The 466,343-nt window shown below is 37.5% G+C and overlaps 28 protein-coding genes, 1 long non-coding RNA gene, 2 other non-coding genes and 2 pseudogenes across 84 annotated transcripts in view; 16 read left to right on the top strand and 17 right to left on the bottom strand.

Moving 5' to 3' along the window:
* Positions 1-19,576, top strand: part of LOC127801958 (BRASSINOSTEROID INSENSITIVE 1-associated receptor kinase 1-like) — a 48,453-nt gene extending 28,877 nt beyond the window's left edge. The window contains exons 5-11 of one of the 9 annotated variants that reach the window (XM_052337518.1): positions 776-847; positions 988-1,059; positions 1,146-1,222; positions 16,795-16,923; positions 17,035-17,376; positions 17,960-18,354; positions 18,888-19,576. In XM_052337518.1, coding sequence (XP_052193478.1) covers positions 776-847; positions 988-1,059; positions 1,146-1,222; positions 16,795-16,923; positions 17,035-17,376; positions 17,960-18,354; positions 18,888-19,223 — 1,423 coding nt within the window. In that variant the 3' untranslated portion in view covers positions 19,224-19,576. Of the gene's footprint in view, positions 1-775; positions 848-987; positions 1,060-1,145; positions 1,223-16,791; positions 16,924-17,034; positions 17,377-17,959; positions 18,355-18,887 lie in introns of all 9 variants that reach the window. The other 8 variants (XM_052337512.1, XM_052337515.1, XM_052337520.1 and 5 more) reach the window with 8 other exon arrangements.
* The window catches only part of LOC127801960 (protein RAE1), a 43,895-nt gene extending 5,380 nt beyond the window's left edge, over positions 1-38,515 (bottom strand). The window contains exons 1-12 of one of the 8 annotated variants that reach the window (XR_008023238.1): positions 38,421-38,515; positions 38,134-38,199; positions 37,638-37,724; positions 37,093-37,170; positions 36,810-37,003; positions 35,263-35,404; positions 32,312-32,392; positions 23,783-23,911; positions 21,905-21,982; positions 21,183-21,254; positions 20,155-20,235; positions 19,813-20,010 (exon numbers count right to left, since the gene is read on the bottom strand). Coding sequence is in view for 7 of the 8 variants with exons in the window: in XM_052337521.1 (XP_052193481.1) it covers positions 19,960-20,010; positions 20,155-20,235; positions 21,183-21,254; positions 21,905-21,982; positions 23,783-23,911; positions 32,312-32,392; positions 35,263-35,404; positions 36,810-37,003; positions 37,093-37,170; positions 37,638-37,724; positions 38,134-38,190 (1,050 nt within the window). In the remaining variant the exon portion in view is untranslated. Of the gene's footprint in view, positions 1-19,688; positions 20,011-20,154; positions 20,236-21,182; positions 21,255-21,904; positions 21,983-23,782; positions 23,912-32,311; positions 32,393-35,262; positions 35,405-36,809; positions 37,026-37,092; positions 37,171-37,637; positions 37,725-38,133; positions 38,200-38,420 lie in introns of those variants that run through there. The other 7 variants (XM_052337521.1, XM_052337526.1, XM_052337524.1 and 4 more) reach the window with 7 other exon arrangements.
* A 4,158-nt stretch (positions 38,516-42,673) lies between these two features.
* On the top strand, positions 42,674-51,196 carry LOC127801596 (aminotransferase ALD1, chloroplastic-like). Of its 15 annotated transcripts, none has more exons than XM_052336849.1 (11): positions 42,674-42,930; positions 44,714-44,752; positions 44,874-44,899; positions 44,993-45,066; positions 45,497-45,613; positions 47,057-47,119; positions 47,360-47,464; positions 47,592-47,642; positions 48,588-48,908; positions 49,426-49,632; positions 50,529-51,196. In XM_052336849.1, the coding sequence occupies exons 1-11, from the start codon at positions 42,803-42,805 to the stop codon at positions 50,820-50,822; spliced, it is 1,425 nt and encodes a 474-aa protein (XP_052192809.1). In that variant the 5' UTR covers positions 42,674-42,802; the 3' UTR covers positions 50,823-51,196. The 15 variants fall into 15 exon arrangements, with proteins under 15 accessions (XP_052192809.1, XP_052192812.1, XP_052192813.1 ...); XM_052336852.1 differs by having other exon boundaries at positions 42,769-42,976; XM_052336853.1 differs by having other exon boundaries at positions 42,769-42,980.
* Positions 51,197-52,327: 1,131 nt separating this feature from the next.
* LOC127801601 (uncharacterized) lies at positions 52,328-60,747 on the top strand. 2 transcript variants are annotated; one of them, XR_008023084.1, is made up of 3 exons: positions 52,328-52,474; positions 53,622-55,487; positions 60,678-60,747. It is a non-coding gene; the product is annotated as an uncharacterized LOC127801601 (long non-coding RNA). The 2 variants fall into 2 exon arrangements; XR_008023083.1 differs by lacking the exon at positions 60,678-60,747 and adding an exon at positions 55,920-56,247.
* On the bottom strand, positions 58,122-60,244 carry LOC127801597 (AAA-ATPase At3g50940-like). Its single transcript, XM_052336864.1, has 2 exons — positions 59,031-60,244; positions 58,122-58,698 (listed from the first exon to the last, which is right to left on the bottom strand). Exons 1-2 carry the CDS (start codon positions 60,012-60,014, stop codon positions 58,210-58,212), a joined length of 1,473 nt encoding a protein of 490 aa, XP_052192824.1. The 5' UTR covers positions 60,015-60,244; the 3' UTR covers positions 58,122-58,209.
* A 17,473-nt stretch (positions 60,748-78,220) lies between the features above and the next one.
* On the top strand, positions 78,221-82,344 carry LOC127801599 (probable LL-diaminopimelate aminotransferase, chloroplastic; annotated as a pseudogene).
* On the bottom strand, positions 81,949-83,808 carry LOC127801598 (AAA-ATPase At3g50940-like). The gene is made up of 2 exons (XM_052336865.1): positions 82,825-83,808; positions 81,949-82,541 (listed from the first exon to the last, which is right to left on the bottom strand). Exons 1-2 carry the CDS (start codon positions 83,806-83,808, stop codon positions 82,059-82,061), a joined length of 1,467 nt encoding a protein of 488 aa, XP_052192825.1. The 3' UTR covers positions 81,949-82,058.
* Positions 83,809-83,920: 112 nt separating this feature from the next.
* Positions 83,921-106,623, top strand: LOC127801600 (protein SODIUM POTASSIUM ROOT DEFECTIVE 2-like). Its single transcript, XM_052336866.1, has 4 exons — positions 83,921-84,027; positions 104,466-104,798; positions 104,909-104,984; positions 106,111-106,623. Exons 2-4 carry the CDS (start codon positions 104,472-104,474, stop codon positions 106,230-106,232), a joined length of 525 nt encoding a protein of 174 aa, XP_052192826.1. The 5' UTR covers positions 83,921-84,027; positions 104,466-104,471; the 3' UTR covers positions 106,233-106,623.
* A 2,557-nt stretch (positions 106,624-109,180) lies between these two features.
* Positions 109,181-113,598, top strand: LOC127802800 (sulfate transporter 1.2-like). 3 transcript variants are annotated; one of them, XM_052338828.1, is made up of 14 exons: positions 109,181-109,529; positions 110,055-110,405; positions 110,499-110,547; positions 110,627-110,828; positions 110,899-111,073; positions 111,249-111,314; positions 111,417-111,530; positions 111,606-111,722; positions 111,823-111,949; positions 112,063-112,349; positions 112,439-112,629; positions 112,721-112,806; positions 113,033-113,109; positions 113,279-113,598. In XM_052338828.1, the coding sequence occupies exons 2-14, from the start codon at positions 110,103-110,105 to the stop codon at positions 113,417-113,419; spliced, it is 1,935 nt and encodes a 644-aa protein (XP_052194788.1). In that variant the 5' UTR covers positions 109,181-109,529; positions 110,055-110,102; the 3' UTR covers positions 113,420-113,598. The 3 variants fall into 3 exon arrangements, with proteins under 3 accessions (XP_052194788.1, XP_052194787.1, XP_052194786.1); XM_052338827.1 differs by having other exon boundaries at positions 109,948-110,405; XM_052338826.1 differs by lacking the exon at positions 109,181-109,529 and having other exon boundaries at positions 109,543-110,405.
* Positions 113,599-114,265: 667 nt separating this feature from the next.
* LOC127802801 (non-specific lipid transfer protein GPI-anchored 11-like) lies at positions 114,266-116,485 on the bottom strand. Of its 2 annotated transcripts, none has more exons than XM_052338831.1 (3): positions 116,026-116,485; positions 115,711-115,737; positions 114,266-114,678 (listed from the first exon to the last, which is right to left on the bottom strand). In XM_052338831.1, the coding sequence occupies exons 1-3, from the start codon at positions 116,354-116,356 to the stop codon at positions 114,497-114,499; spliced, it is 540 nt and encodes a 179-aa protein (XP_052194791.1). In that variant the 5' UTR covers positions 116,357-116,485; the 3' UTR covers positions 114,266-114,496. The 2 variants fall into 2 exon arrangements, with proteins under 2 accessions (XP_052194791.1, XP_052194789.1); XM_052338829.1 differs by having other exon boundaries at positions 114,266-114,696; positions 116,026-116,482.
* A 3,548-nt stretch (positions 116,486-120,033) lies between these two features.
* Positions 120,034-126,401, bottom strand: LOC127801100 (uncharacterized). Its single transcript, XM_052335956.1, has 4 exons — positions 125,972-126,401; positions 125,822-125,882; positions 125,536-125,680; positions 120,034-120,655 (listed from the first exon to the last, which is right to left on the bottom strand). Exons 1-4 carry the CDS (start codon positions 126,204-126,206, stop codon positions 120,407-120,409), a joined length of 690 nt encoding a protein of 229 aa, XP_052191916.1. The 5' UTR covers positions 126,207-126,401; the 3' UTR covers positions 120,034-120,406.
* A 3,116-nt stretch (positions 126,402-129,517) lies between these two features.
* On the top strand, positions 129,518-131,837 carry LOC127802282 (probable inactive receptor kinase At2g26730). The gene is made up of 2 exons (XM_052337999.1): positions 129,518-130,931; positions 131,060-131,837. The coding sequence occupies exons 1-2, from the start codon at positions 129,518-129,520 to the stop codon at positions 131,731-131,733; spliced, it is 2,088 nt and encodes a 695-aa protein (XP_052193959.1). The 3' UTR covers positions 131,734-131,837.
* A 2,517-nt stretch (positions 131,838-134,354) lies between these two features.
* Positions 134,355-142,144, top strand: LOC127801937 (uncharacterized CRM domain-containing protein At3g25440, chloroplastic). 3 transcript variants are annotated; one of them, XM_052337477.1, is made up of 5 exons: positions 134,355-134,517; positions 135,879-136,347; positions 139,034-139,435; positions 140,030-140,193; positions 141,996-142,144. In XM_052337477.1, the coding sequence occupies exons 1-4, from the start codon at positions 134,429-134,431 to the stop codon at positions 140,189-140,191; spliced, it is 1,122 nt and encodes a 373-aa protein (XP_052193437.1). In that variant the 5' UTR covers positions 134,355-134,428; the 3' UTR covers positions 140,192-140,193; positions 141,996-142,144. The 3 variants fall into 3 exon arrangements, with proteins under 3 accessions (XP_052193437.1, XP_052193438.1, XP_052193439.1); XM_052337478.1 differs by having other exon boundaries at positions 141,898-142,042; XM_052337479.1 differs by having other exon boundaries at positions 141,870-142,017.
* Positions 142,145-142,782: 638 nt separating this feature from the next.
* LOC127801938 (annexin D2-like) lies at positions 142,783-144,301 on the top strand. Of its 2 annotated transcripts, none has more exons than XM_052337481.1 (4): positions 142,783-142,924; positions 143,008-143,156; positions 143,243-143,461; positions 143,561-144,301. In XM_052337481.1, the coding sequence occupies exons 1-4, from the start codon at positions 142,852-142,854 to the stop codon at positions 144,080-144,082; spliced, it is 963 nt and encodes a 320-aa protein (XP_052193441.1). In that variant the 5' UTR covers positions 142,783-142,851; the 3' UTR covers positions 144,083-144,301. The 2 variants fall into 2 exon arrangements, with proteins under 2 accessions (XP_052193441.1, XP_052193440.1); XM_052337480.1 differs by having other exon boundaries at positions 142,791-142,933.
* A 1,539-nt stretch (positions 144,302-145,840) lies between these two features.
* Positions 145,841-151,313, top strand: LOC127801429 (uncharacterized). The gene is made up of 5 exons (XM_052336585.1): positions 145,841-147,487; positions 148,670-148,794; positions 149,087-149,401; positions 149,542-149,711; positions 150,739-151,313. Exons 1-5 carry the CDS (start codon positions 147,176-147,178, stop codon positions 151,143-151,145), a joined length of 1,329 nt encoding a protein of 442 aa, XP_052192545.1. The 5' UTR covers positions 145,841-147,175; the 3' UTR covers positions 151,146-151,313.
* Positions 151,314-151,951: 638 nt separating this feature from the next.
* Positions 151,952-166,936, bottom strand: LOC127801428 (uncharacterized). Its single transcript, XM_052336584.1, has 13 exons — positions 166,407-166,936; positions 162,143-162,216; positions 161,766-161,849; positions 161,490-161,570; positions 158,754-158,834; positions 158,052-158,144; positions 156,728-156,904; positions 156,467-156,534; positions 155,599-155,650; positions 153,767-153,820; positions 153,585-153,677; positions 153,170-153,236; positions 151,952-152,285 (listed from the first exon to the last, which is right to left on the bottom strand). The coding sequence occupies exons 1-13, from the start codon at positions 166,546-166,548 to the stop codon at positions 152,194-152,196; spliced, it is 1,158 nt and encodes a 385-aa protein (XP_052192544.1). The 5' UTR covers positions 166,549-166,936; the 3' UTR covers positions 151,952-152,193.
* Positions 166,937-168,040: 1,104 nt separating this feature from the next.
* Positions 168,041-172,255, top strand: LOC127801197 (uncharacterized). The gene is made up of 4 exons (XM_052336104.1): positions 168,041-168,310; positions 168,419-168,545; positions 170,924-171,107; positions 171,801-172,255. The coding sequence occupies exons 1-4, from the start codon at positions 168,098-168,100 to the stop codon at positions 172,021-172,023; spliced, it is 747 nt and encodes a 248-aa protein (XP_052192064.1). The 5' UTR covers positions 168,041-168,097; the 3' UTR covers positions 172,024-172,255.
* On the bottom strand, positions 169,080-192,000 carry LOC127801196 (protein LNK1-like). Of its 11 annotated transcripts, none has more exons than XR_008022981.1 (11): positions 191,856-191,999; positions 191,184-191,326; positions 189,798-189,994; positions 178,301-178,884; positions 177,867-178,218; positions 177,682-177,744; positions 176,591-177,298; positions 175,805-175,953; positions 174,470-174,605; positions 174,145-174,356; positions 172,994-173,398 (listed from the first exon to the last, which is right to left on the bottom strand). XR_008022981.1 is itself a non-coding variant. In XM_052336102.1 (9 exons), the coding sequence occupies exons 2-9, from the start codon at positions 191,223-191,225 to the stop codon at positions 174,258-174,260; spliced, it is 2,133 nt and encodes a 710-aa protein (XP_052192062.1). In that variant the 5' UTR covers positions 191,226-191,307; positions 191,857-191,999; the 3' UTR covers positions 173,943-174,257. The 11 variants fall into 11 exon arrangements, 1 of the variants encoding a protein (XP_052192062.1); XR_008022980.1 differs by having other exon boundaries at positions 189,798-189,881; XR_008022978.1 differs by lacking the exon at positions 189,798-189,994 and adding an exon at positions 173,527-173,555 and having other exon boundaries at positions 191,184-191,307; positions 191,857-191,999.
* Positions 192,001-195,858: 3,858 nt separating this feature from the next.
* LOC127802328 (uncharacterized) lies at positions 195,859-213,223 on the top strand. 4 transcript variants are annotated; one of them, XR_008023267.1, is made up of 10 exons: positions 195,859-196,022; positions 196,509-196,842; positions 197,783-197,908; positions 198,018-198,170; positions 206,438-206,567; positions 206,664-206,705; positions 207,490-207,684; positions 207,774-207,820; positions 209,038-209,115; positions 212,763-213,223. XR_008023267.1 is itself a non-coding variant. In XM_052338072.1 (10 exons), the coding sequence occupies exons 1-10, from the start codon at positions 195,946-195,948 to the stop codon at positions 212,827-212,829; spliced, it is 1,245 nt and encodes a 414-aa protein (XP_052194032.1). In that variant the 5' UTR covers positions 195,859-195,945; the 3' UTR covers positions 212,830-213,223. The 4 variants fall into 4 exon arrangements, 2 of the variants coding, with proteins under 2 accessions (XP_052194032.1, XP_052194033.1); XR_008023268.1 differs by having other exon boundaries at positions 209,038-209,137; XM_052338072.1 differs by having other exon boundaries at positions 207,774-207,816.
* A 1,475-nt stretch (positions 213,224-214,698) lies between these two features.
* LOC127801781 (potassium transporter 7-like) lies at positions 214,699-250,952 on the top strand. Its single transcript, XM_052337183.1, has 10 exons — positions 214,699-215,265; positions 215,601-215,829; positions 215,967-216,215; positions 216,412-216,462; positions 234,438-234,698; positions 237,185-237,237; positions 237,384-237,504; positions 237,776-238,030; positions 249,035-249,557; positions 250,043-250,952. Exons 1-10 carry the CDS (start codon positions 214,987-214,989, stop codon positions 250,578-250,580), a joined length of 2,559 nt encoding a protein of 852 aa, XP_052193143.1. The 5' UTR covers positions 214,699-214,986; the 3' UTR covers positions 250,581-250,952.
* Positions 250,953-252,345: 1,393 nt separating this feature from the next.
* LOC127801780 (copper-transporting ATPase PAA1, chloroplastic) lies at positions 252,346-313,018 on the bottom strand. 2 transcript variants are annotated; one of them, XM_052337181.1, is made up of 17 exons: positions 312,501-313,018; positions 304,035-304,088; positions 303,120-303,273; positions 288,959-289,033; positions 288,508-288,785; positions 279,178-279,411; positions 278,763-278,861; positions 278,359-278,508; positions 277,440-277,586; positions 275,023-275,073; positions 274,742-274,914; positions 274,045-274,159; positions 259,263-259,360; positions 257,084-257,321; positions 256,194-256,397; positions 253,336-253,416; positions 252,346-252,786 (listed from the first exon to the last, which is right to left on the bottom strand). In XM_052337181.1, exons 1-17 carry the CDS (start codon positions 312,933-312,935, stop codon positions 252,592-252,594), a joined length of 2,781 nt encoding a protein of 926 aa, XP_052193141.1. In that variant the 5' UTR covers positions 312,936-313,018; the 3' UTR covers positions 252,346-252,591. The 2 variants fall into 2 exon arrangements, with proteins under 2 accessions (XP_052193141.1, XP_052193142.1); XM_052337182.1 differs by lacking the exon at positions 304,035-304,088.
* Positions 313,019-315,526: 2,508 nt separating this feature from the next.
* Positions 315,527-322,813, top strand: LOC127801684 (probable protein phosphatase 2C 9). Its single transcript, XM_052337020.1, has 6 exons — positions 315,527-315,904; positions 316,047-316,175; positions 316,834-317,073; positions 317,237-317,513; positions 322,060-322,214; positions 322,291-322,813. The coding sequence occupies exons 2-6, from the start codon at positions 316,146-316,148 to the stop codon at positions 322,429-322,431; spliced, it is 843 nt and encodes a 280-aa protein (XP_052192980.1). The 5' UTR covers positions 315,527-315,904; positions 316,047-316,145; the 3' UTR covers positions 322,432-322,813.
* A 1,548-nt stretch (positions 322,814-324,361) lies between these two features.
* LOC127801683 (outer envelope protein 64, mitochondrial) lies at positions 324,362-336,438 on the top strand. 2 transcript variants are annotated; one of them, XM_052337019.1, is made up of 13 exons: positions 324,362-324,738; positions 324,840-324,992; positions 325,093-325,217; positions 326,579-326,704; positions 327,075-327,254; positions 327,449-327,593; positions 329,121-329,289; positions 330,592-330,726; positions 330,859-331,059; positions 331,517-331,644; positions 331,743-331,794; positions 334,014-334,083; positions 335,869-336,438. In XM_052337019.1, the coding sequence occupies exons 1-13, from the start codon at positions 324,377-324,379 to the stop codon at positions 335,949-335,951; spliced, it is 1,929 nt and encodes a 642-aa protein (XP_052192979.1). In that variant the 5' UTR covers positions 324,362-324,376; the 3' UTR covers positions 335,952-336,438. The 2 variants fall into 2 exon arrangements, with proteins under 2 accessions (XP_052192979.1, XP_052192978.1); XM_052337018.1 differs by having other exon boundaries at positions 324,363-324,738; positions 327,075-327,257.
* A 12,549-nt stretch (positions 336,439-348,987) lies between these two features.
* LOC127801094 (uncharacterized) lies at positions 348,988-349,892 on the bottom strand. Its single transcript, XM_052335947.1, has 2 exons — positions 349,761-349,892; positions 348,988-349,689 (listed from the first exon to the last, which is right to left on the bottom strand). Exon 2 carries the CDS (start codon positions 349,618-349,620, stop codon positions 349,057-349,059), a length of 564 nt encoding a protein of 187 aa, XP_052191907.1. The 5' UTR covers positions 349,621-349,689; positions 349,761-349,892; the 3' UTR covers positions 348,988-349,056.
* A 3,900-nt stretch (positions 349,893-353,792) lies between these two features.
* Positions 353,793-356,082, bottom strand: LOC127802311 (metacaspase-1-like). 2 transcript variants are annotated; one of them, XR_008023265.1, is made up of 5 exons: positions 355,655-356,082; positions 354,957-355,287; positions 354,748-354,865; positions 354,412-354,659; positions 353,793-354,236 (listed from the first exon to the last, which is right to left on the bottom strand). XR_008023265.1 is itself a non-coding variant. In XM_052338042.1 (5 exons), the coding sequence occupies exons 1-5, from the start codon at positions 356,037-356,039 to the stop codon at positions 354,177-354,179; spliced, it is 1,062 nt and encodes a 353-aa protein (XP_052194002.1). In that variant the 5' UTR covers positions 356,040-356,079; the 3' UTR covers positions 353,809-354,176. The 2 variants fall into 2 exon arrangements, 1 of the variants encoding a protein (XP_052194002.1); XM_052338042.1 differs by having other exon boundaries at positions 353,809-354,236; positions 354,412-354,579; positions 355,655-356,079.
* A 19,417-nt stretch (positions 356,083-375,499) lies between these two features.
* LOC127801940 (metacaspase-1-like) lies at positions 375,500-380,212 on the bottom strand. Its single transcript, XM_052337486.1, has 5 exons — positions 379,790-380,212; positions 379,115-379,442; positions 378,879-378,996; positions 377,607-377,774; positions 375,500-375,793 (listed from the first exon to the last, which is right to left on the bottom strand). The coding sequence occupies exons 1-5, from the start codon at positions 380,154-380,156 to the stop codon at positions 375,734-375,736; spliced, it is 1,041 nt and encodes a 346-aa protein (XP_052193446.1). The 5' UTR covers positions 380,157-380,212; the 3' UTR covers positions 375,500-375,733.
* A 3,732-nt stretch (positions 380,213-383,944) lies between these two features.
* On the bottom strand, positions 383,945-386,775 carry LOC127801941 (metacaspase-1-like; annotated as a pseudogene).
* A 7,975-nt stretch (positions 386,776-394,750) lies between these two features.
* Positions 394,751-411,987, bottom strand: LOC127802851 (uncharacterized). Of its 2 annotated transcripts, XM_052338903.1 has the most exons (5): positions 410,972-411,987; positions 402,762-402,900; positions 401,710-402,681; positions 400,758-401,209; positions 394,751-395,208 (listed from the first exon to the last, which is right to left on the bottom strand). In XM_052338903.1, exons 1-4 carry the CDS (start codon positions 411,817-411,819, stop codon positions 400,808-400,810), a joined length of 2,361 nt encoding a protein of 786 aa, XP_052194863.1. In that variant the 5' UTR covers positions 411,820-411,987; the 3' UTR covers positions 394,751-395,208; positions 400,758-400,807. The 2 variants fall into 2 exon arrangements, with proteins under 2 accessions (XP_052194863.1, XP_052194864.1); XM_052338904.1 differs by lacking the exon at positions 400,758-401,209 and having other exon boundaries at positions 394,756-395,208; positions 410,972-411,985.
* Positions 411,988-416,046: 4,059 nt separating this feature from the next.
* On the bottom strand, positions 416,047-416,137 carry TRNAY-GUA (transfer RNA tyrosine (anticodon GUA)). Its single transcript is given in 2 exon segments — positions 416,047-416,082; positions 416,101-416,137. It is a non-coding gene; the product is annotated as a tRNA-Tyr (tRNA).
* Positions 416,138-416,845: 708 nt separating this feature from the next.
* LOC127801028 (lysine-specific histone demethylase 1 homolog 1) lies at positions 416,846-419,882 on the bottom strand. Its single transcript, XM_052335803.1, has 2 exons — positions 417,151-419,882; positions 416,846-417,017 (listed from the first exon to the last, which is right to left on the bottom strand). The coding sequence occupies exon 1, from the start codon at positions 419,863-419,865 to the stop codon at positions 417,421-417,423; it is 2,445 nt and encodes an 814-aa protein (XP_052191763.1). The 5' UTR covers positions 419,866-419,882; the 3' UTR covers positions 416,846-417,017; positions 417,151-417,420.
* Positions 419,883-422,250: 2,368 nt separating this feature from the next.
* On the top strand, positions 422,251-432,827 carry LOC127802544 (chaperone protein dnaJ A6, chloroplastic-like). The gene is made up of 8 exons (XM_052338395.1): positions 422,251-422,418; positions 424,173-424,285; positions 427,477-427,618; positions 427,706-427,763; positions 428,905-428,947; positions 431,345-431,393; positions 431,514-431,594; positions 431,682-432,827. The coding sequence occupies exons 2-8, from the start codon at positions 424,182-424,184 to the stop codon at positions 432,540-432,542; spliced, it is 1,338 nt and encodes a 445-aa protein (XP_052194355.1). The 5' UTR covers positions 422,251-422,418; positions 424,173-424,181; the 3' UTR covers positions 432,543-432,827.
* Positions 432,828-433,321: 494 nt separating this feature from the next.
* Positions 433,322-433,408, bottom strand: TRNAM-CAU (transfer RNA methionine (anticodon CAU)). The gene is given in 2 exon segments: positions 433,322-433,357; positions 433,371-433,408. It is a non-coding gene; the product is annotated as a tRNA-Met (tRNA).
* A 19,630-nt stretch (positions 433,409-453,038) lies between these two features.
* On the bottom strand, positions 453,039-460,142 carry LOC127802281 (7-deoxyloganetin glucosyltransferase-like). Its single transcript, XM_052337997.1, has 5 exons — positions 460,108-460,142; positions 459,600-460,045; positions 455,350-455,667; positions 454,433-455,078; positions 453,039-453,171 (listed from the first exon to the last, which is right to left on the bottom strand). Exons 1-5 carry the CDS (start codon positions 460,140-460,142, stop codon positions 453,039-453,041), a joined length of 1,578 nt encoding a protein of 525 aa, XP_052193957.1.
* Positions 460,143-466,343: the final 6,201 nt, after the last annotated feature.

Genomic DNA, 466,343 nt, shown 5'->3' with positions numbered 1-466,343 from the left:
GATCTTTAATTTGTTAGAGTTAAAGATGAAAAAAGGAGAGCAAAATTGTTAACTGTTGAAGGAGCAGAACTTTTGTACTGGGAAAGAAGTGTTGTCTTTTCACACGCTGAAAACTGACTCTTTCATAAGTTACAAAAACTGTTTATTGTGGCTGTGAATGGTATTTATGAAATATTTGAACTTCTAGCTTCTGACTACATAAATTTATTGGCAACATATACGAGGAAGCTGACTCCAATTTGTGCCCTCCCCATAAATTTCCCAGTACCTTTCTTTTTTCTGTAACAGAAAGTTAGAAACAATGGGATTTATATAATTTCAAAGAGAGGTTAATACTAATTTACAAACTTTTTCAGGATCAAATGTCTCATTTTGGTCATGATTCATGGTGTAAAAATTTAAGGAACAGTGCAGGAATTCAGAATTCTATTGTAGATATAATGTACAAATTACAATGTTCCCCTAGTAAGATCAGGAAGTTGTTTGGACGAGGATCTTACCCAAGATTCAGCTGTTCTGATAATGAAAACAGAGTTATATTGTACAGACTTTCAGTATAAAAGTTCTTTCACCTGTATTGCCATTATTACATGCATATAATACCTATTTTTAGATATTCAAGTCAGTTTATGGTGCTTAGAGGGTTCTGTTTAATCATATACTGTGTATCCACTATGATTGATCAGTTGTGTCCTGTGGAGTTCTATTGAAGAATCATCATTGTGATTGTCTTGGCCTGTACTGATCTCTGGCATATACTTCTTTGCAAGGATAGCCGGCTTAACAACAATACTCTAACTGGACGAATTCCTATGTTGTTGACTACCATTGGAACACTTCAAGTACTGTGAGTACCAAGTTTTTTTTTCTCTTTTATTAATAACTAAGTTGTTTCCTTTTATTTTTTCCTCTTCTTGATAAGCTTTAATTGGCATAAAGTTTACTACATGAATGTGATATCATAGCTTCTTGTCTTGTGTTACACAGTGATCTATCAAGCAACCAGTTAACAGGCCCAATCCCAGTAAATGGATCCTTTTCACTTTTCACTCCCATCAGGTTTGTGTCTAGCTGTACTTTGTTCTATGCTAGTGGAGTTCAGTGACTCATCTAGACGTTTTGCTCACTGATGTTATTCCTCTCAGTTTTGGTAATAATAAGTTGGATCCTCTTCCGGCTGCTCCACCTTCCACCCTTCCATCAAACCCACCTTCTTCTCCAGGTTTGTTACATTTACTAAAATGTTCTCTATTATCACTAAGTGGTCACAGAGATTCAACTTAAGCTCTTTGTTCAAGATTTCAACCCTGGAAAGTGAAATTAGAATCTTATTCCCATGTTGCCTGTGTGACTTGTCTATCTTTCTAATGTTTGTTAACTTCATATGCAGCAATGAATCAATGTTTTTGAAGGCAGCCATATAAATAGTTCATATCTGGTTTTCTAATTGCCTCACCTACCTATGATGCATAAGCAACACCACGTCTATTTTACTTTAGAAACCTCCATACTTATTTTTATGTAAATTATTGGTCTCAATTCTTATATGTTGTAAATGTGATGTATGTTGTAGTTTATTTCAGTTTTAGTAGTCTCTATATTTAAAGATTTAGGTATGATTCTAGAAATAGTAACAACATATCAAGCCTTAATCCTATGAGGTCATACCAAGTTTTTCTTGGTCTTTCTCTATCTCTTTTACTAAAAACTTGTTCCATTCACTCTCCTCACATGAACCTCTATTGGTTTTTGTCAGGTCTCGAGGATCTGACTAAAAACTTAGAGAATTGGGAGAGGAAAATCAGAGAGAAATGAGAGAGAGAAATTCAATAGAATGAGTTGTAATATTTCTCAATGATTTTAGAGGGAGAGAGAGAGTATCCATATTAGCTGGGATTCTCTCCTCACGTGTTGTAATCAATTACACCTATGGGGAATGTACAAGTTGCCACAGCAGCTACAAATTTTGTACTATTCCTTACAGCAACTAACTAACTCAGCCTAGATTCCTTTCTTATTTATTCAGTCCTTCTATTACATTTAATTGCAATACTACCCTTATAGTGGATACTCTCTATAGGTGTAATCGGTTATAGCATGTGAGGAGAGAATCCTAGCTATATATGGATACTCTCTCTCTCTCTCCCTGATTCCTCTGTTTTTTTTGTCAGTGCATCAATGATCATCTCCTGTAACCTTGCGCTCTCCGCAACCTGCTTCACCATGTGGGGTTGCATCATCTTCACCATAGGTCTCACCTCATCCCCTAGGCCACTAATGAAGCTCGAAACATAGTACTCCTCGGATAATTGAGGGTTATGCACCATCATCAACGACCTCAACTCTTCGAATTTCTGCTGATAGGCCTGGATCGTCTCTTCTTGTTTGAGTTTGTTAAATTCTTTGATTATGTCCCTTATGCTTTTATCTCCGAACCTTACACAGATCTTCTACAAACACACCCCAGGGGCTTCCCTCCTTGACCGTGAGCCACCCTTGATACCAAGCATCTCCCATATCATTCAAGTAAGCCGAGGCCATGGTGACCTTCTGTTGTTCCGGAATTTGATATAGGGAGAACACTCGTTCACATCTTCTCATCCACCACCTTGGGTTCTCTCTTTCAAACAATGGAATCTTGAGCTTCGACGTGGGGTAGTTCGGGTGGTGTCGATTAGCTGAGGCTCCCAGTCTCATTTCCCTTACATTTTACCCCACCGTGTCCGTATCAAACTCGAACTCCGACGTTCCTACCGGCCGAGGTTCTACCCCTACTTCGGGAAAAATGGGCTCCGTTCTTTCTCTCGGAGGAAACTCGAGAAAGAGCCTTAACGGTTGTTGATGGGTGAATATTCGTGCGATCATTTGTATTTGTTCCATCATTTGTTCCCGAAGCAGAGTGCTCTGCTCACGACTCTCTCTAGCCTCCAACGTTCCATTGCTTGGTCAATTCTGGAATCGACTCCCGCTCCAATAGAGAGTTTGAGTGTTCCTACTCGATTCTGCACCTTCGCTATTGTTGTCGTAACTTGTTGTAGCTGAGACTTCATTTGCTTCATCCTTGTTTCGTCGGTCATGGTTATAATTCTTATGAGTATCAATTGACGCCCAAGAATGCTGTTCTGATACCAGATTGTCAGGTCTCGAGGATCTGACTAAGGACTTAGAGAATTGGGAGGGGGAAATTAGAGAGAAATGAGAGAGAGAGAGAGAGAGTGAGAGAGAGTTGTAATATTTCTCAATGATTTTAGAGGGAGAGAGAGAGTATCCATATATAGCTGAGATTCTCTCCTCATGTGCTATAACCGATTACACCTATGGGGAATGTACAAGCTGCCACAACAACAACAAATTTTGTACTATTCCTTACAAAAGCTAGCTAACTCCACCTAGATTCCTTTCTTATTCATTCAGTCCCTCTATTACATTTAATTGCAATACTACCCTTATATCCCCATGGTACATGATAGTCTTCTTCTCATATGAACAAACCATTTTATCTGTGTTTCATGCATCTTATCTTCAATATGAGATACTCCAACCTTATCGAATAATCTCATATCTAATTTATTTGTTCAAGCATTTGCCTTAGATTATTCCTGAGGCTCGGGAGAGAAAAGACACAGAAAAGGACGAGTATCAGAGAGGTTTCTAGAAGACCGTTATATTATCGGTTACATGTTGTAACAGTAATTGCCACATGTATAAGGCTGCTACCAGTTCCATCCTTCTAAGTTCCACCCTCTATGGTTTATAAATAGAGGGTCGGGGGTCTCATTTGATACCCTAATTTTCATTCTATCTTGAGAAAAAGAGTATGTGCTATGTATGTGAGAGGAAAGTGTGTATAGCTTTGTAATCTCCAAGATTAGACAGCTTGTGTATAGGGCTGTGTGTGAGAGTGCAGTACATGAAATCTGTTCCTATGTTTTTTTCAAGATAATGAAGAGAAAGACCCTCATCAATCTGGATGTAGGTTCTCCCAAAAGGAGATTTGAACCAAGATAAATCTCCTTTGTCTCGTGTGTGTATTGAATTATGTGTTAATTTTTTTTCCTAAATTCTGTCCTTTTTTGTGTGAATGAGCGAGCACTTCTTGAGGGATATCCTAAAGTGTGTAAGTGTAAGAATTGTTTCAACATTATCCTTTCTTATATGGCTGCACATCCATTTTAGCATCCTCATCTCCATTCCTTAATATTCTACACGTATTCTTGCTTCATTTCTAAGGATTCTATGCCATACAATAAAGTTAGTCTTATAGCCATCTTATAGAATATTTCTTTTTAATTCTATGGACAATACCCTTATTAATATTTCCATCTTTTTTGAATGATTGATCCAAGGTATCTAATTTGATATCTTTTGGGGATGACTTGATGTTCAAATTTTACCATTACATTATCCACACTTGTATTTTTACTAAACTTACATTATATACGTACGGTTTTCAATCTGCCCAACTTGAAACCTCTAGATTCTAAAGTGTTTCTCCATATCTCAAGCTTAGTATTCACACATGCTTTTGTCTCATCCACTAATACAATGTCGTATAAAAATAGCATGCACCACGACACATTTGCTTGGAATGTTTAGTAGTTCATCAATTAGTCAGGAAAATAAGCAAGGGCTTAAAGCAAAATCCTTGATGTGATCCAATTGTAATTGAAAAAGTCTCTGTTTATCCTCCACATGTTCTTCTCCATGATACATCTCTTTAATAACCTGTATATAAGTAATTCAGGCTCTTTTCTTTTCTAGCACCTTCTGATTTCTCTAGAGACTTTGTCATATGCTCTTACTAAATTTGTAAACATCATATATAAATCATTTTGTTTTATCTCTATATCCTTTCATTATGCACCTCATCAAGTATATAGTTTTTATTAGAATTATTAATATAATTGTACATATTGTATGTGTGTTTTATTCGTAATTAAGTTAAGCTCGTAGGTTAAGCCCATAAATTAAGGCTCGTTATGCCTATTATAAATAACAAGTTAAGAGAGGCTAATCTCTTATGTTTTCTTCTCCTAATTATTTTCTCACATGATATCAGAGCCATTGGTGGGAAAAAACCCTAAACCACCACTGTGTATCCTTTTCTAGTGGTCTTCAAACCCTACAAACCCTCTTTTCTCTTTTCCTCTCCTGCCCCCCTTGTCAAGGCCAAAACTCCGCTGTTCAGCCATTGTTTGCTACCATAGGGTTTGCCATCGTTAGATTGGCTGACCACCGGAGACCCATCGCAACCAAAGTCGCCACGTGTTGCCAACTTTTTCTGGCCAGCTTCCACGCACTGGTGTGTCGGAGTGCGTGCATCACCGGAAGTTTGCCGTTTTCTCACCGAACCTCAACGGAGCCTCCTAAACCCATCCCCAGTGTTCGTTTTTCCAAAACCATCTTGATCTGTGTATCAATTACCCAACAACCTTTTTAAACACCGGAGTTTTAGTCTATTCACCTGAATCCCACCATGTCATCCTTGAGTGATGCCAACTCTGCTCCTGGTGGCTCGCCTGCATCTCAACCCTTAACCTTCTCCAACATAGGGACCTTTGTTATCACCTTTAACAAGTTGATAGGGTTTGCTAATTATCTCTCATGGGCAACCTTTGTCAAGATATGGTTCAAGGGGCAAGGACAAGCAGACCATCTCACCAAGAAGGCAGAAGATGTCGACGCAGACAACAAAGCTAAATGGGAACAAGTTGATGTACAATTGTGTAATATTTTATGGAATTCTATTGACTGATCTGTTTTGCAGCTCTTTCGATCGTTTGAAACTTGTTATGAAGTTTGGAAGGAAGCTGCTGAATGTTATACCAACGTGTCAGAATATGATTCTGACAAGAAGAGTTCGCTCACAATTCAGAGAGAATTGCGTGGGAACTGGTAGATTTGAAGGACAAAAAGAACCGAGGGAGAGAAATAGAGACAAAGAGAGAGAAATCGAGAAGATGAGAAGGAAATTGATTCAATTGAATTTCCAAAAGATGCTTCTCCTGGTGGCGAGCGTTGGTTATATACTTACCAAGCCTTGGCGTCAATATTTGGTTTACATTTGAATTAAAATCCATGTGCTCTAACTACCTATCTACTCCTTATTACAGTAGTACCTCTTACTCTTATACCTTAGTAATCTTCTTATTTACATTATAGTCCCGTTACACAATGACATTTAACGTCTTTATATTGTTTTCCACTCTATCAAGAACGTCCTTCAGGGTCAATCTATGGAATCCTATCTGGGCTAGATGCGTTCTCTCATGTAGGAGTTTGAAGCTCTCTTCCATACTCTGATTCCAAAGCCACTCATAATTCTCAATGGAAAAAACTGTTCATGATCCTTACTTTATTCAGTCTCAAACTTGAGTTTGAGGCTGTCCGCCATCAAATCTTGATTGGGTCCACTAACCCCACTATGAAAGATACAAAAGGTTGCTTAATATGGCTGGCAGTTCTTCCTCTACTGTTGCTTTTACAGGTACCCTTCCCGAGGCCTCTGCTCTTGTGTCTCAGACTTCAAGCAGTAATCAGGGCTGGTCCAGTAGCCGTTCTCGCCCTCAGTGCAACTTTTGCCAAAAGGGGGGGGGGGGGGGGGGCATGAGGAAGACAAGTGTTGGAAGAAGTATGGCAGACTAGCTGCCCCTCTTGCCTCTCAGACATCCCGGGCGACTCACATTGCACGACGTGACCCTAGTCCAGCATTGGGCCCTTTGATGGTAACCCTGCCTACTACTGACTATGAGGCTTTCTTGAAATTCTAGGCATCTCAGCAATCTACTGATAATCCCATGGCTTGTGTGTCATGACCCTAGGGTTTAGTTAGGGTCTTAGAAGTAATTGGAAGGAATTTAGGGAAGAAACAGAGAAGAATTGAGGGGGAGATTGAATAGAATTAGGGAGAGAAGGAATGAAACAGTGCTAAATGAGAGAGAGAGCGAGAGGGAGGGAAAGAGAGAAATTGTAGAGAGAGATATTGGAATTTCAATTATCATTCAACATGTCAAACCCATCCATTTACAGCAGCCTTATATAGGCATATTTGTCTCCTAACAGCCTTGCACATGCAGCCATGTGCACCTAATTAATTGTTAAAATATCCAAAACAAACTATTCTACAATATTACAATAATACCCTTTATTGCTCATAGGGTCATGACATTGTGTTCCTCAAAGCTCTTCTATTAGGCCTTGGATTTTGGACTTTGGCACCACCGATCACATGTGTGGTAATAAAGACATTTTCTTTACCTTTACCTTGTCTGAATATTTACCAACAATCACTCTTGCAGATGGCACCAAAACGTCAATTAAAGGGATAGGGACAACCTTTCCTACTTTTTTTTTCTCTTTAAATTCTATCATTTATGTCCCCCGTAGTTCTTTTAATTTTCTTTCTGTTAGTCATCTTACTAAAGACCTAGACTATTCTGTAACCTTTACTTCCACTTCTGTTTGTGTGTAGGACCGGGTACGGGGCGGACAGTTGGCGTCGGGCGTGAGTCACAGGATCACTATCATCTTGTTGTGCCTAGTTTGCCGATAGCTTGCACATGTTGCTTCCCCATACCTTCTCCACCCTCGTCTCGACCATTTCAACATCTCCAAACTGAAGAAATTAGTTCCTAATATGTCGTCATTATCCACTTTTAATTGTGCATCATGTCAGCGTGGTAAATACGCTTGTAGTTCTTTTTCTAGTCACGTCAATAACAGGGTTGAGGCTCTTTTTTTTCCTTATGCACTCTGATGTATGGGGGCTCAGTTGAGTCAATTCTACTCTAGGTTTTTTATATTTCGTTGCTTTTATTGATGACTTTTATTGTTGCACTTGGTTATTTCTTATGAAGAGTCGGTCCAAATTGTTTTCTATCTTTTAGACATTTACTGCTGAAATAAAAGCATAGTTTGGAGTTTCTATACGTGCTTTACGTAGCGATAATGTTCCTGAGTACTTTTCCTCTTAATTTAATTCTTTCATGATTGTGAATGGCATTCTGCATCAATCTTCTTGTCCTTACACACCTCTACAAAATGGTGTTACTGAGCATAAAAATCACCATCTTATTGAAATTGCACGGACACTACTTTTACATGCCAATCTTCCCACCAAATTTTGGGGAGATGTTGTTCTTACTGCGAGTTATCTGATAAATCACATGCTATCTTCAATGTTACAGGATAAAATTCCTCATTCTCTTTTGTTCCCTTCACAACCATTTTATTCTGTTCCTCTTCGTTGTCATGACCTTAGGAGCAATAAAGGGTAAATATAGTAATAAGCTTATAATAGTTGTTAGGAGATATTTTAGCAATTGGTTAGAAACACATGGGTGGTGGTATGCATTCAGTTAGGGGCCAGATATGCCTATAAAAGGGCTATTGTAAACTGATGGGATCGTTATGTTGAATGACAATTGAATCCTATTTTCTCTCTAAATTTCTCTCTGATTTCTTCCTTCCATTTTTGATAATTTCTCTCTTACTTTGTTTTGATCTTCAACTCTCTCCCTCATTTCTATATGTTATCTTTCCTATTTCTGTCCAATTTCCCCCTCCAATCATTTTGTTCTTGGTCCTAAACCCATCAGAATCTTCTGATTTCCAATCCAAACCCTAGGCTAAACCCTTGGTACATGACAATTGGTATCAAAGCAGTCGTTTCTTGGTTATTAATTTCCGACTGTTCTTGGCGTGAATTCTGGATCCATTTGAAGAAGGAAGGACAAATCGAAACAAAGCAAGCCATTCTCAGAACTAAACGAGTCAGAGGAGGCAACTCATGAAGGCATTGCCAAGCCAACTCTCCTCAGTGGTGATTCCTACAAATAGTAACAGTAGCTCCTACGATCTCAACAGCGGGTTAGGATTGGCGGATTTTGACAACTTGGTGCGAAGCCGATTGAGAGGTGATTCAAGAGATTCCACCAACTTCAAGAGTTTTGACAACTTCACTTAGCCTAGGCGTTGATAGGCAAGTGCGACCAGTGGTCACCATCTAATTTGGATGGTGCTAATCCATAGTGACCAATTGCAGCGAAAGGAGGTTTAGGCTATAATCAAAGTGCGCAGACAAGAAGACAAGGCAGAGACGACCCCAAGAGCAGATCCTTAGCCTTTGGTTTCTTCTTCTGGTGCAATTCCTCCTAAATCGGAATGTTTTCTCTCGCTTAACATCAAAGCTGTTGGACAATGATTGGGTGGTAGCTATACTTGTTTGCGGTTTTGATTTGAGTTGAAGGCGGGGAAATCAGTTTCCGTAGTTAAGGTCCAGATTGAGAAGGTGTGAAGGCGACTTGGCCTAGCGGGTTCGATGGTGTTTCCGGCGACTCCGATAAATTGATTGGGCAGTGAATTCTAGAGTCTGGCGAACTCAACGGGATTGGAAGTTCCAACAAGTAACCCACAACGATTGGCTAGGAAGTGTGGATTGACAATTAACATGTGACGACGTTGAATGGTGATTGCACAAGAAGGAGGCGCTGATTGGGGCGATCTTGAGTCACTTTGGTTGTGATTTTGACTTTGGCGAATATATACTTCCACTAATAGTGGAAGCAGATACAGGCAAGCAGAGGCGAACTTAGAGCGAAGCTGTTTATGGCTACTGAATTAGATTTAGATGAATTCAGGTAGAGTCGCTTAAATTCCGAAGCAACTTGAAGTAGTACAGGAGACGGTTGATTTTCAGAAATTGTTTTCGATGCCTGGGGTGATAGATGGCTATCGTAGCACTGAGGTTTGGAGTTCGGGAGGTAGACTTCGTCGGCAAGCTAGCAAGGTGAATTCCAATCCATTTAGGTTATTGCCAGCTAACGTGGTTAATTTCCAAGCGAGAAAGCAGCCCTCGGTTCGGACGTTTGAATTTGGGAGGTGAAGTAGGGTGGAAAGAGCTTTGGTTTCTGGGCCTGTGGGCTGTCTCGCTCGTGAGATTTCTGCCATGACGGGCAGTGCACGCATGAGACCATGGGAGCCTTAATTGAGAATGTTGCATTTTCAGTGGGATGTCCCATTTGTGAGAAATTGGCCATGGGCAGCAGTGCACACATGATGCAATTGGAACCTCAATTGTTGCAAAAGAATGTTGCGTTTTCAGTTGGATTCAACATAAATCATGAGGAGTTCAATCAGAATCATGGGACATGGGAAAAGACAATTGATAATTAGTTCAATCAAAGGCACAAGAAAACAAGCAGTGTGATACAAGAAACGTGCGAGGAATTCGGCCATATGTTACACGAGTAGTTATAGGAGTTTGTGATGATACTGACTAAGAAGTATCACCATAGCTTTCTCGCTAAATTCTTCATGATTATCATGGAAGTTTTAATCAAGAGGAATTCCTTAAAATGGAGTAGTCGAAGGAGAAGTCAAGATGGCGGGAAACTAATTCACTGTTGACCTCCGATTGTGAGCAGAAGAAGTATTCTGATTTAGGTGGAACTGACAAGGAAGGAAAAAATAACGAACATGTTGCTTGGGCCCTAGATTCTAGGGAATCCACTGATCTCATAGTTCTGAAAGGCGAGAGGCGCAAAGGGTCCTGGAGCCTGAGGCGCGAGCGCGCCTTTGCGAAGCGAGGCGCACCTTTTAGAAAAATGTAAAATCATAAACAACTATCAAATTATCAATAAAGGCATGCCTTTTAGAAAAATGTAAAATCATAAACAACTATCAAATTATCAATAATAACACATGCATATCATTCATGATTCATCATCTTCAAATTCTAAACTAACAACATCAAAGTTGATTCATTCATCATGTAAATTCTAAATTAGAAACATCATTAAAGTTCAAATTCAAAGTCTCAAACTCAAACATGTACCAATCGTCATGCAAAGTTATAAACAAACACATAAACACTACAAGCCCACAATCAAGAAAATGTTTTCATTTTGAAAAATGTTATTTTTCTAAATCTGGAAGATTAGCGCATTATAATGAGACATATAAGAAAATGTTTTCATTTTGAAAAACTATTTCCTGGTATTTTGATAAATGATATTCATTATTGTTAAAATAATTTTTAATGAATTTTTCAAGAAATAGTAGGTATGTATTTTAGGGGTGGTAAAATCGCTAAATCATGAATTTGTACTAAATCCAAAATTTTATTTTCTTATTGTTATGGATTTTGATTTTTTTAGATATTTTTATTGAATCCAAATGGGGGGTACTTTCTTATTTACATTTATGTATCAAAGTAAATGGAAGATAAAATATAAATTAAAAAAATGTGGACATTTACTTAAACTAAAGAAATGTAAATATGTTATAATGTATACATGCACATGCTGGAACGAGAAGAGGGGAGGCTGGAGAGGAGAGGAAGAGAGGATGCAGGCGTGGCTGGAGTAGAGAAGAAGATGGAGTAAGGAGCGAATTGGGTTGCCTAGGTTTTAATTAAAACCTAGGTTTCATGAGGTGTGCCTCTCGTCCCAACGCCTCATCGTGCAAGGCGAGGGCCTCACTGAAATCGCCTCGCCTCGGCCCAGGCGAAGCACCAAACTAGCGCCTTAAGGCGCCTTGCGCCTAGGCGCGCCTTTAACAACTATGACTAATCTTTTTGAAAAAGAAATTCATGTAGAGGGGCATTCCAACAAACACAAAGAAAAAGGAGTTGCTAGATTACTTGCATGGAATCAGGAGGATTCCGAAGATGAAAGAAAATTGGATAAGGAGATTGGTATAGGCTACATTTTACAAGAGCAAGAAGCTGATGATTTGAGTGACAATCAATCTCTAAAACAAAGTGGGGCTAAGAATGGCAATGCATGTAACGTCTATCCGAGGCGGGGTCATGATTGTGATGGTCTACATGCAATTGAAGAAGGTTTGATTGAACAACTAGGATCTGAACAATCGTGTATTGGCTCTATAAAAACTGATCCTAAGGCTGATGCACTTAGACAGGCATTCATCAAGGACTTGGACCAAAGGAAGAAGCTAGAGGTGAGCAAAGACATTCTTTCATTGGGACTTTGGTTCCAAAGTAGGTTAAACTGTCCTTGACTTGAGTTAAATTAGGTATCAAATAGTGTCCAATGTTGGTTTTGGCGAGGAAGGAACAACTTAAGTGGACAGAACAAAAGGACTACCACAGGGCTTGGGAGGAGATGGAAGAGGAGGTTGCTGTTGGACTGCTTGTTATTATAACTCACTGGCATAATCTCTATATAAGGACTCCTAAAGAATACACTCTACATTGGCAAGAAAGGCGAAACAGAAAGAACATATAAGTGAAAAGTAAGTGGCCTAGAAGGAGAAAGAAAGAAAGAAGGATAAACCATATAGAAAAGGTTGGGATTGGATGAAGAGCAATGACTACTTGCTGCAAGTTTTTAGGGACAAGAACTCTCTCAAGGAGGGGGGAATTGTCATGACCCTAGGAGTAATAAATGGGTAATATGGTAAAAGGCTTATAATAATTGTTAGGAGATATTTTAACAATTGGTTAGAAGCACATGGGTGTTGTTATGAATTCAGTTAAGGGCCAGATGTGCCTATAAAAGGGCTACTATAAATGGATGGGATCATTATGTTGAATGATAATTGAATCCTATTTTCTCTCTAAAATTATCTCTGATTTTTTCCTCCCGTTCTGATTATTTCTCTCTCTCTCATTTGTTTTGATCTTCAACTTTCTCCCTCATTTCTATATGTTATCTTTCCTATTTTTGTCCAATTTTCTCCTCCAATCATTCTATTCTTAGTCCTAAACCCATCAAAATCTTCTGATTTTCAATCCAAACCCTAGGCTAAGCCTTAGGTACACGACATTCATGTATTTGGATGTATCTATTTTGTGCATTCTTTTTCACTTGGATAGGATAAACTTGCTACCAAACCTCTAAGTGTATCTTTCTTGGCTACTCTCTGTTGCAGAAAGGCTATAAGTGTTAATCTCTTGAGTTGAACTACTATCTTTTGTCTACTGATATCACATTCTTTGAACATCAGTCATTCTTCTCAGTTGCTCAGCCCGATTCATAGAGTCTTGACCAAGTATTGGCTGTTTCTTTTCTTATCTTTCGTTGCCCTTATCGGGTCTGTCTATCTCCTCCTCTGTGAAACCTCCATTCCCATCTTTCGATCCATATTCCACAGATCCTCCACTTCTTACATATCACCATCGTCCTCATCTCGCTACCAGCGCTAACATTCCTCCAAATCAGGACTCTCTTGACTCACTTTGTTTGTTAGTGGTTTCTCCTGCCACGGATCCTGAGCTAAACATTCTTCCTGTTACTCTCCGCAAAGGTACAAGGTCTACTTGTAATTCACACACTCTTTATAACTTTTTGTGCTATGACCGTTTGTCACCTACTTATAGTGTCTTTGTTTCGAGTCTTTCTTTTGTTTCTATTCCTAAAACCACAAGTGAAGCCATGTCCCATCCTAGTTGGCACCAAGCTATGTTAGATGAGATTGAAGTTTTACATTTAGATGGTAGTTGGAATTTGGTGCATTTACCACCAAGAAAGACATCTGTTGGTTGTCGGTGGGTGTTCACCCTTAAAGTGGGCCCCGATGGACAGGTGGATCGTCTTAAGGCTCACTTGGTTGCCAAAGGTTTTACACAGATCTATGGGTTGGATTACAACAATACATTCTCTTCTGTTGCTAAAATGGCCTCTGTTAGTCTCTTTCTCTCTATGTTTGCCATGGGTCATTAGACGCTTTATTAGCTGGATATTAAAAATACTTTTCTCCATGGTGATTTGTAGGAGGGGGTTTATATGGAGCAACCATCTGGTTTTGTTGCTCAAAGGGAGTTCAATGTAGTCTGCAAACTCAAGAAGTCTCTATGGTTCGAAACAATCTTCACAAACGTGGTTCAACAGTTCAACATTTCAACATTGTGGTTCAAGCCTTTGGTCTCACTCGGAGTGAAGCTGATCATTCGGTTTTCTATCAACACTCCTCTTCTTTATGCATCTACATGGTTGTTATGTAGATGACATTGTTATCACATGGAGTGATCATGTTGGTATACAAAAGTTGAAGGAACATCTACATCAGCACTTTCAGACCAAAGACCTAGGCAGACTCTAGTATTTCTTGGGTATTGAAGTTGCTCAATCAACATATGGTATCTCAATTTCTTAGAGGAAGTATGCATTTGATATCTTAGAAGAAACTGGTATGGTGAACTGCAAACCGGTTGACACTTCAATGGACCCAAATGTCAAACTCTTGCTGGGATAGGGGGATCTCTATTCAGATCCTAGAAGGTATCAAAGACTAGTAGGCAAGTTAAACTATCTCACAATCACTCATCCCAACATTGCTTTTGCTGGGAGTGTAGTTAGTCAGTTTCTTAGTTCTCTATGTAATTCTCACTGAGATGCTGATATTCGGATTCTGAGATATATCAAAAGAGTCCCGGGTAAAGGGCTACTCTATGAGGATAAGGGAAACACATATTTATTGTTATGCAGATAAAAATTGGGCATGATCTCCTTCTGATCGTCGATCAATCTCTAGGTATTGTGTTCTTGCGAGAGGAAAATTTGGTTTTTTGGAAAAAGTAAGAAACGGAATGCAATAGGTAGATCCAGTGCAGAGGCAGAGTATTGGGATATGGCTAATGTAACTTGTGAGTTTATCTAGCTTAAGCAACTCCTGTAAGAACTCGAGTTTTGTGAAGTGTTCCTTCTGAAGCTTGCTTGTGATAATCAAGCTACCTTGCACATTGCTTCTAATCCAGTGTTCCATGAGCAGACTAAACATATTGAAATCGACTCACTTTATTAAAGAAAAGTTGGTTGAAGATGTTACTGTTACAGAATTTGTTAACTCCAATGATCAACTTGTAGATGTCTTCACCAAGTCTCTAAAGGGTTCTCTGGTAGAATATATTTGTAACAAGTTTGTGCATATGATATCTATGCTTTAGTTTGAGGGGGAGTATTAGAATTATTTGTATAATTGTACATATTGTATGTGTATTTTATTTGTAATTAAGTTAAGCCCATAGATTAAGGTCCGTTATGCATATTATAAATAACAAGCTAAGGAGGCTAATCTCTTAGGTTTTTTTTTTTTTTTTAATTATTTTCTCACAGTTTTCATTGTTGACTTACTAGGCATGAAACTAAACTATTTTCACACCTCAAGCTTTTTTTCTTAATTAAACTAATCGTTCTCTCCCAAAGTTCTATAGTGTGGCTAATTGGCTTGGGTCCCCTATAATTTTCGCAACTTTGGGCATTTCATCTATTCTTAAAAATAGGCACTAAAGTGCTTTTCTTTCACTTATTTGATGTCCTTTTTTTTTTTATTTAAGATCACATTAAATAATTTCATTTGACAAAAAATTCTCTTTTGCCATGCATTTCCATGCTTCTATTGGTATATTTTTTCGTCCAACTACTTACCATTTTTCATCTTTTCCAATGTTTGCGTTACTTTGTTTGGGCATATACATCTATAGAGCATGTGATGGAGATATTAGATGATTAATCTTATTTGTCTTTTGTTTATATTTTCTTTATACTTGTGTTAAAGAGTTTGCCCAAGATTAGTCTTATGGCTTGGAAGAATATAAAGGACAAAAGCAAATAAGTCGTTAAAGACCAGTGTCTAGAAGTAGTTAGGCATTTGTAACGGTAACTACCAAATAAGGTAACTATCGGTTAGTTGGGTATTTTTTCTCCTTGTAACTCACGTTTCTATGATCTATAAATAGAGGGTCTGGGTGAGTCTTTTATCTCTCTTGTTTTTCATTGTATCTTGTGATTGTGCACTGTTAGAGAGAAAAGGCTTAGTCTTTGTAATCTCGTTGAGGATAGCTCAGTCATAGAGCTGTGAGTGCAGCGCATTGTATCGTTCCTATTGTTTCAAGATAGTGAAAGCCATAAACCCTATGATCAGTCTGAACGTAGTGTCACCAGTTCAAAGGCGATCTAAACTAGGATAAATCTGGTGTCCCTTGTGTGTGGTGTTGTTTTCTGTTCTTATTCTTGTTTTGTCTTTAAATTGAGTGTTCAGTATCTTTCTTGAGGGTTGAGTGCGAGTGTGAGACGTGAGTTTGTTCAACAACTTGCTAAATATTTTATCGTATTAACTTGTTATTGCTTAGGTAGGTATTATATTTTTATTGAGATGATTATAGTTGGATAGGAATTTATCTTGTTTTGCCTATAAATAAGGCACATGATGTATTCTGAAATGAACTGTCTGATTAGCGAATACAATTAATATTCATTTCCCCTTCAGAGTTTCTCTCTTCTCTCTCAACTTTTCTTTCGTCTTCTCTTTCTTCTCCAAATCTTTGATCATTCCGCGTCAAATTTGAGATCAAAGCAATCATTTTGGCTTCAAGATGTAATTCCTCGTTTCTTAAGAGTTATTAAAATGCCCCAAAATAAAACTTGTTTTTCTACTTTCATCAACTAGCTTCGAGAAATATTCCTTCCATTTCTCTTTGATCGCCCTTTCATTTACTAGTACTTTTTGATTTTTGTCTTTTATGTATTTCACTTGGCTCAAGTCCCTTGTTTCTCTTTTTCATGTTATTATGCATTTCTCTTTCTCCATCATTTGTGTCAAGTTGTTGGTATAAATTTTCTGAAGTTTTTAACTTTACTAGGTATGATTCCAGAAAAGGAAAAAGAAAAATGAAAATAGTTGTAAGTTGTTGCTGAAATAATAATCTAAACATTTTTATGGAACTCCTCTCCTTTATAGTCCAAACCATTGCATTTGTTTAAAATTACAGTGGCGATGTGACATGCAAATAATAAACTCACTAATTGTAACTGTCAAACATTAATTCAGTAGGAAATAGTGCAACCGGAGCCATTGCTGGAGGAGTTGCTGCTGGTGCTGCTCTGTTGTTTGCTGCCCCTGCAATTGCACTTGCTTGGTGGCGAAGAAGGAAACCACAGGATCATTTCTTTGATGTACCTGGTTAGTGGGCTAAGTAGGAAATCTCATGGTGCTCTTATGGATTACCTCAATACATATTAAAAGGATTTGATTGATGTGTTTTATTGAATGCCTTCTGTCTCCTATTTCCAGCTGAAGAGGATCCAGAAGTTCACCTAGGACAGCTCAAGAGGTTTTCTCTTCGTGAGCTACAAGTTGCAACTGATTATTTTAGCAACAGAAATATTCTAGGAAGAGGTGGATTTGGTAAGGTCTACAAAGGACGCTTAGCTGATGGCTCTCTCGTTGCAGTAAAAAGACTAAAAGAGGAACGCACTCAGGGTGGTGAGCTACAGTTCCAAACAGAAGTAGAGATGATAAGTATGGCTGTCCATCGAAATCTTCTACGTTTACGTGGATTCTGCATGACACCAACAGAAAGGTTGCTTGTCTATCCCTTTATGGTTAATGGAAGTGTTGCATCATGCTTAAGAGGTACTGCTCACGGTTCTCTTCATTATCTCTGAGGTAATATAATCTGTTTTTGTGTTGTGCGGCTACTTTTGGGAGGAGAGAAACAATAGACATTATGAACTTATATAGAGAGTTATAGTTGTTGCTCTTATTTTCCAATTTCTATGGTTTAGGCAGGACAGTCCTTTCATGTTTATTCTCTTCTAGTTTTTAAATGAGTAGATATATGGGCTTTCTTTTTGTTTCTCCACTCCTTTTGTATGGGACTTGTCCCACTAAAAACGGAACTTATGGTACTTACTGGAAATAGAACTTTATAATATGATTTATTTGACGCAAATTGTTCTATGTCCATTCCAATTGCCAATTTGCTGTGAAGGGAATTCTTAAAACTTCAATTTCATCATCAAAGATACTTCCAGTTTATTTTGGAAAATTGCACAAGTATATTCAAGCTTACAAGTTTACGGACAGTTTGAAATCAGAGTTTGCAAGTTACGTACAGATTTGATATTAGGAAATCATGACTAGGACATTTTTTTTTTGGTTCAAACTTGTTTAGTCTCTAAAATATTTTTATTATTTTATTGATGCTTTTCCATAGATCGACCTGAATCACAACCCCCACTTGATTGGCCGATAAGGAGGCGGATTGCATTGGGAGCTGCAAGAGGCCTTGCGTATTTGCATGACCATTGTGACCCAAAGATAATTCACCGTGATGTCAAAGCTGCCAATATATTGTTGGATGAGGAGTTTGAAGCAGTTGTTGGAGACTTCGGTTTGGCTAAACTTATGGATTACAAGGACACTCATGTTACCACTGCTGTACGTGGCACAATTGGGCATATTGCCCCTGAGTACCTGTCTACTGGCAAGTCTTCAGAGAAAACTGATGTTTTTGGCTACGGGGTCATGCTTCTAGAGCTCATTACCGGACAAAGAGCTTTTGATCTTGCTCGACTTGCAAATGACGATGATGTCATGCTGCTCGATTGGGTAAAGCATTCATTACTCTTACTCGTGTGATCTGTTTGCATAATATGTAGTAGATTACTTAGCCATCATCATATGATTTTAGAAGTCATCTCAGAGAGCTGTCTGCTGAAGGTGCTCTGCATGTGTTGGTTATAGGGTTTGTGAAGAACATGAAAGGAAAACTGTTACATGATCCAAAGAGAGTCCCCTAACCTTCAGATGGTATTTATGATAGTGTCTCACTTTATACCTTTGTATTGAGGGTCGGTCCTTTTGTTTGCCATACTGAAACGCTGGCATTAAAAACTAGGAAGTGTTTGGGAACTTTTTTTTAAAAAAAAGTTGGGTTTTTTGTAGAGCATTTTCGTAGTGAGTGGAATAAAGTTTGTGATCAGAATCTGCTTGCTTTTTGGGTACCCCACTTTTAACTTCAAGTGCTTCAGAATTTAGAAATTAGTTGTCTAGTGCTGAGACGTCTTGAACTATGAGTTGGCTCTGGACTTGCATGAGAACTTGTTAACGGGTGCCCTTATTTCCATTTTTGAACAATGCAGGTGAAAGGGCTTCTGAAAGAAAAGAAGTTGGAGACACTTGTGGACGCAGACCTGAAGGGTAAATATGTTAATGAAGAGGTGGAGCAGTTAATCCAGGTGGCCCTGCTCTGCACACAGAGCACTCCGATGGAACGCCCCAAGATGTCGGAAGTAGTGAGAATGCTCGAAGGCGATGGCTTGGCAGAGAGATGGGAAGAATGGCAGAAGGAGGAGATGTTCCGTCAAGAGTTTATCCATACCCACCACCAAAACAATGATTGGATAATCGCCGAGACCAATCGGCTTCCCGACTCCACACCGAACCTCCGCCCAGAGGAACTGTCTGGCCCCAGATGATAATATAGATTGGATATGATCTGGAAATGATTTTGTTGTTGGATTACTACTGGGTGAACCCCCACCACCCCAACCCACTCTGTATTCTAGTGTCTTCTTCCTTGTGCATATGATCTTTGATATGTTTTGCTTTTCGGATTCTTTTCTAGTTGCCCCTCTCTCTTGTTTGTGTCAAGTGTAAGAGTTTTGATGATGATGCTGCTGCTGCCTACCAAAACGGTTTTATGAATTTTTAGGTGCAGGCTAAAGCCATGGCTTGATGAAAGGCCGTGGAAGCCACCACTGCACATTATTTTTATGTATCAGAAAGTATAGATGGAACAATAAACACATTCCTCTGTTTGTTCTCAAAACTAATCCCTTTTGTTTGGCACTCACTCTTGGCCTTCGCTAAGCTCTTTTTTTCTTGAAAGTGTGAGCAAAGAGCACAAATTGCAAGCTACGGTCTGTGCTCACAACCAGCAATGAAGTTTAACAAAATTCCCAACCAAGAAATGCACTATTGTGACACTACAACAAGGTTGAAGATACAAAAGTCCCAAAAACCTGAGGGCACTGTTACAATAAGAAGGTTGAAATGTACCCAAACCCTAAAAAAAAAACTTAAAATTCGTAATTTCTGCCAAAAACTTGCACATTGACAACATAAGAATTCGTTAAAGGATTGGAGCCTCCATTTACAAAAGAAAGAACATACTCTCCCGTCGAGTCTCTGTCTGTGACACCGTGAGCTGCTTCACTTTCTGCCGCTGGTTCCAATTCGTGGTTTTCCTTTTACCTCAACTTCCTGCATCATGCGAGTTAACATAATAGCCTCAGTTTCTGTACCGTACAGGTGAACGAACATGTGGCCTCTACAAAGTATTTCCAGATTGGAATTATCCATTATTCTTTCTGGAATCCTGTCACAGGTGAACGTTAATATACCTACCTGTGGCAAGTGCAGTAAAATGTGGGTTTTTGCAGTTGATGGATTATGATTTTCTGCACCCTTGCTCCAATCATAACACACCTGTTTACCAAAGTCAGTCCAGCATTAAGAGCTTTAGTGTCAAATAATTCTGGAGAGATATTGACTCATTAAGATGCATCGGTAGAAAGTGACTAGGATGATCACGCATCACAAAAAGCGATTGTTAATCTATGATGCACGGAAATGTTTTGTTTCGGGGAGGCCATTTCGACATTTCCAAAATCCTAAAAAAAGTTTATGGGTCATTTCTACAATTTTAAAAACGTTTTGGAGCTATTTAATAATATTAGAAAAATATTAAAAACACATTTCTGTCTACGAAGAGATTAGAGATGAAACTTTTTAAATTTATTATTTGTATTATGTTTGATTTTTTTTCTTAAATTTATTATTTGCTTTTAATTAGTAACTCATGATTCATGAACGATAAAACTTAAGTTTACGTTTATTTGAATGCATTATGAATTTATGTTCATTTTTTAATTGAATAACTATTTTTTTAATTTTTTATATTAAAAATTATATTTACAAAAAATTTCCTATATATTTTTTTATTTACATGTCTCTTTGCATTTATGTTTCCTACTTTTTTTAAAAAATGTCATTTTTTCGTTTTCATTTCATATCATATTCATTTTCCATTTTCGTTTATGTCCAAACTAATTGCTAATAGGTTTTTAGGCATTGGTGTTCCACGGACAAAGAATCAAGAAAGCCAATTTCTCTTGAATCAAACAAATGTGATTCTGAAGATTTCAGACCTTAGCACCAATCAGGGTAGATATGATGTGCTCCAGGAAGGTTCAAGACAAATATTCAAAATAAACATTCCATTGGATAGCTAACTACTTCAATTGATCTCAATCTTTATCCTGCCTTGTATATTTTTCAGTACCCCCAACATCTATGGTGCATGAAGGCCTCCATGCATGCCTCATAGAGAGAGAGAGATAGAGAGAGAGAGAACATAGTTTGAGAACACATACCGAGTAAGCGAATATTGAGCCATCATTGTTGAATGTACTGCACGGTATAGGCTGACTGCACCTTGAAAAGGCCTGGATATCAACAATATCAAGATAAGTGAAATTTATCATAAATTCCAGCGCAACTGGAATTGGAATTTGTCAGCTTACACCAAATGATTTTGGTAGGTATCAAACAAAAAAGAAAATGCAGCAGCATATCATTGCAAGATGTTAAATAACAGAGGTAACTGCTTATGAGCTACAGCATCTGCCAAGAAGGTTAGGCTGGCTCAGTTAATCCCGCAGCCCACCTTGGCAAGCAGATTTATCAGTGGCCTACTGCAGGATGTATTTGGATATGGAGCAAAATTGCTACTGGAGAAAATCCCAATCCGCTGGACTTCTGATCCCTTCCCAAGGAAAGAAAAACTTGCACCATTGCAATAAATTGCATATTTATGTAGTGATAAAACAGCCTCAGGAAACGATGAATCAAACACATGAGCAAGAGCCATCACAAACAACCATGAGATATTCAGGAACAAAGGTCAAGTATGAGAATGTTCAGCCTTCAGACGAGTTTCGATCATGCTTATTGTTGTAAACCCAACAAATCAACATAACACTACCAGGCCCAGTTAAAGGGTGATAACAAATCACTATCTCGGGGAAAAAAATAATAAAATAAAAAGAGTAATGAGATCCTATAATAAGATATCAAGATGAGAAATCTGAAACACCTTAAGTCTCTGTTTGCTGTCCTTGTCCCAAAAATTGAAAGCACCATCAGATCCTGCAGTTGCAAATGTGTGGTGTATCTGGGACAAGGGAAAATGAAATGCTGAGTGAGTGACAGTAATGAAGTACAGAAAAGAACAACGCAGTTCAGCATCCTAATAGATTCTCTGGGAGTTTCTCTGAATAAGCTGCAAACAATTGGCATAACAGAAAGAAAAATAGTTATATCCAATATTTATTTCAAAACGAGCAAATCTTGTAAACAACAATTTCTGCATCACTTGGAAAATTTTGGAAGGATCCTATCAAAAAACTTTAGCAGTGCATCCTATTTGGATCTAAATTTAGACTGTAAATAACCACTAATAATCTAGGTGATGCATTTCAAAAAAATAATCATATATTAACCAATCATGGAAATTTAATTAACACAAATTTTAGATAACATAAAAAATATGCGAAAGCTTTTACTCTCTAACTTTCAAAAAGAATCAAAAAAAATATTTTCAACTTTTGCAATTCCACAAATGTCCAAACTATTTCTGAAAGTACTTCCTGATGGGTTTGTCTTCTCCAGGAATAGTCATGAGTTTGGTATTTGTCAACCAACAAAGCACATTCCCTAATCCCTTAACCCAAAGATCAGAGCTCTCAATTATTTAGATCAGTAACGAATTAGTCATGACAAAACTCGGCTATTTTGGAATGTCAAATCCTACAAGGTTTTTACCCCAAACGATTTCTGCAAGATATACTTCTCTATAAGTCAAAAACCATCAAAACATTAACAATTTAGCATGGTTAATAAACACACAACAAGAAGATCAAAATTAAATATCCCAAACACATGCACTTCCTCAATAGCATATAGGTATAGACAATAACACACTCGGAGGGATATGATGACATACTAGGCAATAGAAAAGAAAGCAGTTGCAAATGAGAGTTGTAACTACTCAAGTATAGGAGGAAGTACTTTGTCGATGATTTACTTTCATCTATATTTTGTAGTAATACCATTTAGTGTCCTTGCCTGTATAACTAATACATTAAAGAAGCCACCCATCATTCACGAGCCATCCTAGCATACATGCCACTTGCTGGAAAAATAAACAAAAATATCTACAAGCATCTGCCAAACAATGATGCCATAAACAATTCATGACAAATTCTAGTCACAGAGAGAGAGAGAGAGAGAGAGAGAGAGAGAGTTGACTATGTGCTCATGAGGACGGACTTGTGCTGAAACAGCTTGTTGAAGTAAGAGTTAGCGAGTTACCACAAGACCACTGTTCACAGAGAAATGTGAACCAAGCAAGGCAACCTCTGAATCATTTGCCTCAGGCAGTCAAAGCCACACCCTAGCAATTATGTTGGTTTTCATAACATGTCAAGATCTGAGAAGTACCTGGATCCCTTAGAAGTGATTCAAACAAGCCATGTGTTCATAGATTGAAATGCAAGGAATGAAATTTATCATAATTTAGACTTCAGTCAAGCTACAAAACAATATCCTCCCATGGGATACCAACTCCAGTGGGGATTAAAAATGGATAGATATATAGGCCATCTCAAGCTTGTAGCTCTAATATCAACCCAGCTACCTTGTTTGAAATTTTTAGTTCTTTGTATCAAAAGGTGATAAACTAATAACTTGTTGAGGAACTGTGACCAGTTTAAGAAGCCATAAAGCTTGTCTGAAGTTAAATTTTTACAATCTTTAAAAATGCAATGTCATAAAGACTAATGTAACCCAATTGCAACCAGTCAAGAGAGTACATTAATAAATCAAAATAAGGAAATGGGATTGGCACAACATAAAAAGCAATAACAATCATGAGTTTCAAATGGAAAATTAGTGTTGCAATATAGGGACTTACAGGATGGAAGTTTAATGAGTTGACTGAGTATATTTCATTGCCCTCTCTATGACATTTGAAAGTGAAGTTTTTATTTTGTTGTGAATCATCAAGATGATGTACACCAACCCTTCCCTCAATCGAACCAACCTGAAAAGAAATCAGTTCCAAATTCAGAAGTGTTTCAATATCAATACCCCGTAACTGAAATAGCAATGCTTATCCACAAATGGATAGCATCAAATAGCAGGAAAGAAAAATTGAAAGAATATTAGCATTCTATACTATTGTTGCATAACACCACAAATTTAGGATAAGAAAACACATTAGTTTACAGATTTCAAGCCAGAGAGAGGAAAACATATATGAGCATGAAAACCTTAAACAAACAAACAAAAATGATTCCTAGAGGAAAGCTATCCCAACGTAGCAGAAGAAAGTAGAAAAATAGACTAAGAAATATTGAGTTCATCTGAGTTTTCATGTACCCCATGATACAATGAGGGTACCCAGAAGAAGAAAAAATGGAAGACATGAATCATTAACCCTATCTTATGAAGGCATCACTTTCCTCATGTTTCTAAAGTACCCTCTCATACAAAAGTTGAAGTTATTACCAGCCTCAACGAAATACAATCAGCTTACTATAGTAACTAAACCATTCAGCTCAAAGTTAATGGGATTAGCATATAAAGCTTTAGATTTAAAAAAATGAAGAAACATCAAAAACAGAATAACCGCCATGATTCAAATTAACAAGCACTGCCAGGATTCAAATTAACACAGCAAGTTAGGAACAATATGTCCAAAGTTTTCAACCATATTCAGTGTTTTATCAATAAATAATAGCATTTGTACAAATCATCATATAGTACAAAGAAATCATGATTGTACATACATACTTAGGCTCTTAAGTTCCATCCGGTCCTAATATATGATATCATATAATATGAAGAAATCAAGATTGAATCCAACCCCCCCCCCCCCCCCCCCCCCCAAAAAAAAAAAAAAAAAATGATAATAATTGTCAGGGAAATAAGGAGCATATTTACAGATTTATGATTTGCTGTTATTTTGTACAGTAATTTGATTTGTTTTTCTGTTGTACTATCTGTTAGTGGGCTGAAGTTGTGGCTCTCAAGTTGTGTTTTGTGTTCAGATTAGTAGTGGGGTAGTGGGGAGTGCTTCCCCTAATCTGTATATATATTGAGTTATAGGCTAGAATAAAGACAAGTTTATCTTGCCATTTTATAACATGGTATCAGAGCCATAAAGGTGTCCGATTTCCAAAGAAAGCAACAACTCAGTCCGAGATCTTAAGCCTAGCTATCTTGTAACCTGAGAAGTTCAAGTGCAGTTCATCTAGGAATTATGTCTACTTCAACTGAAGCTAGTGGTGCCTCTGAATCACCAGTTACAGCCACTGTTTGTGGGGAGAATATAAGTAATCCATCAAATGGAGAACTGCAGAATATCCATCTAGGCAGCCTATAGGTTGAATGGTAAGAACTATTTGAAGTGGTCTCAATTGGTTAGGACTTTTTTGAAAGGGAGAGGCAAATTGAGCCATCTACACGGTACCGGGCCGAGGGAAGGAGGTTCTACTTTCGAAGCTTGGCATGAAGAGGATTATATGGTAATGTCTTGGCTATGGAATTCTATGCTTCTTGAGATAAGTGATATTGTTATGTTTCTAGGTACAGCTGAAGAAATTTGGGATATAATCAAGCAAACTTATTCCAAAGTTCGAGATGCAGCCCAAATTTAAGAGATCAAAACAAAGATCTCAACAACCAAGCAAGGAAACCGTTCCATCATGGAGTATTTCAATCTCCTGCAAACTCAATGGCAGGAAATGGATCGCTACCAATGTATCAAAATGAAATGTAGTGAGGATGCTGCCCTACTTAAAAGGTTTGTTGAAAAAGAAATGATTTATGAATTCCTTGCTGGCCTAAATATTGATTTTGATGCAGTGAGAGTCCAGATATTAGGAAAAGAGGATTTACCATCTCTAAATGAGACTATAGCCATTGTCCGGGCTGAGGAAGGAAGGAGAGGTGTCATGCTTGAGAGTCATACAGTGGAAAACTCAACATTGATGACAAGAAAGATCTAGCATTCTAGTGCAGAACATCAAGGAGGTGAGGCTGAAAAATCTATAGATGTGTCACGGTCAAACAAAGATCTCCTATGGTGCACCTATTATAAGAAGTCTAGACACACCATAAATAAGTGTTGGAAGTTACATGGGAAACCACAAGCTGAAGGTAAAGCACCAAGCAAGCAGAAGAGGTAGGCATAGTTGTTAAAGGCTCGCCTAGGCGCAAGGCGCCAGTTCAGCGCCTCACCTGGGCCGAGTTGAGGCGATTTCAGTGAGGCGCGCACCTTGCACGGTGAGGTGCTGAGGTGAAAGGCGCGCCTCATGAAACCTAAGTTTTAATTAAAATCTAAGTAGCCCAATTCCTCCCCTCTTCTCAGTTCCAACATGTATACATTACAACATATTTACATTTTTTTAGTTTAAGTAAATGTCCACATTTTTTTTTATTTATATTTTACCTTCTATTTATTTTAATACATAAATGTAAAAAAAAAAAATACCCCTTATTTGGATTCAATAAAAATATCTAAAAAATCAAAATCCATAAGAATAAGAAAATAGAATTTTGATTTTAGTATAAACTCAGAATTTAGCGATTTTACCACCCCCAAAATACATACCTACTATTTCTTGAAAAATTTATTAAAAATCATCTTAACAACAATGAATATTAGCTATCAAAATACCGGGAGATATTTTTTCAAAATGAAAACATTTTCTTATATGTCTCCTTATAATGCGCTAATCTTCCAGACTTAGAAAAATAGCATTTTTCAAAATGAAAACATTTTCTTGATTGAAGGGAATGATGAATATATTGACCTTGATGTTGATGATCTCTTTGATAATGATTGATTAAAACTTCTTTATTGATTGTGGACTTGTAGTGTTTATATGTTTGTTTAAAACTTTGCATGATGATTGGTACTTGTTTGAGTTTGAGACTTTAAGTTTGAATTTGATGATGTTTCTAGTTTAGAATTTGCATGATGAATGAATCAACTTTGATGATATTAGTTTAGAATTTGAAGATAATGAATCATTATTGATAATTTGATAGTTTTTTATGATTTTACAAAATTTTGAATTTTTTTTTCTAAAAGGTGCGCCTCGCTTTGCAAAGGCACGCCTCAGGCTCCAGGACCCTTTGCGTCTCGCTACGCTTTGCGCCTTTCAGAACTATGGATAGGAGCATGCCTATGTGGCTAACACACAATGGGTGGGGGAAATGGAGCATTCAGAACTGGTGATTGCTGAGTTTAACAAGGAAGAAATCTCTAAATTGAAGCAATTGATTGGATCCTTGGAGAAATCTATTGGTTCAAGTACTTGTACCCTAATCTCTTCAGGTATTTCCTCCTTTTCTTATGCACTAAATGCCACAAATACTACTCTCTCAAATGCCTGGATTATTGACTCAAGTGCCATTGATCATATGACATGTTCTTCTCACAAATTTGTGTCCTATAATCCCTATCCTAGCAACCGGAAAATTACCATTGCTGATGGTACAACTACCACAATAGCAGGTCAAGGAGATGTTTATATCAATGAACATCTTATCTTAAAAAATGCCCTACATGTACCTAAACTTTTCACTAACCTTGTTTCAATCCAAAAACTTACTCCATATTCTAATTGTAGAGTGGCTTTTCATCCCTCATTGTGAAATTCAAGAGTAGGACACGAGGAAGATGATTGGGCATGCTAAAGAGAATGAAGGTCTTTATTTTCTTGAGGAACAAAGCAGTGGACAGGAACCTAGGCTAGCCAAACTATCTCCTATGACATGTATGACAGAATCTTCTCAATCTTGCAGAGAGAAGATTTGGTTACAACATTTTCGTTTTGGTCATCCTTCTTTTAATGTTCTAAAAATTATGTATCTTTTATTGTTCAAAGGATTAAATGAATTAGACTTCTAATGCGACACATGTGAATTTGCAAAACATAGAAGGACCACATTTCCAATGAATGTTAAAAGAAGTGCTTCTCCATTTACACTTATTCACAATGACATCTGGGGTCCATCTCCTATTCCAAATATCACTGGGGCCGGTGGTTTGTGTCATTTATTGATGATTATACTAGAACCACTTTGATCTATCTTTTAAAAAACAAATCAGATGTCAGTTCTGTAATCCCTATTTTCTATAATCTGATCAAAACTCAGTTCAATGTTGCTATCAAAAGAGTTAAATCAGAAAATGCTAAGGACTACTTTATTTCAAATATCACTGAAGCCCTTTTATTTCAAGGGAATGTTCCAAAACAATATTGAGGGGAGGCTGTCTTGACTGCTACTCATCTTATAAGTCGACTGCCATCAAGAAACCTAAGTTCTAAAATTCATGTTCAACTACTATCTCAATTCTTTCCACAAGCTTCAATCTCTAGTGGTCTCATACCTAGAGTATTTAGGTGTGTAGCATTTGTTCATTAGCACTCTCAATAAAAGGGAAAATTGGATCCTAGGGCTCTTAGATGTATTTTTGTGGGATATTCATCTACTCAAAAAGGGTATAAGTGTTTTTATCCTCCAACCAATTTTTTTTTTTTTTTGTATCAATGGATGTTACATTTGCTGAACAAACTAAGTATTTTGTTTAGGGGGAGATCTCAATTAGTGAGGAAGAGGATAGGAATTTGTTTTTCCCTGGGTTCCCTTCTTTACTGCTTACTCCTTTATAACACTTACAACCTGTTGTTTCATCCCCACAATCAACATCTAATTCTCAGTCCAAGCCTCAAGAACATACAAAAATGTTAATTCAAGAAGCTAAACCTCGTCCACTTCAAGTTTACTCAAGAAGAAAGAAACCTACTACTCATTCAACACCTGTCCAAGTATCTGAATTAGCTCCTAAACCTGACATTGAGCAAGCTAAGGTAACTACTTCTACTACCATCTACCCTAATGCAGTTGAGCATGTTTTTTATTTGCCTAATTCAGTTGATATTAACCTATCTATTGCCACTCACAAAGGGACCGGAACATGTACACAGCACCCCATGCACTTATTCATGTCCTATAAACACTTGTCTCCCGGTCACAAAACCTTTCTCACCAACATTAGCACAATTCCTATTCCAAAAACAGTATCTGAGACATTAAGTAATGAGAATTGGAGAGAAGCCGTGAGGATAGAGATGCAGGCACTTGAAAAGGACACGACATGGGATCTAGTGACATTGCCTAAAGGAAAGAAACCAGTGGGGCGTAGGTGGATATTCACTATTAAGTACAACTCATATGGGTCATTAGAAAGGTACAAGGCAAGGTTGGTTGCCAAGGGTTATACTCAAACTTATGGTGTGGATTACCTTGAAACTTTTGCTCCCGTTGCAAAAATGAATACCATAAGGATATTGCTATCTCTAGCTGTTAATCTTAGTTGGAAATTACAATAATTTAATGTAAAAAAATGCCTTTCTACATAGAGATCTAGAGGAAGAAATTTATATGGAGGTTCCACTGGGAGTGAGTCAAACAAAGGACAAAGATGTGGTGTGTAAGTTAAATAAATCCCTATATGGGTTGAAACAATCTCCAAGGGCTTGGTTTTGAAAATTTACCAAAGCCATACTCAAATTGGGATACAAACAAAGCAAGGAGATAATACATTATTTATAAGGCATTCAGTTGCTAGAAGAATTATTGTTTTGTTGGTTTATGGGGATGATATCATCATGACAAGAGATGATTTGGAGGGAATGGAAAGCCTAAAGCAATGTTTATTAAAGGAATTTGAAATTAAGGAGTTGGGTAGGCTAAAGTACTCCTTGGGCATTGAAGTGGCTCACTCTCAGCAGGGTATTTTTATATCACAATAGAAATATATCCTAGATCTATTAACAAAGACTAGTATGCTAAGATGTAGACCAGCTGAGACTTCTATTGAGTCTTTAACTATAAGCTAGGTAACAGTCTAGATGATGTAGCAACAGATAAAGGTCTCTACCAAAGATTAGTTGGGAGACTCATTTATCTAGCACATACAAGGCGGGACATAGCTTATATTGTAGGAGTGGTTAGCTAATTTATGCACAATCCTAAGGAAATTCACCTAAATGTTGTACACAGAATTCTGCATTATCTAAATGGCATGCTAGGTAAAGGAATCTTATTCAAAAGAGGACAAGAATTGACCCTTGAAGCCTATACGGATGCTGATTATGCAGGATCAATGGTTAATAGGAGATCAACATCTGGCTATTATACTTTTCTAGGGGGAAATATTGTTACCTGGAGGAGTAAGAAGCAGAATGTGGTGTTAAGATCAAGTGCAGATGCTGAATTCAGGTCTATGGCACTTGAGATTTGTGAATTACTATGGATTAAAATAGTTCTAGAAGATCTGAAGGTCAAATGGAAGGATCTTATGAAACTGTATTGTGATAACAAATTAGCGATTAATATTGTACGCAATCCGGTGCAACATGATCATACTAAACATGCGAAAGTTGACAGATACTTTATAAAAGAAAAGCTGGAAAGTGGTCTAATTTGTATTCCAATTGTGCCTACAGGAAGTCAGCTGGTAGATCTACTTACCAAAGGCCTTCCTGGGACTGCCTTTCAAAGACTAACGAGCAAGCTAGGAATAAATGACATCCATTCTCCAACTTGAGAGGGAGTGTCGGGAAATAAGAAGCATATTTACAGATTTATGAAATTTATGATTTGTTGTTATTTCGTACAGTTATTTGGTTTGTTTTTCTGTTGTATTATCTGTTAGTGGGCTGAAGTTGTGGCCTTCAAGTTGTGTTTTGTGTACAAATTAGTAGTGGGGTAGTGGATCCTTAATTTAAGGAAGTGGGGAGTGCTTCCCCTAATCTGTATATATATTGAGTTATAGGCTGGAATAAAGATAAGTTTTTCTTGTCATTTCATAACAATAATAATAATAATAAAAAGAAATAAATGAATAAACAAAAAAAGAACTGAATAGAGGACTTCTAATCATATAGTCTTCACCAAATTTCTTATGTTTTCACACCCCTTCAACTTATTCTAATTTGAAAATGTGCATTAATTTTGCACATCCATAAGTTGTGCCTCAATATATCTACAGTTCTAGCTTCAGAATTTCCTCCTTAAACCCTATTTAAGAGGTGATTAAGAGCATGTTCTGTGCAATTGCACAACACATCATCCTGACATAGCAAACTATGTACATGGATTCAAATAATGGTGTCAGATGCAAATATATATCTGTATGGGTTTATCTAATTCTCTTTCTCAAAGAGGATTTCATACTTATCAAATGCTTTTTTCCATTTATTTAGGGAATAATGATGTTTGAAAACTAGGATGGTATTTATACAGATAGTGGGACTCTTATGTATAAATATGTAATAAACTCCACCAATTAAAAAATATTGCATGTCAAATAGCCATGTTAACAACAGTCACATAACCCCAAACCTAAATGGCTAAACCAGGTATCTAAACAAATTAAGAAAAACATGTAACATGGTTTAGCAGTATTCTCTAGTGTTTATGCACAACTAATGGAAACACTAAAGTTAACAGACCATGCCTCAAAGGACACTCGTATTCCAAAAATAAGAATTTCTATTCTCTCACAATTGTTTATAATAATAGTAGTAAAGCAAGCAGCGCTACCAGTACATTCATGTTACTATCAGTGGGAATCCTAGTCCTAGTTTCCACCTAACCTTTTTCCCTTTATGCTTTTTTTTTGGTGGTTTTATTTCTATACTCTTCAGACTTTTTTCCCTATGTTTGTCTAAATCATTTGAGCACATGGACTTTGACAACTTTATTGCACAATCAAAGTAAAATGAAAAAGATAAAGAGAACATAAGGACCACATCTCACATATATTGCATCAAAGATAAAACCAGAGGTCTAATTTTCAAGAATTAACCCATATTATGTTGAATTTTTTTTAAAAAAAATACTATAACCTAAAAGCTTATTTTTAAAAAATACTGCAACTTTTAAACTAGAGGAGTGAGTTCCATCCGTCTAGCTGGCACTGATTCACTGCAGATGTTAAATTGGAAGAATATGTAGCATTTTTATGAGTTTTAAAGTTATTTTTTAAATGTTTTCAAATTATAGTGTTTTTACAAAGAAGTCCACATATATTCATAGCTCCCCTTTAGAATATGGATTTATTATTATTTTTAAGGTGCATTCCCAATTGTGGCTTAATCTGATATGCAAACAAAAGAAAGCTGAGGCACAGAAATTACTTTGGCACACAGTACCAGCCAAAGATATTGTATAAAACCCAAATCTTTATGCTCAAGACACATCATGACGGTAAGTTCATCTTCTTGCAAGAAGCAAAATCTAGCCCAGTAAATTGCAGGCATTTTTTAACCAAGCATGCTGGAAAACTAGGAAAGGTTGGAGCAGAAATAAATAAGAAGTTCAAGGGGAAAGAAGAAACAAAATAAAAGGGAGATCTTACCAAGAAACCTTGCTGATCAGGAAAGGCAGCAACACACCTTGTCTGATACTTCAGGGGTGAAGTGATCCTTTTAAACTCAGTCTGTGGTATTCAAAGACGAATGATATTATTAATGTAATCCAAGGGCAAAGCATGAAAACAAAGAACAGGTATTGGCAGTCAATTTGCAAGAATGGAACACAAAACTTGAAAAAGTAGCAGAATTAAAATTCAGCAACACTAGTATTTTGATGTCATTTAGGTATCATCATCTACTGATTTCTTTCTCCTTTGTCAAGTCTCCAGCACTATTCATAGTTAAGGTAAAATGATGATGTAAAACACAAGCCCTTCAAATGCAACAAGGAGGAAAGGAAAGTTTTCCAAGACAACATTGCAAAGAAAACAAGAATATAGTAAGTGTAGCCAAAGCATCAAATCTAAAATGGATAACTGAAAGTCAAGATGCGGAAGTTAAGATGCCAAAATAAAACAGAAAGAAAGACGTAGAGATCTGGCCTCTCATAGTAATAAAAATTTAGCCAAAATATAAAGTTGATAAGTCTTATTATGAAAGGAAACTACCTAGTATGCAATCAACTTGCAAGTTTCATTATGATGAATAAACTACATGGCAGAGAAGCTTCAAAAAGACCAATTATGATGAGAACAGAAAGCATTTGAGAAACATATGATCATCTCAAAGAATCTCCACTTTAGAATTGACAAGTTTTTCTTTCTCATAAATAGAACTATCACTAAAGTATGACTGTAAAGGAGGTGAACCTTCAACAAAAGATGGTAGAATTGACCAAGGATTTAATTTTTTTCTCTTTTAAAGGTATGATACTCGTTCTAGGTCATCTTCAATTATGCCAAAGCCACCCACGAAAATTGTAGCAACTAAGAAGAAATTGTTGCTCATCAGAAATTATGATGACCTCAAAGAAACCCAACTACTGAGACAAATCAATCAGATTTTAACAGGATAAGAATGTGGATGCGGTATGATTCTCATTTCAAATATCCAGTTTTGTTACTTCTTATATTAAATGATATCAATATACAGTTCTTTCTGTTGTAACAAACTGTGGAAAATTAACTGATGAAGCAGTTCGATGAGAAATGTGATGCGGTACAATTTTAAGACCAACTTCTCTCTATAGAATGGCAAAATTCCCTCGTGATCAAATGATACTTTAACCATATACCTCTTTCACAATTTTTTATTTATTTATTTTTTTTTTTTTGGGGGGGGGGGGTATAGATTATCATCACCTCAGCATCTTTAAAGTAGAAAACTTGGAGGAAAATCAGGCTATTACAGAAATACGTCAACTATAATCACCCAAACTTGCTGTGGACTGTCCCATCATCTGGAGCTATTCATTAAAGATTACAATTTTAGCTCTTCCAGAGTAGCATTTCACTGCTAGCTCGACCCCTCAATTTGCCCCACACCCCCCACATGCACAGGAAAGCCCCTCAATTTCACACACCTATTCATTTCACTAAGCACACCCTGTGATGTGTCAGAACTCAACTTACAAAGGAATTTCAGTATGTTAGAACCATCATAGTTATGGCCACCATTCACTGGCCTCGGTCACTGGCTCCATTATGATTAGGTCACCAACTTCTGACACAGTGCAGGCATCTCCCATATGTGGTCTTACAACTTTTCAAGGACCTATCTTCAGGTAGACAGTTGCCAAGCTTGTCATTCACCCCGTTTGCAAGGAAATACCCCCTCCCAAGTTACAAGCCTATTTTGTCCAAGTTCCTTAGAGGATGTTATCTTGCACCCCTGGGCATTCGTAGAAATAACTTACCAGACACCCAATTTATTAGTATCTAAAATGTTTTCTATCCACCTTTTATTTTATTCATTTTTTGCCTTTCTTAATTGATTTTTTAAATTTTGTTTTCTTTTCATGCATTAAAATTCGTTTCCAGTTTATTTCATTTGATTGAATTCAGCTAACACAATCAATCAAAATAGGGTGTTACAAACAAGAATTCTATGATTGTTTGAACAAACAAACTAGACAAGTTATCCAATCAAATTGAGAGCTTCTTGTGCAAACTGATTGAAAATCAAATATTTTTTATGGACGCAATTGTCAATTTGATACCAACTTCTGAAACTAACAGGGAGAAATTCCAGTCCACCAATAAAAGCATCAATTTTACAGATTTGCAATGCCTTCACAAAAAAGATATATGGTGACACCTCATATTATGGTGGTCTATTTGAACAGCACAAGAAGTTCAAAGCATAATTCAATATTTACAGACTGACATAATTCAATATTTACAGACTGACATATTCTACGGGTCTAGTTACATTCTTCTTACTTTGACAAGGAAAGAGTATCAATAATTATGAACAGTCCCAAAGGCAGAACAACCATCGAACAGAATAGGAAAAGCGCCAAAAAAGGGGGATCAGGCTCTATACAACCACAACAACTTGAAGGACTCCAAAATCCAAAAATTGATTAACTGGAGGATGAACTAACTATAGCTGGAGATAAATATACAATATAGACAAAAAGATCTACTCTGCAATCTAGAAAATAAAAGCTTCAACACCATCAAACGTTCCCCAACTCTGCTCACCCCAAACACTCCAAATCAATGAAATAGTCACCAAAACACAATTGTTTTCCTTCTCTAATTCACACATAATTTTATAACTTCAGCAAGATTTGATAGTTACCAGGAAAAGGTGAACACTAAATTCAACTTCAAATAGTGTCCAGCACATACATTTGGCCTTTTGGGACTTGGGATGGAACATTATGACTTCAATATCAGAAACCATATTTCATTGTGACAGCAAACTTCTTATCATTTTAGCACAACCAATCACAATAAATTGTGGTGAGGGTACTGCAAGGGAAGCTCAAGAACTGCTTTAAAACAAGATCAATGATGTTTATCATTTTTAAGGTAACAAAATAATATACCTGAGGGTTCTGCAAGTTGAAAACTATAAGATTTCTATCTGCAGTCCCAACTACCATGAGTGGATGTTTGACAGTAAATGCATAGCAGCGCTCAGGAAGTTGTTGAGTGTGAACTGGATTTGACTGTCTCAGATCCCAATACCTGAAAATAGCTAAAGCTTTGTTAATACAGCAACTTAACAAAAGTCGGAATATCACATAAAACTAAAATAGGAAATCAATTGAATCCCACTAGGTGAGGTCGGGTACATGTATACAACAATTAAAAGACTTAATCCCACTAGTTGAGATCGGGTACATAAATTCTAGATCTCCATGCATCTCTATCCTTGGCCATATCCTACATAATGCTACGACATCCTACTTCATGTCTAAGGGTTGCTCACAAAGTTCTCTTTACTCTTCTTCTACCTCTTTTGCTACAAAATTTCCTCCATTCCATCCACTTGTCTGGAAAGTGCAGCTATCGATCTCCTTATTACATATCCAAACCATTTTAGTCATGACACTGTGTAATAGTAATGTTGTGTACAAAAACAACCCTCCCACGCCCCTTGCAAAAGTGGGGAGCCTCATGTGCACTGGTGACACCCTTTTTTTTATGTTTGTTATGGGACACTGAGGTATGAGTTTAACATTAGTATATAAACCTTCCATATGAATCTTCAAATAGAATTGCACTCTATTCATCAGTGGCAAGAACAGAAACATCAGTTTCTCCAAGTAAACTAGCAAATCCCACAAGATGATATGTCAGTACAAGAATAGAAACGCTCTCTTCAAGTGTACTCAAAATTTCCACATTGATAAAGTCAATACAAGATGCATTTCTGGTTAGAAAATTCAACCAATCTTTCTAGAATAACATAAGGCAGTATCCTGCAGATTAACTGCCACAAGCTCTATAAGAGGTACATCACTTTTGATCTATTCTCAGTAGCTAATCAATCATAAGTTGTGTTTGCTCAATTTCACCTTAATGGTACTGCTCATATGACAATGTAATCTTATTCAAAAGTTGTTTCCATATAATTATTGACATCTCTTCCATCTTTCATGAGCATCATCAATTTCTTTTTTAACTTTTCACATTCAGCAGTGGTTGTCATACTCGAGACGTTAATTCATGTCCAACATGGATCTTAGCCACTCCCATTCTACATTGGGACTAGCTAAGCGCAACTTTAAGGGTTATGGTTGAAATGCACATGGATGACTCCTTGGGTTGGGAATTTTCATATTTGGTTTTCTACCAACTGGCTCAGGCTCAGACAATGTGAACTATGTTGACAAACCCAAACCTTGATGAAAAGGAAACTAGGAAAAATATTTTTGTCCCGAATATTCATACTGCATGCATTAAAAAAGGGGGAAAAAAAAGATTCCTTGATCTTTTCCACATCAACTTATTATATTTGAATAGAGTATGAGCTTCTCGTAGCGACATATGGTGTCAAATTAAAAAATATATATACGCAACAAAAAAGCATTCAAAATGGAGATACTTGTTTCCCTAAAAAGATGAAAACGAAAATCAAATGTTTAACCTTAGAGTCTTGTCCCAACTTCCACTGACTAGTAGATTCATCTCTGGGATCCATGCAATTTCCTTGACAGGTGCATCGTGCATAGCGACAGTCACTGGTTGACCACCAGAGAGTAATGGCCACATCTTTACTTGTTTGTCACATCCCCCAGAAAAAACAGTAGTCCCATCATCCTTCCAACTTGAACAAAGAACCTTCAAAAGATGAAACAACCAACTGCTATACTTTCACACTAACAGTCAGAAACATAGCTTGTAAAGAAAACAGAGATTTGGTATAGTACTGGCTGGTCATGTGATATTGATGCCTTGGCCACACTGCCAACAGTGGCCCCAGTCCGCATTATCTCCCAACACCGCACCTGTGTAAGTACGTAAGACATAATTAGCATACCAAAACTGATGAGTACAAGACAACATGCAGATAAGGAGAGAAACACGTGTGATAGAATAAACAATTCATAGGAAAAAGGCAGTGAGGCAGTGTGTGTGTGTGTGTGTTGGGAGGGAGGGGGTTGCATCCCATTGGGTACTTGAGAAATCTCATGTCTCCCATTTTCATCCAATTTAAGTTTCTTTTGTCAAACAACGGCTGATAAATGATTTTGGCTCAGCTAGATCAAGGTTTTTTTCTTTGTAGTAACAAGTAAATAATATAAAGAGATAGATTAATCTGGCTTCCATAAGAACATCTTAAAAGTAACCACACAATGCAGCTACGGACAGGTGCGAATCAGGAGTCGTCATTTTTTTAATTTATTCAAAAAGCTTAGAATGTTGTGCTGAGGAAATAAAAAAATAGAAAAGCAATTGAAGAAAACAAACAAACCTGGTTATCCCATGAAGTTGCCACGAGGAAATTGGCCTTCGGACTGAAGATAAGACTTGATATAGAATCATTAGGAGGTTGTGTCACCTTCATATACACAACAACTAACCTGTGTTAGAACACGATAAAATAGCAACCATATTCAAACACAATCACAATTGTTCATAAATATATGGAGAAAGATGAAACATTTTCATCCAAACAGATGCATTCACACCAGTATAAAGACCAAGCAAGCAAATCAATGCCAAATTGTGTCTAACACGTTAAGATCTGTTTCCAGAATCATAGTTAAGAAAATAAAAAAAACATAAAAAAATATCTACTGAAAGCTGAACACCAAGCCTGAATACCAATTTGAAACTTGGAAAGTCGCCAAAGCAACAACCTAAATAGTTTTGGCTCGCCCACAACCCTAATAATTCAAAATCATATTCAAACTTCAATCAGTTTAAGAATGTGCATTGACGAAGTTTCAGGGAGCCTAAATAATGACCTCAATCGACTTGTTGGGGTTGTGATTGGCCGTTGAAGCAGCTCCGAAAGTAGCCATTGAAGCCGCCTACAATACAAATTTCGGAAAAAAACAATTAGAAATAGAAAACAAAAAGAATAAAGCAAACTAAGGATTGGAAAGCGGAATAAACGCAGATTATGACAGCAGCCGCTTAAAGGCTCCAAACGATACTCGTCGTCAGTAATGGACAATCAAACCCTAATTTAGCAAAGACAGAGTCGCAAAGAAGCTGCAGAATATGCACGTAAATGGTGAGACAAGCGCACCTGTGGAACGAGCGCGTTTGAAACGAAGAAGAGGGAAGAGAAGGGAGAGAGCAGAAGAAGAAGCAGCAGAAGAGGCGGTGCTGTCGTTATAGCGTTGCAGCGACGCTACCGTTGGGGCAGCGATGGGTTCCAGATCCGGGTCGGGTTGGCCCATGGAAGTAGACGCTAGCTCGAATGCCCGGCACGACCTGGGTAGGCAGTTTGGGCCGACCCTAACTGCTTTTTCCTTTTCTTTTTTGGATTGGACCCGTCAGGCCGGGGCCCATTTTTACTCGGGCCCCAGTTTGGGCCGATGGCTTGCTTGGTATGGTAATTCCAATTATTTTGGATTTATAGAATTTGGAGTTTAGTAAATTAGTTATTATATTGTTTAGATTAATATAATTATGTGAAAGAAAAAAAGGATAATTAAGCAATAATTAAAAAAAATATTTTTATATTAATCAGATTATTCTCATAAAAATGATAATTCTCCCAAAAAAATATAACTATACAAAACAAATACTGAATAAAATGTTAACTAACTTAAAGACAAAATTCAAGTGTCGTTGTTATCTAAAACTTGTTTAGTGTTAATTTTTCATTAAGATGTTATTGAGTTTATCCAAAGTTAAGTGTGTCTAATTACTTCTCTAAATCCCGAGCTTGTCCAAAACCTACATGACTTGTAAGAGACTCATTTTTTTAGTATATCATTCGAACGATCAAGTCAATTCCAATACTATAAATATAACTAAATAACAATATGTAGTAATAAATATACGCATTTCTTAAATTTTGTGTCTTTATATAAATATAGTACAGGGGTAGTGGAGGGTCATGATTATGTCATGTGGACGATTAGATCATAACCCATTGGTTGATCTTGACACGTTAAGATCCAAATTCAAATCAAAGTGGATTTTTTCATTTGGGCAAGGTCTTTTACCTAAATCTAGTATATTTTTAGGTTAAATCTTGAACTAAAGCTATAATCTTAAGAACCCACTCATCTTAGCATAAATCTAAGTATTTTAGGCCCCTATGATATAGATCATATGGTTAGATCACGATAAGTTGAAATTCATACCAGTAGGTCATGAGTTCTATTTTTTATTCTGCGCAATGAGGTAAAGTCTCTACATACGATTTACCTCATCTGCTGAAATAAAAAATACGAATGGCAAGAAATCGCACAATGACGGTAATCTCAGATCTAAGTATTTTAGGACTTGCTTCTAAATAACTCTACTTCAAAGGCCATATTTTAACAAATAGAACTCCATGTTAACAAATTTACTAAACAAATATCACAAAAATTGCCTCAAGACTGGTCGAAGAAATCGCTTCAATACCTAAATCATATGTGGAGCAATAGCAAATAAAGAAGAGCAAAAGTTTGATTTAGTCGAGCTGATCGAACTTGTTAGTTTAGTTTGTTTGATTCAATTTTTTTTTTCTTGCATCGGTTCAATTCGGTTAATTTTTCTTTATAGTTTGATTTTTGATTTTCAATTTAAATTTTTTATTGGAAGAATAGAGCTAATCAAACTGAACGAACTTTAAAATAATGTCATTTTTATGTTTATAAAACGATGATATTTTATTCAATTTTGTATGCTTTTTATCAGTTTGTTCAGTTTTATTATTATTATTATTTTGTTATATTTATTCAATTTGACTAGTTTGGTTCGATTTATACGATTTGCATTCGATTTTTTTGATTATTGATTAATTCAGCTTTTCGGATTAAGTGGCAGGCTCGGTTCGATTTTCCTTCTTGATTCAATTTAATCAGTTAGTGAATTTCAGTCAATTTGATAATCAAATCGACACCCTTATAGCAAAGATAAGACAAAAGATATAAAAATTGCAGCCCATAATGCCTACTTCAAATGCAAAATCATCCTCTAATTATAGATGCTTAGAGATAGTCAATTCAAATATCATTGTTAATTTGTTAGACAATGCTTAAGAATAGTTATATTACATAAATTTAGAGAGATTAACCTTTTATTTGAAATTTGTCTTCCTAATACTTATGAGAAGGAATTTGTTTCAAAATTTACGGACAATAGCATTCAACATTCTTAAACATTTGTTCAAAGTCATGTTTATATTCTTAAAAAAGTCCACAAATGTGTTCTATATATTTTTAAATTACAATTAAGTTTGAAAGTAATTTTGTAAATTTCCTTGTCGATTTCTTCAAATTTTCTACCACTCTTCCATTTCATTTATTGTTGGCCAAACATCGATAAGAAAGGTAAAAAAAATAATATTTTTCTTAATAATTATACGTAAATACGTTGAAGGATAATTTATGTGACGAGATTAAGTTAATAATAAGATAAATTAGCGACAATACTAAACAATGCTAAATTGTGTTTGGCATATTATATGATTTGTGAAAGATAGTATTATAAAAACATTTAAAATATATAAATTATCGAGTTATCCATGAAAAGTAGCGAGTTGTAACTAGTCACGTGTTACTATTATAAGATTATACAAAAGTGACAAGTGATTCTTATTCTACCTAAATCTATGTCTACGGAATTAAGCTAAATCTAACTCTTGAATCTCAATTTAAAAAAACTCGAGTCAAATTTTGATAGATTTTGTCTAAATTTAAATTTAAATCAAAATCATTAATCTTGAAAAAAAAATCAAGAATCCCAACAAATATTGGGAATAACTCAAAATATCTTGCCTCTTCAATTTAGATAAAAGATGAACTCATACAGGTAAAATGATATTATTATATAATATTGATTATGACAATTTTTTTTAAGTGTCATTGCTACCCTGTATACCAAAAAACAAGTTCAATCCGTTATTGCACGTGCTCATATCAAAGAAGACTCGTGGTGATCGGCCCCTTATTCCATTGTTCGGTATAAATATAGCAGTAATTTATATTAAGTACACGAAAAACAATAATAATCTTTAAATAAATTTAATTCTATCATATTTTGACTGTTATCAAGAATTATTTGGTAACAGTTGTATGGTCTTGATCATGAATCACACCTTCCCATTCCCATGAAATTATTTTATCCCATAATTAATTAAGTTAAACCAAACATGGTATGAGAGATTATTAAGATATTAACGTGACAACTAAATTGAAATGTTGACTTCAAATGTAATTTAATGTTAATAGTGACAATTATATGCAAAGTCATCTTAAATTCATTATATGACACAACAATAGTTTTGTACTATATGATTATATTTAACTTATAATGAGAAGTCAATCCATGAATTTATTTAGTTAAAATTTGATTTGCTAAGTGAATTTAAGTTTAAAATGGACTAAAAAGGAAGAAACTCATAGAGGAAGGTCTTTGTCCTAACATAACAAGTTCCTACGAAACTTTACGAGAGGCTTTCTCGAGTACCCCAGGAGGCTTTATGGGGAGACTCTCTTGGGTCTCAGAGATACAATTTCAGATAACCATTCGGATTATTGATCATCGAGAATGTGTCAACTCACATTCAAAATTTTTGCTTAGATATCAAGACAAAACAACATTAGAAAACACATATTATCTTCCACGTATTAGTCTTAACCTCTATAAATACTCCATTTCGATCAAGACATGCAAGAATTATAACACAAATTATCTAAATACTTTTATACTTTTTGGCCGAGACTAACTTAAGTATCGGAAGATTTGCATAGGAGACACCTTATGTCCATGATTGTTTTATATTTTATGGAGACTAAAATCTCAAAATGAATACTCTTTCGTGATTATAAATTTATTATTATACTTTAACAACAATAAAAACAAAAATTGAATAAGAAAAAAGGAATCGTTTGACTTAAGAATTGGTCTTATTTAATTTATTAATTAATTTTTAAAATTTAAATATTTTTGATCAATTTAATCAATTAATAGAATTAGGTCAAACTTATTTTTTTACTCCCCATATTTTTATCTTTTTTTTTGCGTGATCACTCAAATTTTTCTTTATTTTAATTATATTTATGGATATATATTTTTGAGTCAATTTAATTTCTATACTTTAACATTTTTTTTCTATGATAATTCAAAATTTTCATTATTTTAATTACACCTATGAATTTACATTATTGAGTAAATTAAAATAATAAATAATTTAAGAAAAGACAAGAAAAAGAGAATAAAAGTATGAACAAAAATTTAAATAAATTATAACATATATACATAGTAAATAAAATATAATGTATGAGTTTCAAAACATTTATGATAGTATTTCAGTTGATGGCTTTCTTAGGATTATTCTTCTTGCCACTAAGAAGTTGAACCTATGAATTATTAATACGAATATCTGAGCTAGCTAGTTGCCTGTGCCCTGGAGCTCCAGTCGATGCTTTCTTTATTGTCTTTGCGTTGGTTTCACCCACCGGCGACATGCCATGGCAAGTTATCGAGCATGCTTCTGTGGAAAAAGTCAAAGAAGAAGGAGGAGGAGAGGACGAAAGTTCGACAAAATTTCGCGGCAACTGCACAATCTTGACTCGAAACCTCACGAGTTTCCGGTAGGCATCAGGAAATTCAGTGCCTAGACCCTCCACCGTTCCCAAGGCAGGTTTGAATAGTAATAAGTGTATTGGATACGTTGATTAGTAATATATGAGCCGATTAAACACATGAAAATGGCGAATTACAATGGTTTGCTTGTTAAACTGCGTTGTTAGTCCGTAGTTTTGGTCTCTGCAACTTTTCTTCCAGTTGTTTGCAGTTTTAAATAAAGATTGACGCGAGAAATTGGTAGATTTCAAGAAATAGGTCAGCCCAAAAATATTGTTCTTCGTCCTTGGTCTTTATTGACTCCTTTTTGCCTGTAAGAGTCTTGTTTATTTATTTATTAAGATTAGGTGTTTGCCTAGACTGTGAGCACCGAGTCTTTCGGCTGTAGTCTCTTATTGTGGTTTTTGGTGATGAAGAAGGGCATCATCCACAAAGCATCCACAATGCACCCAGTTTGATGTTCATTCATCTCTTAATTGTCTTGGTAGACTTTGTGTACGATTCAAATGGATTTATACCATTAAATGAATTGGTTATGTTCACAATACATGAATTTGACTACACCTCCTGCAGGGTTTGGCAGCATGTATGAAAATTTGACTACATTATAGCTTAGCATATAAACTCAATTTCATTGCATTTTCATCTTTTTTCATTGTGTGTTTCTTGGTAAGGCTATGTTGGAGAAAGGGTAGCGAGTTTGGATTTTCTTGGTAACCCCTTCCAGGTTCATGGACAAATGTGGTGCACATTTGACTACTTTTTTGCTAACTTAGACGAGAATATATGGTAAATATTGTCCCCTTACACGTGGAAGATCCACTTTGTCCTGCGGTCACAAAAGCTATTTCTGTCTGGACCATCCACTATTGAATGGTAACGGGGACACATTTTCTCCTTATTTTATTTTTTATGTTTGATGTTAAGCCTGAAAGAAGAGAACATTTTATTCATCAACCAGAGGGAAAGATAGCAGTAGTGTCTGATTAGTTGATGAGTCAATTTCTCACAGAGGCATTTTTGCCTTTATGCTGCATACCAGTTAACACAGTTGTCCTAAAATGATTAATACTTTTGATTAATGTAGTTTGCTGCTTAGAGGTTTCGATATGCCTCTCTGCTTGAGGATTTGGCAGGATTGAAGCATTTGCTTCATGCAGTTGTATATGCATTTGGTTTAAACAAGGCAACGTGGGGGGTTCAAACATGATAAAAAACGAGAAAATATTGTTAAAACCCTGTAGCTTGCTTGCAAATTAAAAACACTTTTGAACGTCCTGATTGAATGGCAATCAGGGTATATAATAAGATGTTACTGAAGGGCCTGGGTGCATTTTTGCTATGAGGTTGAAATTTCATTTAACTTCCCATGCATTGCAAAAGTCGAGAATCAGACATAGAAAATGAGAACGTAACAAAGCAATGAAGTTGGTTGATTTTGTGGAAAATGGACCTGAAATTATTAACCTGAACCGGTTGGTTTTGTGGATGGGTTGATCCGGTGACTTGTGCGCTGCTTTGAATGATATTGAAAGGGTGGTGTGAACAAATGGAATTTAGACACGTCTTCATCAAGGATTGACTACTATAGAAAAATAGCATGAACTTTAACATTTGGTTGAGGTTGACACATGGTTTTATATTATTATTGTCCCATGCTACGAGGCTATATATTTGTAGATGCAGCGGTGTCCTTATTATTACTTATCTAAATAAAAAAGACAACCCTTTGGAGGAGTGTCATTGGAGAAAGAAATTTACTCAAAATATGTTTCTGGCTTCAAATTGCAGTTTTATGGCTCATCCAAATTTCTTGCTGCCTGGGGCTGGGTAAATGATTTGATTCTACGAAACTTTAATGAGTTTGCTCTCTTGTTTCAAGTTGCCAACGCCATTGATAAGTAAGCATTGCCCTAATGGTATCTGTTCTTGTTTGTTGATTGCTATGCAGTTTGAAGGACCAAAAGGATGGAATTGGTACTTGAACATCTTTCATTTCCTAGCTATATGTTATTAGTTCTTTATTTTAATTCCAGATTTTGTTAGTTATTGCCAAAATAATGGATGCAGCTACAGGCCATTGCACAATGGTAGCCCGCAATTTAAACATGGAAAGGTTGCAAAGTAACTATTTGTTTCCTGAGGTTTGTGCTTTTAAAAATCTCTTATGCCCGTATGTTATGCATTTTGTTTTCACTAGCTTGTTTACTCTTTTGTTTCCTCTTCATGAACATATCGTGTTTCTCTAATCCCCCTTCATGAACGTATTATTTTTCTCTAATTTTCTCTTTCATTCATCATGGTTGCTGGTTTAATTTAGAAAGTTGAATGCCAAAAAAGTATTATTCCTGTACAAATTTTTCACAATCATCTGATGAATTTATCCCCTTTTGAGTTCAAAGTGCATGGCTTTCTTTCCTTTGCAAGTCTACTCATTCGAAGTCCTAAAGTTCCACAATATAGTTGTGTAGCTTGTTTTTCAGTAATTACAGTGGGTATCCTACATGGTTACTACTTGGATTCTTTGATAACCTCTACTATCTTATTGTATTGATGGCACTCATTGCATTGCAGATATCAGCACGTGAACTTGAACATGTTAAGAAATACCCAAATGCAGAGGTGATCAGCCTTGGGATAGGTGACACTACAGAACCAATACCAGAATTAATAACTTCAGCCATGTCTGATGTAAGTATTGCTTATTGATTTAGTTGTATCTTTGCACTTGAAAGTTGGTTTGTTAAGAGAGAGAAAAATGTGAACCTCTACCCTCTAATGTGCTTGAAATCTTTTTAGTTACATATGTTTGGATAAATCTTTGAAAGATGATCTCATAATTTGTGTTCCCTTTCTTTGGTATTTTATCTAGCTGGTAGGTGGTATGCATTCTTTTGTGGCATTATTGTTCAAGTCTGATAGGTGAATATCAAATGCTTATCCTAATAAAGTTGGATGAAAAAGAAAAGTGTTCAGAACAGTTTGATGCTCAAAATTTTATAGGTTTCAGGTGATGGAATCATCCAACTACATAATTGAGACCTTGCTGTGCATGAAATCTTGGTGTTTTGTTTTGAGGGAAATAAAGTGAAAAAGATTGGAGGAAAGGTTAGCAAAATTATATGTTTGAGTGAGCAACGAAGAAGCTGAGTTGCTTGGTAAATGGTAATTGTTGAATGCTTATTTTTTCCTCCAAGTAAGGCTGACCATAAACTACTATTCAAATAAATCAGAGATTCCTCTAATCAGGTATATTTCAGAGAAAATAGGTTGCTCCACACCATACAGAAATAGCCATAGAACTTTCTTGGCAGTAACAAGGCCAGTTTTGTCCCCCATTTGAGAAATTTAAAGTACAATGGCCCCTGAAACTATGGAGAGCAGGACTAAATTAATTGAGCCCCTTGTCATGCTCCTTTTAATTCAGTTGGATTTTGGCATATATTATATTGTATAGACTCTTCTAAGTTTGTGAAATACCTGTGTTGAATGCCTGCATTTTGGTAACTGTCTTGAACATGTGCTTGTCAAGCATTCATTAGTCAAGTTTTCATATAAATTTGCACTTGATTCCTTCTTTAAGCATAACGTTATTTTTAGTTTGTAAACATCAGTTTAAAAGAATATTAAGTATTTTAAAGTATAAAAGACATGCATGACAGACTGTTCAGTTTTCTACATAAATTTGCATTAAACTTCAGCTTTATTCTTAACAATTTTTTTTAGTTTGCAAATTAGAAGAAAATAAAGTATTTTCAAGTATAAAATCTAGCCATTTCCTACCTACACTTGATAAATGTATCCAAATCCATGTAACATGGGGCAAATATATAAGCGCTAGTCAGGAATACATGCACGGACATGCGCACAATGTTTCCAAATCTGACCAACCTCGAAATTGCATAGGACAAGCACAAGGTTAACTTATCTGAGCAATAATAATAGTTTACCTATTCCTAACGAGTCATATTCCTATCGTCCAATCCCCAATCCATTTCTAGTTCCTACCTTTTCGACTCTGTGGACATATGAGATGGGGAAATGGAGGAGCTGGTTATGGGCAAGGATTCATTGGCTCAAATTTAAGAGTGTCATATGAATTTTATTTTAAACTGCTGCTGTGTTATCTTGCAGTGTGCACTTTCACTTTCAACAATTGAAGGTTATAGAGGGTATGGAGCTGAGCAAGGCAACATGGTAATTTGGTGCTTATGTTAACAGTTATATTTTATCTTTGGCCCATGATCTGATTTCTGTCCAGCTTCTGTTTGTGAGGTTATCTCCATCTTGAGACCAAAGTACTTGAATAATTTTCAAGTTGCAATAATTCCCTTCCCTTCCTTTGTATTATTTTAGTTTAGCACTTCTACAACTTGGAAGTGACCATATGGATTTTTGAATTAGTTAATATCCGTTTTATATGTGTTCTCTATCCAGGAACTAAGGAAAGCAATTGCACAAACATTCTATGGCAATCTACCTATAAAAGATACGGAAGTTTTTGTATCAGATGGTTCACAGTGTGATATTTCTCGCCTTCAGGTGATCAAACATTCATGTTCAAAACTTGTTTGAATCTCTCTCTCTCAATAGTCACTTTTTTTTTGTAGCTTTGCTTCTGATGGTGTTAAGAAGTAGGGCTGATGATTGCTGTATTTCTGTTTCACAGCTGCTTCTCGGTTCCAATGTGACAATTGCTGTACAGGATCCATCCTTTCCAGTAATATTACATGCTTAACATTATACTTTTTTTTTAACTTTATATATTCATGCAATTTTACATGTAGTTATAATACAATTATTTTCTAAGTATTGATGCAGAATTGGTTGTAACAGCCTCTTTCACCCATTATTTTACTCCCATTCTGTGTCTAACCTATTTCCATTTATTGGATTTCCTCATTATCTCTATGTTTGGTGGCAAAAAAGGCAATGCATACGTATCCTGGGAAGTCAGCAAAAGCATTACATGTTAATTGATATGTCCAAGCCGAGCACAATTCTACCATTATTCATAATTCAGTGATTTTGTTTCCTGTTCCAAACTAAACTCTATACCTAAAAACAAACACTAAGCCTTAATCTGACTAGATTGTTACCTCAGAAGAATAATGTGAGACACAGTTGCCTTATACCAGCATTTATGTAGCATACGTACCATAAATTTTCTGGTGTATGCATGTCTTCTTCAAGAAACCACTTCTCCAGAAGTACTTGGAAACTGCTCCTGACACTTAGGTACACCTGTCAAATGAGTTCTCTATCCCATTTGTGAAAACTCTTTGAAGTGTAAATTTCTAATGGCAATCGCTGGTGGAATATCCTTGAAAATATAAATTTGAAACAATTATGACATAGAACTTTAGTTCCATCTTATCATCTGAGTTCTTAATTAATTTGCTTTGCCATAATTTATCATTCTTTCATTTTGTTACCAAAATTGTTTTTCTATTTTATGTTTCTTTTAAGTCAATGCAAAATAACAGCACTTGCACTTTGTTTGTACCCCGCCTGAAGATATCCAGTTCATGTTTTTAATAGAACTTTTAAGAGTTTCATTATCTCTTTATTGAAGATATTTATTTCCTTTTTATTGTTTTCCTCTATTAATGAAATCACTGTTTTAGCACCGATGGCTATGTGATGAAATCGTGCTTTATAACAGGCTTATATAGATTCAAGTGTCATAATTGGTCAGGCAGGTGATTTTCAATATGAAACAGGGAAGTATACAAACATTGAGTACATGAAATGTGGGCCTCAGAATAATTTCTTTCCTGATTTGTCAAATACTTCAAGGACAGATGTCATCTTCTTCTGCTCTCCGAATAATCCAACTGGCTACGCAGCATCCAGGGAGCAATTAGAGCAACTTGTGGAATTTGCTAGGGAAAATGGATCAATCATCATGTATGACTCTGCCTATGCTGCTTACATCACAGATGAGAGTCCTCGATCGATATATGAAATTCCTGGAGCCAGAGAGGTAGATGTGCCATGTAGTTTCAAATGTTTTCTTTTTGCCCCTGTTTCATTAGATGCTCATGTTCGTGGTTTTTGGTTATTCAGCAAAAAGCAGCTAAAATGTTGAAGAACCAACTTTTGAACATCTACAATTATTTATATGGTGATTTTCTCATTCAGTGGTTACTATCTTCACTGCCACAAGCAATTAACCATCTTGTGGGCATACGATCTCTACTGCAATTGGCAACACTTTCCACAAAGAAATGTTGTTGTTCTGCATAACATTCCCTCTAACAATCTTGAAAATGTCAAAGCTTGCTTAACATTGCCATAAGTTAATTATCACTTATGGAGTGCATTCCACTGTCCATCAAATAGAATATGCGCACTACTCTCCCTGACCCAAAACCCCCTCCAAATGAATGCACACAAAAGTTTGTTGCTGTTGCTGAGAAATATCATAGTTCATATGGTTGCATCATAGCCAATCACACATAAGGATAATATCATCTAACATAGCTTTGAGTGCTTTATAGGTTGCCATTGAAGTTTCTTCATTCTCCAAGCTTGCTGGGTTCACTGGTGTCCGACTTGGTTGGACAGTGGTACCGGAGGAGCTCTCATTTTCAAATGGATTCCCTGTGAGAAATGATTTCAACCGCATTGTTTGCACTTGCTTTAATGGTGCTTCCATCATAGCTCAAGCTGGTGGGTTAGCATGCCTTTCCCCAGAGGGTGTCAAGGTAAGTTTCTCTTAACAGCAGCATCATGATTGGAGGCAACCTTAAGAAAGAACAATTAGCAACAGATTTTATTTTGCTTGTATACCTCATGTAGCTAGAATAAAAAGTGTGAAGTTTGAGGTGGTTTAGAAAGCAAAAGGGGGAAAAAAAAGACAAGAGTTGGTGCCACCAAACTGGTTTCAGTAACATTGTTGGTAATCAGATGAAACCTAACAAGAAGTCGAAACCACAAAAGTAGTTCTATCAATATCTTTTGGAGAACTGAACCTTTAACCTTGATTTACAACTATGAATATGCCTTTCAAAAATAAATAAGAAACTCCCAACAATTTTGCAATTTTCCTGTATGGAGTGTTCCATTTCAGCTTACTCTTGTGGTCTTGGCATATTGCACAACTCTAGCGAACTTAGTATAAAGGAATTATCCACTAGAAAGTACATTCAGGCATCCACAGGTTAGCTGAAATGAGAAATTAATAGCTCAAAGAGAGCAACCCTATTGGACCTCCTACTTGTCCCGTGGGACCCTACCCAAAGGTTGTGATGCCTGCTTCTTTTCAAGGATATCTTTTCAAGGATATTTTTGTATGAAGTACAGATGCATTTGGATAGGCTGCAGAATCACACTTGAAGTTACATATCACTCAGTCTTGTGCTATATGAACTTGGATGAGTATTTAGTACGGATATATGTTAACCAAGTGCAGGACTTGGTTGATTCTCATTCAAAAGGCATGAAGGGGGAGGTTGTGTTTCATGCATAATTTCATACAAAGCTCTTTTCTTGAATTCTATTAACTGTACTCGTAATGATCAAACCATGTTAAACACAACCTCCTGTTCCAACTTTGTAGGCATACTTCTTAATTGTCATACTTAAAAAAGTTTTATTTCAGGCAACGCTATCTCTGGTAGACTACTACAAGGAGAATACTCGAATCTTGGTTGACTCTTTCGCTTCACTTGGCTTAGAGGTATATGGCGGCGTAAATGCACCATATGTTTGGGTTCATTTTCCTGGTTCAAGGTCTTGGGATGTGTTCAATGAGATTCTTGAGAAGACACACATAATCACAGTTCCAGGAAATGGGTTTGGCCCCGGAGGTGAAGAATTCATAAGGGCTACTACCTTTGGACGCAGAGAAACCATACTAGAAGCATCGGCAAGGCTAAAGAGCCTTTTTCGATAGACAAATTAAGGTTTCATCCTGCTTACCTTACCATCATCCCTTGCAACCGTGACTGTTCAATTTAACAAACTGAGGTCTGAAGAATAATTCGAGTTTTACTTATGTTTGTCTGTCAAATGTTGATGTGCTATTATAAAAGAAATACAGATGTTCTTATGCTCAAACTAAAATTTGTATATATTATGTATGAATCTACATTGGGGGCTCAAATCCAGCTGATCCGGTTAGTAATTGCATCTGATTCAAATGGGCTTGTTTGGTCCTGCCTTTTCTGCGTTAGATTCATTATGTAAAGGGCTATTTATCGGGTACCCTGTTGGGAATTTGTCTTTTTTTACACCCCCTGTTTGATAATATACTTAATTTTTTATCTCTATCTTTATCTCCATTACATGATAGGGATATTCATCAGCTAAATAAAGATTACTTGTTTCAAATTTTTTTTTTTTATAATATGAAAAACTCGAAGGGTTCTTAATACATGAACGGTTTTTTGTTCGGATTATTCCTCTTTCTAAAATTCACGGTCCATGCTATAACCGTTCTACGTGTACAGACAAATTTGTTGCGAGCCAAATCTTGGGACATGGTCCTTCGAATATACATAAAATATTGCATAATTTTACACGAAGGTAGAATTGAACTCACAATTTTGCGATATGCCATGTTTTCGAACGCGTGTGGCGAACTGTTGATGTTATCCTAAAACGTATTTAGTAATTGCATAATAGAGAAAAATATTATAAATTGAAGAAGACTGATAAATACAAAAAGATTAGGTGTCTTATAAGCTGAATAAATACTCCTAAACCCTAATTAGGTAATTTAGAGGTGTAATTATATTTAGTTGAACAATATTAGGTGTTTCAAGTAGGGGTGTTAAAAAAAATTACAAATTGTGAAAATTGATCGAATCGAATCACACCGCACCGTGCAGTTTTTTTAGAGGGGCGGTCCGGCATGGTTTGAGAAGTCCTCAAACCGTGCGGTTTACAGTTTAAGAATTTCGCAATTTAGTTTAAATCAAACCGCTTCGGTATAATGTAATAATAAAAAAATTATGAAATAATAAATTATTTATATAATTTGTTTTATAATAATAATTTATTTTAAAAATTATAAAACAATTTATATATTCATGATGTTTATATATAAACAATCTATTTATATAATCTCTTTATATATAAATAGATTGTTTATATATGATCTTATATTTTTTTAGTTCATGCGCTAAATGGTTAATGAAATAATTTATGAAATTTTATAAACTGCACTATAAAAATGAGTGGATTAATATTTTAGATGTTTTGGGCAAATTGCATCAAATTGTATCAAATTTTGCGGTGTGATTTTTATACACCGAACTAGATCGTGCGGTTTAATTTAAAAAAAAAAAAAAAAAAAACTACACAAATAATTTAATATACTAAAAATGTCAAAAATCGACCACATCAGATCAGACAGCGCACACCACTAGTCCCGAGTAACTGCCGCTGGCCCATGAAGTTGGAGCAGCCCTCTTCCAATTGGGCTCACTACTATATATACGGCCTTGGAAGCTTGTTGACTGTTGTCGGGTCGCGCTAATGCTGCTGCTTCTGCAATCTGGATAGTCTCCTGAAAGCTTCTCCTCCATTTTTGCTGCAATGGAGGTAAGTAGGGCACGGGCTCGCCACTGTCTTCCTTTATGAGCTCTGAGTGGAGCTCTTGTTCATTATCTGTCTATATGGCAGCATCATAGACTGTACATATTGGATAAACCTACCAATGACCATCAGTGAAGGCTAGGATTGGAATTCAGTCTTGCCTAAGGTCTGCCCAAGCTGCAGGGGGCCTGCTTCATAATTTGTGGTAGCAGAAGCAGAGTCCCGTCTGCAGTTCTAGTAATAGTTTTGTGTGGGTAGCCTGCCACCTATTCGACGAAAGGTCCAAGTGACTCTGCAAGTAGTACACATGCACGTGCTTCTCAAAACATGGCCTGCGTTCATACGCATAATTTTTCCATTATATGGAATTTACCTGGCTTTTGTTGCTCGTAGGACACAAACAAGAGGTCCATTCGATTAAATTCACCATGTGATTGAGATGGAATATTTGTAGCAGTTCTATAACTAGTTTGAAAATGTTGTAGTATTTTTTAAATGAGTTTTGAAATTATAGTATTTTTACGAAAAATTGATGGAACCTTGGACCATTACCCTCGAGTTGGATTTGATAGAATCTTTTGTAAATGCTACAATTTTTAAAACTTAGCTTTCAAGCCATTTATAAAAATGCTACAAATTCTTCCAAGTTAACATCTGTAGTGAATTCACGCCAGCTAACTGCACAAAACTGGCTCCTCTGCATTTAGCCATCTGAAACTCACTATTGGCCATCGTTGCATTTATCCTCCAGGGATGGCTGACTGGGGAGAGATTGTGGCATTTTTGTAAGTGGTTTAAAACTTGTAGCACTTTTAAAATAAGTTTTGATAGGTACTTTAAAAAAAATTTGGATTTGAGATTCATACTTAGAAGCAGAGTAAGCTACCTGCTGACCAAGGAGTGTACTAATCATAGAAAAGCCTGTGATTATTATAGTTTCTTTTGGAATTATTTGAGTTCTACAGGCCATACATTTATGGCACGCACATTGTTGAAGCCATTATCTTCTGTTTCTTCCACATCTCTTTCGTGCCTTCCTCTTATTCTTCTCAATTTTGCTTTCAGCTTCCACCTTCACTTCCTGGCTCTTCATCACTACTTCTTTTTCTCCTTCAGCGTTGGCTTTGTCACGATCAATTTTCTTTGCTTGCAGGAACTTGACGAGTCCGGCCAGTGCTAGATTTGCTTGTTCGCTTTTCATGAGCTCTTCTGCAATTTCTGCTGGGGTTGCCTCCACTGCTGTTATGAGCTTCTCGATTTCAGGGAACATAAAGTGACTGGTAATGCCAAGGTAGTTGGAAGCAAGGATCTTGAACCCATCAGGCGTGCAATAGGACATGTGGATGTGCATGTCCATTCGGCCTGGTCTCAGCAATGCAGGGTCTAATCTGTCTTTGTGATTTGTCGTGAATATGAATATCCTCTCATCACCACAACTTGACCAGAGTCCATCGACAAAATTAAGAAGGCCCGATAGTGTCACCTATCAATGAGAATGATCATCATCAGTATGGTAATTCCTCAACTTGGATAATTGTACAAGGATTAAAGCTATATGATTCAACTTAATTTAGTGTAGTTAGTGAAAAGAGGAATAGCAAAGAGATAGAGGAAGATAATGAAAAAAATAAGAACTTGGTGGAGACGCTTGGGTTTGATATTAATTATATGAGCCTTACAAAAGAAAAGATAAGGTCACGGATAGAAATGAATGGAAGGCTAAAATTCATGTAGTTCCATAGTGGGATAAAGGCTTAGTATGTTGCTATTGTTGTTACTTGTTATGGCGAAATGAAGAATGATCCTGCAAATTTACCTTCTTGTCACCTTGGTTGTATCCTGCGTCTTGTCGGTTTTGAAAATCGCTGCTGCAATCAATGTCCTCTATCACAAGAATTGATCGATTTGAAGTAGAGAGCAAAGCCCTTCTAAGGTCTTCATCGTAATGGATACTTGTGAGCTCCATGTCGTAGACATGGAATTTGAGGTAGTTGGCCATGGCAGCAATCAAGCTCGACTTGCCTGTGCCAGGAGGCCCATACAACAAGTACCCGCGCTTCCATGCCTTGCCAACTCTCCGGTAAAATTCTCTTCTCCTCGTGAACCTGTCCAAGTCCTCAATTAGTTCCTTCTTGAGTTTTGGATCCATAGCCAACGTCTCAAAAGTGGATGGATGGTCCAGATTGACTGAACTCCATAACCCTGACAATGAGTAGAGCTTCACCACCTTGTTTCCTTCTTTTATGCCATTTGATCGTTCCAAGACATGAGGCAAGTAAGAACTCAGTACCTTGTCCTTGTATTTCTTATGGTAGCTAAGCTCAATTGATCTCTGCTCAACCTTTTCTGCAGTGAAGCCACCTTCATAGTCATTGCTTGTCCTTTGTGTCTCGGTACATATCATTTGCCAAACGAGCTCAATACCTTCAAAAGTATCGATAATCTTCTCCCCCTTGTTGAATGTGACACTGAGGCTGTTTTCTCCTGGTGCTTTGGATACCTTAAGCCGTGCAACCGTTGGGCTGATCTTCGTCCGCAGGTAGATTTCAGAGGCCTCAAACATTTCATTGAGAGAGAGTCCATTGTATTCATCAATCACAACAGTCCCCTGGCACGAAATGTTTCCCATGAGGCCCTGAAATTTGGATAGGATTCTCTCTTGGAGTGGTCGGGGTATGAGTTGATTGGTGACATTCTGGAGTTCACTCAGCATGGTCCGAACCAGCATGGATGCTGCTGTAAAAGTGGTGTATGCTGATAGAAGTGATGATGATGAAGGCATGTTTGTGAAGGAGAACATGGCTCAAGGCAAGCGGTTTTGGTGTTTGGATATTGTATTTAGGATTGGGTTGCTTGGGTGTTCTTGCCCATGTTTGACATGTTGAATTTATAGAACAGATCAAAGGGCTGCAGCTGTAGCACTGGCTTGCAGTGGGGAAGGAAGCTCTTTTGAGGCATAGACCACAAGACTAATGTAGACCGTGTGCCACTGTCACCAAAGAAACACATCCATGATACTGTAAGTGCCATCTTCTCTTGCAATTCTCAGGCATTGATTACTTTATATGAAAAATCGCAGTTGACCTGTTGCCTTGCCATTGACTGCTTGACCAATTCAATTTTTGCACGTGGCACCAATTGAATTCTGTACAACCTAATAATGAATCTTCGTGTGGAAGGAAGTTCTTTAATTAAGAAATAAAAATATACAACCTAGTTGAATGGACTGCTTTAATTTTCTGAAAAGTTTTTGTTTTGGCTCTGGTACTAGCCTAACAAATTTATCTGAGACTGAAGTTTAATTATTTATTATTACTTTTTGAATATTTTTTGTGGACTCAAAACAGTTTGGGCGAATAAAATTTCCCAAAAAAAACAAAGTTGCTGCCGTTGTGGACCTTACGGCAGTGCTGCTGCAACCATTGCTAAGGCTTTGTATGCATTGCTGTAGGTTCTTATATGGGCTAAGTTCGCTGAACTGCTGCAGTTGTACAGGTGTCTGAGATGTGTGAATGGATTGAATAATTAATAATAATAATAATAAAAACTCAATTGTAACTCTGCATTTTCAGTGTATTGTAGAACATTATATTGCATTTAACTCTTTAAATAATTAATTGTATTTAAATTAAAGTGATATTGATATTCAATAAGGTTTTTAGCATTTGGAATCACAAGTTAAGTCTTTCACATCCAAAATATATCCCTTTGTTTATCCCTTTTACAAGTGAGCTGCTTAATTATATATAGCGTAGGGGAACAGATCAACTGTGGACCTGTCTGTCTGATGTTTGTTTCTCTTCTCCAATTTCTAGCTGTTCGTCAAATGATGACTTTCACAAATAAACGCCAATTGTGTTGGAAAGTCAAAAGTGGCAACTTTTGAAATTGAAAGATAAGCCTAAGAAGTGGGCCGCTGCAACATACATTGAAAGAGGTGGCCTGCCACAAAATTAAATCAAGTAAAAACAAAGGATGAAGAGGGCGTCGAAACGCAGCACAATTAACGCGTTTTAAACATTGGCCTCTCCAAATTCAATTGATCCATTCGATTCTTAGTGAGAAAAATAGAGAATTAGAAATATTTTGAATTTTTTTATTTTTAAGAGATATTGTTGTTGTTATTTCTTTATGATGATTTAGAAAAAATGTTGTAACTCTTATTATTTTTCTATAATAAATTCTTCTATTTTTGTCTGTAATTTTTATCTTAATTTGTTTGAGGGTTTTTTACTTAAAATCTTATTATTTTTCTTAAATTATTGATTGCTACCTTGCTTTAATATAATATTATTTTTCAACAAAATGAAAAAGTTTCCCTTGAAGTCATCTAGCATTAATACAATTAGTTGGATTCCTCAAATCGTGTGGTTTGCAGTTTGAGAATTTTTTATTTCGGTTTAAATCGAACCGCTTGAATATAATATAATAATAATAAATTTATAAAACAATTTATATATTTTTGATGTTTATATATAAAAATCTATTTATATATAAACAGATTATTTATATATAATTTTTTTATTTATAAATATAAAAAATGGATCAAATCAGACCGTGCACACCCCTATTCCCGAGTAACTGCCGCTGGCCCATGAAATTGGAGCAGCCCTTTTCCAATTGGGCTCACTACTATATATATATGCCTTGGAAGCTTGTAGACTGTTGTCGGGTCGCGCTGATGCTGCTGCTTCTGCAATCTGGATAGTCACCTGAAAGCTTCTTCTCCATTTTTGCTGCAATGGAGGTAAGTAGGGTACGGGCTCGCCATTGTCTACCTTTATGAGCTCTGACTGGAGCTCTTGTTCATTATCTGTCTATATGGCAGTATCACAGACTGTACATATTGGATAAACCTACCAATAACCATCAGTGAAGGCTAGGATTGGAATTCATTATTGCCTAAGGTCTGCCCAAGCTGCAGGGGGCCTGCTTCATAATTTGTGGTAGCAGAAGCAGAGTCCCGTCTGCAGTTCTAGTAATAGTTTTGTGTGGGTAGCCTGCCATCTATTCGACGAAAGGTCCAAGTGACTCTGCAAGTAGTATACACGCACATGCTTCTCAAAACATGGCCTGCGTTCATACGCATAATTTTTCCATTATATGGAATTTACCTGGCTTTTGTTGCTCGAAGGACACAAACAAGAGGTCCATTCGATTAAATTCACCATGTGATTGAGATGGAATATTTGTAGCAGTTCTATAACTAGTTTGAAAATGTCGTAGTATTTTTAAATGAGTTTTGAAATTATAGTATTTTTACGAAAAAATGATGGAACCTTGGACCATTACCCTCAAGTTGGATTTGATAGAATCTTTTGTAAATGCTACAATTTTTAAAACTTAGCTTTCAAGCCATTTATAAAAATGCTACAAATTCTTCCAAGTTAACATCTGTAGTGAATTCAGGCCAGCTAACTGCACAAAACTGGCTCCTCTGCATTTAGCCATCTGAAACTCACTATTGGCCATCGTTGCATTTATCCTCCAGGGATGGCTGACTGGGGAGAGATTGTGGCATTTTTATAAGTGGTTTAAAACTTGTAGCATTTTTAAAATAAGTTTTGATAGGTACTTTAAAAAAAAATTTGGATTTGAGATTCATACTTAGAAGCAGAGTAAGCTACATGCTGACCAAGGAGTGTACTAATCATAGAAAAGCCTGTGATTATTATAGTTTCTTTTGGAATTATTTGAGTTCTACAGGCCATACATTTATTGCATGCACGTTGTTGAAGCCATTATCTTCTGTGTCTTCCACATCTCTTTCGTGCCTTCCTCTTATTCTTCTCAATTTTGCTTTCAGCTTCCACCTTCACTTCCTGGCTTTTCATCACTACTTCTTTTTCTCCTTCAGTGCTGGCTTTGTCATGATCAATTTTCTTTGCTTGCAGGAACTTGATGAGTCCGGCAAGAGCTATATACGCATCTGCTTGTTCACTTTTCATGAGCTCTTCTGCAATTTCTGCTGGGGTTGCCTCCACTTCTGTTAAGAGCTTCTCTATTTCTGGGAACATAAAGTGACTGGTAATGCCTAGGTAGTTGGAAGCAAGGATCTTGAACCCATCAGGAGTGCAGTAGGACATGTGGATGTGCATGTCCATTCGGCCTGGTCTCAGCAATGCAGGGTCTAATCTGTCTTTGTGATTTGTCGTGAATACGAATATCCTCTCATCACCACAACTTGACCAGAGTCCATCGACAAAATTAAGAAGGCCCGATAGTGTCACCTATCAATGAGAATGATCATCATCAGTATGGTAATTCCTCAACTTGGATAATTGTACAAGGATTAAAGCTATATGATTCAACTAAATTTAGTGTAGATAGTGAAAAGAGGAATAGCAAAGAGATAGAGGAAGATAATGAAAAAAATAAGAACTTGGTGGAGACACTTGGGTTTGATATTAATTATATGAGCCTTACAAAGAAAAGATAAGGTCACGGATATAAATGAATGGAAGGATAAAATTCATGTAGTTCCATAGTGGGATAAAGGCTTAGTATCTTGCTATTGTTGTTACTTGTTATAGTGAAATGAAGAATGATCCTGCAAATTTACCTTCTTGTCACCTTGGTTGTTTCCTGCGTCTTGTCGGTTTTGAAAATCGCTGCTGCAATCAATGTCCTCTATCACAAGAATTGATCGATTTGAAGTAGAGAGCAAAGCCCTTCTAAGGTCTTCATCGTAATGGATACTTGTGAGCTCCATGTCGTAGACATGGAATTTGAGGTAGTTGGCCATGGCTGCAATCAAGCTCGACTTGCCTGTGCCAGGAGGCCCATACAACAAGTACCCGCGCTTCCATGCCTTGCCAACTCTCCGGTAAAATTCTCTTCTCCTCGTGAACCTGTCCAAGTCCTCAATCAGTTCCTTCTTGAGTTTTGGATCCATAGCCAACGTCTCAAAAGTGGATGGATGGTCCAGATTGACTGAATCCCATAACCCTGACAATGAGTAGAGCTTCACCTCCTTGTTTCCTTCTTTTATGCCATTTGATCGTTCCAAGACATGAGGCAAGTAAGAACTCAGTACCTTGTCCTTGTATTTCTTATGGTAGCTAAGCTCAATTGATCTCTGATCAGACTTTTCTGTAGTGAAGCCACCTTCATAGTCAGTGCTTGTCTTTTGTGTCTCGGTACTTATCATTTGCCAAACGAGCTCAATACCTTCAAAAGTATCGATAATCTTCTCCCCCTTGTTGATAGTGACACTGAGGCTCTTTTCTCCTGGTGCTTTGGATACCTTAAGCCGTGCAACCGTTGGGCTGATCTTCGTCCGCAGGTAGATTTCAGAGGCCTCAAACATTTCATCGAGGCAGAGTCCATTGTATTCATCAATCACAATAGTCCCCTGGCACGAAATGTTCCCCATGAGGCCCTGAAATTTGGATAGGATTCTCTCTTGGAGTGGTTGGGGTATGAGGTGATTGGTGACATTCTGGACTTCACTCAGCATGGTCCGAACCAGCATGGATGCTGCTGCAAAAGTGGTGTATGCTGATAGAAGTGATGATGATGAAGGCATGTTCGGTAAGGAGAACATGGCTCAAGGCAAGCGGTTTTGGTGTTTGGATATTGTATTTAGGATTGGGTTGCTTGGGTGTTCTTGCCCATGTTTGACACTTGGAATTTATAGAACAGATCAAAGGCCTGCAGCTGTAGCACTAGCTTGCTGTGGAATGAAGCTCTTTTGAGGCATAGACCACAAGACTAATGTAGACCTTGTCTGTCAGTGTCACCAAAGAAACACATCCATGATACTGTAAGTGCCATCTTCTCTTGCAATTCTCAGGCATTGATTACTTTATATGAAAAATCGCAGTTGACCTGTTGCCTTGCCATTGACTGCTTGACCAATTCAATTTTTGCACGTGGCACCAATTGAATTCTGTACAACCTAATAATGAATCTTCGTGTGGAAGGAAGTTCTTTAATTAAGAAATAAAAATATACAACCTAGTTGAATGGACTGCTTTAATTTTCTGAAAAGTTTTTGTTTTGGCTCTGGTACGAGCATAACAAATTTATCTGAGACTGAAGTTTTATTATTTATTATTACTTTTTGAATTTTTTTGTGGACTCAAAACATTTTGGGCGAATAAAATTTCCCCCCCCAAAAAAAAAAAAAAAAAAATGTTGCTGCAGTTGTGGACCTTACAGCAGTTCTGCTGCAACCATTGCTAAGACTTTGTATGCATTGCTGTAGGTTCTTATATGGGCTAAGTTCGCTGAACTGCTGCAGTTGTACAGGTGTCTGAGATGTGTGAATGGATTGAAAATTAATAATAATAATAATAATAATAATAATAATAATAATAATAATAATAATAATAATAATAATAATAATAATAATAATAATAATAATAATAATAATAATAATAATTAACTCAATTGTAACTTTGCATTTTCAGTGTATTGTAGAACATTATATTGCATTTAACTCTTTAAATAATTAATTGTATTTAAATTAAAGTGATATTGATATTCAATAAGGTTTTTAGCATTTGGAATCACAAGTTAAGTGTTTCACATAAAAAATATAGCCCTTTGTTTATCCCTTTTACAAGGGAGCTGCTTAATTATATATAGCGTAGAGGAACAGATCAACTGTGGACCTGTCTGATGTTTGTTTCTCTTCTCCAATTTCCAGCTGTTCGTCAAATGGCTTTCACAAATAAACATGTTGGGTTACACCAATTGTGTTGGAAAGTCAAAAGTGGCCACTTTTGAACTTAAAAGAAAAGCCAAAGAAGTGGGCCACTGCAACATTGAAGAGGTGGCCAGCCACAAAATTAAATAAAGAAAAAACAAAGGAAGAAGAGGGCGTCGAAACGTAGCACAATTAACGCGCTGGGGAGGCCTATAAATTGGCCTCTCCAAATTCAATTGATCCATTCTAAGTATTTGATTCTTACTGAGAAAAATTGAGAATTAGAAATATTTTGAATATTTTTTTTTTATTTTCAAGAGATATTGTTGTTGTTATTTTTTTATGATTTAGAGAAAATATTATAATTTCTATTATTTTTCTGTAGTAAATTTTTTTATCTTTGTCTGTGATTTTTATCCTGATTTGTTTAGGGTTTTTTTTTTAATGTAAAATCTTATTATTTTTCTTAAATTATTGACTGCTACCTTGCTCTAATATAGTATTATTTTTCAACAAAATGAAAAAGTTTCCCTTGAAGTCATCTAGCATTAATACAATTAGTTGGATTCCTTTTGAACCCCCTTTATAATTGTTGTTACACGATTACAACAATAAAATTTATAAAATGGGAAACCACCGATGGATGACCCTCGTATGGCGTATCTGAGCGATGAGTGAGTCTCCCGGGGTAATGTGGCAGCGATGGGTGAGTCTCGTAGGGCGTTTCTGAGCGATGGATGAGTTTCCGGAGGTGTTTCTGAGCAATAGATGACCTATCAGAGAAAGAGTCGGTTAGGAGCGCGGGCGAAAGTCCCCGCGCGGACCCTCCGATGCTTAAGTTAGATCACCGTAGAAATTGAGTATTCGAAAGTAAGAGAGTAAATGCGAGAACCAGAGATTGCCTACCGAATGAGGGAAATTGACCTCCTATTTATAGCAACAAGAGGGGCATCCATGTGTCGCGTGCTCCGAGTTTTGTGGCAAGAATTTCGGAGAGGCTTTGACCAAGTCTCGCGAGAATAGTCTTAGGCCGACTTTCTTGGAGGCGGTGGTGCAAGGATAGGGGGCACGTGGCACGTGGCTGTCAGTGCGGCGCCTTGGGTGACCCTCACCCGGGGGTTTGCATGAGTGCAGGCAAGGAGAGCACGAGGGGTCGCGCGCGCAAGTGCACGGAACCGGGTGCGAAAGGGGGGCGTGCGCGAGGGCGCGCGCGGGAGGCTGTCCGTGCGAGCGGCTGCGCCCACGGGCGGCTGCGTGCGCGGCCGGCCGCGAGCAAGATGTGCGTGGCCGCCTGCTGGCAAGGGCGCGCGGGGCCGCCTGTGCGCAGGGGGGGGGTGCACTCGGGGGTACCTCACCCCCGAGTGACCCTCTCTCGGGGGGGAGGACCGCGCGCAAATGCGCGCGGCCGCCCTTGTGCAGGGGCGCGCGCGGCTGCGCGCGCGCGGTCGTGCGCACGCCCAGCTGCGCCCGCGCAGCTGGGCGCCCCCGGGTGGGGGCACTCGGGGGTACCTCACCCCCGAGTGACCCTCTCTCGGGGGGAGGGCCGCGCGCAAATGCGCGCGGCCGCCCTTGTGCAGGGGCGCGCGCGGCCGTGCGCACGCCCAGCTGCGCCCGCGCAGCTGGGCGCCCCCGGGTGGGGGCACTCGGGGGTACCTCACCCCCGAGTGACCCTCTCTCGGGGGAGGACCGCGCGCAAATGCGCGCGGTCGCCTTTGTGCAGGGGGGCGCGCGCGGCTGCGCGCCCGCAGCCGTGCGCACGCCCAGCTGCGCCTGCGCCGCGCGCTGCTTGGCCGGGCGAGCGCGGAGGGTCGCGCTAGGCGCGCCCGCGCCCGCGCCCCTGGGTGGCCTCCTTCCACCGCGTGGCGCTTCCTCAGGCCGCCACGTGGCGCTTCCTCAGGTCGCCACATGGCACTTTTTCAGGCTGCCAGGCTTGCATCGCTCTTCAGTATTTTCACGCATAACAATAATAAAAGAAAGGAAAATGCTATCTTTCTTTCTTCTAATTAGCTTTTGCCTTAAAAGAACAACAACTTTGAGTTGCTTATATAGGCCCTCTAATTAGTCTATCTCTTGGATGTGCATTGGGTACACAGATTCATCACACACACGTGTACACATGCAATTACTAGTCTATGAAGTATATTAGATAAATATACATACAGAATTTGTGTGTGGAATTGAGAGAGAGATTTGAATTCTTCTGGTCATATATAAAAGTGACCACTGTAACTGTAACCTTTTTTATTACCAAAACTAAACTTTGGGGCATGCAGTTGACGTACGTATTAATTAATGAGTTAAGAGATCGAAAATTAGATGGGTTGATGGATTTATGGGTTTCCTTTAACATGGTAGTGCTGTGCTGGGCGTTGAAGGGCTGAGGGATGAGTGCAATAGTAGTAGTAGTAGACTAGTAATGAAATGTTCATTTATTGAGGAAGAATGCCTGTAGCATAATATTCACGGCCATTGCCTCTAATTCCATGACGTACTTTTCACGCCATTGACATCTCATTCCATGGGGTTTTAAGGATATATGAACCTTTAACCTTAATTAGCCCTTCGTTGAACTAGTAGCAAGGGCTTGGACGTAGTGTCCCACATGGGGACGATGCTCCTAACAACCCCCATTATTGAATAAATCTTTGGAAGTGTCTTAAGAGAGATGAAAAATAGAGACAATCTCTTTAGAAAATTAAGACTCTTTTGAGAGTCAAGAACGACGAGGTAAACAAACTTACCTAGATTGCATTCTCCAATTATAAAGGGGCGTCATGCTCACTCTCAATTTGCAACTATATATTGTTTTAGAGCCCACATATAGCAATGGCTAATTTAGGCATTAGAGAACTCATCTTGAAAATGCCCGGGGCAGGGGCAAGGGCAGTCCTTTCTTGAAGCCCATCAAAAGGATCACACTACTCATCAGCCTACTCGATCCCGTCTTTACTCTCCCATTGGTCCAAATCATTTACTCTTGAGAGGGTTGCGATATATGCATCATATATATATATATATATATATAGAAGAAAGATGGCTAGTACACTGATAGTACTGTTCATGCATGGTGTCACTTTTTTGCCAACTCTTTTGTTAGCTATGCCATTTAATACAGTATTTCTAGGCTATTTGGCTTAGCGGTTTGATTGCGTATAAGCTATTTTACAGCGTATAAGCTATATAGCTTTTGAAAGTTAAGTATTTGGTAAAAATTTTAAGCGTAAAAGCTACCCCGCGTAAAAGCTGTGATACCAGCATTTTTCAAAAGCTGGTACCCCCAGCTTTGCCCAAAAACACTGCTAGGTTGATTAATTAAAATACCAAAATGCCCTCACACCGTTGCATCTTCTCCCAACTCTCTTTCTTCCATCATCTTCTCCCAAGCTTTGCTCTACCATAACCACCGCCGCAGCCGTCGCCCCTCCTCCATACTGCCGTCGACGTCGTTGTAGTCCAGTTGGGCCACCGCAAGCAGCCGAAGTGTTGGTTGCGCCATCACTGCATAACTAGGTCACGCCATTGCTACAACCAGGTCGCGCTATCGCTGCATAACTAGGTTCCAGATCTGCCATAGCCCTCGCCGAGTGTAACGCCCCGCTCCTACTTACGGGTGTTACTCGTGAACAATCACCCGAATTGTCCACCTGCCCGGTCTTTGGTGAAGGGTGGACCATGTTTCAAGACGAAACATCCTAGGTGGGAGCTAGGCTCGTCCTTCCCTTCCCTGAACCCCAGGATTTACTAGCAGAATTGGGCTTTAGCCACACCGCATTGGCTATAAAGAAAATCTCATTCAGATGCCCAATCGCTATTTTCTCAATTATTTTTAATTCTTTTCTCATTCAAGAATTTTTACCGGGCTCCATAAAATCACCATTTAAATCAATCCATTGATTGATTACCAAATTTGAAGGAAAAACTCAAATTTTCAATTTTTCAAAATTTCGGCATTTTCTCAAAAAATGCCCGAAAAATCCCTTTATTTTGAAAATTCCTCCGGGGCTCAAAATCAATTTAGAAATGCCCTTTAATTCCCCAAAATTTCAAATTTTTAAAAAAATTTGGCCGGCGGGCCCCACGTGGGGCCCCGTTGGGCGCTGGCCGCGCCTGTCGCGCGCGCGGCCTCCCACACGCGGCCTCCAGTGCGCGCCCGCATGCGGGCTCGGCCGTGGCCGCCTGCGCGCGCGGCCCTGCCTGCGTGTGCGGCCCTGCTGCTTCCAAAAAAAATACTTTTTTTTTTTCTTGGGCCTCCTAACCCAATTTTTCCAGAAATAAAAATTAATAAATATGCTTCACATTCCCTCCATTTTTGCCTCTATTTCTCCATAATTAAGGCTTACTCCACCTCTTTGATTATTACACAACATACATCAAAGTCTCATTCCATTTCACACACGAGCCTTACACAACCTATTGTTGCTCACATAACAACATCCATAAATAAACACCACACATGATTAAATACAACAAATAGGCTTCCCTAAGCCATAAGGTCACAAATAAAATAATCACATGCCTAGGCTTCTTTAAGCCTTAACTTTACAACAAAAATAAAGGAAATATACTCCAAGAGCTTCCAACCACAAGCTTGCAACTTTTCCTTTTTCTTTTGACATAAAACAACCTACAAGGGGAGGATAAAACCTCATGAGCCACAAAGCTCAGTAAGGGTGCACATGCAAAGTAAATACAAGCATAACAAGTCTATGTAATGGCAAATGCATGCAAGCATGGTTAGGTTATTCCATCCTCACAACCCAACATGGTTTGAGGCATCAACCCACCACTTCTTTCCCACCTCCATGGCCATAGGTCTCATGTACAAGTAAAGCATGCAAAGAGATACATAAAAATTTTTGCAACCTACTTACAATGCAATGCAAGGCCTCCACCACTTGGGGCCATCCCTTACCTCATTCTTGAACCTTTAAATCTTCACTTCAAGAGAGATTCCATCTTCATTTTCTCCCATCTAAGATGGCATTCAAACAAGAACTCCCTTTACACTCAAGCATACTAAAATAAGGAGAAGAAAGAATGAGCTTGCCTTGATTTCTTCTTCTTCTTCTTCACTTTTCCCTCCATGGAAGACTTCTTTCTCTCTCTTTCTTTCCTTCCTTCTTCATTTCTTTCTTCAAATGGCCAAAGGAAGAGAAGACTTCCTTACTTGCCATTTTATACTTGTTTTCCAAATTTCAAGAATGTATCATAGCCATTCACTAAAGGCACAATCCATGTGCTTAAGGGAAAACTAAATCTCAACCATCCATTTTAATAAACAAGACTTCTCTCTCGGAGAAAACACAAGAAGCACAATCCATGCCATTTGGTCTTCTTAGATCTCCACCCTTGATCTTGTCTTGAAATCCAAAAAATAGAATTTCTTTTCTATTTATTTAATTTGGTCATTTCCCCCCATCACATGAGAGACTACTTTGAATAACATAAACACTTTCTTTCTCATTTAATAAAATCTCCATATTTTCCAAACATTAATGGGTGACCATTTTCCCATTTTCTTTTTGTATTTATTTAAATTTCATATTTTCCAAGGCATTAATGGTGACAATTTACCATTTTCTTTTGGATTTACTTTAATCCATATAATTATGCCTCTCATTAAATGCTTGAAAGACCAAAATCATTTCTTTTGCATTTAATTTAATCTCTCCATTTATACTTGAACAAGACTTTGCCAAGTGTCACTCTAAGACAAACTTGGCTTCCAAGCTTCCATCTCCACCATCCATGTGGCATCACCACAATTATCCACCAATTTAGGAAAAAAATATAATTATTTTCATAAATAATAGAATATCCACTATTTTCCCAATATTCCATAATTAAATTCCTCTATGGAATTAAATTCCAAAATTCCCAAAATACCTTTTGTGAATTTATTAATCCCATATATCTCCACATAAATACCAAATTGGGATTTTATTCACTTACACACCTAATTCCACATAGGAATTATTTTTAATTTATCAAAATACCCTTTATTGGACTTTACTATCCAAATTACCAAAATACCCTTTTCATGGGCATTCTCAATCTCAAGGATCCATCACCTTTTCAAGGGTATTTTTGGAAGTTTTCTTACTTCCTTTGCTATTCTCTTAACACCGATTACACCGGGTGTTACACCATCGACCCTCCTCCATTACTGGCGTCACCATCAGGTGCCGCCTCTAGCCTCGATCACGGCCTCCTCCTCCATCACCGGTGGCGTCCCCGATCTGTAACAGAGTATATACAATATATATAAATATATATTACATACAGTGTATATATATTGTATATATATATATTAATAGTAATATTTTTAAGAAAAAATAAAAGATGTATATATATTATGTTAATATATTTTTTAATAAGTATGTATAATTTATCTAATATTTAGAAATTAATTTATAATTTTTTTTATAAAAAAAATATTTTTATAAATTTTATTTAAATTATTTAATATCATGTCTATTTTAGTCTTTTTGTCAGTTTTGACAACTTATTAGCTTTTACAAACCAAATATATAACTATTAATTGACAGCTTAAAAGTACATTTATCCAAACACGTTATTAACTTAAACACTACACAACTTTTATTCTAATTGCTAATTAACTTAAAGCTACAATTAAAAACGGTAAGCCAATCAGCCTCTTCCATTCTCACTACTTCACTTTGCTTATCATCTCTCTACCCATTAGCTTTCCTTTCTCTCTGTCATTCTATCCATAGCGATTGTGTGTGTGTGTGTGTGCGCGCGCATGTGAAAGGCGAAGATGAATACCAAGTCTACCAGGATGAAGATGAAGATGGGGGGTTTATCTGCCAGTCCCAGGCAGCCACGACAGTGTGCGTCCCCGCCGATCCTCGCTCGGTGATAGCGCCGTAGCGGCCCAAGGCGGAGCACGCCAAGTTGATCAACAACAGCGTCGTCAGGTACGCTCGCCTGGTTGATCATCGTCGTCGTCGTCATCATCATCGTCATCATCATCACCACTCTCGTAGATTTAGTTCGGCCGATCATGACAAGATGAGATCATCAACCCCTGTGAGAAGTGATGTAAAAGCCATTCAGAAACCGCTGCCTCCAATGGCTTCCTCGAAGTCGACGGAGCAAGTGTTTCAGGTCAGCTGAATTTGAGCTATAACATGCTTACCGTAGTGTAGAGGGAGGATTAAGAGGGACTTTGATGAGATGGGTGGGTGTGTGTGTGTGTGAAATGTGTAGTTTCAGGTAGTGGTGATGAGAGTTTCTTTGCACTGTCAAGGCTGTGCTGGGAAGGTGGAGAAGCACATCTCCAAAATGGAAGGTACTTCATGCTTGTTGCCCAAATTAGGAAGGAAATGTTCCTTAATTACCCTACACATTAAAAACACAATATTCTTCTTATGAAAAATGTCCACTCCTTCCCCTTTGGTTATTGTCTTTGCTCTCATTTCCTCTCTCTCGTCAACTTGAACGGAACAATCGAGTCTCCCACCAATTGTCGCAGTCTTGACTAATCAAGACCCTTCATCTTTGTTCCGACCGGCGACCTACAAGTCACGATTGACTCACCCTTCTCCTTCTTTGATTGGCGACTCAGGATCGACTCACCCATCCCTTTCCTCTTTGCTTTGATTGGCGACTCGCGACTGGCCCATCATTCCTTATCCTCTTTGCTTTAATTGACAACTCACAATTTGTGCGTACAAGTGTGTATATGTATGTGTATGCCAGTCTCTGTATATATATATTTTGATCAAATATTTGTCATTGTTCATGTGTTTAATGACATGTATATATATATTTTGATTAGATATTTAGTCATTGTTCACGTGTTTAATGACACGTCTATTACACGTTTAAAACTGACTAAATAATTAATAGATATAAATTATAAAAATTAAATATTTAATATATTATATTTGATGTTAGAAAGTGATCAACATTTCATCTAAAGTTCTCAATGCGTAAAATATGAGTTTTGCTCAATAACATTTTGAAATCAATATTTAGCTAATGTGTAGATATATGTGCACAAATCATTTGGATATAGCCCCCAATTATAGTAATATTTTGCACTATTTTTGGGTCTTGCACCAATGTCACAAAAAATAGTGCGATTTTGTGCACCCCATTTAATGTGGGGAAACTTTACCCCATGTTAGTTTGGGGATAAAAAAGTCATTTTGGGGTCTCTCTTCTCCTCAACCCACCCTGTCTTTATCTCTGTCTCTCTCTCCCAACTTCCTCCTCTTCTCTCCCCTTCCCTTGCTCTCACCGCCGCCACTGCATCCTCCCTCTCTGAGGTGGTCAGTGAGGCGAGGCGATGGTGAGAGGGTTACTGGAGAAGAAGAGGGAAGAGGATAAAGGAGAGAGGAGAGGAAAAAAGAGAGGAGAAGAAATGAGGGTTGCGTGCAGTGACATGGCAGCGAGAAGAGAGGAGAAAGGAAGTGGCGACGACGACGAACGGCTTGTTGGAGAAGAAGAAGGAAGGGGAGAGAAAATATAAATTTGAAACAATTATGACATAGAACTTTAGTTCCATCTCTTCATTTGAGTTCTTAATTAATTCGCTTTGCCATAATTTATCATTGTTTCATTTTGTTACCAAAATTGTTTTTCTATTTTATGTTTCTTTGAACTTGTTACAGGTATTTTCTAAACCACTTTTTATGGACTAGAAACAGTCTAGTGGGTCGGCCCAATCCATCCAAAGCCTAGTAAGTCCCATGTTGAAGAACGTCACGGCAAGGTCGCAGGTCGCTTGGATTGGGTCAGATCGTGGGAAGTCTTAAGCTGTAAGACACACCGCCAAGCTACTTAGCTCGCGTCACGAGGTTATGGCGAATTTTTCAGAGGCGGTTAGAGAAAAAGTCAACATTCCTAATCCAAGGCAAACTAGATCCCTGATAATGCGGAATCCATTTCTGATTTTGTGGAGTTGATAAACAAATATTATCTTTATGATATTATCATTCCATTTTGGATTTTATTAAAATTTTAAACACCCCACATTATAAATATGGGTCAAAAACCATTGTATGGATATGATGAATAAGATTACTATTACTTTGCTGGAATAACCAGAGAACAGTCGTGGATTATGCATCATTCTGGTTGAACTACGTAAAAAACTTTTATGCATACAACTTATTATTTGTTCTATTTGTTTCTTCTCTTTGCATTTGTGTTCATTCTCTCAGTGCCAGCTAACAAACCACGGTCGACCAATTCTGAACGTCAACATTTTGGCGCTAGAGGAAGACCACGGTCGACCAATTCTGAACGTCAACATTTTGGCGCTAGAGGAAGGGCCTGCTCTAATCAATATCAATGTCAAGAGGAAGAAACACAAGGAGTTCTGAAGTGGTGGCTAATCAACCCGAAGACTATGTTAGCCAACCGCCGAAAGTTTTGCTAGTTGGGGGCACGGTCGTAGCCGTTGCAACTATCTTTGTTCCCCAGTTGGCAGGAGTTACCACCGGCATCCCCCCGTGGATTCCTTGCCCACTTGTGACTCCTATCTCTGGGATAGAGGCGATTCAGGCCTGGCAACAACGTCAAGAAGCAATGAAGAGTACAGTCATGCAGCTCGCTGATGTAGTTAGGGTGTTAGCCCAAACGCAGGTTCAAGCCACCTAAAAGCAGGTGGAGGTTGCGCCATCCAGGGGTGTCCTTCAGCCTCGGGGGGAAACACCTGTTCCAGATGGAAGGGAAGTTAGAGGAATGTCGCGACAGGCTGGGTTAGGGCATTCCTCAATCTCGTGGTCAAGAAGATTGAAGGAATGACGACCTTGGGGGAAAGAATTGGAGGCGCACCCCTCAGGTTTGAGGGTAAGGGTGAATCGTTACGGAGATCGCCGTGAAGAGGTTCATGAAGGGAGTCGGCGACGTGGAGATTCGCGTCGAGGAGAGAGCTCAGTTAGGGTCAGCCTGGGTCGCGGCACATATCGCAGTTCGCTGGATCCTGGGAATAAGAGACGACGTATGCTGCGAGATCGCTATTCGCCAGAGCGAGGTAGTAGATGGGAGAGGCGATCTCCCATTGGGCGATCTATGGATCAGGACCCCACCGTGGAGGAGTTACTGCAGAGGGTCCAGTAGCTGGAGGCGAGACACGGGGTTCATGATCGGAGGGAAGACCGCGGAGAGAGGACCCCGTTCTCCAGGGAAATCGAGTTGGAGCCTCTCCCTCGCAGATTCAAGATCCCTATCATCCCTCAGTACAATGGAGATGGTGATCCATATGACCATCTGGATGCCTTCAATGTCCAGATGGACCTGCGGACTTCTAGTTCGTTAGTGAAATATCGTGTCTTCCCCGCGACCCTGAGACATATACCTCAAACCTGGCTGAGGAGTCTCCGTTCTCGCAGTATCTGTACTTGGGAGGAATGTCAAAGGAAGTTTATCAGACAATATAGATTGCTTAGGAGGTAGTTCGCCCCGTCATGTCACCTCGCTACAGTGTTCTAGCGGTCTAACGAATCCTTGAAGGATTACATTGAGAGGTTCAGGCGTGAGATTAATAATGTTGAGAACCCATCGAACGAGAGTATTTTGATCGCGATATCTGCGGGGCTTCGGAAAGATGGGAAGCTCTATGAGAGCATCTATAAGTCCCCCGTAAGGGACCTAGGTGAGTTCTACAAATGAGTTGCAAAGGAGATTAGATGGGAGGAAACTTTTGGCTCGAGGAAGCAAGGTAACCGAAAGGATGGACCTGGAAACACTATCCAGAGCAAGAAAGGGGGCAATGGCGACAATGACAAAGGGGGCCAGGGGCGAAATCCTAATGATTAGGTCGCTAAGAAAGTAAGGAACGAGCAAGGAGGCGAGCGACCTTTGCGCTAAGGTTGCTATGAGAACTACAGTATCTTGTCTGACACTCAGTATAAGATTTTCGCTGTTGAGAAGAACAAGGAGGACTTTGGGAGGTCTAATCCCATAAGGACCCCCAACAGATTTAGGAATAAAGATAAGTTTTGTGCCTACCACAACGAGGCGGGACACAACACCTCCGAGTGTTGGGCATTAAAGGATGCAATTGAGGAATTGATTAGAAGAGGTCGCTTGTGTGATTATGTGGTACGATCAGGAAATCAGCAGCCAGCTCGATTAGAGCCTCATCAAGCACCAGAGCAGGATCAGACACCCACGGTAAGAACTATTTTTACTATTCATGGTGGGCCTCATATCGCAGGAACTTTTAATAGATCTCACGAACGTTGTGTTCGGGAGGCCGGACACCTTCTACTTGCTGGATATGACGGATTGTCTAAGAAAGCCAGAGTGGCCCCAAACGACGTCGTCTTCACAGAAGGGGATGCCAAAGACGTGCACTGGCCTCATAATGATGCTCTTGTGATTCGAGCTCGAATTGGTAATATTGAAGTGCGGAGAATTATGGTAGACACAGGCAGCTTGATGAATGTAATGTACAGTGGATGCTTTGACTAAATGGGCCTGGGGTCAGATTAGCTGATGGCATCCCCAGAGCCACTTTATGGTTTCACTGGAGATGCGATGACTCCGACGGGACGTATCAAGCTCCCACTTACGGTTGGAGACTCAGATCGCCAAGCTACGGTGATGACGGATTTCTTGATCATCGATTGCTCTTTCGCATACAACGTCGTTATGGGGAGGCCCACAATGAATGACCTGAATCTGGTCGTCTCGACCAAAGTTCTGGTAATCAAATTTCCATGTTCCCAACGGAATATGAAGTGACCAGTTAGCGAAGAGCCACATTCGACCCAGAGAACAATGACCAGCCACTGACTGCAAACCTAGATTTACTTGAGAAGGCAAGGGAGCTAGCTCGCATAAGGTTGGCCACCTATTAACAGCGGGCCGCGAGGTATTATAGCAGGAGGGTTTGAGTTTGGTGCTATAATGTCGATGATCTCGTGCTGCACCTTGTTCTTCCTAGAGCTTGCAAGGCCAACGACGGGACACTAGGCTCGAACTAGGAGGGCCCCTATATTATCAAAGAAAACCTGGGCAACGGTGCGTATCATTTGACTAGCATGAATGGAGCCGAAGTCCCACGAGCTTGGAATGCAGAGCACCTCAGACCATATTTTCGGTAAGCGACACTTTTTCTTTGTGTGATATTAATTATTGATTGATGTTTTGTTTATTCTGACATTACTCCGTTAATAAATTGAATTCCTGATTATTACTATCAAATCCTATTATGTCCACCTTTTGTTAAAAAATAAGAGGTAGGAAATAAGATAAATTCGGGGTTGAAAGGACTATGGTTTGCGAGCTAGGGCTCATTCATCTTGGCCTATGCGCCATAGTTCATGGCTTTTCTGAGCATTCATCTTAGTCCTCACCCTAGGCCATGGTTTGCAAGCTACGACCCATTCATCTTGACCGCAGAGTCATGGTTTAGCGCTTACTAAGCAACCATTTCGGTAAAAAAAAAAAAAAAACTTATAAGTCATGGTTCACTAGTTGAGGTCCTCTCATCTTGGCCAAGAAGTCATGGTTTGCGACCTGTTTGGGTGTTCATCTTGACCTCAATCAACTTCTGAAGCCATGGTATGTTAGCTGAAATTAGATTATGATCTACCTGGACATATAACTTGGTAACGGAATATAATTCAATCAAGTTCTCTCCCGAGATATGATGCTTTAGCTGGGGTCTGTTCTCGTTTGCCTAAACATTATTGACGACTTATCGGACATGCAGCTCAACCCTTTTATTTATTTTTACTTACGATTATTCAACTTTTGAATAGTGAGATAATGCGCATCCGAATTAACTTGGACGTTGATATCCGCAGCCCATTTAGCTTGCAAAGGTTGAGTTAGATTTGCTTTTGAAATAAATATTAAACATGTTTTTTGTGTTTCACTTTCAGCTGACAACAAAAGTTACACTAAGGAAAGTACGAGTGACAAGCAAGCATAATTTGTCTATATATATATATCAAAAGTTGGTACAAAGAAGAAAACTTGACACCCAAGTAGTCTAGAGAGTATTAACTCGGAGGAACGACGTCTTGGGGAGCCAGGTCTTCTGCGACTTCAGGAGGATGGTCGGCCCCTATCTGATTAGGCACGAGCGAATTGGGGGCAACCTCTTTATTTGCGGCCTTGGCAACGAACTTCCTCACTTCCTCGACCGCCTTTTCACCAAAGAAGGAGAAGTTTAATTTTGGATGCTCCTCCCACAAGGTGAAGAGAAATTGGCTCCAAGTCTCGGACTCGACCTCCTTGCGCTCCTTAGCGACTCGGGCTTCAACTTCGGCATTTATTTGCACGACCTCCTCTCTGATCTGCTCGGCCTCCTGTCTCGCTGCCTCTGCCTCATTTGATGTAGCGTCAGCTTCTTGCCGGGCTAGCTCTAGCTCGGTCCTTATTTTGCTTAACTCTGCTTCAACTTTGTTGAGCTTCGAAGTGGCGGAGGACAGGCCCATTTTGTAAGCTGCTTTCTCGTGAGCCAGCTCGTCCCCAGCCTCCTCCTTAGCCCTCTCGGCCTCCCTCACGCGATCCTCCAAGCCGTTGGCGATGTTCCAAGCCCTCTTGGATTCATTGGTCAGGAAGGCCAAGCTATCTTCCAGCTTCATCTTCTCCTTCCTGTGCACCTTTACGACGGCCTCGAGTTACTCTTTATCTTTGGCAAATCGAGCGATCTCTTTCCTTTGTTTCAAGGCGCCTAGGGAAACCTGCAAAGGATGGAAGATTAGTACATGAGAAAAAAGATGAGTGATATCAACGAAGTCAAATGAAGATTCTTACCAAGAGGCTGTGATGAGCTACATAATTGGAGAACGCTTCACCCAACACGTCCTTTCTGTCCAGAGTCTTCGTAGAATTACCCAGGATCTTGCCCAAGTCGTTGAGGAGGACGTCGAAGTACGACCCCCCAGCTACGACCTCAGACACGACTTTCTCGGAAGAAACAGCTCCCTTCTATCTCTTTTTCGGTCGGGTTTGTTGAGTAGAAAGCGAGGTGGAAGAGGTTTTCTTTTTGCTCTCAGCAGCGAGAGCGGCTCGAGTCTCACCGAAAGGAGCTTTCCCACGAACATCAGTTTGGACCTCGTGTGCTGGAACCTCCTCACGATCAGCTGAGACAGCGGCCACGGCAGGAACCGGTTTTGGTGAAGTCTGTATAGTTGCTGCCATGGAAGTCGAGCTTGGAGGAACAGTGTCAGCCATCTCATAGAGCCCCCTAGATTGGGACCCCTCTCCTCGAATAGTCATAGTAGGCGAGGGCAACGGGGCATCGATAGTGGAGCTCGCAGACTGTCCGGACTTGCAGAGCTTTAGCTTCACCATCCTCGAATTTTCCGCTACTTCCTGGCCTAGGCCCTGGCTTGCGTCAACCTCTTCAAAGACGAATTTAATCTCTTGTCGGCCTCGGACTCCGATGTCTCTCTTTTCGTCAACAGTCTTAATATCGAGGGAAGGTGCGAGATGATACTCACGTAGCAAATAGTCGGTGAGCTTGTTGTTGTCGTCGTTCGTCTTCTTCTCAGCAAGTGCCTTGAGCTCCTTAGCTTTGGCTTTGGTAAGCTCGGGTTTTCCTCCAGTAACGTCTGCGAAGTAAAAAAAAATATATTATTACAAAATAATATTATGATAGATAGAAAGAAAAGAAGAAGACAGTGATAGTTAAAGCTCATTTACTGGGCATGAGCACAAAGCCGAAGCTTTAGAGACTAAAGAGGGAGGAGCAAGAAATGAAAAACCAATGGGTTTTGTAGTCTCCCACATTGGATTTTCCCTTAAACTTGCCCTGGGGGAGGAGTCCTTTGAAGTCGGAAGGACGAGCTCTTACATGGTATAACTCGTCCTTGGCACTCTTGAAGGAATAAAGGCTTCTAATGATTTTGGGAGAGGGAGGGGAGCGACCCTCCCTCATGAGGAAGATAGTTAACGAGGTTCGTTGAGCATATGAGTTCGGGGTGAGCTAAGAAGGGGAAAGTTTGAGGTCGTTTAAAAGGCCTATAAGGTATGGGAGGATTGGAAACCTAAGCCCGGACTCTAAATGTTGGGGGTTGACAGTGACAAATCCCTTTGGGCGGAAGGCTGGGTGGTCTTTTAGTGAGGGGACCATCACGCAACAACTAGTGGGCAAACAGTACTCCCTCGCGCACGACTTGAGATTGTCAAAAGTCATCTCGGAGGGGTAGTGCTTGAACACCTCGCGAGTTGCGCGCTCATCAGAAGCTTGTTGGCTCGCGACAGGGTCGAAGGATGTGGTAGTTCCCTCAGTAGCCTTAACACGATGAGAGGTCATCTCTTGAACGGTCTCCATCCATCCTTCGCACGGCTTCGAAGAGCTCAAAGTATCCATGTCCCCTATTTTGTAGTTGCGACACCTTTGACCAGAGGAGGACATCTACAATAAATTTAAGAGTCAAGTCGCTAGAAGCAAACCAATCCCCACAAGCTAAAAAAATAAAAAATAAAATAAACCTAGGGACATTTTCTATCTGACAGGTTGCGCGCTTTGCAACAGGGGGACTGCTCAAGGTAGGTGGGGTTGAGTCTACCAGCCCGTTAGACCTCTAAAGCAAAATGGAGCTACTCCTATGGTCGTCTAGCCCGAAGGCCCAAAGAACACCTCATCAGACACTCTAAAAGACAACCATCACCACAAGGCTAGCGGGTTACGAAAAGCTTACCGTTCCGATTGATCGTTGCAAAAGCTAGAAGGAAGCGGCAATAACCGGTGGAAACGCAGCAATTATCTTCGAAGTGGAAGATGGGAAGCTTTGAGTCAACCACCAATGGGGTCTCAAAGTCGGAAGGAAGAAGAAGAGTGCAGGAGCAAGAGTCGTTTCAAAATAATACAGTGAGAGGGAAAAGAATTCCCTCACGCTTATATAGGTTGGGTTGTTCCACCGTTGGATGGAGAGACCGATGAGTTGTCCTAGATCTAACGGTGACATGTAGAATCATGGAACCCATGGATGTAATGATTAAGCAGTTACGAGGAACGTGCGCATTAAATGCACTTCAAACAAGGTGTGCGACATGAAACGACGTGATTTGAAATGATTGGGCAGAAGCTTGAAAGGGGGATTGACAGCTCGCGTATCCCGCTTCAATCAGCATACATTAGCTTCTAGCCCGAGGATCGCACTGTGAGCTGGGGGGCTAGTGTTACAGGTATTTTCTAGACCACTTTTTATGGGCTAGAAATAGTCTAATGGGTTGGCCCAATCCCTCCAAAGCCTAGTAAGTCCCATGTTGAAGAATGTTGCGGTGAGGTCGCAGGTCGCTTGGATTGGGTCAAATTGCGGGGAAGTCTTAAACTGCAAGACACGCCGCTAGGCTACTCAGCTTGTGTCACGAGATTATGGCGAATTTATCGGAAGCAGTTAGAGAAAAAGTCAACATTCCTAATCCAAGGCAAATCAGATCCCTGATAATGCGGAATTCATTCCTGATTTTGTAGAGTTGATAAAGAAATATTATCTTTATGATATTGTCCTTCCATTTTGGATTTTATTAAAATTGTAAACACCCTACACTATAAATAGGGGTCAAAAACCATTGTATGGGCATGATGAATAAGATACTGTTATTCTGTCGAAATAATTAGAGAATAGTCATGGACTAGGCATCATTCTGGCTAAACCACGTAAAAAAATTTCATGCGTACAACTTATTATTTGTTCTATTTGTTTCTTCTCTTTGCATTTGTGTTCATTTTCTCAGTGCGAGCTAACGAAACATAGTCGACCAATTCTGCACATCGACAAAACTTAATGCAAAATAACAGCACTTGCACTTTGTTTGTACCCTGACTGAAGATATCCAGTTCATGTTTTTAATAGAACTTTTAAGAGTTTCATTCTCTCTTTATTGAAGATATTTATTTCCTTTTTATTCTTTTCCTCTATTAATGAAATCACTGTTTTAGCACGGATGGCTATGTGATGAAATTGTGCTTTATAACAGGCTTATATAGATTCAAGTGTCATAATTGGTCAGGCAGGTGATTTTCAATATGAAACAGGGAAGTATACAAACATTGAGTACATGAAATATGGGCCTCAGAATATTTTCTTTCCTGATCTGTCAAATACTTCAAGGACAGACATCATCTTCTTCTGCACTCCAAATAATCCAACTGGCTAAGCAGCATCCAGGGAGCAATTAGAGCAACTTGTGGAATTTGCCAGGGAAAATGGATCAATCATCGTGTATGACTGCCTATGCTGCTTACATCACAGATGAGAGTCCTCGATCGATATATGAAATTCCCGAAGCCAAAGAGGTAGATGTGCCATGTAGTTTTAAATGTTTTCTTTTTGCCCCTTTTTCATTAGATACTCATGTTCGTAGTTTTTGGTTATTCAGCAAAGAGCAACTAAAATGTTGAAGAACCAACTTTTGAACATCTACAATTATTTATATGGTGATTTTCTCATTCAGTGGTTAATATCTTCACTGCCACTAGCAATTAACCATCTCGTGGGCATATGATCTCTACTGCAATTGGCAACACTTTCCACAAAGTAATGTTGTTGTTCTGCATAACATTCCCTTAAACAATCTTGAAAATATCAAAGCTTGCTTAACATTGCCATAAGTTAATTATCACTTATGGAGTGCATTCCACTGTCCATCAAAAAGCATACGCGCACTACTCTCCCTGACACCCTAAACCCCCTCCAAATGAATGCCACAAAAGTTTGTTGCTGTTGCTGAGAAATATCATAGTTCATATGGTTGCATCATAGCCAATCACACATAAGGATAATCTCATCTAACTTAGCTTTGAGTGCTTTATTGGTTGCAATTGAAGTTTCTTCATTCTCCAAGCTTGCTGGGTTCACTGGTGTCCGACTTGGTTGGACAGTGGTACCGGAGGAGCTCTCATTTTCAAATGGATTCCCTGTGAGAAATGATTTCAACCGTATCGTTTGCACTTGCTTCATTGGTGCTTCCATCATAGCTCAAGCTGGTGGGTTAGCATGCCTTTCCCCAGAGGGTGTCAAGGTAAGTTTCTCTTAACAGCAGCATCATGATTTACAACTATGAATATGCCTTTCAAAAATAAATAAAAAACTCCCAACAATTTTGCAATTTTCCTGTATCGAGTGTTCCATTTCAGCTTACTCTTGTGGTTTTGGCATATTGCACAACTCTAGCGAACTTAGTATAAAGGAATTATCCACTAGAAAGTACATTCAGGCATCCACAGGTTAGCTGAAATGAGAAATTAATAGCTCAAAGAGAGCAACCCTATTGGACCTCCTACTTGTCCCGTAGGACCCTGCCCAATGGCTGTGATACCTGCTTCTTTTCAAGGACATTTTTCTATGAAGTACAGATGCATTTGGATAGGCTGCAGAATCACACTTGAAGCTACATATCACTCAGTCTTGTGCTACATGAACTTGGATGAGTGTTTAGTACGGATATATGTTAACAAGTGCAGGACTTGGTTGATTCTCATTCAAAAGGCATGAAGGGGGAGGTTGTGTTTCATGCATAATTTCATAAAAAGCTATTTTCTTGGATTCTATTAACTGTACTCGCAATGATCTAACCATGTTAAACACAACCTCCTGTTCCAACTTTGTAGGCATACTTCTTAATTGTCATACTTAAAAAAGTTTTCTTTTAGGCAACGCTATCTCTGGTAGACTAGTACAAGGAGAATACTCGAATCTTGGTTGACTATTTCGGTTTGCTTGGCTTGGAGGTATATGGCAACGTAATTGCGCCATATGTTTGGGTTCATTTTCCTGGTTCAAGGTCTTGGGATGTGTTCAATGAGATTCTTAAGAAGACACACACAATCACAGTTCCAAGAAGTGGGTTTGGCCCCGGAGGTGAAGAATTCATACGGGCTACAACTTTTGGACGCAGGGAAACCATACTAGAAGCATCGGCAAGGTGAAAGAGCCTTTTTCCATATTTAAATTAAGGTTTCATCCTGCTTACCTTACCATCATCCCTTGCATCTGTGACTGTTCAATTTAGTAAACTTGAGGTCTGTAGAATAATTCGAGTTTTACTTGCGTTTCTGTCTGTCAAATGTTGATGTGCTATTTTAAAAGAAATATAGATGTTCTTATGCTCAAACTAAAATTTGTATATGTTATGTATGAATCTAATTGGGGGCTCAAGTCCAGCTGATCCAATTGGTAATTGCATCTGATTCAAATGGGCTTGATAGGTCCTGCCTTTTCTACATGAGATTCATTAGGGATATTTATCGGTACGTTCTTAGGTATCTACCTTTTCTATACCGCCGTTTTATAATACTTTATTTGTTATCTCTATCTTCATCTCCATTAGATAATAGCGATATTCATCAGGTAAATAAAGATTATTTGTCATAATTTTTTTTTTATAACGTAGAAAATTCGAGGGGTTCTCAGTGACGGTTTTTGGTTTGAACTATTCTATTTTCTCTAAAATCTACGATCCACACTAGATCTGTACTACGTGTATAGACAGGTTTGTCGTGAGTCGAAACTCAAGACTTGGTCCTTCAAATATACATAAGCGAGCTAAAGCTCGAGACTTGGTCCTTCGAATATACACATGCGATTGCATAATTCTGCACGGAGGCAGAATTAAACTCACAATCTCGCGATATTTTAAGTTTCTGAACGCATGCGACCCCCAAGTGTAGTTGCAAAATAGAAAAAGGTACTACAAGTTGAAGAAGACCAATAAATACAAAAAGATTGGGTGTCCTGTAAGCTAAATAAGTACTCCTAAACTCTAATTAAGTAATTTAGGGCTGCAGTTATATTCAGTCGAAAAAGATTAGGCGTCCTGAGTAACTGCCGCAAGCCCATGAAATTGGAGCAGCCCTTTTCCAATTCGGGCCACTACTATCTGTATATACGGCCTTGGAAGCTTGTTGACTGTTGTCGGATCGCGCTAATGCTGCTGCGTCTGCAATCTGGATCGTCACCTGAAAGCTTCTCCTCCATTTTTGCTGGAATGGAGGTAAGTAGGGCACGGGCTCGCCATTGTCTTCCTGTATGAGCTCTGAGTGGAGCTCTTGTTCATTATCTGTCTATGTGGCAGTATCATAGACTCTACATATTGGATAAACCTGCCAATAACCATAAGTCAAGGCTAGGATTGGAATTCATTCTTTGCCTAAGGTCTGCCAAGCTGCAGGGAGCCTGCTTCTTAATTTGTGGTAGCAGAAGCAGAGTCCCGTCTGCAGTTCTAGTAATAGTTTTGTGCGGGTAGCCTGCCACCTATTCGACGAAATGTCCAAGTGACTCTGCAAGTAGTACACATTCACGTGCTTCCCAAAACATGGCCTGCGTTCATACGCCTAATTTTTCCATTATATGGAATTTACCTGGCTTTTGTTGCTCGTAGGACACAAACAAGAGGTCCATTCGATTAAATTCACCATGTGATTGAGATGGAAAATTTGTAAATATTGAAAATGTTGTATTTTTTAAATGAGTTTTGAAATTATAGTATTTCTACGAAAACTTGATGGAACCTTGGACCATTAGCCTCGAGTTGGATTTGATAGAATCCTTTGTAAATGCTACAATTTTAAAACTTAGCTTTCAAGCCATTTATAAAAATGCTACAAATTCTTCCAAGTTAATATCTGTAGTGAATTCACGCCAGCTAACTGCACAAAACTTGCTCCTCTGCATTTAGCCATCTGAAACTCACTATTGGCCATCGTTGCATTTATTCACCAGGGATGGCTGACTGGGGAGAGATTGTGGCATTTTTAGAAGTGGTTTAAAACTTGTAGCATTTTTAAAATAAGATGGGAAATGTAGGTACTTTTAAAAAAAAATTGGATTTGAGATTCATACTAAGAAGCAGAGCAAAGCTACATGCTGACCAAGGAGTGTACTAATCATAGAAAAGCCTGTCATTATTATAGTTTATTTTTGGAATTAGCATGCAAGTTCTTATTTGAGTTCTACAGGCCAGACATTTATTGCATGCACATTGTTGAAGCCATTATCTTCTGTTTCTTCCACATCTCTTTCGTGCCTTCCTCATATTCTTCTCAATTTTGATTTCAGCTTCTACCTTCACTTCCTGGCTTTTCATCACTACTTCTTTTTCTCCTTCAGCGTTGGCTTTGTCATGATCAATTTTCTTTGCTTGCAGGAACTTGATGAGTTCGGCAAGAGCTATATCTGCTTGTTCACTTTTCATGAGCTCTTCTGCAATTTCTGCTGGGGTTGCCTCCACTTCTGTTATGAGCTTCTCGATTTCAGGGAACATAAAGTGACTGGTAATGCCAAGGTAGTTGGAAGCAAGGATCTTGAACCCATCAGGAGTGCAGTAGGACATGTGGATGTGCATGTCCATTCGGCCTGGTCTCAGCAATGCAGGGTCTAATCTGTCTTTGTGATTTGTCGTGAATATGAGTATCCTCTCATCACCACAACTTGACCAGAGTCCGTCGACAAAATTAAGAAGGCCCGATAGTGTCAACTATCAATGAGAATGATCATCATCAGTATGGTAAATTTAGTGTAGTTAAAGCTATATGATTCAACTAAATTTAGTGTAGTTAGTGAAAAGAGGAGTAGCGAAGAGATAGAGGAAGATAATGAAAAAAATAAGAACTTGATGGAGACACTTAGGTAGATAAGGTCACAGATAGATATGAATGGAAAGCTAAAATTCATGTAGTCCCATAGTGGGATAAAGGCTTAGTATGTTGCTATTGTTGTTACTTGTTATAGTGAAATGAAGAATGATCCTGCAAATTTACCTGGTTGTCACCTTGATTGTATCCTGCGTCTTGTCGGTTTTGAAAATCGCTGCTGCAATCAATGTCCTCTATCACAAGAATTGATCGATTTGAAGTAGAGAGCAAAGCCCTTCTAAGGCCTGAATCGTAATGGATATTTGTGAGCTCCATGTCGTAGACATGGAATTTTAGGTAGTTGGCCATGGCTGCAATCAAGCTCGACTTGCCTGTGCCAGGAGGTCCATACAACAAGTACCCGCGCTTCCATGCCTTGCCAACTCTCCGGTAAAATTTTCTCCTCCTCGTGAACCTGTCCAAGTCCTCAATGAGTTCCTTCTTGAGTTTTGGATCCATAGCCAAGGTCTCAAAAGTGGATGGATTGTCCAGATTGACTGAACTCCATAACCCTGACAATGAGTAGAGCTTCACCACCTTGTTTCCTTCTTTTATGCAATTTGATCGTTCCAACACATCAGGCAAGTAAGAACTCAGTACCTTGTCCTTGTATTTCTTATGGTAGCTAAGCTCAATTGATCTCTGCTCAACCTTTTCTGCAGTGAAGCCACCTTCATAGTCAGTGCTTGTCTTTTGTGTCTCGGTACATATCATTTGCCAAACGAGCTCAATACCTTCAAAAGTATCGATAATCTTCTCCCCCTTGTTGATAGTGACACTGAGGCTCTTTTCTCCTGGTGCTTTGGATACCTTAAGCCGTGCAACCGTCGGGCTGATCTTCGTCCTCAGGTAGATTTCAGAGGCCTCAAACATTTCATTGAGAGAGAGTCCATTGTATTCATCAATCACAAGAGTCACCTGGCACGAAATGTTTCCCATGAGGGCATGAAATTTGGATAGGATTCTCTCTTGGAGTGGTTGGGGTATGAGGTGATTGGTAACATTCTGGACTTCACTCAGCATGGTCCGAACCAGCATGGATGCTGCTGCAAAAGTGGTGTATGCTGATAGAAGTGATGATGATGAAGGCATGTTTGGTAAGGAGAGCATGGCTCAAGGCAAGTGGTTTTGGTGTTTGGATATTGCATTTGGGATTAGGTTGCTTCAGAGTTCTTGAACTTGTTTGACAGGTGGAGTTTATAGAACAAATCAAAGACTTCCAGCTGTAGCACTAGCTTGCAGTGGAAGGAAGCTCTTTTGAGATATATACCACAAGACTAATGTAGACCGTGTCTGTCAGTATCACCAAACAAACACATCCATGATACTGTAAGTGCCATCTTCTCTAGCAATTCTCTGGCATTAATTACTTTATATGAAAAAATCCCAGATGACCTGCCACCTTGCCATTGACTGCTTGACCAATTCAATTTTTGCATGGGGCACCGATTGGAAGGAAGTTCTTTAATTAAGAAATAAAAATATACAACCTAGTTGAATGGACTGCTTTAATTTTCTGAATTTTTTTTTTTTTTTTTTTGGGCTCTGGTATGAGCAGAAACGAACTTATCTGATACTGATGTTTTATTATTTATTATTACTTTTTGAATATTTTTTGTGGACTCAAAACATTTTGGCCCAAACAGTCCCGAAGGGTCCCCGACCAAGACCACGACCCGCGGTTGCCAAAGACTCGCGGCCCTTCTGTCCATCGAGGTACATGGGAAGATTCGACGCGCTGACAAAATATTTTTTTGAATACTCAGGGGCTTTCACATAATGTGCAAACTTTATAACTCTGATAATTAATTTTTTTTAAAAAAATAATAGATAATCATTCACAAAGAATTTCATCCACAAAAAGGCAAATTATGCATAATCTATAAAAGATAAATATTATCTACAACAATCTTAATTTCAGTCAGAATAAGAATAATCAAGATAAATATTATTTGTAAAAATTCTAATTATGGGACGCTTTGGATTATTTCATATTCCTCTATAATTAGGCAATTATTCATTCCAAAAAAAGTATGTCTTGCACTCTTTGACTGTTTTCTTCCTTACAAACTTAAGCGGCTTGACGATGATGTTTTCTAACAACAAAATTTATTGTTATATTTTAGTGATAAATTCATAATTTTATAATTTTATTCTCCTTACATTTAGTCTATTTAATATGTTTTATGTCTTATGGTGCTTATTTGTGATAATCTTTTATGTATAAGACATTAGTGATAAAGTTTTAGTAAGTTATGTTTAAAAGCAAAAAATTCAGCATTTTTAATAATGACCTTCTAAGCTTCTTGCAGGTTTTTGACTTGGAAGAAATTCTTGAATGAAAACATGCTCGAGTAAACTTAAAGTAGACTTTCTGATCTTTCCAGAATCGTATTATGGGAAAAAATTCAATTTCGTTTGAGTTTTTAAACGTTATTTTCAAAACAATGTAGAAAACCCGAAGCTACAAGGCAGAATTCCTACTCGAACCAGAAAATTAAAAAGGGCATATCTAATGCTTCTGATGTCCAATTGAGGTGATTCAAAAACCCAAATTCATCTATAAATTTCAAGCTACAAGTCTTATGAAGGAATCAAAGTCAAGAAAAATCATTTTCCTATCCGAAAATGGTCTTGAATATATGCTGAAATTTTGGAGCTGTAAAATCAATTAATATTGCATGGCTTGTAAAGTCTTGTTCTAACTTCTAGAATGAGTTAAATATTATGTGCCAAGCTAAAACATGTGTTGGAATTCTAGAGAAGACTTTGAATTTGGTAGCCTAATTAAGTTAGGTAGCTTAATTTGATAAAGTTAGGTAGCCTAATTAAGTTTGGCAACCTAATTGGATTGAAAATTGTAACCATCCTCTATAAAAGACAGATAGAATGAGAGGAAGAGATATGTAGAGAGAAAAAAAAATACTTATAGATTTTTGCACTTCTTTCATCATGTTCGGCTAAGATCTGTAAGTCAATTCAAAGAAATTTCATTACGGTTTACAAGTTTGTATTCAAATATCTATGCTTCTTTATATTTCATGTTAATGATTGCATGATTTAGTTAATTAAAAAGGCCTATTAATTGATTGAATTATGTAGTCTATAGTTAAACTAAATCCATAATCCATAATTGTTATGATGTTCAGTTGAAGTGGCAATTAAGCAAAACAATTATGATCCCAGTTTTTATTGCTTGCTTAAGAGAAACATAGAATGAATTAAATAATTTGATGCTTGTCGATTATTTTCATCTTTTAACTCCTTAGTTTGTAATGTTATCAATAAATTCATGAGGATTGCTTAATACCAATTAGTTTATTGATAAGGATTAATTTGGGTGCTGAGCCGAGATTAATTAAATTAGAGAAGGTAAAGCTTGTCTCGCTTGTTGACAATCTTTAGTTAAATATTTGATTATAGAAAAATATATCTATTAGAGATTAGTGATCAATTTGCAACCGTGAATAATTTTTCCTTGAATCGATATTGTCTTCAATTAAAGTTTGTTACTCAATTCTATTTCTTTTGAATTATTCTATAACATTAAAAAAACCCCATTTCCCTTTTATTTTTATTAATTAATTATGATACTAAATTTGATTTACTAGTCTTTGTGGATCGACCTTTACTTGCCATTACTATTAATTGTAAGTAGAGTAATTTTATTATTTGGTGCATTCAGCACGCATCATTTAGCAATAATAATTGATGCTGTCTGTGGGAACTCGTACGAAAAGCTAATTAGTCTATTTGTAATGGCTTAGATCGAAACTACCACTAATCAACAACAAAGTCAAGATAGAATAAAGGTGCAATCACAGGAGCCACAAGGGCATCAAATGACTCTTCCCCCTAGGCGTTGGACAACTCCTTCCCAGAGACACAAGACGGCTCATCTCTCGGAGCACTAGACAACTCCTCCCCTAGGGCATCAAATAGCTCATCCCCAAGGGGCATCAAACAGCTCCTCTCTCGGGGCACCAAACAGCTCCTTCCTAGGGGCGTCATATAGCTCCTATCTCGAACCACCAGACGACTCATCCCCAGGGGCATCTAACAGCTCCTCCCTAAGGGCATCAGATAAACAGCTCCCTCCTAAAGGCATTAGATGACTCTTCCCTGAGGCATCAGATGACTTCTCCTTGAGGCATTAGATGGTTTCTTCTCAGGAACAACTTGAGACTCATCTTCAAAACTAGCCAAGTATTTATTCTCAGGCTTCGCTAAAAGTTTTGCAAATAGGCATTCAACATGGTTTTTATCCTCTAGTACCGCTAGGGGTTTATCCCTAAGGCCAATATGGGATGCTGCCTCAAAATCATTTAGAATTCCACTCCTAGGGTTAGCCATAACTCTACTTCCAGAACGAACAAGCTCCTTGTCTTGCTGAATTCATCGATCTCTCGGGGCGTATCTTTTCCATGGTCCCACGAGCAGAGTATGAAGCTTTACAACACCAACACGAGGAGGGGATATGGGCATTGCAAGAAGTCACTGATCTACTGAAAAATATAGCCCCATAAACAGTTCTACCATCGACTCTCAAGAAGTTTACCGTCGGTCTAAGCCACCCCATAAAAGGACAAGAAGAAAATTTAGAGACTACACTTGAATTGCATATGGACAAATCCTATCATACCATCTCTCAAAGAACTCGTACTCATACTCGAGATCATTCTCTTTCCCGAGTACATGGGAAAGAAAGGGAAAGAACACCAAAAAGACACAAGGGTGCATAAAGGAGTTCTCGAAAGAAGAAATACTCGAAAAATGTAGAAAGCACGTCTACAAACAAAGAACAACCTCATCTTGAAGGTCTGGTACAAAAGATTAACGAAATAAAGAACTGTCGACAGTTGGTGATCGTGAAACACTGAACATGGAAAAGGAGATTGAGAGGCTCCTTAAATAAAAAAAGTTGTTGCCTACACTTGATAAATGGTATAGAAAAAGAATCCCTTTCACGCCAGCTATTATGAATACTCCTCTACCAAATAAATTTAAGATGCCTCAGATAAGTGTGTGTTGAGGCAAGGTGAGGCAAGGGCGATCCTCGCGACCACATCCAAAATTATGAATCCCTAATGGTACTACATGGATGGGAAGATGAAATCATATACCGAGCTTTTCCTTAACTTTAACAGAACATGCTCGAGCTTGGTACAACTATCTACCAGAGCATTTCTGTAATATCCGAGAAATTCTTGGAAATATAAATGGCATTTTATGAAGGCCATAAGTGAAATTATCGAAAGAAATAGGCTGTAGGGTACATTATCGCACTTTTAAGAAGCCGAATTGATCGAAGGGAGTACTCTGGACCCTAGATAGCCAAGGAAAATGGAATGGTATCGACGAGTAATACGAGTTATAATTTTAGGTGTCAAAAGAAGTGGGATCGGGAACAGTTTTCGGTACAGCTGTCGACCGGGCTAAGAAAATCAAATCGATGTAGGGAATATCCAGGAAGTCAACAGAGCATCTTGAGGACTTAGATTTTGTATATAAAACAACCCTTGTGCGATTTCGGGTTGAAACGAATGGATTTAATGTCATAACGATCAATCGGACAAAAGTGCAGATTTTGTAAACTGCTCGAGAGAGGTTGAATCGAGGAGTTTTTCAGAAATTCTTGAGGGAAATGAATAATTTGGAACTTGAGGGCAGTAGAGGAATTAACAAAAAGTCTAGGGGCATCATGGATAGGAAGGAATGAAGTTGGAAAATAATTGAGGGGCTAAAGTGAAAAAATGGAAACTTCAAGGTGTGAAACCAACCGGCCGCACATGGCCGCCGGCCAACTGCCTCTGGCCGTCAGGAAGCTCGCATGGAGGCTCTAGAATAGCCTCCAGGTCATGATGGATCAAAGAGTGGCGGCCATTGGCCAAGAGCGACGACGATGTGACCGGATTTTATGGCGTAAGTGACCGAAAAATTTGGCCGAGATTTTCAAAGGTTCTTCCTCATGATTTAGGGCTACTCAAGCGCATTAAAGGCTAGATCTGGTGCTTAAGAGATAAGAACAACCAAGATTTGGTGATTTTCGACCGAGAAAACGAGTATAAAATGAGAGTTAGGGGCTGAGCGTTTCAAAGAAAAATGGAGTAAAATTGCTCGTGTTTTGGCTTGAATCGAGCATCACTGATAAAGGGCTTTTGCTCCCCATAAGTTGAGGGTCGTTTATAGAGTTTTTGGAGCATTTTGGTGCACGTTTTAAGTCGTTTCAAGGCTTGGCCGGAAAGCGAGGCAAACCGCCACCCCCGACTTGCAACTGGCCTTCCGGTGGTCTTTACAGTGTCCTTTCGGCCTGAAAGTTATGCCAAAGTGATCGACTAAGCGAGGGCTATAAGGGGGTATACTCAGCTTTGGAATCGAACCTGTCGCCGGCAGCTGAAAATCGGAGAAGAAGGTGGCGCGTGAGCTACATGCACCACACCCCACTCGCACCCACGTGCTAGGCGCGCGAGGGTGCGTGATGTATTTCTTCTTCCAGTATTTTCCTTAAATTATTTTAGGATTTATCATGTTGAAATATTTGGGAAAATGTTTGAGGAAATAATTATTTTGGAATTATCGAGGTGAAAATTGGGAGAAAAATAGACGAAATTATGGAAAATTGAGAAAAATGGATTTTAATACTTTCTTAATTAAATATGATGTTAGGAAGTATCGTGACTCGAGGTTGAGTATAAGTTCAAGTGTTTGTGATTTGGCACGCAAATCGAGGTAATACACGAGATTCGAGACGATCCAAATAAGTTCAAGGTGAGTGGTTTGATTCTAATCTTACTCTTGTTGAAAGTGTGTTGGTGTGTGTAGTGGGTTCAGATGAGCAGTTTTTACCCTCCTGGACTAAGTTACACGTTATTAAACCAATTCAAATGAGCGGTTATACCCTCTAGAACTTGGGATGTTATGCATAGGCATTTTACTTATGTACTTGTGACATCATATGCATATTGAACATGTGGTATATTGCATCAACTATTTTTACTTGTAAAAGAGTTAGTGCATGGCGTGTGATATTCATATCATTGGGGTATTGATTTTCGTGTCATTGTTATGTCCATGGGGGACGGGATAGGGTTTTCTTGAGAATGGGGCAAAGTTAATCCAGGTGAATGAGTGACACAGTAAGGACTCGAGGATTAAGTATGCCGTGGCAATGTCAACCCCAAATGTGTGTGGAATGGATTTTTCATGGGAGGTTGAGTATGTCAAGGAGATTTTTCAAATTAAACGTGTTGCATGTTGTTGTGTCTGTATATGCCATGCTAGTATGTCTTTCATGCATTTTGTAAACTGTTTTATGCCATCACTTAGATGTTTTATCATCTAACCTAGGTTATGTCCCTAGAACATTCAACGTTCCAGCCAGAGACTGTTGCAAGGGTGAGGACATGACCTGTTAAGGGCCAATGGTGCTTGTTTGTTAGTCTTTGTATCACTTCAGAGGCTTTAGTATTTATGTTGGTATATGTATGAACAGTTGTATAATGGTGATGTTATCTTTTGGTAGATTGTATTACGTATTTTGTTGTGGAGATACTATGTAAGAGCCACGGGGTTTGATGTTAATATATCCGCTGCGTTATAATATGTCTCGTTTAGTTTTTAAGATTATGGGTCTTGATTAGTTAAACGGGCAAGGCTCGGGTTCTCGGGATTCTATCTGCATGTGAAGATTGTTCTTGAAATCACCACGGACGCCGGCCATTGTATGTGTCAGGTGTTTTATCTACATGTGAAGATTGTTCTTATGGCACCACGCATGATGGACTTAAAAAAAAAAAGATTCCCGAAGATTCCCTTATAGTGGCGCACCCGTGTAAGGTAGGGTGTTACAATTCCATATCGACTTTTGAGTAGTTGAAGTACGAGTTCACAAAAGCTTTCATCATCAATAGCCAATGGAAGAAAGATGCTACGTACCTCTTTAGTATCAAACAAAGTAGTAAGGAAACGTTGCCCCCGATACATTGATAGATTTTGAAATGCTACACTAGAGGTGCGAGATTTACAAGTGGGAGTAGCTGTTACAACTTTATTACATTGAACATGATCTACATCATTGCAAAAATCCTTGGCTAAAGAGCCATTAGCTTTTCTGGCAAATTTGTTTGTAAGAGCAAACAAGTATATTCTACAAACAGAGGTCATGAGGACCATGGGGACAAATGAAGAAAAGAACCAAAAATAGAATGAACGAGACTCTGAAGACCGTGACAACAAAAGAGAAGACAGTGTGAGAAGAAATGATAGCACCCCAAAGTTACATTACAAAAACTACACCCCGCTCTCTAATTCCTATTCTCATATCTTGGCAGCCATTGAGAGGACCGATGTCAAGAATTAATGAACCAAATCGAATCTCTAATCAGAAAAGGACAATTGCAAAGGTATGTTCAAACTGAAGAAATAGATTGGAGGAGACATGAAGAGAAGATAGGAAAAAATGGACCAATGTGTAGATGAAAGGCAAGAGGACGACTAGGGAGGAGAGGAATGACGAAATCCCCCAATAGACAACCAACCGACCAATTTGACGATCTACATGATATCAGGGGGAGAGACTATAGCAGGCCATACCTCATCGCTTATGTTCGACAAGCATATCAAGTCAATTTAGTGATACCGGTATATGCTAATGAGGAAGACATTACCTTCACACCTGCCAACTAGGGACAGGTCACAATGCCACATGATGACCCCTTGGTTATTTCGTCAATAATCGCTAAACATCCAATTAAAATAATACTAGTAGATAGTGGAAGCTCAGTCAATTTGATATATCATAATTGTTTTGAAAAGATGAATATTTCTAAGGATTGCCTAGAACTAGTACAGTTCCCCATGTTCATCTTTATTGGGGAATTTGTCCCCACAATTGGGGCAATGCAGCTTGCAATCACCTTGGGAACAAAGCCTTTGAGCACCACTAGGTAGGCCAACATCATGGTGATCAATATACCCTCGTTAACATACAATGTTATCTTAGGACGACCACTTCTCAATGAAATAAAGGCAGTAATATCTATTAATGAAGTTCCCAACGGCCCACAAAATAGGGGAAGTTCGAGGCGATCAAAAGAAAGCACGAAGCTATTATATCACATCCATAAAGAGAAAAGATAAAGAGAAAACCCTCACCGTTTCCAAAACAGCCTGATGACAAAGATGATTGAACTAAAATATGTGAATCTTACAGCCACCATAGGGAGGCGATCTCGACAAAACCATCTCAAATTATATCATTCTTATTGAAGTTCCCAACGGCCCACAAAATAGGGAAAGTTTGAGGCGATCAGAAGAAAGCATGAAGTTGTTATATCACATCCATAAAGAGGAAAGATAAAGAGGAAACCCTCACCATTACCAAAATAGCCTGACGACAAAGATGATTGAACCAAAATACGTGAATCTTACAACCACCACAGGGAGGCGATCTCGACAAAACCATCTCAAATTATATCATTCTTATGACTTGTTAGATTAGTTTTTTAATATTGATTCTTAGTGTAATAAATAAATCCCCAAACTTGGTAGAGGATGTATCAATAAATTTTTTTCATGGATTTCATTTCTCTACAATGCAGGCCATCCGCAAAAAGAATGGATCAACAAAGTCTGTTAAGATGTTTGAGTGTCAATAATGTTAGTAGATGAAAAAACACGTGTCGGACACACGTGGCGACAAAATATCGTTAAGATGTATGGGGGTCAGTAGATGAACAAGATTCGCCTCAAACACGCGACAAAAACACATCGTTAAGATGTTTGAGGGTCAATAGCTTCAGTAGACGAAAAGACTCGCCTTGGACACATGCAGTGACAAAAGATTGTTAAGATGTCTAGGGGTTAGTAGATGAACAAGACTTGCCTCAGACACACACAATAAAAACACATCGTTAAGATGTCCGAGGGTTAATAGCATCACTAGATGAAAAGACTCGCCTTAGACACACGTGACGATAAAAGACCATTAAGATGTCTGGAGGTCAATAGATAAACAAGACTCGCCATAGACATACACGGTAAAAACACACCATTAAGATGTCTGAGGGTCAATAGATGAAAAGACTCGCGTTTGACACATGTGGCGACAAAAGACCGTTAAGATGTCTGGGGGTCAATAGATGAATAAGACTCACCTCATATATATGTAGCAAAAACACATTGTTAAGATGCTTGAGAGTTAATAGCGTCAGTAAACGAAAAGACTCGCCTCGGACACACACGACAAAAAAAATCGTTAAGATGCCTAGGGGTCAGTAGATGAACAAGATCTGCCTCAAACACACATGGTAAAAACACACCGTTAAGATGTTCGAGGGTCAATAACGTTAGTAGATGAAAAGACTCGCCTCGAACACATGTGACGGCAAAAGATCATTAAGATCTTTGGGGGTTAATAGATGAATAAGACTCGCCTCAGACACACGCGGCAAAAACACGCCATTAAGATGTCTGAGGGTCAATAAATGAAAAAACTCGCCCCGAACACACACAACGACTAAAGACTATTAAGATGTCTGGGGGTCAGTAGATGAACAAGACTCATCTCTGTCACGACCCGAAATCTGATAAGTCATGACCGGCACTAATCCCTAGGCCCAACGGCCCCACAATGGACTAATAAGCCTCTTCTCTAGCTTGATTTGAATGAAACAATACTACTGACAAGATATAGAACATGAGTAAAATACCAATTCACCTTCTAACATAATATCTCAATATTCCATATACAGCAGCTGTAGAAAATAAGAATATCTATCACACTGCTGTCATAAATACATATCCGATCCCGTATCTCGGGCCCTTGGCACAATTATGTGCTAACAAAAATAAAAGACAAAACATTAGACTCTACAATACGTGTATGTCTCCACAAAGCATCCTATATCACATCAGGGTTCAAAAGAGGGTCTGATATCATACCAGAAGATCTGCTCGACCAATAATCAAAAGGAGAATTCCCTAAAAATATTTTTAATAAAAAAGGGTGAGTCTTGTGGACTCGCGAGTATAAGGTATGTCATGTCCATTAGAAGAGTATACAATAAAAATGCTAGGATGATCATTATGAGTACAATGACATAATAATGGTATAAACAGCGAAAATATGAACCATAAGTTTAAATAATTTGAGGTTTCAAAGGAAAACATAGTGTAGGAAAAATAGGTACCTAAAGACAACTCCCATAAGTTATTTCTTAACCACCTAAGTCCCCTATACTTTTATATGAGATGCATGTACTGATTCTGATGACACACTAGTAGAAACTAGCCTAACGCCTATATACACATGCACACAAGTATATATATCGGCACATACATCATCATCACACAATATCATCATAATAGCCCACGTGACAGCAGTGCTAAAACATACTATCCGTATCTTTCATGGCCTAGGAATGCCAAGCCTCACAGTACCATGATCTTTTCCTGCTGTGAGTCTATGTTGCACGGAAACGGGAAACGTTTTCGATAGGAAACGGAAACGTGGAAACGGACGTTTTTCCAAAAAAAATAGGCATAAATAGGGTCCGAAACGGGAATAAGAAACGTTTCGGAAACGGGAAAACGACACCTATGAAGTGTTTCCTTGCAACATAGCTGTGAGTCACTAGGAAATCTATTAGATAATCCTCTAATAATAATGCAAATGATACCCTAATTTATGCACAAGTCATAATCATTTATCATTTCATGTGGTGCCTAAAATACACCAAATCATTCAATATTTAACATTCTCAAAACAAGAAATCAATTAGGGTATCTTTCAGTTTATGTCTCTCCTAGTAGAATAAAAATATTCCATGCAAGTTAGAAACATTTAAGAGTATTTTTCTATGATCCGCATATAAAAATCATGTACAAGTTATACATATAAAAATTTGTACAAATTTATAACCTTTATGCATGAAACAGTATATACGTGCATAATATAAGGTAAACATAACATATCATGTCTACTCGCTTGGGAAACAATGACTCAAGTCCAAGTCTGGAGAGAAGATCGAACATAATCTTGAGAATCTGAACCTACAATAAATAGAATGGGGTGGTCACATTTAGGTAACAAGAGTAACGACGAAATAAAATTACCGAAAATCCTAATCATTACCTAACACCCTAAATTGATTATTTTATACATTGGGCCGCGCAATATTCGAACTTGGTGTCATGAAATTTGTCGAGCTTAGCCATCGACTACGTCATCATGCCTCACTTTGCTTGCTACGCGTAAGTGTATAGTAGAACTACACACCCACTTATAGGCTGTAATAACATAATATATATATATATATATTTCTATAGTTACCCATAAATTAGTTTTCTTTTAATATAGATAATATATTTTTTATCTAAATTTCTCTTTTATAAAAAATACATATATATTTATATTTATAACTAAATTGATAAATTTTCTTAAAAACTTAATAATTAATTAATAATTTAATAAATGGTTTAAAAGGAATAAATTGCAATATTCTAGCCTCAGAATAAAAGGAATCCATCAGAAATTAGGATTCGAAATAAACCAACGTCATCATCATAGGCTAGCCTAGAATGCACTCGGGGTCAGTCTTACTTGGCCTCGAGTCATCTAATAGGGTTTCGTCCATAGGACTCCGATCAACCAAATGACTCGCCAATCATATTGCTAATTCTAGGAGATCTAAAGAGAACCCAAATTAGACTGACGTCGATATCCTGAGTAGGACCAACCTAACCAAGTCATCCTAGGTCCACGGACAAGCGACGAGGGAGAACAAGCCAAGTGGGTCAGCCCAAGGGCTACCATAACTGGGTTAATCATGCCCAACACATTGGGCCATCCTATAACCCAATTGGGCCCTGCCATCCTAGGCCAAAACCTAACCCGACATGCCCAACCCCCAACGCCCTCATTTCCTTTTTCCTTGTAATTTATTTATTTTTTTATTTTCATTTCTTTTCCTTTTCTTTTCTTTTCCTTTTCCTTCCCAGCAAACTGTCACCGCCGGCGACCACCGCCGGCCAGCCAAAAATGACCGATCAATATACCGATACGAAGCCCTCGCCACGAATAACGACATATCTTAAAATGAGATCTATCGGATGGTTAGATCTTAATAGATCTGAGAATTAATTTTTGACCAAAATAGGGGCAAAATCTGGCCATTGCCGTTCGCCGGCCATTTTTTCAACGATCGGAGACAACCCTGAGGTGCGCAGCACCAAGGAGAGCAACATACCCAAAAATGAGAAAGATCTGATCACTAGAGTCAAACTCTCGGCCAAAAAAGGACAAACACACTGCCAACGTCGCCGACCACCATGGCCGGCGATTTCCGGCGATCTAAGACCGCCACCCAACTCCCTCAAGCAAACCGACTAACATATCCAAAAATCAAAGAAATCCAACGGTCGGATCTTCGTAGATCTAACCTTAAACAATCGGCCAAAAAAGCCCACATCGCGTCTATACATTCATCTCTCGAAAACAGCAACAAAAATCGACAAGATCGAGCCAAAACGCTTACTTCTTTGTAGTTCAGGGGCGCTTTAATGAAGTCGGATCGAAGATTAAACGGCCGGATCGCTTGAAATCGACGAAAATCCGAGAAGGAATGAGAGAAAATAAGAGAGAGAGAGAGAGAGAGAGAGAAAGAGAGAGATTAATTTCTGTTAGGGGGGCTGCCTGAGCGCCTCCCCCTTTTCTTTTATATTTTCACCTTTTTTTTAATTTATTATATATATATTTAATTTAATTTAATTAATTTAATTATTATTTAATTATTTTTTATTTTTTCAGATCTTTACACTCTCAGACACACGCAACAAAAGTACATCGTTAAGATGTCTGAGGGTCAATAGCATTAATAGATGGAAAGACTCGCCTCAGACACATGCGGCAAAAAAGATCGTTAAGATCTTTGGGGGTCAATAGTAAAAAGACTCAGCTCAAACACATGTGACAAAAGCACACCGTTAAGATGTTTGAAGGTCAATCGTGTCAGCAGACAAAAAGACTCACCTCAAACGCATGTGAGAAAAATACACCATTAAGATGTCTAAGGGTTAATAGTGTCAATAGATGGAATGACTCGTCTCGAACATACACGACAAAAAAGACTGTTAAGATGTGTGGGGATTAATAGTAAAAAAACTCACCTCAGACACGTGACAAAAACACACTGTTAAGATGTCTAGGGGTCAATAGCATCAATAGACCAAAATACTCACCTTGGACACACACGACAAAAACACAATGTTAAGATGTTCGGGGGTCAATAACGTCGGTAGATGGAAATACTCACCTTGGACTCATGTGACAAAAGAGACTGTTAAGATGTCTAGGGTCAATAGTAAAAAGACTCGCCTCAAACACATGCGGTAAAGACACACCGTTAAGATATCCAGAGATCAATAATGTTACTAGATGAAAATAATCGCCTCGGACACATGCGGCCCAAGGTCATTAGTAGAAAATATCACAGAATTTGCTCAAAACTCATATGGCGACAATCACTCGTGGGAACACAAAAGTTATGTGCAAAACAACCTTTCCCAAGTAGTTATGTGCAATTCAAGATATGAGGAAATTGAAGAACCTGAAAAACTTGGAAAAACCACAAAGGCCGAGAGATAGGGGGAGCGACAACGACGAATTGCTGCGAGCTAACGAAATGACCTCAAGCTGACTAACGGCCGCAATTTGACAGATGGTCGTGGCTGGTGTGTAAAGTGGCAACGGCGATGGCCGCAGTTGAAGCGTGAAAAGGTTGGAGGCGCGATGCAACGACTGTCGCGGCTGATGGCGATGATGATGGCCGCAGCTGGAACGCAAAGCAATTGGAGGTGCGAAGCGGCCAACGATGGCTGCGATTGGAGGCACGATGCGGCGACTGTCGCAGTTGGTTCGCGAAGCAGCGATGATCGTGGCTGGTGACATGAGGCAACAACAGCTACGGCTGGTGACGCAAGGCAACAACAACCTCAGGGGTTCACAACTACAGGACAAGAAGCAAAAAGATTGAGAAAAAAAGGGAAGATGAAACCCCCTAGAAAAAGAAAGTGAAAGGGAAAGAAAACCTTGGGTCGGTCAAAAATTTTCAAAAAAATACCTCCGAAAAAGCCTACAGATAAAGAAAAACATGTGAGATGATCTGTAAAGAAAAGCTAGTCTTCTTCCTAGTAAACCTAAAAAAAAAACTTGGGAGGAATTGATATGTTGTAGTAAAAATAGATCAAAAAAAAAAATTAAATTAACCCAAAAGGGCAAAATAAGAAGAGGACGCGCTAAATCCTCGAAACCCAAAAGGCCCCGACCACGGCTCACGGCACCAAGGCCTCGTGACTTCTCTATCAATCAAAGTACGCAGGAAGATTCGGTGCTCCACTGAAATATTTTTCCGAATACAAGGGGTCCCACACAACGTGTAAACTTGAAAACTTCGATAATTGAAAGTTTTTAAAAATAAATAAATAAATAATCATCCACAAGGAATTTTATCCCTAAAAAAGGCAAAATAAGCATCATCTATAAAAGATAGATGTTGTCCACAATAATCTTAGTTCTAACTAGACTATGAATAATCAACATAAATATTATCTACAAGTATTCTAATCATGTGACACTTTAGATTACTCTATATTCCTCAATAAATAGATAGACACTCATTCTAGAAAAGATACATCTCTGATACTTATGTAAATATTGCTCTCAGACTTTTATCATTCTCAATGTCTGACTTAAGCATTAGAGTTTTTGCGCGAGGACCCTCTCGCACTCTCTGATTGTTTTCTTCCTTGCAGACTTAAGCTGCTTGACGGCAACGTTTTCCAGCAACTAAACTCATTGTAATATCTTGACAACAACAATAATGATATTCAATCAGGTTTTTAGCATTTGGAATCACAAGTTAGTGTTTCACTTCCAAAATATAGCTTCTTCTTTTTTTTTTTATCCCTTTTACAAGGGAGCTACTTAATTATATGAGTAATGCTATTCGGCCACCCTCAATGCCACCTTCAGTGCCACCCCAAAGAAAATTACAAATTTAGCCACTATTATAATTATAAATATACCTTCAATACATATATACCCTTAACTCATCTTTCTCTCTCTCACTCTCTTCCGTGTTTCCTTTCTGTTCATACTTCTTCCCCCCTTCCACCTTTCTCTTTTTTCTCTCTTTCCCCTGCCCCTACGACCGAGCATCCTCCATTGCAACAACTCCAACCCTCTCTCTTTCTCGTTCATTGCACATCTCCATTGGCCTCGATCTAGAAGGAGGCAAGTCTTCTAAACCTATTTGGGTTTGGTCGATATTTTAAGCTTAGATCTACGAAGATTCGACCTTTTGATCTTGTTGGTTTTTGGGTATATTGGTTGATGGGCCCTTGGGTGTCGGGCGGTTGTCTCTAATTGTCAAAAACCATTTGCAATGCATATATACGCATTATTTGGGTTTGGCCGAAACTTTAAGTTTAGATCTACGGTGATTCGATCGTTAGATCTTGCTGGGTTTTGGGTATATTGGTTGATGGGCCCTTGGGTGTCGGGTGGTTGTATTTGATCGCCGAAAACTACCGGCCACTATGGCCGGTGGTGGCTATCAATGCATTTTTAAATTTGGTTGAAAATTAAAAATCAGATCTACTAAAATCTAACCGTTAAATATGTCTCATTTTTTTGTATGTTTACTTTCTTGATTTGGTGTTTCTAATGGTAGGCTTTGATCACGGAAAGTTTCGGCCAACAATAGTTGCTGACAGCGTTGGTAGCGACAGTTGTGACTTTCGTTCATACATACATACATATATATATTTACATATTCTCTTATGTAATTATTTTAATTAATATTATAAATGTTGATATTTAATATGATATTTAATTATGAATTTGTATTGAAGATGTTGAAGTTAATATTGAATTTGTGATCTTTGAATATTGTGAAGGTTAAAATTAAATTAAATTGGTTAAAATTTAAATATTAATAAATTGAATTGGTTTGTATTTGTTTTGTGAATTTTTGAAGTGAAATTATTAAGTTTATTTAAGAATTGAATTGTAAATAGTTTTTTTTTTAATTTTATTTAAATTTAGATATTTTTTAATGTGTATATATATATTAAATTTATATTAAATAAAATTAAAAATATTAATTAAATTTAATTTGACATATAGAAAATATATTAATTAAATTTATAACATTTGTGTTTTAAATTAGTCTTCAAGAACCTTGTTAGTAATTTGGCATACACAGAATATTTAAAATGGTAATAGTTTGAGTAATTATTCTGTTAGATATATTTTAAATATAATTAAAATTTAATCAAACATTTGTTGTAAAAAAATATTTGAAAAAAATTCAGTTAAATATTCAAACATTTAAAAAATATAAAATTATTATGTATTATACACTTGTTAGTAATGTATTTTACATATAATTGTATAGTGTATAAATTAGAAGATATTGATAATATTTCAATTTTGAATTTTAGATATGTATTTCACATATATTTAATTAATTATAAATTAAAAATAAAATTTATACTAATTTATTTGTAATAATATGATCTCTTCATTGAAATAATATAAAATAAATACACATGTCATCAACTCTTTTAAATCTACTCATTTTTTTTAAAATATTACATTAATTAATTATTATAATAAATTAAAAAATATTTATTTTTCTTCTTAATTAAATTATATATTATTACTCTATACATTCTAATCAAATGTATAACATATATATATCAATGACTCATCTTCAAATATAACATAATTCTCTAATTTGTAGCATTTGGTCACATAACAAAGTAAGGGACAAAATATAACATAATAATCTTTCGACAAATTTTATTTTTGAAATATAACATAATAATCTTTCGACAAATTTTATTTTTGAAATACATGAGAAATAATTAAAAATATTCATAAAAATGCTAAAACTCAATCTTAGGCCTTGACTCATCCCAATGGCAAGGAAACTCCAATTTGGCAATGAACCTGAAAGAAATTAAAGCACAAATTAATGCTAAACATACACTTATTGAATATAAAACATGATCAAGAAAAATAAAATTATAATAAATAATTACTTACACTTGAATTGGGAGACCTTATATAACAATCATCACTTACATATATCATTTGTATTCCGGACCTAACATGTAAAAATTGCAATTCCATTTAGTTAATGTTTTTAATTTTATTTAATATAAATTTAAAATATATATATATAGACATTAATAAATATCTAAATTCAAATAAAATTAACAATAACTATTTACCATTCAATTTCACTTTAAAAATTTACAAAAAAAATATAAACCAATTAAATTTATTAACACTCAAATTTCAATCAATTATTTCATTTTAACTTTCACAATATTCAAAACATCACAATAAAAAAATAAATTATTTTTTTTAATTTTCACTTCAACAACCAAATCAACATCACCCCATCAAAAAACATCAGCAAACAAAAAAAATTAATGTAGAAGAAAGATACAAATATATATATGTATATATGTACACGCAAAAAGCCCAAACGAGCCAAACTGTAGCCACGAGCAGTCATCGACGACCATCGTCGGTCGAAGATTCCTCCAATCAAAGCCTATCCTTAGAAACACCAACTCAATGAGGTTAAAATACACAACAATGGAGCAAATTTAACAGTTGAATTTTCGTAGAGAACTGATTTTTAATTTGGTATCACTAACTTAAAAGTGCATTGTCAGTCGTCACCGGCTACCGTGGCTGGTTGATTCCGACGATCAGAGACAACCACCCAAGGCCTCTATCCCCATCAACTAACATACCCAAAAACCAACAAGATCCAACGGTCGAATCTCCATATCTAAGTCTAAAACTTTCGGCCAAACCCAAATAGTAAACACATTACCAATCACTATCGGCCACTATGGCAGGTGATTTTCGGCAATCCAAGGCAGCCACCGGACACCCTTATCTCTATTGACCCACATTCCCAAAAATCAGAAAGAAGCTTGATTATTGGCCGGTCGTATCACGCTTTTGGAAGGGATGCCGCATGACGTGCCAAAGGTTGCCATCAGTTGCTTGCGGACGTGTATAGGCTGAATGGACAGGGTTGTGATACGTCGAGCCTTTCGTGGGCGTGCTCGATCATTGGTCGGTCGTATCACGACTTTGAAAGAGATGTCGCAGGATGTGCCAAAGGCTGTCATTGGTTGCTTGCGGTCATGTATAGGTTGAACGGACAGGGTCGTGATGCGTCGGGCCTCTCGTGGGCATTTTCGATCATTGGCCGATCATACCACGACTTTGAAATGGATGCTGCAGGATGAGCTAAAGGCTGCCATCGGTTGCTTGCGGCCATGTATGAGTTGAACGGATAGGGTCGTGATGCGTCGAGTCTCTCGTGGGCATTTTCAACATTGGTCGGTCATATCACGACTTTGAAAATGATGTCGCAGGACGTGCCAAATGCTGCCATCGGTTGCTTGCGAACGTGTATAGGCTGAACAGACAGGGTCGTGATGCGTCGAGCCTCTCATGAGCAATGGTTGAATTTTTAGAGATCTAAGTTTAAACTTTCGGCTAAACTTAAATCTTAAATATATACATATGAGAGAGAGAGAGAGAGAGAGAGAAAGAGAGAGAGAAAGACTTACCTTGCTGTAAATCAGGGTCAGAACGAGGACGCCAGAGACGTTGTGGCGCGGGACGAGCAGAAGGAAGGAACGAGATCGTGGAGCGCAGGCAAGAGTGTGAGAGAAAGAGAGAAAGTTTGAGTGCAAGCCATAATGTGTGTGTGTGTGTGTGTGAGAGAGAGAGAGAGAGAGAGAGAGAGATGGCTAAAAGGAAAAGGGAGCGACGACCGGAAGAGAGAGAGGGAGCGATGGACTACAGGGAGAGGGTCGTTTCGAGTGGGCGAGAGAAAGGGCAGAAATCTGAAATATTTACTTTTGGGTCACTCTTCATATTTTGGAGTCGAGATATCATGATATATCGAGGGTGGCACTAAGGGTGGCAGAATAGCATTACTCTAAGGATGTGTTTGATTGTAAACATGAAATTTGTATAGAAAGAAAATATTTTCTAGATAATTGAATTGTGTAGAATTAAATTTTAGGAAAAATGTTGAAGACGTTTGATTGATTTAATTTTTTACCTAAAAATTATAATATTTTTTCAACTTTTGATGTTTGATTACCATTGAATTGCAGAGAATTGCTTAAAAATAAATCAAATATACATAGACAAAATATTCAAAAAATAAAATAAATATACATATACAAATATATATACACGCAGAGGATGATGAGTTATGGCTTGCCATTGACGCATGACATTCACAAATAAACACGGTGGTTTCCCTCGAAGTCATCTAGCATTAATACATGTTGGGTCCTTTTTTAACCCCCTTTATAATAAAAGAAAGAAAATGCTATCTTTCTTTCTTCTTAGCTTTTGCCTTAAAAGAACAACTTTGAGTTGCATATATATATATATATATATAGGCCCTCTGGTTAGTCTATCTTTTGGATGTGCATTGGGTACACAGATTCATCACACACACGTGTACACATGCAATTAGTAGTCTATGAAGTGTATTAGATACAGAATTTGTGTGTGGAATTGAGAGAGAGATTTGAATTCTTCTGGTCATATATAAAAGTGACCACTGTAACTGTAACCTTTTTTTATTACCAAAACTAAACTTTGGGACATGCAGTTGACGTACGTATTAATAAATGAGTTAAGAGAAAATTAATTAGATGGGTTGATGGATTTATGGATTTCCTCTAACATGGTAGTGCTGGGCGTTGAAGGGCTGAGGGATGAGTGCAGTAATAGACGACTAGTAATGTAACATTCATTTATTGAGGAGGAAGAATGCAGTAGAGACCAAATTGATCTATTCTGGTCCACTTGGTGAATAAAGCTTGCAAGAGAATTAAAAGGGTGGTACCAGGACCATGCCAAAGTAGTTATCTGTAGCATTCACGGCCATCACCTCTTTCATGACGTACTTCTCACGCCATTTACATCTCATTCCATGGGGGCTTTAAGGATATATGAACCTTTAACCTTATTAGCCCTTCATTGAGCTAGCTAGGGCTTGGACGCAGTGTCTCACATGGAGACGATGCTCCTAACAACCCTCACTATTGAATAAATCTTTGGAACTATCTTAAGAGAGATTAAAAATAAATACAATCTTTTTAGAAAATTAAGATTCTCTTTTGAGAATTAAGGACGAGGAGGTAGACAAACTTACTTGGATTGCATTCTCCAATTATGAAGGGACGTCATGCTCACTCTCAATTTGCAACTATATATTGTTTTAGAGCCCACATATAGCAATGGCTAATTTAGGCATTAGAGAACTCATCTTGAAAATGCCAGGGGCAGTGGCAGTTCTTTCTTGAAGCCCATCAAAAGGATCACTCTACTCATCAGCCTACTCGATCCCATCTTTACTCTCCCATTGGTCCAAATCATTTACTCTTGAGAGGGTTGCGATATATGCATCATATATATATATATATATATATATAGAAGAAAGATGGCTAGTACACTGATAGTACTGTTCATGGTGTCACTTTCTTGCCAACCGTTTGTTAGCTACGCCATTTAATACAGCATTCCATTCTCAGTAGTACTTCACTTTGCTCATCATCGCTCTACCCATTAGCTTTCCTTTCTCTCTGTCATTCTATCCATACTCTCTGCTTACGATTGTGTGTGTGTGTGTGTGTGCATGTGAAAGGCGAAGATGAATACCAAGTCTACCAGGATGAAGATGAAGATGGGGGGTTTGATGTGCCAGTCCCAGGCAGCCACTGCAGTGTGCGTCCCCGCCGATCCTCGCTCGGTGATAGCGCCGCAGGCGGAGCACGCCAAGTTGATCAACAGCAGCGTCGTCAGGTACGCTCGCCTGGTTGATCATCGTCGTCGTCATCATCATCACCACTCTCGCAGATTTAGTTCGGCCGATCATGACAAGATGAGATCATCAACCCCTGCGAGACGTGATGTAAAAGCCATTCAGAAACCGCCGCCTCCAATGGCTTCCTCGACGTCGACGGAGCAAGTGTTTCAGGTCAGCTGAATCTGAGCTATAACATGCTTACTGCATTGTAGAGGGAGGATTAAGAGGGACTTTGATGAGATGGGTGGGTGTGTGTGTGTGTGTGAAATGTGTGGTTGCAGGTAGTGGTGATGAGAGTGTCTTTGCACTGTCAAGGCTGTGCTGGGAAGGTGAAGAAGCACATCTCCAAAATGGAAGGTACTTCATGCTTGCTGCCTAAATTAGGAAGGAAGTGTTCCTTAAATATTACCCTACACATTTACATTAAAAACACAATATTCTTCTTATGAAAAATGCCCACTCATTATATTTATTAATTATTTCTATTAGTCAAAGTCATATTTTTTTTCTCGAACTTTATAAGACAAGTTTACCTCTTGAACTTTAAATCTAACTCATTGAATAAGTATTTAAAGAACCAAGTCTCTTATCAATCATTGTCGTCTTAACTAATCCCGATCTTTTGTCTTTGCTTTGGCCGGAGATCTACGAATCATGATCGACCCATTCTTTCCATTTTTCGACTAGTAACTCGTGATCAACTTACTCATCATTTTTCTCTTTACCTTGATCAATGACTCACGATCACGCACCATTCTTTATTTTCTTTGCTTCGATTGATAATTTATAAACTGTGTATATATATTTTTCGGTTAGATATTTAATCATTATTCACGCGCTTAATCACACGTCTATTACACATTTAATACTAGCTAAATAATTAGATAGTTAATAGGTATAAATTATAAAAATTAGATATTTAATATGTTAAATTTAAAATTCAAAAAGTGGTAAGACTTTTTATGTAAGGGTCAAAGGGTAAAATATGGGTTGATATTGTTATAGTACTGATGTTATGTATGTTGTTGAAATCAATATTCAGCCAATGTCTGGATATATGTGCACAGACCATTTTGAATATAGTCCCCAAATATAGTAATATTTTGCACTGTTTTTGGGTCTTGCACATATGTCACAAAGAAGGCAATCAAAAGAGAAAAAAAAGGGAGAAGAAAGGGAAAATAAATCAAAAGGCTCAATATTACCCCCTTTTTTTGGGGTCTGTTTGGTTGGCTAGAAAAACTAAACATAACTTTTCTATCAAGTAACACTCATAATTATGTAAATTTTTAGGTATATAAATAAAAATTAATTTATAAAATTATCTTTCATATGGATCCAAACATGTCCTTATCAAGGCCGTTGGCATTTTTATTTAGCTCTAAAAGCTTGAAATGTTAATTAATAATTTATAAAAAAAAATATGAAATAATGTCATTCTCATTGTCCATGTCAATTAATTAATTAATTAATTATGCATCAGGGGTGACGTCATTCAGCATAGATTTGGAGAGCAAGAGGGTGACCGTGATGGGACACGTGTCGCCAGCGGGAGTGCTGGAGAGCGTATCGAAGGTGAAGAGAGCAGAGTTGTGGTCGAGCTAGGGCTCACCTTACTTATGGTAGGCGGGCTTCGCACGCCAGCATTTCCCAAATTATCAAACCAACCCCCCCTTCTGCCCGTTTCTACTGACTCTGTACTGTTTGGGTAACCAAAATTTAATTTATTAGCGGGCCCCATCTCAGGAATAAAAATAATTTAACTCTGATCACATGCGTTGGGGCAGCATTGATGGTGATGGGTTGCTGCTTCATCGCTGCCCATCCTACACCCCCTTTATCTTTACTTATTATTTTTTTTTTTTAGATTACGCATTGTAACTTGTACTCTCGTCGAACTCGCTTCATGATCATCACAAGGGAAATAAATCAGATATGTGCTTGAATAATTAGGATTTTATTTTTTAAGCTGCATCCACTGACACTTACCAATGACCACTCTCAAAAAAATATAAATTTTTTACTTCTCTTAAAAATTAATCCCACACTGACAGTGTTCAGCATGACTTTACAACCCTCTCCTTTGCCACCCAGTTATGCCCTAGGGGGATCTTTACTTGCTATTTTTCTCTTGCAATCGATGGACTTAGGGTTTTTATTTTTTATTTATTGATAATGATGTAATTTATAATCTATTTATCTTACGATGACATTCTCTTGCAAACGCCTAGTCATGGTGTTCCTTTTTATGACAAAGAGTTTAATTTGAGTCTGAATCACCAACGAATGCACTTTTTAAAGAAAGTAAAATGAATTAGATTAAAAATTGATTGTGATTCCACATTCCCTGAGTTCCTTGCCTTAAAAAAAAAAAAAAATCCAATTACTATATAGGATCAAATCCCAATGAATTTGAATTCTAATTTCTATATAATATTCTTCAATTTTTAGATTAAAGGTAAATTTGTAATTTCATTATGTCTCACCTTTTATCTTTTATCCTGGGTATGTTCGAAATCAAATTATACTCTGTTTAAATTTTATTCTTCTCAAACAATAAAAAGATGATAAACTTTATTTTATTTCTTTTACCTTTTTATTTTTATTTTATTATATATCATTTTGTCTCTATCTCTCTCCCCTTCCTAAAAGAAGAAGGTAAAAGAAATGAGTCAGTTATTTATTATAGTGAAGACAAGTTTACATGTTCCCTGCAATTAATACTAAAATAGACATAATTAACCAAGTAGAATGAAATAAAACCCTTTTGACGTCCCTACATGCATATGTTGCACAGAAATACCTCATAAGAGATATTTCTCTGTTTTAGAAACGTTTCTTATTTCCATTTTGGACCTTATTTATGTCTATTTTTTTAGAAAAATGTTCGTTTCCACGTTTCCTCGAAAACCTTTCTCATTTTCGTTTCCATGCAACATAGGTGAAAACTACCAATTAATGTGTTATATCCATTATAGGGAGAGTAAAAGTACAATTTATCTGAACTAATTGAATTAAAGTAATCGAATTTTAAAACGATATTATTTTGATATTTATAAAATGACCTCGTTTTTTTCGATTTTGTATGTTTTCTATCAGTTATTTTGAAAAAAAAATTTCATTTTTTTCTATTTCTTTGGTTTAATTTATACGATTTGGGTTCAGTTTTTCAGGTTAATCGATCGGTTCGATTTAATCAGCTAATGAATTTCGATCATTCAGTAATTCAACCAACTTTTTAAACACCTCTATTTTTGTATCTTGATCACAAAAAATATGGAATGTGATTATCAATTTTTTTAACTAAAAATAACAACACTCAACTATACTCTTGCTACAATAATATATCCTAGTAATAATCTAGGATTATAAGTCGTTTTAGTAATATATAAGTATCTTCCTTTCCATCTCATACCTAATACTAATCTATTCTCTCATTTTGTATAAAATGAAAGAAACTATGTAAAATATCTAAGTAAATACGGTCGATTGTTCTATCGAACCAGTTATTGATTATCATTTTGGTAAACTATTATCTTACCAACTAGTTAATCAAACGCAACCCCTTTTCTTGGACAAATTTATCATTTTGCTCCTTAATAGAAAAATTATGTTAATTCATTGAGATATGGTATGTTACAAGTGAATATTTGTGGCAAGAAATAAATAAAACTATGATATTAGTATTTTAGTAGGATTTATATAATTAGAATGATAGGTCAACAACTTTTATTTATTTATTTGTAAATAATTATTTTATTTTATATATGACATTCCCATTGAAAATTTTGTCTTAACTCGACCGGCCTTTGCCAACAATTGAGAGGCCAGACAAAGAAGATCTATAAGGACTAGATTAAAACAAATATTATTATTATTGTTAAAAAATCATTCAATTATTTGATTTAATTTGTTCTCTAGGTTTTGAATTTATCGCCCCTTCCATGAGCAATGCCAAAGATTTGGCTGACTCATTAGCTATATTGAAATGTATAAAATTGTAGAAATAAAATATAACAAAATGGTACCAATTTATTTTATTATCATTGGGCCTGATTAATTATAAATTGTGTTATGCAGCTACTCCGAATAATTAAAATCATATTGATTTATTTTTTATGTTAATGTGAGTAAGTAAATAACACAACACACCGATCATCTAAAATAGAATAACAAGATTAGTATTCCGTCCACGTACATATTTATGGTTTTTTAGCAAAAACTATTCAATAAAATGCTACTTGTCAAAATACATATTTTTAACTTCTGTACTTACATGTTTTTTTAATTTACACTTGAACTTTTTGTTGTTTTAATTACACTTTTGAACTTTTTGTTATTTCAATTATACTCTTAAATTTATTGTTCTCCACAAATTTGTTGAGGGGTATTTTAATTAAAATAACAAAAAAATTAAGTGTCTAAATAAAAATATATATATATATAAGAGCTAAAATATGTATTTAACTGTGATAGTTAAACCTATAAATTGCGGGTGACCATCAGACAACCAGCCAAGCATAGAAGCACACTAATGTAATGCAGCTTGTGTGAATGCAATCATTATAAATGAATGATTATAACTTCGTTGTTGCACCAAGCAACAATGCAACATGCCATGGCAGTCACAGCTAGGGTTCTACAACATTGAAGGAGACGTTTTGCATATTCAAATTAGCTGTTCGCTTCCTCTGCTTGTCCTGCTCCAAGAACAAGCTCCTCTCCTCTTCGTCAATGTGAATCCCAAATATCAGATAAAATATAAAAAAAAAAGAAGTAACCCTCCCCCCCCCCCCCCCCCCCCCCCCCCCACCCACACACACACACAGACTATGGATTCAAGGAACCTGGAGGGTATCCCTTCTTTCTCCTCTTCAAACTCAACTCGCAGATTTGGAAAAGGTGGACTTAAATATTTCCAATTCTTTAGTCTTTAACATACTTGTATAACTGTGGTTTAAGTGGCTTGTTGAGGTTACTGGGGGAAAGGGAAGGGGAAGGGGAAGGAAAATAAGGGCCATATAGGGTTCTTCATTTGATTTGTGTTTCTTTTTGTTTCTATCTTTTCCAGTGTTTCCAAAGAGAAATTATCAATAAGGGCATATAGCATAACTGTGGTTTAAATTGACTTATAAACCAATCTTCTCTTCTGGGAACTGTATTATGTTAACAACTTAGGTTTCATTATGTATTGGATGATAAGATGATACCAGTTACTTGCATTTCTCCTTCCAGTTAAACACTATTCATATATTGCTTAGTTCTTGTTTTTTTACTTTCCCATTGTTTACGGTCACCACAGCTTTCTTTAATCTTGTAGATATTGGCATCATGTTTCATGTTAGCTCTGTAACATGATCATGTTCAGGATAAAAAGCAAAATTCTTGACAACTTATAGGGTAGATTACTGATGCAAGTAGTTTCAGTGGAATTCGTACCTTCATCTTGGTGACAAGAAGCTAGGAGCAGGAGAGATGGACTTCACAGGAGCAGCACCTCCACTGAGTCACCATCCTGATGAGAACTTGCCATATGTTCACAAGGTGGGGTTGCCTCCAAAGCAGAACCTTCTGAGGGAATTCAAGGCTACTGTGAAGGAAACCTTCTTCCATGACGACCCCTTGCGCCCTTTCAAGGACCAGCCCAGATCAAAAAAGCTAGCCCTCGGCCTCCAAGCTCTTTTCCCCATTATTGAATGGGGAAGGGAATACAATCTCTCCAAGTTCAAAGGTGATCTCATTGCTGGACTTACCATTGCCAGCCTTTGCATTCCCCAGGTAGAGAGCTCACTTAACTTCATCCTATCGGTTTCCAGCATCTAGCTAGTTTTCACTTTCAGCAGTTCAGTTCTTAACATTTCATTGACACAGGATATTGGATACGCAAAGCTTGCAAACCTTGATCCCCAGTATGGGCTTTGTAAGCTCTCTTGTTCCTCGTCACAATCCTGAACTGCCTTAACCGTCTCTCCGACTCATGTGTGGCCATTTTATTACAGACAGTAGCTTTGTTCCACCTCTGGTGTATGCCTTCATGGGTAGCTCGAGAGACATCGCCATAGGACCAGTGGCTGTGGTGTCCCTACTGCTTGGAACCCTACTGCAGGATGAGATCAACCCCTCTAACGTTGAGTATCGTCATCTTGCCTTCACAGCTACCTTCTTTGCCGGCATCACTCAGGCAACTCTGGGTTTTTTCAGGTATCTTGATTGCTTTTTACTACATGTACTAAAAATGATATTCCCAGCTCCAATGTATCTTTGTTTTCAGATTAGGTTTCCTGGTAGACTTTCTTTCTCATGCTGCAATAGTTGGGTTTATGGGTGGAGCTGCCATAACTATAGCTCTTCAGCAGCTCAAAGGTCTATTAGGCATCAGAAACTTCACAAGGAAGACTGACATTGTGTCTGTAATGCGCTGTGTCTTTAGCTCAGCACATCATGGAGTACGTCTATACATCCTTGTTGTTTCACTAACACTATATTTAGAAGTAACAACATTTGTGGAAGGAAAAAGATAGCAAATTCGCTGCAGCCTAATAGATTCATGTTCTTGTTTCTGTACCCCTTCGGTTCACCATCAATAGTTTCAGTTCAATCCCCTCATAATTTGTGTTACAGTGGAACTGGCGGACGATAATCCTAGGAGTTTCATTCCTGATCTTTCTTCTGTTTGCCAAATACATCGTAAGAGTTTGACTTCTTGCTGCATCCCTTCTTCCTCAAGTTTACCATACTCTGATTTGCTGGTGCAAACTTGCTTCTTATTTCTTTGTTTGATTGTAACAGGCAAAGAAGAGCAGGAGATTGTTTTGGGTACCTGCAATTGCTCCGCTGATCTCTGTTATTGTCTCGACATTCTTCGTGTATATCACCCACGCAGACAAGCATGGTGTTCAAACTGTAAACACCCGCTATTAAATTTCTCCTAAATACAGAGTTATCTGTATACTAATGTAATCTTTCTAAAATTTGTAGGTAAACCATATTAAGAAGGGTATCAATCCATCCTCTGTGGATGAAATCTTTTTCAGAGGCAAGTATGTAGCCAAAGGCTTAAGGATTGGTGTTGTGGCAGGAATGATAGCACTGACAGTAAGCAAATCCTAGAGACTACCAGCCAAAATTTGTTTCTAGAGTAGGCTTCAAAGCCGATTGGATAGAGTTTCTAATGCCAAACATTTTGGATATGCAGGAAGCCATAGCAATTGGGAGAACATTTGCAGCCATGAAGGACTATCAGATTGATGGAAACAAAGAAATGGTAGCTCTAGGAATGATGAATGTCATCGGGTCGATGACATCCTGTTATGTGGCAACAGGTTCGAGGGGCACCATCAACGATGAATCCAATATCGTCAGATGGCTTTTTCCTTTTTCTTTTTTCTTTATCCGCCTAATGCTTAATCCTATGAGTCTGTGAACTTCTTTGCAGGATCTTTCTCTCGCTCAGCGGTTAATTTCATGGCTGGATGCAACACAGCAGTCTCCAACATTGTGATGTCTTGTGTTGTCTTCTTAACTTTGGAACTGATCACACCACTGTTTAAGTACACCCCAAATGCCATTCTTGCTTCTATCATCATATCTGCAGTGATAGGACTAATCGACTTTGAAGCTGCGTTCCTCATATGGAAGATCGATAAATTCGACTTTGTTGCTTGTATGGGAGCTTTCTTGGGTGTGATTTTCGCTTCGGTTGAGATTGGCCTCCTGATTTCTGTAAGGAAAACAGTGTCCTGCTCCTTCCCATTTCCCCTTTGCCTATCTATGGTACTAAATTTCGACATGGTACTTAACATGAGAAACAGGTTGCCATATCCTTTGCTAAAGTCCTGCTGCAAGTGACAAGGCCACGGACTGCTATACTGGGAAAGCTCCCTAGGACTAGGGTTTACAGGAACATTCAGCAATATCCAGAGGCAACCAAGGTTCCCGGTATTCTGGTTGTGAGAGTTGATTCTGCAATCTACTTTTCAAACTCCAACTATGTCAAGGAGAGGTATAAACAACTAACCTATCGTATAAAACAGATCCTGTTCATTGAACTCTAGAAACCTAAAGATCTAGACTTATCCCCTCTCATTTGGCAGGATTCTGAGATGGCTAGTTGATGAGGAAGAGCAACTGAAGCCAAAAAACCAACCCAGAATTCAGTTTCTAATAGTTGAAATGTCACGTAAGCAGTCTTCTATGCCTCTCATTCTCCTACATCCGATCAGAACTCATTGATATTGTCAAGATAATCAAGATAAGTCAGGCCATGTTAGAATAGACAGGGACTGAAGAGAATAACTCTCTACGCACTTGAGTGAATATATAAGCATGATACAGGGCTTATTTATAGCCTAAAGGAGATAAGAGATATAACTAACGGTCAACTGGTATCTAATTTTGTCTTGCAGCTGTTACTGACATCGACACCAGTGGCATCCATGCCTTGGAAGAATTACACAGAAGTCTCCAAAAGAAGGATGTTCAGGTAAGCCAGCAAAAAGACGTATTATTTCTGGCTACTTGATAGAATTTCTTGACAGTCCATAGATTCTTCTTAAACCATATATACTCAAGCAAAGTGAAGATCAACCAACAATATATATGATACGATCTTGTTGAGTTAGTTAAGTTAGTTGTACTTTGTTGTTCAACAGCTCGTTCTAGCAAATCCAGGGCCAGTTGTGATTGACAAGCTCCACGCATCTAATTTCACCAACTTGATTGGGGAAGACAACATCTTCCTCACGGTAGCAGATGCAGTCCTAACCTGTGGTCCAAAGATGGAAGAACCTTGACATCTCCACACATCTAATCTACTTCCCAATAACGATAAAATCCAGTAGCTAGCTTCACAAAGAGGAACGAATTTTATGGATTGAACATAGTTAGTTCTAACATGTTTTGATTGATTTTGCAAGTTGTTGTAGTCCAAGAAGATTGAAGCTAAGTTGTGATTAACATGTTCTTTTGTTTTCTTCAAAGGTTAGTATCATACTGTCATATTCTAGTTCCAGTTTTGGATTGATCTAAACCCGATTTAAACCTGCTATTTGAGTTGAATCTTAATGTTGAAGTGGTGCTATATATTGGCTTCAAAAGTGAAAGATGAGTTTTGCTGTGGACTGCTAGTGAGTAGAGGACAAGATAGATTAGATGGGATTGGGTCCAGAGGCATTGTGTCATATATATGGCTGAAATTCCTCCTCCCTAGTCCCCCCACCCCACTCAGCTTTTGATTCTTATTAAGCTCTTTGAGGACTCAAAGAATTGATCTTCAATGGACCTCAAATGTTTACTTATTTATTATTTTTCAGAATTCAGCAACATATTCATTGGGTTCTGATACTTTCATGGCATCTTTATTTATTTTTTTTTTTTTCAAATAAAGAGAATAGAATAAGACACAGGCATTGGTCCTATATCTCTTGACCACACACATGGCATCTCATCAACAATAAATCCTTTAATGGCTTAATGGGGGATGCCCATGCACTGTCTGTGTGGTTTGGTTTCTTCTCACAATCATGCTCACAGAAATAAATTATTATAATCATAAAAGCACATCTAAAACGGGAAGAAATATAGGTGATACATGTATGTGTGTGTGTATAATCCAAATGTCAGAAATAGCTTAGTTTAGCTTAAGCAAACAAGAAGCAACTCGCCACCAAAATGAATAAATTATCTGCTCTCACACAGAAAAATAGCCTAAATAATAATCCTTGCTATATGTATGTAGTGCTCAGCAGTAACAACAACACTAGTAGAAACAAAAAGGCCTCAAAGAGGCCCCCTTCTGCCTGCCTCAAATCCCCCCCTCCCCGCTTCCCTCCTCTCAACAAAGCTAGAATATTAATAATGGAGTCACTCACTCAAACAACAGAGAATGATGATGCAGCTACTACTGCCATGAGAAGAGATACAGAGAGGGCCAGCCCTGCAGCTGAACCGGTGACCCCTGGAGATGGTGCTGGAGCTGCAACCTCATTCCCTCCTGCTATTGATGCCGGCACGGCTGCTGCTGGCGCACTCGTGCTGGGGGAGGCGGCGGCACCTGCCACCGGGGAGATGGCTGCACCATCGTTAAAGACAAGAATAGTGTGATAATGACTGTTAAAAATTAATACAAGAGTATATTGCTCATTTAGAATATTATTGTCCTAAAAATTAACGACTCAATTACTTCAAAATGGATTCTGAATTTGGACGCACACATGGTAACCTGTTTCCCTGAAAATCCATTTATATTGGACTACAAACGCTGGTAACATCTGAAATGATTTATTTTCTGAATTTTGTGGGCAGAACAAGCGGCAGACTGGGTATTTCACTCAGTGGCCCCTTGTTTGTGGCCACAAAAATCCAAACTGTATCGAAGGGCAGTTGTTGAAAGTAACAAAGACCCATAAGGAGGCATTAAGACGTTAACAAATCGGTTCGCCAAATATCCTAAAATCTAAACAATTAATCATGAGATTATACACCATATCTCATTGCCATGGCAGTTACCCACATATCAGATGATCATCAACATTATCATATGAAGGGGAAAAACTGAATTGGTATTTCCACTTGTAAAGCCGTGCCATATTTTTTTTTACAATGTTACCCTTAAATAATTAATAGATTAAAGATTAATAATTCTTTTCACTCACCAATATATACACCATTTTAAAGACACGACATTTTTGAGTTATTTTCAATTAATTGTAGGGTAATATAGCAATTATTCCAGCCCAGAAGATCATATAGATGATGTTGAAGTGGCACGCCATAAGATCTATAAAAGGTGTTGATAGTTATACTAGATTGATGACATTTTAAAAAGTTAAAGCACCTTAGTTATATTAAAAGTAAATAACTTCATTTATCTCAAAATTTAATCACTTTTTTTTTCTTTGTTTTTCCTATAAAATAATTATTACACTCTCAATGCATTAAAATTAAACCCTTAAAGTTTGGTTGATGGATTGGCCTCTTCCTGTCAAGAATGGGTTTTCGGCCAATATCAAAAATGACAAAGAAATGACAAATAGGGACAATATATAACTAGAAGCGGAAGCCGTAAGTTCAGATGGAAACATACCGGGAGCAGCACCACTGACGAGGCTCACTGCAAAACAAAACATAAAAGTAAATTAAGTTTGTAGAACATAAGAACAATTCAAATCAATAAAGAGCCTTTCTAAACATTGATCCAAGTAAGCAGATCAGTACATGCATGAATCTAAACAAGAAGATTAATCTTCAAAGAAAATTAGGTTGCCAAACGATCATCGATTAGAGGCGGGATCGGAACAGAGGATTTTCCAGTTGAACGAGAAAATTTTCTCAAAGAGATTTTCTCCCCAAAAAAAAAAAAGAGGAGGAAAGCTAAGGAGGAGGAGGAGAAGGCACTGACATCCACAGTTGTTGACAGAAGGAGCGGCAACGTGGCAGGCGGTGGGGAGAGACAAGGCCTTGGAGACGTTCAAAGTGACGCCTAACTGAGCGCTGTTCTTGAAGGCGTCACAGAGGCACTGCGCGTCGGACTTGAGCACCGTCTTCAGCCCCGAGCAGCACGTCCCCTCCGGCGTATTCACCGTGCTGCCGCTCGTCACGAACGACAAACAGTCCACCATGTTCATCACCAGGCTCGAGCAGTCCGCCGCCGCAGCAGCAGCGTCGGTTCCGGCCGTCCAAATCGTCACAACGGCGAAGAAAACTGTCGTCATCATCTTAGCTACCGACATTGTAGTCGACGATCTTAACTTGTAAAGAGAGAGAAAGAGAGAGAGTTGCTGAATAAGGCGAAGAGTACCGGAGAAGGCAGAGAGCTTTATAGAGAGAGAGTTGCTGAATAGGGGGTAGAGGAGGGGGGGGGGGCGCTAGAATGCGCCATGCGCGCATCAGTTGCTTCCTTCCTTCCTTTCCAGTTTCCATTTGCTTTGCCGCTGAGAGAGATGCCGTTCCCAGTAGCTTCTACGAAATTCCAAAATTAGCCCTGGTACATGACCCAATCACATCCTTACCCTTCTCGTCTTTCTCAGTTATCAACCCAGTTAAAATGTCTCGATGTCAAAACTCGTAATTTGCTCTCTCTGTCGCTGCCCCTTCCACATTTTCATCTTCTCAACTTCAAAAGCGTATCTTTACAATTACCAAAATACTATTTCTGATTTTTTTTTTTTTACATAAAACAGGAGAAGTCCCCAATCCATGTACAATATAATATTCTATAGAGACGGTTTCATTATCTAAAAAGAATCATGTTAGATATACATTATTTTTATATATCTTATGCTATATAAGAGGGTATTATAATCAAAATATCCTGCACCTCTCCATGTATCTCATGAGGATATTTTCGTCATTGATATACCTTTATGTAACCTAAAATGTATATAAAAATATACCAATAACATTATTCATCTAAAAAATCTTAAGTGGGTCGAAGAGTTGAAGTTCAAATTTAAAATCTAATCTCTCGAATACACATAAATTATCAATAGTCATACAAAAATAAAATCAAACACACGACCATACCCAAGGGTTTATTACATTTAGGAGGGATCATATATTAACATTATTGTGTTAATAAATTTATAATAAAATTTATTAACAGCCCAAAATGGATGCTTCCAGCTCACTTTTGGCCAAGATTTATTCTCCTCATCATTTGAATTTATAATTTTTTATATTTCAAACTAATGTGTTGTTGTACATAATAAAGAGAGACTAAGCGAAATGTGTCAAAAGATTTATCAAAAAAAGAAATTTATAAAAATAAATCAAACGTGTAAGAAGTCATCGAATGATTAAGAGATTTGAGAGATATTAACTGAGTGACCAAGATCGAATCACTGAGATTAAAAGACAATTAAGTGACCTCACTCGATAGTTTCTCTCGAGACCTTTGAGAGACCCTCTTAAAATCTCACCTAAGAGTCTTTCTCAAAGTTTTTAAGAAATTCTTTTAAGAATTCATGCGTTACTTAGTGATTACTATTTTGGTGACTCTCGTGGGTCCCCAATATGCTTGCCCTACAAGTTCGAATAAGAACTTGAAATATTCGTCAAAAATTATAGCTCTCTCTCTACTTGTTAGTCTCCTTCCTTTTAAAATTGAGAGATTCGTTATTTATTAAAAGTACGTCTTTGATACTGATTTGAATACAGTCTTAAAGTTTTCAGTGTCTAACTTAAGCATTGTAATGTTTGCACAAAAACTTCTTTGTACTCTCTGATCATTTCTTTTTTTTTGTAGAATTCAAACAAATAAATGATGAAATTTATGGTCAATAAATTTATTATTATATTCTAATGATAATAAATATAAAATTTATTAAATATATTTTTTAACAACACGCATAAGCCCGAATAACTCAATTTATGTCATCAACTTACACATACATAACAGAAACCCTCTCGTTAAATTCAAGTCAACTTTGACACTGACCTGCGCCGCACCTGCCGGCGTGCCCCAATTTCAAAACTTTAGGCTGGTCCCCCGCTGCTCACACTTTCTCTGTTCATATCATACAATTATACATATTTGTTATGAAAAAATTAATTAAAAAATATGTATATCTGATTTCTAATTGGGATAAGATTGGACCAGGACCAAATTAGAAACTGAAAATTGTCGTTTTCAAGCTTAAAGACCCGACTAAGATAGTTGGTCTTGAACGGGACGAGTGTTATCGGTTCAACCAAAATTTACACACATTTAACTCATCAAAACTCCTATTTTGTCCACTATATACTCAGACTAGATCTAAACAAATACAAATCTTACTAAGTTATCCCGACGATAATGCCATTAATCTTTTCGCGTTTTAGCATAAATTTTTAACTCAATATATTTATTAATCTCTATTGAAACTTAAATGATCAAAAATGTAAAGGTTTGGGAATCCACTGCTTGAACGGTGCAACAATGTCACAACATGCAGCTTAAATTGACCAAGTGTGTATTGAAATTGAATGAATGATTGGGGCAGCAGATGTCTGTTGGCTTTTATGCAAGTTCTTTGACCCCACCATGCAATGCAAGCACGAGGTCTTTGATTACTCTCCCAGCCCTTTTCAAGAGAGTTTAAATTTCGGTTAACTAAATTATGTTCGATTCTTGATCTTGGTATTAAAGAATATTTATCGATTTTTGATTTAGCATCGATGCATATTGAGAATCGGTCAAGAGTTAAGACTAAACCGGTTCTACCCAAATTAATTTGAGTTCTAGTTTAGAATTATTATAAATTTTAATTTTGACCTAACCCTGCTTAAATTAAATTGAATTAGTTGGTTTAGTCCTATCCTATCTTAATTGGAATCGAAGCATGATCCAAGATGATTAGAGGGGTGCAAAGTATACATGATGCATAAAGTTTGATGTTCATGATGTATTATAGTAGTAGAGAGTGAGAGTGAATGATGGTGAGGGGATGGGAGCATGATTGGGCGTGCCCATCCAAAGGGCCCCAAGCACAAACCCATCTAATTATTACCATGATTCATCTTTTCGGTGGCATATATGGCCTGGCCATGACCTCTCTCTTTACATATATACCCCATCATAATAACACCATGTTCCTTCTTAATTCCATTTCCACCCTTGTGTACACTAGACATAAAAAGGTATTGATGGTGGTTGAGGATGCATCAATCAAGAGTTAGTCTCGGATGAGTACTTTTAATAGAAGGTGGGATTGCATCTCTTAGTTTAAATTTTGACTTTCAAATCAGTTAATCAGGAAGGCTGGTTTGTATAATGCTCTGATAACTTGAATATTCATTTATTTGTGAAAGATTGAAGCCTTTACATAAATTTGGTTGAACATGATATATAGAGTTATTTATCAATATTTATTGAGATTCATAGATTTCATACTATTATATAAGATAAGGATAAATCTTATTTGATTGGTTTCGAATTTCCGAAATCTAATCTGTCAACTTTTTCAATAAGACTCTTAAAAAGGTCATGTGTTCCTTCTCAACTAGTTAGCAAGAGACACATGTGGAGCAAAGAATGGGTAAATAGGCAATTTCAAATCTCTCAAGTGCTCCCTCATCAAGCATGTATCATACTTTTTGTGTACAACTTTATAATAGTTTACTAAAGAAATTTTAGATATTTTATTTATTTAACTTTGTGAACCCATAAATCTTATCTAATTAGTATTTGTGAATGAATAATTGTGTATGTTACAAATAGTGTTGTAACAAGTAGCATCAAAATCAGCTCTAAGCCACTGTTGAGTATTTATAAGTATATCACAATAAGAAATGTTACACCTTTAGGAAAACACTTGTGTTACATTTGTCACTCCTTTACAGTGGCTTCCACCTTCTCCTCTGAACTATGAAGCCTAGGTGCAATGCAATTGTCCCTTTTCCTGTTCCTCTTAAAGAATTAGCTATTGGGTCAAATCAATTGTCAAATCTAATATAAAATGTTGCACCTCCGCACAAACAAAGTCAAAGTGAATCACATAATTCAAAATTGGAGATGTTAGCATATCCCAAGAGAACAGTGGTTACCACTACATACTTCACCAATGACCCGATCCTAGGACAAAGCAAGAGGACAAGTAGTAGACTACCATACTTTTATGTGAACACCACCACCTTAATGAGGCCATTAAGAACAAACATGGCCATCTTCTCCCCAGGATACACACAGCAAAGAACTAATGCTATAAGTTTTGCCACTGCCACCAGGGTATGTAAAGAAAGGGCACCGAGAGAGGTAAGACAATAAGGGACTGCAAAATATTGAAACTCAGTTGAAGGCATTGTTAGCCTCCCATGGCCATCAAAAAATCACCTTCACATACCACATCGCTTCCAACGTATGCCTTCCCTTCCATTTTTGCTATTCCAAAGCGTTTCTGCAGCTTGACGAGCGTCATTCTCATCACCAATGTGTCACCAGCAATGACTGGCTTTCGGAATCTGACATTGTCAATTCCAGCAAAGAAGAAGTTTTCGCGAGATCCCCCCACTTCTGGCTGCAGCATAACAATCCCACCCACCTGTGCCATTGCCTGGGTGCCCAAGGCATCAGATCATCAGTACTTGCCCAAATTGTAAGCACTAGGTCAAAGAAGAGTGTGTTTTCAAGGAATTAATCGACTGCAGATATAAAACTAAGTGCGGATGCAACCCAAACTCACCTACACAATGGTCTTCAAAAATAAGGATATGGTTGGGGCATGATGGTAGTAAGCTAATACACTGTTATGCATGCATATAAACAACTAATTCATGTTTTGTGTTGCAATATGCATGTCAAAAGAGGAAGAACATATTTCTTTAGTCATATTTTATATGGCGAAAAAGGAATCGCTACAGAAAATGTTATCTAGTCGGAAAAGGCTTGATATGGTGTTATGGTATAGAAAAACCTATATCATCAATTATGAAAAATATTTTTCCTCATATAATAGGTTTACAAGGCATTTGTGAAAAGGGATCAGATGGAAAATTCCATCATCTTTATCCACAAAATAAAAAACTTCTTAAGACAAAAATGTTTACAAGACATATATGAATAAACCATGACCAAGCCAAGGACATATTCAGATTTAGAGCAACAACCTGTTTTCAACCCTATTTATTGAATGGAAAGTCTAGGAGGCCTCTAAAGCAATTTGGTTACGAATCTCAGGGGTTGTTTAGTTACGGAAAACAGCTCTAGTTTTTTCAGAAAATTACTCCACGGAAAATGAAAAATTAGAAAACTTGTTCAAATACAACAATTTTCTAAATAAAAAATGGAGATTTAGAATTCGCAATTCTCCAAAATTAAACTGAACATGGAAAACTCCTAAAATAGTTTTCCAAATTTTCCTTACTATAATTTGGAGATTTGAAAAAACATGGTTTTCTATAAAAAAAAAATTCCTTAGATCATCTGCTTCTTCTTCTCTAACACAAGTTACATAAAAGAAAACCTTCTGCTCTCTTTTTCAAACATCTATTCTAATTTTCTAAATTGAAAAATTAGGGTTGCGTTCTATTTACTGTTTTCAAGTCATTTTTAGTTTTTAATTTTCTAAAATAATGAAAACGTGTTCTCTTTGCTGTTTTTAAAAATGCATTTTTGAAAACAAAAAAAAATTTACAAAGAAAACTCAAAACAACAAAAAAATTGTTTTGAGTGTTTTCATCTAAAACAAACTTAAAACTAAAAACATATTTATTTATTTATTTATTCATATTTTATTATTGTAATGGAAAAAATATTATAAAATTCATTAACTTTAAAATGTATATATTTTTTAATAATATATTAACATTAAATATTTATAATTTACTTAATAATCAAATTTATTGAATAAAATATCATTAAAAAAATATTTTTAAAATTTCAAAAAGAACGCGTTTTCTAATTTTTTATTTTGAAAAATAATTTTTCAAAATGACAAAGAGAACGTGTTTTCAATTTTTTAAAAACAGAGTACCAAAATAGAAAACTGAAAATGAATTCAAAACTCAAAACTGAAAATTGAAAATTGAAAAGCAAAGAGAACGCACCCTAGTTTTCTGCACTTCACATTTGAATGTATTTTTTGAATTTTTTAGACAAAATGAAAATGAGAGATTTTTTAGACAACTGGAATGGAAAACCGGAAAACACTTTTCACAACTACACAGCCCCTAATGTTCTATGGTATGGATCATAGTTGCCAATGTACTTATAGTACAATACTGGTACCAGATGATGTCAAATACCATTTCAAACATAGAGCAAGGAGGAGAAGCAAAAAACTGGAGAATCAAAGAAATAAGCCATTCAAACATAGAACAAGGAGGAGAAGTAGAGGTATTGATCTGGAATCAAATTCAGAATGTATCAAAACATTCTCAGGAAATTGGCTGTTGGAAAGAGTGATGACTCTAAGCCAATGAATAAGAATGATTAAAGAAGAAGATCAAAACATATCCATTTTATGCTTTTCTAAGAAGAAGAATGTTGAAATAACACTTAAAGCATCAAAACATGTTTTCTAATTTTCAATCTCCAATTATCATTTTTCATAAAAAAATAAAACTAAAAAAACAAGTGCCATTATCTAATAGAAAAACCTATTTTCTTATCATAAAAATAAAAAAAAAACTAGAAAAATGTGTGTAAGATATGTGTACAAAAATTCTGTACGTGGCATTTTTGACTGTCATATTAATTAATATTTTTATTTAATAATTATATTATTATAGGATTAATACTATCAATACAATATTTATATATTAATTGTTATCATTAAGGATATTGATAAATAAATTTTAATTCTTTTCTAAATTTATAATTTTTATAATACTAATATTCTTGTTATTAATATTATAATATGATTATAATGTGATGCTAAAATTAGTAACATAATAATATTGATTTACTAACATCATAATATTAAAATGCTAGAGATTTTATAAGATTAGCAAAGTTATGAATATCATATTACACATAAGCTATCAAAATAATATTTATGGCATCATAAATATTATCATGTTAATGATTATAGTTGTATTGTTATTAACATTTATAGTGCATATTAATTAATTTCATAATGTTCCTCAGAAGATTAATATATTGACACAATAAAAAATACTATTGATAACAACAATCACAATAGGTGAGGTTGGATATAAAAAATCTAAACCTCCAACTGCCTCTGAAAATACTATTGACATTTGACACTAATAATATTATAGAACTATTATAGTTAAATCATTTATGTATTACATGATAACATTACTAGTTAATTTTAAAATTCGTATTTTTTATTGTTAATAAATTATAATTAATTTTGATTTTGGTTAGGCTAAAAAATAGCGTTTTCAATCTTTTTGGCCATTTGCGAAAAAAATTAGAAAGAAAAATGAAAATGAGGCTGTTTTTCCTGTTTCTCCATTTTTACTCTGGAATCTTTTATTCAAATATAATTTTCTATTTCCTATTTTTTGTTAAAAATTTCCACAAACAAGCTTGTTTTCCATGACTGAATACACCCTTAATATCTGTCCATTTGGATTAAAGTTTAGGGGCTGCCATCAGATAAATTGAGTATGGCTAATGCTCAAAAAGCTGCAATCTTAATTAGGTAATTAGAAAGTACATGAAAAGTTTATATAGGAGGCAGGTTCTTGTGGCTGCTGGAGAATGTGAGTGAACATATTTCTCCTGCGAAAACAAGCTTCAAACTGAAAATAAATGATATGGAAGACATGGATATAAGCTTCAAATATGAGAACCTGAGGGGTTTCTGCTATTGTTGTGGAATTATATGCAATACAATATCAGAGTGCAAAATTAAACCAGGAAATCCAGGTAAATTTGGACCGCAGATCAGAGTGAAACAAATCAAAGGAGTTGCGTTCAGATGGAACAACCCAGAGGAGAAATTGAAAGAGGTGAGGCAAATCAAGCACATGAAACCTTCAAATTGATAGGAAAATCAGAAGAGATGAACAACACGAGAAAAATGGAGAAAAGATTATGTGAGCAACCCCAAGTAGCCGAAAAACAGCTTAACTGAGATAGTTCATTTTAAAAGCTCTTCTACCAATCTATTATAAGTTCCAACCAGCTGAAATAGTTATCAGTCCAGAACTATATGCTGAGATTGTTTAATCCATGCCACTAAAATATTTTAACTCATTAAAGCTCCAAGAGAAACGGCAAGCAAATTAAAAGACTGATAGATACTTTTCAAATTACTTGGGATCTAAATTTCACTGGTCAGCATATGGTTTTCCTTTTCCAACAAAATTATCTGAACTCTAAAGAAAGGAACGTGAACGACGTCTGAAATTAAAGTTGGTGATTGCACATGAATGGGTACAATATGATCAATGGCTAAAAACAAAAACAAGTGCCCACCATGGAACTCTAGTAAGGTTGGCTTCCTTATATTAGCCAACTAACCTCTGTAGGCTTACCATGTGAATGTCTAATTTAAAAGGCTTACCCTTGAAGTCATGTACATTATTTGCAAAACAAACCATTGATCCATCAATGTCTTAACTTTTCAACCCCACCCCATATTGCAGAATATGCTCCAGCAAAATATTTCTATGGTATTTAAATATATTTTGTTATAATAATAATATACATGAATTGTTAAATAGCAATTAGTAATAGATGTCCATCTTATCTAGCCAATTTGTCCAGGATTTAGCAATTCCTGCAATCAGCATGACTTTCCAATGGCAGTGTAATCCATTTTATAATAAGAGACACAAACAATTATAAGGCCTTGCCTAGTGCCATGGTAACAACTTGGGCCACCAACGCATGACATAGCTAGAATCGAAGTATCTAAAAGCAAATTCTTCACAAAATAAAGTAATGATTATTTTTGTATCTATTGTTATCCTCCAAGCACCCTTGGCATTTTGTTGATCACCTTACATTAGATATCAAGATTCTGTAACTCTTATATGAACCTATTCAACTGAAGTCACACAAGATGCTAATAAGTTGTACAATCAATAAACAACAACCCAAAAAGAAAAAGAAAATCAATAGTCTTCTCTTACTTCAATTCCCAGCCCGAGGTTGCTCAAAGAAAAATATAGCAATTCTAAGCAAACAAAAGAAAATCCCTCCTAGGGTCTCCCAAATCAGCATTCCAAGAAGGAGTGAGCTAACACAAAATTCCATCATTTTTCAGGAGGGGATGAATTTAAAACTTTCCAGAACATACAGACCACATAATGCAGAATTTTGAAGATAAAGTGATAGCAACAATTGCAAATTCAACAACATAACAAGTACATGAGGAGAAGTGCCATAATTTGAAAATATATCACAAAATTCTCAACCCACAATTTCTTAAAGTAGACTGCCGTTGTGTAACTGTGAATTGCGGATACTGATTCAGATAAAGGGGGTGAGCAATAAAGCAATTAAAAAGAAAATTACCTCAACCATGAGGACACCGGGCATAATAGGCCTCTCAGGAAAATGTCCAGGAAAGAAGTTATCGTTAATAGTCACATTTTTAATAGCGACAGCGGAAACTCCTGGATTGTACTCAATCACTCTATCCACTAACAGAAATGGAAATCTGAAAGAAAAGAACACAATCTAACAGGTACATGCATAGAGCAAAAAATTCAACCAATATCAAGAGGAAAATGGAGAAAATGCAAAGACTTCATAAACTGAAACCGATTTCCATTAAACTGGAAAAACAAATTGCACATACCGGTGGGGCAAAATCTCGCGGATCTGATTGATATCCAACACGGTGGGATAGGCTGGAAACTCTTCAAAAACCAAAAATAAAAAAATAAGTAAGAATTCAAATATTAGATGGAGCAAATTAGAGGGAGATAATGGAGAAGGAGATGCTTACTGAGTTCGATGGGAAGGTCTTTGCTTGTAGCTTCATTGTCATTTGCAGAACAGCGGGTTAAAGAAAGGCGGCGGTTCTGATTGGAATGGGCGGGAAGAAGGAGAGATCTGGAAATGGACGCAGAGGCTGGAGGCAGAGCCAGAGCCAGAGAGACGGCGTGTGATCGCCGAGAGTTTGACGAGTGGGAATTGGTGAGAGGAGAGGGAAGAGTGTGCGACAGAGCCGTCGACGCCATTTTTACAGCTCAGAGAGAGAGAGACAGCGAGGGAGGAGGAAGGATAGAAGACACTACTACTAGGGCTCTGGCGCTGAACGAAGAAACAAATGGCGGAAACTCCAACGTTGGTTGGTCTACTCGCATGGCAGAGAGAGAGAGAGACTGACGTTGAGAGCTTCAAAGGAGAGTTGCTGTTTCGGTGGGGTTGGTTCGATAAGTTCCCGTCATTGGAGTAAGTACTTTCTCTTGCTAAAGTATTTTATATAAAAGTGTTTTTATGCTATTTGATAAATTTATTTAATAATTTTTAAAAAAGAAATGATGTAACTTTTTATTTAAATATTTTTAATAAATTTATTTTAATTCTTAAAAATAAAAAAAATAACCCATGTGTCCGTGCATATCAAAAAATTTAATAAATAATTTAATAAAAATTTTAAAATATTTTTTAATCTTATTTTGATTATTCTATATCTTAGTTCGAAAAATATTTCAACATTATTTTGATACAGTCTTATATTACTCATTTTAACAAATATTATCTGAACGGTGAAAAGACCATGCTACTTGTACACTCAGGCATACACTTTAGGTTACACCTAGGCGCACAAATAACCAAAATGTCTTCATAAAAATTTTAATTTTGTGTTTTCATGCCCTTGGTTGCCTCATCTCTCCTATTCTCTCGTTCTACCCACGGTCGCTTGCTGCAATTGTCGGTTGCTGCTTTCCTCTCATTGCCTTGCCTCGCACCAACCATAACGAAAATGAAAGATCGACGACAGTCAGCGCGAGGCGACGAGAAAAAGGCTGTAACATACTATTACAGTGGACAACCGTGGGAAGAATGGTAGAGATAGGAGAGATGAGACAACCAAAGGCAGGGGAAAGTAAATTTGCAATTTGTGTGAGGGCATTTTGATTATTTGTGCGCATAGGTGTGACTGTGCGTACAAGAAGCATAAGATACTTGAATCTCTCTCATCTTTGTTTATTAAGTACTATTTATTAGTGTGATTTTATGAACTTGAAAATCATAGAAATGCCCAAAAGAGTTTTTGAGTCATTTTTACAATTTTGAAAACATTTTAATATCGTTTCGTAATATTAGAAAAATATCATAAACGCATTTCTATCCACACACAAAAATTATGTCAGAGAATAAATTTTTTCATCTTTAACTCAAAATTTTTAATTTTTTTCAAAATTTGTTTGAATGAATAATGAAATTAATGTTTATTTTTATATCAAATAACATTTTTTATAATTTTTATATTAAAAATTATATTTATAAAAAATCATTATATATTTTTTATTCATGTATTTTTCATATTTTCATTTCATATCATAACTGTTTTTCATTTCCATTTCCATGCTACCTAGTATAATAATATAAATTTAAAAAATATTTAATATTAAAATAAACATAAATCCCACAAGTGATTTTTTAATATTTGTATTAGCATATATTATGTTAATTTTTTTAACATGATTTGAAGAAAAATCAAAGAGCAACTGAATTGTAAAAAAAATTAAAGTTTAGTAATTGTGATAACAAAAATTAAAATAAAATGATTTTTTTGTTATGATATGCAAACTAGGACTATATTGAAGTCAATTAGGACTTATTCAAGTTTGTTTACTCATGTAATTTTTGTTAAAATGACTAAAATAATGTTGTGTTAAGATAACGATAGAATGTTTTTAAGATTAATATATGGAAGAGTTAAGATAAGGCTGAAAATTATTCTAATATTTTTATTAAATTATTTGTTAAATTTTTTAGAATATACTAAGAATTGCTCTTTTATGAGATGGGGGCATATGATTCATATTTTCTTATTTGTAAGGTCTCAGATAAATTTATTTGTAAGAAGAGAGATAAATTTATCTGTAAAATTTTAGATAAAAAGTCATGTGATTTATTTTTAATAGATTGTCAGATAAATTCAACAAATATAATGAAAATTATTTTTGTTTGTAATACTTTTATATCTCACTTTTTTTCGTCATATATTTTAATTAATAAATACTAATTTAGTTAAATAAATAAATTTAAACTTCATTTTTAAGTTCGTTTAACAAATGAACCGAGCATTTGATTCATTTAGACTCGTGAACAAACCCATTTGTAAGCTTGCTTATAAACATTTTTGTAGGCTCCTTTATATACTAATTTTGGAATATATTTTGAAATAAGGTTTGTTTTTTTTATAATTGAGAATTTTTGTTATTATATTATTTAAGATTTAAAAATATATCAATGTACACTAATTTTATACAGTTTATATAAACGTCTTTAAAGTTAAGTTTTTTTTTTAATTATCTTTAAATTTAAAACTTATGAAAAGATTTCTATAAAATTTGGCTTAAAACTCGTTTAATATAAATGAGTTAAATTTGTTAAACTTCTATATAAATAAGCTCGACTTCATATTTTAGTTCGATTCAAGTTTGACTCAAGCCCGAACTCAGTAGGTTTCTTAACAAGATCAAATCTATCCGAAGAATCAAAAGATCAAAGACAAAAAGATAGGACAATCAAGTGCCAAAATTGACTAAGGTACAAGCATGAAACGCAAATTTCCTAATTTATATTAATCTAATATGGGGCAGTTTAGTATTGTTGTGCTTTTAAAATATAATATTTTTTTTAGAATGTAGTGTTTGATAAATTGCTGGTTAAATCTATATTTTTCTCATATATTTTTTATATAATTATTTAAAATTTTCATTATTTCGATTACATCCATCAAACTGATTTTTTAGTTAATTTAATTAATATATTTTGATATTTTTTCATATAATAATTTAAGTTTTTTGTTATTTCGATTATATTCTTAGACCTATATTTTCGAGTCAATTTAATTCCAATACTTTTATGTATAAAAAAAGGTAAAGTGATATGATAAAGTACACGTTACACTCTATTCACATTAAAATATAATAATTAAATTGATTTAAAAATACAGATCTATATATGTAATCGAAATAATAAAAAATTCAAATTATCATATAAAAAATATCAAAGTATAAGGATTAAATTAATTAAAAAATATAATCGAAACAACAAAAATAAATTTTGAGTACAAGTGCTTAACGAAGAATATTTTTATTAATACTAATTTCACAACATGACACCACACGAAAGCCATAGTGTAGTAACACCGAACAGGCCCTAAAGTTTGGGCATTGCTCTTTGACAGGAACATTCTAGCTGTCATAGAAACAACAATGTAACAGAGCGGCTTCCTAGGATTCTCAGCTGGGCTTATAGAAACATTCATCCATTCTCCTTGTTTATCTCTTCCAGCTTAAAACAATGAGCCATGCATGGCTGTAATCTGCGGCATCTTCTTGGAATATCTACACCAATTTCGTTGTATTTCTATGATCAAATCAATCATCCATCCATCCATCCCAGCTGGCTGCTTGAACCGCGCGCGCAAGTTGGTTTCGGATTGAAGGTTGCAGAGGATATGGATCGTTCGCCGGAATTCTGGACCACCCACCTTCTTCTTCTTCTTCTGGCTTTTCTCGCATTTTCCGGGAAAGTTGTTTCCGGGGAAGAAGAGGTGCCATCACCGGGCTTCAATGGAACAGAAAGAGATGCCCTTTTGGCTCTCAGCAACGGATTCAACAGCTCCTTGCTCAAACGCAACTGGACCAGCATCATGTGCTATCTGAACCAGCCCCCGAGATGGCTCGGCATCCAGTGCCGCGACGGCCGAGTCACCGGCATTTTCCTGGAAAACATGGCACTTTCCGGGAAAATCAAGGCCGACGCACTCGCCAACCTCACGCTGCTATCTCTCCTCAGCTTCAAGAACAACTCGATCGCCGGCACCGTAATGGACTTCTCCCACAATCCCAGGTTAACCAAAATCGACTTGTCGATGAACGGATTTCACGGCCCGATCCCGGATTCTCTCCTCGGCCTGAACTTCTTGGAATCGTTGCGGCTTCAAGATAACGAGTTGGACGGCTCAATCCCGGCCTTGAACCAGTCCAGCCTGAGATATTTCGATGTCTCGAACAACAGATTATCCGGGCAAGTACCCAATACTACGCTTCTCCAATCCTTCAATTCTTCGTCGTTTCTGGGAAATCCCCGGCTCTGCGGGCCGCCGACTTCCACCGCCTGCAACTTCAGCGATAATTCCACATCTTCGAGCAAGAAATCCCACTTCATTGATACTTTGATCGTAGTAGTCGCCATTGCCATGTGCATCGTCTTGTTCCTTTTCGTCGTCTATTACAGAAAATACAGCAAGCTGAAGAAACAGATGAAGAGTAGTAGCAGATCCCTTCAGGACACGTCTGAGACGGGATCTTCAGAAGATCAGGTGGAAGATGTTGAGAAGAGCGGGGAGACGAGAGAAGGGTCCGGCGCCGGGGAAGGAGAGGAGAAGGGGAGGCTGGTTTTCATGGATCAGGAGGGGAGCTTTGAGCTGAAAGATCTTCTGAAGGCGTCGGCTCAGGCCTTGGGGAATGGGAATTTCGGGGCATGCTATAAGGCTAAGCTGTGCGGCGAGGAGGGGGCGGCGGCGGCTGCCGTGGTGGTGAAGCGGATGAGGGATTTGAAGCCGTTGAGCAAGGCGGAGTTCGAGAAGCTTCTGCAGCCGCTGGCCGATTGGAAGCATCCCAACTTGTTGCCGCTGCTGGCTTACTACTATTCCAAGGAAGAGAAGCTCTTGATCTTCAAATTCGCAGCCAACGGAAACGTCTTTAACCGCATTCATGGTAATGTAATTTCATGCGACTTTCTAGAAACCTTCTGTTGCCGTTAGGTATATATAACGGTTATTTAATATATATATATATCTGCATGTTTACAAACACTACATATTAAGAATATTTATTGAACGCAGGAGGAAGAGGGACCAACAATCGAATTCCATTCCGGTGGCCGGCGAGATTAGCGGTGGCTCACGGGGCCGCTCTAGCGCTGGAGTATCTCCACCTCAACAGCAACTCGCCGGCTGGAATTAACGTTATTCCTCACGGCAACTTGAAATCCACCAACGTCCTTCTCGATGAGACAGACACGGTTCTCGTCTCCGACTACGGCCTAACCTCCATCGTTGCCGTTCAGCTCGCGGCCCAGCGCATGGCGGCGTACAAGTCGCCGGAGTACCAAAGCCACAAAATGGTGTTCAGGAAATCGGACGTCTGGTGCTACGGATCCTTCCTCCTAGAGCTCCTGACTGGGCGAGTCTCCGCCCATGCAGCGCAGCCGGGGATCGCGGGTGTCGACCTCTGTAGCTGGGTTCACCGGGCAGTGAGAGAGGAGTGGACTGCGGAGATCTTCGACTTGGAGATATTGGTGCGAAGAAGCCCTAACCACTCGATGATAAGGCTACTGGAGCTGGCCATTCGATGTTGCGACAAGTTGCCGGAGAAGCGGCCGGAGATGAGCGAGGTGGTAAGAGAAGTGGAGCGCATAGCAGTGGCGGCGGACTCGGAAGACGAAGATGATCAGTTGTCGGTGGACCAATCGTTGACCGATGAGTCGCTGTCGGCTAGTCAATCTATTGAGAGATGATTTTTTTTTCTTTTTAGTTAAGGAGAGAAAGATAAATTATTTTGCTTTTGATCGGTTGTTGCACGAAAAATAGATGTAAAAAAGAAATGTTCTTCTAATAAATTGCTTCTTAAATTGCCCAATAAAATAAATTCTTAATATAATGTCATATTGACATGATATTATAACTTAGTAAAAATTTATATATTCATATACTTTTATTGTGTATTATTTACTTTTTTTTTTGTTATTTTAATTATATCTTTAAATTTATATTTTTGAATCAATTTAATCTTATATTTTTTGATATTTTTTCATGTGATAATTTAAATTTTTTCGTTATTTTGATTTTAGTCATGTATTTACATTTTTGAGTTAATTTAATATTTATACTTTTATATGTAAAAAAAAAAGATTAAATTGACTTATTTTATTTTAATTTTTTTTATATATCAAAATACAAAAATTAAATTAACTAAAAAATAAAAATATCAGAGTGTAGTCGAAATAACAAAAAATTAGAATTATCACGTAAAAATAATATTAAAATATAAAAATTAAATTGACTCAAAAATATAAATTTAGTGATATAATTGAAATAATAAAAAATATAAAAATAAAAATATGAGTTTAGCTATAAAAAAATAAAATCAAACTCACCTATGGGTATCAAGATTGTTAACCTTGTTTCCAATGTTTCACTAAAATGAGATATTTGAGGAGGGATCTTAGCTATCTTAAGAGAATTTAAAAATTGAATATATGAATTTTAATATTTTTAAAAAATACTAAAATTAAGTGGTAAAAATTTAAAATGTATACGATGAGCTTTTTTTATTGTGGAATATGTAGATTTTCAGTCCGACTAATCCCTGTGAGTTTATGCAAACCATCTCATCTATGTAAATCAGACAAAAGATTACTATGTGATGGATTATCGTTTGCATAGATCTTATTACATAGTGAAACACTATATCAATCACGCATAGACATAACACATAAGGCCACGCAGCTCTCACTACATATATAGGTTCTTGTCGACATTCAGAATTTGTCGACGAAGATTTATTAACCCGCACTTGTATGGTAGATCCGAGAGATGGACAATGAGGTATTTGGTCTATTTTGCCGAGCGGACGACCCGTCCCTGCAAGATACTTCGAAGTTCAAGTTAGTGAGCGAGTAAGTTAGTCGTCCAGAGTATGTACCCCGGCCCTTAAGAGAGCTGGTTGATATATATATCAGCCCAAAAGCTTTCTTGCATGCTCCGTATGTGTAGAGGTGATGGGATGGAAAAGTCGGTGGGGGTGTCCCTGCCCCGGCGAGGTGTCGACGAGACCCTCATTAATGAGGATGGAATTTTTCATTAATGCGGGTGAGATCTGTCATTAATGAGAATGAGATCTGAGAGAGACGTTTGGAAATTCAGATGCAACTGTAATGATGTTGTTGCCAGAAGGCCAGGATGGGATTGGCATGGGCCGGTGAGATGGGGTTAGAGAATGAGCCCAAGGGGCCCAGTCAGGGCGGCCCTTGGTTTGCCAGTATGCCGCAACATGCGTTTCTTCTATGATGCGAGCTGACGAGCTAAGCCGACGAGTTGTGAAGGTCACTAGGAACCTGTCCAGAGTATAGCTGGGGCCCGTTTGAATATGCCAAAGAGTCAGAGGCGCTACCGGGAGCTTACTTGGCCCCGATATTTGACCCGAGCTTCAGCACTATCCGAGCTCGCTTTAACGAGCTCAGTTCGATTTATTGGGCCTCGAATGTTTGGGGCGAACCATCATGTTAAATCCGACTTACAAAGAGTGGAGCGAGAAATACCCATGACAGTTGCAAATAAACAAAAATAAAAAATAGATACAATACGAAAGTGAAATTGGGAAATAATATTTTTTAAAAAAGTAAAAAATAGAACGAGATAAATGCATAAATAAAAAAGATATAAGGATTTTTTTATAAATATAATTTTTAATATAAAAAAATTATTATTTAATCTAAAAACAAATGTAAATTTGATAATGCATTCAAACAAAATTTTGATAAAATTAAAAATTTTAAATTAGAGATTTTTTTAATATTATAAGATAGCCAAAAAATTTAAAAACAACTAAACAATATTTTTAATATTTTAAAAATAAAAACATTTCAAAAGTACTATGCTTGGGACGTCTAGGTGAATCATAGCTACATGGGTTCTTCTACTGAGTCAGATAGGGTGATAGATGGGTTTACAGAATGAGGGCAAAAAAATGAATTGTTTCGCCTACTTTTCAAATTTGTAAAATGGGTCATTGCTTGCTATCTCCTTTCCCTTCTCATGGTTGTCACCGAACCTCGCTACCATGCTATCGTCAGTCTCGTTACCTTTATCTCGCATTTTCGACAGTCGCTGCATCTTTAAGAAAGATGCAATGATAGTTGGCTAAGCGATGATAGCAAGTCAACGACCATGGGAGGGGAGAGGAAAGAGTGAAGTAAGGCAATAGCCCAATTTGCAAAGTGAGCGGGAGTAATTTTATCTTTTTACTCCCATTTTGTAAGTTTATCGGTAAAGTTATCCGGCTCTCTTAAGACTTTTTGAGCAAATTTATACTAAACAACTCTTTTACAAGTGTGACGTCATATACTGGTTAAGGATTTGGGGCCCAGAGCAGAACGTTGGGTGTAGCGTGTGTGAGATAGAGGAGCGAGGGCGGGCTGTGAACCGAAGAGAATGATGCGAGCTTCGGCTAGACGATTGGACGGAGTGTTCTCAACGATTCTCGGCGGTGAATCTCATCGTCCTCTCCCCGCTATCAACAGGTGATTTCTTATTTTCTTCCACCAATTTCATTGATACATTTCGAGTTTACGACAAAGTTCTAGGGTTTCAGTTCCTCTATCACTGCGCACTTTTCACCGTCTGGGTGGCTCGGAAGTTAGAAATGTAGAGGGAATAGCAATCACGAATCCTCGATTTCTCTGTTACTGACCCAAGTGTGGAAGGCGCAGACTGCATTGCGTCAGAATGCTGTATTTCTTAGTTTCTTTTTAGGTATGCACGGGATCGGATTCAGACAGTTAACGCTAAGAATTTAACAAATCAGTTTGAATATAAGTTTGTTAGTTACCTGGTTAAAATTGAATAACAGCTAGAGAATCGAACTCTTGAAAATAAGTAAGCCTTGATCCCTGCAATGGAAGTGGGGAGCCACCAAAGAGTAATCATGGATTTAAAGTGACCAAAGAAGATGTATGATCTATCTTCTGCTGCAACTCTGGTTTATATTAACTAGCCACACAGATAATTGGTTTCTTCTGTAATTTGAGCATGAATATAAATGTTTGTAGAGACCACATTACTTCTTTGCTTATTTGCACATTTGCCATATATTTTCATATCTCAATCCTTCCTGCTTTTCTATTTCAGTTGCACGGTCATTAATAGCATTTGTTGGAGATACTTAGAAGCACCAATGATGATTTATGAGTTGTACCTCATTGAACTTATTAAGAAAAGATAGCATTATGACAATTGCACAATGAATTATTTAAAATTACACAATTTTATCTGTTTCAATACAAAGTTGTTCCATCAAAGCTTGAAACAAAAAGGGAGAAAGTGAATGTAACTGTGACATGTACTGCGGCATATATCATGAATGGATTTGGTGCAGCTTTTATTTTATTTTATTTTACTTTGAATAACTAAATCTATTTTTTGGAGTTCAAAGTATCCTATGCATTATTAAATTGTAATTATTTTCACATAAGCTCTACTATATAATGTTAATACTTTTGATAACTGCAAGAAAATTAATAACTTTGGTGCCTGAACTCATTATGCAAAAAAATTGGCTTTTCTCAGATTCTGTATGATATTACCTGAGACATTCTTCAAGTTATTGCCCTATTCTTCAATGAGCTAACTGGTTTACCTTATTGGAGATAGTGTGCAAGCTTGTGTCTTGATTTCCGTTATTACCCAAGTAAAAATTCCTTTTTTAGGCAAATTGCGATTAGTTCTAGTTCAACTTTTACAGAGTTTGTTCCACTTTCACTTATTGTAATCATTCGCAGTGGTAAACTCATTTTGTAAGGGTTGGTTATGAAGATTTCAATTCAAGTACTGTTATCCTGTTAGATTGTCTCTGATGATGGATATTTATGCATCTTGTGTGCAGGGATTCTCGAATATTGTATTCTCATATAGGCCCAAGCACATCAACTCTCTCACTTTTTCCTGAGGCCAGATTTACACAGTTTCTTACTTACTTAACACAAGCAAATCAGAGAGGCAGCAAGTTGAAGGGACCTCACCTAGGAGCATTTTATATTTCCTCTCCATTAAATACTTTACTATTGCAGAGATCATTGATGTTTGGGCATCATAATACTCTTGCAAATTGGTTGCATGCTAGATGTATGAGCAATGGAACAATTGAGCTGAGAACAGAGAATGATGTTGTTAGGTTTAATATTGGCCAGCAGCTTGATAAAAATGGGTCTTGGACACAAGGAAAGAAAAAATCCAAACGAATTAAAATGTCAAAGAAGACCAAGTTAAATGAACTGAAGTTTTACCGTTTGAAGGCAAAGAAAAAGATGAAATCTCCAAATCCAGAAATTAGGATCAGATACAAGCTTGAAAAGGTATGGAACTTGGTCTAGTTTTTATATAAATGGAAAAGGTGAGATTTTCTTACACTTTTAGTGTAATGTTTCTTTATTTTCTCTTGAAATATTTTGGACATGTGAGCTCTTAGATGGGAGTGCACATTCTGCCATCACCTTATATGGTCTCAGGAGTGTCAACCATATGGGTGCTGCTAAAAATAGATTCCCTTGCATATGTTTCACCTTTTTCCAGGGAGGTTGGTTTGTGTTTGTGTTAAGAAATTAGAATTATCAAATTTTAATGTGTGGTGTTAGGATTTAGGTTTCATTTAAAATTTAAGATTTTTATGACTTCTATTTATTTTGTTAGGACAATTGTAGCTAGGGTAATTATAATATGATATTTAAATGTTTATCTTATTCTATTTCGTTTAAAAATTTTAGATTTTATCTTTTATTTATTTTGTTGAGATAATTGAAGTTAGAGTAATTATCTTTTAGTTAAGATTTCAGTCTATAAATAGGCTTATTATGTAATTAGAGGTGATAAATTTGATGAATATAGAAATTAATGATTATCCCTCTCTGTCTCTCTCACTCAAACTTCTTCGACTTTTGTTTTTTCTCTTCGTGTTTCCCTAATTCTTCTCTTCTTCGATCTTTCTCTATTTTCTTGCTAACCCCACTTCAGTTTGTATTTTAAAATCACCATTCTCGGTGTTGTATTTTTATATTTGTGATATTTTATATACTAATGTATGAGAGCAAGCCTTCATAGCAAAGGCAGGGTTGCTCCTTTGTGACCAGGATGTCACAAGTTCAAGTTATGAAAATAGCCACTTTATAAAACAAGGATAAGATTGTGTAGAAAGATGACCTTCCCCTGACTCTTGCAAAGAAGGGAGTTTCATGCTAGGAATGCCCTTATTGTATAATATAATATGAGTGAAAGGAAAGTTGTAAATAACAAATAAATCTAGAAAAAATACAGCATGTCCTAGAGAATTTTAAGGGCATTATTGCTATAGACATATAAATATAAGTTTGCAATAACAACAAAGACATCAACCTATCAAGCCTTAATCCCATTATTTGGGGCTGGCTATATGAATTCTAGTTCGCCAATCAGTTCTATGTATGGCCTTATCTCTTTATCTTCTGTGAGACCCTTATAATTCATATCATCCATAAGAGTCAGCCACTAAGTTTTTCTTAGTCTTCTTCTACCCCTTTTGCTAAATATTTGTTCTATTCCATCTCTCTTCTGAGAGGAGCCTCTATTTGTCTTCCTCTTGCATGACCACACCATCTTAATCATGTCTCACAAATGTTATCTTCAATGGGAGCCACTCCAAACTTACCTGAAAAAAAAAAAAGCAAGACTGGAACCAATTGACAAGCAGAATTCATGCTTGAAAACAGTAGAACTTATATGTGTAGATGCTTTTCCTATGCCTTGTCCTTTCATTTAATTTCCTCTATTTTTGGTTTTTGAGGTAAACTTATTTAAAATATTAGGAAGATTCCAAGGAGGGGCACAATCAGGACTCTATCCCTGAGTTAAAGATAAAAGAGTTAAAGCACCACTATTTTATGGTATTGGATTTTTTATATTGATTCGGTTTCCTATTCCTTTTTCTCAAACTTCCACATTATACATAAATATGCTCCTCCCACGTCCACCTGTTGTGACTTGAGTATCATCCATGCCTCCAGGAAGTGAAAGAAAACTGGTCTCACATTCATTCGTGCTACCCAAAAAATAGAAATGATGGTGCTTGACACCCCTCTGGCAGGGTCTTCTTGTATCAAAAAATACTTCTAGATCCCAGTAACAAATTTATAAAATCAAAAGTTGATAGAAACTTATTAGATATCATTGCCCTTAGCTTGCTGACAATACAGGAAGAGGTTAGTCATCTTCTCTCTAGTTGACTCATACATGTAGCATTATCAATCAATACCTTTTTTTTCCCTGCTTTACGAGGCTGTTGTCATCAAAATAGTTTCACAAGTTGCCTCCTGTTTGAAGAAGGCCACTTTAAGGAGGGAGGTTGGTTAGTTTTTGAATTGACCTTCCAAAGAGATAGGGTATCCTCTTTCCCATAATTTATTGATCAAAACAAAGCAACAAAATGTGAGTGTGGGTCAATGTTAAGATTTCTCTATTGTGACCTGGAGGTCACAGGTTGAAGTCAGGAAACAGCCCCTTTGCTAAGCAAGGGTAAGGCTATGTAGGGTTGACCTTCCCCAGTGTTTGCAATATAGGAGCCTTGTGCACTGGGTTCACCTTTAAGGTGAAGCAATAAAGGTTCTTTGTTTGTTAATGGGTTCCAGATTTTGGAAATGGAGTCTGGACAATTAATACTTAAGTTATCTTTCATCTAAAAAGGAATCCCCAGTGCACAAGACTCCCTTCTTGGAAAGAGGGTTTTTGTAGAACTTGAACCTGTGACCTTCTATTCACAAGGAGCAACCTTACTGTTGCTGGAATTTTTCTTGAAGAATTAGTCAATTTTTTTTTTACTTGACTGCATTTTCTATCACTTGGGAAAATGTGAACCTTCTTGACGACCTAACTTTCTGAACTTATTCAGAAAGGAAATTATTTGTTTGTCTGATTGTCTGGGGCTTTTTTTGCGATTTTGTGCTTCAATGGGGTGATAGATGTTTCTGAACTTGATGACCTCTTAATTTACTCAGTATCCTGTGATATTTTCAGGCGAAACGGAAGGAAGCATGGTTAATAGAGAAATTAAGGAAATTTGAGTTACCTAAAGCCCCAGCTGAAACATATGATCCTGAAATTCTAACTGAGGAAGAGAGGTTTTACCTAAAGCGCACTGGTGAGAAAAAGAAGAATTATGTTCCAGTTGGGAGGAGGGGAGTATTTGGAGGTGTTGTCCTTAACATGCATCTTCACTGGAAAAGGCATGAGACTGTTAAGGTTATCTGCAAGCCTTGTAGGCCTGGACAGGTTCAGGAGTATGCTGAAGAGCTTGCACGGCTAAGCAAAGGCATTGTGATTGACATAAAACCTAACAATACTATAATATTCTATCGTGGGAAGAATTATATCCAGCCAGACATAATGTCACCCCCAAATACCCTATCAAAGGCAAAGGTAATTTACTCCTTGTTGATCATGTTTTGGCTGTTTATGTCAGATTGAAAAGTAGTATATGATGGAGTGTCCCTATTTTTTTGGAAGGCAACTCTGAATTATGAATTACAAGATTGAGAAGTTGAGTATCCTAAGATTCAAAGAACTATGGTCGACTGGTCATATGACTACCTGCCTATGTTGGATTGAGTTGGACCCAATCCAGCCTCAGGCTTGTTAGGGGCATATCGTCCATAATGGAATAAAAAAAAAATGTTCTAACTTTGTCCTGGATTGTCTGGGAAAGAAGAAGACAATGTGAAGGGCTTCACATCATTTGCATGGCTTTTTAAGGTTTAAATCCGTTTCCCTGCTCCAATTGTCAAATTGCTAATAAGCAGGAAGGAAAAGGGAAAAAGAAAAGAAGAAGAATGACCGTGCTCCATCCACTCCTCCAAATCTCAACTTTAAGTCATTTGTTCCCTTCCACTCATGCTTTCATTATTTCTTGCTTGCAAAACTTGAGTTGTATGTTTGCATGCATGGTTATATTTGCTTTGCTTATTAAAGATCACATGCTTTAGTTAAGATTCACTTCTCCACTTCCAACCACAGGCCTTGGAAAAATATAGATATGAGCAGTCCCTAGAGCATACAAGTCAATTCATTGAGAAACTTGAGAAAGAGCTGGAAGAATATCATAAGCACCTTGGTCGGTACAGAAAAGAGGAGGAGAAAGAGCATGCACTGTTTCAAGATTCAGTGGTTGACACTTAAAGGTGCAGATCTATTTCATTAAAGTAAATTTATAGAGGCTAGTGCTTGCTACTTAATACGTTATTTCCATTTAAAAGTTGCTAGTGTAGATCCTCAGGCTTCCCATTTTGCATTACATAGTATCATAAATATTTCACTATTAATTTTACTATATAATATTTTTGCTTTGTAGCTATTTTTCTGTGGTTAGTTGTGGACCTAGGAACACTTTTACCATGGGAATGTTGTATAAGCCAAGTTAGAAGAATTAGTTGAGAGTTTTTCTTACCTTCCTATCCTATATCCTTCTCTTCCAACAAGGACCTTGCCTCCTATTTCTAACAAAAAGGTATTAGAGCTTGGCTTTATTTCCTACAAAGAGGTAACGAAGCTCGTCTTCAGTTTTCAAGGTGGTGATATCAGTACTCTCTAACATTCATACAGCGTGGTATCAAAGCTTGCCTCCAATTTTTGACAAAATGGTATCTAGCATTTGTCTCCCTCTTCCAACAAACAAGTATCAGAGCTTACCTATTATTTCCTACAAAGAACATTAGAGCTTGTCTTTACTTTTCATCAAAGTGGTATTAGAACTTGTATCCATTTTCTAGCTATCTTACAACACTTGCCTCCCCTTTCCCACAAATTGGTATTAGAGGTTGCTTTTTAGTTCCAACAAAATGGTGTTAGTGCTTGCCCCTAATCTCCATCAATGTGGTACAAGAGCTCTCTAAATTTCATGATCCAAGAAATTGGTTGAGATGGGACAAATTGTGTTCAAATATATATGCTAAATTGATATGGAGTGAGTATAGAAATTTGCTGCACTTTCTTATATTGAGATATGAGTTTTGGCACTCAAGGATTACAAAATTGTGGAACAACTAACAATCCTACATAAAATATTAATCTTGTCTTAATCTTTTAAAAGTTCTACCTGATGGGTCATGATTGCAGATGCTAAATAAATGAGATTATTTAATGCATATTGTATTGTGAAAGTCAAAAGGCATTTAGAGGATTATAAACATTATTTGGCAATTCAAACCAAGTGTAATTTACTAGATGTATGGCCATATACTATTTTTGTCATCAGAGACTTGTCACGGGCTAGGGAGAAATACATATTTCATCCCTTCTTTCTTAAAGTTGCTTCTAAATTTAGATATATTATCACATTATTGTTGAATGAGAAGGTTATATAAAAATTGGGTGACATAAAAGAAATATATCATATTATTTCTCTTTCCGTCTTTCAAACTTAAAATTTCCTAATATTTTGTATAAAAAACCAAATTTCATATTAATATAGATACAATAACAGCTAACAACAATGTATCAAGTATTTATTTCAGCTATTCATATTAATATAGACCTAATACTTAAATTAGGTGCTAACTAATCAACCTTTTATTGAAGCTGTTGTTTGGATGGGAATAGATTTTCTTTTCAATGTGCGCCCCCCCCCCCCCCCCCCCCCCCCAAAAAAAAAAAAAGAGCAAGCTACAGTCAATGCTGAAAAGGTTAGAACAATGCATTAACCTATTGGAATTACATGTTCCTCTAAAAAAGTGGGTGGATTTTAAATTAGTCTAAAATCAACACTGCCCTGTGAACCTATTGTTAATAAATCTGATTTCTTTTTCCTCTCTCTTTGTATCGAATTTTTTTCCTCATTTTATATTATTTGAACTATCAGTTGGCTGAATCGTAATGCCTGGTGTCAGATGGTCACAAGGCCAAGGAGAGAAGGGCTGTGGTAGTTTGTTAGCTGAGATGAAAGTATAATCATAATATATGAATGTGGATCCTGTTGCTTTTTCAGACTTGTGGAGGACTTGGATTGCAGTAACATGGATGCATGGAGCTACTCAAAGTAAATGGGACAGAGACTTGTTTAGTTGTGTTCGAAACAGATTGCATATGGATCTGGAAGGCAATATGTCATGCAAGCTACTTCTGCTATCCTTTTATGAAGCTTTGGTTACTGTTTTGTAAGTTTTGAGGCCCATCTATGAACTTCAGTCATTTGTTGAGGTTGTGCAGTTAGCCTTCAATCATTTTCTCAGTGCAACATGGTGGAGTAGGTGATTAGAAGTCTTATATAGATCTACAAGGAAACCATTATGCTTGGAATGGAATAATTGCTGAGCGAGATGTCCTCAGATGTCGTATCTCTGATCAAACTTAATGCAAGTGGTGTGGCGACAATGATTGGTGAGTCTCTCCTATGTTTGTGAGCGAGAATTTTCTAATGACTGACAAGCACTGAGACTTGAACAATCGTTTGTCTGCCATCTGGTGGTACGAACTTTGTACTGTTTGTTGGACATCATTTTTAATCCTACTATGCATTTGAAGAGATGCTTTAGCATTTTTTTTTATGTATTCATCTAAGCTGGCATGAGAAAGTGAAATGTGACGGGAAGGTAATGGTTGATGTTGGAAACAAGAATATGTTCCTTCATAATATTCTTCCACTTTGGACGTGGCTGCTGCTTCTTCTGTGCTTACCTCACTCTGTTTATGAAAGGCCAAACTATAGGGAGAGATTCCATGGATGTACATAACCACCACCTTCATTAGTTTATAAATTAAGTATCGTAGATTTGCATGTCTGGGCAATACAAAGCACAAAACCAGCAAAGAGTGCGCTTCTCTCTGAAGGAAGAGTTAAGGGGATGGGCAGCAATTCTTTCCAAAACTCAAAAAAGTATGAACAAGATTGCCAGCTCATTAATTCCTACTGTTCAGGTAATAGAGGTAATAATCTTCTTTTCACCTTTCGTTATTTTTGCAGTTGCCGATTTTTGGGTGCTAATTTCATCACTAAACAGGCAATGTTGTTAGCAGCAAGGAAAATCTTTCAGAGATCCTTCTTAGGAGCCCACACGAATTAAAGCTTCTTCGGTACACTTATGGTGCTCTGTACAATCAAGATCTTCTTCATGTCACCTCAAAGGCACAAAGGGTTGACCCATATTTGGTAAACATTTTCATTCGTTTATAAGTGGAAGTTGCGTTGAAAGAATTGATCTTCTGGATAGATGCTGAGTTAAATTGGATTGACAGAGGGCAGCCTTTCTTCGGATGAGTGAACCACAAATTCGGGATGCAGAGATAATGAGGAATTCACTTTATGGAGCAAGCTTGAATATCAGCACCCTCGTTGAGGTTGCGTGCACCCGATCATCATCAGAACTGCAAGTGATTAAACAGGCATACAGTTCCCTATACAATTCTAAGATAGACCAAGATGTTGCACTCAAGGTTAATGGCGGATTCAAAGAGGTATGTATTATGCATTCCTGCTATTATGGATTCAAAGAGTTTCCATGATTGTAGTACATGATGATGATACCTTACTCTGTTCCCGGTCTCTCTCACCAGATATTGCTGGCAGTTCTGAGGTCATGCCAAAACTACAGCGGCAAAGTCAGCACGAGTATGGCCATGTGCGATGCCAAGACGCTCTATGAAGCAATGGAGAGCGGGAAAATGGTCGACCAGAAGACCATGGTTTCGCTCGTAAGCCAGAGAAACACTAGTCAAGTGAAAGCGATCCTCGTCTCCTACAAACAACTCTATGGCCACGAGTTCGCTCGCTCGCTCAAGCGAAGCAAATGTGGGCAGTTCGGGAAGGAACTTCGATTCGTCATCCGAAGCATACAGCATCCAGAGAAGTTCTTCGCGAAGCAACTGAGGATGAAGAACGGGGATGCTCGCGAGATTTTGATCCGAATTGTGATCACCCGGTGCAGCATAGACCTGAAGGACATAAGCAGGGCTTACACTGCCAAAACAGGCGTCTCCCTGGAGACTCTGGTGTGGAAGGAGTTCAAGAGTAGCAAGGACAAGGCCAATGCTGTTGTAGCTGACATCTTGGTTAGACTGCTCAAGGGAGGTTCATGATACTCTTTGATCGTTGATGGGTTTTGTGATTGTGATTTATGCATGTGATTGGGTCTTGAATCTGAATTATTATAAGTTAGGGTTTGCAATGCTGCTTGTGGAATCCAAATTGTGCAATAGATGTTGTAGTCATATGTTTTCTGAAATGTTATTTAGACACTCGAGTTTGTGATGATATTTTACATTGATGCTTGTATATGTGTGTCAGATTAATATAAATATGCTATGCTGGACATTAATACAATATAAGATATCAATATTAACACTTTGTATTGATATTTTATAGTGGTATTCTATATAGATATATTATATCGTCTGTCATATTAATATAAATATATAAAATATTGATAAAAATATTAAACTTTAGTGTCTAAATAATATTTTTATGGTGCATGTGATGTATGAGTTTAAAGTATTATTTTATTACATAATAATTCATAAGGCTTTATAGATATAGTACCCTTCAGGTAAGGATGGATACTCTATAATAAGAGAGATGTTTGATACAATAAAAATAAATATAATAATAATAATACAATTAAAAGGAATATAAGCAGGATAAAGTTCGATTAATTACACTATTAATTTTTGAATATCGCATTTTATAACAAACTAGTCATTGTACTTTAATTTTTATTGGTACAGCTATTAAACTTTGAAATTTGTTATAATTTAGTTATTTTTTTATTTTTTTATCAATTTTTTTGTTAAAAAAATAATAAACATTAATATAAATTAAAAAATTACTTAATATTAGAATTAACATATAAACTCAACAATCAAATAATTTTTAGATTTATATTAATATATATCATACTAGTTTTAGCTAACAAATTTAATAAAAAGTAAAAAGTAACTAAAATTAAAATTTAATGATAAGTAAAATATAATAATTAATTTATTATAAAATATAAAAAAAATCAAAGAGTTGGGATATGATGAACACACCATGGGCCTTGGCAATTAAGCATCCAAGGGAGGACGTGGGTTTGTTCGTTGGGCATTCAATTCAATGGCGGTCAGACCCCCACCCCAGGTAGCAGCAGAGTACGATAGAGATCGAGAGGAGAGAGAGTACTTCCTTTCTGCAACTGCATAAGCGATATGACATAGAAGAAAAGTACCTTCACGTTTAGGCGCAGATCAGATCAGATCAGAACAGAATCATCGGATCGTAGGTCCAAGGAGAAGCCGAGACGAGACGACGATGATGACATCGACACAGTCGATTTGAAACTCGAACGAGCGCCAGCCAGATGGAAGGACAGATGTAGAGCATGACAAATAACAACACTTCATTCATTCATCCATCCGTGGCAGCAGACCAGGTTCATCTTCGTTATCATCGTCATCGTCGTCTTGTCTTCTGATGAATCAACAGAACTGCTGCTCTGTATCTCCTGCTCTGTAAACTCTCTCTCTCCCTCTCTCTGTTATAACATTTCTATTTAATAAATATGTAATTATAATATTTTCATATAAATTGTTATGACATTTTTTAACTTAATAATAAAAATTAAGTTGGAACTAAAAAATAATATTTACTTTTTAAATTAATGCTAAAATTTGAAACATCGTAAATGATTTCACAAAAATATTATTTAGACACTCACTTATAATATTTTTAATAATATTATATATATATTTATATTAATACATAAAAATAGCATTTTCGATAATTAAGACCGTTTGTTTTATTACCTTGATACCATTTAACAACTAGTCACTAGTCATTACAAAATGAAAAAAAAATTGCTCCCATTTTGAGGCAAATATTTAGATGATAAAAAAGAATAATCGTGTTTTCAATTCAAGAAAAATCTTTAAATTTAAGTTTTGTGAACGAATTTTTGTTATTTTATTTACTTGGTAAGTGAACAAGTAACATGGATAATGTGAGAAGATGAAAAGTTGGATCCAAAAATCTCTAAAAAATGAAGGATTAGGGGATATTTATACTCCTAGATGTTGATAATGAGAAATGTGTTACACAAAGGGTGCAAGAATTTGTTTTGGGTTCAATGTGGATAGACCTAGTGAGAAACCCTCTATTCCTTGGGGGAGGAGGAGTGCCTTGAGGTAAGGTAGGTTGTCATTGCGGAAGGCAATGATAAGGTATTAATAGTTAGGGAGAAAATCTCCTTTGTTATTCCCCTAAAAGAATCACTTGACTGGATTTATGTTATATAATGTTTATTTGTGAAGAAAAATCATCTATGATAACATAAATCTCTTCGAAGAATGTTTTTATGCAATCTTTCCTAAGAGAACTTATTATTTAAGGATAGCGTCCTTTTTTTCGAAAGAATGACATTGCCCCAACAAAAGATATGCTACAACAATGAGTTAAGGTTGACAAGAATAATCGTATTTATCAATTTGAAAAAAGTCTTTTAACCTTAAAATCTATGAATAAGTTTCGAGTTAATGATATTTATTTATTCGTGACGAGACACATTAAGATCGATAGATCACTCGCTAATAAATATTTTTAGTGTTGCACAATTTTGTGTCGAGACGTGGTTAGTTTTATATTATATAAAAATATGAATTTAATAAAGATTTATGATGGGAGGAATGGGATTATCTATCTAATGCCGGTTGACGAAGAATTATTCCTACATAAGAGGTCGGCAAAAATGAATGAATAGAGTCAGTTAAACTGACAAATCATAGATTATGGAAAATAACTGACAAATCATTCATTGTACGAGGACGAGTCGTCCATGGATATTATGGGCTTTGTAGACGAGACGAGAGAATCTGAAGGACAATTGTAAATCTCTCGACAACTCACTCCTCGATGGTGAATTATCCTTTTTATTTGATTAGGGCAAAAACAGTAGAGCAAAGCCTTATCGGCGCAGACGGCAGGCGGTGGGCACGCTATAGCACCGTAGTCACACAGAGCAGGGGCTTCGGGGAGTCTTATATATTAGATTAGATAGTCTGTAGCTTCCGCATCTACGAGTACCCTACCCTAGATGCCTCTGTACCCACAATTTCCTATATTCTATCCACAATCCGAATCCCCCAGATACGCTCCGACTCTTCTTCCTTTTGATAATAGTTTCGCAATTTGTCGCTCCAGAAATGATGGGTGAGAACCCAAAGAAAGCGACGAATGCCAAGACCAAGAAGAAGAAGAAGCGTGGGGGAGGCAAGAGAAAGATGACCGTCGAGCAGAGCATGGCGCATAGATGCGTGAGCGAATGGGTTTTCTCGGACCAGTCTTCGTCATTGGCCCGTCCTGCTTCCGCTGATGACGACTTTGGGGTTGGCTTGCTCGTGAATAGCAACGGCAGGTTTTCGGAGAAGTTGGTCTTCGAGTTCCATTCTCATTCGATTTGCAGCGATGGGTTCTTGTCGCCTACCAAGCTGGTCGAGAGGGCACATCATAATGGGGTTAGCTTTTCTCTCTGTTGTTTGGTTGGTTGGCTTAATTTAAAGTGATAATCTTGTTCGAGTATGCGAAACTGGTTCTGCTTCATATATTGTAGGGTTTTTGTTTGTCGTGAAATATTGTGATATTTTAAAAGCTTGGATGCGTTTATGATTCTGACGGATGTTAGTTATCTCTTTGCTTTGCTTGGTTTTAGAACATTGGATGAGGTTTTTACTTCTGATTATTGAAGGCCTGTTTTTGGGGTTTCACAGCAGCGCATAATAGTCTTGCAATTTTGGTGTGAGACTCTGGAAAACTGTGTGAGACAGGCTGCGATTTCTTTGGATGGGTAGCTCTGTTTTTTTCCGTCTATCAATGGGTTTCTGTTCATTGCTTTTGAGTATTTGAGAGTATTTTCCTTGTGGTTCACTGTGAATGCAATAGTGTTTGGTTTCCATATGCCGAAAATCTTATTTGAAATTCATCTCTGTTGGTAATTAGCAGTATTTAATTTTGTAGAGTTGTCTGTTTATGGTGCTGATTTTATTTATTTTTTCTTTTTTACAGTTGACTAGTGGATTGGTTTAGTTATGCTGACAAAAATTTGCTGCTCCTCAAGCAAAATAAATCCCTCCCCCCGGTGCCTCTTTATTGACATAGTTTTGTTTTCTTCTAGTACTAATACCATGCACTGAAGATCCACTCTGTTGATTTAGTCCCAAAAAAATCCCCTACTTTGATATCCTGTTATATCTATTTCATTTTTTTTTACACAACTCAACCCCCAACATACCAAGCCTTTATCCCCACTACGTGGTCAGCTATATGAATTCTAACTCTCTAGTCATTTCTATCTAAGTCTTAAGTGGGTATTACTGTCTTCCTTTTATTAAAGGTGCAAACCTATTGAAATGAATGTGCATATTCTTTATGTTTGAATTTTCAAGAAGTTTCTAGAAATGAAAGGCTGAACAATTCATTAGATTGCTTTGTATTCTCCAAATTGATTAATTTGCTTCAGGTGCACAAAGTGCTTCTAGTTCTAGAAGAAGTGAAATCATCATATTGAACTAATAGAGAGATTTCATTATTGTGTTTTTCTAAACAATTACTGTTAGCCTTGAGTCTGCTTTTCTTACAAGGTAATTACTTGAGTATTCACTGGATACTGTGGTTAACTAGTACAATATTGTTCAGAACAGGTAAAAGTTCTTGCTCTGACAGATCATGACACAATGTCTGGCATTCCTGAAGCACTGGATGCAGCTCGAAGATTTGGCATAAAGATTATCCCTGGTGTTGAAATTAGTACAATTTACTCTCCAAGGTTATCTCTTAGCATTGTTTTATTTTTTATGCTAAAAATTTTTAGAAACAGATACAAGAATTCTCTTTTTCCAACCTCCTTTCTGTATACTATGATCATCATCATCATCATCATCCTGGAATTCGATTTATAGGAAACCACTGTACTAATAATGTCCATATTGCTAGGGCACTTATTCATCTTTTCTGAAAAACTCAAGATTGGTCACTGCAGTGATGGGGAAATTTATTAACCTTGTAGGATTTTTCTTCTCTTGTGTACTATTTTGACCTGATGTTTTGGGACTGAACAGGGGAGAATCTGGCATAGAGGAACCAGTTCACATCCTCGCCTATTACAGCAGCTGTGGGCCAACAAGATCTGAGGAACTGGAGAAGTTCTTGGCTGACATAAGGGATGGACGTTTCCTTCGTGCAAAGAACATGATTTTAAAATTGAACAAACTTAAATTTCCTCTTAAGTGGGAGAATGTTGTGAAGATTGCTGGAAAGGGGGTTGCTCCTGGGAGGCTGCACGTGGCTCGGGCAATGGTTGAAGCAGGTTATGTAGAGAATCTGAAACAAGCTTTTGCCCAATATCTTTATGATGGCGGACCTGCTTATTCCACGTAAGAATTCTCTAGCCTATTTGATGTAGGATGGTGCTAGGTTCTCCATCACTTTGATTTTTGTAATGACAATTGATATATACTTCTATCTAAAAATAGATGGTTCAATATTTGCTACTTTTGGTTTGGTCCTGATGCAGAGGGAGTGAGCCTCTTGCCGAGGAAGCAGTGAAATTGATTTGTCTAACAGGGGGAGTGGCAGTACTGGCTCATCCATGGGCGTTAAAGAATCCTGCTGCCATCGTCAGGAAGTTGAAAGACTCGGGCCTTCATGGAATAGAGGTTTATAGAAGCGATGGAAAACTGGAAGGTATAATATAAGGGTTAAATACATTTTGTCACCCCTACACTTTTTGCCCAAAATTGTGCTTTGCTACCTTATTTAGTCAAGCACTGTACTTGTGTTCTTGCACCTCGTTAGTTCAGATATGAAACTCTGTTAAATAACCTCATGAAAAATTGTACGTGCAGCTTGGATGGGTATAACTTACAATAAATTAGGACCCAATGTGGGATTCAGATGAAAGTGTAGGGATCCAAATTTTATTTTCCCTAAAAAATTCCTGAGATGCACATGACATTTTTTTTCATTAGGGTATCTAATGGAGATCCACATCTGTACTAATACGGTGCAAGAATGTTATTGCAGAGAGTTAACTACATTAGGAGGGAAAATAAGATTCAAGCTAAAGGGTGTAAGGGTGCAAAATGTATTTAACCCAAATAAAATATATTGTGAATGCCGAATTTTCAATGTTTTGGGATTTGAAACTGGTACATTGTAAATGGCTACATTAATAGATAATAGTTCTTGAAGCAGAAGAGAGGGTATATAAATTCATCTACTAGCCAGTTAGTTGTTATATGAAGGACTTAACTCTGGGTACAAGCACTACGCTACTTGTGTACACCTCTTATAAGCTACTCGTAATGGTTCTAAATTAATTTACAAATGAAGGTCAGATGTATTAAGAAATAGTTCATTTGTATAAAAAACTTGTTTTCACTTGTTTGCTGAAACTTTATGTGCGTAGGCATTTGTATAGAATTTGGGGAATTTAAGTTAATCTATACATGATTAGGCATTACGTGAAATGGACTTGTGGTTTTGATATTACATTAGTTGTGCAATCTCAAGAAAGATGCTAGATGTTTTAACAGGACCAGAAGCATATGCATTTGTTTGACAGTCATCTGGTTTTTGTCTGCACCAAACGCTCACTACACTGACCGTGTCCTAAGAACCGATGATGTCTATGACAAACACCAGAGCTTTCTGTATTATCTGTTTTAAGAAACTTAGGTGTTTTACGATTGTACTTTTGAACTGTGAACAGCATTCAGTGACCTAGCAGATGCCTATGATCTAGTAAAGCTTGGAGGGTCCGATTTTCATGGGCGAGGCGGGCAGCGTGAGTCTGATCTGGGCAGTGTTGGCCTCCCAGTTTTGGCTGTGCACGAGTTCCTGAGGACAGCCAGACCAATCTGGTGCAGTGCTATTAGAGGCATTCTAGAGAACTATGTTGAGGAGCCCTCTCGGCCAAAGTTTGAGGGGATTATGAAGTTTGGGAAGACTAGAACTTTTAAGGCCGGCTCCCCCCTTATTAAAAGCGATAATGACTCCATTAATCTCTGCTTATCTTCATGGTTGACAAATGAAGAAATGCAGGATTCAATGTTCGAGGAAATTAAGGTGAAGCTCTCCCAGATTTCAATCAGTGAGGAGGTAGCAGCGGACAAGTAGGTCTTAGGCAGAGTTAATTCTTTGTATCTTATTTGTAGCCAAGGTCAGGTGAGGTGGTGCGATGATATTCAATTTCTTCTTCATCTTAAGGCCAATTTTTGTGGCATATCTTTACTTGTTGAGGTGTATCGATACATTCCTCTTCGAAATTGCGTGTTTTTTTAAGTAGATTCGTGCACTAAGGACGTTCTTTTCCTTTTTATTTTCCAAATAGATTTTCCTGTATCCAAGGAAAAATGACAACATTTACCTAGAACTAGAAGCTGGAACATAGCTCTCCCACACCATTGAAGCAACAGCTTCTAGTTCTATCTATTTATACAAAAAGATAAAAGAGGGGTAAAGCTATGAACAAGGACTTTTCTTTTTCTTTTTTTTTCTTTTTTTTTTTGGATATGAGCATCAATTAGATTTAGTTAATATCTAACCGTATTTGGCAGACATGGTTAACAATTGAATAAAATGAATATAAATACGATTATGATAAAAAAAAAAAAAAAAAAACAGAAAAATTGCCTACCATGGTCACCAATTGTTACATATATAATCTTATCTTTTATAATATAGTATTAGCATACAATAATCTATAACTGTTTTGAAACCAACACGATTACAGACATAAAACCACAATCATACAATTATCCTAAAAATCATATGATCAAACCAAGATGCACACATCCTTACTTTTCCTCTCCAACCTTTTCAAAGCAACAGATTCATGGGAACATCTTTCTTTTGCCTTTTCAGATTAAATGCATTTCCCCTTTAATTGGCATCTTTCCATATTTGGTGTTTATGACATCAACTAGAGTTGGAAGATATCATCATGAAGTGAGAAATCAAACTTCCATCTACACTTGAACAAAATCCATAATTTTAGGATCAAAAAGCTGAGGCACGAATAAGAAGTTAGTTAAAACTACAGGCAGCACATGAGCAAGCCAGAGCTGTAGATTCGTTGTAACCTCCTGTAAACAAATAAAATAAACACTCCAAAATTCATCTCAAGCCAACCGGCAAGTCAAGTCCACAATGGCCAGCTCCAACATCATCTGTATTTGCCAATTTCTATTTTCTTCTTTACAGCCCTTTTCCCATGGTATATGAATGAATCTACAATCCCTGCCACTGTGAAGATACCTGCACAAACAAATACAAAAGTTCAAAAGGAATACAGACCAAGCTGGGGTCAAGCTAATACAAAAACCTAACCTTTGTTTGTCGTAAACACTAAACCAAATACATCATTGCCACAAGAACATGAATTCATTTCAGAATTCAGATCGAAGTGTTACCATCAAGACTTGTTTGTAGCATCATGCAAAGCATTGGGAAGGATATCGCCTAATGCTTCTATCGTTTGGTACCCAATGAATTATAAGGTCCTATTCCACTTTGTTAGCACGCAATCGTCTAATATATTGTGCGATTTGGAGAGATCACCCTGAGTATCGTCCCAGATACATGATACAATACCATTTAATAGTTAGTTAACATTTGGACTGTTCCAAAAAGTTCAAGCCACTAAGAAATGGGCCCTGCTAATGAAATCCAAGCCTTCCTATACAATTTTCCTGGGTCCTAAAATTAGTAGCTCCATGTTGATCTCTTCTTCCTGTGAGGCATGCTTAGACTACCACACCATGTATTGTCATAATGCCTTGAATTTACAAGCATTCACCACTGCAGTTTACCAGTACCTCAAAATAAACATATACCAACAAAGAAAAAATAGAGAATAATTACAACAGATTTTGTGGAAACAGTCTAGTTTTCATAAACAACAGATTTTTGAATCATTAAGAGCCAATTCTCTAGAAATTCAAATCTAAATATTACCATATATTGACTTGGCAAAATTTTCAATTGAATTATGACCAATTCAATTTACTCAACTGGTATGCATGCACTTTGCTTACAATGAGCTTTTGGAATCAGAAAATACTAATTGGAAGTCAACCAGCATTTATTCAAGTATCGATGAAAGGAAAGGGATATGGAAAATTAATAAACTGGGTGCTTACCTCCAATAATTGCACAGAGATATGTAACGAAGTGCAAGAATGGTGCGTGTCCCTCTGTGACAGTCACCTGCGCCAAGCAAATGTAATGTACAGATTAACGTGCTGATTTCTTGGATGTGTTGCTATGACTCCCATCGCTTTCATATCATATGCATAGGGCTGAAAATTTTCTAGCAAAATTTTGTTACTACAAATTCGCATGTGCTGCATCCAGACTAGAACTACATTTGATACTGAAGTAATCTAAGGAGGAGATGGTTAGGGTACACTGGGGTACAAATTTATAAGATATCAAAGTATAAACAAGTGCGTAAATGATTCTTCTGCCATCAAAACTATACCAGTGAAAGACTGGTCGGCTGCAGAATGAAGTCTAGTTGTCTATTAGCTTGCTCAAAGTGGAAAAGAAACCTACCTTAATAGGAGAAAGGTCATAAAAGAAGTAAACTCCTGCCGGTGACTGAAGCCGACCCAGTTCAAAACTCTTATAGTGCTCTGTCACAGAGAACTGTATATACCAATGCCATTCATTTTAACGCATGATCCAACGGGAAGATAATAATCAGAAAGTTCCATCTCTAGTACATGAAGAAATACCTGATTTGACTGAATAGTGCGACCTCTAATATCAGTGTAAATTGTAGGAACCACCTGGAAGTAAAACGGAAAATTCAAGTAAATGGCCTTGATTTTGATGTTGAAATTTCAAAGCATTGTATCTGTAACTAAGCAAACATAAGGAGACAAACGAAAATGGAAACAAGACGGAAGCAGAAGCACTAGTCCAACATGCTTGACCACTATATCCTAGCATACAAGAGAACAGCCTCTCAAAGGGGTCAAAGCTACATAGTCTGGCCCTCCTTCGACCCTGCAGTGGCAAGCTCATAGGTTCTTGGTAGTCATTGGGGTACAGTATGAATTTTGAATTTCTCCTCAGGTGCCAGAATGGACACAATAATGGTGATTATAGAAGAGACAATCAAACAATTTTGTCTTATACAATAAATAAGGTTATCAAGCATCATTGATGGTCTATATAAAGAGTACATTACCAAATACCAAACGCTTTAGGAAGGTAATGCATGCAGAATACTGTGTTGACCAAAGAACCATCCACTGTGATGGACAGATGGCACTATTGCTAAAGGGAAACTATTTGAGGTTCCAATTTTGAAACTTACCTTGAAGGATTATAAATTAGAGCTAAAAGGTCATCTGGTTCAATGAATGATGTCTCAGACCTCGCTGACAGGTTTTTTGAACTCCTGGCTTGAACTTGTGTATTGTGAAACATCTGGATTCCTTTTTTGCATGATGTGAAGCATTTGGTGCAAGAGGAACAAGGGAGCTTTTGACGGACCAGAGTCCCCATTCATTCTTTGAAGGAAATCTTACTCGCCTTCCAATTTCCGTGGCTGAGGGAGTTAATTAGATTTCTGTCTTTTTTGCAGACTATAGAAGGGCTTTTCTGCCTGTCACCATATAGGTATTTCATGTTTTCTCTTTTATATGTGCACTTCTTTTGTGAGTGGTTTCCCCCTAATGGCATTCTTCTTTATTTGCCTGATTTACAGATAAAACAAAAAAGTTTGTAGCCAATATGACTGCATGCTAACTAGGTCCGCACCTATTATGCACCGCATTGATTTGCTTCTATGCGGTGCATAAATTAATAAATTCATTTTTCTTTCTGCCTTATAAACAAGATTGTGTTAGAAAGGTGCCAAACAAGGTAACACCTGACCTTCATCAATAGATTTTACTTGGTATTCCCACAGATTTTCGGAAGTCAGAGTTTCTTCCCTTTTTTAGCATTTTCTTGAATCTTGCATTTCTATTTCCAAGTTCAATATAAGGACATAAGAGAACAAATTTTGTTCCTCATTCATTAATAATCCAACTTCCAAAAGCAAATCATTCAGATTTAGAAATATGTTAAAATATTCCAACTTGTGGCTGATATAGGATTCACTGCAGTACATCTCTGATTCAAAGGATGCATATTCCAGGTAATGTAGAAATGGTGCTGTCCATGTTACTTGAAATATCTGATTCCTGGTAACAACAATCAAGTGTAGTAATCCATTTACAAATGTTTGAATCTTTTATCTCACAAGACAGTTTTTCTAGCAATGAGGATTTCCATTTGGCTTTTAAAATCTGCATGTGTAGGCTTGCACTTCTTTTAGTAATGCAGTTTACTATGTTTTGTGAAATATGAAAAGGAAATCAATCAGAAATAGTGAAAATTTGCAAAAGCATGAAAACAGACAACCCAACTGAAAGTTTGAACAGTGGCACAACTTTTGGAACATTCGCCTTCTAAGACACAATATGCCTTACATCACTGATTGTCTTAGCTTTTAGGATGTTCAACAAAGAAAAGAGTGACAAGAAAGCATATAAGAACCCTTACGAATACTGACCTTTATAAAATACTGGTATATTCCATTTGGTGTTTCTTGAACCCATTGCACCCTGTATAAATGCACAACTATTATACCACTAAAGCAACAATATGGAAGCAGGCTTTCTTGAACTCAGAACTGCAAATTCATAGAACATTCAAGATTTTACTTAAATTACAGCCTCATATATATCGATATGAAAACTTGGTTTTCAAAGACATGAATTACCGCAGCAATAAATCCTGATAAAGCATAAAAGGGGAGAGGATAAAGAATTAATATGCTCTCACAGCTGTTATGCATGAACTGAATTTTTTCATTACAAGGTACTCATATGCACTAATACTTAGGCCCAGATTTTGAGGCAATTCCCAAGGCACACTCTCAGTCACCAAATGTGTGGTAAATGGACCTGGCACAAGCAAACAAGTAAGATAATCGTACTATTGGCTTCTGCAGTGACATGTGAATAGGCCAGGAGGAATTTTCTCAAACCCTCCCTAGGATAATGACATAGTCTCACAGTAAAATTGGCACACCACCAGTAAATGCACGGTCCTCCTATGGCTCTATCTCAGAGAATCTTGAAAATAAGTCATCATGTGCCAAGCTTGCAACCACTCCTCCATCAGCATGTAGTACCTCTAATACACTCTTCCCAAGTGGTGTGCTTGTGTACCCATACTATTATAATTCACGATCATGTCAACCATCATACTAAAAAGGCTTCCACCTCCCTTAAACCCCGTAATACCTTGCATATTGTACAAACCAAGTTAAAGCCTCTAACTTGTTATGGACTTTAGGCATCCAGACCAATGCAGGATGTGTAATCAATCATGTCCATCAAATTAAGCAGTCCAATAAATTGAGAAAGCAAACTTACCCATCAAGTGGATTTACAACTCCTGGAAAATAGTGGCCAAAAGCTAACTTGTTAATCTTGTGGCTTATCTGTATAAGCACCATCACATTGATAAAAATGTTAGATTTGACACCCAAAACACACACACACACACAACAACGCTGATAATAAAGGACAGTGAAAAAAAATAATTGCTGCCTGAGGAGTCTTAACACAAGTGCTATATATGAAAATTCACTTCTATGTATTAAAAAAGGATAATAGATTGAGCTGGCAGCTTACATTGTATATATCTTTTTCAAAAGTCAGCAACTCATGCAAATGAACATTCTGATGAAAGCTTTTCCCAGTGGCAAAATGAAAGTTCCCAGCCACTTTACTAACTTCCAATGATCCATGAATGTTGCATCCTTCACCTTCTTCATCTTTAACCTTTTGGACGAAACCTTCTCTTGTGCACTGGTGTCATGGGTCATATTTCTCAGAATTAAAAATAAAAGTAAAGAAATGAACATATGCAATGATTTTCTGAAGGTTGTGATACAGTCAAGGGCATAAAAGCATGAAGCAACCATACTTGTTCAATGTTTGTATCTGTTTACTGTCTGACTTTTTCACTTTAACAGTGAAATGTTCACTGAACCATAAAACAGACTGGAAGGTACAGCATAATGTTGCACCCAGGAAGAGGGTCAGATGTGTCTACATATCATGGCAGGATAAAGCAACTGTTGTTATCGTGTTTACTATGTGTGAAGCCATTTGTAGCCTCTTTTGTTTGCAACAAAAAAGATGAATTGAAGGGGCAAGTTATGATAATAGTTCATAAGGAGAGTTAAATTTAGTTGCAAATAATTTGTAAGCCGAAATGCTGTCAGAAAGACTTATTTATATTTTATTAGGGTTGAGTAATCAAGGAAATGTGATTTTCTTAACCGAAAAAGGATATTTAGGCAATGTTATAGTCTGTTTCCCAAAGGCAATAAGAGGCACTCATCATTTTCTTAAGGATCGGGTTGTTGTCAGGTCTATAATATTCTAATCAGTTATTTCTCAATTTTCAAAGTGCAATGATGGACTTAGTGGAGCATAGAAGAAACCTGCCTGCTTCTAACTGCTTTGGTTTCACTTGATAGAGAGTTAAATTTTGAAGTTAGCATGAAATTTGTGAAGGTTCTGTGAGTTGTATGCAGCCATCCCTCAAGGATTAATCTCATAGTAATCTAAGTAAAATTTATAGTCTTATTTCTCCTACTCTTCTTTTTCTTCAAAAATTATCCTATCCTATCCTTGAAAAACCATTAATAGCTCCAAAATTAAGCATAAATCAACTCATTTTTTCCAGTATACCTTTGCTTTAATTCCATATCACCCCTAAACACTGATTCCTGACAGTCCTAGACACACACAACTTCAAACAAAGTCAAAACTCGCCTCTCCAATTTATAGACCTTAGAGATGTCTTCCTCCAACAAGCATGTTAATCATATAATAGAAACATTCCATAACCAGAACAAACACCAACACGAATACATTTGTAGGTTGCTTTGTATGGTTGCTTGCATCAAGATGCATTCGGAAAAAAAGATGCTGCATACAAGATAACCTGGTCAATCAAATCTGGATTTGTCATCCCCCAACCTTTCTTTCGATAAGCTTCACGAACTTCTTCACATGAATTACAACAATCATCATCTGACTGCAAAGGAGAACAAAGAATCTTATAAACAAATCCTGATATAAGAGACTTGTGAGAATTCATAGCAGAAAATTGAGATATACGGAAACATACACACCTATAAATCAAATTATCTCAGAAATAGGTGTATGGGAGATCACCTATCTTCTATCATACTAATATTAAAGCACTGAAGTTATCAAAAGGGTTTACTATACATACGATCCATTGGAACTTGCATCCATCAGTTCAAATACTTTATGCTGCAAATTTCATGCCTGATTTGGGATTTTGTAATTCATACATTAATTGGCTCACTTAGGAAACTGGAGTCTGAGGATTGAAAATAAAAACTTATGGGTGGTGTATGCTCACTTAATGTGATCAGTGAATGGTGCAAAGAAGAAAAATTTGACAAAAGTTTCAATTAATCAATGAGATGCTTGAAACAAGGTAAGTTTTGCTACTGTAATTTCAAAACAAATAAGACCCTTCCAACTGCAGGAGCACTGCACTTGCTACAAACCCTCAAAAGACATATTCCAATACACTTTTTCCAATTAGCCACTTTAATAGTAATATCTATGTATTTACAAAAGTTTTGACGAGAAAGAAGATAGGCTAATCTACCATCTCTGCACCATAACACGAACCACAGTATTTTTCATTCTGCTCAAGCCTGCCACCATGTCTCTGCAGAGGCTTCTCAATCTGCATTTTCAACAAAATGAATTAAATTTTTAAAGAACAAAGAAAAGAAGACAAGTAGGAGAGAATGTGAAGGGGGAGAATTCCTAAATAAATCTGTGAAGGTAAACCAAAAAAATAGTAATAATAATATCATTTCATTGTCATGTGCGAATACCTATTTGAGTTTTGAGACAAAATATTTTACCATTCAACACTTATGACAGAAAATCTTACCCCAAGACAATGCATTATTTAAGTTGATAGAAATAAGGTGCAAGAGACCATAATTGTGGAACTTTGCTGAAAGGAATGAACTTCTAAAGTAAAGTGCCTTCAAGGTAGCCTTGAAGGGAGAAAACATGAAATTTCCCAAGAACTCTTTCAGAATAAAAAATTAAGTATTTGAATACTGCAATAGAGGACAAAACATAAGCCAAAATGAAACCACAATCAAGATGCAAGTAAATGGTGAGAAACCCCATCCCAGGCATCACATTGTTTTCAACTTCTGCACAACAAATAATACCAAATTGCCTGATAATTAAGAATCAAAATTAGGCCTCTATCGTAAGAGGCTACAGAACCATGCTCTTGGCATCCCTCTCCCATTGCATTTCTTTTTCCTCTGATTAAAATTTTAGATTCTTTCACTTGTGTACAAGATATTGTACTTTTGTGTAAATGTTCAATGCTTTTTGACTGTACTGACAGATTAAGAACATGACATCTAAGAGGGAGAGGGGGGCATCCACTTCAAATGATTCATCATAAAAACCATCTAGAATGGTTCAATGCCAAATCCTGATAATAGGTCCACCAATCCCTAAATTCCCCCCCCCCCCCCCCCCCAACACAGAAAACTTGTTATAGGTTCTAGTGCTTTTGTGTAAACACTACCTGAAGAAAGGTCACCCCACGTCACTTTTTATGCTCTTTTTTATTTTTTTTTTTTTGGGGGGGGGGGGGGGGGGTTTAAGGACCTTTGATGCTTTTTTAATCTACCATTAAGGTAAGAACATTAAAAGGAAGAAGGAAAGAAAGGCTGGCCTCCACATCCCAAAGATTTCATCATAAGATCATTTAGAAAGCCTCAAAACCAAACCTGATATTAGATGGAAAGAAAAATTTGGAACTATGATGAACCAGTCCATCAATTTTTATACCTAAGTCAAGTGAACATTAATTGAAACTTGAGACTGTATGCTCCTACATACTATGGAACATTAACTTAAATGCTGCTTTATGTTACCATATAAAACCTAGCATATATTTCCATATTTAGTTAGACCATTTGATATTAATGGCCTATTACAGAATCAGACAAAGAGACCTAAAGAAAAAAATACCAGTAGAAAAACAAGAAGTATTTAAGTTAAACAAGATGTAAGTCAATTGTTAGTTAAGCGCTGGAGTGTTAATATACAATGTCATCTATTTTACAGTATGGTAAAAATGCAATGTTATGTTGTTCCAGTCTTTCTATGTTTTGTTGTTATCACCAACACAACCAAAAGTTCCAAATAAAGGAACAAATATTTATGCCATGAAGAGCTAACCGACTAGGCTTTGGCTCTTGGCAACACATGCAAGCCAGATCCCCTTTACAGGCACAACCAACTGCATAATCCATATAGCATTTTAGACAACTGTGGTATATTGGTTTGCTACAACCATTCATAGGGTTTTATGCACCTTGAAAAGCAAAGAATACACCGACAAGCATCCAAGCCACCACTAAAGACCTAAAAATTTCACTTACCCCAACAAGAACCTTAAAAATTGTCAAGAACCTTAAAAATTCAGTAATAATAAACAAGAACCTTAAAAATTGTCCTCCTTCCTTCTTCATTCTTGTTTTACTTTTCCCTCCTTTTTCCCGATAAGAACAACCATCCTACCTTTCTTCAAAGTTCAAACAGCCACAGTGCCAGTCTCCAGTTCCACCCGTAATGCCAAGTAATGTTTTTAAACCAAATCTAGATGTTTTAGTTCTAGTACCCTTGAAATCACTCAACTACAACCAACAATGAATAATATACTACTAGAGCAATGGCATACATTTTGCAAGATTGTTGATATCAAAAGTCATAATCTGAATACTACGTAAGTCATACATCTATACACATTTGACAACTCCAGCCAGAAATATATACATACTTTGAAACTCCAGTCTCAATTTTTATAGAAAATGAACACAAATAGGCATATGTACCAAAGGGGACATTTGAACAGGATCATTTCAGCATGATGAGTGCATATTTGTAAATAAAACATTTGTAGCAAAAGAAGGAGAGGAAGACCAAACTTCAAACTTTTGGGTTAAATGATAAGATTGAACAATTTGAGCCTACCTCAAAATTTTTTAGATCATAGACATGTAAAAGTGGATAAAATGAAGGAAATTTGTGGAAAAAGGAGAGGAAGACCAAGACAACTTGGCGGGAAACTCATAGACATGACATAAGATATAATGACCTTTTAAAGGATATGGCTATGAATAGAGATGGCTGGAGATCTAGAATTCATGAAGTCAACCCACCTAGTGGGATGGCAATGTGCATGGGCCTAATGGATATCACTAGAGGACAATTCTTAAAAAAATAGGTTCAACTTAAGCAACTTATGTTGAACACAGTTTCTTCAGAAATCTAAGCACAAATTAGTATTTATGCTAACCTTAGGGGCACCAATCCCATCCTTTCTAACTTCAATTTCATTGCCATGGGAATCAATTCTCTTCTTGAATATATTGTGTCTCTGCAAGTTAAAGACATGCATACACAATAAATCAGAAACAGGAACTGGAAACAGATACTAAGGAGAATTAAATCAGAAAAAATAAAAATGGGGTAAAATAATTGGTCAAGCTAACTGCCATTGCTTAGCAAGCATTATGGCTAGTGAAAACTTTAAATCAATTGACTAGAAGCAACTTTGAGTAACATCACATACAATATCCAGATGTTGCTCTCCACTGATATCCATTGCATCTAGACTGAGTAATGAACATGGAACGGCTGGAAAGGTCACATCAAACTGCATTTTCATTGAAAAACAGGGTCGTTAGTGTTTTTTTTTTTTTTTTCTTTTAAAGCAATATCATAAGTAGTTATTTTTTATAAATCTCACAAGTTCCTGTTGTGTGCATAAAAAGATCCTTTCATGGGAAAAGGGTTGAAAATTTACCAAAACCTCCAATTGAAGCACAACTTCCAGTACATATTTGAGATCATAAATATAGAAGCAGGGACTGTCATAATAAATATTAATGATAATAGTAATGAAATAGAACGTAACTGGTATTTCCAAGAAAACACAATGATACTTACATTGATATGTAAGGATTCTCCCCTTGAAGTATCCACTACAAGCTTAGTCTCAGTAACAGTATGGAGGTATAACCCTGAAACAGAACAATGCATCAGTATTTATGAATAAGAACAACAAGAAGGGGAGCTGAATTTTTTCCATAAGGTCTTAAGTCCTACAATTAACATCTGGGGAAACAATCACTTGTAGAATGAGAAACAAAGAATGGTTTTACTAAAAAATGCATTCAAAACTGCATGATGTCAAAAATTCCATTACTGCAGGCAACTGCAGTAAAATAAGTCAGGATACAGTGGCATGGTTGATGTCTGGCTTCATTACTGTATGCATCCAATTTTAGTGTTTATAATCCCAAATATGATAAAGACATTTAATATCAAGGAAACTAAGAAGACAATACATAGTCTATGTCACCTCCATGGCATGCTTTATATGAAAAAAATCCAGCTGTGCTCATGAATAAAACATACAACTATTCATCTGATTTACTAGTAGAATGTCATATCAAATCTCTGGAAAATGAATATAATCATCACAAGCAACTATGTAAGATCTTTAATTAGCTGTAGTACTTACTTCAATTGCTCAAACTTATCTCCTGATGCACCTTATCATCACTACCATCATATGAGCAACTAGCCAAGAACTTTAGTCAGCCAGAGTAATTCAGATCCACCTCACTCATCTACACTTAAAAGATACACCCTTGAAGTGTGGACATTATAATTTGATCAAGTTATATTCCACCAAAGGGTGCTCACACATTATTAATACCGCAAATAATTCTTACTATCATTGGAACTAAAGTTATGCACTATTTTCAGGGGTAATATTTTATATTTATTTATCTTGGACAATTTTGAGGGTTTAGGTAGGGACTACAAGTCCCAGTCCATACCACATAGTTTCTTCTCTCTTAAGTGTTTACCAAGTTCATATTGCCTGATATGACTAAATTTCATATCCAATTTAAAAATATCTGCTTTCTCTCAACTACACTCTTGCATCGCTTGCTCTTCAGCATCTTCCAGCTATTTTCTCCTATTTTTTTGCCTTGTGTTCTGTTGAGAACAAATGGCTTAGAAGTACAAATATCACATATGTAACAAAGGGTGGCTCCCCGATTCGTGAGGATTAGGGGAGGGTCAGATTCATACACAGCCTTCCCTTTGCATTTTTGCGAAGAGGCGGTTTCTAAAACATGCTCAGATGCAATGTTTAAGTTATAATTTTTTATCATGCAAAAAAAAAAAAAAAAGCGCTTAAAACTCTCATTTAGCCTTCTTATCCTATCTCTTATTTTCCTTTTATTCTCAATCATTGTTCATCATACAGACATAAAACAAATAGAAACAGAAAAATAAAAAATATCACGGTTTATTTCTCTGAACTGACCACAAGGTATCAGTTCCGTGATTATTGCTGCCATCAGCAATTATCATCCAGCTCATCAATTGCCAAATCTGATCTGCCCCAGTTAAGCTCCTCCAATATATATAATGATTATGTTCTAAGGTGCCATACCTAATCAAAAACATATTTTTCATATTCTTGCCTGCCATATGCATCTGCATCCTTGCCAATGATGCCTTGGCTCATTGGCAAGGCAGAGGCCCTGAAACCGAGGTTCATGGTTCGATTCCTGCCTTTAGCAGGATTTTGTCCAACTTCTTGTTGGCTTTCTTTGTAGTTTGATTTTTATTTGCTGACTGATCTGTAATTCGATGCTTCATTGGTTGGATTGATATGTAATTGAATGATATTTGAATGTAAGTCATACAAATATATACACGCACATTAGCATCCTTAGTTATAGACTCTGTTATTGATTATTCAGTTCTTCATATGTTTGCACTCCTCATTTCCTAGTTTTTTTTCTTCTAGGTTTCACTTTCTAATTCTACATGACACTTCCTTTGCCCCTGAAAATTCTAAAGCTCACTCTTAAACTTTCTGTGCTCTTTAAGAAATATTTAGCTATAGTTATGATAATGGCAAATTACCATTTCTGCATTCCTGTTACTCTACATAATTGTGCCATTCTTAAACTTTCTGTGCTCTTTAAGAAATATTTAGCTATGGTTATGATGATGGCAAATTACTGTTTCTGCATTCTTGTTGCTCTATATCATACAATTTTTTACCACAACTATCATAACAAATGGGTGACACTGCCTAAATTATTTTCTTTGCACCTGCTCATGCTTCACTGATATCCCACATTCTCACATGGCAAAAGTAAGTATGAAAGAACAGTACATGAGGAGCACATGAAGATAGTATTATGAAAGGTGCCCTCTGGATTGAAGAGTGAAATCAAGAACAGAAACAAACATCCAAATGGTCCATTAAAAGTTTTAACTTAGTGGAGCATTTAGTCTGGTCATGTTATGACGCAAACACTTCAAAAGCATCAGATTTTGAGCACTTGTGGAACAAATGCTCATGACTTGTGCAAACATACAATAAAGTCCAAGTTTACGGAGTAATAACTTATGTTCCAACAACTAATCCTCATTTAGACATTGAAATCATCAAAACTGAAACTCCGCAAACTTATAACCTTTTTATGAATATAAAAATCACAATTTTTATTTACACTTATTTTTTAAATATATAGACTACAACAAATGTTTTTATGAGTTTGCTATAATAAAAATATATAAATAAATTGCTGGTTTTTTTCCCTTTTGATAACATTTTTTTGTCACGCCTTTACAATGTCATATTCTAATTAATTTAGAAATTATCATGCCAATCAGGGTTGTTACAAGCACGCTTAAGCAAGTTTAGGCACAAAGCATAGTTGTTTTGCCTTTTCTTGTCAAAGCAAAGCACAAATGCTAAAGCACACTTTTTTCTTAAGCACAAGGCATGCTTATTTATTTTTATGATTTTTTATTGTTTTACAATTATTAAAAAAAAAAAAATTGTTACTATGCACCCTAATGCACCAACACACACCCATCTATTATATAAATATCTTGGAGTGCTGTAGAAAAGAATGATTCAGTATAATAAATAAAGGAGGGAACACAACAACTGGAACACCAGCTTTAATTCAACTTCTACTTCACAGCCAGTTTTAGTAGAAATCAATTAGATGGCACTGGTGAGGAAGATGATGAGAACCATAACTCTAATGATGAAGATAACTTTCCTAATCTCATTCTCTTTTAGCATTAATTTGTCTTAGACAGTATTATCTAGTAATTTACTTGCAGTTATTATATATCTCTTGATTCTCTTTATTTTTTCTAACATTTGTGTTTTGCTTTTGATTTGAGTGCGCGCTTTGCTCTAAAGTTCTAGAAGGCCTTTGCTCTTGAGTGCAGTTAGAGCCTTTAAAAATGCTGATGCCAATCACATGTCATTTCTATACCCATGGCCCCTTATCAGTTATTTTTCTTAATGAGTAAAATGAGAAGAGCCTAATACAATTGATGAAAGTCTGAAAGGCAGGTTGTCAATAGCGTGTTTGAATTTTATTTTTCATTTTTTCCACTCATAATGTTGTATCTTTTATCTTTCAAAAACAAAATTCCATTAAATTATTTTCTTAATTTTAGATATGATGCATTTTTATGTATGGCCTTAAGTTGTTATCATATCAGATAAGGTGGTTTGATACAATAATTCTTGTTGCTAGGGTTTTTAATGGCTTGCCGGTAAATTCTTCTTCTTCAAGACAAAGGACTGAGGTCTCAGGGAGTACATAATAACCAATAAGTTGGTTATATGTTCACCTTGCAACAAGAATTCTCTATAGAGGGAACTATCATTAATGAAGGCACAGACAAGTAGACAACTCAAACAACATAACCCGAACTTCAGCATACAAGATATATGTTTTCCAACTTCCCCGCTTTCAATTATTCATATTTTTCGCAATTTCACTTTGTCTCCATCAATGTTCCTTGCGTCAACCTCCTTGTCTGTTTAGTTCTGATCAGGAGCCTCATAATTTCCAAATTTACAAGTTGAATCACAATGATAAAGCAATCAGAAACACATAATATCATTCCACCGCATAGTTAAACTTAAGGAATTCCATAGAGATGTAGTAATGTGTCAATATCGGCGATTATATACACAACCCACTAAAGAAATTCCCAAACCCGAAACTGTATTACCTGTAGATACACAAATCTAGCGCACAATTAGCCATCAAATCAGAAGAACTTCACATCACACAGAACAATTGAACAATAAAAACCCCAAATTTCCAGAATAAAAAGAAAGCTATTTCTTAGAGCGACGTACTTAGCTCGGAGAAGAAGAGCAAGAGAATGAGGAAGGAGGAAACAAGGGTGATGACCCCGCCGGAGAATGTACGGCTGTAGAAATCCTCATTGATCTTAGGGTAAGCATCCAGGTTCCGAAGCTTGCTGCATACTCTATCCATACCCACCCACCCACCAAAACCCACAAATATCGAAGCTTTCTGGCACCTCAAATTCTCATACACTCGTCGCCCGCCTCTCTCTCTCTCTCTCTCTGTTGCCTCTCTTATCGTTGAGTTGAAAGAAGAACGCGACCGGCGCTCAACAAAAAACAGGCTGCCGCCGGTCGCCGGCTCGTGATCTGGGTTGGAGACAAAGAGACGGCTTCGAAGATTTCAACGTTGGTGGGTTGCTCTAAATGGTTTGGGGTTTGGATCCCGTGGACAAGTCGAGCGAGAGCTATATATGTGGGCAACGGTGGATGGGTCAAACCGGTCAATTGTCGGCTTCTTCGCCCGTCGTACGACAATCATCGCCGCCGTCTTCTCCTCTCTATCTGAATTCGAGATTTTGAAAGAAATTCGGAGAACCGATAATATTGGGGAATATCAAATTTTTAAAAATAGTATAAATTTCTAAATTATTTTACATGATGATGCACCTTTTAAATAATTTAACAAATTGTTATAAATAAGGATGAGCGATAATTTGATTAATGGGAAGTAATTAAATTGAACTGATTAAAATTACCGATTCACTTTGTAACTCAATTTGATTTAAATTTAAAATTTTATAATTTTGATTATTTATACTCAGTTCAATATTTGTATTAAAAAAAATTAAAATAATTAAACCAACTAAATGTTAAAAATAATTTTATTTTTGCATGTTATTTTTATTTTTGGATTTTTGTTGGCTTTATTTTTAATTTTTTCAATTTATTAGATTTGAGAAACTATTCAATTAGTTTTGTGTGATTTTTAATACATGTTCATTCTATTTAATTTAAACAATTTTGTCAGCTTAATAATCAAATCAACCGAATATTCATTCTTAATTACAAAATCATTCACGTTGCAATCTAACATAAGTTCACGTGACATAATTCATTATTATCAATAATAAATTTATAGAATTTGTTACTTTATTTTTAGCGTATTATCTTTAAGTAACCTCTATGTTCATACAAATTTTAATTATTTTTAAATTCATTATTCTTATTAATTAGTTACTTGCACATTTTTATTATAAATACAAGTGCCTTTAAAACTCGTTAGTGATAGTAAGGAGTTCAACTCAATGAATTTCACGTAAAAACCTTATTTATAATATAGAATGTTGGTGCGGATAATTTGTAATAGTTTATTATAATTAATTTATAAATTTATATTATTTTTAAAGGTTTATCAGAAATATTTTACCCTATGTTTGGTAAAAACTTACGATCTATAATTATACCAATTTGTGAACGAGGCATTAGTGTGAATTAATGGTTAAAAATCCAATTTACCATTTTGTCCAAATATATTATAATTATAAAGAAAGAAATGATTTCGAATAGAAAAGTTTGGGCCATGCAAGGGCCAAGCCCGATATGTAGTTCCCTCTCAAAGTGGCCCCACTCCCAGGCCCAGGCCCGTTATTAAAACGCTTTCTTCCCAGCAAAGCCGAGAGCCAAGCTCTCTTATCGCTCGCTCCTCAGGTCTCTCTCTCTCTCTCTCTCTCGTCGCAATGAGCTTGGCGCTGCTACAGGGCTATTCGTCGGCAGAAGAAGAAGAAGAAGGAGAAGCCGAGAACTACGATTTCCAGGATTCTTCAGGCGACGACGACGGCGAAAGAAACGGCATCGTGTCCGATTATGCCACCAAACCCTTGTTCGACCTGCCCAAACCCTCCTCCCGCGGCGGCTCCTCTCTGCCCTCCGCTTTCGACGCTTTCACCGAGGTAAACTTATGGCGCTTCGTTATCTGTTTGGATTCATTCATATGTTGGTTGGTTAGACCTACCCCAAGTTGAACTAATTCTTCTTCGGGTTCCTTGTAATTACCGGAGGTGTCAGGGCCGCCGAGATTTCTGAACAACTGCGTTGAGGAACCGGAGCCGGTCGTCGGGGATGATGTTCAGCGGTGGCGCCATGGTCGCCGGAGAAACCGCAAAGAGAAGAAAGATTTACCGGCGGGTAACTAATTTCTTGCCATCGTGATTTTTACATTTGAACCTGGCCTATTTTTTAGGGTTCACTTTTGTGGATGTTGTCAACAATTCACTCCCTCTTTTTCCCTTGATTATATTGAGGTAAATTGTCTTTGATGGTATTATAGACAACAAGATTCAGACTTCAATCGAAGGATTGAAATTTGGATTTTTTTTTTTTGGGCCTCCAAGACAGTGATTAATCAACTGGTTGAAGTTTTGGAGCATTGGAGGGGAGCGGAAATATACTTAGTAGGATTTAAGAATTAAGTGGCTGCAGTATACTGTTCTCCCCCATTTGTTTGGTCCCGGAAGGAGATCATTCAAACTTGGAACTCTGCTTCTTTAGTGAGGGTTGGTAGCATGTGCCACTATTCGTTTAGGTGGGCAGGATTTAGCAAGTAGGCTGCAGTTAAAACTTTGTAATGATACCTCCGCTTCCTTATAGCAGTTGCCTGAGGATTTGTGCTCTGTTTGTAGTGTGACACGTAGTTATGCATCATCAAAATCCTCCCATAGATGATTCTAAAGCTAAAGAGATTTCAATTATCACCAGTGTACAATGTGCATAGTTGTTGTCGAAATACAACAATTAAAATTTATAATGTGAGAATGATCAGACCAATATAGAGCAGGACACATAGCAGACAGGTGACCACCAGCCCAAGAGAGGAAGGCGCTGCTGTCCGGGAGAGAGCTCTGCAAGCTGATATGCTTTAAGAAGCAGCTGGTTATCCACAGGAGAGAAGCAGGAAGTTGTCTTGGAGAAGTCTCTGTTGTCCGGGAGAATGAGTGGCTGCAAGGCAAAGCACAGTTAGAAGGCACGTGGGGATTCCCCCTATGCGTGCCCGCCAATGCTTAAGTCAGTAGAGGTCATTATGATGATGAACAAACAAGTTAATGTTGTCCAGGGGAAGAAGTAGACACTCCTCCGGATAAACAGGCAGGTTAATGATGATTTTAGGCTTAAGTGAGACGTTACTGTGTTCTTCTACTGTTCCCCCCTTAAAGAATGAGGGGTAAGGGGTATTTATACCACTAGGATGTCAGTGGTGGGACACATGGCACACATGCACAAAGTGTGTGCAAAGTTGTCCCGGGTTAAGCATGGATTAGGCCTAGGAGGACCCCCCCCCCCCCCCAAAAAAAAAAAAAAAAAAACCTGTCCTGGTGAGTCTTTTAGGAGAAGGAATGCCTTAAGGTGGGTTGCTATTGCTCGGGGCCATAACAGGTCATTTACTATTCATTTATTATATGTGATTTGTCCAGGAGGACATCTCACATTTTGCTACGTGTGACTTGTCCGAGAGAACATCTCCCTTGGAGTCCTTCGGGAGAAGGACTTAACTGGGGGAATGTTTTGTTCGATCCCTTTAAACTACTTACATGCTAACATTACCTTCTCCAGGAGAACAACTTCTTCTCCCAGAGGTAATGCTACAACAATAGGAAGGTAATTTTCTAATGTGCCTTTGCTTGAGAAAGTTACTTTTTGAGCCTTCAATTACCACTTGCAGTTCAGCAGAAAAATTTGTATTCCATAATCTTTTGCTAAAAGAAATTTCGGTTATCGCTAATGCTGAATGCACATAGTGGAAAATAATTTCAAATTATAATCTTGTTTGAGAAAGTCACTCTCCAGCTTTCAATTTGCACTAGTAGTTCAGCACAAGAAAATGTATTGAATAATCTTTTTGATGTAATAACCAGCTCCTTCATCCTCCTGCTAACATTCAACATCCATTGAAGAAAAATTATATGTTTATAAACCACCTAATATTTTTTTGGGATTATAGTCTTTTATTGTCTATTCTCATATGAAATCTTTTAAAGTGCTTACAGTTAACACAACAGGGAAAACTACCATAACAACCCCCTCCCCCTCTTACCTCAGGCAAAGAAATGACAGAAAGCTTTCATGGTTTGCCAATAGAATTGCTAGAGGAAATTATTTTTATTAATGTGATGCCGTCTTAACCACTATAATTGTTGTTCTTATTGTTATTGTTCTTTGAGAACAAAAAAAAATGGTTATAAACAACCTAACTCGGTCCTGGATTAATTGTTTTTGACCTGCTGGAAATGGTAAAAGATGGGGCCTATGTAGAACTTAAAGGCTTCCTGCTGGAAATCCTTCTGGTGCGTACTTCAGTCTGTGATGTGTCAAGGTGGTTGTCTAGGAGGAATTATATACGAAGACAAATAAGAGATTCAGTTGGATAAAGGACTTTCATCTCTTGACATTACATGAATTATATAAGTTTGTTAACTGCTTGCTATCCGAACCAAGCACAAAGATACATGGATCCTGAAGTCTCCTCTTCATTTGATTGTGGTTGATGTTTGTTGTTCTGTTCCTTGTAGGTGCTGTATTGGAGGCAAAAGCCCAACTCACTGGGATCCATGAGAGAGTAAGAAGTGATATTGAGGGTAAAACTACTCTAGCATCATCTGCTCAACCAAACAGTCAATTGAGTGCAGCACAAGGAGGCAAGCGTGTGGCAACTGCAGCCAATCCAAATGCAGAAGATGCAGCAGAGCTTCTGAGGTATTTCTTGTTTTTGAATATCAACACAAGTTTAAACAAATCCCTCTCCCTCTCCCTCTCCCTCTCTCTCACATTGACCTGCAAATGCAAATGTGCATATATGATCTACTAGGTACTTATTGTACAAATGTTTGTTTAAAAAACTTTTCGTGGCTTTAAGATGAAAACTAATATTCAAGTGCCATTATCATTTATTAGTTTTCTACCCATAAAAAAATTCCGCTCCTGTTATGAAAGTTTAATAAATCAAAGCAGCCCACATCCGCGCTGGTCATGGCAGAAGTCCCTCTTCTATGCTGTCCTCTCTTCCTCCTGATTTGAGAGAGACCTGCTGCTTAGGCACTCCATTTTAAGTAGATCCCGGTTAGGCTGGTTGCTTGTTGCCTTCTTCTACTTCACGGTATTGTATTAGCCTAGCCAAAAAAAAAACATAATACTAAATTACTAATTTTCAGATCTCTTATTTTGAATGTGGAAGAATTGTAGAATTTTAACTTGTGGTTGATCTGCTGTTGGTATTCTCCAATTCTTGGGCCCTGGGTCCTTTTTTTTTTTAAAAAAAAAATAATAATTCTTGGGGGCTGTTTAGAATCAGGGTTTGGTTGTTTTTGCAAGGAAGAAAATGAACAAGCTACTATTGGACATGGCATGCCTCTTGTTGTTTCTACTCTTTAACTAAACTTCTGTTTATAGGATGTGCCTCCAATGTGGAATACCAAAGACCTTCTCTACTGCCAAGGGAATGGTCTGTCCACAGTGTAGCGATCGTCCTCCTGCGGACCCAAACGCGGAGCACACAAAGAAGAAGGGATCCGCTATTAAGGAAAAGGAGAAGAGTAAGAGAATGAGAGGCCAGTCGTCACATGCCACATGGAAAAGCGAGACAGAGATGCAGCTCCGTCAGCAGTTCGATTAGCCGCATGATCAGAAGTAGCAATTTTTTATTCTAACTTTAAGGGGTGAGGTTGTGCGAGTGCAACTACATAAATGTTGTTTTTTAGGCGGCTGACAGCTCTTCTTTGGGGGACAAAGGTGCACCATGTCTGTGTTAGTTATGCTATCTATCTAGTTCAGCATGTTCTATGCAAGGTAGTCCACTCCACTGACTACACTGTTATTCTAAAGATGTTTGTTGACGCGGTAGCTTACCAGTTCCTGTTCAGTGATTCTGTCAAAGTGCTTGAGTTAACTGGAATTAAGCTGTGATTGTCAATAATAATGGCACAATAAACGACTGCTCAGGTAGATGGTGACCAGTCTGTAGTTTGTAAGATATAAAAAAACTACTGAACTTTAATTTAATTATTAAATTATATAATTATTATCAATTGTGAGATTAATAAATTATTAACTCGGTTAACAAGTTCAACAATACAAACGATCAATGAATTTTATATAAAAATATTAGTATTTTATTAATCTTTTACAGTTGATTGTGTTATGAAATTATATATTAAATTAAAATTTAATTAACTTTTAACTATAAATTAAAATTTAATAAGGGTCAGCTGATGCTATTTAGCCTTTGGTAACTAAGTGGGTCTGGCTCCAGGCAGAAGAAGAGAGACCTGCCAATTCAGCTGGACATCTTGACATTTCTATATTCATATTGTCATTTAATCAATTTAATCTCCAGCCGTTAGTCCTTGGATTTTCTTATTTTGTCAATATATCATTTATACATTTAATCATCAAATGAGTGTTTCATCAATGACATTATCAACAGGAATGTTCACTGTTCAGTTTATGTATTTCTAATCATTTATCTATATACATTTATCACATCTGGGCAATTGTTCCTGCTGTCACACCGGACCTTAAGAAAAAGGCAAGAAACTAGGATATGGTGAGTGAGACCTGTGTGACAGTGAGAAAACATTGATGGATGAGATGAAAACTAAAAATTGCACCCAACAAGCACTCTGAAAACAATCCTACACATTGTGCACTTGAGGGGCTGATCAGAGCCATAAACTAGCCATGGATGTGGTTAAATTCTCAAGGAATTTCATGTCAAAACGCAAACATGGAGTTCACATGGTACCAAACTCTCTCTACGACCATAAAAACACATCGCGACCATGGCCAGGATGTCAAGCAATGGCAGGTTTAACGACACAGCTGACCGTGTAAAGTTAAAAATGCTTGGCCTCCTGCTATCACCATATATATAGCATGCATTGTCCGGGTAAGAAAACATGAAAATGAAATCAGAGAAGGACGACGAGTTCGTTGGTAGCATACTGGTCATGTCCCTCGCACTTTTACAACTCCAAAACAAATATGATTTCCTGTAATTGTTACAAAATAGATTAAACTGCCAAGTTCAAGGTTTAACAGTGGTATGCACAACCTTCACCTTACAGTAGTCTAAATGATGCAATGAGATGGAATTATGGTACAGGCAAAGGAATTATACGTTACGAAATAGAACAAATTCGTGTATATCTGCATGCACACGCAACATAAAGAAATTAAGGGCTGCGGGGATTTGATGAACTGCTAACAAGTATCAGATTATGAAATTTTGATGAAATTTTCCAGCAAAACCAATTAAATTGACTAAGTTGCATGTGTCTTGCAGTTCTGTGCGGAAAATAAGAAGGAAATGCAATGAAGCCTGCCCTACAAATGTGTTAAATGTATTCACGACCATGCGTGTAAGTGCACAGCTTATCCAAGAGATTGTAAGCATGGAACTTTCAGGTACCAAATCCAATCCAACCTAACCTGGGTACACTACATTGGCAACATATATACACCTCTATAAGCTAAGGATAACTCATGCAAGTTCAATGCATGTATGAGTGTGGAAGCCAGGAACACGTATAATACTTAATTCCACAATGATGCACTTAGAGCCTTGATAACTACCTTATTAGATATAATTCATGATCGTAAATGGCTAGCATAGCTAGCATCCTGACATTTGGATGCAGCACCATTGGAAAAAGAGGAGGAGGGGGGGGGGGGGGGGGGGGGAGCTTATTGTAAAAACTAGCATGAGCATATTGAAATCTAGAGCATGGTACCAAACCTGGCATTTCCATGGGAACCTCCCTGATGTATCATACAAAGACCATGCATAGAAATCTAATATACACATTTCATTTGTCAACGTGCTGAAGCCAATGGTTTCATAAGTCATAATCATTGATCTGTCACTTTTTTGTCTGCTTCACTGGCAGCATCTTCCTGACAAACTAGTTTCTCAACCATCACAGGTGGAACATTGGCAGACCCATGAATCTGTTCATTCAAATCCACGGAATGAATTTACAACCATAAAGTTGCTTTCTGGCATAAGCTATATACGCTCAAACGTTAATTACAAATTCACTGAAACAATTCTTAGAGCTTACCATATTACATGACTTGAGAGACAACCCATCATGAGCTGGTATTGAAGATGAGTCTGAAGGCCGGTGAAACAGCAAGTGCGCCACAGATCGATCTATAGGATTTGTATCAGTTTCCATATCCATAAATCCAATGGACCTGAAAAATAATAATATAATTAAGCGGAAAATAAAAGTAAACCTCAGACAAAGGTGGCCAAATATCAATCTAACTTATTTAGCCATACAAGCTATTCAAACAAATGACATAAAATCATATCATTTTGGGAGAGCTAATATGAGTACTTAAAAAGGGACAAATTCCAATCTGTTGGCCCTTCATAGTTATCTATGATTTTTACCTTCTGGTAGTCCAGGAGAAACAAAATGATTTTATTTTTCATTTCCCTTAGAGGGGCATTGGAATGAATGGGTGGGTTCTCAATTCTTTCATGTCCTCACCTGCAACAATAGGGTAAGATATTTTCCCCTATGGTTTGTACCATTTTTAAAAGACCCCCCACAAAGTTCGATTTTGACACTGATACCACTATAATTTCAATTAATTCATCTGGCACTGATGGAGAGACGTAACTTGCCACAAGTCAAATTTTGATCTTGTCTTTCTTCTTTCTATTAGACATATTTAGAATGTCATTTGCTTTCTATTTGCACAACCATATACTCTTCTCATTCCTCAACCCATCATTAGTCTCCACGTTACTAACACACACTATCACCTCACCTGTCATGACACTAGCCAGAACCACTGACAATCACCACTACCTTCCCGCCTCTCTATGCACTTACCATTGTCACGTTGCTCATGATATCCACCACTAACAGTCACCAAATCTTATACTTTCTCACTCCACAAAAAACCACCAACATTTCCCACCAACTTCCTTTCTCTCTCCCTACCAAAACCCTTCAACATTACCGTTATTCCCTTTACCAAAACCCTCAATTATCACAACCAGGTTGGTGCAAATCAAATTTAGTCAATCTGACTAGACATGGAAGGGGAAATCTGACCACCTTCAAAATTAGAAGTTGATAAGAACACCAATTAGCCTATGCCAGCATACTTTTGTCAATAGCCTATCATGGTGTGAAACAGTGTCCAACAGCAAACTCAATATATTTGAACATTATTTTCTGGGGCTAGTTCAAGTCAGTCAAGCAGCTCAGGAAAATCAATATTCACCAATACCATGCTAAAGAGTAGTACACCATATTTCTGGAGCCCATGGAATTCATAGGCACAAAAAAATAGCAGTAAAAGAAGCCCGCCAGTAGGACCATTTATATTAAAACAGACTATTGTAATTGAATTGCAGAAAGTACTTCGATGCATACTTGTTTGTTCCTTCATTTGTTAATGCTCCTCCACTGTCTCTGTCATCTATGCTGCCACTGTTCAAGTTTGCATAGTGATGTCTTTGCTCAGCACTCCTAGCCAAGCGATACAGACTATCCCTTATGCATACCTTTGTCCTTATGTCCAGCTGAAACAAAGCAGGTTAAGCTTAGGAAACTTCTAAAAAAAAAAAAAAGACAAAATAATATGATATCATAAATATTGCAGCTATAGTGCCCACAGACTTCTTAAAAATGCAAAGAAAACTTCTAACTGTACAATTATTCAATCACTCCAACCAATTAGCAGAACAGAATTCTTGTAGATACAAAAACCTTCTGACCGTCGAATTATTCATTTAACCTAACTGGAAAATTATTCCGTTTTGAAGTGCATGTGTAGACTGACAAACAAAAGATGAAACTAATTTTTTTTGGTTCAACCAATTATCAACTGTGAATGCCACATTTGGAAGCTTCATTCTATTGTATGTCCGAATTCCAGTGCAAGCATACTACCGGTAAGAAAATCAGAACTCAAATCATAAAATTATGACCCACCCCAGACATCTACCAGCCTTAATTCAAGGTGAACATCACACAGAACCTTGATATTTTCAGCAATCTGGGATAATTTCATCATGTTTGATGCGCAGACAGGATAAGAGATATCAGTGAGCATGTTATCAACACACAGAGCATTCACAATACATTTTTACTATACCACCATAGCAGTAGATGCTCGCGTTTGCAACAATATAATCCGCAGTCTGGAAACCACCTTACCTGTTCCATGACTTGTTGAAGCTGGCAAAAACTAGATGCATCCAGTGAGATCTCATCCAACCCAGTACTCATGCAAGAGCTTTCCTGTACATTTGAAGAATCTAAATCTACGGGAATTCTTATGCTAAATTCTTCACCTTCACTTTGATTTTGGACTTCGGGTTGAGTACAGTGGGTTTTCATTTGGACTGAAAGTGAATTGCCTGCTGTTGTTTGAACCAAATCCCCGTGTTTAAGATTGTTCATATATGTGGGACAAAGTGTTTGTCGGTGCTGTAGCTTATCCCTTTTGTCATCCACTGTTACGATGGGAGCCCCAAATGAACAATCACGAGAGCTCTCTGTGGATTTAACCTGATTTGATGCATCAGAAGACTCCTTTGGAGAAAGAGACGTGATCCCATTACTCTCGGACTTGATAGTAGATGGCGTTGAGCTGACAGGAATTTGATCTGAAGGATGACCATAATCCAAATTCATGTATGGAATATGGGTCTGCATGTAACCAAACGAATCTGGTACTATGTTTTTCTTTTGTTTCTGAACATTCGAAGAAGTGTAAGCTTGATGAGATGAGTCTGCAGAAGGAGACTTTATCTCTTTTAGTCTCGGTTGGCTACTATGGTGAAAGGAACCACCATTTTCAAAGCATCTTTCTTTTCTTTTTCCTTCTGACGGGATGTAGTGCTTTTCTTTCTGAAATTTGATCTGCCACACAATAGTAAATTTACCAATTATAAAAGCTTATATTTCTGAGAAATAATTTCAGATACACCAATCTGTAAGACTGTACATGGTAAGAATCGTACCAAATCACCTCTCATTTTTTTATTTTTTATTTTTTATTTTTTTTTGGGGGGGGGTGGGGAGGCATCATTTATGTACAAGATGTTTTAAGAATAAACCAAATCAAGGCATAAAAAGTTCAAGTGAAGACTCATCTAGGGAAGGACAACAAGTTTTTTTTTTTTTTTTTTTTTCAACAGTAAAAAGATTTTGTTAACACCTCATTCTTCTGTAGAGACAAGAAAAATTAAAAAATTAAAAGGAAATTAGTCTCTAGTAGTAAAATCTGGCATTAAGCAGCATACCATCTCACTCTTCTCATTTTTAGACTGCTTGACAGTTGAGAAGGCACCTTTAACATCAACTCCCTGTAAAAATAGCATAAACATAACAGGTTCATAATCAGGCAAGAAACTTGGAGTTCCTAAGTAGACAAAAACATAGCCCGGAAAAAAAAAATGTTTTTGAAAGTGCAATAGCTTCTGCTGACCTGCCCTTTAGGTGCAAAATGATCCTTGCTTTGAGAGAGAGCATCAGACTCATTCATCAAAGTCAAGTGACCAATAGCATCAGGCTCACCACATTCCGATGCCTGAAAACGAGATTTGTAGCTAACAGATGTACTGTCCACATTAGAACCATTGTTTGAAAAACTTCCATCATTTAGTTTACCATGTTCATGTTGGTCTAGCATACTTTTAAGTGGACTTGACTGGGGGAAACAGAACTTGAAGTCTGACTTCAATACATCTTCAGATCCTTCAATAGTATGTGATGGTGAAAACCAACTCAACTCATCTTCATTAGCAACACTTCCGAGCCCAAATGTTGAATCACAACTTCTGCCAACAAAATTAAGTGTACATGTATCATGGCAAGAGGATTAGGAAACAAATATCAAACAAGTGCAGGATCAAAGAGTACCTAAATATCTTGTCAACATCCTCAAAGTTTTCAATATCAGGCCACTCATAATATAGGAGATCATTAGGCTCTTTGTCCTCATAATCATTATGTAAAAAACTGAGTTCATTTCCTGACTGAGAAATTTCACCAAGAGGATAACAATATGAGTCATTATCAATATCAGCACACCTTCCTTCAACAGGATCTTCAGCACCAAGATCTGTATTGATTGCATCTATGTCACTACTTTTTAGGTAATGGCTGGGCGTCCTTGTATTATCAGATGATAAGCTGGTTGTTTCTTTGTTTGTGTGACCATCATGTGAAGCATTGACCACACCTTCGGGTGTGTAAGACCATGGATCCTTTTCCATCATCGTATCCCTTGTGTTCTTCAGAGCTTTAAGTCCACCTTCCCTACCGTGACTGACATAATTAGCAGTATAACACTCACTTGAATTACTTGAACCACCAATTACTTCATGTCGAGGTTTCTTACAGCTACCACTCTGAAACACAGGGTCAATCCCATGCTTGTTACCAGGTTGAGGTACTATATGGTCATCAGTTTGACCAAATTCATCCCAAACAATATCTCCAAGCTGCAGCACAAGTTGCATAGTTTTAGCTGTAATGACTAATGAATTAAAATAATGTCTTAAAAATACTTTAAGCTAAATGAAGGAAGGTAAGAGACTATATTAGATTGTGGCAACCAGTGAATGATCAGTCTGTGCCAATTATAAAAGGATTTAAGACTGCAATCATCATTTTACAGAACACGGGCTTAACTTAAAAGTCCATAGTGGAAACTCACAAACAAAAAACAACAATGGAATAGAGAATTTAATGAAACTAAACAAGAATTAAGTATACAAGAAACAATTCAGTGCTTCAGGCCAGGTAAATTCTCAAACAAGAATGAAGATGAAGACAAAATCTACATGATAAAAAAGTTGGTGCCATAAACTTTATCCAAAAACATTTGCTTGGGCTACTTTGAGAAGGATTCAAAGTGTTAGCATCATCCATAAAAAAAAAAAAAAATGGCTAATATAATGTCTTCAGTCTAAAGATTTACTCCATTCTCTCAGACTTTTAAAACTCAAGGGAGAGACAAGTAGAGAACATAAGTTTTAGTCATCCTCAAACAGTTCCAAGTGGCAATCATTGGCTTGGTAAATGCTTGAAATTTTCTGTACCAAGTAGAGAGAAAGATGAGCGAAGAAAGGTGATGCCTGAGAAAATAAGAGATACAAGAAAATAAAGATTCTAAGGGATATTCTAAGTGGAAAGAAAAATTCCAGTGAGGTGTGTGTTCTCTGCCAAACTATAAGCCCAAAGAAATTTTTGGAGAGAAGTAATAAGATTGGAAACAAAGGCCTTGGGGCCAGAATAATTTCCCTAACAATAAACGTGAAATTTGAGCAAGCAGTGCTTTCTTTAGATGCAGTCCTGATATAATGTTAGATAAATTCATGTTCCCACAAAGGTAAGCATCTTCACAGAATAGTAGACAAGCACATGAGATAAAGCAAAAAAAAAAAAAAAAAGCTCAATACAAAGAAAATTTAACTTCCTCACGTGGATAGCATGATGATGCCCTTATATTATAAAATGTTTTTATCATTTTTATGTGTTCTCCAATAAGTTATCATACTACACCCCAGCACTGATCCACCCCCCCCCCCCCCCCCCCCCCGGGCGGGGGTTTAACTTCAATGTTTTCGTCAAGTAGAAAGACATGGGTTATAATGGCTGCGTATTTCAGAGTACAAAAATTTACAGCAAGTATGAGATGGTACATCATAGACTTTAATTTGGGCATACAAACAGAACCAAGATGTCATGACCTAATCTCCAATCAATGGTCTATAGGAGAAGTCTTTTGACATATTAATTAGTCCCCATCAACCAAGTCACATTCAGATAACACTTTTGGGTGAAGACTTGTGGTATCAGAGCTAACCCAAGGCCGCTACCAAGTGGGTGCAGGCCAAGAAAGTTTTTTTCCAAGACTTAGGTCAAATTGAGATATGAGATTTCTGGCACGGCAAAGACACCAAGAATTAGAAGGAAGTTTGTCACAATTCAATCCCACGTTGATAATTTGTTGGAGAGGTTTTAGTTATATTACTAGGTCCCCATGAACCCAAAAGTGAGCTTCTGCTACTAATTTTGGGTTAGGATACGAGGTCTTACAAGGACCTCAACAAGGAATGATATTTTGGAGGATCCATGAGCTTATAGCATCAACCGCCTATTGAAAGAGACATGAAGGCCAAGTAACCTTTAAAAGTAAGCCAATATCATTCATTGAATTTTTTAGCATGAGTTGATAATGTTGAACACTTATTAAAAGAGAGATGAAGACCCATTGACAGCTAAAAGTAGATCAAAATAAATATGATTCACTCTTTTAATTTCCTTTTTCTAAATGTAAGCTGGCATGCAAATATTGTAAAGTTAATAACAAGACAACAAAAATTTGCAAGATAGTTTAGATATTGTAATTATTCATTAAGACAGTGAGTATGTTTGAATAAGAAAACGTATTCTTAGGGAATCAAGGGGAAAAGGCCAAGAATATCTGATAAGGAAATGAGAATGTTCAAAATGTACTAAATACAAATGGACTTGTTACAAAACCTTTCAGCAGAGAAAAATGAGTAAATTTTCAGATTGTATAAATGTACAATGAAGGAAGCCAAAAGATTAGCATATGTAAAATCTACCAAAAAGAAAGTTACCATGAGTTTAACATGAGAGAGCAGATGGAAAAAGGATAAGCTTTGAAGAATATTACAGGAACTTTATGAGAAAGCTAGTTTTTGAAGAAACAATATTAATAGGATAATTAGATGGCAGTTTTTCCCCTAGATAAAGTAAGTATAACACGAGGGAAGATGAAAATAATAACTTAGACGTCCTATTGAGTATTGAGGCTCAGAAATTCTTGGCAGATACATCTGTCATGGTTGATAGAGATAGTTAGAGAATTACACCAAGAGTTGCTCATATAATAGACTAGGAAGTTTTGAAGGAATAGCGTGGAGAATATCACATTGTTTCCAAGAATCAATATGACTAAAATAATAGGATGCTTATTCACTTTTCATTTTCTACAGATGTTTCAATATCTATCTATAGAATAAATAACATCTTGTGCAAGTTACAGCAGACATCAGGCCATCAATTATACATCAATATAAAGAAGTAATGGAAGATATCTTTAGCAATGAAGCTTTGAAGCAGTTATTAACCAATCAAGAAACATAGTAAGAACATGAATGTGCCAAGTATAAGAACACTAGGGTGGCTAAGTGGTAACGATGTATGGGACTTGGGCCTTTTGTCACCTCTTTATTCTTTTGGGCATGGGTAACACTCCCTTGGTGCCTTAATTTATAGTTTCTTATCTTCTAACCCATAACCGAAGCATCCCAACACATAGCTCAATAGGTAGAGAGGTTACCCTAAACCTCCTAAAGGGGTGGATTATTTATGAATTTCCCTCTTGCTGGACTATAGAGGCTCATGACAAAACCAATTATCCAGTTATTTCCTCCAAAATTTTGGAGCCAACATACATCAACATACTTGACTAAAGATCCCAAAATCTACACATGGCACCACGGCCACACTGAAGCATATGTGGGCTTGATGATGATTGGATTTCATGAATATTGCACAACAACATATGAAGCATTAATCCAACTATGTGGGGCTGGCTACATAAATTCTAGCTCTCCAATCATTTCTATCTATGATATCTTTTGTAAAGTCCATACAACTCGTATCATACCTATTGAGTGTCCTTACCAAATTTTTCTTGCTATTCCTCTACCCCTTTTGCTAAAGGCTTGTTTCATTCCGTTGACTCTCCTCATAGGAACCTTTCTTCTTTTTATACAACAAAATCATCTTAATCGTGTCTCATGCCTCTTATTACTTTGACCTTATTAGGAATAACCTTATGTTGGTTCCCAAAGAAAGAAATAAGGAAACTTGGCTAGGATCTCGAAGAGAGTTGTTAGTCAAACTATCCTTAATTTAGAAGCCAATCATATTTTCAGCTTTTGGAAATTTCTAAATCAGTATTTAGGAAACTTTCCTATATTGTTTAAGAAACTTCCTACTTGTGTATAGTCAAATCTTTCCTATTGTTTAGCCTTTGTAAATCCTTCCTACGTTGTACATTCCTCATCTCTATAAGAGGACTTGTATTTTGTACGAATGAAATAATGAAGAATATATTCAGTTTTCACATGGTATCAAAGTCATAGTGATCTACCTTGAATTGCCACGATATTGTTTTTGGTTTGATTCCAGTTTATCAGCCATTAATCTCCTCTACCATGTCAGAAATTTCAAAAACAACACCTCCTCCTACAACAACAACAGGAGATGTTGTTTTGTTTGATCCACCTAAGGGAAACATCGCAACTAGTGAATTGCCAGGAATGCATCATTCCTACCACCTCGTTGGTAGAAACTATCTACAGTGGTCTCAGCTTGTGTGGACGTTCTTGAAATGTCGAGGAAAGATAGCTCATCTAACTGAGCCTGCCCCCAAGACCTCGGATCCGGTTTTTCTTGCATGGGATATTGAGGATTCAATGATCATGTCTTGGCTTTGGAGTTCCTAAGGTAAGCAAGAACTATATGTTCTTATCTTCTGCTAAAGAGATTTGAGACATTGTGAAACATACTTATTTTAAGGTGCAAGATGCTTCAGTTATCTTTGAAATTAAAACAAAGATAGGTAGTACAAAGTAAGGGTCTTTGACAATAACTGATTATTGTAATAAGACGAATGGCTATTGGTTGGAATTAGATCTCTATCAAGATATTAAGATGGTGTCTAGTGAAGATGTGGCTACCCTAGACGAGAGGGACAAAATTGTTGAATTTTTTGCTGGTCTTAATGTTGAGTATGATCAAGTAAGAGTGCAAGTTCTTGGAAGAGAAAAACTTCCATCACTTAAGGAAGTGTTTTCTATAATCCATAGTGAGAAACATAAAAGGATAGCCATGTTCAATCAGGCTAATCCTGAGGGATCAAAAATGGTAACTAACAAGATGGATGGCTCTCAGTTCGAGTCTCATCAGGGAATGAATGATCCACAACCTAGACCGAAGAACCGAGAGGGTTTGTGGTGTTCCTTTTGCAAAAAGTCTAAGCATACTAGAGAAACGTGTTTCAAGTTACATGAAAAAGAGGTTGTTCTAAGTGAGATGGGAGGTTTTAGGAACCTACAATCCAGAAATCAAGCACAGGCCTATAATATAAACAAGGAGGAGGTAACCACCACTGAGAAGGTAGATTCGGTTACAACTTTTGACTTAAACCAACTGAATGCTGATGAAATTAGTAATTTAAAAAGCTTTCTGAAAACCATCCAAGATGGCATTTGCTCACTGGCACAAGCAGGTACATGCTTTCAGTGTTCTCATTCTAAACCTTTTACTGCCTCCAAAACTACTAGGAATGATTTATGGATTCTAGACTCAGGAGCTACTAATTATATGTCATATGAACTAAATGTGTTTGAATCCTATAAACCAATGAGCGTTTCCAAGAAAATAACAGTAGCCAATGGTAATACCATTCCTATAGTAGGTCAAGGTAATGTTATTCTCAATTCCTCATTACCTATTCAACAAGTTCTTCATGTTCCTAATCTTTCTTCATCAACTCACCAAAGACCTTAATTGCCATGTTATTCTCTCTCTTCATATATGTGAGTCTCAAGCACTGGACACGGGGAACATGATTAGTGCTGCTGAGAAATGGAATGGGCTTTACTACTTAAAGAAAAGCAATGCTCTCACTAAAGGGGATCAGCCTATCCTTGCCTATTCATCACAACCTACTCCTATGACTGAGATATGGCTTCAACATTATCGTTTAGGACATCCTCCTTTTAGTTTGTTGCAGTTTATGTTCCCCACTTTATTTAAGAGCTTGAGAGTCACTAATCTTCATTGTGATGTGTGAATTTTCTAAACATCATAGTCTCCTATCTCATTAGCAATAAATTGTCTTCTATTCCATTTTCTTTGACACATTCTAATGTTTGGGAGCCATCTAGAATCGTTAATTGTTCTAGGTCTAGATGGTTTGTCTCTTTCATTGATAATTGTACAAGAATGACTTGGGTATATCTCCTAAAGGATAAGGCTGCTATTAGTACTATTTTGCCTATATTCCATAAGATGATTTCTACCCAATTCGAATCCCACATGAAAAGATTCCATACTAATAATGCAAGGGATTATTTTAATCACTACCTAAATTAGTTTTCCTAGCAGGAAGGTATTGCCCATGAGTCATCTTGTGTTGATACTCCTCAACAAAATAGGGTGGCCAAAAGGAAAATGCGGCATCTACTTAATGTTACCAGAGCTCTTCTCTATCATCATTCTGTTCCTAAATTCTTTTGGGGAGAAGCAATCTTAACTACTGTATATTTGATCAACCAAGTTCCTTCTAAGCTCCTAAATCATCAAAGTCCATTCCGATGTTTGTCATCCTATTTCCCTAATGTTAGTCATACTTCCCTTTAAAAATCTTTGGTTGTGTGTCTTTTGTCCATATTTCTAAGCATCAAAAGGATAAGTTTGATCCTTGAGCACTTAAGTTCATCTTTCTTGGTTATTCCCCTACTCAAAAATGCTATAAGTGTTATCATCCTCTCACTAGAAAATTATGTGTCCAAGGATGTTACATTTGTTATAACTCAATCATTCTTTGGGTCATCTAGTCCTAGACGCCCGGGGGAGAATGTTCCTATTGGTGACCAAAGTGGTGGTCTTCTTATCTTAGATTTGCCTCTTGAGTTACACCCGATTGTACCTGACTCATCTACTTCCCCCTCGAGTGAACAGGAAAAACCAGAACCCCAAGAAGCACAGCCACTGCCAATGCTACCAAGTCAGGTTTAAAAGCTCCCCTTATGTCTTCAAAAGAAGAACTCAACCTATTCCAGATCCTCAACTTGGACCAACATCTCCTCTAAGTTCAGGTACTAAAATCTCTCATCCCTCTAGTCCTTCTAATATTGTTCCTAATGACTTGGATCTACCTATTACTATTAGAAAATGAATCAGAAGTTGTACATAACATCCATTGGCTAATTATCTCTCTTATCATCGTCTGTCCCCAAAGCATAGAAGTTTCTTGACCTCTTTGGATACCATTGTTATTCCTAAGATAGTTTATGGGACTTTAAAGGATCGGAATTGAATACAAGCAATGCAGGAGGAGATGAGAGCCTTGGAAAAGAATCAGACTTGGGAAATGGTGTCTAAACCAAAGGGAATCAAACATGTGCGTCGTAGGTGGGTCTTTAATCTAAAATATAACGCATAGGGCACTTTAGAAAGCTATAAGGCTTGGCATTACCTAGAGACCTTTGCACCTGTGGCAAAGATGATGACAATAAGGATCCTCTTAGCCCTAACAACATGTTATGGATGGCAGTTATAGCAATTTGATGTCAAGAATATATTTTTGCATGGAGACTTAGAAGAAGAAGTATTTATGGAGCCACCACCAGGATTTGACAAAGGAGTTGCAGGAAAGGTATGCAAACTAAAGAAGGCGCTCTATGGGCTCAAAACAATCACCGAGAGCATAGTTTGATAGGTTCTCTAAGGCTATGAAACAAATGGGATATCACCAAAATAGGAGAGATCATACTCTTTTTATTAAACATTCGATGGAGGAAAGAATGACAGTTGTATTGGTTAATGTAGATGACATTATAGTGATTAGGAATGATTTTGAAGAGCAGAAACAATTAAAGGAGAGTCTTGTCAGAACATTTGAGATCAAAGACCGTGCACCGAAGTATCTTCTAGGAATAGAAGTGGCCTACTCCAAAGAAGGAATTTTTCTATCACAAAGGAAGTATATATTGGATTTGCCAAAAGAAACAAGATTGTCGGGAGGTAAAGGAGCAGGTGCCCTAGTAGAACCCAACATCAAGTTGGGAGAAAGTTCTAATTGTCAGCCAATGGACAACGGAAGATATCAAAGAGTGGTGGGGCGACTGATCTATTTGTCACACTCTCGAACCAAATATTGCATTTGTTGTTAGCTTGGTGAGTTAATTCATGCAGCATTCAACAGAGGAACACATGCAGGCTATAAGGAGAATCCTATGTTATCTAACTTGGATATTACAGGGTATATAGATGCAGATTCTGCAGATTCTTTATCTGATAGACGCTTCACAATAGGATATTGTGTGTTCTTAGGGGGGAATTTGGTGTCCTGAAGAAGTAAGAAGCTGAGTATAGTGGCCAGATCTAGTGTTGAGGCTGAATTCAGGGCCATGGCTCTAGGGCTACGTGAATTGCTATAGCTGAGAATTATTCTGGAAGATCTAAACATTGCTAGCAGTGGACCAATCAAGTTGTGTTGTGATAACAAATCAGCTATAAGTATTGCACATAACCCTACACAACATGATAGAACCAAGCATGTGGAGATAGACAAACACTTCATACTAAACACTTCATAAAGGAGAAGTTGGAAGCTGGCCTAATCTGTGTATCATATGTCCCCTTAGAAAAATAGCTAGCTGATCCTTTGACAAAGGGGCTACCCACTAAAAGGTTTGTAAAGTTAGTAGGCAAGCTGGGAATGGTGGATACCCATTCACTAGCTTGAGGGGAGATGTTGGTTTATGAAGAAAGAAATAAGGAAAATTGGCTAGCATCTCAAAGAGAGTTGTTAATCAAACTATCCTTAATTTAGAAGCCAATCATATCTTCAGGTTTTGGAAATTTCTAAATCAGTATTTAGGAAACTTTCCTATATTGTTTAGGAAACTTCCTATTTGTGTATAGTCAAATCTTTCCTATTGTTTAGCCTTTGTAAATCCTTCCAGTGTTGTACATTCCTTATCTCTACAAGAGGACTTGTATTTTGTGCGAATGAAGTAACGAAGAATATATTCAGTTTTCACACCTTATTTCTAATTTTATCTTTTCTTGTATGCCCGCTCATCCATTACAACATCCTTATCTCCGTTATGTTCATATTTTACACATGGTGGTGCCATGTTGCCCAAAATTTTGGCATTATACAATAAAGCTAGGGTTACAGTCGCCTTATAATTTTCTATTTAGCTTTAATGAAATCTTTCTATCACATAACATGTCAAGTGCATTTTTTTCAATTTAACCATCTTGTCTTAATTATACAAGTAACATCCTCATTAATCTCACCATTCTTTTGGGTGATTGATCCAAGATGTCGTAACTAGTCTTCTGTTGGGATGACTTGAACTTCAAGTTGTACCAACACCTGATATACACTTATATTTTTTGAAGAAGCTTGAACTTTTAAACTTCCCACTTTATTATTCGAATTGGACACATTTATGCACAAAATGATTACTACTCATATGGAGGTAGTTACACACAGAAAAACTGCCGCTTAAAAAATAAATAATTGTATAATGAATGAAAAATTACCTCTATATTCTGCCTAACTGTCTATATTTCTTGTACACATTTTTCTACACACCCCCTCAAGATATTAAGGAAGCCCAACTTGGATCTTCATATCTTTAAACTGAGTCTTTCATAGGTAGTCTTTGATAGATCCTTGGTATGTAGAAAATCCACCTTCAATTTTTTTTTTTTTTAATGAAGTGCCTATCTGCTTAGGTCACTTTGAATATGTTGAGTTGCTACCAATATTTTAGTTAGAGAGGTCTCCTTCACAACGCCTATGTTGTGTCTTTAGTGTCGAAATACTTCTCCTTTGCAACATCTTAGATTTCTTGTGTTGTCTCGTGAGGACGACATTTACTCCGACTTCTTGTGTCTTCATTGACAGTAAATTTATTTTACTAGTATCGCAATCAGCATCAACCTTCAGTTTCTCTGGAGATATGACTGACAATAACCCCTCAAAGGTTGATTAGGATTTGATTTGATGTCTCTCTTTTTCTTTTGTGGGATTGGAGAGACGGTTGTAGCTGTGGTTGCGGTGATGGAAGATGAAGGAGATGACCAGAGATGAAGGAGATGAGCAATGGTTGATCTGTAATAGTGAGTTTTCTCTATGACGGTGGCCGATCTGTGACCATCTTTGCCGCTCTCTCTCTCTCTCTCTCTTTCTCTCTGAATTCTCTGTCTCACTGCTCTGATACCATGAAGAAGCTTGAACTTTTAAGCTTCTCACTTTATTATTCGAATTGGACACATTTATACACAAATGATAACTGTACATATGGAGGCAATTACACACAGAAAAAATTGTCACTTAGGAAATAAATAACTATATAATGAATGAAAAACTACCTCTATATTTTGCCTAACTGTCTATATTTCTTGTACATGCTTTTCTACATTTTTATTAAACTTACACACTATACATTTAGTTTCCAATCTGATTATCTTAAACCTCTAGATTCTAAAATGTTCCTTCATATATCACATTTAGCGCTTATGCCTTCTTTTTGTCTCACCCTCCAAGACAAGGCCATCTGCAAACTTTCATGAATATTGCATTAGTAAGTAAATTAGTGGCAATGTCTATGTTACATTACAAGTTGCTACTACTTAAAACTGCGTAAAGCTTATTTAATAGTGATTCTAATTAATTTTGTGGAAATTAATATAAACATATCAAAACAATCAAGATCAATTAACGGTAAACACAAAATTCTCAATTTTATCCATCATAGACTAATCCGTTAAGGCAGGTTTAGGAGTATTCTTGACATGAATGGCTGAAATGAGATAAGTTTCCTAGGAATGTTCATAGTCATTGACTAATAATTAAGATGAAACGAATATTTTACAAAACAATTACAAAGAGAGGTATGCACAAAATTTATGAATTTTCAAGTAGTCCAAAAGATAATAAATTAAAATTTAAAAATAAAAAATTTGAAGTAGATAAGAGGCAACACTTGAGGAGAAAACAAAAGAAGGTCGTAGAGCTATATCACATGGACTGAAGGACAACATACACATCAATGACGAGTGGTTTAGTTCAAGAAAGAGAGAGAACAACAATAGAATAATCAAAAACACATTGCAAACTGTGAGGCAGGTTATCCATAACAATATTGCGGAAGGTTCTTCATCTCTAATCCTCTCCAAGATTAAACTCATAAATTATTTCCCTGTCATTCTTCATTTCTACCAAAAAAAAAAATCCCAATAAAGCTCATTTTTTAACTTTAAAACCTAAAAGTAAAATGGATGGTAATATTGCTTAATAAAAAGTTTCATCTGCAAGAGTAATGAAAATTCCATTACATAAATAGGATACCTTGGTTCTCCAATATGTCACTGTGCTGCAGGATTTATAGCTCAACATGAAAAAATTTTGCAGTTTATACCTGCCTAATTATTTAGTAAGAAAATAGATTTGGAAATATTTTGACCACATACTTTTTCTACCTTATTTTCCTAATTAAAATTTTCATGCATTTACAGTCATTCATGATATATTGAAGTGCTTTCTGGAAACCCCTGATGTTACCGGTCTTGCGTGAAGAAGCCTCAGTTTTGTAACCTTCTGAAACTATTTGCCAAATCAATAAGCAGCATGCACAAGCACGGACATCTGCCAATTTCTATAAGGTGAGATACGTCTTTCCAAATAAGGGACCATCTACAAAATATGCCATGTTCTGCTGTAAAACTCTTGATCTTAACATAGTACAATAACATCCCTCCCTGGGCCCACAAATAATAAATACATATTCAAATTTTTGCAATTTAACATGTGTATATAACCAATTAAAATGTTGCTCTGCTAAAATGACTTCAGATCATGGTTATTAGCTGTTTGTTACTATTATGCAAGATGCTAAATTGCTAATTGTTAGATGACAGACTTAATCCCATGTCAACACTTTCCCTTTTCGTATGGCTGATTAAAGACCTCCTTTTATACATGCAACAGATTGTAAACAACAATATATTTTCAAGTTAAACAAAATGTAAATTTTGTACATGCAACAGATTGTAGAGAACAATATATTTTCAATTTAAAAAAAAAATGTAAATTAACTACAACACAGTGCTACAGCAGCAGCGCTATATGTCCATTTCCCATATACTGCTGGATAGGTAGTGAACTGCGAACCAGTTTCCACAAAGAAGCAACACACTCTGAACACCATTTTTTTTTTTTTTTTTGTCACAAGGAAATAACAAAGTGCATGTGATTTTTGTAGCATAAAGGTATTCTCAACATCACCTAGTTTGATGTGTATGTGTTATAAGTTTTTCACTTGCACTCCTACAATATGTAAAAAGTAGGTATCAATCATGCGCTGTGGCACGCCACTCAAGAACGAGATTGTGAGGATAATAGTGAGGAAAATGGAGCCAGAGAGAATAGTACTTGTAGATACTAAAGAGCAGGGGAAATAGGATATTTTGGGGACTTAGGTGTTGGTCTTAGTTCTTTATTGTTTTGTAATTGCCTCATATTCATAATTTTACTTTTTACTATAATAGGTTTATCTCTCGCACGAATAAATGTCAACAAGTTATATCGTAGTCTTTCTTTTGGTATGAGTATAGTTTGTGATCCAGAACCTGTTGCATTCATAGGTCTAAGAAAAATCAACATAGACTGTATTCTTCACTCTTTAAAACAAATCCAGGAAAGCTCATGAAGAAAGACAGAATGGGTAATATTGCATCCACTATAGTTCATGTACTATTTCTTAACAATTAGGAACTAGTAATAAATTACAACGAGAAGATGCTGTGCGCAATTAGAAAATGAAAGAATAAACAGAACAATCGCTTGCTAAAGTGAGTGCAAAACATGAACAGGTGACAAGAACTCGGGATTCTTGCAGGAATTTAGAAATATGTAATAGCAATACCAATAACAAAAAGGTATTCCCACCTCAAAGATACACAGGTCAGACATTACTGCACTCCACTTCATCCAGCGCTGAGAGCATATGCGCTTGCTAGGTCGGATGTCATATTTAAACCGCGAATCCCTTCTTGCCTCCACTCGTCAAACCCGTATTAGAAACAAGGAAACTAAAATAATTAGAAATCAACAGTGATAATCTCTTCTTCAATAATCAATTCAAACACCCTAACTCTTAATCCTTCTTCCCCGACAAACTCGATTGGAAGCTGAGGAAACAGGGAAGATACGTGGATATGAAATTGCTCAAAAATCAGATAGCACGCACAAGTAAACCAAATAGTCAATCGAGCTCAGTTCTTCGAAGTTTTCAGTCCCCCACATTCCCAATTAATAGAAAACTCAGAACCGAGTTCTTTCTCCAAAAAAGCAAAGGACCTGATCTCTTCTATGGTCATTAAAACTTTTCAAAAATCAAATAGCACACTCGAGTAAGCAAAACAGTCCTATCAGAGTCGGCACATCAACTGACAAAAAAACAAAACCAAGTGATTTCTTTCCCCTTTCCAGACGTTTCCCAGCAGCCAAACAAAGCGCAAATTATTCAACACCTTCAAATACAAGATAACAGCCTAAAAAATCAACAACCACATCATTTCTAGCAAGATCTCGCCGGAAAACTCAGAGTAAAATCGATACCTCGCCGGAGAAGAACGAACTTGGCCGATATTCCACCACTGCAGATCAAGAGAAAAAGCCCTAATCCGGAATAAATCGAGGAGGTTCTAGAGACTAGAGAGAGAGAGAGTGGGAGGGAGGGGCTGGCGTGGGAGATTTGGGTAAAATTTTCGAATATTTTAAAGGCTCACGAGCGAGTCGACACGTGGCGTGGAGATCAAAACGAAGACGCAAGAGAGGAGATGGGTATCAGAATTCGTGGACGAGAGGGTGGGTCGAGATACGATCAGTTTCCGCGATCTGATTGGTCCACGTGTCCCCTTCCCTCCCCGATGCTCGACGCGTAGCAGTGGTGGGCCACGACCCGCGTGACAATAACACTTGGGCCTCGCCTTGGGCTTTCTACTTGCTTAAGCCCCTTAAGCAATTATTCTTCCATTTTTTAATGTTCAGTTAGATCAGAACCTTTCTCTTAATTTCATCATAATTAATGAGGTGGCGTTATTATCCACGTGTACCAAAGTATACAAAATTTAAATAAATAATTTATTTTGTAACCATTACAATTTTTTTAATATTTTTAGGTAAAAATTAAATAAATATGCAAGTAAGTCAGATATAAAAATTATTATGTCAATGAGAATGTAATGATCTAATAAATGAGATAGTAGTAACTTCTTTTTCTACTAGTAATAATATTTAACGATGACAACCACGTAACATGAGAGTGACGGTTAGAAACAATAATGATAATATTAGATTTATCTCTTTGATACTCTGTCTTTTCACGTGTAGTTGTTAGTAATAACTTATGAATTGACGTTGACAAAATATTTTGTTATTTTAAATATTTATTTATTAATTTTATTTTATATAAGTATTAATTAAAATGTTTTGAATATAATTGTCTTAATTATGATTTTTTTAGTGTCAATAACTAATGGAATAGTGTTTTTGTGCAATAAGGATTGATTCACAACTTCGATTATTGGATGTTGGCATCGATTCACGGCATTGCTTGGTGCTATTGATGATTCATAAACACAAATTGATTGAGTCGTCATTCATATGTGTTAGGATTTTGAGCTATAAATCATAATTAATTAGTCTTAAATATTATTTTTTAGTTCTAATATTAATTTTTTGTTGAGTTTGTAATCTTATTTCATCATTAGTTGTTAATTGTTGTTAGACAAATAAACTAGTATATAAATAGAATGCTTGACTTATTACTTAAGGTGAGTAAATCACTCGTGAGATACCAATGAGAGTTGGGAATTTGGTATAATTGAGATTTAGGTTTAAATAAATAATATTGGAGTTTGTAATTGTAAACTTTATTATACAGTGATATTTTCCTCTATTACCCAGATGACTGTGGTTTTTCCCTTTTAGGGTTCTTTACGTAAAAATCCCTTGTGTTTGTGTGTGATTTGATCATTTTGTGTTTTTTCTCATCTTATTTTTTCTTTCAACAAGTGGTATTAAAGTTTTGGTTATCGATCACCTAGTACGCATATGATATACCAAGCACGATGAAGTTTTATTTTGAAAAGTTTGATGGGAATATCAATTTTGGCTTGTGGCAAATACAAGTCAATTGTATCTTCATCAAATGCAAGTTACACAAGGTGTTGAAAGGAAAACAAACTCCTAAAAGCTCTGAAAAATCTGGTAGAGCAAGTATAGCAAATGGTTAAAAAAATTGTGACGCTGGAAGTTCGTCTATCAATTTTGTGGGAGATCAAGATATTCTCTAAAGAGATAGATACATCCTCATGACATGCGACTAGGTCACCAAAGTTATCATAAAAAATGATGTGATGCTTTTAGCGAGTCCACAAAGTTTGCACATGGGCATTAGCTTAGCGATGATGCAAGATGTGTGGTGAAAAAGATGTCGATAGGTGAATAACTCCCAAGGAAACCAAGCATAGGGGTTGCACCATAGTTTTTCAATAAGGTATTTTTCGACATTGTGTCATGAAAATCTTAGGCAACATATGCTTAAGCGGTTGTACATTTTATGGTGGAGTATAGTAACCTTGGTGATAGAAATCACGGTGATTATCGATAATAGATAGTCATGGTTGTTGTCAGATAATGGACGCATGTTTTTAGGAATTCTCGCTAAGGTAGTCGTTTGTTAGGATTTTCAGTGAGAAATCATAATTAATTAGTCTTTAAGAATATTTTTTATTCATGATATTGATTTTTTGTTTAGTTTGTAATCTTATTTCATAGTCAGTTGTTAATAGTTGTTAGGGAAGGAAACCTTAGCCTTGACGAACAAGGAAACTAATTTATAAATAAGATGCTTGACTTGTTATTTAAGGTGAACAAATCATTTGTGATAAACCAATGAGAATTGGAAATTTTGTGTAATTGGGATTTGAGTTTAAAGAGATAATATTGGACTTATAGTTGTAAACTTTACTAGATAGTGATATTTTTTCTCTATCGCCCTGACGACTGTAGTTTTTTCCTGTTAGGGTTTTTTATGTAAAAATCCATTGTGTTTGTGTGTGATTTGATCATTTTGTGTTTTTTTTTTTCATCTTATTTTTTCCTTCAACAATATGTAACACGAATCGAGTCACAACTCTAATTGATTAGTGTCGCTGTCAATTCATAAACAAAATTTATTAGCTGAGTTGGCTCTTCGACCAACAATCATCCAGTTTATTTCTTTGAATGTATTCAGTTTTGTTAGGATATTGAACAAATTACTAACCAATTGCCCCCACGAGGATAGCCCAATGGTCAAGGTGAGTATGAAAAAGGCTTTTCACTCTTACGTTTGCGGTATGTCAATATTCGAATCTTGGCTGCTCGGTTCCCTGATTTACGTCATCTGCTATAATCATGGGGTAGAGCAGTAGGAGCGTCCGTGATGGAGCATCGTCCAACAAAAAAAAAAAAAAACTAACCAATTTGTTTAAAAAAATGAAAAGTTTAGGTGATGTTTTCTTTATATTTCAATTTTGAGTTTTGTGTGTTTGAGTGTTTGTTTTGACATTTTTTAAAACGCATTATTTTTGTCATTATGATAAACTATTTATCAAAACTAAAAACTGAAAAACGCGTTTACTTTAAAATTTTGAGAAAAAATATCTTATGATATTTTATTAAAATTTGTTGATTATTATTTAAATTTGAATGGTTTAATGTTAGTATACTATTAAATAATATATAAATTTTGAAGTTAGTGAATGTTGGAATATTTTTGTCCCCATTACAAAAAAAATACAAGCAATAAATAAATAAATTTTGGTAAAAAATAGGAAATAGAGAAATAAAAACTAACTTTGATAAAAATAAATGAAGTTAGTGATGGATTTGGCTAGAGGAGGAAGAACAACAGGAAATGGTCGATCTAAGTTGATGGAGAAGGTAGATTGACCGATTTGACTGTTCGACGGCAATGGTTGAGGACGAATATCAACGACGACTAAAGGACGAACGACGATGGTGGTTGAGGACAATGGTCGGAGGGGGTTGATCTTAGTTGCTGAAGGATGTAGCGCCGGATCTAGGTTGCTTTTTGAGGATGAGGATGATTGTCCGATGATGATGACTGAAAGATGAATGGCAATAGTGATTGGAGGAGGACGAACGACGACAGTCGAAAGGGCTTATCTTAGTTGCTGGTCGACGATGGTATTTTATGAAAAAGGAGAAGAGAACACATAAGAGATATAGAAAATAAGATAATACAAACAATAGACGTTTTCCGTGTTTTGAGTTTTATAACATGTTTTGGCTGAAAACGACTAAAACATATTTTTGATTTTTGTGTGTAACTTTTTTTTTTGTGTTTTGAAAATAGATAAGTAAACATTTGATTGTTTTGAAAGATTGAAAAAATAAAAGAGTCTAAAAATAGTAAAGAGATGAGGCCCTTAAAGATTTTGTAATTAAATTTGGGGACAAAATTCAAACTGAACCGGGCGGTCAAAGGATGCACAGAAAACCGGAAAAAGCCGCTCGAGTCGAATGACCATCCGGTCCATTCGCCGCCTCCTAGAAGGATTTCGAAGGCCTTTTACACCCCCGAAAGAAATCAGTGCCAGACGACGTTGGCCGAAAGCGATTGCAAATCGGTGCCGCCATGGAAGAGAGGCCATCGCGAGTCGACCTCAAGCGTCCCCTTCCCGATGATAACGATGACTCAAGCAAACCTCCGGCGTAATTCACTCTCTCTCTCTCTCTCGAATTCACTCTACTTGATTTGGTCCTAGGGTTTTTGTTAGGGCTCAATTGGTTCTCCTATAATTTTCATCTCTTAATTCCTTATATGTTGTTATGCTTGATTTCTTTTGAATATTCTGTTTGGATGATGCGAAACTGAGGGAAGCGGAGCAGAATGAGTATAACTAAATCACGGATAGGGATACTGGCCGTTCATGTTCTTCTTGTTAAAATATGGTCTCGCCTTAAATCAGCTAATTAGTTTTAGTGGGCACAGTTCGGTGGAAGTAAATACACGGCATGCCTGCTGCCCAACAACGGAAACAGGGAATGGCTTTTATCCTTTTGTTTGTTTCCTCTTTCACGTGCTTTGCGACAAGTGATTGGAGCCTGCTGAACTTCTGTTTCCGAGTTTCCAAGTTATAAAACTAGTCTTTTTAGGACTTGAAATTCCTCAGGCTGCGATTATTTCGATATATGCAGGCAAAAGAGAGTAAGGTTTCCTAAGGGTAAGAAGGTGAAGCCTGGAAGCGAAAAGGTGGATGTTTGGCAGCCTTCTGCAGATGGTACCAGCGAGCGGGCTGATCCTCGTCATGCTGCAAAGGAGCGTGCATTGCGACGGAATCAGATTATTGCTGAACCCTCCACTGCAGCAGCTAAGAAGGAAAAATCTGAAGATGGAACTAGTGAGCGGACTGATCGCCGTCTTGCTGCAAAGGAGCGTGCAATGTGGCGGTATCAGCTTAATGCTGAACTCTTTGTTGATGAAAACAGAGGGATGGCTCGTGACATATCAGCTGCAGAAGTACATTACGAGGTTTGTTTACCCACTTCTTCACATAATAGTCTCCCTTTTCTGGTTCTTCTGAAATTCTCTCTGTCAACCTATTTAAAAGGCCCACACTCTTTGTTTGTATTGTTGTTTGGAACCACTGTTGACCTAGGAATCTATGCAAATAATCGTTTACAATGGCCTTTTGCATTCAGCAAGTTCACATGAAGCTTTCAACAGGAAGCTTTCAACAGGATTGTTGTGGCCTTAAGCACCCAGCAAGATTATTGATGTGAAATCCATGTTGTTTTGTGGGCGTTCATGTTTATGAAGAGATGAAAGGTGTAATTTTCAAAATTTTGGCAAAAGGTCTAGACCTTAAAAAAAATTCAAAAAATGAGAAATTTAGGTGTTTTGTGTTTGTTTGACACCTATTTAATGGTTGATGGTGAATGATGATGTTAGAAGTGCAAGGAGAAAAGAAAGTGTTTAGAATCCTAAATCATAAATGGTCAACAGTCTAATATGCTATGCCCTTTTTATGTAGATAATGTATATGGTCAGCATTTTTCATATATTTGTCGCATGGCAAGCATGAAAAGTCATAGTTTCCGTACTTAGCTTGTCTGAAAAAATGAGGGTCCGTGCCTTTCCGTTTTACTTGATCTTTTCAGAAATATTTTGGACTGCAACACAATCTACAGTTTAGGTAGTTTAATACTTTGCTCAAAATATAGGAATTGGCCTTTTCTGCCTTTTAGTTTCATTCTTATTTATTAATGACTTAATGATCATATATAGCACTAAGAATTTTGCTCTTCTAGTTGGATAAAATATATTGATTTATGCTAGTTAAAAATGTGTATAATGATGTATAATTATTTTCTAAATGGCAGCTCTTTTTTCAGTCAAGGTAATTGCTTTCAGTTTATTATTACTGGGACAAGACAAGGGATAGCCAATGATTGCAAGTTACTTTTGGCAGGATGGCGACACATTTGTTGATGATGGGATTCAGATAGAACCTTTTAACCTGGAAAAAGAGCGGGAAGAAGGATATTTTGATGAACAAGGAAATTTTGTTGAATATGTTAATGAAAATGAAATTAAGGTACTGTATTCAGTTGCCTACAATTATCTAACCAATTTGTGGATACATGTTCTTTGTTTTTTGTTTGGAACTTGTTTGTAACTCTTGTCATCTTGTGTAAGCATATCAGGATGCATGGCTTGACAGCATTGAGTTTGATCCTAAACTTGCTGAGAAAGGCCCTATGATGATGAGTACAGAGGAAGATATCCACGAGCTTTCATCTCAAGATGTTGGGAAAATGAAGAGGCGTATTGCTGATGTGCTTGAGCCTGGAGAAACAGTAATTTTCATACCCTCCTAGTTCTGTATGAAATGTCGTGCAGATGGTATTCTCTTTCACATTATCTGTTTCTGTCAAACAATTCTCCATGACTCAACCATTCATGTTATCAATTCTGGGTATGAAATTGCTAGAAAACTGAAGTATGTTATTTTCAAGTTGACATGTGGCTTGGTGCTGTGTTTTTCTGTTGGATTTAAAAGCTCCTTTAAGCTGGTTGTTACCTAAACAAACCAGGCTTCAACACATTTTGGAGTTTCTTAAATTCTAAGTTAAGCTTAATATGATTTCCAGTTTCTCAAATTCTGCTTGATCAGAGCTAGTTCTAAACTACCTAAATTACTTAAGCTTTATTCACTAAAAAATTCTTTCAACATCAGCTTAAAAGTTAATACAAATAACTTGATTATGTTTCTAAACTTAACATTTTGGTTAAGCAATCACGAAGATCCTCCAGTTAGTTTTCTTGCAGTTCTATGTATGATGTGCATATTCCATTGTAAATTTTCTTCAACAAATTAATCTTTCTAATTTGAAGGAACCTTGTAATTTGAGGATACTTAAAAAAATACTGTTTTCCGCTGCACTTGCTGACCAAACAAGTTACATGGAAAAAATTGTTTTTGTCTACCTTGGGAGAAGGTGATTGAGCACAGCTAAGAAGATAAACTAAAATCTCTAAAAACCAATTTAGTTTCATGTTTGGTAGGCTACTAATAAAAGCTATATATACTTCTTGTGGTGTCTGACGGAAAGTCTATAGAAAGGCTAGGTTTGTTGTATGGCATGGTATGTTGGGTAATTAAACACTAATACATGTGAAATGTAAGTGTCGGCGATATTACCATTGTTGTGTGGGCATACATGAAAAGATAGAACTAGAAATGAGTTATTAGTAATAAGGTGAGAGTGGTATCAAGATAAGTGGACATGATTTAAGTAGTTTGGACACATAAAAATAAGACTAATAAACACTCCTATAAGGGGATTGCATGAAATGGAAGAAGTTTTTACTAAAGGAGGTAGAAGGGGAAGGCCAAAGAACATTTGATGAGAAACTAAGCATGATATGTAAAATAATGACTTTGTAAAAGATATGATAATCATGGATAAAGATGATTGGCTAGCAAGAATCTACATGGGCTACCTCACCCAGTGGGATTAAAATTTATTGTGCTTGTTGTAGTTGTTTATTCTATTATGTATTTATTACTTATATATATAATCTATAAAATGTAAGTGGGTTTTAATTCTTATTTCAAACATATCTTATGTCTATCTCTTAAGCTATTATATTTATTACTCATACATAATATATATATAATGTAAGTGCATTTTAATTTTCACTTAAAACATATGTCATGTCTTCCCCTAAGTTTCTCTCTCTCTCTGTTTGTTGTGCCTTGATGAATGTATTTAGCTATTTAATTTGGTAACTATCCTGTTCTAAAAATAGTTGGCACTAGGAAGAATTAATCAATTGAATTCAATCAGTTAAAAATAAAATCATATTGACTTTAATAATACAAGTAGTTCATAGTTTACATTGAGATTGGACAAAAGGATTGAATTATACCAAAGTAATGACTAATCAACAATATAAGATCCGTTTGCCTGTTCTTAAACCTCATAAAATGTACTAGGGCCAATGTAAGCACCCCTGTCCGGATATCCCAACCACCCGGTCTATCCGAACGAAAGCGCTTACATAGAGGAAAGAGAAATAAACATAAGACAAAAATACTCTGGCATGCATACATACAAAAAAATACAACAGCGGAAGCAAAACAATATACATGCACGCCCACAAGTACTCTGCTGGAACAACAGTCAAGGAGTATATAAAAATATACAGACACCTGTGCCAACAAATAAAAGATACAAGGAACAACCGGGCACAGTAAAAAATGAGAGTCGGAACTCCTAACAAAACCTCAGAGAAGACGGGGGCAGCTAACTGTACACCCTACCGACACGGCTGGCTGCTAGGTGGCGCGGTCCTCGCCCTCGACTTTTGCTTTACCCTTACCTGGAATGATGGAAAGCAAGGTGAGTCGCAAGACTCAGCAAGTTTATATGAAAATGAAGGCTGCAAATGAAACAGAAGAGGAGATCACCCTAAATATAAACCCACATGTACACACAAGCCATGTGACGCAACAATGCAACAGTGCCGCATAATAAAAACACATACCGGTCCTTGGGGCCCACATAATACACCTGGCACCCAAGTCCCCTACCAACCTGCTGCTGCCTTGAAATGCAACATAGATCTCCAACAAACCTGTGCGCACTGTCCCGGGTCGGTACTCCCGTCACCAGTATCCCTGTCGGTACTCCCGACAGTCGAGCCATAGGCTCCCTCGGAACGGTACTCCTGTCTGAGAACTAAATACTACCAGTAACCATGCAATGCATATAAAATGCAATGGTGTAATGAGCATCAACGTGATACAAGGCGCCCATACATCCAGGCATCAGGCCACGCTTCGCCCATATAGTAAATCACACGCGATGCATATGCCCGTGCTGGATGCAAGCTGACCAATCTAGAATGTCTGTGATTAAGCATAACCAAATCATAATAATCCCAATATGCAGCTCATACCCATGTGCATACCAAACCATGCTACAAGAATAAAATGATACCAGATTATGCTATAATCACGTAACGGCAGAGCCAGTCAATAGTTCTTAGCACTGGTCAACGGTCAGTGACCAGGAGATACCATCTGACGGCCTAAGATAGACCGTATGACAGTCACACCGTTACCGAATAGCCGATCCTTACCCCCATTGCACAACCGCTCTAGCCAATACATAACCAAAAATTCATAATAATACCCGAACAGCTAAGAACCTAGCCCCGGGTGAGTACGGCATCATTCCTATAGGCTTGGGGGTGGCACAAATCCCCGTAGGCAACCAACGAATAAAACCCTCGAGACCAGTTTAATAAATTAAATTTTAAAACAAACCGTTTTAAATTCCATAATTTATTAACAGCCGAAACCAACGAAAGGAAGTCAAATAAATTGATAACGAAAGAATCGACAATGAGGGTATAAAGAACTTGCCTTTCCGAAGATAACCTTAGGCCCGTTTTGACCAAACGCGGTCAAAGTTATACAAACTGCAATATCCCAATTATTCGCCAAAATTAATAAAATTGGACCCTAAACAAAATTTCGACCGTATAAAATATTAATTACTAGCTTGTTTACATACCTGGATAATTAACTCTGGAATTAAACGAGATTTAATCCGATTTTTGAAGCCCAAATTTCTCAAAATTCCTCCCGCGAGCTGCTGCTTCCTCTGTAATTTTTTTACTGTTTGTGCTGCACAAATCACGCCCGAAATCGGGCTAAAAAAAAGGGCCTTAAATTGGCCAAAAGAAGTGGCCAGAACGCGGCCACGTGGCAGCGCTGGGGCGGCCACCGCCTCCTAGCGAAACGACGTCGTTTCGACGTCCTTGGGCTGATTAAATCAGCCCAAAAATCCACCCCTCGCGCGTGCCTGCCGCGAATCGATCCCGCGACCGCCCCCTTGTCCGTCTTGCGCGCGAATCGCTCGCGCCCACGCTCGCCTTTACCATATATCGCCCTGCATTAAATTTAAAGGGATCTTCGATCCCTTTTCCGAAATCGCGCTAGCCTCTCTCCAAAATCCATTAATCACACACACACCCCCTATTTATTACTCTAACGCCCGAAACTTCTGAAAATCTCACAATTTAATTTATTTCAATTTTTTTCCTAATTCCAGAAATTCCTAAAATAATTAATCAATTACCTTAATTCCTTATTTTCTTAAAATCACATAATTTATTTTTATTTAATCACAACAAATTATTTTGATATTTCTTTTAAATCAAATTACCTCAAAATTAAATTAAATTGCCATTTACGAGGCGTTACAGCCAATGTAGGGGACTTATTTCTATATTGCAATTCAATGTTGGGCAAAAGTGCCAAGTAGGCAACTATTGACATTGAGTATTCTTAAGTCAAGAGGACAATACTGATATACATTTAGGAGAGCATATATAAACTTCCCTAAGGAGTTTGAATTGCTTATATATAGGTTATAGACATGTATCATGGAGTAGAAACATGTCAGAAAATTTGGAACAGATACTGAGATTTTGTTAATTACAGTAATATCAATTATTTGCTTAAACCCTTGTCTATTTGCCCTAGAAATGAGTGAACTTGCCTAAACATATTTAGGCAAAGGTGCCTTGTTGTATGCCATTTGCAAGTCTTGGTGGATGAAACAAAGGAAGACATGGATGCTAGACTTGATATATCATATATGGAGGAAAACTTTAGAATATGGAGGTTTTAGTTAAGCATATTGAAAATCCAATATATGGAATGTAGCTTTAGTAAACATACAAGTATAGATGATGTCATGGTAAAACTTAAGATCAAATCAACATAAGAAAAGATTAGTTGAGATACATTTGATCAATCATTGGAAAAGATGGGAGATTAATGAGGATGCTCCCTGCAGAATTAACACATGATGGTTAAAATGAAAGCATGCATCTGATTTCCTATGTGATGGTAAGATTTTGTTACATCTAAAATGAAAATTTTTTGTAAGACCAACCTTGTTATATGACACACAATGTTGGGCAATAAATTACAAACATGTGCAAAATATGAACATAATGGGGATGGGGATGTTATGTTAGATGTGTGGCCAAATAAGATAAGATAAAATTAGAAATGAGGTTATTTGTAACAAGATCGTAGTGGCTCCTATTGAAGATAAAATGCATGAAACATAATTTTGACAGTTTGGTTATGTAAGAAGACGACCAATAGAGGCTCATATAAGGAGAGTGTATGGAATTTAACAAGTCTTTAGCAAAAGAGGTAAGAGGAAGACCAAGGAAAACATGGTGGGAGACTCTTAGTATGATATAAGCTACAAGGGTTTGACAGAAAATAAGATTATAAAACGGAGATAGAAATAATGACCTAGAATTTGTGTGGCTAACCCCACAGTGGGATTAGGGCTTGATATATTGTTGTTGTTGTTTCTTTTTAGATGTGAGCTTGTCTGTAACATTAAATTTGTTCCTAAATCTGCATGAAATTAATGGATGTTATTTTTACATTTCAATCCTACAGTTGATATAGATTATTTATCAGTTCTTTCTAATGTAATTTTTGTAAAACATGATTCGGTGATGCAATATCAAGTGTTAAGAGCAAATTCTTATAGTACATTGAAGGGTTCTTTCTCGCTACTAAGAAATTGAAAAAGAAAGAAAAAGTTTGAAGAAGAGTACAAGTTTAAATGTATAATGTGTACAAGGGCGTTCCCAGGATCCTCACCTTGCAAGGGTTGGGGGAGAGTTGTTTTGTGTATGCAGTTTCACAACTCAATCCCATGAACTTCTAGTTACAAAGGAGTAACCCTACTGTTACCATCAACCTCACCCTCTAAATGAACAATGTGTATGCTTGTAAGCATATTGTTGAGGTGATTGTGAACATTCTTGTCGTATTTTTCGAATTGAAATTTCTCATTATGCAGAAGAATGATAATCACCATCTGGGCATTTATTTCAATGTTAATTTTCTCCATTGGATTTGGGTGGTTGTGTAACACCCCGTTTTTCTCTTACCGAGCGTGTTACTATGCTGGAGCCCAAAAATATACATAAATTATTTTTTTCTTTCTTTCTCGGTACATAACTTAAATCTTAAGTATCGAATTCCAAACAAAACCCTCAGCAAATCATTCACAATGCGGAAGCGATAATCGAAACCTGATATGGTACATACCTGAATTTACCTTACATTATATCATAAAGAATCCGTTCCATATATTACATCATATCTTCAAATATAAAATACATGGAGATTCCATAAACATTCTAACAAGACCAATCATCAATAAAGCATAAGCTAAAACATATCTGAATTAGCTCGTTGAATCCATTGGTTATGCCATCACGTGCCGTCTCATCTCAACCTGCTCGTTGCCTAAGCTGCAAGTCTAAACTGGAACGTTGAATGTTCCAGGGGCATAACCCATTAGAAGATGGAACTTCTAGTGAGGGTCCAAAAAATATATATATATGAATGCATGATGCATAACATGATTAACATGTGCCCTTAATATAACTTTTCAGACCCACCAGCCCGGCACGAAATCGTAGGCAAATCCCGAACCTCTACAGGATAAGCCTAACGTTATTCCATCATTGCCCTAGGGGAATTACGGCTACACTCTGAGGGCGACATCCCATTCCCATGCACAAATATTAATATGACAATAATATCATGTCATGCAATATGACAAAATGAATATTGCATTCATAACAACATGCATATATAACAAACTTATCATGAATACAAGTTCTTGTGAAAAAAACACTCACATTTGCCCAAAGATCAAGGCATCTCAAAAAGCGCCTATCGCCTCGATATGCGTGCCCGACCTCGAATCTCGTGCCAACTCTCAAAAGTTGTACCAATCAATTTTCCTCGATCACCTCAATCATAAAAAGAATATTTAATCACTAAATATCTCAATATTTCATTTTCTTCCTATTTCTTATAAAAATCCGAATAAATACCATCGTGACTATTTTCTCAAATCTAATTCCACAACAATTTATAATAGACTATGAACTTCAAAGAAAAAATACTGGACTTACCCAGATGTTGCGTTTTCACGCAAAACGAGGCTCTTTGGTGCAAAAATCGAGACATCAGGAATCCCAAATCTAAATATTTTTACACAGGCCTCTAGAGCTTGATTTTAAAGGAATTTAGCAATTTTTTTTAGAATTTTTGGAGCCCGGACGCACCTTTACGTGCCCCTAGAAGTTAGCTAATGCGCGCCCACTCACGGGGCCCAGCTGGCACGTGCACTGCACGCGCCGGTCGTCTTCTTCGACTAGATTCCAACCAGCTCTGGTTTTTTGTCCATATCTCATTTGTTTGAGCTCCGTTTTGCCTCCCGTTTGAACCTATGGCTTCCTCTTTTTGCCTTCTATCGGATAATAGCTTAAAATCGGTCGATTGGAGTCATTTTTTGACTGCTCAACTCGATTTTCCGACGAAGCTCGTTTTTCTGTCGAAGCTCCATATCTCCTTCATCTCTCAACGAAAATTGCTCAAATTTCATAGAAATGATCCTCTGGACATGGGGAACAAAAACCCCTTATTCGCTGCTCTCAATTTTTGCCCAAACTCTCGGATCTAAGAGTTTAATTTTTCTCCTCATTCGACCATTCCAAAAATCTTTATTTATAGGCAACCCCAAGTCTCCAAATGCCCATGGTTAGTCGATCCAACCTCCCTGAGGACTCTTCCTACCCCGTATCGATCCAAAATCCTCGAAGACAGCTCTAAAAATCCAATTTTTGTGGCCCAATTTTCTGGCCACTTTCGGCTAAAAATTTGATCATTTCCGCCAACAATAAGGCTGATTGTTGGCCTAGGCTCGACCCAAGAGCATCTTAGGGTACTTTCCTCGAGTATTTCACCACCGAATTCGGTTATGGGAGGTGGTGGAGGAAGCTTGGTCGGCCATGGCAGAATTGCTCTTTGTGCAATTTTAAAAAATTGCACTTTGACCCAAACTTCTTCTCATTTTAAACTTTTGGTCCTTTCCTTGAAGCTCCTGAGCTTCCCAATAGTGCTATTGCAACCTACAAGTTCTATACTTTCCATTGCATCCCCCAAGATTTTGAAAAAATGTCATTTCGACCTCCTTCCGGCAATTTTGAAAAATTGCACTTAGGCCCGAATCTTCGTTTTGGCTCTAAATCTCTTCGTTTCTTCTTGAAACCACTGAAGGGTTGTTCCCTATGAAAAATCGAAGTCCCCTCAAGTTTCCGTTGACTTCCCGAAAGTCATCTATAACAATTCGGTATTGCAGCCTAATTGACAGCTGCATTTTAGCTGTACCGAAAACTGTTCACGATCTTATTTCTTTCGATGTCATAAATCATGCCTCGAAATACTCATCACGGCCATATCATTTTTCTTAGACATCTCGGCTTTAGGGCACTCCCTGCAGTCGATTTGGTCAATTTTTCGGGTTTTTTAGATACCAATCTTCTCCGAAATTTTGTTTTTTCTAATAGAACGCTTACTTTCAAATAATCCTAATTTCTTGGGTATTACAGGTCGTATCCATTGTCCATTAGTTCTTACTTTGATTTATCCATTGCCCATTAGTTCTCACTTTGATTTCTGTAGTGTGGATAGAGTTTGATATCATTATCTTCACAGGTTTTACAAGCATTGAGAAGGCTGAAAGGAACTTCAAATAACAAAAAGGAAAAAATGTCTTCAGAAACAAAACTTCTCTTTGACCAGCTGACCGAAGATGCTATGAAGCTGATGGAGAATGGTGATTACAGTAAGTGACTAATTTTACTACGAGATGTTGAAACTGCATGGTGTGATTGATTCAATTCAGGCCTGCTATGCTAATTGGTTGAACTTTTGCTTTCAGATGTGTATGATGAAAAGCAGGAAGTGTTTGAGCGTGAGGCAGGTTAGTATTATAGTGGGTTCTTCTCCCTCTTTTTTCCTTGCTGAGTATATTCTTAATGGTTAAGACTAAGAGGGAGCAAGGAGAGAAAAGAAATGTTTACTTTGCCAATTATATCTTATTTATTTGGTCATAAAAGTCTCTTCTTTGGCTTTAGAACTAGATTTTTTTTTTTTATTGAATGGAAGGTATTCAATTGATCTTGCAGGTTTATTGGAGTTGGATTAGTGTAGTTACAGGAAACATATTCTTTGAGGTTGTTGAGTTAGGTTTCCTTTTTACTTAATTATCTATTAAGAGGATATCTATAATGCTTGCATTGAAACATCTTGGCCAATGGTTTGGTTTAAAAAATAAAAGGAAGAAAAAAAATAAACATTTTGGCCAATGAAGCAACATTTAGGGTTATTTGTCTGTGCATGCGCATTTGTCATTATTTTAATTAGAATGCTGCTTCCATTGCTTCTTCATAATCTGTAGCTGAATGGCCAACCTGTATAAGCACTTGACATCTAAATGCCATTGCAGGTAATTATTTCTTTGAGCATGTGTATTCTGTACAAATATTTCAAAAGTACCTACCTTTTTGTTACCTGAGAATTTATTGTTACATTTTTAACTGTTCAAACACAGTGAAAGTAATGACCCTTATGTTTTGTACTGATATTGTTTTTAAAAACAATAATTTTTTTTTCTTTTTCTACAGTTTTACTTGCATGATGATTTTCTGTTACCATTAGTTTTGTAATATATCTGGACCTATTTTCATAGCCTTCGTTCTCTGCAGAGGGATATGAGAGGGTAGCACGAGTAAGAGGGGAAGGTACCTCAATGGATGTGGCCAATGACAACATATCCAATGGTGAGGATGCACTTGATATGTTTGCAGAAGATGATGATACCACTACCACAAATCCAACCTCAGATGGAAGTAATTTGGTTTCTGGTGCTAATCATGATAGAACTGGTCAGCCTTCTGAAAGTAAGTCTTTTGTAAGTTTTACTACTGCAATGGAGATACTATTTTCTCTCTCTTTTTATGGGTTAGTTATTATAACTTATTTTCTGCAGGTGGAGACTCACTAAATGACTATGTATATGATGAGGCTTCTGGGTATGTACGTCTTTCTCTCCATTCCCAATGTGCAGTAGATATGATTGTTTCACATTATATCCCATCCTTTTCCAATTTCTAATTCTTTATCCAATTTGTAATCCTTGGTGTGTTCTACCACCTGTTTGCTCTTCTTTATAGCCACTACAAAGCGTTGGATATTGTATGAGTAGATTTGTTTTGTTGAACTCTACAACTGCCAGGGTATTTTTTGCAGTAGGTTTATAGTAACATATTTCAATATAGAAAAATGAGAGAAAGTATAAGTTCATAGCTTGAATCCTGTTAGAAAGATTTTGCTTTGTCTAATGAGGACTAGTAAATTGCCAGTACCATAAACTTCTCTGAGTGTACAGGCAGGTTTGCAAACTTATGGATGTTTAGGAGTTTCCTCTGGGAGTCGGTCATCTTCTATGTCATCCACTCAGGAGGAAGAGGAGAAAGTGTAAAGTTTGCTCCTGTTTGAGTTTTTTGTACCTTTCTTTGGACATATGTAAGGATTACGATTGTTGTCAAAGAGGCATAGTTTTGGTTAGCTGTCTTTGTATACATCCTTACAGATAGATATTGCCCCACATATCCAGCAACTTTTATATCTCAAAAAAACTATTCAAGTTGGCATGGTTGCACGATTATCTATTGGTGAGACCAATTATAATTAGTTCTCAAATGGATTCTACTGGTAATGACTTGATTGATACATTTTCTTCTGGCAAAAACCTTTCTCTCTTTCTGAACAATAAATTCAAAGAAATTATGACCACTTTTTACATGGACTTGGGGTAGATTTTATCTTTCTAAGCATTGACAGACAAGCAGGTGTAAATGTTCTCTTCTGATGATCTGGATGCATTTTTCTTCATCTCTGTTAATTGCTTTTCCTTTTCTTCTTTCATTCCTACATTAACTTTTGGACTTAAAAGCACATAAGCGCTTCCCTGAGAGAGAATTAATGAACGTAAAATAGGTGAAGGAGCTAATATGGAAAAAGTGCTTATAATGATTTTTACTTTTTTGCATGCTGAGGTTCAGATTCAACTTATCTTTTTTCCATATAAGTGAATTTTGAGATGCCTGAATGTGCTGGGCATCTGTTTCTCTTAAGTGATAGTTCAGATCTCAATGTACAAGTTTAAGAAAATTCAATATCATTGTGATGTTGTGAGCTGCACAATGAAATAATGTCTAAAATTAGTTTCTTCTGTCCTTTTTTTTTTCCAGGTATTACTACAGCAGTAGTTTGGGATACTATTATGACCCGTCTTCAGGATTGTATTGTTGTGCAGCATCAGGACAGTGGTAACTTGCTTGCTTCCATCTTGTATGAGTTCCTGATATTGGATTTTAACCATAATGCCTATTTGTTTATTATTATTATTATATTTTGGATTTTGTCTTCTTCTTCTTCTTTTTTTTTTTTGGGGGGGGGGGGGGGGATGGGTACCAGTCAAAGGGGTTTGATTTTCTTTATCAGCCTTTTTGTTCGTGATGCCAAAGAATGAACTTGCACAAAATGGATACATGATAATAGAAGGGAAATTGATTAAAGAAAGGACGATCTTATCATCTTATGTTAATACATATCCATATGGAATGCCATTCAAAAATACTTGCATGTTGTTGAATCAGAGAGAAACCCTAGTTGGAGGAAATAAATTTCTCAACAAACAAAGAGATTGCACACCTATATATACTAATACTAAATAGGTCATGACATAAGCATGACATAAATATAAATCTCACACTCCCCATCAAGCTGGAATATATATATATATATTATATGTTTCAAGGTTGTTACAAATGTAATTTATTCTAGAGTGCATGGAGATATTGTTGTAGATGACTATCGCTTTGGGTTGGCTGCAAACGAGTAACAGAGGTAGCCGACGATTGGAGGTTGCAGAGGCGATGACTAGAGGCAAATCTTAGTAATGATGACAATGATGGTAGATCGGCGATGTAGCGACGACACGAGATCTGTGCGATGCACAAGATCCAGAGAAGAGGCCACGAGATCTGAGAGACGCGTTGGAAGGAGAAACATGCACGAGATCTGAAGGCACGCTGATCTAGGAGTCGCATTGGAAGGAGATGAGATTTGAGAAACCAGCCATGAGATCTGATAAGTAGCCACGGGATTTGAGATGAGAACGACACGGATTTGGATGGGAGCGAACGGATCTGAAGATTGACATTCGGATTTGAAGAACGATGGCCTAATCTGAGCGAAGGGCAGTTAGATCTGAAGAACGATAGCTAGATTTGAGGTCTGATAGTCATCTATGACTGGGTCTAAGGGATTGATGGCAGATCTGAGAAATGATGGTTGGAGAGATAGCAGCCGAGGAGGAAAATTTGGCAAGAGATCGATGGAGTAAATTCGGTGAGAGACCAGAGAGACAAATCCGATGAGAGACCGGTGAAAGAATGAAGAGGTAGATTCGACGAGATTTGAAATGACATATTGATGGAGATGGTGTCAACAAGAGGTGACAACGAAAGCAAGTAGCAGCAACAGAAGTTGTAGACGCTGATCTAGTTAGGAGCTAGCACGACTGGATCTGGGCAGGAACTAGCATGGCTGGATCTGAGCATGGTAGAGAGGCGTTGCCGAATCTGGGTAAACGAGTCGTGGTCAGATCTGGAGGTAGCAGTGGCCGGAGCTGGGTGACAACGACAGTGACAAGAGTGGATTTGGGTGATGAGAGAGGCGCGATCGGATCTAGAGGCGGTGATGGCGATCGGAGCACAGCTGTGATGGAAGGGTGAGGCGGAGGCGACAAATCTAGGCAGGACAATTGCGAACAACGATGGCACAAGGCGGAAACTGCGAGATTTGCAACGCGATGAACTAGATTTGAGAACCGGACAACTACACGACGGGATCTGAGAAACGTCCAACAACGACGTACGTGAGATCTCTAAGTGGCCACGATTGACAATGGTGATGGTGACCAGGGTAGAGCCGACCGGAGGAGAACTGACCAATGGTGGTGGTGTGGTTGACAGCGACAACTACCAGTGGCAGTGTCTAGTGATAGCGGTGACAAAAGATGGATATGTCGATCAACAGTTGCGATGGCAGTCGGAGGTGGTGGCGGCCTGGAAATGCAAGGGACACACGCTAGAGCTGAGGCAGACAGCGGTTGTAGGCTAAGTGAGAGGGCGTCCACTGCTGGAAGGAGAGGACGCACGTCGGAGGTGGAGACAACTAGGGTTTGTATGGTGGCTCTGATACCATGTTGCATTAGAGAACTTGATAGAAACCTATATATACAAACAAAGAGATTGTACACCTATGATTATTAAATAAATCATGACACCATACTAAATATATACTAATATATGATTATTAAATAAATCATGACACCATACTAAATATATACTAATATATAAACAAAGAGATTGTACACCTATACATACTAATACTAAATAAATCATGACATAAATATAAATCTCACACATGTAGTTGTATTTTATGGGCATGGCTATTTATGATTATTCAGCCTTTTAACCCATGAAAGTTGACTGTCTATGATTATTAATGGTGACATTTTTCTTGTAGCAACATAACATCATCAGGTCATCTTTATGTATCCACCTAAATAACCTAGTTCTCATGCAAAGGATTGCACTTCCTGTTTTGACGTATCTCAAAGTTGTGAGTTGATGGCCAAAAGGCTTGAGTTCATTTGAGCTCAAATTATCAGAGGTTCTATTTCACATGATTTAATTCGCTTCCTCTTAGATGGAGACACAATTATTGAACTAACTGTAGAGGTGTTTTCTGATGTTTAATCCCCACACTCTTTGATGGAGCTATTCATACATGGATGTATGTTCATAGATCAAATGTCAAAGCTATAGATATAGCTATTTTATTTTGCTAGGTATCTCTTTTATTTAATCTGTTATCAACTTCACAAATTCTAGTTTGCTAATCATATCTATGGTCTTATCTTTTGTAAGACCCTTATAACTCATATCATACCTAAGAGTGTCATACTCCCTCTACCGGTAGTATGGCTGGCCATGCTCTGCAACCCAAGACTTTACACGAAGCCTAAAATCCAATCATCATCATAATCTTTGGAAGAACCAATGACATTTATAATGCTAAACTATCAAAAGTTCAAACTCCTCAAAGTTACAAGCCAACTGAACAAAATCATGAAATGCCATAACATAAACCTAGTAGTCTACTATCATTTCCCCTGGTCCAAGTCTGACTCTAATCAGTAATCATCTTGACGGTCACTTAAATGTTAGGTAGAGAAGTGAGTGAGCTTACAACTCAGTGATAGGTAATTTGCATAAATTGGTCATATCCAAAATATAGCATTTTCTGTATATACCTTAAAACTTGGTTCTAATTCTCATATCACATGGTGTAGCAAATCTGATCTGGCATTAAATCATTCTAGTGAATAGAACACAAATATCCAAGGATAACATTAATCATAGTAATCAATCATCAACAATATAATCCTCTCAAAGGGTGTCTCTGTAGAGGCTAATGCCGTAACAGTTCAATCCATGTATGACGTATGCTAACACCATAAATAAATCCTAAGCTTGGAACTGTTATGTGTGACATGGCACTTTGACTTAGGCTCGGATTAAGTGCCTATCGGAACTCTTTCCATGCGACTTCAGAGCAACTGAGACTAACAAAACTTGTGATTATCCCCAGGCTGGATTGGAAAATGGGGTTTGGTGGCAATAATCTTTTGCTGGGAGTTACCTGAATCAGGCCTTCTTTTTACTATTGTTTTTGCAGTATCTGAAACAAATTTGGACACTGTCACATAAGTTGTATTCAGGATGGTTGTCCAATGCTGTTCCTTTAGTCTCTTAGTGCCTCTTGGTCTTTTATAAAGTAGGTTGACGTATAAATATTGTGCTTTCATTCTAGTATTTCTAATCGATGTGAATTTTCTTGTCAGGTACTCATATAATGAGGCTACTGGTGAATATGATGAAGTTCAGGAGGCTGCATCAAATACAGGCTAATGTTTAGAAACAATGTTGTTCCATACATTACTGGCACCACTCTTTCCTCTTCTATGTAGGCTTGACTTCTAGCCTAAGTAGTCAGAAAACCCTTATCCTTCTTCTTCTTCTCCTCGTCTTCTTCTTCTCATCTTCTTCTTCTTCCTTCCTTTTTGGGTAGAATTGGAAGAAAAACCGTGCTAGATGCTTGTGCTGCACGGAATATACAATACTTGAATTCTTGATGTAGATGTTATATATAGCTGTTTCTCATCCTTCGACTATGAGTATAATAATAGGTTGCTTGTTAGATTCCTGTGAATGGAATATTGGCCATCTTTTGAAATTTTCAACGTGTAATTCAGCCAACTCCTTGGCATGAAATATGGGAAGAAAGCTTGAAAAACTTTTGTTAGGATCGATTCTATTTAGTGTAATCAATTCCCCTATGATCAAATTCATCCAGTGACCCCCTAAATTAAAGGTAGAGTTCTCAGCTTAATTTGGTTTTGATGTTATTCTATATTCTTGCAATCTCAAATGGTTAGTAAGGTTTTTTTGGTAGCAAGTAGTGTAGAGGATTTTGCAATTTGTAGGCGACTTGTTTTATTTGACTCCTTGTGGGGTAGGCAAAAATTTATATTTTTGTCTTGTACTTAAAACGTATTTTTAGTATTTGGTTACTCAAATTTGTTGTTGTTATATTTATATTTTTGAGTTAATTTGATTTTTATATTTTAATTTTTTTTCGTGTGTCAATTCAAATTTTTTGATGTTTCGAGTATATAATCGTGTTTGAATTTTTTAGTTTAATTTAATTTTTATATTTTAATGTGAAAAAAAGAGTTAAATTGATTTATTTTATTTTTATATATCAAAGTATATGAGTTAAATTAATTTAAAAATAAAAATGTAAGTAGCGTAATTGAAATAATAGAAAATTTGGATTATCGTATGAAAAAAATTTAAATTTAAAATATAGATGTAAAATTAATTTAAAAATATAAATATAAATATATAATTAAAATAACAAAAAAAATTAAGTGATTGCAAGAAAAAATAATGAAAGAATACGGGTAAAAATTATAAATTTGATAATTTTTTTTCTTTCAAAGTGACTCATTGTGATGCATTAAAGACAACGAGTTTCTCTTATACAATTTTATATCAAAATTTAGAAATTTTCTATTAGGCTAATAAAAGGGTTGAAATAGATCAACTTAATATCATTAAAATTAAAACGAATTCAATTGTGAATTTGAACTTGTTTAACAGAATAATTTGCCCTAATTAGTAGAATCTTTATATTGAAAATGTTATTTAAGTACTTAATTATAATATTTTTAATAATAATAATAGAAAGAATGTATTGTATTTATTTATTTATATAAAATGTTGTAAGAGAGTTTTAGCATTTTCACTAAAGTTTTTAGTATGTTTGTTTGGAATTATTTTTCATAAAAAATTATCACATCAATTGAAAATTTTTTATATATGCATGTTTGATTGTTTAAAATTTTTTATGGTACAACATATTGACACATGTTTTAATTAATTTTTCATAAAAAATTACAACTTGAGAGAGGTGGAAATCGTTTTTTATAAAATTAAAAAATATTTCTTTTTTATCCTTTTTCAAACACATGAAATTATTTTTTATAGAAAATGTCACATCAATTAAAATCTTTTTATATTTGCATGTTTAATTATTTAAAAATTTTCATAAAAAATTTACATACTATAACACAATAAAATATATTTTGATATATTTTTCATAAAAAATTATAGCTAGAGGAGATGAGAATTATTTTTCATAAAATTAAAAAATATTTCCCTTTTTTCATCTTTTTCCAATCAAACACACGCGCGTTCAGTTTTCTCTCTGGGCCAGAGAGTCTGCATAAGGACAGACAACGACGCACCTCTCCGTGTGCGGACGCAAATCACGCCTCCGCCTCCTCCGTCATATCCAGCAAGAGACCTCGACGCCGCTTGCAATCAACCGTTCGAGGTTTCTAGGGTTCCATTTGACTACTTCATTATATGCATGTATTATACTCACTCGAACGTATGATTCTAGAGAGAATGCCGAATCGATTGCTGTAGAGTCTTCGAATTACATCGAGTTCGGACTTGAGTGATCTCAATCAACTGCGTTAGTTCCTGACTGAGAAAGCAATGGGAGAGCAGGGATCGGAGATAGAGAGTCGCGGTCTGGTGTCCATGGATTCGTCGGAGTTGCGGTGGGTGTTTCAGGACAGGGACGAGTCGGAGGTCGAGGACGACGACATCGAGGACGACGGGGATTTTCCGCCGCCGCCGCCGCCGCGGACTGGCATCGATTCCGACAATGACGATGCGACTCCCGCGCAGAGGTTGGTCAGGACAGGGCCTCGGCTCGATTCCTTCGACGTGGAAGCGCTTGAGGTCCCCGGCGCGCAAAGGAATGATTTCGAGGTGCATTTACCGACTTATCTGTTTAGTTTAGCTTCAAGCGGACTGATCTAGCTCTGAATTGTGAGGTTCTAGTATTTTCAGATTATTGTTGACTCACAGTTTGCAGCAATCTGTTATGCACTATTCTTGCGTGTTTATTGCGGTTTGATTGCTCGGAACATTTGCAGCATCAGAGTTATTCTAGCAAAACAAGTTGGTTTGGGAACCTATTCTCCATCCAGTTGCCTTTGCTTGAATGAGATAACGTGTGTAGACCTGATAGTTAGAAAATTTTAGAAAATGTAGTGCAGCATTAACAAATAGGAGGGTGACTGAATTCTAGAATATGATTGCAGGATGTCAGTGTGGGAAGAAGAATCATACTGGCTTTTCAGACACTTGGGGTTGTTTTCGGTGATGTTGGAACAAGTCCATTATATACCTTTGGCGTGATGTTCAGCAAGGCTCCAATTAGTGGAAGTGAAGATGTTCTTGGAGCACTATCACTAGTTTTGTATACCTTAATTCTGATTCCACTGGTCAAATATGTGCTGATAGTTCTGTGGGCCAACGATGATGGTGAAGGTATGCTGGATGCTGGAAGTTGAGCTTTTCATTTTGTGGCAGTTTAAATAGGTTCATGTCCACACTTATTTTGATTTATGCTTCTCTTTCTGGTGTATATAAACAAGTACCACTTTCTTGTCCTCTGATTGCTGCAGGTGGTACGTTTGCTCTATACTCATTAATTTGTCGGCATGCTAAGGTCAGTCTTCTACCAAATCAACTCCCGTCTGATGCACGCATTTCAAGCTTCAGATTAAAAGTGCCGTCTGCTGAACTTGAACGATCATTAAAAATAAAAGAGAGACTTGAAGCTTCTCTGACACTTAAAAAGATGCTCCTGGTATTGGTGCTTGCTGGTACTTCTATGGTAATAGCAGATGGGGTTGTTACACCAGCAATGTCAGGTTATTTTATGAACTCTTACCCATTGTATTTGTCTGATGTTGAAAGATATAGCAACAAAGTTACAAAACCAAAGGAAAAAAAGAAAAAAAAAAAGATTTTACGTCTTGTTACAATTTTAATTGAGAAAATTTGATTTATGTGCCAGTATGGAAGTGTTATTAGATTTTTAGATATTCTTGTTTTTTCTTGATGCAGTGATGTCTGCAGTTGGTGGCTTAAAAGTTGGAGTATCTGGAATAGAGCAAGGTGACATGATATGATCAATCATTGAATAAGTAAACATAGAATAATAGTTAATTTTAGTTCATTTATTTATTTAATTTATTAATGCTGCTTAATATGTGAAAATATTGTTATTTAGAATAATCTTTGATTAAAATTAGTTCTATTTTCTAGTACTCTATATTGTCATAACTCATAACCAAATGATAACCTGGTAAATAACCTCTCTTACAAGAAAGGAGGATTTCGTACACGTCTAATTTGTCATCTGAGGCCCTGTAATAGAAGGTAGCCATTGTAGTGAGTAATAATGCAGTAGTTCTCCTTAAACAATTTTTGTGGTCCCAAATGAACTTCTGCCTTTTACCTGCCTGGAGTGGTGGGATACTTGGATTGACAATGGGACACTGGAAGTAGAACTTTGCAGTCACCAGCAACAAATTATGGTTTTACTGACCAATATATTATACCTCATGCAACTGACAATTTTTAGTTTGCATATGGGAAATTTGGAATCCTGCTAGTGGAGAGAGCAATAGAAACTGGAAAGTAACCACCAGTTCCAGGTCATACAATTAAGATAATTGAAACATAGAGAGAAATGTAAATATTTGCATATAGTTAACTATAGAAGAATACTCCCTGATGAAAACTCCTAGCTTGGGATGTTTTTGTCATTCTTGTAAGCTGTCATTTGTCATAGCCCCTTTTGACCTTAATGGGAACTAATGATCTGCTCCATATTTATACTGAAGATATATCTGTAAAAAACATATTTAGTTCTGTTAAATGATATATTTGGAATTGTGCTACATCATGATAGGTGATGCAGTCCTTAACTTCTATGCAAAAAGGACAAAGAAGAATCATTTTAATTTGTATTAGGTTTTTGAATAAATAATGTGTCATGACCCAAGGGGAATTAGAGGGGCAATACTATAATTAGTTACAATTGTTTGTAGGAGATGCTATTAATTCTGTTGAAGTGCACATGGGTGTTATTTCTAGAATATGCTTTCAGTTAGTTGCTAGTGATGCCTATAAAAGGCTACTTGTAGGAGGATGGGGATTATGCTGTTGAATGAATGAATTGGAAATTCTGTTATCTCTCTTTCTTAATTCTCATAACTCTCCCACAGTTTTTCTTCTCTTCTCCCTCCATTATCTTTGTTCCTGTTTTGTCTCTCCCTCCCTTTCTGCTATTCCTTTCCCGCATTCTTACCAAATTCCTTCCTAACCCCTAGGGTTGTAACATTTGGTATCAAAGCCGAACCATCCTCGGTTGTGTTTCTGTTGCGACTCAGATTTGAAGGCGAATTCGTCTTGTGAAAGCATAGTAGGCTTCTTATTGTATCTTTAATGTTATGTTGCTATGTTTTGTTACTGCTACTATTGTTTTTATTATAGTTAGGCGGTTATAAGGTGCCTTCAATTAGAAGCCTGCTATATAAATAGCAGTGTCTCTTCTTTTGAGTTCGATTATTGTATTCATTTTTTGTTTTCTAATTTAGTAAAATTCCTGAGAGGTATTTCTTCTTCCTTCTATTGTGTTCTCTATTTGTGCCCTAGGGTTTTGTTACATGGTATCAGAGCCATAGCTCTATCTCAATGGCATTCAATTCAGATTGTAGTCCTTCCTTCTCTTCACCTCGCACCTCCTCTTTCTCTCTAGCCTCACAATCAGACTTTTCTGTGGTGGCTAAGGTGTTTAGCTTTATTCCGATAAAGCTCGATTCGAGCAACTGTATTTTATGGAAAGCACAGATCACAACCCAACACGTACACACATCACAACCTAACACGTAATCCCATACATATTTTTTAAGTTTAGGCTAGAAGAATACCTGCTGCACTTTGCGGTAAGTATTTTGAATCCCTAAATGGCCTCCTATAGGGGACTCATGTAGTGTCTGTAATATTCTGCCTTTCAATTCCTCATTATCCCTAATCACCAGCCAGCCTTTGTACCTTATCACCCCATTGTTGAATGAGTAATCCGGCCTGCTCTTAGCATCTATGCTTAGCTGTTCCAATAATCCCTTGATCCACTCTCCTTGTTGGTAACTGTTTGTAACTTCCCGGAGCCAATCGAGCACTACTGTTGATATGGCTGCACTTTCCCCTTCCTTCTAGCAGCGTGACAAGGCGTCAACTGCTGCATTTTCCTTTCCTCTCTTGAATTGAATTGTGCAGTCCATTCCCATAAGTTTGGTCATACCTTTTTTCTGCAGTTGGGTGTGTAATCTCTGCTGCATTAAGAACTTCGGGCTTTCATGATCTATCCGGATAATAAACCTTCCTCCTTCCAAGTAGTGTCGCCACTTCTCTATTGCCATGAGGACTGCCATCAATTCTTTCTCATAAAGACCGAGGCCTTGGGGCTAGAGATTGACTTAGGAAAGCTAGAGGCCTGCCTTCCTATGAAAGAACTGCCCCTATACCATAGTTGCTGGCGTTAGTCTCTAGCACGAATGGTTTGCTGAAGTTAGGCAGACCTAGTACGAGCACTTCACTAAGTGCTTTATTCAGCTGCTCAAAGGCCTCCTCAGCCTTGGGGTTCCACTTGAAGCTTTCTTTCTTCAATAACTCTGTCAAGGGCTTGCTGATTAGGCCGTAGTTCTTCACAAACCTCTGGTAATAACTGGTGAGCCCTAGGAATCCTTTTAGTGCCTTGATGCAGATGGGTTTAGGCCATGCTACCACAACTTCAATTTTCTTGGGATCAGTGCCCACCCCAGCTCCTAAAATCACATGTCCAAGATATTCCACCTGTTTTTGTGCAAATGCGCACTTTGACCTCTTGATGTACAATTGGTTGAATCTCAAGATCTCAAATGTAGCCCTAAGATGGTTTATGTGTTGATCAAAGGAAAGGTTATAGACTAGGATGTCGTCAAAGAAAACCAACACAAATTTTCTGAGGTAGGGTTCAAAAATTTGGTTCATAAGAGCTTGAAATGTGGTTGGGGCGTTGGTTAGGCCAAAGGGCATAACGGTGAATTTAAAATGGCCATGGTGGGTCTTGAAAGTTGTTTTGGATATATCTTTTGGATCCATCCTAATTTGATGGTATCCCGATCTTAGGTCCAATTTAGAGAATATAGATGCGTTCTTGAGCTCATCTAAAAGGTCCTCAATGATTGATATTGGGAATTTGTCCTTGATGGTAATGACATTGAGTTGTCAATAATCGATACGAAAACGCCATGTTCCTTCTTTCTTTTTCACCAATAGGACGGGTGAAGCAAAGGGACTATGGCTAGGTCTGATGATGTCTTGGTTCAACAATTCTTTCACAAGTTTTTCAATCTCATATTTGAGCTTAGGAGGGTAACGGTAGGACCTAATGTTCACTGGTTCAACATTAAGTTGGAGGGGTATTGTGTGGTCTAGGGATCTTTTGAGGGGTAGGTTCTTAGGTTCTACGAAGCGGTCTTTGTATTCAACCAATAATGCATCAAGACAAGCCAATTCATGTACCTTCCAGGTGATAGTGGATGGTGGATTCCCAGGTGTAGGACCCCCTTCAGTCCCTTCATCCATCTACTCAGCTACTTCAATGGAAAATAGCTGAGCTACTTGAGACACCTTCCTTCTGATTAGTTGTAATTTCTTCCCCTTGATCATCTTACATGTTCTTAATTCCATATTCCCCTGCAGTACCAGTCTCTTTCCTTGTCTAGGGTGTCATGGTCCTAGGGTTTAGCCCAGGACTAGAATGGAAATCGAAAGGATTCGATTTATTTAAGGTCAAGAACATAATGTATAGAGGGAAGATTGAAGAAGAATGGGGGAGAAATTAGAAAGAGTAGAGGGAGAATGGCAGAAGAACGAGAGAGAGAGATTAGAGAGAAATCTTGGAAGAGAATTGAGAATTCAATATCAAAATCAGCATAAAATCCATCCAACCTCAATGAGGTTTATAGATAGCTTAACAGCCTCCCACATAGTCCCGTGTGCAATATAACAACTAGTCTAACTGCTTATAGAATAGGACAAAACACTATAAGAGAAATAAAGAGAAGAAATTACAATTATTGTATATTGTATGCCAACTCCTACTATTATATTTACTAATATATCCTTGGGTAATTCTTAGGGTCATGACAATTCCCCCTCCTGAAATGTTTCTTGTCCCCAAGAAACTTATTACCACCTAGCCATTACTTCTTTATCCAATGCCCGTTTTCTCTATCTGTTTAATTCTTCTTTCTTTCTTTCTCCTTCTAGGCTTCTTCTTCTTCATTCTTAGGTTTCCAAGATTAATTCCAAGCATAAATTGGCCCAGAATTTCAGTAGAAAAAACTTCATCGAGTTTAAGCCCAATACAACCACCCCTGGGGTCTGGTAATAGATATCCAATCAAGCTTGGTCTCCAATCTATGGACATGATCAGCCACTTTCGAATTGACATAGCTAGTGGTTGAACCTTGGAGTCCAATGGAAGGACTATCCATGTTCGCGACTGTCAGACCCTCGGTCTGCTTAGGGTCCTTCTCGTAATTGAGAGAAGGAAGGTTAGGCGGGAAAGGAAATTGAGGGAGGGAAAAGAGAGAAAGAGAGAGAGAAATAGAGAAAGATAGAGGCAGAACCTGAGAGGGAAAGTGGAGGGAAAAGATCAGTGCATAATTCTCACATGATCCTCATCCTCGGTAGCCTTCATTATTTATAAGAGAAACGGTTATTACATTGGCCAAGTTGCCAGCCAAGTGGCCATGTGCAGCTAGCTATGCTTCTCTACAAACAGTAGCTCCTACATCCGGGTAACTACCCAACTAATTGGAGGATTAATTACAAGTTTACCCCTTAGGCCGTGACAACTCCCCCTTCCTTGAATTATTTCTTGTCCCCAAGAAATTACAGGAGACTAGCGACCCGTGGAAACCACTATAGGAGATCAAGGAGGTATTCCCAAGTTGTGTGGTCAGGATGCAAATGTGTCCACTGCACTAGAACTTGTGTAAGTGGCACCGAGTTTGTGTAGGTCACCCGCTTCTCTAGTATGGCTTTAGGCTCAGCTTCAACAATGAGATCGTCCTGGAATTCTGGTAGCTCTTGGTGGACGTCGGCTGTGGTGCCCGTCGCTTTCTTTAATAAAGAGACATGGAAGACTGGGTGCAATCCCACACCCTCTGGAAGGAGTAGGCGGTATGCCACTGGTCCGATCTTTTCGACAATCTTGAAGGGTCCATAATACTTGGGACTGATTTTAGATATAGGCCCCTTGGTAAACAGATGTTGTTGGAACTGCTTAACCTTCATAAAAACTTCGGCACCTACCTCGAAGTTGCGGTCCGTGCGGTGCCTATCCGCTAGCTGTTTCATGCGATGTTGGGCTGAAGTAAGCTTTTGTTTAATAACTTGCAAGGCTGCTTGTCTGGCCTGTAAGTATTGATCCGCTGTAGTTTCTGCAGGGCTGTAATGTATGATCGCCGGAATTATGGGAGGTGGATATCCAAAGAGGGCTTCAAAAGGAGTCCGCTTATGGGCAGTGTGGTAATTGGTGTTGTACCACCATTGGGCCAAAGCTATCCACCTATTCCAGCTTCTTGGTCGGTTAAAGCAGAGGCATCGTAGGTATGTTTCGAGGCATTGATTCACCCGCTCTGTTTGGCCGTCGGTCTCCGGATGATAAGCTGATGACAACCGTAACCCAATTCTCAGTCCATGCAGTAGGGTCTTCCAAAATTGGCTAGTGAAAATCTTGTCTCTATCAGATATGATGGCTCGTGGCATGCCATGGAGCTTGAACACATGGTCCATAAGTTTTCGGGCTACCTCAGTAGCCGTGAAGGGATGTGCTAGAGTAATGAAGTGACTAAACTTGGTGACCTGATCGACCACCACCATTATGGTGTCAAAGCCTTCAGACTTGGGCAGGCCTTTGATAAAGTCCATGGTTATCTACTCCCACACTTGGGAGGGTATCTCCAAGGGCTGGAGGAGGCCGGGGTAGGGCACCTGCTCATGTTTACATTGTTGACAAGTGGTACATCTGATGACATGCTGAGTTACATCCTTCTTGAGCCTTGGCCAATAGAAGAGTTGTTTCACCTGGTGATATGTTACATTTAGTCCCGAATGTCCCCCTATAGGGGAGTCATGTAGAGATTGTAGGATCTTTTTCTTCAGTTGCTCATCCTCCCCAATGACTACCTGGCCGTTGTATCAGAGCAAGCCCTCCTTTAACGTATACTTCGAGTCTCCTGGGGATTGTACTGCCAATTGAACCAGTAAATTTTGAATCCAGTTAGACTTTTCATAGCTGGCGGTTATGCCCTGCACCCAGTCTGGGATCAATGCTGAGATGGCATGGGCACTGCCCTGGGCTTCTCTTCTTGATAAAGCATCCGTGACTACATTTTCGCGCCTCTTCCTGTATTGGATGATATAATCAAATCCCACGAGCTTAGATATCCCCTTCCGTTGTAGTTGATTGTGAGCCCTTTGTTGGGATAGGAATTTAAGGCTCTCATGGTCGGTCTGAATAGTGAAAGAGCTGCCTTCCAAGTAGTATCTCCATTTTTCCACTGCCATGAGGACAGCTAATAGTTCCTTGTCGTAGAAACTTAGGCCTTCATGCCTTGGAGCTAGAGCTTGACTCAAGTATGAAATCGGCCTACCTTCTTGTATTAGGACCGCCCCTACCCCTGAATCACAGGCGTCCGTTTCTAATATAAACTCCTTAGAGAAATCCGGCAGTGCCAGAATGGGTGCCTTGGTCATGGCTTCTTTAAGAGAAACAAAAGCATGGTCAGCCTCCACTCCCCATAAGAAACTGTTCTTCTTTAATAAACTGGTGAGGGGTTTACTGATCATTCCATAGCCTTGTATGAACCTTCGATAGTAGCCTGTAAGGCCTAAGAATCCCCTCAATTCCTTGAGGGTCTTGGGTTTGGGCCATTGGGACATAGCTGCAATTTTCTGTGGGTCGGTACTTACCCCTTGCCTTGAGATAATATGGCCAAGATATTCCACCCGTGCTTCTGCGAAGGTACACTTGGATCTCTTCACATAGAGCTGATGGTGTTTGAGGATTTCAAAGGCCATTCGTAGGTGGGTTAGGTGTTGGTTGAGGTTGGTACTATATACTAGAATGTCATCAAAAAAGACCAACACAAATTTCCGAAAGTGGGGGGCAAAGATATGGTTCATGAGGGCTTAGAAGGTTGCCGGTGCGTTTGTGAGGCCGAAGGGCATAACCAAGAACTCATAGTGTCCTTGGTGTGTGCGGAAGGCTGTTTTGTGATAGTCTCTTGGGTTCATTCGGATTTGATGGTACCCTGAAGTGAGGTCGAGTTTGGAAAAAACAGATGCTCCTGCTAGCTCGTCAAGGAGATCTTCGATAATGGGAATGAGAAATTTGTTTTTGACGGTGATGGAGTTAAGTTGACGGTAATCCACACAAAACCTCCATGACCCGTCTTTTTTCTTTACTAACAAAACCGGAGATGCAAATGGATTTTGGCTGGGTTGAATTAAGGATTTGGACAGCATTTCCTTAATTAGTTTTTCGATTTCAGCTTTCTATAGAGGGGTGTAACGGTAGGCTCGGAGGTTTATGGGTGCACTGTTTGGTTTAAGGTGTATGGAATGGTCAAAGAAACGGAATGGAAGGAGTGTGGTAGGTGTGGCAAATAAATCCTCAAACTCCATTAGCAATGTGTGAATTGAGCCATTAGAATGTACCTGATTTTCTGTTGTGAGTAGAGATCTGTCCCAGTGTTGCTTCCCACTGTTCCCTTGGCCTGGTGCAACCTCCTCCTCTTCACCGAGATCCACTTCTCTAGCATACAGGGAATGTAACTGGCCTATGGCCGTCCCCCCTTGTTCCAACAGCCTTTGCAATCTCTTTCCCGTTACTGCCTTGCAATCCCCTGTTCCTTGGCATCTTGCCAGAGTTATCTTCTGACCTTCCCTGTCAAAGGTGACCTCTAATGTATTGAAGTCAAAGACCAAAGGACTTACCGTTCGCATCCAGTCCACCCCTAGGACCACATGACATTTCCCTAACCTTAGAATTCGCAGATCAGCAGTGAATTCATGCCCATTCATCACCCATCTGAACCCCACGCATTGTGATTGACTCACCATCTGGCTGCCGTTGGCGATCAATACAGAGAGTGGGGCAGTCACCTGTAGAGGGCAGTGTAACGCAGCGGCTGTTTCCTCATCCAGGAAACTATGGGTGCTACCACTGTCTATGAGAACTACCAACACCCTCTTCCCTGCTAGTCCCTGCACTTTGAGCACCTTGCCCGAGGTCTGGCCTTGCAGCACATGCATAGACAATTCCCCCCCTTCCTCATTTTCTATAGGTTCCCCTGGTTCCTCCTCCTCAGCTTCATCCCTATCTTCCTCTCCCGGCCCTTCCATTGTCAACAACATCCTTTTACATTGGTGGCCCGCTCCATACTTTTCCCCGCATCTAAAACAAAGTCCCAGTTGTCTCTTCTGTTCTATGGATAGGGACTTGGCGGGTAATTGGGTCGGTGGATTTCTTCCTGATGTACCGTTTCTTGGCCAGGATTGGTTGCTGCCTCTATTCACCCCTGTGTAAGAGGTATCCTCCTTCATGCCTTTCGTTGGCAGGCGATGCCTCTTAGCAAAGGTTTCTAGGGACAGTTCGTGGAGTCTGGCCTGTTTTGCAGCTTGCCCCACTGATGTGGGGTACAACATTTTGATCGTTGGTCGGATCAAGTCATCCAACCCGCTGATGAAGTTAGATACAAAGTATCCTTCATCCAGGGACGGGTGAGCTAGCGACAGTAGTGATCGTAGCTCCTCGAACCGTATCTGGTACTCCTCCATCGTTCCCCTTTGTTTCAGCTTATTGAATTCTTCAATAACGTCCGTCCTGGTCTTCTCCCCGAACCGATTGCAGAGCCCATTAACGAACTCCGACCAACTCCATTCAATCCTGTCTCGGCTCCAATTCTGGAACCAAGCGTCCACTACATCGTCCAAGTACGCGGCTGCGGTGTTCACCTTCTCTCCTTTAGCCACCCGATACTGGTAAAAGACTCTCTCGCACCGCCTGATCCACCACCGGGGCCTATCCCTTTCGAACGGAGGGATGTCCATTCTGGGTCCTTGTAACGTGAAGTGATTTCCCCCTCCTCCACGGTTCAAGTTAGGTTGATCAGTTTCCATTCCTTTGTCTGTCCCCCCATGTCCCGGGTATCTCCGACTCTCTCTTGGCGTCATCAGAATTGGCACCGAAGACGCTCTGGGGGGAAAATCGGTGGGTAAGCTGGCGTGCAGGTGTTGAGCAAAGAGACTTAAGGCAACACTCAATTGCTGATTAAGCTGTTGGCTGAGCCCCGCGATCTCCTCTCGTAACCCCGTCACCGCTCGGTCCACTGTCCTATCCAAATTAGTGGCGTATTCCGATCGACTACGATTAATCTCCTCGTGGGTGTTATGAATGCCCAGCTCCAATAGATCCAGTCGGTCCTCTACCTGTTCCCGATACTGCCGCATTCCACCCTCCACCGCATCCAATCGGGACTCCGTCTGCTTCGCCCTGGTGCCTTTAGCCATCCTCCGCGCTCAGGTCGCTGGCTCTGATACCAATTGTCAGACCCTCGGTTTGCTTAGGGTCCTTCTCGTAATTGAGAGAAGGAAGGTTAGGCGGGATAGGAAATTGAGGGAGGGAAAAGAGAGAAATAGAGAAAGATAGAGGTAGAACTTGAGAGGGAAAGTGGAGGGAAAAGATCAGTGCATAATTCTCACATGATCCTCATCCTCGGTAGCCTTCATTATTTATAAGAGAAACGGTTATTACATTGGCCAAGTTGCCAGCCAAGTGGCCATGTGCAGTTAGCTATGCTTCTCTACAAACAGTAGCTCCTACATCTGGGTAACTACCCAACTAACTGGAGGATTAATTACAAGTTTACCCCTTAGGCTGTGACAACGACTTCTGTTAGTACTTCATTATCGTCCAATACAAGTAAGGAGGGAAGATCTACATCCATAGTTGCTGTTACTGTATCCCCATTCAACCCACAACCATGCTCTATTGAAAAAATATCAACAACAGCCTCAAAATGCAGCAATGGAGGTTTGTATTCTTTCCTTGAATACTCATACCAAGACTGTTTGTGAGCATTAACATTAGGAGCTGCTACAACTTCAATTCCAGCCAACGATTTCTCACTGACTGATACCTGGCTTCCATCTCGACCTTCTTCCCTTACATGACTTACATCTAGATTAGGCTATGCATCACCGGGATCAGCTTCTTGCTCTTGTAGAGTGTGGTCTACCTCAATCTCCTCATTCAATCTTCTTTCATCTTTGGAATCCTGAGTTTCCATTAGCTTGTTTGCTTCATCTACAATGCCAACTTCCTTAATATTGGCTGAAGTTTCAGTTGGAATCTCCTGATTACATGAAAATAATTCAGCAGCTCCTCCTTCCTTGTGTTTGTTGGAATTTCCCTCTATGTGAACCTCTCTTTCAACAATTTCAGATTGTCCCTTTGCCTTTGCTGCCCTATCAATCTGTTCATCATAGATTCCTTTTGAACAATGCCATTCACCACCAATTTCATCACTAATGTTGCATTCCTCCTTAATAGTTCTGCTGAAATCGGTATCCTTCTTCCACTTCACATTGGAGGTAAGCACTGATTCGCTCTTCCATAATCTTGACTTCTCCTTTGGCTACTCCATTTCAAGGAAATCCTCATTAAAACTTCCGTGATAATTATCAAAGTATTCCACTGGAAAGTTGTAATGATATTTCTTAATAAGTATCATCGCAAACTCTTGTAGCTTCTCGTGGAACATATGACCAAATTCCTCGCACTCTTCATGGATCCCATTGCTTGTTCCTTTGTCCCTATTGCTGCCAATTGAAAATGCAGCCTCTTTTGGCTGCCATTGAGGCTCCATTCCTACTGAAAATAATGTATTCTTCTGTTGCAATTGAGACTCCAATGTCCTCGTGCATATACTACTCCCTATGGCCTCACGAGCAGGACATCCCCCTGAAAATGCAGCATCCTTCTGCTGCAGTTGAGATTCTCTCGGCTTCATCCTGATGTCATCCTCCATCAGAATTCAAATTGCTGGTGGAATCGCCTGGACTGCTCGCCTCCTTTGATTAATTTTGATGCAACCAATGGAATTCTCAGGAATTGAGAATCGCTGGTTGCAATAAACTATGAATTGGTTACCAAATCTGCCGAAACTGCTTCACCCTTCCACTTCGAGCAGTAAACGGCTCGATCCAACCCGCAGAGAGTCGTTGGCTTTGCTGTAAACTTTCGAGAATCCACTTAACTCTGTTGAAGTAGCTGCATTGAATCACCAAAATCTCCTGTGGAATTAGCTTCGCTTCATTGTGGCTATGATTCGCCCATTCGCTTCAACTGCACCACTCTGATCTGCCTTCAATTTTGGAATCGCAACTGTAGCTACTCGAAAAAATAGCAATGAATCAACCTACTACTCTAGAATTCAATAGACAAACCTTCCGCTTTTCTTCCACAACCGAGGTCACCTTCCTTGATCGAACAACACTTTTGAATTTTTCAAGCTGAGAGCCACTCCTTCGTCGGACTAACTGGAATGCTGGTACTTGCTGATTTTGTCATGGCTGCTTGATCAATCCAAGTCCAATTCCTCCTTGTATCGGTCGCCACCCAATCACCATCCACAGGCTCCAATCGTGAATCCTCCTGGCTTGCTCGCCTTCAATTTTGGACAAGATTGGAGTCTTAGCCGTGAGCTGACAGCCTCTGGCACCGATCGCTCTCCACACAAGATTACAGCGGATTCAAGATTGCTCAAGCTCTGTGTGCGATTGCTTCCACTTCGTGCCTTCCTTTCTCGCCAGAATCAACGCCTTTGTCTCACCCAACCATCTTCGACGGACTCCCTCACCAATCGCGAGCGTTGTCTGTTCGCAACACTTTAAGTATGCTCGCCTATCAACCCACTCCAATCGCGAACACTCTTGCCAGTAATAACCCAACCAGTGATGCATCAACGCTTCCTTCCTCAAGTTCTGCCTAATCATCGACCTTTGATTGGAATTTCTCCCAAATTCTTGAATCGCTCAAGGCTCTAATTCAATCGTGACTTCTTTTTCCGCCGGCATTAGTGCCCTCGTTCTTCACCCAATCGCCGTCCAAGGGCCACAAAACCATTGACTTTGCGGCGAGCTGCGCGGAGTCACTGTCAGAACTCCCCTGGCTTGCGTTGTCGTCAATTCTGAGCCGAAGCTTTCTTTGCTCCGCTTCACCTTTCGAATTCGAGTTTAATTCCGAATTTAGTCACTGCTTCTTCCCAAACCTACTGCACTCGATCGGTTCCGCAATTTTTTGCCAGAGTCAAGGGGTTGGCCTAAACTACCTGCACTCGCCTGCTGCTACTAGATTCCATAGTTGCCTTCTAATTTCGAGAATCAACAAAGAAAGCCACCGAGAAACAGTAGCTTTGATACCAATTTGTTATGGTCCTAGGGTTTAGCCTAAGACTAGAATGGAAATCAGAAGGATCCGATTCATTTAATGTCAAGAACATAATGTATAGAGGGAAGATTGAAGAAGAATGGGGGAGAAATTAGAATGAGTGGAGAGAGAATGGCAGAAGAACGAGAGAGAGAGATTAGAGAGAAATCTTGGAAGAGAATTGAGAATTCAATATCAAAATCAGCATAAAATCCATCCAACCTTAGTTGAGGCTTATATATAGCCTAATAGCCTCCAACATACTTCCATGTGCAATATAACAACTAGTCTAATTGCCTATAGAATAAGACAAAACACTATAACAGAAAGAAAGAAAAGAAATTACAATTATTGTATATTGTATGCCAACTCCTGCTATTATATTTACTAATATATCATTGGGTAATTCCTAGAGTCATGACATAGGGTCACCTCCATTTTGTTGAAATCAAAACTGATTGGACCGACTCCCCTCATCCAATCAACCCCAAGCACAATGTGGCACCCTCCCAACTTCAGTAGCCTCAAATCCGCCTGGTACTCTTCCCCTTACATTTCCCAGCAAAATCCCAAACATGCGGATTTGCTGATCATTCTGCTTCCATTAGCTACTGTTACTGACAATGGCTCTGTGCTAGCCAATGACCACTTCATCCTCTTGGTTGTACCCTCATCGATGAAATTGTTGGTATTTCCACTATCTATCAAGACCATGAGAGTGTTGTCTTGCACCTTCCCCTCTACTTTGATAATTTACTACTGGCCACTCCTTTGATTGCATGTAAGGAAATAACCCTCTTCCCTTCTCCTTCCTCTTCTTCTATCATGACCATCTCCTCTTCTTCTCCTTGTAGTAGAAGCAACTGCTTCTTGCACTATTGCTCGATGGTGTATTTATCCCCACATTTAAAACACAATCCAACAGCCCTCCTTTGCTCAATGAGCTTGTCCCTCTGTGGTAAACTCGGATTAGGGACTAAATTGGCCATATACCTCACCCTAGTTCCTCCTCTGAAATTCTCCTTGTTCTCTCTATCCTCCCTCCTAATGGTGCCATTCCCAGGTTAACCCCTCTCATTTGGCCCCTTTGTTTCTTCATCAATGCTTCTACCGTTAATTCTTGTAGCAAAGTATACTCAGCTGCTTCTTGCATCGATCTAGGCCTTATCATTTTTACCATGGGTCTGAGATCATCGTTCAATCCGCTGAAGAAGCTTGATACAAAGTACTCCTCATTCATATAGGGATTTTTGTTAAGCATGAGTGATTTTAGCTCTTCAAATTAAAGCACTCATGTACAGTTCCCATTCGTCTTAACTTATTGAACTTCTCTACAATGTCTACTGTTCTCCATTCTTCAAATCTCTCACACATTCCCTTAGCAAACTCCTCCCAACTACAATTATCCCTCACTCCTGCCCATCCTTGGAACCAGACGTCGCCTTTGTCATTCAGATATATTGCTGTTAGAGTAACCTTCTGGTCATCAGTTACTTGGTGAATATTGAACAGTTTCTCGCACCTCCTGATCCACCACCGGGGGCTTTGACTCATCAAACACCGGTAATTCTAACTTAGGCACTGGAAAATTCGTATGATTGTAATTCATCGGAGCCTCAGCCTTCCTTCCTGTCACAATTATCTCCGGTAGCTACCGGATCCATTCCCAATTCTGTGAATCCGACTCCTCCATGACTCGTACCAATACTTGGTAGTATGGGGTCCAATCTTTTGCGAGGTGGAAAATCAGGGGATAGCCTTGCCGGTGCCTGGTTAGCAAACATCATCGCGAATTGTTGCATTTGGTCTCGCACCATGTTACTATGCTCCCCATTTCCTCCCTAATCTGGTCTCACATCTCCCCTTGCAACCGATTTGAGACGACTTCTAACTTCCTATCAACGACAACTCTGATTATATCTTTCATCGATCCCACCCGAGTTTGTACCTCCGTCATCGCTGCAGTTACTTGTTGTAATTGCATCTCCATCTATTTCATCCGCGTGCCATCGACCATTGCTCAAGATCATCGGAATTCGTCGGCCAGGACTCTGCTTTGATACCAATTTGTTAGACCTCCAATCTAACAAGGGAGAATCCTTGGTGTTCTGAGAAGAAAGAATAGAGAATTTAGGGGGAAGAAAAGGGTATGAGAGAATTTAGAAATGAAAGGGAAGAGAGTTTGGAGGGAAACTAATTTCCAATTCAATCATCCTATGGACTTAGGCGTGTAGATCAGTGTAATATATACTGATCTATGTCCAAATTTGGGCACCAAAAACGGTTAGCCCTTAGTCCACTTGGCCTTTACATCCTTCACTCCTGTCACGTGCATGCTAGAACATTCCTCCAGCTATGCCCGAACGCAACTTGTTTTCTAACAAAGGAAACAATATCTAGCTAGGCCAAACAACCCACTAATCAGCCTACTAACGTAACACACTGTTTTCAGCAAAAAGTTGATGAACTTCCTGCAATGGATGAGAAAATTCGAGAAGTAAAAGATGCTCTGATTGCTGAGATCTCTAAGGTAGATGAGAAGTAAAATATGCTGAGAACTCGAGAAAGGATATGATCACTACAACTCTAGATTTTGAAGACTTCAAATCTGTTTCTCTTAAAAAAAAGGTACTCCTCCAATACTTGATGACAATACACAACTAATTTTTGAGGATCTATAGAATAGTGCTAGTGAGAACAAGGAAAAAGAAGTTAAAAAATGTCAAAGTGTGACAAAAGATTTTGTTGGTCTTCTAGGCACCACCAAAGAAATCACAACAGATGATAGTGTTGGATATTTCTTAGGCACTGAACATGCAGAGGAGTTGGTGCTGATTTTAGCATAGGAAAATAAAGGAGGTACTTCAAGAGAGTTCGAATATCTGCTGAACAAAGAGATGTTTTCTCTTTCATTCATCAGATAAAGCCAAAAAGGAGAAAGAAAAAGGGGCCAAAGCAAGTAGGAGAAAAGAATAAGAAAAGGCGAAGAAGAAATCAGATTGTAAAGACTAGAATTGAATGAAGAATAGGTTCAGCAGTTGTAAGTTTCTTGGGCACAAGAAACCTTTGAGGGGGGGGGGGGGATTGTCACGACCCAAGGGGAATTAGAGGGGCAATACTATAATTAGTTACAATTATTTGTAGGAGATGCTATTAATTATGTTAAAGTGCACATGGGTGCTGTTTCTAGAATATGCTTTTAATTAGTTGCTAGTGATGCCTATAAAAGGTTACTGTTACTTGTAGGAGGATGGGGATTATGTTGTTGAATGAATGAATTGGAGATTCTGTTCTCTCTTTCTCTTAATTCTCCTAACTCTCCCACGGTTCTTCTTCTCTTCTCCCTCAATTATCTTTGTTCCTGTTCTGTCTCTCCCTCCCTTTTTGCTATTCCTTTCCTACATTCTTACCTAATTCCTTCCTAAACCCTAGCCAAACCCTAGGGTTTTAACATGATGCATCATAAGTTCGCTTGAGGAGTGTTTGTGTAACTAGTATATTACTTAATCAGAGGAGTTCATAACTTGTTAATATATACAAAAACTTCTATATCAACAATTTTAGATTTTTGAATTTGCAAGATCTCTTTTTTGAGTTTTAACTTGTTAACCATGTGAAGGCAACTTGGTTCTTAATCTGATTTTTGGTCTGTATGTTGTTGATTGCATTACCACCCCCCTGCCCCACCCAACTAAATGAGTATCCAAGATTTTTTCCTCAACAAGACGACGACAACACAAAACCTTATTCCCTCTTGGTGGGTAGGGATAGCTATGGGTAATTAGGGCTTATTTTAGTAAAATGTGTCAACGATTGAAGTTTAAAGTTTGAATAGTTGGTGATTGAATAGAAGAGGATAAGGAGCTGAGAAGATAAGAACTAAAGCTTTATTTTAAGTTTTTTAATCTCCTATGTAAACCTGTAAATTATAAAGCTATTGTTGTAATCTAATCCTACTAATTAGGATTGCAATCTATTCCTAGCTTTTAGGAGAATGAGTAGGAGCTCTCTTGTATATATCGATTAGTTTACACATGGAATAAAGTTAAGGAATTCTATTCTCTTCAAAGTTCCTTGTTAACAAAATGTTCAATTAAATTCTATCTCTATGACTCAAAATATGATTTTTTTAATAATCACTTTAACTTTAAATGGGTAAATAGGACCCATTTAGTGACCCATTGCCATCCTATTGGTGGGGAAGCTTCATGTGCTTCACTTGCAATAAAAGATATGGTGTGTTCATATGGTATGTTATATGGTAAATACACTTTATAACCAATGATCAAAATATTATTTCGACATGTTGTTATGGTTAACTTGAAATGGAAATGTTTTTAGAGCATTTTAAAAACATGAGAAAAACAGTAATAGAATTAGAAAAGTGTAAAAATATTTTGAGAAAAAAACTTGGTATTTGTATGAATGGTTTTGTAGGTCTAATAATTGAGCAGTTGAATATTATTAAAGTAGATCTTCTTATGTATAAATTTTGCAATCAAATAGTTTGAAAGTAAATTCAACTGCATGAAATTAATTCTATATACTGCAAGTTCCTGGATTTTTAAATATGAATAGGATTTCAATTAAAAAATTATAAAGATAACAATAACTACAACAATATTGTTATATAAATGCTAAAATATTTAAAATTTTGGGAGGTTTTTAGTAGAACATGGCTATTTTTTATTTTTCTGATGGCAAACCCTGGTAGCTACATTATGTTGCTCTTTTGTAATTGGACAGTCACAGGTTTGAATTGTGGGAACAACCTCTTTGCAGAAGTATTTCTAAAGCTGCATACAAAAATGATCTTTTCTCAACCTTCGCAAACTGGGGAACCTCATGCATTGGGGATGGCCTTTATGGTTATTTTCTTTCAATAACACGGTTAATAAAATTCAATGGAAGATAATGAATACCAACAATTTGGAATTAGAAATTGCATTTGATAGTTTAGAAAAGTGTTTATAAAAAAGTTAAATTTAAGTAATAGTAGGATGAAGTTATAAAAAAGAAGAAAATTTTTGATGATAACATTTGTATAAAAAAGAACTAATTGTAGCAAAAAATAGTGAGAATAAATAATGCCCAATTTCCTTTCTATTTTACATCCTTCCTCACTTTACATTTTGTTTAGCTTTCTAGCATATGTCTTAACAATTTTTTAATGAATTTTCTCTCTCCTCGTATCATGTAAACAAGTCATTGTTTCAGAGAGCTTTGTAATGTTTTGGAACCATTCTTTGGAAATATTGGAATTTCAAATTTGCGGTAAGGTTTCATTTTCTCTAAGGAATTGGAAATGTTTTGGCTGTTTCAACAGAAGCAAAAATGATTGTTCCTAGAGGACTACCTAAACCCAGATCTGGGATTATGGTTTTGGCTTCACTTAAGATGGGATGCAGGCTATGCTTCTGTTTTCCTGCTATGTTTAATATGCTAATTCATCTTCCATCTGTGATGCCATATTTTTTCAGATACTTGTAATTCTTATATTAATGAGTTTTTATTTTTTTTTTTATTTTTATTGCAGATCAAGTGATGATGATTTCAGTCGCTTGTCTTGTAATTTTGTTCAGTGTGCAGAAGTATGGAACGAGCAAAGTTGGGCTGGCTGTTGGCCCTGCCTTGTTCATATGGTTTTGTTGTCTTGGGGGTATTGGCATATTTAACCTTGTAAAATATGATAGCAGTGTGTTAAGGGCATTTAATCCTGTTCACATCTATTACTTTTTCAAGAGAAACTCAACAAAGGCTTGGTATGCTCTTGGGGGTTGTCTTCTTTGTGCAACAGGTAAACAAGAAAATAAGAAATATACTTATCTTTGTGGATAAATAAGAAATATAGAGGAAATTTTTTATTTGGGTTTTCCTTTTGCTGAGTTTAAATTATTGTTGTTATTGTTGTCATTTGATTTGTGTCTTAATCTGTCTTGTCCTTTTCCTTTCTGCCTTTTCTTTATTCTGGATTATTGGGAGAGAGCACTTTTTAGGTTCAAGTAAGATTTTGAATACTTATATGCTTTGGAAAGTACACTCAACACACATATGACACACCATACATGCATCAACATAGCCATCTTTATCATTATCACAAGGCTTAACCCCACTAGGTAGGTTGGCTACATGACTAGCTTTCTAATCATCTTTATCCCATATCTTCTATAAGCATATTTTATTCCATGTCATGTCTAAGAGTTTTCGACCATATTTACCATCTGACCTTGATTTTGTGAGACATCCTCAATAATCTTGCCTTCTTTTTTAACAATTGATCCAGTTACCTAATTTGATCTTTTGTTTGAATAACTTGATGTTTAGTCTTATAATGGCACATGCATCAGCATGGTAATTTTAAGAAAAATCTGCATGTGACACATTGTCGACATAGCATCTAATAAACATATATTTTATAAGCATACATAGAAACATTAAGAATTTGCATTATAGTATATTAATATTATAAAAAATAATCAATTTTTCACTTGTTGAAAAGAAGCATGATTTGAAAAATCTATCTATCTATTTTGAAAAGATTTATTCATAAAGGAATTGGATATTTTGGTGTAAAATTTTTAAAACAAGGAAGACTGAAAAAGAGGAATTAGTCCATGTTCTTAGATGTCTTATGGCATAAAAAAACTTGTGATATTGAGAGACATGGAGAAAAATCATTTATAGGCATCATTTATGTTGTAAATTATGTGAAGTTAGATGTTGATTTTAATTTGGAGCAAGTCTTATTCTTGGGAAGGTGGTATGATTGTTGTTATGGAGGATTAATACATATGACTTGATAATTGGCATAACATGTATGATGAATACAAAGTTAACCATTATATCTATTGAATAAAGTCACGATACAATTATAGCTAATTAAAATTGTGACTTTGTCATCATTTGAAAATTACTGGAACTGTATTTGAGCGCATGTTTAATCTCCCTTTCATCCAGACTACATAACAGAACCTGCATCATGTCTTGTATTTTTCTGGTTAGGTGAATATGACTTGTAGATACGCTCCACTTGAGTGCATGTTTAATCTCCCTTTCATCTAACACTGACTGTTCTTCTGGGATTTGTTTCACATATTTTTTAACCAGTCTTCTTGGAATTGTTTCTTGTAATTTGTCCTTATTATTTAGTAGACATATGTTAATCACATTGTTTCAAGTTACAGCTCCATTATTTTCTTTTTTTTTTTATCTTACTCATCTTACCAGCAATCAAAACTCGATGTTTGACTGCCATCAATGATGAATATACACTCTTTGCTCCCCTTGGTTTTGTGGTTTGAAATGTTGTCTTGGAAATATATTGTTCATCAAATATTTATTTCCTAAATTTTCCAGTTAGATTGTGTACAATTAATGTCGATATTTAACCATTTCTTAAATAGATATTGACCACGAGATGTTTTCCTAAATATGTCCAGGCATGATCAGTATTTGTCATTAAAATGTACTTCTTTTTCCTCTGTTCTCAGGTTCTTGTTTACGATGAGAAAAAAAACTTGCTGTGTTAATAACTGGTAGGTTCACAGGTTTTTATCTTAAATTTATTTATTTGTTCTCTCTGAAAGGGCTTTTGCGCTTCTTTTTGCCTTTTTTTTGTGGGAGCGTAGCATAACTACACGAACATGTCCTTCTATTATATATACACTAAAAATATCTAGATGAAAGTGTATCAAATCTTGAGTGGCTCTTTATATGTGTATGGAGGGCACCATGCATATGAAAAAGACACATTAAATTATTATTCCATCCATGGAGCCAAGGATGTAACAGGATTGCACATTTCTAAAATGTAAACTAACCATTTGAGGGTCTTATGTTGTCAAGGGAATGGTTAGTGGTTCTTGCTTTGAAAGAAAAGATAATTGTGACAGTTAAGAGGGGAAACTAAGGTGAATTTGACTCCATAATTAGTTGAGCCAGTTCAATTCTCTCTTATACAAGTACTTCTATAGTTAGCTCTTTTATTCTATAACTCATTAATTTATTGAACTACTCTTTTGAATGGAAAAACATAGAAGAACAATGACTTTATTTTATTTTATTTTATGAGTTATATGTTATTGCAACTAACTAATGGATCTGTATAGATCTGTACTTATGCAGCATCTGTATCATGACTTTGTTAATGAGTAATATACGAACTCTTTGTGTTATCATCCTAAGTTGGCTTATGAGACATAATCATCATTAGTTTGACTGCTTTCTTTATTATTATTTTTATATTTTTGTTTTCTGAACTGCTGATACATGATTCTAATTCAGGTTCTGAGGCAATGTTTGCAGATCTTTGCTACTTTTCTGTGAGATCTATTCAGGTAAAATGGAAATGAAGAAAATTTACTAGATCCTATACGCCACATTTCAAAAGATATGAGGCATTTCTCCTAAGCTTGTCATTTATCTTCTCCCTTTCACTATTTATCTCCCGTTTGACTCATCATATGATACTGGTTGGTTGCAGCTCACCTTTGTGTTGCTTGTGCTGCCTTGCCTTCTTTTGGGATACATTGGCCAAGCTGCTTATCTTATGGAAAACCACAGTGTTACTGATACCCCACACCTTTTCTTTTCTTCTGTTCCCAGTAAGTTTCATACATGGCACTTTCAGTTGGAAGGTCAACATGTCTCTCTCTCTCTCTCTGTAAAAATCTGCATATCATAAAGATTCTCCAATTCCAAGATGCAGTTTCTGTACATTGTTATGTAAAAGGCTAACAAAAAAACTTGCTATCCAAATAAAAAGACAACTGAATATAAGCATACTGGAGGAGTTGCTTGTGCATTCACGAGTAAGCTGTTTGCTTGTCTATTTAATGAGTTGAACTATTAACAGATAATATATTCTGTCTGCAGGTGGTGCTTTCTGGCCAGTCTTCCTCATTGGTAATATTGCAGCATTAATTGCTAGTCGAACGATGACAACAGCAACATTTTCTTGTATTAAGCAATCAACAGCACTTGGTTGTTTCCCTCGCCTTAAAATCGTTCATACATCTCGGAAGTTCATGGGTCAGATTTATATACCAGTCATGAACTGGTTTCTGCTGGTATTTTCCCTAGTGTTCGTCTGCTCTATCTCAAGCACTAATGAGATGGGAAATGCATATGGTAGACTTATTCTCCATTTTTCTGTGTGTTTTTCATACTTTTTTGCAGCCTCAAGTTTGTCCTGACAAATTAATTGTTCTTTTTCTCCTAAGTCATTCATGGCAACCAAGCTTCCATCTCAAAACAACAGGAGATTCGGTTGGTCCTGGGGAAATGTTTAGACATGGATGGACAATGTGGCATGCTAATCTAGAGGAGTTTTTGCAAGAGTCCCATTCGATAGCGTGTTGTTAATATAGCATTTATCCTTTGAACTATAGGTATTCTTTTGGGAGCAACTGTTCACTTGGAGTTGATCAATAAGGATTGTAGAGGAATAAATAATCTGTATATTTTAATGTATGGACAAGGTATATATATAAGAGTATATTAAGTACCCCTCATTACAATAATACCCTTACTATATACTTATACACTCCAACATTCCTCCCTCAAGTTGGAGCATATATATTAGGCATGCATAGCTTGGTACAAATGTCACACAAAAGTTGATCAATAAGGATTTTAGAGGACCTTTAAGTGACTTAGTGAGTAAATCAGCCTGTAACAACTTCCCTTAAAATCACATTTTCTTTAATAAAATGGTAATCAATCTCAATGTGCTTGGTTCTCGCATGGAATACAGGATTAGAAGCAATGCCCATAGTAGCTTGATTATCACACTTCAAGAGCATAGATTTGACCTTAACGACTTTTGACTTCTGACTGACCATAGAAACTCACGAGTTGTTAGGGCTATTGTCCTTTATATAGCTTTTGTACTAGACCTATCAACAACACGTTTCTTACTCTTCCGAGAGGCTAAATTGCTATCAGCAAATACACTATATCCAGATGTGGATTGTTTATCTGTAGGAGATCCATCCAATTAGCATTGTATATCCCACAATCTGGCATTATCCGTGATCTCGATACATCACACCACAACTAGGGGCACCTTTAATATATTGAAGAATATGAATCACTACATCATAGTGACTATCACAAGTTGAATCTAGAAACTAACTTACCACACTTCAATAAATGAAATTGCAGGACAAGCGACTATGATGTAATTAAGCTTATTAAGCTTGCCAACTAATTATCGATAGTGCCAAGGGTTAGAAATAAGCTCCCTTTCCCTTGTAAGCCGCTTGATATTTTAGGTCACAAGAGTCTCTATAGGTTTACATCCAAGTGTTCCTGTCTTGTTAAGCATATCCAAGACGTACTTCCTTTGAGAAATATCAATTCCTTGCTTTAATCAAGCCACCTTAATACCGAGAAAATATTTTAGGGGGCCCAAATTCTCAATTGAAACCCTCGTTGAAGGTGAGCTTCCAACTTAGTGATACCAACTTCATCATTCCCTATAATAGCTATATTATCAATATATACCACCAGGAGAATATGGGGACTAGACTAAGAGCAATAAAAGACAAAATAATCAACTGCACTTTGAGCTGACCTAAACTCTAAGATAATTGAATTGAATCTACCAAACCTAGCTTGAGGATACTGCTTTAAGCCATATAAGAATTTCCACAGGTGACACACTAGGAGAATATGGGGACCAGATTAAAAGCAATAAAAGACAGAATGATCAACTCTACTTTGAACTGACCCAAACTCTAAGATAACTAAACTGAATCTACCAACCTAGCTTGAGGAGACTGCTTTAAGCCGTATGAGGATTTCCATTTCCACAAGTGCGACACTAGGCCAACCTCCTTGTGAGCAACAAACATAGGAGGTTGCTCTATATACATCTCCTCTTTTAAATCACTATGAAAGAAAGCATTCTAGATGTCAAGTAGATGGAAAGGCCAATGAAACATAGCAACAAGCAACAAGAAGAGACGGACAAAGGATATCTTGGCTGTAAGAGAGAAGGTGTCCTAAAATAATCAAGGTCAAAAATTTGAGTATACCTTGTGGCCACAAGGTGAGCTTTAAGGCAATTAATGTGACCATTAGGGCCAACCTCAGTAAAAATCTAGCAACATCTAGTAGTAGACTTACCCTTTGGAAGAGGTACCAAGTCCCAAGTTCCATTAGAATGTAAAGTAAACATTTCTTCAACCATAGCATCCCGTCATCTTAGATGGGATAGGGCTTTTGTAACCGTCTTTAGGAAGAGAGATAGAAAATGAAGAAGAGATAAAAGCAGAATACATAGGAGATAAAGAGTAATAACTAACAAAACTGGAAATGGGATGTTTAGTATTGCAATGACGAGTACCTTTACGAAAAGCAATAGGCAAGTTAAGAGTAGGAATAATGGGAGGTGGATCAGAGGTGGAAGGGCCAATTGACACGAGGGATGAGTTAGGTGAATAGGTTATTCCACTACGGGCTTTGTTGGTGGGTCCACATGTGGAGGATGACATTGATAAGCCTAAAGATCAGGGCGATTAAGGTGAGATGAAGATGAGGCTGATGAAGAAAGGGAACATACTAAGGTAGGTTAGGTGACATTGACTAGGGTAACATAGAAGAGGGAGGAAAATAAGGAGAAGACTCAAAAAAGATAACACGAGCAGAAACAAAGTAGCGAGCCAACTCAAGGGATAGCACTGATACCCCTTTTGAAGACATGAATATGATAGCAATAACAAGTCTTGATAAGATGACCAATACAATTGCAATTGGAACACTGTGTCAGATCGGGATCTGACAAGTAGAATTCCCAATCACTTGAGAAGGATGAGACGAGGGAAATTGGGAATTTAGGGGGGAGAATTGAGAGAATATATATATGTCACGTAGCTAGCAAGATAGAGGGGTAGAAAGGTCCATCCTATTTTGTAACACCTTGGATCAGCCTCGGCAGGGTAGATATGGCATGCTGAGTCACAACTTGCCTTCTAGAAGGATTCTCTAACAGCCTATAAAGCTGACTGTACTGGAGCCATGCTCCTAATGATTAATGAGAATATTTTATACTTTCTCTCTCCTTTTTGTTATCTCATTCTCTCTCTCTTCCTTCACATTCTCTCTCTCTCCCTCTCTTCTCGAGTCACCGGAATTCTCTCGAATTCCGCCCTCAGCCTTGTTAGTCCTGGTGGTGTTGACAATATATAGAGAGAGAAATGAGAATTGAGAGGGAAACTGATTTCCAAATTCATTCATCATGTGGAACTTGGCGCGGATTAGCGGTATATATATTGATTTGTAGCCCAAATTGGGCGCCGAAAGTGGTTAGCTCACTTGGCCTTACAACTTGCCTTAGGCGTGCTAGAACATTCCTCCAGCTTTGCCAAATATGTGGCTTATTTAACAAGGCCTAATTAGTCTATTACATAAACACTACAACCTGCTAACGTGACAATCCCCTCCCCTTAAGGCATTTCTTGTCCTCAAGAAATGTGTAGCAAACTGGCTGAGTTGGGGGATTGCTAGAGAAGATATGGTAAATACTCCCATGTATTGTTGTCTTCGTGTAGTGTGGACCACTTGACTAGGACTTGGGTGAGAGGAACTCCATGTATGTGGATCACCCTCTTATCCAAGATAGCAGTAGGGACTACTTCTTCTCCTTCTACTCTCTTCATAGGTGGTAGTGCTAGTGCTCTGATGGCTTTCTTGAGGAGGGAAACGTGGAGCACAGGATGAATATGTGTTCCTTCGGGAAATTGCAACCTGTAGACTATTGAACCTATCTTCTCTAATATAGTGAATGACCCATAGTATTTAGGACTCAATTTGGATATGGGCTGGTGGCTCAGTGACTTGAGGTGCTGTTGGCTAAGCTTCAAATAGACATCCTCCCTTACTGAAAGTACTCTCTCACTTCTCTACCTATCAACCATCTGTTTTATCCGATTTTGTGCTCTAGCCAGCTTCAACTTAACCACCCTGATTGTATCTTGTCTTTGCTGCAAATATGCTTCTACTACCTCCACCTTAGAGTGTCCCCCAATGGCTGGTACCAACCTCGTCTTATATCCATAGAGAGCCTCAAAGGGAGTCATTTTGATCAAGCTGTGGAAGCTTCGAATTGTACCACCACTAAGCAATTGCCAGCCACTTATGCCACCCCATTGGTTGTACAAAACTGAAGCACCTTAAATAAGATTCCAAATACTAGTTTACCCTTTCTGATTGGCCATCCTTCCCTTTTGACCTTGGAAGTCCTTTTATAAATCCATAGTTATATTTGTCCATGCCTGGTCTAGAATGGCTAAGGTTTGAAGAAGACCCGAATGGGCTATTGTTTCATGTTTGCATCTCTTACATACATCACATCTTAACACATAGTCTCACACATATTTTTTAAGCTAAGGCCAAAAGAATACCTGTTGCACCTTACGGTAAGTGTTTTGAACGCCTGAATGACCTCCTATAGGAGACTCATGTAATGTTTGTAGTATCCTACTTTTCAACTCCTCACTTTCTCCTATCACCAGCCTACCCTTGTACCTTATCACTCCATTGTTACATGAATAATTCGGCCTGCTATTGGCATCCAAGCTCAGCTGTTCCAACAACCCCTTGGTCCATTCTCCTTGTTAATAGCTGTCCATAACTTCTTGGAGCCAATCCGGTACCACTGCTGAAATGGCTGCATTCATACCTTCCTCTTGGCAGCGAGATAAGGCGTTTGCTGCTATATTCTCCTTTCCCTTCCTGAATTGGATCACATAATCCAATCCCCCATGAGTTTTGTCATGCCCTTTTTTGTAATTGGGTATGCAGCCTCTACTGTAATAGGAACTTGAAGCTTTCATGATCCGTTTTAATAATGAATCTTCCTCCCTCTAGATAGTGTCGCCACTTCTCTACTGCCATAAGGATTGCCATCAACTCCTCATAAATGCTGAGTCATTGGTGTTTGGGGGCTAAGGGTTGGCTAAGGAAGGCTAGGGGCCTGACATCCTGTGAAAGGACTGCCCCTATACCATGGTTGCTAGCATTGGTTTCCAGCACGAATGGCTTACTAAAATCAGGTAATCTGAGCACTGGTACTTCACTTAGTGCTTTCTTCAACTGCTCAAAGGCCTCTTTAGCCTTAGGATTCCACTTAAAGCCATATTTCTTCAACAATTCAGTTAATGGCTTGCTGATCATCCCGTAATTCTTGACAAATCTTTTGTAATACTCGGTGAGCCCTAGGAACCCTCTCAATGCCTTGATGCTGGAAGGTCTAGGCCATGCCACAACAACCTCAATTTTCTTGGGGTTTGTGCCCACACCAGCCCCTGAAATTATATGCCCCAGGTATTCCACTTATTTTTGTGCAGAAGCACACTTTGACCGCTTGATATACAATTGGTTGAATCGCAAGATCTCAAATGTAGCTCTAAGGTGGTCTAGGTGTTGATCAAAAGAGGGGCTATATACTAGGATGCCATCAAAGAAAATCAACACAAATTTTTTGAGGTAAGGTTCAAAAATTTGGTTCATGAGGGCTTAGAATGTGGCTGGTGCGTTAGTTAGGCTAAAAGACATGATAGTAAATTCAAAATGGTCATGGTGCGTCTTGAAGGCTGTTTTGGGCGTGTCATTTGGATCCATCCTAATTGGATGGTATCTTGATCTTAGGTCCAGTTTAGAGAATATAGAGATGTGTTTGAGTTCAACCAACAGGTCCTCAATGATTGGGATAGGGAATTTGTCTTTAATAGTAATGGCATTGAGTTGTTTTAGAAGTTTGCCTCGAGTCAAAGCCTAGGATCATTGAAAGCAATCAAGTGAAGCAGCTAAGTATAGATAGATGGCTTTTATTCCTCAATGGTAATTCAATTAATTGGGCAGGGCTAAAACCGGTAATGTCAAACCCAGTTAAATTGTCTTGGGTTGTCCGCCCCTTAATTCTATAAATAAAGGGCAGTGGGTAGTCGTTGGGTAGTGCATGTTATGAACGAGTGCAATATTGTATGAGAGGAAAGGCTAGATTCTGATAGTTCTTTGTAATCTCGGGGCGGTCAAGTTGTACTCATGGTTCACGATTGTTTGTTCTGATCAATTTCTAAATAAAGCAAGGCTACTCTCGAAGAGGTTCTAAGACTAGATGTAGCATCGTTCCAAGAACGATCTAAACCAGGATAAAGATCGATGTTTCTTAGGTGGTTTGCTTTCTATTCTTGTTGTTTTCAATCTCTGTTATTGTTTTGTAATTTTTGTTCTGTCAATACACACGTGAGTGTGTGTGGTTGTGAGAGGTTTAATCCATCTAAAGAACTGAATTCCAGTGCTCCTTGTTAACAAGTTGTCTATAGTCAATACAGAAACGCCATGTCCCATCTTTTTTCTTGACCAATAAGACATGTGAGGCAAATGGGCTGTGATTGGGTCGGATTATGGATTGGTTTAACATCTCTTTGACAAGTTTTTCAATCTCGGATTTGAGTTTAGGGGGGGTATCTATAAGACCTAATGTTCACTGGTTCAACGTTAGGTTGAAGGGGTATTGTCTGATCCAAGGATCTTTTGGGAGGGAGTAACTTAGGTTCTATAAAAAGATCTTAGTATTCAACTAAAAATACATCAAGTAGGGCAAATTCGTGTACCTGCCAAGAGGCTGCAGATGATTGGCTTCTAGTTTTAGGATCTCTTTCATCCCCAATCACTAGCTGCTCAGTAGCTTCAGTTGAGAACAATTATGCTACTTGGGACATCTTCTTGTTAAACAAGTATTGCAATTTCGTCCCCTTAATTAGTTTCCACGTTCCCATTTATATGTTTCCTTGCAACATCACCCTTCTTCCATCCTTCTCTAGGGTCACCTCCATCTTGTTAAAGTTAAAACTGATTGGACTCACCCCTCTCATCCAATCAACCTTGAGAACAAAATGGCTTCCCCCTAGCTTAAGTAATCTTAAATCAACCTGGTAATCTTCTCCTTGCATTTCCTAGCAAAATCCCAAACAAACAGATTTGTCGATGACTTTACTCCCATTCGCTACTGTCACTGACATGGGTTGTGTACTGGCCAGTGGCCACTTCATCCTCTTGGCTATTCCCTTATCAGTAAAACTGTGGATACTCCCACTATCTATCAAGACCATGAGGGTGCTGTCTTGCACCTTCCCCTCCACTTTAATAATCTTACTACCGGCCATTCCCTTGATTGCATGCAAGGAGATAGCTCCATTGCCTTCTTCTTCCTCATCTTCAATCACATCCAATTCTTCCTCTCCTTTTAGTAGGAGTAATTGTTTCTTACACTGATGTCCTGGGGAATATCTGTCCCCACACCTAAAACATAATCCAATGGCTCTCCTTTGCTCAATGAACTTATCCCTCTGCTGTAAACTCGAGTTAGGAGGTGCAGTTGTCAAATATCTCATCCTTGTTCCTCCCTTAAAATTTTCCTTACTCTGCATTCTTTCTCCAGATAGTCCCAGATTATTTCCTCTATTCTGACTCCTTTGCTTCTTCATTAAGGCCTCCACAGTCAACTCCTGTAAGGAGGCCCCCTAAGCTGCTTCCTGTACATTGTGCGGTTTCAACATCTTAACCGTTGATCTGATCTCATCATTCAACCCTCCCACAATACAAAATATTCTTCCATTATGAAGGGGTTTTTACTCAACATGAGGGATTTCAATTCTTCAAATCACAACTGGTACTCTTGCATAGTACCATCCTGCTTTAGCCTATTGAACTCCTCCACAATATCCACCATCCCCCTTTCATCGAACCTTCCACAATCCCTTGGTGAAGTCATCCCACGTATAAGTCTCCCTTATCTTGGACCATCCTTGAAACCACACATCCCCCACATCATTGAGGTAAGCGGATGCTAGGGTCACCTTCTAATCACCCGAGATCTGGTAGACACTAAACAACTTCTCACATCTCCGTATCCACCAACGAGGCTTCTATCCCTCAAACATTAGTAATTCCAGTTTTGGTATTGGAAAACCAGCTTGGTGCGAAGGAATTTGAATCTCCAGCCTCCTATCCATCGGATTCTCTTCAACCATTGTTGGATCTCCCTCCAATTTGATGATCCAATAGCACAGTGGTTGTTTCCATGACCCGGTAGAATCGACTCCATCCTATCTCTAGAGGGAAAATTGGGAGAAATTCTTACCTGATTTTGGCTAGAGAACATGAGCATGAATTGTTGCAATTGATCTCGCAGCAAATTCCCCTGCTCCTGCATCTCCTCTCTGATCTATTCACGCATGTCCGTGCATAAATCTGTGCGCAACCTCTTTGTCATTGTCTCCAAGTTCCGATCTACTGTCAATTCCAGCCTTTCTTCTATCAACTCCACCCTATTTTGCATCTCCGACATTGACACCGTTATCTGCTGCAACTGCGTTTCCATATGCTTCATCCAAGTGCTGTCAGCCATGTCTGATCATCCTTATCAATCTCCAACCAGGACGTAGTTGTGATACCAATTTGTCAGATCCCCGATCTGACAAGTAGAATTCCCTATCACTTGAGAAGGATTGGGACAAGGGAAATTGGGAATTTAGGGGGGAAAATTGAGAGAAGAGAGAGAGAGAAATGAGAATTGAGAGGGAAATTGATTTCCAAATTCATTCATCATGTGGAACTTGGCGCGGATCAGCGGTATATATACTGATCTGTAGCCCAAATTGGGTGCCAAAAGCGGTTAACCCACTTGTCCACTTGGCCTTACAACTTGCCTTAGGTGTGCTGGAACATTCTGCCAGCTATGCCAAATATGTGGCTTATTTAACAAGGCCTAATCAGTCTATTACATAAAGACTACAGCCCGCTAATGTGACACACTGGGACCGAGTACGTCCACCACAACGTCCACCTGAGTTATCCCCACAATTAGGAGGGAAATTGGTTTAGTAACTGAAGAGGCTTGAAGTAACCAAACAAATACCTTTGTCAGAGGTGGAAGAGAGGCACTACCCCATGGAGACAAAGAACGCTAAACATTTGATCTCATTCCTCTTGTTGCTTGTTGCTTTTTCACATCAACATCAAACGATACTAGTCCATTAAAATCAGTAATGGAAACTTGGAGCTTACCAAGGTAGGGGTCTAAATCATGCTGTTGAAAACAAAATAGAGCACCAATCACATCATATATACAAGTGGTGTCACTTGTATATAACTCACTAGCATGAGTCAATAGGGCACTACATTCACAAAGAGGTTGAAAAATAGGCATTGAAGTGGGCTCCACAGAAACTGCGCATCCCAACTGAGAACTGGGGAATGGTAACAGTTGATGTTGATGAGATAGTTGTGGATTAAGACTGGAGTTGATGAAGACATGACGATGATTACAAACCTAATTTGATAATCAACGAGAGAGCAAGAAATCAAGTCTGAAAATTGCCTAGAAATCAAGCGGTTGCAAACTTGCTACCAGATCTGCAGTTGCCAAGCAGATCTGCACTGCAGACCACTAAAAGCAAGCAGGAAGCACTGGAAGGCATGACGAGCAATGCCGTTGAGGAGAGAAGTGCAGGCGAAGTCAACAGCATTGGTGAGCAGCAAAGCAGATCTGCAGGTGCAAAGCACTGGTAGTTGCAGCTAGCTGCGGTAGTGAGAAGTGCCAGTGAGGAGAGCAGCCTGGTGAAAATGACGGCGGTCTGTGAGCAATGCCGATGAGGTCAAAGGCAGCGGTACTAGTTAGGGTTAGGGTTTGGCTCTGATACCATGTAGAGAAATAAAATAATTTGTATATTTCTCTAAAATGTATAGACAAGTTTATGTATACAAGACTATACTAAGTACCCTAATTACAATAATACCCTCACTATATGGAACCAACTTAAATGTGTCTACTTAGTAGCACCATTCTCTCTTATCTCTTTCTTCAACTTCTTTCTTTCATGATAGTGGAATGTTATCTATATCTCACATCAACAGTGGCATATTCTATCAATCAACAACCTTGAATTGATAATTTTGCTACATAGAGATGACAAAGACTAAGCTGATGAGAAAACCTATAGTGGTGGTAGATTGAGAAGCGCAAATAGAGAAGATGTTGTAGAAGAGCCACACGACTTGGTGTGAGAGAAACAGGACCAAGTGTCTCTCCCCTTTTCATGTCTAGTAACTCCCAAAACGCATTATAGAGTTTTAGAACATAAATTGCATTCGACTCTTTAATGGAAAATAACTCTTCAAAAGATATGTTAACTACTTTTGTCCAACCTAAGACCAAAAAAAGAAGTAAAATATTTTACAAAAAACAAAACATTTTAGGTTTAAACAAATGGAGTGTAATGAAAAATTTTATAAGGTAGCTATAATTTGTGGAAAGGAGTGTTAGGAAAATAAGTCCTTTTTGTTGGAAAAATAATATGTAGTTGAGATGAGAATGTTGATATAGACATATGGAAGCAGTAGAAAAAATACGACGATGAAATAAAGCAAATCTATGGCCATATCTACGCAAGATGAAATGAGAGGAATATCAAGGACTGTGCAAGGCAAAAATTAAATTGTCAACTTTCAATATGGAGGAAAAGAAAAAGATTAATATTTTTGACCTTGAATAGTTAGCAAAAGACTTGTTGAAGTTGGTTGAGTAGTATATTTGGGCTGGCTGAACTATACTGTCCCTTCCTCGGGCCTATTTTTGGTTACACCTCTCAAGTAATTTGCTTTATCCCAATGATCCCATTTGTGGTGGTATAGGATTATCTAGTAAAACTGTCACCCTATTTGTTACTCACAAATTGTTTCCCACACTTATATTGTGTGAAATGGATAATGTTTTTATGCCTTATTTTGTTAGAACAAGATATACAATGCATTTTTTTTTTCTGCTATTGGACAAACATGATATTGAAAGCAACCATTTGTGATTGGCTTTCAAAATTTCAATTTAGCCACCACTAGACCAATATAACCCTCTAAACTTTTAGGCATAGGGAAGACCTATTTTTGAGGTATCCACTAAACAGTAAGTTGTCGGTCAGCTGGATAACTATTTTTTGTTTTTATTTTTCTTTATTTGCTTAATAATATTTTTTAAGCCACAATATGTGAGTTGTCCTGATGGTTAAAGTTGGAATTGGTTGGAAGTTTCATTTCTATATGGTAAATGTCTTGTCTCTTCCTTCACAGGTATTGCTGAGCTTGGAGTTATGATGATGACTACTATCTTAGTAACCCTTGTCATGCTTCTTATATGGCAGATAAACATCATTTTGGTGCTGAGTTTTGTTTTTATTTTCCTGGGATTGGAATTGACATTCTCCTCATCGGTGTTATTAAGTGTGGGGGATGGAAGTTGGATCGTTTTGGTTTTTTCCATCGTTTTGTTTATTATAATGTACATCTGGAATTATGGCAGCAAGCTGAAGTATGAAACTGAGGTCCAGCAAAAGTTGTCCATGGATTTGATGTGGGAACTTGGTTGTAATCTTGGAACAATCAGAACGCCTGGCATTGGCTTGCTTTACAATGAGTTGGTGAAGGGCATTCCAGCTATATTTGGACATTTCCTCACCACTCTTCCTGCTGTCCATTCCATGATCATTTTTGTGTGCATAAAGTATGTCCCAGTTCCTGTGGTGCCTCAGACTGAAAGGTTTCTATTTCGTCGTGCCTGCCCAAAAAGCTATCACATATTTCGTTGCATTGCCAGGTATAAGTCTACTTTTTTGGATTCTCGAGTTCCTTTGTCCTATATGTACCATGATTTCCAGACCATGATTATGATACACCTACTCATCCTGAGATTTTTATAGAAAATTATTTGCTGCGATCATCACACCCTCGTTACGACTACTGTAATGCTAGTATGTGTAAAAAAATATCAAACCGCCCATGTATTTTGAGATCACAATGGCCACAACATGGTGCAAGCCTTTAAATTGTACTATCTAGTTTTGTTATATAAAATAGCTCTTCTATGCAGGTGCATGTATGCATAACACTTCCGTTTTCTTCTGTGTTTTGTTCTTTGGGCTTCTCATGACTTGTTAATGGTTCCCATTTATTCTGATAGGCATGATGCCAACTGTGATATTACCGTAACAGCTATATGATATGTTCATATATCCACTAATTTATTCTCCTTTTAGCATAACATCTGCGGCTAGCAATTTGCCCCTCCATTTTCATTTCCAGGTATGGCTACAAGGACGTTCGCAAAGAGAATCATCAGATGTTTGAGCAGCTATTGATTGAGAGCCTTGAAAAATTCATCCGTAGAGAAGCTCAGGAACTGTTGTTGGAAAGTGATGGAGATTATGATTCAGATTCTGAAGACGAATACCCTTCCTCCAGATCACTCATAGCTCCCAATGGTAGCCCTTACTCACTTGGTGCCCCTCTGTTGGCCGATTTCAATGACGCACACAACTCTTTTGCAGAATCTAGCACATCGGGACAGGTGAAACCAGAGCACTCCATGGCCAGAACTAGCTTTGATAACGAGCAGAGTCTTGAAAAAGAGCTCTCGTTCATTAGAAAGGCCAAGGAATCAGGAGTGGTTTATCTTCTGGGTCATGGAGATATTAGGGCAAAGAAAAGTTCCTGGTTTATAAAGAAGCTGGTCATAAACTACTTCTATGCTTTCTTGAGAAAGAACTGCAGAAGAGGGATTACAAATTTGAGTGTGCCACCCTCGAATCTGATACAGGTTGGCATGACTTACATGGTTTGAAGCGAAATGGAATGTGCTCGCGTCGATGCATTTTAAACCATGAATTCCGACCAGCGGTTGCATCTCTTCATTGCCGGTACTGAAGCCTATCCTATGCACAATTTTGTAGTTTCACCATTTTGGTTGGCTTCTTGCTGCTAATGACGTTTACAGTTTTGGTGGGATTGTGCATTCAATTGTTTGGTTGCCATCTTGTTGTCCTGTCATTTCTTCTGTCTAGTTCTAGGGAAGAAGAATTCACCAAGCATTGTTGAATGTTGATATCAGTACAGAGTACCTTTTCCGTTGCAAAAATTACATCGACTACTCTTACGTTGAAAAGGTGTGTCATATTACCCCCGTCGATTGATTTAGATTACACAAGTTGCCATTGCCATTTTATATATTTTCTTAACAGAGGGAAGATGAGTATAATTTCATGGGCTTAATACATATTTTAGTTCCTGAACTAATAAAAAAAAATGACTTTTAAGGATATCAATTAAATTGTGTTAATTATTCATCCTTAAACAAAATAATTTTATATATTTTTAGTCCCTGCCTTAACGATCGTTAAAATAAACGTTAAATTTACCTCGTCAGCACTGTCACGTCACCACACACACATATATATAAACACACACAAATTTATATATATATATATATACACCCAGTCATTACCCCACATATATATATATATATACACACCCAGCCAAGACCGCTTCCACAGCTGGGCTCCTCGACAGTAGCCATGGGTTCCCTGACCCCGCTGTCGAGGAGCCCAGCTGTGGAGGCAGCCATGGCCGCAAGAGAGAGAGAGAGAGGGGCATATTCGCCCACTCGGCCTGGTTCAACTGGAGATGCTAAAGAGTGTTGCCGCTTCGTCGAGAGTTGGTGAGCTACATGCTGGACGTGGACTCGCATGGGTTCAGCATGCAGAAGTGGTGGCCGGGGTGGATGATGTGGTGAAGTGGGTGAACGACACGTGGTGCTGGTGCACACCTTGGTGGTGATGTTGGTGTGGTACCCGACCGAACTTGATCATCCCCGCCCTGGCATTCTACGTGTTCGTGGTGAGAGCGTGGAATTACAGGTTTTGGGAGAGGGAGTTGCCGACCTAGTTCAATTCGAAGCTGTCGATGGCAGATGCCATTAATAGGGACAAGCTGGAGAAAGAGTTCAATGGGATGTTGAGCGAGAATGAAGTTATGAAAGCGAGGTATGACAAGCTAAGGAACATCGGGGGGCGTCTGCAGACGGTGCTAGGGACATTGCGACGGAGAGGGAGAGGGTGCAGGCGATGGTGACCTGGAGGGACTTGAGGGCGACCGCCATATTTGTGGGGCTGTGCTTGTTGGTGGCGCTACTATATTGTACATGGTGCCGTCGAAGATGGTGGCCATGACGTCTGGGTTTTATTATGTAATATTAATATTAATATATTATATTTAGTAGAGGTAATTTTGTTGGCTAATCACATACTTAGCATTAAAGCTTAGGTGTTATTAATTTAATCAGTCACACTTCACCTAGCAAGCTTAGCATTCTAATTTGTGGGACCGACTAATAATGACTAATTAATTAATGGGGAAGATTGAAAGTGACATTGCCCAGCAAGTCTGATTGACATGACATGCTGATGAGATAAATTTAACGCCTCTTTTAACGGCCGTTAACGTAGGGACTAAAAATGTATAAAATTATTTTGTTCAGAGATGAATAATGAACACAATTTAGTTGATATCCTTAAAGCCATTTTTTTGATTAATTCAGAGACTAAAATATGTATTAAGCCTAATTTCATGCTGTCTTTGATTGAATGAACAATAATAGAACTTCAGGGCAGATATAAGCATTCTAATCCATCCATGTTAGGATCTACTGTCTTCCAGATATATTCCCCTGATTTAAACTCTAGAATAAAACAGTGAGACCAACCAAGAGCCAGGCAAGGGCTTTCTAATCTCCATATAAGGGTTCCCTTTTATCAATTAAGAAAATCCTAAACTGTCCTTTTGGTCCGCAACAAGGATCAGGGTCTGAGAGTGTTGACCTTTAGCATGTCCTTGGATTTTGTTGTCTGTTTTGATGTAAATTTGAGCCTCAGAAGCAATGAATTTGTCATCACACCAATGGAGCTCAAACCCATAAGGGCTCCAGCAATTGATGGAGTCAACATGGTTCCTGTCACTGGTAGCATCATTCCGGCAGCTATCGGAATTCCAACCTGTTAGGAAAAGAGAGAACAGAGAAGATGAGAACAGAGAAGATAACTAGGAAGAAAACATAGCCCCCTAATTTTCTCTCCAACAGACAGAATTTGATGAATTTTAAAATGGATTTAGGTCTTATAAATCATTATAACCAACTTCTTGCAACCACGGTAGTTAGGAACTAACTGAGGTTCTTGAGGCCCAAAACGCCATAAACTTCATACTAAAATCCTTAAAACTCTGAGACATGATAAAAGGAAAAAGTTCCGGTTCTAGGAAAAGGGGCCAAAATCTTTACTATAATATCAGGCAAAAATAAAGGAGTAGCCTGTATGTTTAGACAGCATGATCGGTAGGGGGGCGGGACCAGTAAACTGATTACTCAATTCAAGACAAACCATGTTGTAAAAAGTAATGAACAATCAAAATCACTTAATTAGTTCAGATTCAGGAGGTCTTGCGAATATTTGTTTCTCTTTCATTTGATATAAATATAAATGCTTTATAGAACTCCACAGGCAAGATAGAATCAACCTAAAGCACCAAACAAGTTTTGAACTTACCATGTTATACCCAAAGGCCCACCAGAGATTTTGCTTCACAGTCTTCATGGTCAGTCTACTAAGCTCCAGGGCATCAAGCAACTGCATGGCGGTTATTTACATCAAAATTTCTACACTTTAATACCATGTAGTCAAGTAGAAGAAGATGAAGACACAAGATCAAGTGCATGCCAAACATATTACCGTGAGTGACCTTGAGTCAGAGGGCTAGACAAATGCACATACACATCTACAAGCACAAGTTCTAGCATTTAAGCCCTAAACACCACGCAAACAGACACAGTATTTGCAAAGAAATATGACCCCCAATAAAAGAAGTTAAGTAATGTCTGTTCCATCCACCTGATTTAGACAGATCATCACATCAAGTTTGGCTGGAGGACTATCTTTGAAAAAGAAAGTCCAAGACTTTTCCAGTTGGGCTGGCTTATTAAAGTGCTCTGTCAATGATACTCAGTATATGCCCCCCATGCCCTAGGTTTTACATTTCATTGCGCAGTGAAGGACAGCAATTATAATAATGGTGTTTAATGAGTTTTTTTTTAACCCCCTAGTTACGGTGCTTAATGAGTTTCTGAATGCAGAAATGGTCAACAGGTGCTAGTTAGTGAAGAAGACACGTTGCATCCAGAAAGCTTAAACCAAGAAAACGGGCTCTATATCTAATGGAATGTTAGTTGATACAAGTGTTAAAAATTAGCTTGATTTACTATTCTTTTAGGTTTTTAGAGCATCTGAAACAGGCTAGAGCAATCTCATCTAAAGCTAGTGAAAATTACAACTTTGCAGTTAGTTGTGATATGAGAGAGAGTAATTGCCTTGCCTTTCTTCTCTCTCCTAATTACACATCCTGACATTGAAAATGGGTAATACCACACTATGGTGCAAAGATGACAAATTGGGAAATGAACAAACAATGTCTCTATATATGCAGATGATTTCTTGAAAATATAACTAAAGAAATTTATATTTTGTAATATCACAATACTAAGACATCATTTTATGCATTGGGAAAAGAAGTGCGAACAGTAGGGGTGTTCATGGTGCGGTTTGGCCGGTCTGAACCATTTTCAGCAAGCCAAACCACTAGTGCGGTTTTCTGATCAAACTAGACCGCGGTCTGATTTGGTGCGGCCAAACCGCACCAAACCAAACCGCATTTGCGGTCTGATTTGGTGCGGTTTACCGCAGTTTGAAAATAACTATTAACAACATATAATATAGTATAAATATATTGGAAAGAATAATTATATATTATTATAAACTATTATAATTTGTTAGCAATTATAATAGTTATATATTATTATAAACTTGTTATATATTATTATAAAATTTTTATAATAATAGGGGTTGTTGGGGTGATTTTTATAATAATATATTTTTTATATATTTTTTTATATTTTCTTGGGCGATTTGGTTTTAAACCAAACCGCCAACCATACATGCGGTTTGTATAACCACCAAACCGTTTTGGACCACAAAGAAAAAAAAACCGACCGGTTCGGTTCGGTTCGGTTTGATTTGACCGGTTTCCGCGGTGTACCGGTTTTTTTGAACACCCCTAGCGAACAGAATGTCATAAATTTAGGAAAGTGATTTTGAAAGTATATTGGAAGTTACCAGTTTTCAACTTCCGAAGTTAAAAGCAACAAATCACTCAACAATAAAACCCCCACTTTTCTCCCCAACCCCTTATCCTAGCAATACCTGGCATGGCAATCCACACATGGTTAACCCCCGCTAGTTTGATCAAAGGCCTGTGATTGTTGTTGTGTTGTTATACATATATATATACTGTTCAAGATATCAGGGCTGGACTTGCATAAGTAACACGTGCAGTTCAAACAAAGTATTAGATGAAAAGAAAAAGCTTCCAAGATATAATAACCAAATCTATCTTCATTAAAACACGCGAACTTAATAATAAATAACATCCAATTTTATATTTTTCTCCTTGTACTTTGATTTTTTTTTTCATGTAATTATTTAAATTTTTCATTATTTCGATTATACACTAAACTTGCATTTTTGAGTTAATTTAATTTTTCTATTTTGACAATTTTTTTTTTTGTGACAATCCAAACTTTTTATTGTTTTAATTACATCTCTGGGCCTACATTTTCAAATCAATTTAACTCATGTACTTTGACGTTAAAAGAGTGTGATATGTACTTTATCATCTCATTTTACTTTTCTTTTCTTTTTTATTTACACATGAAAGTATAATAATTAAATTGACTCGAAAATGTAGGTTCAGTGGTGTAATTGAAACAATGAAAAGTTCAAATTACCATATGAAAAAAAGGTTAAAGTACATAGGTTAAATTGATTCAAAAAATCAAGTTCAAGAATGTAATTGAAACAATGAAAAATTCGGATAGCCACATGAATAAAAAGTGAAAGTACAAGAACAAAAATATGAATTTGATCAATAAATAAATTACGAACTTGATGCTGATGGCTAACCCCACATATATAAAGGCTTGATATGTTGCTGTAACAAACTTAATGCTGCACAATTTCAATTGAAATTCATTTTACTTCATTATCAATGAGATCTCCTCAAAAAAATTCCACACCATCAAATTTAGGTCAAATCTTAAAGAGAAAAAATAAAATAAAATCTTGCAATGCAAAGGTTCCAAGCAATTCTTTGGTGAATTTTGGAAAAAATTTCTTGAACTGAATATGCAGGTTCAGTTTGTGAATTTTATAAGTGGTCTAACTAGGCTTTAAAACTTGCACCTAACCCTTGGGTCAGAAATCCAACCAATTGGTTCCCACACTATTTGACAAATACAAGAAGTGACGAGTGAAAAAATAAAATACAGCATCAATACTATAGGAGCAGCATGTACCTGGGACAACCTGTTGCCCATCAACACTATAGAAGCCACCTCACTAGCAGCTCCAACACCTCCTCCCATGGCAACTCCTACATGTGAAGAGGCCAAGGCAGCAGCATCGTTGATTCCATCACCAACCATGGCTACTATGCCGTGATCCTTTTGAAGTTTTTGTATGAACAACTTTTTCTCATGTGGTTTGACACCATAGAGCACCTGCCATCCAGCATCCATTTAATGCTAGTATTTTATACATAATTCACATATGCCTTTAATGGACACTTGTTCTAGAAGCTCAAGTTAACTATTATTGTTGAGCAAAATACCCGCTCAATTATCCCGATTCAAGCAATAGAGAACTAAAAACCTACAGGAAGCTTATGTACCTAATATATGATTGATAAGTTATGAAATACCAAAGTGGACTTGAAACAGAAGCTACAGTGCAGGGGTTAATGATACATCAAAGGTGTGGAGAGTTAGATTAAATAAAAATAATAGCAAATGATTCTCTCATGTATTGAAAAGCTAAACAAACAAATGAACTTCAACAGAAATGTATCAGTAAATGACAATGATGGTTCTAATTTCAGCTGGGTAAATCTTCTATCTGCAAACCAAGCAACTGAGACATACAAGCTATGAAATGGCACTTCCTATCTTCAGCAGGTTTTTGTTCCTTTGAGTTAGTCTCTCTGTTTCTTCTTCATTTATGTTCCTTCATATAATTCAAAATCTCTCTTAAGTCTTCATAGCAGGGTTTACAATTCTATATGTCCCACTCTGTTCTTGGATTCAATGATTACCTTCAGCCTAGATCACATTCCTAGTCCCTAATATTCATGTATCTAACCTTATGGAATGGCATAAACAATAAGCATGAATTGATAGTAAAATCCTACCTTTTCTCTTGGAATTCCAACAATAGATGCAACATATTCAGCTGTACTCCGTTTATCTCCAGAAAGCATATAGAGGTTGACACCTTGCTTGCTCAAGGATTGAACTACTTGTCTAGCATCTTCTCTAATCTGATCCTCAACATAAATATGTCCAACTACAGTTCCATCTACTCCCACATAGACAACAGATTGATTCTTAAGCCCTTCCACTTCTTCACAATACTGACCCACTCCATGCCTGCAGATCAAGAAAATTATCACAATACTGGTGAATTTAAAATTTCATCCATAACTTGAGAACAAATGGGTAGATTCATCATTTAAAGGTGAACTATTTATGCCTTCTTTTTCATCCAGTTCCAGTTATAATTTATATACTTCCCATTAGAAAACACTTCAGGAACCTGGACCTGGACCTGATGATTGCAAGTGAGAAACAGAAACCATTCTAAATGAATACTAATTACTCTCTTACTTATAAAAAAAAAAAAAATGAAAAAACAAAATAAAACAGAAACAAACAAACAATTATATGATTATAGCTAGCTTGAAATGTTACATACCAGTCATCCAATTAGACTAGTAAGGCAACATTGATGCCTGGTAATTCCAAAAGCATGGAACTGTAAAATGGCAAAAGGGGGCATTTGCACATCTAGGTGAAGATTAGGATCGTTTTTCCTTTTGCAACAGATGTAAAGAACACTAAGTTAAGGGGTAAAAAATCACCAAGACATTGATGGATGCACTCATCTGCTATGTAAATCTTAATTTTTTTTCATATGGTGTAATAGCTGCCGAACTACATCATGAATGCACAGATAAATGCTTGGACATTTTGTACTTTTTCTAAGAGGGGTTACTGAAGGTCAGAACTTACAACACAGAGTGTGAGACCCTATCGTTTCAGTTATTAAATGGGGCAAGCAGGAAACAGTTTCATAGACCCGTTTGATTAATAAGCCAATCTTGGGATGACCACCCTTGCGCGGCCCTCGGTGTTTGTGCCCTTGATTACACCAGGGGAGGTAAATCACAGGTTGGGCCCTTTGGCCCTTGTGCAGGGCGAAAATCGAACTCGCAATCCACCGGATTAACACCGACATATTGCTCATCCGACCGCTCGACCTATGCCCTGGGGGCATTAATAAGCCAATCTTGAACATATGGTATATGGTTGTAAACAAAAGTGTAGGAATCAGTAAGGTAGTTATACTGGTTGCTATCAGTCTCTAGATATTTCCTATGTAGAATATAGATCACAAAAGTGTAGGAATCAGTAAGGTAGTTATACTGGTTGCTATCAGTCTCTAGATATTTCCTATGTAGAATATAGATCCTCTAAGATACTAAACCGGTGTTCTGATAAACTCAAAAACTCGCCACTTTACTTCCCTTCATCAGCATCTCTTATTCTTCATCTTTTTCTGCTGGGTAAGAAAATGAATTCCCTCCTTTTCTTGAATAATGAGTTTGAGGGAAGACTGATATTAGATTATCTCAGCAAAGTAATTAAAAAGCTATTACCAAACGCTGACAATAAGCACTCTTACAATAACTCCCCCCCCCCCCCCCCCCCCCCCCCAAAAAAAAAAAAAGAAAAAAAGAAAAAAAAGAAAAAGGGTTTTAAAAAATGAAAATGAAGAAGATAAAGACAAGTTTGATCCACATTTCAACTAAATTATTATATTCCATAATTTCATACAATCTTCAGAGCATGTCTCTGGTATAGCTCTAGGGCTGATTTGTTTCTTTGCTTTCTTTCTTCCTTTGTTGATATTCCTCCTCAAATAGAAACTGAGCTAAGCCAGGGAAAAGGTAATATTCATTGAAAATATGCCACAATGGCATGTCCTGTCCACATAATATCCTATTTGTGTCCATGATTGTTTCCATAAACATAAAAGCATAACTAGAAATCTATCAGGGAAAGAATGGTCTATAATGGAGCTTAACAATATATAAAGAAAGTGTAGCCAAACTCAATGATACTGAAGGCTTTACTAACTAGGATCAGAAGACTGCAACAAACTTGTCTTAAAATTTTGGATTAAATTTTGATGGATGTAAAGCAACTGCAACAAACAACATTTTTTTCTACATTAAAAGAAATGCCGTATGAAAAAAGAATTTCCAAGTAAACAGAAACCTAAAAGGAGGAAACTGATGACTTGCATACCTTTGAACCCAATCCAGTGTCCCAATACACACCTTTTTATTGGCGACAGTTGCTACAGCACCTGACCCAGGTTCCTCCATAAATGTTCCATCTGCCACCTGCAAATTTGATTTCATTCTTACTTGGAGACTCAAAATCTTACAACCATAAAATGATGACTAGTTGATGCAAACAATAAACAAGAGGAAAACTGCACCAAACTACCACTTTACCACTGCTGTGGCAGTATTCTAACAATCACATACACATTTTCCAAACACATTGCAACTGCTTTTCAATCTCTCAAGAATACCATTAGCTTACTCAATATACAAAGATGAATATGCACACGGCACACCCTTCTCTGCATTAGTTGCAAGGAGGAATGATGTAAATCATTCTAGCATAAAATGGGTAAAACTATAAAAGTAGAAGGCACTATCTCTCTTTTACGTACAAATAGAATAAGTTAATATAAAAACCCTATAAAAAATCCAGGACAAGGCTCTGTTATTTCTTGGTTCACCTTAACTCACTGAAAACACTTGAAGTGACTTCACAATTTTCAATTTCTCTCATCATATTCATTCTCACCGTGCCTCTACACTTGTCCTCTCTTAGCCCACAATGGCCATCAGCCAGCAACATGCATTCAGCAAAGGCAGTCAGAAGAAATTTCAAAAAGTATTGTGACAAAAGAGATGTTCACAAATGGGTTGCTGTTAAATTATGAGTATTCTAATTTTATTTTATTTTTTTGCTTCTTTTTTTTTTTTTTGGTGTCCATTTCCCCTCATGCACTGGGTGGGGATGCCCTTTTTTTGTGTCATCCAACAAATGATTTGAGTAGTCATCATAATGGATGCTTTGGTCCCCAGTGGTTTGCCTTACCCATTTTAACAAGGGATGAAGGCTGAAGGTGGTCTCCACTAGTCCTTTAGTGTATATGCAGTTATGGAAACTGTTTCCAGAAATTTTTTCTAAAAACACAAAAGCATTAGAAAAAAAAAAAAGAGGCAAAAGTTAAATTTATTTCTTCCAAATACCATTTCTGTACAAAAAAAAAAAATAATATGCAATTCAAAGTTTTAAATTATTCAAGAAACAGCAAAAAGGAAGACAGAACAAAAATATATAGATCATTACCAAATAGGTCCATATAATTCAAATTATTTCCCCTTTGAAATATTTTGCTTAAGAATTTTGGTATTAAATCTGTTTTAACCAGTTTTTTCAGCTTTTTTTTTTTTAAGATAAAGATGGTTGGTTGTTCGTTTTTTATTTAAAAAAAAAAAAACTTTTTGGATAAATAAAAAAAAAGCTCAAAAAACTATATTTTTTGCTGTCACCATTGGTAATGAGAGAGTAGGACATATTTTCACATTTTTGACAAGATATAATATTCATCTCATTTCAAAGGTATTGTTAACATTTTCTAAATAATTTTGCTACAAAAAAAAAAAAAAAGCTAGCAAAAAGCTAAATTTTTGAAGTAGTCATTGAACACTCCATCATAACTTACTTTCAGCCATCTTTTTTTCCCAAAAAGAAAAACCAGTACTAAGTAGAGCCTGGATCGTATACTTTTACTAACATACTTAGTAGAAAATAATGTTATTACAATTTTGTATTTAAGTGTATAATTAATTTTGTACCTAGGTGATAGTTTTTCTTTTCTAAACCGAATCAGTTTTGTCCTTCCTTAACCGACTCCATATGGGTGGTTTCTCCCTTGTAATCTCTATATATATGTGTGTCTGATAAAATGAAAAGGCGAAAGAAGTTTTTGTCCAAAAACTACATGGTATCAAAGTAGTGAGACGGAGAGTTCAAAGGGAGAGAGTGTGGCAAAGACGGTGAAGTTCTTTCCCAAGAGAAACACTGCATCATCCGTCATTGCCCATCTCCTTTATCTTCATCCGCCATCGCCGTAGTCACAACGGCAATCATCACTGTTGTCGTCACCCTTAACCGCAATCACAACCGTCACCATTGAAGGGATAACCAACCACAGTCACGAAGTTGTGTCGAAGAAAGCGAAGGGTCTTAGAACAAAGATTGACGGGGAAGACGAAAGGGTTTGCTACACAAAACTCGGATAGCCGTCGCCATTGTTTGAGAAGATGAAGGGGCGCAGAACAACGCCACACTCCGGCATCAAAGATGGTAGATGTAGACGGTTGGTCGCAAGAGGAGAGTTGCATTGGTTGTCCTCACAGATATTTGCAAGGACTCGGACAAGAAGAGCCAAGAAGTCTCACGTCAAGGCATTTGCTGACATCGCCAAATACCCTAAGAGGGTGATTCGCAAGGACTCAGCCAAGAAGAGCCAAGAAGTCTCGCGTCAAGGCATTCATGAAACAAACATCAATTTCCCACAAACATCAATTTCCCTGAATACTACCACCCCAACAACAACCACAATGGTTCATAAAGGTAATTTGCTAACAGCACTTAAGGTTAAAATGGTGGACAATAAGGGTTATTGATTCAACCCAAGTGTAAAAAGCATTGTAAGGGTTATTTGATGCAAACCTGTACATAGTTTTTATTTTCATGTTTTTTTCTCTAATTGGGTAGGGGTATTTTGATAATTTTTAGCTTCTAGGGGCATATTTTGGTGTAAGTTAATTTTGGGGTGTCTTTTTGTAAGATCAAGTATTTTGTTGGGGTTCCTAAAGATTAGTGACTTTTAGGGGGAGTTATTTGCAAAATGGGAGTTGGCTTCTCTTAGAAGTTGAGGTCTAGTATAAATAAAGGGTCTCCTAGCCATTTTGGGGGCAGATGAAGTGGTGAAAAATTTAATGCCTTTTCTAGATGCTAACACTAGTTTCTTTTTTGTTAAAATTATTAACCACCATCACATCTAAAAGCTTAACCATGTAGATAGAGGGTTAACTTTATATTTTATATTATTATATTTACTCTCAACATGTTGTCACGAAACAGAGGCGGAATCATGGCCAATTTTGCTGCGGATTTAATTCTTGTTTACTACTTTCTCTTTACTATTTAATTGTATTTTTTCCTTTTCCAGCTGGTAGTTAGTTAGGAGGTACAACCAGGTGTAAAGGTAGCTAGAATATGACAAAATAGTTTGTTATAAGGGTCATCATCTGTTGTGGCAGCACCTTAGAGCAAACTATATATATGCTCGGGCCACTCTTGTAAGAATTATTGATTATTCCTATCAAGAATCCATTTCACACTCTCTCAACTTCTCTCTCTCTCTCTCATTCTCTTCCATTCTTTTCATAGTTCTTCACTCTTCCCTTCTGATTCATGTTGAATAAGAAGGATTGCCACTGTCACAGCACAACTATGACACTTGGTATCAGAGCTTCGATCCTAGCAGTCGGTGTAACAACGGCGAGAGAGATGACCAAAGGGACTAGCATGAAAAATATGGAATCACAACTCCAGCAAGTCACTTCGACCATGGGAGAGTTCCAGAATCGCGTGGATTAATTGGAACAGGGGTCTGAGAGGAATTATGAGGCGATCGGGGAACTAGAGCGTAGGCTCGAATGCGGTCTGAATCAGATGAGGGAAGACATCAACGAAAAGAGGGAGGAGATGGGAAATCAACTTTAGCAGTTTATGTTGATGTTTACCCAACAAAACTAGGTAAGAATGGCCCTTGACTTCCCTCCTAGAACTAGAACAGAACCTATTTTACATAATGAAAGGATGAATCAAGGGAATGGTACATCGGAGATTGAGGTTGAGCAGGAGGACGAGGTTGAAACGGTAACAAGGAGGGGTCGAGAGGACAAGTTTAATCCACCTCAACCAGGGTTTCCCATGCCAAGGATGGAAATCCTTGTGTTTGAGGGAGCTAATCCTAGATGGTGGATTAGGAAGTGTTGAGCGGTATAATGTACCGGCGGAGAGAAGGGTGGCTTTAGTTGCTGCCTACTTTGATGACATGGTGGATGCATGGTTCCAAGGGTGGACCCGAACAAGAGAGCATTATACTTGGGGAGAATTCATTGAAAAGCCTTGTGAAAGATTTGGTGAAAGGAGCATGTCAGATACCATAGAAGAATTCAACAAGTTAAGGCAAGTTGGGAACATAGGGTCCTACTTGAGAACGTTTGAGGAGCTGAGGTCGTTGATGAGTAGCCATGACCCTCACCTGTCAGAAACCTACTTTGTTTCTAGCTTCCTTAGCGGCCTCAACGAGGATTTGAGGTCAATGGTAAAGATGATAAGACCTCGGATAGTGGAACAAGCGATTGAGAGTGCCAAATTGCAAGAGTTGGTGGTTGAGGCCCTTATAAAAAAATAGAGATAGCAACAAAAGGTGGCGTCCGAGGGGAATTGGTAGCAAGGAAGTGGTAACAAGGAATTCTATAGAGACCCGATTAGGAGAAATGCAGGGGGGAGAAATTTTGGTGGTCCATATCAAGGAGGAAGACTTGAAGAACCTAAGAAACCGCTTGGCGCTTGTTACAAGTGCGAAGATAGGTACTATCCTGGGCACCAATGCAAACACCAGTTGTTGCCGTTGGAAGGAGATAAAGAAGGTGGACTAGAAGGGGAAGAAGCAAAAGACCTCAGGGAAATTGGAGGGGAGGATATGGAGAAATATCCCTCCATGCCCTCAAGGGACTCACCAATAAAAAGATAATTAAGGTTGAAGCAAAGGTGAAGGAGGGCAGTTTGTCAATTCTAATTGATAGTGGAAGCACACAGCTTCCTTGATGATAGCACTGCCAGGAAGCTAAAGTGTCAATTCACAAGTACACAACCTCTAAGTGTGACTGTTGCTAATGGAAACCCAATGTTGAGTAACTTGGCAAGCTTGGGGTTCGTATGGGAAATGCAAGAGGAGAAATTCGGGCAGACCTCAAGTTGCTACAACTAGGAGGATGTGATGTCGTTTTAAGGGTGAATTAGATGAAAGGGGTGAGCCCCATAAGCTTTGATTTCAACCGGATGGAAGTGTCCTTTGAAAAACAAGGAAGAATAATGACTCTTACAAGTGGGCGAGAGGCGGCTACTTGCAAGATGATTATAGGTAAGAGATTGCAAAGGGTTTTCAAGAGCAAATGGAGCCAACTCACACAATTGTTTTCCATTTTGGAAATGGAAGAGAGTCCTAAAAGAGAAGAGCGTGGGGAGCTTCAACTAATTGTCAGCCGCCAACATAAAGGTGTTGCCCAAGTATGCACACTACTCCTTATTGATGAACTATTGGTAGAGTTTAAGGACCTCTTTGTGGAACCAAAGACCCTTCCTCCTAACCAAACTTTGGACCATGCCATTAACCTAAAACCGAATGTGGAGCCAGTTAATGTCAGATCCTACCACTATGCCCCCATTCAAAAAATTGAAATTGAAAAAATGGTGAAAGAGATGATGAACCAATCATTCATTAGACCCAGCCAAAGCCCCTTTGCCTCCCCCGTCCTGTTAGTTGAGAAAAAAGATGGTTATTGGCATTTTTGTGTAGACTATTGCCAACTTAATAGTACAATCAAAGATAAATTCCCAATACCCCTTGTTGAAGACCTTATGGATGAGCTACACCAAGCCAAATTCTTTTCCAAGTTGGATTTGCGCTCGGGCTATCACCAAATAAGGATGAAGCCCAAGGATATCCACAAAACTGCCTTTCGAACTCACCATGGCCATTTTGAGTTCTTGGTGATGCCCTTTGGGCTCATCAATGCTCCAGCAACCTTCCAATCTCTAATGAACCGAATATTTACCTAAGGACATTCATCCTTGTGTTCTTTGATGACATCCTAGTATATAGCCCAACCTTGGACCAACGCCTTAACCACCTAAGAACCACCTTTAAGGTCTTTAGAAGCAATCAATTATTCATCAAAAAGTCTTAAGTGTGCATTCGGCCAGGATTAGGTGGAATACCTGGGACACTTAATCTCGGGAAAAGGGATCAGTACCGACCCAAGAAAGGTTGAGACTATGCTTAATTGGCCAAGGCCCACTACAATAAGGGTTTTTAGGGGATTTTTGGGACTCACGGGTTACTATCGTCGATTTGTTAAAGGATATGGAGTCATTAGCAAACCACTTACAAACTTATTAAAGAAGGGAAACTTCCAAAGGGGGCGGGAAGCAGAAGATGCCTTTGAGAAATTGAAGATGGCAGTAAGCAGGGTACCCACATTAGGGTTGCCGGACTTCAACAAACCTTTTGTGTTGGAGACTGATGCATGTGAAGTCGGTATTGGGGTTGTTTTGATGCAGGATGGTAGACCATTTGCCTTTTTGAGCCAAGCCCTCAGTCCCAAACACTTGGGATTGAGTATGTATGAGAATGAATTTTTTGTTGTTCTAATGGCTGTGGAGAAGTGGCGACATTATTTGGAGACAGGAAGATTTGTAATCAAAATTGATCATGAGTCCTTGAAGTTTTTGTTAGAACAAAGGCTCCAAACTCAATTACAAAAGAAAGGAAGGGCCAAGTTAATGGGGTTGGATTACTCCATACAATACAAGAAGGGCAAGGAGAACTTGGTAGATGCCTTATCAAGATGCCAAAAGGAAACAAGTGTAGTCACTTTGACTGTTGTACTCCCTGAATGGTGTAAGGAGGTGATGGACAGTTATAAGGGAGATGATCACATTAAAGGCCTGCTGGAGAAGTTGGCTCTCAGAAATAAGGAAGCAGAAGGATACACTTTGGGGGATGGTTTGTTACAATATAAAGGTAAGATCATAATCGACCATCGGGAGGAGCTCAAGAGGAAAATTTTGCAATCCCTGCATGAGTCCCCTTCAGGAGGACATTCGGGCATCCAAAATACCTACTTGCGGGTAAGGCCGCTATTCCACTAGCCTCGGCTGAGAGTGACAGTGAAGGATTTTGTTTTGGGATGCGATACGTGTAAGAGGTGCAAACATGAGAATGTGGCATATCTAGAGTTGTTGCAACCCCTACCAATTCCAGAACAATCATGGACAAGTGTGTCCATGGATTTCATTGAAAGGCTGCCAAAATCAAAAGGTGAGGATTGTGTAATGGTAGTGGTCAATAGGCTGACTAAGTTTGCACATTTTGTGGGACTAACCTAGCCCTACACAGCCCAAGAAGTGGCAAGGGCATTCATTGATTGAGCATGGGGTTCCTAAGTCCATCATATCAGACCGGGATAAGGTGTTTACAAGTCACTTTTGGAGGGAATTGATGAAGAACATGGGCACGGAACTCAACCTATCAACTGCCTATCACCCCCAATCTGATAGGCAAATAGAAAAAGTAAATCAAAACCTAAAAACTTACCTTCAATGCATGTGTTTGCTACAACCCAAGAGTTGGCATAGGTAGTTGGCATTAGCACAATGGTGGTATAATTCCAGCCACCATGCGTCTATAAAGATGTCACCCTTTGAGGTTGTATTTGGGTTTAAACCCCCTATCCTACCTGCCACTAAGGGGTGTACCTTGGCTAAAGCTGTTGAGGAATATTTGCAGCAGAGGAGATGAGTGTTACAGCAACTCAAGCAAGAGCTAGCATCAGCCCAAAATCGGATGAAACAATATGTTGATAGGAGAAGGAGTGACCGAGAATTTGAAGTGGAAGAAAATGTTTTGTCAGTAGATATGGTTTCTAATATTATAGATTATGATTGATTGATTTATTTATAAGGAATGTAGATTGTGTATCTTGTAGATTTAGATTGATTGTTTCTATTAATTGTTGTATCCTAAAGTTATGTAGGTTTCCTAATTTAGTTTTAGAATCTTTCTTTAAATGTTTTAGGCAACTTCCTAATTCTAATAGGAAGCTGGTGTATAAATCAAATCAGCCTCTTTTGAGGTTATTGAGACGATAAGGAAGAATTTTATCATCCTTCTTTCGTGACATGGTATCAGAGCCATAGAAGCGCTAATCCAGCTTCGATCATAGCCTGTTCTTCCAATCTTCCTTTGTCAGATCATCCCTTTTTCTTCTCCTTCTCATCATCATGTCTGTTACGCATGATCCTATACCCGAATATAGAGATTCCAGCCATGCGATTGAGGTTCCATCTACTGAAACTCAGTTTGCTGGGACTCATGGCAGTGGTATAGGGGGAGAATTACAAAACCTTCAAGTAGCTTACCGGTTGAACGGTAAAAACTACTTAAAATGGTCCTAGCTAATCCGCACCTTTCTTAAAGGGAAAGGGAAACTCAGCCACCTGTTGGAAACATGTCCTAAGGAGACGGATCCAGCATTTGGAGCATGGGATGAAGAAGACTTCTTGGTGATGTCTTGGCTTTGGAACTCAATGGTCCCAGAAATCAGCGACATAGTTATGTTCTTGACTACGGCTAAGGATATTTGGGATGCAATAAATCTCAACTACTCTAAAGTTCGTAATGCAACGCAAATCTATGAAATAAGAGCGAAGGCAGCAGCAACCAAACAGGGAACAAGGACCATCACTGAGTATGCTAACCAGCTGCAAACACTATGGTAAGAACTTGACCACTACCAGTGCTTGAAGATGAAGTGTAGTGAGGATGCAGCCCTACACGAACGATTTGTGGAGAAAGAGAGGATCTATGATTTTCTAGCCAGCCTCAACCTCGAATTTGATGCGGTAAGAGTACAAATCCTCGATAAGGAGGATTTGCCTTCCTTGAATGAAGTTATATCTTTGATTAGAGCAGAAGAAGGAAGAAGAGGTGTCATGCTAGAAACCCCTAAACCCCTTCTGGAGAAGGTTCTGCCCTAATCTCCTTGAAGGCTAATAATCCTGGTAGAGGGCCTAGAGAAGAAAAGAAATCAGTAGATAAGGACTATTTGTGGTGTATTTTCTGCAAAAAACCTAGACATACCATAGATAAGTGCTAGAAGCTACATGGGAAACCACCTAAGGGAGGACCAGTGAGAAGTTCAATGCAGGGACAGGGGTACATGGCCAATTCCCAATCATCTAAACCAGGAGATTCAGAACAAGGAGAGGTCCAGGAGCTAAAAAAATCAAAAATTGACCGGCTGAGAAGTTTCTTGGGATCCCTTGACAAGAAGACTAACAAGGGCACCTGTTCTCTTGCTATCACAGGTAATACTTCTTCTTCTTATTCCCTACAAGCTTCAGAAATTATGCACCAGAATTCTTAGGTCTTAGATTCTGGTGCCTCGGATCACATGACTCCTTTTCCTCATCTATTTATCTCCTATTACCCATGTCCTAGTTTTAGAAAAATCACAATGGCAGATGGTTCTCTCACCACTATTGCAGGCCAAGGGAATATTTTCCTTAATGAAAATCTTACTTTAAAAAATGTTCTTCATGTCCCTAAGCTGTTCACCAACCTAATATCTATCCAAAAACTCATTGAGGATACTAACTGTCATGTCTTGTTTCATTCAAATATCTGTGAGATTCAGGAGCAGGGCATGAAGAGGATGATTGGGCTTGCTAAGGCTAGAGAAGGACTGTACTATCTTGAGGAACTTGATGGGCAGGACAAACAAGGATTTTTCTCTCAGGTGTCATGCCTGGTTCAATCCAATTCAGATCAGTTTTGGTTACACCATTATAGGCTTGGTCATCCTTCTTTTCATACCCTTAAGTTGATGTTTCCTGATTTAGCTAGAAATCTAGAAATAAAAAAATTTCATTGTGATGTGTGTGAGTTTGCAAAACATAGAAGAGTGTCTTTTCCCTTGTCAAATAAAAAATTTGATTCTCCCTTCTCTCTAATCCATAGTGATATTTGGGGTCCATCAAATGTCCCCAACATTTATGGGGCAAGATGGTTTGTCATATTTGTTGATGATTGTACTAGGGTTGTTTGGCTTTATTTGCTGAAAATGAAATCTGAAGTTAGCCAAATTTTTCCAACATTCTATAACATGATTCAAAACCAATTTGGTGTAGGGATAAAGAGATTTCGATCTTACAATGCTAAAGACTTTTTTAATCAATCCTCTCACTATTTTTTCAGAAAAAAGATATTATACATGAATCCTCTTGTCCCTATACTCCCCAACAGAATGGGGTGGCAGAAAGGAAAAACGAACACCTATTAACTGTGGTTGGAGCTCTTCTTTGTCATCATCGTGTCCCTAAATCCTATTGGGGGGAAGCAACACTTATTGCCACTACTCTCATTAATAGGCTTCCTTCAAAAAGCCTAGCATTTTGTAGTCCAATTCAACTCCTGATTGATTATTTTCCAAATTTTCACACAACTAGTCATTGGCAACCCAAGATATTCGGGTGCACAGCCTATGTCCATATACCTGCTGTCAATAGAGGAAAGTTGGACCCTCGTGCCCTAAAATGTGTGTTCACTGGGTATTCTCCAACCCAGAAAGGGTGTCGTTGCTATCATCCCCCTACCAGAAAGTTTTTTGTGTCTGTTGATGTGACCTTTGCTGAGAATGAGCCTTACTTTAAAAATTCTACTACTCAAGAACAACATTTTAATCTGTCAAGTATCCTTTCATTCTCTCAAACCAAGACGTGTTATCATCTCTTCAACCATCTACTGAACTACAGGAATCTCTAGGATTGACATCAGGAGAAAAGTCCCCAAATACTCCTAGACCACTGCAGGTATACTCAAGGACACAGAGGCCGGAACCTAGTCCTATGCAAGCCTCAGCATCCACTTCTGACTCTACTCCACTTACAAATGAGAAAGGCACTGACAAATTAGTCTCTTTTTTGGAATCCTCTCCAGGTAATTCCATCTCTAACTCCTCACTTGTTTCTGTTTTTGATAAAGTTGACCCTATTTCCACAACTGATACATCTCACAATGATCTTGATTGGCCTATTACTTTTCGAAAAGGGACAAGAACCTATACTAAACATCCCCTACATCTCTTCCTCTCATATTCTAAACTCTTCTCAGCCCATAAAACCTTTCTTAGCAATCTTCATACCATTCCCATTCCAAAAACTTTTTCTGAAGCCATAAGGGATAAGCATTGGAAGGATGCCATGGAAGCTGAGATGGCTGCACTTGACAAAAATCAGTGGGATTTAGTCCCATTGCCTAAGGGGAAGCATCCGGTAGGGTGTAAATGGGTTTATACTGTGAAATACAAATCTGATGGGACCTTAGACCGATACAAGGCAAGATTGGTGGCTAAGGGATATACACAAGTGTATGGAGTGGATTACTTAGACACCTTACACCTTTGCTCCAGTAGCTAAGCTCAACACAGTTAGAGTGATTCTCTCATTGGCAGCTAACCTAGATTGGTCTTTACATCTAAAGAATGCATTTTTGCACGGAACACTCGAGGAGGAAGTCTACATGGACGTACCACCAGGGTATTCTGCCACTACAAAAGACCCTGTTGTTTGTCGCCTCAAGAAAGCCCTCTATGGCTTAAAACAGTCACCCAGGGCGTGGTTTGGAAAGTTTACCGGTGTGATGCTTCGTATGGGGTATCGGCAAAGTCAGGGAGATCACACTCTTTTTTTTCACCACTCGGCCACAGGGGGAGTCAGAGTTCTGCTCGTTTACGTGGATGACATAGTAGTCACCGGTAACAATGAAGAAGGGATACAATAGCTACGAGAATGTTTGGTAAAAGAGTTTGAAATTAAAGATTTGAGGAGGTTGAAATATTTTCTAGGGATAGAGGTGGCTCATTCCAAAGAAAGTATTTTTATCTCTCAACAAAAATATGCAGTGGATCTCCTCAGAGAAACAGGGCTTCTCGGTTGCAAAGCAATGGAAAACCCCATTGATCCCAATCATAAGCTAAGTGAGGCATTAGAGGATGATTTGGTTGATAAAGAGGCCTACCAAAGGCTAGTTGGGCGATTGATATTCTTGGCTCATACTCGGCCAGACATAGCATATGTCGTGGGAGTTGTCAGCCAATTCATGCATACCCCAAGGGAATCTCATCTTAAAGCTGTCTATAGAATCCTACACTATTTGAAGGGCACACCTGGGAAGGGCATTCTATTTAAAAAAGGTGAAACTATATTACTAGAAGCATACACAGATGTTGATTATGCAGGATCCGTGGTGGATAGAAGATCAACGTCTAGCTATTGTACCTTCTTGCGGGGTAACTTGGTCACATGGAGGAGCAAGAAATAGAATGTGGTTGCTCGGTCAAGTGCTGAAGCCGAGTTTCGATCCATGGCCCTAGGTATGTGTGAGCTATTATGGTTAAAAATATTATTGGAGGATCTCAAGGTTGGGTGGACAAAACCTATGAGATTCTATTGTGATAACAAATCAGCCATTAGTATCGCACATAATCCAGTTCAACATGATAGAACAAAGCATGTTGAAGTGGATAGACATTTTATAAAAGAAAAATTGGATAGTGGGATTATTTGTACGCCCTATATCTCCTCGGGAGATCAGCTTGCAGATATGCTAACCAAAGGCCTTCCAGCAGCCATGTTTAAGAAGATGACAAGCAAGATTGGGATGACGAATATCCACTCCCAATCTTGAGAGGGAGTGTCAGCAGACATGGTTTCTAATATTATAGATTATGATTTATTTATTTATTTATTTATAAGGAATGTAGATTGTGTATCTTGTAGATTTAGATTGATTGTTTCTATTAATTGCTATATCCTAAAGTTATGTAGGTTTCCTAATTTAGTTTTAGAATCTTTTTTAAATGTTTTAGGCAACTTCCTAATTCTAATAGGAAACTGATGTATAAATCAAATCAACCTCTTTTGAGGTTATTGAGACGATAAGGAAGAATTTTATTATCCTTCTTTCGTGACATGTTTACTTAAGGCTCCGGTACCCTCATCTAAAGTCCACCTCCCAAGGGCCAGTATCTAAGCTCAGCCCTAAATACTTCAGCCCTTTTCCCATCACAGCTTGGGTAGGCAAGGTGGCTTACCGCTTGCAGCTACTGGAAGGGTCCAAAATCCAGCTAGTCTTTCATGTTTCCTTACTCAAGAAGACAACTGGCCAGGAGCGAGTCAATCTAGAGCTGCCCATGTTATCCCAAGAGAAAGAAGCTACGAGGGAGCCTAAGGCTATAATGGATAGAAGAGTGGTCTATCACCAAGGAGCCCCTCTTATTCAAGTGCTAGTCAGATGTCAAGGAGGATCTTTGGGGGAGGACACCCGGGAATACCTTCCCCAGCTACTACAATAATTTCCAAGGGCAGCCAGCCTCTTGAACATTCTTGAGGACAAGAAATGGCTGAAGGGAGGGGTATTGTCACAAAACAAAGGCGAAATCATGGCCAATTTTGTTGTAGATTTAATTATTGTTTATTGCTTTCTCTTTACTGTTTAATTGTATTTTTTTCTTTTCCAGCTGGTAGTTAGTTAGGAGGTACAACTAGGTGTAAAGGTGGCTAGAATAGGACAAAATAGTTTGTTATAAGGGTTATGATCTGTTGTGGCAGCACCCTAGAGCAAACCATATATATGCTTGGGCCACTCTTGTAAGAATTATCGATTATTCCTATCAAGAATCCATTTCACTCTCTCATCTTCTCTCTCTCTCATTCTCTTCCATTCTTTTCACGGTTCTTCACCCTTCCCTTCTGATTCATGTTGAATAAGAAGGATTGCTACTGTCACAGCACAACTGCGACACATGACTCCTCATATGTGGCTAGATTTCACTACATAACTGGTCTAAACACATGCAACTATTTAAATATTGGGTTAGCAATGAGATTTGAACTCAAGACTTTTGCCAACTCTGATACCATGTTAAATTGTTAACCACCATCTTAACCTTATATTTTATATTACTATTTTTACTCTCAACAATTTTCTTTATTTTGTCTTGTTAAATTTACCTAACTACCTTTCTCAGTTGTGTACCACCAACATTAAGGATGTTTTTCTAGAGAATGCTTAGGAGGCCAATGCAATTTATCTTAATTACTAGTTGACAAGTTTTACAAGGCTAACTACCTTCTGATGGGGAACATAATTAGGTCTCCAAAAAATGAACAGAAGTTTGGCCTAGAGCAAATTAGATCTTGGAGAATGAATAAAAACTGAGAACTTCTGAAAGAGATTTTTAACTTTCTCACACTTAAACTTTTTATCCTTGTTTCTTCTTTCCTTGTGTTTCTTTCTAAATCTTTCTTCATCTCATGCCTCTATACGTTTTGTCTCCCCTACCTCTCATGTTCCACATTCTCTTTTGGATTCTCCAAAAGAAAAAAGTAAAGAACTAGTTCTTATTGTCCTATCACTTGGAAGTGTTCATACAAATTTCTATTAATTTTTAGTTAAATTTGTATTAAAGTAAAGACAATCCACTAAAGATAAATGATACAAAGATTTCTTCGAACTTGATGGATCTTTGGGCAGTGGTAGTTATTAGTTGGCATTCTGTAAGGCAAAATATTTTTTCTTGGAAGAATTTATGTCCCTCCCCCTCCCTCTCTCTCTGGTTCTTTTTCATCTCTTCTATCTTCAATAAATAAAATGAATAAGAACCAGTAGAGCTTGTTAACCAAGAATTACCCCCATGAATTCTAGGATACATCAAGATTTTAGCATTGGCTGTCTTGGAGTTAGTTTAGGTTTTGTTCTGATCTGTAATGGTCCTATTTAACTTAATCTAATAAGAATTTAAACCTTCTTTCAAAAAAAAAACACAAAACAAAAGGTGTTACTCTCAAAACATCTCCCTTGTGATGCAGTGAAGCTTTAGTAGTAAAAATCAAAAGGCTTCAGAGAGCTGAGATGGTTTGGGATAGTAGTTTTAGGGTTTGTGCATAATTTGAGCATTGTGGGAGTAGCACTGCACTTGAATTGACATTGAGAGCATTGATCTGTATGATACATGACCAAAATAGATTAAAGAACATGACCTTGCCAAAAAAGAGAAAAGAGGCAAACTAGAGAACATACCTTTATATTCTGACAATTAGCAGCCTTAGCAGCTTGCACAATTGCTTTCCCAATAGGATGCATTGTATTTGATTCAACTGCACCTGCTAACTTCAAAACCTCCACTTCTGACAATCTACAATTTGAATTTGGTCATTTAATACTCTGACCAAGGTCATCTTGTGAAAGTGTATGTGCGAATCCACATGTATGAGACTCTTTTGGTAGGTATGCTATACTGGATTTGATAATTTATCTATTGCTATCATGTTCAACGCTTAATGATCCAGACAAAACTTCAGGTTGTAATTTTTGTATAAAAGTTCATTTCAAAGAGTACAAAGATGGGAGTAGGAATATGATAATTAAGGCTCAATAACCTAGCATACTGTTTCCTCAAACATGAGATGAGGCTCTTGAGGCACCTAATAGGCTTCCACTTAACTTCGGAAGAATGTATTAATTGACTTATTTAGTCTTTCTCATCCTGCTACTTCAGGAAAGAGATTCACAATACTAAATCTACTAAGTCTACATAACAAAGCACTTTTTGATTGATAAATTACATCCAGTGGAGAGTAAAACTTAAATTACAAAATTCTTAATATTCTAAGTAATTGAAATAAACATGATATAGAATCAACAAGCACAGCAACTACAAAATAGTTTTTCAATGCAATAATTAACATAAAAGCATGTGTTTCTGTCTATACTCAACTGTGAATCATTATCATCTCCACATGCTTGTGTAACCACCTTTGTCACAACTGGTTTGCCAATTGTCAATGTTCCTGTTTTGTCAAATACCATTGTGTTCACCATTGAAAATTTCTCCAAGACATGCCCACCCCGCAAAAGCAATCCCCTTCTAGCCCCTAGTGAAGTTCCAACCTGTAAACAAGCTACATAGAATAAATGAGTGTTCAAGTATGTGTGTGGAAGTCATAAAAACCTTATCAATCTTTTCACATGGTATAAATTATGCTTATAAAGAAATACCAGCACAGCAGTAGGTGTTGCAAGGCCAAGTGCACACGGACAAGCAACAACCTGAAACCAGAAAACAGAGTTTAACTTCTCCTTTGAAAAATTAGGCAAAAGCTTACAAAGATACTATAGGGGCATAATTATAAGCAAACAAAACATACAAGAGATGGAATAAAACGTGCTCTTCGTACAGGCCAGACTCTATCTGAAACAACAAATGAGAGATGGACCGAAGTAACAACAGCTTCGAGCTGGTGAAAAAGAAAAATATACCTAGAAAAAGGAACTAGGTTCATTATGATGTCAGTGTAAGCCATGATGATACATTCAGGACTAACTATTCTCCAGAATCTATGTCTTGGTATTCAATCTCCATCCTAATAGAGACAAGGGAAACATGGGGGTTGTCATTACCCAGTCCCATATTGGTGCAATTCAATAGAGGTTTTGGGTAAAATATTACTTGGCGTGCAATTCCAAAAATCAACTTTATGTTTAGGCAATTGCCTTTGGTGTTCCACACAACCATCTAAGAAGCTATAAGATGAAACCACTCTTTAATCCATCTATTGAGATCTTCATTTAATGATTTTGCCTTCATTTGCAATAAATAGATAGGTTACCAGCATTAAGTGGTTACCACTGCTGCCATTCTCCCACCTTATTCAAGAATTTATTAACCTCCAGCCACATACACCAAGAGATACTTTCACATGAATAATACCATCCCTATCCAGGTTGGAGGGGCGTTTGTTTGAAATTATTTTTATTTTCTTGCTTTCATTGGTTGGTTTGGTTTAATTAGTGGAAGGAGAATGGTTTTGTGAGATGAAAGAGATGGATCAGGTAATGTACAGAAAGTAGAGACTGGTCTGTAAATTAAGAGATGAGCTGGACTTGTGAAGTGGATATGGTAGTTGAGATAGGTACAGTGGCCATACTACTGACCTGCAATAGGGTAAGTAAATGTATAATGGAAGGATTTGAAGATCTATGTTTAATAATACCTATGCATCAATTTAGCTCATCCAGAACTAGGCATTTGCGGGCAAATACTATTTAGCACAACAATTTGTTCATATGTTGCCTTCCACCAATATCTCCTGCATAACTCAAAGTTCATCAACAAATATGTGTAGTTAATATTCCCGTTGAAACTCTAAATGTACTATATGCATGTTCCATCTTAAATCTCTTTACAAGGTCTTAAAACAACTTGTCAGATCCTTAGATCTGAGCTAGGGTTTTTTAGGTAAAAACTGAGAACAGAGAGAATTGGAGGGAGAATTAGAACCGAAAGTGAGAGAAAACAGAGAGAATTGAGGGAGGACAGAGGAGATCAAGAGAGAAATTAGGGAGACCCGAGAGAGAGAGAGAGAGAGAGAGAGAGAGAGAGAGAATTTGAGAGAGAATCTGAGAGAGACAATTTGATTATCATTCCACTATATGATTCTCTAACTGATCTAGCCTATTTGTAGGCTATTCTATCCTTTCAGTTACAATACAACTAAAAGGTACAACTGCTACAACAACAATGTACAACCAAAAGAGAAATACATATAACACATAATTACTATTATATCCTTGGGGATCCTTGGGGTCATGACACAAGTTTCCTTTTATTCTTTCCTAGTAGAACATGAAGTTGGTTAAGAAACAGCTTGTGTATAACAGAACACACTAGTATTTCTTGCACTAGCATGTTCATTATCAATGAATTTATGTAGTTACTACTCTCATTGTAACACTAAACACACTAAATGAACAAGTATGCATATTGTTTCTCTAAATCATTTTTACAAGTTCTTAAGCAAATTTTTTTCTTTTACTCAAAGTAATAAGTGAAGTTGGTTAAAGTAGCTAATGGATACCACAAGACACATAATAAATGCCTATAAGGCCCCAACCAGTATGTTAGATGAAGCAGGAATAACCAAAAAGAGAGACCAAAAATTACCAAATTATATAGTGCACTATTTTGAAATTTTATAAGGCTGCAATGACAAAGGTCCAGAGTTAAAAAGTTCATATGCATCTGGCTAGTCCAGCTTTTGTCATTCCAAGATGGTTAATCACCAGTCTGCTAGACTTCTGCCACTGGACAAAGAGAACACCAGACTGCATCTGGATTTAGGCAATCTAAGTCTAAGCACACCTTAGGAATTTAAGAATGAAGAAACATATTTGTTAGAAAAGAAAATAGTTGCAAGGAAAAATAGGTGGAGACATTGGAATGGAATGTTGATTCAATAAAGTGTATCTGTTTAATACAATTATTTGTTTTTTATCTCAATTACCAAGCTTGCATGCAAACAGCATATGGTTACAACTAAGTAGATTCCTGCACCAGCTTATGTAAACTTCTTTAATGTGGACAAAAATGCATGCTTGAGTTCTAACATGACATCTGATTACATCATACAACATACCAGAACACTGCAAGACAGCTGCAGTGCCAATGAAACTGCACTTCCATGATGGAGAGTTGCTGGCAAAAGTTGTGCACCAAGAAAATTCCAGAACAAAAATGTGGCAGCGGAGAGTGCCATTACTCCATAGGTGAAGTGCCCAGCCACCTAATAACCGAAAGCAATGTTATTAAAGATCAATGGATGCTCCTTTTAAGTAAATAACACTAAAACAAAATTTATTGATTGCAAAAGAAGGGAACTGATTCTTAAAAAACTTCTCATTTTGATCATTATTGGGCAGGCTACTAGTATTCCTCAGATCTTTACAGAAATAAGGCAACATGCTTGTGAATTCACAAAGCATACACACATTTCTTATCCTTCTATGAATAAAGGAGTACAGCACCTTTATGATAGTTTATTCTAATGTTGGGATCTTGCTTGAGTTCTTTCATTGTCTAGGTACAGATGATTTGTAACATTCATTGCTTGTTATAGACGAATAACATCGGTCTACTTATTGCACACAAGAATAAGGTATTCTTACTTCAAGATGTTTCACAAGAAGGTTGTGAATCAATTTAACACTACTTAAAAGTTTTGCAAAGCAACAATGGATACCCTGATTAGAATTGTGGCTGAAAGAACTCAAGGAAAATGAAAAAGTACAATAAAACAAAAACTTGCAATGTATAACAATGAGGGTCAAGCCAAAGACAAATAAGCTTATATCAGACAGCTAGTTGGAGCTAATAACACCATTCTCTCAAGCAATAGCTTCCCTGTTGGCACTAAAAAAACTGGTGTGATTTCTAGTAGTAACCCAAGACAACAGGAAAGGCCATTGCAATTCAGATCTTTGCAAGTGCTCAAAGTATTTTCACAGGCAAAACAATATGTGATGCAGAACAAATAGTAACAAGAATAATAACATAACCTTGTCAGCCAAACGCTGTACTGGAGCTTCTCTACTCTGAGCTTCTTCTACTAAACGAACAATGTCTCCCATGGCAGTCTCACCACCTGGTCTTTGTACTTCAACTGTAAGTGTCCCATTAAGGTTTATAGTCCCAGCTGCAACTTCAGCCTGACATCCACTATAGGATATTATAAAATGGAAATAAAATTATCAAAACTAATGAAATGAAGTATTATAGACAGCCTATTCCCTTTCCTAACAACCTCCCCCCCAACCAAACGGAAAAAAAAAAAAAGATTAAAAAAATAGTTCATTTCCAATAAGGATAACCATGCATCAGAAAACTTCATTGCTTGTTATTAGTTTAACAAATTAACAATTAATAAGCAATTAACTAATTTTTGACATGCTTGTGTTCTTACCCCAGGTAGTTTGGTCACAGGGAGAGGCTCCCCCGTGAAACTTGATTCATCGACTGCACTTCTACCAGATCTCACAATTCCATCAACTGGAACACAGTCCTAGACAATGGTAAGGATGTGCATCAGGTAATTCCCATACTACTCTAATTAACTGAATATGGATTCCATGTTACTACAAAAGTAGTTCCATCAAAATATGAGCTTGAGTTAGGAGCAAGGAGAACCATTCTGCTGTGGCCAAGGTGGAAACAAAAAAAAATACTATAGCATTAAAGTTAACGACAAAATTATGAAGTCACCCTTCAATACAAAAACTAAACCCACAAAAGCACAAAACTTGTTGAAGACTCCACTAAAGAGGGGGAAAAGGGGGATTTACAGGACAAAACATGAGATTAGAGATTGTTTTACTCACTCCAGGTAGTATAACAATTTGATCACCAATGGAGAGACTGCTGCAAGGCACTTCAACAGTTGAGCTCCACTCTCCTGTATCACCCTTGACCAGTAGACGAGCTTTTGTGGGCAAAATACTTAACAGGCCTGTCATGTCACTAGTGGCTTTAATCTTAGCTCTCTGCTCAAGATTCCTTCCCAACAGCACAAATGCTATCAACATGATAGGCTCCTCAAAGAACGATTTCCAGCCCTGCACAGGAAACAAGCCCGTTCAAGATAATCAAGAATCAATTGATCATGGCATTCACAGATCCTTGGTGCTACATCTTTAAAATGATTCGAAGAATATGTACTGTATGCTAAGCACCAAAGAATATTAAACTAGAACAATATCGACAGATACAAGTCAATAATTAGAATCATAGTTCTCCAGAAACTATCTCATTATTTAGTATTTTCTATTATGGTGCAAGACCATTACACTGAGATGGTAAGACTTTGGATAATCACAAGCTTGGGGAGTTCGAGCTTACATTTTCAATTTCTCTTGGTGCATGAGAAAAATATACATCAGCAATTGCCAACTTATCAGGAAAGAATTAACTATTAGCAAGTCATACTTATTGATAAATATAAAAGCTCAATGAACAAAAAATATACTAGGCAATGCATATTTTTGGCATAATCCGCCATCTAGTTACATCACAATTACCATAAGAAAGACTAGCGAAATATTGAAATAACCCACGTTATGTCACCACAGCATAGCAAAGGCAGGTCAGACAACCACATCAAAAAGAGATTGGTTCTTCAAGAAATTCTAGAACTCTCCTCAAGAACTTTCATCCTAATTGGATTAACCAGCCCCTGCAAAACATGTGCAAAGAAGGCACTCCATATTTGATTATTAACTACAGCTGAAGGAACTATAAATTTTTTAGCTCAGTTGTTTTACTAGGACAGGAAAACCAAAAGGTATCCTACCTTTGGAAGAATATTAATATTTTCTTATCGGTCAATGATTTTTCCTAAGATAAGAAAACCCAAGCATTTGGCCAAATTTTAATGATTGAACCTAATATTGAGCCATTGCTTCAAAAGGCAATACAAACCTTCAAGAAGCACAAGGGTATATCAGAATATTGTCCAGTTGAATGTCTGCTTGGCAAGCAATAAAGTATGCATCAATAAGGTGCGTAACTTCTTTTATGTATAATTAAGACAATGAAAGATTGTTAATTAGTGCTGCCTTTGGAAGCAGATTTTTGGTGAGCATCTCATGCTTTACATTCATTATATCATTTAGAGAGATTTTTCAGATTATCTTGACTGTCTTAAGAATATATTCACTATCAAAGTATGCATCAAATGACACTTACATTCTATTGAAATCAAAGCATATGGGGCTCACCCCTTTCATCCAATCCACCCCTAGGACTACATCACACCCTCCTAGTTGCAACAACCTGAGGTCTGCCTCGAATTTCTCCTCCAGGTCAACCCACATGAACCCCAAGCAGGCCGAGTTACTCACTACTCGGTTCCCATTAGCAACAGTCACACTTAAGGGTAGTGTTCTCGTGAGTTGACACTTAAGCTTCTTGGTAGTGTTATCATCGAGGAAGCTGTGTGTGCTTCCACTGTCAATTAGGATGGACAAACTACCTTCCTTCACTTTCCCTTCAACCTTAATTATCTTGTTATTATTGACTCCCTTGAGTGCATGGAGGGATATCTCTCCATTGTCCTCTACTCCTCCTTCATCGGTTCCATCCACCTCCTCTCTTTCTTCATCTTCTGCTTCTCCTTCTCCTCTACCTTCTAATAATAGTAGTTGGCGCTTGCATTGGGTCCCGAAAAGTACCTATCTCCACATTTGTAACATGCTCTTGGTTGCCTCTTAAGATCATTGGGTCTCCCACCAAAGTTGGAATTAACAAAATTCCTTCCCCCTACATTACCTCTCACCATCTCCTTGTTGACCCCTTTGTTGTTCCCTCCTTGTTGCCAATTCCCCAAGTGTACAATCATTTGTTGCTGCACCCTCTGCTTCTTTAACAGGGTCTCCACCACCATCTCTTGTAACTTGGCGCTTTCAACTGCTTGCTCCATCGTTCTTGGTTTGATCATCTTCACCATAGGCCTTAAGTCTTTGCCCAGGCCACTAAGGAAGCTAGAGACAAAATATGCCTCTGTTAGGTATGCCTCTGTTAGGTGAGGATCATGGCTACTCATCTCCTCAAACCTCCTTAAGTAGGTCCCCATGTCACCCACCTGTTTTAGTTTATTTAACTCTTCAATGGTGTCCGACATGCTCCTCTCCCCGAACCTCTCACACAACCTTTCAGAGAACTCCCTCCAAGTATAGTTCTCCCGTACTCGAGTCCAACCTTGAAACCATGCGTCCACCCCATCATCAAAGTAGACAGCCGCTAACGCAACCCTTCTTTCCATCGGTACATTGTACCATTCAAACAACCTCTCACACTTTCTAACCCACCACCTAGGATTAGTCCATTCAAACACGGGTATCTCCATACGGGGCATGGGAAACCCCTGTGGTGGAGGAATAGTCTGGTCCTCCCGTCCCCCACCTAACAATGTCTCAGTGTCATCATCTTGCTCGACAACAATCTCATGGGCTATATTTTCTTGATTCACCCTCTCATTCTATAAAATGGGGTCATTCCTATCTCTATGAGGAAAATCGGGAGACAACCTTACTTGATTTTGACGGGTGAACATCAACATAAACTGTTGAAGTTGATTACCCATCTCTTCCCTCATCTGATTGATATCATCTCTCATTCGGTTAAGTCCTCTGTCCATATTGCGATCAACTGTCATGATCGCATCATGGTTTTTTTGGTTGCTGACTTCTAGTCGGTCCACCCAATCTTAAAATTCTCCCACTGCCGAGCTGAGTTGCTGGAAATGCGACTCCATGTTCTTCATACGCGTTCCTTCAGCCATCTCTCGCGCCCATTGTGCCCCTTTGCCGGAATCGTGATCTGATACCAAATGTCACGGCAGTGCTGTGACACTAAGTAGCTTCCCTGATTTAGCGTGAATCTAGGTAGTGAGCTAGAACAAGGAAGAAGAATGGAGAGGGAAGAATAGAAGAGAAATGAAGGGAGAAAGAGAAATGAGAGAGAGAATAACAGAATCTTTGATTGAATTCTTGAATGCCTTTAACGGGAGAAGGAACAAGCTCATATAGCTTGTTCTGTGGGTGCGGCCACAGTTGATCTCACCCCTCCTAACCAACTATTTTGTTCTATTCTAGCAATTGGATACCTGGCAGATTCTGCCATAAGGCCCAAAACAAACAATCCAGCTGGAAAGTAATGCAAGCAAGAGAATAAAAATACTAAGGCAATACAATAAGTAATAACTAGTTTAGTCACAAATTAAGCCGCAAAAATCTGCTATCTCCTTGTCTCGTGACAATTACATATTTACCCCTTTTAAATAAACAACAAATAAGCTTTAGCTAAATTTAAACAAGCATATATATGAATGATAAACAAGCTTGAACATGAACATAATCGAGCCAAACAAACTTATACTTAAGCTCAGCTTATATTTGAGCTCAACTTGTTCATTAACCGAGTTTTAAAATCTTGTTCAAATTGTTCAATTAATTAACAATACAAGCCAAAACTGAATGATAAACAAGCTTGAACATGAACATAATCGAGCCAAACAAACTTATACTTGAGCTCAGCTTATATTTGAGCTCAACTTGTTCATTAACCGAGTTTTAAAATCTTGTTCAAATTGTTCAATTAATTAACAATACAAGCCAAAACTGAACTAATTCACTAGTTGTTTAGTGAGCATATTGGTTCATTTACACCTCTATATAAACTTAGTCTGGATTGGCTAATCTGGAGTGAAAGTGATGCGGTCACTGCTCAAGACCTGGCTCAAGGTTGACCCGATCCAAATCGGGCAACCCAAAATCGGCCCAAACAGTAGTGCCAGAACAATAGCGAAACTTCATAAGTTTTAGGATTCTAGTTGTTTTAGGATTCTATTTCATGTTTGATTAGGACTTTATTTCTATTAGAATTCTAGTTGGATTTTATTTACAAGTATTAGATGGATTAGCCAAACTATATAAATATACTTGGAATTTAGGGGTTGTAATCAATTTTTTTATTCAATAAATTCGATTTTATCCAGCAAACCAGTTCGATTTTTTCTAGCAAGCAGCTTCAGTTCTTGCGCCTAGTTGAGAGTTCAGCTTTATTCATTAAAGTTTGTTTTCTCAAGGGTTTCTTTGTGTGTTTTCTTTACACACATGCTACACGCTACGTCAGGTGGTATTAGAGCAGTTAATCAACCAATCACATGGCCAATCTTGAAGGTAACGATAGCAACCAACCTCATAACGGCGATCAGGGGTTATCCGCAATTTGGAGAGCAATCGAAGAACAACAAGAAGTAACTCGTACCATCCAGCAGCAATTTGAGCAAATCAATAACCAATTGGGCACCTTATTACGAGTTGATGGTGACAGGAATTTGAATAATAGGGTGAATCAAGCCGGGGTAGGAAGACCATCCATTAATCATGTCTTTGTTAATCCTAGAAGACCAATGATTGAAGATAGCGATGAAGAGGATAATCTTGGTTGAGCAATAGCTAACCATAGTGGTAGAGGGGGGTTAGGAGGAATGTGCATCAGTGCAACCATTGGGGTAACGATAAGCATACACTAAATGTTAATATTCCTACCTTTAGTGGAGATCTTGATATTGAGGGGTTCCTGGATTGGATCACTGAGGTTGACCGATTTTTCGAATACATGGAGATCCCAGATGAATGACAGGTCAAGTTAGTGGCTTACAAATTGAAGGGCGGTGTATTTATTTCGTTGGAGCGATTGAGAGAGATGAGATTGAGGGAAGGCCAACACCCAGTTCAGACATGGAGACGAATGAAGCAATTGTTAAGAGATAGGTTTTTATCCCCTGATTATGAACAATGCATGTTTGAAGCCTATCAAAGATGTGCACAGGGAATGGAGAGAAACCAATTGTCAGAAAGTGACAATCAACAAGTAGCTCGTTACTTAAATGGATTAAAACCTGCTATTCGTGATAAAATTGGGGTTCAGATGGTTCTGAGTGTGCAAGAAGCAATGAACTTAGCTTTAAAGGCTGAGTTAATGTTGAGTGAGATAACTCGTAATGACAACTATCGTCGATATAGCGGGAATGAAAATAAACAAGCAGCTTTTGATGAAGGTAAGTCAGTTCAAGGAATGCAACCTTTCAATCCACCTAATACAGTCAACCCTAATAAGGCTACAACGGGGGGAAACACTTGAGGTACTACTTCTAATCTTCAAAAATCCAATAACCCTTATGCAAAGCCTGTTCTCTTAAAGTGTTTCAAGTGCAATGAGGTCAGGCACCGGTCTAGTGATTGCCCAAGGAGAAAATCAGTTAATATTATAGAAAGGTAGGAGGAAGATGTTGCTGACTATGAAGCACAGAAATGGCTCGAAGGTACCATTTTGACGTTTCCGAACCGTTTCCCGTTTCGGAAACGGAAAAAACGGCCTGAAACGTTTTTTGGACCGTTTGTGTAATTTTCAGAAACTTATGGGCTGTTTCAGCATTTTACATAATTTCTTTGAAATGCGTTTCCAGTTGGAAACGCGTTTCCGCCGCTTGAAGAAGCCCTACACTCCTTCCTTGTTCTGTCTCTTCTTCTTCTTCCAGAAACGTGTTCCCTGGTCACTTCCCTCTTGTAAGTAATCTCCCAGCTTTATTGGACCATTTTGATTGAGACTTTTGTCAGGCAAATGCAAAGAAGTTCTGGAGATGTTTAACAAAATGCAAGTAGCTGGTGACTTACCTGACAAAGCAACTCGCAATATTCTGATTCAAAAATGTTGCGAAATAGGGCAAACATAGGCAATGAATAAAATACTTTAGTATATGAAGAAAACTCTCATGTCCTTCGTTACCCAGTTTATCTGGAATCCCTTGAAACGTTAAAAGCCGTCAGTGAGAGTGATATGTTCTCCTAAGGCAAGTCAATCTGCATTTTTCTACTGAATGTGCCACAAAGGATGACATAAACAACTACGATGCAATTGTTTGAATATTTTTTTATATTAAAAATTATATTTACAAAAAAATCCCTATATTTTTTAAATTTACAGTTTACCCCGCGTTTCCGTTTTCTACTTTTTTTTATAAAAATGTCATTTTCGCATTTCCGTTTCCTATCGAAAACGTCTCCTGTTTCTATTTCCACGCAACTTAGGTTGCTGAAGAGGAAATATATTGCGGGCCTGATGGGGAGGATGACGAAGAAGAGTATGGACTTGTAGAGTATACCTGTGCAGTGAAGAAGTTATTGCTATCTTAAAAGAATGAAAATATTACTCAGGGACATAAGCTTTTCCGCACGAAGTGTACGATGAAAGGAAAAACTTTTGAGTTGATTATTGATAGTAAAAGTCAGGAGAACATTGTCACAGCTAGTGACAATGGCTATCTCACTGACGTAGTAGAAATTGGTGAATAGCAGTAGAAAAGAGAAAAGTTAGCCAGAAAATAGGGATGAAAGAACAAAGAGGAACAGAGAGATAGAAAGAGAGAGAGATAAATGTTGAATTTCAATAATATTCTCGATGTCCTTTCTGGGAGGTCTAAGAGGGATATATCCCTCCTAGCATGGGTGCTGCCATAGCAAATTCTCCCTTGCAAGCGGTTATAATAACTGATTTGTCCTATTCTAGCCCATTCACATGGGCTCTCTCTAGAATATTCTCTCAATAACTAACTATTACAACTGGGAAATAAAACAACACTACAATAAGCAATAACAGTAATAAAGGAAATAACAATTATAGCATTAAGGAAAAAATTTTAAATGACAAATAATAAGTCTCCACATGTGATAAACATCATAGGAAGAGACGTGGTGGCGAAGATGCAGCTAACTCCTAAAAAACATCCAAACCCTTACATGATTGGATGGATCAAAGAAGTTGGTGGCATACGTGAGAATGAACCCTGCAAAGGGCCTTTCTCTATTGGTAAGTACTCTAATGAAGTTTATTGTGATATTGTTGATATGGATGCTTGCCATATTTTATTTGGGAGGCCTTGACGATTTAACGTGGATGCCAAGCACTTGGGGTAGGAAGAACACATATTAGCTTGAGAAAAAGGGTGTGTGTTATACCTTGCTACCTATGGTGGAAAAGAACAAAACCAAAGCTTCTAAAGTGGAGGAAAGGAATTTTCTTACCATTACACATAAACACTTTTGAGTTTGTGAGGGAGAGTAGGGATACCCGAGAGGTTCACTTGTTAGTTGTAAAGGGGGAGAGTGTGAGTAAACCACAACCAAGTCAAGCCACAGCCAAAGTGTTTTTCAGGGAGATTGTTAAACTATATGGAGCCCCTAATACCATTACTTCGGATCGTGATACAAGGTTCTTGAGTCACTTCTGGATTACTTTGTGGAGGATTTTCGATTCATTTTTGAATTTTAGCAGCACAACGCATCCCCAGACTAATGGACAGATAGAGGTGGTGAATCATACCTTGGGAAATCTGATTCGTAGCGTTTGCAAAGACAAGCCAAGACAATGGGACCTAGTCATAGCTCAAGCGAAATTTGCCTACAACAACGTCGTGCATAGCTCAACAGGAAGATCACCATTTTCCATTGTATACATGAAAGTTCCTAATCATGCATTGGATTTGGTAAAGTTGCCAAAGGTACCAAGTTTCAGTGCTACAACTAGTGACTTAGCTGAGCAAATTTAAGCGGATGTCAAGCAAAAGTTGCACAAGGCGAATGAGAAGTACAAGGCGACAGCTAACAAGTATAAGAAGCACAAGGTATTTGAAATTGAAGATGAAGTCATGATATTTTTAAAGAATGATCGAATTCTAGCAAGAAAGCAAAACAAGCTCAAGCTCAAGCTAAAGAAGTACGGTCCTTAGAAGATTACAAAGAAGGTTAATGACAATGCTTATGTTGTGGATTTGCCTAATCATATGAGTATTTCCAAAACATTCGATGTTGTTGATCTTTCTTCGTATTTGTCGGATGTTGACTTGTCATACCTGAATCATAATTCGAGAACGAATTCTTCTCAAGTGGGGGTGAATGATGCCGTCACCGATTAAGACCCAACCCAAGGTCGACCCAACCCAAACCGAGCAGCTCAGAACCAGCCCAAACAAAAGCGCTGGAATAGTAGCGAAACTTCATAAGTTTTAGGATTCTACTTCATGTTTGATTAGAGTTTTATTTCTATTAGGATTCTAGTTGGATTTTGTTTACAAATATTAGATAAATTTGCCAAACTCTATAAATATACCTAGAAGCTAGGGGTTGTAATCAGTTTGTTTATTCAATAAATTCCAACAAACCAGTTCGTTTTTTTCCAGCAAGCAACTTCGGTTCTTGCGCCTAGTTGAGAGTTCAGTTTTGGTCGTTGAAGTTTGTTTTCTCAAGGGTATTTGAAACTTATTGTTTCAAGGGTTTCTTTGTGTGTTTTCTTTACACACGCACTACACATTGTGTCAAAAAGAAACACTAAGACTTTGCAAATAATAGAATTCTTTTTGAATAGCTGAAATTGACTGTTTCTCGAGCTAGTTTTCTAGAAAGATTAGGGGTTGTTTAGTTATTGAAAACAGCCCCAATTTCCAGAAAATTACTCCACAGAAAATAGAAAAATAGAAAAGTTGTTCAAATACAAAAAAAAAAAAAAATAGAAAATCAAGATTTGGAATAGGTTTTTCTCCAAAATTGAACTGAACTAGGAAAACTCCTAAAATGAGTCTTCCAAATTTTCCTTACTAATTGGGAGGTTTGGAAAATGCAATTCTCCACAAAATTTTTCCCAAATTATCTCCATCTCCTCCTGTAACACAAGTTACACAAAACAAAACCTCCCTCTATTTTTTAACATATGTTCCAATTTTCTAAATTGGAAATTAGTTTTTGTACTTCTACAATTATAATGCATTTTTCAAATTGTCTATGGAGGATGAAAGCTAGATATTTTATACAAATTGAAGATAGAATGATGGAAAACATGGTCTACAAGTAAACAGCCCTTAACCTGTCATGATTTTGGTATTTCTCACATCATATGAAGGTTTAAAGTGGTCTACAGCCCATATGATGACCATGGGTTTCTGATGGCCCTTCTGTAAATTGATTGCATTCTTTTGATGCTTTTTGATACAAGCTCATTTATTACTTACCAGAGATACTAAAAAAAACAACACTATAACAACAAACAACAAATTATAGACAAATAGGAGCATGCAGGACTAGTTACCAGAGTCCTACCAGCTTAGGAATCAAAGCAGCCAAAGTGCTGACAGCAAAAGATGACAAAGCCCCAAGACCAACTAAAGTATTCATATTTGGACTCCCCCTAATAAGGCTTTTCAGACCATCAATGATAAGTTGCTGACCAGGACCAAGCAATGTAAATAGTGACAAAGAAAGATGAAATCCAGTCGAGTGTAAGGCATGGATCCATGAAGCCTTTCCTCCAAAGAAATGAGATAGATGACCAAAGAGGCAGACAGCACATAAAGCCCAAGAGACAGCAAGCCCACGACCTGTAAAAATAATTCAGCAATAAGAACTATATATGAGCAGAAAGTGTCAGCACATTTGTCCTACAAGTATTTGAGGTACTAACAGTATAAATAAAGCCTCATATACATTATAAGATAATGACAACAAACATTCTAAAGCTTGAGTGATGAACAAATATAAAATAATTAATTACCACTTTCTTTCAACTGTTTTTGCTTTTCATCCATCTTCCTTTCAAATACTTCAAAAAAGTTATTTTTCACTGAATCTGCAAATAAGCAAACAATTCAAACCACTGTTATTAGGATCAAGAATATGTCTTAAATCTAACTTTACCATAAAGCAAGAGAGTTATATTTTTACTTCTCAGGTGTTTTTTTTTTTCTTTTCTTTTTGGTTTTCTGATGGTGTTCATCCATACTTGAACCATTTATGGAAATTAATGGATTTCTTTTGTGGAATAAATGTTGATGCATAGTGGATATTGGAATTGTCCCCCTTGATGCCTCATGAGCACATATCACAATTCATAATATACTGGAGAAACCAATTCCAAGTATTCTTATATGAGATATGAACTTATTGGGAGTTAAATTTTGTTGATATATGCACAAGCACTACAGCCCAACTTCTGATATTGCCAATAAATTAATGAGAAGAAATACTAAAATAAATTGGATGGTAGAATCAAAATAGATAAAAGACTATGACTATGAAATCCAAGAAAGAAGACCAAGTACACTAAATGTTGATGACATTGAAATAAGTAGACTTTATCAATCTACATATGTCTCAGGACTGCTTTCTGTTGTTTCAATGTAAGCTCTATCTCTGCTGCTTGCCCCTGTTCTACTAAGAGCACAAAGAATAGAGATGCTAAATGCCCAAAGGTTATGTCCAATCTCTGGCTAGATATTTAAATATCCATGCTCTGGGTCTTCTGACGTCATGAGGATCCAATCTTTAAACATGATACAGGATTATAGCAGTAACAAAACAAAATGACATGTTTTATCAAGTTATTAACTTATTATACAAATAAATAAATCCTTCTTTATGTCTTCAATATTTTTTCCCAGATCCATACAATCTATGGGAGGGCAAGCCTTAGCAGCAGTAGTAAGGTTGCTATTTGTGACTGGAAGGTCAAGGTTTGAATGGTAAAAACAAACACACATAAAAATGACCCTCTTCTGACCCTTGCAAAGCAGGACACCCTACTGCATCAGGGACACCCCCTTTTATACGAAAAGAACCTATGGGTCTTCCTCAACAATGAGTAAGAACATGAAAGATCCTCATAGAGAAACCCCTGAGTCCCAAACATCTACTATCATGAAAATGGTGATCAGTCAATAGGAAATATTTGCCCTGGTCCCTTTTTCCCTTAACAGCTGATAAGTAAATAAGCATTTCTTGCTATGTTTTAAGAATTAAAATAGCATTGTCTCACACAAAAAGAAAAGGAACCATTTTGTTTCTTTTGATTTATTTTGATAGTATGCATGAAGGAATGGTATTAACCACAAAATAAAGAACAATATTGGGCTTTATTGTTCTCAATGACAAAACTATATCGAGCAATCCATCTCAAAACTCCCCAAAAGGGTAAAGGGTGATGTTGACAATGGCAAATGTCAACAACACTCTGGTATCAAAACTGAGAACAAAAGATCAACCCAGCTGCAAAACTTACAGAAGATCTTCAGGAGATGGTTGAAATATAATATTGCAGCTACCCTCTTCCATTAGGAGCAAGTCATCATCTATTGCAGGACCTTTTCAGGATTTATACAAGGCTATTATAACTAACACAAAGCATACACATAAAAATTGTTATAGAAATCCATCAAAGCTACTTCAATCAGCTTCACCTCATCAAAAGACTCAGATAATGATGCCATTATAGTTCCAAGTTATCATGCCGCTAAACAGTTAAAAAAAATAAAAGGATTACACAACATCCTAAAGTTCAAATCTAATGATTCTAGAAAGATACTGTTCCTAACTTCTTAAGAATAATTTCCACTTGAATAATGATGTCCAATTACAAATATAATTCAATGATATAAAAGATCCCTTCTCTATGACTTTCAATTTCTAACTTTACCAGAAATACTTTTGCAAACCAGTAACCCAGATTAGCATATCAAAAACACAAAGTATAATTGCCAATAATGAGTAATGAACTATAGGGCATTAAATTTAGGCTGAATACAAGCTAACTCTTTTTAAAAGAACTATTTTTCCGGATTTTCTTTTCTGCAAAGTCATTAGACACAATGATGTCTACTACATCTATAAGAATTAACTCAAAATAGCCACAAGAGTGTCATCCTTGGGGGAACATGCGAGCAGCTCCCTGATAAATTGAAGTACTTATTAAAGGAACAGCCAGAAGAGCATACAGAGGCAAGTAAAAATTATGCCAACCACAACAGGTCTTTTCTGAATTATGCACATAAATCTCCAAAAGAATATTCCAAACCATATAGACCTTCAAGATTGGGAGAGAGTATGCCAAAAAGAAAATCAAATTAGCATTCTTCAACTGATATAAATCATTATTATCAACTCTCATTAACAAGGAAACACATCATGGATACTACCAACTATCATTTTACACATGAAATCTGAGTGTTAAACTTTCTGGTAAATGGGCATCCTCAATTTGACCATTGACAACGAACAAGTTGCTTGAGTTCAGACAAGGAAGAATAAACAATCCAAAAATAATGGCCTCTGCTGATAAAAATGCCTCCCCTCCAACAAATCCACCATTAATAGCCAAAGAGGCTCACCTATTGATAAAAAAAAGTACTTCATTAACATAACTTTCTGAACCTATATTCTCACATCCAAAATAATGAAGCAGGGTTTACAAGAAGAACAAGTCTCTGTGAAATTGAAAATCCAATGTAACAGGGAAATACCGTAGAGGATTGATTACACTTACAAGAAACCCTTAGGATATCTATGATGGAATATCTCCTTCAATAGCCTCCTGACCTGCCAATTTCCCACCAACCTTCAAGTGAGTTACATTGAAGTTTGAGGTACTATTATGTTTACTCTCATCTAGAATTAGAGGAAGTCCTTAACCAACTGCAGATAGATATGTAATTATCTTTCAGAGACCATACATAGCTTGCCATACTTCTATTTCTAATTTGATAAAGAAACTCCTCTAGTAAAGATGAATTTTTTCTTTACATGGCATAGTCGCTACAAATTTCTGTCAGAAAATACATAGGTTATTTGCATTTGCATTTAATAAAATTACCAATATTCAATCTAATTGGTAAAAGCAACCATGGCCACCTACAGGGCTCTCTGGTGGTAGTATGGACCTTTGCTATCCTATTTCAAGTACCTTGATTTTTTTTTTTAACGATTGTCCGGAAGACACTTTAGAAATTATTTGGGACTAATTTGAAAACTGCTTGACCTCATGGTGGATTTTCCCATCAGATTTAGCTGTAGCTACTAGCTAGGCTCATGGCCAGATACCCACAATCTGACAAATTCATCACAAACTAATAGGAAAACTTAGGCGGCTAATCATGTGATAATCCGTGTCAAGCCCTCAGATTGTGGGCTAGACAATTGAAGGAATTCGAATTGAATTCCAGAAAGAAGAATTGAATTTTAGGAAGAAACAGATAGAATGAGGAAGGGAGAAAGAGAGAGAGAGAATGAAGGAGAGAAAGATAGATCAGAGGCAAGAGAGTAACTTCTGTTATTCGATGCCTTTCTCCATCACCCTTTGGCTACATATATAGCCTCCCTCTTAACAAGTATAACAAAAGAGGTTAGGTTGTTCTCGTTATTCAACTCCCTAATTGTTTAACAAACCAACTGACCCCCCTACACACTACCAGCTAACTAACTAACTGATACAGTAGTTATTTATTGACAAATCCCCTTCTTACCCCTAGGGTTGTGACAATTTGCTCATACGTATTACCACTGAGGATGATAGCCTAGTTGAATGAACGTAAATAGTAAGAACACTACATTCAGAAGATCAGGAAAGTTCAACTCACGCCTGCTCCCCTCATATGTGATTAGGAAGGTCGACTCTCTTGCACTATCTTGCACTAACAGTTTCTTATCCCTTGGCTAGAATCAGGGGACAACTATGGTTATCAGGAGTTGGTTTTCAACATTTAAGCCTAGTGGTGTTAAGGGGTTAGAGAATGTGTGATTGCCTTGGGTGGATTCGTAATATCATATCATCTTCTGTTTTAATGTGTTCTACTCCTGGTCGGATTTCATGGGTCTTCATTTATTGAAGTCAGTTTAAGGTGGTGCTGGAAATTCAGCAATCCATGTCTTCTTCAGCTTCTCCTTGTTGGGTCTTTGGGCCTGTTTGTTGCAACTTAAAAGCTGCAACTTTTAACTTCTAGTTTCAAAAAAATTAGGATGTAGTGTTTGTTTTAACTTATAGAATTCTAACTTATAGCTTCTACTAGCTTTTAGAAGGGGTAGAAGCTAGCTTTTTCAAAGCTGGGGTACCCCAGCTTTTACAACTTCTGCTTAAATGATTACATTTTTGTGACAATTTTGCCCTTATTTTTAACAAAGAATTACCCTCTTGTCTACGCAATCATGGGTATTTCTTCTCCACCGCCATCTCCATTTTCAGATCTCTTCCTCTCTCTCGCCATCTTCCTCTTTCTCTATACTCTAATTAATTTTTTTATAACACTTGAAACTTATATATATACACTAATTAATTTTTAAATTATCATTCTATAACTACTAAGGGTATTATGGACAATTATACAAAAAATAAGTTATTTTACAGCTTATGATATCAAACACCACAACTACTTAACTATAACTTCTAAGAAGCTGCAACAAATAGGTTCACAACTTATTCTAAGTTTTAAAAGCTATAATTTAAGAAGCTAGAAGTTATAATTTCTTTAATTAAGCTGCAACAAACGGGGCCTTTGATTGTTTGAAGGCTGTTCTAAAGGATAAGTGCTTTGAGTTGAGTAGAAAAAGTTTGTTTTTTCACCTTTTCATGGGCAACTGCAGTTGAACTTGGAAGCAATGGGTCCCTGAGGTCATGTGCCTGCTTTTTGAATATTCAATGGAATCAAGCTTCAGGTCAAATTTTGGTCTGGCATCGGTCTCTCCAGGCTAATTGCCATTGTCTAGGGACGATGATTGCTCGATGTATCTTGGTAGCAATTCTGTCATGGAGTTTTGATTTCAGTTTCTCATTCTCTATCCTGTTCAAGCTTTCTTGGGTTTGTTCATATTATGTAAGGTCATTGTATCACTGCTTCTAGTGGGATTGCTTTTAAGCATTAATATAAAATAATCTGACCTTCTTCCCAAACCAAAAAAAAAAAAAGTTATGGCTCAGTCTCTCTTGGCCTAGCACCTCCCCTTTTACCTCAAAAAAATGCATAGTTAGGTTTTAGTCTTCCCAACAGCATAGTTTGCCTAAATAGCTTGGTCAATCATCCAATTCAATTATCCATTCAAGTTCATTCATGGTTTTTCCCCTTACCAATCTATTGTCCTTATTTCTTTACTTTCCTATCCAGAAAGTTAAGTCCTTTAAAAGTTCAAGAATTCTGGACCAATTCACCCATCTTTGATCTTCAACCCCTATGGTGTCCTATCAATTTAAAACCAATAAGTAATCCTAGACCAATTTATTTGATTGGCAGGCCACCATTTTGATCCATCATGCATCATTCCTATTGTTTCCAACTTATTTTTGTAAACTATAGGTGTATACTTCGAATTCAAAATACAATTTTAATTGACATTTTAGATAAATGAGAGATCAGACAGCAATAATGATCTCAATTCAACATGTTTTTTCGAATCTATTATCCTTTTAAAATGAATTGAGGGTGACAAGGCCAGGAGAGCATATTTTCAAGGCTTCTCGCAAGACAACCATTCATAGATCAAATGCTAAATTCTAATATATATCAAATAATATAGAATCAAACCCTCTACCCATAGACTTTCACTCTATATTCTCCCAAGAGATGAATAATATTATGTGAGAGCTTAGTGATCTGATAATGGATTCCTAAGAATTCCTTAAGAATTCTGAGAATTAGGGAAGATACGATAGGGAGATAAGAGAGAGAGAACAGAGAATTCCAGAAGGAAACTATTCTCATTCATGCTTTTCATCAGGTTAGATCAGTCCTTATTTATACTGATCTCCCCCACAATCAAATGGGAGTGTTCTCACCAAAACAATGTAGCCTAACTAACTCACGCCACTTGCACCAAGCATGTGCGCGTTGGTTACACCTTTCCCCCCTTATTTCCCCAAATTATAAATTCAATTTTAGGCGGTACATAACAATTACCCTCCCCTTGAAGAATTTCTTGTCCTCAAGAAATACAAAGTAAGCTAGCTACCCTAGGGAACTGTCTGAGTAAATCTAAAAGGTACTCCCAGGTATTGTCGTCTATGTGAAAATGGGTCCATTTCACCAACCCCTGAGTTATGGGAACTCCCTGTTGGTAGATGACCCTTTTGTTTAGGATAGCTGATGGCTCTGCCTCAAGCTCAATGCTCCGATTACCCGTAGGTAGGCTGGGACTTACTGCTTGACCTCCCTCATACTTCTTCAATAGAGACATATGAAATACCGGATGAATTTGAGAATTCTCTAGCAATTGAAGCTTATAGGCCACCTTACCCAATTTAGCTATGATGGGAAAAGGCCCGTAGTATCTCAGACTTAGCTTGGTCACTTGCTCTATTGTTAGTGCCTTAACTTGTGAGGGTCTTAGCTTCAGGTAAACTTATTCTCCCATTGCAAATTCTCCTTCACTCCTACCTTTGTTTGCTTATTGCTTCATTCTGTTTTGGGCCGTAGCCAAATCTCGTTTGAACTGCTGGAGAACCTCCTATCTTTGCTAGAGGACCTTTTGTCTTTGCTGGAGGTGGGCATCTACTACTGCCACATTAGTGAACTCTTGGGTCACTAGTAGTAGAGGGGGCTTATACTCAAATAGTGCTTCAAAAGGTGACATCCTAATGGAGTTGTGGTGGCTGGAGTTGTACCACCACTAGGCTAAAGCCAGCCACTTATGCCAAACCTTAGGCTGCTAGAAACTTAAGACACCTTAGATAGTTTTCCAAGCACTGATTGACTATCTCTGTCTACCCATCAGTTTGAGGATGGTAAGCGAATGACATGCTAAGCTTTAACTCGATAGACTTCAGTAATGTTGGCCAAAAGAGGTTGGTGAACACCTTATCCCGATCAAAAATGATAGTTCTAGGATCCCCATGCAACTTGATAACCTAGTCAAGGAACACCCTAGCAACTTCCTGGGTGGTGTAAGGATGAGATAGGCTTAGGAAGTGGGCAAACTTCGTAAACCTATCGACCACCACGAGTATACAATCCTTGACTTCTGACTTGGGCAGCCCTTCAATAAAATCCATGGACACTCCCTCCCAAGCTTGTCTTAGAATGTCTAGGGGTTGTAACAACCCAAGGGTGGCCACTATTTCATACTTGCACCTCTTGCAAGTGTCGTAAGCCATCACAAATCTAACCACTGCTTCTTTCAATTTGGGCCAAAAGAAAAGTTGTCTCACCTTGTGGTATGTGTTTTGAATCCCTGAATGTCCTCCAAATGGGGATTCATGTAGAGTCTGGAGTATCTTCTCCTTAACAGCTTGGTAGTCCCCACAATTACTATCCTTCCCTTACACCTAAGCACTCCATTCTTCAATGTATACCCTTTTTTGTTGTTAGGATCCAAGACCTATTGCTCCAAGAGTCCCTTAATCTGCTCATCTGAGTCATAGCTACTAGCCACCTCTTGGTACCAACCTGATATCAATGTGATAATGGTTGTTGTCTCCTCTTTTTCTTGGCATCTAGATAAGGCATCTGCCACCACATTTTCCCTCCCTTTCTTATACTATATGGTATAATCAAGGCCCATCAAATTAGCCATCCTTTTCTTCTATAGTTGAGTGTGAAGTTTATGTTGTAATAGAAACTTCAAACTTTGGCGTGATTGGTCTTGATCACAAATTGGCCCCCTTCGAGGTAGTGTCTCCACTTTTCTACTGCCGTTAGCACAACCACAAATTCCTTCTATTTTATGCTCAACCCTACATGCCTAAGAGCTAATGCCTAATTGAGGAAGGCTATAGGTCTGCCTTCCGGCATTAAAACTACATCAACTCCAGTGTCACACGCATTGGTTTCTATCACAAAAGTCTTGCTGAAATCCGAAAGTCCCAATGCCGGGGCCTCACTCATGGCTTGCTTCAACTGTTCAAAGGCTGCCTCAGCCTATTACCCCCATCTAAACCCTTCCTTCTTCAGCAATTGCGTTAGTGGCCTACTGATGACTCCATAATTCCTCATGAACCTCTTGTAGTACCTTGTTAAGCCTAAGAATCCCCTTAAGGCTTTGAGGGTGGTAGGCCTTAGCCACGACTGCATAACTACCATCTTCTTAGGGTATATACTGACCCCTTGGCTAGAGATGGTGTACCCTAGGTACTCCACCTGCCTTTGAGCAAATGAGCACTTTGACCTCTTAATATCCAATTGGTTGACTTTGAGGATCTCAAAGGTAACCTTTAGGTGTGTTAGGTGTTGGTCAAAAGTGTAGCTATACACCAGTATGTCATTAAAGAATACCGAGATAAAATTTCTTAAATGTGGCTCAAAAATTTGGTTAATTAGGGATTGAAAAGTAGTTGGTGCGTTAGTAAGACCAAAAGGCATTACTAGAAATTCATAATGGCCTTGTGGGTTCGAAATGCAGTCTTTGGTATGTATTGTAGGCTCATTCGAATCTGGTGATAGCCTACTCTTAGATTAAGTTTGGAAAAAATAGTTACATTCCTCAATTCATCTAAGAGGTCCTTAATGAGGGGAATTGGGAATTTATCTTTGATTGTCATGTCGTTTAATTAGCGGTAATCCACGCAGAAACGCAATGTTCCGTCCTTCCTCTTTATTAATAACACAAGGGATGCAAAGGGGTTGTGGCTGGGTTGAATTAGAGAGTGTTGTAGAATTTCTTTGACCATTCTCTCTATTTCTATTTTCTAGGCTAGGGGGTATCGATAGGCTCTGGCATTGAAAGGCTTAGAATTGGGTTTTAGGCTAATGGAGTGATCATGGGTTCTGGGAGGGGGTAAGATTGTAGGTTCCCTAAAAAGATCCTCATATTCAACTAGAAGTATATTTTGAGCAAGTCAAGTTGGTTTACCTCCCAATGCTTATGAGGTGGGTTGCTAACAACCAGCATCAGCTCACTCCTTGCCTTTTGATCTTCTTCTTCCTCCAGTGCTTGGATAGAGAAGAGTTGGGCCACCCAAGTCATCTTCTACTTAATGATTTTCTGTAAGCGTTTCCCTACAATCATCTAACACATCCCCACTTCTTTGTTGCCCACAAGGGTCATTCCCTTCCCCTCCTTCTCAAATGTCACCTCCATCCTATTAAAATCAAAGCATAGGACTGACATGCTTCCACCCCCAAAACCACATCACAACCCCCCAATTTAAGCAACCTGAGATCTGTCTCAAAGGCCTCCCCCTACATCTCCCGAAGCCTGCACAGGCTAATCTGCTCATTACCTTGTTCCCATTTGTCACAATTATCGTGAGGGGTTGAGTGTTGATTAGGGACCACTTCAACCTCTTGGCAGTTCCTTCATCTAAGAAACTATGGGTGCTCCCACTATCTATGAAAATCATCAATTTACTCTCTTCTACCTTCCCTTTAACCTTAATGATTTTATTATTAGCCAACCCTCTCAAAGCGTGCAAGGAGATTTCTCCATTGTCTTCCTCCCATTCTTCAGGAATCTCAAACATCTCCTCTTCTACATTTTCCTCTTCCCCTTCCAGTAGAAGCAACTGCTTCTTGCACTGGTGCCTGGGGAAATATCTATCCCCACACTTGAAGCAAAGTCTAGCTTGCCTCCTCTGCTCCATTAGTCTGTCCCCTTGTGTTTTAGGAGCCGACAAAGGTAAACTCCTAACTCCCTGTACTCCTCTGATAGCTTCCCTTCCCTGGTTCTTCCCCACGGGGGTCAACACATTGTGTGTTCCACCCCTATTCATCAGTCTCTGCTTCATCATCAATGCTTCCACTATCAGCTCACGTAATCTAGCACTCTTTGTTGCATGCTTGAGAGTATTGGGTTGCAATACTTTCACCATGGGCCTTAACTCCTCATTCAACCTGCTTATGAAACTAGAGACAAAATAAGCCTCGGTGAGATAGGGGTTGTGGTTGAGCATCAGTGCCTTTAACTTTTCAAACCTACATTGGTATTCCAACACTAATCCCCCTTGTTGGATCTTGTTGAATTCCTCCACCACATTAGTCATTCCCCTATCCCCAAATCTCTCACACAATTCTTCTTCAAATTTAGCCCATTGACATCCCTCCTTTACCTTGGACCATCCCTAGTACCAATCATCTCCTGCATCATTAAGGTAAGCCGCAGCCAGGGCCACCCTCTGTTGCTCCGAAACCCCATACCAATCAAACATTATTTCACACCTCTTAATCCACCATCTAGGGTGTTTCCATCAAACATGGGGATATCCAATTTTGGCATAGGAATCCCTAGGTGGTTATGCCCCCCAACTACATCCTGCCTTCTTCCTACATTTTCTCCCACTTCCATCGGATCATCTCCAATTTTGGAGGTTCTCTGTAGGCACCTTAGGCGAATCCCACATCGACCATGCAAAGGGGGGTGATCTGGGACCGATTGTAAGGTCGCATGACGAGGACGTCATGTGCTCAAGGGGGGGAGAATGTAATACCCCAAGAGCCCAAAGAAGAGTAGTATATATCAAGGATAGTGTAAGAAATGAAACAACACCAGCTGGATACCTTTTGGGCTGAATGTAGGTAAGGAACTCCGGGGTTAAGCGTGCTTGAGCTAAGGAAGCTCAAGGATGGGTGACCCCCCTGGGAAGTTCGCGTAGGCCTATTAGGGTAAGTTGTTCCGGTTCTTCATATTGCTCAATGTGGGATGTTACAGGTCGTATCAAAGTCGACCCCCGAGCCTCTGAGCTCGATGGTGGGGCAAACCTCAACGAGGATGCTGAGTCCCTAGGGGGGGTGCGTGTAGGCACCTTAGGCGAATCCCACATCGGCCATGCAAAGGGGGGAGATCTAGGACCGGTTGTAAGGTCGCATAACGAGGATGTCATGTGCTTAAGGGGGGGAGAATGTAATACCCCAAGAGCCCAGAGAAGAGTAGTATATATCAAGGATAGTGTAAGAAAGGAAACAACACCAGCTGGATATTTTTTGGGCTGAATGTAAGCAAGGAACTCCGGGGTTAAGCGTGCTTGAGCTGGGGAAGCTTAAGGATGGGTGACCCCCTGGGAAGTTTGCGTAGGCCCATCAGGGTAAGTTGTTTTGGTCCTTCATGCGGGATGTTACATTCTCGACCTCCTCTAACTCATCCCTTGTCTAGGGAGAATCAAATTAGATCTCTCTCTTGGAGGAAAATTAGGGGATAGCCTTACTGAATGTTGTCGTGTAAACATGACCATAAATCCTTGCAGTTGCTCCCTGATCTGAATTCCCACCTCTTCACGGATCTGAGTGACCTCTCAAATTTGAGTGATCGCTCCATCAAGTTTCCGATCAATGGAGATGATCGCCTCATGGTTACGATTTGATCGGAGCTTCAAGTGATCCACTCTCGCCTGCAAATCTGCCATTGTAGAGCCAAATTGTTGCAATTGCATCTCCATGTTCTTCATTCGCGTCCCCTCTGCCATTTGCCTGAATTCACCGCGATCGGAGTTGGCCAAGATCAGCTCTAATACCAAATTGTCAGAGCTTAGTGATCTGATAATGGATTCCCAAGAATTCTAAGAATTAGGGAACATATGATAGAGAGATAAGAGAGAAATGAGGAGAGAGAGAGAGAATTGGAGGGAGAGAATTCTAAAAGGAAACTATTCTCATCCATGCTTTTCATCAGGTGAGATAAGTCCTTATTTATATTGATCTCCCCCACAATTAAATGGGAGTGTTCCTTCTGAAATAAAGTAGCCTAACTAACTCACGCCACTTGCACCAAGCATGTGTGCATTGGTTACTCCTTTCTCCCCTTATTTCCCCAAATTACAAATTCAATTTTAGGTGGTACATGACATATTAGTACTAGATTTTTTGCTCCATATAAACATTCTCTACTAAAACCAATAGACCCATTCATCTTGTGCTTAAGTGATTCCCATCCTAGAACTTCTGAAGGTATAATTGTTACATCAACAAACCAATTTCTATAGCCATAGTGGCCATATTCATGACAATAACATGAGTAAGGGGGGCAGTTGGCAATACCTAGGGTGACTTGAGGACAGTGTCAAGTATATTCATCAACTTTGAAGATTGTGACAACCCTTCACATAAATCTGGTCAAGAGCAAGATAATTCCTACTGGTGAGTTGAGAAACATGGCTTATTTGGTAAGATTATCAGGTGGGATCCTCCCCTACAACCTATTTTGCAGTTGTCATCAAAGAATTTATTTCAAGGCCAAAACAAATCAAAGGAAGCTAGAGAGATCAAAAGGCTAGCTTTAAGAAAATTATGAAGCCCATCCAAGAGGGTACAATTATATGGCTCTCTTAAGCTCAGGAGAGATTGAAAGGAGGCTTTGCTTGATGGAATGGAAAATTATCCAAATCTGGAAGGCTCACTCTTACTGGAGTTTGTTGTGTAATTTCCCAATTTATTTCTTTTCCCATTCTACCATTTTCATTTTGGAGGTGTGGAGAATGGAGAAATTCTTAAGGAACTTTCTTTAGGGTAAAATAGGGGAGTTCAAGTATTATTTGGTGGACTAGAATAAGGTTGCCTCAAACCTAGGCATTTAAATTGGATATGTTCAACAAAGTTTTCTGGGGAAATGGGTGTAGAATTTTCTTGGGAAAGGAGAACTCTGTGGAAACATTAAACGTTGAGAAATATTGCTTCAATCAAAGCAGGAGAGAATGGTCCACTCAGAGGAAGTTAAAGGGCCTTACAAAGTGGGGATCCTGAGAAGCATTACAAGAGATAAGCAAGACTCCTCTACACATGTCTCCTGCAAGATAGCTGATGCTAGCAAAATTCTATTTAGGCACATGTTGCAGTCTAATGCCTCTAAGAGATATATGCAGAGTTCCATTGCACAGAATGAATGATTCATTTAACTTAGCAAGAGCAGTCCAACTCCCCCCCCCCCCCCCCCCCCCCCCACACACACACACACATCTTTTTAGCATAAGGAAGGTTGGGGGTACTATTAATTTATTGAAATGTCCTTACGAGGCCATCATCCAAGGTACAAAAGTTCACACCATATGGAGTATATCATATCAAGGTGTCAAGAGAATGTTGTGTTTTATTCATCTATCATGCCAATATATATACATGGATCAAGATACATTACAGGACTTGTACCACTAAGTATAACAACTAAATGTACCAAATAAACTAACAATAGAATGAAACCCAATAAGCTATAGGAAATACAAATATATTCTAACACAAGGGACATTTGTTAATTGGATTTCTATCAAAGAAGATTTCCCTGATTTCCAATGGAAGGCAATTTAGATATCAAGGCAAGTTAAAGTGCCCTCTTTTGCCAGGATGGTGTGAGGCATGATAATTTGACTATTGAAAACTCAGAAGAGTCATTTCCAACATGTAATGGTGCTATATGTTTAAGAAGATGGGGCAGAACCCTAATCACCTGTTGCTGCATTGTTAAATTCCTAAAATGGCATTGCACGTTGTTTACGTAGTCATCAAAGTGCCAAGCAGTCTCATATGGTCAAAGATCTGTTTGCATCTAATCAAGGGCTTGCAAAGGTATGGCTATAGGCAAGCTTGGGTCGTTACTCCAATGTGCATCTTGCGGTGTACTTTGGAGAAAATAAATAGGAGAGGTTTTGACAGAAGCCTTCATTGCATAGCTTAAAAGGGAATTCTTGTTCCCTTATTATTTATTTATTTTTGCTGTGGGGTAAGGAAGGTGTATCCCTTTACTTTCTTTTTCAGTTTCTCAAGCCAGTTCCCTTCCTCATTAAATATACAGAGATTTAGCATATTTTTGTAGAGCCTCTTTTTTCTTTTCTTTTATTTATTTATTTATTTGGTACATGGGAACCATATCCTTGATGCCCTTTAGTGATTTCAAACAAATGATACATGAAGAAAGGAGCTTAATACTTGCTTTCCAATGGTAGTTAGTATAAAGCATGACCACTGAATCAATAATAACGATACTGTGATAAACTCGAAAACTGTAATAAGCAGCCAGGGCAAGTGTTGAAGTGAATAGATTCTCGCCTCTAAGATTAGACTTGAAGCCACAACTAGTCAAATGCTTTGCAAGGATCTCTCCTAAATGCTTTTGCCAGTTTGGTATAACCTTGGCTTCAGATACAGGCCATACAATTGCTGTCTCTGTTGTGAGATTAACACTAGCAGAAGAAACTTGTGGCTGTAAAAAAGATATATAACACTAGTGAGTTGTGGTTTTTAACAAGTAAGAGCTTCCTTCCATTAAGCATGGTGAAACACTCCAAAGAGGCAATCTATAGAGCTCATTCATATCTATAATACTAGAAGCATCTATTCAAGCTTCACCAGAATATAATAAATAAAATTAACATAATTGACAAAAATAAAAAGAAATTTAAAGAGTGTCAAAATGTCAAGGTTCTCCTTTGTACTGGAAGCCATGCAAATTATGTCGAAGACATCAATTACAGTCTATTCATAATTTAGGAACAAAGAGGGGAGGGAATTGTTATTTCCATTTGATCTCAAAATCTTAAAAATCTCAAACTTAGCCAAATTCTGTGAAATGAAGTCAGTTAAACAGCTGTTAGTCAATATGGTTTCTTCATGTCATTTTCCATAGCTTGTCTCCTTTACTTGCACTGCCAACTAATCTAACTCATATGTTTATTTGGCTTACCAAATATTGGACATATAAATTTCTTGTTAGCTTTTACATACAGAAAATGTTTAAGGGTTGTTAGCAAAATGCAGTTTCTTCATGTCATTTTCCAAAACTTAACTTCTTTATTTTCCAACATCTCCAACTTAAATAACCCATATGCATATTTTGTTACAAAAATGTTGCAGATATAGATTTCTTATTTTTATCTTTTACATACAGCACGTGTTTTCAGCACCAAACAGAAACTTTATAAATAAAAGAAAAAAATGTCTGGCAATATCATATATCGCACTTACTTGGCTTTCCAAAATTCTCTTCACACTTGCGGCACATCCCCCACAAGTCATGCCCTAAGAGAATTGGAGAGAATATAATACCAGAAAGAAATTGCATAAATCATACATTTTATAAATAGAATGAATTGCACAAGCTCTTCTTATACGTAATAGAAAGAAATACATCAATAAGCATCAAGCGCATCCAAGCCTATTAAAAAAGATTACATCCATATAACCACCAATACTCTCCTTGTATCTCCATGACATCAATAGAGTCCAATGATTAGCCTAGACTAGTTTTAATTCTACATGAGAATGAAGTACTTATTCAATCTGCCTATAGCTGGTCCAATAATAGCCATGAAGGTGTATATATAAATCTTCATTGCAGAACAGAACAGTCAACCACTTGCATTTGGATTAATGAACATTGGATTTTCTCCCTTTCAATTTCCCATTCTTGCCTATTGTCTTTTTTTCTCTTCACTTCTCCTTCGTTCTTCCAATCTCTCAATTTTTGTTTAGTCCACTGCACCTCTCATTCTATGCTTTTCTTATTTTCTGCACTTCTCTTCCCCTTTCTTCTCTACTCTTTCTGTTCCCTCTCCACATGGATCTAAATCTCCAAGACACCCACAGATCTACCTCCTATCACTTTGATGGCTGAATCACAGAAAAAGTAAACTGGATGCCTTGGTCCAGCAGGGCCAAAGCCCAGTCAATCCAGGATAATTGCAACCCGAGTTCAGCTTGCAGAAACCCAACCTGGTCCATATTATTGGGACTATATTGACCCCTTTTATCCATTTTCATCCTATCTCAATCTGTTCATTGCATAGGGTCCATTTTTGCATCACATTTACTTCACTTATTTGGCATTGGTGATAGATTCCTGATGGTTATAATTCTTCTATAAAAATTGATACCCACTATGGGTATTAGGATTATATTATGTTGGCCTTTTTTATCATGACTCAAATTTTATTGCATGCACCTTTTCATTCACATGTACATATATATGTAACTACACATTTTATTGGTGTTTAAATTAATTTGACATGATTTTACAATTGTTAGAAGTTGCATTTGTCCCTCATGGCCAAGTTATTGGGTTGTTATGTGTCACATACCTAGGATTACCTAGGGTTGTGATTGGAATTTGGGAGAGAAACTGGATGATAGAATTAAAGGAGGGAGAGAGAATTCAAAGAGAGAGTTAGAGGGAGAGATTAGAGAGGAAACAAGAGAGAGAGAGAGAGAGAGAGAGAGAATTAAGGAGATATGAATCACTTCATTCATCAACATACATTTCTCTACATTTTAGAGCCTATTTATAAGCTATTCAATAGTAACTGAAATCTGGAAAATAGCACCCATGTGCTCCTAACAACTCACAAAATACCTCTCACTAACTACTACAACCTTATTACAATAATGCCCTTCTCACTACCCATGAGTTGTGACATTCCCCTCCCCTTGAAAGGTTTCTTGTCCCCAAGAAACTTATTACAACCAAGCCATTGTTTCTTCATCCAATGCCCGTCCTCACCCATTGGTTTCTTCTTCGCTTTTCCTTCTTTTTATCTTGTTTTTCCCTTCTCTTTTGCTTTCTTTTTTCCTTCTCCTCAGCAGCAACAGTAGTATGTCTTGCTTCCACACTAATGGAAACATGAGTAAGCAAAACAACAAGGGTCTCGGTTCCTTCAACAAAGAATCCTTTCCTTTTCTTCCTTTCATCTTGTTTCACTTTATCCTTTTGCATCCTCCATTGCTCTAAATCAGAAACATACTGCTGGAAGGTTTTAGTATAATCAATTTCATGCAAGCATCCTCCCTTAACCTCTAACCATTCTTGAACTGCCCTCCATTGGTTATCCATTTCGATTAAGGCACAAATTTCCCTCCAATTGACTGATTTCTCACTTGGAGTTACCTGATTCAGAGTAGGTAATTCAGCCACTCCTTCCATTCCTATTCTTTCAAGAGAAATAGATTTAAAATCTCCACAATCTAAAGCTGTTGTGGGCGTTTCCATTCCAAGATCTTTGGCTCCCGGATTGTTAGCTAACATCTCAGTTTTATCCTTAACAGTTACCTCCTCCAACGGTGTCATATTGAGGATTTTAGCGGCTAGATTTTCAGTACCAGTGAGCTAGGTTGCACGGAAACGGAAACGCGGAAACAGCATTTTTCTAAAAAGGTAGGAAACGGAAACGCGGGGTAAACTGTAAATTTAATAAATATAGGAATTTATTTATAAATATAATTTTTAATATAAAAAAATAAAAAAAAAATTAAATATAAACAATAAACATAAGTTCCATAATGTATTCAAATAAACATAAATATATCCACAATCCATTCAAACAACCATCAATAATATTTAAAAAGTTCTATTATTATTTAGTAATTAAATTTTAAATCACAAAATAGCCACAAAACATTCTATTATCCGTAACAAAATAGCCACAAATAGCCGCAAAACATCACAACAGCCACAAATATAGTCGATTATTTGTAAATTTTAAAATCACAGTAAATAAATTTTAATTAAATCATAATTAAGTTAAGACTAACCAAATAAAAACAATTCTCTATCACCCCCAAAAAAGAAAATGGCTCAAAACATTCAACTCTTATTGTCAGTGTCCACCCCTCAGCCTATTCAAAAGCATCCACTAAAATATTAGCACAAATTGAGAAACATTCCCAATACAACAGCAAATGGCGAAACTTACTTACAGTGTTACTTATAGGAAAATATCCATTAAAATATTAAATATTAACGTTCTAACCTGGACTGAGTCGAAAACTTACTTACAGTGTTAAAAATTTACAATCTGTCCAGAAACTTACTTATATTGTTACAAAAGGGAATGGCGAGGGCGATGAAGCAGATGGCGGTCGCTCTGGAAGCAGACAGTGGCGATGAAGCAGATGGCGGCTACGGAAGAGAGGGAAGGAGAAAAAGAAGAAGAAGAAAAAGAAGAGGGAATGAAGCAGTTAGAATGGCAGCTACGGCGTGCGCAGGAAACGCGTTTCCAGCCAATTTGTTCAAATTATGAAACGGCCCTAATGTTTTTAAAAATTACACAAACGGCTCGAAAAAGGTTTCGGGCCGTTTTTGACGTTTCCGAAACGGGAAACGGTTCAGAAACGCCGAAACAGCGCCTCTGAGCCGTTTCCGTGCTTCACAGCCAGTGAGAGTGCTTGAGATGCTACCAATTGTTGGACTGCCATCCCCCAATTCTTCGATCCCTTCTACTGCTTCTTTTTCTTCCTCGTCAGCTTCTTGCATCTCCAAATTAACAGCCTTAGAAGCTCCATTGATCATATAGGTTTTGGTCCTTTCTCCAAACCGGTTACTCAAGTCAATTACAAATTGCGGCTAGCTCAATTCCACCCTTCCCCAGCTCCAATTCTGGAACCAAATGTATGGAATTCCACTTAGATTAGTTGCAGCCATTTTTACCTTCTCCTTTTTCAGCACTCAGTGTTGGTAGAACACCCGTTCACATTGCCGAATCCACCATTTTGGCCTATCCCTGTCAAACACCGGAATAGCCAATGGAGCAAGAGTGGGCAAATCAGCACTTGGAATTGAAGTCGACAAAGTCCGATTAGCAGTCTGAAATTTATATGAACGCATGATCAAAGAATCATCCAGCTGCTTACGGAGGTCCTTAATTTCCTTTATTGCAGCAATTAGTCTTTCGGCCATCTCCTCAGTTCAAGTCCTTGAAATTACACCCTGCAACAGCCTCTTAATCAGCTTCCAAAGACCACTCCAGAAACTTATTTCGGTACTCCAAACCCACCAAAATTCAGTCACTGAAATTGCTTCGATAAATCACCAAGACCTATTGATAATTGATCGCTTCCAAATCTGCAACCTTAGCAGCTTCAAGTTCAGCCAATCTAAATTCGCTGGAACCTAAATTCAGCAACCTATTCTGCCTCGGTCACTGCTTTGCCTCGACTGCAACTGCTGCTTCGCCTTGACTGCAACTGATCACTACTAATATTGCTTTTGGAGCTACCTGGCTCACAGCTGAGGAATGATCAGTTCCATTGCAGTACTTCAAAGTCACCTCTAGATCTCAAATGAAAATTACCGCTGGAAATTAATAACAGAGAAGTATCATTCCGCTCACTGTAATTCCTCCAAATCACCGAAATTCACCCCTGTACCGTTTTCTGATCGCACCTTTCACGACTTGGTCACATGCAGTGACCTAGACCTGAATTTCCGCTCCTGACCACGCTTGCCTTCTCGCCTCAACCACATGCAACGAGTTTGTCGGAGTCAAAGTGATTCAAGGATCACCTCCGTCTCACCCATTCACCGACCGCTACTTAGGATTTCGCTGAATTCTTGGATCGGCCACCGTCTTCGGAATTCCCAGAATTTGCTGCTCTTGATTTGCCTCCTAATTCCACTCGATATCCCGTTGGAATTCTTTCAGCCTGTGTTGTCTTCACTCCCGGGCCGAAGTTGCTTTGCTCTGCTTCGCTTTTCAAATCCAAGCTTGCTCGTGTTCAATTCTGCCTTGCAGTAGTCGCTGGGTTGGAGTGCCTAGCCCGCTCAATTTTGGTTCATCTCTTCTACCTTCGAGTCGACTTCCTTCTCGTTGGATTCGGTGCCTTCTTCTCTCACCCGATCACCCTCTAAGGCCTGGAGAACCACTAGCTTTGCTTCAATCTTCTTGGAGTCACTATCGCCACCCAATCACCGTCCACCGTCTTGCTTTTGAAGCCACTTCCACTGCCTAACTCCTCCTTACCTGATTTGACTTCGTCACTGAGAGCAATATCCTATGGCCGCAATGCCGATCCGATCCTCCTGTTCTACGTCCGATTTACAGCGAATTCAAGATTGCTTGGACTCGATTGCGATCGCTGTAGCCTCTGATTGCTCCAATCTGCTTCTCTCTGATGCCTTAGTCTACTTCAGTCGTGCCTTCCTTCTCGCCCTGGTCATCTGCAACGACCAGATCTGGGACGCGATCAAGGACACTTGAGTTTAATGCCGATTCCAGATTGTGGCTAGGATTAGGATCGGATGCCTAGATCTCCTTGCTGAGGAGTGTCACCTTCAACATATAAGTCTGATCACTGTCGGAACTATCTTGGCCAATGTCGCCTTCAATACCGAGCCGATGTCTGCTTCGCACGACTTCGCCTCTCAATTCCGATTCAATTCCAAGCCAAATTGTACGTGCCTTAAGCAACGGAAATCGCCTGGCTCGTCGGAATTAAATGCCTGAATCGCCCTAGCTAACTGCCAAGAACTTCCTGATAACCGCCTTTCAAGAATCGAATCTAAATTCAGCTATTAAAGTCTCCATAATCACAGCCGAGGAATGATTGGCTCTGATACCATTTGTCACATAACTAGGATTACCTAGGGTTGTGATTGGAATTTGGGAGAGAAACTGAATGATAGAATTAAAGGAGGGAGAGAGAATTCAAAGAGAGAGTTAGAGGGAGAGATTAGAGAGGAAACAAGAGAGAGAGAGAATTAGGGAGATATGAATCACTTCATTCATCAACATACATTTCTCTACATTTTAGAGCCTATTTATAAGCTATTCAATAGTAACTGAAATCTGGAAAATAGCACCCATGTACTCCTAACAACTCACAAAATACCTCTCACTAACTACTACAACCTTATTACAATAATGCCCTTCTCACTACCCATGAGTTGTGACATTATGTTGTTTATATGTGGTTTGGGCACCCTCCTCTTTTGAGCTAGTTTTTAGGAGTGAGTTCTACCCAAGGTCATTTGATATGATATCAGAACAGGCTTTTATTTGCAGTGTTGGGTTTGGACCCTACCTTGCATGCTACACGTAAGGGAGGGTGTTAGAAGTTGCATTTGCCCCACATCGGCAAGTTACTGGGCTGTTATGTTGTTTATATGTGATTTGGGCACCCTCCTCCTCTGAGCTAACTTTTAGGAGTGAGTTTTACCTAGTCCCATTTGACAACAATATATGTTTTATTCTGCTAGGGGAACAATGATACTATTATTTCGAGTGGGGTGTTCTGTGATGGATGTTATGGTACGATTCTTGAATTTATTGTTGTAACTATATTAACTAGATATGCGTTCATGACTTGATTTGGATATGGATGTTTTCCCACACATATACATTCCATTCTTTTTTATACTGTACTATTGCACTGGGAGCAGCCTGGTTAGAACTATTTAAACTGACTGCAGGTGATTTGCACCACATTCCACCCTTGTTAGCAAAGGAGGTGCTCACCCTGTGTATTGGCGAGAACATGCAGCGTATTGGCACCTAGAGCCAATTGAAAGACACTAGCCAACCCAGCTACATCTGATGATTGAGTTATTGTTCTGGTATGACACTCCCTTACATATTTCTATACTTCTTTACTATATAGTATACTGCACCAAAACCTACATTCTGTTGCACATTATTTTCAAACCTATTACATAAAGCTTTTTTTATGTATTAGAACCTTTCTTATATTTGTATGATACTTATTCCTCTACCTTCATAGCATAGTCTACCATTCATTGTTTCTTTATGATTCATTCATCATTGGTTGCCATTTTATAGATTTCACACCCTTTTTGGTTGGCGATGTTGGGCACCCTCTTGGACATCAATGTCTTGACATCTGGCTATGCTTGGGATTTTCTTTTTTGGTAGTTTGTATTGTACCTGGATATACAGTTAAGATGGTCCACCACTCTTGTTGTACTTTTGCTTTTGTTTATTTATTTCATTATCATGTTGTATATAGGAATTTTTATAAATATTATAATTTTAAAAAAAAATCACAAAATACTTCAATTTTCAAACTGATTAACAAATTACTACACTTCTTCTACCATGGCAATCCACGCTGGAAGATGGACTAGCACAACAATTTGAATTAGACAAAACTCGCTCTTGAAAAAAGTGAGTTATAGTGAAGCTTGCACCTTAACAAGCTCCACACTTAGCAAAGTAGCCTTTCGCTGCTTTGCAAAATTCCACTTGTGAAACTCACTCCCACGAGGAGCAAGCTTCACAAGTGCATAGCAGCCTTGCACAATGTTGGCTTGTGTGCACAATGGAACTCGCTCCCATGGGACTGAAACTTTCTCTCCACAAGAGAGGGTTTGTCTTATTAAAATTGCCATGCTGGCTCCTCTTACAGCATGTACTGTCATGGTGGAAGAAGTGTAGTAGTTTGTTAGTTAGTTCGGAAACTGTAGTATTTTGTTAATTTAAAAAAAAATTGTAATATTTTGAAAATTTCCTCATGCAACATATGGAAATGTGGGGTTTGAGACGCTGGATTGTACTATGCCTGTGATGTGGACTTGACTAATTATGTTGTACATGACTTATTTGGTTCTTACTCTTCATTTTCAAGTTATTTGTCCTATCTAGGTGATAATTTGGTTTAGAGTAATTTATGAATTGTTCAGCCATTCATCTGATTGAAGGCATCTTTGATATTCAATTGTTACAGGCCTGCAAATCCCAAGTGGGCCCCACCCCTTTCCTCAAGACTCTTGTTTTTCTTGAACCCACTATTTTTCCTGGTTGTGAGAAAATATATCCCTAGAGGTCTTTGACTTCCAACCCCATTAGAACCCTCCCCCCCCCCCCCCCCAAAAAAAAATAAAAATAAATAAATAAATAAAATAAAATAAAATAAGAAATTGCCCATTCATACATTAATGATTCTAGCACCACACATTCTTCATATAGATGGAACCCATTGAGCATCATTCCGAACAATCCAAAACCTCCACACAGTTCTCCTCCCATCAGAAGCAATTAAGAATGTCTCCTCACCAATCCCCATATGAGACTCCTCATGAAACTTTTGAGACCCTCAATAGGTTGTCCAATGAAGTCCCGATAGATCTATGCAGTCCTCAACCCCATTCCAATAGCGGCCGGCCACCGGATCTCCCTCAACAATCATCACCCAAATTGGAATATTTATGCCCTGTTCTTATGTTCTCTATCTCTGATTGTTTCCCATTTTGGACACCATCTGTACAACAGCCTCAATATATCTCTGCACTCCTTGATCACATTCCACAACACAAGGACCGACCACCAAATCTCCATCATCGACAGCCACCTCAAAGACCTTTCACCCATATGAGCCTTGCTTCTCCACCTCCCGTTATTTATCACTATGTCATCACAGTGTCCGTGCCACCTCCTATTGACTTAATGCACTCCAACACACTGATTCAGCAATCTCACTAATGGCATATATTGGCACTCCTACAATGCCACCAACCCCCCTCCTCCTGGCGCACGGCGGTTGTCCTCACACTCTCCCTCCACCCTCTACTGGACCTTGTGCCACCTTAGCACGGCCATATTCCCACTTTCAACTCGATTTGTACAGTGAAAAATTTAATACTAACAGGAGACACAAGAAAAGAACAAAAACATACGCAGAAAGAAACGCATAGGACGTAAGGCTTACTCCGACATCAAGAATTATCACATCCGGTGACAGAGCAGAAACATCTTCCGACCCACCCACAACCGCGTCCGACTTTGCTTCCCCACCGTCCGACGCACCGTCGCCGTCGCCGCCGCCGCTCCCTCCGATCCCCCCGCCACCGCCGCCATAAGCAGCGGACGAGAATGAAGCAGCAGCAGAACTAGCACGGCACTCCAGGCGGGACCTGCCCGCGGGAACTGGCACCGCGCAGAAACTCCAACCCCAATGTGGCGACTGACGGTCGCAACTCAACCCCTTGGATCTCCGAAGTTCACTGTAAACGAGCCGTCTAAGTACTAGTTGACTGCGGAGGCATTGGCTTTGGCGAGTTGCCCAGAGATGACGGTGGAGGCAAGAATTTAGGGTTTTGGACATGGACGAGAGCGTGGCTGCTGCAGAGAGGGTCGATTCCATTGCCGACGGCTTCAACTAGGGAACGGACACAAATTCGAATTCACGACGCTCTCTCCCATATCTCTATCTCTATCTGATGCGTATTTGAATCTACGCCTCTCGATTTCAAGCCGTTGGGATTGACTATCGAACCGCCAATACATCCAGTACACGTGTCTCGGTTAAGACTAATGGTTGCCCTTGGCTCAATAATTAAGTAACAATAAAACCCTAATTTATTTATATTTATTTACATTTGACATTAATCAGTGCAATTATTTAAATCTTATCAAAAATTCTAATTTATTTTTTAGATAAAACATTCAAAAAATCGGAAATTTCACTTATTTTCGAGATTTTGTTATTTTTTGTCATTAAGCATTAAGGTGACTCCAAAATTCAGATCACTTAAAATAGTATTTGTTAATTAAGATATTAATAAAAAAAATAAAATTTAAAATATATTTTTAAATAAAAATATTTTTTATTATATTTATTAAATTTATTCGACAATACAACAAAAACAAATTATATGACTTTTTATTTAAATTTTATAAATAAAATTATTAGGGAAAGATAAATTAAATTTATTTAAAGGAAATAAATAAATTTATTTAATATTTTACATATAAAAAGTAATTTATATGGCTCATATTATAAAAGTGCAATTCTTTCGATGTATTCCACAAATTTTAACAAATAATTTAATATAAATCTTTTAATACTTTTTCAATCTTATTTAATTATTTAATATATTAATCTGATAAGTATTTTAATTTTATTTTAATATAATATTATTTTATTCATTTAAATAAACTCTCACTAAAATAACATATAAATTAATAAAATAATCATTAACTTATTAATTGCATATATACATGTATATATATATATAAATAAAATTAAAATTTAGTCGACTATAATTTAAATTCAACAAATTTATTAGTACAAAATCCTCAAATAGTATAAATAAAATAGGCAATAGATATGAAATATTAGGGGTATAGCATTTTAGATGACTAAATAAGCTGTTTTAAATATAAAAATATTATTTATATATTTAAATTTAATATTTATAATAATATTATTATATAATACAAAATATTATCATAAATTTTAAATTTTTTATGGCGTAAATGTAACGAGAGGTGTTTTTGAATATGCAGAATCTCAATTGTCACTTGATTTAAATTATAATTTGTAACCCTATTTTCACTATCTAATTTTCTGAATTTTTTTAATTATTTGTATATGCTATTTGTCTAATTTTTTATTAATATATTTGTAGTTATAAAATTTTAAATTTAAATACATAAAAATAACATTTATTAATAATAAAGTAGTACATAGGCGAAACCTTTGACAACTTGAAAGAAAGGCATCAGCACAACTCTCATGACTCATTAATACACGTACGGTTACTGGGCTACACGCGTCAGACAGTAGCAAGGCCACCCAACTTTGGAATTTAAATATCAACACTATTTTATTGGGTAACGTGGCTACCCATGCAACATGTGGGGCAAGGACTGTAAAAGTTTAATTTATAATTAATTAAATTTGTTGATTTATTTAATTTTTTTAAATTCAATTTTTTATAGAATAATCAAATTAATTAAACTTTAAAATAATATTATTTTAATATTTATAAAACAACATCATCTTATTTAATTTTGTATGTTTTTTTTATTAGTTATTTCAATTTATTTATTTTTTTAGTTTGATTTATATAATTTTAGTTTAATTTTTTAATTATCGATTAATTTGATTTTTTAAATTAATTGGTCTATTCAATTTAATTTTACTTTTCAAATCAGTAATCAAACTAATAGTTCTCACATTCTTATATATCGTTTAGCGTGATAACAAAAAATTGATCAAACTCATATTTTTATTTATATATTTTTACGTTTCGTATGATTACTCAAATTAATCGTTGTTTCAATTATATCTCATATTTATATTTTGTAGTCAATTTAATATTTAATTTAATATTTTTTTAATATGATAATTTAAATTTTTTATTATTTTGATTATAGCTATGTACTTGCATTTTTAACCTAATTTAATTTATGTATTTCGATATATAAGAGAAAATAAAATGAGATGATAAGAAGCGTAAAAAAAAAAAGAAAGTGAAATACAATAGTTTAATTGAATAAAAAATTATAAGTATAAGATATAGATAAAATAACAAAAAATAAATATAAACATATTTATTCTAAATTAATTTTTATATATTGGATAAAATTATATTAAATTGAGTTAATTTATACCTAATTATCAAAATTAAATAAAATTATAAAATTACAAAAAAAATATTTTTATAATTAGCCCTTGAATATTCAATCTACCTTAGCTATTACCCTTAAGACAATAGGGCAGTTAGTGTACCCTAAAAGAATTTGGTAATGATTTAGTTGGGGCTTGGAACCATATTTAAATACTAACTTTTTTAAAGTGGTGAAAGTAAGGAACAGCAAAGCAGGTTCCATTCCAAGTTGAAAAGTTAGGAGGGTCTGACCAAATGAGGGTTCTCCAACAGGTGACCAAATCACCTCTCTCTCTCTCTCTCTCTCTCTCTCTCAATGGCTTGCTTTATCGCATGAAGAGCTGAGTGAGAAAGCCCTGGCTGGCTCTGCGTGCGACAAATCAAGCAAACAAACAGTGACTCTGACTGGGCCTCCTAGCAATCCCCAATAAAGAAACAAACAAGCCAAAGAAAGTCAACACGGAGAGGCCGAAGCCTTCAACTTCTTGGGTTGCTTTTGTTTTTCACGCCCATTCTTGCAAAACCGACGACAGCAAAACCGAAGAAACTCGCAAAAGACGAAGCAAACCCACCACGCATCCCCCAATTACTTCGTATTTCCTGCATCCGACGGCTTTACTTGTGACGTAGACGAAGTTGTTGTAGTCTCCGCTACTCGGATCAATCGGCGGTTTCTCTGGTTGTTTTTCTATGGGAAATTAGGGAGCGCGGTGGATCGGTGAGTGAATTGTTCATCCCTTATTTACTATTTATTTTTTTGGTGGGTTTCTGTTGTTGTGCCACTATTTTATTGTTCATCCAACTTTTCTATGTTGTTTTGGGGGTTATTTTGACTCTGGGTATGTTGTTTTGCTGATCAGGATTACTTGGTTGCTGGGAAAGGTTTTGAAATTCAAGGGCTTTGAAGAAGAGGTAGATGGTGTGTTCTAGTGGAAGAGGGTGACCCGCGGCTGAATTTTATGGATAGGTTATGCTGCTTCAGTTCTCAGGTGAGGATGCTATCGATTTTCAGTTTCTGAGGTTTTTTTTATTCTTTACCTTTTCCTGTAACTCTAGTTCTCTGTCTAGTGGTTGGTGAGTTTTCTTTTGTGGTCGTTAATTACGCCTCCAAGGTCGATGATCCGATGGATTTTTTTTCGGTGAAATTCGAATCCAGGGAAGATCATGAATTTGGGTTTCTGTTTGTACAAAGTTCAATTAGGGTTTCGGTTGAATGATAGGAGAGATTTGATTTGCTTATTTATATAGTTGCTCCTTTTTGAGCGTGTATGAATTACATGGATTGTTTTTCTTTCTCCAGGCAATGTCTACTGATTACGTCTGGGGTTGGTTTATTGAGAAATCATATTTATTTGAGGGGGTTTTTTGATATTGTATGGATTCCAATGCTGGAACTAGTTAGTTTTTTTTTTCCTGAAGGGATTGCTGGCAAAGCTTTCCACTATTTCATTAGATGGCTTAACTATTAACCTTGAAGTTCCGTGTGGTTTGAGCATGTGGAATAACTAATTTTAATCCTTTATCATTCACTTGAAGAAGTTTGAACAACAGCTACTGGATGAGATGTTCATGAGAATCTAGGTTTATAGCTGCTGCCTTTATTCTTAAGCTATGCATTTCAAGTAATATGTCTCCTGTCCCCTTTAGCTTGCAGGAGGCCGATCATCATGTGGCTCTGGCAAAGGAAGAAGCCATCAGGGGCCTGTCAAATATGGGTTCAGTCTGGTAAAAGGGAAAGCAAATCATCCAATGGAGGATTTTCATGTTGCGAAGTTTGTTCTCTACCAAGGACGTGAGCTTGGACTTTTTGCTATTTTTGATGGGCATCTAGGAGATAGCGTACCTGCATATTTGCAGAAGAATTTGTTTGCAAACATCCTAAAGGAGGTAGGTTTTTGGTCTGAAATGAAAATATTACATGAATAGGATTTTATTTCAGCATCTAAATGCTGCTTCTGGTACATTATTTTGGATACTCTTGTTGATGCTGCTTTTGTACATTCTCCCTGGAAGAATATATACTCAAAAGTATTTTATCGTGTTAGTTCAGGAGGAGTTCTGGACTAATCCTAGTACGTCCATTTCTAAAGCCTATGAAAGAACAGATACAGCCATCCTATCACACAGTCCCGACCTGGGTAGAGGTGGATCTACTGCTGTCACTGCAATTCTTATAAATGGACGAAAGCTTTGGGTAGCCAATGTTGGGGATTCAAGAGCAGTTCTTTCACATAGAGGGCAAGCAATTCAGCTGACTATTGATCATGAGCCAAACACAGAGCGGGACAGCATCGAGGATAGAGGGGGATTTGTCTCAAACATGCCAGGTATGATCTGTGATCCGATCTTATTTTTGGTCTGTTGGAGCTTTAATCTAATTATACACCTGATGTAATACGTATAAAATTTGTTCATGTCTTCCTGCTTAAATTCATTATCTACTTTAAGCATGATTTTAAGTCCACATCCTTTCCTTTTGGTTTTATGGCTACAAGTTCTTCATGAGGAGTATTTCGAAACAAAACACACATGACATATTTTGATGATAGCCGATGAGAATGACCACATCAGCTTCCTGCAGATCTGAGTTTCTTGTGTTCTAGGGATGGGGGGTGGGAAGCAAAACCAATATAAGAATTACAGGTTATCCAAGGCATAGCATGCCACCTCTTTGATAGAAATATAGGATAACGTAGGAAGAGGAATAAAAGCAAGCTCTATGAGAGAGCTTGGTCTTGATGCTCTCAAAATGGCCAAAATGTGGCTTAGACATTGCTGAATTATTTAATTTTTGTTATTAAGATTGTTGGATATCCAACATGCCATTTCTTCTTTGTTCTATGTCAATGGCCCGCTACTTCTTTCCTACCTTCCCTCAAAATTTGGTTTTGCTTTGCTTACTTAGCAGGTAGGTCAGAAATTGAAAATGGCAAAGCGAAATGCAGAGAACTCTAGGAAGGATAGGCCTAGTTCTTGCATTAGTGTTGGAGAACTCTAGGAAGGATAGGCCTAGTTCTTGCATTAGTGTTGGAGAGAGACTACTGACATCCTTAAGCAACTAAAGTGAGAAGTATGCAAAAGGATTCCAACATCATAAAATGTCATGCATAAATCAAGATTCCATATGGAGATGTCCACAGTTGTGAAAATTATAGAGGAATCTAGCTAATGAGCCACACTATGGAGCTTTGAGAGAGGGTGATTGAGCAAAGATTAAGAAGAGAAACCAAGGTATTGGAAAACAAATCTGGTTTCATGCCTATTAAGCCAACAATGGAAGCTGTATATTTTGCTGAGGCGCCTAATGGAAAAGCATGGAGATAAATAAAAAGATTTACATAAGGTGTTTATAGATTTAGAATATGGTGTTTGTTGAATCTGAAGATGTACTCTCCAATAGCAAACCTTTCCTACTCTGAAAATAACTCATTTAACCATCAAAATCCAACCAATTATGTATATGACGAAAATAACTCAATCTATTATAAGTAACAGGCCATACTATAGTTATATCTAGGAAATTCAAAAGTACCAAAATACCTGTAATGCATTAATTTAATAATAGTAGGTGAATTTGACATGCAACTTACTTACCATGAGAAAACAAAAATAGGACATCAAGAATCAGGGGTTAACTACATGAGGTCCCAACTGAGCCACACTTTGATACCTATGTGTAACGTTTCTCTCCTTGAAAACTCCTTCATTCCAATGTAGAAACAACAAAATTTTCCCTGATAGGTAGCCAGCTAAGGAAGAACATGAAATTGGTAAAAGAAAAATTATATTACTGTGAGTGGAAATAGTTAAACTCAAAGGTATGACTTGCAATCAATAATTTCATGTATTTTTCCAATCTTAAATTAAATGGGTTACCCAATTTATGATGTACCTTTGTGAAAATGGAGAAGTTTTTACAATTAATAGAAAAGAAATGCGCAATTTGATTACTTATTCAGATAGAACATATTATGGCTCGGATTGGAAGTTAATTTGATAGCAAATTTTATCTCAGTTTTCTTGTTTCTACTTTAGATAACCTCCGTTTAACAGTGCAATGTTGTCTAAACTGTACGTGGATGCTATCAGAATGTAGCTTTCTCTCAGAGATCAATGGATTTAAGATTGATCCCAAACCTCAATGCCCTAGTATTTCTAGTGGGAAACATACATTATGAAGGATGTATTTATCTGTTCTAATATGGTTTATATTTTTTGCATCATTTTGTTTTTTGTAGCCGATTGTTATCTTGTTTTTTTGGTGATTGTTGTTTTGTTCATCTGCCTGAGATATTAAAGTTAGGAGTTGTTAGGTTGTTCTGTAATTTAGTGTCTTGATTTCATTTGTCTTGGTATCTTCTTAATGATGAATTATCAAATGGTAAACAACATATACAAAGTCCCAATGCATGAGGCTCCATTGGTTTTCGCCTTTCAGGAGAGGCAAATGTAGGTAGCCTTCTCCTTGCATACAGAGACACCATTCTGTTATTTTCGCCATTGTGGAGCAAGTCCAAGTGGAGCAACCCTAATGTGCAACCAATGTCTGCTCACTAACCAAGACTTACCTGCCTATACATGCATAATACATCTCATGAGAAATTGACCTTGTGCTTGACATACAAAAAATGGAAAATATTTGAATAATTAAGGAAGAAATTCTGGAGTAATTATGTTTCCTTGTGCACTTGTTTTCTCTTAATTCTTCTTGTTATAAATTGGTTGAATGTCACTTCCCGAGGATTAGGTTTTATTTTTGAGGTTTATTAAAACTTATAATGTGGAAGTGATGGGTATTCTTCTAGGCCCAAATTATCAGGGCCTAGGTTGTCACTTACAAAATGATTGTAAATTGAATATTGGTTTGTCAGGAAGCCAGAAGTCTTGATTTTTGCCTTGATACTTGGATCTTGTGCTTTGGCTTGTGGATCATTTCTGTTGGCATGTTAATAGATGCTAAAAGACCATGTGTTGCAACTTTCCCCTCAAAATAAGCTCACGAAGTTAAGAGAAATTGTATTGGGTAAATTGCACTCAGACCCCCTGTGTAGAAATGAGACTAGAAGTCCTTGTGGTTTAGTTTTTTTTGGTGGCAAAAACACCCTTCTGTTATTAACTTCATTAATTAGACAAAGATTTAACATAAATTAAGTTAAATTAACTGGAATTTGATAAGAATAAAACTAAAAATTCAAAAAACCAAAAAGAAAAAGGTAAAGCTGGGATGCATTGACCAAAGATGGGTCCTGGATAGGGAGTGAATTCATTGATTGATGGTCTTCCATTGTTTCAAGCCCTGGCTGCTGTTTCTGCCTGCTGATTGCCACCAACACTACTAGGCCCTTGTTCTGTTTTTGCCTCTGCTGCTGCTGCTTTGCTCCACTGTGGTGGCTCTATAACGCCATAGCCTCCTATTACAAGACATGCTGCCTCCACAATTAGTACTCTGCCTTCCACCATTGCTCCTTGGCACCATCTGTGAAACCATTGAAGGAGAATATCCAGATTTTCTCACACTGATCTGAAGAGAAGCAAAACCTGGGTTCGTTTAGATCATTCCAGATCTGAAACAAACCCTTATTTAATCATTTCTTTCTGGAACGAACCCAGATGGGTTCAATCAGGGTTTTCTTTTAGCGACTGAAGAAGCAGCAGAGTTGATTAATGGTGGCTGTGCCATGGTTGTTCTGGTTCTTGTTTCTCTCCTTGCAGATGTTGGGTCTCATCTTCTTCGCTGTTGCTGCTTCTTGTTCTACTTTCTCTTCTGTCTCTCTCTTTGGGTTTGATTTCTTGTTCCAGATCCCCTAGAACCCATCGTTTGCGGCGATGGTGTTGGAAACGATGGGTTTTCTGGTGTCGATGGGTTTTCCAGATTAAAGAGATTGAACCCTAATTTTGATCCATTCCAGAAAATGGATGTATCATTTCCAATGATGGCACCAGAAAAGCTGAGTTTCCCAGCTGGAAACAATGGTTTTGGGCATAAAACTCATTGTTTCTGGTCTGGTGCCATTCCAGCCGGTCATCTCTGTTTTTTAAAGGTTTTTATTTATTATTTTGTTTTAATTTAACTTAATTAGTGTTTAATTAATTTAATATAAGTTAATTAGAGTTTAAGTGACTGTGTCAGTAATGGAGGGGGTGTGAGCAAAAAATATAAACCACAAGGACCTCTAGAACCATTTTTAAATCACAAGGGGATCTGTACGAATGACCCAAACCACAGGAGGTCTGGATGCAATTTACCCAAATTGTATATTTCACATGGAGATTGCCCCAGTGCAGGAAAATCTTTTCTAAATATCCAGTTAATTGACTGTATTTTATGGTGTTCATGATTAGGTTTCTGACAGATTAGTTGCCTTCTGCCAATTAATATTTTTAGGGCCAGTGAACTTGAACACAAGTACATGTTTGGATGCTCTTGAACTTAGCTTTACATCTTGTGCACTAGCCACTTAGCAGATGCTTATAGACTGAACTTGAGCAAAACTGTTTTTTGTTCTACTCAGTCTTTGGTTTTAGATCAGGTCTCCACTGTCAGTTTAACTCAACTCCTTTTCTGTTTTTACTTCTATTGTTTCCCGTCTTTTCAAAGGTCACTGCAAAGTCAGGACCTCCCATATATAATTCCGTACAACACCAAGTTCCGTGTTTTCCCTTACTTTTCTGGAAGTAGGACAACTGTGAATTGGAAGTATGGAGTTGCTTGTTTTGGAAGGTAACAGTGATTGATGGTGTTTTCTTCCTTTTTGAGTAGGCATTGTTTTCCTGTTGGCTTTCAATGTGGATCAATCTTGAAATGAAGTCACTCTTCTATATGCTTTTAGGTAAAAGTCAGTGTCACTAACCCATGTGCTTGGATGATATCAGGAGATGTTGCAAGAGTAAACGGCCAACTGGCTGTTTCCCGTGCTTTCGGAGACAAGAACCTGAAAACACACCTCCGGTCTGATCCTGATGTAACAAATGCTGATATTGATGCAGGGAACGAACTTCTCATCCTTGCAAGTGATGGTTTATGGAAGGTTAAACCCCTCTCTCTCTTGATGAACTTTTAATCCAGACTATTAGTTTTACTTCTTTGGATTGTGTTTAATCCAGGTCATGAGTAATCAAGAGGCAGTTGACATTGCAAAGAAGATCAAAGACCCACAGAAGGCAGCCAAACAACTAGTAGCCGAAGCACTGAATAAAGAAAGTAAAGATGATATTTCATGTATCATCGTTCGTTTCCAGGGGTAAAACATGAGACTTCTCTTCTTTCCTTGCCTGTTGGATTGTACATTAGGGGGTTCCCGTGGTCGCATGCGATGCAATTCTATAGGGTGATACAAGTTTCAGGTGCTCCTGCAGTCGACCAAACCATAAGATGGACTTTATCTAAAAAAAAAAAAGGGGGTTACATAAAATACACTATTATATATATAATATGTGCACTCCCCTACTCCTGTAATATGTAATTTCCTATACTCAGGTTGTGTGGATTGATTGCCATTGCTTGATTTGTTTGATTATGTAGATTCATGCCATCATTTTTCTATAATTCACACAGCAACTTGAGAGCTGTGTGTTGTTGTTGACAGCTTTGAATTCTTGTAATGAGGGAATAGGTTGGTTGTATGCATTTGTTGTGAAAGGGACCAACTGTTTGTTATCCATGCCTCACACCACCACTTCTTGCCAATAACCAGCTCCGAGCGTTGAACTCGGGTTATAAGTGCCTTTTAAAAGATAAAACGATTGCTGGATTAGTATTCATGTAGCTGCCGAGGTCATATACTGAAATAAAGGCTTGGTATGTTTATATTGTCGATCTATAGGGTTGAAGCTTTGTGGAGCTCATATTATTATACTGAAATAAAGGCTTCTTAGTATGTTGATACTGTCTATTTGAAGTGTTGAACATGGGGGGGACAGGGTTGAAGCTTTGTGAATCCTGTGGTACTGCTCGTGGCTTCAAAAAAGGAAGCCTCTTAGAAGATTGAAAAGTCATTTAACACGGGAGTATTTAGAAGACTTTTGACCTGACAAATTTTCTTTCACGAGCCTTTGCAGTCAACATGAGCTGGATGGAGTCTCTCAACATCCACAAAAGGGCATGAAGTGTATGCATAAACCTTTATCACCCAACGAGATGGATGGATTACTGCATCAACTACTCACGGTGTGTAGGGTCACGCAGATCCCATAACCCATTGTGCTAAACATAACTATCAAGGAAAATGCTATTAGTACAGAAATTTTTTTATAAAATACTTAAAGGGATGATATATTGCGATATTTTGATCCCTGTTCATCCTTTTCTCCCTCTCCCCCCTTCCCTCGCCGTTGCAACCTCACCCGCCGTCGTTCTTCGCCTCCGCCTACTCTTGTCTCGTCTCGTCGTTGCAACCACTTCACCCGCCGCCGTTCTTCGCCTCCGCTTGCTCTTGCCTCGTTTCGTCGCTACAACCTCCGTCGTCTTTGCTGCTTCGCCTCGTCGCTTTTGTTGCCTTATCGCGTTGCCTCGCCTTGCCGCTGCCGCCGACGGTGTGTGAGGGAGAGCGAGAGGGAGAGAGAGATGCTATTGAGCATGTGGGTCATTAATTGCAAGGGCAAAATGTATATTTTGATTCTTCTATAAATGTTTTTGTAATATATGTTCTGTACAAATAACATGATCTTAACTATCAATAATCTAATTATAAAATATCAATTCATATCTAATTGATAAGATTCGATACATGACATATCAAATTAAAATTGTTACTTTAATCTTTAAGGGTAATGTTTAACACTTATCATATTTTTAATTGCAAAATAATTTTATTAATGAATCAAATATTATAAATAATATATATAAGATATTTATCCTCAACTAATAAAATTATATTATTTAAAAATAAATTACATTTATTGTCTTAATGGTTATCAAATTTAATTTTGTAAAAATGTTATTCGGATACTCAATGTTCATACTTTTAGTGACATGCATACGTTAATGTGCTATATATATTTATAATGATATATAAAAATATAATATGTTAATATATAAATATTTCTAAAAGTATTTCAATTAAATATCTAAATTATCATTTCCGTTTAATTTGAAAGAATATTCGAATAAGGAAGCCGGAAAGCTGGGGCGTTGCGCGTGCATTTTACGCGCGAAATTGCACTCTTTCTGTCGGTCTCACGGCCGCACCGGATGCCTCTCTCTCTCTCTCTCTCTCTCTCTGTAAGACCCTTGAAAAACCCTACTGTTGTTCCGCCATTTTCTCCAGAGGCTTCCACGAAGAAGCAAGGAATATCGTCGCCGATCAGCTCGATTATGTCAGAGCAATCTAGGCTGGGGAAGATCAGTGTCTCGAACCCGAAGGTGTGGATCGTGATCGGCGTAGGCGTCGCCGGCGTTCTGATTCTCGCGGAGGCCAGGCGTCGGAGACTAAGAGCCAAGAGGAAAGACGGCGGCGTTTTCATTGAACTCTTCGAGCTTCTTCCCTTCCCTCAGCCGCCGCCTCCCGCAGCTCGGCAGCCTCTATGCGGCCTAACATTTGCCGTCAAAGACATGTTCGTGCGTTAGAATTGTATTATGTTGAATATAATTTGTTGTTTATTTTGTGCTAGGGTTATTGATTATTGGGCCGTGGTTCGTGGTCGTTTAAATGCAGTTTCGATGTGAAAGATTATGTCACGGGGCTCGGGAACCCGGACTGGAAGAGGACCCACGAAGCCGCTGAGAAAACCTCGGTGGCGGTAACGGCTCTGTTGAATAATGGGGCTACTTGCGTCGGCAAGACTGTCATGGATGACTTTGGTTTGGGGTATTGCCCCCTCTCCTTATTTGGTTGCCTTTAAAGTTCACTGGGAACGAAGGACAATCCACTTCATGTTTATGGACATTTTTGTTTGTCGTTATATCAGGATAACCGGAGTGAACGTGCATTATGGAACCCCGATTAACCCACAAATGCCGTCCCACCTCCCTGGGGGCTCGTCTAGTGGGTCAGCTGTGGCTGTTGCATCTGGACTTGTTGACTTCGCTCTTGGTATGAGTTGCTTTCCTTACAAAATAATTCTCAATATATATTGATAAGTAAAAAGAGAATCCTTAAATTTGCTTGGCACATTACTTATCGTTGGGTGTAATATTGTTAAGCTGCGATCAGTTCCTTTTCTCTCTTGCTTCTACCGTCTTAAAAGTTGCATTTGTTGTGTTTGCTTGGCACATTTATATATTAATATATTTTCATTGGAGCATTATCTGTCTCATGATTCAGTTAGGGCAGGTGGATTGTATATTCACACACACTTATGAAGACAATTTTATCTGGATATATTAGAAATTTTGATTATGATTTTTCTTCAAAAAGGATTGCTGTTCTTTGGGGGCTTGTTGTGATCCTGTGATGCTGTTTCCAGGTCTATTTGTTTTTGCATGTTATTAGATGTATGATGGTTGAAATGACTTGCTTGTATAAAATCTTACTTTGAGTCCTTTCCATTTTGCTTTTGTTTTCCAAACAAGGTTTGTTGACTTAACGATTTTTTGGTGTTTTTATACTCTCTGATATGACCTTGGATAGGAATGGAAATAGGTCTAGAATTTATGTAGCCAACTTCAGATGCAACAATGTGTTTAGTCTTTTAATATGCAACAACTTTTTGCTTGGGAGAGAGTGTTAAAATGTTTTTCTTCAACTACTTGCGACAACTATTTAGTTTAGACCGCTGATCTACATGCCTGACCCATGCATAAGAGGCCTGTGTTTGATTTGTCCTTTTTCTATTGCAGGCAATCATATGTGTGTCTCACAGTTACGGGGAAAGAGATCTTTCTGAAATTGCGAGTTGACCACAACATTCCAAATTTGACCCACTTTATCCTTGAAGTTGTCAATCCACACTCCAGTTTCCTGATTGCCTACTTAGGCAGGAGAACTAGATAATGAGGAGAATTAGGTAACTAGGAGTAGAACTAGTAAAAATGCTGTTAGAATATGTAATTTTTTATGAATAAAGTAAATTATAAATAATTGGCAAATTATCTTGTACAGTTGTACTCGGTAGGAAGCTTAAAAAACTGATACCTACATGCAGATATGTTGCATTACAGCCGCTTCTCTTTTATGCACACTCAAATCTTCTTTGCTAGGAAGTAGGGATAACATCTTTTTGCTACATGAATATTCTAGTTTGAAGAATGATAATTTGCTTTTCCCTTTCTTATGGTAGCTCATAACCAACAGATTGTATTTAACTTTTATTGCATTTCTTTTTTCTATTATAGATGTGATTTATTTTTTTCCCCCCATACATTAGAGCCCCCCACCCGTTCCTCCAATTTTCTTTTTCGGCATTTCTAGTTTTAAGCTTTTAATTCTGACTGAGAGCAATTGCACTTTTCTAGGTACTGATACCATTGGAGGTGTGAGGGCTCCGGCTTCATTTTGTGGCATCCTTGGATTCCGGCCATCCCATGGTGTTGTACCTACAGTTGGGGTTATTCCAAATTCACAGAGTCTAGACACTGTTGGTATGTACTTGTGGTTGTGTATTACTTCTACCAGATAGTGCCAATAATTAAAATTTTGAACTTTTACTGGAACCATACAGATGGGAGTATCAAGGTTCTTGGTTCTTCTTTATATTTTCTTTGCATATGTTTACTGGTATTTACTTCTTGTATTGAAGTTATTTTATGACATTATGGTCTGTGGATTGAGTTAAATAAATTTTCTGAATCATTGGCATTTCAAATAATTAATGGGTATGTAAATAGCCCTTGTCTCCATTATGTCCTGGAGAACATGTTCATTATGGATACTCAGTTCTGCTATGTGTTGATATACTTTTGATGATCACTTATCTATATTATTTATTTATGATGATGCTAATTTTTTCAGGATGGTTTGCCCGTGATCCATCTATTTTACATCGTGTTGCGCAAATTCTACTTAATTTGAACCAACTGGAACCTAGAAGGATAAGACGCATTATTATAGCTGATGATCTGTTCCAGCTTTCGAAGGTTCCCAAGCAGAAAACTATACGTGTTGTCGGCAGAGTAACTGGGAAGTTATCTGGTTGTAAGTTGAAGAATTACACATTCTCATCTCTGTCATTATTCTGCTTTTCAATTGCATTCTTTTGATGTTTGTGATGTGAGGGTCTCAGTTTGATTCAAGATCCTGAGGGTTTCATCTGCACTACTAGTTGTTTCTGCTAAAAAAGATTGTGTCACTAATTGATATTCATCTCTTTTGCATTGACTGAACAGACCAACTGCCCAAACATTTGAATTTTGGTCATTATATTGCTTCAAATGTGCCTAGCCTAAAAGCTTTCCATGAAGATTCTACAAACCCACAGAATGGAATATCTACTTTAAAAGCTCTCTCTTCCGTGATGCTTTTACTTCAGAGGTAATCTAACTGATCTGCTAATATTTCTATATGCACCATCCCTCACAAATGCATGGGGTTGATATTTTATTCACATGTATTTTCAGCCTCACTTAGATTTCTATTCTGTTCACATAGTTTCTATTCATAAATTTTGAGGTGGAGTTTATTCAATTCTTTTGGGTTTAGTTCACGCTCCACTTCAACTGCATTCATTTAGCCATGTAGGTATATTGCGTTACAGAAAAAAACAAGTTCAATTGAAAATATTGTCCTTTAGAAGGCTGGAAAAGACATCCATCACTAACTGTAAAACTAACTGGATCTAAATATGTGAATGAGAAGGGAACCTATTCCTGAATGCAAAAATATGGAAAATTTTACGCACTTTATTGTATATTTCTTGAATTATTTTCAGCCAGATTGGTTGGGCATTGGATCATTTTGTTAATGTAGAGGTGCTGGAGCCTTTCAGGTGCTGCATTTTTGTCCTAGAGTGAGAACATTTCATGTGCTGGATTTTCATCCAATAGCAATTATATATTATGAAATTCACCATTCTGATCAACATCATGAAGGTTGTGGAGGGTGTTAAACTCACGACTTCAAGAAATTGTGGGCTCAAGTCATGATTTCACTGAACTTATATAAGAATTGAAGCAAAGAAAGTGGTGGTCCTAAACCATTAACTGAAGATAAATTTGCTGGACAAGCGGGGTCTGGCAATTATCTTCAAAACCCATTGTATTGAGGAAATACATGCATGTATGCATTGATTTTTGCCAAAAAAAAGAGAACCATATGAGTAGTAATATGAAGCACTATTACAAAATGAAACAGGTGATAGTGTTAACCAGGGTTGTTCATGATGTTTGGAACCCATGCTGGTTCCTGGTGTTAGTAGCTTCAAACACTGACTAGAGGGAACTATGTGGTGATGGAACATGCTGCAAAAATTGATCTTGTTTCAGACGGCAGTAGGTTGCCTACTGAAGATGTAGATTAAAATACTGCTGTTTCTTTTTTATTTATGATAGACATGATCTCTTGAGTGTTGTCTCATACACTGCATGATGCCAAAATTGTGTAAGCCAGTAGTTCACCTGGCTAAAGGCCTTTTGTATATCCTAAATCTTTTCAATATGCTAGATAAGATGTGTGAGACATAAGATGGTTTGATTATGTAAGAGGACAACAGTAGAGGCTCTGAGAGCATAGTGGATGGAATGAAACAAGTCTTTAGCAAAAGTGTCATAGGAAGACCAAGGAGACTCTTAGGCATGCTTCGAGTTACAAGGGCCCTATAGAAGATACAGTCATAGATGGACATGGTTGTCATTCTAGAATTCACGTAGCCAACTCCACCTAGTGGTCGTGTGAGCTTGTAACCCATATTTCAAATATTTGATTCAGCTGCCTTGCAGCGTGTGTCATGCTTCCATTTTCTATTTTATTTATCTCTTATTTAGCTGCATTGGTAATATAGCCTGTTTCTGAGGCTTTTGGTTCAAACTGACCAACATTCATTATCCTTCAACTGCTTGTCAGATACGAATTCAAAACAAATCATGAAGAATGGATTAAATCGACAAAACCCAGATTAGGACCTGATGTATCTGATCGTGTCTATGCAGCGATCAACAGCACACAAGAGAACATTAAAAGTTTGTATAAAGTCAGAACTGAAATGCGAGCTGCTGTGCGGAATCTCTTGAAGGTACCTCTAACTTGCCCGTTTGTACTCATATTAGAACATAACATGCTCCTTTGCTGGTAGTCTTCAATATATCACATGTAAATTGCATATGCTCAGTTGCTTGTTCGCTGCCATTCTTCTCATATGGTCTCTGAAGTGATTATTTTTAATGTGGAAACTCAAGCGAAGAATGGAATCTTTTGTATTTGACGCAAATAATGCTTGTATACAATGATAAGCCTCTAAGGACCTTCATTAGCAATCAAGTCTATACTGTTCACCACAACAAGACACCATTGCCTCTCCTGAGTTAACAAGTGGAGATCAATCCTTATTACTTTATCAAGGGCTTAAAGTCACAAATCATCCAAGGCTGGAAAACACAAGGCACGCAGAAAGACAAAAGCCACATATTTTGACTCTTTTATACGGGTGTATAAATCTCTGTTTTTTAACAGGCTGAAATTACCATCCATATGATTAATAAGCCAATGATGTAAACTCAAATTGCAAAAATAAAGATAATGGTATAGGATACAGCAAAATTTTCTGGATATAGGATTCCAGCCATTATGTGAGGAGTACTCAAGGTGAAAATTGTAGACAGTGTTTTGAAAAGTTTGGGATTTGAGTTTTACCTATTGGACACAAGAAAATGTGCTTGATAATTGGAAGAATCATATACCATTCCATTTGCCATAGTTGAAGCATTTAGTTCAACCGGGATTGTTACTGTTGATTACCTTGTCCTGTTTACTTGAATGAGTGGCAACCCAATTGGCTTTTTATGTGGACTGGATAGTTGTCTTTTATTTGTGTTTCTGTTTCAATTGGATTATTGTTAGGCATTACAAATTAACCATTTTTCACTTGCTGATATCCCTATTCATTGTTGAACTTGCTTGTTTCCTGCCATTTGTTCTTTAATACACCTGGGAGATTTAAAGTCCGTCTTCAGTTGCTTTTGGCCTTTTTCCTTCTCTGGTTGACTTGCTGCTCTGTCTGTAGTTCTCATTGTAGCTTGGTCAAAAGACAGAAAATCATCCATACTTGGTGTTTTTTCTTTTCTTTTTTTTTTTTTTTTTGGGGGGGGGGGGGGGGGGGGGGGCTGCAGGGGTGGTTATACAAGTTTGTGATGGGAAATTTGGTAGTGTAGTTACTTTTGATGTGAAGAGGTCCTTGTGGTTACCCTCGTCATTGTGTTGGCATTATACAATGGTCCTCAACAGTCTACTTTAAGTGTGATTTCATACCTTTAGTTGATTTTCATTAATCTTATATTTAATTGCATATCATGGTCTTGACCTTCATTTGTCATCCTAGGATGATGGAATATTGGCAATGCCCACCGTTGCTGATCCTCCATTAAAGCTTAACTCAAAGAAAGGTCTCTCTGCTGAGTTCCACGACAGAGCATTTGCTTTACTGAGCATAGCAAGCATGTCTGGTTGCTGTCAGGTAACTTCTACATCTCAGTCTTCATTTTCATATGTTGTGGATTATTGTCTGTCCTTTATGTTTGTTGGTTAATTGGTTAAGGTATCATGGACATTTTTTGCTGGGATATAATTCTTTGAGTGATTATTCCAGGTTACCATTCCATTAGGCAAGCATGATGATTGTCCAATCTCTGTCTCTTTGGCAGCATTCCATGGGGCTGATAAATTTCTTCTTGATACTGTTTTGGATATGTACTCATCTCTTCAAGAACAAGCTAGCCTTGCGTCTGATTCTTCACCATTGCCAGATATGAATGGCGACATGGATGCTTCTGAACTGTTGAAAGAAAAGGTATATTATTTATGAACTGTTTTGCTTTTGTGAGAAAGAGTGGTGTCATCCCTGCAAATGACATGGTCAAGGTGAAATGCTATGCAAAAGAAAATGAATTGGTTATTCTTGGTAGAAGTTTCTGATATGATCTTGTTCTATTTTAATTTCTTTAGGGACTTTCTCTTTTGATCTCATTAGGACTTCTATGATGGAATTGATAGAAGTGTAGTGGTATTAGATAACTATATGCATATAGCAGAGGGCAAAACCTCCTCCCATCTGACGAGATGATTCCTCTTACTATCAATTGCACTGACCAATGAAACTCCTGCATCAACATCCTAATTCTATAGGGCCCATTTTGTACTGGATTTTAGATAGAGATGAGAAATTCCATGATGCTAGACAAAATCTGGTGGTTCAAGTATATTATTCTGTTGTGAATTTCTTTTTAATTTGTCAACTCCTGTGGTAGGGCAATGCTGCATATAAGGGGAGACAGTGGAATAAGGCTGTGAAATATTATAGTGAAGCTATAAAGTTGAATGAGATTAATGCAACTTACTATTGCAACCGAGCAGCTGCTTATTTAGAATTAGCATGGTATGCCACACCATTGGATCATGCTCTTCTGGTCATCATATTCACTTTGTTATTTGCAAATATAAAGCTTTTTGACTGTCTGATTTTATTTGTTACAGCTTTCAAGAAGCAGAGGAGGACTGCTGTAAGGCAATATCACTTGATAAGAAGGTTAGTGTACTGGCTAAATGATGTTCTGTAGTTCTCATATTTTCCATAAATTGCGTGATGTTTGAAACTTAAGCAGATAAGTAGAGAATTACATGAGAAATTCCATACCAAGCGGCATTGTCCATCTATGTCTCAAATGATAGTTTTTTTTTTCTAATTCCCCCCCGGTTGCAAGTAGCTTTAAACATGGTGTCTGATTGCTTTAGTTTAGATTTGTATAATCAATGTGACTTTTAGAAGTGAATTGACAATATAAATGCTGTGCCATTGACCCTAATTTGTTTGATGATGATGAATTAAAGAAATTTCTTTAACAATTTCCACTCTCTGGAGTAGTTTGGTCATCAAGATATAACTGCAATTTTAGGAATGGGAAATAAACTCTCCTTGTGGGATTTGTATTTCTTTTCTTTCCATGGAGCCTTGTGTGAAAAAGGTATGCCAGTTTTTGGTGGAAAATGGTTTGGAAATGTAGGATCCCAGAGTTGGCGTTCTCTGTGTGGACAATTGCCCCTAGTGCCATCCTAAGCAGGTAGTCTTGGGCTAGTGTTATAAGTGCAAGACTAGTGGTGAGTCTCAGGATCATCTTCCTCATTGTATGGCAGCCCAAGCTAATTGGGGCATCATTTTTACAATTGTGGTGTTCATTGGGTCATGTCAGAGTCTGACAATTTTGTGTTATAGGCAGCTTCGGCTGTCTTGTGGTCACTGATCAGTATGGTGGGTTCTCCTTATTTTTGTGTTTGACGTGAAAAGAACATGAGATTTTGAGAGTTCACAGAGTTCCATTTTTCTGTCTGAAGGATCATGCTCTGAATCTTTTGTTATACAATTTTTTTATGATTTATTATTTCCTGTTTCTAGCTAGAGGGATTGGCTTCCTGTTTATTTTTTTTTTACAGGGTTCACCATTTAAGGGTAGCTCTTTTTTTTTATGAAAAAAGAGATATCCAAAAAATATATTGTGGCATGCATTCTTTTCGTATAGCCAATTAGAAGATATGCAGATTGGTTTTGTTTACGCAAGACATAATTAATACGAAATTTGCATGACATGGGCAGATAAATTTACTCTAGATCACTGCTTACCTCCATTTTAGCTCAATGGCAGCACCTCCTGAGTGCTAGTACCCTGTATTCCGGTAGTAATCATTGGCATTGACAAGTGTGTTAATGGTCATCCTGGCCAAACCTGCATTATGGTGCCTGGGTATGGAGTCTTCCCAAATAATTGGCTTTTTTTAATTTATTTTTTTAATCATAGATATAGATGCAGTTAGCAGTGCCTCTGCCTCCACTGGTTAGATCAGAATACTTCTTGTTTTTAGTATGAGTCTTGAGGGTCCTAATGAATCAGTAGTAACAGTTGCAGGCATTCCCCTTTGCCTGTGATGTGATTGTGGACATCTAACTCAGCCCCATGCATTAGGCTTCAAAGGTGACACATGGAATGATAACCTGGCTCATCAAATGATGATCATGCTTGTGCCTTGAACTGTGCCTTGGACTGGAAACTCAATGGTGATCCTGGCTTAACCAGAGTACGTCCAGGCTCCTCTTGTAACCCTGTGTTGACTTCCAAGAATTATTCTCCTTGGGAAATCAGGATCTTCACAAGATCCAGTTACCTCACCAGCTGACATCCTGAGAGGATGTGGATTGGAAGGTTAAGGACCAGGACTCGTTGTGGATGTTATCCTTCACTGCTTAGTAGAGGAAGAGACTCACCTAACAGGTGTCATGTTTTTGGTAATTCATATAGTATCTCATTGGGTCACATTACTTTGTCAAGTAGCCTCCATTTGATGAGGTAAGCATACAGTTTTTTTCCCCTTTGGGTTTGATACTACTCGGTCCTATAACCTCTTTTTTTGGCATTTTAAAAATAGTTCTCATATTTCACAAGGTGGCTTATTCCTACCTGAAGCAACCTGATTTTTCTTGGGTTGGTTCAATTCAGTTCTAATAGTTCGATGGTGTAGTTATGGGTCTGAAACCTGGGATCTGCCCTATGTTGGTTTGGTTTCTAGATCAAATATTAATCCAAACAAATCAGATGCATTAACACACCTAATGGGTTAGTTTTTATGAATATGATGGAGTCAATTTCTTTTGGTGGATGTTATTTTCTAGAAAGTTCTGTTCATATTTTGACTGAAGGAAAGAAATTTAAATGCATTAGCTTATCGATGGAGATAATATTCCAATTTCCCATGCAGAATGTGAAGGCATATCTGAGACGAGGAACAGCTAGAGAATCACTTCTGTTTTATAAGGAGGCTCTTCAAGGTGAGAATGTCTGTTTTCCAGTTATTCACTTTTATGTTGTGCATGATATCTGTTTGTTGGAAACCAAGTATTCTGGCAATAACTTTTTTTATTTTGATGTTTTTTAATGCAATAGCTGCTTAATTTATCTTTCTGTCATGTCTTATACATATTTTGAGTTTTCATATTGTTATGATGCTTTGAATTTCTACTCTGCTATTAGAGTATCATATATCATAAAATTCTGTTGGACTTCTACAGGATGCATAACCTGTGGTAATTGAGAAAAATGATAAAAGAGTCCATAATGTATTGCTAAGAAGCTTTTTATATAATTCCTTGCTAAAAAAACCAGCTGGTTTCTATTAAAATTTGGAGCTGATGGAAAACAACCTTATATTAGCAAGCCATGAGATCCAATTGATGAAGAAAAATTAAAGGTTTTAAGAGGCTTTGATCTTTTATTTGGTTTTTTCATTCTTCCTTTTTCTGTTTTGCTTGTGGGGTGTGCATGTGTGTTTTTTTTTTTTTTTTTTGGGGGGGGGGGGGGGGAATCATTTGAGAAGTACACTTGGATGTCTGTCTCATTTAATCTGATGTCTATGTTCTTCAAGCGTGTCTCGATATCATGTATATTTGACCCTTTGATGAAACTATGCTATTAAGTGTGATGCAAAATGGCATGTTAAAGCCGAGAAGATGACACTTGGAAGAGGTGCCTTGTCAGAAAAAAATTTATGCTAAGGACATTTGTTAAATACTCACGAGTTGTGCGTGCACTTGTCCAAATGTGTTATATTATCATCTTGTTTACTTGAGGTAGACAGTCAGAAGACAAAGATATCTGAACACACTGGCCCATTGCTTAATTCCAAATGAAACACATTGTAAGTTGATATATGGTAGCTACTAAGTCCTTTGCTTTCACACTTTTTAATTTAAGAAATTTGAAGCAGAAACTTCCATCTGGTTTATGATTAGAGGCCTCATTAAAATCAACATTTCTTTCTTGCATTTCCTTTCCAATACTTGAAGAATTTTTTCACACTTTTCCAATATATAGATTTTTCTGGTTTTTGATGCAATATAAATGCCTTAGTAAATTAAAGAAACAAAGAGATTATTAGTATTTGGTGTGTATATCTAGGCATGTATATTTAATTTTAGTCCCCCTAAGCTGATTTGTTCTCGCTGCTTTGGAACTGAGCCATTGAAGTGCTGAATTTTTTGTCACTCCAATCCCTGAAGGAAGTGCAAGCGATTCATGAAACAATTTAATGATTTCATTTAATTACACATCTTGAAATATCCATGTAACATAGAGGAACTAAAACGTCTGACATACATTTTAAAAACCAGTTGTATGCCCTGCAGTCTAAGTACCGAGTCGGAGACCCTTTTTGTGATTGGTACACACTGCAACATAAACTGTTCCATTCTGTGAAAAGAAGCATGTTTGTGTAAAGCTGGGGATGACAATGGGTACTCCGGGGTACCCACCAAACCCCTCCCCGCATGGGGAACATTTGGGTACGAAAAAATATCCATCAGTGAGGGTTCAGTTGGGCTTCTGAAAATACCTGATGGGAATGGGGATGAGGTCCTGACCCACATGTATATTAGTATATGTTTTTTTTAATATTTTATGTATTTATATATGGCAGAATTATTATATTTGAACAAAATCTGCGAGGAAGATGAATTACCCAAATTGTTTTAAGTTGTTATGTTATTATTATTTTTTTCCCCTTTTAATTTGTCTTCTTCCTGGACATGAAACATATTATTTTCTCTTGGTATATGCAGATTTCAAGCATGCTCTTGTCCTAGAACCTCATAACAGAGTTGCTAGTCTAGCTGAAAAGAGGCTAAGGAAACTAGTAAGTTGAATCCCCCCTCCCCCCCTTCTCCGGAAGCCGAGAGAAAAACAAGGAACAAAAAGAAATATGTAAACTTCTAGAATGATCGAAAGGAAAATGGAGAGATGCAACAGCTCCATGGTCTTGGAAGATGGCATAGGAAGGACAAGTTTTACTTGTGTGAGATGCCCTGTGAATTGAATTGTACATGTGGAGGGAACAGAGGAAGAAATCAAGACTGTTTGAAGGCCGGCGCTGCAATATTTTCCTTTTTTACTTTCAAAATTCTGCTTCCATTTTCTGTGCATATCTTGTTTTGTAATGGATCTTTCATAGTACTGTAGACAGTCATTCAAACCCCTAAACCTTACAACCTTAGAGTGCACAGGATGCCGGAGGACCAATCTTAATTTGAATGATTATTACTCTGGGGCCATTTTTGGTACCACGGAACCATAAAGCTGGTGCATGAACATGAAATATCCAATGTTGGAATGGCATTGAGTTGGATTAAACATTCTCTTGCCCCTGTTCTGGATGTTATGCTGTAAACTTATAATTGTGTTGAAAATTTATTTTTGATAATTTTAACTTTTCTTTTTCATATTTCTAGAACATATGTTTCAACAATTGTGTGATATTGATGTGGAAAATAGTAACGGAATTGATGGAAAAGGATTTTTATCCATTCTCTTTCAAAACTCTATTTTTTTTCTCTTGTAAATTCAATGGAAACTTATTTTTTTAAATAAATATATATATAAAAATAAAAAATAAATAGAGAAAAGTTAACTCACAATAAGATACATAAATGAAGCTCGCATAACATAGAGGTTCACATCTTAGCACATAAATAATTCAAATGAGATGTCAAATGTGAACTCAATCCTGAAAAGACTGGAGAAATTAGAGAGTGGTGAGATAATTTTAAATCACATTTTAGATTAAATGTGTCAATTGAGATTTTGTACTCTCTTGATGTGGTATCGTCCAAAATTACCAAAATACCCCTACGCGCCAATAGTCTTACCCGCCACGTGGATCGCTTGAGAGACTGATACGTGGCAAGTCAACAATTCGGAGCGGAGCTCGAGAAATCCGGGCCGAGCCGCCAGATTCGTTCCACCTTGACCGAGATCCTCGGGAGTCGTGCCCCCGCTCAACACGGGTTTATCCCGGGTACCCCATAGCGGGTCTACATATAAAAGGACAAGAGTCCTCACCAGGTATGGCAAGTTCCACGACTCTTACATTTTTACGACTTGCATTTACTCTACTAATTTGAGCGTCGGAGTTCACCCCGGGGGACCCTAGCCCCGCCACTCCGTTGTCTTGTAGGTCTTGTCACAGAGGTCCGACATCGCAAAGTCCGAGGTCCGATTCCCAAGGTCCATTCGCAGAGGTGGCACGTGGTGGTCGGTCCCAAAAACCATCATCATTTGGCGCCCACCGTGGGGCCGACGTCCAGACTTACCAGCCTCTTCTTTCCCTACCTCGCACTTCAGACTTCAACTCCTCACCTCGGACCTCGGTCTTTCCGCAGGTATCACACGACTTTCGCTCCTGGCCATAACTACCCACATGGCTCCCCGAAGGGATGTGACTCGAAGCCAGGCTGGAGTTAATTTAGAGGCCCCACCGCAAGGGGAGAATCCACCACCTCCGGCCAATCCAGTATCGAAGGATCGACTCACTAGGCTGGAGAATCAAGTCCAACAGTTAACAGAGTTGTTGACTGGTTATTTGCACCAAAATGAACAACATCGTCCGCACGGGCCCTCTCAGCGGGCGGAGCACTAGTCGCCTCCTTTTACTCGGGAGCCTCATCAATCCCACCAGTCGGGTCAAGACATCCACCCCTCTGAGGCAGCAGGTTCTACCTCTTCTCCTTCACGAGAAGGGACTGCTCAGGAGAGGCGACTGCGTTTCCTAGAGAGGCAAGTCCAAGAACTCAAAAAAGGAAAGGAAGAGCTGCCCCACCTCGGCTCAAATCAACCCTTGAGCAAGGGCATCATGTCAGAGGTTCCACCAGAAAGGTTTCGTATCCCATCCATCAAGCTCTATGATGGAAACACCGACCCCTATGATCACGTAGAACTTTTCTCCTCCCACATGCTGGTGCAATCGGGGTCTGAAGCGATGTGGTGCCGGGCATTCTCAGCTACTTTGGGAGGTCATGCTTGGACTTGGTACTCCTGCCTTCCCCATCGTTCCATCAACAGCTGGGAAGAGCTGAAGACTTGTTTCCTAGCCCATTACGCTCCTTTGAAACGCCACCGGAAGTCTTCCATGGCTCTGGTGAACATCAAGCAAAATCAGGGTGAATCCCTAAGGGAATTGTGGCTAGATTCAATGAGGAGGCATTGAGCATTGACGAGTTCGATCAGCGGATCGCAATGGTGGCTCTCCAGAATGGCTTGAGGGCGGGACCATTCGCTCAGTCCTTGGCTAAGACTCCACCTCGTACTTTCACAGAAGCCCTTACACGGGCTAATAAGTACATCAATGCGGAAGAGGTGATGAAGGTGAAGCGAGCTGAACAACCTGACAAGAAAGAAAGAGAAAAGGAAAAGAAAGGGCCAAGGATGGAACAAAAGACAGATTATCGCCCCTCTCGAACCCAGGATCGCCTGGGCTTTGGGGGTGCCCATGGTAGCCCGGTGAGTTATACTCCCCTCAACGCTAGTCGAGCAGAAATTTTACTAGCATTAGAGGATAAGGATTATCTGCGGCGTCCTCCACCGCTAATGTCTCCACCCAACATTCGAAGTAAAAGAAAATATTGTCGTTTCCATCGCGACCATGGTCATGTTACGAAGGACTGCATCCAGTTAAAAGAAGAGATTCAGGAGCTTATCAACTAGGGTTACCTCCAAGATTTCGTTGACCAAGAAGGCATGAGTTCGGGTAGAGTTGAGTCCAAGTCAGATAATAGGAGGTCTCCCACTCGGGATCACTTCCGAGAGCGAAGTTGGACACCGTCCCAGAGAGAAGGAAAACAGCACACTGGGGGTGGATGAGCTCCAAGACCTGTCGTAAATTCGAAAGGCTGCATTACTATGTACTATAGCCGATGAGTCCACGCTAGGAGTTTCATGCCATGAGATTTGGTATTGCGACGGTTCGACTTGAGTCATCCTCGAGACGCGAATAAACTAACTCCGAATTGGGAAGGACCGTACCGGGTGATAGAATCCTTAAGTCCGGGGGGCATATCGACTAGAAGACATGGGAAGCAAGTCCTTGAAGCGTACCTGGAATGTCCAAAACTTAAGGAAGTTTTTTCAATGAGGAGGGGAATTCCTCGAACCTCTTTGTACTCTTTCTTTTACGACTAATGGCAAGACTTCGGATTCTCTTCATCTAATAACAATCTCACGAAAGCCAACACTTCGCCAAAGAGAAATCCAAGGGTCACGAGCCCTAGGTCGTCCCCAAAAGGTGGACTAATGGCCACGGAAAAACTCTAGCCCAACACCCTCCTTCGCGAGGGAGTGGCTAAAATCCAAGGGTCATGAGCCCTAGGCCGTCCTCGAAAGTGGATTAATGGCCACGAAAAAACTCTAGCCCAACACCTTCCTCCGCGAGGGAGTGGCTAAAATCCAAGGGTCACGAGCTCTAGGCCGTCCTCAAAAGTGGACTAATGGCCACGGAAAAACTCTAGCCCAACACCCTCATCCACGAGGGAGTAGCTAAAATCCAAGGGTCACGAGCCATAGGCCGTCTCCAAAAGTGGACTAATGGCCACGGAAGAAACTCAACACCCTCCTCGACGAGGAAGTGACGAGAATCTAAGGGTCAGGAGTCCTAGGCCGTTCCTGAGCCTAAGGTGGACTAACAGCAGAAAAAAAAATTCAAAGCCCAGCACCCTCTTCTGCGTGGGAGTGACTGAAATCCAAGGGTCAAGGGACCAAGGGATCCCAGCTTGACAAGAGGATATCTCAGCTTGATCACCCAGACCAAGGAATCTCACTAGAGGATATCCCAGCCTGACCAAGAAAGGAAGACAGAGGTCAGGGAAGAAAAACCACAGTTGGACACAAGTCAAAGGGAACTCAACAGACGTGACTTAGCTTGGACAATCTCGAGCTACGCTGCAACAAAGAAAGGCTAAAGAAATGAGTCAGTCAAATTAAGTCTTATTTTAAAGCCTACGTTATTATTATTAGCAAAATATAATAATAACAATAATAATAATAATAATAAAATAGAAATGCCCAAAGGGAGGCCGACCTCCCCTGCTCCCATATATAAATATATATATTATATATATTAATAAAAAAAGCCAAAGGAATGGCCAACCTCCCCTGCTCCCATATATATATATTATATACAAATATATATTATATATATTATTAAAAAAAAAAAACCCAAAGGGAGGGGAGGCCGACCACCCCTGCTCCCATATATAAATATATATATTATATATAAATATATATAATATATATTATTGAAAAAAAAAAAAGCCAAAGGGAGGGGAGGCCGACCTCCCCTGCTCCTGCTCCCATATATATATATATTATATATAAATATATATAATATATATTATTAAAAAAAAAAAAGGCTAAAGGGAGGGGAGGCCGACCTCCCCCTGCTCCCATATATAAATATATATAAGGCCCAAAGGGAGGGGAGGTCGGCCATAGCCGACCTCCTAGCTCCCATATTTATATATAAATATATATATTATTAAAAAAAATATACGCAAAGAAAAAAGCAAACGAGCAGTAAAAATGATAAAAAAATAAAAAAGTATAGAAAAGACTAACCTCAAGAGTTTGGGATTTGGTTGTCTCATACATTATAAATACTCTTATGCATCTTGGGAAAAATCTACAGTCAAATAACCTCAAAAATTAAGCTACTTCTTAACCCAGCAAGATTCCCAGCTCGACTCAAGGAGTGGGGGCAAGTGATGTGGCACCGCCCAAAATTACCAAAATACCCCTACGCGCCAATAGTCTTACCCGCCACGTGGATATTCGCTTGAGAAACTGACACATGGCAAGTCAATAATCCGGAGCGGAGCTCGAGAAATCCGGGCCGAGCCGGGAGACTCGTTCCACCTTGACCGAGATCCTCGGGAGTCATGCCCCGCTCAACACTGGTTTATCCCGGGTACCCCATAACAGGTCTACATATAAAAGGACAAGAGTCCTCACCAGGTATGACAAGTTACACAGCTCTTATATTTTTACGACTTGCATTTACTCTACTAATTTGAGCGTCAGAGTCCACCCCGGGGGACCCTAGCCCCGCCACTCCGTTGTCTTGTAGGTCCTGTCATCGAGGTCCGACATCGCAAAGTCCGAGGTCCGATTCCCGAGGTCCATTCGCAGAGGTGGCACGTGGTGGTCGGTCCCAAAAACCATATGTTATATGTATTTCCCGCATCACCCCGCATGGGCCAGACTCGGTCCGATAGACCGGCCCAATCACCCAAGGCCAAGAAGGCCCGGACGACCTCGTCAAGGAAAGTCCAGCCTCCACCAAAGATCCGGAACTCGTAAAGCGAGCATATGGCGAGCTCCCGGTAATCCCCCAACGAGCTCCAAGCAATCGACTAACGAGCTCCTGAAATATCCTCCAGATCGCTGGCCTAAAACCTCCAGCTCGCATGAGTGGCAAAGCTGCTGAGAAGTCAAAGGTAGGGTCCGATCACTTTATCTGTAACAGCCCATGCCCCTCGTAATGAGGATCCCACTCCCGGTCTTGTGAAGGCGATAAGAACTGTTTGTCCCCCATTATACAATCACTGTATTTTTATATATTATCTAAATTGTAAAAGCCGCTCAGTATAAATGAGAGTCAAAGAGACCATGAGGGGCAAGGACAGGAGGAATAATCAGATACCGCCATTCTGAGAGAATAATCAGACTGCGGTCGTGGACTAGGCATCGTTCTGGCCGAACCACGTAAAGATTTTGGTGTACACGCTTGGAATTTTGGGGGGTTTTTTTCCTTTCTTCTGGGTATTTTTGGATTGACTCACCGCGGCCCAAAACGAATCACGGTCGACCGAAATTGAACGTCGACATTTTGGCGCTAGAGGAAGGGGTCGCTCTGATCAATAGCCATGGCTAGAGGAAGGAATACTCGAAGTTTCGAGGCGGCGGTCGACCCACCTGAAAATCACCATGACTGACCACGAGACTTACCACAAAATGGAGAACCCGTTGCCCCGACAGCCGATACTCCTTTGCCGCAGCCCACCGGAGACGCTCCCGGCATACCACCACGGGTCCCTGTCCAGCCTACTGTCCAAATCACTGGGACAGGGACGATCCGGGACTGGCAGCAGCGCCAGGAAGCATTGGAGAATACGATAATGCAACTCGCTGACGCGGTCAGAATTCTGGCCCAAGCTCAAGCACGGGCTGTCCACGACCCACAGGCGTCGCCTCGTAGGGTCCGTCAACCGCGGGAAGAGAGACACCCACCCGCGAAAGAGGATATCGGGGATAACTATCCGTCCCCAATTCACCGCTCCCCAGTCCGAGAAAGAAGCAGGCGATCGCAAGCCCAACAATCAGTAGGACCGGACTCAACTGTGGAAGAGCTGTATCAAAGGGTGCGACAGCTGGAAGAACGACAAGGAGTCCGCAGCCAGAATAATGGTCGTGGGGATAGGACGCCGTTCACCAGAGAGATTGAGCTCGAACCCCTGTCCCGGAGGTTTAAGGTCCCGAGCATGCCACAATATAATGGGGACAGCGACCCCTATGATTACCTGGATGCGTACAACGTGCAAATGGATCTACAGACAACCAGCTCGCTGGCTAAATGTCGCGCCTTCCCAGCAATCTTAGGAGACATCCCCCGAGCTTGGTTCAGGAGCCTTCCGCCTCGTAGCATCAACAACTGGGAAGAGTGCCAACAGAGGTTCCTTAACCAATACAGGGCTCTAAGGAGGCAGCTCGCGCCACCTTGCCACCTCGCCACCGTATTCCAGAAAGCAAACGAGCCACTGAGGGATTACATCGCCAGGTTCAGGCGCGAGGTGAGCAACGTCGAGGATCCCTCGGATGAAAGTATCCTAACGGCGATCTCCGCCGGCCTCCGAAAAGACGGAAAGCTCTACGAGAGCATCTACCAAACCTCGGTCAAAGACCTGGGGGAATTCTATGAACGAGCTTCTAAGGAAATTCGATAGGAAGACGCCTTCGGGACGAAGAAACCCGTCGGGTCAAGAGAAGAAGCTGAGGGCCCCAACCAGAATAAGAGAAGGCACAACGGAGACGTCGGAAGAGAAGCTCGGGGGGAGCGCTCGAGCAATGAAGTGTTCAAGCGAGCTCGGAAGGCAGAGGGAGATGAGCGACCTCGTAGATCACAGCGCTTTGACAGCTACTGTGCCCTGTCAGACCCCCAAGAAAGGATCTTCGCCATCGAAAGGAACAAAGAGGAATTCGGGAAGCCCAACCCGTTAAGAACCCCAAACAAATTCCGAAACAAAGAAAAATTTTGCGCATACCACAACGAGGCGGGTCACAACACCTCGGAGTGCTGGGCCCTAAGGGACGCCATCGAAGATCTGATAAGAAGAGGTCGCTTGAAAGATTACGTGGTGCGGCCGACTAATCAACCAAGCCAGCCGCCGGTACAGCAGCAGCCCCCCACCGATGATGACCAATCACCGGCTGTACGAACCATCTACACGATCCATGGCGGGCCCCACCTCGCTGGATCCTCCCACAAATCCCGCGACAAATACATACGAGAGGCCAACCATGTCTTGCTAGCAATATCGGGCGAACAGCCGGTTCCCGCGAAGCGGCCTAGGGGTAACCCAATCCCAGAGAAGATGTTTTTCTCGGAAGAAGACGCAAGAGACGTCCATTGGCCGCACAACGACGCACTCGTTATACGAGCCCAGGTCGGCAACTCCGAAGTGCGAAGGATAATGGTGGACACGGGCAGTTCCGTAAATGTAATGTACAGAGCATGCTTCGATCAGATGGGTTTGGGACCGGAACAGTTGAGCTCGTCCCCAGAGCCACTCTATGGGTTCACGGGGGACGCAGTGATTCCCGTCGGTCGGATCAGCCTTCCCCTCACCATCGGGGATGCGAACTGCCAGGCCACTACTTTGGCAGAATTCCTAATAATTGACTGCCTCTCAGCATACAACGTCGTACTCGGAAGGTCGGCGATGAACGACCTGGATCTAGTCACTTCAACCAGGTCGCTTACGGTGAAATTCCCGACCCCCGACGGTGTAGGGTGTGTACGAGGCGAGCAACACCTCTCAAGACGTTGCTATGAGGACGCCCTGAAAATGGGAGCAAAGGGAAAGAAGGTAAATATCATCGCAAAGGTCGGCCTGCGATCAACCGGCCAATGGGAGGACCTGGATCCCCGCGAGGTCGACTGCGAAAAACCCACCGGTCCCATGGAAGAGCTCGAAGATATCTCAGTCGGCGAGGCTGACGAGGAAAGGCACCTCAAGCTAGGCAAGAGTGTAGCCCCCAAGGTAAAATCCCAACTTACAGATTTCCTTAAAGCTAACCTTGATGTATTCGCATGGAACCACGAAGATATGGTGGGAATCGCCCCAGAAGTCATATCACACAGGCTCAACGTAGATCCAAGCTACAGGCCAGTGCGCCAGAAGAGGAGGCCAATGACTCCGGAGTGTTATGCCGCTCTTAAAGAAGAAGTGGACAAACTCTTGGCAAATAATTTCATCAAGGAAGCCCACTATCCGGTCTGGGTGGCCAACCCGGTCCTAGTAAAAAAGAAAAACGGGAAGTGGAGGACCTGCATCGACTTCATCGACCTGAACAAGGCCTGTCCTAAAGACAACTTTCCTCTTCCCAGAATCGATCAGCTCGTGGATGCAACGGCTGGTCACCGCCTCCTCAGTTTCATGGATGCCTATTCAGGCTACAACCAGATCCCCATGAACCCCACGGACCAAGAGCACACCTCGTTCATAACCGACCGGGGGCTCTATTGTTACAAGGTCATGCCCTTTGGATTGAAGAATGCTGGCGGACCTACCAGAGGCTGGTCAATACGATGTTCGAAACACTGATCGGAAAAACCATGGAAGTATACGTTGACGACATGCTGGTAAAATCCGAGCAAGTGACGGACCACGTTTCCAATCTAAGAGAAACGTTTGGAGTCCTCAGGAGATATCAGATGAAGCTCAACCCGCTCAAGTGCGCCTTTGGTGTAGCCTTTAGAAAATTTCTTGGGTTTATGGTAAACAACAGAGGCATTAAAGCCAACCCAGACAAAATTAAGGCTCTGCTCGACATGAGGTCGCCCATAAGAAAGAAGGAGGTGCAAAGCCTCAATGGTCAGGTCGCGGCTCTGAGCCGTTTCATTTCAAAGGCAACTGACAAGTGTGCCCCGTTCTTCGAGCTTCTAAAAAGGAGAAAGACTTCAGATGGACAGAAGAATGCGAGTTCACATTCCAACAACTAAAGGAGTACATGGGACGGGCCCCATTGCTTGCCAAACCTAAGGAGGGAGAGAGGTTGACCTTGTACTTAGGAGTATCCCAATAGGCTCTCAGCGCGGCCCTCGTTCGGGGGGAAGAAGAGGTGCAACACCCCATTTATTACGTTTCCAAAAGCCTAATCGATGCAGAAACAAGGTACGCACCAATCGAAAAATTGGCTTACTGTCTAATAGTGGCATCAAGAAAACTGCGACCCTATTTTCAAGCTCATGAGATCGAAGTCCTGACCAAATACCCATTGAAACAAATCCTCCAAAAACCAGATACCTCAGGCCGCTTACTAAAATGGTCTATTGAGCTCGCTCAGTTCGACATAAAGTACAAACCAAGGACGGCGATAAAGGGTCAAGCGTTGGCAGACTTCATTGCCGAGTTTATTGGGCCAATTGATGAGGAGCCGGAAAACCTGAAAGAACCGTCCTGGGAACTATACGTCGATGGATCATCGAACTAACAAGGAGCGGGAGCCGGGGTTATGCTAATAAGCCCCGAAGGTCACAAAATCCTCTGCGCCCTGAGGTTCGGTTTTTTGGCCACCAATAATGAATCCGAGTATGAAGCCTTATTAGCAGGACTCCGCCTGGCAAAGGAAATACGAGCTGAATTCTTGGAGATCTTCAGCGACTCTCAGCTAGTTGTCAACCAGGTACGGGGAGAATACCAGGCCAGAGACACGAAGATGGCAGCATACTTACAGAAGGTACGCGAACTTTTAGCCACTTTCGAAAAATATGAAATGCATCAAATCCCCCGTTCCCAGAACTCTCATGCGGACGCTCTGGCTCGCCTAGCAACTGCCCGGGACGCAGAATTCTTGGGGGACATACCTGTCGATTTTTTGGCCACCCCGAGCACGGAACAACGAGATGAAACGCTACTGATCACGGCGCCACAAAACTCATGGATGACCCCCATCTTGGAGTATCTGCAAGACGGGAAACTACCAGAAGACAAACTGGAAGCACGTCGCCTGCGAGCTCAAGCCGCCCGATATTGCATCTACGATGATAGACTGTTCAAGAGGGGGTTCTCAGCCCCGCTCCTGAGGTGCATTGATGGCACCGATTGCCAGGCTGTGCTAGAAGAAATTCATGCAGGCCACTGCAGTAATCATGCAAGGGCACTCTCTCTGGCACAAAAGGCCCTTCGACAAGAGTTTTATTGGCCCACCGTGAAGCAAGATGCCATAGAGACAATCAAGAAATGCGAGAAGTGCCAAAGGTTCGCCAAGGTTCCGCGAGCTCCGCCGGCTTACCTGCAGCAGATGAGTAGCCCTTGGCCCTTTGCCATTTGGGGCATGGATCTAATCGGGCCGCTCCCCACGGCTCGCGGAGGATGTAAACATGCCATAGTGGCAGTTGACTACTTCACCAAATGGGCAGAGGCCAAAGAGCTCACACAGATCACCAGTGCGAAGACACAAGCGTTTACATGGGATAACATAATCTGCAGATTCGGAGTGCCACAGCAAATAGTAACGGACAACGGAACCCAATTCACCAGCGAGCAATTCATCCAATTCTGCGAGTTAATGGGGATTCAAAAGAGTTTCACCGCCGTTGATCACCCCCAGGCCAATGGGCAGGTCGAAGCAGTCAACAAAATAATCAAGCAGACCCTGAAGACAAAGCTTGAGGCTAGAAAGGGGGCCTGGGTGGATGAACTGCAAACAGTGCTATGGACCTATCGGACAACAGCCCGAAGCAGCATTGGAGAAACCCCATTCTCAATGGCGTATGGGTCGGAGGCTATGATCCCCGCTGAGAATAAAGTGGCCAGCCACCGAAGGGCCACCTTTAGCTTAGATCGCAATAACGAGCTACTGGCGGCTAATCTGGACCTGCTCGAGGAATCAAGAGATGTAGCTCGCGTAAGGATCGCCATTTATCAACAAATGGTGGCACGATACTATAACAGGAAAGTCCGAATCCGACGTTACAACGTCGGAGATCCGGTACTACGCCTGGTACTCCCAGGAGCACGGGCGGCAAGCGATGGCACCTTAGGTCCTAATTGGGAAGGTCCATTTATCATCAAAGAAAACTTGAATAACGGAGCATATCATCTGGCAAACATGGACGGTCTCCCTCTCCCACGAGCTTGGAACGCAGAACACCTTCGTCCTTATTTCAGATAAATATAATCGTTCTTGCCTATGCTCCGTCTTTTTCATTACGAATTACTTTCATGATTCTGGTTAGAATTTATGAACTTTCATTGCACTTTATTCTTATTGGTATTCGATTGAATGCCCCCGTAACGAGGGGTCGAGAAGCCATGGTTTGCGAGCTGAGGCCTAAATAACCTAGCCACGGCGCTACGGTCAACGGCTTAACCGAGCATTCACCTTGGTCCCTCCCTCAGGTCGTGGTTTGCGAGCTGAGAACCAATCATCTTGACTTTATGTCATGGGTTGGAACCTACTGAGCAACCACTTCCACAAGTAACCCCGAGCTTGGGTTCGCTAGCTGAGCTCCTTTTATCTTGGCTTAAAGCCATGGTCTGCAACCTACCTGGGTGTTCCCTCTTAGTTCAAATAAAATTTGTAGAAGCCACTAGGTGTTAGTTGAGGCCGTAACGCGACCTACCTGGACACATATCCTGGCCGTACAAGTCAACGAGATAACAAGCCATGGTGTGTTAGCTGGGGTCACTCTATGACCCGCCTGAACATATAACTTGGTGGTACAGGTTGCGCTTTCACTAGCTGGGGTCCTCCTATCTTGGCTTAAAGCCATGGTCTGCGACCTACCTGAGTGTTCGCTCCCAATTTATTGAAATCTTATTAAAGCCTCAACATGCCAGCCGAGGCCATGGCATAATCTCATATCCTAGCAAATTTTGCGTATTGGACCCTATCAGCTGAGGTCCGTCTTAACTTGGCTAAATAAGACCATTCGCGACCTACCAAGCACACGCCCTATAACGAGCTTCTCAGCCACTACATGTTAGACGAGATCACAAGGCTATCCGACTTTACATATATCTCGGCAAGGCTCTCGTTATTTCGTCAAAATATGCTGAACGGGGTTTCCTGGAAATTGCCTAAGTATGAGTGTTCGCGCTGATTATTACAACTATCATCAACGAGCTAGTTAAAGAGCGTTAGTCTATGAGCTGATAAAACTCCGGATCTACCTGGACCTATGTTCGAACAGTTCGTTATCAAGTTACATACTCAAAAGTTTCTTATCAGTGAATCTTTCAAAAATACGGGAGCTTTGTTGAAATGATTTTCAAGTTATACCATGAAGAAGTTACTTTCAAGTCACCTCATCGAAATTGGTTCAAGAATCGTTATGCCAAAACCTCGTCATAGTTAACTTGAGTTCGCGAAGAAATCTGAGGCAACGTGCACAAAATGCCAATTTTTATTATTAGATGAAGCTCACGTTACAAAAAAATATATATATATATATATACATGTGGGAATCCTAGCTAAGACGGACGTTTGGTTCTACAGGATCAACCTCGACAAGGCGAGCTTCAGTAGATAGGGTCGGCTGGAGATCGACCTCGACAGCCCCGGCTGGACAAACCTCGGCAACCTCCACAGGAGGCTCCTTGGCAGTCTCACCAGACTGAGCCGCGGCGACCCCGAATAGCTCGGCCTCGACCTGAGGAGCTTGCGTTGCGACCAAAAACGAGTCAAGGGGACTGGCATCGTCAGCGTCTTTCGCGGCCTCGGCAGCATACCGAGCCACCTCCTCGACAGCCTGCACCAAAGAAGGAGAAATTCATCTCAGGATGGTTCACCCAAAGGGTGTACAGAAATGCCGAGCAGGTGTCGGATCTGGTCTCCCTACGCGCAGCGTCCATCCGCTCTCCGACCTCCGCCCTTATGTCGTCAATGGTCATCTTGGCAAACTCCTCGCATCGGACAGCACGATCATCCGCCCGTGTCCGCTCCTCCTTTGCCGCCCTAAGCTCCGCCTTGGTTGATTTGAGTCGCTCCTCAGCCCTGCTCAACTCCGCCTTCGCTCTATTTAGCTCGCCGATGAGCCCGGAGTTGGCTTGCTCCCACATGTTCTTCGACCTGCGAAGCTCCTCGTCGAGATCTTTATTCTTCTGGACCTCCATCCTCAGACGCGTCAAGCAACCCTCCACCTCCTTTTGAGTGGCAATGAGCTCGACCTGGAGATCTTTCTTCTCGCCCGAGAGCTTCGTTATTTCGGCCTTTCGGGCGTCCTTCTCGTCCTCAAGCTTCACTATTTCGGCCTGACGGGACATGCTCACCGACTGAAGATGCTCCTCAAAATCTTTGTACTGAGCTCGGAGCTTCACGGCAGCAAGAGAAGTCTGCAAAAGAAGAAATGTTAGCTCATTAAAAAGTAAACTAAGAAACCAAGGTACGAAGAATTCCCACTTACCACCAGGCTGTGACGGGCCACAAAATCACAAAGGGGGATTCCCTTTAACTTCGGGTCGTCGAGGGGCTTCGAGTTCGGACCCAAGAAGTCGGGCACGGAATCTAGGAGGGGACCAACAAAGACCCCTCCTGGCAGGGCCTCCAGGGCCAGCTCCTTCTCACGGACCCTGACCCGTTTGGCCCTGATATCCTCCACCTGTTGCAGCTGGTCCGATCTCCGTTTCGAACTGGCGGCAGGAGCGTCTCGAACCTCCACTACGACCTCCTTCCCACGGGCTCCACTCGAATCATGGTCTCGGGAGGCAAGGGGCCGATGCCCCAGCTGCAGATGAGCTTGCTTTGGCTGTTGGGGCTGACGGGGCAGAGTTCTTTGCCGCTGCTCCTGCTGCCCCCCCCGGCAGCTGTTGGGTTTGCTGCTGCTGAGGGCGTGATTGCGGCTGCGGCTGCGGCTGCTCTGACCTGCCATCCCGCGAGCTATAGCTCGGGGTCATGGAGGACGTAGTGCTCGACCTCGCCCTAGGGCGCTTGGGTTGGAGGAGCTCGAGATCAACCATGTTATCGTCTCGGTCGGCTTCCCCTCTTGAACTGTTCGGTTCGGCGACCTGCAAGCCGGAAGGGAGAATCTCCGTACCCAAGTCCCTGAAATGATCTCCCTCGATAGTCTCGGTGCCAAGAGGAGGGGCGAGCTCGTATTCGCGAAGTAGCTCATCCGAAAGTTCAAGAATTTCCGAACTCGACTCCGCAGCCACGAGTTTGCCAAGGATATCAGTCTCTTCGGCCGATAAAATCGGTTTCTTCCCCCCAAAATCTGCATCAAAGCGTGAGCAAGTTAAAACAAGCACTCTTGAAACAAAGGAAAGATTTATGAGAGCTCATATTCTCTTACCAGGGATCAGTGCGAAGCTACAATTTCTAAGTAGAGAAAGGGAAGGGCAAGACACGAAGAACCAACTGGACTTGTAATCACCCACATTGGACTTCCCCTTTGCTTTACCCTGAGGAAGGGCGGCCTTGTACGGGGAAGGACGAGCCGCCAGGTAATACAGCCCGTCCTTGGCATTTTTGAAAGAAAATAAAAATCTTATCAGTTTTGGCGAAGGGAGAGGAAGCTTATTTATAAGGAATAAGACGGCCAAAGAAGTGAGTTGGGCATACGAATTCGGTGTTAGTTGAAAGGGGGCGAGCTTGACGTCGTTCAAAAGGGCAATAAGGTACGGGGCTACTGGGAACCTAAAACCGGACTCGAGGTGTTGGGGGCTAATAGCTACGAAATTGGCTGGTGGGTAGGCTGCATGGGAGCTCAAAGTAGGGATGTATATTCGGCAGGTCCTGGGGAGACGAAACTCCTGAGCACAAGTCATCACCTCGTGAGGCTTGGCCTTGGATGGGAATCTCTTGAAAACCGCAAGATCAGCACTCCCACCAGCGATCTGATCTTGAACCTTCAGCTCGGTTTCTGGAGAGGTCGGGACGCCGACCTCCCTGCACCCCGAGCTCGCACCCTCAAGATTTTGGCCCTCCATAATGAGACAATCTTCAGAGTTCGAAGTGTCGTTTTCTCCTACGAAATAATTGCAGTGCTTTTGACCTGAATTTCCACGGTGTTGGTCGGACATCTACAAAGGAAAAGAGAGAACAGTCAGGTCGCAAGTCGCGAACCAGACCTCAAGAATCTAGAAAAAACCCTAAAACATCCCCTAGGTCTTCCAGGCCGAGCGCTTCGCAAAGGGGTACCGCCTAGGGCGGAGGGGCTGCAGCCGCACGCTCGGTGTTCCATGAAAAGCTAATCCTAAGGTCATTGGGCCCAAAGGCCCAGCAAACGCCAAACTAAATCGTGCCGTTTCTCCAAAAATGAGAACGACATCGATCGACGAAGCCAGAAAAACCACCGACGGCTAACCAACGGTGGGCGGCCTCACAAGAAGAAAAAGAAAGTCACAACAAACTTACCTAAAAGCTGCGCCTGACGTCTGAATGGAGACTTGTACCAAGCACCGGACGAGAACAGCAGACGTCTGAAAGCACGGCAATAATGGAGGCCTCGAGAGAGGAAAGAGAAAGTAGGGAGGCAAAGGTTTGAGGGAGTTTCAAAATAGCGTGAAAGAAGAAGCGGGTGGACACTCCCCACTATTTATACTGACGGCCTGGTCCATCCCAACCGTCGGATCAAATGACGACTTATCACATGCTCCGCATCCAGCGGCCGCACAACAGCTTGTGGGTCCCACGGGCGTAATCATGCGCAGAAATGGGGAGGGGGCGCGCATTAAATGCGCTGCCGACAAAGCGTGCTGCGTGGAACGACGAGACTTAAAGTGATTGGGCAGAAGTCGGAGGGATGGAAGAACAGCTGGCACGCGTCAGTTCCCAGCGCGAAGATCGCGCCGCGAACTGGGGGGCTTATGTTATATGTATTTCCCGCATCACCCCGCATGGGCCAGACTCGGTCCGATAGACCGGCCCAATCACCCAAGGCCAAGAAGGCCCGGACGACCTCGTCAAGGAAAGTCCAGCCTCCACCAAAGATCCGGAACTCGTAAAGCGAGCATATGGCGAGCTCCCGGTAATCCCCCAACGAGCTCCAAGCAATCGACTAACGAGCTCCTGAAATATCCTCCAGATCGCTGGCTCATCCAGGTCGCTGGCCTAAAACCTCCAGCTCGCATTAGTGGCAAAGCTGCTGAGAAGTCAGAGATAGGGTCCGATTACTTTATCTGTAACAGCCCATGCCCCTCGTAATGAGGATCCCACTCCCAGTCTTGTGGAGGCGATAAGAACTGTTTGTCCCCCATTATACAATCACTGTATTTTTATATATTATCTAAATTTTAAAAGCCCCTCAGTATAAATGAGAGTCAAAGAGACCATGAGGGGCAAGGACAGGAGGAATAATCTGATACCGCCACTCTGAGAGAATAATCAGACTGCAGTCGTAGACTAGGCATCGTTCTGACCGAACCACGTAAAGATTCTGGTGTACACGCTTGAAATTTTGGGGGGGTTTTTTCCTTTCTTCTGGGTATTTTTGGATTGACTCACTGCAGCCCAAAACAAATCACGGTCGGCCGAAATTGAACGTCGACACCATCATCATCTCTTGTTTTAGCACTTATTGTTGCATTTACGTCATAAAAAATAAATTATTTTTTGAAGTACCAAACAAATTTATTATTAGTCATAATAATAATTTTGTATCTTTTTTTATTTCGAAGGGGTATAAAAATTATTTGTCATTGAATATCTTAAATTTATCAAATAAGGAGAAAAATATTTTATTTCATATTCTACTCATTCTTCTAGAAAGACAACCCTCTAGAAAGCAAAGTATTACCCAAGTGGGGGGTTGTTGGGCAGCCCACATCGCGGTCAGCTTGCCTCTTTGTACCCCAAACATTGGGACCATAGGCTCGTGCAGTAGATCGATCACCTGCCATGAGTGTTGCGTTGGGATGTTTGATGCTCTTGCGTAGTGCAGTTTGTGTGCAATCTGCTTGGCATGGGAGTCAGATCCAACAGAGGTGGCTATCAAGATGATGGTACATACTACTACAAGTACAACCACTGGGAGGAAGTGGTAATGATAGGAAGGGAAGGGTGGTAGGTTGCAACTTGCTGATATCCTAGTACCAGTCCACCACAAGAGTGCGAAGACACATGTATTTGTGTCAATAGGGATTGGTGCAGGTGTCGGCATACATGCATGCTTCTAAACATATTGCTGTTGTCAGTCTTCAGGAGAGTGAGAAAGAGTCTTCTGAAGAAACCCAAGTGAAAATTATTACACGTTAGATATTGTACTTGAATTTTTTATTATTTTTATTATATTTTTTAACCTGATTTTTAAGTTAATATAATCCTTTTATTTTGACATTTTATTCGAATGATAATTTAAATTTTTTATTATTTCAATTACACTTTTAAATTTATATTTTTGAATTAATTTAATTCTTATACTTTCATGTATTAAAAAAAAAATAAAGTGATATTATAAAATACACATCATCACGCTCTATTCATGTCAAAGTATATGAATCAAATTGATTCAAAAATATAAATTTAGAGGTGTAATTAAAATAATGAAAAGTTTGGATTGCCACAAAAAAAAAAAATTCAAAGTATAAGGATTAAATTGATTCAAAAATATAAATTTAAGGGTATAAACAAAATAATAAAAAATTCAAATGATCATATAAGAAAAATATAAAAATAGAAGACAAAAATATAGATTTAGCCTAATTATTTCGTGGGCGCAGTTAAAAGTACAACCTTATATGAATTAAAAGTTTGCCGCCTCATGGTTTCATGGAAGTAAAATAACTGCTCTATTATCAGCTGATAATGAGAAGATTTTAGTCATTGACATTTATAACTTGTAGGCTTGTAGCTACTAAGTTTACAGAGCTTGGCTAAATATGATTTATATAATGAACTGTTTTGAGTGAATGTCAAATTCCTCAGTACAGGAGAGTTGAGGTACCTACAAAAAATACATAAACCAAACCTTTATGTTAACAAGATATGGTCATGTGAAGAACAGTGATAATAGAAGGATTGAGAGTGAGTCTCTTCAGAAGACATTCTTCAACATCAACATGGTTTCCTGCTGATATTAGTCCTTTAAACTTATATGTAATAACCTTAAATAAACATACCTGTGATGCCCATGTAGGTGTGTAAGGACCATATAGATGTTTCTGGGCCTCAACAATTTTACTGCGTAAGGATTGAAGTAAACGGCCATATGTTAATCCATGCTCATTCTGCACAGCCTCAATGAAGCTATAGGTCATGGCACCAGTTGAAATGCCACCTGAGAAAGCCTGTGGAAGTGGCAGAATAATGTGTAACTTTGAAATGGCAGTTCCAAGGAAACATGAAGGAAAGGATATTTGCATCCCTTCTGTAGATGGTTTATTCATTGGTATTAGCCATAGAAGCATCTGAAACTTGTACAGTGTACGCGGAGAAAGAGATATGCGAGTACTAACCGTTGTATCTAGGGAGTTTTCATCATCATTACAAGCGCTAAAACAAAATGCTACCCCTCCACTTGTGCCTTTATAAGCATATGAAACACGGTGATCCTGCCATGCGTAGTATCCTGTCCTGTTTGGTACAGCAAAGAGAATACATATATATGTTTTCCATAGTTTAAGGTGTTAAAAAATGGCGTGATATCATAAACAAATCACTTAACTGGTTCATCCTGCACAGGAATGGTAGATCTAGAGAGGTTCCACTGTTGCAAGTATCAATGATGGCGTGGAGTCTGACTCCATGAGGTAGTGGCCGTACAATGGTGGCATTGATCTCATCATCCAGTATCATTCCTTGAGTCTGAAAATCAACGGGGCATAGTGCTTCATCAAATCCATCAATCTCATCCCTATTAATATCAGTCACTTTTGTGCCATGGCCTGAGTAGAAAAGAACCAACGAATCCCCTGATTGGCAACTCTGGATGAGCCAATGCAAGGCTGTCTGAATATTACGCTTAGTTGGCATACGGTATGGGTCTCTCTCTTCTTCTGCAGATTTGTAACTTTTTTAGTCAAATAAGAAATGGAGATATAGAAATACATCTAGTACTTTGTGTTTGAAATGAGATTAATGTTCCTTCTGTCGTGGCTGATTCAACACGATAATTTCACTATATTCACAACGTTATATTAAGTTTCAAATGATAAACAATTCTACTTAATATGATAATTCTATTTCTGAAATGCTCAACTATGTCGCTTGATTGAAGTTTGCTATTGCCCTTTTAAGTATTCACTATAAGCTCAATTAATGCAACTTTTGAGCTACTCTAGCAGTTATCTATACTTATTACACACATTTATATGTTGCTAATACCTTTATGTGCCTGTGTGGTAGTGAAAGAGAGGAGAATACCTGTGAGGACAAAGATAGATTCATTTGGGAACCTGAACCTATTAACCAAGAAGTAACTCATCATCCTTACATCATTAACACTACCCTTGATGCTGTTCTGCTGGCCATGGTAGCTTATTCCAATCAAGACTGCCCGTTTTCTTCCATGCACTGAAAGTGGTGAAAGATGATATGATGGAAATGGTGGTTGGCGGTGATGGCTGTTACCAGATCCCGTGGGATAGTAACTGTTGCCATAGCCATTGTATTGGCTTACTACTGGGGCAAGGTAGTCATTGTTGTTTTGGAAAACAATAGTAGAATAGCATAAAGGACATTTTATGATTGACACACCGTATGGCACCAGTAGTTTCGCCCTACAATTAGTGCATATCACTCTTGCCATTCTTTTTGATCTCCTATTAATGGTTTGGAGTTGCTAAGGGTGTGGTCAGCTTTATAGGCCATTAAAGGACCTTTTATTCCTTTTCATACTTGGTGGGGAACTAGATTCACTCCATTTAATTGTCTGGATTAGGTTCTTTCCAGTGTTTGTGCTATTTCAGCCAATCATGACTCAGATGAACTCTAAGTAGGGGTGTTCGGTAATGGCTTTTGAGGTTACTGTATTTATAGATATGAGCTAGGCATAGTTGTTAGAATCACATGAGTCACCATTCCAATTGCATCCATTCGATGCAAATCTGAGCTACATTGGTACGAATCTACAGGTGAGATAAAAATTGGAAAGATTCGGAAGTGAATGGATGAATTATGAAAGTGAACTGTGAATTGGTCCATTCTTATCCAACCCAAATTTAGAAATAAAGTTAGAAAAATTTGAACACCACCCATCCATCTTCTAGTGATGTTTATACTTTAAGGAGGTTAAAGGAACTTAATGATTAATAGAAAAAGAACAATAAAGAGGAAAAGAAAATTAAAAGGATCGAGAATAAGAACAAGAGGATATGCTTGTACTAAATGTTAATGGTGAGGGAGTAAATAATATTGATGAGGTCTTTGACGTTAAGGATGTTTAGTTTGAGCTTAATTTGAAGACATTGATCTTATAATTGATTATTGATATGCTTTTAGTTATTTATTTTGTACTTGAGGACAAACTTTTAAGATGCTAGATATATGGAATATTTATTAGCTTTTGTTGAATAATATGAAATTTATACTTGGATTTTATATATTATTGGTTTTAAAAAATGTATGTTGAATATTACAATTCGATTCAATTCTCAATTAGCAAAATTAATAAATCAATTCCATCAATACAATATCAAGCAACTTTGCAAAAGGTTATTGACAATATTCCTTTGTCTCATCACTATGTCAAGTGGTGGGTTATAGTTGAGATATAAAAGCCTTGTTCCTGTTCTTGGGAATCAAAAGTTTGGATATAGTCGTCATCATATTTCCATCTTATCCTAATTAAATTAGGGTCGGTGTCATGACATTTATCATATCAATTGACTTTCGAAACTCACATTGACAATACAAATTCATGCAAAAGAACAATAATGCAAAATTTTACATTTTGGGTGCCTCCCCCTACACAACCCTATCAGAAGTTTGGACCAAAAATCCAAATTTATAATGGCTTAATGAAAGAAAAAATTCCATCATGGAACTGTCATTTGCTTCCAAAAGATTAAATTGACATGATGGAAACAGAGATATTTTAAGAAAGAAGATGGAGACTACCACTTGATATATTCTTAAATGATGGTTGCTTGCTAGAGTTGGTTCTTCCCACAATTTAAAGATGAAAGTTGGAGTCAGAACTTCCTCCTCTCATGAGATAAGCCTATTCAAAATTTACATAATAGTCGACAAAAAGACAAATCAATGTTTATATAACTTGCAAAGTAGACAGTATTTTATCTCAACTTCTGTGACCAGGATAAAAGCATTCAATATATTACAGGATTTTTATGAAGAGCTTTAGGTTACCATATTAGGTAGGAGTAATTTTAGAAGAGCCTTAGGTTGTTTTAAAAGTTTTATGAAGCCTATAGATATGGCTTATTCATACAATTGAGTGTGAATAGTAGTTGAATATTATGATAGTTTTGAGCTTTGTCTCTGATGTATTAATATTTTTTCTATATTTTCTATATCATCCTTACTTAATTTTATACTTAATTCTCATGATTTTATATATTTTTATATTAATTTTAGGTAATTTATCACGTTGACAGGATTTGAAGGAAAAGTGAGAAAGAAGAGCAAAAATTATAAATTTTCTCTGCTCAAGGATCTGATTAAAAATAAAAATTGAATCAATTAGAATTTATAAAAATTCTGAAAAAAATATATGAGAGAGCTTTATATGCTTACTTTTCTACGCTTCAAACAGTGCATAAATATGAATTTTCTATAAAAGGTTATGGTTATTGGAGTGACAGAAAGTCAAAACTGTTAAAAAATCAGTATTACCTATGAATTTTTTATTTCATTTTCTCCGAGTTGGGTTGAGTTGTAAATGGATTAAGGGATGTTTTAAGGGTTAGTTGAGCTGCCTATTTCATGAAGAATTAGTCCCAAATTGACCAAAGAAGTCTAACCCAAAAGTCTAATTAAATTAAGTTCATATATTACAAAAATTCTTAAATTGTAATTCTTGATATTTTGAGGAATTATTTTGTATTTTTCCTTGAGTGTGGGACTTAAAATTTTGAGTGGGCATTGGTGTCATGAAAAATAGAAATGAAAACATGGAGAAGGAAATTAGGGATTAAAACATGGAAGAGGAAGTTATGGAGGTAGGGTATGGTTTGACCCATATTTTAAGGAGAAAATTAAGAAAAAGAATAAAGTGATGAGTATGAAAAGAGAGTGATGGCTGGAAAATTGGAGAGTTGAAGGTGAGAGAGCTTAAAGGATTGGAGAATTTGAGCAATCTTGGTGGAGGATTTGTTGTATTTTCTTCGACAATTAGTGATAACATTTTTTGAGAAGAAAATTTTGCACATCAAAAGAGTTTTATTCTCTTTTTCCATTTCTTTTAAATTCTATATTTATGCTCTTTTATTTTGTTATGAATTTTATCATTTGTAACATGAACAAAACTCTATAACTAAGGTATTTTGATAGGAAAATGCTATTGGTACATCTTGGACTACATAAAGGTGTATCAATGACAAAAAAGTCCCTCATGAGACGCATAGAGGCCAAGATGATAATTGCGCATGTGAAGCGAGAGATATTTTAGTCATAATATCCCTTATGTAGCGCAAGATGTACAAAAGTGATGTATATCTAGCATGATTCATTTTGATATAACTTAAATATGATAATTTGATTTTCATGGATTGATTTTCTTTATTCATGCAAGTGTTTATTATTTTGCTTAATGCTATCAAATACTTAGCCAATATTTGATTGATATGTTGATATAGATTTATATCGGAAGGAGAAATCCATAACTTAATCTAGATAATAAATATCACAAGAATATAATTGGAACAAAAATAAAATTTGACTTGTGTAATTAATTATCTTTGGATGAATAATTAAATTTGGATTATCAATCATTTAAATTAAATTAGATTATTTAGGTGAAATTGAAATACCCTAGTGCTCTCCAAAACTTGAACTTCTTCATATTTAATTTCTGTGTTATTATTTTATTTTATTTTCTTAAATTAATTAATTCATCATTTAATCAATTGTTTAAATAACTATAATTTTAGTTACTATAATTTTAGTAATTATCAATCGATCTTTGTGGGAACGATACTTTTACTCACTACTTTATTACTTGTGCGACCCGTACACTTGTGAAAAATCGCTATTAGTCTCTATTTCCTCCCTTTACTGCTTCTCTGTTCTTCTCCATATCTTTCTCTGATGAAATAGGGATCAAGCCCAACAAGGTAAGTAGAAGATTCTCCATCACCTCGTGTAGCACATATGGACAACTTGTGTCACAACTCGAAAATAAAGGCCATGACCAGCACTACCAACTAATATGACTGGGGGCACTAACAAAGAATAGTAAGCCTCATATCATACAAGCTGATATCAATATGTGTACAAAATTAACAATGACTCATCATTTATTCTGAGCAAATACATTTGAATATCATAATCTAAATATCTCATTGTATCAAATGCTATCATGGCAGAATATCAAATCTGAATCAACGTATCTGTATATGGACTAGTTAATAAAAGAATCAATAACTTGCATATCATTGAATAGTCAACTTCTCCTAAAGTTAGTGTAGTCAGTACTATGTATTTAGGAACGTGTTTAGGACTTCGAATAATCTCATAAGAAACCATAACATGATCAAAGCAACAAAGTTGATGCTTGAAACTTTAGGGTCTTTTTTGGAATTTTTAGCAAATTTGGGTTTTTTTTTTTTTTTTTTGTAATTTCTAGAAGTTTAGGGGATATTTTTTTTTTTTTGCTTTTCTAAATGTTGGGGTTTTTTTTTATAATTTCTAAAATATCAGGAGTTGAAAAGCAAATACTTCAAACTTGGGGGTTAAAAACCCTTTTTCTTTTCAAATGAAGTCAAGTCTTACACAAATGGATAATTTAAACCATAAATTGGTTAATTTTTTGGGGCGAGGTTTGATAAAAAAACACAAACACCCCTAAGTTATTAGAAATGATAATGACCTCCCTTTGCCTTGCATCACTTTTCCCTTACCATGAAAAACCTATTATTAAATTTTGGCAAATGCCTAGAATGCATTCTCTATTTCTATCCTCTTGTCCTACCTCATTTTTAGTTACAAAAAAATTACTGGTGGTGATTAGCTGCCATCGCAGACCACCCTGTCAACGATGGAAGAACCTGATTTGTCCTTAATGGAGAGGAGGAGTCCCCTCATCAACGATGAGTATGTGTGTGTGTGTATAGAGAGAGAATTACCCTATTCCAGCCGTCAAGTTCCTCCATCTTTCTCCCTTCTCTAGTCTCTTGGGTAAATCACATCAAATGTCACAAAACTTTGGCGTCTTTTTTAATTTGGTCACTAAACTTTAATTCTTTACAAAGTGATAACAAAACTTTAAAATATTTTGTAATATGATCATTAAAGTGATTTTTGGATAATTTCTCGCCAAAATTGCTTACGTGGCAATGGGCACATCATCGCCACGTCAGCGTCACATTATCGCCACGTCAGCAATTTCAGCTAGTAACCATAAAAAAATCACTTTAGTGACCATATTGCAAAACTGTAATATCCTAGCATTTTGAGAATAATAATAATAATTAATTTTGTATTTAAAATATTTTTAACATCAATTAGATATTATAATTGAAAAAAAATTAATGAGTTTAGAGTTAGTGGGCTAAGTTGAAAAATAAAGACTAAGTAAATGTGCTTAGAGTTAGTGGGTTAAATTGGAAAAATAAAGACTAAGTAAATGGGCTTAAAGTTAGTGGGCTAAGTTGAAAAAAATAAAAGGCTAAATAAATAGGCTAATTAGTAGGGTAAGAAAATATGTTTAAAATTAATGAATTAAATAAAAGAATAATCTATTTAGAAGAAGATTTAGTGAAAAATAATTAAGGTGACAAAATAATTAAAGATAGTAGGTGAAATAATTGAGAAATGTTGGAGACAAAGTAGGGTGTGGACAAATAATTAAAGATTATGAGTGAGATTTAGTGAAAAATAATTAAGAAAGATGACAAAATAATTAAAGATGATGGGTGAAATAATTGAGAAATGTGGGAGACAAATTAAGGTGTGGACAAATAATCAAAGATAATGAGTGAAATAATTAAGAAATGTTGGAGACAAAGTAGGGTGTGGACAAATAATTAAAGATTAGTGAGATTTAGTGAAAAATAATTAAGAAAGATGACAAAATAATTAAAGATGATGAGTGAAATAATTGAGAAATGTGGGAGATAAAGTAAGGTGTAGATAAATAATTAAGGATTTTTAGTGAGATTTAGTGAAAAATAATTAAGAAATGTGACAAAATAATTAAAGATAGTGGGTCATTACAATTATGTTAAACTTAATTCAACCTCCTATAAATAAAGAAAACTTGAAACGTTTGAGGACTTAAATTAGAAGGAGAAAGGTTGAAAGAAAGATTTGAGCGTGAGAAAGAGATTTGAAAAGAGGGGGAAAAAAAAATAGAGAGAGAGAGAGAGAAAAAAAAATACCAAAAAATTTCTAGAAAAATGCTATAGGTTGGGTTTAGTAGTTTGTGTGAAAATTTGTAGTAGAAGGCGTTATTGGATGCGCAAATCGAGACTTTGTCGCAATATAAAAGAATATCAAATCGATCTGCGGGAAGGTAAGTTATCTTCAAATTTTGTTTAAAAAAAATTCAGAAACATTAGAATGATATTCTAGAATTTTTTATGGTGAAATTGAAAGAGAAATGCATGATTAGTATTTATTATGGATTTTTGAGACAATAGATGCTTGAAAATCAAAGAAAAAATGAGAAATAAATAGAACATGGATTTTAAAATTATGAAAAAATTTCTGGGGTTTAGAAATATTTTTTTAGGAATTATTGTGGAGAAAAATTGAGAAAAGTTTGTGAGAAAGTATTTATTTCATAATCTTGAGGAAATAATAGGAGGAAATTGGAGAAATTAGAAAAATTAGAGAAAAATTATAAATCTGATTTTCTTAAGTATTTATGATGCCTAGGATACGTCAAGGTTCATAATTGAGTATGATTGGAAGTCCGACGCGAATTTTGAGGCAAAATTATGTTAGGGGCAAAATTGTCTTCTTACAAGGTAAGTGATACTCCCCAACTAAATTTAGTTTTATGAAAATATTTGATTTGTAAGTGGTTCGATCCAAAACCTGATTTTACGTAAATGATTTTATCATGTTGTCATGCCTTGATGTGAGTATGTCATGTAGATTACATTTACATGTTTAATTTATGAAATATGCATATGAGCATGATGAGATTCATAGTTATACGTTGCATGGGTTTGAAATTAGGTACTAGCTCCATTACTTTGCCAAGGGTGCACCGATACACCTCGGTCTGGCAGAGAGACTAAAAAAATGACGGGTAATCTTAAGGTGCAGTTGACCCAAACATGAGAGTTATGATATTATGTGCATTGCATACATACATGAGCATTAAATGTTTTGTATCCTTACTTAGATGATTCATCATCTAACCTGAGCTTTGTCCTTGAAATATTCAAACGTTCTAGATGAAGATAGTAGCAGGAACGAGGATGAATGAGGCATGTAATGGCACTTAGCAAAGTACATGATGAGTTGTATGATTAGTTGAACGTATGTTATGTTGCTCATGTATTTAAGTTCTGCTACTTCAAATTCTAAATGTTAGAGAAATGATGATGTAAAACCCTATTTAGGGTTAATGTTAGTTGAGAACTTATGATTAAGTCATGCTGAGAAATTTATGTTCTCGTGATGTAAGAGCTTATTTTTGATTAATGTTATGATATTAGGTTCGATTCTAACTTCCGCATTTAATGTTTATAATAATTCTCCTTGGAGATAAATGAATGGAAATTTTGGGATGTATAAGAGCAATGATATGGTTTAGTCTTAGTTTTAGTAGTATGAAAAAAAAAAATTTATCCCAGAATTGTCCTGAGTTATAATGCACTCGAGAAACGGGGCGTTACAAAAATATTTTAAAGTTTTGTTATCACTTTGCAAAGAATTAAAGTTTAGTGACCAAATTAAAAAGAACGCCAAAGTTTTGTGACATTTGGTGTGATTTACCCCTCTTTCTTTTTCCCCTCCATTCCTTTTACTTCAAGTGCAATAGGGTTATTGCAAAACCCCACCACGATGGAGTTTTGCAACCTGCTAGTTTGACCATCATCAAACCATCGACATGTAAAAAAGAGAAGAGGTGGGGGGAGTGTTTAAATATAGGAGCAAAATGATCAATTTGTAGAACAAGTTGAAGACATGGGATGTTTCTATCAAATTTTTTATAAGTTGTTGGTATTCGTGTCATTTTTGCAAACTTGTGTTTGGTTTTATTTTTTCCTTTTTTTTGATTGGCCTTTGTGAGAAAATAATTAAGAGAGAAAAACCTAAAAGAAGCTTAGAAGAGAGAGAAATTTATATTATCTTACAAACTAATAGATTGTGCATTTATATATACAAATACTAAATGAGCCATGGGCCATGGGTCATGACATAAGCCACAACATAATGCTAACCTATGACATAATGCTAATCCTAGGTGTAATATGCACACATAACAATTATCTCTATATACAACTCAACACTCCCCTTCAACCTGAAGCATAGATATTATGTGCACCAAGCTTGTTACAAATATATTCTACCCGAGAATCCTTTAGAGACTTGGTAAAGACATCTGCAAGTTGATCATTAGAGTTAACAAAATCTGTAACAATAATACCTTTAACCAACCTCTCTTTAATAAAGTGACAGTTGATTTCAATGTGTTTGATCCGTTCATGGAACACTGGATTGGAAGCAATATGCAAGGCAACATCATTACCACAAACAAGTTTCATAAGGGACACTTCATAAAACTTTAGTTCCTACAGGAGTTTATTAAGCTAGACGAGCTCACAAGTTACATTAGCCATAGCCTGAGACTCTACCTCTACACTGGATCTAACTACTACATTTTGTTTCTTACTTTTCCAACAAACTAGATTTTCTCTTACAAGAACATAATACCTAGAGGTTAACCTACGATCAGTGCCCAATCCGCATATAGATAACAACAAATATCTGTGTGTCCCTTATCCTCATAGAGTAACCCTTTACCTAGTACTCTTTTGATGTATCTCAAAATCCTGATAACAACATCCTATTGAGAATCACATGGAAAACTGAGAAATTGACTAACTACACTCACAACAAAAGCAATGTTAGGATGAGTGACTGCGAGATAATTCAACTTGCCTACTAGTCTTCAATATCTTCTAGGATTTGAAAAGAGCTCCCCCTGTCCGAGCAAGATTTTGACATTCGGGTCCATTGGAATGTCAACCAGTTTGTAGTTCACCGTACCAGTTTCTTCTAAGATGTCAAGTGCATATTTCCTCTGAGAAATTGAGATACCATGTCTTGATTGAGAAACTTCAATACCCAAGAAATACAAGAGTTTGCCCAGGTCTTTGGTCTGAAAGTACTAATGTAGATGTTTCTTCAGCTTTTGTATGCCAACCTAATCACTCCCTGTGATAACAATGCCATCCACATAAACAACAAAGTAGATGTATAAATAAGAGGAGTGTCGATAGAAAACTAAATGATCAGTTTCACTTCAGATGAGACCAAAGATTTGAACCACAGTATTGAATGATCAGTTTCACTTTGAGTTTGCAGACTACATTGGACTCCCCTTGAGCAACAAAACTAGGTGGTTACTCCATATAAACCTCATTCTGTAAATCACCATAGAGAAATGCATTTTTAATATCCAACTGATGGAGAAGCTAATGACGCATAGCAACCATAGAGAGAAATAAGCGAATAAAGGTCATTTTAGCAATATGAGAGAAGGTATCACTGTAATCCAACCCATAGATCTGTGTAAAGCCTTTGGCAACCAAGCAGGCCTTAAGATGATCCATCTATCCATCGAGGCCCACTTTTGGGGTGAACACCCACTGGTAACCAACATGAGTCTTTCCTGGTGGTAAATGCATCAAATCCCAAGTACTATTTGAATGTCAGGCTTCAATCTCATCGAACATAGCCTGGCACTAACCAAGATGCAACAGGGCTTCACCTATGATTTTAGGAACAAAAATAGAGGAAAAACTCGAAACAAAGGCACTATAAGCAGGTGACAAACGATCATATCACAAAAAATTATAAAGAGGCTGTGGATTATGAGTTGACCTTATACCTTTGCGCAGAGCAACATGAAGACTACCTAGCTCAAGATCTGTGGCAAGAAGAACCCCTGATAGAGAGAGTGAGTCAGGAAAGTCCTGTTTTGGAGGAATTATGGCATCGACAATGGGCTGAGGATGACGATGATATGTAAAAAGTGGAGGATCCGTGGAATGTGAACCTGAAGATAGTAAGGGGGTCCATAGAGAAGAAAAATGAATAGGCAATACTTGGTCAAGACTCTGTGAATCAGGTTGAGCAACTGAGAAAAAAAATCGTTGTTCAAAGAAGGTGACATCAACAGACATAAGATATTGGTTCAATTCAGGAAAGTAACACTTATAACCTTTTTGTAATAGGGAGTAGCTGAGAAACATACACTTGAGGGATTGGGCAACAAATTTATCCTGTCTAGGTGAAAAGAATGCACAAAATAAATACATCCAAATACACGAAGGGGAACAGAATAAAGTGGTTATATAGGGAACAAAAGAGAATGAGGAATTTTGTCTTGTAACACTGAAGATGACATGCAATTTATCAGATAACATGCAGTAAGAATAGAATCTCCCTAAAATTTGGTGGGAAGATTGGCATGTAAAAGTAGTGTCTGTGCTGTTTCAATGAGATGGCGATTTTTACGCTCAGCAACACCATTTTATTGAGGTGTGTAAGAACAAGAAGATTGGTGTAAGATGCCATTAGCAGTCATGAACGTAGTAAATTGCAAGAAAAAATACTTAGGGGCATTCTCACTACGAAAAGCATGTATAGAAACTCCAAATTGTGTTTTTATTTTAATAATGAATATTTGAAAGACAAAAAAAAATTCGGACTGACTCTTTATGAGAAACAACCAAGTGCAACAAGAAAAGTCATCAATAAAAGTATCTAAATTTGAAAAATCTAAAGTACAGTTAACTCAGAGTGCACAAGGGAAAAGGGAGCCTCAACCCTATTATGGACGCAACTAGAAAAAGAACTACGAGCGTGTTTACCATGATGACAAACTAGGAACTAATTTTTTTTTAGTTTGGAGAGGTTGGGATGACCGAAACAAGAGTAGATGAGGTTTGGGGAAGCCGCACTGGTGCAGACTACTGGCAAACTAAGCATAACAAGATGATAGTGGCCCCGTGACTCACGTTCGGGGCCAATTATCCGCCCCATACCCCTGTCCTGCACACAAACAAAAGTGGAAGCAAATGTTACTAAACTGTCTAGTTCTCTAGTAAGTTGACTAACAAAAAACAAATTAAAAGGACTACATGGGACATAAAGGACATAATTTAAAGAGAGATGATGTAGGAGAGGTTTACCTTATCCTTTTAACTGGCATGTTGGTGCCATTTGCAAGAGTGATTGTTGGTAAATATTAAGAAAAGGTAAGGGTAGAGAAAAGATCTTTATTGCCACGCATGTGATCAGTGGCGCCATAGTCCAAAATCCAAGGCTCAATAAAAGGGCTTTAAGTAACACAAGCCATGGGATTACCGGTAGATTGTTGAGATGTCAGGAATTTCAAGAAAGCCTCATAGTCAATAGCAGGTGGGGGTACTGTCAGAGGTCCTGATGCTAGATAAGGGGCACTCTGTGCAATGTGAGCTGCCTGGGATGTTTGAGATGTAGGAGGGGCAGTTAGTCGACCATGCTTCTTTTGACACTTGTCTTCCTCATACCCCTTCTTTTTGCAAAAGTTGCACCGAGGGCGAGAGCGGCTATCGAACTGGCCCTAATTACTACCTGAAGTCTGAGACACAAGAGCAAAGGCCTCGGAAAAGGTATCGATAAAAGAACCAATAGAGGAAGAACTACTAGTGGAGTTCTGACTTTGGTAGGGGAGGCAAGGAGGGAGATTTTTTTTTTTTTCTTTTTTAGGGTTTGGAAATTGCTGGAAAAGATACATAGCGACAACTTAGGGTTTTTCTCACCGGTGGCTCTAATACTATGTGACAAAATAATTAGGAGAGAAAAACTTAAGACAAGCTTAGAAAGAGAGAAATTTCTATTATCTTACAAATTAATAGATTGTATACTTATATATACAATTACTAAATGGGCCATAAGCCATGGATGATGACATAATCCACGACATAATGCTAATCCTAGGTGTAATACACACACATAACAATTATCTCTATATACAACTCAACAAACTTAAATTCGAGTCAATGCCTGAAATACCATATTTTCAAACTTATTTTCCTTCTACCACCTTCCTTGGGTGGCAGCATTGGACAAGAGATCCAATGTGGCAACAACCCACGATAAAACTGTTGGAGGCAAGAGTGGCTATGTTATAGAGCTGCTTGTGCCATGAGTGGTTTGTTAGGATTTTCAGCGAGAAATCATAATTAGTCTTGAAGATTATTTCCTATTCCTAATATTGGTTTCCTGTTTAGTGTGTAATCATATTTACTAGTAAATTGTTAATTGTTATTAGGCAAGAAAACCTTAACCTTGGTGAACAAGGAAACTAGTCTATAAATAGGATACTTGGCTTGTTATTCGAAGTGTGAAAATTACTTGTGAGAGACCAGTGAGAGCTAGGATTTGGGTGTAATTGGGACTTGAGTTTAGAGAAAGAATATTGAGCTTTGTAGTTGTAAACTTTATTACATAGTGATATTTTTTTCTATTGTCTTGACGGTTGTGATTTTTTTTCCTTTTAGGGTTTTCCACGGAAAAATCTCTTGTGTTTGAGTGTGATTGGATCTTTTGTTTTTCATCTTATTTTTGTTTTCCCAACAAGTGGTATCGAAGCTTTGGTTATCGGTTGCCTAGTACGCAAAAGATATGTCAAGCATGATGAAGTTTGATTTTGAAAAGTTCGATGGAAAGATCAATTTTGGCTTGTGGCAAATACAAGTCAAGGATATCTTGATCCAATATGGGTTACACAAGGTGTTGAAGGGCAAACCAACTCCGGAAGGCTTTGAAAAATCTGGTAAAGTGATTTGCTAGAAATGCAAACAATCCAGTCATATGAAAAGGGATTGTCGCGCTGATGGAGCAAGTCTGGAAAAGGGCTTCAAAGATTGTGACGCTGGAAGTTCGTCTCTCAATATTGTGGGAGATGAAGATTTCTTCTAAAGAGATGGCGTATACATCCTCATGGCATGCTGCTAAATCACCAAAGTTGCCATGAAAGAGAATGTGATACTTCTAGTAGGTCCACAAGTTTGCACATGGTCATTAGCTTGACGATGATGTAAGGTGTGTGGTGGAAAGGATGTGGATGGCTGAAGAGCTCCCAAGGAAGTCAAGCATGGGGGTTGCACCATAGTTTTTTAGCAAGGTATTTTTTAACATTGTGCCTTGAAAATCTTAGGATAGTATGTGCTTAAGTGGTTGTACCTTTTTTGATGGGATACGATGATCTTGGTGATTGAGATCATGGTGATTATCAGTAATAGATAATCATGGTTATCGTCGGAGAATGGGCAAACATTTTTAGGAATTCTCGCTGAGGTAGTGGTTTGTTGGGATTTTCATCGAGAAATCCTAATTAATGTTAAAGATTATTTCTTATTCCTAATATTGATTTCCTATTTAGTGTGTAATCCTATTTATTAGTTAGTTGTTAATTGTTATTAGGCAAAGAAACCTTAACCTTGATGAACAAAGAAACTAGTCTATAAATAGGATATTTGGTTTGTTATTCTAAGTGTGAAAATCACTTGTGAGAGATCAATTGAAAGCTAGGAATTGGGTGTAACTAGGACTTGAATTTAGAGAGAAAATATTAAACTTTGTAGTTGTAAACTTTACTTCATAGTGATATTTTTCTTTATTGTCCTGACGGTCATGATTTTTCCCTTTTAGGGTTTTTCACATAAAAATTTCTTATGTTTGAGTGTGATTGGATATTTTGTTTTCCATTTTATTTTTTTCCCAACATGGTTTTCCTTTAAAACTCCTACTACCATTAGCATTTCACCATCTAAATGATAGTTTTCAATAAGATAGAGCAGAGGGACGTGGAGACTTGGACTCCCATGATCAACGGGTATATTTTAAATGGTGATGCAAGAAAAGCCTTGATGCGGTGTCCATTGATGCAATTAGATGGTGTAAGGCCCCATGCAGTTACTGTGGCTTCTCTTCTTTTAACACGTGCTAGTTTGTTCTTTCTGAAGCACTATCAGTGCTTGCATGGACAACTTGTATGCTAAATGCAATTACATTCGAATTAGCCTCCAAGTGTTGTGAAAACTTCAAGAAGAAGAATAGTTCCATGGAATGCAGTTCTATCAGGTTCTATGTATAAATGGTTTGACAGTGAAAGCAATTCACCTTTTCAAAGAAATGTTACTAGAATAATAATGCACGATACTGCAACCTTTTAAAGGAGAACTGCTACTCTCAGTAGCTGTTTTATTTCACCCTGATTGATTTGTCTCTTTTCTCAGGTTCTTACACGGGAAGTGTAAGTGTTAGAACACATACAACTACTGGTGGCACAAGTGGCTTTGTGTTATAGCCACCCCTGCTTCCAGCGATTTTATTGTGTGTTCTTGCCACGTTGGATCCCTCGTCCAACGTGGCACACAGGTGGTGGAGAAGGTGATAGAAAGAGAATAAGTTTGGAAAAGGTGGTAAAATGAGAATAAGTTCTAAAAAAAAGGTGGTATTTTAATTTTAAAGAATAAACCCATGTATACCTAGTATAAGCATCAACAAACACAATATACTATATATATATATCTTTTAGTAGAAAGATAAGGTACTCCACAGAGATCAGAACAAACAAGTTTAAGAGGTTGTTTAACTGTAATTGCTCAGTTATTAAACAATAACTAATGCAATTTGCCAAACTCACAAGAACCACAAAAAGACAGAGATGAATTGGAACAAAAAATGTTCATCTTATTCAATATTTTTTTGTAGAACAACAAAGCTGGGATGGCCTAATTTTGTATGCCAAATATGACATGCAAAATTATTACACAGTGCATTAAAAGTAGGAGAAGAAACAAAAAAAGACTTTGTATTGGTAAACAACTTTTGAGAAAATAAAGACTCTGCAGTAGCAGGAACTGAAGCTGAAACTGAAGTTGGTGAAGTTTGTTTCCTTAAGATTGGTGTTGTTGAAGAATTCAAATACCGAGAATGAAAAATGAGGATTCAAAAGTTTAAAATGATGGTCTCTTATCCCATGTCCGAAATTAAGAGATTAGGATAAAGAGATAAGAAGAAAATTAGAATAAAGATATAAGAATCAAGAGATAAAAGTTAGTTGGATATTAGAATCTAAGTGATAAACCTTGTTGTAACTGATGTACCCTATCTTCTTGTTTTTTCAAAAAAAAAAAAATATTATCTTTTAGGAGATGTAGGATATTTCTTGGATAAATACCCCATTCGAGAGATCCATAAATCATGCTTTAAGCTTCCCTTCATCAAGTAGGTCTCGTCCTAACCTCGTAAACCAATTCCAAGTTACTCAAATAAAGCTTTTTTCCTATTTGTTCATGGTGTCAGAGCCATAGCCAAATTTGATTTAGGCTCTCACTCATTGCTCTTCCATCATGTTTGACATCACATCCAAGTCCACCCCTACTGCCACCTCCCAAACTTCTCGACCTCTTACAGACAATCACCCTAACCAAATCACTACCATTCCACTCAATGGCGATAATTTCCTGTGGTGGTCACAGTCAGTCCGGATGTATATCAAGGAGCGAAGGAAGATAGGATATATCATGGGAGATATCCAGACCCCTGACAAGAAGAATCCTGCTTTCTCCACTTGGGATGCTGAGAATTTGATGGTAATGAGCTAGCTAGTGAATTCAATAGTTGAAGATATTAGTGCTAACTATTGGGTTTTGTGTTTCCTAATGAGGCCCAAGGCGATGACGATGGTTCGGGTTAGCTTCATAGGTTTCGGCCCGAAATTGAACCAACGATTCAACCCACTTACTGGCAGTCCATTTATAGAAGTCGGGTCATAAGCCCTTAACCCTCTCTTTGGAAGAGAAATAGGCCTTGGCCCATTTTCTCAAGAGAATGGGAGCAAGTCCAAGCCCAAGTCCAAGCCTGTTCCTTAGCCCATCTATCTCTTGCCCTCGGCCCATAATATAAGGGAATGTGTTTCTCTTCCTTGTCCCTATGTGGTGGCCGATCCCCTCTCTCTCTTGTTTCCTTCTTGGCCGATTGTTCTCTCCCTCATTCCTTGTTCAACCGATTGTGATGGGATCTTCTTGTCTTCTGTGGTTGATCCATCCTTCCATGTGTTCGGTCGCATTTCCTTGTGTGCGAAAAGGATGTCCTTCACTGTCGTTTGAAACCTCTACATATCCGAGGCTGAGGTCTTCTTTTTCGAGAAAGTTTATCTCTTGGCTTTGTGCTTTTGACCCTTCATCTTGGTGATCGATCTACCTTGGTGGTAACCTACTTTGTGTGGCTTTGATCGATTGGGGTGGGAGAGTACTTCGTTCTGTTCAGCCGAGAGGTGTTGGTGTCCCTATTCGTTGGTTGTTGCCTAAGTGGTGATTGAACGAGCCCAGATCTGAGCCTTGGAGCAGTCTTCGTGACTGCCATTGTTGCCAAAACAGGGAGTTTTACATTCTGTTCACCTTCTTGTTATTTTTGGTCCATTCTATTCGTTTTGGTTTTGTGCACTAACCTTGTTTTGCAGCTCTTCCGCCCCAACACTAACTATATGTGTTATTCAACCGCGAATAAGCTATGGGATAATGTTACACAAATGTAATCCGATCTAGGTAATCAACCATAGGTCTGAGTTGACATTGAACCTTGCAGAAATTAGCCAAGATAAGGATACTGTTACAAAATATTTTAATTCTCTTAAATGGATTTGGCAAGATCTTGATCTATTCAATGATTATGAATGGAAATCCATGGATGATTGTACTCATTACAAGAAGATGGTGGATATCAATTGTGTCTTTAAATTTCTTGCTAGTCTTATGTTGAGTTTGATGAAGTACGTGGTCGTATCATTGGAAGGAATCCTCTTTCTTTTATTGGAGAGGTGTTTGTTGAAGTTCGTTGTGAGGAAAGCCGTAGACATGTGATGTTGGAAAAAAAAAACATCTAGTTTCAGTAAGTCTATGGATAGCTTGGCCCTGGTGACTTCTAAAGCCTTTGTTAGTAGCAAGAACACCCCAAACCAACGTAGGATTAAAGATAAGTCCCAACTGAGGTGTGATTTATGTGGAAAACCAACGCACACTAGGGAGACTTGTTGGAAGATACAAGGAAAACCCCAAAACACCTTTGCTAAGTAGTATAATTGTGTCAGAAACAAGGGGAGAATCACTATAATAGGATGAGGATGATCTTATATCTGAGCTTTAAGCTTATACTATAAGGAAATTGCACAAAGACCATACAACTCCTTCAGATTCTCCAACACAAGCTCAATCAAATCAGCTGAGTAATGATCCATCAACAACCACTCAGAGTAATTCCCTTCCTATTCTATCTTCTTTAACATAATTATTTTTTAACCTAGATCTCCCAATTGTTAGAAAATTGGCACAAATGAGCATTGTGGCATGTCATATTGAGGCTAAATTTTAAGTGGGACCCCGTTAAATATTTTAACTAGGTTGAAGTGGGTTCTTATTCTCTGTCATGAGGAGATCAATTTGGTATATTCATATGACCAAAATGATAAATGGAAAATTAATGCTCAAAGTATACCTGTTGAGTTGGAAAATATTAAGGAAATGTACTTGTCCCACATTGGAAGAGCAATGTAGCATGTTGATGTTCTAGTGCTAACTTCCAGCCGTCAATCGTTGTACCCTGAGAGACAGACGCTAACCATCCTCAAGCACTCTTGGTAAGGAGGTGAATCTGTTTTGAGGGAACTGTGACTTACACATGCCTCGGTTTGCTACCCTTACGTTGTTTTGGTTCTATTTCATATTCTGTTGAATTTATATTTCGTATTTATTTGGTATTTGTAGAACACCAATTGTCACTTGGAAAGACAGTTTGTACTTGCACAAAAAATCCCATTGCTAAATACCTATCCTATGAAAAATTATCCAATAAACATAGGTCGTATGAATCTAGGATTTCTAACAGTTTGTTCCAAAAACTATTTAAGAAGCACTAGGTGACTCGAATTGGAAGTTAGCAGTTATGGAAGAAATGGTTGCTCTCAAGAAAGATGATACATGGAGTGTGGTCGATATATCAGCAGATAAAAGGATTGTTGGCTTTAAATGAGTGTTCACAGTCAAGTGTGATACAGATGGGAGCGTGGAGAGATACAATCTGAGGCTTGTGGCAAAAGAGTTTACACAAACCTATGGGATAGACTACCGGGAAACTTTTATTCTTGTTGCCAAAATAAACTAGATATGTCATGATCCTTCTTTCCCTGGCAGTAAATTCCAACTGGCCACTACATCAATTGGACATAAAAAATGCATTCTTAAATGGAGATTTGGAAAAGGAAGTTTATATGGATTATTTACCACCAGGATTTGAGAAACAACTTGGCATTGACAAGGTTTACAAGCTGAACAAGTCCTTATACGGGCTCATACAATCTCCAAGAGCCTAGTTTAAGCGGTTTGGAAAAGCTATCAAGAGATATGGATTCCACCAAAGCCAAGTAGACTACACTATGTTCTACAAACATATCAAAGAAGGTAAAATTGCTATTCTAATTGTATATGTCGATGATATAATCATAACTAGAGATGATCATGTTGAGATTCTAAAATTGAAAGAAAAACTTGCAATTGAGTTTGAAATTAAGGACGTAGGTCTGTTAAAATACTTCCTTGGAATGAAGTTTGCAAGATCCAAGGGGATTTTTGTTAATCAAAGGAAATATGTCATTGATTTACTAAAAGAAACAAGGATGCTTGGGTGCAAGGCAGTTGATAATACTCATATGGAGCCTAATGTGAAACTAGAGCTGACTATGACGGAAGGGATAATGGACTAGGAAAGGTACCAAAGATTAGTAAGTAGACTAATCTATCTTGTTCACACACGGCCGGATATTGCCTTTGCAGTTGGTAAGGTGAGTTCGTTTATGCATTATCCTGGATTAATACATTTTGAAGCTGTGTTCAGAATTCTAAAATACCTGAAAGGTACTCCTGGAAAAGAACTACTTTTAAAAAATAGAGAACACCTATAAGTAGAAGCTGATACTAATGCAGATTGGACTAGCAATTTGAATGACAAAAGGTCCATATCCAGCTATTTCACTTTTATTGGAGGCAATATAGTTACTTGGAGTAAAAAGAAAAATATGGTGGCAAAAAGCAATGTAGAAGCTAAATTCATATCAGTTGCTCACGGAATTTGCAAGGTATTATGAATAAAAAGACTCTTAGAAGAATTAAAGTTTTTTCTCCATCATCTATTAAGGTGCATTGTGACAATAAGCTAACCATCTCAATTTTGCATAGCCCTGTCCTACATGGTTGGACAAAACATGTAGAGGTAGACAAACACTTCATCAAAGAGAAGCTCGATAACAGGCTGATCTGCATGCCTTATATACAAACTACTAACCAGGTTGCAGATATCCTAACCAAAGGTCTACACAAAAATCAATTTGACAGCCTAGTAAGCAAGCTTGCCATAAATGACATCTTCATACCAGTTTGAGGGGGAGTGTTGAAGAATTCAAATACCGAGAATGAAAAATAAGGATTCAAAAGTCTAAAATGACAGTCTCTTATCCTATGGCCAAAATTAAGAGATTAGGATAGAGAGATAAGAATCAAGAGATAAAGTTAGGTGGAGATTAGAATCAAGTGATAAACCCTGCTGTAATTGAGTAACCCTATCTTCTTGTTTTTTGAAAATTTCTTTCCTATCTTTTAGGCGATGTTGTAGGATATTTCTTGTATAAATACCCCATTTGAGAGATCAATAAATGTTCTCGTCATCAAGTAGGTCTCTTCCTAATCAAGTAAACTAATTCCAAGTTACTCGAATAAAGGCTTTTCCCTGTTTGTTCAGGTGTATACATCCTTCTAAACACATTGTGACAAACCTGAGGTGCAGATTACTGCACTTTGAACATTAGATAAGGAGTCATGATTATTTCCTGAGCAGTTAAAAGTATATCATTGTATTACAAGAGAAACTTCCATGTGATGTTATTCACTGGGAAGCCTATGAATTAATAGTTTCCGCTCATAGTTTCATGGAAGTGAAAGAACTGCTCTATTTTCAGCCGATGAGAAGATTTTTTCTGCTTACACTTATTCCTTTGCTTGTAGCAAGTAAGATTGCTAGTGCTTGACTGCATATGATTTATAACACAAACAGCTTTAGGTGAATGTCAAATTTCTCGGTAGAAGAGAGTTGAGGCACCTACAAAGAATACAGAAAAATAAAAAAGAAAAAAGAGAAAGCTTCGAGTTAGAATCTGTTTAAGAAAGTAGACTTATATGAAACCAAAGTAATGAATGGATTTATGTCTCTTCAGAAAACTATCAGCCTAAGAAAATTTACTCATGTGAAGAACCATGATAATAGAACACACTAGGATGAATGTAATCAGCCATTAGGCCCAGGTGCAATCATCACCAAAAAAAAAAATGACGTTGCTTCTATGAGAAACTATGGATATATTGGACCAGTTATTTTCTTTTCTTTGATTTTTTTGTGTTCCCTGTTGATTTGTGGATTGAGGACCAAATAATACAGTGGTATGAAGCTGACTCCAATTGAAGGGCCAACAGAAAAACGAAAAAGTGCCGAGGATATGTTGTACCATAGCTGGGGTGAGTGATCCACAGTAAGTGCAAGGAACATATTCTTCGAAGGTTGTCCTTACCAAATTCATGCTAAATGAAACTAGAAACTCATTGCTATCTTTAATTGGTTCCTTGGTAGGTTAAGGTTCTAAGAAAGCTTCTAAGATTAGTGTTTCAAATAATTGAATGAATTTTCTAATGTTTTTTCTCAAATAGACAAGTGTAGAATTTTGTTCCTTTATTAGGTGGCTGGAATTACAATTTACAACATGTATTGTACCTGAAGTATAGTGCGAGCAATTTTTCTTGTGAACATACAAGAAAAATGAGCTGCTTCTCTGAACCTTGGGCAAAATTTTATAGGAATTGGCCCCCATTAATGTGTGTCACAAAAATCCGTAAAAATGCAGCCATTTTCTTGAATACAAGCATATATGACTATTTATGTGGTGCTGGAGTTCTCCGACCATCGCTATGACTAACAATAATAATTGGAAGCTCAGTAATAATCAAATGCAATAGCTGATATGAATAATTAAATGAGTTGCTATTTATACTTTTGAGTATTAATTATACTTGCCAGTATAAATAAGAATGTGACGTAGTGGAAGTCTTCTAATAATCTGTTGATTCACTCACGAATGTCGAGTTATAGGAGTCAATCAATAATTCTTTGATTCTAAAGAATACCAAAAAATTGAAGAGAATCATGAAGAAAATTTCAACAAAAATTTTATTGAGAATTTTGAAATCCACTTAAAAACATTTTATAAACATAGTATTTATAGGTTACAACTCTCAATATGACTAGGAAACTGAAAAACACCCCAAAACCCTAAAACTCGAATTTTATCAAAAAAGGCAAAATTGAGTTTTCATTACAGAATTAAAATTAGACTGAAATAAAGAAAATTTCCCAAAACGGCATATTAAAATTCACTTCCTAATGAAAGTTATTACCAAATTAATTATTTTTTAAAATAGGAAAAATATTAATTTCAAGACCTAAACAAAAAAATTTGCCTGAAAAAACATGGACCACACTAGCAAAGCTAGTGACTTTGAATCTTCAGCTCGATTCCATTTAAATTAGCCTTTGAAATCACCCGAATCACACACTTCAAACTTACCAAAATTTATGAAAATGCCATAAAAATAATTGCCTAGAACCACTTCTCTTCAAATTTTCCTTACATCAATTCTCCTCCCACCTTTCATAAAATGCTAAAGCCATCTCATCCGCATCATAATGAATCCATGTTAATGGGATATAATCATCGAGTGGTTTTATCTCAAATCATATAAATAGCAACCCATTTAATTATGTATACCAGTTGTCACTGACATAATGGATTTATCTGCATGCATCAAATGCAATACTACTTGAATGAACTGGAATAACATGTAATAACCTTAAATAAACATACCTGTGCTGGCCATGTATGTGCATAAGGACCAAATAGACGTTTTTGGGCTTCAATAATTTTACTGCGTAAGGATTGAAGTAAACGACCATATGTCAATCCACTTCCATTCTGCACAGCTTCGACGAAGCCATGGGTCATGGCACCAGTTGCAACGCCGCTTGTTAAAGCCTGTGGAAGTGATGTGGATATTGAAAATTTTTATTGTTTGACATAAGTGGTTTTTGGATTTATAATTGACATCCAACAAGAATAATGAGTAATTTTGAAATGGCAGTTCTAGAGAAAACATACTTGTATATTTCAGAAAAGAGTATTCATGAAATTGGAAAAAGGAAACGATGTTGGGTATCCTTAACAGCTCTTTTCTAGGGGAATCTCTTATTTCAAATGTTTTTGGTGCTGAGCCTTAAACCCATAAACTCAAAACTCATGCCATGGAATTAGACATAGAGAGAAAAAAGGTGGCCAGTGAAAGGAATAAATAAATACATAAAAGCATAATGAAGATTTAGTAAAAATGTATTCCTGAATTATAAGGGAAAACATTGAGTTCTGTTAATGATTTCAGCTAGGTGAAAGCTCTTACTTCTCAGAAAACATATTTGTTTCCATGTCCCTTCATGGCCATTCTGTCAAGAGATACACATATTTACTCTAACGACTATCAAAAGACTAACTAGGAAGGAAAACTGATAAAGTTGTAGATGATATATTCTAAAAGCTTTTCTTTTCACGCTAGTTAAAGAGTACAAAATATATGCATGTTGACAGGGAGATAGAGAGAATATTTACTAATCTTGTATTAATCTTTTGATATGATTAATTTAGGTTGTCGTATATTATAGGCGATTTAATCAAATAAAATGGAACTCAATCATAAATTTTTAGGTTGGGCTGCTTGCAGTACAAATCAGAGTAGACAAGCTGTTGAATCATGAAAAAATAAATGCTAGCAATTTTGGATGGAGTTGATGCATAAGTGAAGGTAGCTCTCTTTATAGTTAGATAATAAGCTCATGCTGCTAACTTTGAAACTGTTATTGCTGACACAGTTATTTTCTGTTTACTCCCAGATAAAGTCCTTTTCCCTCCTTTTTTCTTATATCGTAACAGTAATAATAATTTCTCCTTGCTTGAAAACTTAACTACCTTGTTCTTCCTTTCTTCAGGCAAACCATTCATTATTCTGTCTAGGTGGTTTATTTTTTTGGTATTAGCCATAGAAGCATCTCAAAAGTGTACAGTGTCAGGGAAAGAGATATGGATACTAACCGTAGTATCTATGGAGGTTTCAAAATCATGACAAGCGCTGAAACAAAATGCTGTCCCTCCACTTGTACCTTTATAAGCAGGAGAAATACGGTGATCCTCCCATTCATAGTAGCCTGCCCTGTTTTGGTAGACCACGGGAAAGGAAATATATATATTCTTTTTCAAAGTTTTAACGTATGAAAAGAGTGCCTGACATCTTAAATTACTTAATTCAGACCATAAGAAAATCACTTAACTGGTTCATGCTGCACATGAATGGTAGATCTAGAAAGGTTCCGCTCTTGCAGGTATCAATGATGGCATGGAGTTGGACTCCATGGGGTAGTGGCCGCACAATGGTGGCATTGATCTCATCATCCAGTATCATTCCTTCAGTCTGATAATCAACGGGGCATAATGCTTCATCAAGCCCATCAGACTCATCCCCATCTCTATCAGGCACTTGTGAGCCATGGCCTGAGTAGAAAAACACCAATGAATCCCCTGATTGGCAACCCTGGACAAGCCAACGCAAGGCCATCTGAATATTATACTTAGTTGGCATACGGTAGGGGTCTCCTTCTTCTGCAGATTGGTAAGTTTTGTAGTCAAATAAGAAATGGATATATAGAAATAAATCTAGCACTTTGTGTTTCAGTGGAGAAATTTGCTGGTCATAAATGATCTCAAATGAGATGAATGTTCCTCCTGTTGTGGCCACTTCAACTGACATGATTTCACTATATTCACACAGTTATTAACAAGTTTCAAATGATAAACAATTGTAATTAATATGATAATTTTAATTCTGAAATGCACACTTTTGAGTTAAGATGTTTGAATGAAAGCAGTTATCAATATGTACTATGTACATATTTATATGTTGCTAATACTTTTATGTGTCTGTTTGGCAGTGAAAGAGAGAAGGATACCTGTGAGGACAAGGATAGATTCATTTGGGAAACCGAACCTATTGGCCAATAAGTAAGTCATCATTCTTACATCATTAACACTACCCTTGAGGGTTTTCTGCTGGTAATGGTAGTTTATTCCAATTAAGACTGCCCGTTTTCTTCCATATGCTGAAGGAGGTGAAGGCTGATATGTTGGAAATGATGGCCGGCGATAATAACCGTTACCAAACCCCATGGGATGGTAATTGTTTCCATAGCCATTGTACTGGCTTGCTACCGGGGCAAGGGGGAAAGATGTATGATGGCACCATGGACATTTCACGCTTGACACACCAGATGGCACCAATAGATTTGCCCTGCAATTACTGCATTTGACACTTGCCATTTTTAGATCTAATGGTTTGGAGTTGCTGAGGCTCTGGTCAGCTTTATATTACCTTAAAGTATATGAACTGTTAGTAGCGTGTTGGTTAATTAAAGAAACTTCTATTCCTTTTCATTCTTATAGCTTTATAGATAACTGGAGGGGAACTAGATTCACTCCCTTTAATTGTCCGGATTAGGTTCTTTCCACTTGTTTGTGCAATCTCAGCCCATCATAACTCAGATGAGCTCTTCAGTAAGGATGTTTGGTAATGGCTTTTGTGGCTACTGTATTTATTGATACGAGCTTGGTTGCCCATATACTAGGGACATCCTTTTTAATGTAATGCAAGAATTAACTAATACATAATTTGTGAATTTATAAAAGGCCAGTTTTTGAGGTCTTGTTTAGGTGTTGGAAGTGATCATATACCACATACTTCTATATGAAATGCACAAACTTCTAAATTGTGTCGTTTAACTGATAGACAATGTAATTGTCTAATTTCTATGAGGTTCCAATTCTAGAGTTGTCAAAATTGATATATCTTTTTAATGAGTCAATTGAGAACATTTCTCCATAAAAATGTGAGGGTTAAGGACTCCTCTAGTGTTTGTAACTATCCAGATAGCTTTATGGGAAAGAAAAGAAACACCAAAACATTGTCCCTTATACCTCATCTGATCATAATAATATGCCATAGGTGCATCAGCATCAATACGATATCAAGAAACTTTCCCTAAAGATTGTTGTAGATATTCCTTTCCCCCACCACAATGCTTAGTGCGGGGTTGTAGTTGAGCTATAAAGGCCTCCTTGTTCCTGTTTTGTGGAATCAAAAGTTTAGACCCCAAATTCATATTCATAATGGCTTAATAAAGAAAAAATTCCACCATGAAACTGTTACTTGTGATCTCCCTTTTTCTACCTTGCAAGTTCCTTTTAGTAAATTAGAGTAGAATCTTATAGAATAATCTCATTCAAATAAGAGGTGCATAAATGCTTCTTGTCTTGAAGATAGTCAAGGCCTCCCAATGTGACTCTTTCTCAGGGATCAATCTTGCACTGATTTATAGGCTCCAAGCATTTCTCAACCTCTTTTCAAGATCCCCACTGAGAATATTGTTTCTGAATTATTATTCTTGCTCTAGTAACTTAGCCAGCTTGTACATGTATCTATATATTGTTGTGTAAGTTACTAGAGTTAAGCATTTCAGGGCATGCTGACAGGGAGTATTTTTGTTCCAATTGACTGCATGGTTATTGGCGGTTTAGTTTTTATTCATTTATTCCTTATAATAAAGTTTTAAATTTGATGTATGTACCCTAAGAATAGCATACCTATCTGTCCTTTTATTATGTCACAGTTCTATTAGTAGGAAGACTTAGATTGAGCTTAGCTTATATTAAGCGAGTTACCTATAGAAGATAAAAAATGCCACGCATTACTAATCTGGCAAGCTGGTTTGATGGAGTCCATTTGATTTCAAGAGATTAAAGAGACATGATGTAAGAGAGAATATTTCAAGAAAGAAGGTAGAGACTACCACTTGAAAATTCGGATTCATAAAATATAATGTAAAGATCTTTATAATGCTATTGCAATTCATCACAACAGGTGGCAAGGGATAGAAAGTTGGAAGGCTTATAGCAATGGGTAGGCATGGTTTGGGTTTCTGGCTACTGTAGGAAGGCAGGCAGCAGGCTTGTGGCTATGTAGGTTTGGCAGTTAGTAATAAAATGGTACTGTTTTAATGTTAACTACCAAAAAAATTGAGCCCTTCATGTGAAAAGTGAGAATCTGTTTAAGAAATAGCCTTTTTGTTTTTTTTTTTCTGGTAAAGGGGTAAAAAGATGAATGTAGAAATGGTCTTTTTATCCAAAAGCTATATAAAAACAAGCATTTACTTTTTTATTAATGGGTTACTTCATTTCTTTTGTATTATTGAATATTTTTCTAGATAAAAGTCCGAATATAATCCATATGGAGGATTTAACAAAACGTGTCGTGTGCTAGTTACATGCCATCCCTTGCTTCTTTTTGGTTCAAAGATGAGATTCTTAATGGCAGTTGGAGAGACATTTAAATGTTCATTTTTAAAATTATAATGGCAAAAAAATAACTTGTTTTATTCAATCTCTCTATTACGTAAAGAAAGATATAAAACAATTAAAGTATTCATTTATTAACCTTATTAAGAGTGAATAATAACAAAGTAACTGATGTGAATTCATTTATTAACCTTACTAAGAGTGGATAATAACAAAAGTACTTCTTTAAAAAAGTTACTGATGTGACCACAACAATGTGAACTGATATATGCCTCTTCTTGGCACGTAGCAAGCTGCCAATTTGAAAATGCTGGAGATTAGATCGAATTTTCCTTGGATAAATAGAAGACAGCCATGAAAAGTCATTCCATAGTAATGATTGACAGAACTAAGAAACGGACAATTTTGAGATTTATTGTTCATGCGTGATCTCTTGTTATTCATATCTTTGATTTTAGTAAATGAAATAAATTGCAGACGGGCCTTTGACCCTTACCTAAACTGAGTATTAACTCGTGATCTATTGATACTAACCCCAGCATATCAATTATCTGCCACTTAACCTATGCCCTAGAGACAACAATCTTGAAGAATAATGATAACAATCATGGAATCATTTAGTTTTATGACCATTTCGTGTGATGGGATTCTTCAACCAACAATGATTTTCTTGGGTTGTGTTTCTTAATGAGGCCCAAGGCAATAACGATGGTTCTGGTTAGCTTCATAGGGTTCGACTCGGGATTGAAGCAACGGTTCAACCTACTTATTGGCAGCTCATTTATAGAAGTCGGGCCATATGCCCTTAACCCTCCTTTGGAAGAAAAATAGGCCGTAGCCCATTTGTCCAAGGGAGGGATGAAGCCCATGAAGCTCATTTCCGTTGGCCCATTTCTCTTTGTGCCCTAAGCCCCTAATATAAAAGGGATCATTTCCCTTTTTAAGAGCCCTAGTTTGTGGCGGCGGATTCTCTTCCTGGGGGGCGTCCTTGCTGTGGCCGATTGCTCCTTTCCATTGATGGCCGATCCTCTTGGGGTTTCTTTCCTTCTCGGTCAGATGCTTCTTTCCTTGCTGAGTGTCACACTTTCCTTGTGCGCTGTGGCTGTTCGTCAATGGCGTTTGCAACGCCTATTTAGTCCGAGTTGCTGTCTTCTCTTTGGGGTAAGTTTTTCGGCCATTGTTGAACCCATATCTTCATGATTACTCTTTGTTCCTTGGTGGATCCTACCGTGTGTGGAAGCTTGTGTGGCTTGGGTGAGGGGTATTGATCGGCCGAGAGATTTGAGGGTTTGAGGGCTTCGGTTCTTGGGGCTTTTGGGCTCCTTCGTGGCTTGGTGTCCCTATTCGTTGGTTGTTGCCTAAATGGTGATTGAACGAGCCCAGATCTGAGCCTTGGAGCAGTCTTCGTGACTGTCATTGTTGCTAAACAGGGAGTTTATTTTTCTGCCTTGATTTGTTCTTGCATTCGGTTATTTCTGGTTTGATTTTGATTGAGTACTAACCCATTGTTTTGTAGAGTTTTCCGCAACAGATGTAAAATATCAGAAACTAAGGACACGTGCATACTGAATGTCCTTAACCAAAAATAAAAAATTAAATGCTACATTATTTCATGGTTTTCAAGTTCAAATATGAAACTACGGGTCAGAACTGCTACATCTCATGAAATCTTTTGTAGTTCTGAATGCTATTTTACCAAAAACAAATAAAGATATTATGTTCTTGAATTGCAACATTAAGGTTTTAAGTATGTCATTTCGCTACTTTTGATAACTATAATTACTTGACAAATGTCCTTTATACTCATCTATGAAGGTTCATCTTCAATCCCTTGGAGAACTTCAAGCAGATATGTCAAGCTCCGCATCAGTGACACTCATCAAGTTTCAACATGAATTCATTACCAGGAGAATTGTTATTCAGAACAGTGACTTGTTGATATGTAAAGGTATTTCCTGTACATACGTTTACAACTTGAATTCCACTTTGTCAACCTCAAACTCTTGAGAAGATGATAGCTGAGTTTCCTGCAGAAGTCCAAGTAAAAACCCCATCATATACAAGCACTGGTGATTCCTCTAGAGAATATATATGAAGCCGGTAAATTCGATTCAACTTGATGACTACCAGTGATGGATGAGATGGATCCTATGACATTGTAGAATTAGAAAGCTTAGCGGACCTGCATTAGCTTTCTGCGGAAAATTTTCCTCAGGCATGGGGCATAGAGGCATCCTGTTCTGTTAGCAATCTCAATCTTTTTATTCATCTCTTTGATTAGGTTTCCATATGTTATTCCTTGATTCTCCTTTATTACTTGGATAAGAATGTAAGTCATGGCTCCTGTCATTTCATATCCTGATAAAGCCTGCACGAAGTTGATGAAAAGAGATGATTCGAAGGAAGCCGCTCCAAGAGGTAGTAATGGAAAAATTAGAATTTCTATATGGTAAAGACACTTCGTTCAGTTATATATGCCGTTCCTTATATCTGCCATTACTTTGCTAATGAAAGGAGAAACCTGGTTTGTTTGTTTCAACAGATTTCTAGAGAAAGCAGGTGATATGGGATGAAGGTGATGTTGATTAATTAAGTTGAAGGTTGTCAAAGAGAAACAAGCTCTCACATTTGTATCAGCAGCCAATTGATCATCAGCACAAGCGCTTAAAGAGATGGCTAGTCCTCCACTTGTACCTTTGCTAGCACCTGAAGGAGCTTTGTTATCGATCCATCGTTTCCTTTAAAATCCAAATGTTAGAAAGAAGGAAAAAGATCAGATAATAAGATGTAATGATAATCTTGGCACCCCAACCATTGCATTTGACATTAGATTTTGAGCTATTAATACCAATGTAATATGAACCTCGGATTAGGAAGACTCTGTGCATTTTGTAAGCTTGTAAAATGGTGATGCATCATAACTGAGATTTAATACTAAAACTAGGACCAGAAGAGGCTTACTGTTTTCGGTTGTAAACATGCTCTAAATCAAGTATGGTCCCACTATGACAGGCATCAGTAATAGCATGGAGTGTGACCCCTTCCTTTAGAGGTGTGACAATGGTGGTATTGATATCATTATCAAATATCATCCCAGCAGTCATAAAATCAGAAGGGCAGATTGTTTCATCAAAGCCATCGGCCTCATCCCAGTTGAATTCAGGTCGTCGCAATCCATGTCCAGAGAAGTAAAAGACCAAGGAGTCCCCCGGTTTGCAGTCAGGCCACAAGCCATTTCAGGGCATTTTGCATGTTTTCCTTGGTTGGAGTCAGGTTTGGGTCTTTCCCCTCTTCTGCAAATTTGGTTTTGATCATCATGACAAAAGACGAGCAGTACGTAAGCTTTTAAAGCTAGTGTTGGTTTTTGATATAGTGACTACATAGAGAAGTTACAGAGTCCATGAACTCAGACATTTGACTGCAAAAAGTTTACTTTCTATGGAACTTTATTCATTAAGCTCAGACTTCAGCTTCTAATGCTCGGGACGTAGCATAACATGTTGTTGTTGTCTCCATCAACCATCTGTTCACCGATCCTTGACAGTTTCTTAGAACCCTTCAAGTTTTCCAAGGTTACCTAAACCCCTCGATGCTGGGAATCTTTTACATTAGGTCACCATTTAAAAAGAAAATACAAAATCTCTGTGGATGTTTCTGACCAAGACATTAGTCAGTTTCTGATGTTTTCTTGTCAGAGGATCCAGTACAATTTGTAAAATCAGCATATTATCAGATGATGCTACAAAAACATAGGAAAAAGAACAAGATTCCCATCAAAATGTCGCATAAGCAAGAGAAGAGATACATTCTAGTAGATCAACTTGGGAAATGATCAGTACAATTTGTAAGCTTGTCTTTCGGATTTTTCTGTAAGTTTAGGATCTAAGAACCATGACAAGCATAGGAGCTTGTAACAACCCCCATAGGGAACTCTTTTTCACCTGATCTTAATCTAGTTATGTAGTTTTGTGCACACATGTTAAAGCAATAAGAGGGGACCCCCTATGTACATCTAGATACAGTACTTCCATGGATATTTAAAAGCATATCATCATTATTATAGAGATTGCAGGTAATTATCCACAGCTGCTGATAGAATAAAAACAGCTGCAAGAACACTAAAGGCCACGACTCAAGAATAAACAAGAACATTCAGTGGTCAGACATACCTGTTAGCTCAAGAATGGCATAGTTTGGGAAACCAAACTGCCCGACCAGAAGAGAGCCTCATCCTCCTCGCGTCATTAACCGTTCCCTTGAGTTTGTGTTTCTTCTGCTTGTAACTGACTCCACAAAGAACTGCCCTCTTTGATTGATGTCCAGCAGTATTAGCAGGCATAGGCATCGAGAATGTAGAAGGTGCCTTTGGGACAGTCTCCTGTGCTTCCACATGAGCCATGGCTCTGCAGGCCTGGCAGCAAATCTGCTTGTGGCAATTAACACATCCTGTCCTACTATCCATTCTTTTCAGTTCTTTGTTTTGCAGGCAATGAGGAAGAGCAAGAAATGAATTTGATCCACAAAGAGAGGCTCAATGGAATCCAATCCAACCAATGGCACCTTCCAAACTTGGGGCAGCTAAAATGCTACTAAATTCTTGCATGTTTGAGCTCTTTATGTTGCCACTTCACAAAAGTGTGAAGAATAGAAGCAAAGGAAAGAACAAATCCCACTCAAGGAAGAAAGGAAAAGGAAGGAACAAATCCCACTCAAGGATTCTCATTATGTTTCCTTTGAAAGAATCCTTTCTCAATCACATTAACAGCAAAATAAAGGTATTAAATGTAATAGTGTATTTTTGATGTATTTTGTATATTTTGTGTACAACTAGTATGTTAGAACAGGTCATATAAATAAGGGCAGTGTATTTAAACATGTGGTTGGATTCATTTTGTAATATGAGGCATTTTTTCTATATTCTCCTTTTGTCTCAATATGGTATCAGAGCACGTTCAAAACCCTAGACTGGCAATTCCGTGATTCAGTCTTCGTTGATCTCGTTTTCCTCTTTGCTGTCTCCGACGAGCCTTAGGTAAGCTTTTCTCTCTTCGATTGATGTCGTGAATCTCCATTGTTTGGAATTTCTCATTTTCTGCTATCGCAATCTCTTTTGATTGGAGATCTGCAAATCGATCCCTTTCTCTTGCGTCCTTTCTTCGTTAAAAGGCTGTGATTCCTTTTTTTTTCTTTCAAAGCTTGTTGTTCGTCCATAAATTGTTCTTATGGCAACATCGATTCCAGATCTGTATTCACCGTTGATGAGTAATTCTTCTATCGATGATGGATCGAGTCCATTTTTCCTTCATCACTTTGATAGTCCAGGCTTAGTCCTGGTGTCTCAACCTCTCACCGGGGATAATTACCCTTCCTGGAGTCGTGCTATGTTAATTGCACTCTCTGTCAAGAACAAACTAGGGTTTATCGATGGGACGATTGGGCGACCGATGATTGGAGATCCAAATTTCAACGCTTGGATTCATAACAATCATATGGTCATTTCTTGGATACTCAATTCTATTTCCAAAGAAATTTCAGCTAGTGTGATCTACTCAGAATCAGCACACGAAATCTGGATTGACCTCAAGGAACGCTACCAGCAAAGCAACGGGCCTCGGATTTTCCAATTACGCCGTGAGTTAATGAATCTCAATCAAGGTCAGCTTTCTGTAAGCTCTTATTTTACCAAACTCAAGATCATTTAGGATGAACTTAGCAATTATAAGCCTATGTGTTCTTGTGGAAAGTGTACTTGCGGGGGTTCTAAAGATCTGGTAGAGCACTATCATATTGAATATGTTATGTCCTTTTTTATGGGACTAAATGAGTCTTTTGCCCATGTTAAAGGTCAACTGCTTCTCATGGATCCCATTCCCTCGATAAATAAAGTTTTTGCTCTTATATCACAAGAGGAGCACCAAAGGAATATAGTTACCTCTGTTGGACATGACTCAGTAGCCTTTTCTATGAAGCATGATGGAAATAAAAATGTTTCTGGTAGGAATCATAAAAAGGAACGTTCAGTTTGTACATATTGTGGTTATAGTGGCCATACAGTTGAGAAGTGTTACAAATTACATGGATATCCCCGGGGATACAAGCCTAGACAAAAACATGGTCAGGCGAATTTAACCACGGTTAATCAGGTTTCTGAGGTTCCTAACCAGTCTAAAGGCCATGAGAATTTTGGGAGTTTTATGCAGATGTTAAGCCCTGTTCAGTGCCAACATTTAATGGGAATGCTCAGCTCACACCTCTCAGATGCCAAGGCTAGCATGAATGATAATGCTTCTCATGATCAAGCATCAGGTACTTGTTATTCTATCTCGATAAATCCAGGGCTTAGATATCCTAGAAATTGGATAATTGACTTGGGGGCTACAAATCATATATGCTGCATTAGATCTTCTTTTGAATGCATGAGACCAATTAAGGATTCTTTTATCACTCTCCCTAATCATAGTCAGATTTCAATCCATTTTATTGGGACAGTGAAAATTAGCACTCACTTAACACTAGATGATGTGCTTTATGTGCCATATTTCAAGTTCAATTTGATATCAGTGAGTGCATTGACTAGGCAAAATGATGTGTCTATTAGTTTCTTTAATCATGCATGTATGATTCAGGATGTACGCCACCTGAGGATGATTGGCAATGGTAGTTTGCTTGAAGGGCTATATGTTTTGGATGCACATTTCCTACGACCTGACAGTCAAGATGTAGATAAAACTTGCACTCCCTCTTTTATTCCTTGTTCAGTCAATGTAATAAGTAGCCATGTTTGGCACAGCAGGTTAGGACATCCTTCTATGAAGAGATTGAATCTGTTGAAAGATGTGTTACATTTTTCCCATGATCATAAGATGATTGATATTCCTTGTTCAGTATGTCCATTGGCCAAGCAAAGACGTCTGTCCTTTATTTCTCATAATCATTTGTTTAAATGTGCCTTTGATCTTATTCATTATGACATATGGGGTCCTTATCATGTTCCTACATATAATGGACATCGTTATTTCTTGACTTTGGTGGATGATTGCATACGGTTCACTTGGGTATATCTTATGAAACACAAGTCTGATGCAAAGCATATTATTCCCAAGTTCTTTTCGTTAATTGAAACTCAATTCCATAAGGTCATTAAGGGTTTTAGATCTGATAATGCCCCTGAACTGTCTTTTAGTGATTTCTTTGACTCAAAAGGGGTAGTCCACCAATTTTCATGTGTTGAGAGACCTGAGCAAAATTCAGTTGTGGAACGTAAACATCAACATCTTTTAAATGTGGCTAGGGCCTTATATTTCCAATCTCGGGTCCCTATCCGTTTTTGGGGAGATTGTGTCCTTACTGCAACTTTCTTGATTAATAGGCTGCCAGTCTCTCTTTTGCAAAATAACTCTCCTTATCAGTTGTTGTATAATGCTGCTGTGGATTATACATCTTTTAGAATATTTGGCAGCTTGTGTTTTGCTTCCACTTTGTCTTCTCGTAGGACAAAATTTCATCCTAGAGCTACAGCCTGTGTATTCATCGGTTATCCTCCTGGAATTAAAGGATACAAGCTATATGACATCACCACTAAAGCTATCTTTGTCTCTAGAGATGTTGTTTTTCATGAACACATCTTTCCTTTCCATTTTGTCCCTCATTCTAATGTTGTACAGGATTTGTTTCCTGATTTTGTTTTACCTAAACCAACCACTATTTTACCAGCTACTGATTTGTCTTCTCCTGTTCTAGATGCTGATTTACCAGTTAGGACAGTGGTTTCTTTCCCTATTCTAGATGCTGATCATTCTACCCATCATGATCCTAATCATGTTATTCGAAGGTCTACTAGACCTTCCAAACCTCCTTCTTATCTACGTGATTTCCATTGTAATCTTTTGACTGGGAGGCCTCATTCTTGTATTCAGCCTTTGTATCCTTTGCAAGATCATCTTTCTTACACTCGTGTTTCTCCTTCCCATAGATTTTTTCTTCTTACCGTATCCTCTTCTTTTGAGCCCCAACATTATAACCAGGCTGTAAAATTTCCTCATTGGAGGGATACCATGGCTGCCGAATTGTAGGCTATGCAAGAAAATCGCACATGGTCTATTGTTCCACTTCCTTGTGACAAACATTCTATTGGTTGTCGATGGGTATATAAGATCAAGTATAATTCTGATGGTACCATATAGAGATATAAAGCCCGGTTAGTTGCAAAGAGGTATACTCAACAAGAGGGACTAGACTTTCTTGACACTTTTCTCCCGTAGCTAAGCTGGTCACTGTCAAAGTACTTCTAGCTCTTGCTACCATTAACAAGTGGTCTCTTGTACAACTAGATGTTAACAATGCTTTTTTGAATGGGGATCTTTTTGAGGAAGTCTATATGGATCTTCCACTTGGCTATCAATTTGAGAATTCAGTTCATTCTCAGGGGGAGAGATTAGTGTGTCAACTCCACAAGTCCATTTATGGCTTAAAACAAGCCTCAAGGCAGTGGTTTTCCAAGTTCTCCATTGTCCTTATTCAGCATGGTTTTACTCAGTCCAAATCAGATTATTCTTTATTCACTAAGGGTCTTGGTTCTTATTTTGTAGCTCTCCTAGTTTATGTTTATGATATCATCATAATAGGCCCAAATATTGTTGTCATTGATTCCCTTAAAGAATTTCTTCATACTCAGTTCAAACTTAAGGACCTTGGCCATTTGAGATATTTTCTTGGGCTGGAAATAGCAAAATCTGATAAGGGTATCTTCTTCTCTCAACGACAATATACTCTACAGCTTCTTGAAGATACTGGATTTTTAGCATCTAAGCCTACTTCTGTCCTTATGCTTCCTAATTCTAAACTTTGTTCATTTGAGGGAGATTTGCTTCCAGATCCTACTGTATATAGAAGACTTATTGGCCGCTTATTGTATCTTATTGTCTCAAGACCTGATATCACTTTTGTTGTGCACAAACTCAGCCAATATGTTTCTCAACCACGGCAGCCTCATCTTGATGTTGTTTACCATCTTCTCCAATATTTGAAATCTACTCCAAGTCAAGGATTGTTCTTTTCAGCATCTTCTTCTCTTCAACTTCGAGCTTTTTCTGATGCTGATTGGGGATCTTGCTTAGATACTCGGAAGTCTATAACTGGTTTTTGTGTATTTTTTGGGGATTCATTAATATCATGGAAGGCTAAGAAGCAAAACACTATTTCCAGGTCATCTGCTGAGGCTGAGTATAGAGCTCTTGCCTTTATTGCCAGTGAATTGGTTTGGTTAACTCAACTCTTGTCTGATTTTCATGTTGATTCTACTGCTCCTGCTATTTTATTTTGTGATAACCAGGCTGCTGTACACATTGCTAATAATCCTATTTTTCATGAGCATACGAAACATATTGAACTAGATTGTCATTTTGTTTAAGACAAGCTAACTGTCGGTATACTCAAGCTTCTTCCTATTCGTACTCAACACCAGCTTGCTAATGCATTTACTAAGCCTCTGCCAGCTGCTAGATTGTTCCCTTTATTAGACAAGATGGCTATTTTGGATATTCATAGTCCATCTTGAGGGAGAGTATTAAATGCAATAGAGTGTATTTTTGATATATTTTGTGTACAGCTAGTATGTTAAAACAGGTCATATAAATAGGGACAGTGTATTTAAACATGTGGTTGGATTCATTTTGTAACATGAGGCATTTTTTCTATATTCTCCTATTGTCTCAATAAAAGGGAATAAAGAGAGAGATACCGCATGACTTCGGAAAACTGAACAGTCAAGTCCCAAACCTTCAAACAGAACCGGATTTCTGAATTTCTGATTATACAGCTCATAGGCAGATTCAACCAATTATAGGGCATGCAAGGCTACCCACTTTGCGACGTTCGTGGGTGAGCTCGTTTTCTTAAGCAGCTTTGTCCTTGCTTTGCAAAGAGGTTATTTCGATAGCTCAAACTCTTAATCTTACAACACAATCATAAATCACAAAGGAGCCAGTGTTAGTGTCTAAACTATAAGGTCTCAGTCTTGCTTGAGTTTTGAATGTTTCAAAGACCAGGCTTTGTCCCAATCCCTAGCCCAGTAATGGCACATTGAATGTGGTCTCCCTCAAGGTTGTCTTCAAGTTTAATTTCCTTCTTTGAGCCTAATGGCTATGTGATGGTGATACTACTGAATTGTGAGTTCACCTCTATCTCTGTTTAAAGATGTCAATTGGATTGAGTCTTTGGGCTGCTGTTGTAGCAAGTGATCTGGGCCAAGCCAACCCACCAATTAGGATCCAGTCCAGCCTAGGGTTCTGGCTTAGCCCATATTTCAAAATAAAAATTTTTAAAAATATTTATAAAATTAGTTTTGAAATTTAAAATTTAGCAAACAAGTTAGACATCCAAAATTTTCAATAATTATTATCATTTGTAGACTTCAAATATTAAAAAATACATTAAATCTAAAAGTTACTGTAAAAAATAATGAAAATGTTATTTAATTTTATAGATGAAGACATCTTATGTTATAAATATTAGTATTTTTTAATTAGTATATTAAATACCATTGGAAATCTGCATATTAGTGTTGCCTTTTAATATTTATGCAGAAATTATCAATAGATTATGCAGAAATAATTTACAAATTTTTCCCGAAAGCATTGCATGAAAAGTGATGAAAAGAACATATCCAGTTTTAATCTCAGTGAGTTCGACTACTACATAAATTTTGACAGGTCGGCTCTGAGTGTAAACCTTGTAACATTGTTTAAAGCATAATGGATTATGCGAATATCCGACAACAAATGTAGGATGCTAGAAACATAAAACAAAGTTCTCCACAAAGAAACTCTGCTTTATCATGAAGCATCCGAATTCAGCATTTGGCTGCAGCCTCTGATTCTAGGTTGGAATTTGTTAATTATAATTGCCGAAAATGTTATTTAAACATTTAATAAGACACTTTGGTCACACTTCTTATGTATTGTATTTTTTTTTTTTAACTTAAGAAATACGAGGAGTTCTCGATTAACATACAATTTTTGATCGAAATCATCCCACTCTCTCGAAAATCTACGACCCTCACACCCTGAGTTGGGCGGACAAACAAGTGAGTTGTAAATCAAAACCCAAGCCCTGACCTCACAAATATATGTAAATTATCGACAATCGCACAAAGGCAAACTCAATCCCTCAACTTTTATGGTAACTCAAGCTCCTGAGTGTGTACAGTAAATCATCTACGTTATCCCAAAAGATTGATGTATTGTATTTCATGTTTCATCAATGTAAATATATAATATATTAATGTATAAATATTATAAAAATATCATAAATGGATGTTCAAATAATATTTTCATTATAACGATGTTAATTATTTTTGTAATTATTTTTTTTTCTCAAGAGGTAGGGATTTAATTATAATAAACAATGTTTAGTGAGTTTGAAATAAATGCAAAAATTGAGTACATAAAGCTCTCCATCATTGAACTGAGACAGTAGATGATATGATAATAAATAACGAGTATAAAATTCACATAATCGATTCTATGTAATAAAATTAAATCTTACAATTGGTCGGTAATGTAAATGATTCTAAAGTCTAAAAAGAGGAAAAATCAAATCCAAGTGTGTTTCTTTTGACCATATAGCCAAGAATCTGAATCTGAATCTGATACTCTTAAGTCATTGTATTAGAGGGGCAGATAGATGAGAAATTAAGTTAAAAGCATTTCTTTCTTGTTACTTTCTGTTGACTGATTCCCTCTTATCCTAGAAGTGATAGGATTAGATAAGCATTCTACTGTCTGGTTATGGGCAAAAGAAGAGAAAAGAACACAGAAATGGAAGCCATTTGAATCCTTAGAAGTTGACTGTTGATAGTGGAAGCCTCTTGTAAGTTGACAAGCAGATCTTTCCGACCAAGTGAACTTTAGGTACCCAAGAGTATTGGTACCCACCCTTTATTTTTGTATCGCACCTTCCTCATATTGCATGGCACCACTCTTGTTTTTGTACTGCATTTCCAAGGTAACTTTAGATACCCAAGAGAACCAGTACCCACCCCTTGTTTTTGTATTGCACCTCCCTCATATTGCATCACACCACTCTTGTTTTTGTACTGCATTTCCATGGTAACTTTAGGCACCCAAGACTACGGGTACCCACCCCTTATTTTTTTATCGCACCTTCCTTACATTACATTGCACCCCTCTTGTTTTTGTGCCGTATTCCCAAGGTACCAATACCCTTGAGAACCATATCAGCCCCTTGTTTGTTCGTATTTCTCTGATGACTCCATCCTCTGTTTGTAAGTAGTCTTTAAAAAATTATTTAAAAAAATGAAAAATAGGACTTAAATGTAAAATTCCTCAATCAGCAATTTTTCCATCTCAGATGATATTTTCCACCCATTTCTCCCCATTTTCTTGGATGACAAACAACAAGGACAGCTTTCCCTTTCTTCACTGCATCCGCACCCTCCAAATCCAAATCCTTATGGGAAAGTAGTCTACACATTCCTAGTTATATTCTAAGAAATCAAAATATATTAGCATAAACTAATCCCATAAGGCCATAACTGCATCTCCAGCCATTCATTTTCTTACATAGACCTGCAAATAAGAGTAACAAAAATTCACACTTTGGGGATTACATCAATATGGCAACTGAATGGCCTAGGATCCACTTTGCTGCCCTTAAATTTCTGTGGTGTGAGCCACAATAGGTAGGCCGGCCATATGAGATGATGCAACATTTATAGATCAACATTTTATAAAACAAGTCCCAGAAAGCATATAGTTATATTAACATCTCATAAACAAATCCATAAACTCTATATGAGGTCCATAAACCCTATGTTACAGGTACTATCGAAACTGAAGCCAATTGCTGGAATAGATAGATACATAAAGGGCAGAGTTCAGATGTTCCCAGCATGATTGCATTCCCCCGGTAGAATTGGCGTCGAAAGTCACAGTTCATGCCATCAGATTTACAGCACCCTCCAAAATGCTTCTCGCTGTTGTTTATATTACCTAACTCTCTTCTGCAGAGGTATGCAAGAAAGCAGATTAAGTAAAGAATAACAAGTCAATGCCAAGGCACATAGGGCATTGCGGTTAAATGGGCTATAGGAATGCCAGGGCCTCACTTCATGTAGCAATTGTTTACCAATCAAGATTGCATCATCCTGCCTATTTCTATGACTATTGGAAAGAAGGGACATGGATTTTTAATTTTCAATGTTTGACCCAATAATGCTTTAGATTTTCTCGATAGTTTCCAACAATTCTTGAACAAAAAAGCTTCTATCTACAAATTTTCATTCATTGTATTCATCATGTAAACACTACAAGTGATGTTGCATAAACATTGCACATATATACTACATAAATGTCTTATGTATCATGTACAAGATGGCAACCTGTGTCCCATTGATAATGAAGGCTAATAACACAACCACTGCCTAACCACATCCAATCATTTGGAAAATCATTTTTTTTTTTTTCCCTCTATTAGTTACTTCTAAAATCATTGAAAACATGACACATGTATATTACATAAGATGTCTTACAAATCATGTATTGGATGACAACCTGGTTCTCATTGATAACGATAGTCTAATAACACAACTACTGCCTAACCACAGAAAATTCTTTTATTTTTTTTCTCTCTACAAGTTATTTTAAAAATCATTCCATAGAAATTACCACAAGCAAGCTGCAAGCAACTTGATGTCATTGAGAAAAAGGAACAGGTGGCCAGATGAGCGTTTGGTTCAAGACAAAATGACAATCAATCTTCACTGCTATCAATGAGCACTACTCTGCATGCTAAATAAGACAAGTTTGAAGATAACTACGAAGTGACGAGACCACCCCAGCAAATTTTAAAATCCAAATCAAAGTATTTGAGCCTCTAAACCATATTACATTTTTAATTTGAAAGTTAAAAAGAGTATCTGAATAAACCTCACAGTTGCCCAGCAGATGGCAATTAAAGAAAAAGGTGCACCAGGAATTAGAAGACAAGGAAAAAAGGAAAGACCTATTAAACAACACAAATAATTTGTTGAACACGAGTAAATCATCTAACTCACCCTTTCAATCACCATTCCAGGGAAGTTTTCCCAGATCGCCCACAAATCCAGAATCTCTAGATATTTTATCAACTAACTCATCAGCCCCCAACAAGAGAGATTTAACAGGATCCCGAGATGTGATTTTGCATAATGACTCAAAACAAGCTAATACAAATAGTCAGAATATATCAGCAAATTTAAAGAAAACAAAACTTTACACAAATTTGACTGACCAAAGTTATCACATTTTCGCCTGATCACTCATTTAGCAAATCCTGGGCAATGACTATGCTAACTCTCTTATGTGTTCTTCAGATTCAGGCTTTAAGTGCATTGCTAAAGCATTCAACCTTCATATAGGAATTTAGTGACTGCAGTCCTGAACTAAAACCCAAATTTATAGACATAACGCACTAGTATCAAAGTCCACAATCAACACTAAAAAATAATTGGTAATTATTATCAGTCCTTGCATGCTAGAGGAGCTTTTTTGGGCAAAATGGAATACAGGGAAGGGAGAAGGACATGCATTGGGAACATCTGCAACTAGACAATTCCAGTGGACATGTCTACTGGAAGTAAAAAGAAAAAGGAAAGCTTCTTTGCTGGAGATGGCATCCAAACAATAATTTTATCTCAACCCTCTGTACACTCTATGGGACTCAAGAAGATTGAAAAATCAGTAAAAATTCTGCTTTAACTAGTTCACTTCAGGCATGAGTTAACCTATTTGCTTAATCAATCAGTTGGTTTAGTATGGGATCTGAAAAGATGCACAAATTTCTCCACCACTCTAGATGCACATACAATCATGTCTCAAACAGAAAGTTAAAATCTGACCTTCCCTGTTTGAGAATAACAGATACCAGAAGATAGCTACTAAAACTCTTTTTGTGCCAGCTAATATCATTTTGTACATCTTCTGCCTAAATGATTAACTCATGTTATGTATGCAATAGAGTGTAGCAATAAGCAGTAACTGAAACAAAGTTCTTTTCAAGTAATTAACTCTTTGAAAATCAAATCCAGTCCTCACCAAACAAAATAAAATCAAACATAAAAACCCTAATTCATTTTTGTACATAAACATCATCAAAAAATTGAGTTCTCTATCCATATTTTTAAATCAAGAGATCAAATCAAAACCAACAATTATATTTATTATGCTCATGCACAAACAGATTTCTTGATGTTGGCATTTTATATAGAATTTCTTCATCATATTCACCATCATTAGTCATATGTTGATCTACGCCGGCAGTTTTTTTGTAGACAAACTAAGTTCCTGTTAGGGGGTAACTTTGATACACTTTGTTAGGATCAGATCAAGACATCACACACAGAAATCAAGAGAAAAACAAGACACAAAAAATTTAATGTGATGCCTCAATGCCTAAAATGCCATCACAAGTGGATAATCCAATAATCAGTAATCTTTCACAGAGAAACTACAAAACCCTCCCTCACAGTTTTTGCACTGAGAAAACTAAAAACCCTCACAATCCTCTCTAATCCAGATAACTAGCATCAAACCGGGGACTCTGCTTATCTAGTTGTGGGACTCTCTAGATACACAATCACAATAACATGGCTACATCATCTCACAACTTACTGGTGTGATTCACTAACAATTGAACTAGAGGTGCCTATTTATAGGTAAAAACTCCAACTAGATTAGGTCTCTAATACCCATTCACAATCTGATTGGGTGTTATTTGAAAGATCATATCTCCATCATATATGAATTTTAGGAGTTATCCAACAATTCCTCCATTGACTCAAATTCTCGACCATAGCCAATCTATATCTCGATCAATTGAGCTTGGAACACACGTGGGGGGACAAATCCATGCAACCCTAAAAACAAGTCAGGTAAAACATACCCAAAAGAAATCATGTTGACTCAATCAGCCTCTAGCTGGTGCATCCCTTCTTCAAGTTTCCTGTTGAGTGTCTTCTTTACTGGTGGCTTGCTTCCTCCCTTCACCCACAGCCTCCCAACAATTGCAGTTGCAACAGCGACAGAAACATCTTCTGCAATGGCAGTGGCACCTTCTTCAATCAACTTCTGTGACCTGAATCTCTCCTCTCCCAATGGGCAGCCACAACTTCACACTGAATCCAACATAAATGGGTCAAGCTAATCTTCTTCTCCAATGATGATGGATCCACAGAGGCATACAGGGGTCTTCCAACAGTGGCAGGGTGACAGATGGCTCCAAAACAGGGTCTCTTCTCTGGTGTTGGCAACGGAACCCCCCTTCTTCACTAGTTCTTCAGATCGATGGTGGTGAAGGGGTAAGCCAATTAGATCCAACAATGACAGGCCAGTCTACTTCTTCAGTGGGTGATGCAGGCTTCTGTAATCTGCTGGGCACCCACATGGGTTTTATCCTCCCTTTGGTCACCTCAAAGATGGTAAAGCAGCACTGACAACAAGCCCCCCCTTTGGCAAACATCGCAGCAACAACAACAATGCTCAAGAAACTTCCCACAGTGGCAGTGGGGTCAGCTGGCACCTCTCTTCTTGAATCAACATGGATCTCCTCTTCACCAATAATCTCCTTCAACAACTAAAAAAACAGTGGTGGCGAGCTCTCTAATTGGTTGGGTGTCTTTCAACTATGGTGACAACAGGACTCCAACAACCAGTACTACTCTTCTCTGGTGAGTTGTAGTAGCATGCTCCTCCCTCAGTGGCGGTAAGAAGGCATGCAGGTCTCCCCCCAGCAGCCTCCTCCTTTAGGTGGTGACTTTAGCCAACCATGGCTTCTCTAGGACTAAACCCTATTTTGAATTTTCTTTTTTGTGTAAATTTTCTCTCCACCAAAGGAATTTATGTATCATGCGATCCTAAAACAACCAAAGCTCTTGTACCACTCATTAGGGGCTAACTAATACCCCCTTGTTAGGATTGGATCACGCACATAGAAATCAAGAGAAAACAAGATAGAGAATTTAACGTTGTTTGACCTTAATCTCTACGTACATGATACCACCACAAGAGGATAATCTATTAATCAGTAGTTTCGAATGAAAAAACCATGAAATCCTCCCACACAATTTTTTCACAGACAAAACTAAAAACAGCAATAGCCCTCTCTAATCTAAATAATTGGTCGTACTCCCTTTGTGGACTTTGCTTCTCTTTGGACACAACCACAATAATTTGGCTACATCATCTCATATATTACTAGTGTGGTACATCAACAACTAAACTAGGGGTGCCTACATCACGACCCAATCCCATATTGGTAGTCGTGGGGAGGTCTTGGGTATATTAGTTGGTTCCATGAGCCCATAAGTTACTTTCAACTTGCACTTTTGGGTGAGAACTTGTTGTGTTACAAGTGGTATCAAAGCTAACCTAAGACCATTATTGCGTGGGTGCGGGCTAGGAAAGTGTTTTTGAGTCTAACTTGGTCAGATTGATTGTTATGGGATTTCTGGTCTGGTGAGGACACCAGGCATCAAAGGAGGAGAGTTTGTTACAACCCAATCCCACATCGATAGTTTGTTAAGGAGGTTTTGGGTATATTACTTAGTTCCACGAGCCCATAAGCCACCTACAACTAGCACTTTTGGGTAAGGATTGGTGGTGCTACAAGTTGTATCAAAGTCAATCAAAGACCACGCGTGGATGCAAGCTAGGAAAGTATTCTGAATCTTATTTGGGCCAAATTGATTGACATCGGATTTTTGATCTGGCAAGGACATCAGGTATTAAACAAGAGGAGGTTTCCATGACCCAATCCCAAATTGATAGTCTACTGGAGAGGTCTTAGATATATTACTTGGTTCCATGATCCCATAACGACCATGTGGGTATGGATCAGGAAAGTGTTTTGAATCTGACTTGGGTCAGATTAATTGATATGGGATTTCTAGTCCGGCAAGGATACTAGGTATTAAAGGAGGGGAGTGTGTCACAACCCAATCACACATTAATAGTGTACTGGAGAGGTCTTAGATATATTACTTGGTTCCATGAGCCCATAACTACAACGTGGGTGCAGGTCTTGAAAGCATTTTGAATCTAACTTGGGTCAAATTTATCAATAGGGGATTTCTGGCTTGACAAGTCAAATTCATACCACTTTCCTGGCCCACACCCACCTGATAATGGTCCTGGGTTAGCTCTATACCACTTGTAACACCATGGGTCCTCACCCAAAATAGCTAGTTGAAGGTGACTTATGGACTCATGGGACCAAATAATATACCTAAAACCTCCCCAATAGACTAACGATATGGGATTGGGTCATAACAGCCTATTTATAGGCAAAAACTCCAACTCGATTAAGTCTCTAATACCTATCCCTATCCCATATTCGCAATCAGATTGAATTTTATCTTAGAGACTCTATAACCATCAGATATGAATTTGAGGAGTTATCTAAAGTCCCTCGAGTATTGGATCATATATACATGATCTAATATTTATGTATATAATAACCTGTCCAAGCTCAAACTTTTTACAAGGTAATACAATACTCGAAGGATTCAGAATTTACCACAAATTCGATGGGACTTGAGCTCCAAAGCAAAGGAAGCACAATATTGATTAAAGATGGGAATCCCTGGATAAACCACCATCCAGTATGTTAAGTTGTCCAGATATTTTGGATTTACAGGTTGAACACATATAACCAACTGAATCTGACTGGGTGTCCGAGTCAACGGCTTCATGGTTGAACTCTTTACTGCACCACACACAGACAGTTGTGAACTGGTGCCTCCCAGAATGGTTTGGCATGGATGGTTCTGATTCAATTCTATCTGAAGAATCCAATCCCTTTCCAGTTCCGTCATCATCTACTAGATGCATCGGTATACCTGGCAGATATGATGATTCTTGTTCATTCAGAAAACTGAACTTCAGAGAGTCTGCATAATCCAATGCCAGATCATCAAAGCTGGTTATATGGTAAACCCTCTGATCAACAGTACAAAATTCATCTTCTCCCTGTCATTACATAGCCAAAAATAAATTCCTCAGGCATACCAAGGGTAAGCATGCCAATGAAAAAGGAGGCATGTCCTACTACCATATTTGTTGAAGGAATCACTAATCAACAACTAGGAATTCACCCTGCACTCTATAAGTTTGCTAAGAAAAGGTTAAGAGAACTGTGAAGGAGAAAAACACCTTTATTTCCTTCCTACCATGTCCACAGATTTTTCATTTTGGAACTATTCAGGATCACAACCTCAGGCAGGAAATGCAAAATCCTTTGTTCTGAATTTTATAGATAGGCCAGTGAAAGTAAGATTACAATCTAATAGAGAAACAATCTCGAGGGAGAAAGATATATTAGAAAAAAAACTATTTTGCAATCTTAGGTAGTTTGGGGAATCAAAAAAGGGCAACAAACAATGTTCTTGAACAAGGCAAAAACAACAATATCAAATTGTATATCTCTCAATTTTTTTGATATTTTCAGAATCAGATAAAATTTTGAATACCTTATCTGAGAAAGCAGTAAATGAGGGAAAGCAGGGTGTTGGCTGTGTCGCTGCTGTTGAAGAAGCAGCAGCCCCACTCTGATTGGCAATTTCATTGGCAATTTGACCTGATGTCCCTCTTTGCACATCATCGCTTGGTGTAAGTTTTCTGTTCCTGCAAGTTTTTCTTTCACTGTCTCCATTTTTTTCTGCTTCATCATGTTTTTGATGCTCAAGAGTGCCAGTGCAGAAGACACTCAAATGTTTCTCAACATGAGAAATTTGATCGCTGTTCATTGCTTCACAATCAGTCATTACACAGTCGATCCCATGCTTGTTAAAGCTTTGATCTGGTGTACTCTTGGTCTTGCAAGTTTCCATTTTCAGCTCGTTATGACCAGAACTGGCAGCACCAGTATCTGGAGTAGAAACTCCTTTCAGTTTGTCGGATGAGGAAATCTTGGCTTTATCATGAAATTCAGCAAAGGTAGTCTCCAAAATAGTATTGTGGGCAACTTCAACCAAAGCATCCATTTTAGAGATCCTTGATGGCAATGCATTGTGAGGAGGAGGTTGAATGTTCTTCTGAACCACAGTCTGAACTGGCAATTCTCCAGAACTTCCATTGTCATTCCTTGTATGGATTCCCACGTTGGTGTGAAGACTCTGCCTTTCCTGAAATCCCTTCTGCAAGATCCCACTTTCACATTCTTTAGGTATCAGATTTTCCCCCGTTGACAAACCAAGGTTGTACCTCCTCGTAATCCTCTGGTGAAATGACATCAGATGCCTCACAAAGGAGTTCCCTTCATTAAAGGTCATGTTACATTTGTCACACTCAAAAAGATGCTGAACTTGAACCTCGGGCAGATTATCAATTCCCCTCGAATCAAAACCCTTCTCTTGTACAATAGGTATAGACGGACTGGGTAAGATTGAACTGGGATTGCTTTCTCTCTTTACATCATCATTTTTGTGAACAAAACCTGCACGCTGTTGCACATCATACAAATTTAATCAGGCAAAGTTTTAATGGGACAAAACTGACAGATATAATGTACTACTAGACTTACTTCTTCAGAACCCACACCATGAACTTGCTGATTGTCGCCCTCCGGCTGAGTCAATGATTCGCTTGCACCACTAATCCCAACATAAGACTGAAAGAACGAAGAAACCTCTTTGCACGACAGAAACTGTTCTCCATCGGGGCTGAAAAGTACCAAGTAAACTACAATATATCAGGCCCCAAAAGCAAATGACAGGGGAAGTAGGAAGAGTTATCTGAGAGTACAAAAATGAATGAACAATATGGAAAAAGCAATAATCAGGTAAGCAAATCAATTAAAACTAAAAGCAGCTTTAATTTTACATATATTGTTCCTGTTGTGAAAGAAGTGTTCAGAAAAACATGGCAGAAAATTGTGAATGGCCCTTTGCAAAAACAATGTTCTAAGCAACTGATGTAAACCATACAGCCCAGAAGAGTGCCAATACTAAATGGTCCAGGCCCTCAAAGCTAGAGATTTTGTTACTCTTGGTTGAGTATACACCATTCCACTCACAACATAAAGTGCAATTTGATTTCTAACAAGAAATATATACGTTTCAAAAGAATAGAAACCAAACCAAAGAGCAGTAGCCTAATTAGTTATATATGTTAAATAGAGATCCATCATTAATTTTTATGAGAATCACATGCATATTTTTCAACCCATCCTGCAGAACGGTACACGAGCATAAAGAAATATGCTACATGGTAGAGAGCCCTAAAAGGACATACAACTAATTTATATGCATTGAGAATTTGAGAACTAAATCCCGATTTCAGTAAATTGTGTTGTAATGAAACAAGTACAACTACATTGGATGAACAAGTGCATGCATTACTTAAAATGCCACCAGTCAAACGTGTTCAAAGTCCTGCTTGTTAATTAAAACAATGATGATCCATTAATCTAAGGTTGGGATTATACCTAGATTAGACAATGCATTTAATATCTGTGTATCTACAAATGCTAGTCCTATCTGGTAATATCCTTCCCATGTGACAAGGACAAATACCTAAAGCACTATGTAGTTATCGTGGGGTGAAGAGAACAGCATGCCATTCACTCCTCCCCTTGAAAAGAATCTATAGATGAGCACCAAATTTTATCCTTACAAAGATGATGGATGGTCCCTGTGGATCTAAAGCAGAATGTCACTCTCCATTGACTATACTCAATTTACCTTCCCTTGCACTCATACACTCCACCTAAGCATATTACTCCCTAAAAATTTCCCCCAAGTGTTGGACTATCTTACTTCCAAAGCATAGGCCAAGAGCAAGGCCTAAGGCCTAAGGACTATCTCAACTTAGGACCTCCAGGGATACTTGTACCCCTCAAGAGTCAGTTTAGCACTTTTGGGTGAGGACCATGGTGTTACAAGTGGTATTAGAGCTAACCCAAAACCATTACTAGGTGAATGCAAGCCAAGAACGTGTTTGAGAGTAACTTAAGTACGCCACATGTAACACATGTATGAATTGCTGCAAACCAGATTCATGGAAAACGACATCAATATAGAACCCAACTAACAAATTTAATAGCAAATTTTGGTGTCCAAGCAATTGGCTTGCTGTTTAAACTTTCCCAATTGAAATAACTAAGATATTATATAGGGCATAATTTCCAATAAAGCACATTGATTCATTATTGGGCTAACTAGGTAAAACAAAAACCTTCAAGATTAAAGAATTTGTTACCATAATTGGTAATAAAGACCAATTTTACCAAATGAGTGACTGAAAATATTTCCTAAAGTGAAACTCAATGCCTTTTAATGGACTCATGGTTCTTAAGCACAAGTACAGTTTGAAGTTATAGGGATGAAATTGAAGTTACAGAAATATCTACTTCATTGAAATCATGGTTCCCTCCACAATTTAAAATGATATCACAAGAGCATCCACAACTTCAATAAATGTCCTTGCATGGACTTGTGAGTCCATAGACGTCCTTAGATGAACTATGGTTCAATGGATGTTTTTGCATGACCTTGTGTTTTGTAACATTATGGTCCTCACTTAAAAGTAGTACCTGAAGGTGACTCATGGGTTAATGGGACTAAATAATATAGGATAAATTTGCCTCAGAGCCCCTTTGGTTTGGGCAATTTGTATGGAGACTTCCTGTGGCTGCTTTTTGTCTGCATAGATCCTTACGGTTTTCATTTTTTGTAGTGACACCTACCTGGTTTTGGCATTAACAACGTTAGTTTGTTGTTAGACGACATAGATTTTACTTCTTGATTGACTACACTTAACTCATTTGGGTTAAAGTTAGAAAAAATAAAAGAAAAAAAAAATTGTAGGTATCACTTTCAGAGTTACATAGGGGGGAGAAAGATTCAACCCCCAAGTTTGGATTCTATATACACAACTCTAAGATCGATATGTCAAAACACAATTCTTCAAGTCTACGTAATGCTTCTATTCCCACTAAGAAATTGATTTCCATAAAAATCTATATAAACTCATGCAGACCAGATTTTCAAACTATCCATAAAAGTCTATTCATCTGCTTCACCAATATTCAAACCCTTCAAAGCTTCTGCATTTGCCACACACAAGAACATAATTGTTCAATTCTTTTTTCGTTGAAGCTCCCTCCCTCCCTCCCTCCGTAAAGCGGCCATGTCGGTCTGGTACTAAATTTCAGAGAAGTTCCTCGCTTCTTCTCTCAATTGGAGGCTGATTGCTGCCTTCATCAACAGCGATAGCGGCAAGCCTCTACAGATATATATGTATATACAAGCATCATGGGTTGGATGGTAGGTTCACTTTGGTTGAGCAACCAATCTCACTATAGACACTGCTCAATCGTCTCTAAGGACTCAGCAATGAGAATTGCACAGTCAAGCCCTCTCAATTGAGGAATTTATCACCTTAATTTGGGAAAATTTTGGCTTAGATCAGTTATCTCTTGTTCTTCTGAGATGGTCCTTCAGTACTTGGAAGCCATTTTGCTAAGTAAATCTTGGAAGTTGAAGCTCTAATTATCGAGATTTTGATGAAGGATCTTTAGGAGTTTTTCTGTTTTGCTGAACCCCATCTCAGCTGGGTTCAACAGCGACACCAGCCACCATAAGCCACAGTCTATGACATTTTTTTTATTTTTTGTAAGCAAATTTTTAAAGCCTAAGTCTTGGTTTGGTTAAATCTAACCTAATTTGAGTTTAACTAACAGGTTATTAATGGAGGAGGTGCCGCTGGAAAAAATGAAAACGATAAGGATCTCCAAGAACAGAAGTAAACCATAGGGGTCTCTTTGCAAATGGCCCAAACAACAAGGGATCTAGAGGCAATTTACCCAATAATATACTCAAGATTTCCCCAATAGACTATCAATGTGAGATTGGGACGTGCCAAATTACCCTTTTTTAATTCCTAGCATCATTGCCAAACCAAAAATTCGTACCTCAATCTAACAAAAACCAATCTCAAAACACTTTCCTAGCGTGTACCCACGTGGTAATGGTGGTAATGGTCCTAGGTTGGCATTGATACCACTTGTAACACCATAGGTCTCCACCCAAAAGCACTAATTAAAAGTGGCTTACGGGGTTCATGGGACCAAATAATATATCCAAAGCCTCCCCAATAAACAAACGATGTGAGATTGGGTTGTGACTACTTTGCCGAATGCAATAGGCTGGAAAATCTTTTTTCAACCCACAGTTTTTTGTAACAGGGATCGTCCACAAACCATTTTTTGGAAAGGAAAACAAACTCCAAGATATAACCACTATCTTCATTAATAAGATTCAAAATTTAGTTCGATCTTTAAACCTAGATTTTAGCAAATGCTACAAGTGTCACCATCCACATGACTAAAATTCTTGGGAAGGATCAGATTATAGTTAGCAGTAAGATCACTTGAATTTACTCAAACAACTCTCAAGCTTTTAACATTAAAAATTCAGCTTAATGTGATCATGAGTTCTAAAAGTCATCCTAATTAAAATGCCACTTTTAAGAACCAACATGTGCAAAATAAGAGTATAAATGGGATGAGGAAATTACAGTAGATGTGTAACTATATAAGGAAAGACAGAATTAGAAATTAGATGGTTTGAATATGTGAGAAGAAGACTAATAAACACACCTATTAGGCTAATGGATAGAATGGAAGAAATGAGTAGAACAAGAGGTAATGGAAGACCAAAGAAAGTTTGGTGAAAAACCATTATACATGACATGGAGTACAATGGCCTTATGGGAGATACGAACATGGATGGAGATAGCTTAAAAGCTAAAATTCATGTAATTAACCCCGTCTAGCAAGATTAAGGCTTGTGATAGGTTGCTCTTTGTTATCAAGGGTTCCCATGCCAACAAGCAGCTTTGACAACACAATAAGTCTTACAAAAAGGCCAAACTGAGTTTATTGAGAATAACTTAAGCTAAGAAGCATAAACAAGTAGTATATGAAGGTGCCATACCAACACTCATGTTGGACACAACATTGGTCAAAAACTTTCCTAACTTGCAATGCATACCTGACAATATGTTAGGGCACCTTGGTGGTGCATCACTTTAGCATATTAAAATTTCATCATAAGCTATAAAAATAAGTTTAAAATAAATTATAAAAAAAAAATGTGAACATACATTTGTTAGTCCTTTCTCCTCTAAACATTTTTTAAGCATTTTTTACTTTGGTAGCAACAATAAGGTTGATCCTTTGAGATTGTAAAGTTACGGATTCAAGTTGTAGAAACATCCTCTTTGTAAAGCAAGGGTAAGTTGCAAACAAGAATGATCCTTGCAAAGCAAGAACCTCATACACTAAGAAAAAAAAATTATCCACTCTAAATCTCTCAACCAAGACTCATTTTCTTCCAAGCTAAAAGAACGCATTCCCATCAACCAATTAATCCTTTATTGGGATTAATCAAGAGATCAATCGAAGCTTAAGTAAAACTTACTACGAAAGAGCCTTATATTTATGTTTGAAAAACTAAAATGAGTGCTTTACTAAATTTCTTGAATGATTACAAGAAACTAGTATTGGTTTTCTAATATATATAACATGAAACCAAATATTTGATTGCGTGATTGTTGCTATTAAATATTCAACATGACCCTAGAAAAGCAAGGAGCCTTATCCACTAGGGACACCCTTGGCAAGACAAACCAAAGAGGGCAAGCCTTGGTAGCAATGGTAAGGTTGTTTTCTTGTGATTGGAAGGTCACAGGTTTGAGTTATGAAAATAGTTTTCTGTCCTCAAAAAAAAAGAAGAACAGGAAGATTGCATACAGAAATGACCCTCTAGAACCCTCGCAAAGTAAAAAACATACACTAGGGGGTCATTATGGCAACACAAGCCAATGACAGGTGGTTTATCTTACCTCCAATAAGGAGAACTTGCCCTTCTGCATTCTCCTACACTCCCCTCAACCTCAATAGGATTTCACTAAATTTGTAAATGTTTACTCTTTCTTGATTGTGTTATGCCATTGATAGAATATCCCTTCATACTGATTTTCTTTAGATAACTAATTTTGTGAAGAAGTCCAGATCTAGAAAGGTCTTTAATGGCTCAAACAGAATGCCTTCTTGGCCAACACCTCTTCTCATTTGATATGGGCTCTTCATAGGCAAGAGGCTTGAGCTTTCAATTGTAGCCCTCCAACATGTTCTTCTCTATTCTTCAAATTTTTAAGTCAATCCAAAATTGATGGAGTCTACAAGAAGCATCATCAAATGCACCTTATCTTAACCATGTTAAAGTTAATGGACTATATTCATGATGTCAATTGACCTCTAAAAATCACATTGACAATACAAATCCATGCAAAAGACAAATAAGGCAAAATTTCCTGCCATTCTTGACGCAATCCTCTAGCAAGGGAATTATGAAATAAAGTTCCAACACTGTCTTGATATGGAAAAAATTTCATGAAATGGTAGGGAATGAAGATAATTGATATGATTAGTTTTTGGCATGGTGGTAAGCATTCAATCCTGAAGGTTCCTGGTGGGATCTAACTGATATCAGAGCAGGTTGCGGGTTCAAGTCTCCTCCAGTGAGCTAGGGGGTGGGGGGGATTGTTGGTCCATAGCCATAGCCCCAGCAACTCTGTGAGACTGCCTGTTGAGATCTGGGGATGGGGTTGCAAACCCACAATGTGGATAGGGATAAAGAGTTGCGCCTCTACTAATAGCTATAACTTTTGGCACGGTGGTAAGCGCTCAGTCCTAAAGGTTCCTAGTGGGGTCCAACAGCAAACCCACAATGTGGATAGGGATAAAAAGTGCGCCTTTATTAACAGCTATAGCTTTTAGCACGGTGGTATGCGCTCAATCCTGAAGGTTCCCGGTGGGGTCCAACACTTCTTTGCATGGTTGATATTGTGCATACAACATAGAAACTCAACTAAATGGAGTTTGCAAGGATAAAGGAGAGAAAAAAAAAAAGGTCTATCAAGTTGAAAAAAAATAAGAAATTATGTTAATGGAGGAAATGAAGAGAAAACCTAGGAACTTTTTTTTTTTTTGGCTAGGTAAAAGAGTGGGAAATTGACTCAATGTCACCTTATAAAGGAACCAAAAGGATGGGGAAAAACCATGTTTTGCCCCCCGTCACACTTGAACAGTCTTGTACCCTGCTAGAATCTCATTGCCAACATCATTGGTCTACTGCCACCTAAACCAGTGGACCTTATGGCATGAGATCACCCAGGTACTAGTGAGGTTAGAAATTGCACCCACAATCTTGAACTCACGAGGTAATGTCTTTGACCCTTCCTACTACTAAGCTACCACCTTGATGGTAAAACGCCCTCAAAACATACTAGAATATTAGGAAATTTGAGAGATTGAATAACAATGAAATTAGCCAGACAAACGGCACAATGTCCATGGAATGACAGAAGAAATGGAACTTAGACCAAAGCTTGATTAACTTGCACTTATACCATGGGGAAAACAAAATGAGAACCGATTTCAATTTCTTGAATGATTATAAGAATTTTGAATTTGTGTAGATCTTAAAAAAAATCATAAAAAAAGTATTTGATTCCCTGATGGTAGTTATCGAAAAGAAATAAAATGTTTGATTACTTGATGTTAGCTACCCAATATTCCATTTACTGCTAAAGTTCACTCCAATATTCCAAAAAACAAGTACTCTTTGAATGTGGTGAGATTACAAAACATGATTATTTGTATCTCGCCGCTAATAAGAACAATGCACCATTGGGCATCCTCCCTACTTCCTAGCTCTTGTCAACTGTCTTCATCACCATTTCTTCATAAGTAACTCTTATTTAAATGTGTCAGTTAAAATATTTTTACATAGTGCTTTGTTTCAAAAGATGGTGATTGAATGAAAGAAAAGATAATGATAACCAAGACCAGAATCCTACATCATCATATGATAAATGAAAATTAAAAGAACATACCTTATGTGAAAATAGTTGATAAAGTAATTTCTTCAAATGGTCAGTTGCATAGAAAAGGAAGAAACCAATGCATGCATACTAAGTTAATAGCGGCAACAAATCACTAGACGAAAAGAAATTCATACTGTGAGGAAAATAACATTTACAAAACTTCAGTGACCAGAGAAGGTGCACAATCCTTGCAATCTCGCATCATAAATTAGAAGAACAGAATAATGATTGCTATAATTATTCACATCTATGAAGGGCACATAACACTCTGAACATTCATATTTATGGAAAAAGAGTGAAAGTCTTCATCAAATAGAAATGGATTCATCTGTCCATAAGTCACCAATTCTAGCTTCAAGGAACATAGTTGCTGCCGTCATGGATCAACAAACGTTACACTATTCTGAAGATACCGGTTAACTGCATGAGCATAAAAACTTTCCTCAACCAATCTGAAAAACCTACAATCAGAAAGAAGTTAAGAGCCACAGCACAACAGTGGGGACTCTGACCTATATAACAACAAGCACCATAATCCCAAACATCATTTCGTGCCCGACCATAAGCCAAAGGATTATTTGGCGTGTCAACGTGCAGTAGAAATGTACAATTCTATGAAAAATCAAGCCACAAATTATGAATGAAGCACCACATTCCTGAAGAGCTTACTTATTTAGAAACACAGAAATCCACATGCCAAACCCAACTTCAACAATGAAATAGAGAGATAAATCATAAATGTGTCTACACTGAGATAAATTATTTCAAAGTAACCACGGATAATAATAAAATATTTATATGTGTGAGATCAACAAAGGGAAATCATTATGAGAAGACCACCTTAGGAATCGGCGGCAGATTACGGAGACGCGGCCTTGTCGTCTCTTAAGGCCAAGAATTATCTTCCATCCTTCGGGCAATGCGCCGCCGAGCTCACTGGCCTCGACAATTTTTCTCCTCTTCCTTCGACTGCCCCAAACTCCTCCTAAATTACTCAAAAACCCCAGAAAATCCCCCTGACTCTCCAACCCGACAGTTCTCCTCCTCAACTCCGAGGCGTAAAATTCATCCCCATTTTCCAATGCTTCCAGATCAACAGGCACTCCGTCCTCGTTTACCAACTGCATTTGAACGTCTCCGCCGACCTCCGGGGCCCTGGGCTCCGGTTCCCGCCCTCGCTTCTTAATCTCGCCGACATAGGGAACAATTTGCATGTCCTGCTCGCCTGATCCTACTTGATTATCTACATTCATAGGTTGAGGAAACGCCTCGGAATCGCCGGAAACAACGGCTTGTGGGGATGTAGGGGACGGCTGGACCAATTGACTACTTTCACCTTTTCCAAGAAGCTGTTTTAAGAAATCAACGATTAACTTGTTCTCCGCACGTTCTGCGTCATCCATGGGAAGGTCGGCTAGTCGGCGGCGGTGGCCGACGGCGGAGGACGAGTACGTCGGGCCGTGAGTCGCGGCGCTCTCGTTGAAAATTGAGCGGTCAATTGGAGGCACCACCAAATCGTCTGTGCGGCGGGCGTCGAATGCCGAGTCGGAGCAGAGAGAGAGCGCATGCAGCTCCGACTGTGAGAGTCCGCTCATGTCTATCACGTCCAGGGACTCCAGCTTCACCCCCCGAGCCTGCTTCGGCGGCTCGCTGTTCGACGACACTATCGCCATTTCCGGCGATACCATGGTGTAGGTTGTGGTTCCGGCACGAGAGCGAACCAGATAAAAATCGGAAAACTTGCTGCCAAGAAGAGAAGAAGCAGAGAGAGAAGTGAAACCGCAGCTGAGAAGAAGTGTAGAAGAGAGACAGACAGAGAGAGAGAGAGAGAGAGGCGTTTCAGGACAGATGTCTCGTGTCCGAGGATGGACCGAGTTGAAAAGTGGGATCCACTCTGCTCCTTACGATTTTGTCCCTCTGATCAATTTTGCATAAATTACACTTTACGCCCTTAAAACTAACTGCCATTAGCACTTCCCCCCTTTTATGTCGCAAACAGGGGGACATAATGCCAAATTTTTATTTTTATTTTTATTTTTGTATTTTTTTGATAATTTTTTATTATTTAGATTATATTTTTAAGTCAATTTAATTTATTTATTTTTGTATGAATATTTGAACTTTTTATTATTTTAATTATATCCCTAAACATCTATATTCAAGTAAATTTGACACGTATATTTTGATATACATGAAATATGATATGTATTTTATTCTCTCATTTTATTTTTTATACATAAAAATATAAGAGTTAAATTGATTTTAAAATAAATATTCAATAATGTAATCAAAATAATGAAAAATTCAAGTTATTACACAAAAAAAATATCAAAGTAAATGGCTTAAATTGACACAAAAATTAGGTTCGAAGATATAATAAAAACAACGAAAATTTTTTGTAATTACACAAAAAAATATATAAAAATATAAGAGTAAAATTATAGATTGGTCATGATATAAGTTTACTAAAATTTGTTCTCATAATGAATAATTATTGATTGATATTATTTCTCCAAACTATTGCGTATATCACCCCTAAATTGTATCTCTTTATTATAATTTATTTTGATCAGTGAGGACATATTTGTAAGTTTGTTTTATAAAATTTTTATATTCAATAATATATTGCTTAAAAGAAATAGTCGATATTTGTTGAGTGCACGAAATAAATGACAGGTCGATAGTTATTTGAATCGATAAATTTCACCTTTAGACAACTATAAATGAGAGGTCGACAGCTATTCGAAGGCATAATAGCTGTCCAAGATGATACATTTTATCCATAGACAGCTGTAAAGAGAGAGTTGATAATTATAAAGAGAAATTGACAACTGTCCGAGAGGTGAATTTAACTCCTATAACAACAATAAAAAAAATGTCGACAACTATTTAAGGAGTCAATAGCTATCTAAGAATGTGAATTTCACTCTCGAATAACTATAAACAAAAGGTTGATAGCTCTAAAAAAAGTCCTATTAAATAATTATTAGCCTTTTCTTTTTTGGTCATCGCCTTGAACAACTATCATCATTTTTTTTGTTAACACTAAAGTTTTGTTCATAATATATTAGAAGTTACATTTATTGGTCAATTTGTTCTTAAAATATTCAAATATAGTATTTATTTATAAATCGGAATCATATAATCGTCGTTTGACACGTTCTAAATTTGTTACCAAAAACTAAACAATTTTATAGAGTAATTTTCGATGATCAAAAACAACAAAACCCATTCGAGATAACACATTTTGCATTTTAACAAAATTTGAAAATTAAAACTTGCCTAAAAAATGAATTCATTCACATGCATCAACCTACATTTTAAGTAGGATTTGCACATTCAAAGCCTTTGATGCATGCATCTAAAGCATTCATTTTCCTATAATTAATTGATTTATATGCAATATTTTTCAATGAATTTAAAGAACATATCCATTTTGAGAAAAAATTATTTGTTATTTTAGGATTTTGAAATATCCATATTTTATGCATATTTCAAAAGTTAATTAATTTAAGTCGTTTTATTGAGAATGCATTAATTGTGACTATTTGAGGATTATTCATAAAATTGATATTATTATAAAATATTATTTATTGATATCGACATGTAATTAGAAGATTTTATTGTTTTTGAAATGTTATACCAAAAATAGATTAATGAGCAAAGAAGACAAAAAATAAAGCTAAAGGAAAAAAGTGATAAAGTTCTCTCTATAATATGACAATTGTGATGCACGGAAATGCCTTAAAGAGTGTCGTTTTAGTATTTTCAAAATGTTTAATGGCTATAAATGTTTAAAAAAATATTTCAGAGTTATTTCATAATATTAAGAAATATTAAAAATACATTTCCACAAAGATGTTAGAAATGAAAAAAATTCCATTTCTAACTAGATTAGAGATTAAATTTTTTCTGCCTCTAACTATTTTTTTTTCTAAAATATTTGTTTTTAGAATTTATTTGAATGTATTATGAAATTTATGTTTATTTTTTAATTAAATAATTACTTTTTAATAATTTTATATATTAAAATTTATATTTATAAAAAAACTCTATATATTTTTATTTAAGTATTTTTGTTTCTTATTTTTTTTAAAATATTTTTTTTATTTTATATCTATTTTGAGTTTTCGTTTTTATCTAACATAGTACGATCATGTTTATACTTCACAATCTCATTTTCCTCGTAAGAAAGGATTAGGAATACAAATAGAACCGAAAAATAGATATTTTAAAAGTTAATCAATTTAAATTTTTTTTGGTGAGAATGGATTAATTGTGGATTTTTAAAAATTATTTAGTAAATTGATATTATTATAAAAAATATTATTTTTTGATGTTGACGTATTTTATAATTTTATATCGAAATGGGCAAGGGAAAAAAAAAGGATGAAGGATAAATAGGTAATTTTATAGGATAAATATTTTAACGTTAATGGGTTGACAAAAACCACCAAAGTCAAACTGCCCTGTCCGTACTTTTTTAATTTATTAACTATTATCTATTTAGATTTGTCAATAAAATGAATTTTCAAAATATTTATATTTTCTTAAGAAACAAAATTAACATGAACATAATTTTTATTTAAATTTAATTTTAAATCAATTTTACGATACATCCAACCTCTTCTTAATATAAATTTTAACTCTTAAAGTGTATTTCTTTTACAAATATATAACATGAACTAAGAGTGTATAAATAATCAGTTATTAAATTAATATAAATTTACTAACTGATTAAATTGAATTGACAAGTAAAATTGAATTAAATTGACTGATTAGTCTAAAAAATCAAACTAATTGATAATTGAAAAAATCAAATTCAAACCGTATAAACTAAACTGACATGATTAAATAAAAAAAATAATATCGTTTTATAAACATAAAAACAAAATCGTTTTAAATTATAACCAACAAAATTGAACTAAAAAATAAAAAACAACTTTTGAGGAAAATTAACCAAATCAAACCGATGCAAGAAAAAAATCGAATCGAATCGAATCAAACCAACAAGATTAATTCGGATAAATCAAACTTTTACTCTCTCTAACATGGACTATGTCTTGATATTTATATAAATAATACAATAGTTCAAAGTTTTATTGATAAAACAAATTAAGGGTAATATTGAAACTTTAATAAATTTTAGACAATGCCTATTAATTTCAATTTCAAAATAATTTTATTAGTTAATAAAATGTTGCAAAATAGCTTCTATCTGAGATGATCCTTACCGTATTTTTTGGATTGTTTGGTTTAGATCCAAGTTTTGTGAACAATACACAAAAAAAAATATTTCCTAATTGAATTATTGATAGTCACTAGTCACACATGACACGATACATGATAGGGTCTTTATAGCTCTACGCATTACATGTAGTTGATGAGATGCTCTAGTCATTATGTCATATGATAGGTAATGATGTGCATTAATTGATTATATTATCGAAATGCTTAAATCAAAATAAACGAATCTATGTCAAAAATTAAATTGAACTGACCGAATAAATATGAAAATTAAAAACCAAAATACCGAATCGAATGAAAAAAAATAACAAGGAAACATTATTTTTGAAGAAATAATCGAAATTGTCAAATTTAAAAATCAAATCGAATGGACTCTTAATTTGAACAGAAATTGAACCACCAATTTCAATTGGTTTCCTTTCGATTCGATTTAATTATTTTAATTAAATTAAAATTTTGCTTATCTATCATAATTAGATTTGTACATAAGTGTTATGACTCTTGTGAGATTTTGCCCAACATATAGTAGAACCTTTTCCAACTCATAAGAACAGAATTCATGTAGATTAGTCGGGCCACAAATTCGAATACCCGATATCTAAAGAAAAAAAAAAGGTTTTGTTCATTAGTAAGCATTTAGCGAAAAATAAACTAAAAATCGGAAAAGCTCCGACCTGCCGGATTCGAACCAGCGACCTAAGGATGTCATTCGGGTCAACCCACTACAGTCCTCCGCTCTGCCAACTGAGCTAAGGTCGGACTTGAGACATGGGTGCAGGGAAGGATATAAATAGAAGCTTATCCCATTGATTCAACACGTGTACACTATTAGTGACGATGCCGAAGATCAGACTCAACTAACACGTGTACATCTCACTCGGACCATGTCTAGTTTTGCCATATTATTCAAGCTATCCTCGCACTTAGTATTCTACTTATGTCTGATTTGACTCTCAGTATGAATCAATTTTACTTAAAATTGTGTTACCTAATTTAGTTAGTATTTTCTCCTATAATTAAGGTATAAACTCGCAATTATGAGTTATCTTTTACAATTTAGTGACTTATTCTATTTTTGATAAATTTAAAATAAAATATTTCTCTTAGGGGTGAACTTCAATCCAACGGACCAAGTTATTCAAGTCGAATTGACTGAATATAGGTAAAAAATTAAATTGAAATGATAGAATAAAATTTTAAATTAAAAAAAAAAATTAAAAATCGAACCTATTAAATAAATAAAAAACCAAAATAATAAATACAAAACGTCATTTTAATATTTCATTCGATAATTTCAGTTAGTTGGGACTGCTAGCAGTGACAGCACATTGGTCAGAACTATGACATGCCCCAGGGACAATATTTCTTTAGTCACTCCACTAGAGAAAACAATAGGAGAGTGTAAGATTTCTTTGATTATTCTATTAGAAAGAAAGAAGAAGAAAAGGACAATGTAGCAAACCACGTATACTTCTTTGATCATCCCATTGGAGACAGAATAGAGGAGAGGACCAGCCCAACAAGAACAATGCATTAAGCAAAACTAGCTGCTATCTTCAAGATATAAAAATGATAATTTAAGTCTCAAGTTTTATGCTTGGATACATGCTTCATTAGCATCTGCAACTGCAAGGGCAACCTGTCAATTGTTTATGTCAAAGAACAAGAACAACTGTCAGAAGCTGAATTCTGAAGACAATATGAGCAATGGCTTATAATGATATATTTCACAATGTCAAATGTACAACAATGTTGGCAGAGAAACTAATTACATTGATTGAGATGCTGAAGATAATTTTCTGCTCCACGGAGGAGTTAACTGGTATCTCTCTCTTCTTAATCTGAGATTCTAGCAGCTAAGATGCACTACAAGTGTAAAGGAGGCTTCTTCTAGATCAACAAGAATTATTTGCTTGGGTCAACTTAATGTTTACCAAATTATCCAAGAGCTCTCTGAGTCAGTCAAGTTCAGACACAGAGAATATCCTGGTTATTGCTGAAATTTTGTTAAGAGAACTTCAGATATTAATCAAATTCCTAATTTAGGCTGATCTTGCTGATTTAATGCTTGTTATAAGGGTTTCTGCAGCACTGCATAGCCTTTTCCTCCCAAACAACCTAGCCCGAAAGTCGAAATTTAACCTTTGCATCCTGTTAGCATCTCCCTCCACCTTACTCAGCTCAATAGCATGCTTCCTTTGGATCAAGCCATAGAGATGCAGACAGCCAGAATCCAGTTTCTCACTTCTCAATTCAACTTGTAACAGAGAACTGGATTCGAGATTGTTTGATGTTGGATCAAACAGAACAGAGAAGCTACCAAATTTAAGGTCAGGGGCCTCAAACAATTTATCAACATCATCAGTTCCCCCATTTAAATTATTCATTGTTTCTGCCGGAACCAATGATCTCCTCTTAGCCACTCTCAGTATATTAGCAGCCTCTCTCATCCCACTGAGAAAAGCTCCATGCATTGTAGCCGGATACTGCTTGTTTGTTGCCTCTCCCGCAAAGAATACTCTCCCATCCCCGATGCTCTCTGAAAGTAAATCATAATCATCACCTGAAGCACCAATTGCAACATACGAATATGACCCACATGCAAACTGATCTTGCCCCCACCGAGTGCAAACTGCCTGGATTGGGTTGGGAACAGAGACCCCTTTCGGGTTAAATATACCCTTCAATATGTACAAAACCCTCTCCACAGCTTCCACTGGGGACATCCTCTCAAATTTAATTGCGGCCTCCCCAGCAACAAGAGCTACAAGAAGTGGACCTCCTGCAACGGAAGAATAGCTATAAAACAAAAAGAACTCACCCCTAGTACTCGAGTCATCTGTCAAATGTCCAAATGTATCAATATTGCCACCCCAAAAATCATATGGAAACAGCATTGCAACCTTATTCAGCAGCCCAAATCCCAACCTTTCAATTGCATCTTTTTTCCGTTGTGGGAGGTCGGGGACAAACTCAATTGATCCCTTCTTCAGCACACCCAAAGGGACGGTACAAAGTACCATGTCTCCCCTGTACTTTTGCCCACCAGCATAGACCAAAACCCCATCAACCCCATACCTAATACTCTCAACTTCATGATCATAGCAAATAGGTAGGTCCTCGGCCAATGCACGGATAAACCTTTCATTCCCCCCCGGAATGAAGCAATGATCACCACCCATCTCATATGGGTCATCCTGATCCCAAAATGCCGTTGACAAATTTGACATCACTGTAGCATTAGCATACTCTAAATTTGCAAGATGCCAGTTCAACAGCATCCGCTCTTGTGGATCCTCAGCAACCCCATAAACACTTCGAAATGCTTCCAATGCCGTGCCCAAGGACACATCTACTGATTTAATTTCTTCCGTCAATATTTGCCTAAGCTTGCAGACCCTGTCTAACAACTTATTAAATGATACTTCTACCCGAGAATCGGTTTCAGAATTCACAGCTCTCCCATCAGGCAAGTACAGTGGGCATATGTCCCTCACCTTATGCAGCGGAAATCCAAGCTGCCTTGCCAGAACTCCAAGTGGGTTGCCATTGATTCCGGTGAGCACACTCCCCCCAAGGTCAGCCGCAGCCACCAGTTTGTTCCCACCGGTTATCTTCTTAGTCCGAACACGGCCACCGGGACGGCTTCTACCTTCCAAGACCACAACCTTGAACCCCAAAAAGATCAACTGCCTGGCCGCAATCAACCCAGCAATCCCCGCCCCAACAACGATGACGTCCGCCTTGGGGGCACCCTCCGGCGGCCGCAATTTGGCTTCTTTGATGGCTGGAGCGAGGCCGAAGTTGATGTAACCATGTTGCAGCAGGAACGAGTAGGCCGAGTTGACAAGCCCTCGGTGCTCAGCCCGAATCGACTCCAAGGCATGGTCCTTCGTCATCCACACAGACACGTTCGACCTCCACCGCGCGATAATGTGGTTCCGGACCACAATATAGTTGGCCTGCTCAACGCCGCCGATTTGGGAAACCACGTTCGCTTCGATTTCCTCTTCGGTAAGCGAATCAACCGGAAATCCAACGGAAATTGCAATGAGGGCCTCGACATCAACCTCCTTGTCCAGATCGGACATCCGCCGCCGACGGTAATTCCTGGTCGGAGCGTCGTCAATTTCCAACCAGTCCCCGCCCGATTTCTGGCTGTAACTGTTGTGTCTGGAATAGGGCCGAATGACGCGAAGTCCATGGACAGCGGCTGCAGAAGAGATCATCTCCGGGAACAACTTCTTCCGGCGGTGGCGTTTCTTCGGCGGCTGTAGCGTACCGGAATCACCGTCAACCGAGCCAGGTTGCAGTTGGCTGGGCTGAGATAGATCGTCAAATAAGGAGTCGGACTGAGACACGACGGGGTCGGTAGGCGTCTGAGATTGAGGCGAAGAGTGCTGGTTACCGGTGGAATAGTCGTCGGAGGTGACATTGGTGGTGGGTTTGGGGTCGGAGGGTTCCGGCGGAGAGTCGGTGGGTTCCATGCCAATTCACTGAAAAACAGAGACTTGACTTTTAGGGTTTTAAACTTGTTATTTGCATTCAAGCGCACAATTTGTTTTAATATTTTTAAAATTCATATTTAATTTTTATTTTTAATTTTGGATCCAAATTAATTTTTGGTTAGTAAAAGCACTTACACTTGGTTATATTAAAATGGAAACGAAAATACTGGAAGAATGAAGATGGATAAACTATATTTTTAAAAAAAAAAAATACAAAAAGAATGTGTAAATAAAATAAAATATAAGAGATTTTTTATAAATATCATTTTTAATATAAAAATAATAATAAAATAATTATTTAATTTAAAAAAATATAAATTTCATAATATATTTAAATAAATTCTATCAAAAATTAAATATAATAAAATATTTTTATTCTATTTTTAACCTCTTTATGAATAGAAATACGTTTTTAATTTTTAATATTATGAAATAGCCCTAAAATAATTTTTAAATTGTAGAAATTGTTTGAAAACATTTTTTGACTTTTTTTTACTATACCATTTTTAATGTTTCCATGCATTAAAACAATTAAATTAAGTACTAGCATAGCATTTTTAACCCAAAATATCACCCTTTTTACTCTCAATGTAATTGGTTTGATTTCAATTTATAAGTATAAAATTAAAATATATAAATATAATTATCACTAATAATGAGTCGTCCTCGTCGAGGACAACTCAATGACTTGTCTTTATTTTATGGCGAATAAGATAAATTTGAACTAAATATAGCATTCAATTCATTATTATTTTATTTGTGAAGAAGAAAAAATGGATTTAAGTTTTTTTTTTTAGATGTATAAATCTATGTTTGTTTCATCTTCTTTGCAAAAAAAACAAATGAAAAAATGAATTTAAGTTTGTATGAAGACAAATTCAAGACAACTCTAAATATGTATGAAATTCAATTTAAAATGAACATTTTTATTTTTGAATCCTTAAGAAACCGTTTTTAGGACTTTTTTGTAATTTTAAAAATGTTTTGAGACCATTTCATAATATTAAAAAATATAAAAAATACATTTTTGATTTATTTATTTTTCATAATTTATTTACACGTTTCCTCATTTTTGTTTCATATGATATCAATTTTCATGCAACTTAGCTTTGAAATCATTTTGTTACCTCTAAAGTCTCACAATTTTCATTAGTGATTTACAAAATAATCGAACTTATAATATTTAACTCTAATATCACTTTTAGGATGACGCACAACTTTATTTCTTTGTGACATAGTAACTCATCATGTCACGATTTGATTGTGACTTAACACAAACTTAAGCCATAGTAGAAACAAGACTCAACCCAATTGGCTTATGCTTAACAATAATAGAGAAAAGAAAATATAAAAAAAACTAAATACATAAATTCACCCCCTCAACTTTTATTTAACATTCTCAATTTTATTTGATCTCAATTATACTCATAAATTAATCAATTTCACAATATATGAACATTTGACCAGCGTGACTCACAACCCATGATGTGCACTTGTTTAGTTAAAAGTGATAAATCATTAATGAATTATATTTATATTAAAAAAATCCAAAATTGAAAAAAAAAAGAGTAAATTCAATTCCTTTATTTCATTGTCTTTATTCTTAAACGAAACCGCAAAGTAACACCAAAATCAATCCACCAAAACCAAAAGAATTGAGCAAATCCTTAACCCAATTCCTAATACAATCACCACACATTCATTGTCATTGTCATATTTGTGAGAAGACAAAGTAGGAGTAAGAACAAAAATAATATTATTTGGTTGGATTAGATTGAGAAGTTTCAAAATCGGAATCAAGATAATGTCAAAAGTTTGAATTTTATTCCTACCAACATTGGTAATAGACTATACAGTTGATCCAAATTTCGAGACAATAGATTTCAAATTATTAGAAATATATAAATATCAGTCGAATCTTCAAAATTAATCAAGTGTTTATATGATGTTAAATTGACTAATTTGAAGGTATAATTATGACTAAATAAAGTTAATGGTACTATAATAAAAAAAATAAAAGTAAAGTTGAGGGTGCTACTATAAAAAAAAAAAAAGTTAAAAGTTGAGGGATGAATTTGAATTATATTAGTTGGTTTAGGAGTGTAATTAGAATCAAACAAAATTGGGGGTGCCCGAGTAAAAGAAAGGTAAAAGTTGGGAGGTGAATTTATGCATTTGGCAAAAAATGAAAAAAGAAAAAAACAATATCCCATATTTGAGTGCTTCCAGACCGTCGATCAACCTTTAACACAAAAAGGGGCAGATGGACGGCCATGATTAGCCAATCCAGGGAAGATCGAGTGTGGAGCCGAGCAGACAAACAGTAAAGCTCTATTGGCCAGCACAGCCACTCTATCAGCAGGTCGTATATAGCGTAGTTCTGGAAAGCCCTCTTTCTCTCCCTCCCTTGTTGGAGCCTCATCTTCGACCCCCCGTCTCTCCGCCGCTCCGCCACCACCGACCGCCGTAACTGCGCCACTACACCGCCGAGCTTAGGTGCAGAAGACTGCAAGTCCGTTTACGGAATTTCAGGTTCGTCGTCGGTTTGAATCCTCACTTTCAACCTATATTTATTTGTGTGTGTGTGTCTGGAATATGTATGTTGCTTGTGTTGAGACGGTAAGTAGCCCTAGTTTCGGAGAATTGAGAGTTTGTCCGGGAGGAGTTTCCGAGAATGCTAATGCCTAGGAGTCTGTTCTCACTTTCCAAGTTTGGTTGTACTGGCATATATACATACATACATACATATATATATATATATATATGGTTGTGAAAACTGCTGCTTGGATGGAGTTTTGCGGAATAAGTGTGTTTTTGGAGCTCAGATTGTATCATGGAGGAATAAGGTGTCTTGTCCGCGAGCTAGGGAAGGACATTTTATCAATCTTATTTTCATTTTATTCTTCCTTGCAAAGCAACAGCCTGGATGGACATTCTACTATGTGGCAATTTAAGTGAATTTGGTATCCAGGAATCTAGGACTGCTGATATGAATGGTTCTGGAATCTGAACCCGACGTGACTCATTGGTGCATACTGCAAGGAAATCAACTAGGATATTTACCATTGCTTTAATGTTATCTGGGTAAATCCGCGGGCACTTTCTCTAGAATAATTTCATTATCCTAACTGAATTAGTTTTAATAGCAGTGTAAATGGAAATGGAGATAACCTCTTTCAGAAAAAAAAAAAAAAAAAAAGCAAGGGTAAGGTGGCGTACAAAAACGACCCTTCCATACCCATCACCCTAGGGGGAATTAGCAAAAGGCTAAACCCAAGACTAAGCCACAGGCCAATGTTTGTCCACCCGGAGAGTCAATCCATCCCCTCATGCTCACACCTCACTCTTCTTCCTTGACTTGATAAAGGAAAAGCACGGTAGCAGATGGGAGGACCGAAGACGAGATGGACTGACAACCTCCTATGTGCTCGACTACCATACTCCATAGACTAATTGGAATACAAGTCAAGAAGAGGATGCTTGAGATTCTCCTCAACGAAGACGATAATACAGTGGTCCTACTTTTCACATCTCCTCAATCTACAAAGAAAGTAAAATCAGTACGTGTTGGAAGGAACTTCAGGGCCTCCTTTTAACACTTTTTGGGAAGCATTCTCATTTGAAGAGAAGGAAAGGATCCCTTAAATCTTTGAACTTAAGGATCAGTCAAGGATGAAGACTAAGGGTGAGGGAGTTCCTGTGCATGCAAGTCTAGAATTCTTCCTCATCACTTAGCTGTCTAAGTTCCCTGCTTTACTTTGAAATGCAGTAAGTGCAGGAGCAGCTTTCTATTCTTCTATCGTTTGAGTTTTTCCAGTCTTGTAGTGAGGGCCTGTCGGTTGATTTAATGAAATGTCTTTCAGATTGTGTAAGGTCAGTTACTTCAGCAAAAAAGAAAATCTGGCTTGGGTTCAGGAGTTAGCCTGAAGACAAAGGAAAGAGGTCAAGCAAGAGTACTTAGACAATGCTAAAACACAACAATCCCCATTACCTCCATACAAGAAGAACCGAGACTGACATGAGCGTGAAACTACTGGACTTCTAGCTAGGATGAAAGGCTTTAGGTTCTTTCAAAGGGAAAGTGGGAATCCTTGTGCACTGGGGACACTCTTTAATAGTGGCATAATATTTGCTTTTAAAGCTATAATCCTAATTGACTTTGTGGATGCTTTATATGGATGTGGATCAATACCTTCTGTTTGTCATTTTTAATTAATGGATCCTTGTTGGTTGGAGCTACCGTTTTAAATGCCGTTATTTTTTAAGTGATTTTCTGTAAAATGCAGTTAATTTGGATGGCGATCATACCTTGTGGAAGTACATGGGTTGCTCGTTGGGGACAACCTCAACCTGCATTGAGATCTTCTGTTACGAGCAAGTTAATTACGTCTCCAAATTGGTGAGTACTGGGTTACTTTTGGTTGGCATTAATCTGCTTACCAATTGTCAATTGCTTGTCAAATCCCTTTTGCTATATACTTATTCTCTTAGTATTAAGTCTCCTTTACCTTTATTTTGGTGTTGCATAAGTAACTACTAAATTGAGGAATGGTCATTGAAAAACTTGTCTCAGTGGTAATTGGTAATAAATTCTATCTAATGTAAATATGGTTTTTTCATATTGAACAAGCCTTTAATTTTGTCATATAATTACACCCTTAGAACCTCTTTCATGATGTGCAGATGATATATATCATTATATCCTTTCTTTCATATTTGCTTGGGAGTTGTGTTAAAATTTTGAGAAACCATAGAGACCAACCTCTTGAAATGCAAACAATCAACTTCCAGCATCTGTTACCTCAATTCATGCTTTGTGCTTTCATTGGGCATTACTGCCTTTCAATGTTGATATATCACAGTTTATGAGAAGAATCTTGATCCCCGTTTCCTGAATAGTATGAGTGAAGTTCTCATTATGGAGTAAGAAGATATTTTTCACTTTGTGAGCTTATGGAGGAGGATGCGAGCCATTCATAATTATGTATGTGAGATCTTAACATAAAGGCCAATTTGAGGCATACCTTCCAATTCTTTGTGTTTGGGTGGACACCAAGGGCAGGTCTTGCAATCTCAATTATGAAGTTAGTTAATCCTTTGATGAAGCTTAAAAAATTGTCTCTAATGATTGTTGAACTTAATGGTTGTGGAACATCACTCAAGTCAAGGAGCCAATTGTGGTCTAGCTTATAACTGGCTTGATGATGCATTGCTTGACCAATTCAACGACTGATTTCCATCCATACTTTAATCAATGAAAGCATTCATGAGAGATATAAGCAATTATTTATATGGAAGCCCTTTGTGAGGGGAGAAAAGTAGGGGTCTTATTACCTGACTGAACTTAATACTATAATGCAGCAATTAGAATATATGATTATAATTGCTTACCAATTTAGAACTTTGTTGATCACTTGGTTGACTTCATCCAAAGTTTATCTATGCAATTCATAATTATTTTACTTGAATTAATGACTCAATACTTAAGGTATGGTTGGTATCATCTTTAGCTCCCACCAAGATGATCTACTTCTTCATGGATTTGAAGTGAATTGAACCAAGGATGAATTAGAAGAGTCTTGGAAGGATGGATATATGTCACTAGATCTTAGATCTAGTTAGATTATCTCATTAACCAATTTAGAGAATTGTGAGCCTTTTATGGTGGGAAATTCAAATTTGGCATGCACCCCAAAAAAGGTACCAACAGTTGGGAGACTGTGAGAAGAAAGAGATGCATTTTGCATAAAATTCCATGATATCAAAATTTGAGGTTCACAGGTGAAATAACCAGTGATAAGGCCACCAAACTGTACAAGACTTCTAAACACACCATGTAATTGTGAGGGGGGTTTGGGGGTCGTCAAGGGCACGAACAAGGCATTATTTCAGAAAAATCTAAAGACTGGCTTTGTGGCTTGTAGGTATCACAAGGTTGCACATATTCTTTCTTAATCTGGCCCTTTCAAGGTACTTTGGAGGCATAAAATGATAGGTAGAAGCCTGTAAGTATGCTTCCATGCAAATATTTTGACATGCTCACCTTTTGTACTCTTTGGCTAGTGCTAGGTGGTATGCTTGGAATCCAAAAAACTGTGGTGCCTCCTGAAGTCTCTTGGAAACATGACTCAATGAATAAAGTACAAGGCAAATTGAGTAAAAGCAAAATTGGGCAATAGAATGTGCCAATACTATACAAAACGAACGATTTCTCCTTTTGACAATTTTCCACAAGCACATTATCTAGAGATGTACATGGACATCAACTGCCATGATAATTCAAATAGATAAACACAATGGTGTATCAAATCTATGAAATATTTAAATGCAAGAACTCAATATCCCCTTGAATGCACGTATGCATAACAAGTCATAACAACATTGCAATGAGTAGCCTCAACATCATTATTTTCCTACAAGTTGCCAAAGTTAAACACTAACCAAGGGAATGATCTGAAGAAATGCTTGTGCTCTAAAAAAACATCGTAATTTCAATTTGTAATTAAACGATATGATAGCTCAAACCATCAACATCGTTAAAAACCAAAAGAAAACAAAAGTAGCAACTAATTGTAAAAGAAGGCAAGTATGAGTAGTTTTCTTAGATTGCAGACTATGAACTGCATCACCCTAAGCAATTAGAGATAACAAACAAACAAAAAAAAAGCCCGTGCAGTAGCATGGCATTACTCCTTAGCATGGACATGAATTGCAATTGCCTGAATGTATCAACTAAGTTGCTGCCTCAGTCTTTGGAACCTGCAACCCTCCTCCATGAATAACTAGCTGACAGTGATAGACTCAAGTACTGGGGCATTGAGGTGAGTTAAGAAGTAGCCATTGTCATCTTGTCTCAGTAAGCTAGAAGTCAAACCTATTCAATCCTTCATATTAATTGCTCACTCCCCTTTAATTTTAGAAATGAAGAATTTTGTTTTCACAACCTTAAATCTCTATTAAAAGAAACCATAAAATGCAATGGTGATGAGTTTCACTTTTCATGCTTAAAAGTGTAAGCAAGAAGTTGAAACTATTTAATCATTACTGATTCATCTGAGTTTGAGTTTATTAGGTCCATCATACAAGTGAAGAAATTGTTTTTGTCCAGTGGAAAGTGTTGTTTACACATGTAGACTTCTCTTTTATACAGTGTACATGGGAAGCAGAAATTTGTTTGATGTAATTTGATCTTCTGGCAGTGGAAGAAAAGTAAAGAAACAAAAAGGAAAATGCAGGGGAGAGGTCACTCGGATTCTCAGTACCATTTCACTTATAGCTAGTTTCTTTTTCCATTTTTTCTTTTATTCTTGTTTGAGCTGTCATAGCTTGGGAAAGTTTTCACTCATAATTTTCATTTATCAAAAAGAGCTGGATCTTAATTCAGTTTCAACTGGAAACTGTTCTAGGTCTTCAAATTGTCCTCAGTTCTGTAACATATGTATGGATGGCTGATTGTGATCTATTCATCGCTGATGGTTTTATGACCATTTATTGCTTCTAGTGAATTTGAAGTTTCCTGATTCTAATTTCTGTTCTTCATGGAAAGATCATTTGTCCTTGATTAGACTCACGTAATGCCCTTTGTTGTAGTGTCTCAAGTAGGATAAGAGCCTTGGCAGCACCTAGTTCAGCCATGTTTTCTCAAGAATCCATCCATGCATTATTTAAAATGGTTCCATCTAGGAATCCATGTCAGCGAAGAGGAGCTCGTTTCATTGTCAGAGCTGATAGTGTGAGTTTGCAATTTGAATGTTTCATGGCTAGGTTTGTTCTAGGTTCTTCTGCTTTATCTACTTTTACCAATATTATGTATGTACAGGATTACTATGCTGTCCTTGGGGTGCCAAAAAATGCTAGCAAGTCGGAGATCAAAAGTGGTAATTACAGTCTTGATCCTTGTCATTTTCTTCTTATTTCTGTCATATGGTTGCTATTTTGGGGGATGTGGTATATTATAGCTTTCATTGTATCTATCTGTTTCTTCTGCTAGTTTATCTTGTCTTTTGGGGAGAAAGCAACCCCCATGTGGGAAAAAAACCTCTTCCCTAATATTTTTATGCTTGGCAGTAAAGTTTACCACAAAAATGGAATAATGAGGGACAATCATGTAGTACCATCTCCAATTGTATTTATAGTGAAAAGCAAATGTAAAATTTATTGTTAGATTCCCCTGTTATATATCTTGGTACATAGAAAACATCTCAACACATTCATCTCAAGCTGTGGCATGTCTTATGTTCTAAGGTTGTTCCAAATAAAACTCTTTTTAGCTCTCCATAAAGTTTTAACAAACAAATTTACAAGCTAATTCTTAGACATAACACGAGTTGTCTTGCTCATATTTTGTAGTACTTTAGTGGTTAACTGACAATCTATCTTTTGTATATTTAGTCATTTATGGGACAAAGGACTGGAACTTGAAAAGTAATGTAAATGCTGCCTGATTATCACATATTGTGCAGATATTGCTAGTACTAGTTGGTTACCTAACATTTACTCATTCTGGATGAACTTCACATGATGTCAAAGCTCTGATTTTAGCACGCTCCGAATTCAAGTCTCCTTAATTTTTTTTTTTTGAAATCTTTTGTTGATGTTTGTTATGCACTTTTGTGCTGTGTGATAGTGTATTTTAGTTTATCCATATACAACTATGTGATTGCATGTGAGGGGGAGTGTTAGAAGAGTTAATATATATTATTGGAAAACTTTACTAACAACTCAGGTTTTTGGGCAAGTAGTGACTTGATAGGCACTAAGCCTTAATAGTTCAGTTTGTTATCTATGAAGCTTTTTGACTTGATTTGTCCCCCACCCAAAAAAAAAAAAAACGTATTTTATAAGAAAGGGATCCATACCCTCTCAGTTTTGACTTGCTTCATCTTTATTGTTCTTCAATCTCAACCTTAAGCTTTATTCTTCTCAATGATACTGCTTTACCTAAAAACAAAAGCTTTATTTACTAACATCTGTTGCCTGTAGCAGTGCTAATTGTTTTTCTTTCCTTTTTGATTTTAGCATATCGAAAGCTTGCCAGAAGTTATCATCCTGATGTGAGCAAGTAAGTCAAATTAAACATTCAATTTGATGTTTTCAATTTAATTGACTTTAATTTCCAAAATTCTTCCTAAATTTTGGGTCTCTAATTTGGTTGATTATATTGGTTATATTTGCCAAGCTTCCTTGTTTTTCACTTCATGGGAATTTACTACCTTTTCTATTGTCATGTTAAGTGCTAGATGTGGTAATTACTAGTGGTTAGAGCCAACTAAGATGTTTAGTAAAATACCAATCCTTCAGAAAATGTCTGTTGTAGTACTTAAATGTACATATTTATAAAATATTGTATGTGTTTTGAGTCATACATCGCAGTTTGCTTTAGGGTTAATTTCACTTTTTATCTGCTTTTATTAAGAGGGTTAGCCTTGATAGCAACGAGAAGGTTGCTCTTTTGTCAAAACAACGATAAGGTAAGCCTTGGTAGCAACGATAAGAGGTCACAGGTTGAAGTTGCGGAAATAGCCTTTTTGCAAAGCTGGGTACAAAAGAACTCCCAGAAAGCAGGGAGCCTCATGCACTGAGGGATTTTATTGTGCGGTTTTGGTCAAAACAGGACAAAACAATAATTTCTTGATTGAAACTGTGGAATTTCAATTTTCCACTTCCATTTTTAATCAGTCACCTCCACTACTGAAACTCGGTTGTTTTGACCAAACAACACTATCAATTGTTCTTTGCAAGGTAAATATCGCTTGGTATGCTAGCTTCCCTTTTCAAAAACTAAGGGGCTTTTTAGTTGTGGAAAATTATTTCCAGGTTTCTATCTCCAAGTTTCTATAAAATCTCTAGTTATCATTTTTCATTGAGAATTTGAAAAATGCATTCAAATGTTAGAAACACAGAAAACTAATTTCTAATCTAGAAAATTGGAACATATGTTCAAAAAAGGGAGAGAAATTTTAATCTCTTTTGCCAAAACGGGACTGGTCTTCAGTTTTTGGCAAAAAAAGGGAGAGATGTTCTATTTTCCTCTTTGAGATTGGTCCAGTCTTTGGTACAAGATTTTACAAGAATTTGGACCTGATCCAGACCGATTGAACTTCCCTACTGAAATCAATCAGTATGAGAAGAGCCACTTTGTGGAAATATTGCCCAGGATTTGTTCCGTCTCCAATCTCATATTCTTACTACACTGATTCATCCTCAGTTCATGGGGACCAAATGTCAGACTTTCTCCTTTTTCTCTTCTTTCATTTGTTTTCTAGAGATGAGACTACATCAAAGGTCTTAGCTAGATTTAGACCTAAAACTTTTCTGTCTATATATATATAATTATTATACTTCTTGAAATCATTGTATCTCTTTACAAATCAGGGAAATTGGGCTAACGTCCTAAACTATTTTACTGCACCTGTACCATCATTGTGCCACTATTGCTAGGTTGTAATGTGCTCAATTTTCTTTTGGTGAAGGCAAGTCATTTCAGCTTTGTAGTGTTGTTCCTATAATGCTGTTCTTGTATTCTATGCAAATGTTGGGGAGTGCAATGTTAGTTCATGGATAGTGGCACACTGACCACTAGTTGCAGGATGCAACTTGCATTAGCTATTGTGAAGTTTTTGTTTCCCTCTTTAGTACAGTGTTTTCCCCTAGGGGGCAACGCATGCTGGGCAATAGAATTGTCTATAATTTTTCCTTTTCAATGTGATATAGCATAGAGTTTTGGGGGAAAATCTTCTCTGGAAACTTCCATTAGGGTTCTAATGGAATTATGAAATTAACTTATCAGTTTCCCAAGTTTGTTCTTCTTCTTCCTGAACCTCCCAAGGGTAAGATGTATAGTTTGGCCATCGTTTATGCACACTTATGTGGAAGTCAGTCATTTTTTGTTGTTTTTTTTGGCTCAGCATCAGTCATTGGTTTTGAATCATTGGCTGCTAATCTCTTTGGGCCCATTTGGCAGTCTTTTTCTAGTTGGTTTTTTGGTTTAAAGAAAGCTATAGGAATTTTGTTGCTAGCTTTTTTTTTATTACAAAAATCAAGTTTTTTGGACCAAAAAGCTTAAAAAATGGCGTTACTTTTTTTTTTTGAACCTCCTTCCCATCCAACCTTTTCACTGTCATGAAAGAGTTATGATATATTTTCTCGTTTGAATGCAAATATTTTCATGAAACATAATATTTGTCGTATTCTGGAGGTATTTCTATTATTGACTAAATCATTCTATTACAAAAATAACTAAAAGGTTTGTTTTTAAAAGACGGTTGTCAAATGTTGCATAATGGCTATTTTAAGACGGCTGTCTTTAAGCCAGATTTTTTTATAAAAAACAAGGTACAAAATTGTCCTTTCCTATCTTTCTATGGATGATGTCTGTTTGAGCTGCCTCCTTGCATTTTTGAACTTCTAAAAGTTGAAGAACGTCTTCGACCTTATTGTACTTATTCCTTTGATATAGAGAACCTGGAGCAGAGCAGAAATTCAAGGAAATAAGCAATGCTTATGAGGTAAACTTTTGGATCAATGCATATATTGTTCTGCTTGATATTAGTTTCGGCAGTGGCAAGTTCAGATATAGTGGGCCTATTTGAGCATTATGATTTATAACCAAAAGATGGATGCTACAGGTGCTGTCCGATGACGAGAAACGTTCCATATATGACCGGTATGGAGAAGCCGGGCTTAAAGGTGCTGGAATGGGCATGGGGGTGAGTACTACTGTCTCCTCTCTCCTAGACAAAATAACCCATGAAATGAGTAGTTTCCTTTGTCTGAGTGATGATTCTCTATGACAGGATTTCAGCAACCCCTTTGATCTGTTTGAGTCATTATTTGATGGCTTGGGTGGTATGGGCGGGATGGGCGGAATGGGCATGGGTGGAAGGGGATCCCGTAGTAGGGCCACAGAGGGCGAGGACCAGATATACAACTTGGTTTTGAACTTCAAAGAAGCAGTCTTTGGCGTAGAAAAGGAGATCGAAATCACTCGGCTTGAGACATGCAGCACCTGTGATGGCTCAGGTGCCAAGGCCGGGACCAAGCCATCTAAGTGCAGCACGTGTGGCGGACAAGGACAAGTCGTCACCTCAGCTAGGACCCCGCTAGGCGTCTTCCAGCAGGTAATGACCTGCAATACCTGTGGTGGGACGGGGGAGACTTTCACACCTTGCAGTACGTGTGGTGGCGATGGCAGAGTCAGGAAGTCCAAGCGGATCAGTCTGAAAGTCCCTGCCGGAGTTGATTCCGGCAGTCGACTCAGGGTTCGCGGCGAAGGCAATGCAGGAAAGAGGGGCGGCGCCCCAGGAGACCTCTTCGTGATCATCGATGTTCTTCCAGATCCCGTACTGAAAAGAGATGACACCAATATACTCTACAACTGCAAGGTCTCCTACATTGACGCCATCTTAGGGACAACGACCAAAGTGCCCACGGTGGATGGGATGGTTGACTTGAAGATCCCGGCCGGCACCCAGCCGGGAACCACGCTGGTGATGGCCAAAAAAGGGGTGCCATTTCTCAACAAAAGCAGCATGAGAGGGGACCAGCTGGTGAAGGTGCAAGTAGAGATACCCAAACGGCTGAGCGCCGAAGAGAGGAAGCTTATAGAAGAACTGGCCAACCTGACCAAGGCCAAAGCCCCAAACAGCAGGAGATAGTGCAGGCCTGTGGGTGTGGCCTCAGTTTTCTTTTCCTCTCCTCTCCTCTCCCTCCACTGGGCTCTAAGCAATGTCAACGTAGATGCCAATGCCAATGGCAGCTAGATTTGGGGGGGCAATGAGGTGAGAGTGGGTGGCTGAAGCTCAATGCTTCTGTACTGCTTAATTTTGGAGGTAGGGTTTGTAACTCTATATTTTATTTTTATACAATTATTACACCTAGAGATCTAGAAGAAAACCCCAAAAGGAGGACAAGACCTGAAAGAGATGTTTATTTTTTCTTTATTTTTTTGTTGTCTTAAAATTATTTCTAAAGAAAATGCTTTTATAAAGAAATTTGGTGTGAAATCATTTGAGAAAGTGCTTCTCATGGATTTGGCTGGCGCCCATTCATATTTTTTTGGTATGATTATTTGAATTTTTTATTATTTTAATTATATATTTAAATTTAATTTTTAAATTAATTTAGTTTTTTATTTTAATTTTTTTTGTAATAATTTAAATTTTTTGATATCTCGATTTTATGTTATACTCAATTTATGTCAGAGATTAAATATTACTTTTAAAATTTAAAATTAATATTTTATTTAGATTATATATATTTATTTACACTATTACATAAATAAGTAAAACACTTTAATATTGCAAATGAGATTTTAAAATAACCTCTTTGTATATTTTATTTAAAAAGTAAAAAATAAATTTACTATTAAGCTTTAAAGTTAATGTTTATTATTTGTTAAGCCTTTTGGGGTGAAAAAAAAAATATAAACAAAGAATGGGGTGAGAGAGGCTCGAACTCTCGACCTCAGGATAACTCTTAGAAGCTATGAGACCTACGCGCTAGCCAACTGCGCCACCACCCCTGTTATGGTATATGAGCCAATAGAAACAATTTAAAGTAATCCTATATTGATTGTGGCTCATTATAGCACCGTATTGTATTGTTCATATTTTAAGATAAAATAGATTTATTGTGGGAATGGTATTGATTGAATTGTTAATTATTATCTCATTTAAAAATTTAAGTTATAAAATAAAAAGTTAATTTTATCTTTTGAGTAATATTAGAAATTATTTATCGCATTTTTATTGGAGAAAATGATAGATAGAAGAGATAGTAACATATGATTTTCTTAACTTTTATCAATAAAGAAGCACCACTTAATTAATAATATTACTACTAATATTATTCTTATTTTTTTTATACTGTTATTTTACTTCCATCAAACTTTATTCATTTTCCTTTATTATAATTTAAGTGACCATACAAGAGGTGCACCTAAATATTTTATCAATGTTTGACAGCAAACAAGAGCAATTTTTAAAAGTATTATCATTTTAAAAATAAATTAATAAAATATTATATATTTCAAATTATATAACAAAATATTATAAATTTTACACATCAACCGTTCATGTCCAAACGTCAATTTATATCAAGCAAACTCACTACATGGAAAAATACAAATTTTACATTATATTTTTGAGTTTGTACTTTTACATTTTTTTTTGTATGATTATTAATTTTTTTTATTATTTCAATTATACTCATAAATTTATTTTTTGACTTAATTTCATTCTTGCATTTTGATCTCTTTTTTTGTAAGTAATTATTCAAAATTTTCATTATTTCGTTTATATTTTGAATTAATTTAATTATTTTATTTTTATGTGTAAAAAAATAAAATAAAATATTAAAATACACATTACACTTTATTCATATCAAAATACATGAGTTAAATTAATTTAAAAATATAAATTTAATAGTGTAATAGAAATAATAAAAAAATTAAAAATATAAGAGTTATATTAATTTTTAAAAATATAATTAAAATAAAAATTTAAATAATCAATGATAAAAATATAAGTTTGAGATATTTTAATCCATCATCCAATGCCATGGCATGTGATATGCAATCCATTTGACTTAATGGTACTATATATATATCTTCTAATGCAACTTTTAAAATAATCTTTCACTCCATAATTATTGTGGATCGGAAGATTCAAATTTATCTCATTTTTTAAAAATTGCGAGACTAAGCGATGAGAATCCCACAAGAAAAGGCATCCCAAGAAGAAGAGAGTTCAATCCCTATGGCTACATCCTACATGTATAATAAATCAACTTTGTCAATTTATAAATATATATATACATAGATATAATAAATAATATATATAAGATTATATTTTTTTTCTTATTTTAATTATATTTATGAATTTTTTTAATTTAATTTTATCTCTATACTTAATTATTTTTTTAATGTAATTTTTCAAATTTTTTATTATTTCAATTATATTCATAAATTTATATTTTTAAATTAATTTAATTATTTTATTTTTATGTATAAAAAAATAAAATAAAATATCAAAATACACGTTATATTTTATTTAATATAAAAATATATGAATTCAATTAATTTAAAAATATAAATTTAATAGTATATTTAAAATAATAAAAATTTAAATTATCATAAAAAAATTTAAAATATAAGAGTTATATTAATTTTAAAAAATAAATTTAAAAATATAATTAAAATAAAAAATTAAATAATCACGTGATAAAAATATAAGTTTCGATATTTTTAACCCACCATCCAATGATGTTGTAAGCACTCCCGTCCGAATATCCCAGCCACTCGGACTATTCGAACGGGAGCGCCTACGAAAGGAAAAAGAATGAGACACGAGACAAAAATTATCCTGGCATGCATACACTAGAATGAAAACAACGGAAGCGAAACTAAACATCTGCATGCACTATGGGTGCCTCGCTAACACAGCGGTTACAAGATAAATAAACACAAACTCCTGTGCCGACATACACGAGACTCGAGAAGAGACCTGGCACAGTACGAATAATAAAATAAATCATGCTAAGACATCAGAGTTAACAGGGATTGACGGGACTGCCTGTACACCATACCGACTCTGCCGCTAAAGCTGATTCCCTTGCTATGGCCCACGCTGCGACTACCTGGAATGATGAAAAGCAAGGTGAGTAGAGAGACTCAGCAAGCGTAAGGAAAGAAAGGCTGCAAGCTACACAAAACCAGAAATCTCTCCCCAGAATAAACCCCCAGGTACACACAAGCCATGAGATGCTACAACACAACAGCTCAAAAGCATAATAAAATAAAAGCACATACCGGTCCTTGGGGCCCACATAAGACACTTGGCACCCAAGTCCCATATCAACCTGTCGCTGCCCTGGACGGTAACAAATACCTCTAGCATCCTGTGCGCGCCATCCGAGGTCGGTACTCCGGCCACCCGTATCCCTGTCGGTACTCCCGACAGCCGAGCCATAGGCTCCCTCGGAACGGTACTCCCGTCCGAGAACTAAATACTACCAGTAGCCATGCAATGCACATAAAATGTAATGGCATAGTGAGCATCAACGTGATACAAGGCGCCCATACATCCAGGCATCAGGCCATGCTCCGCCCACATAGTAAACCACACGCCATGCATATGTCGCGCTGGATGCAACCTAACCAAGCTAGAATGTCTGTGTCCAAGCATACTCAATCAATGAATATCCCAACATGCAATCCGTACCCATGTGCATATCAAATCATGAATAGTAATATAATGAATCTAAACGTGCAGTACATCACATACTGGCAAAGCTAGTCAGTAGTGCCCGGCACCGGTCAACGGTCAGTGACAAGGAGTGTCCACCCGACGGTCCACATCAGGGCCGTACAATAGTCTACCCCAACGTCACCAACAACCAACCCCTTCCCTACCGCTTGATAGCTCTAACCGAACCATAAATAAATCCAGGAAAAATTGTAAATAAACCCAATAAAATCGTAAATAAACTCGCACGTCTAGGAATCTAGTTCCCAAGCTGGGTCCGGCATCATTTCCAAAAGGAGTAGGGGCAGTACAAACCCTCGTAGGCACTCAATGAATAAAACTCTAGATGTCTCAGATTTAATTTAACTTAAAACACTGAATAATAACTCAACAAATAAGGTTAGGTGCCGAATTAAAGTAAGGGAGGTGGTAAAATACAGGAAATCACGGGGTCTTTCACGGGAATTAAAGATCATGAAGAGAGGGTTAGGAGCTTGCCTTTACACGGCCGTTTCTTGCCTTTCTTGCACTCCCGCTGCGAAGTAAAACATTTAATAACTATTAATAAAACTCGTGACTCACACTAATTAAATCTAACCGTGTAATTTAAATAATTTAACCATCTAAAATCCCATGTAAGCACACCGTAAATAAAATCCCGACGAGTCTTATATTTGATTTAAATTAAATCACATCAATAACACCCTCAATATATATAATTAATTAATTAATATATAATATTAAGAACTCACCAATATGCACCACTACCTCCTGCTTAACTTATAAACATAGGAACATATATATATATATATATATTTGCTTAATAGCATATACAAATATCTTCACCCATATGCTTACATGGCCAGACAATCCTTTTCTTTTCTATCACTCTAATTTCATTGCACCCACACACAGGGACATTCACGCCCCATATACTGTATTTACACACACATATATATATATATGTAGATATGCAATTGGCACCCTCACTGTAACGCAATTCTCACAATCAAAACAATATACACACAGTAAACTCACCACTTGCACACAGTATATTAATATATATATATATATACTTACGCAACAAATTAATACACGAAACACAGTATAATCATCCAAAATTACTAAAATCAAACTTTTAACTAATTTCTAACCGAACAAAATTATTAATACATAATTATTTACTCACCCGAGTAATTAATCCGCAATTAAATTTGACTAAATCCTCAACTTCTCCCAATTTTTCTCAAGATTTTCAGCCTTTACGCGCCATTTTCTTCTTCCCCCGAGCTCTCTGCTCTGCTCCAATTTAATCCAAATTTTTGCTTCAATTTGAAGCATAAAAAGGCAGCAAAATCGGTAGAAAAACATGGCCAATTTGGCCTTAAAAAGCATGCAAACAGTGGGCGTGAAGAGAGGCAGCCGCAGGGCGCAACAGCACGCCACGTGGCCGTGGCTGGCTTTTGGGCAAGGTTTGGCTGAAAGATCAGCCCAAAACCCCCCTCCAGCGCTCGCGCCTGCGCGGTTTCGATCCCGCGTTCCCTGCCAGGCCACATGCACGCGCGACCGCCCGCTCTACTTGCATCCTTCAACCATCTAATGCCTTCAATTAAATTTAAAGTGACTTTCAGTCACTTTCCAACTTTTACACCAACACCCACAACTTTCTATTAATTACACTCGCGCCCTCTCTTAATAATTTCCCTTACACCCGAATTTCCTTACATTGACACTTACACCCTGAAATTTCAGAAATTGCATTAATTTAATTTATTTTCCCACTTTCATAAATACTCCCAATTAAATAAGTATTTTCCCAAAATAACATAAATAAACCTTTTCTTAAATTTCTAAATTCCCAAATAAATTAATATTTCCTTTTAACCCACAAATATTCAATAATCACCACAAATAAAAATCAAATCAATATTTCTCTTAAACCCAAAAATATTTAACAATTATTAATTGCTCCGACCAAATTAATAATTATTTATTTATTTTCCAATTCTCGGGATATTGCAGATGTGATGTGCAATTCATTTGACTTAATGGTACGATACACATATATATATATATATATCTATTATTCAATACAATTTTTTGAAGTAGAAGGGAGTTCAATCTCTATAGTTACATCCTACATGTATGATAAATATAGGCATAGTATAGTTGTAAGGTATTTAAAATTTTACATAAAATATCATAATTTGAATTAGCAACTTAAAAGATAAATTTATTATTAAAAAGTTATAAATATATATATATATATAGATATAATAAATGAACTTTGACAACAATAACATAATTTGTATGGACAAAATTACACAAAATTCTCATTAGGGATTATAATTAGGTAAATAAATTGACTATGCGACGGGATTCTTTAAATTTTAATTTTTAAATTATATATATTTTTTAAACTTTAATCATAATATCATAGTAGAATTTTTGAAATCTCAACTTTGTAGATAAAATGATCAAAGTTCAATGCATATATGAATCAATTACCCACTATAATTTTGAGACCAAGACAATAAATATTTACATGAAATGGGTATTTTTTTCCATTCGATTAATTGTTATATAGATAGTAGTGTTTAATTGTTGTAAAATTAGATAGTTAAGAGGTACAATGGATTAAAATTTGAATTGATAGCATTACATGGTCAAAATAATAAAATTTAGGAGCATTTTTATGCTTTAAGCATATTTTTAATGGCCAGATCTATATTTTTGCCCTTATACTTTTGTATTTTTTTGTATGGTCACCCAAATTTTTGGTTGTTTTGATTATATTAATGAACCTGATTTTCGAATCAATTTAATCCCTGTACTTTAACATTTTTTTTTGTGTTAGGTTATATGAACTTTTCGTTATTTCAATTACATTTCTGAACTTGTATTTTCGAATCAATGTAACTCTTGTATTTTTATGTGTAAAAAAAAAGTAAAGTGAGATGACAAAATACACATTACACTCTGTTCATATCAAAATATATGAGTTAAATTGACTCGAAGATACAAGTCTAGTGGTGTAATTGGAACAATGAAATGTTTGGGTTGCTAAAAAAAAAGAGGTTAAAGTATAAAGATTAAATTGACTCTAAAATACAGATTAAAAAATATAATTGAAATAATTGATTAATGTCTTTTATACGCTTATTTTGACTTATAAACTTAACATTTATTCATTTAATGAGCTTGATTTCTATTTAATTTGGTTCTATGTCTGGTCATGTAGGTGAAAAACTTATTTTAGTGTATGATTGAAGCTGAACTCGACATGGAAGGCATGAATGGACATTTTAGGGTCGATGTTGAGGAAGTCACAAAGCGACGACATGAAAATATAGAAGTTGAAGAGTTGAGAGATCGAGTGAAAGTAGCTCGCGATCTATCACATAATGCATTATGTGATAGGACTTGTAATACCCGGGAATGATTTGAGGTCATAAATAATATTTAATGAAGGGCATAAATGAAATTTTTGGAAAAATGAGGCTATAGGGTACACTGTCGCAGTTTTGGACGATCGAATTAGTCGGAGAGAGTATCTCGAACCTTAGATAGCCAAGGAAAATGGTGTAGCATCGACGAGTAATATGAGTTATGATTTTTAGTGGTAAAAGAAATTAGATCGGGAACAGTTTTCGGTACATCTGTTGATCGGGCTGAGAAAATCGAATTGACGTAGGGATCATCCGAAAATTCAATGGAGCGCGTCAAGAACTAATATTTTATGTATAGAACAACCCTTAAGTGATTTTGGTTGAATCGAACGGATTTAAGGTCAAATCGACCAACCGAGCCTAAGTGTAATTTTCTAATTTTGTCCGAGGGAGGTCAAAACGGTAATTTTTTGGAAGTCCCAAGGGTGAAATGAGATGTACAAAGCTTGTGGGCCTTAGTGATATAGTTGGATTTATCAGGGGTGTTATGGAGAGGGCAGAAATGTCATTTGAAGAAAACTGGGGGCTAAAGTGTAATAAATGAAAATTGCATAGTGTGAACGCAATAGCAGAAAACGGCCGCCACACTGCCATCGCACGTGGAGGCCATTTCCGGCGATGGGACGGCTGGGGAGGACCTGGGGAAGGTCGCATACGGCCGATGGATGCTTGGGGACCAAGCCTTGGCCTCTGATTGGATGAAAAATGGCAGAAAAATCGTCTATAAATACTTAGGTTTTGGCCAAAACTTGACACTCAAATTGCTCACAACTGAGGAAGAATCGATGAGATTGGATAAGGGGCTATTGATCCTCGCATCAAGGAGAACGTTTCTGGATAATTTGGTGTGGTTTCATGTACGTTTTAAGCTAATTCGAAGATGGCCGAAAAAACTGAGGCGGGCCGCGACGTCGGACCTGCAACTGCCCTTTTCGGGCGTTTTTCGATGGCTTTTCGACCAGGAAGTGGTGCGGTTAGGATCGACATCAAGTGAGCTTCAAGGCGGTATCCTTTTTGTGGCCATCGGAGCAACCGCCGGCGATCAGAGAAACAAGGAAGATGGTGGCGCGTGGCTGCACGCGCCAGCTTTCATGCGCAGCCACGCGTAGGGCACGTGGGTAGGGGCAATTTCGGTATTTTTTCTGCCAGTATTTTTATTTAATTATTTTAGGAATTATTGTGTTGAAATATTTTAGAAAATATCTGAGAAGGTAATTATTTTTGAATTATCGAGGTGAAAAATAGAAGAAAAATAGAGGAAATTACGAAAAAATTGAGGAAAATGGATTTTAATGTTTCCTTAATTGAATATGGTGTTTAGGAAATGTTGTGACTCGAGGTTGAGTGTAAGTTCAAAGGTTTGTGATTTGACACGCAAATCGAGGCAGTGCACGAGGATCGAGGCGATCCGAATATGTTCGAGGTGAGTGGTCTGACTCTAGTTTTGTTTTGGAAATATCTTGGTGTGGGTATAGTGAGTTCAGGTGAACGGTCTTACCAGAACTCGGGATGCTATGCTTATGCATTTTATTCATGTATATATGGCATCATTTGCATATTGATCATGTGGTGTATTGCATCAACTGTTTTTACTTGCAAAAGAGTCGGTGCATGGCGTGTAATTTTCATAACATCGGGGTATTGATTTTCGTGTCATTATTGGGTCCATATGGGACGGGATGGGGTCTTCTTGAGAATGAGACAAGGTTAATCGTGGTGAACGAGTGACACGGTAGGGCACTCGAGAGATTAAGTATGTCGCGGCAAGGTCAACCCCAACGGTGTGTGGAAGGTGTTTCCATGGGAGGTTGAGTATGTCAAGGAGATTTCTCAAGATAGACATGTTGCATATCGTTTTGTCTATGTATGCTATGCTCGTATGTTTGTTCATGCATTATGTAAACTGCTTTATGCCGTCACTTAGATGTTTTGTCATATAACCTGGGTTATGCCCCTGAAACATTCAATGTTCCAGCCAGGGACTGCTGCGAGGGCAAGGACATGGCCGATTGAAGGTCGATGGTGCTTAGATTAATAGTCGTTGCAACCTTTTGGGGTTTTAGTATGTATTTCAGTTTGTGTATGAATATTTGTACGATAACGTTGTTATCATTTGAGTTATTTATATTACGTATTTTGTTATGGAAATACTATGTAAGAATCACGATGTTTGATGTTAATGTATCCACTGTGTTATGATATGTCTCGTTTAGATGATAAGATTATTGATTTGATTTAGTTAAACGAGCAAGACTGGGGTTTTTGGAATCCTGTGTGTGCATGTGAAGGTTGTTCATAAAGCACCGCACGTGATGATGTTATTTTTTTTAAAAAAAAAAAAAAGAGATTCCCAGAAATACCTTTATAGTGACACGCCCAGCGAGCGAGGTGTTACAGGACTGCTGTAGAAAAAAGTTGCTAAAGTTCACGGTCTTGCTGCGAAACGAAATGCATTCTGTAGTAGGACAGCAGTAGGGCTCAAAGCTTTGCGAAAATGCCATTTCGAGCTCGTTTTCTTCCAAATCAAATGGGGATGGACTCTTTCAAGGTGCAAGACTCTAAAAACCTAAAAAACACTATATAAAGACTGATTCTTGGAGGATTTGGGGACGCGTGTGGAGGAAGACGAGGCCAAGTTGATGGAAGAAAAGAAGGAAATTTTTGCAGAATTGAAGCTTTGGTTGTACTTTTCCTTATCTCACAACATGGCATTCGTTTATATTGTTCTTCTAGAGTTTGAAACCATGCTGGGCTAGGTGTTTTGTAACTAGGATGAATGATGAAATCTCATTTATTGTTGGTTTAATTCAAAATTATTCAGTTTGCTATATTCTTGTTAGTTGGGTAGATTGTTTATTATACTCTAATTCTAGTTTGATGTTTGATCACCATTAAAACGAGTTTGTGATTCATATTATTTTCAAGAGATTCAATACGAATTAGCACATGGTAATAAATAACATAAGATCCTATAATAGGTAGAGATACTATTATGCCTTGTGAAATTAGATTGTGATGATTATTGAGAATGAATGCATGTTTATATATTCGTAGGTTGATTAGAGACAATTAATCTCATATATATGCATAAAACCAAATGACTATCAAGAGAGACTTTTGGTTGTCATAGGATCATTAATTTTCAACTCAGGACAAGAAGTAGCAAACTCGAATAATGGATGATTAAGTCATATCAAGAGCGATGGTGGATTCATGAACCCTAATGCCTTAGATTATTGAGTTTCAAAACCAAAAGAATTATTTTGTAATTTTATAGTTAGTGATTTACTTATAATTATTATAAAACTAACTATTAATAGCGTATAATTGTGCATCTTGTTAAGGTTAAGTGTGGTTAAAGTAGAAATCATTAGTCAATTCTCGTAGGTACGATACTCCACTCATCATTATATTATTTGTTACAATCTGTCCACTTGCAGGACATATTCTATGGATAATAACAAAAAAATTAAATAATCATGAGCGAAACTATGTAATAAAAATATAGGTTTGGCATATTTTTAAGGCAAAAGCATAAATATGCCTTCCAACTTTAGTCTTTTAGCCATTTAGTCCCTCCAACTTTAAAGTAGACTTTTTGTCCCTTGAACTTTTAATTTTGAAACAATTGCACACCTCAACTTTTGATTTTGTAACAATCACACCTCATTGTGCGTGAGTTACATGCGTCTGATGTGGCAATGACCAGGCCAATCAGAGAGTGTCACGTGTAAAGTGGTGCACAACGAAGCTAGGATTGGCGATGGAGGTCGGAGTTGGCGACCCTGGCCTCATGGATGAGAAAGGTGAAAATAGCGAAGCCATTATCGTCGATTCACAACCCTGTTTGCTTGGTGTCGTTGTCAATTCTCAATCACAAATTAGGACAAATTGCCATCGATTCACGAACATGAATCGACGATTTCGTGCATGGTGCTATCGCTTTTGTGCAACACGAACCGATGGGTAGGGCCAATAGAAGATGAGAAGTCAATTAGCAGCGAGGTAGGTGAGAGGTCAGTCGACAAAGGGGAAGATGAGAGGTTAGTCGACGATGGTGAGAAAGGCAAGAGGTTGTCTTTGGCGATGGCAAGAAAGCGAGGGGTTAGTTGACGACGATGAGGAATGTAAGAAGTCGACGATGGCCGTGAAGAAGATAAGAGGTCATCGTTGACAAGGAATAAAGAAGAATAAGTTAAAAAATTTAGTCATTGTACACTCTTCTTCCAAACGGGAAAGTCATGTGATATATTGATTGGACAAAATATGTATGATTATTATAAAAATAAAAAGTAAAAATATGTGATTATTTTAAAATTAAAAATTTAAGAGCACAAAAAATTCACATTAAAGTTGAAACTATTAAATAGCTAAAAGATTATTTTTAATCCACCATCCAATGCCATGGCATCTGACGTGCAATCCATTTGACTTAATGGTACTCTATATATATATATATATATTTATCTACCTTTCAATAAGTAATAAAGAAGACAGTTCAATCCCGATGGCTATATCAACTTTGGCAACCTATATATATATATATATACACAGATATAATAAATAATGTATATATATATGATTATTAATTTTTTTTATTATTTTAATTATACTCATAAATTTATTTTTTAATTTAATTTTATTATTATACTTTGATTCTTTTTTTATACGTAATTATTTAAAATTTTCATTATTTTGATTATATTCATAAATTTATATTTTTAAATTAATTAAATTAATTTATTTTTATGTATAAAAAAATAAAATAAAATATCAAAATATATATTATATTTTGTTCATATCAAAATATATGAGTTAAATTAATTTAAAAATATAAATTTAATAGTATAATTAAAATAATAAAAAAATTAAATTATTATAAAAAATTTAAAATGTAAGAGTTATATAAATTTTAAAAAATATAATTAAAATTATAAAAAAAATTAAATAATCACATGATAAAAATATAAGTTTGGAATACTTTTAACCCACCGTCCAATGCTCTGATGTGATGTGATGTGCAATTCATTTGACTTAATGATATTATATATATCTATCTTTCAATGCAACTTTTGAAGTAATAAAGAAGTCAGTAATCAATTTTGATAATCTATATATATATATAAATATAATAAATAATGTATATATATAATTATAATTTTTATTATTATTTTAATTACATTCATAAATTTATTTTTTATTTAATTTTATCTATATACTTTAATTTTTTTAAAATATAATTATTTAAAATTTTCATTATTTCTATTACATTTATAAATTTATATTTTTAAATTAATTTAATTATTTTTTATGTATAATAAAATAAAATATCAAATATACATTATACTTTATTTATATTAAAATATATAAATTAAATTAATTTAAAAATATAAATTTAATAGTGTAATTAAAATAATAAAAAATTTAAATTATTATTAAAAATTTTAAAATATAAGTGTTTTATTGATTTTAAAATATAAATTTAAAAATATAATTAAAATAACAAAAAAAACAAATAATCAAGTGATAAAAATATAAGTTTGGGATATTTTTAGCCGACCGTCCAATGCTCTTATGTGATGTGAAATCCATTTGACTTAATTGGTACTATATATATATATAGGAAAATTCTATTCGCAATCACGATTTTACTCTTTGTAGTCACTTTTCAATATACCTAAAATAGCTTCAAGTAAAAATTCAATTTTACCCTTCATCTTCAATTATCAACCACCCACATTACGCAGCAACCACTTGACATTGCACTTTCTTCCACCGACTAAATTCTGTAATTTTCTCTCACCCGTTGTCCGTCGTTTTATACCCGTCATAAAAAATTAAAAATTTATTTTCTTCTCAAAGTCACTCAATCCTCTTGTTTCACACCCATTATTGCTCAGCTATTTTCTCTATCAGAATATCAGCGAGTCGAAGTTAGCCATGAATTACTACACTTAAATATTGACGACGAACTGGGGAGAATTTGACGAAGAAGATAACTACTCAAAAAAATAACACCACGCACAAGTAATTAAATCTAAATGTATTAGTGTGTGTTTGTAAGAGTTTGGGAAGTTGGAAACTCCGAAAAATCCTTGGTTTTTGAATTAGTATGTATGTAAATATTGTATGTATTAGTGAATTTCTCAAATTTTGGGAAACGCATGTTTTTTCGAATCTTAGGGTTCGGGAAGCATGGTGTTTCCCAAACCTTGGGATTCGGGAAGTTGGGTTTTTAGATTTTTAATTGGTGTTTTATTTTATTCATTTTTTTCTTATATCTTAGGAAAATTGATTTTGTAATTCACCAGTTTACTACTAATGAGGTATGATAGATTTTTAATAAATTTTTTATAATTATTATTTTAATTAGAGAAAAAATATATCTAAATCTTTTCTTCTATTACCTCTTTGATACTAGAGAATCACTGATTGAATAGGTTAAGAAAGTTAGAAAAAAAATTGAAATTATTATTGTGATAAAGAGTTCAGAATTTAGGGTTCTTGAAAAAAATCTAAAATTCATCTTGCTTGTAAACCTAATGGGAAGTATAGATGGTGAAAAAAGAAACAAGAAATAGGAGAACTAAAATGCAAATACACATATTCAAAAAAGTGTGATTTTTCATTTGAATTACTTGGGCAATGCAAAGTGACAAGATTTGTCCCTCCAATAATTATAAGCATAACATGCAATATAGATTTAATAAATTTTTATCAACAAAATATACATATATATATTATTATAGATTTAATAAATTATTATTGTTATTATTATTATTATTATTATTATTCTCATAATATATATATATATATATATATTATACATATTGCACTTGCATTGCATGTAACATTATATTAACTGCAGGTAGCAGCAAGTGCATCATTGCACTTGCAACAAATTAAAACAGAAGGGTCTAAGAGACAAAGTGCAACCAACGGATAAAGTGGAATGAAATGTTTAAAATATGATATTATATTATATACATATAAAGTGGAAATTGAAATTTGCTGAACTCTGAAGTTCGGAGACTCTGTTATTTTATATACAAATAAAATTAAAATTAAAATGTGCTACTTCCGAACTTCAGGGTTTGGAAGTAGTCAGTGCTTTCGGACTTTAGGGTTTGGAAGCATTGGCTGCCTCTGAACTGTGGAGTTCGGAAGCGGCCTGCACTTTTGAACTCCAAGGTTCGGAGGCCACTAGTGCTTTCGAACTCTAGTGTTTGGAGGTCACCACGTCCTTCAAACCCAGCGGGCTCCGCCACCGCAATGTATGCGATATATGGGAGATGGTAATTTTGGAATATAAGTGGTTGCAAAAGAATAATAAAAATGATTGTAAAAAGTATTTATGGGAGATGGTAATTTTGGAATATAAGTGGCTGCAAAAGAATAATAAAAATGATTGTAAAAAGTATTTATTAAATTCATTTTAGTTATAGCTGTGAAAAGCAAAAACGTAATTGTGAATAGAATTTTTCATATATATATATATATATATCCATCTTTCAATGCATCTTTTGAAGTAGAAGAGAGTTCAATCTCTATGCCCATATCCTACATGTATAATGAATTAACTTTGGCGTCCCCACAAACATGATACAGTTGTAAAGTATTTAGAATTTTATATAAAGTATCAAAATTTAAAATAATACAATGATTTAGAAGATAAATTTATTATTAAAAAGTTGTAAATATATATATATATATGTATATTTATAGATATAATAAATGAACTTCAATAACAATAACATAATTTGTATGGACAAAATTACACAAAATTTTCATTAGAGATTATAATTAGGTAAATAAATTGACTAGGTGATGGGATCCTTTAAATTTATATATGTTTTTCAAACTTCTGTTGTAATATCCCAGTAGAATTTTTGAAATCTCAACTTTTTAAATAAAATGATCAAAGTTCAACGAATATATGAACCAATTATCCACTATAATTTTGAGACTCGGGCAATAAATATTTACATGAATTGGGTATTTTTTTTCATTCGATTAATTATTATATAAATAGTAGTGTTTAATTGTTGTAAAATAAAATAGTTAAGAGGTACAATGGGTTAAAATAGAGTGTTACAGGGTCAAAATAATAAAGTCAGGAGCATTTTTATGCTTTAAGCATATTTTTAATGGCCAAATCTATACTTTTGCCTTTATACTTTTGTATTTTTTTTTGTATGGTCATCCAAATTTTTGGTTGTTTTGATTATACAAGTAAATTTAATTTTTGAGTCAATTTAACTCCTATATTTTGATATTTTTTTTTTGTGTTAGACTATTCGAACTTTTTGTTATTTTGATTACATTTCTGAATTTGTATTTTCGAGTCAATTTAACTTTTATATTTTTATATATATAAAAAAAAGTAAAGTGAGACGATAAAGTACACATTACACTTTGTTTATATCAAAATATATGGGTTAAATTGAGTCGAACGTACAAGTCTAGTGGTGTAATCGGAACAATTAAAAATTTGAGTTGTCATACAAAAAAAAAAAAAAAACTCAAAGTAAAGAGATTAAATTGACTCCAAAATACGGATTAAAAAATATAATTGTAATAACTGATAAACATCTTTTATACACTTATTTTGTTCTATAAGCTTAGCATTTATTCATTTAATGAGCATGATTTCTACTTAATTTGATTCTATGTGTGGTTATGTAGGTGAAAAACTCATTTGGAGATATTTGAAGCGAAAATGATTATTTTAGTGTGTGATTGGAGCTGAACTCGGCATGGAAGGCATGAATGGACATTTCAGGGTTGATGTTAAGGAAGTCACAAAGCGACGAGATGAAAATATAGAAGTTGAAGAGTTGAGAGGCCGAGTGAAAATAGCTCGCGGTCTATCGTGAAATGCATTCCGCGGTAGGACCGCAATTAGACATCTTTGCTAAAACTCACGATCCTGCTGCGGAATAGAATGCATTCCGTGGTAGGACTGTAGTAGGGCTCAAAGCTTTGCGAAAATGTCATTTAGAGCCCGTTTTCTTCCAAATCAAATGAGGATGGACTCCTTTAAGGTGCACAGCTCTGAAAACCTAAAAAACACTATATAAAGATTGATTCTTGGAGGATTTGGGGACGTGTGTGGAGGAAGACGAAGCCAAGTTGATGGAAGAAAAGAAGGAATTTTTTGTAGAATTGAAGTTTTGGTTGTATTTTTCTTTATCTCACAACATGGCGTCCGTTTATATTGTTCTTTTAGTGTTTGAAACCATGCTAGGCTATGTGTTTTGTAACTAGGGTGAATAATGAAATCTCATTCATTGTTTGTTTAATTCAATATTATTCACTTTTGCTGTATTCTTGTCAATTGGGTTGATTGTTTATTATACTCTAATTCCAGTTTGATGTTTGATCACCATTAAAATGTGTTTGTGATTTATATTATTTTTGAGAGATTTAATACGAATAAGCACATGGTAATAAATAATATAAGGTCCTATAATAGGTAGAGATACTATTATGCTTTGTGAAATCAGATTGTGATGATCATTAAGAATGAATGCATGTTTATATATTCATAGGTTGAATAGAGATAATTAATCTCAGATATATGCATAAAATCGAATGACTATCGAGAGATACTTTTGGTTGTCATAGGATCATTGATTTTCAATTCAAGATAAGAAGTAGCAAACTCGAATAATGGATGATTAAGTTATATCAGAAGTGATGGCGAATTCATGAACCATAGTGCCTTAGATTATTGAGTTTCAAAATCAAAAGAATTATTTTGTGATTTTTTATTTAGTGATTTAGTTATAGTTATTATAAAACTAACTCTTAATAGCGTATGTGTCATGTTAAGGTTAAGTGTGGTTAAAATAGAAATTATTAGTCAATTCTCGTGGGTACGACACTTTAGTCATCATTATATTATTTGTTATGATCCACTTGTGGGATAGATTTTACAGACAATAATGAAAAATTTAAATAGTCATGCATGAAACTATGTAATAAAAATATAGGTTTGGCATATTTTTAAGGCAAAAGCATAAATGTGCCTTCCAACGTCTTTTAACCATTTAGCTCCGCCAACTTTAAAGTGGACCTTTTGTCCCCTGAACTTTTAATTTTGAAACAATTGCACACCTTAACTTCTTATTTTGTAACAATCACACCTCATTGTGCGTGAGTTACATGCGTCTAATGTGGCGTTGACCAGGCCAATCAGAGGGTGTCACGTGTAAAGTAGTGCACAATAGAGCCGGGGCTGGAAGTGGAGGTAAGAGCCAACGACCCTAGGCTCGCGGAGGGGGAAGGTGAAGATAACAGAGCTAGTGCCGTCGATTCACAACCCCATTTACTCAGTGTCGTTATCGATTCACAAACACAAACTAGGCCAAACTGCCGTCGATTCAAGAACATGAATAGACAATTTCGCGCAAGGTGCTATTTTTTTTGTGCAACACGAATCGATGGTTGGACAGTAGAAAGGCGAGAAGTTAGTTAGTAGTGGGGTAGGTGAGAGGTCAATTAACAAAAGAGAAGATAAAAGGTTAGTCAGCGGTGGTGAGGAAGGCAAGAGGTCGACGACAACCGCAGTAAGGTTAGGGAAAGTTTGGCGAAGAGAAAAGTAAGAGGTTAGTCAATGGTAGTGAGAAATGTAAGAGGTCGGCGGTGGTCATGAAGAAGATGAGAGGTTGTCAACAATGAGAAATGAGAAAGAATAAGTTAAAAAATTTAGCCATTGCACGCTTTTCAACCAAGTGTGAAAGTCACACATGCTATGTTGATTGAACAAAAGATGTGTGATTGTTATAAAATAAGAAATAGAGATGTGTAATTATTTTAAAATTAAAAATTGAGGAGCACAAAAAAATTACTTTAAAGTTGAAACTATTAAATAGCTAAAAGACTAAAGTTGAAAGGAATACTTATGCCTTTTGTCTAATCCATAATCCAATGCCATGGCATGTGATGTGTAATCCATTTGACTTAATGGTACTATATATATATATATATATATACTAGCGTATGCCTATGCCTAAAGACACGGTATAAATAATATTAAGATTAAAATGCAATTTTAATTTATACGTATTATATTGAAATTGTGAAAAACTTGTAACAATTTTGCTTATATTAAACACTCTACAAAACTTAAATAAGAAACAAACATATAAGATTTATAATGTTCACAAATATTATAAATCAAAATATAAGAGCAAGTAAAAAAAAAAAATTGTAAACACTGAACAAAAAACAAAAATTAAAGTTATTGTATACTTGTTAACGTTTTATAATAAAAAGAACTTTACCTATTTGTACGGATCATAATAGCACTTATATCAAGTATAACACTACCTTCCAAGCATTTGTCATGTTTCCATAGTACTCTGCAAAGTGTGGCTCAATTCTAAGTGCTTCCTTATTTTTAGCAATGCACATTTCGAAATCACGTAGTTGAAAGAGAAGAAAAACAAAAAATTTAGAGATCAGAAGATTATCAATTTAATCTCAGGATATGAATGAATAAAATATTATACTCTCAAAGAATGAATATATAAGAAGTAATTGTGTGTTAAAATTGAAGATTAACAACATTAGTTCTAGTTCTCTTAATTGAGGCTAACTGGTACTTAATGGTCTGTTGCTTTTGTTAGTTAGTTCTTGTGACACCCCGGCCCCCACGATCGGGTGTCACCGTAACCTATGGTTACCTCCACGGCCTTCGACTATCGAGAACTTGAGTGTAAAATAAGTAGGCAACATAAATTATCTTGGGTCCTATGCCCCGATTAGGCCTTTACAAAATAATTCCAATTGCCGAATACAAATAAAATAAATACCAACACGCTCAACAAAGTGCTCCAACAGTCAAGCACATTTAAACATATTTCATATTCTGATTGCAAGTGGGTTTACTCATACCGGGAACCTTAACTTGTTTTGAGTCAACTTCTAGTCAAACCATAACCGTCACCAGTAATTAATACACAACAGATACATTATATAATTAACACAGGAGGTTAACCCACATTCTCATTGTCTACAATCATTGCCAACTGGCGTCTCGTCCACTAGCACTGTCTTTCCCTTCTTTGTCCCCGAGTCGTCTGTATGGTTAGTGGGGAAATATAAAGGGTGAGTCTAGGAACTCAATAAGAGCAATATGAGATGCGATAAATTAAAATGCATGACAATTATAGAAAGATGTGAAGTATATCATGCATGCAAGCTTATCCACTGCACCCTGGTCCGGATTTTGGTTGCCCCACCGATTTCATCTAGGACCTTATCTTGAGACTCACACGGCCCAAATCTATAACCCCATACCTAGGCACTTCTCCCATCGTCTAATACAAACCATGTCAAAATAAATTTACACCCAAATTATATTACACCTTATTGAGTATTAATCTTTTGCTTCGTGTTGGCTCCGCGTCACAATTCTCTATATAATTATAAAATAATATAATTAGGTGCATAGTTAATTTTAATTATTGCTACTACATTACAATATAATATAGCTAAACACATGATTAATTTTAATTAACACTATTAAATAAATTTAAAATATTTTTATACCTCGTGTATACACATGGGTAGAGTTTCAGCACGTCCAAATTTACAGCGTTTCACAGTGGAAAACGTCGCTATTTATAGGCGTAACAGGCTCAGAGCTGTAAAGTTTGGGTTTAAGGGAGCCTTTAGAAGCTGCCACATGGCAGCAAAAGGGAGAGGGATAGTGTCTAGTGAGGGACACGGCTGCGCCAAGTGGTGCGGCTGGCGCACATGGGTGCCACTTGGTGCCTCAAAACAACACCGTTTTGGGGAGCCTTGACTAATTAAAAATTAGCATTTTTCTCCCAGTGCGCATGCACAATCGTGGGTCGATTCCACGACCTCTTCCTTCAGACACCCGCACGTAACCACCTGCACTAGCCATCGCCCTCAACCAATATACTTCCCTAATTAATTTCAAGGTGATCCTGGGCCATTTTCGAAAATCGCACCAGAGCCCCCAATCTTCTAGAATTCACACACACACCCCTATACCTTATTTTTCTCATTTCACTTACGTCCTAAAATTTCCAAAAATATTCACAAATGAAATAATTAATTACCCATAACCACAATTCCTTAATAAGTCACAAGTAATTCATCTTGACCTCACAATTAACTGATAATCAAGGATGTTACAGTTCTCTACTGAACCCTCCCTCTCTCTCTCTCTCTATACATAGACATTTGTCTACATAGTGGCTTGCATATATAAGGTTTTCATTTATCCTTCTTCATTATTGAATGAACAATAAATTACATTAGAAACTATTGTCCGAGCGAACTAAATGGAATATTAAAAAAGAGCCTTGCGTAAAAAAATAGAAAAGAAATTGAAGAAAAGAAGTTGATCACTTTCTAGAACTTAGGCAACACCATGAAAAGAGGAAATTCAATTTTTGAAACTAATTAAAAATGCAGAAGGTTAAGAGACTTGACAATATATTGCACTCAGAAGAAGAAGACTATCAGTTCGCAATGGGTTGCTCTCATAAACATCATTGCAGTGCTTCAGAGCTTGTACATCTGATTTGCAACCCCCAAATGCACATCTTCTTCTGCATCATCAACAACATAATCTCATCTCATCAGCGTAAGGCACATCACATACAAAAACCAAAACTGACAAAAACTAAAAAAACAAAAGAAGAAAATTATACAATGCCCACGAAAACTGCAATCCCATTCATAAGGAAACAATCGGTCATTGGGTATTATTTCATTTTTTTTTAAAATTCAAATACTAAACCTCCTCCGGCCGACAACAAAAAAAAGAGAATAATATAATCAAACAATTGATATGACCCAACAATAAGCTTGAATAAAAAAATAAAACAAATATGATTGAAAACAAAGTAAATGACGATCAATCATTAATAAAGAAAAAGTAACCTTGAGAATAATCAGGAGCTAACTCTGACTTATTAAAATTCTTAACGAACGACTTGAGTTGGGAGGCAGAAAAAGACTCAGAATTCAGCAGCCCATAATACTTGTGCTGTTGTTGTTGTTGTTGTTTCTGTTATGAGTGATCGTAACTGCATCCACTGCCCTCGGCCCAATAGGCCAGGATCTTCGCTAACACTATTCAACACCCTCTCTATTCTACATACCAAATGTGTTCACTAATTCAAAACCCTCTTGCAAGGCCGTCTGTAACCAACATTATTTGCTGTCGCCCCTTCACTACCCCTAGCAGCGTTTGTCATCCATCGCCCTCTACCGTGAGCACCATCCGTCGTGCCCCTCACTTTGCCTCTCGCATTACCTCTCCCGGTCCCCTTCTCCACCGATCATAGACGGCCATTGCCCGCCTATAGCCTCTCGGACCGCCATCACCCCCATGCCAGCTGCTTGCAGCATTTCACCCCCACCCACCATCATCTCTCCAACCCTCTTAATACCGTCGCACCCGCCGACCCCCCACCTGTTATTGTCCCTCTCACCCCTCCTCACCGCCGTCACACCCGTCGGCCCCCCTCACTGTCGACCCTCCATTCCTCTCTATTATCGTCGCACCTGTCAATAGCTTGGGTGGGTGGGTCTATGAGAGAGAAAGAAAGAGAAAAGGAGAGAGAGAGAGGTGAATGGGCTAGAACGTCATTCATCTCAACCAATCTCAACCATTGAAATGTCTCTCTCATATATTTTACATATTTTTAAATTTTTTTCATATATATATATATTATTTTTCAATCCAACTTTTGAAGTCATAAAGAAGAAGAGAGTCCTATGGCTCCATTCTACATTTATAATAAATCAACTTTGTCAATTTATATACATGTATATATGTAGATATAATAAATAAACTTTGCCAACAATAACGTAATTTGTTTAGGGATGAAAGGAGAGATCTTGCATTCTACTAAAAAGCGTCTCCAAGTTACATCCGACGAGCCGCCGGGCGCGACGGCGGCCTCCGCCTTCTTCTTCCACTCCGCGGTCTTCCCCTTCATCTCCTTTCCCTTCTCCCCGTCCATCAACTCCCTCACCACCCTCTCCACCTCCTCTCTCCTCACGTCGCTCGCTATCTCCATCCCCACCCCCCATTCCTCGCAGCTGTACCGGCAATTGGTCGGCTGCTCGGCAAAGAATGGCCAGCAGATCATCGGCACGCCGGCGCCCAGGCTCTCCAGCGTCGAGTTCCAGCCGCTGTGGGTCAGGAACCCGGCCACGGCCCGGTGGCTCAACACCTCCTCCTGCGGGCACCAGCTTGCCAGCTTCCCCTTCCCTCTCGTCTCCTCCAAGAACTCCGGCGGCAGGACGGCCGAGTTTCTTGTGACGAGATCCGGCCGTATGATCCAAAGGAAGTCATTTTTGCTGTTGGCCAGCCCCCACGCCATCTCAACGAGTTGTTGGCTCGTCATCACGGCGATGCTTCCGAAGTTCACGTACACAACAGAGTTGGGCTCCTTCGAATCCAGCCACTCCATGCACCCCCTGTCTTCTTTCCATAGATTTAATCCTGTTTGAAAGAGAAAACATTGAAATGCATGCATTCTGTTATCTTATCTTATATGTGTATAAAAGGGAGAAGACCGGCGGCTTCAAGGGAATACGACAGGGTCGCCGGAGTTAGTTTTTCAACGTGAGATCTAGGTGATTGAACGACGAATCTTACTCATTCACGCCTCTTAGCTCAATCTACCATGTCTAAGGGCTCATTTTGGATTGAGGTGTCCGTCAATACACGATGGATATCATATAAAAGATGAACAAAGAGGTGAATAACTTACCGATGGATTTGAGTTGGTGGTCGTCTTTTATGTGGGTATTGAGCATGAAGTGGAGAGGGCCAATGGTGAAAACAGGGGCCGGAAACATGGCGGAGAGAGCGTCAATGGCGTCTCTTTCAAGAGAATCGAACGTGTTGATGATGATGGCAGAGGCTTTGGAGGATCGCTCCGTTTCAGTGACGAGGAATTTGATCATGACGTCGTCTGGATCTGTGGTTCTGATGAAGCTCGGAATGTCCTTCAATCTGGCGTTCTTCATCATCCCTGGCATCCAGTCGATTTTGGTCTCTAAATACCCGTTTGTGAGGCAACTCCAATCTGTTCAATTGAGTTTGTTTAATCGATTCATTATTAGAAAATTAAGCAAAATGCAATGATTAGTGAGATGCATGTGAAACAGTTACTGATGGCACAACGCTGCACAGAAGAAGACAAATTGAATGGCTGCTTCTGTATCAACTGTAACAGTACAGTACAGTATGAAAAAATTATACATAATATGTTTAATACACTTAATAATATATTATATATTATTTTATATTTTTAATTATAATATATATACTATATTTTTAAATTTTAGGTAAATATATAATTTTATTTTTAAAGTTTAAAACTCAATTTTTTTTTTCTTTCCTTCTTTTATATTTTTTTTTATTCTCTCTAGCGCCTTCATCTTTTCCATTGGCGTCGACCATTGCTGGCCGAAGATTCACATGATCAAAACTTACCATTAGAAATGTTAAGTCAAAGAGGTTAACATACACAAAAATGAGCCGGATTTAACGATTGAATTTTTATAGATCTGATTTTTAAGTTTTGCCAAAATTCAAAAATGTAGTTAGTCACCACCGGCCATGGGGTTTCTGGCCATCGAAGGCCTTTTTCAGGTGGCCGGTAAGGGGATAAGGGTCATCGGCATGACCGATGACGCGTCGTCGACAGTTGAAAGTTCCATGGCCTTGAATGTTGCCTTCCGTCGTTACCGGTCGTTGATTTTCTCTTCTGATGCGTCATCTTCAACTGTGACCTTTTGAGCATTTCTGCCATGTTCAACTGACCATGGTCTTATGCGTCACCATGGCCATCGATCTTTATTACTTTGCCATGGCCATTGTTTGGATACTGCTTGGCTACTGGCATCATCAAGCCGTCATCGTCGGCTTCATGTGGTTGCTGGCAATGGAGGATGAAGGAGAAAAGAGGAGTCGGTGGCGGCGGGCGAGGTCGATGACAACTTGGCAAGGAAGGGAAGAGAAGAGAAATGAGAGAAGGGAAGAAAAAGAGAGGATAGCTGTAAGCACCCCCGCCCGGATATCCCCAACCACCCGGACTATCCGAACGGGAGCGCCTATGGAAGGAGAAAGAATGAAACACAAGACAAAAACTACCCTGGCATGCATTCACAAAAATAAGAACAGCGAAAGCGAAGCTAAACACATGCATGCACTACAGGTACCCTGCCAGCACAGGGATCACATGATAAATAAATGAACACAGACTCCTGTGCTAATATACACGAGACTCGAGGAAAGACCTGACACAGTACAAAATAATAGAGTAAATCCTACTCAACCATCAGTGTTGACAGGGATTGATGGGACTGCTTGTACACCATACCAACTCGGTCGCTAAGAGATGACTCCCTTGCCATGGCCCACGTTGCCACTACATGGAATGATGGAAAGCAAGATGAGTCGAGAGACTCAACAAGCATAAGAAAAGAAAGGCTGAAGGCTGTATAAATCCAATAAACTCTTCCCAGAATAAACCCCCAGGTACACACAAACCATGAGACGTTACAACAAAATAGCATAGTATAATAAAAGCACATACCAATCATTAGGGCCCACACAAGACATACAGCACCCAAGTCCCATACCAACCTGTCGCTGCTCTAAAAGGCAACATGAATCTCCAACAAACCTGCGCACGCCCCATCCCGGGTCGGTACTCCCGTCACCCGTCCATGTCGGTACTCCCGACACCCGAGCCATAGGCTTCATTGGAACGGTACTCCCATCCGAGAACTAATAACTACCAGTAGCCATGCAATGCACATAGAAATGCAATGGCATAGTGAGCATCAACGTGATACACTGGCTCCCATACATCCAGATATCAGGCCATGCTCCGCCTACATAGTAAACCACACGTGATGCATATGCCTATGCCGGATGCAACCTGACCAAGCTAGAATGTCAGTGTCCAAGCATACTCAATAAATGAATATTCCAACATGCAACCCGTACCCATGTGCATATCAAATCATGAACAGTAATATAATAAATCTAAACGTGCAGTGAATCACATATTAGTAGAGCTAGTCAGCCCGGCACCGGTCAACGGCCAGTGACTAGGAGTGTCCACCCGACAGTCCACTTCAGGGCCGTACAATAGTCTACCTCAACGTCACCAACAATTGACCCCTGCCCTATTGCTCAATAGCTCTAACCGAACCATAAATAAATTCAAGAAAAATAGTGAATAAACCCGCACGTCTAGGAACCTAGTCCTCAAGCTGGTTCAGCATCATTCCCAAAAGGAGTGGGGGCGGTACAAACCCTCGTAGACTCACAACGAATAAAATCCTAGAAGCCTCGGATTTAAGTTAAATTAAAATCAATGAATAATAATTCAACAAATAAGGCTATGCGCCGAATTAGAGTAAGGGAGGGGATAAAATACAGAAAATCACGGGGTCTCTCACGGGAATTAAAGAACAGGAGAAGAGGGTTAAGAGTTTGCCTTTACACGGCCGTTTCTTCTCTTTCTTGCACTCCCGTTGCGAAGTAAAACGTTTAATAGCTTTTAATAAATCCATGGCTCGCATTAATTAAATCTAACCGTGGAATATAAATAATTTAACCGTCTAAAATCCTACGTAGGTGCATCACAAATAAAATTTCAATAAATTTCATATTTATTTTAAATTAAATCACACCAATAAAATTATTAATTTATATAATTAATACGCGAAACCGAAACGTATTGAGGGAAGACGAGGGGTTCACCAAATGGAAAGAGATCACAAGGGTAGAGGAGAGCTTGCCTGAATTTAGCTATTTACAGCATTTTCACGCTTGAACACCACCAAATTAATACACGCCGTAAAATAGAATAACTCCCAAAATTAATAAAATTGGACTCAAAATAAAATTCTAACCGTACAGAATGATTAATACATATTTATTTACTTACCTGGCTAATTAAATTGTGATTAAACAGAGTTTAATCTTCAATTTCCTCCCAAAATTAGCCCCCTGTGCTGCTTCTTCTTCTCTGATTTTTTCTTCACTCGATGCTGCTTCAAAAATGGCCGATTTCACCCTCAAATTGTAGCTTAAAAGGAGAGAGAAGTGGGCGGCTCAGCGCTTGCCGCGTGGCAGCTGCTGGCTGCCCACCGCCTTGCCCAAAACGTCATTTTGGGCAAGGAATGGCTGAAAAATTCCAACCAAAATTCCTCTCTCGTGCGCGCGCTCCCGCGGGCTCGAACCTGCGTCCATTCCTAGCGCGTATGCGACCACCCGCGCCAGCTACATCTTCAACATAAATACGCCTCTAATTAATTTTAGACCCATCCCAGCTCAATTTCGCAAATCACATTTGAACCCCCCACAGTTTCCTTTAATTACACACACACTCCCAAACTCCAATTCCTTCTTATTTCACTAGCACCCCATAATTTCCAGAAAATCCACTAGATTAATTTATTTTCTTATTTCCATAAATACTTCTAAATTACTAATAATTACTATTAACACCAATTAAATTAATTAAACCTAAATTTCCTATTTCCTCAAAATTACATAATTAATCATTTTTTCTTAAATCTCCAAATACCCAAATAAATTAATATTTTCTTTTAACCCACTAATATTCAAGAATCACCACAACCATAATAATTAATAATTAATATTTCTCTTAAACCCAAAAATATTTAACAATTATTAATTGCTTTGACCAAATTAATAATTATTTATTTAATTCTCAAATTTTGGGATATTACAATAGGTTTTGTGTGGGAGATAGGGTTTGGGGGGTTGTTTTAGCATTTTGGTGTTTTGAACTAGTTTTGGCTGAAAACATTCAATATAATAATTATTTTTAATTTTTTATTTTTAAAAATAAAAAAATAAATGTGTTTTTAATATTTTAAAAAATTAAAAACTCAAAACCAATTAAAAAGAGCTAAAGGGCGTTAAGGTTTTAGGAAAATGATGATATGTATATGAGACGTGATTATGGTTTACCTTTGAGAGGAACGAGGGCTCTCTGGTGGAGGGCTTTGTACTGGGTAAAGCCGAGGAAGCCGCAGGCGCTGGGGGTCCAGAAGAGCACTTCAGGGATGCCGAATTCTCTGGCGGCATCGAGAGTGAAGCTCATGCCGCCGTCGGAGACGATGCAGGAGACGGGGGGGACGTCGGAAAAGGCGGCCAGGTCGGAGAGCAAGCAGCGGAAAGGGTGGAGGCTGTGGACGGGAATGGAGGCGCAGAGGGAGGGGATGTCCTGGGTGGCGTCGGTGTCGGAGAGGGGCAGGCCGTCGGGGATGGCTGCGAAGCGGAAGTCCGGCAGGCCGTCGAGGGTGCGGGGGCCGCGGGAGCGGAGGAGGCGGCGATGGTTGAACTGGGTGTTGACGAAGGTGATGTGGAAGCCTCTGGAATGCAGAAGCTTGGCCAGCTTCAACATTGGATTGAAGCTTTTACAAAAAAAAATAAAATGATAAAATTACCCTTATGATATGACCGAAAACACGCACACACACTATCTCTCTGCTCTGTCTCACTCTTGCCCATGTCGCCCTCGTTGCTTGTCAACCGACGTTGCCTATTGCACATCGATTGGTTTGGATGGCCGTTGGTTGCTAGAGATTATAGTGGTGAGGCAAGGTGGCAAGGCGCAAAGGTGAGGCAATGAGAGGTGTTGAGGAGGGGAGGCTCAGAGACGAGGCAAGACGGTGAGGTTGCAACAGCGAGGCGATGGTGAGGCAGGCGAGGAGAAAGGGGAGAAAGAGTGAGAAGATGGTGAACAAATCGCAATATATCGTGCTTGTAAAGGAGTTATGTGAATCCATTTTGTATAAATAGTGCGGTCCATATATATATATCTATGTAATTTTAAAAATATAAAATATCTAATAAAAGTATTATATAAATAATTAAGATAATCTTTATCTTTATATATATAAAAGTAGGATAGTTTGACAAAAAAGTCTTTCCCCCCCAAAACTTGCATTAATTATTAAAATTATTAATTATTGTAAAATTAATAATGAATTTTCCAATACATGAGTTTTCAATGCTAATTATGAATTTTTCAATGCATTATTTTGTGTATATTAAATACTTAGTTAATATACACATAATAAAATAAAATACTTTGCAAAAGAATTTTCCCCCCCAAAACTTGCATTAATAATAATTAAATTATCTTTATCTTCATATTATTATTATTGTTGTTGTTATTATTATTATTATAAAAGTATGATAGTCTGCAAAAAAAAAATTTTCCCAAAACTTGTATTAATAATAATTAAATTATTATTACTAAAAGTAGTAGTAATTAATAATTATTATAAAATTAATAATAAAATTTCCAATACATTTTCAATGCTAATAATGGGTTTTCTAATGCATTATTATATGTATATTAAATATTTAGTTAGTAAATAGTTTGTCGTGGACATAATTAAATAAATGAATATACATATACACGTAAGTAATTTTTAATCTGCAATAATGAATACACCAAGAAATTACACAAGATGTACTCAAAAGATCACATTTATATTAATTTTTTATAGTCTTTCCAGCTTACTTGCTGAAAAATTATTAAAAGTCATTTATAATGTGTATATTATTTATCCATCCATTTAAATATCTAGTTAGTTAACTTTTAAGTATGTATTTTTCAATACATTATTATGTGTGTAATACCCCAAGAGCTCAGAGAAGTTAGTATATATCGAGGATAGTGTAAGGCAGAAAACAACACCAGCTGGATACCTTTTGGGCTGAATGTTGGCAAAGAACTCCCAAGTTAAGCGTGCTTAACCTGGGGTAATCCAGGGATGGGTGACCCCCTGAGAAGTTCGCGTAGGCCCATCAGGGTAAGTTGTTCCGGTCCTTCCTATCGCTCGATTGAGACGTTACAAATGGTATCAGAGCCGACCCTCGAGCCTCTGAGCGCGGTGGTGGGGCAAACCTCAGCGATGATGCTGAGTCCCCGAGGGAGGTGCGTGTAGGCACCTTAGGCGAATCCCACATCGGCCATACATCGGGGGGAGATCTGGGACCGGTTGTAAGGTCGCATGACGAGGACGTCATGTGCTCAGGGGGGGAGAATGTAATACCCCAAGAGCTCAGAGAAGTTAGTATATATCGAGGATAGTGTAAGGAAGAAAACAACATCAGTTGGATACCTTTTGAGCTGAATGTTGGCAAAGAACTCCCAAGTTAAGCGTGCTTAACCTGGGGTAATCCAGGGATGGGTGACCCTCCTGGGAAGTTCACGTAGGCCCATAAGGGTAAGTTGTTCCGGTTCTTCCTATCGCTCGAGCGGGATGTTACAATGTGTATATAAATATTTAGTTATTAAATAATTTGCTAAGCCTTTTTTTCCTCCAGTAGTCTACCAAAGTATTTTTTACCTCTATAACTTGCATTAAATTAAAGATAGTAATAATCTTTATATTATATATATAAAAGTAGGATAGTTTGGCAAAGAGTTTTTTCCCTCAAAACTTGCATTAATTACTAAAAGTATTAATTACTGTAAAATTAATAATAAATTTTCCAATACATGAGTTTTTTAATGGTAATTATGAATTTTTTAATGCATTATTTTGTGTATATTAAATACTTAGTTAATATACACATAATAAAGTAAGATAGTTTGCAAAAGAAATTTTTTCCCAAAAACTTGCATTAATAATAATTAAATTATCTTTATCTTTATATTATTATTATTATTATAAAAGTATGATAGTGTGCCAAAAAAAAAAAATCCCCCAAAACTTGCATTAATAATAATTAAATTATTATTGCTAAAAGTGGTAGTAATTAATAATTATTATAAAATTAATAATAAAATTTTCAATACATGAGTTTTTCAATGCTAATAATGGGTTTTTCAATGAATTATTATGTGTATATTAAATACTTAGGTAGTAAATAATTTGTTGTGGACATAATTAAATAGATAAATATACATATGCACGTAGGTAATTTTTGATCTGCAATAATGGATACACACCAAGAAATTACACAAAATGTAGCCCGGAGATTACATTTATATTGATTTTCCATAGTCTTTCCGGCTTACTTGCTGAAAAATTATTAAAAGCCATTTATAATATGTATATTATTTATCCATCCATTTAAATATTTAGTTAGTTAACTTTTAAGTATGTATTTTTCAACGCATTATTATGTGTATATAAATATTTAGTTATTAAATAGTTTGCGAAACCTTTTTTTTCTCTAGTAGTCTACCAAAATATTTTTTACCTCTAAAACTTGTATTAAATTAAAGATAGTAATAATTAATAATTAAAGTAAAAAATTAAGCATAGGTTTCCAATAGTCTTTATAATATTTATTTATAACTTAATTTTAAACTCAATTAAATCTTCTCATCAATTAATTAAAAATATTTATAATATTATTTTTTTAATTCCTTAATTAATCCCTCAATCAATCAAAAATAAATATTATTTTGAAAAAATATGAATAGACAACTTAAACTATTAATTAAATCGTAAAAAATTGTTTATTTGTATAAAATAAAAATAATTTGCATTTAGTACTTATTATTCCAAAGCAATTGAAGATCTTCTATAAAGTATTTTGGAAATTTTCACTATCAATTAAATAAATATTATTAATAAAAAATTTGAATAGACAATTTAAATTATTAATTATGTCATGTATAGATATATAATTTCTCAATGAATTAAAAATAAATATTTTTTTATAAATATTATTAATAAAAAATATTTATAATATTATTTTTGATTAATTCCTCAATTATTAAAAAATAAATATTAATGTATGAGTTTTTCAATGTTAATTAAGATTTAACGGGTAAATCACTCTAAAGATCACTAAATTTTGGTGTGTTTTTCATTTTGGTCTAAATTTTAATTCTTTACAATATGATCATAGAAGTTTAAAAAATTTTACGATGTGGTCACATATAATATTTTTCAAATACTTTATAGCTGGAATGGGTGACGTGGCACTGATGTAGCAAATAATAAAAATTATTGTGAAGTGATAACCAATCAAAAAGTGCCACGTGTCAAACCTATCAAATCCATCAACGCCACGTGACACATTCTGATTGGTTGTTATTGTATAATATTTTTATTGTTTGCCACATGTACGCCACGTCATCCACTTCGGCTATAGAAGAAAATCTTATATGTGATCACATTGCAAAATTTTTTAAATTTCTGTAATCACATTGTTTTGAAATTTTAAAAACGATTTTTTTATAATGATATTTTATTTAATAAATTTAATTTAAAATAAATAATAAATATTTATTAATAAATTATAAATTTGATTCAAATACTTTAAACTATAAAATAAAATTTAAATAAAATAAAATAAAAAATCAATAACCTTAGAAATATCATTTAAAAAAATTAATACAAACAAAACATCACATATTCAGTTTAATAAATAAATAAAATTAAATAACAAAAAAAATCAAATCAGGAGCTGCAACCTTCTTCTTCATCTAGGGTTTTTTGTGTGTGTTTTTTTTTTTTGGGGGGGGGGGGGCGCTATTAGCGGTGGCTGTGGCGGAGAGGGGTGCTGGTTGCGGTTGCGATGCGGTGGCGTTGGGAGGCGTTGGTCGCGGTGGCGGCAGAGTTGAAGGTCGACGGCGATGGCGATAGTTGTCGATGGCCAGAAGAGGAGAGGAGAATGAAGAGAAGAAGGGGGGAGAGAGAGAGAGAAAGGGGCAGTGGGTCTGTCCGTGTGAGCGCGAGGGGGGGTGCGCGGGGGGCTGTTTTCCGCGTTTTCCATTTGGTTTGTGTTTTTAGTGTATTTTCACTGAAAATGCACAAAACAACAAAATGTTGTTTTGGGTTTTCTTAACAAAATTTTTAGTTGTTTTCGAAAACTCGTTTTGAAAAATAACAAAGAGAACGTATTTTCGGTGTTTTCAAAAACTGAAAACAGAAAATGGCCCCTTAGTAATCTTTAGTGTGATTTACCCAAGATTTAACATATCACATTTACAAGACTATGGAAGAAAATTAATACATAATGAAAGAAAAATAAGTCAAAATTCATATTTTTAAAGTTTTGTTATTATTGTAAAAATTAAATTTTAAAATCAGAAGTAAATTTTTAATTAACATTAAAAAATCTATGCTTTCTCACATTTAGGAGTTTTAATTTATATTTATATTTATAATTTATAAATAAATATATAATATAATAAATAATTTTACTTTAATAATTAATCAATCACTACCTTTAATTTAATGTAAGACTAATGCATGAATTTTTCAATACTAATTAAGATTTAAGATATTGTATTTTTAAGACTAATATATGAATTTTTTAATATTAATTAAAATTTAATTTTTAAATTTATTATGATTATATTTCTAGAGCATCGCATCGCATGGGTGAACACTAGTTATAACATTAAAAAGACTTATCAGCCTTTTAGTGGGTCCACTTAGCAAATATCTCCACGTGCCCACTTAGTTTTATGTCCACAATTCCTTAAACTCCTTTGCATCCACTTGATCCCTTTCATTCACGCACGTGACTTGTACCTTTCGATGTCGGCCAAATCTATTTTTTGGTATGATAATTATATATTTTTTTAATGTAATCATTTAAATTTTTTATTTTAATTATATTTTTAAATCAATTTATTTTGTATATTTTAATTTTTTTTCATGTGCTAATTCAAAATTTTCGTTATTTTGATCACATCCTCATAATGTATTTTAGAATCAATTTAACACTTATATTTTAACTTATAAAAAAAAAAATTGAATTAACTCATCTTACTTTATATTTTTTCTAATACATCAAGATATATAGGTTAAGATCGTCCTCATTTCCTCAAGAAGGAACATATTAAATTGACTTGAAAATACAAATATATAAATATAATCGAAATAATAAAAAATTTGTATTGCTGCGAGGAAAAAAATTAAAATACAAAAGTTAAATTGATTTAAAAATATAAATTCATAGATGTAATTGAAATTTGAATGATCACAAAAAAAATATATATATATATATATAAATTTAGTCTTTTATGTCTATTCATACTATTATATGTGAAAAATACATTTATCGCATATTATTTTCAACAACAAAATAATTCATTTAGTTGATTAAATTTTATAAAATACGATATATCTACTACCAATCAATAGAATTATTTGGATAAAAACAAGATACTGCATCCAATACTATTAACTTTGATAATCATTTCTCGAAAATTCTAATTAAAAACAAAAATTGGTAGCACATGCACGTGGAGTAATGACAATAGACAAGTTTTGATTGGGACCAAAGACCCTTATCGATCTTTTTGGGCCCTATAACCTTTATTTATGTTTTCGTCTCTATTAGATTGATCTTTTATTTTTGGTTGGTGCACGTTTTTTTTGTTAAGAAATTGGGTGTTTCTGAACTCATGAACTTATGTCTCTCTTGTGCATAAAAAATTGAGATGAAATTAACAATTAAGAGTTTAGAGTTACAGGTCATTCATGGTGTAAATAGAACAATTTAGAGATCCTTTAAGAAAATATATTCAAAAGATTAACTCAATCCAAAGAAATAATTAAAAAAAATGAGATGATTTCTTAAACATTATTTTGATTTTGACCATGTTTGCCATCACGTCTCCTTGGTCAATATTACATATAAAATTAGTTCTTATCATAAAAGAAATATTTGGTTAAAATTATTAAAATATTTTCTGTCTAAATTAGGTATTTAGAGACAGTGTCT

The sequence above is a fragment of the Diospyros lotus genome, chromosome 5 (assembly GCF_014633365.1).
Source record: "Diospyros lotus cultivar Yz01 chromosome 5, ASM1463336v1, whole genome shotgun sequence".
In the NCBI taxonomy this organism is placed as follows: domain Eukaryota; kingdom Viridiplantae; phylum Streptophyta; class Magnoliopsida; order Ericales; family Ebenaceae; genus Diospyros; species Diospyros lotus.
The sequence above is the reverse complement of the archived record's forward strand: the minus strand, read 5'-3'. Positions and strand labels throughout refer to the sequence as shown.

Bases quoted from the DNA above. Each gene is read 5' to 3' on its own strand.
- LOC127801683 (XM_052337018.1), top strand. From the start codon at position 324,377: ATGCCTCTCTCTCTCTCTCTCTCTCTCTCTGTAAGACCCTTGAAAAAC. The intron at 326,705-327,074 runs GTATGTACTTGT...TAATTTTTTCAG, and splicing joins ACAGAGTCTAGACACTGTTG to GATGGTTTGCCCGTGATCCA. The intron at 330,727-330,858 runs GTAACTTCTACA...TGATTATTCCAG, and splicing joins GCATGTCTGGTTGCTGTCAG to GTTACCATTCCATTAGGCAA.
- LOC127801684 (XM_052337020.1), top strand. From the start codon at position 316,146: ATGGATAGGTTATGCTGCTTCAGTTCTCAG. The intron at 317,074-317,236 runs GTAGGTTTTTGG...GTGTTAGTTCAG, and splicing joins TTGCAAACATCCTAAAGGAG to GAGGAGTTCTGGACTAATCC. The intron at 317,514-322,059 runs GTATGATCTGTG...GGATGATATCAG, and splicing joins ATTTGTCTCAAACATGCCAG to GAGATGTTGCAAGAGTAAAC.
- LOC127802281 (XM_052337997.1), bottom strand. From the start codon at position 460,142: ATGGGCAAGAGTGAGACAGAGCAGAGAGATAGTGT. The intron at 455,668-459,599 runs GTAAACCATAAT...TCAATTGAACAG, and splicing joins AGCCCTCGTTCCTCTCAAAG to ATTGGAGTTGCCTCACAAAC. The intron at 455,079-455,349 runs GTAAGTTATTCA...TCTTTCAAACAG, and splicing joins CCACCAACTCAAATCCATCG to GATTAAATCTATGGAAAGAA.
- LOC127801100 (XM_052335956.1), bottom strand. From the start codon at position 126,206: ATGGCGTCGACGGCTCTGTCGCACACTCTTCCCTCTCCTCTCACCAAT. The intron at 125,883-125,971 runs GTAAGCATCTCC...TGGTTTTTGAAG, and splicing joins AGACCTTCCCATCGAACTCA to AGTTTCCAGCCTATCCCACC. The intron at 120,656-125,535 runs GTAATTTTCTTT...TTGGGCACCCAG, and splicing joins CCGGTGTCCTCATGGTTGAG to GCAATGGCACAGGTGGGTGG.
- LOC127801596 (XM_052336847.1), top strand. From the start codon at position 44,523: ATGAACTTTAACATTTGGTTGAGGTTGACACATGGTTTTATATTATTA. The intron at 45,067-45,496 runs GTTTGTGCTTTT...ATTGCATTGCAG, and splicing joins GTAACTATTTGTTTCCTGAG to ATATCAGCACGTGAACTTGA. The intron at 47,465-47,591 runs GTGATCAAACAT...TCTGTTTCACAG, and splicing joins GTGATATTTCTCGCCTTCAG to CTGCTTCTCGGTTCCAATGT.
- LOC127801028 (XM_052335803.1), bottom strand. From the start codon at position 419,865: ATGGAACCCACCGACTCTCCGCCGGAACCCTCCGACCCCAAACCCACC.
- LOC127802328 (XM_052338072.1), top strand. From the start codon at position 195,946: ATGGAAGAGAGGCCATCGCGAGTCGACCTCAAGCGTCCCCTTCCCGAT. The intron at 197,909-198,017 runs GTACTGTATTCA...TAAGCATATCAG, and splicing joins TTAATGAAAATGAAATTAAG to GATGCATGGCTTGACAGCAT. The intron at 206,568-206,663 runs GTAAGTGACTAA...TTTTGCTTTCAG, and splicing joins GATGGAGAATGGTGATTACA to ATGTGTATGATGAAAAGCAG.
- LOC127802801 (XM_052338829.1), bottom strand. From the start codon at position 116,356: ATGTCGGTAGCTAAGATGATGACGACAGTTTTCTTCGCCGTTGTGACG. The intron at 115,738-116,025 runs GTCAGTGCCTTC...TTTGTTTTGCAG, and splicing joins TTCTGTCAACAACTGTGGAT to TGAGCCTCGTCAGTGGTGCT. The intron at 114,697-115,710 runs GTATGTTTCCAT...ACGATGGTGCAG, and splicing joins CGTCAGTGGTGCTGCTCCCG to CCATCTCCCCGGTGGCAGGT.
- LOC127801781 (XM_052337183.1), top strand. From the start codon at position 214,987: ATGGGAGAGCAGGGATCGGAGATAGAGAGTCGCGGTCTGGTGTCCATG. The intron at 237,238-237,383 runs GTAAAATGGAAA...GGTTGGTTGCAG, and splicing joins TTTCTGTGAGATCTATTCAG to CTCACCTTTGTGTTGCTTGT. The intron at 238,031-249,034 runs GTAGACTTATTC...CTTCCTTCACAG, and splicing joins TGAGATGGGAAATGCATATG to GTATTGCTGAGCTTGGAGTT.
- LOC127801940 (XM_052337486.1), bottom strand. From the start codon at position 380,156: ATGGCAAGTGTCAAATGCAGTAATTGCAGGGCAAATCTATTGGTGCCA. The intron at 379,443-379,789 runs GTATCCTTCTCT...ACCAATCTGCAG, and splicing joins ATCTATCCTTGTCCTCACAG to AAGAAGGAGACCCCTACCGT. The intron at 377,775-378,878 runs GTTAGTATCCAT...TCACTTCCACAG, and splicing joins AAACCTCCATAGATACTACG to GCTTTAACAAGCGGCGTTGC.
- LOC127801094 (XM_052335947.1), bottom strand. From the start codon at position 349,620: ATGTCCCGTCAGGCCGAAATAGTGAAGCTTGAGGACGAGAAGGACGCC.
- LOC127801937 (XM_052337477.1), top strand. From the start codon at position 134,429: ATGATGCGAGCTTCGGCTAGACGATTGGACGGAGTGTTCTCAACGATT. The intron at 136,348-139,033 runs GTATGGAACTTG...TGATATTTTCAG, and splicing joins TCAGATACAAGCTTGAAAAG to GCGAAACGGAAGGAAGCATG. The intron at 139,436-140,029 runs GTAATTTACTCC...TTCCAACCACAG, and splicing joins ATACCCTATCAAAGGCAAAG to GCCTTGGAAAAATATAGATA.
- LOC127801197 (XM_052336104.1), top strand. From the start codon at position 168,098: ATGAGCTTGGCGCTGCTACAGGGCTATTCGTCGGCAGAAGAAGAAGAA. The intron at 168,546-170,923 runs GTAACTAATTTC...TGTTCCTTGTAG, and splicing joins GAAGAAAGATTTACCGGCGG to GTGCTGTATTGGAGGCAAAA. The intron at 171,108-171,800 runs GTATTTCTTGTT...TTCTGTTTATAG, and splicing joins GATGCAGCAGAGCTTCTGAG to GATGTGCCTCCAATGTGGAA.
- LOC127801780 (XM_052337181.1), bottom strand. From the start codon at position 312,935: ATGGAATCGACCCTCTCTGCAGCAGCCACGCTCTCGTCCATGTCCAAA. The intron at 304,089-312,500 runs GTAAGCCTTACG...CAATTCTCTTAG, and splicing joins TGATAATTCTTGATGTCGGA to GGCATGACTTGTGGGGGATG. The intron at 252,787-253,335 runs GTAAGTTCAAAA...TTTTCCTAACAG, and splicing joins GGGCCTTTGGGTATAACATG to GTTGGAATTCCGATAGCTGC.
- LOC127802851 (XM_052338903.1), bottom strand. From the start codon at position 411,819: ATGGTATCGCCGGAAATGGCGATAGTGTCGTCGAACAGCGAGCCGCCG. The intron at 402,682-402,761 runs GTAAGTCTAGTA...GATGTGCAACAG, and splicing joins ATGGTGTGGGTTCTGAAGAA to CGTGCAGGTTTTGTTCACAA. The intron at 401,210-401,709 runs GTATTCAAAATT...ATGTAATGACAG, and splicing joins TTACTGCTTTCTCAGATAAG to GGAGAAGATGAATTTTGTAC.
- LOC127801597 (XM_052336864.1), bottom strand. From the start codon at position 60,014: ATGTTCTCCTTACCGAACATGCCTTCATCATCATCACTTCTATCAGCA. The intron at 58,699-59,030 runs GTAAATTTGCAG...TCTCATTGATAG, and splicing joins ACAACCAAGGTGACAAGAAG to GTGACACTATCGGGCCTTCT.
- LOC127802282 (XM_052337999.1), top strand. From the start codon at position 129,518: ATGCATGGCTGTAATCTGCGGCATCTTCTTGGAATATCTACACCAATT. The intron at 130,932-131,059 runs GTAATGTAATTT...TATTGAACGCAG, and splicing joins CGTCTTTAACCGCATTCATG to GAGGAAGAGGGACCAACAAT.
- LOC127801598 (XM_052336865.1), bottom strand. From the start codon at position 83,808: ATGCTCTCCTTACCAAACATGCCTTCATCATCATCACTTCTATCAGCA. The intron at 82,542-82,824 runs GTAAATTTGCAG...TCTCATTGATAG, and splicing joins ACAATCAAGGTGACAACCAG to TTGACACTATCGGGCCTTCT.
- LOC127802544 (XM_052338395.1), top strand. From the start codon at position 424,182: ATGGCGATCATACCTTGTGGAAGTACATGGGTTGCTCGTTGGGGACAA. The intron at 428,948-431,344 runs GTAAGTCAAATT...CCTTTGATATAG, and splicing joins TATCATCCTGATGTGAGCAA to AGAACCTGGAGCAGAGCAGA. The intron at 431,595-431,681 runs GTGAGTACTACT...TCTCTATGACAG, and splicing joins GTGCTGGAATGGGCATGGGG to GATTTCAGCAACCCCTTTGA.
- LOC127801600 (XM_052336866.1), top strand. From the start codon at position 104,472: ATGAATACCAAGTCTACCAGGATGAAGATGAAGATGGGGGGTTTGATG. The intron at 104,799-104,908 runs GTCAGCTGAATC...GTGTGGTTGCAG, and splicing joins CGACGGAGCAAGTGTTTCAG to GTAGTGGTGATGAGAGTGTC. The intron at 104,985-106,110 runs GTACTTCATGCT...ATTATGCATCAG, and splicing joins GCACATCTCCAAAATGGAAG to GGGTGACGTCATTCAGCATA.
- LOC127802800 (XM_052338828.1), top strand. From the start codon at position 110,103: ATGGACTTCACAGGAGCAGCACCTCCACTGAGTCACCATCCTGATGAG. The intron at 110,406-110,498 runs GTAGAGAGCTCA...TCATTGACACAG, and splicing joins CCAGCCTTTGCATTCCCCAG to GATATTGGATACGCAAAGCT. The intron at 113,110-113,278 runs GTAAGCCAGCAA...GTTGTTCAACAG, and splicing joins TCCAAAAGAAGGATGTTCAG to CTCGTTCTAGCAAATCCAGG.
- LOC127801428 (XM_052336584.1), bottom strand. From the start codon at position 166,548: ATGGATAGAGTATGCAGCAAGCTTCGGAACCTGGATGCTTACCCTAAG. The intron at 158,145-158,753 runs GTAGATTAGCCT...TCTCCTTTGCAG, and splicing joins CGTGTTATGGTGCAGAGATG to TCAGATGATGATTGTTGTAA. The intron at 155,651-156,466 runs GTAAGTTTGCTT...GCATTTATACAG, and splicing joins GTTGTAAATCCACTTGATGG to GGTGCAATGGGTTCAAGAAA.
- LOC127801429 (XM_052336585.1), top strand. From the start codon at position 147,176: ATGATGGGTGAGAACCCAAAGAAAGCGACGAATGCCAAGACCAAGAAG. The intron at 148,795-149,086 runs GTTATCTCTTAG...GGGACTGAACAG, and splicing joins AGTACAATTTACTCTCCAAG to GGGAGAATCTGGCATAGAGG. The intron at 149,712-150,738 runs GTATAATATAAG...AACTGTGAACAG, and splicing joins AAGCGATGGAAAACTGGAAG to CATTCAGTGACCTAGCAGAT.
- LOC127801196 (XM_052336102.1), bottom strand. From the start codon at position 191,225: ATGAAGTGGAGTGCAGTAATGTCTGACCTGTGTATCTTTGAG. The intron at 177,299-177,681 runs GTATGCTGCTTA...ATTGTGTGGCAG, and splicing joins AAAATGAGAAGAGTGAGATG to ATCAAATTTCAGAAAGAAAA. The intron at 174,606-175,804 runs GTATGCATCGAA...ATTATTTTTCAG, and splicing joins ACAAATGAAGGAACAAACAA to GTCCATTGGATTTATGGATA.
- LOC127802311 (XM_052338042.1), bottom strand. From the start codon at position 356,039: ATGGCAAGAGTGATATGCACTAATTGTAGGGCGAAACTACTGGTGCCA. The intron at 354,580-354,747 runs GTTAGTACTCGC...CCACTTCCACAG, and splicing joins AAAACTCCCTAGATACAACG to GCTTTCTCAGGTGGCATTTC. The intron at 354,237-354,411 runs GTATGTTTATTT...TATTTTTTGTAG, and splicing joins CACCTACATGGGCATCACAG to GTACCTCAACTCTCCTGTAC.
- LOC127801938 (XM_052337480.1), top strand. From the start codon at position 142,852: ATGGGCAGCAATTCTTTCCAAAACTCAAAAAAGTATGAACAAGATTGC. The intron at 142,934-143,007 runs GTAATAATCTTC...ATCACTAAACAG, and splicing joins CTACTGTTCAGGTAATAGAG to GCAATGTTGTTAGCAGCAAG. The intron at 143,462-143,560 runs GTATGTATTATG...CTCTCTCACCAG, and splicing joins TTAATGGCGGATTCAAAGAG to ATATTGCTGGCAGTTCTGAG.